The following is a 576,716-nucleotide window of genomic DNA, read 5'->3' on the forward strand; positions in this document are numbered from 1 at the left end:
CTTACTATATCAGGAACTGTATATCTTGCCAGGAAAGAATCTGTCATCACCACCACCAAAGGCAAAGAGTTATTGATTAAATGCCCATATTCACATGACGTTTCTCTGTGCATACAAAATATCCAGCAGCTCTCCCTGAGTTTACCATGTGTATTAAACACCAACCTGGGCCCTTCCATAGAGGGAAAGGCAGGCAGGGAAAGGAAGACTGAGAAATGAATGGCGAGGACCAAGCAGTTGACCAAATTAATACATACACACTGTGGTTTGTGAAGACAAGCGTCCACACTGCATGACATCATGGCCTTGGTTGTGCCCTATTTCTTCACTTAATATAGGCTATTATGATCCTGACCCACTGGTAAGCTGGCTTATTCAGGCACTGGCTTATTCCAGACTAAACCACTGGCTTCCTATTTCCAGATGGTAACACCAAATACAACGGACTGAATATTTATGTCCTCCAAAAATTCCTGTGTTGAAATTCTAACCCTCAATGTCATGGTATTAGGAAGTGGGGCCTTTGGGAGATGGTGTTTTTCTTGCACGGTCATGAAAGGGAGTCCTCATGAAGGAGATTACTGCACGTATAAAAGAGAATCCAGAGAGTTCCCTCACCCCTTCTACTGTGTGAGGACACAGCAAAAAGACTGCCGTCTATGAACTAGGAAGCAGGCCCTGACCAGACACCAAATCTGCCAGTACCTTAATCTTGGACTTCCCAGCCTCCAGAACTGTGAAAAATACATCTCTGTTGTTTAAGCCACGAAGTCTAAGGTATTTTTGTCATAGCAGCTCAATCAGACTAAGACCCAAGGTAAAGGCAGTGCTTATTATACATAGGCTTCAGAGTCCCAGAAACCAGTGCTGTCATCCAGGTACTGACGAGTCACCAGGAAACTGGTGAACTGGAAGTTTACTGGAAAGTTCCTTCCAGTTTACTGTTAACTGGAAGACTCAGCCCTAGCCCACCTTAAAATAGAGCTGTAACCAGGGTGTCCCCTAAGTCAAGAGGGTGAGAGGAAGGAGGGAAGGGAAGACGCTCTCATCCATGTTCCCTGAGAGTCTTTCTGGCCTCTCTTTACCCTCGATAAGAGTATTGCAGAGGATTAGCCCCAGAGATGCCAGAAAGACAGCATCGAAGGCTCTCAGGGGGGAACTTTCAAGGTTAAAAGCCACATCCTAAGCCTCAGCAGGAGCCAGGCCAGGCTGGGATAACACATGCCCCTAGGAAAGAGCATCAATTGCCCCAGGAGCCCAGAACTTCACTCTTCCAGACACTTCCTCAGTGACTCAGATCCCAGGAGGTTTGGTGACCCTTGGGTAGGATAATGGTTTTGAAGCTTGTGAAAAATTAGTTGAAGAGGAAAAATGTCAGACCCATACACCCTTTCCTCCGAAGAATTAAAGGTCTTGGAAAGGGCTCTAGAGAATACAAGTAGCAAAGAGATGACCAGCCACAGAGCTTCAGCTTAGTGTTTTGATTCTTACTCTTTTTCAGATATTCATCATTTCTTTTACAGTCTCAAGGAGAGTCTGAAATTCACCCGAATTCTTAAAGTAAATCCAATTTAATTGTATCAGATTTAGAAAAATTAACATATGTTTTACAATATGTTCAGAGGAAGATTGCGCAGGATCTATCTTGCTCAAAATAACAATAATAAAGTGACTGAATTAATTAAGGACCATGAACCACCTATTTATACCTATTATGTAGAGTATATACCTATAGCTATATCTGTATTTGTATCTATATCTATCTAGCCTGAAGAGAACGGACGCTAACGAGCAGAACTCCCACTTACTCTTGCTTGGCATTTTGCAGCATCAGTTCCCTTAAACCTCCCAGACAATCACGTGAGGAAACCAAGGCTTAGAGAAGTTCTGGGTTTGCCAAGGTCCAGCAGCTGATAAAGTCATGTGGGATAAAATCTAGATCTGGTGAGCCAGCCAGAAGCCAGTGTTCTTCACCAACTGTCCCACCAACTCCCTGGATGCACTCAACAAATGTTTGTTGAGTGAAAAAAAAAGATTCCATGAAAATCTTCAAAAAGAAGAGAAGGATATTGTATCCTACTGGTATCAGCCTTTGTAAATAAGTATCCCTGGTAAATACAATATCCATGGTTATAGTTAATGTATTGTTTCCATCTGTGTCTTAAAGGGAGGAAGGGAAGGGAGAAGAAAAGAGGAGAGGAGAGGACAGGAGTTAAAGCAGCTTTGAGATCTTTGACACATGCCCACTTTCTGTCCCACTGGGCAAATGGAGAACATGCTCTCTGGGAAAAATGTCAAGTCATTCCCCATGGCACATTTCTCGCCAAGAACAACTGGTTACCTCCTTCAGAGGGAGATGTGTGATCCCTGCCAGTGGGGTTAAGCACCTGGCTGCAGGAAGGATTAGACATCCGGAGATGTAATCTACCTCATCCTGAAGACCTGGGCAGGACGACTGTATGAAGCAGTTCATGGCTCCGTAAACCCCAAGGATTTGAATGCTGGCCAGAATAATGCTGAGGAGTCTTCCTCTTTCCTGATGGCGAGGCTGAGAGCCCTCACTCCAGGGACTGGCTTCCTGACCAGATGTTTCTCATCCACACCTGTGGACCTTAGGAAACCTAGGGTGATCTCAGTAGGCGCAGCCTTGATTTCCTTCCCATCACCGCCCTTGAGATGTGGAAATTGAAGGAAAACCCACACTGGGGCCATCCACTCAAACAAGCAGGTCAGGGAGGGGAACTTCCTCACTTTATGGTCAGCAAGTCAGGTGTTGGGTCACCTCCTGGCACATCTGATCAAAGGACAAGATTATCCTGGCAGTGGGGCAGGCTGTTTCTTGCAGGATGGTGTGGCTGGGCTTATATTTCATGGCTCGTCCAGAAGCAGATGGTTTTGATTCTCTAGTGGTACCCCCAGAGGCTGTGCTAGAGTGCGGAAGCCACCCCATTGGGGTCTTGGGACACTGGATTAAGCCAGACCATCAGACATCTGCCTCTGCGCCCTGCATTTTCTTAGCCTCTCCTAAAAGTATCATTTCTGAACCAGCTTTTCATGGACTGCCACTTTTTGCATCAAGGAACATTATGTCAGCTATAGGAACATTTCTGTGATAGCCACTGTACCGGTGCTATTGAGGATGTGGCCCAATCCAGCTGACAGCATTGATCCCCTTTTTCAGGTGTCTTAGGAGAAATGTCTCTCCGTTTGAATAACCAGGAAAATGTGTATTTCTCCTGAGTGTTAGTGTGTTTTCTCTTCCGGGCATTATGAATCTTGCATCTCATAGAATTTGCCTCTTTATTTTGGATGCTGGGAAATTCAAAGCCAAATATGTTGCCCACTTCCAGCAACTTGTACAGTCCCACAAGACATGTATTTTCCGTATGTGCTTTGCACTTGTGTTCATCCTATTTTCCTACCCTTGTTTTCTTTTTGCCCTAATTGCTTCCTCTCTAAGTTGTTGTTTATCACATTGGATGTATTCTAAAGGTTACCTTTATTAGTCAGAGTAGGCCTACTGCAGTCACAAATGACTCCAAAATCTCAATGCAATAAGAGAGGTTGACCTCTCACTTGCCTTAAGTCTAATGCAGATATTACTTGGTGATTCCCCTGCACATGGGGGATGGAGGAAGCCAAGTCCTTTTCAACATGTGGCTCCAATGGGTAGAAAGATAAGAAGCATATCAGATCATCGACTCCTTCAACCTGGAAATGACACACACCATTTCCTCTCACATTCCATTGGCCAGAACTAGTCGCCCAGATGCAAAACTTCTGGGAAATATATTTCCCAGTTGGGTAGCCTCTTCCCCAAAACAACTCTATATGGGAAGGAACATGAATCCTTTGTGGTCAGCTACACTTTCTCTGCCACACTCCCTAAATTCCTTCTTGGAACAGGAAAATTAAACTAGCTCAGTAGACTTTAGATAAAAAGGAAATATCTTTTCTCCTTGCCAAAGAACAGAACTATCAATCAAGAAAGAACCAAGATTGGTGAAGATCTATGGCTGGATCCTATGCTGGGTACTGTAGGTGGCTCAAAAGTATAAGTTATATAGTTCTTACCTTCAAGTTGACTCTAGTGTTTCATGTACACCTCCCACACTTCTGCTTCCATGGTTAGGTAGAGATGTAGCAGCCCTCAAAATCATTCTGTGGTAGAGACGTCATTCTACCAGATCTCTTTCCTGCCCTTATCAAACGCTGTAAAGGGAAGGGTCAGATGCGGCAAGGAGCTAGCTCTTTCTGTGAAATAAAAGAAAGCCCTTCTGTAGCTACCTTTAGGGTGGCCAGTGGAAAGTAAGGAGGCAGGGACTCTTCATTTCTGATCTTGGGTAAAGGGTTTAATTTCCTCTTGCCTGGATTCCTAACCATTAAATCAGAGATAATGATGTTTGCCTACCTTGCCCTCAGAATTAATTAGTGGCTGTGTTGCACTTTTCATCTACAGATGAAAGGCTTTTACGTGAGCACAGTGTATCAACCTCATCCTCATCCTCATTCTCACCACCATCATTACCTTGTATCCTGAAGATAAAGTGATGGAATTCCCACACAAAGCTTCCAAGAGACTTGACCTTTCTAACCTTTCTACCTCTCCCTCTACACTTCTTAAAAGAACTAATCCACTTTCCACTTCTTTGTGACCTTGCTGTCAAGGACTGAGAAAGTGAGAGTTAGTCACAATTTCTTAGAGATCCCTGTTTCATACACCTGAACTTGATGACGACATTCTTCCAGCGATCAAGACTAGACATTTCAACCATACCCTGAATCCAGATGTAAGAGATATATCAGAGGAAGAGGGAAGGGAAAACGTTTAAAGAAACTTTTTAAAACATCTTGGAACTCTTCAAAAAATTATTTCAATTTTTCTCCAAGAACGTCTCACTATATATAAATTGACCTTTTCTGTTTACTTGATGATATTAGAAGGAGAAGTATTATTTCCTTTGAACTTAGTGCTCTGGGCTGGATCCCAAGTCCTTTGGGAGCTTTTCCGTCTCCAAACTCAATAAAAGATCAAATTCTGATGTGAAAACTGAAGTCCTCCTGGGGAGATTGAGAGGGCTTTGGACAACATCCTGCTTTGAAAGTGGGAGCTAAGACCAGAGGTAGTGTGGGTTATGAAGTGATAGGAACAGAGCCAAGCAAACAGGGTCAGGTTATCAGAAAAGAACCTGAAGTTTCCCTGGTACCTAGATTTAGTGTTCCCGATCCAGTACTGAGTTGGTACAATCCAATGGTGACCTTATAAGCAGTCTTAATTCCTGGGACTAGTTTAATTGGAGCCTTGATACTTCTGGGAAGTCATTAAAATGGAGTAGTTTGCTAAAGTTGTGTAAACCTTTTCACTTATCACTGATGCAGGTACTTCTTCATTCTAAATTAGCACTGAAATGTGAAAGCTTGTCAGGATTGGAAGAGCTGGAATGATTCAGCTACCTCTGTGATTCCAGCCCCAGCTTGTCTTGTCTCAAAGTGAACAATGACCAGTTACGCAAGGGGATTGAAGTGATTCTGAGTTTTTTGTGACTCACGTGCTTAGTCAGACAGTAACGATAATAGCAAACATGTTTACACCTCTTCCTGTGTGCTAGGCCTCGTTCTACTCCCTCTGCATGAAATAAGTCATTTAATCTACAAACGACCCTGGGAAGCAATTTCTATTATTACCCCTACTTTAGAGATAAGGAAACTGAGTCAAGAAAGGTTTAAATGTCTCATCCAAGCTTTCATGGCCAGGCAGAGGCAGAGCCAGGATTTGAACCCAGGCTGTCTATACTTGGAACCACTAAACTACAGTGACTCTCTGAGTGCCCTATTCTGTGTGTCTCTGTGTCATTTCAGTATTTCTCTGTGTCAGGAAGTCAGTCCCTATTCTTGAACTGAATGTAAATAATCTATTTTCTCCACAAGTTGGAGTTTTCAAACCTATGGAAGACCTGCAAATATGATCAACTACAAAGTAGGAAATAGGGTGGAGCCCAGTAGGATGGACACCACATAGTGACCATGAGGTACAGATAGAAACACATGCTGATGCTGGGGGTTAAAAGAGGGTGCTGAAGGCATGGGTCCAGTCCTTCCATGGCCAAGACAGGGCTTGGGGTTTTTTTTAAACTACTCTAAGCCAAGATGGAGATATCTGTTGCTGATGAGAAAATCTCTCAGAAGTGGAATAAACAAAGAGATCTTTTCAACAGATCATGCTGGAACAACTGTATATCTACATGCAAAAGAAAAAAACAATTAATCTAGGCATAGATTTTATACTTTTCACAAAAATTAACCCCAAATGAGTCATAGACCTAAATGTAAATGCAGAACTATAAAACTTCTAGAAGATAACATAGGAGAAAATCTAGGTGACCTTGGGTTTGGCATAAATTTTTAAATAGAACACCAAAGGAGAAATCCAAATTGATGTCAGACTTCATTAAAATCAAAATCTTCTGCTACACAAAAGACACTGTTAAGAGAATGAGAAGGCAAGTCACAGATTGGGAGAAAATATTTGCAAAACACATATCTGATAAAAAGGACTTGTATTCAAAGAACTCAAACCCAGCAATAAGAAAACAAACCACCTAATTTTTTTTCTTAAATTAATTTTTTTTGGCCACGCCACACAGCCATGGGGTCTTAGTTCCCTGACCAGGGATCAAACCCGTGCCCCTCTGCAGTGGAAGCACGGAGTCTTAACCACTGGACCGCCAGGGGAGTCCCAAACCACCTAATTTTAAATAGGCAAAAGATCTGAACAGACACCTCACCAAGGAAGATATACAGATGACAAGTAAGCAAATGAAAAGATGCTGCATGTCATATGTCACTAGGGAATTGAAAATTAAAACAACTACGAGATACCACCACACACTTATTAGGAATGGCTAAAAATCCAAAAAAACTAACACCACCAAATTCCAGAAAGGATGCAGAACAGAAACCCTCATTCGTTGCTGGTAGGAATGCAAAGTAGTACAGCCACTTTTGGAGACAGTTTGGCAGTTTCTTAAAAAGCTAAACACAGTCATATGTCAGCTATATCTCATTAAAGCTGGAAACACACACACACACACACACACACACACACACACAGTCTTGCCATACGATTCAGCAATCATGATACTAGGTGTTTACCCAGATGAGTCGGAAACTTGGGTCTACACAAAAACCTATATGTGAATATTTATAGCAGCTTTATTCATAATTGCCAAAACTTCGAAGCAACCAAGATGTCCTTGAACAGATGAATAGATGAATAAACTGTGATACATCCAGATAATGGAATATTATTCAGCATTAAAAAGAAATGAGCTATCAAGTCATAAACAGTTATATAAGGCAGAACCTTGAATGCATATTGTTAAGTGAAAGAAGCCAATCTAAAAAGGCTACATACTGTATGATTGCAACTATATGACATTCTAGAAAAAGGCAAAACTATATATATATAAAAAAAAAAACAGTGGTTGCCAAGGGCTTGGTGGAGGGAGAGAGGGCTATAAATGTAGCACAGGTGATTTTTAGGACAGTGAAACTATTCTGTATGATACTGTAATGGAGGGTACATGACATGTATTTGTCAAAACTCACAGGCCTGTACTACACAGAGTGAAGCCTTATGAAAACTGTGGACTGTAGTTAACAAAAATGTATCAATATTTGTTCATCAATTATAACAAATGTCTCACACTACTGAGAAATATTAATAACAGAGGAAAGTGAAGCAGGAAAGGGACAGGAAAAAGGGGCATATGGGAACGCTTTATACAATCTGCTCAATTTTTCTGTAATTAAAATTACTTTAAAAAGTAAAGTCTTAATCAGAAAAATAAAAGGTAAGAGGGGAAATATGAAAGATAAGAAAGTTAGAGGATTAATTCAGAGAATCCAATATCTGACCCACCATTGTAAGGATACAAGTTTCACATGGGGAGGGATTTTATCTCTTGTTCACTCTTATGTCCCAAGAGCCTAGAACTGTTCTTGGTATAAAGCAGAACTCTACAAAATATAAAACAATACTAGGTGTTCCAGAAAGAAAAAGCAAAGAAAATGGCAAGGACACATTTATTAAGGAGCTAATACATTTCTCAGAACTGAAGTATGCTCAGAAACAGAAAACTGAAAGACCAAAGGCCCAACAAGGCATGTTATTGTGCAGTTTCAGAACACCCACAAGAAGGAAAAGATCCTGAAAGTTTACAGAAAGGACTAAGAAAGAATGACATTGGATTTCTCGACAACACCAAAAGGGAGAAAGGAATGGAGAAAGGTCTTCAAAGTTTTGAGGGAACTCTTCACCAACCTAGAATTCTCTGCCTTGCTACACTATCAATTAAATACGAAAGTAAAATAAAGCCTTTTTCAGGCCAGCAAGTGTTTCAAAATTTCCCTCCACCAACTCCTTCTCAGAAAGTTCCAGAAGGATGTGCTCTACTAAAGTAAGGAATTAAACCGCAAAAGAGGAAGACAGATTCTAGGAAACAGGGGCTCCAACACAGAGTGTGGGCAAAGGGAATTCCCAGCGTGCTGGTGAAGAGAAGTTGGAATCATAGCTGGGTAGCAGACCCCGTGAGCAACCAGTCCCAACTGGAGCAGGACAGAGAAGTCTCTATTTTTTTTTTTAAAAAAGTGAATATATATACATATTCATAATCACATGACACCAAATATTGATTTGACCCCAATTTCTGAAACGTCCATATAGGGAGGTAGAGAGTGGAGGTGGGGAGGTGGAAATGAACTAAAGTCTCTCATTCTACAGGAAAAATCAACAAATAATGCTTAAGATTGAGAAATTAATAAACTGCAATGTAGCATTTTTGGTTAAACTATGGAAGTGATTGCTTTGAAAAAATCAGCAGTTTCCTGTAGGGAGGAGGCCTTAGGAAGGGGGGGGGGCAGAAAGCTGTGTCTCTCATTATAAATAAACTTCATAGTGTTATTTGTCTTCTGAAGCCATGACATGTATTATATTGTAAAAATACAGATTCAATTTAATAAAAAAAGAAGAGGGAGAAAAGTTGCAACCGCAACTCCAAAAGGACTCAAGCAGGGTCCTTCGGGTTGTCTGCTGGTCATATGGAGGACGGAGAGGCAGTGTACAAGTGGCCCGTCCCAAATGCCTCCTTTTTCCCGGAGAGACCCAGAGCCCAGGCTGTGTCCGGGGTGGTAGAGTAAGGCTCATTTTGGTATATCAACAACATCATTTTTGGTCTTTGGTTCTGTGCTCTCTGCATGTCTGACTTTGAATCCTTTGCAGGTTTGAAAATGTTTTCAATCATACATTAGCACCAGGAGCAGATCCACGTTTTATGGGACCAAAAACTTATATGACCTTGGAGATCCTCTCTAAGAAAAATAATATAAAGAAATATTTATTTATCTTTATTGTTTAGAATGAGAAAATATATCACAATAGATTACAAATTTTTTAAAGCTGTTAAATACCCAAAACCTAAAAATCCAGAGAAGTGGCATTACATTTTACTAATTAACTACCTGACATACCTCTAAAATAATTTTTTTCCTGTTTTATTTTGGATGCATAATCTTTGATCCATATAACAAAATTTTGTCATATTTTCTATAGAGAGACTAGAAAGATAATTCAGTCTTCCCTCTAGCAAGGTTGATTGAAATCTATTTTTTTTACAATTCGTTGCTTAGAAAACTTTTTCTCTGGTTTCTAACTCCTTATTGATAAAGCCATGTACATTTTTAAGATCATTGTCCTGAATTTTGAAACTCCTCTATTTTTGTTCTTTTCATTTATGAACTACTTCAGACACCTTGCTCTTGTAATACTGCCTCAGACTTGTTGCCCGCAAACTCAGGAATTCTGATAACTGTTATCGTATGTGATACCCACCAATACAGGAAAGAAACAAATATATATATGTATGTATACACACAGTGTATCATAATTTTCTATGCTGCATTTTCAAGTATATTCCTGACAGGAAAGAACTTGCATTTTGACTAAACTTGTTTGAGAACTGAATCTTGCATTTACTGAAGATTGGAAGAAAGTTCCACAGACTGTTTTTTGGCTCCAAACATTTCAAACCTGTTTCTCCTCCACTGTCCTTATACTTGCAGTGTCAGATGCCACAGGACCTGTCCATGTCGTGAAATGGCCTCTGTCCTTGCATCTTCTTGTCAGGACTCCCAGCGAGTGGGCGATAGGAGTATTCCTAGAAATAGCTTGACTACTTGGAAGAGACCACAGCGTACAAAAATATATCCCACTGTTCAAAATTTCCCTCCACCAACTCCTTCTCAGAAAGTTCCAGAAGGATGTGCTCTACCAAAGTAAGGAATTAGACCACGAAAGAGGAAGACACAGATTCTAGGAAACAGGGGTTCCAACACAGAGTGTGAGCAAAGGGAATTCCCAGGGTGCTGGTGAAGAGAAGTTGGAATCACAGCTGGGTAGCGGACCCCGTGAGCAACCAGTCCCAAACTAGATGTATCTCCAACTCAACCTCCCCCCAAATACCCATGGAAACCCACAATGCCACTGCCAGATGGGAAAGAATGATGGAAGGGAAATCAGAGAAGAAACAGGATCTTCACTGATTGTGGTTCAAATATCTCTTGCAAATTTTATGTTTTAAAAAACCATATGATCATGAGAACCTATTTCTAGGGCCTTAGAAGGGCCAGTGCAAAGGAAGTGCCCTGCAGTTTAAGCTTCACTCCCTCTGACTGGTAATTAGGCAGGAAACTGGCCAGCATGCCAATCCTTCTGCCCTGATGTAAAGTGTTACAACTTCTGCCCTGAGGATGGGGGTGGGGGAGGAATGGGCTTGGGGAGGGTGAAGAGGTAGGGCTGGCACGTGGCTTACTGGAGCTGACCTTGGCTATGTGGCTTAAGGGGTGTGTGCAGAGGGCAAAGGAAGGAGCATTCCCATCAGTATCACCCTGGAAGCACTTTCCCTGCCAGCTGGCAGGGGAGGGGGCAGGGTGGGGGGAACTGAAGGGAGACAGGAAAGAAAGGAAAACCAGTCTAAGTCTCCTGGTCCCCAGCAATTACTAGTAGGCACCAAAGAAGGTCTCTTCTGGCATTGAATCTATGTTTCACATCACCAGGATAAATCAATTAATTGATTTATTACCAATTTTTCTAAAAACAGCCATCTCTCCAGTATTTGCCTGACTTTATTCATTCTGTGGATTGTGACCACAACAGATTGCCACAAATTGTCCTTTGGATCTGTCTCTCCCATCATCATTTGTATGTGCAAAAGAAATAAGAAGGATATTATTGGTAGGCCAAGGAAAATATAATGGGGAAGATGATTCAAGGCAGAAAGTAACATAATACATTCCATGGTCAAACAGAAATTATTCTTGAAAGTCTCTTTATTTCTGGCTCTTGGACGAGCAAATATTTTTAGGGGCTTACTTTGCGCCATTTGTATTATCATCTCCTTTAATCCTCACAATAATCCTGAGAGGAGGTGTGATTATTTGTATTTTGCAGATAAGGACACAAGCCCATAGTGAAGTAAACCAAAAAGGTTGGGGGCCCCGGACAAGATAACACACTAACAAGGGTTGTCTGACTCCCAAACTGTGTTTTCTCACCACCCCACACTGATAACTGAAAACTGCCCATAACATCGAGTTCCCAGGCTGGCCGGAGTCCTCCCCACTAAAGGTCTTGGTGTCCAGACCTGTCATGCTCTGAGGATCTGGACCTGAAGAAGGCAAAGAACCCAGCCGGATACTTCCCTTGTACTTTACAGGGCTGCTCGGTGCTTGCTGACTGATCCCGACAACTAATGGGTATATTTTATTCTTTTCCAGAAGAATTACCACTACCCTCAGAAGCAAACCCTAGAGCTAAGAAAGTCTGTAGAAACCTTATTTTAGAAACACTTTAAAAAAAAATAAATTTCTTTCTTTATTTATTATTTTTGGCTGCATCGGGTCTTTGCTGCTGCACACGGGCTTTCTCTAGTTGCAGCAAGCGGGGGCTACTCTTCATTGCGGTGCGCGGGCTTCTCATTGCGGTGGCTTCTCTTGTTGTGGAGCACGGGCTCTAGGCACGCGGGCCTCAGTAGTTGTGGCTCGCAGGCTCAGTAATTGTGGCACACGGGCTTAGTTGCTCCGTGGCATGTGGGATACTTCCGGACCAGGGCTCGAACCCGTGTCTGCTGCATCGGCAGGCGGATTCTTAACCACTGCACCACCAGGGAAGTCCCTACAAACACTTTAAAGGTCCATTTTCAAATTGTAGATTAGGGAGCTTTGACGGTTAATAGTGCTGAGGTAGATGAGTGGGGAAAAAAAAATCCTTTCATTTTTGAGCCATTGTAAGTACACAGAGGCATATCTTCACTCCATACCCCTAGGAAACAGCAAAACGGTGGCTTCCTTCTCTGATTTCTTGTATCTGAAACAAAAGCTATTATTTCTTGCTTGCGTGTCTGGCTGTTGTTCAGAATGAAAGCAGAACTTTCCCAGCCTTCCGGAAGCTCCGGGAGCCACGAGAGCTGGTGATTCTGCAATCACAGTGCAGAAGGGTAGGGGAAACTCCCAGCAGCTCCCACACACGTATCACATACTTCTTCTAAAATGAAGCACAAAATGAAGACTCAGAGAACCACAACTGCAGTTACAGACTGAACTACCTACCTGTCCTCGTTTGCAGTCCGCTGTGTACGTGGTGTTGTGGCTGAGGAGAGGAAGAGGCCAGGGGCAAGAGCTCCTTGATTTCATCAAAGCTTTAGAGACGTTTCTCGAAGGATAAACAGACTGTCTTATTTTGCTCAAAAGAAATTAGTTTTACATAAAACATATGTCAGGGAATGGAGACCTTTGCTTTTTCCCACACAATCACATGTAGCTATTTTAGTCTCCGTGGCAGGAAAGTGTCCTCGACCTGCATGTGTTGTCCCATAAAAGAGTAGAGGCAATTGTGATGCCAGGCCCATGCCAGCAAATTTTGAATGACTTTTCAAATGACAGCAATAATCATCACGTTTGAGTGACATCTTTCTCAAAGGAACCCAGTGAGTTATAGCCTTGTCTTTAACTCTGACCTTTCCCTCTAAGACCCTAAATCTCCTTGGCCACAGAACTGTGAGACATCTGTTCCTGTGTCTCCCTCCCTAGGGCCCCCTCATCCCACTAGAGGCCCAAAGCAGTCTGATGGCTCTGGGTTGCTCAGAACCCCCAAAGCAGGGCACAGGACTGGTACAGCTTTGCTACTCTATGGCTAGCAGGATTGGCCTCACCTGGGGGCTGGTCAGAAATGCAGCACCCTGGATCCCAGCCCTGACCTGCTGAATTGAGCCTGCATCCTAGCAGGACTCCTGGGGACTTGTGGGCACATGTGTGTTTGTGAAGCACTGGTCTACCCTATCCCCATGGAGGAGCAGTGAGCCTTGTCAGTAACTTGCGTGTGAAGCAGATTACGACACATCTCCGGGCCTCAGTTCTCTCATTTGTGAAATGAAGAAGTAAAACCATCTTCAAGTGGCTCCAGGGTCAGGCCATACACTCACCTCTGTGTCAAATGAGTCAACGCCTCCAAGCCTTAGTCTACTCACTTGCAAAATAGCAATATTAAGTACCCATCTGATGGGGCAGTTGTAAAGGGGGAGTGAGAAAACCTGTATTTGTTTCCTATTGCTGCTGCAACTTTACCCCACAGTTAGTGGCTTTAAAAAAAAAACAATTTTTACCTTACAGTTCGGAGGTCAGAAGTCTGAAACGGATTTCACTGGGCTGAAATCAAGGTGTCAGCAGGGCCAGGAAGCTCTGGAAGAGAAGCTGTTTCCTTGTGTTTCCAGTTTCTAGAGGCTGCCCACATTCCTTGGACTATGGCCCCCTCCACCTTCAAAATCAGCAATGGCCAGTAGAGCTCTCACATCATATCACTTCAACCTTTGCTTCTGCCGTTATCTCTCCTTCTCTGACACTGACCCCTGCTTCCTGCTTTCACTTATAAGGACTCCTGGGATTACACTGACCCACCAAATAATCCAGGATGATTAACCCATCTCACAGTCAGTTGATTAGTAACCTTAATTCCATTTGCAGCCTTAATTCCTCCATTGCTGTCTAATGTAACATAGTCACAGACTCCAGGGATTGGGACATAGATGTTTTGGGGGGCCATTATTTGGCCACTACACAGCATTAAGGGGTTATTACTGTGCCTGGCAAGTAGTCAACACCCAATAAATGTTAGGTGTTTTTATCTGTGATCCTGCCCCACTAGTGTAGGAAGAGAGTAGTGGACTGGTTGTGTTTTCATGATGAAATGACCAAGATATTTTCCATAGAAGTGTCCTCTGATTCTGGCTTGTCTTACCCTCTCCAACTTTGGCTCCTGTGGCTGGACACACACCCCTAACTAGGGGGCTCCCTCACCCCTGACAAACCAGCCACATTCCATGTCTAAAGCTTGAAAAACTTTCATATATACACTATGCATGGATGACAAGTTACAGCCCCATGATGTAGTTACAGAATCCCCTGAACCCACTTATCTGAATTCTCTCCTGTAGACCACCTACCCTCTATCACATTCATTCATTCGGGCAATACTGAGTACCTCTCAGGTGCTGGGTGCCAGAGATGAAACAAGGTTGAGTGGGCTTATCTCCGCCTCTCGGTAGAACCCTATGTCCCTGCACAGATGCCTTGGGAGCTGCCAACGGGGTTCAGAGGGAAGCTGGGAGGCCCTGGGTTCTCCAAGCCTGGCTTCAACAAAGCAGCTTCAACAAAGCAGAGACTTTTGCATGGCCTTCAGTGCAAAGACTTTAGATCAATCCTTTGTATTACACTTGGTTGCCTCTTGGCTATATAACTTCTGAGTGCAAATCGTTGAACTCTTTAACAAAGTATTGTAGAGAATAAATCATAATGGGTTTAAAAAAAAAGCAGCTTCAATTGTTTTCTGTTTCACATAGTGGGGTTCTGTGTAGGATTTTGTTTAAAAACAGGGTCCCCTTTCCAGTACCTGGCACACAGTGGACGCTTGTAAATAAGTAAATCTCTAGGTGTCTGAAAACCACGAGTCTAGGATATGGAGCCCTTTTCCAGCTGATTCTCAAGGGTTGGCCCCTGGGGCTGCTGACGCCCTGGGCCCTCTGGTCCTGAGTCTCGAAATGCCTTCTCACCTCTCCTCAGTTGTGCAGCCGCCCCTGTGTGCCGTGAGCAGCTGCCCCTCCTCTGTCCTTATCAGTCTCGACTGCCTTTGTTTTCTTTCCGCTCCTAGGCAACCCCCCATCTTTTGCTCCACTTCCGGTATTTCTGGAGCACATTCGGCCCCTCTCACCATCTTTCTGTCTCCTGTGAGTTACATCCTGGTTCATCATCATAGCTGCAGCCTCAAAACCCCTGTGATAATTCTTGCCTTCTTCAGAAAGTGATTCAACTCTGCCCTCCTTCCTGGGGGAGAGGAGAAATCACCCTGTTCCCCTTGCTAGCCCTCCCCTCTTACCATAGAGCAATAACCATATCTAACCCTCACACAGCTCTCCTCGACCCTGAGTCATTTGAAATGACTTAAATTAAGCTGTCTCATCATTTCCTTCCAACCACTTCTAATAACACCTTATATTTATAGTTCTTCAGAGTTCACAAAGCCCTTTGACATTATCGCATTTAATTTGAACGTCAAGCGCCCTTATGAGGTAAGCAAGGTGCTGAATTTTATTCTCATTTTGCAGAGAAGGAAACAGGCTCAGAGCGAACGAGCGCTGCGGTCAAAGCCACTGCTGCCTTAAGTGGTAAAACCGGCCCCAAGTAGCGATTTTCCCAAGCACAGCACTCTCTGCCCCGTGTATTCGGCCTCACCTCCAAAGATTAAGAAGGTTCAGGGACTGTTTCATTTTTGTTTCAGGAATGGATTTGGCAAAAGAACAAGACAGTGCAGTTCATCCTGGCTGCAGCGGCTGCGTGCCCTCCTTGCCTTAGCTGCATGTTGAATTTGGAACCTCAAACAAAACGCAGTAGGAGGACAAAGAAATCTTCCGTTTGTATGTTTGCATTCTATATTGTTTCCTCCTTTGACGTCATAGAAAGGAAAGAAGCAGGAAACCTGCACTTCTGTCATTGTTACCATCACTTTAATTATGCCATGCCACTTGAAAATTAAGCCAGCTTTGTTATGAAAAACACGTTTCTTTTGAGGAAATAGGGCAGCCTTTTGGAGCCAATGAAGATACAAAGTTCTGTAACATTCTCCACAGCACACCCTTGATGTGCAACAGAACAGAAGGATAGTTAAGACATTGTATCTTAATTATCTGGTAACAGAAGTAAACTCTCCTAGCCTCAGGACTCCAAATATTAAGAAATACAAATGTAGACTGTAAGAGATCACGAGACAGTCAGCCCCTGTCCTTTCTGTTCTCTCTCCTCTTCTCTCCTTGGAGAAAGCTATACAATTTGGGCTGTCCTCAGAACCTTAGAGACGTGTGAAGTAATTAGGATCTTCAAAAGCTCCTTTTTTTTTTTTTTTTTTTGATTTTGATATTCAGAGAAATAACAGATTGCACTTTCAGAGCCAGGTGAAAGGGATGGAAACTATTGTATTCCGCTTGGGAAAAGTGGTTACCCTGAAAGCTAATCAGTTTCCACATCAGCTTTCCCTTTACTGAGTCAGGCTGGGAGCAGAATAAGAAATAAATGGTTCCAAACTTGAATGCCAAACAAGAAACACTCCTGACTAGGGGGAACTGATTTGAGTTAATGAATGTAGAATACCTTTCCATTAAAGGAAGAACCCTGTGGTTTGGATTAGGAACAGAGGATTCAGTGTAATTCAGCCATGGCTTAAATAAATATATACTCTAACTCTCTGTACTGAAGGGCCCTAGAAACGGGTGATACCTCAGTAGCAATAAACACACTGTGTGCCCAGATACTGGTTTCTAAATGCCATTATACTGGACTCCTTGAGAAAAGGAAGAGTTTCAGGGCTGGGATGGTGGGGGGATGGAATATAAAATGAGCCTGTGCTATGCCCGAAAGCAGAAAAACAAAGACTTACAGTCAGGTGTAAAAAAGATCATGCAAAGACATGAATGAGTCTTAAATGCATATTGCTCAGTGAAAGTCGTTGGTCTGAAAAGGTTACATAGTGTATAATTCCATTTACATGACATTCTGGGAAAGGCAAAACTATGGAATGCTAAACAGAACAATTTGGGGTGGGGCAGAGAATTGAATAGGGAAACTATTCTGGAAAGTAAAGAATTCTGTGATAATACAAAAAAAACCACTTTGAGGGTTATCTGTTTCCCAACTTCAGCTTTTACTGTATAGGATTTTCTAAAAGGAAAGAACACACCCTATACTTATATACGTATGTGTTATAGAATATATACGAAGAACTGAAAACTGCAAGTGTTGGTATATGGCGTTTGTAAATGCACGTAGGTAATCACCTTGATGGAAAGAGTATAATAAAGTTCCACTACATATTGCAATTTGTTTAATAGAATATTTGATTCAGACATCACCTTAGGTTTCATACTGCATTATAAATAGACTGATTGAAGTTGAATAACAAGTGCAACTGAATTAAACACATAAAATTTCTGTCTCCATCATGTCCTACCCCATTGCAGCAAAAGACTTAAAAGCCTCATAACACCTAAGGGACCTATGTGTCACGGACCCTGGGGCACGAAAGGCCAGAATATCATTGATGAGGCGATCACTCTGCTAGCACCTAGTCAGAAGTCTGGAACCCACCTGTAGTGTCTCTGAGAAGGGGGACATTTTGATTTAAGTGACGAACTCAAATGGGCCCCATCAAATCTTAAGAGCCCATCTTTCATGGTCCCAGTTGTAAGAATGTCTACAAAATATGAAGAGATGAAATATCACCTGAAGTCTACAGAAATTAAAGTCTGAGGCCTCACGCTGTCCCTAGGCTGAATCTCACGGTCCTCTGAAGAAGAGCTTCCGCACCCACGAGTGTGCCTCATCTGGGGTACACGCACACACACCCATACTCACACTCACACACGCTCACATACGTTTCCCCCTTTCTTCCCTTAATACTCAATTCTAAGGCAAACTCTGCGTTGCACCATTTATTTTCATTTTCTTTTGCCTACATAAGTGGCATGGGGCCAAGCTTACTGATAACTGCAAACTTATGTAGAGTCAGTATTTGTAAAACCTCTCAAAGTGCCTCTTATCACTATCAAAATAGACTAGGTCAGCAGCCTGAAAAGGAAGTAAAACACGGACAAAGAAAGATGATCTCCTTAAACCAGCGTAAACATCCTTCCTTATTTGCCATGGCCTCTTATTATCATCATTTTTCTTTGCTGGAATAGCATGATTTTGTGTGTGTGTGTGTGTGTGTGTGTGTGTGTGTGTGTGTGAGTTGTTATCACCAATTACCCCAGAGAAAGGATAGCATTTATTTATCGTTCTTTATTTCTACTTAAAAAACTTGAGGATCTTAAGTGTCCTGCTTTTTTTATCACAACCACATTTTCAATCTCTTTCCAAGATGCTGATTGGCACCTCTGTATCATGTCTTCCCTTGGACAATTTTACCAGCAAACAGTCTAAAACACTAACAGAACCTATTACTTTTGTTTTCCTGGTGAGTCACACAGCTTATTAAAAGCATCTCAAGGCCAGTGCAAGCGTAGATGACTGGATAGTTGATGAAACAGGAAGTTTTTTCAATTAAGTGAAGGGTCACATGGCCTTATGTTAAGATTCCTTTGGCCACTGTCCCTTATAGTTCAAACACATATTTAAATGTGATAATTACCCTTAAACAATTCAAGCAATTTGGGTTTAGATACAAAGCAACCAGAAGAATGGAATTGATAATTGGAAACCTTGTATAGCGCAGGGAGCTCAGCTGGGTGCTCTGTGGTGACTTAGATGGATGGGATGGGGTGGGGGGAGGGGAGAGGGAGGGAGGTCCAAGAAGGAGGGGATATATGTGTACACATAGCTGATTCACTTCATTGTACAGCAGAAACTAACAGAACACTGTAAAGCAACTATATCCCAATTAAAAAAAAAAAATGAGGCAAAGTTGACTCTCTCTCAGTGCTCTACAGAATCAGGGAGTGTTAGAGCAGGGAGGAATTTGGGGGAGTTATCAAGGAGAAGCATTTTACTTTACAAATGAGGAAGCTGGGAGCCAGGGAGGTCTGGTGACTCACCTAAGGCCAGCAGTTAGCTGCTGGACAAAACAGATTTGGCCCAGTGTTTCCATTAAATGATGGATTTGTATTATTTTTGGCTATTTTGACAATAAAGAGATATATTTGTTAATTAAACTGCAACCTTATTATAGTCATAATGCTGGATATCATATACATCTCCTAGAAAGATATGGGCAAAGGGCATATGGCTCTAGGCCTTAAACACTGGTTTCTGGGAACATTTAGGTGCATTTAAATTCAGAGAGGGATTCAGAAGAAGAAAACCAAGTTCAACATTTTCTGATTTCATTGAAGAATAGATTGCACTAGAAACCATCTTGTCCAACAGAGGAGGCAGTCAAGTATTTCTGGGAACCAAATATTTTCTGCCATTTACTCTTGGTTTTAGCAATCTTGAGATACCACTGAAAAGGGGGTCGATGGGAAGAATTCAAGGCAAGGAGATCATTATGGTTAAGCGGACAACCATTCTGGAGAGAGATGGAAAATGGCATTTCCTAATATCTAAGCCACTGGAGAGGGCAGGAATCGTGGTCAGGAGCCCTCGTTCTGCATCTTCCGTTTCCCAGTTTCAACCCACACCCACTGTGTATATTAATCTTACCCACCTTCTCCCACATTATACTGCTACCATCAGGTTCCTCCCCTTCTCCAAGTAAGGAACCATTTAAACATCATTTTGGGGAACTCCCTGGCGGTCCAGTGGTTAGGACTCAGCACTTTCACTGCCGGGGGCCTGGGTTCATCCCTGGTCAGAGAACTAGGATCCCGCAGGCCATGTGGTGTGGCCAAAAAAATAAGTTTAGTGTTCTCCCACACTTTGTCCAAGTTTGGGCATATAGAAAGCCCTTAATTTGTGTTTTAAGTTTGGTATCAACTATTTAGTTGATCTGGAGAAACTGTACCAAATTCGGGTCTGCAATTTGGAGCCATGAGGTTGACCACATGGCAGAACAGAAACCCACACCTGGAATCTCCCAGGTTGTCTAAATGTGAAGCCACACTCCTTGTGTGTAACTATTTCTGTGGCTCAGACCCAGTTCTCACTGCCTCTTATTGAATCTCTCGTGTATGTTTTCTCTTTCTCTCAGGTTAGTGGTGCTTCCCGCAGATAAGGCACTAAAATATCTCAAGTCAGTATATCACTTTTTCTTTACAGGTCACATTCAGCAAACAAGACACACTGGTCAACATAAACTCTACTTGCGTTAGATTTGGTTTCTAATCAGCATTTATCAGCATCAGCATCAGGATAATTATGGATTTGTTTTCAACAGCAGAATTTGTATATCCAGTGGGTCTGTAAATCCATTTCAATGAACGTTCACTAAGCACCTTCACTGAACGCACTGTTCTGACAGGCACTGTAGAAAATATGGTCTCTTCAGGCGATAGAATCTAATTTATTTAACCTGTCGTGTTACCGTAATTTAGATGTAGTTCCTGTAATTTGCTCATTTTATCTTGTGTTTCTCAGTTTTTGAAAACATCGGAGCAACAAGTGGTACAGTAGCTGCTTAGTTAATTTTTTATGCACGTTATTCTTCTGCTTAAGAGTTTGTAAATTTACCAGTTCATATGCTAATCTGCTATGGATCTGTGTTATTTAATAAAAAATAAATCTGAAAATAGTTATATTAATACTTATCAATGTTTAATTGGCTAAAGTCAACCTTATTATGATCTTATATATTTTTTACATTAAATATCACTGTAAACAATGAAACCATAAAAAGTTCCTGAGCATTTTGGGTCAGATTTTTCAAATCTGAAAGGAATGAATAAGCCTGGGGAATCAGCACTAATCTTTTAAAAATCAGGGTGCTTGAAGAAGAGCCAAAATTATAATGAGCTTGAAGCAAATTATCAAATTAATCCTGGTTGATGCAATGACTGTCTTAACTCATGAAGCCACCTGTCTCCATTTGAAGATGTCAACATCGAAAGTGAAACACCATTTACTGAGGGCCCGCAGTGCTTCAGGCAGTGAGGAGGAAAGCAAAATGAAAGGGCCTCACTTCAGTGAGCTTATAATTACAGGGGAAGTAATGGGGAGGGTATTTTGGGGGAGAAATAAATAGAAATAACAAGATAATATTGAACAAGAAGAAATTTTAGCATGAGCTCAGGAAAATAATTCCTATATCAAACTTCTCAGTATAATTGCTGGAGCCATTATGCTGTATAATATTGTTGGAGCTATTAGTATTCATCATAGTAATCATCATTTATTATGAGTGCAGCATAGAGAACAATTCTGCAGTAGTAGGGAGATGGAACAGATAGACTTGAAGAACTACGTCTCTTCAATTCCACGATGCTGTGCCTACTATAAATTCTAAGAACAGAAGGTCTTAAGCACTTCATTATCAAAGAAAAGTGCCACCTGACCACATCCAAGCAAGTGTCTTCTTTGAAATTCTACTCCTTTAATTAAAGAGGATAATTCTTAATATAACTAACTCAGTTGAAAAAAGCACTAGATCCAAGAATGTTCTGTTTATTGTTTGTTATTTGGGAGCATGTGTATCAATCTCCCTATTTTTTTCCTCTTTAAGAAGTAATCTGCAAAATAAGTTTATCTTGTTATTGTGTATAATTATTTGTTTATCTTGTAACTGTGTGCAAAATAAATCAGGTAAAGGATAAAGAATGGAACTAAAGTAGAAAAATTAAAGAAATTTAGATTATTTAGTGAATTGATTTAGTAGATTACTTTTAATTGAATTTTTTATGGAGATAATTGTAGATTCACATACAGTTATAACAAATAATACAGAACGTACCTTCTACTCAGTTTCCCTCAACACTTTGCAAAACTCTACTATAATATCACAACCAGGATACTGACATTGATACATTCCACTGACCTTATTCATATATCCCCAGCTTAACATATACACATTTGTGTGTACTCAATCCTATACAATTTTATCACATATGTAGGTTCATGCATCTATCACCACAGTCAACATACAGAACAGTCCATCATCACAAGGATCCCTCCTGTTGCTCTTTTATAACAACATCCAACTCTCCTCTCCCCCCATTCTTAACTCCTGGCAACCACTAATCTGTGCTCCATTTCTAAAATTTTGTCATTTCAAACGTATTGCATAAAAGAATCATACAGTATGTACCTTTTGAAATTGGCTCTTTTCACTCAGCAAAATTCTCTGGAGATTCATCCAAGTTACTATGTGTATCAGTAGTTCATTCCTTTCCATTGCTAAGTAGTATATGGTATGTATATACCATATGTAGTAGTATGTGGTATGTATGAACCACAGTTTGTTTAACCATTCACCTGTTGAAGGACTTCCGAGCTGTTTCCAGTTTTTAACTATTACAGAACACTGCTATGAACATTCATGTACAGGTGTTCATTTCGTTTGCCCAAGAGTACAATTGCTAGATCATATGGTTATTGCCTATTTAGACTTATAAGAAAATGCCAAATTGTTTTGCGAGTGGCTGTACCATTTTACATTCCCATCAACAATGTAGGAATGATCCAGTTTCTCTGCATCGTTGCCAGTACCAGGTGTTGTCACTATTTTTAATTTTAGCCATTCTGATGGGTGTATAGTGATATAACATCATGTGGATTATGTGGATTTCTTGAATGGCAAATGATGATAAACATCTTTTCATATATATTTATTTGGCAACTGTATGACCTCTTGAGTAAAATGTTTCTTCATGGCTTTTATCAATTTTTGTTTGCTTGTTTTTTAATGTTGAGTTTTGAGAATTCTTCCTATTTCTAGAAACAAGTCCCTTGTGGATATGTTGCTTGCAAATATTTTCTCCCAGTCTGTAATTTAATCTTTTCATCCTCTTCACGTAGGCTTTTGCAGAGCAAAAGTTTTAATTTTGAGAAGGCCCAATTTATCAATTTTTCTTTTATTTTCTTTTGGTGTCAAGTCTAAGAACTTTTTGCCCTGGCCCTAGATCCTGAAGATTCTCCCCTGGTTTGTTTGTTTGTTTTGTTTTGTTTAAAAGTTTTATAGTTTTAGGCTTCAAATTTAAGTATATTTTAAGTATTTTGTATTTTAAGTATTTTGAATTTATTTTTTGTATAAAGTGTGAGATTTAGGTTGATCTTAGAAAATTTGAACAGTAATATTAAAGGTCTTAACATAAGTTTTGTATAATCTAGGAAACTGTCCCCAACAGCCCAACACATGGAGAAATTATTAAAACCAAGCACTCAGCTAGGCCACAAAGGAATTCTTAAAGAGGACATATAGACCACACTGACCACCACACAATAAAATTAGAAACCAAGATTTAAAAGTAACCTGGGGCTTCCCTGGTGGCGCAGTGGTTGAGAATCTGCCTGCCAATGCAGGGGACACGGGTTCGAGCCCTGGTCTGGGAAGATCCCACATGCCGCGGAGCAACTAGGCCCGTGAGCCACAATTACTGAGCCTGCGCGTCTGGAGCCTGTGCTCCGCAACAAGAGAGGCCACGATAGTGAGAGGTCTGCGCACCGCGATGAAGAGTGACCCCCACTTGCCACAACTAGAGAAAGCCCTCGCACAGGAACGAAGACCCAGCACAGCCAAAAATAAATATAAATAAAAAAAATAAATAAATTTAAAAGTAACCTGAAAAGAAAAAAATCATAATTAAGTGTATGATATGTTTAGACTTGGGTGGTTTTTACATGAACATTGCATTTTTTTTTTTTTTTTACATCTTTATTTGGAGTATAATGCTTTACAATGGTGTGTTAGTTTCTGCTTTATAACAAAGTGAAACAGCTATACATATACATATATCCCCATATCTCCTCCCTCTTGCATCTCCCTCCCACCCTCCCTATCCCACCCCTCTAGGTGGTCACAAAGCACTGAGCTGATCTTCCTGTGCTATGCAGCTGCTTCCCAGTAGCTATTTTACATTTGCTAGTATATATATAAGTCCATGCCACTCTCTCACTTCGTCCCAGTTTACCCTTCCCCCTCTCCGTGTCCTCAAGTCCATTCTCTACATCTGCATCTTTATTCCTGTCCTGCCCCTAGGTTCATCAGAACCAGTTTTTTTTTTTTTTTTAGATTCCATATATATGTGTTAGCATACGGTATTTGTTTTTCTCTTTCTGACTTACTTCGCTCTGTATGACAGACTCTAGGTCCATCCACCTCACTACAAATAACTCAATTTTGTTTCTTTTTATGGCTGAGTAATGTTCCATTATATATATGTGCCACATCTTCTTTATCCATTCATCTGTCAATGGACACTTAGGTTACTTCCATGTCCTGGCTATTGTAAATACAGCTGCAGTGAACATTGTAGTACATGACTCTTCTTGAATTATGGTTTTCTCAGGGTATATGTCCACTAGTGGGATTGCTGGGTCATATGGTAATTCTATTTTTAGTTTTTTAAGGAACTTCCATACTGTTCTCCATAGTGGCTGTATCAATTTACATTCCCACCAACAGTGCAAGAGGGTTCCCTTTTCTCCACACCCTCTCCAGCATTTATTGTTTGTAGATTTTTTGATGATGGCCATTCTGACCACTGTGAGGTGATACCTCATTGTAGTTTTCATTTGCATTTCTCTAATAATTAGTGATGTTGAGCATCCTTTCATGTGTTTGTTGGCAATCTGCATATCTTCTTTGGAGAAATGTCTATTTAGGTCTTCTGCCCATTTTTGGATTGGGTTGTTCGTGTTTTTGATATTGAGCTGCATGAGCTGCTTGTAAATTTTGGAGATTAATCCTTTGTAGTTGCTTCATTTGCAAATATTTTCTCCCATTCTGAGGGTTGTCTTTTCATCTTGTTGATGGTTTCCTTTGCTGTGCAAAAGCTTTTAAGTTTCATTAGGTCCAATTTACTTATTTTTGTTTTTATTTTCATTTCTCTGGGAGGTGGGTCAAAAAGGATCTTGCTATGATTTATGTCATAGAGTGCTCTGCCTATATTTTCCTCTAAGAGTTTTATAGTGTCTGGCCTTATATTTAGGTCTTTAATCCATATTGAGTTTATTTTTGTGTATGGTGTCAGGGAGCGTTCTAATTTCATTCTTTTACACGTAGCTGTCCAGTTTTCCCAGCACCACTTACTGAAGAGGCTGTCTTTTCTCCATTGTACATTCTTGCCTCCTTCATCAAAAATAAGGTGACCATATGTGCGTGGGTTTATCTCTGGGCTTTCTATCCTGTTCCATTGATCTATATTTCTGTTTTTGTGCCAGTACCATACTTGAACATTGCATTTTAAAACCTGTGTGATATAGCTAGTGATACTTAAGAAAAATTTATAGTCTTAAATGTCTACATTTTAGACAGTTTTTAAAAGATTGAAAATAAATGAGCTAAGTATTCAATCAAAAGTTAGGAAAAAGCAACAGAGTAAACCCCTCCAAATTAGAACTATGTAAACCTCTGGGAAGACTGATCTAGAAAAAATGAATATACAAATAAAGCATATTAGAAATGAAAGAATTTACTGTAAAATATTTTAAATTTAACTAAATACTTTGAACAACTTCATAATAATACATTCGAAAACTTAGATCAAATAGACATTTTTTGGTTAAACCTAAGTCATCTAAATTGACCCGAGAAGTAATAAAATTTTGAATAAATCTACATCCAAGATAATATTTTAAAGTATTCAACAAGTGATATAGGACAAGCAATGATAAAACCAAAGGAAAACTAAGAAGTCCAAACAGACAATTGCTGAAAATAACTGGTATAGACTTATCATGTGTGCTAAATGACTATCGATCCCACCCATATCTGTTGAAGAAATTAAATGAGTCAAAAATCTACACACCAAAAATTACCATGTCCAGAAGATTTACAAACAAATTTTACCAAAACTTTAAGGAGCAAGTAACTCTTCTCTTATAAAAAAATGTTTCCAGATAATAGAAAAGGAAGAATCAATCCCCAAATAAAATTAGACAAGAAAGTATAAGAAATAAAATGTGTATGTAAACTTCGGTATGATCAGGAATGCAAATATCACACATAAAATATTAGCAAGCTGAATTCAGCAATGTGTATAAAAATTATCATGACTAACCAGGGTTTATTCCAGGAATACAAGAATGGTTTAAGACATGAAACCTTATTAATGTAATTTTCCACATTAATAAATTTTAAAATATATGATAATCTCTATATATGCCTCCCAATTCAATAAAATTTATGATTTTCAATAATGAAAATAACCTAATTTTAGCAATTAGGAATAGAAGGAAAATTTCTTCAAATGATAAAGGGTATTTATCAAAAAGTTACCACAAATATCATACGTAGTGAAACATTAGAAACATTCTGTTTAAAGTCAGGAACATGACAAGGATACCACCATTACTGTTTCCATTCAACTCGATTCTACAAGTCTTAGCCAGAGCTAAAAAATAAGAAAAGAAACGGAAAAAAATCATTTCCAAAGAATTGCGTTGTCCTAACAGAACGCCCAAGAGAATCTACAAACTATTCAAGCTAATAAGAGAGTCCAGGCTAATAAGATGGTGTGTTTCCAGAGCAATGGCATTCTAGGACACTAGCAACAACCAATTAGATTATAATTTAAAAAAATTTTTTCCATTTACAAAAATAACCTAGGAATACAACTAACATGAAAGGTATGAGAAACATTTATGAAAAACATTATAATGCATTATTTACTAACAAAAGAAGACCTAAATAAATAGGGAGATAGACTATGCTCATGACTGGGAAGACTCATTATCATAGTGATGTCAGTCCTTCCCCCAAATTAATCTACAAATTTAATGCTTTATCTTGGGCTTTGACAAGCTGAACCTAAACGTCAAGGGAATAGTAAAGGGTCAAGAACAGCTAAAAAATTTTTGAAGGAAAAAGTATAAGAAAGGAGAAAAAATATATTAAAAGATATCACCTTTTCAGATATTAACACTTACTATAAAACTATAGAAAGTACAACAACGAGGCATTGGCAAACGGGCAGAAAAATAGACCAATTAATCGGAAAGAAAGGTCCAGAAAAAAAGCTTGGCAAGTGTGGAAATTTGGTAGGTAACAGAAGTGGTTACAACTCAGTGTAGACAAGAGCTACTATCAAATCCTAATCAGAGAGAAGAGCAGAAGAGATTGGAGTTAGAAGTGGGTTGAGGTGAGAAGGGAGTTTCAGAGATCACGGGGCACAGCCAGAGGCAGGCAGCATTGCATCACAAATTCCTGGTTTCTTTGTTTTTAAAATTTATTTATTTATTTATTTTTGGCTGCATTGGGTCTTCGTTGCTGCGCGCGGGCTTTTTCTAGTTGCGGCGAGCAGGGGCTACTCTTCATTGCGGCGCGCAGGCTTCTCATTGCGGTGGCTTCTCTTGCTGCGGAGCACGGGCTCTGGGCGCGCGGGCTTCAGTAGTTGTGGCTCACGGGCTTAGTTGCTCCACCGCATGTAGGATCTTCCCAGACCAGGGCTCGAACCCATGTCCCCTGCATTGGCAGGCAGATTCTTAACCACTGTGCCACCAGGGAAATCCCACAAGTTCCTGGTTTCTTGATGATGTATTTCCTGCTTCTTTTGAAGCCTTGTTGTAAACCACTGACTAATAATCGACTCGTAATATGTCTAAAGCCTAACTGTTCATTTCTCCTTCTACATGGTGCCTCAAGTCCTCTGGGAATAGGATAGATAGCCATTTGGGTGGTGATGTTGGGACAAGGGCTCAGGACATCGTCCATATACCAGGCTGGGTAGGTCCAGGGAACAGGGCCAGAACTTTTCTACGGATCCCTCTCCTCATTTTAATTTTAGGAACCTTGAAGGTGGCCTTATCACAACCCATTTCATGGGTAATTTTATTTCATGTACAAAACAGTCAGAAAATGGGTGAAAGGGATCAGTTGTACAGTGATGGATGGAAAGTAGACCTTTGGTGGTGATCCCTCTGTAGTGGATACAGATTATACATATAATTACAGTGGTGTACCCCTGAAACTTATATAACAGAATGTACCAATTTTACTTCAAGTTTTTTAAAAAGCTAAAAAAAAGAGTTAGAAATTTCATTTTGTTCTTCATTTCACGATGATCATCAGTTCAGACTATACTATCAAGCTTTGGAAACATTACACGAGACCCTGCAAAATGAGATGAGGAATTTGTTTCCAAGTTTTCTCTAGTGACTTGGGTCTGAGGTGCCAAACCCTAGCTAGGAACTAGCACACTAGATAGAAATCTCAGAAGGGGGAGGATTAAATAGACACTGGTACTAAGCAATAAAGTCTCCACGAAGTTTCTTTGAGGTGGGGCTCTTAAACTCTCTCACTACTGACCCATGCCTTGTATTTTTACCAGTGGGGATAGCATTCTTGACCCAAAGCAGATCTGAGATCCTGAATCTTGAACAGCTTGGTGGGAAGACAGTCTCAGCCTTTTCTCCAGGTTGCAAATTTGCTATGATATTTTCTCCAGAGGCATATTGGCTCGGGCTTGAGTGGCAACGTCAGTTTTGGGTCCTTGATGTTGCAGAGAAGCCTTAGGGAGGCCTTGTCTGACCTCTGACCATATTTCAGGACAGTCTGTCCCCTAAAAGGCAATTTGAGTGAAGAGCCAGTTGTGTAGGAAGACTGTAAATGACCAGGCCCAATCGAGAAGCTACAAGAATGCTCCCAGCTGAGGGTATGAGAGACATCCCTTCACTGAAAACTCAGGGCAGGACAGGGAGAAGATACCAAGGCTATAATATGGCCCTGATTGATGGCCTGCTCTATTTGTACTGGGCTCAGGGCTGCACCTCTGTCTGTATGGGGAGGTGAGTTCTACTGTCAATCATCAGGTGACAGGGTGGATCTTTTGCACCGAAAAACAAACCTGCGGATAACCTGGCTCAGAGTTTCACCACTTCCATGCTGGCTGCTAGGAGCCAGCCGTACCTGCTTCAGAGCTCTGACCCCAGGGTGGATGGAAAAAACCTTGCTCTCCGTTTCCCTTACTGCAGCTGAAGTAAATTAAATCCCGCTGAAGCCTCCATTGATGTTAAGAGAGAACAAGGGAGAAATGACAACAGAGACTATAGAATGTAAGTATTAGCTTAATCCCTCCTTTCTCCTCTCCATCCCCAAACCACCTCTCAAATTGATGCTTGCGTTGTCTCTCATCCGGACTCCTGAAGCACTTCTCAGTTTGTTTCCCTACATCCATCTGCCCCCGTCATGCCATTCTCCAGACCATACCTGACCTCTGTTTAAAATTCACCCATGCCCTCAAGGAACTGCCTTTCTAGACTCATCTCCAGCCTGTCTCCCCACATGTCTTCATGGCATTTCCCCACTAGTTCATGAAGTCCGGGAACGCAAGGTTATCTCCCTCACTGAACTTGCCACGGCATCTGTGGTAACACGGGCACACAGCACGTGGGCCATAGATACTTGCTGATTCCATTTCCTTTGTCCACTGTGCAGTCAGCAGGCCGTGGCTCCCTGCGCTAATGGCCTCACAGAACAAGCCACACAAAGGGGAATTAGCTAAAGGAAGAAAGGCCCTTTTTCAATTTTACTCTGGAGGCCTAGACTATTCTTAAAGCCTAAAAGATTTTAACATCTTTTTGGCTTTAAGAATAGGCAATTTCTTTTGAGAATTAAATGTGCCAAAGAAATTAAAATTTCGTAAATGTAGGCTAAAGGGAGACTACTTATTAGTTTTACCACTAGGTGAAAATTGTGCCAGTTGTATTTTCCTGGTGACTGGAAAATGTCTCTCTAATAAAACTCATGTTTTTCTCAAAGTTTTTTTTTTCTTTTTTTTCCTGCAACAGGTTGATTCTGTCCCACTGGGCTAGAGAGTATTGTTAATTATAACAATAAGATACACAAAGGAAAAAAATCTCAAAAATTTTCAGATCAGGAAATGCTTAAATGTTTCCAACAAATGTTTATCAGGAAATGTTATTGCAGAATCAAAACATTTCCTGTCTGATGATTATGCCATGGAGAAAAATCATGTGATGCCAGTTATGCGGTCTTATAAAAAAGAATTTTTATGATGGGATATATTTGTTTGGAAAAAAAATCCATTATAAGTAACATGAGATAGATGAGAATTGCCCAGAATCATACTTTTTAAAAACGTTGATTATTCACATTAAAATCTAAACCTTAAACCTTACAGAAAAATACAAGGAATAAAGTAGAAATTCACCAACATCTCACTACTCAGAGATGACCACTCTTAATATTTAAATGAACATAATTCCAGGCAGGTCTTGGTGCATATATACACAATTGTGTTCAATTTTATGTAAATAGTTTTAATGTTACATATCATATCAGCAACATATCATAGATATCTTTCCCTGTCAATAAATCTAGAACTGCAGTATAAGTTCATAATTGTGCATATGTATCATGTGTATCCGTTGGGACATTCCAAGCTTCCGCAGCAGCTCTCCAAATATCAAGTCCTCATGAGACAATATGAAAAAAGCCTGAAGAGAAGAAGGGAGCAGCTGAGTGGGTGGTGGGGTCTTTCTTCAACGTGACCTTCCTCATAAGTGTCTTCATCGGGGACTAGTCACCTGCCAACCCCAGACACTGCCAATGAGAACGGATTGATATGATGTGCTCATACAAGCCAGGATTTCTTCTCTGTGACTGACCGTATCACTACCTAAACAAAAACAGGGTTCTTTGAGCAAGAAAAAAGGGATGGAACACATGAAGCAAGTTTAAACCCATGAATTCACAATGATACCAACAGACAAACTCTTTTGGTCACCGTTGGAGACTGTTAGTGAAACAACTCATTATTTTGTAAACTAGCAAATTAAGAGAAAGAATTAAATGCTTATCCTGCTCTCACTGGGAAACCAAATCATTGAGGAAAGTAGTTTCTGTTTATAAAAGTATTCCAGCTAATAAATGGAGGAGAAATGATGGAGTTAGGAGATCACCATTTATAACACTCGATGTTAATCTAATTCTGTTGACTGTACTCAGCATAGTACGGGTATAGGCATTGAGCATCAACAATTACTAACTTCACAGAAAGAAACAATCCAACATCACATGCCTCCTGATGGAAGGACACGCCACCATCTAAGAAGTCATCTTGCCAAGAAAAAAAGAAGAACCCAAATCTAACCAAGACTCTAGATTACCGATTTATGGAAAGTATGAAGAGTGCATTCAGCAAAAACCAGATTTTGGAAAATCCAGAGGACAAATAACCTGGTTTCTTTAACAAATAAATTTCAAGAAAACAAAAGGAACTGAAGAGGGAACCTATGGATTAAAAGAGACTTAAAAGACATATCGACCAATTTCAATGAGTAGACTTTATTTCAATCCTGAGTCACTGAAACTGTTAAAAAATATATATGGTACTTGTGAAGGTAATTAAAAATTTGAACTCTGAAAGGATGTCTCATGATCAAGGAATTCATGTTAGTTTTTGAAAGTATGATAATATTTTGGTTATGCTTTTTATGAAAGAGTTCTTATCTTTTAGAAACATCCATTGAAATATTTACAGATGAAATGATAAGATGCTTCAAAATAATATGGTGGTGGACAGAAGTATTGATAAAACAATTTTGGTTGTGAATTGCTAATTGCTGAAGCTGAATGATGAGTACTTGGGGGTTTATGAATCATTCTATCTATTTTTGTATATGTTTGAAATTTTTCCTAATAAAGAGTAAATGAAAGAAAGAAGAAAAGAAAGGAAGGAAGGAAGGAAGGGAGAGAGGGCGGCTTTTAGGTAGGCAACCAACAGTATTTGCCATACTTTAACTTATCTAATTAGTTTGCCATAGAATATATAGGCTGTTTTCCATTTTTTCCTAATTATAAAAATGCTGTGACATACATTCTTCTGCATACATCTTTTCATATTAACAGATTCCTAAAGGTGGGATTATTGAGTCAAAGGACAAATTTAACACATAAAGTCAAACTGCCTTCAAAAGGGCTCTACCAAATTACACTTTCAAATGGATTTTTAAATTATTTAAAGAATATCATTGAGATTCTTATTAGGATAGCATTAGACTTACAAATTAATTTTAGGAAAATTGATATCCTTACATTATTGAAACTTCCCATCTAAAAACAAATAGCCAAAGCAATCTTGAGAAAGAAAAACGGAGCTGGAGGAATCAGGCTCTCACACTTCAGACTATACTACAAAGCTACAGTAATCAAGAAAGTATGGTACTGGCACAAAAACAGAAATATAGATCAATGGAACAGGATAGAAAGCCCAGAGATAAACCCATGCACATATGGTCACCTTATCTTTGATACAGGAGGAAGGAATATACAATGGAGAAAAGGCAGCCTCTTCAATAAGTGGTGCTGGGAAAACTGAACAGCTACATGTAAAAGAATGAAATTAGAACACTCCCTAACACTATACACAAAAATAAACTCAAAATGGATTAAAGACCTAAATGTAAGGCCAGTCACTATAAAATTCTTAGAGGAAAACATAGGCAGAACACTCTATGACATAAATCACAGCAAGATCCTTTTTGATCCACTTCTTAGAGAAATGGAAATAAAAACAAAAATAAACAAATGGGACCTAATGAAATTTCAAAACTTTTGCACAGCAAAGGAAACCATAAACAAGACGAAAAGACAACCCTCAGAATGGGAGAAAATATTTGCAAATGAAGCAACTGACAAAGGATTAATTTCCAAAATATACAAATAGCTCATGCAGCTCAATATCAAAAAACAAACAACCCAATCCAAAAATGGGCAGAAGACCTAAATAGACATTTCTCCAAAGAAGATATGCAGATTGCCAACAAACACATGAAAGGATGCTCAACATCACTAATTATTAGAGAAATGCAAATGAAAACTACAATGAGGTATCACCTCACACCAGTCAGAATGGCCATCATTAAAAAGTCTACAAACAATAAATGCTGGAGAGGGTGTGGAGAAAAGGGAATCCTCTTGCACTGTTGTTGGGAATGTAAGTTGATACAGCCACTATGGAGAACAGTATGGAGGTTCCTTAAAAAACTAAAAATAGAACTACCATATGACCCAGCAATCCCACTAGTGGGCATATACCCTGAGAAAACCGTAATTCAGAAAGAGTCATGTACCATAGTGTTCACTGCAGCACTATTTACAATGGCCAGGACATGGAAGCAACCTAAGTGTCCATCAACATATGAATGGATAAAGAAGATGTGGCACATTTATACAATGGAATATTATTCAGCCATAAAAAGAAACAAAATTGAGTTATGTGTTGAGAGGTGGATGGACCTAGAGTCTGTCATACAGAGTGAAATAAGTCAGAAAGAGAAAAACAAATACCGAATGCTAACACATATACATGGAATCTAAAAAAAAATGGTTCTGATGAACCTAGGGGCAGGACAAGAATAAAGATGCAGATGTAGAGAATGGACATGAGGACACAGGGAGGGGGAAGGGTAAGCTGGGATGAAGTGAGAGAGTAGCATCGACATATATACACTACCAAATGTAAAATAGATAGCTACTGGGAAGCAGCTGCATAGCACAGGAGATCAGCTCAGTGCTTTGTGACCACCTAGGGGGGTGGGAGGGAGACGCAAGAGGGAGGGGCTATGGGGTTACATGTATATATATAGCTGATTCACTTTGTTATACAGCAGAAACTAACACAACATTGTAAAGTAACTAAACTCCAAAAAAGATGTTAAAAAAATAAATAAATAAAAAATTTAAAAAAACAAAAAACAAAAAACAGTATGCCTCTCAATTTTGCCTTCCTCTGTCTCAGTAGTATTATAGTTTTCTAATTGATTTTTGTATATTGAGTTTGTAACTTGCCACATCACTAAACTATTATTTCTAAAAGTTTTTCAGTTTATATTCCTGGGTTTTCAAGGTGTATTTTGGTCATGCCAAAAGTAAGAGCAATTAAGGTGGTGTTTGACAAAGAGATCCAGAAAAACTCAGATCCAGCTCTTGACCTCCTTTTCGTTAAGGTCCCCAAGAAAAGTACATGCACATGCACACAAAAACAAAGCAAGGCAAGTGATCACCGTTATTATCTGATAACTTGCCCTGGGCGCTAGTGTTGAACTCAAGGAGATCAGGCTACACCATTACCCTGTATATGCCTACATGACAGAACCAAAGCAGGCCCTGAAGCCTGTCCTGGATCTTGGCTCTTGCCCCTGCAATGCGGGCTAAGGACAAACCAGAGCACTTGGCCAGGAGAAGCATGTACTAGAGCAAAAGAGCATTTGCTACAATACTTGGGGCAATTGGATTATCACTGAGCTTGCCTTTCAGGCACAAGGAATATAAAGTCACAAATGGAGTTAGTATGTTGGCTGTCTCACAAGAGGAAGCTCTGACATTTCTTTCTCAAGCCTTAAAAAAATGGGGCCACAAGAGCCACTCCCAGTGCCTCCCTCTAGACAGAATGGCACAATAACAGCTCCTTTCTCTGGGGGCAGGCAACTGTAAAGTGCCTTTGAACTTGATCAATCCAAAAAGTGGAATGGAACAATGGGTTATGGAAAAGAGGCTGTGAGCACTCCTTAGCCAAAAAATCTAATTGCATCATCTATGAATAATGATAAATTTTCTGTATCCTTTTCAGTCTTCAATATTCCTTACTTTACTTTCTTATCTAATTGCATTAGCTGGTACTTCCAGAATAGCATTACAGCATTAATTAGATAAGTAGCACCACTGTTTTATTACTATATTTAATGGACATGCTGTTAGGATTTCACCATTAAACATGAAGCTAGTTTTCAGTGTGTGTATGTAGCTGTTTAGCAAAATTTCCTTTATCAAAAATGAATATTGACAATTGAATTTTATCAAAGATGTCCTCAGCATCAATCAAAACATTCCTATTGCTCTGACCTATTTTTTTTTAATTGTACTACACCTTCCTTGTGCTTCGCAGATATTGTGTTTTTTTTACAAACTTAAGGTTTGTGGCAGCACTGTGTTGAGCAAGTCTATTGGCACCATTTTTTCCAACAGCATTTTCTCACTTCGTGTCTCTGTGTCACATTTTGGTAATTCTCACAGTATTTCAAACCCTCCCTCAACAAAAAGATTACGACTCACTGAAGGCTCAGATGATGTTTGTCATTTTTTTATCATTTTTTATTTCAGGTATGTACATTTTTTAGACATAATGCTATTGCACGCTTAATAGACTACAGTACAGTGCAAACACGACCCTTACATGCACTGGGAAACCAAAAAACTCATGCAACCCACCTAGGCATACCTTGGAGGCTGGGTTCCAGATCACCACAATAAAGCAAATATTGCAATAAGGTGAGTCACATGCATTCCTTGGTTTCCCAGTGCATAAAAAAGCCATGTCTACACTATACTGCAGTCTTTTGACCTATTATTATGGAAAATTATGTGAATATTTTCTCAAAATCTTCTCAAATCCATCTTCTCCTCTGTCTTTAAGCCCACCCCACTGTCACACTGAGTTCAAGGACTGCTTGTGTCCTGCCTGGGCAGATGCAATAGAGCCTTAACATGGTCCCCCTGGCCCCAGGCTCACCATCCTCCCCACTGCACACTCCTGGCATCTTGATCTCGGACTTCCAGCCTCTAGAACTGTGAGAAACTAGTTTCTATTGCTTATAAACCATCCGGTCTATGGTACTTTGTTAAAGCAACCAGAACTGACTAAGACAGTAGATAAACTTGACAGATGTGGTGATGGGAATTTTAACCTCTAAAATAGTGACCTATAATGTCTCAGAGTACAACTTTCTAGTCCAAAGAATTTAGCAATACTAAGTCAATAGATCAAAGTAATCAAAGATTTTGGAAAGGAACTTACATGTGATCTAGTCATCTTTCCCTCCTGCTTTTAATTTTGAACTCCCTGGGGAAAATTATTGGTCCCAAATAAAATGGAAATATTTAATGAAACACATTCTTTTGTACATAGATTTTCTAAAAAGAAACAGTTTTTAAAAAAAATTTTTAGTTGATTTACAATGTTGTGTTAGTTTCAGGTGTACTAAGTGAATCAGTTATACATATACATATATATCCATTCTTTTTAGAAAGAAACAGTTTTAACTTCTGAGAAAATATTCACACAATTTTTAAAAAACGATAATAATACAGACAATGTTTTTATTGTTAGATAATTGTCAGGATTCAGCTGGAACACAGTGTAAGGAATGTATGACCTTCAACTGTCCATAATGTGGAAAAAGTGAAACATGCAAGGCAGGAAGATCTGGCCTTGGGAGTTGATGGGAGTGACTTAATTTCTTGGAATCTGAGTTGCTTTACCTGTAAACTGAGGATAACCTCTGCCTTACAGGACTGTTGTAAGTTCTAAATGAGGTAATATAGGTAAAGCTGCTGGTATAAAATAGGTGCTTAAAAAATTGCAGCTCGGGCTTCCCTGGTGGCGCAGTGGTTGAGAATGTGCCTGCCAATGCAGGGGACATGGGTTTGAGCCCTGGTCTGGGAAGATCCCACATGCCGCGGAGCAACTAGGCCCGTGAGCCACAATTACTGAGCCTGCGCGTCTTGAGCCTGTGCTCCACAACACGAGAGGCCGCGATCATGAGAGGCCTGCGCACCGCAACGAAGAGTGGCCCCCACTTGCCGCAACTAGAGAAAGCCCTCGCACAGAAACGAAGACCCAACACAGCCATAAAGAAAGAAAGAAAGAAAGAAAGAAAGAATCCTGGTCAAAAAAAAAAAAAGGTGATGATTTAAAAAAAAAAAAATTGCAGCTCTCATTATTAAATCTATCAGTTTGAGCTTTTTCTGAGAACAAACATATTAACTGGTAAATTTCCTCCACTTACAAAATATAACTAGGGGGAAAAATGGGGCAGGCACATGGGACCTCTCTGTACTATCTTTGCAACTTCATGTGAATCTATAATTATTTTAAAGTAAAAAGTTAGAAAGAATTTCTTCTACTTAGAGTCCTATGAGAAGTACCTGTACCTTCCCATCTTGTTCAATGGCGTTGCTGTTATCGTTCATGTGCTAGACAACGAAATCCTGCTGTTTGTCCTATGAGTGGCAGGATGGATTGGAAGAAGCACTGCAAGTACGATTCCAGGGACTTGAGACAAACTTACTTCACAATCAGGGCATCTATAAAATGAAGATATATATTTAATCTCTCTCAGCTCTATGATTTTCTAAATCTGATGGTACAAAACTACAGTTACTGCAAAGAAACATTATATAAATTACCAAGATTTGCTGAATAAATGTCTAATGTTAAAAGTGACTAAACAATAAACATTTACTTATTGCATAGTAAAAGTTAACATAATATAAAGGTAAAACAAAATATTATATATATTTCAAGATTGTAATACTTAAAATGTTATATAAATCCAAATTATTGTATTTAAAATATTACTTAAATTCAAAACATGTGGTGACATCAGATGCCTGCCTGCAGAGCTGATGGTACTCTAAGGAAGTTGGTTTCTACACATTTTTGATCATGTACTCTGATCACAAAAAATACGCACTATTGTCAGTCTCCATATTAAATACTAGTAAAGTCTGATTTCTTAATTTAGATAAAAATAGAGATATTCTAACAATTTCTTCCCACATTCCAGCTGCTCTAGGGGTCAGATTTGTTGCAGGAAGTTTCCTATTCTATATTCTAGGACTACACCTGTTGAATCCTCTGTTCTGATCATTCTTGCTGTAATCACATCTTAACATTAAGTTCCCCATTAGCAATTGGTTTCAGTGGTAGGTATCAGAGAAAGTCTATGCTATAAACTGTCTTTTCATTTTTCATCATTTAGGAATAATCTCAGGACTAAAAACTTCAGGACTTTTAAGAATTTACCTTATTTTAAGAATACCCTAATTTAAAAAAATAAATACTGATTTGTAAAGCACATTATTTCTGCAGGGAAAGGATTATTATACAGGTTGATTTGTAAATTATGTGTGGCATTCTGTATGAAAGTGGTTTTCTATAATTTTGCTCTCTAAATGGTGACTCAAATCCCTTAAAATGCCTTACATATGAAGTAGTCTGGATACAGGGACAAAGTGGCAGGAAATATTGTTTGAATTAGAAAGAATTCCTAAACTTGTTTAATGATGAATTTTAGCTTTGATGGTGATCAGAGGAAAAGTCTTTTCCTGAACAGAAAAATAAGTGATTTTTTAACGTGGACTCAGCGTTATGCTGCTTTGCCACAAGGAAAGGAGGAAGGAGAAAACTGGTTGATCAGGGTATAAGAAAAGGTGACTTAAAGCCTTTCTGGATTAGTATCAGCCACACTTAAGAGGTGCGTCTATCCAGGCTGTCAGGTCCAGGAGAACTGGCACAAATCATCCAAAATGAAAGTAGACTATGGATTCATGCTTCTATTTAGGTCTTTTAATGCAGTAGGAAAGCATATTTGAGGAACTAAAGGCACATAATCAATGTTAATTTGGTTCCACAAACAATTCTTAAGCATTTTGTGATACAGATATTAATAGGGCATGATCTGTGCCCTCAAGAGTTTCACAATCTAGTGAGACAGACACATCACAAATAATTGTTGTATAAGGAAGGTATGTTTAAGCGATAACCCCACCTCATCTGACTACTCTCCTTAGTCTGGCCACCCTCCCCCTTAGATAAATACTGCTGAAGGAGTTCCTCCTGATTATCCTTTTCAAATGAAAACTCCAAGCTGTCCTTTCACTTATGGCTATATCACAGTTTATATTAAAAGGCCAAAGGATAACATTGTTTCGGGGGAAAAGTTCTTCGTATGCAATGCCATGCATGTTAGATTTCTGCCCGGCTTTATATCCTATAAAATCGAATAAATGCAAGCCTCCTTCTGGGGCTCAAAGGACTATGCCCTGATGATAGACATAATTATCTGCCAACTATAGCAGCTGCCATAAAAGCAGCTAGACATTCTGGAATGATGCTTTTCCAATGAAATGACAAAAGCCAGACCAAACAAAAGACCGACACGGTCATTCTCGGTTGAAATCTGTTATTCCATCCGGCTGTTCTACTTTTGGCAAATCATTTGAACGTTGAACCTGTGTCATTAAAAAGTCAGTGTGAAAGCAGTCATCTTTACTCCATAGGAACAGCTAATAACACCAGCTGTGGAGCATTTTACCAAAACCCACTCGGGCCGAAGTAAGTGTAGTAAAGTGGAGGAAATTATTGCACGTTATCAAGCTGTGATGCATTTTACTAAAATCTACTAAGGCCAAGAGAAGTGCAGTGTAATACAAGAAATCACTGCAAATTAATAAAGAGAGAGTGTGGTTGGTCCAGAAGACCTTGGTCCCCAGGTAGGCAGGTCACCTCTTTAGCACGCATCACTCATTATTTCGGCCTCTGGATTAGAAAGGTACAGCAGTGAGGGGAAAGCAGGGAAACCGTAGGGAGAAGTGATCTGAGCTCCTTGATGGAGGGACCACCAGAAGAAAAGCTGGCACAGACTGGGGGAGAGGGACTGTATAAGAGCTTGCCGCATCATCCGCGCGCCTCACCCTTCCGGGTTAGGCATCTCCAAATTCCCAAGACTCTGGGGACCAGAACCCTGGAGAAGGTGGGGGTTTCCCACGGTGGAATCCCCGGGGAAAGGGCGGAGATGGACCCAGCGGGAGAGCCAGTGTCCAGTCCTAGGGGTCCGATCGGAGCCGAGAGAGAGTCGGCGAGAAAGGGGCGGGGGCGGCAGGGGGCGGCAGGGGGCGGCAGGGGGCAGCGGAGAGGAGGGGCGAGGCGCCGTCGCCCGGCCCCCTCCCCTCCCCTCGGGCGCGCACCCCTCCTCTTTCCCTCCCGGGTCGGTCACCCGAGCGCGTCCCGCTGAGGCCGAGCTGCTTCGAGGGGAGGCGCCAACTCATCGCGGCGGCGGGCCCCCACCGAGCAGTAACGGCGACCTGGGAGGCGGAGCGGATGTGGCTCGGGCCTGCGTTGTGGTAAGGACAAAGGGGATGGCGTAGGAGGTCGGGGGGGGGGGGCGCCAGGCTAGAAGCTGGCCGCTCTCAGACACCCCCCCCACCCCCCAAGCGGCGAGCCGCCTCTCCCCACACCGCCCCCGCCGCCCGAGCTCCCGGCGAGGTATTGGCGAGGAGTAGCCCCTGGGGCGACAACCCCGCCCGAGCCGCGAGCCCAGGCGTCTCCGCGCGTGCGCAAAGCCTCTGGCGGGGCCTGGTCGCGCGGCTCCGGGATTGTACCCTGACCCAGGCCGCGGGCCGAGGCGGCGCTGCGCATGCGTGAGTCGGCTGGCGGGAGTGGCGCGCCGTGCCGAGGGTTGCGTGTGGCGTCGCACCAGGGCTATTGCCTTCCTAGAGGCTTCTCCTCCTTCGGCCAGCGCTGGGGAGGCACCTGCCTCGGAGTTCCTTTCCCACTCTCCGCCCCCCGTTAGGCTGCAGTTTTTATTTATGTCGCCTAGATCTTCGGCTCCCGTCCTGTGTATCTATCTCTATTCACCCAGCTTCCGGCCCCGAACCGGCTCGCTAAACTCATTATTATGCCTTCGACATTTGGTCCTGATGTCGAGGGATAGCGCAGAAAGTTTGACTAAGCTCGGCGAAGCTGTTTGGGAACTGCTGTGGAGAGATGGGGAGAAATCACCACAAATCTTTATTTTAAACCGGAAGATACTGCCCTGCTCAGTCCCGGAAATAGGGATTTTCAGACGCTGAAAACTTTCCAAGTGCTCTGCCCTGGCCGAGAAAGAGCTTCCTGCCTGAGTTGGAAGGCTAGTTCAGAGTGAACTTTTTGCTTTTGTTCTTTGGGAAATTACATAATAAGTCGGAACAGTTGGAGCCCAGGACTGTAACAAAATGCATGTCGTAGAGCTGCCTGATGCCGCGCTTGGCGACTTAATTGGAACGACGCTCTTTCCCCCAGACTGGGAAGTGACAGTCCCTGTTTAATGTTTATTGAGCCTCCTGGCTTTGCACCCTTCTAGTACTACGTTCCTGCTTGGCTTTACGCCTTCCTGGGCAGTGGTACTTAGTTAAGTAAGTTTCGTGACTCCTGGGGTTGTTCTTGGAATGGTTTTTAACAATGTCATTACTGTGTGCCTTGTAATCTTATATGATGTGATGATACGGACATTTGGAGGCTAGAATAGAGCCCTTAACTATCAGAGAATCTGAGTACTCAGAGGTGAAATGTAATCTCTCTTTCCCAGGGCACTAGGCAATATACACGTTATTAAGTAGTAGGTAAAGGCAGGTGGAATGCTATATTCTTGCACACCCCACTCCTTCCACGCAGGCCTTAACTGCTGTTACTGGGTTTACCAAGCCGGCCTCCACCCTTAGGCCTGTGCATTTGCTATTTTCTCCATGCTCAAAGCTCACTTTCCCCCTCCACCCAAATCTGCATGGCACCCAACTTCATTCAGATCTCAAATTAATTGCCATCACTTCAGAGGTGACTGCCTCATCTAAAATAGCCACTTCTCTCACTCTCCATCTCCTTATCCTGCTCTATTTGGCTTTGTAGCACTTATCACTATCTGATACTATGGATTTGTATGTGTATGTGCTGTCTCCCCCATAATGGCAGCTCAGTAGATATTTGTTAACTGTATAAATGAAATTGGTATTTGGCTCCAGAAATACTTTGAACTGAAGTCGCAATGTGCATTCATTCAGTCATTCAAAAAACATTTACTGAGTGACCACTTTGTATCAGGTTGTGTCTAGGTGTTTAGAGTATGTCATTGAACAAAATAAAGATCTCTTCCCTCTGGAGCTTACATCTAGCAAAGAATGATTAACAGTAAACATATTTAATTATTGGATTAGAAAATTATAAGTGCCATAAAATAATGAAAAAAGGAGAGCAGAGAAAGGGGACTGAGTACAGGTGTGCGTTGCAATTTTAAACAGCATGGTGATGGTGGGTCTAAAGGATAAACTGAAGGTGATGTTCATGATGGAGAACTGGTTTTTAGAATTCAGTATCTTTCTGGGAGAACTTTGTTTGTTTGTTTTACCATTCTCTGCTATGTGTTTCATGGGGCCCCGTAGCATGTCCATTGTGACAAATGTAACTGTCCTTTGCAGTATATAGGTGAAAAAATATTTTTTCCAAAAAGAGTTCACTTTATTCAGGATTTTAGTTTAATGCAGCAAATCAAATGAAGAGACTGGGTTCTTGAATGGAAAAGACTAGCCAAACGAATACTACAGATGGGTTGGAGAAAAAATGTATATTTTCTTCACGTTTTACTGTACTTTGCAGTTGCTTCTTAATGTCCCTCTGACTGTGAATGACTAGGTGAAGTTGTTTTCTAAGAGTGGTTGTTGATTTTCTTTATTTGGAACTGTGTTGAAGATTCACCTGGTGATGTCATGCTTTAAGGTACTAAATTGTTGCTCTTTGAGATTTCTGAATGAACCAGACAAGCCTAGCCAAATTGCACTCTGTAATTAAAGGATGCTTAGTGAAAGAGGCTGATAGAGAGGAACAGTTTTAGAAAGTGAAGTGTTTTTCCCTTTGGGTCCTTAAGTGGATTACAAACACTGTATTTAAATATCAAAAGCTATTAATCTAAAACTATAAATGTAGAGTACCCATGGGATTTGCTTATGACTTTAGGAGTTTGTCATATTTAATTTTGGTTTTATCACGTGGTTAAAGTGAAATTAAAATGCCCCTAAGATGCTGTTACTTTTGAGGTTTACTGGAGTTGACTTACTATAAATCAAAATTGACCAGGAAAGAGATATGAGAATCTCTTTGGAAGAGAATGGAATTATGGAATGGAATGATCAGGGTTGCCGGGTGGCATCAGGGACTCCTGTTCAAGGCTGAAAATGGAGGGCTAAATGAGGATACTTACTTAAAAGGAGCAAATAGCTTGTCTCCCTGAAAGGGATATTCATAGTGTCCTTCAATGGAAGGCTGATATGTTCCTTCTCGCTTTCATTATCCAGAAGGAACATGTGTCTAATTCACACAGTGATCTCATCTTAACGTGAAAGTCTCCAGGGAATTTAAGGTGTAATAGTTTCTTTCAGCATGACTATGACACTGGGGTGTGTCTTCTGTGTGTCTTCAGCCTTGCTAATCTAACCTGAGCTCGTATCTATTGGGTTGGCCAAAAAGTTCGTTTGGGTGTTCCTGTAACATCCTATGGAAAAACCCGAATGAACGTTTTGGCCAACCCAATAGTACCTCTGTCTCCCCTTGCAAGACATTGACAAGTACCAGTATGTGAGTAAATCATGAATTGTGACCCCATTATAATATGTTCTGTATTACGCTGAATGTATTTGACTGAACAGTTTGAATCATAAATGGAAATGAGCCAAGACCAAGAGGGGCTACCATGTTGAACGAATATTTACACTGTGGGGCAGAGATGGTTAACAGTTAGTATTCTATTTAATAGGCATGTTAAGGGCTTTAAAAAAAATTGTATTAGATATATAAGGATCTAAAATTCAAATGGATTTACAAATGTCTCAAGTATCAGTTCATTTTAGCTAGTATAACAATCTAAAAATATTTGTATAGTTTATGTTGATTATTTTTCATATTTGAAAGTGACACTTTTGCTGCGCTTGGCCGGAAAGACCAACTTTAATGAGCCCAGTAATATTTTCAAACTAAATGCAACTTTGGTTTGGATTGAAGGTCTACTTCATCACTCTTGGCGAAGTTTGGAAACCTTTGTACAGTGAAATCATTAAAATAGTAACTATGTTTCTGTGTTCCATAAGTCAGTTTGCTGTTTATCATACACATAGGGCAATACCATTCCCACTGAGGTTGTGCTTTAGTTTTAGTTTGGCTTTTAGTTTTTTAGTTTTGTCCATCCTGTTTATAATTGTCCCACGTTAGTTAGCAGCTGTGTAGGGTATCTTACCGTTATTTGTCATTGACTTATGGCAGCTCATTCAAGTGGAGGTAAATTATGCCTATCATCCTTTTTTGCAAGCGATAATTGGGATCATGTTTAATTATTTTATATTACATTTATACATATTTATATTATTTCCAGCTTTCTGATGACATACCATTTAATGACTCAACTAAGCATATAGGTGGGAACCATCATTATCCCACTGACATGTACTTGGTCTGGAGCTCGTTAACACACTGATACTGTAAACTGTATGCTGGTGTCCTAAAAGACATTGGTTTTCCTTCATGCCTTGTTTCTTTGATTATAAAAGCATCATCAACTGTGTTGCCTAGATGAGAGAATTTGTTGAAAGCATTGAGTTCTGTATTGCAAGAAAACGTTTCTATACATTATGTGTCTCAAGCATAGCTTTAGATTTGACCTCATACTGTTAAGTTGAATTTTAAAACATACATGACACTGGACTTTGTCTGCAAAAATTCTTCTTTTTTTTCCTTCTGGGATCACTTCTAGAAAACAGATACCAGCATTTAGAAGCTTCTAGTTAATTGCAAGATAACAATTTCCATGGAAAATGCCTTCTCTCAGATACAGTGTATCTAGTTTATTAGCTCTTGAGGCCCCTGCATACTACTGGGTTGGGGTAATATTGACACAGGCAGCTACCAGCTGGATATCCTTTTGCTACAAGTTACTTCTATTTTTATTTTTTACATATTTGCTTTCAATTTAGTGCCCATTGCAGGCACTAAATCAATATTTGTTGATTGAATTAGGCAAATGAATGTCCTATAATCAGTTTAACTCATTTAGGTCAGAAGTATTATCAGGTAATACGACACATTGTCATATTAGCAGACACACTGATTAATACTGATTACTTTACCATTAATAACATGTAGAGACTGCTTATTATATGCTTTGTACAAGGAAATGAATTATTTGTTCTTCAAGAGGACTAGGGTGGTATGTTTATCTTGTTCAGTTACTGAAAGACTGTTGTCTTGTCCACTGATCTTCAACTGTGTAGTTATTAAGAGTATAGGGAAAACTCTCAAAATACAATATGTACAAAAAGGAATTATCTGTCTCAAACAGGGATAATATGGAAATAAATTACTGAACTCTACAAGTTTAGAAAAACAGTCAAAATAGGAAATGTCATGCAAAAGATTACCTTAGTTGATATATGTTTGGTTCTGAAAATTACTCTTGTGGGAAGTCCCTGGCGGTCCAGTGGTTAGGGGTCTGTGCTTCCACTTCAGGGGGCATGGGTTCAATCTCTGGTCAGGGAGCTAAGATCCTGCATGCTGCGTGGCATGGCCAAAAAAAAAAAATCCTCTGAAGGCAGAGGTCAGTGTCAGGAGCTTCTGGCTGAAGAAGGTACCTATGCTCCCATTTCTTTTTATATTGTAAGGCAAATATCAGTACAGTAAGATTCTATAATAACATAGTTCTTTTTATTACATTTAAACAAAATGAGGAAATGCATAAGAAACTACTTTTCAAAACACAAGGCACTTTTTTTTTTTAAAATTAATTAATTAATTTATTTTTGGCTGTGTTGGGTCTTTGTTTCTGTGCGAGGGCTTTCTCTAGTTGCGGCAAGTGGGGGCCACTCTTCATCGCGGTGCGCGGGCCTCTCACCATCGCGGCCTCTCTTGTTGCAGAGCACAGGCTCCAGACGCGCAGGCTCAGTAGTAGTTGTGGCTCACGGGCCCAGTTGCTCCGCGGCATGTGGGATCTTCCCAGACCAGGGCTCGAACCCGTGTCCCCTGCATTAGCAGGCAGATTCTCAACCACTGCGCCACCAGGGAAGCCCGACTTAGTGATTTTTGATCAGAATTGTTTTGGAGACTTACCTGTGTTGATTCTAGATAATTTATTTTAATTGCTGTGTGGTATACACATTCCACAGTTTATAAATTCCGTTGATGGAGCCTGTTGATCAATTCTATCCACTATTTCTAGTTTTTTGCTATTGCAAACAATTTTGTATATGCACTAGAGCTCATCTAGGCCAGTGTTTTCTAAACTACAAGACATGACTTATTAATGATATTGAAATTATCTTAGTGGGCTGAAACCAACATTGAAAAAATGAAATAGAAAAGGACAAAATAGGGTAGGGTAGAACAGAATAATGTAAAGTAGAAAAAAATAGGAAAGAGGATATCCCTTAGCATCTCATATAGGAAGGGTAAGAATTATTTTTTGAAACTCTTGTTTCAGGTACATATATGTATCAAAAAAGATTGAAAGACACTGCTCTGGCCTAAATATTGTTGAGTTGCTCTAAAAGTGATTGTATCAGTCTACATTCCTTCTAGCTATATGAGTGTGCCTTTTGATTTTCATCCTCACAAACACTATGTATTATCCCCTTTAATTTTGCTGATCTGATTGGTGAGATCTATCTGATCATGATTACATTTCCATGATAAATTCCGTGGATATGTTTGTTAATTTCTTCTGTGAATTGCCTGTGTATCCTTTGTCCATTTCTAAATTGGATTGTCTTTTTTGTTCTAATTTTTAGGTGTTCTTTATATATTATGGATGCTAATTAGGTATCAGTTATATATGCTGAAAATATCTTCTCCCATTCTGTGGCATGTTTTTCCCTTTGTTCATGTTGTCTTTTATTTTGCCAAAGTTTTCATCTTTAATGTAGTAAAATTTACCAGTCTTTCCTTTGTGGTTTATGCTTGTGTGTCTCATTTAAGAAATCTTTCCCTGCCCTGAGGTCATAAAGATGTTTTCTATACTTTCTTCCAAAAATTTGAAAATTTTGCGTTTTTCCCTTTCCATATGGTTTCCCTTGCATTTTTTTATGTTGAAATACTATAGATTAAACGTTGTGGTTTTTTTGTAAGTTTCAGCGTCCAAGTTGTCGAAGCCCTTTCCCAAAACTTATAAAATATAATATCTGAAAGTTATATTTTATAATATTAATTCTTTTTATAATTGAGCACCGCTGCTGCTGACTTTCTAACAGTAAATAGAGCTGATACAATTTTTTAACTGTATTTTTCTCAGATAAATACTGGCTTGTTAAAGTTTCAAGGTGGTATATTCTTTTCCTTTTCTTTTGTTCTCTAATAGAATTTATTTATGTATTTCCATTTTCAGTCACATTAACCTTACCCTAGATGACAACTTCACAAGGATCTAGAAGGAACAGGGTTAAAGATGACTGAATACTGGGCTCCAGAAATTTAGAAACAATCAGGTACAAACATTTTTGGCGGGAATGTTCCCAAACAGTCAGTTGGGAAAACTTAAAATATCCCTGCATTACAGCAGAGGGTCCACAGCAAGGACTTTGGAATTAGTCCTGGCTCTGACCCTGACTGACTGGTGACTGTTAGTCAAAGTATTGAAATATGTCCATTAAACAGAGGCAATGATTATACCGGTTTCTTTTGGCTATTGTAAAGATTAAATGAGATAATATAAGGCACTTAGTGCTTGGCACAGGGTAACTGTTTATTTTAACTGTTATTATTGTCGCTGTTGTTTAGAATTCATGTTTATCACATCATGGATGTGGTATTCTATATGCGTATTATAGATTTTTAAGAAGTATATGTTGATATATTACTATAACATTGCTATAATAACAGCCTGGTGATATCACATAGATAACAGGATGAGATAACTATAATCCTCACATATATTCTGCAAACTGTATTCTTCAAGTAGTGCAAATTGAGTATATTATTTATTTCTGAGTATATTATTTATTATTCCTTATATGCTGAGAGACCTTTTACAGCTGAAGAAAACAGAATTTTACCCGTATCCTCAAGTGAATATAAATCATCGATAAGGAACACTGTTAAGACTTAGCCTTGTTTTGGTTATTGTTTTTATCTATTGCAAGGCTCTAACTGCTTGTAGGTAGTGTTAGATAAAATGTTCTCATGTTAGGCACTTGAAATGTGGGTTGTATTTGAGTAAATAGAAGCCAACCTAATGAATCAGAATATCAACACTATTAAACATGATTTCATTAAATTGCTTCTGAGGGGAGAGAATATTTATTCATATTTATTTTTAGTGATAACTGTGTAATGATTTAACCACAGTCCAGACATACTGCCTATTATCTGATAGGGCTGCTTCTGTTGTTACTTGTATGTGGTAGAAGGTAGTCATTGTGGAGCTGGTTTATTAAGGCAAGCACATTCAGTGCTATAGCTACATACTTGATGGCTGTTGTTTCAGATTTTTTGTTAAGGCAACAAGTCACATTTGTTCATTCATTCTTTCATCCTTTTATCCTTTTCATTCATTACCCCCCTCCCTCCCCCTTAGCAAATCATACACTCTTCAGTAGAGCTGAGAATTGATAAGTCTACTCTTCACAGTGATTTGGAACTTTCCAATCCCAGGGGAAATTTGACCAAGGTCTAAAATTTATTTTTTCTTATCTATAGGAAGTCAACTCTGAAATGAAAATTTTCTACTCATTCCCTAATAGATTTAAGAATATAGGTTTATCCTGGGATGATTTTTCCACACCTCAGCAGGAGGATTCTCATAGGAGAACAACAGTTAAAACATCTTTTGGGTTTTACAGCTGTTAACTCCCATGCCCCAAACTTAATTCCCTTATTTTCCCTTCACCATATTTGAGCTTAGCTTATTTTCTCTGTTAATTAGAAGTAAAGTAACTTTAACCTGCCCAGTTTCACTTGACATGTGGGATATTGATTTTACCACATACTTTTTCCCCAAGGACTGCACAGGACCATGGAAGACCATATGGAAGAAGAACTTTTCCTTCTCTATGGAAAAAGTGGCAAGGTTAGAAAAATCATGCCCTTAGAGCATGTATTTTCTGTCACATAAAACATACTTCATCAAACCTCTGTTGGTCATCCAGTAGGAAGATCAATGAGATAGTTAGTGTCTGTCTTTGAAGGGCTCTCAGTATAGTGACTAAGATGCTGGCCGATCACTGCTATGGGTGTAGAGAACGCCAGAGGGACCAGCACGGGACTCTGGGGATCGTCTGGGGAGTAGAGAAAGGGTTCCCAGAGGCGGTGACGTCTGAGCTGGATGAGGAGCCACACCACCCCTACTTTCACAGAAAATGCTGTCCTGCAAAAGGGTCTGAGTTGAACAATGTTTGCTCCACTGCCAGAGATTTTTAAAAAATTGCAAAATACTTAATCTTAGATGGCATGTTCTTAATTCATCGCAGATATTCTTTATTTCGTTTCCATCACATCTGAATATTACAGTCAGCCAGCTTAGGTCCGGTCAGCGTCCAATTGATGTTAAAAGTTTCACATCTTTCAGCATGCACATCGATCTCTTATCTTCTGTTGATTTTATTAAATTTACAAAATATCTGCTCTTCACTGTTGACAGCTTCATATTAACTGCCACCATTAACTTTCATTTTTCTGTTTTCCACTTTTTAAAAAATAAAATATGGTCAAAATCCAGTAAAAGATGAAAATCATCATCACAGCCAGCGTCGTGTACAAAAACAGCACAGCTTCTGAACCTGAACCATAGTATTGCCGCGTGCTGACTTGAAGTGCTCATTTGTGAGCTCCTGTAGGAAAGTAGCTTACAAAAGCAATGTATAGAACCTGAAAGGCTTATAGAATGTTCATAGAAATTTTCATTATTTTTTTCTGGGAACAGATTTTGTAAAATAAAAGACTCATGGAATTAGCAAAGAAATTACTGTATTACATGGTATTATGCTGCCAGGAAATTCTCAAAATGTGAGGTGTTGGCTGTTGTTCTTTAAGAATTTTTTTTTTTTTTTGCTAGGCGTGCCCAACATGTGATTTTAATTCTGTTTTTATATGCGGTATTTTAAATTGAATTGTGACAACTTAATAGTTGTCCATAGTTAAATGAAGTATCATAATCCACTTGGTTCTTCATACGGATGGAGAAGCAGAGTTAATACAGGGAGCACACACTCAAAGGAATGATACAATGCATTTTGGTCTCTAACTTTATGGAGATGTATTTCCTTAATTATGTTTTCCTTGAGCTAATATTAAAATTTTACTGCTTTGCATTTCCCAAACAGATGCCAGTGAAAGATGAGAGAGGTGGCTTGGATGTGAGCAAAGTAGCGAAGGTAAGCTGGCCTGGGGTTAATTCTCACCTATGCTGGTGACAGGTGCAGGAAGGAGGCTCCAAGCTAGGATGCAAATTCCGGGGACACGATCTTGATGACGTATGTTGCCAAGCTCTCGCTCCCTGGTAGTGCTTTTTTCCCCTACAGTTTTTTTATTGCCCACCCTTGGCTCCTACTCAGCCAGTCCCTTACTTAATAGTTGGGCCCAGAGGTAGTTGGGTGCCTTCTGCGGAGACGCCTGCTATCATGCAGGCTGGCTGTGGTGTGATTGAGGCTCCTAAAGTGTGTGCATCCTTATGTTATGTACACTCTTACTATATGCAATGTATATATATACAGAGTATACATATATGCTATATATGTACATATGTATACAGTATATACAATGTGTATAACTATACATGCTCAAGATTATGGCAGACAGAAGAATGTATTTCTCTTCTGTGAGAGAAGATACTCAATTCCTGGAGACTGATATTAAATATTTACTTCAAAAAAGTATAAACATGTGCATTTCATAAATGAAGTCATTGGTTCCCTATGAAGAAGTTTCCCCGCAGACTTAGAAACATGAATTTTTGAAGTAAAAATCTCTACCTTCTGGCAGAGATTTAAAAAGCAATGTATCCACACCTGTTGTATTTAGGTTATATTGTAATTATTTGTTTTCTATTAAATTGTGAGCTCCATGAAGGAAGACAACCCACGGTGGGCATTACTGCCCTGTTCATGAAGGACTTCATGAGCACAACAGCCAAAGCCCTACAAATGCAAGCAAACACTAGGCCTGCCAGGAGTTAGCACTTTTTATGTGAACTTTTTACTCAGCAACAGATGATTTGTGGAAAGAAATCTGGCTTACCCACTGAGCAGCTGGTGATCTTGGAGTATTTCTCGGTCTCTCTGGCCCTCAGGTTCCTCATATGTAAAATGAGGATAGCAATGTGTATGTCCTACACTTGGGAAGATTAGAAATAATATGGAAGAACTCTTTTAACTAGCACGTTAGCACGTCTACATGAAATGTTTGATGCCACATCCCAAACATTGTTCTTTCTGAAAATTATAGACTTAAATAGGAAAAAAATATTAAAATGAACACCTCACAGAAAATAAGATTCCTTCATAATATAAGGAGGTGGATAATATAAAGTAGAAGCTTAGACTAAAAGGTAACAGAACAAGATTCTGTCATTAGCCCCACAGTGGCCTTAGGTGCTGCCCAAAAGATAATAGAAGACATCATTCTCCAGGCAGGGTCTTACAGTTTGGTGGTGTCATGGGGGGAAGTGGCCAGATTTGGCATTAGGGGAGCTTCCCCTGGTTCAGGCTATGCCACTCACTGAGGGTGATGCTGTTAGCAGTGACAAACTGCTTCCCCTCTGTGTTAGTTTCTTAGTATTAGTTTCTGCCCTAATGAAGTACCACAAACCAGGTGGTTTAAAACAACAGAAATCAGGAATGGGATTAGTATTAGTTTCTGCCCTGATGAAGTACCACAAACCAGGTGGTTTAAAACCACAGAAATCTATTCTCTGACAGTTCTGGAGGCCAGAAGTCTGAAATCAAGGTGTCAGCAGGGCCATGCTCTCTGAAGGCTTGAGGGAAGAAGCCTGCAGCTTTTTGCGGGCTCCCAGCATCCTTGGTGTTCCGGGACATATAGCTGCATCACTCCAGTCTCTGCCTCCATCTTCACTGTGTGTCTTCACATAGTTAGTTAACTTTACATGTCAGCTTGAGTGGGCCCCTGGTGCCCAGGTTAAACATCGTCTCTGGGTGTGTCTGTGAGGGTGGTTCCAGATGAGAATAGCACTGGAACTGGTGGACTCAGTAAATGGGTGGCTCTTCCTGGTGTGGGTGGGCATCATCCAATCTTTTGAGAACCTGAATGGAACAAAAGGCAGAGGAAGGAAGAATCCATCCCTTTTTTCCTGCTTCGTTGATTTACCTGGGACATCTCGTTTCATCCTCTGCCCTCAGACTGGGATTTACATCATTGTCTCCTTTGGTTCTCAGGCCTTTGGATTCGGATTGAATTATTCCACCAGCTTTCCTGGGTCTCCAGTTTACAAATGCAGACATAGGACTTCTGAGCCTCCTAATCTTGTGAGCCAAGTCCTATAAATGAATGAATGAATGAATGGATAAATAAATAATTTTTTCCCCTGACTCCTAAGGTGGAAAGCACAAATATCCTTTCTAAAATAAGTAGCTAGGGGCTTCCCTGGTGGCGCAGTGGTTGAGAATCTGCCTGCCAATGCAGGGGACACAGGTTCGAGCCCTGGTCCGGGAAGATCCCACATGCCGCGGAGCCACTAGGCCCTTGAGCCACAACTACTGAGCCTGCGCGTCTGGAGCCTGTGCTCCGCAACAAGAGAGGCTGCGACAGTGAGAGGCCCGCGCACCGTGATGAAGAGTGGCCCCCGCTCGCCGCAACTAGAGAAAGCCCTCGCACAGAAATGAAGACCCAACACAGCCATAAATAAATAAATAAATAATTAATTAATTAAAAAAAATAAGTAGCTAGTCTGATCTGCTCTCTACTAGACATATATCTGGTAAGACTGATTTAATATCTGATGGGAAAGGTAGGGCGTAGAAAATCCTTTGCTCCCTTAAATTAAGCTAGAGTTTGGTGATTATTGAGGGAAATGGCTAGACATGCCATTTGATAGGCATGTTGGCTATTTATGCATTTTATTATAATCTTAAAAATTTTTGGAAGTTGAAAAGTATGTAAGTAAAAATGTTTCCAGTGTAGCAAATAAGTAAAAGCTCTCTTTAAAACAACTTTATTGGGACTTCCCTGGTGGTGCAGTGGTTAAGAATCTGCCTGCCAATGCAGGGGACACAGGTTCGATCCCTGGTCCAGGAAGATCCCACATGCTGTGGAGCAACTAAGCCCATGTGCCACAACTACTGAGCCTGCACTCTAGAGCCCGTGAGCCACAACTACGGAGCCTGCGTGCCACAACTACTGAAGCCCACGTGCATAGAGCCCATGCTCTGCAACAAGAAAAGCCAACGCAATAAGAAGCCCACGCACTGCAACGAAGAGTAGCCCCTGCTTGCTGTGCACAGCAACGAAGACCCAATGCAGCCATAAAAAATAAATAAATAAAAACAGCTTTATCATGTCCACGTTGAATGCTCTTATGGGAGTGCAGATGTTCATGATCTTAATGCATCCTGTTGTGGATTTGATTGTATCCCCCCCAAATTCATATGTTGAAATCCTAACCCCCAAAGCTGATGGTATTAGGAGGTGGGGCCTTCAAGAATTGTTTAAGTCCTGAGGGGAGAAACCTCATGAATGGGATTAGTGCTTTATAAAAGGGGCTCCAGAGAGACCCTGAGCCCTTTGCAGCACGAGAGGACACAGTGAGAAGACTCCGGCTCTGAACCAGGAAGGGCACCTTCATCAGAACATGATCATGCTGGCACCTTGATCTCGGACTTCCCAGCCTCCAGAACTATAAAAAATAAATTTTTGTTGTTTATAATCCACCCAGTCTATGGTGTTTTGGTTTAGCAAATTGACTAAGATACCCCTTTATTTTCAAAGGTGACCTTTTTTGGAAATGGGGTCACTGCAGATGTAAATCGTTTAGTTAAGATGAGGTCATGAGGGTGACCTAATCCAGCATGACTGGGATCCTTATAAAAAAGGGGAAATTTAGACACAGAGACAGACGCATGTGAGGGAAGATGATGTGAGAGACACAGGGAGAATTTGGCCGTTTGCAAGCCGAGGGGAGAGGCCTGACAGATCTTCCCCTTACAACCCTTAGGAGGAACCAGACCAGGTGATACCTTGACTCTGAACTTCTAGCTTCCAGAACTGTGAGAAGATAAAGTTCTGTTGTTTAAGCCACTCAATTTGTGGTACTTTGTTACAGCAGTCGTAGCAAATGAATACATGTACTTTGTGGGTGTTTTTGTCCTACCAATCCCCAAATCTGAGTGGGGGGATGAGGGAACCCACCAGTTGCTCAAACTGAATGGTCAGAACTGACCCGTGAAGGTTTCAACCTTCTGGGACTTTTTCCTTGGTGTCACCTTTGGCATTGTTCTTTCCCAAGGACTTGTTTTGCTAAGACTTAGGCAGCAGATGAAACAGCAGTCTTCTCACTTTTTTCCTGCTTTCACAAGCAGCTTAGTTTCCAGAGCTACATTTAAGACATAACAGACACTGAAAGTGCTTGCCAGACATTCACCTCCCCAAAGTTCAGCCTTGGATGATTCCTGTGTCCTTGAGGAAAATTAATAGGTGAGATCTGATTCCATCCAGGACCTCTGGCTCTTGGTTGCAGTGAGAGTGGTCCTGAAGCAGTCAAGCTTGTAAAGGCAGTTCCCAAAATAGATAGGGTTTGTTCCTCCTCAAACCAATGCTAACTCTTCTACAGAAATGAAGGGGGCAAAGAAAATGTATTTTTTATTATTAGTCAATATATATATATATTTATTTTATTTACTTTTTTTTTTAAATTCTTTTTCAGCCAGTACAGGCTACTCTGTCATCTTTGAAGATGTTAGATGTGGGAAAGTGGCCAATTTTCTCCCTTTGTTCTGAGGAAGAACTGCAGTTAGTTCGTCAGGCCTGTGTCTTTGGCAGCGCTGGCAATGAAGTTTTATATACTACAGTAAATGATGAGGTAATGTTGAAGAAAAAATTATATTTTCAGTAACGGATTTGCTGAATTGAAGATCTTGGGGGAACTAAGGAGTTAAGGAAGGAATTAAGGTAAAAAAAAAATGCACGGAGAGTGGATTCTTATTTATTAAATAATGAAGCAGTTTTCCTAGGGGAACTGTGCCTGTTTGAATGTACAGGTTTGTCAGAAATAGAACTGCTTGAACTAACTTTGGTTTTTCCCACAGATTTTTGTGCTTGGCACAAACTGCTGTGGCTGTTTGGGATTAGGTGATGTCCAGAGCACCATTGAACCTCGGAGACTGGAGTCTTTAAGTGGCAAAAAAATTGCCTGCCTCAGCTATGGGAGTGGTCCACATGTTGTCCTTGCAACAGCAGGTAACCTAGGAACACAGGGTGGAATTTTAGCCGTTGCTTTCTTTGTGGAGAAACAAGACTAGGACCACCCCTTACACTGAGAACATACTTTTTGATTGGCTTTCTGACTCTGCCCTGGGAACTTGACTGTGCTTTGGACAATATGAAATATCAATATCAATATCAAAGTAAGATAATGTAGCAGATGGAATCTAGCAGTCATTGGCACTTTGGGTGTAAGAATGACAGTGCGATAAGCCCAGTAAACTCCTTTTGTTTATATGTGTAATTATTTTGCATTAGAATGCTGAACTCACTCAGGACTTTTTGAACTTGAGATTCTTGATCTATGAACAGAGCGATGAAAGCTAGATTCCAAGATCCCCTCTAACTCTTGGCGTTCTGTGATCCTGACTTTAAACAGTGACTGATGGCTCTAGTTGGTATTAGTAGTATAAGGAATTATATATTCTCATGGCTATTTCATGCATTCAGACTGATAAGACAACATAATTAAAACATACCTTAGAGTTTCCCTCAAGCTGGGTATTCATTTTATTAGTGTTCTTTAAATGGAAAATAAATTTTATAAATACTCTCGTATATTTATTTCACATTTTAAAAATAAGTTTTAGGGATTTTTGGTTGCCAGTAGTAGCAGGCTGGATTATTCACACCATTTCTGCACTGAAAACAAATACAAATTCTAGATAAAATATTTTTAAAAATTTTCTAAAAGCATCAGAACACTGATAAGGCAGAAAGGAATTATTAGACCAAATATATTTAAGAGAAAGTATGAACTAAGAAGTTAGAGGGGACCTTGAAGCTAATTTTGCCTTAAAGCCATCTGCCTATGCACTTAAACAGTGTTGTGGTCTGATGTACTTATGAGGTGAAGGGGTCACAAGTCAAAGACCTCACATGTTAGGCTGGGACCACAAAGGGCTACACTCTTAGGGCAAGGATGAGTCATTTCTTTCATCTCTAAGGGACTCAACAGAAGAATTCCTTGGCTCTGAGCAAAGCAAGGAGAAAAAAAAGAAAGAAAACCTCTCCCTGAGGTGTTGTATCCATGGATTTGTATTCCAATTCACCTTAGATTGGATGGTCCAAGAAATCTCAAGCCTTGGATTTATTAAAGAGGTACCTTTAAAGTGCCTTAAGAACATGAGAGAAGTTAATGCAAATTCTTTCTAGATGAAAGTACCTTCATTCTAGGCCTGAAGGAATATAATGCCATCAAAAAATAATTTTTCAATGGCAATTAGTAGCACATAGTCAAAGACAACCAGGTACAAGGAAACAAGGCACCCTGAATAAGAACCTGCAAAAAAGACAGCGAAAAAAACAACTACTAAATATCAGATATTAGAATTACCAGACACCACTTATAAGATGGCTGTAGTTACTATGTTTGAAAAAATAAAAAATGAGCTTGAGGATACCTGAAGAGGTCATAGAAGACTTGAAAGAGAACCAAATAAACAATATAATTATCAAAATGAAAAAATCAGTGGACAAGTTTTGCAGCAGTTTGAACACAGCAAGATAAAATTAATAAACTGGAAGATAGATCAGAAGAAATTATCTGGAATGTAGCACAAAGAGACAATATGGTAGAAAAATACAGATGAAAGGAGTATATACTGTATTATTCCATTTATGTTAAGTTCAAAACCAAGAAAGACTAAATCCTGTTATCCAGGATATCCAGGATGTATATGTGGGGGTCTTTTGGGGTGATCATAAGATTATATTTCTTGACTTGAGTGGTAGTACATGGATGTGTACTTTGTAATTATTTATAAAACTGTGTATATATTTTAAGAACTTTTCTGAATATGTATTATACTGCACAATAAGTAATATAACAAAGATTCAAAAAGTTAACTTGGAGATCATTTTATAGATAAGGAAATTAAGGTTCAGAGAAGTTAAATGACCTTACAGTCTTTTGAATTTCAATCTTTTTTTTTTTTTCCCTCTTACTCTTAGCAGCCTTTTCTCTGTTGTTTATTAAAAACCTATCTTCCAGCTATTATAACTGCATCCATTTGAATTTCGTCTTGTTGCTTTGAGGTAGAATGTAGTTAAACTTTCCAAATGTATTCTTTTATAAAATGAGTTCTGTGGAATAGGGAAGTTGATTAGCTTTTGCATATGAAGTTTTAGTTTCCTTTTGTGGAAGTGTGTAATATATATATTTTCATATAAGAATAGACGTTTTGAAAGTTGGTTATGTTTCTTTTTCTTTTCAGAAGGAGAAGTCTTTACCTGGGGTCACAATGGTTACAGTCAGCTGGGCAATGGGACAACTAATCATGGTCTAGTGCCCTGTCATATCTCTACTAATTTGTCAAACAAACAAGTCATTGAAGTGGCCTGTGGGTCTTACCATTCTTTGGTGCTAACATCTGATGGAGAGGTGAGAATCGTCGGCATAAATCTCACTGATCATAAGATTTCAATAAGATTTTAATTTCAGTACGATTATATAGATTCCTGTAGCAGTCCTGGAAATATGATCATTTGATTAAAATAACCACCTACCTCAAATTCAGTCTTAACTCTTGTTAGCAGTTCATAGTCATGGTGTTTATATTATGAAGTATGCCTGTATGTAGTAAGGATTTCTATAACTGCAAAATTTAAAAGGATGTATTGTTACTTCTATGTTGCTATACTCAAGGGGGTTATTTGCAAAAAGAAAAATCCCAAAATGCTGGAAAATATGGCTGAAGCAAAGTAGATATAAATTTTATAAGGATTATATGCTATTTGATTATAATCATTGCTGTTTGTGTAGGTAAATGCCAGTAACCTAATTTTATAAAGTAATATGCGTTGGGACTTCCTGGGCGGTCCAGTGGTTAAGACTTTGCCTTCCAATGCAGGGGGTGCGGGTTTGATCCCTGGTCGGGGAGCTAAGATCCCACGTGCCTCGTGGCCAAAAAACCAAAACATAAAACAGAAGCAATATTGTAACAAATTCAATAAAGACTTTAAAAATGGTCCACATCAAAAAAATCTTAAAAGAAAAATAAAGTAATACATTTTGTAAGAATGCGTTCTATGAAAACCTCCCTGCCTGTGTTGTGAGCATTTATGGATATCAGGCATTTTGAGGGCAAAGATGAGGCACCGTAAGTGCCAATTGAGACACTTTATATATTAGTGTGTTTCATTTATTGATCTCTTCTTTCAAATAGGTATTTGCCTGGGGTTATAATAACTCCGGGCAGGTAGGGTCTGCATCAACAGCTAATCAGCCGATCCCTCGAAGAGTCACGGGCTGCTTACAGAATAAAGTAGTTGTGAACATAGCCTGTGGGCAGATGTGCTCCATGGCAGTGGTGAACACTGGGGAGGTAAGAAAGTTATTTCCTGTGTTGCTTAAAAAAGCCTGTCTACCTTCTCAGTGTCATACCGACATGGAATGCTTCTTTTCGTCTTTCGTGGGCATTGAGTCTCTCATCTTCTCTCAGGTCTATGTCTGGGGTTACAATGGAAACGGGCAGCTGGGACTCGGCAGCAGCGGTAACCAGCCAACCCCCTGTAGGGTAGCAGCTTTGCAAGGCATTCGTGTCCAGCGGGTACGTCCACTGTTGGTTCACGTGCTGCCTGTTTTTAAGGCTACGGGGGCAAAGATACCAATGTACTAAAAACTCAGTTATCTTAGCAGGATGAAAAGGTAAGCTGCTTGGCTTTCTTGACTGAAGTAAAGGTTAAAAGCTCTTTTCCTGAATTTAGTTGTAGATGTTTATCAGAAAATTTATATTTCCAGTGCACTCTCATACATAGCTGTTGGGATGTAAATTTTTATCATCTTTTCCAAGGAAACTTTGGCAGTATGTATCAAGAGGCTTAAAAATATTCATACCCTTTGATCTGTAATTCTACTTAAATTTAGGGCATTATCCTAAGGAACCAAAGAGAAAGTGACTTGCAGAAGGTATAGTAAAGATATAGCAAAAAAAAAAAGAAAAAAGAATTGATAACAAATAATAGTAGCACAATTTGTCTAATCAAACAGTAAGTTAATGGTTAAATAAATTAATATCAATACTAAATCTATATTAACAGAAATGATGCTTACAAAGGATTTTTAATGGTAGGGAAATAATGCTATATGCAATGTTAAGTAAAAAGATACAGGACTGCTTATACAGATATGATCATTTTTTTAAAAAGCTATCAGTGCATATCTCTATATTTATATATAAATAGAAAAAAATCCAGATCTTGAGATGACTTTCATAATTATATTTTCCTATATTTTTTTCACATTGAACATCTTTTACTTTTATAATAAAAGGAGAAAATAATTCTTAAAAAATAGAAGCGTCTATTTCTTATTCACTTCACACCACTTGATCTCTGTGAGCATAATGAATGCCGTATTAAAGGTGAATAAACTGCACTCTTGTCACTGAAGGACTCATGTTGATCTCACTGCAGTTTACACCACACACAGGGCCTAAGCTAGATCTGGAGGGATGTTGGTTAACTTAATGCCTGCCTCTCTGGCAGACTGCCTCTTCCCTTTTTTCTTTTCTTTTTTTTTTTTTTTTTTCATTTTTTGATTCTTAACGTATCTTGTGAAACATGTTTCTTTCTGTTTGTAGGCCTGAGTGGATTTGGTTTTTCTCTTTCCAGGTTGCCTGTGGCTATGCACACACATTAGTATTAACAGATGAAGGTCAAGTGTATGCTTGGGGTGCAAATTCTTATGGCCAGTTGGGCACTGGCAATAAAAGTAACCAGTCCTACCCTACTCCTGTTGCTGTGGAAAAGGACAGGTAATATATGCATTTTCAAAATAAGTTCCGTGTTCTTTCGTGATTAAACTAAACTTAGGCATTGTATAGAATTATGGGCAATTGACTGCTAGTGTTAGAATATTCTTGAACAAGACCATTCATTCCTGTTTAAAATTAGCTTTAGAATTTTGGGGCAAGTTGATTGATGTTAAATATTTTGTTTTCACATACCCATATTTCATCTATACCTCCAATAGCTACTTTACACCAACTACAATGACTAATCCTCCAACAGCTTTTCCACATTATTCTTCTCGCTCAAAAAAGACCTTTTCCCCCCATTCTCATTGTTTCCTATTTCACATTCTTAAGAAGAAGTTGATAACATTGGAGGTCTATCTTCTATGGTTTAGGAAGATGAAAGTATCTCAGATGGGGGTATAAAGACATTCACGCAGCTACTTATAAAATTTGCCAGTTGAAAGGAATACGGCTGTTTCATTACTTCAACTCCCAGGCTATCACTGTGAAGCAGAGCAAAATGGTTAAAAAATTAAAACTGAGTGTGTGCACTTGTTTGCAAGGTTGTATTAAGTGAGTAGCATATCCAGAGTTTTCCCCCAGATTATCCTACTATTTTTCAAGGTCTCTTGAAATTTCTCAAACATGGATATATCACTGCCTTTTCACTCTTCATTTCTTGACACAGGAGCATGGAACAAGAACATTTTATTATCTGTTCCATTAAGCCAGGGTTGAAATCATTGTGGAAATTAATATTGCTGTTTTCATTTTAATTTTACATATTAATTTTTGCTATATCTGATTTTAAATAAATATATGGATAAATTATTTTGCATTTGTAGCAGTTCTTTTATATGTTTCTACTGGAATATTTAACAATGAAAATGAAGAACCAGATGGTCATTTTCAGCTCCCTTGATTTTCATTTGAGTATTGTGAACCTGGCTGCTTTTATTTAACCTATGTTAAATTGGTTAAAAAACCTTTTTTTCCCCCATATCTTACAGTAAGACCCTAGACTCCTTAAGAATTGGGGAAGAGGAAAGATAGTGAAGGTCACGAGCTGGCAGGCACACAGGAGATGCAAGCAGCTGTGTTACTTTCATTTCTCTTAAAGGTGGTTCAGAGCCGCTCAGTAAAAAGAGAAGAGACAGTCTTGAGGCTCTGAACAATCACAAAAATGCCTCCGGCTAGCAAATCCAGTCAGTGGGGACTTGTAGTACTTAGACAAAATAGCGAAGAAGTGTTAAAGGATCCGAGGTAACATGGGTATAAAAACAGACTATCTGTATGGCACTTTACCATTTTTCTCGTGCTGCCACATTTAACATAAACTTGAACTCCTCTGTCTGGACTCACAGAGCCCGCTGCCATCTGCCCACCAGCGACGCGCCCCACCTTGCGCCGCTGGTCCTGACAGTACGAGAGTGAGTGCCAGGTCTTCTGACTGTGGTCACGCTGGGACAGACAGACTGTAGGGCGGCTCAGTGGGAAAGAGCGAAAGAGGCAGAGAAGCAGGGCACGGAAGTTACGTGAGTGTCAGGGCACGTGGCACTGGAGAGTTATCTATTGCTTTCTGTCTTTTTAAAAAACTTCATAACTCAAAACATTTTTTTGAATTATATATGTAAAAAAAAGTAGAAATAGCTAAATACTTGCACACTTGGTCTTGTCCACGTAAACATGATTTTGGCTACGGATGTCAGGGATGAGTTTTGAATGAGACGGTCCTGCTTTTCTCAGTTTTCCGAGCTTGAGTTTCAGGTGGTGATTGCCGAGCTTGCAGGCTCTCCGTTGCACAAATATTGCGAGGGAGGAACCTTTAGGTTTGCTGGGACTTGTTCGGCACCTTCCCGCCCTTTTCAATGACTGAAACTTTGCAGATACGTTATGACTTATCTCTCAGGAACTCCTGACTCTTGGGGCCCATCACGGGGAGCCTTGGCTAATTAGAACAAACAGGATTGAACTTGGGGCGGGGTGGGTCGTCAGCTCTTGGTTACGTGTTCACAGAAGCGGAAAGGGGAAATCTGTCTATGTGGGATTATTTGCTCAAACAACAACCCAAGAAAAACCTGATTAAGTCTGTTTATGGTGAGGAATGCTAACACTTTATGTCACTGTTTATGTTCACATAGAAGTGATTTTAATAATTAAAATGATTCTCTTCTCTAACCCAGTCATTCCCAATCTTTCTGAATTTTCAGGACTTTGATTTACCAGCATGTCTTTAACGTTCCCTAAAAACACAGTTTAAGTTAGATTGATCTAAAACTAACTTTGCCTTGAATTTTTGTGAATTTTGTGACTTCTTGAGGTCATTAATCATGTGTTGGCCTCTTACAGAACCAGGATTGGGAAACAGTGCTCTGGATCTTTTTATAATCATGATTTCTTCTCCATTATTCTCCTCCCTCACAAATTACCTTTTTTCTTTCCTCGTTGTTTTCTGTTTTGCCTTCTGTCTCACTCTCTGCTGTTTCATTTCTAGTACTTCTCAGACATTAAGCTGTGCCATTGTTGCGGATCATTCCGTTGAGGCGACACCAAACCTATTTATTATGAACATATAGTAATTTTTTTCCATTAAGAATGGCTACAAAATAAAGTGCGAAATATGCCAGACATCCTGACAGTAAAGGTTAGCGCAGTTTATAGTCATTGTCTATTGCATGTATGACTGGAAAATCTGAACTTCCACATTTGCTTCTTGGTATGAATCACATGTAAGGACAGATGACATCAGGCAAAGGCAGGGCGCCTTGGCTGATGGTCGAGTCCCAAGCTGAGACCTGAAGGTTCCCTCTAAACCTTCTCCATTCTCGTTGCTGTAGCAGCTGCTGCAGTCAGCCAAGCCTCAGCCCCACCCCTGACTTCCCGAGTGGCACTGGGTGTTCCAGGTAAATGCCCCAAGGCCATGCTCAGGGAGGGCCAGCTTTCCCAGCTTTTCTGCATCCTTAACCCCTGTGCTGTGGAAGCAGTGTCTCACCTCCTCTAATGAATGGCAAAGGCCCTTCCCCTCTCCTGGAGGCTAATGGTAAACATTTCAGAAGTGAATGTAGGAATGAAGTTGTTTTGATTTCCTGATGTTGGGTAGTTTAGCATAGAAGGACACGATTGTGTTCCAATCAGTTACATTTTTCATAGAACGTTATCAGGGAAAAGAGGCTGTCATTGTAAGTGGTCTCCCAAAGTGCTAAAGGACATTCCTGACCAAGGGCTTTGTGCATAATGACATTAAGGGGCAGTGAGTACATCTGTTGATTGGAACAGAGAGTGTGTGGGCAAAGGTGATTTGAGAGAGTGCTGGACATAGATGGAAGGCAAATTATGGAAGGCCTTAAGGTCATGTGTCTGGATTTTTGTCTTATGGGAAGTCAACGAAGGTTTGAAAGTAGTGATGAGAATGGTGTTTCAAGAGGATCGTTAACCTGCCAGCATTGTGCGATTTAGGTCGGGAGAGAAAGTCTGAGGCAGGGAGCCCTAAGAGTTGCGTTGGTCTGGGTATGGGTGTCCTTGATGAGGGTGTGGCAAATGGGAGGCACTACAAAGAAAGAATTGCTGTTATTTGTCAAGCGGATGTTCTGAACAAAGAGATACATGAGGAGGGAGAAGTCAAAGATGACCCTGAAGTTCTGAGCCTAAGTCACTGGGGAATGCTGGTACCATTGCCCGAGACAGAATCAAGATGGTACTTCACTTGGGGAAATAGTTTTTTTTCTTTAAATCTGTATGGTGGCTTAGTCTGAGAGAAAATAATTATTTTCAACTCAACAAAACAGTGGTTTCCACTAGGAAGTGTTCTGAGAACTACCTGCCTGTCAATCATGAACTTACTGAAATAGGGTCTAACATGTGGTTGATCCCAGAAAACTGCTCTCTTGGGTTCCAGATGATACAGTCCAGTGAGTCAGAACCACTGCACTTACTGTTTGCAGTGCGAGTTGAGGTGACCCACAGCATGCTTCATTTAACCCTAAAATTGGTAAAGTTTTGATGAAAATATTTATTGACCCTGGGTCAAGATGGCCCAAATCTTTCTGATCTGCTTTAGTAAGTAATGTTTTAAGAAAACAATTACATCACTGTTTTCTTTTTTTTTTTTTTTTTTTTTTTGGTCTTTGTTTTTGGTCTCTGCTCTCTTGGATTGTATTAATACTTGAATTTCAAAACAGGATGGTACATATTTTTATGGGCGTACTGGCTGGAAGTGGTAACAAGCAGACCTTCATGATACATAAGTGCCACTGAGGCATAGCTTACATATAAATAACTGTTGGGTGCCTGACAGTTGAGAAGCTTAGGTGTCTTAAGTCTTGTTTTTGTTTTTAATCAGTTAGACCTAAGGGAAGAAAAAATCACCTTGTTTCTTCTCCTGTTTACCGTGTTTACTTGGTGTGTGTTTGTGGACCTAGAATTACAGAGATTGCGGCCTGCCACTCTGCCCACACGTCTGCAGCCAAGACGCAGGGAGGGCACGTGTACATGTGGGGCCAGTGCCGGGGCCAGTCGGTGACCCTGCCTCACCTCACCCACTTCTCCTCCACCGACGACGTGTTCGCCTGCTTCGCCACGCCCGCCGTCACCTGGCGCCTCCTGTCCGTGGGTGAGCTGACCGCTGTCCTTCGGGGTGGTGGCCTGCAAGCCAGGAGGAGAACTTCTGGTGTTTTCATTTTTTGATAGTGAGGACTTTGTTCAGTGCAGTGTCAGGCAATTTATGTCCCTCTAATGAGCTCCTGTGAAAGGGAACTCATTGGATCGATTCATTTTTCTCAAAAGTATTAGAAATCAGTATCTCATACCAAATTAAAAGTCCTTTGGATTGCTTTCTGATGTGACTGGGAAACTATAGCTTTTATTTTTAGCTGGTATATTTACTCAGACTTTCAAAAATTTTGTGGTGGTTTGGGACTTTAGTTGTTTTGCCAGATTTATAAGCAGATGTGTCTGAGGTTCTTATCCTTAATGATTGCAGCAGCGGGAATCTGTATTTGGGAAAACAGCGCATAGCTCAGTGGGGCAGTTATTTGGGGAACTGGTGTTTTCGTGTCAGCAGAGCCGTGCTGGGCCTGCGTCCTCCTTAGAAAGCGCTGGTGTCGCCCCCCGCCCCCCAGAACCTGACGGCCACCTCACCGTGGCTGAGTCCCTGAAGAGAGAATTTGACAATCCCAGCACCGCAGACCTGAGATTTCTGGTGGATGGAAAGTACATTTATGCGCATAAAGTCCTTCTCAAAATTAGGTAAGGAATCATTTATTCCAAGAATTGAAATAAATGTTTGTTGTTTTCTAGTTCCAAGGAACTATGTTAGGCACGTCTGTGATTCTGAAAAAAGGTAAGGCTCTCTTTGCCCTTATGAGCGTGCCCTGCAGCGGGGGAAACACATTATACGTGGCATTTCTTCTGTACTCTCTGTTTTCTTTTTTTTAATATATATCTTTATTGGAGTATAATTGCTTCACAATGGTGTGTTAGTTTCTGCTGTATAACAGAGTGAATCAGCTATACGTATACATACATCCCCATATCTCCTCCCTCTTGCGTCTCCCTCCCTCCCACCCTCCCTATCCCACCCCTCTAGGTGGTCACAAAGCGCGGAGCTGATCTCCCTGTGCTATGCGGCTGCTTCCCACCAGCTATCTATTTTACATTTGCTAACACTGAACATTTAGATGCTTGAAAAAAGAGAAGAGCAGCAAGGTCGGGAGTAAAGCTAACACAGAGATTTTTAAAAATCACTTTTATTGATGTATAATTTTTGAGCAACTGCATCCATTTAAAATGTGCGGTTTGAGGAGTTTTGACATTCGTATACTCGTGGGAAACCACTGCCCCAAATCAGGACACAGAACGTTTCCATCACCCCTCAAAGATCCCTGAGGCCCCAGCCCTGGGGCAAGCACCATCTTCTTTCTGTCACTATAGATTAGTTCGTATATTCTAGAAGTTTAGGTAAATGTAATTATACAATATGCATTCTTTTCTGCCTGGCTCCTTTCTCTTAGCATAGTGATTTTGAAATTCATTTCGTTGCTGTGTAACAGATATTTAAATCCTACTTCAGTGAATCACAAACTCAATACGGCATTTTAGTCTCAAGTTCACTTCTTAGTAAGGTCAGGCTGTGCAGTATTTGTTCACTCTCACTGTAGCCCATAAACCTTCATAGAAGTGGGGAGGTTACGGTTTGCTAGGGCTGCTGTGACAAAGTTCTGTAGACTAATCTGTTGCAACAACAGAAATTTATTCTCTCATGGTTCTGGAGCTAGAAATTCAAGATCAGGGCTGTGCATAGAATGAGTTCTTAGAGCTCTGAGCAGGAATCTGTTGCATGCCTCTGTCCCAGCTCCTGGTGGTTTGCTGGTAGTCTTCGGCAGCCCTTGGCTTGTGGCAGCGTAACTCCAGTCTTCACACGGCATTCTCCCCGTGTCCAAATCCCCCCTTTTGTAAGGACACCGGTCATATTGGATTAGGGTCCACCCTAATGACCTCCTTTTAACTTGATTACCTCTGTAAAGGTCCTTTCTCCAAATACTGTTACAGTGAGGTTAGGACTCCAGCCTATGAATTTGGGGGATACAATTCAACTCATAACAGGAGGAGAAGAAACAAAATTACTCTGAGTTTATGAAAATAAACCTACCTGATTTCTGTAAGTGCTGCCCCGCGGATGTGGTGTGGGAGGGCCCCTGGGAGCTCGTGGCCGCGGAGGCAGCTGCCCCGCAGCAGGTTAGCATTTGCAGCCTCGTCGAATAAACGACCGCAGACTTCCGGCCGGCAGGGGAAGCCAGGGGCCCGGCGAGGACACGGAGTTGCGTGGTGCTGTGTTTTTCCTTTCTCCCTGTTAGTTGTTTCCCCTTTAACCGCCACGAGCACATGCTCCGCAGGAAGGTCATTGGCTCTTGCCCAGAAGCCAGGACCTGACGCGCTTCTTTCTTCCTTCAGGTGTGAGCATTTTCGCTCTTCGTTGGAAGACAGCGAGGATGATATTGTAGAAATGAGTGAATTTTCATATCCTGTTTACCGAGCCTTCCTGGAGTACCTGTACACAGACAGCATCAGCCTGTCCCCCGAGGAGGCTGTAGGTAATCACCAGCAGACTTGACCAAGAGATTGGCAGAAAGGTGCTTCGTGTAGAGCCTAAAAGGAAGTGGCTGTGAGGGTAATCACAGAAGCAGTTCTCTTTTTGTGTGTTGAACCCAAACGCTTTTCCCTTGTTCCCACTTCACACAAAGGTTGACTGGATGGATAAAATGAGACATGGATGAATTATGAAACCATCAGCACTGTGGGACAGGTGCCATTCTTCCTGAATTACTAGATACTGTACCCGACTTTTTAGCTACCACACAGCTGCTGCCTTCAAGATACTTACATTATAAAAATGAGAAAATGCATGTAATAGGCAGCCCTGCTGGTCTCCATAACTGTGACGGTCCCTTTGGGACCACCCACTGTGATCTGGTGCATCACTGCACCTCAGGTTTACTGACGGTAGGAAAGCAACCCAGGGCGTCCAGCGGGCACAAGGTGAAAACAGACTAAATTTCAGTTTACAGCTGTCAGCAATATTGTTGGCCCGTGGGACAGAGAATTAAGGAGTTACTTCTGTAAGGAACTGGAGAAAGAGTTCAGCTCTCAAATTTTTCAATTAAATATTCATTTTACATGTATAAATCCAATAACACTTTTTTTTACCAGATCAGCATTTAATTTTCCTTAGGTAAAAAAAGTCTGATTTCTTAAGTTTTATAGTTTTCCTTCCTTTCTCCCACAATACTTGAGGGCCCAGGGGCCCACTATGTGCCGTGCTCCCCTCGGCACCTATGAATGAGACAGACCGACACCCTGCTCCTGTGGAGCTGCTGCTCGGAGGAGGGAGGCCAGCCCTAAACAAAGAAAGAAAAGCAGTCAGCTGGGAGGTCAGGGAAGGCCTCTGTGAGGACGTGTGCTGAGCAGAGAGCTGGGGGAAGCATGCAGACGCCCAGGTGAAGAGTGTTCTAAACAAGGGAGATAGCAGGTGCAAAGGTCTGAGACAGGAACATATGTAGCACATGGAGGAGGGGGAGGGGGAGGAGGGGGAGGAAGAGGGGGGAGGGGGGAAGGGGAGGAGGAAGACCCGGGTGGTTTGGAGGGAGAGAGAGACCGGCAGTCGGAGGAACTGAGGCCAGGCAGCTGGGTCTGGGCAAGACCAGGTACAACCTTGGAGGCCACTGTGAAGGGCTCGAGTTTTATTCTTGGCGTGATGGACAGCCCTGGAAGGTTTTGAGCATGAGGGTTGCGTTATTTAGGATTTGCTTTAGCAGTAAAATGGAAAAAGGAAGTGGCTTAAACAAGACAGTTTCTCTCTCTGTCACACAGGGGTGCAGTGCAAGGCGTCCTTACCTGTGGCCCCTGCACTCATGGCCAAGACCACGTGTGCATTACAGGCAGCAGGATGGAGGAAGGGACAGTGACAAGGGGCAAAGGGCAAATCCCAGTGTTGGTTAAGGAAGTCCCACTTCTTTTAAACCATGGACCAGAGATAACCAAGGCCTTAACTCAGCTGCACAGGAAGTTGGGGGGAGTGGTCATTTCTAGATGGTCATGGCTCAGCCACGTAGTCTGTGATTTTGGAAGAAAGGGAGAATGGCTTTGTGCATATGTGAAGGGAGAGGCGCCAGCAGCTTCTACTCCAGGGGTGAGAGGATTTGTTTTTAAAAAATCAGTAAACTGTAATGGTTGAGGTATAAGATGGTGGTGCCCTGCGTGAGGGTGGTCTAGCAGTGGAGGTGTTGCAAGAGATCAGATTCTGAGTATATCTTAAATAGGGAGCTGACAGGATTTGTTGGTGGATGGGATGTGGGTTTTGAGGGAAAAAGAGAGAAGGATGATTGCTCTGCGGTATTTGGCTTGAGTGTGGAGAGCACCAGGTTTTGCTCTTGAGTTTGAAAAATCAAAGGAGTTTGAGCTGCTTTTTAGACGTCTGCGTGGCAGGGTTTTTTTTATGGGCCCGCCCCTCAAGTTTGCAGGGCCCTGGGCAAGAGTCTAAATGGAGGCCTATGCACCATTTGTCTAAAAATTTAAAGTTATATGTCAAGCTAACAAGCTTCAGATAAAATATGTTCAATCCTCATACCTTGAAAAATATACCTTCATCAAGAACTGAAGGGCCAGGTAGGCGTTTCAGCTGGAAGTTAGAGTTGTAGGACGCTTGGAGTTCTGTGCGGGGACACAGTGGCACAGGAGGCACAGGCCTCTGGCCTCCAGCTTAGGACCTGCCGTCTTCCTTTACCCACCCCCAGTTACATCCTGCATCCCAGGGGTGTGTGGGCATCCCAGCCTGCATGTCCGTGTCCCAGTCAACCCCATCGGCCACCCCTTGGGGCGGGGGGTCTGCACGTGGTCTGGAGGGGAGGAAATACTGACATATGTGGCTTCAGGGCTGATTATTCAGGGAATCCCAGGGTCCCAGGAGCACAGAGTGTGGTCTAGGAGTGGGCACTTGGCTCCTTGGCCAGCCTGGGGGGGGGGGCCTAGAACGGGTACAGCGCTGCGCCCCCTGGAGCAGAGGCTCAGGGCAGTACACGGAGCTCACGCACGCGTGAGTCTGATGCCCGGAGTGTGTGGGGCTGCTGATGTGAACTTGGGAGTTGTTGAGAACTGACCAGGAGCAATCAGGCCATTCACGGCTCTCAAGATTTCAAAAGATTTCAGAGGGCCATAGGCCTTTCTTCTATAATTTTGATAATATTTGTCATGTTACAATGAAAGCAAGTTTCTACCAAACTTAGTAGAAATTTCTACCAAATGTACAAAACTTATTAGCAGGTATAAAAACAGTTAATGTTGTAAGGTTGATGAAATCCTGGCTCTCTGTCCTTTGGGCCCTCTATGAAGTACCTTCCGTGAAAGGTTATTGTGAAGTAAACGTGACAATATTCTAGAATCAGGATTCAGCTAGCCTTTTGATCAGGTGGCAACCAGGACTGGATCAGACCCGGCGAATGTACCACTCCAAGGGTGTAGTAGGACTGCTGAGCCCACGGTGCTTGAACCCCGATCACGCAGGGGCCAAAGGCACCCTCACAGCATCTCTAGCCAAGCCACATAACCTGAGTGCCACTCATTTCACCAGTGACAAAGTGTTTGTAGCATTCTTTATGCTAATTAACACGTCCTCCAATGAAGATTTAGGTAGCCATAACTGAAGCCCCTGACAAGGGCCTTTCAAATGCAAACTAACCGACCATTCTTGATTAGAGTGCTTCATAGTGTCCCTTGGGGTAGATTAAAATTAACTTAAGCATCTAAATCACTCTATGTTGAGTTATTGGAAAGCAGATGACAGATAATATAACAGGAATCATCAGTTTTTACAGACGGTATTTAAAACTGAGGGGCTGGAGATCATTTAGGGAAATAAGTGAAATAAGAATCTGAACATTGAACTCTGGGGCATTCAAATACTTGGAAGTCAGGAAAAATGGTCCAGCCAGGAGACTGAAGAGTAACTCATGAAGGAGAAGAAAACACGAGCAAGTAACACAGCATTTCGAGAAGGGGAGCCTCCTCAACGCCATCAAATTCTGTGTAAATGTTGAGTAAGATGAAATCAGAGGATAGCCCCTTGGGTTTGGCACCATGGGAGCCATTAGTGACCATCACAGGTGTGGTGTCAGGGAGCAGAGGGGCTGGGCTTCTGCTTAAGGTGAGGACAGGAGGTGAGAGAACAGAGGCAGCAAACAGAGACCGCTCTCCCCAGGAGGCTCGCTCAGGAGAGGAACAGAGAAACGGGGCAGGGTCGCAGGAGGCCTGAAAGGCGTTTCTTTTCTTTTTGAAGATGGGCACTATTACAGCACGTGCGAATGCTGCTGGAGAAGATGTTGATAATTCGGGGGGATGGCTAACTAGAGGAGCATTTCTGAGGAAGAGACTAGGGCCATGTTCACTTGCTCCTGTTTTTCCACAGCTACTTGTTTGTGTACTGCACTCGCTCAGTGCAGCTGCGTTCCTCAGGTAGAGAGAGCCACATGCTCAGAGTGTAAGTAAGCCCAAGTCTCTATTTCCACAGCCCTTCACTGAGGATTATATTCAGAATCATCTCTGACAGGCTGAGTGAGTTTAAATCAGGGTGCTTGAGATCACTCCCCTAAGAAAACATCTCTTTCCACCAGGATTGCTAGATTTGGCTACATTTTACAGAGAAAATCGTTTGAAAAAACTCTGCCAACAAACTATCAAGCAAGGAATCTGTGAGGAGAACGCCATCGCGCTGCTCTCGGCCGCCGTGAAGTATGACGCTCAGGTAAGAAGGGCATCCTTTCGAGGAGCTCACCTTCTGGAAGAAATGGTTAGCTGTCTCCTTCCTGCCTTAAACTAAAAGAAAGTCTAAGTAAATTAAAGATCTAAGGTAAACAAAGTACCAGAAAAAATATAAGGGAATGTTTATATATATATAAAGTTAGGGTGGACCTCAAGGGCAGAAACCATAAAAGAAAGGATTGATAGATCTGATCTCAAAAAAACAAAAATGTTTATACACAAAAAAATAAAGAGAAAAAAACAAAGTAAATGATACTCTGGGGAAAATATTTGTAATGTCACGAAGCAAGTTCACCATAGTTAATGTATAATTCTAAAAAAAAACAAAAAGAAAACATGAGCAGTTTGATGGAAAAACATGGACCAAATGGATTTATGAACAAATGAAAAATATAAATGAAAATAAGGTATAATGTTTCAACTGTCAAACCAGGGAGTCTATTTTTAGAAATAGTATAGGCTCAGGATAATGGGTGTTCTCCTAAACTGCTGAGGAGAATGCAAATTAGTATAATCAGTCTGGGGGGCTGTTTGGTATAATATGTATTAAAAGCTTCAAAAATATAATTCTTTAAGGAATTCAGTTATAGAAACTTATCTTAAGGAAGTAACCATGGATTCAGACAAAGTTTTAGCTTCAAAGATGTTTCCTGCAGTGTTGTTTATAATTTTTAAAAATTGGAAAAAGTCAGTGTGAACAGGAAAGGATTGTTTAAACTAAAAAATGTTAATACTATTCAACATATATCATTGACTGAAGAACTGTGCTCCTATTTTTTAAATAAGTATATTTATTTTTATTTTTTAAATAAAAATAGTAAAATAAATTTTTTTTAAGTATAAATAGCTGAATTTAAAAAGACCAAAATTTATTATCTACATAGGAAAAAAGACTGAAAAATACAGTCAGTGGTTATCTTTGAATGGTGGGATTGTGGATGATTTTTATTTCCTTATCTTTGCTTGTTTTTCCTGAACTTTCTACAGTGACCATGTATTGTTTTGATAATAAAGAAAGGAAAAAAAACTTGTCTTAGAGTTAAATCGTTAGGAAACAGGCCATACTTTTTGGAGTCGATTTCCTTAAGGATATCCTTTCCTTTGGTCAGAAAACAGGGACATTTTAGTCGTGGGCAGAAAAAAGGTTATAACTTCTTTTCTGCTTATATAAGTAATAATGTGCTTATTAAAGAAAATTTGTAAAATACAAAAAGTATGAGGAAGGAAATGACTCCTCAACCAGAGGACACTAACATTTTCATACAGCTCCTTCTGATTTTTTCCTAGGTTATGTATTGCGTTGGCCAAAAAGTTCGTTTGGGTTTTTCCGTAACATCCTGTGGAAAAACCGGAACGAACTTTTTGGCCAACCTAATATATATTTCTAAATACTAGATTTTTTTTCACTTAACATTTAAAAAAAATCTTACCCACCTTGAACCATTGACATTTACAAGCATAGTGAATGTTTGTCTTTCATCAAGATAGTAATACTTTGGGCACTTACAACACGCAGAAGGCTTCATGGCCAAACAATAACTGTGCTTTTTCAAGAGTTTGTTAAAGTCATGCTGATAATACTGGACTCTGGTGGGCTGCCTCAGATGATGAGATTGTGGGCACATAGTGTTTCCATCTGAACTAGAATTAACGTCCAAGACTTCTTCATATTCCCTGTTTACGTGAATTATTTGTATGGTTACCATTCAGCCCTGTTTTCTAGAAAGCAACCTCCCTGAGCAAATGGCAAGGACTTTGTTTTGCTCACAACCGTATCCCTAGTGCCTAGGATAGTGCCTGACACATAGTATGTGCTCATTAAATATTTGTTTAATGAATGTTCAACTTTGCCTGTAGAGGCACTGTATTTTACTACAGGCTGTCTAACTGTGGTACCCTAAATTAGTATAATAGACCACAAGTAAAATAGACTCAATGTATACTTAATATAAAAGTTTTTATAAATCAAGAACAGTATATTTGAGTTGACTAGTATTGTTACTTGCTGACTCTAATAAGCAAGAAACAGACCTTTTCAGCAAATTATCCCTCATGCTTGACTACACTTAATATGTAATTAATACACACCAGGGATTATTTGAAGCACAGTTCATATCTCGTTTAGTTCTCAAAAGAACCTTATTAAGAATATATGTATTATTATTTGTTCCAGTTTACACATGAGGAAGCTGAATCTCAGAGAGATTAAGTAAATTCTTAGTAAGCTAATAATTGTAAAGCTGGAATGCAATCCAATATTGGACAAATTTCAAAACCACACATTTTACTACAATTCTCTATTGCCCCCATATTTTAAAATCAGCAATGTTTATTCATTGATTCAACAGATATTTCCTGAGTGCCCATTAGGTGCCTGGCATGGTTCTAGGCACTAAGGGTACAGGAAGTGAACAAAACAGACCAAAATCTCTGCCTTCCTGGAACTTTCTGGTGAGGGCAATAGATGACGAATACAATATATGGTCTGTTAGGTGGTGATAAATGATATAAAAAAGTAAGTTAGAGAAGGGCAATGGGGCAGTGGGGGGCAGGCTGAGATCAAAGCTGAAGTTTTAAATCGTGGTCCGGGAAGGAAGGAAGGTCTCACTTAGAAGGAGACTTGAGCAAAGACGTTAAGGAGGCATGGCAGGAGCTGCGTCAGGAGGGCAGCACAGCCCAGGGTCGGAGGCATAGCAGAGTCTCCGCAGGCTGGCCTGACATTAGCTCTCGTTTCTCTCAGACCAAAAAAGTGTCCAGCCATCTTATTTCTGATTCTTAAGTTTGCAGATCTAATCAAGAGAATCACTACAGTACTATTTTTTGGCCTGGCGTACATTACAGTAAGCCAGAAATCACCAATCTGTGCAGTTTCTCTTAGCAGAAAGTCATGATTTCTTCAAAGCATTTTCCCACTTCAGATTATTGCAGCTATGTGTGATCTGATGAAATCTAATCATCCCAGCCTTTATCTTCTTGTAAAGGAAAAAGAGCAGTGGCCTGTTAATGACTTCAGAGAAGCATTTCCCAAGATGACTGTTTTATGGCTTAAGCTTTTCTCACAAACTCTTTACAGGTAAAACTATTTAAGCCCCTAAAAGAATATAAAAGAGGAGTGTTGGGCTCAACATAAAGAAAATCTTTTAAACAGTTTACTCAATGCATTCATGCAATAAATAAATATTTATTAAACAGACGAACAAGAGGAGTGTCGTACTCTGCATAAATATTGAAAGTGGAATGAACAATACATCTAGGTGCCTATCTCTGGGAAGAAAAAGTTTCATTTTTTGCATTGGTTAGTGTGGAGGCACTTGAATGCTTTACTCTGTTATTTAAATTTTTACAAGCATAGATTCATATTAGCTATATAGTTTTACAACTATTCTTTAGGCATTGCTGTCCCAACATTTCTTTCTGCTGGCCATCAAATCCTTTTTCCTTGCCTATGTGTTTTAGGAACTTTTGTGCTACGTTGCATTGCACTGGGATATGTGAATTTGTTAAAACAAATTTGTTTATTTGTTAAATTTCTGTTGTCATTCCTAGGATTTAGAAGAATTCTGCTTCAGGTTTTGCATAAACCATTTGACTGTAGTAACACAGACGTCAGGCTTTGCAGAAATGGACCATGATCTCTTGAAGAACTTTATCAGCAAAGCAAGCAGAGTTGGAGCCTTTAAAAATTAATCCTCACCTGCAGGAAAGAATTTTTAGCATTTCCATTTTCCCTGCAAAAGCCAGAGAATAATTTCTCTTTAATATTTATGATGAGCTACATTTGGCTGAATACTTAATGTTCTGTCAAGAGAAGGATGGTGGTCAGTCTTCCCCACCTTTTGAAATCCACAATCTAGAGAGAAGGCATTAAATGCTCTCTGATCAGATGGGACTAAGCTCAAGGGAAAAAAGTTGAAATGTCTTACTATACTTACCATTTCCTCTTTCGAGTCACTTAAGTTGGAGACTTTTGGTAGGTACATGGGTCTAAGTATATGCTATTCTGGCCAAATTTCCATATTCAACAGGCTGATACCACACAGATAGCTTGACAAGGAATGCTGTCACTAGCACACTTGCAGCATCCAGCACAGTGCCTTGCATAGAGTAAGGCACTCAGCTTATTATATGACTCTTAATTATGCCCCGAGAACAGCTTTATTTGTGGGATACTGGATGAAGGAATAATGTTCACAAAACGAATTTAAAACATCTGAGGCTCATATTCTTCTGTACCTCGTTCTGAGAAATAGCGGCTAATTTAGAGCGTTAATTGGAATTCACAAAAGGCCTTAGCAATTAAATTGTCAAAGACCCAAGGGCTAATTTTAATTCCCTCTTTACTCTGAGTCATTAATTTCTCACACGGGGTTATCGAGTAAGAAGTGTACTATCTTTGAATGAATGTTGTTTCTGGGCTCATTTGCCTTACATAATTGCATAATGTCCTTTACTTTTGTGTGAAGAGAGATTTGCCTCTGTAAGTAAAAACGATTTTGTTTTTCTTGTAGTTGACTTTTATGTCACTGTAAGGTCTTTTAACTTGGCACAGTGTAATTACAAAGTACTAGCCGAAAAGGAACTATGCTTACATTTCATGGACAGCCACTAGTAAGAAAGAGATAAATTTATACTGTTTAGATCAAGTTACCCAACTACAAATGAGAAACTGGAACAGGATGTAGGATGTAGAGTCTCCTAACATGTATTTTCACAATATGATACTATGTAGAGAAACCTCTTTTGGAAACCTTGTTCTGATGCTGAACTGTTTGATAATAAAGTGCTTATTTGCAGATAATAGAACAAATGTGTGTGTGTTTTAATTCTTCAGAAGCAGCAAGATTCTGTCAACCTTATGTCTCTTAGATATACACAAATCCATGTGATATAAGCTTATTTTTTAAAGCAGTTACTCAGATAAGGCATCATAGCGAAGCCTACCCTAAAACGTAAATGGCTTCTAAACAACTAATTCTAATCAACTGTTCATATGATTGCCCATGAATGTTCTTTATTGGTGAGGTCACTTTTGAATCCTTAGTTTCTTTTTGTTTATCCGTTTTTGCAGACCTTGTCTGGTAGAGGCAAAGGAGTCTGGATGCCTCCAATTCTAAATCAGAATCCCATTTTTGGAACTGTGTAGTATTTGTTATTTTATTGGGTTGGCCAAAAAGTTCGTTCTGGTTTTTTTTCCGTAAGATGTTACAGCCTTACACCATTTGTCTGTATGTTTTGGTAGGTTAGCTGTTCTCTCCAGCAAAGAAACATTGAGGCCTGGGTATTACCAGTCGCCATCAGTTCTCACAGTCAGACGTCCACAGGCTTCATTTCCAACTTGTTCTCCTCACCCTACTATGCTCGCTGTCACTGACCAAAAAGCCTTTATATTTTAGTGTCTTCCCAAACCTTGTCTTCCTCTTTCTTGCCCTTTTCTGACAGGGTCTTCTGAAGTTCCTCAATGCCTTTTTCTTTTATGAACTCATTTCATGGAAATATTGGACCACCCAAAGGGAACCACCCAAAGGGAACCACCCAAAGGTAAGTTTATTTAGGAATGAAAAATGTATTACCCTCCACGAGACTCCCCAGTGGGTCACTGCTCTGCCAGAGTACACGTTAGTAAGAAGGGATGGGTGGAGTTTTATCTAGAGTTCCTCTAAGCTTGTTATGTGTAGGTTGCACTGCTCTGTATCTCCGTGCTGCTTATCTCTGGGCATAGAATAATCTATGAAACTTTTACAAAATATAGATTCAAGGATTCTAACTCAGTATGTTTACGAAGCTCCACAAGTAATTTTGATGTTTAGCCAAGGATGAGAATCACTGGTTTAGCTCTTAAAACCTGGGATGCCAAACAATAAGGGCTAATTTTAGACCAGTTGGAGATGACAGACGAGTCCCGTGGTTACATCTCTCTGAAAAAACATGCTTTCTCTCTGGTCTTTGAGGATAGGCTGGCCATCAGTGCTCCTATATGAAGGATAATATCACTTTAGTTCCTTCATTTCTTTCTAACAGATGAGTGTTTGTAGAGCTCAGAAACCCTAAGTTTAGTCAGGGATATGTGAGAGGGAAGGTCCATTTTCATGATGACACTACATCAGAAGTCAGTGGCTCCGTTAAGTTCATCTTAACATTTTCCATCCTTAAGTTTTGTTTCCTCTCTGCTCACACAAGAAATTCAGTGTTTTAGTGCTTCCAATATAATTTCACCCCAACTTACACACAGAGAGGTTTAGATTTTACAGGAATTAAGTAGCGTCCTCATCTGCTGAGAGAGGTTTGTGAAGATGCCATTCAGTGCTTTTTAAAAAGGGTTAAATGTTTTCATCTGAGACCTGAAGAAACTGCCAGTCATTCTAGACCATAACCTGGTGAGTGTTAGATGAATTCTTGACCAGTGATAATGAAAAAGAGGCAATTACAAACTACACAGTCTTAATCAATCTTATGAGTCCTCCCTGTGCTATTATCACAACAAACAGGTTGGGAGAACTGTAAAGAGAAAGGAAAAACCATACTGTACTGTCACTTTTAATTCAGTCTTTGCCAAAGCATAAAAACATAAACCATAATGATTTTCTCTCACTAAATTCAGTTAAAATCATAGCATTTTCTGTTTAGAAAGTAACTGTTATTGGTCTGTGGAATAAATTTAACTTTCATAGTAAATTGTCATCATACATCAATACTAAAGTGTAAGTATAGTTCCAAGATAATGGACACAAAAAAGTATTTCTAAGAATAGATGACTATTCCAGCTTCTTATTAAAAGAGTTGTTTTAATTCCTTTCAGACATATAGTGTTACTATATTTCTATTTAAGACCCCATATTTGTGGAAATCTGCTATGTCTAGAGGCAAGGTTTCAGGTTGTCCTGTAAAACATTTATTTAGTCCAAAGGAAAATTCTACTGAATAAATCCTTGCCAATGCCATGTACGCTGTCTGGCCCAAAAATGAGGAACAAAAATATGCTTCTACAGGCAAGTTTCTAGGAAATCATCCGGACGGTAATAGAACTGATACTCCCCGCCGCCCACCATTCGTACCAGAAAACTGTAATGAATAAAGTAAATACTGAATTTGAGCTTGTCCCTTTCATTATAAAGAGCTTTAATTACTGGAATACTAAATTAATCTCCAGAAGTGATCAGTTTTCTATCATCTAAAAATTTTTAATGTTATAAAGGCTGCTTGATTTTTCCCTGACCTAAGAGACTGCATTTCATGGAAGATCCGCATCCAACATAAATACAGTCCACTGAGGTATGCTTGCTGCTTTTCCTGCTGGAACTTCTTTATTTGCCTTTCTTCCTTCAGGGACAAACATGCTGCTGTTTCAGAAGGAGGGACTTTTACTGTCCACCTGTTTTTGAGAAATCACATTACTTAAACTCAAGATTATCCCTTGGTACCAGATGTGTTTCTTAATTTTTTTTGGAGTTTAATATGATCATATGGTACATATATTACATAATAAGTGATACCTAAGCAGGGCCTAGGTTAGATCCCCCAAATCAGTGCACTAATGGTGAAAGAAGAATATTCCCACTAAGTGGGATAAAACCTCTCAGTAGCTCTATGCCAGTTTAGATATGTTTTTGATGCCATATGACTTTTGGTACCAAACACACAGAACCACTTGGTTTTAAAAGCTTTCTGGATTTCAGAACTGCAGATAAAGGACTGCAGACTTATAATATATATATATGAAGGATGCTTGGAAGGAAAGGCCTTTATAAACTCTGTGTTAGATGAAAAGAGATACTTGCCCCCCCGCGCCGACTCCTTTTCTTAAAACTCCCCATCTTACTGTGACGTCTTATGTTTCCTCAGACACCCCTGACGTACACCCACCTCTGAGCACTGGCTTTTCCTCTCTGTGTTCTGTTTTACCCCCTCTTGTGCCTGGCTCACTCCCTCACCCTCTTCAACACTTTGCTCAAATACCACCTCGGCAAGTCTTGCCCTGGCCACTCTCCTTTAAGTGTAAAAACTCCTCTCCCTACCGGTACTCCCCGTCCTCCTCCCTGGCATGTCTTTCTCCACAGAACTTAATACAATCACATATACCATATTCCTCGTTTATTTATTCGTTTGCTCTCTTTTCCCGAAACTAGAATTAGAATGTAAGTTCCACAGAGAGGGGGAATCTTCATTTTATTTATTTGTTGTTGTATCACTTACATTTAGAATGTGCCTGAAATACAGTAGGTACTCAGTACATGGCATTTTCAAAGAGAAAGAGAATATTGTTTCTACATACTTGGAAAACATACAGGAAACATACCTTTTTTCCCCCCTACATACGGGCTTCTTCTAGATGCTAGAACTATAGTAGTAGGTAAGGCCAGCCAGGTTGATGCCGGGGTGGGTAAACAGGCAATAGGCAACCCGAGTAAGGCAGTTTCTGACGGTGATGAATGCTGTTACACTTTTGAAGGAGAGTGGCACAGTACAGAGGAAGGATTTTAGCTTGGGTGTCAAGGAAGGCCTCTGAGCTGAGCCCTGAAAGACAAGAGGAAACCAGCTAAGCAAAATCCTGGGGGAGGAGCACCGTGGACAGAAGGAACAGCAAATATAAAAGCCTGAGGTAGGGATGGGCTTGGCGTCATAAGAGAAAAAGGCCAGTGGGGATAAAGCACAGCGAGCAGGGAGAAAGTAGCCTGAGAACAGGACGGAGAAGAAGGCAGGGGCCGCTTCCCAGGCCGCGATCAGGAGTGTGAATACTTCAAGGAGAGGAGCAAAGTGAATCAATTTATATTCTAAAGGGGTCTTTAAGGAGTAGAAAGGTAAAGAGGAAAGAGAGGGAAGTAGAGACCAGTTAGAAGTCTTTAACAGTGGTCCAGACAATAGCTAATAGAAGACTCAGGTTTTTATCTTGAGCAAGTAAGTGTTTAGTAACATGGGAAAAGACTAGGGTAGAAAAGGGTGTTTTTGTTTGATTTTGGTTTATATTTTGAGAAGTTGGGTGGGGAGGAGGGGTAGGAATCAACAGTTCTGTTGGCTATGAGAGCTCTGACCTCCATGAAGAGGTCAGGGCTGGAGAAATAAATTTGGGATTCATCAGCATATAAAGCCCATTCTTAAAGGCTAAGAACGGATGAGATACTAGGAGAGAATTTAGATACCAAAGAGAACGTTAGTGCACTTAATACAAAGACCACATCAGACCATTAAGACTCTTAACAACTAATTTATTTAAAAATAGACAAACTATTGTTAATTGTAGAAAATAGTAACATAGCGATTTTAAATGTACAGTTTTAACCAATACAAAAAGCAATAAAGCAATATCTGAAGACTTATTTAAGAAATCTCAATACATGATCTCTGAAGTTCCTTAAGTTCTGACACTAATTCTAACATGAACTTATTAGCAAAAGACTCAGAAATGTGGTAAGCCCTTGACCTAAAAACTAACTGATTTGTTTGATATTCATGCAAAAATGAATGAGGAAATGAGATAAAGCTTTCTAGTGCCTTTGTTATCAAGATAACTGTCAAAAAAAATAAGTTTGCAACTTAACTGAGCACAAAATAAAGTTTTGTTTTCTAACAAATAAGACCAGGTTTCTTTTTAAAAAGAACTCTGAGTTTAGACAAAGTAATTTTCCTAAAAGCTAGTAGATGCTACCTTAAATACCACCTATTTTAAATTATACCATCTCTAAATAAGTTAATCACACAAGATATTTAAATACACCTTTAGGTGTTGGAGGGGGGAGTGCCTCTTTTCTAATGCAGCTGTTTTAAATTGAAGCTTTTGCACAAAATCAGAAACATTAATGCCTAACCCAAAGACCTTTCATTACCTGCATTTTGGATGAGAAATGATGCGGCTTTGAATATGCCAGTGTTAGACCATGCTGAATTAAGGAAAAAAAAAAAAAAAAAAAGACAACTGCTAGTTCAAAAGATACATGGAAGACATGTACCATTCCAGAACAAACACACCCTCTTCCCGCATTCAGGAGGGCAGAGTAACTGCTGAGATGTAATTATATAACTCTCTAAGAAAAAAATTAAGGCTCCTATAGTTAACAGTCTGTTTGTGGAGTAAAATTATTTTGTATCTTGATGCTTCAGGACCCAGAAATGTTAGAAAGTGCACTTGGGATATACTGTATTAGGGTCCTCTGCAGCAAAGCTCTAGCTGAACACTTTATTTTCCAAGCACTAGATGGGTACTTCATGAATTCAGTGATCTGAACGGTATAAAAACCAAGAGTACTATTAATAACTCTTTATTTTAAAACATGAGTTGGATGAAGAAAAGCATAAATTTTTACAAGTCCTGAGGTATGAAATCTGTATCAGTAGTATGACAGTATCTCATATGTTTATACTTTGCTTTCTGTTTGCATTTAAAAACTAATATTTATAAAACAAACACACAGTACATCCATTTAGTTTCCATGAGTAAACTAAAATCTAATGTGTAAAAATTAGTAATTTTTCCCTAGTTTCTAATATATGTTTTAGCACAAGAGCTCAGGATCATTTGGGTGAATGGGGGCAGTCAGCCAAATTGCATTTGGAAGACAAGACGCATTTTCTAAGGGTGTTCATGTTAAGTTAAAAAAATAAATATAAATTAATAAAAATAAGAGCAAACATCACATACATGCCACAAGAGAAGACAAAGTACTCAGATAGGCACAGGTTGTGAGGACTCTCACTCCCAGGGGATCCTGCCACCATTTGTAAAGCAGAGCAATTGTAAGTAAAACCCCTACATACGAACGAGTTCCATTCAGAGAGTGCTTCATAAGACCAATTTGTTTGTAAGTCCAGCGAAGTTAGCCTAGGTACCCAACTAACACAATCAGCTATATAGTACTGTACTGTAATAGCTTTATAATACTTTTCACACAAATAATACATAAAAAACAAACACAAAAAATAAAGAAAACATTTTTAATCTTACAGTACAGTACCTTGAAAAGTACAGTAGTACAGTACAACAGCTGGCACACGGGCTGGCATCGCCTGAAGAGGCAAGAAGAGTTACTGACTGGAGGAGGGAGAGGAGGTGGGAGATGGTAGAGCTGAAGGATCGTCAGCAATAGGAGACGGAGGGCAAACTGCAATTTCACTCACGCCTGACATTAATGGCACAGGTTCTGGTTCCTTGCTGGATTCAATTGTTCGCATCTTTGAAAGTTCATATCTTGAAGGTTCGTATGTAGGGGACTTACTGTATTTTGGAAATGGAAACATCTGCTACAGGTTTTTAAATGGCAGGACTGGCACATGATATTCAATCTTGTACAATAACAATGCATGTTCTAGTGACTACAATGTTGCAAGTGGCTTAGGAATCCCCTGCACAAATACCCAACTGTGCTATCCACAAAAAGAGCTGAAGGTATGTATCAAATGTGGCCGTAAACAGAACCTGGGAGAGTTCTACAGTCAGATCTGTGGGAGACAATGAAGCCGGAGGTGTACAGGGTGCCCACCAAGGTCGTGAGGTCCTCACTTTTCTTCCCTGTTTGAGGTATCCGTGCTATCATTCATTTTCTGCTTTTGCATTCGTGTTCGAGTAGATGCTAAAACAAGGATGAAGAAATGTTAATAGCACTGACGGTGCTGGGTAAGCTGGTAAAGGGCTGCCACATATGTTATGCTTACGCCAAATTGATGGAGCCCAGGGCCTCGCAAAAGCAGTGGTTTCGTTTTTTAAATCATACATCCCCATCAGCAAATTTTCTTCCAAGCATGTACCACTAAAGTATGTATGTATGTATGTATGTATGTACATGTGTCTAAATTATAAGACACACATACCCCAAACATTAAAATAGATGAGATAAAGATAAATATTCTAATAGTCTCTTTATGTACCCCCAAAAGGTGGTCTTACACACACCCAAGTGTGCCCAACTTTGTAGACCACTGTTCTAGAGATGATACGGTTAAGTTTGGCACCTGAGCAATACAGAATTCTGGGCTGGTCTGCTGAAGTGAGTGTTATTCTTCATAAAGCCAGGAATTCCCTTGTGTTTGGAGACACGCTGCAAGTACTGCAAACACATCAGCTCACAGCTCATTTAATTTGGACGTGGACATTTAAAAATACATTATTAATTACAACACAAAAACAGAATGCTTCTCTTAAATAATTTTAAAAATCTTAACTTGATTTTAGAGGTGGGCAAAGGCTCTTCATAAAGAAGCACAAAGAACACTCACGCTTGGTAAAGAAAGGAGTGACTCTAAGTCTCCCCTTCTGGCCCTTCCACTCTGAGCAATCTAGCACTGTGTAATGATCTTTTTCTGAATACAGTTTTTTTGAGGAAAGCTGGAGCAACCTGGAGAATTCCTTATCCTTATGGGTTAAAACTTCTGCTACCTCTCCTCAATTTTCAGCTGCACAAAGGCCCTGAACTTCAGCCTGGCAGAGGGAATTCATGGTCATAGCTAAGTGTGTCACTGCGAAATGTACTGACTACAGCAACTGAGCTCTTCTATAAGAAAATATACATGTTTTTACAGCTTTCTGCTCCTTTTAAAATGCATATTTGTGGGTTCCAAAATGCTTCCACATGTTTTTAAGGTCTGATTTTGGTTATAAGCTTCATGTCTATTTTCACGTACTGGGGGGAAAAGCTACAACTATTTAAAAGTTGAAACAGGAGTATATTAGTTAATGTAAAATCCAAAAAGAGATCCATTTATAACCACAAAATTTAATTTAGTTTCAATAGTACTCTTCAAAATAATACACATAGAAATATGGTTTAAAAAATCAAAAGTATTTTTAAAAACACTTTATATTTCAAAGTTAGTATCTACAGAGACATATTGAGAGAAAGTCCCTTTTTAAAAAGTCACATTTTAATTGGTACTGTTCTTATTGATATGTCTTATGACCTAGGAATGACAGTTTTAATTCTTATTATCTCCTAAATATTTGTCTTCTTTCCAAGACCCAGCTCTGTTTCCTGTTAATGGGTCTGGCACCAGATTATCAGGAAATGTCACACTCACCTCATGGCTACCTCTCTAAGACAACGCAGTAACAGTTAGTGCACACTGATCTTTTTCTTAATGTGCTTCCCATCTACTATACTTGGGTTAATCTTTCATAGTGTCAGAGTAGCTTAGGAGAGAAGTCCATTTGCCTTAACATTCCAAACTTACGTCACTCTGTATAACTTGGAAAATGCTCTAGTGTTCTTTATCAAAATTCTGATTTCCAGTAATGGAAAACTTTTGTTTAAAATAAGTTCTAAAACTTGCAAATTAGGAAAGTTCAGTAATTGCAGAATAAAAGATTATTCTTTAAATAAAGGTGATGATGTTTATATATGCTAAGTTTATTACATTCTTGCCTACATCCAACACTTAAATAAAGAGTACCTCATTACAGTTCTGCTACCTAAAATATTTTCTAACCACAGCCATTCATGTTGAAGATTTGGTTTCACTTCTTGGTCTTCCCACACAGATTTTAGGAAGGATGAAGATGACCTTCACTTTGCATCACACATCTAATCCATACAGGCTTGTAAATAACACATGCTTGACCAAATTATATCTTGAACGCATAAGCAAGTCACTAATTAAAGAGATTCTATAAATTTATTCTTTTATAATGTGAAAAGGCTTTCTGCAATGTAAATGACTGTTCATTTACATAAGGTGAAATGATAAGTACTTACTCATTTCTGCCAGTTTCTGTTGAAATTTGGACTCCCCTGGGAGATGTTTACTGCAGATTTAAAAAATGCAAAATATTTCATACGTATATGTATAAATGAAAACCTCAGATTTCCAATAACTATGTTTTCAATGACTTTTTATGCTCTTATTTTAGTGAGTAGCTTTTAATTTCAAAGGTTTATAAATCGAACATCTAAAATATAAATGTCACAAATTTATGATCCTAGATATTTTTTCGGTGGTTCTTATAAAACACAGTAGCATTTTTCAAGAGTAAGCATTTTAAAATCTAATGTTAATCAAAACTAACAAAATTTTATCAATAGCTTTGTAAAAAAATGACCAGATTTTTAACATCTGATATTTTCAATGAATTTCAGTAGATTTACATGGTGCTTTTAACTTTGGGATGCAGTCACACCTATTATTTTGAGCAATCCTCATAATTTCCAAATAAAACTGGCATGAGAAGGACTGGTGTAAGCCAGGAGTAGGGTGGGCACTCTGGGTTCTCCCGATGACCAGCTCAGCTACTGAAAGACATTCGAACACTGCTCCTACCTTCCATCTGCTTCATCCGATCCTTCAATGTCAAAGCGCAGTTTTTTCAGTGGTTTAGGAGGGTTGCTTCCTTCAGCACTTCTTTTGAGCACACGGTCGCTGTTACACACCATTTGATTTATTTTCTGGAACTTCTCAGAAGTCTGCAAATTATGGAATTCTTTATTTTAAATCATTAAATGCCACCACTTTGCAGTTAGCAACCCCTAATTGTAGGTTTGAGGTGGGTCAAAAATCAGGCAGAGGTAATATCTGCATTTTAATTTTCTGCTTTTATGGACCAAATAAGAGATATGAAAAATGTTAAAATCAGACTAACTGCACCTAACTCTGCCCCAATTAAATACCTGCTATTTTCAAACCCCCCTGTGTCTTCCCAACAACTCTGATGCCTACTCCAAAAGTCCTAGTTCCTCATTTTCAGAACCTACTCACACACAAAACCCGGGCTACTTCTCAGAAGCATGCAAAGTTGGAACAGCTTCCTGGAACCTTATTTTTGACAGATTTTTTTTCTTTTTAGAGCACAGCATAACCGGAAAGAATGTCACAGGAATTTAATAAGCGATGTTTAGTGAATAATAATTTTGGACTCACTTTATGGGTATCATGTTGACAAGTCATACTATATATTTGAAGCCATTACTGATGTAGTAGTATTCGTTGATATCCTAACCTCTAAAAGTTTTAAAATAAAATATTAAATAGCCAAAAAACTTAAGCATTTGAGTCCATCCAAGTATTACTAGAGATGATCTGAGATATTTATCTCCTGAGGGAGAATCCTTTCACAGCAAAGAAAGCTTTGGTAAGAGATACCAAAGGGGGCACAATACCTTATTTTATCCAAAGGACAAACATATGGAAAAACTCTATGTCTTGTCTATCTATTTCAGAACCAGAGTGAGGTGATAATCTCAGTGATGTGTATTAACACATTTATTTGAACTCAAGAATGAAGTCAGACTTCCTGATAGAAATTAAATGTGATTTGACTGATTTGACAGTAAGGATTAGCTTTGCTAATTATGCTTTATTTTCCAAAAATTAAATGAACTAAGTTTCAAAAAAATTAAATGCAAAACCAGATTTTGATGGAAAATATATTTAGAGCACATGTACAATATGATAGAAACAAAATTCTGGGCACCTATTAAATTTATAAGATTTTCAGTTATCAGCTTTAAAATATGGAAGTACATATAACATTTTCTCAATTCTTTTAGAGGCTATGGCAAGCAAAACAGTTTGAAGACCACTACTCTATACTTATCCAGATCCAATCCTATTTATGTGGTCCATAGCCCCTTTGTGAAGCCTGACAGCTGCAGCCTATGTTGAGCTAAATGTCACAGCATTTACTATTTGTAACAAACATTTTAACATTTGGTCTTTTAGTATACAAACATTTATGGTTCTCTAGTTATTTCATTTGGGGCAGTGCAGCAGGCAGATGCTAGAATGGCTCTCACTAATCCTCATCTCCTTGAGTGTGGGTTGGACCTGGTGGTGTCTTGCTCCTGACAAAATAATGTGGCAGGGGGCTTCCCTGGTGGCACAGTGGTTGAGAATCTGCCTGCCAGTGCAGGGGACACGGGTTCGAGCCCTGGTCTGGGAAGATCCCACATGCTGCAGAGCAACTAGGCCCGTGAGCCACAACTACTGAGCCTGCGCGTCTGGAGCCTGTGCTCCGCAACAAGAGAGGCCGCGACAGTGAAAAGCCTGCGCACCGCGATGAAGAGTGGCCCCCGCTTGCCACAACTAGAGAAAGCCCTTGCATAGAAACGAAGACCCAACACAGACAAAAAAGTGAAATAAATAAATAAATAATTAAATAAATAAACAAGTCAGGAGCTCTTTAAATGTGGCAAAAGTGATGGAAAGTCACTTCCAAGATTACAAGAAGACTGACTTTCATTTTGCTTGTTTATCTCCCTCCTTCCCTGCCTCCCTCTCTTGGAGTTCTTGCTCTGGGAGAAGCAAGCTGCTATGTTGTGAGTAGCCTGTCACCCTACGGAGAAGCCCACGTGTCAAGGAACTGATGGCTTGGGCCAATAGCCATCGAGGATCAGCCAACGGCCATATGAATGAGTCTGTGAGAGGTCATTCTCCAGGTGAGCCTGGAGATAACTGCAGCTCCAGGTGACACACTGACTGCAGCCTTGTCCGGAGAGACCCTGGATCCTAAGCCATGCCTGCTCACTGACCCACAGAAACTGAGATGAAAAAAGGTTTAAGTTACTAAGTTTGTGGGTGATTTGTTATGCAGCAGTAAATAACAAATACAGGCAGAGGGGTGGGTGGTATGAAACATTAATAGTAATGCACACTGAATACAGGACTGCTGAATTAGTGATGGTAATGAAAGGCCAGCTAGAGTAGCGGGTTCCCAGACTAGAATAACCATTTCAAAGCTAAGCTTTCCCCTGGATTCCTCTGGAACAAAGACCACCACAGACTCTGTCACTTATACTGGGGCATGTAACCAATTCCTAATCAATTTAACAGGGAAAGAATATCCTAGAATTGGGAGAGGAAGAAAAGCAAAAGTGTGTATATGTATAGAAGGAGACCAGTAGGTAAGGACTGGCTGGTGACATCTGGACACAGTGATTACATTTTGGAGTATCTTATTTCAAATTAGTGAATTTCAAAGCTGTTTTTTAAAACATTCCTTTGAGATTATATAATGCATATATTTGTATGTATATACATGAATGTATACACACAAATATTATATAATCTCAAAGAAATGTTTAGAAAACAACTTTGAAATTCACCAATTATGAATATGATTTAAAATTAAATCTGATTTGAAAATAAATCTGATATGTCTTCTAAATGCTACGCAACATGCCTGAATGAGGTGCTTGAATAATAGCATTTGTAAATTCAATTATAGAAATTCTCGATTTCTTTTATAGTTATAGTGCATACTACTGTATTTCACAGGAAAAATACTCACCCCAAATGATTCACCAATTGATACTAAGATTCTGTCAAGTTAATATAAAATGAAAATTAGTAATGCAAATCATATACAACTGTGCAGAGGTGAACATACACACATCATTCTGAACTATCAGGAATACCAAATCAAAGGTTTCCTCTACCCCTAGAACCACTGACAAATTATACTCACTAGAGACTTATTCTGGTAGTGCTAGTCTAGTCAAACACTGAGCTGGTTCCTTAGATTTTTTAAAGCAAGACCTGCATGTCTGCAAGAACATATTCTGCCATTGTTCACATTTAAAAAGGGTAAAAGAAAATTTTAAGTTTATCCATACTTAATTCTTCATAAATCAATGACTAAGTTAATTAAAATTTCTTTCACATTTTCTCATTAAAAATTCAAGTTACATTTGGTAAAAACTTATAAGTGATAATCAGAATTCTAATTAGGATCTATATATAGTATAGTAAATATATTTACTATATATAGTAAAGGCTATTTAACACATATCCTAGAATCAGAAATCTCTTATTAGTTTGTCCTTGTTTGAACCATATAATTTACGCTCCTGATAATAAAGATGAAGAACAGCATTAGCCTGACACAACAAAGATTGGATCATATGTACATGGAATCAATAAATACATGGATTTTATTGTCCTCCAATTCTTTGATAAGTGGCCATCATTCTATATATTGATATATTTGATTTAACTAAATATGCTGAATATGTAGAGTGTTAAGATGCTCTCTTAATACCTGATCAATGATTTATCAGGATTTTCAGAATGTGACTTTTTTGCTGAAGGACTCCAACCTGGAAGTGATTTAACTAAGATCAGCAAAAAGCCATCATTATCAGCATAACATGGGTTAATTATCACCATTAAAAATTTAGCTAAGTACACATTTTCATGTGTACAAATTAGACATGGTGTGGCATCTCAGCAGCTTATAATGTAAGTTGTAGATATCAGTACACAGATACTCAACTATAAGAACACCAAATAAACAGAAGATGATACAGGGGCACACGAGAGCATTTATATCATTTGCCAATTATTTTCTACTTTTTCTTTTACTGTAGAGTTTGAAATTTTTATGAGTGTGCATTATTTACATAATTAAACACACCACATGAATGTTTTCTATAGGGTTAATATATCCCCTTCTTGTTTTTCTTGCCCTTTAAGTACAACTATATGGGCTAAAATTTTCTGAGACTTTACAAGCTAATCTGCCTCCACTTTATTCAAATAAAGTCAGTTTTAAATAGCCCATGATAACACATAGTGAGTCAACTGAAGTACTTCAAAAGCCAGAGAGCACTTGCTGTTGGATGTGGAAGATAATATACTGATTTGTAGTTGCACAGAACCTTTCATCTGAGAATTTAAAACAGTTTCACACTCATCATTTACCTGAGCCACAGCACCCTGAGACCTGCTCAAGTTAATACAAGGAGGCCACAGGCAGAATTAGGGATGGACTTCTAAAGACTTAATTTACAGTCACCTACATTTAATCAGTCATCTACATTTTTATAAGCAAGATGAACACATCCACAGAAAGAGTTCACACGACATTCAATAAACTCCAGAATAAAAATTCTTAACCAAAAGTAATCTACTTTGTTTAGCAGACTGGCTACTTACAAAAACATGAGAGTGACTTGAAACTTATCATCAAACTGGTGCTCAGACCGTTTAAAAAAGAACAGACCCCAGCAGCCAGGAAAGCTGATGACTAAATGTGCAAACCCATCTAAGTAAACAGATTACCTCCCCCCCGACCCCCAATTCTTATCACATCACTTAATATAAATGAGGAAATTAGGGTCTCAAATCTAGCTTATTTTAGATGAAGAAAGCTTTGTGTTCTTATGCTTGGATCAAAATAAGCCCCTCTTATTCTTTACCACTTCCCTAAAAAGAAAACACAAACCTTGATCTTGGAGTCATTTTTGTTGGCATAGGCAGACCTTCTGAAATTTTATACGGATTCTTCAGGGGTGATATGTAGATGTTCCCCCCAGGAACCCGTAAAGGTGAGCTAGAAAACTTGTAAGGGCTTCGAGGAATGTGAGGAATTGGTGACAAGGTAGGGGGCTAGAGGAAAAACAAAAAAAGTAGATTACTTAACATTTTAGTGAGATCCACTGCTTTATAATTAGACTTTCCCAAACAAAGGATGCTTTTTAACATACCCTGGTGGAAGCATACTGCAAAATATTTGTTTTCAGTCTCTGCATGAAGACTGAGTTATAGAATACGATAATAGAATCATACTCCTCTTCTCTGATCAAAACACGTTTGAATGTCTGAGGAAGAAGAGCGAAAACACTTGTTAAATGAATTTGGGTATTTAACTCTTTAGATTTTCTTTCTTTCTTTTTAAATTAATTAATTTATTCTTGGCTGCATTGGGTCTTTGTTGCTGCGTGCGGGCTTTCTCTAGCTGCGGTGAGTGGTGGCTTCTCTTGTTGCAGAGCACAGGGTCTACGCACGCGGGCTTCAGTAGTTGTGGCACACGGGCTCAGTAGTTGTGGCTCACAGGCTCAGTAGTTGTGGCTCACAGGCTCTAGAGCGCAGGCTCAGTAGTTGTGGCGCACGGGCTTAGTTGCTCCGTGGCATGTGGGATCTTCCCAGACCAGGGCTTGAACCCATGTCCCCTGCATTGGCAGGCGGATTCTTAACCACTGCGCCACCAGGGAAGCCCTAGATTTTCTATTTTAATAGTTCATAATACTATTTAACAGTAAAAACGCATATTTTACAGGCAAAAACAATCCGAAAAAGCCATCTTAGGCTTGGATTATAGCTGCTCTACTAGCAGTGAAATGTCATAGATATATACAATATGTTTTTTATATATTTGTGTAAAAGTTTATTACAAATATCCTGCTTATTGTCAGGGATATAGTATTCCTTATTTACTTTATAATATGAATTTGAATACTAAAGTGTGTTAACTTCCCAATTACATTTTAGTTACAAATAATTAACCAATAATACGAAAGTAAAAAGTTGATATGTAAATTTATATAATACAGTCAGAACATATGATATAATTAATGACTGAAGCTATCCATATTATAGATATGTATATATCTGGAAAATTCTTACCATGGAAATTTACCTACCTCCTGAACAGCATGAGGAAGATCTTTGTATGCTGTTACAATGATTTTGAATTTAAGGTCTATATTCTTCACTTTGCATATGCCATACATGGAACACATCATAATCTAGTAAATAAAATGTGATATAAAAATAGTCAGGATTTTGTTGCATGGTTGTACTCTAAAAAACACTGTTATCTTTCTTTTAGTTTCAAAAAATGGAAATTTAATTTCCTACAGAATTATCTTTTCCCATCCTGAGCTCAGTTTGAATGTACATGTAAAGTATTTAAAGAACAGAATGCAAACAGCCAACTCTCAATTATTCAGGACTGATCATCTGGTTTGTAAGTAACCCTAACTTTGGCTCCTGTTCCTTAAATGTTTCTCAGAAGAGAAAAGTTGAAAATGGAATCAATTAACTGTGTAACTAGCACTTTAAAAAAAAAAGCCAGGTGTGAAAAGGGTTCAAACTATTAGATAAAATAATATTGACTATACTCAGTGGTGGTGTTAAGGGGGATGCAGTAACTGGAAGGGGATAGGAGACAGTCTTCTGTTGACAATGTTCTGTTTCTTGATTTGCTTTCATAGATGAGTTCAGTTGATGAATTTACATTAAGATGTATCCTTATGATATATCGATTACTCTACACGCATATTACATTTAAAGAGACGGGTATTTTAAACATAAAAATAAAATTTGAAGTAATTTTCTGTGACTTTGAAACATCGAACTTTCTTAATTTGTCTGAGTTTTACTACCTAATTTAAGAACTGATATCTTCTGCAACATTCTTGCTCCCATCTACCGCCAAGAATACCTACTCAACATCCCTTGTTTAGCATCTTAAACAGCCCCACTCCTACTATTTCTCCCGTTTAGAATGCCATCCAAGTATCCTCTTTGCTAATTCACAGTTCTCCTATTTCAATACTTTACCTAAGGTACCTCTCACAAAATCTTCTTGATTCCAGATACCTAATCTCTTTAGAAATCCTTAGCACTACTGTCTATCTTTCTATATTATCGAAAAGCAGTAGACCCATAAGGCAATAAGTGCCTACTTAGAAAAAAAATCCAACATACTAGAATTTAGAGTTCAAATATACTCTTGAAAAATATACATATTTGTAGGTTATACCTTTATACAATAATTCATCTTTTGCTCAAAATATCATTCTTACTGGGAACAATACTACCGACCTTACCAAAATAAAAAGATTAAAAGGGAACATTATGAACAGCTGCATATCAACAAAATAGATATCTAAGATGAAAACGGAAAAATTTAAAGAAAGACACAAACTACCAAAACTGACTCAAGAAGAAAAAGAAAATCTGAGCTTCTGAAGCACTAAAGCACCAAAAGCTTCAAAGGACACAATCAAGAAAGTGAAATGACAACTCAGAGAATGAGAGAAAATATTTGCAAATCATATAAGAATTTGCATGATAAGGAACTTGCATGTAGAATATATAAAAAACCCTTTCAGCTCAACAATAAAAAGACAACCCAATGAACAAATAGGTAAAGTATCTGAATAGCTATTTCTCCAAAGAAGATATACAAATGGTCAATAAGAACACAAAAAGATCCTCAATATCATTAGCCATCAGGGAAGTGCAAATCAAAACCACAGAGAGATATCACTTCATATCCACTAAGATGGCTATAATCCAAAAGGCAAGTAAGAAGTTGGTGAAGATGTGAAGAAATTGGAACCCCATACACTGCTGACAGGAATATAAAATGGGTAGCCATGCTAGTAAACAATCTGGCCATTCCTCAAAAGGTAAAACATAGAGTTACCATATGACCCAGCAATTCCACTCCTAGGTAAATACCCTAGAGAAATGAAAACATACGTCCACCCAAAAACTTGCACATGAATTTTCATTGACATTATTCATAATAGCCAAAAAGTGGAAACCAAATGTACATCAATTGATGAATAAATAAACATGATGTGGTATAGCCATACAATGGAATATTATTTGGCAATAAAAAGGAATGAAGTACTGATACAAGCTGTAACACAGATGAACAATGAAAACATAGTAAGTGAAGGAATCCAGACACAAAAGATAACATTATATGATTCCATTTATATGTCCAGAATAGGCAAGTCTATAAAGACAGAAAGTAGATTAGCATGTTGCCTGTGGTTAGAGGGGGTAGCAGAATAGAGGCGTGCACGCTACAGGTACAGGGTTTCTTCTTGACATGATGAAAATATTTTAAAACTGATTTTGGTGATTGTTGCACAACTCTGTTAATATACTAAAAACTACTGAACTGTACACTTTAAATGGGTAATTAGCATGGTATATGAATTACATCTCAATAAAACTGTTACAAAAATATTATTATTCCATAAACAGAAGAAAGAGGAAGATATGAGAGATGGTCTTTGTAAATTAACTCATTCATTTATTCATTTGACATTGTTTTAGATCAACTATTCTTTTCTAGATCTTTTTGAGATCAACTAAGATCCCCGGGGGGTCTTAGTTCCCCAACCAGGGATCAAACGCGTGCCCCCTGCAGCCTGCAGTGGAAGCAGAGTCTTAAGCACCGGACCAGGGAAGTCCTAGATCAACTATTCTTAAGTCTCATGCTTTTTCCACACTAAATGAATTCTAGCTTACCACACATAGAAAAAGCCTTTGATAAAGTTTCTTCAGTGAGTTCTGCAATGAGATCTTTCATGCCATTATATAAGTAAAGTTACTGAAATATTCTCAAGCTCTAAAGTTCTCATTTGTAAGAAATATAGCAAAAATATAAAGGGTAGCCAACAAGCAAATATATATTAAGTCTACTAAATCGATGCAGCTTCTCATTTGAATCTAACCTTTTCTTAAGAAATCAGTACACAGCTAACAAGTGAGTCGAGTAGGAAAAGTGCATAATTTTCTTACCTGGTCCAAATGCCTGTCTCTCATGAGTTCATACTCATTTTGCAGTGTGTGTTGGAAAAGGGTCCAGATGATATGTTCTAGTTCTGGGTGGTCAGACAGAAGGCGTGCACACAGGGTATTTAGTCGAAGATATGCTAGTCGATACACTGGAAAAATAAGGGTAATTAATCACATTTACTCTTAATTTTGTATCACAAGTGGATTTTTTTCAAAACATTAAATTGCTATAACCAAATGCTGTTAAATAGCATTTTAACATTAACTTAATCTCTACCACTGTTTTCCTTATGAATAAATGATTTGTAGCCTTAGCACTGTCCTAGATACTAGAAGGCAAAATAATACTTTGCTGAAAGCATTATTCAGCAAAAAATAATTCTTTTGTTAAATTATTACAGCATAAAATTGAGGTAGAGGGACTTCCCTGGTGGTCCAGTGGTAAAGAATCCACTTTCCAATGCAGGGGACGCGGGTTCGATCCCTGGTCAGGGAACTAAGATCCCACATGCCGCAGGGCAACTAAGCCCGTGCGCCACAACTACTGAGCTCCCGTGCGCCACAACTACTGAGCTCCCGCGCCTCAACTGCAGAGCTTGCGTGCCACAAACTACAGAGCTCACGCACTCTGGAACCCACACGCCATAACTACAGAGCCCAGGCACCCTGGAGCCTGCACGCCACAACTAGAGAGAGAAAACCTGCACGCCACAACTAGAGAGAAGCCCGTGCGCCACAATGAAAGATCCCATGTGCCTCAAAGAAGATCCCGCATGCCGCAACCAACACCCGACACAGCCAAAAATAAATTAAATAAATAAAATAAAATAAAGTTGAGGCGGAGGAAGAAAGATCCTAAGATCTTGTGAGATTAGACAATCCAAATAGGGTTTGTTTCAGTTCCACTGGTAATCTCTCATCACAGATGTTGAAAATTCTCACTATCAATATTCAAGAGGGTAATTATTTTTTAAAATAATGGAATTTCCAAAGTCCCTCAATTTTTCCAATCCTAAAAACAAAAAACAAATAGTGTATTTCTCTATAAAAATGCTAGACTTGTAGATTACCTAAGTGGTAATATGACTGTGATATTAAATTTAGAGAGTTTATTTAAAAATGCTAGTGGAACACAGGTTGGAGAAAAGTAATCCACAAAACTGAATTTTCCTCCATCTACTTTAAACATAATGACCCTTGGTTTAAATTTACTTTTCAAAGACTTGCATAAGGTAATCAGAATTTTTTAGTTAATAATTTATCCCAGTGGTCCTCAACTTTGGCTTATATCAGACTTGCATTGAGGGCTTGTAAAAACAATGATTATTTTTTTTTTTTTTTGCCTCATCCTAGAGCTTCTGAGTAGTTCTAGGGGCAGGGCTCAAACAAAAATTCTCATTTCTACAACTTAGCAGGTGAGGTGGATTCTGCTGGTTGGGGACCACACTTTGGAAGCAACGCTCTAACGTAAGGGCTTATAACATGCCTATAAAAGTGCAGTATATTTCTGACTTGAATAAAAATCAGAAAAATGATTTATCACAGAGGAATGTGGCATTTTACTTTCCTTCAAAGAGCTCCAAGTGGGTGTGCACTTGCATATATATACACATGCAATGTGTATATGACCTCCCCATCCCACCGCATACACACACAATCAGAGAATGTGTGAGAATACAACCTGGTTACCAGGAAATGTACCTGCACTAGGCCACAACACACTGCATAATCTCAACTCACACACCTGAACAGCAAAAGTAATGTTAGGAGCAAATATTTCCAGGCATAAATTTGAAAGCATAACAGTAGCAGTGACAATAACAACATCTAACACTTTCTGAGTGCTTACTATGGGCTAGGCACTGTTGGAAGCGTTTTATGTATTAATTCATTTAATTATCTCAAAACCCATACAAGGTAGATTATTATTATTTCCATTTTACAGATGAGAAAACAGGCATAGAGATATTGAAGTTTTTTTTTCCTTTTTTTTTTAATTGGAGTATAATTGCTTTACAATGTTGTGTTAGTTTCTGCTGTACAATGAAGTGAATCAGCTATATTTATACCTATATCCCCTCCCTCTTGGACCTCCCTCCCACCGCACCCCCATCCCACCCATCTAGGACATCACAGAGCACCGAGCTGAGCTTCCTGTGCTTTATAGCATGTTCCCGCTAGCTATCTATTTTACGCGTGGTAGTGTATATATGTCAATCCTAATCTCCCAATTCATCCCACCCTTCCCTTCCCCACCATGTCCACATGTCCGTTCTCTACGCCTACATCCCTATTCCTACCCTGCAAATAGGTTCATCTGTACCATTTTTATAGATTCTACATATATGCGTTAATATACGATATTTGTTTCTCTCTTTCTGGCTTACTTCACTCTGTATGACAGACTCTAGGTCCATCCACATCTCTACAAATGACCCAATTTCATTCCTTTTCATGGCTAAGTAATATTCCATTGTATATATGTGCCACATCTTCTTTATCCATTCATCTGTCGTTGGACATTTAGGTTGCTTCCATGACCTGGCTAATGTAAATAGTGCTGCAATGAACATTGGGGTACACGTGTCCTTTTGAATTATGGTTTTCTCAGGGTGTATGCCCAGTAGTGGGATTGCTGGGTCATATGATATTAAAGCGACTTGCCCAAAGTCACGCCTAGTTAAGCAGAAGAGCCATGATTTGAATTCAGTCAGCCTCATTTCAGAGTCCATGCTCTTGAGAGTAATCATCTACTAACCTTTTTTGTAAAAGAGTGAAAGGGAGGTAGATTTCAATGGCTTCTGAGTCTGGAAGGCTGAGGTTGCTTGTGCCTCTGAATTTGCAGTAGAATTTACACGTGTAGTTGACCCTTTTTTCTTTGGGGATTTTACAGGAGAAAGATACCTAGATATATTCAAAGGAAAAGACTTCATTTGAAGTTTGCTAAGAATCTCTCTCTCTCTCTCTCGCTCACACACACACACACACACACACACACGGCTGTACACATGCATCCAAACACATCTTGTCTATTTAATCTACTGTTCTACACCAAATTCCTCTTTAAATACAAGTTGGAAAAGAGAGACTAATAGGAAAACTAAGCTTGTCCTTATCATTTCTAACTCTTTTTCAATAAATGGCTTTTCTTGGGAATTACTGCCTTATTTAAAAAATAGCTGCATATGTTTATATGTTCAATTCTAATAACTAAAGTGGGACTGAGTTCATAAAATGACTCCAGCTTAAAAGAACAAGCCACTGATATCAAAGTATCAATTTCTCTGATTCTTCTCCTAAAAACATTTCATTGATAACTATGGTTCATATACATAGGACTTAAGTTACACATATATACTCCCTCCTAAACTATATAGTACATGATTATATGAATTAATATTTCAGGTAACATTATCAAGGCAGATTTACACCTGTATACTAAAAATATGTCAGGCATAAATCAAGGCAGAGATATTAGTAAAATTATTTCTCAATTTCTGACCTTCTACTGCTCTGTGTTGCTCTTTATTTTAGAGGATAATCCAGGTCTACTTTCTTTGTTTTTTTTCAAGAACACTTTTTATTAAGGTCACTATTAGTAAAAGGTTTACAGTCTTTTAAAAATATCCCAGAATCTACTATGAAGAGCAAGTACTAGGGAGTAAACACCAAAGCATAACTTTCTAATTTTGTTTTAGAAGCTGAGAAATCATTCTGAGCAGGAAGTAGGATTTGTACCTTACTATGGATGTTTCTAGTACATGCAATATATTTACTAGTACACTAGGAAAAGGGACTCACCATCACAACTTTTTAAGTACCAGGGTCTAGTCTATTATCACCCTTGAATTTCCCTTCAATTCACTAACTAACAATATTGTAGACTGACTTAACTTGGGTAGAAGTTAGTCTCCCTTGAATTCTAGGTGAACACATTACCTCCTGGACTTCGCTACTTGAATCTCAGACTTAAGAAGGCCAAAGTGGAGCTCTTGACTTCTTTCCCATGTCAAGAAATGGCTCCACATTACATCCAGTTTCTTAAGTTAAAAACTTAGGAGGTATTTTTAATTTTTCCCTTTTCCCAATCTTCAAACCCAATGCAAAAGAAAGTTCTATTAACTCTTCCTCTAAAATACACCCCAGATCTTTCCATTTCTTTGTATCTCTACTGACATATCTTAGACCAAGTCGTTTACATCTCTCACTTGAACTACTGAAATTTTCTCCAAACTGGTCTTTCTACTTTCTTCCTTGCCCTGTTCCTTTCCCTCCTCCAAACCCACCTGTACTTCAAATAGCAGCCAGAAACTGACTTTAAAAATACCAATTATAGCAAGCTGCACCCCTGCTTAAAACCTTAATGCTTTCCCACTGCCCTTCTAAAACCGAAACTCCTCCCTACGGCCTATGAGAACCTACAAGGTCTAGCTCCAGTTTGCCTCTCCAGCCCCATCTTGTACCATCCTCCTCTTGTTTGCTTCGGGGTTTCTTTCTGTTCCTCAGACCAGCTAAGTTTGACCACCCAGGGCCACTGCACTTAATACTGCTGTGCCTGGAATGCACATCATGCAGATTTTGCCTGGCCAGCACCCACTTGTTCTTCAAGTCTCAGGTCAAATAGCACTTCATCAGAGAAAGCTTCCCTAAACATTCTATCACTCTCTTAGCTTCTCTTTCACATCATTCTGTTTCTTTCTATTACAGAACTTATTATATTCTAAAATCACCTTATGTATTAGTTTACTTGTTCACTGTTTATTTCCTTCCTCCAGAGAGTAAGCTCTATGAGGGGAAGGACCTAGTCCATCTTATTCGCCTTTGTATTCCCAGTGCCTAGAGCACTTCCTGGCACCGAACAGACAACTGCTTATTGAATTAAAGAAAAGATAAGGCTTGACTTATTTATATTTATGTATTACCTAGCAAACAAATTTATACGTGAAGGAAGACGCTCCATATGCTAGAAATACTTTGGTACAAATTATCATGGAAATGACATCTCTGGAAAACAGTCCCTGCACTAATCACAGAACTCTGTAATGTCAATTCCTATACAGAACTGAACAGGAACATAACATTAGGCACATTTCTATGAAAGGCAATGTAGCTAGACTGCTTAAGAGCATAGGCTTTGGGGTCAGATTGCTTGAGTTTGATTTCTAATTCCTTCTTCTAGATAACAGAGGCTGATAGCCGCGTCTATTATCTTACAGGGCTGTTAGGTCACTGTCCAGCACATAGTGAACGCTTAATAAATGTTAGTTATCGCCTTCTTCTTCCATCACACCTTCATGAACTAATCAACCGTTTTAGTCTCTGATCCCACACTACTCCCTTTGCCCATCCTATGCTTCACTCCAGATGCGCTGAGCTGTACTCCCTGAAAAATGTTTCCTGCTTTCCTGGCTGCTATACTTTGGGGTTCATGCTATTTCTGTCTCTTCCCTCCTCTCCAGTTTCCATGTTGAAATCCTGCTCTGCCTTTGAGGACTATCTAAATTGCCATCTCTGCATGAAAGCTGTCCTCATTACACCAAACCTGAGTGATTTCAGTAGCACTCTGTATCACTGTATACGAACTTTATTTGGGTCATGTATCTTATATTACTGATCCCTGAAAACAGGAAAAATGTCTTATTCAAAATTCTATTCCCTACAGCTTTTGTATAACATCTTGCATTACACTATGCTCAGAATCTATTTGCAAGTTGAATGGATTGACACAACAGATATTCTACTTACATATCTGCTGCAGTGTGATTATTCTGGAGAGGAAGGCTGAGAGAACAAGCAGGTTCAAGGTGATCAGCTGGTCCTTCTCGGTCCTTTGCTTGTTTAATAAGATCAAATAAAGGTGAATCCTATATGAAACAAGATGACATTAAAACAACATTGGTAAGTATGATTCTCCAATGTATATATCAAAATCATACGGTTTGACATGGTGAGCATTATGAATTTAGTCATAATTGACAATAGCAATTTTGAAGTCAGAATAAGATTCTTTTCTCCACCTTGAAAATAATGACTGCCAATTTTTGTATTACACATAAAATAAAGAACTAGGAATATGTATAACTTCAAATGCTTGTATTAGAAAAGAAATTAAAAGTTAGAGAAAGAGACACAGAAGAGACCCAAAGAAAGTAAAAGGAAGAAAATAATAAAGACATGAACAGGATTTAATGAAACCGAAAACAAAGATAAAATACATGGTTTGATCAACTAAACTAATAATTGGTTCTTTGAAATAACTAATAAAATTAAACAAAACTCCAGTCAGATTGAGAAAAAGAGAAGAGACAGATAAACAGTATTAGGAACAAAACTGGGGCCACCATTACGAAGATTAGAAAGATAATAGGGGACTGTTGTGAAAAATTTTATGTCAATTCATAGGAAAACTTAGACCAAATAGAAAATTCCTCAAAATATAAATTAACCAAACTCAATAAGAAATAAATAAACCTCAACAGTCCTATAAACTATTAAAGAATTTGGATCAGTAATTAAAAGTCTCCCCACAAAGAAAACATCAAGCACCGCTGGTTTTACCAGTGAATTCCACCAAATATTCAAGGAATAGATAATTCTACTTTTGCTCCAACTCTTCAGAGAATGGAAGAAGTAAAAACATTCTCTATCTCATTTTATGAGGCTAGTACAACACTGATACTAAAAACTGTCACAAAAAGGTAAATTATAGCCCATCCTTGCTCATGAACAGAGATATAAAAATTCTGAACAAGAAATATTAGCAACCCACAACAGCAGTGTTAAAAAGAATACATCATTTACCAAGTTGAGTTTATCTAGGTTGCAAAATTAGTTCAACGTTAGAAAATCTATAATGCAATTCACCTCACTAATAAATCTAAGGTGAAAAATCTTGTCAAAATCGATGCAGAAAAAGTTCTCATTTAAAAACCCATTTGTCATTAAAAAAAAAAGAAAGAAAACTCTTACTAAACCAGGAACAGAAGGGTACTCCAAATTTTATAAATGACATCTACAAATAAACAGAAAAACCACAGCAAACATTATATGTAGTGGTGAAACGTTAAGAGCATTCCCCTTAAAAAATCGGAGATAAGAGAAGGTTGTCCCATTATCCTGCTTTCTATTCAGCATTATACTTAAAGTTCCAGTCTGCTCAATAAGTCAAAGAAAAAAGACTGGAAAGGAAGAAAGAACAAAAATACCACTATTCACAAATGATTTATCTGCTGATAAAGAAAATTCAAAAGGATCTACAGTGAAATTATTAGAATAAGAGAGATTAGCAAGGTTTCTGTACTGTTATGAACTCAATGTGAAAAATAATTATATTTCTATATACCAAGCAAAAAGTTTAAAAGCATAATTTTTAAAATATCATTTACAAAAACGTAAGACCAGCAGTAAGAACCATTAAAAACCTTGATTCAAAAATTGTAACTTTCTGGAGGTGGAAGCTTGCAAGTCCATAAAAATGGGGGCCATATATATTCTATTCTTTTAGTACTTGAACTAAAGGGCAAGAAAACAGACAGATGGCCAAGATGCTAGGTTTATTTCAAAAGAAAAAGCGGTGTATCCGTAAATAAAAATACAAAACACTGTAGAGTATAAGTAGATTTTGTAAAAATATGAAAATAGTCTATTCAATAAAAAGTGAAAAATTAGCTAGCAATTTGAAAAAAATTATTACACTTTCATAATATATAGAAAATCAATTACTTATGTTAAAAAACAAAATTGAGAAAGTATTAGAAGTATACGAGAATATCTTTATAACTTTTAAAAAAATCTTTTTTCACCTTTATTGAAGTATAATTGACAAAAATCATATATATTTAAGGTGCACAACGTGATGGCTTCATACATTGTGAAATGATCACCACAATCAAGCTACATTAGCATTCATTACCTCACATAGTTACCTTTTTATTTTCTTTTCATCCCTTCACCCCCTTCTTTATAACTTCTTCTTTATTTTTAAATTTTTTCATGTTATTTATTTTTTTATACAGCAGGTTCTTATTAGTCACCAATTTTATACACATCAGTGTATACTTGTCAATCCCAATTGCCCATTTCAGCACACCATCATCCCCCCCCCCCCGCGGCTTTCCCCCCTTGGTGTCCATACGTTTCTTCTCTACATCTGTGTCTCAACTTCTGCCCTGCAAACCAGTTCATTTGTACCATTTTTCTAGGTTCCACATACATGCGTTAATATACGATATTTGTTTTTCTCTTTCTGACTTACCTCACTCTGTATGACAGTCTCTAGATCCATCCACGTCTCAACAAATGACTCAATTTCGTTCCTTTTTATGGCTGAGTAATATTCCATTGTATATATGGGCCACATCTTCTTTATCCATTCGTCAGTCGATGGGCATTTAGGTTGCTTCCATGACCTAGCTATTGTAAATAGTGCTGCAATGAGCATTGGGGTGCATGTGTCTTTTTGAATTATGGTTTTCTCTGGATATATGCCCAGTAGTGGGATTGCTAGATCATATACTAATTCTATTTTTAGTTTTTTAGGGAACCTCCATACTGTTCTCCATAGTGGCTGTATCAATTTACATTCCCACCAACAGTGCAAGAGGGTTCCCTTTTCTCCACACCCTCTCCAGCATTTGTTGTTTGTAGATTTTCTGATGATGCCCATTCTAACTGGTGTGAGGTGATACCTCATTGTAGTTTTGATTTGCATTTCTCTAATAATTAGTGATGTTGAGCAGCTTTTCATGTGCTTCTTGGCCATATGTATGTCTTCTTTGGAGAAATGTCTATTTAGGTCTTCTGCCCATTTTAGGATTGGGTTGTTTGTTTCTTTAATATTGAGCTGAATGAGCTGTTTATATATTTTGGAGATTAATCCTTTGTCTGATGATTCGTTTGCAAATATTTTCTCCCATTCTGAGGGTTGTCTTTTCGTCTTGTTTATCGTTTCCTTTGCTGTGCAAAAGCTTTGAAGTTTCATTAGGTCCCATTTGTTTATTTTTGTTTTTATTTCCATTACTCTAGGAGGTGGATCAAAAAAGATCTTGCTGTGATTTATGCCAAAGAGTGTTCTTCCTATGTTTTCCTCTGAGAGTTTTATAGTGTCCGGTCTTACATTTAGGTCTCGAATCCATTTTGAGTCTATTTTTGTGTATGGTGTTAGGGAGTGTTCTAATTTCATTCTTTTACATGTAGCTGTCCAGTTTTCCCAGCACCACTTATTGAAGAGACTGTCTTTTCTCCATTGTATATCCTTGCCTCCTTTGTCATAGATTAGTTGACCATAGATGCATGGGTTTACCTCTGGGCTTTCTATCTTGTTCCATTGATCAATGTTTCTGTTTTTGTGTCAGTACCATATTGTCCTGATTACTGTAGCTTTGTAGTATAATCTGAAGTCAGGGAGTCTGATTCCTCCAGCTCCGTTTTTTTTCCTCAAGACTGCTTTGGCTATTCGAGGTCTTTTGTGTCTCCATACAAATTTTAAGATGATTTGTTCTAGTTCCGTAAAAAATGCCATTGGTAATTTGATAGGGATTGCATTGAATCGGTAGATTGCTTTGGGTAGTATAGTCATTTTCACAATATTGATTCTTCCAATCCAAGAACATGGTATATCTCTCCATCTGTTGGTATCATCTTTAATTGCTTTCATCAGTGCCTTATAGTTTTCTGCATACAGGTCTTTTGTCTCCCTAGATAGGTTTATTCCTAGGTACTTTATTCTTTTCGTTGCAGTGGTAAATGGGAGTGTTTCCTTAATTTGTCTTTCAGATTTTTCATCATTAGTGTATAGGAATGCAAGAGATTTCTGTGCATTAATTTGGTATCCTGCATCTTTACCAAATTCATTGATTAGCTCTAGTAGTTTTCTGGTGGCATCTTTAGGATTCTCTGTGTATAGTATCATGTCATCTGCAAACAGTGACAGTTTTACTTCTTCTTTTCCAATTTGTATTCCTTTTACTTCTTTCTCTTCTCTGATTGCCGTGGCTAGGACTTCCAAAACTATGTTGAATAATAGTGGTGAGAGTGGACATCCTTGTCTTGTTCCTGATCTTAGAGGAAATGCTTTCAGTTTTTCACCATTGAGAATGATGTTTGCTGTGGGTTTGTCATATATGGCCTTTATTATGTTGAGGTAGGTTCCCTCTACGCCCACTTTCTGGAGAGTTTTTATCATAAATGGGTGTTGAATTTTGTCAAAAGCCTTTTCTGCATCTATTGAGATGATCATATGGTTTTTATTCATCAATTTGTTAATATGGTGTATCACATTGATTGATCTGCATATATTGAAGAATCCTTGCATCCCTGGGATAAATACCACTTGATCATGGTGTATGATCCTTTTAATGTGTTGTTGGATTCTGTTTGCTAGTATTTTGTTGAGGATTTTTGCATCTATATTCATCAGTGATATTGGTCTGTAATTTTCTTTTTTTGTAGTATCTCTGTCTGGTTTTGGTATCAAGGTGATGGTGGCCTCAAAGAATGAGTCTGGGAGTGTTCCTTCCTCTGAAATTTTCTGGAAGAGTTTGAGAAGGATGGGTGTTAGCTCTTCTCTAAATGTTTGATAGAATTCACCTGTGAAGCCATCTGGTCCTGGACTTTTGTTTGTTGGAAGATTTTTAATCACAGTTTCAATTTCATTACTTGTGATTGGTCTGTTCATATTTTCTATTTCTTCCTGGTTCAGTCTTGGAAGGTTATACCTTTGTAAGAATTTGTCCATTTCTTCCAGGTTGTCCATTTTATTGGCATAGAGTTGCTTGTAGTAGTCTCTTAGGATGCTTTGTATTTCTGCAGTGGCTGTTGTAACTTCTCCTTTTTCATTTCTAATTTTATTGATTTGAGTCCTCTCCCTCTTTTTCTTGATGAGTCTGGCTAATAGTTTATCAATTTTGTTTATCTTCTCAAAGAACCAGCTTTTAGTTTTATTGATCTTTGCTACTGTTTTGTTTCTATTTCATTTATTTCCGCTCTGATCTTTATGATTTCTTTCCTTCTGCTAACTTTGGGTTTTGTTTGTTCTTCTTTCTCTAGTTCCTTTAGGTGTAAGGTTAGATTGTTTATTTGAGATTTTTCTTGTTTCTTGAGGTAGGCTTGTATAGCTATAAACTTCCCTCTTAGAACTGCTTTTGCTGCATCCCATAGGTTTTGGGTCGTCGTGTTTTCATTGTCATTTGTCTCTAGGTACTTTTTGATTTCCTCTTTGATTTCTTCAGTGATCTCTTGGTTATTTAGTAACGTATTGTTTAGCCTCCATGTGTTTGTGTTTTTTTACGTTTTATTTCCCTGTAATTCATTTCTAATCTCATAGCGTTGTGGTCAGAAAAGATGCTTGATATGATTTCAATTTTCTTAAATTTACTGAGGCTTGATTTGTGACCCAAGATGTGATCTATCCTGGAGAATGTTCTGTGCGCACTTGAGAAGAAAGTGTAATCTGCTGTTTTTGGATGGAATGTCCTATAAATATCAATTAAATCTATCTGGTCTATTGTGTCATTTAAAGCTTCTGTTTCCTTATTTATTTTCATTTTGGATGATCTGTCCATTGGTGTAAGTGCGGTGTTAAAGTCCCCCACTATTATTGTGTTACTGTCAATTTCCTCTTTTATAGCTGTTAGCAGTTGCCTTATGTATTGAGGTGCTCCTATGTTGGGTGCATATATATTTATAATTGTTATATCTTCTCCGTGGATTGACCCCTTGATCATTATGTAGTGTCCTTCCTTGTCTCTTGCAACATTCTTTATTTTAAAGTCTATTTTATCTGATATGAGTATTGCTACTCCAGCTTTCTTTTGATTTCCGTCTGCATGGAATATCTTTTTCCATCCCCTCACTTTCAGTCTGTATGTGTCCCTAGGTCTGAAGTGGGTCTCTTGTAGACAGCATATATATGGGTCTTGTTTTTGTATCCATTCAGCAAGCCTGTGTCTTTTGGTTGGAGCATTTAATCCATTCACGTTTAAGGTAATTATCAATATGTATGTTCCTAGTCCCATTTTCTTAATTGTTTTGGGTTTGTTTTTGTAGGTCCTTTTCTTCTCTTGTGTTTCCCACTTACAGAAGTTCCTTTAGCATTTGTTGTAGAGCTGGTTTGGTGGTGCTGAATTCTCTTAGCTTTTGCTTGTCTGTAAAGCTTTTGATTTCTCCAACGAATCTGAATGAGATCCTCGCCGGGTAGAGTAATCTTGGTTGCAGGTTCTTCCCTTTCATCACTTTAAGTATATCATGCCACTCCCTTCTGGCTTGTAGAGTTTCTGCTGAGAAATCAGCTGTTAACCTTATGGGAGCTCCCTTGTATGTTATTTGTCATTTTTCCCATGCTGCTTTCAATAAGTTTTCTTTGTCTTTAATTTTTGCCAATTTGATTACTATGTGTCTCAGCATGTTTCTCCTTGGGTTTATCCTGTATGGGACTCGCTGCGCTTCCTGGACTTGGGGGGCTATTTCCTTTCCCATGTTAGGGAAGTTTTTGACTATAATCTCTTCAAATATTTCCTCTGGTCCTTTCTCTCTCTCTTCTCCTTCTGGGACCCCTATAATGCAAATGTTGTTGCATTTAGTGGTGTCCCAGAGGTCTCTTAGGCTGTCTTCATTTCTTTTCATTCTTTTTTCTTTATTCTGTTCCACAGCAGTGAATTCCACCATTCTGTGTTCCAGGTCACTTATCCGTTCTTCTGCCTCAGTTATTCTGCTATTGATTCCTTCTAGTGTAGTTTTCATTTCAGTTATTGTATTTTTCATCTCTGTTTGTTTGTTCTTTAATTCTTCTAGGTCTTTGTTAAACATTTCTTGCATCTTCTCGATCTTTGCCTCCGTTCTTTTTCCGAGGTCCTGGATCATCTTCACTATCATTATTCTGAATTCTTTTTCTGGAACGTTGCCTATCTCCACTTCATTTAGTTGTTTTTCTCGGGTTTTATCTTGTTCCTTCATCTGGTATAATGCCCTCCGCCTTTTCATCTTGTCTGTCTTTCTGTGAATGTGGTTTTTGTTCCACAGGCTGCAGGATTGTAGTTCTTCTTGCTTCTGCTGTCTGCCCTCTGGTGGATGAGGCTATCTAAGAGGCTTGTGTAAGTTTCTATAACTTCTTGAAAGGAAAGGACTTTTTAGGTTTGACCATAACCCAGAAGTCATAAAGGAAAAGATGAAGCAATCTGACTATACAGAACCTGAAAACTTCTGTATAACTAAAACCACAATAAACTAAGTTAAACAAAGTCTTTAAAAAATAAACAATACTGATTTATTCTACAACCACCATAATGTACTAATTCCTATTGTCAAGGCATTCTTTCCTCTATTCATTAGGGGCACTCTGAAGTTCAATCTAAGTAATGGCTTTCATCTGCGTAAAATAATGCTAACAATTAACACCAGCTAATGCATGTATGTCATACTCAGTGTTTTACATTTTCTAGTCATTGACAAACTGAATATCTTTACATATGGGATAAATGGAACAAATTCACATATATTCAGCAGGAGTCGCCTAATCCCACTCGTTTCTCAAACAAAGACATTTCAGGAGACCTTGAGACTCACAAAGATAGGCAAGTAAACCTGAGCCTTTAATAGGATTTAGGTATGCTATTAATCAGGTATGTTACTTTCTCTTCAGATATGGTTTAACCCATAGATGGTTTACCTGGTTATGCTTTAAATTAGCACAATAGGATTATACCAAAGTGAATTCCTCTTCCAAGGATGAAGGTGGCATTTTGTTCACCAACAGTCTTCATGTTTCACTCAAGTATCACTTTTATTACTCCATCTCCCCCAACCCAATTGGTCACAGAGATATACAGACATAGGTTTATGATAATGATTATGCCATGATAATAATAATGAGAAGAAGTATGGTGCAGTGGACAGAAACACAGACTCTGGAGCCACACCACAAGGGTTCAAGTCCTGACCACTTACTGGCCGCATGACCCTGGAGAAAGTTGCTTAACCTTGTTATGATTCATTTTCTCAACTGTAAAGTGGAGATGCTAATGACAATAATGCCTAGTTATCCATGCATCCATCCACCCATTATTCGTCATATGTCTATTCTGTAACAGGAGCTTTACTAGGAAGTAGGAACATAAAGGTAAACAACCCTCCAGTTGCCAGCTACTGATAGGGTCACTTCAGAAGCATCTGTTCTCTTCCACCTTATTCAACATGTTCATTTGAAATGAACTGTAATCGTCCTCTACCACCAAAAAATTTCCACTCCTCCTCAGTTTTTCCCATATCATTAACACTTCTTATATACAGTTGCCCAAAGCAAAAAAGAATCATGTTTATTATTCTTTGTCTCACTCTCCACTGTCCAATCCATGCAAGTCATATTGGCTCCAACTTCAAAATATACCCCAAGTCTAACTTCTTCTCCAGACGGGACTTTTAGAGAGTTCTTAAAATAAAAGCCCAGTGCCGGCGACTTCCTTAGTGACACAGTGGTTAAGAATCCGCCTGCCAATGCAGGGGACACGGGTTCCATCCCTGGTCTGGGAAGATCCCACATGCTGTGGAGCAACTAAGCCTGTGAGCCACAACTACTGAAGCCCACACGCCTAGAGCCCGTGCTCCACAACAAGAGAAGCCACCGCAATGAGAAGCATGCGCACTGCAACGAAGAGTAGCCCCCCTGCTCACCACAACTAGAGAAAGCCCGCATGCAGCAACAAAGACGCAATGCAGCAAAAAAAAACAAAAACAAAAAACAAAAACAAAACCCAGTGCCAAGCATATAGTGGACACTCAATAAATATTTCTAGAATGTTATATGACATAACCATACCATAGGTTTAATTAAACACAGCAAAGCACAAAGAAGAAAGTGGATGATAAGATTTGATTTCTAACTGACACTAAATATCAACTGTGGCACCTGGCCTCCAAAATAACCCCTATAATTCCTGCCACTGGGTATTTACACCCTTATACACTGTCTTAGGGTTAGTCTGTGTGGTCATTGGCATATAGCAGAAGTGACAGCATGTCAGTTCTGAGATTAGCTTATAAAAAACCTGCAGTTTCCGTCTTAGGCGCGTGCTCGCGTGCTCGCTCTCTCTCTCTCTCTCTCTCTCTCTCTCTCTTTCTCTCGGATCTCTTCTTGCTCTAGGCGAAAGCAGCTGCCTTGGAGTAAGCAACCCTATGGAGAGGTCTATGTGGCAAACAAATGAAGCCTCTGGCCAACAACCAGTGAAGGAATGAGGGCTGCCAACAACCGTGGGAGTGAACTTGGTAGCAGATTCTCGAATTCCAGGAAGGATTTAAGCTGACTGCAGCCTTTGTTGACAACTTGAGGAACTTTCCTGAGAGAACTGGAGCCAAAACCACATAGCTAAACCACTCCCAGATTCCCAACCTTCAGAAATTATGTGCGAAGCAAAACAGTAGTTGTTTTACTAAACTGTTAAGGTTTGGGGTAATTTCTTACACAGCAATAGATAACTAATACAGAATCTGATTTTTTTTTTAATCTAAAGAAAGTATTTAATGGACTATTTGACTTCTGAAAATTTATGCATTTATATCTATAGCACTGTTCACATTCAGGACTCAGACAGAAGTTTACTCTTGGTCTCAGGCAAGCTGTCTTATGTCATTACTGATCTACTTAAATTAACTCTCAGCATAATCACTCTCTGGACATTCCACTCTATTTTGCCATTTAATCATGTGAAGGAAACCAGACTCTCTCTGTCAGCAAGTAATATGGATAGAAAAAGTTATAAGTCTACTCTACATGATCTTTCATATTAACATACATCTAAAGCAAATGTGAACTTCTCCAGAGAGTAAAGGACTTAAAGGCTATCAGGTCAAGGTGTTCCTAAAAGAGATTCTGATTATCCAAGTACGTAAGAGTTCTCCAGTGCTAGTAGAAAAATTAACAATAGGGGAAGTGGAAGACAGGAATTGCTATTGTTTTCTGGGTATTTTAAGAAATATTATTGGCCTTACATTACAGGAAATGTTTTTGTACTATCGTAAGCCAAATCATTATAAGACCATTCTACCTTGCAAAAGGAAACTAGAATACAAAACATAAAATTTTGGGCAGGCCTTGACTTTTCTGACAGTTCTTTCCCATTCAACTTCACTACTTCTTTAATATTGATATTTCTCAGGATCCTTTTGCCAATATATATGCTGGCTGAGCCACTATCATGGCTTTAGTTACATCTCTACTTATTCCTAAATCTACCTTTCTGACTAAAACTATTCTTGCAAATTCCAGATCCAGTATTTCCAACTAGATACCTTGGATCTCTACACGTATATGTGGCAAACATCTCAAATATTAACAAGTTCAAACATTAACATGAACTTATTATCCTCATCACCAATCAGCTATGACTCCTTCAATATCCTCTTTGGTTAACTGTTAATCAATCACCTAATCACCCACAGTACAAATCTTAGAATTACCCTCAGTTCCATCCAGGCACCTAACCTTTTGATTCATGCTTTTACTTTTAACATATTTATGCCTTTATATTTAAAACTGGTTTCTTGTAGATAGCATAGAGTTGGGTCTTCCTTTTTTATCCACTCAGACAATCTCTGCCTTTTAATTGGGGTTTAGGCTATTTACCTTTAATGTAGTTATTGACATGGTTACTTTAAATCCTACATCTATTTGTTCCATCTGTTCTTTATTCCCTTTTGATGAAGGTGCAAAAGCAAATCAATGGAAAAAGAATGAACCTTGACCTAAATCTCAAACCTTGTACAAAAATAAATTGGAAATGGATCATGGACTTAAATATTAAATGTGAAGCTATAAAACTTTTAAAACATAGGGGAAAATCTTGGGGATCTAGAGTCCTTAGACTTGACACCAAAAGCATGATCCATAAAATAAAAAACTGATAAACAGGAGTTCATCAAAATTTAAAACTTTTGCCATGAGAAAGACATGTGAAAAGGATGAAAAAAGAAGCTAGAGACTAGGAGAAATTATTTACAAGCCACATATCCAACAAAAGACTAGTATCTAGAATATATAAAGAACTCTCAAAACTCAATGGTAAAAACCCCACAAACAATACAATTAGAAAATGGGCAAAGACATGAAGAGACATTTCACCAGAGAGGAAATACAGATCACAAGTAAACAGAAGAAGATATTCAATACCATTAGCCATCATCCTGATGGGCAATGTAAATTATAACCTCAATGAACTATCCTCACATGATCAGAATGGCTAAAAGAAAAAATAGTGGCAATCCCAAACAATGGCAAGGATGCAGAGAAACTGGATCACCCATACATTGCTGATGGGAATTCAAAATGGTACAACCACTCTGGAAAATATCTGGCAGTCTCACAAAATAAAACACAATAACCACATGACTCTGCAATTGCACTCTTTGGGCACTTATCCCAGAATAATGAAAACTCATGCTTATATAAAACCTGTACACAAATGTTTATGGCAGCTTTACTTGTGATAGTCAAAAATATTCTTCAATATGTGTATGGTTAAAGAAACTGTAGTACATTCGTACTATGAAATATTAGTCAGCAATAAAAAGGTATGAACTATTGATACATGCAGTATCTTAAATCTCCAGAGAATTTGGCTGAGTGAGAAGAAAGATAATCCTATTTGATTTCATTTATATAATATTTTGAAATAACAAAATTTTAGAAATAAAGGGCAGAATAATAGTGGCCAGGGGTTAGGACACGCATAGTGGGGCTGGAGAGATGGGACTGTATTTCCTTCTATGATGCAACTGTTCAGTATCTTGTCTATGATGGTGGTTATGTGAATCTGCACACTGTCCCCAGGTCAGGCTGCAGGTGTCTCTTAGTTGAGGGCATTATGCTAAGTAAAATAAGTCAGACAAAGATAAATAGAGTTGGCCTTCCATATTGTGGGAGGTGGAACCTATGGATATAAACGGCTGATTGGGCTATGCCATTTTATATAAGGGACTTGAGCATCCACGGATTTTAGTATCTGCAGGGATCCTGGAGCCAATCCCCTGCAGACACCAAGGGACAACCTCACTTATATGTGGGTTAAAAAAAAAGAAAACGAGCTTGTAGACACAGAGAATAGATTGAGGGTTGCCAGAGGCAGGGGGCGGAGGGTGGGCAAAAAGGGTGAAGGGGGTCAAAAAGTACAAACTTCTAGTTATAAAATAAATAAGTCATGGATGTAAGATACAGCACGGTGACTACAGTTAATAACACCATAGTGCATATCTGAAAGTTGCTAAAAGATTAAAAATGTTCTCATCACAAGAAAAAAAATTATAATTATGTGTGGTGATGAATGTTAATCAGATTTATTGTGGTGACCATTTCACAATATATACAAATACTGAATCATTATGTTGTACACCCAAAACTAATATAATGTTATATGTCAATTGTATCTCAATTTAAAAAGTTTTTTAGTCTGGAAAATTATAAACAGCTGATTTATTACAGTAGTAGAGTTATATTATCTTTTTACTGCTAATTTTATTCTATTTCTCTTATTATTGCTCTTTAAGAGCCTTAATAATATCTCTCCTACAATATAAATAAACAATTTATTCCTAAAAAAAAATTTAAAAAACAAAGCTCATGGAATGATGTCACATGTGCTTAGAAAGTAATGGAGTTGAGTCAGAGAAAACTGGTCATGGTTCCAGGTACGAGTAGGGCTGGATAATGGTCATATGTCAGAAAATGAGAGTAAGGCCAGGAGTTGGCTCTGTGAAGGACAGACATGGTGACAACAATCTGAAGGTAGACCCAAACTTAGGATACCATGTTATCAAGGAAAAAAGACAAGTGGGATAGAACAACCTTTAAGGTCCTAGATGTCCATTCAACCAGATGTAGGATAGATAATTAACAGAAGTAAAGAAAGCTGACCTAGTTGTGTCTACTTCAAAATAAAACCAAAAAAACCCACAACAAACAAAAAAACAAACGTACAACGTAAAAGCTGTGAGTCAAGTTTATTCAGTGTCTTACTGACGACTATAGCCCAGGAGACAACCCCTCAGTTGCGTGAAACTGTTCTGAAGAGGTAAGGGGAGAGGTCAGTATATATGTGATTTTGGCGAAGGTGGTACTTGCAACCAAGCACACATTTTGGTAGAAGGTTGCTGCTAGTCATGAGGAGCACATATCTTAGTTAATGGTTTCAGTGCTTTTCTAAGTATGGAAAGATGCAAGAATCCAGGTTCATAAAAAATTTCCCCTGAAAATATCTATCTGAAGGACTGTTCTGCCAGTTTTCCCAGAGCACAGAGTGCCTCATTCTGCCCTGAACTCCTTTCAGGGGGTGCTAAAGGTCAACAACTACAGTGGCCAAGGACTTAATTCTTGTAGAACCTGGTGGCGAGTGACATTTTTTAACTGGCAGTTGTATCAACAAGTTAATATAGGCTGTCAGATGTCACTGCTATTGGGAAACTGAACTCAGCAGAAGAAAATTCAGTCCCTTGAGGTAATAGGGTACTAGCCAAAACATCAAGAGAAAAAGACAAACCTAATAACTGCACAGGGACACAGAAGTCAGGGTGGGATCTGACTTGAAATGCAGCTATTGACCTGGGGCTCCTTTTAATTTAAGATAGTAAGTTTCCTAGAAGTATTCAGCTTGAAGAACACTGTCAAGTAGCCGAAACCAAACCAAAACAAAACTCCCAGTTTATGATGTGTCATGCAAAACAAAAATCAGAAACCGACATGCGGAATTTTATCAAATTGAAATACTATTTAGAGATTTCCAATTGCCATGAAAATCTTGGGTACATGAACCTGGTGAGTGAAGTGATGGAAGATGAGGCTGGAAATACAGATTGAGGAGAGCCTTTTATAAGACTGTTTAACAGTTAAAGGTTAATTCTCTGAGATACCCACATGATTTATTCCTTCACTTCTTTCAAGTCTTTCTTCAAGTGTCCCCTTATCAACAGGCCCTTCCTAGAACTCCCTATATAGAATACCTCCTTTTTCCTCCTGAATGTATTTTTCTTCAGAGAACTTATCACCATACGGCCAACTGTATAACTGCTTGTTTATTGATTGCCTCTCTCTCCAAAATAAAATATAAGCTCAGGAATTCTGTTTCATTTGCTGCTATACATCTATCACCTAGAAGAGCACTTGGCACACAGCTGGCACTCAGTAAATATTTGCTCTTGAATAAACAAATAAATATCGGCATACCAAAGATAAAGATAACATAAGCAGGAAAAATAACTTAAATGTGCTTATCCTATTTACCTAACCATTTAACCAGGACAACAAGCCAGCAATTTCTTTTTTTTTTTTTTTTTGGTCAGCCTGAAACAGTCCACTTCTGTTTAGCTAAAAACAAGAACAACAAAAGGCTTGGCTTTAAAGGGGGCCCTTTTGTAGAGTCAGTCCTTCCGGGCTTTGTTTGTAACCTTTCTGAGGCAGCACTGGTAACATCTGGCATTGATAGGAAATCCTCAAAATTTCCAAGAGTGTGAAATCAGTTGATTAAAATGAACACACTGGCAAAACCAATAAAAAGAAGTGATCATGGAAATTTTGTTCTGGAAATGGATTACTAGTGGCTTAGAATCTTACTGATTAATTCTTCCATATGCCTTTGGGTATTAATATCTGTTAAAGAGTCAATCTTCTTCTCTGAATTCTGGCTGGGTTAAAAGCAAAACATCTACAAAAATGCTTAAACTCAGATGTGTTTCTGCTTTTAAATGTATTTGCAATAGTGTTCACGGAACTAGATCTTAAAAATCTGTCACTTGTTAAAAAAAAAAAAAAAAGGAAAAAAAGAAATTGAATCAAATGTATATATTCACTCCTCTTCTAGGAATTTAGAGTGAAACTAGTTATGAGGTATCCTTGAGAGAATTGAGGAGACAGTCACTCAAATCATCTTCTGTGTTTAAGGTTGAGAAAGACAGGACTATACTAGTGGGGCTATACCGACATTATTACCAGGCACAGCTCTAGTCTTTAAGACTTGAAACTGGAAACTTTTATTCAACTTTAAAGGCTAGCCTTCTCTAGACATCATCTGCTCTGAAGACCTTTTAATTGACTTGGTTGACTCTCATCTCCATGCTGTACAAACATATATTGTTAGCTGTACTGCAATTATTTTTGTTTTTTAACCCTAACTGACTGCATGAATATGTCTTAAAAGTGAGACATTTTAGCTAAGTACTGTGGGAGTACAGAAAAGGAACTGATGAGATTGAAAGGTCTCCACAGAAAAATGGGATAAGATTTTAAGAGGGGCAGATGAAGGAATGGGGAGCAGGAAGAGACAGGAAAAAAGGAGGAAGGGACAACTCAAGTGCTGACAGTGATAAACACGCTTACTCAAGTTTTAAGTCTTAAACCACATTCCTTCTTCTCTTAATTTCCTTTATCTCTTTGCTTGAACCTGCTACAACCATCATTCCCGTGCACTTTTACTTTGCTATAAACCATTATCCATTACCTTTTAAATCTTTCTTCTACTCCTACCGAACCCTACAAGCTGATTCAATGCTTTGAACTTGGGCAGATGACTCATGCTCCAGTAAAGAGTAACATAAAGTGTTAAGTGTTTGCAGTAATGACAGAAAGGTAAATCATTTTCAAACGGTATCAGTATAGTAATACTAAGTTTGTCTAGAATTTAATAAATTTTCCTGTTAGGCTAAAAGATCTTTTTATATAAAATAAACATATTCTATCAAGATAAATTATAAATATTTTCTCAAGCTGAGAAAGTTTTGTTTCTAAATCTAAATAGAAAATTTATCATTAACAGGCTTCAGAAAAATCCAAAATGAGAAAACTGTTTTCATAGGTATAAATTTGAGATGGAAAAAGGCCCTGAAGAAACACTTCTCATCAAGGCAAACATTTGCTGCATTCAAAATGAATAAAATAAATTTAGAATATTTTTCTTACATTTAAAAATTTCACTGTTCCACACTTTCTTTTAAACTTGAACATATTTATTTCACATACTTTCTCATCCAATTTTTTTGCGTATCTCATATTCTCAACGTTATTTTAGGTACAACTCCAATTATAGCCATCAAAACTTTTAATGAGAGAATACTTTAAGTTTTGAACTATTCCTCTTTGATCGATTTTATAGTAAAAGAACATAGTATCTTGTTTGTGTTTTGGAAAAGAAAGGTCTTTTAGAGAAGAATGCTATAGAAATATAAAGGAAGGGCTTTTTTTTAATGTTTAATCTTGACACCATGATAAAATATTAACAAAGTTCTTCTTATACAATGAGACTCCTGGCTTAAGCAAAGAATAATTCTTGTACATATACAAACTGGTTTCAAAACTAGAAATCCTTAAACATAAAGAATGAAAAGTGACTTCTTGATTTGTTATACCTAAGAGTGAAAAAACCCAACCTAAAAGCTTAAGCATTCAAAGAACTGGAGTCAGATATACAAACAGGAAAGCACCTTTGAACAGTCCAACTCCCTCACTGTACAGCCAAGAAGCTAGAACCCTAGAAAGGTCAAGTGAATGCATATTAAGCTTCTCTGATTCTCTGCTTCTGCTCTTAACACAACACTTTCTTACTTTCCTATTTAAAATAAAAATAGAAGACTTCCCTGGTGGCGCAGTGGTTAAGAATCCGTCTGCCAATGCAGGGGACACGGGTTCAAGCCCTGGTCCGGGAAGATCCCACATGCTACGGAGCAACTAAGCCCGTGCGCCACAACTACTGAGCCTGCACTCTAGAGCCCGCGAGCCACAACTACTGAGCATGCGTGCCACAACTACTGAAGCCCGTGTGCCTACAGGCCATGCTCCACAACAAGAGAAGCCACTGCAATGAGAAGCCCGAGCACTGCAACGAAGAGTAACCCCCGCTCGCCGCAACTAGAGAAAGACCACGCGTAGCAACGAAGGCCCAACGCAGCCAAATATAAATAAATAAATTAAAAAGAAAAAGTAAAAAGAAAAGGACAGAATAACCAAATAAATAAATTAATAAATACACATTAACATTTAATTGCCTACATACACACATCTTAACTTCATTTATAAAGAATCTGCATTAGCAACTAATAGTTTGAGATTCCTTTTAAGCTATCCATAGAAAAAAACTTTCAAAATGTTTCAGATTTCCAGATACCTCAGTGGAATAGCCTACAGGATTTGCTAATCCTTCATTTCTTTAGACTGTGGTTTCTTACCTGTTCTTAGTCATAATCTTGTTTGAGAATCTAATCAAAGCCATAAGACCTGTCCCCAGGAGAATGTATACAACAGGGGTTTCAGCAATTTTAAGGTCATCAGGTGAGATCCTTTGCACTATATTGTCAAATTTGCTTCAGCATAAACCAAACTACCACATATATTTGGACTATTTTAATCTTCCAACAAATAATACATTTTCCCAGAACCACAATTTGACATTGGGTGCTTTTCCTAAATTGAGGGCCAACAAGAAATGGCACACGTTCTACCATTAGAACACAAACTGCTGTGGTTCATGTGTAAAGATTCACAATATATTTCTGAGATAAAGCAAAGTTTTTCCCTTGACACCCTGGAACATTTTCTTTCATTAAATGAAAACTACATAATCTACTATATTTTCCTTTTCTGCCTTGTGTCAAATGCAGCAGCTCCCCTCAGCCTAGATTTTTCTGCCCTTCTCACACTGCTCCTCCCACCCTTCTCTTTCCCATGTTGTACTGACTTTTATTCTTTTACTAATGTGTTAATGAATTTGTGTTTTAAGATTTTTATTTATTGCTTTTTGCAAACATTTATTACATTCAAAATGAATAAGTTTTAGGATAATGGATATGACTAATATTTAGAATAATTTTCCTCACATTTCTCACATTTAAAAACTTTAACTGTTCCACACTGACTTTCTTTTTAAACTTCTTAAATGTAGGTATAATTTCTATAAAATAAAAATCTTAAATATTTAGTTCCATCAGTTTGGATAGTTTTAAAATTATAATCTGCTTTAAATCCTTTTTGGAAGCAAGAAAGGTATAAATCAATAAATAGTTGACTCATTCATGACTTGATCTGTGTCTGTCTGGCAGGGGAAACTGGTGGGACTAGAAGTAAGACAAGATAAGACACCATAACAACTATATAGATAAGAGCGACAGGGTTAGTCTAAAAAGATAGCAGAGAGAATAAAAAAGGGACAAAATAAAACTGGTATTACTATCAAGGCTAGAAATAACCAATATGAAAAAGAATAGAAAGGAAGAATGGCTGAGGAGACCACTTTACACATTATTTGTTTATAACGGGTGTTCAGCAAAGCCTATTTTATTTTGTTTTGTTTTTTTGGATGCAAAATTGCCCATGTTTTATTTTATTTTTTTTAACATCTTTATTGGAATATAATTGCTTTACAATGGTGTGTTAGTTTCTGCTTTATATCCAAGTGAATCAGCCATACGTATACATATATCCCCATATCCCCTCCCTCTTGCGTCTCCTTCCCACCCCTCTAGGTGGTCACAAAGCACCGAGCTGATCTCCCTGTGCTATGCGGCTGTTTCCCACTAGCTACCTATTTTACATTTGGTAGTGTATATATGTCCATACCACTCTCTCACTTTGTCCCAGCTTACCCTTCCCACTCCCCATGTCCTCAAGTCCATTCTCTACGTCTGCATCTTTATTCCTGTCCTGCCCCTAGGTTCTTCAGAACCACTTTTTTTTTTTTTTAGATTCCATATATATGTGTTAGCATACAGTATATGTGTTTCTCTTTCTGACTTACTTCACTCTGTATGGCAAACCAAAGCCTATTTTCAATCAGGTATGAAAAAGTCAGATTTCTTGCCTTCTCAAAGCCACAGTTGTAGCAGAACTTTAGATAAGAACTCAGAAGTTACTCAAATCCTTAAACTTATAATAGTTAACAGTTTTTTTTACACACAAAATTTTTTACACACAAAAATTAGTTATACAACTAAAACACAACTATACCATTACTATAGTGATGAATAACACATGTACTTTACAGGCTAGCTGGTTATTGACCTGGCTTCTTGATGTAATAAAAATCTGCAAAGTGATGAGTTATATAATGAGACTCATTAAATTTCAAATCAGCTGTAGTTATTTCACCCCCTAAAAAAACTCATTCAAGAAACCAACTGATTCCCAGACTTAACTTTTAGAAGTATACAAATCTCACACTAAACTGGTTTGGCCTCTATCAAATACAAAAGCAACTATTAAATATCCTTGAGTCCTTGGATTCATTTAACTCCCTTTTGTAAGTAGTTACTCTACGATTCTCAAATCTTAACCTAAGGAATTTTAAAGGTATCTAATTTCACTTTGGCTCCGTAATTAGAAGTCAAATTAAATGTCTTGAAAAATCTAGCATTCAGGGCTTCCCTGGTGGCGCAGTGGTTGAGAGTCTGCCTGCCAGTGCAGGGGACACAGGTTCGAGCCCTCGTCTGGGAAGATCCCACATGCCACGGAGCAACTAGGCCCATGAGCCACAATTGCTGAGCCTGTGTGTCTGGAGCCTGTGCTCCGCAACAAGAGAGGCCACAATAGTGAGAGGCCCGCGCACCGCGATGAAGAGTGGCCCCCGCTCGCCGCAACTGGAGAAAGCCCTAGCACAGAAACGAAGACCCAACACAGCAATCAATCAATCAATCAATAAAATCTAGCATTCAATGATCTTCTTCCTGTTAAAACAGATAACCCTTCTGCTATTGCTCTTCCTCAGTAGAAACAACTCTCAATAAAATTCCAGTTTATCAGTATAATTCATGCCTCAGCAAACATGTGAGTATCCACTAAGGGTCAAGCATTTTGTAAAACTGGAAATACAAACATATACTAATATACTGATAATAACAAAAAGTTTAATTCAATGAACAGTGATCTATCTATTTTTAAGCACCAGTAACTCAAACATGAAAAAACTACAAATGAACAGTTAAGTGAGTATTAAGTCAAGTGAATGACATCATCAATATGTGGAAGAATATTCCAATGTAGAATTAGTACGTTTTATGGGACAATGCCATATTCAAAATGAAGGTAAAAGTAAACAAAGTCAGGGCATATAACTGCTTAAATTTCATTATTTAATGATGACTAGAGAAGAGATTATCAATCTGAAAGTCGATTACTGAGAAACTATAACAGAAATTTTTCTCCGTGAGAACACAAGCTCATTAACTACTCTCATCATTACTGTTCACGCTAGGTTTCCACCTGTCTTCTTATATCAACACACACTACCTCTTTTCCATACCAACGTGATACAAAGAAATTCAGCCCTTTAAGGTTTTAAGTTTATTGGTTGTAAGTAATACTCATATTTTTTTGTGTCACTTGATTATAGGTAAATTTCCTAGTCAAAACAACAAAAATAGATTATAATTCAGGGGGGATTCATCAACAAACAACAAAAGTTGCTAAGCATGAGAGTGAAGCCCAAATTAAAAAGGTACAAAATCAGCACAAAACACGTTACTGAAAAATATTAGTTTTAAATTAGCTAAGTAATTTATGAAAGAAAAATAAATTGCTCTTAAATTCTCAAATTTCCTTAATTGATATCCGAAAGTAAGGGCTTCAGCCCAAATGAAACCAAACTAGAAAATAATAACAGTAAACCACAACTGGATATAGCCTTTTCTGAAAAATGGTAATTTAAAACAAAAGAAACATGTATGTGTCCACAGATTGTGACATCCTCAATTCCTGAGGAAATAACATTTACATTCAACTACCCCTTTCCCACACATACTTTCTTCTGATTTCTTTGGGCTTTAAAAAATGAGTATACTTTAAATATATAGAAAGAAACCACTCACATGAGCTTTTAAATGAAAACAAAATCTGACCCATATTCCAATACATAGTTAATGTCATATTAAGAGGGGTAAAGGGAGGGCTGGAGGGAATTAAAATTCCAAACCTAAAACTTAGCCAAGTAGTATAACTTTTATTTTCCAAAATTTATTTCAATGAATTTAGGGAAAAAAATTTTTTGTTTAAAAAGACACAATTTTGTTCTGTAAGATTAATACCACACCAAACACAAACATTTTAAAATTTATTCTTTGATCCGCCTGCCAATGCAGGAGACATGGGTTCAAGCCCTGGTCCGGGAAGATCCCACATGCCGCGGAGCAACTAAGCCCATGCGCCACAACCACTGAGTCTGTGCTCTAGAGCCCGCGAGCCACAACTACTGAGCCCATGCGCCACAACTACTGAAGCCCGCACGCCTAGAGCCCATGCTCCGCAACAAGAGAAGCCACCGAAATGAGAAGCACGCGCACCATGATGAAGAGTAGCCCCCAACTCGCCGCAACTAGAGAAAGCCTGCGCACAGCAATGAAGACCCAACGCAGCCAAAAATAAATAAATAAATAAATTTATAAAAAAATAAAATAAAATTTATTCTTTGGTGGAAGTGATTTAAAAAATTGGAAGTGCTATAAAATATTAATTTAATTTTATAGGAAAGAGGTAAGAATGTGAGAAAATTGTTTATCAAAAAGTAAAGAGATCCAGGATTGGAGCCACTCACAATGATGGGAATTAAATTAAATCTTGAGGAGCAATTATGGAAAACAAGCCAAGAGTGGCAAAACTTGGTCTCTCAACTGAAATCCTTTTTATAACTAAAGATTCAATTTCTCTCTTTTACAGTCAGTAAACAGATTTTTTAAATGTCATATTAAGATATCACTAACAATTTCAGTTTATAAATACACATACATATTTTAGTTCCAAAAAAAAGTCATATCCCAAACACAAAAGCAATCACATACTGATTTTTGTCCTCTCTCAATTACTACTACCAAAAAGAAAGAAAGAATAAAAAGAAAAAAAGAAAAGAAAAGAAAGAAAACTCCCTGAGAGGTGGCCAACATTCCAGAGGCATTTCTGCATAAAAAGAGGTAATGGGCAGACTGCTCAGCTAAACAGTCAGTGGCCCTTTGCAAGCCTCCTAGGTGTATTCCCAGCAGACACGTTATCAGATTAAAGGAACTGCAAACAAACTGGGCTGAAACCTTTCTTTGTCCAAGTCCAGCCTCTTCTTCCTGTGATGTCATATTACAAATCTAGCACGGCTTTCTTTTTCTCTTCAGAGAAAGCCCATCTCACAATACAGCTGGTAACCGAGGAAAAGGCCTCGATTCAGCAAGAGCTAACACGCTTAGGAATTTATTTCGGAACCTTTGAAAGACTCCTCTGCTTACCACCATCTGGGATCCACTGCAGGAATACGGAAGAGGAAAACTTCATTTAGAAGGAGCAAGAAGTAAACGAGACCGAACTGGGAATGTTTAAGTCTCTGAAACTTTGCGTTGAAAAGCAAAATAAGATTGCTAACTTTAGCTTAAACATTCTGGAGCATAAAGAAACTTTCATTTTGGAATATTCATCTTAACAACTGAAACAGAAGTTTACCAGACGAGTAGTTTTCTTCCATCTCAGAACACAGCTTTTATTTAAAATTTATAATCCAATGGGTTGGCTTCACTGACTGCGTTTTTAAAACATAGCCCTGGAATCACGGATTTTCTGGAGATTTGAAAATGAAAATATTTTCTTATTGAAGAACCAAGTGGAAACTTTACAGCAACAAATTTCATGTCTCTTTTGGAGGAAAAAGAAATATCTATAAAATCACGCAAAGATCCAAAGGATTTGCAAATACATTGGAGCTTATAAAGGGGTCACAATCTGAATACCAAAGGAGACTGCAGCTGACCAAAGGACTTCAACACTGTAAACTGGACGTGCCTTTATAATGGTAAGCAATAACAGCTCCCACTGCGTCTATGATGACTCCTTTAAGTACACTTTGTACGGGTGCATGTTTAGTATGGTGTTTGTGCTTGGGTTAATATCCAACTGTGTTGCCATATACATTTTCATCTGCACTCTCAAAGTGCGAAATGAAACAACAACATATATGATTAACTTGGCAATGTCAGACTTGCTTTTCGTTTTTACTTTACCCTTCAGGATATTTTACTTTGCAACACGGAATTGGCCATTTGGAGATTTACTTTGTAAAATTTCAGTGATGCTGTTTTATACCAACATGTACGGAAGCATTCTGTTCTTAACCTGTATTAGTGCCGACCGATTTCTGGCAATCGTCTACCCGTTTAAGTCAAAGACTCTAAGAACCAAACGAAATGCAAAAATCGTTTGCATTGCTGTATGGTTAACTGTGATGGGAGGAAGTGCACCAGCAGTTTTTTTTCAGTCTACCCACTCTCAGGGTAACAATACCTCAGAAGCCTGCTTTGAAAATTTCCCAGAAGCCACATGGAAAACATATCTCTCAAGGATTGTAATTTTCATCGAAATAGTGGGATTTTTTATTCCTCTAATTTTAAACGTAACTTGTTCTAGTATGGTGCTAAGAACTTTAAATAAACCTCTTACATTAAGTAGAAGCAAAATAAACAAAACTAAGGTTTTAAGAATGATTTTTGTACATTTGGTCATATTCTGTTTCTGTTTCGTGCCTTACAACATCAACCTTATTTTATATTCTCTTATGAGAACACAGACGTTTGTTAATTGCTCAGCAGCAACAGCGGTAAGGACCATGTACCCAATCACTCTCTGCATTGCTGTTTTAAACTGTTGCTTTGACCCTATAGTTTACTACTTCACGTCAGACACGATTCAGAATTCAATAAAAATGAAAAACTGGTCTACCAGGAGAAGCGACTCCAGATTCTCTGAAGTTCAAGGCACAGAGAACTTTATTCAACATAACCTACAGACCTTAAAAAATAAGATATTTGACAACGAATCTACAATATAAGCTGCCTTAAATAAAACCACCGGGACTTCACTGGGACAGAACCTCCAAGTTCCTTCAACTGTGAAAAGTGTTTTCTTGGACAACTATTTCTCCACCTCTGAAAGAAAATAAACATGTGGACATTTTAAAGTTTTTAGTTTTAAAAAAATGTATTCGATGTGTTAAGCATTAAAATGTATTCTACTCTTGTATATACTCCATTTTATGTTTCTGAGCCATTTTGACTTATACCTTCCTCTTCATTAAAAAAAAAAAAAAAAATCCCTAAAGTTGTTCAAACTCTAAAAGTAACTATGATGTAAGTCATGTGGTGACCATCTGTATGGTCTTTGAATGTCTTAGTAATTTTATACTGGATAATTAACAAATATTAAAAGTTTCATTTAAGTGTTTAATACTTTTATTCAGTATATATCTAATTTTGATTTCAATCTGAATTGAATCTACTAATCATGTTTCTTAAACTATAACAACATAAATGAGAAAGAGTAATTTGAAATATTCAATAAGCGTTTTTACAGTATTTTTCAAAAAACAGTAAAGAATGTAAGTGTCCTGTAGAATGACATACTGACACTATTTGAGGCTCTCAAGCAGTCACACTTAGAGATAATATTTAGGATTTTGTCTTTGTATGCAATTCGTAAAAAGCAGATGCTATCCACACAGTATAGTATGTTTTAAAATTACTCTTTTGATCCATTTTCTGCATTTAACAGCAGCCAATTTAAAAATGATATATGCCACAAAAACTGAGAAGGAGGAAACTAACAAAATGTTATTTTGCTAAGTAAATTAAAAAAAAAAAACTATTACAGGTACACTTTAAAGGTATATTTATGTCACAATAAATAACTTGTATTTTAAGTATTTTAGATCAGAGAAGCAACCTAGATAGTGAGCTGTAATACTTGGCACTTAGAAAGTGATCAATATATATCTTTTGACCACTGAAGCCACTGAATAGCTGAATATATTATTTCAAGTAGGCAAAATGTTACTGTATGTCAAAATAATCTATGAAGTAAGGACATAGTTCCTTCCATAAAAAGAAGCAAAACTGCAGGGCCAAATAACTAAGTACAATTACATTTTCACTTCACTAAACATAAAAAAGGTATTGCTTTGAGCTATAATTTAGATATAAAGCGCCAATTACACTGAAACTTTTTCATTTTCCAACACATTTTTTCCAAATTCAAGCAGTTTTCCAAAGTTAGCTAAAAAAATATTCTTTTTACTTGAGAAGAAAGACATAATTAAATTTAGCATTCAACATATCTGATTTTTACATTTTCAATCTTTCAAGTCCTGAATACAACTTTGGACAAACACTCTTTGTTTTAAAGATTTAAATTTGATTTTTGCTGTTCTCTGGATTTGAGCTGCAATGACTTCAAATAAATTATAGTAAGTAAGTAAGCTAAATAAGCAAACCTGTTTTCAAAAAAATAACAGTGGGGAATTTTCTTTAGAGAGCTATAACTTCCTTTAGATAAACCTAAAGCAAAATAAATCCTTAAAAAAAAAAAAAAACTAGTGAAGAAATTAAGCATAGTTCTTTATATCCCAAGAGAAGTATATATGTTGTAAACATGTTTTCTTCAATTGATGCTGAAGTGCCTTTATTTGATATTCTTCAGAAAAAACAAATACATTAAGCACTCTAAACATATATTTTTGAGTTGGAAAGCAACTAACAACTTAACGATATGGAAGAAAGGGGCAGTGAGTTTGTAACAGATTTCTCAGAACTTTCCTCGGCTTAAATATCTGTAAGCAAGATCTCAAAGCATGGATGCTATTTTTAAAATACAAGCAAAATAGTCATCAGATAGTTGTTATTACTGTGCTCACTGGAGAAATTTTTGTTGCCCGCTTGTCAACAGGAAGATGAGTCAAAAGTTTTATAAGATTCTTCACAAAGTAATACATAACAGATAAATATTAGTTTTCTCATCCAGAACTTTAAATCCTGGGTAAATCTTAACTACAGGGACAGAAAGGGTACTAATGTTATTTTCCTCTGTTAGCACTGCACTTTAAAGTAAATTATACATTTAGAAGGTTTTCTCTTTCCCCTTTACCCAGAAAACCTGTATTTATGGAACTCTGAGAATTCACTTTTTGTTTCCTTAGAGTGACAATACAACCCCCCTCCCCCCTGCAGACACTGTGCCCACTGTTTTTAACATCTTTATAAAAGAGTAGATGATTTATCTAATCTTCCTTTCCATATTAACTTCCCTCAAAGGAAAAGAAGTAAGACGGAAAAAGTTTCGAGGTGTGGAAAACCACTTTCCAGCATCCTAATGATTGGTTCTGAACTTAGAAATGATCTTTTCTAAGAAAATATCAACCAAGTAGCTAGTTTACCAAAACAATGTATGAAAATATATGTATTATATCCATACATTAAAAGGAACTTAAGACTCTACTTTATCAAGGAGTTTTGTCTTCATATTCTACATTTGAAATACCGAAAGTAAATTTGAGGTATAAATCTTTTTTTTTTTTTTTTTAATTTTTTTTTTTAATTAATTAGTTAATTTATTTATTTTTGGCTGTCTTGGGTCTTCGTTTCTGTGGCGGGCTTTCTCCAGTTGCGGCGAGCGGGGACCACTCTTCATCGCGGTGCGCGGGCCTCTCACCATTGCGGCCTCTCTTGTTGCGGAGCACAGGCTCCAGACGCGCAGGCTCAGTAGTTGTGGCTCACGGGCTTAGTTGCTCCACGGCATGTGGGATCTTCCCAGACCAGGGCTCGAACCCGTGTCCCCTGCATTGGCAGGCAGATTCTTAACCACTGCGCCACCAGGGAAGCCCTATAAATCTTAATTATAGAATTGGTATTTAAAGAATCAGTCACTCATTTGAGGAACATAAAATAGAAAATTGAACATCAGCAAATTTCATATACCCAACTGAGAAACATTTAATTTATGACTGGTATGCAGCTAGCAAGAATCTGAAGCAACTGCAATTTTGGACCTCTGATGAATGAGGTACCTGGTCTTTTGTCAATGTATTAAGTTACTATCGCCTTGCAGAATCTTAACTATCTCCCAACACCCAAACTTTTTAATGCCTGCATGCCAAATCCAACCGCAGATGTCACAAATGAGGGAAGATGTGACCTGGGTGCTCTTAGTTGTGAATGAACTTTTATATATAAGATTTTATAAATAGTGCTTCCTAGTGGATGAATCTTAAGGTAATCCTAAGGGAAATTGTTTTTAAAAAGCTCTTTTGAGCTATCCTGAAAACCAAATCATCCATTTATAACATGACTTCTAAGAAATAAATTCCAAATTAAAAAGAACAAATGGACAAATTTAAGGACACAGAATATATTTAAATCAACCAGATTATTTAATGATCCACAATATTTCTTAAACAGCAGCATTTTCCAGAGATCAACATATACACTGTCCTAAAAATCACTAATTCTCAAATTTCTATTTTATCTCTTTCTTCATCTTTTTTTCTTGATGTCTGCTACCCATTTTTTGACAGTCAATTTTATAAAAGTACAAAGAATATCAATTAAACAGGGCAACAGACAGGGATAATTAAAGAGTATGAAATTAACTCCAGGCAAACTTTTTTAGCAAGTCTTTCCCCTTCCTCCATCTCTCAAAGAGATTTATTCCAGGGACTTCCCTGGTGGTGCAGTGGTTGAGAATCTGCCTGCCAATGCAGGGGACACGGGTTCGAGCCCTGACCCAGGAAGATCCCACGTGCCGCGGAGCAACTAAGCCCGTGCACCACAACTACTGAGCCTGCGCTCTAGAGCCCGCGAGAAACAACTACTGAGACCATGAGCCACAACTACTGAAGCCCATGCGCCTAGAGTCCGTGCTCTGCAATGAGAAGCCACTGCAATGAGAAGCCCACGCACCGCAACGAAGAGTAGCCCCTACTCACCACAACTAGAGAAAGCCTGTGGGCAGCAACAAAGACCCAAGACAGACAAAAATAAATAAATAAATAAACAAATTTATTAAAAAAAAAAAAAAAAGATTTATTCCAGTAACTCCTTAAAAGGGTACAATATTACCAGTGCTAGAAGCAGTGGCTAAAACAGAATTCAAGATACAGGACCGCAGAAGTAGAGATAATTCATGAATTTAATAATCAGTTTTCAAACTCAAAACTTGCTTTACTCATATAGATTCAACCAATCAGATACCTTTTGAAAATAATTAAAGTTAAATAAATATTTATGGCCAACAGGAACATGAAAAGATGTTCAACATCATTAATTATTAGGGAAATGCAAATCAAAACCACAATATCACTTCACACCTGTCAGAATGACTATTCTCAAACTGTGCTAACGAGGATGTGAAGAAAAGGGAACCCTCCTACAGTGCTGGTGGAAATGTAAATTGGTTTAGCAACTATGGAAAACAGTACGGAGATTCCTCAAAAAATTAAGAATAGAACTACTATATGATCTAGCTGTTCCCCTTGTGAGTATTTATCTGAAGAATACAAAAACACTCGTTTGAAAAGATACATACACCCCTATGGTCACTGTACCATTATTTACAATAGCCAAGATATGGAAACCACCTAAAAGCCCATCAGTGGATTAATGGATAAAGAATTTGTTATATATTTGTTTGAATAAATGGTACTCAGCCATAAAAAAAAAAGTCTTGCCATTTGCGACAACATGGATGGATCTAGGAGATATTATGCTAAGTGAAATAAGTCAGATGGAGAAAGATAAATACCAAATGATTTTACTCATGTGGAATCTAAGAAAACAAAACAAATGAACAAACAAAACAAAAACAGACTTATAGATACAGAGAACAGATTGGTGATTACTAGAGAGAAAGGGCTAAGGGGTGGGTGAATTGGGTGAAGGGGATTTACTGTATGGTGATCAATGGTCACTAGATTTTTGGTGATGATCTTTTTGTAGTGTATCCAGCTGTCAAATTACAATGCTGTACATGTGAAATTTATATAATATTATATACCAATTTTACCTAAATAAAAATAGGAATACCTACAAAAAAAAAAAAAGAATGAGAAACAAATATGTGTTTTTACAGCAAAGTTATAGTTATTAGCCATAGGGTGAATGTGCTGAGTTCCATTATCTTCCTATCAAAATGAATTCTGGTAAATTCATAATTTAAAACTGAAAGAGTCTGGAGGTCATCTGATACAACTACTTCACCTTAGGTAGAAGAAACTGAAGAACTAAAAGGCTAAGTAACTTCATAAGGTCACATACAAGTTAAGGTAGAGCCAGGTAAGAATCTGGTTTTTCTGACTTGTCTATTCCTTTAATGGTGGTAAGGGGAGTAGCACATGCAAAGGCCCTGCTGGAGAGAACGTGGTACATTGAAAGGATTAAACCAAATCCAAAGTGACTGAAGATCTAGGGCTGAGATCTTACATAGGCCATGATATAGCCATGTTAAGATCTGAGGAGATGTGGGAAGCCCTGAAGAATTTCAAGTAGAAGGAGAGACATGATTACATTTGCATTTCAAAAAATCCCATCCCTCTGATTATAAGGTAGAGATGCATTTGTCTTCAGCAAAAAGAGAAGAACAATCACAATAAGAGCTATATTTATTCAATTGAAATTTAAAGAGATCCTCTTATCCTTTATTTTGATTATATCCTTTCCCCCTTATTAAAATGGACTTTCTTTTTGAAACGATGGAGATGACGGATGGGAAGAATATTTTAATGTTGTTACTTGGCAAAATTAAGTGAGCAGCCCTGTGGAGAAACTGATACATTCATACACTGCTGGTGGGAAACAAAATGGTACAACTCTAATGGATGGGAATCTGGCAATACCTAACATACACACGCACACACACACACTTACCCTTTGACCCAGCATTTCCACTTCTAGGTATTTACCCTGAAGACACACTTTCAATAATATAAAAATACATATGTACAAGGTGCAGCACTATTTGAAACTGCAAAACATTGGAAACTCCCTAGATGTCCAAGCATAGAAAATTGGTTGAATAAATTACTGCACATGTACACAATGTAGTACTATGCAGCTTTAATAAGGAATTAAAAAGAGCTCTATGAACTGATATGGAGGAGTAATTTCCAGAAAGTGTTGTTAAATGAAAAAAGTAAAGTGTAAAAGAGTACATATAGTATGCTACCTTTTTTGTAAGAAAAAGGCAAAATAAGAAAGCATACATATATCTGCTTGTTTTACAAAAAGAAACACAAGAAACCAAAAAAAAAAAAAAATAAGGAACGGGATGGGAAACAGTGTAGAAGAGATATGGAAGGTTATGACACTTATCTATGTGTAAGATTTGGGGAAGCATGTTAATGTTATACATCAGGAATCAGAAAACCTTTTCTTCAAGGGTTACACGTAAATATTTTAGGCCTGCAGGCTACACAATCCTGCTGCAACTTCTCGTCTCTGCATCACAGTGCAAGAGCAGCCACAGACAACAGAAATGAGCGAGCATGGCTGCGCTCCAATAAGACTGTACGTGCAAAGTCGAGTGGCTGGCCTGTGGGCTGTGTGTGCCACCTCCTGTGCTACAGTCAGAAAACTAAAGATAACACAGATGGGAGAGAAAGAGAAAATACCTAGAACTCCTTCTCTATTAGTGCCTGGCACATAACAGGTCTCTGCAATTCACTGCTGAATGAATAAACCTTAAAGTTCTATTAAAAGATGGACTGGAGTTCTAGTCAGGGCTTTGCTACAAACTAGTATAACTATGTTGACCCCTTCATCTCATCTAAGAGGTTTGGACTAGATAACATGTAAGGTCCATGCCATGCCTCACATACTGTTTCTCATTCTAGTTAGTTAAGACGTCCATCCATTCCTTCCTTTTAATAACCACTATCACCACTGTTCCCATGTAACACTGGGACTACTGCGGTTACTCCCTCACTCAGCCTGCTTTCTAGTTTCTTCCCTCAACCCATCCAGGACAGATCAACCAGATTCACCTATTAAATCACCACTTTATGCTGTTCACTTACTGTCCAATTTTAAAAGGTGTCAGATTCTCCATTGACTGAGAGGAAAAATTCAGCTTTAAAGTACAAGATTGTCCAAAATATGGCCCTGACCTACTCAATTTTCTGGTTTCTGTCTTCCAAACATGATTCTTCCACTGCAGGTTGGTCCCCTACTTGTCCTGTATTTATAACTCTCACTTTCTTGACTCTAGATATTTAGACACATGACACAGTACTCCTTCCTCCCCCACCCCAGTCTGCCCCCTTCTCTGATGAAACCCTTTCCATCCTACAAGGCCCAGTTCAACTCCTAAAGAAAACCTTTGATAATGAAGATTTTTTATTGTCTTTATCACTTATTTGGTATCTTTTTTTCTTACTGCCTTTGTTAGCTATCTTTTTACATGGGCTATGTCTTATTTTCCTAACTAGACACCTCAAGCTCCTTGAGGAAAGGGATTATGTTTTGTACTTTGTATTTTCCATAGCACATAACATAAGATTAAAATAGAGGGATCAGAGATTGAAAGGAAGGGGCTTAGAGTTAAGAACAAATTAGATGTTACTTGCCTGCCAGACTGAAGATTCATTTTTAATAACCAATATTTACCTACACAGTACCTACTCTGTATTTATCAATGTCGTTCTAATAAATGTCGCATACGTACCCACACACAAAAATGCAAAGAAACTTTTATTTCACCAAACCTATAGTTCATTCAATTCTTCAAAAACCCAAAAAAAAAAAGGCAAATTTTCCTTTGTCAATAGTACTCTGATACAAGAATTCAACTCCTGCAGTTATCACCGTAACTCTTATTACTCGATTTATGAATCTTAAACTGTATCTGTTGAATCCCCACCATTTAAATGAGGTTATACAGTTGTTAAAAGAAACTATGTCGGGCTTCCCTGGTGGCGCAGTGGTTGGGAATCTGCCTGCCAATGCAGGGGACGCGAGTTCGAGCCCTGGTCTGGGAAGATCCCACATGCCGCGGAGCAACTAGGCCCGTGAGCCACAACTACTGAGCCTGAGCGTCTGGAGCCTGTGCTCCGCAACAAGAGAGGCCGCGATAGTTAGAGGCCCACGCACCGCGATGAAGAGTGGCCCCCACTCGCCGCAACTGGAGAAAGCCCTCACACAGAAACGAAGACCCAACACAGCCAAAAATAAAAATAATAAATAAATAATAAATAAAAAATTTTAAAACAAAAACCAAAAAAAAAAAAGAAACTATGTCTTGAAGACATTTTTCATGGAATTATCTGACTTCTCTTTTGGAATCACTATTTTGTAGGCCTGCTGCATCCTAGGATTTTTCCAGTTTTTTCCTCTCTGCACTCTTGTGACAGATTCACTCTTTCTTAGGTCTCATGATTTCTCCCTTCTAGGATTTCTTTTTTTTTTTTTTTTAATTTGCTCAAGCATATTCTCTAGTAATTTTATTTTAAAATGGATGGTTAAGAGATGAACTTTCTAAGTCCTTGCATGTCTGAAAACTGTTTCACTTTACCCTCACATTTGACGTGTAGGTCAGCTACAGAATTCTAGGTTATCAAACATCCAGTATTCCTGATAAGAGCTGCAATGCTGATCTGGATCTTATTCTACTGTAAATAATTTACTTCTTCTCTCTAGAAGCTTTTTATAATTTTCTCATTGCCTATGGAATTCTGAATTCTCACCAAGATGTATCCATATTTATTCATCCTGCTTGGTACTATGAGCCCTTTCCATCGGATGCCTCCCATCTCTGACTGGCTTAGAAACTTTTTTTCCATTAATTTTCTTTTTTTTTTTTGGCTGCGTTGGGTCTTCGTTGCCGCACGCAGGTTTTCTCTAGTTCAGGCGAGCATGGGCTACTCTTTGTTGCGGTGCGCGGGCTTCTCACTGCAGTGGCTTCTTTCCCTGTGGAGCACGGGCTCTAGGCAGGCGGGCTTCAGTAGTTGCAGCATGTGGGCTCGGTAGTTGTGGCTCACGGGCTCTAGAGCACAGGCTCAGTTGTGGTGCACGGGCTTAGTTGCTCCGTGGCATGTGGGATCTTCCCGGTCCAGGGCTCGAACCCGTGTCCCCTGCACTGGCAGGCAGGTTCTTAACCACTGCGCCACCAGGGAAGTCCCTCTTCCATTAACTTTTAAAAAATTATTATTTTGTGTCCTCCATTTTCTCTGGTCTTTCTTTTAGAGATGAATAGATAGATACTGAACTGAGGTACCCCAAAATACCAAAATAAGGGGACTATACCCTAGCAGCACGGTAGTTTTACGTATTTTCCTTTTAGGCAGAATCACCTTTCTATTTCTTTTTTTTTCTTCAGGTCTATTGTAGAAGTCTGGATTCACCAAAATTTCTGCTCTGCTTCTCTTGCAGGCACCAGCAGGAGACCACAGCCCTGTATGTGTACACGGAAGCTGGGATAGGACCAGGCATGCATCTATATAATTTGTGCACTACACGAAAGCACGGGGCTTCACTGTAAACTCTGCATAGCAAGCCAGGGGTGGTTGCGTCCAGAGGGGCATCTTTTTCTAATTCACTAGTACAGAGGGAGGCGGTTCATTTTCCTGATCCTTATAAGCCGGCATGGCCTGAGGTGGGGGATTGGTCCAGATGTTTCATGGACCAGTGGTTCTCAAAATGTGGTGGCTAGACCAGCATTAGCATCACCTGGAAACATGTTAGAAATACAAATTCTTGGACCCTATCCTAGAACCTTTGAGGTTAGGCCCAGGAACCTGCAATCTGTCTTTTAACAAGCCCTCCAGCCTTTTGATACATGCAAAAAGTTTGAGAGCCAGTGGCAGACAGCACTTTAGAAAAACTCTCCTGATTACTGCCACACTCTCTGTACCTTCTATCAATACTTTGAACTTAGAGGCTAAGACTCCCACTTCCACTGTGGGAGTCTTCGCCTACTGTATTCAGTAGTTTTCTCTACTTCGTTGTAGCCATCAAACAGACACCTCTTACTTTTTATCCTCAAAACTGAATTAACCCCTAAACTTCCCACTTCATAGTCTTGGTACTGCTGGAATTCACTGCCATGTGGTTTTTTTCCCTTTTCTGTCACTTCTGTAGGGTTTTGGGGGAGAAAGGAGGTAAAAATGTGTGGTCATTTTGCTATTTTAAACCAGAGATAGTCTTGTTTTTAAAAGCAATTACACAGTCATAGTTACACAAGAAAAAGTTATACTACTTAAACCCTTTCATTGTTGCTAATAAATAACATGCAAAGGGCTTTTTCATCAAAACAAAACAAATCCTTGTATTATGAACGATATAATCTTCAATTTAATTTTCTTTAAAAAATGATAATTTTCCAACTGTTTAATCAATTACTAATTGTTAGCTCATATTTTAATAGGGCATAAAAATCTATGAATCATTTTATTATAATTCTTTATTTTAAAATAAAGAAATGTATTTAATTACATGAGTTTAAAATATTTACACTGGACTAAAATTTAGGCTTTTCAGGAAAAAGGATTTTATGTATAGTACTTGATGAAAACAGAAGCAGCTTATTTATTTAAATAAAAATGAATATTACTTAAAACATAGAACTAAAAAAATTACACCTTTTGGGCTTCCCTGGTGGCGCAGTGGTTGAGAATCTGCCTGCCAATGCAAGAGACACGGGTTCGAGCCCTGGTCTGGGAAGATCCCACATGCCACGGAGCAACTAGGCCCATGAGCCACAACTACTGAGCCTGCGCGTCTGGAGCCTGTGCTCCGCAACAAGAGGGGCGGCGATAGTGAGAGTCCCGCGCACCGCGATGAAGAGTGGCCCCCGCTTGCCGCAACTAGAGAAAGCCCTCTCACAGAAACGAAGACCCAACACAGCCAAAAATAAATAATAAATAAATAATAAATAAAAATTTAAAAAAAAATTACATCTTTTGGTTTATATGTCACATATGTAATTTTTGCTGATGGCCAAAATAACTGATTTCAAAATTGTTGTGGAAAAATTGTTATACTTTGTGTTGTGGTCTCATGAGACTTCTTTAGACTGAAACACACATAATATAATCTTAGCTACTTAAGAGAAGGAAAAAATATGGACATGTGCTAAAAAATAAAAAAGGCCATGTATAAATAGTTTGTCTACAAGACATTACAGAGTTGTTCCTAGAGAAATAATTAAAAAGATCAGGGATATCATTTTTGCATTATTATGGTAACTTTTACCCATCTCCATCTACTCAGGCTATTCATTCTTCATTTGAAACTGAACTGTGAAAAGGTTTATGTTCAGACAACCCTGTTTGAATACGTGAGTTAGGTCCTGGTCTAAAAGTACACAGTATTAAAAGTGTCCAGTATGCCTATTACAAAGATAATGCAAAAGCTTATATTTTCAAGAACAAGTTTATATTTTCAGGAGTTCAGTACTGGATTAGGGAATCCTATGTTCATTTTTGTTTATTACTCATGTATTAGTAAAAGATAAGTCATTTTACTTTACCTCTCTCATTTTAATGTTTAAGAGAAAAAAATCAAAATGGTAAAACTTAAGTTATAAAAACTAGCATTACTTAATCTATAAATAAAACTTTTAGACTATTAAATTATCTTAAAACATGGAAAGGGTAAGTATAATGACCAGATAGTAATAAAAATAATACTTTTTATTACTTTATTAATGAGGATAAAAATGACCAGATATTAAATTCCAAAAAGGAAATGAAACAAAAGATAGCAAGATAGACTTACGTTAGTCTCTGAGAATTCTTAGAGTATAATCAAAATCTAAAAGACAAATGTTAGCCTTTGAGAATTCTTAAAGAGTATAATCAAAATCTAAGAGAAATTATCTGTTATAATTTAATGGAGGCAAGAAACAATGAAACTGAGCAAGAACAATAAAAAGTTTTTTTGAAAGAGTGAGACACAAATACAGCTGTTTCCTATTCTAAGTTTTTTTAAATCATGTTCTAAATTTAGCACGTACAGGAAGACACCAAAAATACTTTTGATATTTGGGTATTTCTGACAATAACAGAAAATACTAAGAACCAATATGTAAATTAATAAAACCACAAATGCAAAGGTCACTCACATGCATTTTAAAACAGACTAGGTTGTGACAGTTTAGTTTTAAAAACATGACCTAAATATCTGGAAAAGATAAATGCCAAAAAGTTGGATCTATTTTATAATTAAAGGTAACTGAACTTAGATGGTTTAAGAACAATTGCCCTACAGTGGTTCTAAAATTTTACTAAACTCACCATTAATAACAGCCTCTGATTTGGCTGGAGGAATTCAGAAAAGACATTAAATAGAATCGAGATCTCATAAGATACTTCTACTTTTTGTTTCTTGCACATCTAGATTCCAGAGTCCTTCCTCACTATTACAGTCAGGATATGATATGATACCAGTTTAGAGACTGAAAATTCTCAGACTATATTCAGGTAATTTTCTAACATCATGACCTTGTACAAGATACTCTCTGACCAAGAGTACAAGTGCTTCCATTTCCACAGGTTAAGTACAGAGGATATTTCCAAGCTATTCTTCTACAACTGCTATCTCCCTTCTTGTCTGTACTTGAATAATGAACACCGCCCTCAGGGTAATTACTGACTTGATTCATAACTAAAGCACCATAACAAATTCCAACTGCAGTATAACAGAGAACACTGCCCACATTTAACAATGCTGGAATTCAGTTACACCTCTTTCTCCCTGAACTTACTCCATTTTGAGAAGGCAGTGAGGGAGGGGGAGGTGCCTCGGGAGAAGAGAAGAGTTCTACATACTTGTAGTAAGCCGGGATAAACAGATCCAATACTGTTTAACTGTGTTCTCAGTTCTCTGTTCTTAGGAAATCACTGTATAGTAAAGACAATAAACTGAAGGAAACTAACAATTAATTGCGATGTTTCTAAAATGTACCATTCTCATAAATGTCCATTTATTCCTCACAACAACTCTGATAAGTATTATCATGCCCATTTTACAGATGAGAAAATCTGAGATACAGAGGTATAACTTGCTCAGAATCACACCAAAGCAAGTTACCTGGCATCTTTGAATGAACCTCAGCTTTTACTATCTGTAAAACAGGAACAGCAATGTTTATCTTCTGTGAAGATTAAATGAGATACAGTGACGCCAAAGCCCAGACTCCTTCTGCTACTGCACAGTGACACAAACACAGATAAAACATGAATAAAGAAACTAATCACGATAGTGCATATACCCAGCAGTAAACTAATACACACCGTGAGGCAGCATAGAGGTTACGAGCACAGTCTCTGGAACCAGATAGTCTGAGTTAAAATTCTAGCTCTGCTATCAACTTAGTTTTGTGGGTAAGGGAAACAGTCTCAATTTCTCTGTACCTCAGTTTTTTCATCTATGAAGTGGTGATCTCCTTCACAGAGTTGTGCGAAATAAATGAGTTAACACATTTCAGCACTTTTAATAGTGCCTATATCAGCATACATGCAAAAATGTTATTATGACTTCTACACTGAAATGTAATGTGCATAAGTGAGGGTCATTTTGATGCAGCTCTGTATGATGATCAGGAAAGATTCCAAAGACGTAAGCTAGTGATGAGCTTTTTACAAGCACTGCTTTCTAAAGCAAGTTTCTATGAGCTACCTAAGGGACATTTCTGAATTTGAGATTTTTTTTTTTATATCCCTGAATTTCTTTAGTCCCTTGTGCCAATTCATGAACAAGGAGAATGTATAGTATGGACAACGGGGGAGGGGGAAGGGAGACATGAACAGACAAGTCATGAATACTTCACTGTGTCCTCCACAGTGAACTCTAGCAATTTCTCATGTGTGTCAGAGTGTTCTAAAGAAAAAAGGAGACAAGTACATAGAGAAAAGAATAGACTGAGGGGTCAAACACAGGGTTCAAGACAAGATGGCACTTGAGCAAAGGTTTAGATATGGAAACGATTTTATGCTTAAAACCATAAACAGACCTGGATCAAGAACGCAGGCTCACGTAAACATTCAATACAGGAGAAGACATGCAATAATTTATAACAGTTATCTATCTCAGTTTCTTTGGGTTTTCTGTTTGTTGTTTTTTAACATATGAGGAACAACATAAAAAACCATTTAATGCCTCATTGATTCTTCAATGGCTTAATTATGAAGAAGAAAGAGAGTTATTTTATTAAATTGAGCTTAGAGTCTTAGAGCTTTATAAAGCAACCATCTATTCACATTTTAGTGGATAATTATTCATATGAACTAAGTAAGTTACTATCCTTATTTTTGTACTTTTTCTGCATATCTATATTTTTTTATTTCTCTCTAGACTACTTCACTGGAGAACACAAGGTCACTATTAAAAATTTTATTTCTAAGATATTGTCTTCCTTTATTTTCCCTTCTTGGGCTTTACATTTTTTCATTCTTATAGAAGACTTTAGGCATACCTGGAATCTTTCATTAAAAACTCAGAAAAAACTCAGTTTTAAAATTTCAGTCTATGAAAAGGGACCTGGTTTTGCATTTTACCTCATTCTCACCCTTCCCTTAAATCTCCTTGAAGGTTGATTCAAATATCTAATTTTATCAACCCTAAACTATCATGGATTCTAAAAATACTTATATTATTATATTAAAATCTCATTCTAAGAGTTACCTAAACGAACATATAGACACAGCAGTAACTCCTTTTAAAATATAGTTTGCTCTTTTTGTAAAGTCTTCTAATCTTTTCTTCCTGAGGGATCCAGTAGATCAACAGTGAGAGTGCACTACACAAAGGAGCTGGTCAACAAAGGGTAGTACCTTCCCCCCTTCCTATTACTGACTAGCTCTAGGGCAAAACACTCACCTTGTTACTCAAGATAAAAAATGTATTATACATATTTTCACTTAGAATAAAATTTTATACTGTCTCATATGCTTGACTACATGTTATAGTGGTAATAAAAACAGTGTGAATGAATAAACAGAAAAAATGTGGTACAATGAGAGGGGTACTTTACTCGACCAACGTGGAATTTGGAATCTAACCAATCTGGGTTCAAATGCCAAGTGTGTGACCTTAGACAAATTGCTTAACCTTCCTGAGCCTGTTTCCACTTTTGTAAAATGAAAATAGTATTAGTGATGTCACAGATTATTATGAGAATTAAATTAGACAAATACTTTTGGTGCACAGCACATTGCAACCGGTCAAGGAGTATTAGCTGCCTTCCATCCATTGCTAATTAGCTGCCAGGTGGGACACAAATATTCTGTGTTTCTCTTTCCTCATACGGGAAATTAGATTCATGGCTACACCTACCTTGTGGATTTAGTGTAAAGAACCAACAGAGTATTTCATTTTAAAGCCCAGTAATGTAAGGTCATCTAGAATCTGGCTCTTCTAAAGAGTGGCCCGTGGGTTAGCAACGTCAGAACCATCTGGGGGCCTGTGAGAAATGCTGAACTGCAAGCCCCGCCCTAGAACCACTTGATAAGAAAGTATATTTTAGTAAGATCTCCATGGATATTAAAGTTTGAAAACTACTACTAAGAAAATAACCCTCAGCCTGGAAGTAAGAAAAGGACTTTATCAATATCATTGTGCCAAAAATCCAAAAGGACAAAGGGCATCGACAATAGTGCATATTGATTTAATTAGCTTAGGAGAGCAAGTTAGAGGCAACAGGCATCATGGTCTGGTAGAACTTGAAATAGTGAGAAATACAGAATAATTCACAAGGAAAGGGAGGGGAAAGGAAGAAAAAACTAAAACACTAGGTAAAGAGCACAGTATTTTCCATAGGCAAATGAGGAGTCTAGCCCATGAATAATATATTAATGTTTATAATGATGTCCCTGGCTCAAAAAGAAAACGTAAAATTACTTTAAATATGCTCTTTCCAAGACGAGAGCATGTATTCTATTTCAAGATTATTTCCCTCAAAAAAGTTGTGTGTGTCTACACACACACACATACACATACATTTTACTTTCAACTAGCACATAAAATTATCTGGTACATTCACTTTTGTATAATATCTCATTTATCAAGAGAGCTAGCTCTCCACTTTTCACAAGGCTAAAAACTCTAACTTTTAAGACTAAATTACTAGTCTTAAACCAGTACTCATCTACCATTGCCAATGCTGGGCCAGAATTCTCCCCCAGTGTACCTCATGCTAGGCTTTCCTGCTTGTGCCCACATTTCCACAGCTGTTGTTAAGTCTTTTCCCATCCACATATGATTGATCACTTCCTCCTTTGACCCTCATGGTTTATCTTACTTCACAGTATATTACAGTGAGTTACTTTTCTACTAAGTTCCAAGCCTCTTTAAGGATAGGGGCTATTTTCCATGTCCTTAGATACCTCACAGGAGAAAGTATAATTCCTTTAAAATATCTGATGTACAAATATCAGGTATGGCCCAAAGAGAATTGAAAAAAACTGAGCTAAAGGAGAATACGGAAATGAGACCTCTGTGTTACCTTTTTTTGAAAAATATTTCTTCAAAATGTTATAAATTGTGAAGCAATCTAAAAGAATATGGATCCACCTTCAGTAGTGGCAAATAATTCTCAACACTTAAACAGTTTTGTAGACTTATAAAATATTTGAGCTAGAAATATTCAAATCTTTTGGTCTGTCTCAATTTACAAAGCAACAAACTAAGACAAAGACATTAACTTGTACATGAAAGAGCTAGGCCCTAATGCCAGGTCTTCTGATTCCACATCCCACATTAGGCCATACTCACTCTCACTAGATAAATGTGGTTTGCTCAAGAGATGAAAGAACTCTCTGCACACAGTAAGTGTCTGAGGAATAGTGGAAGGCTAGCAAGGTAAGGCAGGGCCAGATTATCACAACCAGAGTAAAGAGGCTACATTTTTCTACATGGGAATGCAGAGCTACTGTAGGTTCCTGAACAGGAGTATGGCATGAATAAGCATTTAGGAATATTAACTTAGCACCAAAGTATAAAATAGAGGGTAGTGCCTAAGATGGGAGACCAAGCAGGAGTCTATAATAATATGTTAAACGTAAGAACGTGATGATCTGATCTAGGGAAATGTAAACGAAAATAGATCTTTAACATAGTAATGAAATAAATATAAAAGACATGGTAAAGTTTTCTGGGTTTTGGTTTCTGTTTTTTTCATTACAAGACTATATCTAACTATAGAGAAAAAGAAGGAAAAAATGCTCAGTATTCAAGCCTGGATGACTTGAAAAGTAATATAAAAATATAGATATTGGGAAGCAAAGTTGTATTTAGAACAAAATAAAATAATTTCAGTTTTGAAAGGTAAAGTCAAATCTCCTAAATCACTTGAGAAGCTACTAGTTAGTTATGGGAATTAAGGGCAAGAAATTAGGAACATGTTGGGTCAGAGTGAGAAAGGTTAAAGCCTTAGTGATATTTTCAGAAAGAATCAGACTTTTTCAAAATAAATGTTCTCTTGCTGGCAAAGAGATAAATATATGGATTTTTTAAAAAAATAACTCATGAGGCGCTTTTAAAAACCCAACATAAAACATTTTTCATTATAGTAGCATGGCTGCTATATAAATATAGTATATGGTATCATATTACTTCACCATCCTTACCCATATTTTTAAAAACTGTTAAATATGGCTTAATCATTATCTTACATTTCATTCACCTTCCTGAGACATAGTTCTCAGTAAAATATAACTTTTGAAAAAAATAATGTCTAATGGTAAATACTAAAACCATTGTGCAAAGTGCACCAGAGGTTAATGATCTACCATCCAAATATACAACAGATATCCTTTCTGGCTTTTTCAGAGCCACAGGCTTTTCTCCCTTTTGTGTTCATTTCCTGTCAAGTCTGACATTTCAAAGAATACCAAAGAAGCTTAAAAATTTGTTTACAAGTTTGTCATCAAATCAGGACTCTAAAAATACAAGCTATTCATTACAACTGTACTGACATGTAAAACTGGCCTTCATTTAAATTTTGGAAGAATAATAAAATGGAAAGAGTTTTAATCTTTTCTTTGGTAAAAGTACTCTGGCCAAACATTTGTGCAACTGAATGAAGAAACCTGCTAATGTTTAGTGACTACAAAAAAAACAGTATGACAAAATCCAATTTAATGAGTCAGCTATATTTGACAACATTTAAAGGAGGCTCAGTTTTCTTGTGACTTACTAAAATTAAATACAACAGTTAATTACTAGTATTTCTATGCTTTCCATATAGTAAGTACCACTCCGAAACAATATTATTCAGAAGATATGATGCATTCAATACAGGAAAATAGAAATGATACCCTAAATATTCTTTAAGTATACATATTTAAAAATACTTTATCAATCACTAAATACTATACATAACTCTTTCAGCTGTGATGAAGGAACAGAGACCAGATTTGTCTCAACTACAAAATCGAACAACATAAATGAAATAATAGTTTTCAGACAATGAACAACAAACAGTATAGGACAGTAATCTCTGAGAGAAAGAAAGCACATGGTAAGCCCCACCTTTGCCTGGAGACAGTTCCCAGGCTACAACACAGGGAGGAGAAACTGAAAGAGATCCCACTGGTCTGCCTGGTTGGAGAAAACAGAGTTGAGAATTCAAGAATGCTAAGGCAGCTAAAATTAGCAGGACAGAATAGCAGAGCAGAGAGTTACACAGAAAGGAGAGAGCTGCAAAGAGAGAGCTCCAGGAGTCTGCAGAGGGGTACTCTCAAGTTTTCACCCTAGTACTGATCAGTGCATGAAAACTACCCAAAGCCAGAAAAAGAACCATTCCAGGAGTTGACATAGGGCCAAGAAGAGTTTTGATTTCCACCAGCCAGGGTGGAAAAACCTTGTATTATATGGGACATCAGGTAGAGTACTCAGAAGGGGACTGCCTCAACAGTGGGGAAAAATTAGTCATAGATTAAAGACTGCCCTGGCTTTGTCTATAAACAACAAAAAAGCCTTTAAAGGATCAAACTGTTTCCAAGTAACTAAACTGAGTCCCAAAACACAGCTCGAGAATAGTGAAAGGAATATAAAAATATCCAGGACCCAGTAAGGTAAAATTTACAATGTCTGGTGTCCAATAAGAAGTCATCAAGCAGGCAAAAAAAAAAAAAAAAAAACCAGAAAAACATGACCCTTAAAAGGAGAAGTATCAGTTAACAGAAACAGTCCTAAAAAGACACAGATGTTAGAATTAGTAAACGGGAACTTTAAAACAATTATTATAACTATATTCCATATGTTTAAGAAGGTAAAGGAAAGCACAAACATGTTAAAGAGAGATATGGAAGATTTAGAAAAGGATTCAAGTCAAACTTCTAGAGATGAAAAATATAGTACCTAAGATTAAAAATATAGTAGATGGAATTAATAGCAAATTAGACATTTTAGCAGAAAAAAATGAATGAACTTGAAGACATAGCTATAGAAACTATTTCAAACGAAACAGAAACAAAAACATCTGGAACCAAAAAAAAAAAAAAAAAAGAAGGACAGAGCATCATGATGTGAGCTGTGGGACAACTTCAAGTGACCTAATACATGTGTGACTGGAATCCCTGAGGGAAGGGGTGGGAGGAGTCAACAAAAACATTTTAAGAAAATAATGGCCCCAAATGTCCAGATTTGATGAAACCTATAAGCTCACCTTTCAAAGCAGAACTCCAAACAAGAGAAACATGAAGAAAACTAAACCAAGGCACACCATAATCAAATTGCCTAAAACCAGTGATAAAGAGCTGCTGTGTAAGAAGCACAACTACTCTAAAACCAAAATGCTATAAGATGCATAGTTTCTCATATGAGAAGCCCAGAAGGATGAGATGAGGAGGGAAAAAGAAAGAAAGGAAGGGAGAGGTGAGCACATACCAAGAAGCAGCAAGGTTCCAGACTTGCGAGTTAAGAAGCATCTTGGAAGTGGATCCCGCCTCAGACACCAGCTGATACGACATGGTCAGGGATGAACTGCCCAGTCAAGCTCTTCCCAAATCCCTGACCCACAGAATCATGAGCAAAATAAAATGATTGTTTTAGGCCACTAATGTGTCATCCAGCAATAGATAACACTTCTAATGGCTCTTTTCTGTCAACATTTAATCCTTCCTTTCCCATCTTAAAAACTAATCTTCCCTCCACCTCACATACCTCCAGCTATGCGTTTACTTCCCTTCTCAGACAAGACTGATGAAAGCTATCTATAATGACTGTCTCCACTTTATCTCTCACTCACATCTCATCCAAATTCCACTGCAATCTACTCCTGCCCCCACCACCGCTTGTAACAGTCCTCGCTACCTTCACCAGTGGCTTCCTTGTTGCGGAAACTAATGAACACTCTTCAGTTCTTACTGACTGCTCCTGCAGTATCTGAAACAGCAAGCACTCACTCAGACCTTTTAGTACCCTCTCTCTGAGAGAGAGAGTATGACACCACTTCTGATACTCCTCCTGTCTCTGAGGAGGAATATCAGATTCCTCAATCTCTTTTATAGGCTTCTCTTTTCTGTCTATCCCTTAAATGTTGAAGCTCCTCAGGATTCTATCTTTAATATTACCAGATGCATAGGTCCCCTACAAAAGGTTTTTATTTGAGGAATTAGCATAATGAGATTTGTTCTGCATTTATGAAAAAATTTCTCTGGTGGCTGTGAGAGAAATAGTATTAAGGCAGCAAGAGATGTGGGGAGATCAACAGGAAAAGTCCACAGTCGCCCACAAAAAAAGACCATTTAGAGAATAAAGTACCTGGTCTACTTCGGTTTACAAAGATTTTACTGAAAAGATCGGATACAGTTTGAATATACTGAAAGTAAAATATCCAAATCTCACCTCATCATCTGCTGGCATTATAAACTGCTTAGCAGGTTTAAGAGGTCTAAACATCTGGAAGTCATTCAATCTAACGCTTAGGTATGGTTTATTTTAAACCACCTCTAATCCTCCAAATTTCCAGAGAACAAGATTTCACTAGGTTTTTCAATAGATTGTTTAGCATTTTACATTCATATATTGCCTGTTAATCTCTCTGGGGTCAAAAGAAACAGAAGTGTGCTTATTCCTTCTTAAAGTTATTCTGTTCTTGATTTATTATTTCTCAAGATTGTGAAATAAAGATAATGAACCCTTTTCCCATGCAACCATTAAAAATACAATGATGTTCTTTCTTTCATTAAATTATCAACAGGTAAAAGTAAGTAATATATCACTTGATGTTTCCCTAGGTAAACAACACTGAATATGTTCTTATAAATCACTACAGTTTAATGAGAGACTCTTATTATAATACAGAATCAAAAAACCATGAAAGTTTACTCTGATTCTTGATCTGGATTTTGATATCATGGGTGTGTTCAATTGCTCTGATTCTTGATCTATTGTATATGTTGGTAATGTGGGTATATTTAATTTGTAAAAAATCCTTTGAACTAAAACTTGTGATATATACTTTTCTGTATATATGTTATACTTCAATAAAGAAAAAAATCCTAAAGCCTGTGAAAGCTCAAATAGATCTATAGTATGTCTCTTCTCTAAAATGTCAATTATTCTTACAGGAAAAATTCACATATTGTGTTTGTGTAGGATGACTTATCTTCACAGTTACCCACTACCACTCCATTCTTTATAATTAAAACAGTAGTATGTGTTGATTTTTTAAAAATCCAAACATTAAAAATCATCTCCTAGAAATACCACACTTAGAATTTAAATTCAGACGCTTATTATGACTTCCACATCATCCTATTATTAAAAAATTATACCCTTTTCCAGACTTTGTGCATGTCACTTTTTCTCCAAAAATTCTCAAAAATAAAGGAATATTGTTTTGAATCCTAGAACACCAGTAACTGAACTAAACAGGCTTGAGCACAAGCAGTTGTTAAACCATACATTTCTACTATTTCCTCCACAATTTTCAGAGCCCATGTCTTTTCTATATTCTCACAATGTCTATCTCAATGCAAGGCATACAGCAGATGTGTACTGATGGAAATAAAAGTAGTTCTCTAAAAGAAATGAGAATAGTCAGTTTCAGATGATACAGTGATGTCTTGATTTCAATTTCCAGGAAGAGAGGGCACAACAGCCTCTGAAAAGTACTCTATCTGCTTGTTTCATTTATTGATCTACTTATTTATTTTTGCTACTTTCATTTAACCCCCGGATTCTGAGAGTTTTCTCCTAACCACTCCTTTTCTTCTACAGTGGAAGCTCCTGTATAAAGGTGTTACCCAATTCAATCTTAGCAATACAATGTCTTTCTATCAACTTCCCATACTTCTCTCCTTTTCTATCCACTCTGTCTATACAGCAATACAAGAAAAGCACTAAGAAACAAGTTACTCTTAGCCATTACATTTTTAAAATATCAAAAAAGTAAAACTTGGTTTACATGTACAGATTAGGATTCTAATATAACTAAAGTCTTAATTTTTCTATTGCCATTTCTATATACTGATAAAAATGAAAAGATATATGCTTAGCATGCAACAGTTTCAGAAGAAACCAACTCTATATTAATCTACAAACCTGATGATTAACAAAGTATTACCCAACTATGAAGATTTAAAGAGCATAACAGAAGAACTTCATATAAATATTTTACTATTACTACATAGGAAATGTCACCTTTACTAAAATAAAGCCTTATCAATAGCTTATATGCTATAAATAGACTACCTATAGACTACCTATGCTATAAATAGACTACTACCTATTCTGTAGGTAGTCTATTTGTGCTCTTATAATGTTATAAACAATAACTATAGTTGTGTAGATTTTTGGATTACCTTTAACAATGGGACAAAAAAAAACAGGTTAAATTGAACTAAAAATCTGTATTTTTAAATCATCTCAATAACATAATCTCAATTTTTTTCATCATTTTGTTGAAATTTTAACAGCAGACATTTAAATTTTCATATATGACACCTCTATTTTAAATAAAGTTCCCAGATACTTTAAAGAATTCTGCTTTGTTTTGAAGTGCCAAGCTTTAAGAAAAGCTATTCATAAATAAATCCCTATATCAGACAGTCTGGGGAGCTCAAAGAAAACTCCATTCTAATATTCCACTTACTTCTTGGGCTATACACTGAAACATCATTATTCATTAAATTGCATATTTGTTCTTGAGGTAAATGTTAACAAATACCTCTCACTAACAGATAACTGTTATCCATATGCATATGAGTATCTTTAACTATTTTAGCTAGTTACTTACTGAGAGCCATGCAAGGGATTCCATGATTCGATGTTCACATCGTTCTAAATGTTTAATCATTTCTCTGGTCAAGTTGGCTTCTGCTTTGATAAAACTTTCAATCACTTTGTAAAAATCAAAAGCTTTTAAATTAAGTACATTCAGAATCCAAGGGAAGGACAAATCTGTTCCAGTATCCAGATTCTGAGATGTACTTCCTAAAAATGAAAGAAAAACATAACTTAGGTATGAAATGTTAAGCCTTGAATGACGTATTTTTCGGTTTGAAGGTTTTATCAAACAAAAAATTAAAACACAGTAGAAAGTCTAAACAAAAATTTTTATTTAGAACAGAATTTTTTATTCTGGGGTCCACAGACTCCAAGGAAATAGGCTTCCAAAGTCTGAGTGTATGTGCATATATGTCTTTCCTGGATAGAAGGCTCACAGCTTATATCAAATTTTCAAAGGTTTAAACACCCTAAACTTGTATCCGGGACACGTTTAACATCTAACCAGCAATGCATTAGCATATCCATGTTAGCTGTCTCATTAATCCTTGATTAAGAGAGGAAGTGATTCTTTAAGATTTTGATAATTTGATTGGTTAGAAAATATGTTTTAATTATGTATTTCTTGGTTATAAATCAGGATTCACAGTTGTCCATATTTGTTTACTAATTTAAGTTTCTCTTTTATTATATATTTGTATCCTTAGATTAATTTTCTTCTTTTGTTTTTTGCAAACAAAACTTTTTTTTGACATTTGCAACATTATTTGCAAAATAATACATGTTTAAAATTATATTTTAAAGAAAACCACTATTGGTGGCCTCTGTTCTGTTTATCTGGTGGATTCTAGCTCCAACCTTTAGTCTCATAACCACAGAATATATATGTAGCAGTGCTTCCATATCAGTGGAAGCCGCTCAATAGTACTCCTCAGGCATTTTACAGTCTCATAAGTCTTTGAAGGGGTTTCAATAGGTACATTTCCTGGATTCAGGATAGCCCAGAATAGGGGTCTAGTGAAACTATTCCCAAGATGACATGAAATAATTCAGGTTAATAAAACCACTTTATGGTGACCACATTACGGTAACCAATTACATTCTTCAGTATATACTGATCTAAAATATGCATTTCTTCTCCTTAACTCCTTAACTTCTCCATTCCCCCCACCACAAAAACCCATACCACACATTAGGTAAGTTTTTTTTAACTTTAAATTGAACTGAAATGTTTATTTACTAAAATTCAACTTACTGCTATATGTAGCCATTACAACCTCAAGAGCGCATGCCAGCAAAGACATATGAAAGATGTTGTCATTCAGGAGTTTGCTAAAGGAAAAAAAAGAATGATTTTGTAACATTTCCTTTTGAAAAAAGAAGAGATTGTTTTACTAAAACAAAAATTTACCTAAAATTTTGAATGGATAATCGTTCTTCTTCCTAAAACAGATTAAAAAAAAATTAACTGAAGCCTTGTGTCAGCATTAAATTTTTTTTCTATTATGTTCTTTTTAACTTACTGATTTAAGCATGGATTCCATTACTCGGTAATACAATCGGACTCCAAGTTTGTATCGCTACAAAGAAAGAAAAAAAATTAGATCCCACTATTTTAAAAAACCATAACAATTACTAATTTTTTAAAAGTTTTCTCTTGAGACACATTCCTGACCCTTCTTAGGAATATGGCTACCAAGAGATCACAAAAGCTTGCTTGTCTAAAACTCAAGATTTAAGTATAAAATGACGGTTTTAACATTCCTGATAAATTTTCAAGAGGAGGGGTCCAGTATTTGGTTTTCTATCATTCCACTTCAGTCTACATCATTCAACAGATATACGTGTACTAAGAATATATTACGTACCTGGTACTATTTTAACCATTTTACATACTAATGTAATACTTCTTGTGACCTAGAACACATATTTTCAAGATAGCTCTCCAGGATTAAGAGAATAGTCTCTTTCCATAAAACTGGTCAAAGGCAAAAATCAGACCTACCTGATCTTATAAGCAAAAAGTTATCAAATAACTAGTTTTCATTAGTCCAAAGAACAGTCAAATTATAGATAAATAAACACACACACACACACACACACACACACACACACACACACACCCAAATCCTTCATTCCAAATTATGAGTACAAATTTCATATATAACCAAAAAGAACTTTTAAATATAATGGTTTAAAACACAGATGGAATCAAAATATAACCTCACTACACCAAAATAAATGTGTATAGTAGATTACAGTTTTCAAATATATTTTATATATTACCTCATTAATGCCACAGAGCAAAGCAGAGCAAATATAGAAACCTGAATCTCAAGAGAAGTTAGATGACAGCTCATATATGATAGAGCCAGATATAAACCCAGGGCTCTGATCCAGAGCCCACTGGCTTACCAAATATTAGTTTTAGATTTTCTGAAATAATAATAGCAATAGTAAAAACAACATCATTTAATAATATCACTGATAAATGGCATGTATAATATGATTCCATTTGTATAAGTATATGCATACATGAATATTCATATATGTAAAAGTTAAAGAATATACACCAAAAACTTAATGTTAGCAAGATTTTGATTTTTTTCTTACTGTATTTTTTAAATTTTCTACAATTCTTCTAAAATTTTCTGCATGTTTACTTTTGGTTTCTGTAATGAAGTGAGGGGAGCTGTCCCATAAAGCTTTCCATAAGTAGCAGCATACACAAGCAGCTGGGATATGGTATCTGCCAATATTTTATACTATTGGACAGATACTATTACAGCATTTATACAATTGGGACAGATGTTGCATTAGAAATTATTTACTATATAGTGGCACTAATCAAAATGAACTCAAGTTACCTGTGATCCAATTTCCATACATCCCTGTCCCACAGCTTTAGCAAATTTCTCTTTAAAGATGCACCCAATATCCTTCACTCTTTTCAGGATACTTTCCTTTGGATTCACTGTGCAATTCTTTAAGAAGGAAAAACATAAATTAACATTGAGAATACTGTTTAATCAGAGAATTAACATTTTCTGTTCTATAGTACATGACTTATCACTCTCAATTGTTTATACTGTGGAAACACTTCCACAATAAACTAGGTAAATACAACTACTGAAAATATGAGGAACATAAAGGATTCCATTCTGGGATAACAGTGACCAAAAAATACTAGAGTACAACTAAAAAACTCTATTATCTAAATTTTCTGCTGGCAAGTTAGAGAAGAACAGATTTGTTAGCCCTTTCCATTATCCATCAAAAACAGCCTCACAGATATTACAATTGATACCACAGAAATACAAATGATCATAAGAGACTACTATGAACAATTGAATGCCAACAAACTGGACAACCTTGAAGAAATGGATAAATTCCTAGAAACATACAACCTTCCAAGGTTGAATCATAAGGAATAGAAAATCTGAAAAGACTAATTACTAGTAAGAAGAATGAATAGGTAATCAAAAACCTCCCAATAAACAGAAGCCCAGGACCAGATGGTTTCACTGGTGAATTCTACCAAACATTCAAAGAAGAATTACTACCAATCCTTCTCAAACTATTCCAAAAAACAGAAGATGAGGGAACACTCCCAAACTCATTTTATGAGGCCAGCATTATCCTGATACCAAAACAAGGACACCACAAGGAAAGTAAATTATAGGCCAATATCCCTCCTGAATACAAATGCAAAAATCCTTAACAAAATATCAGCAAACCAAATTCAAGAATACATTAAAAGGATCTTATACCATGATCTAGTGGGATTTATCCTAGTGATGGTTCCATATCTGCAAATCAATCAATGATATGCCATATTAACAAAATAAAAGATTAAAATTATGTGATCATCTCAGTAGATGCAGAAAAAGCATTTGACAAAATTCAACATCGATTTATGATAAAGACTCTTAACAAAGTGAGTATGGAGGGAATGTACCTCAACATAATAAAGGCCATACATGACAAGCCCACAGCTAACATCATACTCAACAGTGAAAAGCTGAAAGCTTTTCCTCTAAGGTCAAGAACAACACAAGGATGCCCACTCTTGCCACTTTTATTCCACATAGTACTGGAAGTCTTAGAGCAGTTAGGCAAGAAAAAGAAATAAAAGGTATCCAAATTGGAAAGGAGGTAAAACTATCATTATTTTCAGACGACATGATATTATATATAGAAAACCTTAGAGACTCCACAAAAAAACTGTTAGAACTAATAAAAAAAATCAGTAAAGTTGCAGGATACAAAATCAACATACAGAAATCAGTTGTATTTCTATACACTAATAACAAACTATCCGAAAGAGAAATTAAGAAAACAATCGCATGTACAGTTGTATCCAAAATAAATCTAGGAATAAACCTAACCAAGAAGGTGAAAGTTCTGTACAATGAAAACTTAAGACCCGAATGAAAGAAACGTTAAAAGACACACATAAATGCAAAGCTATTGCATGCTCATGGAGTGGAAGAATTAATATTGTTAAAATGCCCATACTACCCAAAGCAATATACAAATTCAATAAACTTCTTGTCAAAATTCCAAGGTATTTACACAGAAATAGAACAAACAATTCAATACTGTGTGCAGAACCACAAAAGACCCCAGATAGCCAAAGCAATCCTGAGAAAGAAGAACAAAGCTGGAGGCATCAAACTACAAGCTACAGTAATCAAAAAGCTACAGTAATCAAAACAGTGTGTTACTGATATAAAAACAGAGATCAATGGAACAGAATAGACAGCCCAAAAATAAACCCATGTACGTGATCAATTAATTTACCACAAAAGAGCCAAGAATATACAGTAAGAAAAGGACAGTCTCTTCAATAAATGTGTTGGTAAAACCGGAAAGCCAGTTTCAAAAAAATGAAATTATACCACTGTCTTACACCACACACAAAAATTAACTCAAAATGGATTAAAGACTTGAACATAAGACCTGAAACCATGAAACTCTTAGGAGAAAACATGGGTGGTAAGCTCCTTGTCATTAGTCTTGGAGATGGTATTTTGGAATTGACTCCAGAAGAAAAGGCAGCAAAAGCAAAATAAACAAGTGGGACTATTTCAAACCAAAATGCTTCTGCACAGTGAAGGAAACTATCAACAAAAAGAAAAGGCCACCTACTGGATAGGAGAAGATATTTGCAAACGATATATCTGATAAAGGGTTAATATCCAAACATACAAAGAACTCATACAACTCAACACCAAAAAAACAACTAGCTGATTAAAAAAATGGGCAGAAGAACTGAATACACATCTTTCCAAAGAAGACATACAGATGGCCAGCAGTCACATGAGATGCTCAACATCACTAATCATCAGAGAAATGCAAATCAAAACCATAATGAGGTATCACCTCACGTCTGTCTAATGGCTATTATCAAAAAGAGAACAAATAACAAGTGTTGGCGAGGGTGTGGAGAAAAGGGAACCCTCGTGTGCTGTTGGTGGGAATGTAAATTGGTGCAGCCACTGTGGAAAACAGTTTGAAGGCTCATCAAAAAATTAAAACCAGAACTACCATACAATCCAGCAATTCCACTTCTGGGTATTTATCCAAAGAAAATGAAAACACTTAATTTGAAAAGATATGCACCCCTATGTTCATTGTAGCATTATTTACAATAGCCAAGAATAGAAGCAACCTAGGTGCCCACTGATAGATGAATAGATAAAGATGTGGTATATATACACAATGGAATATTATTTGGCCATAAAGAAAAAACAAATTTTGCCATTTGTGACAACAAGAATGGACCCAGAGAGTATTATGCTAAGTGAAGTAGATCAGACAAAGAAAGCAAATACTGTATGATTTCACTTATATGTGAAATCTAAAAAAAAAAAAACAAATGAACAAACACAACAAAATAGAAACAGAGTCATAGAGATAGAGAACAAACAGGTGGTTGCCAGAAGGGAGGGATGTGGGGAAAGAGAGAAACAGATGAGAGAGATTAAGGGGTACCAACTTCTAGTTACAAAATAAATGAGTCACAGCTATGAAATGTACAGTATAGGGAATACAGTCAATAATTATATAATATCTCTGTACAGAGATAAATGGTAACTAGACTTACCGTGGTGATCATTTTGAGATGTACAGAAATATGGAATCACTATACTGTGCACCAGAAACTAACCCAGTGTTGTAGGTCAATTATACTTCAAAAAGAAACAAACAAACTCATAGAACAAAGATCAAATTTGTAGTTCTAGAGGCGGGGATGGGGTAGGGGATGGGGGAACTGAATGAAGGCAGTCAAAAGGTACAAACTTCCATTTATAAGGTAAATAAGTACTAGGGATGTAATGTACAACATGATTAATATAATTAACACTGCTGTATGTTATACATGAAAGTTGTTGAGAGTAAATCCTGAGAGTTCTCTTCACAAGGAAAAAAATTTTTTTTCTATTTCTTTTACTTTGTATCCAAATGAGATAACGGATGTTCACTAAACTTATTGTGATGATAATTTCATGATGTATGTAGGTCAACCCATTATGCTGTATACCTTAAACTTATACAGAGCTGTACATCAAGCATATCTCAATAAAACTGGAAGAAAAAAATGTCTATAGCTTCTAAGATTTTACTTACACACAGAAGAAAAGATGGCATTAATTTTTAAAATGAAGACACCTGAACTAATAAAGAAGCAAATTCAAAGAAAAACTTAATGGTCTTCAAGATATGCCCACTCTGAGATAGGCCATTTGTAGTGTGCATAAAACTTTGCAGTTAAACTGTTGTGCGTCATTTAATGTTAAGCTTTAAACTGAGCTCTGGAAAATGTCTTTGAGGCAGAATTTTCTGCCCAGCTGAAGTAGTTTAAAATTAAAAAGACTTCCTACATACTCCAAATGTTGGAGGAAATATTAAAAACAATATTTAAGAAGAGAGAGATTATCATTCTTTTTACTTCTACCATTATCCCTTCTAAAAGTTCTAAGTAACTGGGTAGCTATGTTTGGGAAATATTCTTGTGCTACAGATAACTCACAAATAAAAGCAACTTTATGCAAATTGGACAAACAAAAGCAGTTTTGAGCCAACACAATTATGAATATGATGACAGAAAATACTCTGTTAATTCTTGGGGGGGTGGAAATATAAACAAGAAGACAACAAAGAATATGACAAAACCACAGGCAGCTTATGATATTAAATGGAATGTTAACCACACAAAGCACTTACCGGATAAGCCAAATTTTAGTTAAGTCTCCTAGCCTCATCCAACTGCCACAGATGAGCATGTCAGTGGCTCCCAAGCCTCACTTGATTTTAAAGGAGTAAAGGAGCAAACAAGGAATATAGACACTAGTTTTCATTCTCTCTCTTCCTCTCTCCCTTTTTTGAGGGGAGGGAGGCTAGCAGGGGTCCTTCAGATATCAAACTCAGGGTCCATCAGGAGTTGCAAACTGCAATGCACACAGGGCCACTCAAGAAATGTAAATGAAAGTGGGCTAAATAAAAAAGACTGTAGAGATATGGCAAATGTCAAATCCTGTCTAATGTCACATTCAAAGAAAATATCTTAAAAGAGCCAGAGAGAAAAGATAGATTAACTATAAAGGAACAACAGATGGACTGACAGAAAACATCTTAGTAGCAACGAGAGCCAGGAAATAGTGAAGTAGTATCTTCAAACTACTAAGATAAAGTAAAAGTCAGCCTAGAATTGAAGATCCAGGTAAACTACCTTACAAAAAATAAGAGTAAAGATATTTTTTAAAAAATATTTATATATGTATGTATGCATGTAATTTATTTATTTATTTATTTGGCTGTGCCGGGTCTTAGTTGTGGCATGTGAGATCTTACTTAGTTCCCTGATCAGGGATCGAACCTGTGCCCCCTGCATTGGGAGAGCGGAGTCTTTACCACTGGACCACCAGGGAAGTCCAAGAGTAAAGATATTTTAAGACAAAAAACAAAACAAAACAAAACAAAAAGCTTGTTAAGTTCATCCCAAACTAACCCCCACTAAAGGAATGATTAAAAGATGTATCTGAAGAAAGAAGAAAATAATTATGAAAGTGAGGTCTAAGTTGTAAAAAAGAATGGTGAGCAACACAAAAAGTAAATATGAGAAAATCTAAAAATAACACTGTCTAAATAAAACAATACTACTGGGGCTTCCCTGGTGGCGCAGCGGTTGAGAATCTGCCTGCCAATGCAGGGGACACGGGTTCGAGCCCTGGTCTGGGAAGATTCCACATGCCGCGGAGCAACTAGGCCTGTGAGCCACAACTACTGAGCCTGCGCGTCTGGAGCTTGTGCTCTGCAACAAGAGAGGCCGCGGCAGTGAGAGGCCCGCGCACCGCGATGAAGAGTGGCCCCCGCTTGCCGCAACTAGAGAAAGCCCTCACACAGAAACGAAGACCCAACACAGCCAAAAATAAATATAAATAAATAAAAATGTAAAACAAACAAACAATACTACTAATAATATCTAATTTGGAGAGTTAAAAAAAGCAAGAAATAAGATAATAGACAACTACATGTTGGTTGGGAAATGGGTGTTTAAAAAAACACTCAGTATTTTAACTTCTAATTTCAAATTTATTTGCCAAGATATCATAATAAATAATGTTTCATATATGGCTTACATTAAAATAGGAAATCAGATTTTCTGATGGTTGATCACTTGCTGAATTTAAGATCATCATTAATTGCTGGATAGTATTCATGACAGTCCTAGAAAAAATAGGAAGAAGTGTTAAGCAATGAAGGAATAAAAAGAAAAAATGATAAGTATCTATTTCATAAGTTACACGTATCTTCAATCTCACTGTCTCCTGTTTAAGAGGTTCTCTGAAATAAGATTTTATAAAAGCCTTAGTGTACTGCTATTTATGAGGAATTACATTTTACTTAAATCTTTAAGAAAGCATATGTCCATCATCAGTAAGTTTATAATTAAAGAACTGATATGCTTATTTACTAATAGAACTAAATATCAACAAAACAATTGATGAAAGTAATGACATTATTTTAAGGATAAAACATAAACTGGCATCAAAATGGTAATATTTTAAGAAAACATTATTACAATTAAATATTAAATATTTTCAAATAAAGATGGTAAGATATTCAGTAACTCAAGTAGAGAACCAAGTGACTGTCCTTTACAGAGACCTTCAAGATGAAAGCATACATAATTTTAGAAGTCATCATCACTAAAACATAAAAGTAGGTCAATCTCTTAAGATCTCTTTAATTATATAATTGTGTGTGTGTGTGCACGTGTCTGTGTATGGTATACAGTAAATATTAATGTTCCAATTTTGGAGTAGCAGTTCATTGCTACTCTGTAGGCACTGTTTAATGATGCAAAAAACTGTAGAATGTTTATAGCCAAAGGGTTTTTAAATATTATTTAATAAAACATGTTCAGTGTTCTCAGTCAAGCCTCTCTAAACTGATATCTACACTCCTTCAACTTTTAAATATATTGCTTCTATGACGTGTACATGTACTTATCTACTTAAGCCACAATGACTAAAGCCATAAGTGACCAACTGCTAAAACCAAAAGATCTTTTTTATTTGTTCTGATACTTGATTTTCTTGAGGTATTTGACACTCTTAAACACTTGCTCTCTTCTGAAACTCCCTTCCTCCCTTGGCTTCTTTGGCTTCATTCTCTGGCCTCCCCAATCACACCTCTCATTCTCTTTAATCTAACTTCTATCTCGTCCTTAAATGCTAGCATTCTTTAGGGTTCAGCCCTTAGCCAACCGTTATTGCTATTATGCACCGTCACTTCAGGCAACCTCATCTGTTTTTCTGGTTCTTTTTTTTTTTTTTTTTTTAGTTTTATTTTATTTATTTTTTTATACTACAGGTTCTTATTAGTCATCCATTTTATACACATCAGTGTATACATGTCAATCCCAATCTCCCAATTCATCACACCACCCCCCCAACCCTGTTTTTCTGATTTTAACTCTCCCTGATGATTCCCAAATCTATAAGATCCTTATATCCTACTACTTACTACATTATCTTCTTCATATCCCATAAATGCCTTAAGAATAATATTCTAAATATGAATTCATCAACTATTTATCAAACCTGTTCTTGCTCTTTCATTCCAACTGCCTATCTCTTGGTTCAGATCTTCAGCATCTCTCAACTGAATTACTGCAATAGAGCATTTTGAGATTTTGACTATGTCTATGGCAGCCGGGTCTAGGCATATGTACTTCGGAAAAAAAAAAAAACACTCCTCAGGTTATCCTAATTTGCCTAACCACTGTGACAGACTGACAGGTCTCTCTATTTCTCACCACGCCCTCCTCAGTCCATCTCTTCACAAACTACTACCATGTAAACTTTCAGAAATCAAGTCTGGTTTCATCCTAGCCCTGCTTAACACCCAGGTATAGCAACAGGCCATATCCTGCACAAGCTAAAGTCCAAACTTCTGAGTATGGAATATAAGGCCTTTCATGATCTAGTACCCACCCTCCTCTCCTGCCATTTCATCTTCCCATTTAGTCCATCAATACAGAGCTGCTTATAGTTCCCCAGATGCATCATGTTGTTTCATACTTCCATGCCTTTGCACATGCTGCCAGTCTCCTGTGACACAAACTTACATGTTTCAAAATTCAGTTCAAATATCACTTCATAAAGTCCCTTCTGTGCCATCTCATTAACTTGTCCTACGTCTCTTACTATATTTAAAGAAAAATGTATTTTTATGTGTCTATGTAGCCATTTGAAAAAATTACTGATTGTTTTACTATGTACCAAGTATTGTCCTAGGTCCTAATGATTAAATGGTGAACAAGAAAGTCATGGTCCATGTGGTATGGACTTAAAGGCTATTGTGGGTATTGACAAAAACAAGCAAACACACAGATGAATTTATAATTACAAACTGTGATACATACTTTGAAGGAATAGAACAGGATGCTGTGAGAAAGAATAATAAAGGAAAATACTTCACAGAGAAATAAGTCTTCAAAAAAGTAGTATTTGTGCTGAACCTAAAAGAAGGGTAGTAGTTGGCAATTCATAGAAAAGAAGGAAGAGTTTCAAGAAGAAACAAAAGCAAATGTGAAGGTCACTGAGTACAAAAGAAGATTTTGGAGAGTTCAGAAAACTGGCTAGTACATAATGAGCTGGAAAACAAGACGAGGTTGGAGAGGTAAAAGAAGCTAGATCATATAAGGTATTGTAGGCACTGTTAAGGAATTTGCACTGTATTGCAATTGCAGTAGGAAGCAATCACAAACTTAACAGCAGGGTGAACATGATCTGATTTACATTTCTAGAATATTATTCTGGGGGCTCTCTGGAGAATATATTTGGTGATAGGGAGAGAGGGATAGTCATGAGAGTAGAAACAGCAAGATCAGTTAGTAGGCTACTGCAAAAAATCCAAGAGAAGGACAGAGATATCTTGGACAAGGGTGGGAAGAGTAGGAATGGGGAACAGCAGATGAACTCACATACTCAGGAGGCAGACTCCACAAGACTTGAAAACAGATTAGGTGTGGGGAGCAAGTGAGGAAAAGGACACTAAAAAACGGCTCCAATCTTTCTAGGTTATATACAGAGCAAATGGTGATACTTTTTTTTCCCTCTTTTTTATATACTGAAATGGAACACATTCTCATTCTAGGTTATATACCTTAAGGACAGACAGAACTACGTCTAATAATCATATCCTCAGCAACTAGTAACAAGTCTGGCATACAAAGAGCACTCTATATATTTGCTGCATGTATATATACAAATATATAATGAAACAAATGAATAAACCCGAAGCACTATAAAGTACTGAATAAATAATTATAATGAAAATCAAAAGTATGAAAATTCATACCGAACTGGAGTCTGTGGAAGAATCACATTTACCTCTTCATCAGGGTTACTTTTTCGTGGTGTTCTCTGCATTTCAAAACTAAATAATGATAAGCAAAGTCATTCAGACTGAAAACTTACAATTTGTGATTTATGAGTCAAAAAAGCAGTAAAGTACCTTCTGTTGACTCATAACATCATACAAAATGGTTAAGTAAATAATAGAAGTGATAGGAAATAGATGATCCAGAAGCTGTTTAAATAAATAAAATTTTATTTTTTTCATCATAATTTTTAAGTTGGGTTTCTTTCCACTAGGTTTACAACAAATGGCGTACCAATCACTAAGAATTTTTTTGAAAGTGCAAGTTAGATGTTTGTTTTCTCTAGAATGTTAGATGTTGATGATATTAATAGCAAGATTGTTCAGTATCAAAAAATATCAAAACTCAAGTTTTTCAAACATTACGCCTTCCAAAAACTTTACTTTGACTTAAATAAAATCTGAAACATTTTGTGTTTAACTTCCAAATTTTATATATATACATATTTTTTTAGTTAATATTAAAAGATTTCATGCTAAAGACTTAAAATTAACCACACTTACAATCATTCAAAAATTTTTTACAGGCGTGTCTCATTTTACTGCACTTTGCTTTACTGTGCTTCACAGATACTGTGTTTTATTACATATTGAAGGTTTGTAAACTCTGCATTGTCATATGATGGTTATCATTTTTTAGAAATAATGTAGTTCTAAATTAAGGTATGTACACTGTTTTTGGGATATAATGCTATTGCACACTTAACAGACTATAGTACAGTGTAAACATAACTTTTACATGCACTGGGAAACCAAAAAGTTTGCGTGATTTGCTTTATTGCAATGGCCTGGAACGGAACACACAATATCTCACAGGCGCCTGTAGTTACCGTCAACCATCCCTACTTTAGGATTCTATATGACAATTCAAGAGAATACAATTTTATATTAACTTTTTAAAAAATGAACCAGCATATCAACAAATAATAATATATCATGTATAATACCTGTCTGTAGGATCAGCCTGAAGAGTTTTATCATGATCCAGAAATAATCTTGCATCTATATCTTTGTTTTTAAGGTAAATTTCTTCATATTGTTTAGAGAGACTTTCCACCTCAAAGGCAAAAAATATTGATGATTATCCTTTTCATGTCATTACTTCTCAGTACACAGAAATACAGATTTAATTAAAGAATCTTGGTAAAAATATACACTTAATTTTACACTATACAGACTTCACATGGAATATAAATAAGGCATATCTAAAAGTGAAGTAAAGAAAATTGCAAATTTTTTTCAACTCAATTTTAAACCTATTTTATGCACATATCTCACATTTTATCTAGACAAGGATCACCAATGCTACAAAACAATACTGAGATGGAACTGTAAGATGAAAAGACATTATTATAACCACTTAATTGCTGAGATCCTCCATCCTATACATCACTCACTTTTAATCTTCTACTACACTTATCAATATAAAATAATTTTTCAAACACTGTAACAGACCTTTATTATGTATTCTGCCTATCTTTTCTAAATCCTTTGGTTCACTCTGACTCCCTTCAGTTACGTATCTTGGGCAAGAGTATAAGCTCAATTAATTAGCCCAATTAACATACTTGCACAATTTATTTCCAATCTTAGACACTTTTCCAAATGCTACAATCTATAATTCTTTTATCAGTTCTGATTCATAATTTTCTAATCATAATATAAAAACCAATGCCCAACAGAAAACCATTTAGCAGCCTTCTCCTGTGACTTTTAAAGCCAGAGTGTTTCCAACCTGAGAGAGTTAAAATTGCATTCTAAAATGAGTGGTAGGAAAAAATCCAGTTAAATGTAAACTTTTTGCTTGTTTGCATAAGTTTTTTAGGCCGAACAGCCATTCATGTTTGATTAGGCTTAATCGTCATTCCAGCCCTATGTCAGTGAGGTACTAATTATCAATCATTTATTGACTGGCAGCTATTAGTGCTATATAACGTAAAGTTTATCTTGAATTTTCTAATAATAACCCTGTAATCCTTTCAGAGGGAAAAAAATTATGAATGTCCAAGATTCTTTAGAGTTGTAAACAGCATATTTTTTGGTATATAAGTTGGTAACAGAACTCAGAAATACAACTTTTGGCCCCTTCTTGTTTCTTTAGTACCATGTCTTACCACTCACTCTACAGAACAGACCATACTATCACATATCACTGTGCCTTTAAACCTATAATTTCCAACCCCTGGAAATGCCACTTCTCATAAACCTTACTCAGCTCAGAAATCACATCACCTCCAAAGAATTTTCCGCAAAACCTATCTGGCCCACTTTGGATTAGGTAGCCCTCCTCTGAGATATCACAACACCCTGAGTACACATCTATTAGACTCTTGTAGACTCCTGTTAACGTTCTACTTCTGTGTCCGTCTCTTCCACCAGCACCTTAATGACAATGACTGTGAGTTAAATCTCTGCATTGATGATATCTAGCACAATGCCTGGCATATATTAAGCACTCACTAAATAACTGTTGAATGAATAAGTTAGTTAATTCAAGGAAGACTAGCTACCAACTCAGGCCATAAAATCAGCAATCTAGCTCTCTGATTTCATGTCTTTTGGTCTTGGTGACTGATACTAGGTGTGTCTGAAACGCTGCTTCCTCAATGAGTACTTGTTCTTCATCATTTATTTAAGCATTCTTTTCTCCACACATTACCACATAAAGTTCTCAGTTGTTCTGTTCTCACTGAAGAGCAAGACATATGAGGAAAAATGTGAAAAGAAACAGATGGATGGATGGCACACCACTAAGGTAAAACGTTTCTACCACATAATCACAGTCATTTCAACCAAAGCTACATCCAATTAAGTAGCTTTTTAAAAATACTCCAAAGAGTGAATTCCCTGGCAGTCCAGTGGTTAGGACTTGGCTTTCACTGCCGGGGCCTGGGCTCCATCCTGGCGGAGGAACTAAGATCCTGAAAGCCACGCGTTGCGGCCAAAAAAAAAAGCCTCAAAAGAATTGCTCCAAGTACAGTAATGCCAATAATGTTGATGGCACTAATCATGCCTCCTACGCTTAAAGAAGCATAGCAAAGCAAATTAGAATCAAATTTGATCATAGATATTTACTTTTATTTAAATATTTAATGGTATTTAGAAGTTCAAAAGCCTACATTCTGATTTTTGAAAAATTTTAGTACAAATCAACTTCTAGTGCAAATTTTTAAATGCTGCTTATTTATACATTTGAGCATAAATGGGTTCAAAAGGGGTTTTTTCTTACTATATAAAGTTGATTCACCACAATTCTACTTAGATTCTTTCCTTGAGTAAAAAATATTTAATATACAGTAAAGTGATCTTAAGAAATTTAGGCAACTATTCCTCCCTCGCTAAAGTCCCGAAACACATTAATTTTTTATTACGTTTTCTTTCAGATTACCTCTGGAAGTCCATTAGAAGCTACAATTCCAAGAGAATTCATAAAAGGTATAAAATTTTTGAAATAAACATTTTTCACCTGAAAAAGATAAAGTTACATGACCATTAAAATTAAAAAAAAGAACAATCTCTGTCACTATTAACAACAGAATGAAAGTGTTAACTGACATTTTGATCAATGAGTTACATTCAACCCAGTGTGATGCTTATTTATAATTAATTCAATTATTCACTTTTTAATATATGTGAGGCAGATTTCAGGTCCTAAAATGGAGGTGCAGGGGGGAATCGTTAATGAAATGGGATTTATAAGAAGAAAATCCATCGAAACCAACTTCAGTATGCCACATTTAACAAATGGTGAAAACATGGGAGGCTCAAAAATATTAAGCGACTTCACCAAAGTTACACAGCTAGGAAGTGGCAGAGCTGGAAGTGAAACCCAATCTGTCTAGCATCAAAGCCAAGACTCTTTTAACTTCTCTACACTGCCTCTGATTTCTCCCCAAAGCATATTTTTGGGCCACTTCACACACATTACCTAGCTTAGGGAATATCGAGTCAATTATTTTAGCGTAAATTTAGGAAAATGACCTGCTTTTATAAGAAGATGATTTCACATACAAATACCCAACAATTCTATTCAAAACCGAGTGAAAATGTTTTGGTCATTATGCAGTTTCACACAAAAAACCCTACATTTAACATGGATAATAAAGACCGTCCTTGGAAAACCTGGAGTTATACCCCTAACTAGTTTACACTGGCAAAGTGTTATGGAATTTTAAATAACTTACTTTTCTTCACTTAACTTCCTTTTCCAATTTGCAGTCCACATTTATTAAGGTAGAATAATTTAATATCTTCCTATTAATAAGTTCCTATCTTCTACTTCACAAAAATGCTTTAAGAATTAAGCTTCTGTAATACATATTAGTATTGTTTTCTAATTAATTCCCACTGAACTGGAATAATTATAAGGTGGGTAGTTCTATTTAACCAATTAGTGTGACTAACCAATAATTATATAACCATAAATGTAACTAACCAATAGTTATATAACTATAAATGCTACATGTAAATAATCAAGTGTCAAATTAATATGAATTACCCCCAAAGCTATTAATCACCTACACTTTACAAATCGTTATTATATTCTAAATTATAGAAGAATTATTTAAAATAAAAAGGAAAAACATGATTTATTCCTGATTTTTGAAATGCAATTTTATAAGTAGTTCTAAAATACAGAGAATTAACAACCAGGAATTAGAAAACTGCATTTATTCCTATTCATTATCTTGAGGGACTAAGCAACAGACTGGAGTAAAAAAAAATATTTCAACTACATTTGTCAGCTTATTAGCAAAGATAATTTGTTATTCTAGAAAAGTAAATATATTACATGTGTAAAGTTGATACAGCTATATGTCTATATCTATATATTTGTTAAAATTAACAAAAGCCACAGTGCTAAAACCCAGATATCTTGATAAATCATTCCAACACTTCTTAAACTAGATTTTGAGATCATACCCCCAATTCCTTCCCAGAGTTGACAGAGCAATTTCAAAGATGCAACATTTCACATAGCTATCTAGTGGTAGTGAATTGTGGACAATATAACAGTCTATGAGAGAAAGAGCACGGCACAGTGAAAGAAGCACTGGTAGCAGATGGTCCAAAGCATAGACTCTGTTAGTAATCAGCTATCAGTCTCTAGAAGCTTGTTTATTCATTAGTAAAAGGAGGCCAAGTACATTACTTGTAAGAGTCCTTCCAATTCTAACATTCCAGATTTTATTAACAAGATAAGCAATTCCTGGGTGTTCATGTATCCTCTACCAGTCATTAACATCCGGTGTGATATTTAGAAAAAGAGTAACTATAGAAGGCTAAACAGAAATTTAATGTTGGTATCACTTAGCACTAAACCAAAACACTAGGGTTTTCTGAGCAGGATACTTGAAAACATTAGGAGTATCAGTAACCACGGAGGAATCAAAGAACAAATACATTTGAAAACTATTGCCTTAATCATGTACATTTCAATGATTCCAGAGTGAGGGAGCTATTCTCTTTAAAATCAAAGTAACTGAATATGAAAATTAAACTTTTTATAAATATTTTGCTACTGCAAAAGAGTTGGCACTAATTACAAAAAGCAAGCTCATCATAAAAGAATTATATACTGTTAGGAAGAACTTACATCTAAATCTACTTTAACTATTTTAAAGAAATCATGAAGTTAAATTACCTCATCTATATTACATTCATGTTCTTTACAGAGAACTTCAATAATTCTTGTATCATTTTCTAGTTGTTTTGCTATCCGTGCACTCCTGTTCTGACCTCGCCTTGGTGTTCGAGGCGAACCATTAATAGGTATTACAGCTGTTTCTGTAAAAATGGTAAATTAGATAAGAACAATTGCACATTCCACTGTATAAAATAATGAAGTATTCTAATTATAACTCGGAAGGTCAGAAATAATCTTGGTAACATTCTGCTACTTTTATTATTAGGCTTTATTAAAAAGCTAACAGTTTAATCTATTTATTAAATATCTACTGTAAATTATATACTGGTAATAGTTGTTGCCATCCCTATTCTCTTCTGCCCCAAACTAGCCCAAAAAAGAAATTTAAAACCCCACAGACAAATATGAAAAATGCAAGGGAAATAGCCAACTTATAAACTAATATTAAGTGTATCCTACTAGTCTGCAAGGGGAAAAAAAGTTTTCTATCTTAAAAGAGTCTTAAAAATAATAAGCATGTATTTATGGATTCAATTTGTAAATACAGGATAAAAAATAAATTTTTTAAAGTTTTAGCAAATAAATTACGATGCTTTTAAAAAATTAAGCGTACAAATATACTCATGTGACACTAAATTGTAATTAAAAAAAAAATTCCCTGGATTATTTTGAGCATTTTCAATTCAAACTGAATGTGAATTCAGCTATTAAAGAGATTACAGATGACTAAGTATAAAAAGTATTAACTGCCTCTAGGCCCAACAAACAACTTACAAGAAACTGACAGGATAGAGGAACATGTTAAGACTATACCATAGGATGCAATCACTAAAAATTAAACCATGGAAAACTCAACAGAACAAGACCACCTGATTATTTAATAAATAAATTACAAGAAAAAGAGAGAAAGATAGATGGAGGAAGAACTTTTTAAGTTTTAAAAGCATACCAACCAATCACAAAGTAGAGATCTTATTTAGATTCTGATTTAGTCAACATGTAAAATTTTTTTTAATTACTTTTATAAAACAATTGAAAATATGGACACTTACTAGATATTTGGTGGAATTAAAGAATCACTATTAATTGATTTTTAGGTGTGAGAATGGTACTGTCATTATGCTTTTTTAAAAGACTTTATCTTTCAGAGATACATACTGAAATTTATAGGGATGAAATGGTATGCAAAAGTGTGCTTCAAAATAATATAGCTGGTAGAATTAAGCAGCAGATAGGACTATGGGTTGACCATAAGTTATGCATTGAGGGCAGGTGATAAGTACATGGAGGCTTATTATATGACTTTCTTCTCTTATGCTCACTGAAATTCTTCATAATAAAAAGCTAATTACAAGTTTACCATAGCCAGTTAATTCAACATCTTATCCTGCTTTCTCTTTAACATGGCACTTACAGAATTAAATGTACATTTGAATTATCCAAAAGAACAAAGGCTGTCAACCTAAAGTTATATATCAACTTATTAAAGTTATAACATTTTTAAAAAGTGAGGAAAAGGCATATAAAGTAAATTTTTAAAGATTCAGAAATTTTTAAAATATATTGTTTTCTATTTTTTCCCCTCTGTTTTGCATGTGGTTTCTGCTAAATGACCTGCCTTTTCTGTCAAGCCATGTTCAACATCTTTTCAAAATTCTGTTTCATTTTTCCAGGAAGTTATTGTTCACGAAGATTAATTAGGCTTCAGCTTTTCAGCCACTTCAACACTTTGAGACTTCCATGTTTTGATCTTTCCCCTATTATTTTTAGTATTACTAATACTGTCAACATTTTAGGAGCAAGGAATCAGCTAAGCCTTAGTTAAGTTTACATTTCTCTATAGTGTATTAAGTGATTTTAAATCCTACTCTACATGCCACCAAAGGGAGCAATTCCATTCTAAGAGGAATATACTTGTCTTTGCTTAATGCTATCTAATTATTTCAGCAATAGCTATTATTTAAATACACCTCCCATCTCATCACCCACTGAAGTGGATCAATTACAGTTCATACGCAAAAAAAAAAAAAAATCAGTCACATAATCACTACAGCTTCCAATAATAAAAATTTAGTTAATCCATTCCTATAGAACGGGCTACTCTTCCCTGTGCAGTCTCATTCATATCTATGCCTCGCCTCTTGATTTTCTCTTTACTGGGAGTGCAGTCTCCCAACTTACCACAACACTCAAACCCTAACTACTCCTTCAACACTCAGTTCAAATGCCACCACTTTTTTATGGTCTTCCTTGGTCTTTCCCAGCTTGGAAAACTCTCTCATCTCCTCAACTCCCATAGTATTTGCTATATTTTGGCCCAGACTATTTTCAACCATATACTCTAATTACTTGCTTACTTATCTCTCCTTCTATATCTTATACTACTCAAGGGCAGAATCCATGTCTGATTTCTTTTTTATTATTCCCTTGGCTCTAGAACCATGTTTTGGATCTAGTGTAAGTCCATAAACAACTGTTGAATGATGAAGTAGGAGGGGCATAAATTACTTAAAATACTTACTATATGGTTCTTTGAGTAATGCAGGAGGTGAGAGTTTGATAAAATAGTCAAGGACACACAGCATTAACTGAAATGAGATCACCAGATCATCTTCCATTTGTAAAACTTGCCCTGAAAACAAAGAAGGTCCACATCTTAAGGTAGAGATTGAGGTCTTTAAGTCAGGGAAAATTGTGGGTATGGCTGTATCCATATACTCATTTATGCAACAATCACTAGAAGCATGTTAAAGATCTTTTTTTTTTTTGCAATAATTCAGTCAGATTTGCAATATATAAAAATATATAAAGTTATAAAATTATAAATGGGGACTTCCTGGTGGCACAGTGGTTAAGAATTCGCCTGCCAATGCAGGGGACACGGGTTCGAGCCCTGGTCTGGGAAGATCCCATATGCCGTGGAGCAACTAAGCCCATGCACCACAACTACAGAGCCTGTGCTCTAGAGCCCGTGAGCCACAACTACTGAGCCTGCCTGCCACAACTACTGAAGCCCATGTGCCTAGAGCCTGTGCTTCACAACAAGAGAAGCCACTGCAATGAGAAGCCAGCGCACCGCAACGAAAAGTAGTCCTCGCTCACTGCAACTAGAGAAAGCCCACACAACAAAGACCCAATGCAGCCAAAAATAAATAAATAAAATAAATAAATTTACTAAAAAAATTATAAATGAAGTATAAGTCTACCATGAGAATTTTACATTTAGGTATTATTATAATAATTCAGTCCCTATGTCTAAATTTATTTTGATTTTTCCTTCTTTAAACTCACTTCCAGGTTTGGTAAGAGTTATAAAATTTATTACCTCTGAAAATCATTTTGAAGAATGATACACGTTAGTCTTCAGTTCTATTTATTTATGAAACCTCATATATTTTCAATTTCAACCCACTCCAAAATATTAAGAAATAACCAAAGCCATTAAGAAATAATAAAAATAGTACATAATTATAAAGTCATCTATAAAGCAATTATTTAGCACAAAATCCTAAAAGTTTATATAATAAATATACAACTAAAGAGCTGTATATTTATTATAAAGAGCTGTATATAAGGAAATTAATGCATATAATAAACACCTAAGAAAAAAACAGTGTAGCTACACAAAATATACAAATCATATAGCTATGACATATTTGCTTATGGCTCTATGTTGTGCAGTATTTTTAAAAGAGAAGTTTAATTTGATTCATTTTCTATCTTATTGGTATCTGACTGCTAAACCACTAATAATCCCAATACTGAAGGTACAGAAACTTTCTGGTTAATGTATTAAATCTCAAATTTTTAAAAAAGGAATTCTTCAAATATTCAAGGAAGAAAATGAGGGGGGGTGGAAATTAAGCTAGTCTCAGATTTCCCAACAGCAATGTTCAATTCCAGAAAATAGTGTCCTGAGGAAAAAAAAACACGATACAAGAACAGAATACTCAACCAAGTTGTCCTTCAAGTCTAAAGACTACGGACATGGTTCATAAACATGTCAAACATAGAAAACATAGCGCCAAAAAGGCTTTTTTGAAAAACTCCGTCACGGTAAAATCTAGTCAGCTAAGGATAGACCAAAATAAAGAACTCAGAAATGGAGAAGCTATGATACAGGAGTGACAATAAGCTTAGAATCCGTTTTAAATACATAAATGAGACAAAACAACTGTGATAATTATAATTACAGAACAGAATGTAAATATTATAATCTTTGGTAATGTAATGATAACAAAAAATAAGCAAATCTGAAAGTAGGGAATAGGGAGATGACAGGAAGAGTGAGAATTCTTTTTCTTCAGAGCAGAGTAATATATATTGCTTTAACTCAAAACACAAAGTTAAATAAAGATTCTAACCTCTTAATGTTTTCATAATCTTAGAGTAATATTTTAAGAAATAATACTGATTAAGTGACAAAACATATAAATTTAAGCAATTCCTTCCATTTCTCTTATTTTCTTCTATAAAATTTGAGTAAAATTAATTTTTATATTTTAAACATAGCACAATAATATGATATTATTTTTAGAAACTTATATATATGTTTGTGAGTGCACTCATCCACCCACCTTTTTTAATCAGAATGTTATTCCAGATACATTTCTGTGCATACAACCACATAATTTTAATGATTATTTCTAGGTGGGTTTTGGGTAATTTTTCTACATTTTTCTTTCTGCTTTGCTGTATTATTTGCATTCTTTATCATGAATATATATCACTTTTATAAAAACAGCAACATTATTCTTAAAAATAGGAAAGAATGAAAAATATTAGAAAAAGAAATGAAATGAGACATTTTCAAGCTTGCCTCCAGTATCAGAATTACAAGAACTTGCAAACAGTTAAAAAGTCACACAAAGAACTAGGGGGAAGGAGGAACAATATTAAATAGAATTAAAATTTTGAGCTTACTCGAACGAATTATCAATTATTACATTTGAAACATTAGTATGTAACAAACATAATGACTTTACCTTTAGCTAGTAAAAATGTGAGCCAAGAAACTTTTAGCGCCAACATAGAATTTATTTCCGTAGATATCCTAGTAAACAAATAGAAAGAAGAAAAAAAAAACTCACACTGTTTTCCAACTACACCTTTTTTTTTCATTTTTTACAATTATAGACCAGAGTTGATCGCATAATAGAATACAGTCCATCTTAAATGCACAATTTACACATGAATTCAATTTGTCTCAATTCAGTTAGTGTTTTCACCATGTTATTTATATTTTCCCAGAGTAGTATACATTTTTTAAAGAAAATATTGAATATCTTCTACTGTAATCTAAAAATATGCACAGAAAGTGGTATAATATGACATACATGGTTTCCAATTAATGCTTTTCTGCTCTCTTTTCTAATTAAAATCAATTTTCTGTAAGCAGAAAAACAGAGGTTTGGGTGACTCTACCAAATTAACACTATGCCTTCATAAACATTAAGTTATTCACTTGTTGGAATTAACAAGTGGAATTAATAGAGTTAATTAATAGAGTCATTAATACACAATTTCCCTTTGTATCAATCATCTACAGCATTATTACTTCAATGGGGCAGAAAATCTCACATACTACTTGTTCTGTTTCCGAAGAAAAACTCTAGAGCTCTTACAATGGTATACTGTTGGAACATGCATCATACATTTAAAAAGACTATTTGGAAATTTTAATATAGACGTTCATGTTTATTCTTACTCAAAAGTTATGCTCTTGAGTCTTAGTTAATAAAATGCCTATAACATACTCTGAAAAAAGATTTTGTCAATGAATTGGCAAATTCATTTTACAGAGCTGGTAAAATGTTGCTCTGAATTAACTTCAACCTTATTAGTTCTCCCTTGTAGTAAAAGGCACGTATTTCATACCACTTTCTTTGTGAAAAGATAAATAAGCCGTATAGGGCTTAAATCTATGACCTTAATTTATGAAGTAGCATAGAACAGTCAATCAAACTAACCCTGAAACTATCAACGTGTTTGGGATTATTCCACAAAAATCTCTAAAAAAAAAAAAAAACCCCAAAAGTGAAAACTAACATGCTCTGAGGTACTTACGAACTGCTGGGTTGTGACAAATATATAAGTTCACAGGTCCTGAAAGGAAGAAATAATTATGTTAACATTATGGCTTTTTTTAAAACTTACTTTTAAATTTTTTTCATAATTTAGAAATCAGTTTTATCATGCTTTATTCATCTTATTTTAAGAAGGATAAATTTTTTCTCAAGTACAGCATTATAAAACAAAGTTAAAGTAGATGTTTCCAATTTATGACATTTCACACATCACTGTAATATCTAATTACAAAAAGACTGGATTCGATATGTGCATTTCTAACTTGGAATACATTCTGTAATTGAATCTTGATCTGGTTAGAATCTCAGATCAGGTCATAAAAGCTTATTTAACTAAAAGTGTCACTGAAATAACACAACTGAAAAGTACTACAGTAAGTCCCCTATACACGAACCTTCAAGTTGCAAACATTCAAAGATGTGAACGTGCGTTCACATGTCCAATCGTGTAAGTTAGTTCACGTGTCTGGCGTACACTGTCACCTGTGTGCATCCTCTACAAGTGGTTGTGCTTTGTGTACTTTACTGTACAGTACTGTATAGAGTACAGTAGTACAGTATCTTTACTTCAAGGCCAGGATGTCTGGAAGCAAGCGTAAAAGTAGCAGTGACGTAGCTGGTACTACTGTACTTTTCAAGGTACTGTACTGTAAGATTAAAAATGTTTTCTTTATTTTTTTGTGTTTATTTTTTATGTATTATTTGTGTGAAGAGTATTATAAACCTTCTACAGTACAGTACTATGTAGCCAGTTGTGTTAGTTGGGTACCTAGGTTAACTTTGCTGGACTTCACGAACAAATTGGACTTACGAATGTGCCCTCGGAATGGAACTCATTCATATGTAAGGGACTTACTGTATAAAACCTACCTATTTAGGACAATGACTTCTGGAATGGTGGAGTAAGGTTCTCTGCAGACCTGTTTCCTAATATAATAACTACAATTGGTAAAACTATTTTTAAAAAACCATTTAAAGTCTCTGGAAATTTTCCTAAGGGCATACAACAAAAAAAGGAAATATTTCTTCAAGAAAATCTACTAAATCTTGGTAAGAACAATGACAGTCTGTAGAATTCAAAGCAAAACTCATTTCCTCCTCCTCTCCAACTCAGCATAACAAAGCTCTACCCCTGGCAGGTGTAGCCAAGACACAGGGCTCTTCTCTCTCCAGCTCCCAGCCTAGAACTATCTCTCTGGGAAGAGTAGGCTACCAGCATTTCTCATCGCCCCCAGATCTGTGTTGCAGAAAGTCTATCCCAAGCAAGAGGAGCTGAGAGGTCTGGGGCTCCTGTCCTCCGCTTAGCCCCCACTCACAGGGTAAAGTTTTACTCCAGGCACAGAGCACATCAAAAATACTGACTTCTCTTGCTGAGCAGCTCATAGGACAGAGGTTCCAGCCAAGAAAGGCAATCTGGGAAGACCAGGGGCTATCGCCTCTTCTCAGTGCCCTACTCTTAAAACAGAGATATCACTCCAAGAAAAGAGACCACTGTCCTCATCCTGACCTCCCAAGCAGTGGCACAGAAGTGGTGCCTAGGGGAGAGGCAGGCCCTAAGAACATACAGCCTTGAGCTCTCCCCAAGGGAATTCATTTGGAATGGAGTGCGGGGATGTTCAAGAATAAGAGAACTGTTGAAAGCAATACAGACTTTGGTGGAAGCAAGTACGAGCCCTGGTCTGGGAAGATCCCACATGCTGCGGAGCAACTAGGCCCATGCGCCACAACTACTGAGCCTGCGCGTCTGGAGCCTGTGCTCCGCAACAAGAGAGGCCGCGATAGTGAGAGGCCCACGCACCACGATGAAGAGTGGCCCCCACTCGCCGCAACTAGAGAAAGCCCTCACACAGAAACTAAGACCCAACACAGCCAAAAATAAATAAATTAATTAATTAATTAAAAAAAAAAAAAAAAAAAAGCTAAATCCTAGATCATCTAGGAGAGAACCAGGGAAAGAAACAGCTAAGAATAGCTCTCCTAGTATCAAAATAAGCCTCAAGGCTAGCCTCAAATACTACTCCTGCAGAGGGAGCCAAATTTAATCGGATTAGACTGTAAAGCAATTTGTGACCCAGAGCATTGTCAAAAACAATAAAGCAGGACTTCCCTGGTGGTACAGTGGTTAAGAATCCACCTGCCAATGCAGGCGACATGGGTTTGAGCCCTGGTCCTGTTAGATCCCACATGCCACAGAGCAACTAAGCCTGTGCGCCACCACTACGGAGCCTGTGCTCTAGAGCCCGCGAGCCACGACTACAGAAGCCCGCGCACCTAGAGCCTGTGCTCCGCAACAAGAGAAGCCACCGCAATGAGAAGCCTAGGCACCGCAGCAAAGAGTAGACCCCACTCGCCGCAACTAGAGAAAAGCCCGCATGCAGCCACGAAGACCCAAGGCAGCCAAAAATAAATAAATACATTTATAAAAAAAAAAACAATAAAGCAATCAGTCGGCAATTAGTGAGAGGTAGCAACTAGGTGTGATATCAACAGAGGCAGTTAGCTTAAGAACAGGGAAAAGATAGTCAAAGAGAACCCAGCTAAAACCACTGTCAGCTCAGAGTGACTATGTACCTGTCCAAGGCTACACTAAGGAGCAAGATCAGAGGCTACACACTGTGGGAGAAAAAGACTTCATTGAGATAGTACAGCTAAGCCACTAAACAAATAACAAAGACAAAACAACAGCAGCAAGCCCCACGAGAGAAAAGAATCAGCTCCCAGAGTTACTACAGTGTTATCAAAAATGTCCGGTTTTCAAAAATAAATATGAAATATGCAAAGAAGCAGGAAAGTGTGACCTCTACATAGGGAAAAAAGCAGAGAACAGAAATTGTATTTAAGAGAACCAAAGTGTCAGACTTAACAAAGACTTTGAAACAGCTATTATAAATATGTTCACAGAACTAACGGAAATCATGCTTAAAGAAGAAAAAAAGGTATGCTGACAATGTCTCAACCAACAGAGGATTATCAATAAAAAGACAGAAATTACTTTAAAAGAACCAAATGGCAATTTGAGTTGAAAAGTATAGTAACCAAAATAAAAAATTGACTAGAGGGACTCAAAAGTAGATCTGAGCTGGCAGAAAAAAAGAAGCACTAAACTTGAAGACAGATCAAAAGAGATTATGTGGTTTGCAGAACAAAGAGATAAAAGAAGAAGAAAAATGAAGAGGCTCACAGAAGAGGCTCACCAAAAAATATATTGGTGTATTTTTTGGACACCAAAAGATACACCAATATATGTGTAATGGGAGTACCAGAAAAGAATGGGGAGAGAGAGAAAAAAAAATTTTTGTAAATAATGGCTGAAAACTCCCAAGTCTACACATCCAAGAAACAGAACAAACTCCAAGTTGAATAAATGCAAAGAGATTCACACCTAGATATATCATAGGATAAATGTTGAAAGACAAAGAGAAAATCCTGAAAGCAGCAAGAGAAAAATGATCCATCATATACAAGGGAACCCAATAACATTAACAGGTGACTTCTCAACAGAAGTAATGAAGATCAGAAGGCAGTGGGGATTACATACTCAAAGAAAGAAAAAAAATGTCAACTAAGACTCATATATACAACAAAACTACCTTTCACAAGTGATGGTGAAATAGATAGTCTCAAACAAAAACAGAGAATGTGCAAACTCATCTTATAAAAAAATAGTAAAAGAAGTTCAGGCTGAAAACAAATGACCCAAGACAGTAATTCACATCCACATGAATAAACAAAGAGCACTGGTAAAGGTAATTATGTTATTATGAAAGATGGTATAATTACATATTTCTTCTCCTAATTGATATAAAATACAACTGCATAACACAATATGTATATATTGTATTCTTGGGCCTCTAACATATGAAATGTAATGTGTTTGACAACAGCAGCACAAAGAGGTGGGTAGGATCAAAGCTGTATTGGAGTAAACACATGACACAAGATGATAAATCAAATCCATGGAAACAAATGAAGAGGAGATGAAATGATATATAATAAAGTTAATATAACAAACTCTATAAATATACACTTGCTCTCCTTTATACTGTCAACTACTTTAAAAGACATACAACCCAAATGACTATAAGTAGATGAATGGATAAATAAAATGTGGTATAGCCATACAATGAAATATTATTCCATAATAAATAGTAATGAAGTATTGAAACATGCTACAACATGGATGAACCATGAAAACATGCTAAGCGAAAGAAGCCAGTCACAAAAAATATGTAGATCAAAAATTTACATAGAGAAAACTACTATCTTATATAAAAAAAAAAAGCAGATGGTAATCAAGAGGGAATTTTTATAATTATAGAAAATATGTTTGTCAGATGCATTGTTTTATATCATTTTGTAATTTAATGTAACTCAGAATAGAATGTTATCATACAGTAAAGATAATGACATGCAATATAAATCTATGCTGTCTAATACATTAACCACAAGCTCCTATGGCTACTGAACACCTGAAATGTTTTTGGCTAGTACAAATGAAGTTATGCTGTAAATGTAAATTACACACCAAAGTATTAAAAAAAATACTTAGTATGAGAAAAAGAATGTAAAACTTCTCTATTGGTTTCATGTTTTCCTGTTGAAATATAATTTACCTAACATAAAATTCATCATTTTAAAGTGTATAAATTCAGTAGTTTTTAGTATATTCACTTTGTTATGTAATCATCACCGTTATCTAAAATTTCCATCACCCCAAAAAGAAACCCCACATCTTTTAACAGATACGCCTCATTCCCTTCACTTCCCATTCCCTAGCAATCACTAACCTATCTTCCATCTCATGGATATGCCTGTTCTGGACATATCATATAATGAAATATGTGGCATTTTGTGTCTGGTATCTTTCACTTAGCTTAATGTTTTCAAGGTTCATCCATATTGTAGCATGTAGCAGAACTCTATTCCCTTTTATGGCTGAACAATATTCTACCATATGGATAGATCACATTTTGTTTATCCATTCATCAGCTGATGGACATTCAGGGTGTTTCCACTTTTTGGCTATTATAAATAATGCTGCCATGAACATCTGTATACAAATTTATGTGTTGAAATTTGATATTTTGGGATATATGAGTTAAATAAAATGTTAAAATTAATTTCACTTGTTTCTTTTTACTTGTCACGCAACTACTAGAATATTTAAAATATATGGCTTGGGCTTCCCTGGTGGCGCAGTGGTTAAGAATCTGCCTGCCAATGCAGGGGACACAGGTTCGAGCCCTGGTCTGGGAAGACCCCACATGCCGCGGAGCAACTAAGCCCGTGCGCCGCAACTACTGAGCCTGTGCTCTAGAGCCCGCGAGCCACAACTACTGAAGCCCACGTGCCTAGAGCCCGTGCTCCGCAACAAGAGAAGCCACCGCAATGAGAAGCGCGCGCACCACAACTAAGAGTAGCCGCCGCTCGCTGCAACTAGAGAAAGTCCATGTGCAGCAACGAAGACCCAACAGAGCCAAAAATAATAAATAAATAAATAAATATATATATATGGCTTGCATTTTTATATTTCTATGTGACAGCATTAATGTAGTCAATAATAGCTTTAAAAGCTACTGTTTATTTAGCAGTTAGTATGTGCTTGGAGGGGAGCTAACCAGTAACATTATCTTACAATTACTCTGCAAGGAGAGCATTATTAGCTATATTTTACAGATTGAAATTGAGGTTTAAAGACGTTAAGTATGTTTCCCTAGCTCACACAGTCAATGAATGACAAAATTATTATTAATATCTAGATCTGTTTAGCTTTTTAAAAGTTATCATAATCACTACAGCACATTGCCATATATACACATATAGTCTACCCTGAAATAAATAGGCTTTAGTATCACAGTTAATCTTCCCAACTGCTCTTCAAAAGAAGGTACATATAAGATAGAAGAAATCCTATTGATCTACTTCAAGGCCAATATACACTAAATTATCTCATATAACTAGTCAATGAAAATTCCAAATCCCTTTTGCAAAGGCCTGAGTGACCTTTTAAAGGCCAAATCTGACTATGTCACTCCCTAGCTTAAAATCAATGACTCTCCATCTCCTGCTGGGTAAAGTCCAAGCTCACTATCAGTCTAATTCCCTCCTACCTTTTAGCCATTAGCAATATCAAAATACTTTACAGTACTGCTCTGGCTTTGCACACATGCTTATCACTCTGCCTAGGATACTCAGTCCCAGTCTCCACATATTTTGCTTGCTGAGTTTCTATCTATCCTTTAAACCCTACTCAGACATTGCCTTCTTCTATAGTTTTTTCACCCCAAAATTATTCTTACCTTTAAACATACACAGTATTTTGCCCACTACATAATTTCTACTTCTTACAAATAATTCTCTACAATAGCACATTAAATGATTATTGCACTTATTTTTATTAAAAGATAGAATTTATTTATTTACTATAAGCTAATTGATGATCATAGTATCATATGATTTTACATCCCTAGCATCTAACACATAGCGGGTACTAACAGTCACTTCATTAATGCTTGTTGTAGTTTCTTAATTTATGTGGAATAAAACAGCTGATAGCCTGAAGTTTCTTAAAGGATATTCCACAAAGAAACTACCTCTTCTAAACCACCATGGAGAATACAAGTCATAGCTCAGTAGTATAGGTCACATACACCTTCCAGTGCCAACATGCTTTCTTTTTCTAAACATAGTATCACCATTAGGAAGAATTTTAAATTTAGGTCACCCTTCCATTCAGAGCTACAAGTCTTCTGGCAGAGAAGGCTAAAGTGGAAACTAGCTTTAAGTTTGTTAAAAAAAAAAATGAGAACCATGAGTAAAACAAGTAATTTTGGAAGAAACATTCAGAATGAATATGATTGGACAAATAAGAAAGTTAAGAATATTAAGGGGACAAATCTAAGGTGTAATACTTAATAACTTTACTAAGAATGTAACAGTTCCCAGATGGAAGCTAATCATGAACACTGATATGAAAAAGCAGGGTGTAACCCTAATAAAATTTGTACTTTACCTTTCTAATTTGCTGTAGAGTGCACACAACACATTATACTTCTTCAACAGTCTTGACATAACATTATCAACTTTGGTACTGGTATCGATTTCTTTTAGTAAGTCAAAAAATTTATAGACACTACAAAGGAAAGAATAGAAAAAAGTGAATCCATAACTTTAAAAATTCATTTTGTTTCATTTTCAAAGCATAGACATTTCAATTCAAAACACTTGTTAGCTCTACACCAAATCACTATTATATATCCTTTGGAAGGAACTTAGTTTTTGCATTTTACTAGAATTTAAAGAGGAAAAAAATCAACTAGTCTTCAACCTATACCACTATATCTATACACCTATGCCTACATCTACTTATCATCAAGAACACAGAAAAAAAATAAGGGTTATAACAGACATATACATATATTTATTTCTGTATCTATCTATATGTTTTAAAATCACAAGTTCACATCCATTTATCCAATTCCAACACAAAAACTACAGGGTTCCTTCCAGTGTTTCCCTTTCCATATTTATAACTTTTCTTTGACAGTGAGAAACCTGGGACCCACTTATCTTTAATTTACTCATTTAATCAATCCCCCTATATAAGTACCAAGCTACCCACTCCTCCACATGGGCACCCTCCTCTCCTGCTCAGACTGACTCCCTCCATCCTAGACTGCCCTCCCCCCTCCACATGGATACCGTCCTCACCCTAGTAGGGCTCTGACTCCTCACCCCAGACTGCCCTTACCTCACATGTGCCATGACTCCCTATACCAGCTGCCCGCACACCCTGCTTGGTCTCTGACATTGCACAGCAAGCAGCCCATGTCAAGAAGCCCCAGGCCCCTCGTGGATGACCTCCTCATCCCACTTTGGCTCTGGCATCCTTCTCTGGGCACCACAGTGCTCCCCACCACAGATGCACACACCTACTTTCTTCAGCCCACCAGCGGTTTTAGGACTGAATTGTTGGGGAAGGGAAAAGGGAAACTGATTAAACATTTTAAGTTGTTTAAATAATAACTTCAAATCATTGTTTATTGTTTTCTATAAAAATTAACCTATTTGAAATATCAATACATACATTTTTGACTTCTGAAAAATAGGGCGCTACAGATAGCAATCATCAACTGCACCTCACATACTCACTTCTAATCAAGTTTGTCTAAGGAGTTATACCAAAGCAGCTAACTGAACTACAGGGTGGTCACTAGACCCATCCATAGGCTGTCTAGCAACCAGTGAGTTACAGGTTTCATTCCAAAAAGAGGGCTGTACCACTCAGACATTTATCTTGGGAACTGGAAAAATAAAAGCCTCAGCTAATCAGCAGAGGGCACAGAACACAAAAGAAGGTTATGAAAAGTTCCACTGATATAGAAGGGATTGGGGCAGCCATGACAAGCTTTGTGGGAAAGCAAATAAAGGAGGAATAGAAATGATACAGAGTAGATAATCATGATGCTGCTTAGAAAAGAAAAAGAATGGGGACTTCCCTGGCGGCGCAGTGGTTTAAGAATCCACCTGCCAACACAGGGGACATGGGTTCAAGCCTCGGTCCAGGAAGATCCCACACGCCACGGAGCAACCAAGCCCACATGCCACAATTACTGAAGCCCGCGCATCTAGAGACCGTGCTCCACAACAAGAGAAGCCACAGCAATGAGAAGCCCGCACACTGCAATGAAGAGTAGCCCCTGCTCGATGCAACTAGAGAAAGCCCACACGCAGCAACGAAGACAACGCAACCAAAAATAAATAGATAAATAAAAATCGATCCTTTAAAAAAAGAAAAAGAATGGAGCTAACCTGCTGAGAAAAAGAAATCAAACTTAGAACGGCATTTATTCAGGAACCACTCTCACTTCCAGTTTTGAGATATATGGCAATACCTATCCATGGAGCACCATGAAAACTGTGAATTGTTACTAAAAAGCCTTCTTTTTCTAGGGGTAACTTAAGTGAGTCTCTATTCCTTCTGTAGTCTTCCTCTGAAGGAAAGAAGTGAAGGCAGGAAGGTGAGAGGAAGGCAGGCAGACAGGCATAAAAAGCCATAATTAAAACACACAGATCTGTCGATAACTACATATTAGGAGCAGTGCTCCATGGATTGATAATGGTCCATAAACTGTTTACCAGTCCACGATTAAGTACAGAAATTGAGGGTAAACACTTAAAAACTTTTATGGCAATTTGACACTAATTTTAATGCCTGCTGAATCCAATAATAAAAAATTTAGTCCTGTGTTTAGTATGATTTTTGTTTCATTTTTCTAGTAATTAATTTATATTACTTATTTTTAAAACATCAGTCTATGACATACTGGGAAGAAAAGAAACTAGCCCTTCACCAGAGTACTTTTAAGAAGCAGTGGTTTAGATAACATTCCTGGATAGTTATCAGAATGCTCAGAGATGCCCCAAGAAAAAGTTGTACCAAATACATTACTATAATTATTGTAGTGATATTATTTATGATATGCCCATTTTATAAATTAGAGTTGCTCTATGAATACTCAGAGAAAAAGTTTAGGAAAATCTTTTCCAGGAAAATTCTTTCACCTTATAGATAAAGGATGTAATAGACTTTCTCTGTCATATTTATTTAGCAGTCTATGGATAGCTATATAACACTGTATTGCAGTCATCTGTTTAATTTAAACTGGATGAGTTTCTTGAGGTCAGACACTATATCTCACCTCTATATCATTAGAACCTAGTAGAGTAACATAGTGCCTAGCAGTTGATAAGTTTTGTTTCCTTCCCCCTTTTTGTTTGGGGGGGGGGGCAGGTAATAGGAGGAATCTACAGAAAAAAAGAGATCAAGACCTCATCAGCACCTATGGTGTTACAGGCATTGACTCAAGAACTATTTACTTCTCTGCTCATTATAAGTTATTTAATTCTCATAATTCTATCAAGTAGTTAATAACTTTTATTTCACAGGAAAGGAAAGGAACCCGAGACTTAATAAGGATAAGCAATCTGCTCCAAGTCATATACCTTGTAAAATAAACCCAGTTTATCTTAACCCAAACATTCATTCTCTTTCTAATCCTCAGAGGTCACGAAAACATATGCTGAATAAATGAATAAATCAACGTAAAATTTTATCTCTATATTTAGATTATTTTTCAGCTATATAAAAACTATTTTGATTTAGTAATTTTAGTTAATAAAGTTAAACTGTGAAATCTCTGAGAGGTAAACCAATTCTAATTCAATAAGTTAAATATGAACATACAAGGCCTTTGTTTCCACATTTTATTTAGAGGTAATAAGAAAAAGTTACTAAAACATGCAACAATTTAATTTATCTCATTTACACAAAACACCAATTATGTCTAACTCTATATGGCTTTATCCAAGAAAAAACATATACTACTATCTTTTTGGTAAAATTATTTACTGTTACATTTCATAAATATACTGCAAAAGAAATGACTGGAATTCCCAGGCTTCTCTTGACTTGTTGGAAACAGTAAACTCCTCTTATTAGGCTTAGAAACTCAACACAGACGTTAATTAAGTAATTACAGGGACAAGTATTATAATAGATACGCAACTGAACATACAGTCTCAAAACATATATAATTATAATATCTATTATATTAAATAATCTTAAACTTTAATAAATCAACTAAATTCCTTTAAGATAGACTCACACTACTTTCACAAAGGTTTTAATATATAGTAAGTCTACTTCATATATCTTTGCTTTTTTTGTCCACTTTATCAACAGCTATAATTAAGAACGTTTACAGATAGTGAGAGACACAATGGAAATTTTCCCAGGACACAAACTGCTACATTTTTAAGAAAGTGTGGCATAAATACACCTTCATTAAGGGCTCCAACAGAGAACAGGAGTTCACTAGTTGACCTAAGTTTTCTACGTTTTATTTAATTTTAGCATTTCCCACTAATTCCCTAAAGTCTATTAAAACGATAGTCCAGAAATAGTTTTCTTTGATGGCAGAGGCCTATATTAATATAAGAAATTTTACCTGGTTTCAATGTTTTTCTGCAGCTCAGTGAAAGTGAACGGCATCTCATCTAGGTCAACTGCTGCAATAAAGATACAGATTCCCCATAGTTCCTTTTTCTTTTGAACATAACCTTCCTGGAAACAAAACAAGACAAAACAAAACAAAACAAAAAGGTTCAAATATTTCATTAAATCATTCACACACTGGATACTGTGTTAAAACTGTATTATATGCAACTTTTTTCTTATTCAGCATAACAAAATTAGTTACTAAATCTTTATGAGGTCATATACTTGAGAGCATTTAATTCTACACTAGTAACAAACAAATTAGTTACAAAATTAGTAACTAAATTTTATACTGTAAGGCAAAAAAATTACTAGAAAGGTCAAAAAGTTAAATTACAACTTTCTATAAAAAATCTAGGGGCCAGTCAGTTCTCTGAAGTAAATATTTTCATTTTTCAGTAATCCAATATCATCAAAGCCAAGTTGAAAGATTTTAGACTCCATAAAATGGACTCCAATATCCAAAAACAGGTGAAAAGATAAACTGTGGTATATCCATTCAATGGAATGTTATTTAACAATAAAAAGGAAAAGTATAAATACATACAACATAGATAAATCTCAGTTATTACGCAGAGGAAAAAAAGCCAAATACAGAAGGGTACATGCTGTGTACCCTTTGATTGCTACAAAATTCTAGAAAAGGCAAAACTAATCTTTAATGTCAGAAAGTAGATCAGTGGCTGCCTGGGGACAGGAGTGGAGGTGTTGGGGAATGATGACAAAAGAGAATGAGAGAACTTTCTGGAGTAATAAAAAATTTTTAGATCTCAATGGTTAAATAACAATTTGTCAAAACCTACTGAACTGTTCACTTAAAACTGGTTGATTTAGTGTATATAAATTATACTTCAATAAATCTGACGTTGAAACTATACTTCATACTTACTATTTCTGAAACTGAACAACAAAGTATATGTTGCTTGACTCTTATAATGACTATTAAGTATGTTTTAATAAAATGAATGAACATAAACTCATATACGTATATACACTTATAAGTATTTACATTACTATGGTCAATTTTTCAGGAACTACTAAGATGTAAAAGGTTGTTTGTCTCTATAATAAACAACTTCCAAACTACCATGATTTTTTAATTTTTATGTTTAATTCTTATGATTTTGGTTTGCTTCTTTGCTCTCAGGCATCTGTTGAACCTAACTTCTCTCAATGTGTCTTCTTTCAGCAACTCCAATCTTTTTTTTTACTCTTTTAAAGTTGGGAAATGAAGTATTAAGCTTGTTAAAAGTGAGTATGTGTTTTATTCATTTTTTTTACATAGCAAATTTTATTAGGACATAGCAAACACGATTCAACACAAGCTCATCTGAAATGATAAAATGCCTAAATAAAATGTTGTATACATAGGTTCTGATTTTTAAGGACCTGAGGAACTTTCCTATAAGCAAAATGTGTGACCTTTATTTCAGATGATTTATAAATCTTGTTGTTTTTGTTGTTGATATTGTTGATGTTCTAGCTGCATCCCAATTAACTATATATATAGATAAAGTGTTCTTTCTTCTTCATACACAGTTATCTATGGAAGAAAAATAAATGTTCCTTCTAAACTTGAGAATATTAAGTATTTTAATCACCTATATTTGATTTAGTTCTTTAGAGGGAACCATATTACAGACGAGATCAATGTTATAAAACCAAATGATTCATGCACAAATATTTTTGTTAATCTATGTTAAGAAAATAATCAGTTTCCAATTAAGAGAGTCCTAGAAGAATTTCTAGATTAAAGTATTTAAGATTCTAGATATAGAATTATAGAGAGAGACAGAGATAGATATGGAAAGGACTTGCATTTTAGTTGTAACCTATAACATCCACTTGGTCTGATCTTATATCTGGATGTCACCAAAATTTGCCAGAGGGAAAAAATTTACAAAGCCATGAAGATTAGAATCAACTACAAAATCCTACTTTATCATCATTTTGTTCACTTTTTAAAATAGTAGATTATACTGGAACACAAATAACATAATTTAACACAAAGTCATCTGATATGATAAATGCCTAAATGGAAAACATCAGTCTAACCACCATATTTGCAATCATTTAAAAATCATATATCTTCATATAGTTTTCTTTGCCTCTTTCAGTTTGTTTTTTTGTATCTTCCAAAATTTGATATCTCTAATAATTTTTAAAGAAATACTCATTAAAAAAAAAAGAAAAAAAAAAGAAGTACTCATTATGCAGCTGCCATGGTTTTATGACTTTGGGGATACAGTGATGAAAACAGAAACAAACAAAAAAAATTCCCTGTCTCCCTGGGACTTATACTTTCATTTATGTTAAGAACATGGATTTTGGTGTCAAACATTCAAGAGTTTGAATACTCTAGTGGTATAACTGTGAGCAACTTGCTTAAATCCAATTAGATCTCAGTTTCTACTAAAATAGGGATGATAATAATATCTAATCAGAGTCACTATGAAAATTAACAGTGAGGATGCTTTTTATTTTTATTTATTTATTTTTTTGGCCTCACATGGCGGCATGCAGGATCTTAGTTCCCCAACCAGGGGTCAAAACTGTGCCTTCTGCAGTGGAAGTGCAAATTCTTAACCACTGGAATGCCAGGGAAGTCTCTGAGGATGCACTTAAGTAATCAGCATGGTGCCCGGCATTATACTCATTGAATCACAGCTACCAATGCACTTAAGTAATCAGCATGGTGCCCGGCATTATACTCATTGAATCACAGCTACCAATGCACTTAAGTAATCAGCATGGTGCCCGGCATTATACTCATTGAATCACAGCTACCAATGCACTTAAGTAATCAGCATGGTGCCCGGCATTATACTCATTGAATCACAGCTATCAGCAGCAGCACTATTATCAGTGAATCTAGCACTCATTCCTCTATATCATATCTGTCTCAATACTATCCATAATCCAACCTTCCCCACACCAAAAACATCCATTCCTGGGAATGCTAAGGAATGCTGGAGTTGTGTGTGTGTGTATGTGTGTGTCTGTGTGTGTGTGTGTGTGCAAGAAATCATGTTTATTGACCTCCAGCCCCTGGAAACCACTGACCTGATTTCAATTCCTTTTCCAGAATATCATACAAATGGAATTATACAGTCTGTAGCCTTTTTTGTCTGGCTTCTTTCACTTAGCATAATGCTTCTGAGAACTCATACATATTGTTGTTATCTATAATATTAGTATTTATTCCTTTTAATTGCTGAGTAGCACTCCATTGTATAAATATGCCACAATTTATTTATCTATTCCAACAGCTGAATACACTGCTATGAATAAGGCTACTAACCCTAGCCTTAAATATCCAACTACAGATCTTTAAGTGGATGTATGTTTTCATTTTTCTTGGGTGAATATCTAGTTGAGGAATGCTAAGTTCTATATTAAATACAAGTTTAAGTTTATAAGAAACTATAAACTGTTTTCCAACGTGGCTGTACCATTTTGCATTCCCACCAGCAACAAATGAGAGTTCCAGTTGCTTTGCATCCTTACTAGCACTTAGTTTTTGTTTGTCTGTTCTTGCCTGTTTTTTAGCCATCCTAGTAGGGATGTAATGGTACCTTTTCCCAAGGACTAATGACACTGAGTATTTTTTCAAATCTTACTTAACATCCATGTCTCTTCTTTGGTAAAGGGTCTTTTCAAATATTTTGCCAATTTTCTATTCAGTTGTTTGTCTTATTAAGTTGTAAGAATTAGCTATACATTCTGGATTCAAATCGCTTAACAGATATGTGTTTTGCAAAAATTTTCACCCAATCTGTGGCTTTTCATTTTCTTAAATAGTGTATGTCAAAGAGCATAAGTTTTTAATTTTGATGGAGCTCAATTTATTACTTTGCTTTATAGACCATGCTTTTGGTGGTACTATCTATGAAATCTTTGCTTAACCCAAGGTCACGAGGATTTTCTCCTATGTCATCTTCTACAAGTTTAGATCTACGATTCATTTGAATTAATTTTTATAAATGGTGCAAGATATGGATTAAAGTTCATTTTTTGCATAAGGACGTCCAATTGCTCCAGCATCGTTTGTTGAGAGGAATATCCTTCTTCCACTGAATTACCTTAGCACCTCTGTGTGCAAAGACTGACTATATATGTGTGAATTCTATTTCTGGATTCTCTGTTCTGTTCCACTGACCTACTTGTCTTTCTTTTTACTAGTACTACAATGTCTTGATTACTGTAGCTATGTTTTATTCTTTTTTAGTTCAGTTTGATTCAAGATTTTTAAATCCGTAAAGGACATCTGATTTACTTCTCATTGTGCAGATTAAGAAATTAAAGGCTAGAGTGTTGAGACTTGCTCAACACAGCCAGTCGATACCACAGACCTAAAACCCAAGTTTCTTAACACTCAATTTAGTATTGTTCCATTTATTTAAGAATATTTCCTTAATTACATTTCTACATCGATGTTCCTAACATTTTCACTACTGAAATCCTTAATCTCATCACCCTACTAAGAGTCCTGTACTCTTAACTATTTTACTATTCTGTACTCTTCATTTCTATTTTACTGAGAAGGGTAGAGAATCACAATACCAAAAGCCTCAACATTTTTCTCCACATCAATAATTTCTAAATACTATAAATTTCAGTCTTCCTCCAAATGTCTCTGCATCTTCAACTTCCTCTTCTGACTTTGACAAATGGACATTCTCCTCCACTCTCAAATTAATATGTCTAATCCCTCCATACCTCCCACTTTGGATCACACTGCCTCTCATCTCCTTCAAGACCTAGTTTATTAATTCTTCCCTCTGTCTTGTAATTTCTCTAACAGTTCTTTCTAAACCCTTATTTCCCTTTAGATAAGCTTGCACCACCTTAAAAAAAAAAAAAAAAACCTATCCCTGGACTTTAACAAGGTACTGGCCTAACCACACATCTAAACCTCTCACTATTCTCACTATTCACACACATACTCATCATGTACACTCTCACAGTCACACCTACTGCATCCACTGAACATATCTACTACATAAGCACTATTCTACTGACGCTAGTCTCTAACTCTCCAAAGACCGCTCTCTTTCTAAACTGAATGGCTTTTTCTTTGGTTTCATCCACAAAACCTCTATACAACATCTAACACCACTGTAATGAAACTTTTTCCCTTAGCTTTTTAAACACTCTAACATCCTCATTCTCTTTATTTCTCCCAACTTTTTCAGTGTTTCCTAACTCCAAGGACTTTTTCCCAGAACCTTCTCTTTTCCTTCACAATCTCATCCACTTCTATAGCACCCTCATCACCTCCATACAGATGTTTCTCATATCTCACCCTGCTTTCCAGCCCTCACTGCTCTCTCAAGATCCAGGCCCTATTTTCCAATGGCAATTTACAACCTAAAATCTGTAACTGATTTGTTTTCTTGAAAATTTAGTTGAGAATTACAAAATGAGCTCAGAACAGCACCTTAAAAATTGTTAAAACAGAGGAAAAGTAATTTTTACTCAGCCAAAAGAATGACCAATAAATAAATAAATAAAAGAAGAAAAAATGGGGAAAGGGTAAGAAAAAGCATTTTGCAAAAGAAAAAACGGTAATTTCCAATAAACATATTTTGAAAATACTGAACCTCAGAATAGTGTCAATTGAAGGACAATTTGCAAATATGCATCAAGATCCTTAAGAGTTCAGTTTTATCTCTAAGAATTTATCCTATGAAAATAATTGGAGTGTTGAGTCAAGATTTAGTGTAATATATGTTGAAAGAATTATTTATAAGAGTAAAACTAGTGGGAAAAGCTTAAATATCTTTAAATAAAACAGTTAAAAAAATTATGATAGAGCTATATCATGGAATAACATAAAACTCTTAAAACATTTCAAAGATTATAAGGACATGGGAAAATACCAAAGACATGTTAAGAGAAAAAAACACCAGAATACAAAATTCTGTGTATATTTTGACTCCAATTTTGTGAAAAAATTTTAAAAGGAAGGAAAGGCAAATATATATCAAAATGTTAACTATTATCTCTAGGTGGTAGGATTACAAATGATTTTCATTTTCTTCATTAACACTAGATACATTTTCTAAATTACCTAACAACTATAAAATGGCGAGAAAGTAAGTCAATTTAAAAGTATTAAATTTATATAAAGCAGGAGAGAGAAAAATTAGGAATATCCTTGAGAAAAATCTTTAAAATATTAAAACTGTAATTACATATACTATAGTTTAAATCGAAATCTACAATCAACACTTAAGAGGCTACCTATTTAAGCTGTCATTTAATTTAGTTCACCTGAAGCACCCAATCGACAACCCCAAATTAGTGATGACTTGTACTTGCTTTATCACAAGCACTAACTTATAAAAGAGCTCCACCAAGTGGTAACATAAATCATCTTGGAAACATCTGAAAAGTAGGTTATCTTACTAGTCATGCTATCATAACCAACATGAATTCAAACTGAAATTTTAAAAGTTAAAAACACTACTCTCTCTTATCTTCCCTTTTAAAAATATCAGCCATGACCAAGATGGAAATAAGCCATAAGAAATATGCTCTTTATCTCAGGGTCAAAAAGGATACATCCTTACACTAGATTCATGAGACTGTAGTGCGTGATTAGCCATAAAGTTACAAGTTAAATGTATTAGAGAAGTAGAGGGGATAAGAGCTGCCTTTATCTTCCACTCCTGGATTTCCTCCTTACCAAGGTTATATGTAGGAACAAAAGGGATAATATGCTAATATGCCAGAAAATCCTCCCTCTCACTTGCATAATATTAGCCCTCAGCAGTTAGTGTTAAGGAAATTCTTTGATGTGGTCAGAAGAAGCAAAAGGCAAGAGTACCACTGTCAAGAAGAAGAATGCAAAAGCTAACTTTCCTTGTACTCAATCATATTTTTGATACCATATTCAAGGGTGAACACCAACTGAATTAGCCATCCAGTTACACAATGCCTTTGTGGGGAGAGAGCTGACTCTACTCCCAGAAAAACATGTACCTGGCAAGTTGAGATTCATCTAGCCTTCTGCCCAAGAACTGAGTATCGGGGGCTCCCTCCTTTAAGAGCTCCTACAGAACTGAATGGATAGGCCTATTTAAGCACTTAAGTAAAACTTAAGTTCAGTTTACTTATTTGCTCAATTGTCCGTATCTCAACTAGTCTGTAAGCATTTTGAAGACATAATTATATCTAATACACCGCTACACCCCCAAAAACCTAGTACAATGTCCAGCACTAACCTGATGTTAAATGCACATTTTTTTAAAAAGCAGTAGCAATAGTCATCTCCCCATATAGGATAGAATGACTTTTTTGACTTTTTTTTCCTCCTAGTATGCTCAGAGAAACAAGCAGCAACTGAATCATGAGTAAAAAATATAAGGTAAGAATATTGGTTCTACTAGTTTCTTTAGCTCCTGATCACACATTGATAACCTAGTGAGTATCAACAGGACTAACTCACACAAACAAATGATATTACAGACCTCATTTCCTAAACATGTGATATATAACTGACCTGGAATTTAGTTTCTAGTCAAGCTCTCTGCTTGCTTTATTGAGTCGAAGGCCCAAAAGATGATCCACCCAAGAAGATATAGCCACAGAGGAGAGAAAACTGCTGCCATATTAAAACAACGACTAATTAATTGGTTTTTCTGTAAAAGATCAATGAAACCGATGTCTACCACTCTTAGAAACAAAGATGAAAAAAACTGAGGAAGTCAACTCCTACAACTCAGATTTAATTATATGTATAAAAGGTATCTTCCAAAGTTTGCATGTCAACTCCTTCTACCAGTATCACATATAATACTTGAAAAAATAAAAACATAACTAATGAATAAATGAGTTGGCGTTAAAATGAAAGAATCTCAATTGGAAGGGAAATGAAAGGGATCATTGATCATCAAGTCCTGTGCTCTGGGAGTTTCTAGGGTTCCAAATCATAAAATGATAATCTTTGGCAAATGTGCTGAAATTTTTAAAAACGTAAGAGAACCCATATGTTTACTTTCAATAATGCCTCAGTAACTAAAGTAGCAAATACTTCACTTTTGCTAGAATTCAATTCAGCAAGGTAACACAATTTACCTTTACATTGATAAAAAAGCACTGGCTGGCAGCTTTGTATGCCTTGAAGAAAACTAGGAAAAATTATTAATTAATAATCTAAGTTTGGTAAACTTCTTAAAACAGATCCAAGGTGGGGAAAGTTTGGTGGTTTCTGACTGCAATATATTGATAATTCTGATTCAACTTACCTTAAAAAAAGTTTGTAGAATGAGAAAATCAGAGCACATATTGAAAAGAGGTAAATTAAAACAGGAAGAGAAATAGGAAATTTTGATAAAATAATTCATTTCAAAGCTCTCCTAAATATCTAGGTCTCATATAAACTTGACTATCTGTTTATAGCTGAACATGTAATAGACAGAAATACAGAAATAACTACCAATCGGAACATCAATAATTATGAATATCAGGCCTCTAAAACTATAATGCACATAATAAGGAAAACATTAATTAATTCACTGATTGATCATTTACAATCATTTATTTCAAAACATCTGTTTTATCTAAATTATATTTATATAGGGCATAAAGATGTTTAAAGTACAGAAAAACAAATAGTCCTATTAAATTGAGATTGAAGATATCCTAGCAAACCTGGAAGCCTATAACAATCTCCACAGTCATTCCAATCCTTTGGAAAAGAAGATGCTATACAGTATGTGACGTATCCTTCTGGTATCTACTTCTAATATGGAGAATAAAACTTAGAGTTTGTCCCTATGTTTGCGGGGAATTGATGAGGGGGTAGTTTTTTAAAAGAAATACATTATAGCTGTTTTCAGTCATTTATATCCTAACATGTACTAGAAAGAATTTTTTTTAATCTTAGAAAACTATATAAAATAAGACCCCAAAATCCAAAATATGTGGGTAAAGAAACTGGGCATTTTAGGAAGGATAATTTTGTACCTTATTCTCTAATTCATTTAATTTATTCAGCAAATATTTACTAAATGCCTACCAAGCACTGAGCACTATTATAACTGCTAGGAATACATCAGTAAACAAAATAAACATTCCTGTTTCCTGGAGCTGACATTTTAGGGGGAAGAGAACAATAATAAACAAAAATCAGTATCTGTAAGTAAACTATATACTATGTTTGAAAAAGAAGCCTTCCCTGGTGGTGCAGTGGTTAAGAATCCACTTGCCAATGCAGGAGATACGGGTTCGAGCCCTGGTCCAGGAAGATCCCACATGCCGCGCAGCAACTAAGCCCATGCGCCACAACTACTGAGCCTGCACTCTAGAGCCTGTGCTCTGCAACAAGAGAAGCCACCGCAATGAGAAGCCCGCGCACCACAACGAAGAGTAGCCCCCACTCGCTGCAACTAGAGAAAGCCCGTGCACAGCAACAAAGACCCAATGCAGCCAAAAATAAATAAAATTAATAAAATTAAAAAAGAAAGAGAGAAAAAAGAGCAGGGTATCGTACACTGTTGGTGGGAATGTATATTGGTGCAGACACTATGGAGAACAGTATGGAGGTTCCTTAAAAAACTAAAAATAGAGCTACCGTATGATCCTGAAATTGCACTCCTGGGCATAAATCTGGAGAAAACTCTAATTCGAAAAGATACATGCACCCCAATGTTCATAGCAGCACTATTTACAATAGCCAACACATGGAAGCAGCCAAGTGTCCATCGATAGATGAATGGATAAAGAAGATGTGGTACATATACACAACTGAATATTACTTAGCCATCAAAAAGAATGAAATAATGCCATTTGCAGCAACATGGATGGACCCAGAGACTATCATACTAAGTGAAGTAAGTCAGACAGACAAAGGCAAGTATCATATGATATCACTTACATGTGGAATCTAAAAAATGATACAAATGAACTTATGGACAAAACAGAAACAGACTCACAGACACAGAAAACAAACTTATGGTTACCAAAGGGGAAAGAGCTTGGGATTAACAGATACACACTACTATATATAAAATTATAAAATAGGTAGACTTCCCTGGCGGCACAGTGGTTATGAATCCACCTGCCAACGCAGGGGACACAGGTTCGATCCCTGGTCTCGGAAGATCCCACATGCCGCGGAGCAACTAAGCCCGTACACCACAATTACTGAGCCTGTGCTCTAGAACCCACGAGCCACAATTACTGAGCCCATGTGCCACAACTACTGAAGCCCACGCACCTAGAACTCTGCAACAAGAGAAGCCACCTCAATGAGAAGCACCGCAATGAAGAGTAGCCCCTGCTGGCCACAGCTAGAGAAAGCCCACACGCAGCAACGAAGACCCAATGAAGCCAAAAAAAAAAAAATTATAAAATAGGTAAACAACAATGTCCTACTGTATAGCACAGGGAACTATATTCAGTATCTTGTAACAATACACACACGCACACACACATGCGTAACTGAATCACTTTGCTGTACACTAGAAACCAACACAACATTGTAAACAACTATACTTCAATTTAAAAAAAAGCAGGGTAAAGTGAATAGAGAATTTGAGGGAGAAGAAGGGGCAGATTACAGTATTAAACAGTCTTAGGCCTCACCGGAAAAGTGAGATATCAGCAAAGATTTTATTCTATGAGCAAAGACATAATCTATTAAATTTTTAAAATGTGAATGTCTTCTGACCCAGTGGTTTCACCTCTAGGAATCTACACTACAGCAGTACTCTCATTTGTGCATTAAATGTATATAAAAAGCTATTCACTGCAGCAGTTTGTAGTATCAAATGTTCAAAAATAAACTAAATGTTTGTTAACAGGGGAATATATAAATAAACTACACATCCATACAATGGGAAATACATCCACTAAAAAGATTAAGCTAAACATAGAGGGAGAGGTGCTCTTCAAGATACATCACTACATAAAAAAAGCAAGGTGCAGAAAAATGCAAAAACTAGAAACTTTTATTAGCTGCCTACGGAGGAGAAGCAGGCAGCTTAGGGGAAAGAATGAGAGAGACTTCTCAGTGTTTACATTTTTATTTCTTTTGAATCTTGAACCATCTAAATCTACTGCCTATTTCAAACACACTGATAATAAATTGGCTAAAAAGTGTAAGTAAATAATAAGACCTCAGTGAGGTAAAATAAAAATCCTTTGTGTGTGTGGGTGTGAAAGGGGAAGTGAGGAAGGGTTGGAGGGATAGAATGAGCATAAAATTTATCAGTGGTTATTTCTACAGAGGTGGGAATACAAAGAGAGCAATGGATATTCACTTTTCACTCTATTACTATAAAATTTTTTAAAACAAGTATATTTGAGTTTTGAATATATATGGGGGTGTGTTTATATATGAATATATATATTTTTGAAATGCTGAAAGGGAAATATAGAAATGGTGGGAAAAAATGACAAGATGTTAGTATCTGAAAAACTACATACTATGCCTTGAAAAGTGGAATTCAAAACAGTAATCAGTTATAAGAGTCATAATGACCACAAAACAAAATAAAATAAAATAGCTTCTCAGAAGAAGCCTAGCTAGTCTTCATTCAGAGATGAGAGTAAAATTCCTTCCATGGATCCTCAGAAAGAAGAAAATATACTGCAGTAAACAATACTGGCCAACAGTAAAAACTTTCATGAAGGAAAAGCAATTTTAAAAGTAGGAAGTCAAATTATATATTATAATAACAATTATATATAATTATATGTTAGATATATCTGAGTAGTTCATGATGAAAGTTCATGATGAACTTTAATAATGTTATCCAACATATATATTAAGTTTAAAACATTAAATGGTAAAACGGATAGTAAGGAAATGGTTTGATTAAATTTTTTAGAGAATAGAAGAGAAAAAACAATAAAACCAAAGACTGGTTTTTTGAAAAAACCAACAAAATAGAGAAGCTTTTAGTTAGATTGATCAAGAAAAAAGAAAGACTCAAATTAGCTAAAATTAGGAATGAAATAAGGACATTAAGACCAACCTTACAGAAATAAAAAAAGAATTAACAGGAATGCTATGAACAACTGCATGCTGACAAATTAGATAACACAGATGAAATGGACAAATTTCTAAAAAGAAACCAACTCCAAAAGAGGTGGACCAAAACCAACTCAAAAAGAAATTGACATCTGAAAAGACCTCTAACAAGGTAAGAGGTTGGATTAGTAATTTCAAAACTTCTACACAGAGAAAAGTCCAGGCTCAGATGGTTTCACTGGTGAATTCTACCAAACATTTAAAGTAAAATTAATATCAATTCACCAAATTGCTCCATAAAAACTGAAGAGGAGGAAACATTTCCCAACTCCTTCTGTGAGAGGTCAGTACTACCCTGACACTAAAATCATACAAAGACATTACAAGGAAAGAAAATAGAGACCAAAATCTCTTATGAACATATGCATAAAAATTTTCAAAAAAGGGCTTCCCTGGTGGTGCAGTGATTAAGAATCTGCCTGCCAATGCCAGGGACACAGGTTCATGCCCTGGCCCGGGAAGATCCCACATGCCGTGGAACAACTAAGCCCATGCACCACAACTACTGAGCCTGAGCTCTAGAACTCGCAAGCCACAACTACTGAGCCCACGTGCCACAACTATCGAAGCCTGTGCGCCTAGAGCCTGTGCTCCGCAACAAGAGAAGCCACAACAATGAGAAGCCCGTGTACTGCAACGAAGAGTAGCCCCCGCTCACCACAACTAGAGAAAGCCCGCATATAGCAACAAAGACCCAACACAGCCAAAAAAAAAAAAAAAAAAAAAAAAAAAAAACCTCAACAAAATATGAGGAAACCAAATTTACAAATATATAAAAAGAATTACAGACTATGACCAAGTGGGATTTTTAGGATAAGTCCCACTTTATCCTAAAAATGCAATGTTGGTTTAAAATCTTAAAATAATATAATACATTATATCAATAAGGAGAAAAAAAATATGATTATCTCAACAGATGCAGAAAAATCATTTGACAAAACACTCAACACAACAGGAATAAAAGGGAACATCCTCAACCTGACAAAGGCATCCACAAAAAGCCCACGTCATAAGTAATGGTAAAAGACTGAATGTTCTTCCTCCTAAGATAAGGAAAAAGACAACAATGTATTGAAGCTTCTAGCCAGGGCAATTAGGGAAGAAAAAGAAATAAAAGGCAGCCAGATTATAAAGGAAGAAGTAAAACTATCTCTATTTGCAGACAATATGATCTTGTATTCAGAAAATCCTAAGGAATACACTAAAAAACTATTTGAATTAAAATATGAATTCAGCAAGTTTGCAGCATACAAAATCAACATGCAAAAGTCAACTGTATTTCTATACACCAGAAATGAATAAACCAAAAACCAAAAATGAATTCCATTTATAATAGAATCAGTAAGAATAAAATACTTAGGAATAATATTTTAATCACAAGACTTGTACTCTAAAAACTAAAAATACTGTTGAAAAATTAAAGAATATCTCAATAAATGGAAAGACATTTCACGCTCATGCATCTGAAGATAATATTGTTAAGATGGTAATACTCCCCAAATTAATCTAGAGATTCAGTATAATCCCTACTGAAATCTCAACTGTCTTTCTAAAAGAAACTGACAAATTGATCCTAAAATTCATATGAAGAGAGAATTCTGGGAAGATGGCAGAGTAGGAAGCACTAGAAATCTGTCTCCCCACCTAGACAACAGTTGCACTGGCAGAATCTGTCTGATGTAACTACTCTGGAACTCTGGAGTCTATTAAAGGCTTACAACTTCCAGGGGAAGGCAAAGAAGGTAAATGATAGTTAATTTCTGTCAATTTCAGCTCTGAACACAGTAACAGGTACCCATGGCCAACTGTCACCCACCTGGCAGGCAACTATGCACATGTTCCTGGAACAGCCTGCACAGAATCTGCAGGAGCCAGGGTGGGCAGAAAGGACCCAGTCCTCCAAATTTCACAGATCTGTGCTCTGATCACTTATCGCTGCTCATCACGGAGGAGCAGGCAAAGAGGTGGGGGCTACTGTTGTTGCACCTCCCCCATTGTTGCAAGCACCTCTCCCTCTAGTTGAAGTGACTGCCAGGAGATTTAAAAAGTTGGCACCTTCCCCCTACTCTTCATTTTTTTCTCCTTTTCCTCTTTTGGGAGCCAGACATTGGATTAAGACATTCAAAAGCAACCGAATACATGGAGGAAATTAGAAAGTCACAGTGCACACCCAAGAAAGGCACATAGTCAGAAAAGACCTGAGAAGACCTTAAATTTATACTTCAGGCTGATCCCTGGCACAGACATAGCCTACAACAATCAAAACCAAACCAAATAAAAATGAAAAAAACCCAAAAAAACAGCAAACTCTAGGGAAGTGGGGAGAAATGAATGAAATGAAATAAATGAAAGAATATACACAAAAGGAAATAAGAAAGGAATTTAAACATTTCAATAAAAAAGCCAGCTAAACACAAAAGAATTAGTGAAAACAGAAAATCAACAGAAAAACCAAGGAAACCAAAATCTGGTACTTTGAAAAGATCAATAAAATCAATAAGCCTATACTCAGATTAACTACAAAAAGAGAGTGAAAGAGAAGACACAAATTACTCATAACAGAAATGTATGTGACTGTTTTTCTCTTGCTGCCTTTTCTCTCTTTAACTTTTGCCATTTTAATTATGATACGTCTTGGGTTCATATTGTTTGGGACTCTCTGTGTTTCCTGCACCTGGATATCTGTTTCATTGTCTAGGTTTGGGAAGTTTTCAGCCATAATTCCAACAAATACATTTTCTACATTTCCCCTTTCTCTCTCTCTTCTCCTTCTGGGACCCCTATATTGTGAATTTTAGTGCACCTGATATTGTCCCAAAGGTTCCTTAAACTATTCTTCTCATTTTTTAAAATTTGTTTTTCTTTCTGTTGTTCTGACTGGGTGATTTCCGTTATTCTATCTTTCAGATCCCTTATGCGTTCTCCTGTATCACCTAACCTTCTGTTTATTCTCTCTAGTGTGTTTTTCATTTCAGTTATTGTGTTCTTCAGCTCTGACTGGGTTTTTTTTTTATTTCCTTGTTAAAATTCTCACTGTGTTCATCTATTCTTTTCCCCAGTTCCGTTAGCATACTTACTACTATCACTTTGAATTCTTTATCAGGTATTTACCTCTGTTTCATTAGAGTCTGTATTTTTCCCCCCAGGGTTTTCTTCTTGCTCTTTCATTTGAAACATATTCCTGTCTTCTCATTTTGTTTAACTTTCTCTGTCGCCATGAAATTAGGTGAAGCAGTTACCTCTCCCAGTCTCGAAGGCATGTCCTCGTGTGGGAATGTCTCTATGCAGTCTGCGTGTGCCCAGCTGCTTCGGTAGGAGCGCTGCTGGATCTGAAGTGAGCACAGTCTGGATCTTCCCTCAGGGTGTGCTGGCAGCCAACGCTTTGGTAGGAGATAGGGCTGAAGTTGGAGTGGCTACAGTCAGAGCTGGGGCTTCTCTGCTCAAGGGCTGTCACCGCCCTGTGAGAGGTGGGGCGGGGCTCAAGGGGCTGGAACAGGAGTCCTGAGGGAACCGGGTTTCGGCTAGGTGGGTGGCAGTCCCTGTCTTGGTTTGGGGCTCGTCCAGGGCTCGAGGGCATAGGGCTGCACTTCTGTGCTGGTTTCACTCTCCCCACCCTCTGGTACGCATGCCTTGGTTAGAGGCTGGGTCAGGGCTTGAGGGGCTGGTACCATGCTACTGACCTGGTTTGGCTCCCTTCTAGGTGTGAGCAGGGACACACAATCCTGCGATGGCAGTCTCCACCCTAGAGCTAGTTTCGCTCCCTCTCGAGTGTGTGCAAGGAAGCCTCACTCGAGTGACAACATTCTCCGCCCAGGATCTGGTTTCGCTCCCTCCTGAGTGTACACACTGACACACATGCTGGCAATGGCTGCCTCCACACTGGTCAGAGACAGGGGCTGGGTCCAAGCAGGCTTGGATCCCTCCAAGTGTGCGCACTCTCATCAACAGCCTGCGCCTTAGTGGGGTGCAGCACCAGAGCAAGAGGCGCTGGAGCACGAGCCCTGTGCAGGCTGGGGAGTACACTGGGGCGGTCCTGAGAAGCCAGCCAGAGCCCCAGAAAGTTTTCAATCTGCTGCCTCTGTGCTGTGACTGGGATGAAGCAAGTCTGTGCATGTTCTTCAAGAGCAGTGTCTTGGTTTCTTATATCTCTCCAGTAAGCCCCACTGATTTTCAAACCAGTTAAGGGGGTCATCTTCCAAGCGTTGGACCCTTGGGCTAGGGTGCCTAATATGTGGCTCAAATCCCTCACTCCCCCATGGATAATTCCCAAGCCTGTGACATCCCCTTCCTCTTCTGTGTCCCCCACTAGCGGGTACAGGTCCCGACCAGATTGCTTCTCCTCCCTTCCTACCAGCCTTCGTGTGGTTCTTCCTTTACAGCCTTGGTTGTAGAAGAGTCATCTTGCTAGTCCTGGGTCGATTTCACCAAACATCGCTCTATATGTAGTTCTGGTTTTGATGTGTTCAAGTGAGTGAAGGTGAGCCCGTGTCCTTTAACTCCATCTTGATCTCTCTCTCCTCCCTCCGTACTGTTTTTCACAGTGGCTGCACCAATATACATTCTTACCAACAGTGTACTAGGGTTCCCGTTTCTCTACATTCTCACCAACACTTGTTATTTCTTGTCTTTTTGATAATAGCCATTCTAACAGATGTGAGTGATATTTTATCGTGGCTTGATTTGCATTTTCCCGATGATTAGAGATGTTAAGCACCTTTTCATGTACCTGTAAGCCATCCATATGTCTTCTACGGAAATATGTCTATTCTGTTCCTCTGCCCAGTTTTTAACTGGATTGTTTGTTCTTTATGTATTTTTGGATATTAACCCCTTATCAGATATATGATTTGCAAATATTTTCTCCCAATTGGTAGGTTGCCTTTTCATTTTGTTGATGGTTTCCTTTCCTGTACAGAAGCTTTTTATTTTGATGTAGTCCTACTTGTTTATTTTTGCTTTTGTTGCCTTTGCTTTTGGTGTCAAATTCAAAAAATCATCGCCGAGACTGATGTCAAGGAGCTTACCACCTATGTTTTCTTCTAGGAGTTTACGGTTTCTTATGTTCAAGTCTTTAATCCACTTCAAGTTCATTTTTGTCTATGGTGTGAGACAGTGGTCCAGTTTCATTTTGTGCATGTTGCTGTCCAATTTTCCCAGCACCCTTTATTGAAGACACTGTCTTACCCCTATTGTATATTCTTGGCTCCTTCTGTCACAAATTAATTGACCATATATGTGTGTGGGTTTATTTCTGGGCTCTCTATTCTTTTCTATTGATCTATGTGTCTGTTTGAATGCTAATCCCATTCCATTCTGATTAATGTAGCTTTGTAATATAGTTTGAAGTCAGGAAGTATGATAGCAATGATACTTAGATACAATACCAACCAAAGGCATGATTCAGAAAAGAATTTATAAATTGGACTTTATTAAAATTAAATATTTCTGCTCTGTGAAAGATACTGTCAAGAGAATGAGAAGTCAAGCCACAGAATGGGAGAAAATATTGGCAAAAGATATATCTGAAAAGGACTGTTACCCAAAATACATAAACTCCTCCTAAAACTCCTCCTAAAACAATGAGAAAATAAACAAAATATTTAAAAAATGGCACAAGGTATAGACACCGCTCCAAAGAAGATGTACAGATGGCAAGTAGGCATATGTAAAGATGTTCAGCATCACATACCATTAGAGAATTGCAAATTAAAACAATGAGAGAGCACACCTATTAGAATGGCCAAAATTCAAAACGCTGACACCACCAAATGCTGGGAAGAATGTGAAACAATAAGAACTTTCATTAATGATACAGCCACTCTGGATATAATCTGGATGTTTCTTACAAAAATAAACATACTCTTACCATAGGCTCTTACCACAGGATCCAGCAATCACACTCCTTGGTGTTTACTTAAAGAGTGGAAAACTGATGTCCACACAAAAACCTATACACAAATGTTCATAGCAGCTTTATTCATAATAGCTAAAACCTATAAACAGCACATCCATCTTTCAAAAGTGAATGACTAAACAAACTGTGGTCCAGCCATACCATGGAATACTACCAAAAAAAAAAAAACAACGAACAAACTATTTGCAATGGGCTGAATTGTGTTCCCCCCACAAAATTCCTATGTTGAAGCCCTAACCCCAAGTACCTGAGAATGTAACTGTATTCGGAGACAGGGTCTCAATGAGGTACAGTAAGTTAAAATGAGGACAGAAGTGTGGGCTTAACCAAATCTGACTAGCATCCTTACATGAACAGGAAACCTGACACACAAAAAGGCGCCAGGGATATGCGCACAGGAAAACCATTCCATAACATAAGGAGAAGGCAGCCATCTGCAAGCCAAGGAGGGAGGCCTCAGAAGAAACCAAACCTGCCCATATCTTACCTTGGATTTCCAGCCTCCAAAACTGTGAGAAAATACATTTCTGTTGTCTAAGCCACTGTAGTATTTTGTTACAGCAGCCTTAGCAAACTAATATATTGACATATAACATCACTGTATCTCCAGGGAATTATGCTGAATGAAAAAAAGACAGTCCCAAAGATTAAATACTATATGATCTCACATCCATTTCATTCTTGATGTTACAAAATACATCTGACCCTTGAAGAACATGGCTATGAACTGTGTGCATCCACTTACAGGCAGACTTTTTTTCAGTAGTAAATACTATACTACTACGTGACCTAAGGTTGGCTGAACCTTCAGACGTGAAACTGCGGAAACAGAGGAACCTTGTATACGAAGGAACTGCATATGCAGATTGTTGACTGTGTGGAGGGTTGGCGCCCCTAACCCGCACACTGTTCAAGGGTCAACTCTATGTCATACTATCACTGAGTAAAGATCTTATTAAATGTCTATGTACAGTCAAACTGGGCTATTGGTACTGTCAAGATAATACTTGAAAAGATGATTATAATCATCGGTCACCGTTACAGAATATTACAAAACAAACTCATCAGCTTTAAAACTAGTCAATAAAAGCAAAGAATAAAGCACTTATCCTACCTTTCCTGAATGATATGTACTTAATAAGAATAATTGATGGAGGAAAGTTTCCATTTACAGAAGAATTACAACTAATAACTGAATACGGAATGATAAAATTATCAGTTCACCATTTAGCAGCCCCTAATGGATCTAGTCAATGGTCATCAATAATAGCTTACATCAAAAAAAAAAAAAAGAGAGAGAGATAACAAGACATTATGTGTCTACTAATAGTCATACACAACAACATCTCTGAAGTATTTCTTCTGGAAAATATCAAACCAGGATCTGATCAGGCCTCTAGATCCATTTCTAGGAAACACAGAGAATTAGCAAATATGTTAAACAATGAAGGAGGTACAACCTGTAAAATACACACAGTAAGAAACTCCACAGGATAAACAATCCAGTTTCTTCAACAAATAAATTGAAAAAAAAAAAAGAAGTAAAGAAAGGAAAAGGGGGAGGGAAGGAAGACATGAAACCAACAGATTAAAAGAGATTTAAGACACAAGTCAACCAATCATACTGTATGGACCTTATTTAAATCCTCATTAGAACATACTGAAAAAAAAAAAAAAAGAATTTATGAAACAATCAAGAAAATTTGAACACTGGATACTTGATATTAAGGAATTTTCATTAATTTTGTCAGGTGTGATGAACTGTGGTCATTTTTTTAAGAGTTCTTATTTTTTTCCCCATACATACTGAAATATGTACAGATGAAACATCATATCTGGGATACTTCAAAATAATCTGGGGTCAGGGAGAAATAGAGTTTGGCTATGACTGATAACTGTTGAAGCTGGTTAAGAGGTATATAAGAATTCATACCATTTTCTCTATCTACTTTTATAAATATCTGCAATTCTCCATAATAAAATGTTTAAAAAAATTAATCTGAGGATTGGAAACAGAAATAAAAGAAGCTGCAAATATCCTACAACTGTAATACAAATATAACGTTCACGTACATGTTCTGAAGTGCACTTGGCTCAGCACCATCCACATACAACCAGGATACCAGCACCAACGCCAGACAGAAAGGGTACATATATTACTAACGACTAGAAAACTACAGGCAGAGACCTTTCACTACACATAATTTTAAAATAGATATTCTGCTTTCTAACGATAGTAAGAAACCCCTTCATATTTCTGCAGTATAGCTTAAATGGAATGCCTAGTATTACTCCAATTCCAAACTATTTTTTTCAGTTATCTTTCTAAATATAATGACCTATAAAAATGCCTCTATCAAGGGCAATATATTTCAAAGCCCTTGAATATATACACACAAAAAACATACACACACACACACATACACACGCAAAGCCCTAAGAAACTGACATTCAGACATCATTTCTGCTTTACAGATGAGCAAACCAAGACTGGAGAATTAACCAATTTGCCTAAGATCATATAGCTACATTACAACTACAGAGTTTTTTGCTCTGAGGTCCAAGGTCTTTTCTATTCTACCACACTGTCATTCAAGATACAGAAAGAAAACCAAAATTCCAACAACTGATTCACCATAAGTCACAGTATGAAAAGCAATCCTGGCCAATTTCTTGATGGAAAGTTCCTTATTTTATTCATATGCTACAAGCAGCACGAACACAATCTAATCTTACGACAGCAATCACCTATTACATACTTACTAAACATTTATACAAGGAGAAATTTCTAGACAAAATACCACAAACCTTTCCTTTAAAAGAATTAATATATGCTTTCATGTATGTATAAACAACTTTTTTTACTCTGAAGAACTTAAAAATGTGGATTTTAGCAAAAATACTGCATCAGAATCACTATACATCCGTTTAAAACTTCAACCATTTTAACTGATTCTTAAATTCTCCTAAAAAAATATTAATGTAAGATTTTCTGCAGTAGTTCTTAAGTCAAATAATTCCGCTTGCATGACCTAATATAGGCACTCATTTACACTAATAAGTGCTTTATATGCATGAATTTATTTAATCCACAAAATAACTCCAAGTTCCAAAAATCATTGTTAGTTCCCTTTACAAATAAAAAAACTGAGGCTTGGAGATTTTAGGTAACTTTTCGAGATCACAGAGCCAGTAAATGGTAGATCTGAGACTTGAGTCAGTCCAGTCTGATGACAAATCCTTGCTCTTAACCCATCCTCTATTCCAATAAACATTATCTATTTTCAGTTGCCAAAAAGTGCCCTAAGTTACCACATTCCTCTTCTTGTTTCAAAGAAGATAGCCAATCGCAACTAGAACGGCTGCATAGGAAACAGGTTCATTTTGTCATTCATTCGCTTCTCAGCACACACTGGCTCATATTCTCCCTTAGAAATTACTGTATAAATGAAGGTTAAATTATCAGGTCAACCCTCAAAAACTTAACTATCACTTAAAATAATATTTCTATGTGAAAGTCTGGTGAATTATAACAGGACAATACAACATCATCCAGTCGTACCCAACAAAAAGGTACCCCAAATCCCAAAGGTAACATGAAATTCCTTTCTTGTCTTCCTCAGCACACAACCAAGAATGATTTCACATGTCCTAGTCCCCATCATGAGCTCCATCAGGAGATGAGTTTTAAACTGTGCCAGTTCCCATAGAAAGTAGGGACAAAGCCAGGAGGAGAAAAGGGTAGGATACAAAAGCAGGAACATTTATTCATATATATATATATATATATATATATATATATATATATATATATATATATATATATTCAAGTCCAAAGCCCAAAACTATTAACTGCTACAGTTCAGTTAAAAAAAAAAAAAAAAAAAAGTTTTCTGTGAACCAGCCTGGAAATCTAACTACCATATTGTACTTGCAAAGAGATTTGGAACACAACCAGCTTAAAAGTTGGAAACTATCTATACTCACCAAACTCTTTATACAACTACCTCTTCTCAACTTTCTGAAAACTAAAAGCCTAGTATTTATGGAAGAGAGAGAAGTGAAGGACTCTTTAACTGCATGCACAGAAACAGCTTTGTACCTGAAGTATCCAAATCAGTGGAAATATATATTAGGTGCTTTGGGATGATACCAATAATATCATTCATCCAAGATACTTCAAGTATTCCTTTTTAGTATGGAGTTCTAGAATATGTTCAGATCTTTGGAACTGTGAGATTTGTTTTCTCCTTTTTTTTTTATTACCAGATGCTATGGACTGAATGCTTGTGTCCCCCCAAAATTCATATGCTGAAAACCTAATACCCAATGTGATGTTATTAGGGGATGAGGCCTTCAGGAGTGATTAGGTCAGGAGGGCAGAGCCCTCATGAATGGAATTGGTGCCCTTATAAAAGAAGCCAGTAAAAGCTCCCACCCACCCTGCCAAGTGAGGCCAGTGACAACGCACTGTCTATGAACAAGTGGGCCCTCACCAGACACAGAATCTGCCAGCACCATTATCGTGGACTTCCCAGCCTCCAGAACTATGAGAAATAAATTTCTATTGTTTATAAGCTATCCAGTTTATGGTACTTGTTATAATAGTCCAAATAGACTAAGACATCAGAGATTTTTTTTAATGGTTTTAAATAGTTATTTTTACGGGCTGTACATAAGCATATTTTGTTGCATTGATCTGATCAGTAAAAAAAGACATACATGTACTCTACTACAATGCTGATGAGAAAGTAAACGCATTAAAAGTGTCTGGAGTGCAATTTAGCAGTAATTACCAAGAGTTTTATACATGTTCATAGCTTTTGACTCAGTAATTCAACTTGTAAGAATGTATTCTAATAATCAGAGATTGATTCATGAATTTAAACAAGTTATCAAAGACTTACTTTCTGCCAGGCATCACTCTTACGAATAAGGATGTTTAATCACATTATTTTACAGCTCCAAAGTTGGGGAAAAAATGTCATATAACAGTTAAGAGTTAACAAATTAAAATACATATAATGAATAAAATATTACACTACCACTGGAAACTACGTTATCAAATAATATTTAATAACAGAAAACGCTCATGTTAAGAAAAAAATTTTTTAAACAAGATACAAAACTATATGTAACTACATGTAACTACATATAACTACATGTACGGGATCATACATGTAGTTATATACAGTATGCTTTAGATCTTATTAGTCAGGGTCCTTGGTAAGTTACTTAACCTAGCTCTACTTCAGTGTCTTCATCTATAAAATGAAGGTTTTACATTTTACATGTAAAATAAAGATTTTATATTTCACATCTTAATGGATTGTCAAATGGGTTCTTTGAAAAGTGGTTAAAATATTCCCCAGCACATATAAAGCATCAATAATTATTTGCTGGTGGTATACACATACAGATGCAAAGAAAAAATGGAAGAAATATTTCAAAATATTATCAAAGATCCTGAATTCTAACATACCTAATTCTAAGGCAATCAGGAAATTTGAACACTATGTATTATGAGATATTAAAAATTATTTTATAAGATATAAAAAATTATTTAAAATTATTTTATGAGGTATAAAATCATTTTATGAGGCATTTTTTGTTTTTTAAAAAGTCTTTATAGCACAGTGAAGTATTTATGAATAAAATATGATACCTAAAATTTGCTTTAAAATACTTTGGTGGGGGGCTTACATGGAGAGTTTTGGGGTTTTTTAAAATTTTTAATGTTATCAGAAGTAAATTGCCTCTGGATAATAGAATTGTTACTAGCTTTGCTTTATAGTTTCCATTTTCTAAATTTTCTACAGTGATTAAAAATTATTTTTAAAATTAGAAAAATGTTTTCAAAAAAATTTAAGACAATCCTTACCAAGACTCCATCCACAGATGAAACCTTCTCCCAAGTTAACCAAGCTCTTTCTCTGACATGATCTGGTATCTTTAATTTCTGACATAATGCAGTAAAATCAGGTTCTTCAGTTTCTTCAAACTCAAGCCTACCAAATGAAAATATAATAGGCACAAACTTACAATCAAATTAATTAAGCAAATATTTGTTTCAATAGTTTGCATATAATAGCACTATCCTGAAAGACAGCATCACTAAATACTTTAGGATCTTATTTATCTTTGAAAAAAATTACACTTAGAATTTAAACATATGTTTATCTTCTTCGGTCTTTTCCAAAACAAGAATACCACACAGTGAAAAATGCTTGCTGGTCTGGTGAATCACATACTTTAGAGCAGCAAAATAGCCTTGTGAAGGAAAGTAAGTACAATAGCTAAAACTGTTTGGGAAAGCTGGGATGATACTAGCCAAGAGGAAAGCCTTAGATAATATTACAAAATCAATTCAGTATCAGTAACTTTGCTAAAATACAATCAATGTTTCATTTAATCTGCCTACTAGTATTTCTTACATGATGATCAAATTCAGCCTTTCTTCTTGATCTTTCTTAACCAAGACAGGCAGTCAAAAAATTCTTCTTGCCTAATTCTTTTTCATTCACTTAATGTCTAGTTGACATCTAATAATAATAATAGTAGTACAAGGCATAGCTTACAGTTTTTTAGTATTTGCTATGGCCCCATACAAAGTACCCTGGATGAAGGCAGACTGAACCCCGCATCAGCCCTATTAGGTAAGTACTCTTACTATCCTTGTTTTACGGATAAGTACCAAATCAGAGAAGTTAAAGTACTCACCTGAGATCACAGCCAGTAAATGGGAAACCCTGATATAAACCCAATAACCTAACTCTATAATCCATGCCTCTGACCACTATTCCAGACTGCCAAACCTACTTCAAAACATAATTACCTTTTGGTTATCTCAAGAATGAAGATGGTGTGTTGTTCCTAGTGATGGTTTCCCTTACAATTGTATCACTTAAGCCAGAGATAATACAATAGAAGGAAGACCTCAACTCTCAAAGTAGACATGGGCTCTGTCACTGGAAATGCAGTTGGACTGGGCCCTGAATTCATCCCAAGTAAGTTTCTCAGCTTCAGATTGCCAGGCAGTGGTTCTATCCTTGTTCAGTAGTTAACCTCTAGAGTTTGATAGCCCATGCTAAGGAAACATTTTATGGGTAAGAATAATCAAGAACAGACTGCATGGTTTTGACTTACAGGAGAAGTTTTGATAGTTCCATCATTTAAAGGTATATAAAATACAGTTTTGCAAAATAAAAGAAACAAAGTCTCTTTCCCCAGGGGATGGCCAGAACTTCAATATTTCTGGTTACCCTACAATAATCAAGAATGCTTCCAAGCTCTGTGGATAACATGGGGTTCTTTACAGTAGACTTCACTGCGCTTTACAAAGGGAAACTGGAAAGTACTGGATATATCAAAGTTTAATCAGAAACGAATGTCTTCTCCCAGAACATCCCTGGGCTTTTTTTTTTTTTTTAAACTAGCGAGAATGATTTTTAATTAATACATAATAAGACAGTCTAAATATATGAATTTCAAAGAGCTTTTCACAAGCCATTTCCAAAGCCCATTCCAATCTTTAACAACTTGCCCCGAATTCTGTTCGTGTCTGGGGAGATAAGAGAAACTGGACTTGCTGATGGACTAGATCGGCAGGAGGGAGTACTGAGGGACAGAAAGGAGTCCCCTTCCCTTGAAACTGATGTGTAGTCTCAAAGTAGGGCTAGTGCTTACAATAATAATGGCAACTATATTCGTTCAATCTTAGGTTCTAACCATAAAGCATCACAATCAAGAAAAATAAGCTGCTGCAATATATATCTCCTTGTCATATTCTACTGCATTATCATGTACTTGCTTAAATTTAGAATCCACTTAGGAGAAAAAAAAATAATTCCATGTGAGCACAAAAACACTAATTTTGTACTCAAACAAACAAAACAAAAAAGGACACCAGGATCCTCGCTGGCTCAAAGCCAAAACGCAAAATGGAAGAAATAATGAGGCACGCTGAAGCAGACTAACATGAAAGAAGAGTTTTATGCAATGAGAAAAAAGAAAAAGTTTAGAAACTCTCAAGCTCTTGGGCTAAATGTCTCACAATATTTTTGCCCATGCACCAGTTCCTCTAAAGAGTTACGTTCCACCAGTCACTACCGATGGCTGTGAATCCTCACGTACTGAAAGCACTCTTCTAAGGGAACGCCATAAAGCACCTCAGCCGAGTTTCCTGGGGGCAACTGACACCCAGGACCCTGCGCTTCACGTCCGATGGCATCTCTGTAGCAGCGTCCAAGGCTTTTCTGCTTGGCCTCTCCCAGGACTGGGCTTCAGATGCAGCTGCACGCCCAGAGGAAAATACTTTCCAACTGCTGCATCGCAGGAGACCAAAACAGAAAGTCAAACGACCACCGGAGGACTACAAACCTCAACAGGAGAAAAACCTCTCCACCAGGCACCAGTTAGTTTTTTTTTTTTTTCGTTTTGCATTTGATGGGGTCTCGAAATCACCCGCCGCCTGCGAGACTCCAGTCTCGCGGAGGAAAGGCGGCACCTGTCACTTCGCTCAGCGACCCGAGCCCCACCCGCCCGACACCTGTCAAGCTGGAGCCGAGACCCCTCCCGGCCGCCCTCCCCTCGCTCCCGAACCCAGACTCCTGTCAGCCTCCTCCGGGCGCTCCGCGGCGGTGGGGCACCGGGAGGGTCCCTACTCCCGCCGGGACCCGGCCCCCGGCGGAGACGCGCCCCCGCCTAGACGCCGCGGCGCCCGCCGACGCACCCTCGGGGCGCCCTTCCTGCGCGCCGCCCGCGCGCGGCGGCTCGGCTCGCTCACCTGGCCAGAGGCAGGTCCTCGGGGCCGCTGTCCTGCTCGGGGTCCTCCTCAGGAGGGGGCGGCGGGGGCGGCGGCGGCGGCGGCGGCTCCGCGGCGGCGGCGGCGGCTGCTGCTCTACGGGGGGTTTTGGGCGGCATGACGCCCTCGCAGGGCAGGCGCCGGCGGACGCTGGAGGAGGGCCGGGGAGGGAGGACGCGCGCACGTCGGGCACGCCCCGTCCTCTGCCGACTCCCGTTACAAAAATAATTTGAACGTCCCCTGAGAAAAACCGGACGAGCCCTCCCCCGCCCGGCAACCGAGCGCCGCGTCCAACCGCGGGAAAACGTCACTTCCGCCAGCGGCGTCACGTCCGCGAGGCTCCCGGGCCCGCCGGCGTCGGGAGGGCACCGGGGTGCCGGGCGATGCGCGGGGCGGGGGCGCGGTCGAGAGGGGAGCCCCGGCCTGGGCCCAGGCGCCCGCCCAGAGGCAGCCGCAGCCGCCTGAACCTGTCTCCTCCCGAAACTCGCTCCTCCAGGCGTGGGTTCCGGTAACGGGGCGCTACCCAGCCTGGTGGGCGAGCGCAGGCCCCATCACTACCTGCGGGTGGATCCGGAGCTACTGCGGAGGCCCCGCCGGGAGTATCTAGCGAGCGCACCCGGGGCGGGCACGCCTCTCTGCTCCGTGGGCGGCGCCCTCCCTCTCGCCCGCAGTCCTACCGCCCAATCCGTTAAGCGAAGTCGTCCGAAACAAAAACAAAAACTTCTGGAACACCTCTTAGGAGCTGAATTTTGCCAACCTTTAGGAGAGACCAAGTATGGGATAGTGACTGGTCTTTTGGAGTTCTTTTGGGGAAGGGGGTGAGCAAAGAACTGATGATAGGGTGCTAAATGATTTAACAGGAAGCACCCTCGAAATGTCTAAGGGACAGCTTCAGAGGAGCAGTGGCATTTGAATAGAAGTTTGCCCGACGGACCTAACATTTAAGGAGGACTTTGTGTACAAGGGATTGTTCTGGCCACTTTACATAATTGTCCTACTTAATACTCAGAAACAACCCTTTAAAATGAGTCGTAGTCCTATTACACTTTCCAGCTGGGAAAACAGGCTTGGAGGAGTTAATTTGCCCAATATTACAGAGCTGGTGGGTGATGCTAGGTGAGCCGACGCGAGTTGTGAAAGAATTGACCGAAATATTAACAGGGGAAGAAAAGTTAGTTTTTATTCTCTTTCCTAGGGAGGAAAGGGGCCAAACACATAAAGTGGCGTTGGCCCTGAAGGTTGGGCGTTTTGAGTCTTTTACTGAGTCTTAAAGGGCAAGATGCAAGAAAGAGGGGATGGGTTGATATCTATTCTGGTCCACAGTTGTCACCAGGCTGGCTGTGCTTCTATAGGATGTGTTTTTTCTGAGAACAGACTTGTTGTCTTCAGTAATTTTCCAGTCCTTGGGTGTCTGAAAGAGATTTGATAGTGGCCCTTGACAGGCGTTACTTTATTTTGAACAGTGTTAGATGGGTTTACCAGGGGGTAGAGGATTTGAACCCAGATATATTTGACGCTACTTATCCATTACATCGTGTTAAAGAAAACACCAAGAGAGGGAAATAGCATGTGCAAAGGCACAAAGACATCAGAGAAGAGTTTGCTGGAACTACCACCATCAAACATTGGCTTAGAAACTGTCTCTTGTCTCTTGGTATTTACTTATAATAATAGATTGCCTAGTTTGAGTACATGTTTTTCTCTCATTGGCAGATGCTGTGGGTTGCCGATTCGGAGCCTCCCAACTGAGGTGCTGTGAATAAAATACAGCTGTGCTCTGGTGTGAACCGCCCCCCCCCCCCCCCCGCATCCTTGGAACAGCTGAGCAAGGCTGAGGCAGCAGCCTCAGGCAAGTCATAGCTCTTGGGTTTATCCCTGTGTGTCGTACAATGGATTATCACTTTCTGTGTATGCCATGGTGTATGCCAGAATGTGAAAAACGGGTGGCAGTCATTGGCCTGCTCAACAGCTGGTTCTGCCTAAGTTCAGAAACCCTCTCTCGGGGACTAAAAGTTTATCTGGTGGTAGGGTCCATGCCCAGGCCCGGCTACAGAGAGCACATAACATCACAGTGGTAATTCCACTCACCTTGCCCAGGATTAGGGTAATCAGGAGCACAGCGATCCAGTTTTGGTCTTTGCAAGATCAAAGAGAGTCTGCTGGGAGCCTGCTGAAAAGAGATACAAGGATGACATAGTTCTTCTACCCCTTAACTATTTGGAGGATGTGACACTTGCAGTTGCTGCAGCCATTGTGACTTAAGACAAGCTGACCTGAGGATGAGGCAGATATACTAAGGATGGCACAGCAGGAAAATCAGAAAATCTGGGTCCTTGGTAACATAACTGAGCCTCTGATTTGACCAACCCTGGAGGTGACCTTAACAGAGATGGGGTTTTCAGTTGTTTCCACCAAAAAGCATCATAACTGATAATATTGCTCCAGTGAACCCCTTCAGGATAGACACCAATCATTGAGGTTGCCCTTAGTACCTAGCACGGTGTTGGGCACACAGTAAATGCTTGTTTGCTAAAACTGGGGAGGGAAGGAAAGCAGAGGAAAGTTCTAGGAACTGAAATAAACTCTCTTCATATGACTTGCTTTATTAAACCCAACTTATCAACACCTGGGTTTACTATAATTATGATAGCTCAAGAGAGATTTCTCAATTTACAAAAGGATGTGTATCTTTACCATGGATTACTTTAACTATGTTCCCTACTATAAAGTCCTCATACCAAACTCAGAAGGAACTGAGTCAATCAACATCCTTATATTCCCCCACAGCTTTCTGTTGCACCACCAAAGAAGTGTTAGAAATTCTGCAGATTCTTCAAAGAAGTTTCCCCTGATCTTCCTCTACCCGCATAGTACTTGTAAGATTACTGTAAGACAAAAAAAAAATCTTTCTTAGATTTTCTACCTGGAGATAGAACTCTCTTCAGTTTGAGGCCCCTTCAATGATATCAGAATTTTTTTTTAGTCTCCCCTAGTCTAAGAAGTCTTCCTTCGACTTTTTTTGTAGGCTACCACACTGTTTCCATTTCTTTCCCATCTAGCTTCTTGAAAGGGTAGTCCCCACTTGTGCCCTCACTCTCCCAACTCCTAAGACTACTAGTGCTGCCTCTCTTTGGCTGCCACCACCAGCACTCCACTGAAGCCACTCTTTCAAAGGTCACCAGTGTCCTAATTGTCAACTCATGGCTTCTTTTTGGTCCTCGACCTACTTGACCTTTCTTGCAGTTAACACAGTTAAACACTTCCTCTTTCTTAAAACTTCCCTAGTCTTCCACAAATCCATGATCTCCTTGTTCACCTCCTCTCTCCTGTTACTTCATAAGCTCCTCCACTAGCTCTCCCAGCAGTGCTATTCAAAGTGTGGTCCTTGGACCAGTGCCGGTCTGTAAACTGCTCATGTTTAGTCCACAAGGAGATAAGTACAGAGGTTAAGAGTAAATGCTTAGCAGCATTTATAGGAGTTTCACATTTCAGCAATATCCAAGCACGTGATCATTGGACACCCCTCATTAAACAGAGTGTAGAGTGGTTCAGATGTTCTCCAACCTGCGTGGTGAGTTGCAGGTCAGTGGCATGATTGTGTCCTTGTCATGTGCCGTAGGACCACATTAGTGAAGGAGTGAAATTTTTAAGGTTAGTTTGTCAACTGTAACCCAAAAGTGAATACAAATCTGTGAAAATGTAAATATTTGTTTACTTTTATAACTTTGTTATTTTTACAGTCATTTTAATTTTTAATCAAGCCCGTTTTTTGAAATTCATAACTAAACTTGGGAAGTAAAATTTGTGTCATTTGTTTTTAACCCTAAATTGTAGGTGGTGAAATAAGCCTCACTGTCCTGTTTCATCAAGAAAAGGCACATCAGTAGTGGGTTAGTAATAATAGTAGTAAACCAAATAATAACCAGAGAAGTGATTCCAAGAGTTAAAGATCTGAGTGTTTGTACGAATTTTACTCAGAAATAATCCCCCATCTACTGAGCTCACAGCCATAAGTCATAGTAAAGTACTAAAATCATGAACTGACTAATGAAGCAATAAAGCCATCAAATTTCAATGGCATTTACATATAAAATATAAAGAAACTAACTATGAATGTGATAAAACATTTTGAATTTTTATTTTCCATGAAAATAAACACACGTAGGGAATTCATGGATCCAGAATCCATTTCTTTCATTGAAAGATAATTTAAATGTAACTATAACTTAATAGGATAAATCTTTGGAATGGGCTACTGATGAAGAATTGAAGATGAATTTTGAAAATAAAGCATCATTTGCTTCATTTGAGATAAAAATTAAAAGTGAATATCTGAGCTTGCAGAAATTGTTTTAAAATCTCTTCTTCCAGGGAATTCTCTGGCAGTCCAGTGGTTAGGACTCGGCGCTTTCACTGCTGGGGCCCGGGTCCATCCCTGGTTGGGGAGCTAAGATCCCGCAAGCTGCGTGGCCAAAATAAATAAATAAATGAAATAAAATCTCTTTTTCCATTCCCTTAAACATACCTTAAACATACCTTTGAGAGACTGATTTCTCTGCTATTAGTGTTCTCAAATACAACATAGAAACAGTTTAGATATACATTATCTCCTGCTAGTGGCATTGTCAGCAATCCAACCTAGATTAGAGGATTTAACAAGCAAGAAGCACATTCATTTGTCATGTTAAAAACTTTAAATATTGACAAACTTAAAATATTAAATACTGTCATAGTATTTAATATGAGAAATTGCCAGTTCATTACCAACCTTTTGTTTAGTTGTTATGACCATGGAATGATAGAAAATTAAGAGTGTATTAGCAATTCTCTATATTAATCACCTATATGTACACTTGCAGTGAACAAAATGCAGTTTCTGTACTTTTTTCTTTTATCCTATGTTATTTTTTGTTTTAATTCTGTTTTTTGAAATGTAATTTTATGTCTGTTTAAAATACTTAAAGCGTGAGCTTGTGTTTGGTGTGCCTTTTTTGTTTTCATTTCATTTTTCTAGTACTTTTTAAAATTTTATTTTCCAAAAGTTTATTTTTCATGAAAAATTGGAAAAGAAAGGAAAGTTCGTTCCTTCACAGATAGTGTGAGATAGCACTGGCCTAGAAGATCTTCAACTCTCTTCTCTTCTTGCTCTATTTCATTCCCATGATTTAAATCACCTCCCATATGTGTGTTCTTAGATTCTTTCTGGTTTCAGGAAACAGAGACCTACTCAGTTTACCTGAATTATTCAGGGTTTATGATTAGTTTAGGGGGAAAAAGTGAAAAAGAAAAAAAAAAAAAGAAAAAGAATCCCTGCTGCTGCATTCATGTATCTTGTCATCCATCCAACAGCAGGCAATGTGAATGTTGTTATTCTTCATCTCTTTGTACTGTTCTCCTGCCACAATGACCTACTCTCCATGCCATCAGTTCACACTCATGAGGAGAGAGAATATGATTGATTTCCCTACTAAACTGTAATTTATATTAGCAGGATCAGACAACATAATTTGCGGGGCCCAGTGGAAATGAAAATGCAGAGCCTCTTGTTCAAAAGTTATTGAGACTTTCAAGATGGTGACAGCAGAACACTAAACCAAGCGCGAGGCCCGTCTAACATGGAGTGTTATAGAACTGCACGGCTCACGTGCCTATAAAGCCAGGTCTGTCCGTGAGGGTAGATCTATGTCTGTTCTGCTGACTAGGGTGCCCCCATGCCTGGCATGTACCCACAACACTGAGCAGTCAGTTGGGCTTGATACCAAAGGGTAGCTAGTTTAGTACTATAGTATTATATTAGTTTCCCCTCCTTCCCTGCCCACTCCCCTTTGTCTTCTCTCCTGTTTCTCTCAAATTGACCTCAGGCTCTATTTTCTAGAGAACCCAAGCTAAAAGATGTGGCATCAGGAGTGTCCTGCAGACGATCGGGATGGGATATTGGAGTTGAGTTCCTCACTGATTTTGTGGTGATAAAGACCCAGGGTATGGTAAGTAGGACCATACAGTGATATCATAACTACTAAGCTTCTCCCCTGTGGCCCATTGGGGTGCAGTGCACACAGACAGTGGGGCACTGGAACATGTGATAGCTGTGGTGCTTGAACAGTATGGGGATAATAGGATAGAATGGATTCTGTTGGTGGAATTGTAAACCTTGCAAAAGAAAATGATACCTCAGGGCAGCCAACTGTCACCTTAAGGCACCCTGAGAAAGTGAGAGGGCCTCTATTGGCAGTTTTTTAAAAGACTGATTTCCTATAGCCTAAAGCAAACTATACTAAGAATCAGGCCTGGGACCTGATTATAAGGGCAGCAGAGCTGAAAAAGCAACTAAATGCATAGACTTGAAGGGTCTCCTATGTCCACATTTAGTCCCTGAAAGGAAAAAGACAGCTAAGACCTAGGAATGGGACATTTGAGTGGGTGACCCTGAGAATACTGAATCCCCCAATTCTCCCCTGTGGGACACTGGAAAAGATTTAGCAACTGGCTCTCAGGAGGGGCATGCAGGGAAGGGCCATATTTGTAGCATTTGCCAATTTCTGTTGAATAAACACTCTCAACTTAATCAATTTCAAGCTACCAACATAATGTCACTAAACAGAGTTGAGAAGAGATGTACACAGTTGGCTCCTGAGAGTTGATATGAGCCAGCTTGAACCCACCAGTGCCCTGAACCCCTCTGGCTGGTAGAAACATCATCTCTTCTCTTGCCTGTAAATCATGCAGTGACTCCTGAAGCAAGTGGCTCTCCAAAGGGACTTGCAGCCATTTGCCAGTGTAACTATGCACTGGAAAAAAAGAAATGCCCAGAGTCTTCAAGAACTGTTAGATACAGCATCTGAGCTAACACGATACCATCCTGATTCTCCAGTTAGAATCGGGACCAATGGAATTTTGGCTCAACTCCAACTTATAGTAGGTCCAGTAGGTCTATGAACACATTCTGTGGTTAAGTCACTGAATGTATAATTAGGACAGATAACTCTTAACAAGTGGCAAAATCCTCACATCAGTTCCCTGACCTGTGGAGTACTAGCCATTATTTAGGATGGGCCATGTAGAGGTCCCTGAAACTGGCACTTATACCCCCAAGCCAGGAGAGTAATTTAGAAGGAGGACAGCATCTTAGAAAGAACTGTGAAGACTTACATCACTATCAAAGATTTAAAGGATGGAGAGATTATGATTTCCATTATATCCTCATTCAACCAATTCTTCTGTCTGACCCCTGCAAAAATGGGATCATGGCAGATGACAGTAGACTACCATAAACTTGACCAGTTGATAGCCCCATTAGAAGTTGCCATGCTTCATGTGGTATCTTCACTAGAGCAGATCAACATGGACTTTGGCATTTGGTATAGAGGTATTGATTGGTAAATGTGATTTTCCTGAGTTCCATCAGTAGGAAGGATCAAAACCACTTTACCTTTGTATAGAAAGGAAAGGAGTACACATTTACTTTCTAGCCTCAGAGCTATTTTAACTCTGTCCTCTGTCCTGGTGAGCATGAAGGGGCAAATAATCTAGATCAATGCCTCTTAAGCTATCTGTGGTGAAGGACCCGTTTGTTTGTTTGTTTGTTTTCAATATGCTTAAAGTAGTATTTTTGGAAATTACTGAACTTGCCCGGTACATAACTTACTGCACATGCTAATCACCACATGAGTTTGACTGTAACCAAGATGATCTGTACCCTGTTCAATAAGATGAGTCTTCTGATCATGTTCTTGGAGGTCACAGCCATGTCAAATTGCTATAAAAGGCTCTAAACCTAGAATTTCAAATTTCTCAATTTATCTCACCATGAGCCAGTAACCAAGAGTTTACCATCCAGCACCAGTCTGTAGACTGCACTTTGAATAGCACAGTCTAAATGGCCTAGTAAAACACATGCATGTTGCAGAACACAAGATAGACTCTAAGGTAATCCAAGAGCTTGCCACATCAATGAAGTTTTTAGGATTCCAATGGTCTGGGAATGCTAGGAATATCGCCTTTAATGTAAAGAACAAGTTGTTGCACCTCTCACCTCTTACCATTAAGAGAAAGACTCATCACTTTGCGGACCTCTTTGGAGTTCGAGGGCGGCATATACTGTCTCTGGGAATATAACTGCAACCCATTCATCAGATGACTTATAATTGCTAGTGGGTGCCCAGAGACATCTCTAGATCAGGTCCAGCCTGCAGTGCAAGAAGCCCTGCTACTTGAGCTGTATAATCTAGCAGATCCAATGGGATGAGAGGTAATTGTGGTGAATAAGTGATGTATAGAGTCTCTGGCAAGCCCTAGTATCAGTTATAGCCCTAAGTTGCTGGAGCAAGGCAATGTCTTCTACAACAGAGAATTACTCTCTATTTGAAAAATCAGCTCTGTTTTTGCTCCTGGGCCCAAATGCAGACTGAATGGGAGACCAAGTGCCTAAGCAGTAGGAATAGCTCATCATGAGCTTATTATGATCCACTGAATTATAAGGTCTGGCAGGCGCAGCATCAATCTGTGGTACAATGGATACGGTACATTCAGGATCAGGCCCAAGCAGAGACCAAGAAGGCATGAGTAAGTTATGTGAACAAATAATCCTAACTCTTATATCACAGACCTCTCCCTCAGTTCAGTCCTTTGGCCTAAGGGGGCTCTCTAAGACCAACTGATGGAGGAGGAAAGATCTTGGACCTAGTTTACATGCACTGCTTAATGCCCCAAAGTACAGTGATGATGAGAAATCCTCCCTTGGGCAGACTTGTGAACAGTACCCTTGATTACTTCTTAAGAGGAAGAAGTGGCCTGAAATGTGGATATACATGAACTTCTGGGCAGAGATGAATGGCTTGGCTAGTTGGTCAGAACCTGGAAAAAAATGATTAGAATATTAGGGACAGTTTGGTCTGGAAAGCAGAATATGGATGGATCCAAGGGAGTGAGGATAAAGTGTTTATATCTTTGTGTCTCGTGTTAATTTTCACCAGAGAGCATCTATCACAGAAGAGGTTCTCAGGCACCAGGTGAACAAGATGACTTGTCTTGTGGCATCAACTAGCAAAAAGATCCCATGATAGAGAGGTCATGGTGGCAAGGATGAAAGTCTTGCATGGGTCCAAAAATATGGACTCCTCACCAATTCTGATCTAGCTAGAATTCCCAACTTGCTATTTGCAGAGACCAAAACTGAGCCTTTGATATGGCATTACTCTTTGAGAAGACCAGTCAGCCACTTGATGGCAGATTGGTTACATTGGACCCCTTCTACCTTAGAGGAGGCAGTGATTAATCCTTATCAGAACTAGTACCTAATCTGGTTATGAATTTGCCTTCCTTGCCCTCAGTGCCTCTGCCAGCACCACGACTCAAGAATTTATGGAAGCCTGATATATTGACATGATTTCTCTCACAACAATGGCTCAGATCAAAGGATCCATTTTATGACAAAAGAAGAGAAACAATGAACACACGACCATGGGACCCTATGGTCTTGCTGTGTGACTCATCTGTATTTGTTAGATCTTGTTGCATAACAAAACACTCCAGACTTAGTGCGTGGTTGGGCACTGCCCTACAAAATACAATATAAGCAACAAACCAACAGCTAATATATGGTGCTGTGGCCCCCAACAACTAAAATATAAAGGTGCAAGAAATAAAGAGTGGAGATAGAATTAGCCCCTTGTAGTGGATGGATGCTGTTGGTGCTTTGCTTAAATCTACTGGCACACTCATCCCCCAGCTAATGTGAGTGTTGACTGAGAATTGTCCTCAACCAAACAGGAGTTGCCTCATCTATGAAATCTATACTCCCCGACCCCCAACAAACCTTAGCCAGTGATTGACTGACATGAGGGTACAAAAGGGTAGAGGAGAGACAGATGAAGATTATCATCCTTGGTGTTATCTTTATCAGCAGGGGGTTTAGCTTGACTCAACCTTCTTGCCTTAAGTCTTTTCAGAGATTGTGGCTGGACACCATCTTGAATAGGACTCTGTGACAAAATGGACTTGTTCCTTCCCCCTTAGGAAAGAAGTGAGGGCATGAGCTTCTCACAAAAACTGATGCCCTTCTTATAGTATGGGGGTGAATATAATGGGAAGGCATGAATGAAAATGAGTGGTGCAAGAGATATATTTTATCAAACACTGCTTATGTACTCAGATGCTCTTGTGCTTGCCTCAGCAACACTTATACTAAAATCAGATGCTCTTGGCCTCACTGGCTGCAGGGCCATTAGCCACTTGGTTTGTCCCAGGCAACACTGGCAACCAACTCCTGTGGGGTATACTGCTATGGCAACAGACTTCACATGAGCACAGCCTGATGGTGGCTCACCTTATACCCAGACGATATATCTCCCATCCTATCCTGGAGTTTTTCTTTTGGCAGTGAGGCATGAGATGCTGCAGGACCAGGCAGTACCTACACATGCACAACCCAGAAATGTGGGAGATTTAATGTCTGAGAAGAAAAGGTTTGACAAGGGGATATAGCAGATAAATTCTTTGTCTTCTTCTTCCCAGAAGTTTGTTCTGAGATTAGAGTCATTTATATTGTCTTTCAAAAGATGCTCTCATAAGACTGAGAAATTAGTTGTATATAATACCTACTGATGTCAAGTTCATAGAAGGAGCAATGAAGTGCATATACATGTAGGAAAAGGTCTCAGAGGATGAACAACAATGTGCAGACAGAGGTTATTTCTCTTCATTCACTTTAGTATTATTATTATTTTTATTGGGGTATACCTGTTTTACAATGTTGTGTTAGTTTCTACTGTACAGGAGTTCCCTGTGCTATACAGCAGGTTCTCATTTGTTATGTATTTTATTTTATTTTATTTTTTAATTTAATTTTATTTATTTTTTTATACAGCAGGTTTTTATTAGTTATCCATTTTATACATATTAGTGTATATATGTCAATCTCAATCTCCCAATTCATCCCACCCACCCCCTTTTCCCCCCTTGCTATCCATATGTTTGTTCTCTACATCTGTGTCTCTATTTCTGCCTTGTAAGCCAGTTCATCTGTACCATTTTTCTAGATTCCACATATATGTGTTGACATACGATACTTGTTTTTCTCTTTCTGACTTACTTCACTCTGTATGACAGTCTCTAAGTCCATCCGTGTCTCTACAAATGACCCAGTTTTGTTCCTTTTTATGGCTGAGCAACATTCCATTGTATATATGTACCACAACTTCTTTATCCATTAATCTGTAGATGGACATTTAGGTTGCTTCCATGACCTGGCTATTGTAAATAGTGCTGCAATGAACATTGGGGTGCATGTGTCTTTTTGAATTATGGTTTTCTCTAGGTATATGCCCAGCAGTGGGATTGCTGGGTCATATGGTAATTCTATTTTTAGTTTCTTAAGGAACCTCCATACTGTTCTCCATAGTAACTGTATCAATTTACATTCCCACCAACAGTGCAAGAGGGTTCCCTTTTCTCCACACCCTCTCCAGCATTTATTGTTTTCAGATTTTCTGATGATGCCCATTCTAACGTGTGAGGTGATACCTCATTGTAGTTTTGATTTGCATTTCTCTAATAGTTAGTGATGTTGAGCAGCTTTTCACGTGCCTCTTGGCCATCTGTATGTCTTCTTTGGAGATATGTCTACTTAGGTCTTCTGCCCATTTTTTGATTGGGTTGTTTGTTTTTTGATATTGAGCTGCATGAGCTATTTGTATATTTTGGAGATTAATCCTTTGTCCGTTGATCTGTTTGCAAATATCTTCTCCCATTCTTATGGTTGTCTTTTTGTCTTGTTTATGGTTTCCTTTGCTGTGCAAAAGCTTTTAAGTTTCATTAGGTGCCATTTGTTTATTTTTGTTTTTATTTCCATTACTCTAGCAGGTGGGTCAAAAAGGATCTTGCTGTGATTTATGTCAAAGAGTGTTCTTCTTATGTTTTCCTCTAAGGGTTTTATAGTGTCCGGTCTTACATTTAGGTCTCAAATCCATTTTGAGTTTATTTTTGTGTATGATGTTAGGGAGTGTTCTAATTTCATTCTTTGACATGTTGTTGTCCAGTTTTCCCAGCACCACTTATTGAAGAGACTGTCTTTTCTCCACTGTATATCCTTGCCTCCATTGTCATAGATTAGTTGGCCATAGGTGCAGGGGTTTATCTCTGGGCTTTGTATCCTCATTCACTTTATTTTTATACGGTAAGTTTAGATTTGTACAGTTCCATGTATTGTGTTTTATAATAAGAAAAAACTATAGTTTTTAATTTAAAAATATATACAATCACCGTTGTGAGATTCTTACATTATATGTAAAGTTTTATAATATTAGTTCATCAGAGTTGCATATTATAATCACTAGAGCAACCAATCTCCAAAAAATGAAAAAAAGGCATAACTAAAATACAAATACACTCTAATTAAAAAGCAGCAAATGTCAGGCTGGATAAAAAAGGAAGACATGACGATATGCTTTTTACAAGAGATTTACTTTAAATATGAAGACACAACTAGGTTAAAGTGATGGACATAAACATGCCATGAAAACTTTAATCATAAGAAAGTTAGAGTGCCTATTTTAATATAAAAGAAAGTAGGCTTCAGAACAAGGAGTTTTACCAGAGATGAAAAGGACATTTCATGTTGATAAAAGGGTCACTCAAGAAGATACAACAGTTTTAAATATGCATATGTCAAATATAGCTTCAAATTCATGATGCAAGAATTGACAGAACTAAAGAGAGTAGTAGACAAATCCTTAATTATAGTTAGCAATAATAGTACTTCTTTCACAGGAATTGATAAAACAAATACACAAAAATAATTGATAATTTTCCAGAGTTTTTGTATTGATCTCTAATTTCAATCTGCTAAGCTCAGAAAACATACTCTGTCTGATTTCAGTCATTTGAGATTTATTCACTCTTGTTTTATGGCCCAATCTGTGGTCTATCTTGGTGAATGTTCTATGTGCCTTTGAAAAGATGTATATCCTGCAGTTGTTGACTGTAATAGTCTATAAATATCAATTAGGTTAATTTTTATATACAGTGTGATGTGGGAGTTATGGCCCATTTTTTTCCATATAAATACTCAGTCATTTCAGTACTATTTGTGAAAATCTTTATGAACAGAATATATAAAGAACTCCTCTAACTCAATAATAAAAAGACAAACAACACAATTTTTTAAATGGGCAAAATACATGAAAAGACATTTCCCAAAGAAAGATATGTGAGTGGCCAATAGCACATGGAGAAATGTTTAGTATCATTAGACATTAGGGAAATGCAAATTAAAACCACAGTGACATACTCTACAACAACTAAAGTGCCTAAAATTAAAAAGATGGCAACACCAGATGATGGTATGGATGTTTAGCAACCAAAACTCTCATTCATTTATGGTGGGAGAATGTAGTACACACATTCTTAAGATGGCCCTCTTTGATCGCTGCCCCTTAGTATTCATGCCCTATGTGCTCCCCTCCCCTTGAATATGGTGGAACTTGTAATAGAATATGGCAGTAGAATGTAGCAAAGGAGATGGGATGTACGTGATTAAATGTATTTGATTACATGATTACATTTTATAAGATTGTACCACTCATCTTTCTGGGGTCCCTTGCTCCTTTGCTGGCTTTGAGGAAGCAGCTGGCCATTTAAGGAACCCCACATGGTAAGGAACTACAAGCAGCCTCTAGAAACTGAGGGCAACCTCCAGCCGACAGCCAGCAAGAAATTAGAGCCCTCCAAAAGGACATCCAAAGGACATGAATTCTGCCAACAACCACATGAGTCTGGAAGCAGATCCTTTCCCAGGTGAGCCTCCATGTGAGAAAGCAGTCTTGTTCAACACCTTGATTGCAGCCTCACAAAGGATAAGCTAAGTTGTTCCTGACCCATGGAAACAGGGAGATAATAAATGTGTGTTGCTTTAGGCTGTTAAGTTTGTGGCAATATTATTAAGCAACAATAGAAAACTAATACAGACTATAAAATGGTACAACCACTTTGGGAGATGGTTTGACAATTTCTTAAAACATTAAACATACACCAACCATGTGACCCAGATATTCCATACTCAAGAGAAACATTAGTTGGGAGTTCCCTGGTGGTCCAGTGGTTAGGACTTGGTGCTTTCACTGCCAGGGCCTGGGTTCAATCCCTGGTCAGGGAACTAAGACCCTGAAAGCCGCACGGTGTGGCCAAAAAAAAAAATCCTAAGAAACGTAAGTCCACAAAAAAGACCCATACATAAATATTCATAACAACTTCATTCATAACAGCCAAAAATCAGAAAAAACAAATTTCCATCCATACAAGAGTAGATAAAGAAATTGTGGGGCTTCCCTGGTGGTGCAGTGGTTGAGAATCTGCCTGCCAATGCAGGGGACGTGGGTTTGAGCCCTGGTCTGGGAAGATCCCACATGCCGCGGAGCAACTAGGCCCGTGAGCCACAATTACTGAGCCTGTGCGTCTGGAGCCTGTGCTCCACAACAAGAGAGGCCGCGATAGTCAGAGGCCCGCGCACCGCGATGAAGAGTGGCCCCCGCTTGCCACAACTAGAGAAAGCCCTTGCACAGAAACGAAGACCCAACACAGCCATAAAAATAAATTAATTAATTAATTAATTAAAAAAAAAGAAATTGTGGTATATTGATACAATATAATGAATTCTACTCAGCAATAAAATGGAATAAACTTTTGATAGACACAAAACATGAATGAATCTCAAAAACATTATGCTAAGCTAAAGAAACCAGACACAAAAGAGTGTAAACTGTATGATTCCATTTATGTGAAGTCCTAGAACAGGCAAACCTAATCTATGGTGAAAGAAATTGAACCAGTAGCTGCCTCTGGGGATTCAAGGGCAGGCATTGACTTGAAAAGGACACGAGATAACCTTCTGCAGTGATGAACACGCTCCCTAGCTTGATGGATTACGCAGGTGTATGCATTTGTCAAAACATTTTGAACTGTACACATAAGAGCTGTGCTTATCATTATATGTAAATTATACTTTAATTTGAAAAAAATAAAAAACAAAGGACAACGGAAGTACTTGTTTGGTAAATGATAGTTCATATGTCTCAAGCCAAATTACCCCAAGATGCTTGTAAAGATAAAGGGAAAAGCATAGACCATTTGCCATGTGGAGTCTGTAAGAACATAGGGTTCCAGAGGAAAAGGCATCTTCTGATTGGTTCTGCTCTCTCAGTTGACCTTTGTGCCTGGAGCTTCATGGACTCAATCCACCCAAAGAAGATTGTTCCACCCAATGAATGCTGTGAACTCTATAGCCCATATTTAATCAATAAGTAGTCACAATATGACCTATACACAAACAAGGCTACTGAAATAACTATCATCCTTATCATGCGGTTACTTCAAACAAGATCTGACTTTCACCCATTAGCAGAGATAATACTTAATTCAAAATAATATTTGTTGTGGCACTCTGCCCAGCAATGTATGGAGATTAAATTATCAAAAGACCTAGGAGTGAAAAACTGTCAAGGACATCAAAAACAAGAAAAGTCTGAAAATCTGGCATCGTCTAAGGAGCCTAAGGAGAAATAACAACTAAATGTAATTTCATATCCTGGATGGGATCTTGGAACAGAAGGACATTCAGTTAAAAACCAAGGAAGTCTAGAGACTTCCCTAGCGGTCCAGTGGTTAAGACCTTGTCCTTCCAATGAAGGGGGTGCAGGTTCGATCCCGGGTCAGGGAGTAAGATCCCACATGCTGTGCAGCGTGGTGAAAAGATTAAAAAACAACAACAACAACCAAGGAAGTCTAAATAAAGTATGGACTTTATTAATAATAATCAGAAAATATTGGTTCATTAATTGTAGGAAATGTCCTATACTAATGTAATATGTTAATAATAAGAGAAATCATGTGTAGGGGTGAGAGGATATATGGGGTATCTCTGTACTATTTTCTCAATTTTTCTGTAAGTATAAAACTGCACTAAAAAATAAAATCTATTTTTTTTAAAAAAGACCATGAGAACAAGCTTTTATATCACGGTAGGTAGGATCTGGGAAACAAGCAGTGTAAGAGACTTATCACATACAAAAGACTAGAGGACAGGTTTAAATCATAGGGTCAGAAGGAAAGGGGCAGCACGCCAGGAACAGAACAGTGGTTTTAAATCTGTTACTGTCTCTACGAAGTCCCTTTCCTCCAAATTGTTACTTCAGTTGTAGCCAGCTTCAACCAACCTCTCCTCTGGCAGCTGCTATTGTTTCTGTTTTCACCCTCTACCAATCTGGACATGAGACATCTACAAGTTCCCCCAAATAAATTACTGGCATAAAAATATTAACAAGAAATGTAGTCATTTTTGATGATCTTGTAGGGAAAATGGAGAAGACATTTATGTTGAACATGACAAACAATTTTTAAATCCCCTTTAAATTGGAGATTTATAAAGATGTTATTGGGACAGTTGGGGAAATTTTAATATATACAGAATATTAGATATTGTATTGCATCAAGTTTAAGTTCCTGAGTAGGATAATTGTATTGTGGTCACATAGGAGAATGGCCTTGTTCTTAGGAGACACATACTGAAGTATTTAGTGGTGAAGTTTCATGATGTCTACCTACAATTTTCAAATGGTCAGGAAAGTATATATATATATATATATATATATATATATATATATATATATATATATATATATATATATATATACATATGCTTAAATTTCTCTCTGTATGTACTTTTTATCTGCTTATCTATATACAAAATGTGAATACACACACATCTATAAAAATGTACTCTTTCTCTGTCTCTGTACATGTATATGCAATGGGTATACCAGTGTTCATTGTACTATTTTTGCAACTTCTCTAAAAGTTTGGTATTTTTCAAAATAAAACATTTGTGGGAATCTCCTTCAATATATCTGTTCTCCAAAATCCACAATTGACTCCCCACTACCAGGGATCTCTCTTGAATACTCTTTCCCCAGTCCTGCCCCATCTTTGATGGCTCTGGAGCTTTATACAAGATTTCTTTTTCCCTCCCACTTCAAATATGTCTCCTTGCTATTTGTACAAAGAATTTACCTCTGCTTGGCTTCTATCCTCAAATTCACAATCCTAAACTCATCAAAATTTCCAATGAAACCTAGGGGGCTCTAGTCGATAAGACCTACCCTCCCGAGAAGACAGTCTAGCAACCATCATTGCAACTGAGCATGTGTTTTTGAGATATCTTCCCTACTCCAGGTAACATAATGAAATATTCCCACCAAGCGCTACCTCAAAAGAATTCTGCGGAATGGAATTTTCATTTCATGTCACAACTGGAGGATTCCAACACTGTTCCAAATTAGGAGGACTGCTTCTATTTCTGAAGTTACTGCATGTCATCCAACCTCACTTTCAGCTTTCAGCATACTGACAAAACTTTTCACACAGAAGTGCTAAACTTCCAGAGATGTCACAAAGGAAGAACAACTAGTTGAGCTAATAGCCAGGGGCTTTCATAGTAAGGACTCTAAGAAGGATTTCTAGTGATTGAAAGATTAACTATTGATTTCTACAGCCCCAATTACTGTTAATTTCTTACATTGAAGGCTTCAGAAGTGATTGACCTATTCCAAAACTATAAGCATAGGGCAATGTACCATATACTAACTGTCAGTAGATCTCTAAGGTAAATGAGCAAGAGACTCTGATAGGTACACATAAGTAAACAGAGTTTGACGTAATTACTAAACTTCAAGTCAGGATACCTGGGTTTGCCTCTGCTGCCCATTTAAGTCCTTCTCTCCTTTTTCTCCTCTTCTGGACCACTTTTCTCCAGTAAGCCTGATTTCTTCATGTTGAACTATCTGTTCAGAGACTCCAAAATAGCACCCTTCACCCCCCATGTGCCTTCTACACCTGTACACTTCGTTCCCCTTGTTATCTCCACCACAAAATGGTACCCCACATGGTGCAGTTTTTACCATTTACAAAGCTCTTTCATGTATATTGACTCAATTCTCTCAATAATTCAATGGTATGTATTTTATTAAACCCTTTTTACAGTTGATTTGAACCTGAAGTTTGAAGAGGTTAAGAGGTTGTCCAAGATCACACATCTATTAAATGGCAAAGCCAGAAATTCAACCCGGATTGTGATTTCAAATCTAACATTCTTTTTTTCTCACCTCAGATAAAATTCCAATTTCAGTGGTCTAGGTTAAAGTATCCTTCCTGAATATGCTAGAAAAACAGGAAATCCCATGAAGTCAGTATGAATATCATAATGAAAACAAAAGAGATGTTGGATATTCATCTATTTTCTCTTCTTTCTTCTTCCTCTTGATTCTCTCTTCCTTCTCTTCCAATTAGAAAGAGGATCCTTTCACAATGCCTCTCCTACTTCCTTTTTTCTTCCCCCAAACACCTTTTATTCTTTTGCTAGTTCAATGGAGACCCACATCCCACTCAGATCTGCTTCTCAATGGCAAAACTAGGTTAGGGGATGCTATTAATAAAAGTAATGGTTTCATTTTTAGCTCACAAAACCAGCTGTGTTAGAAATAGTAACCTTATTTTCCCCCAAATTATTTTCTATTTAGAGCCCCTACCCTCTAAGTGGCAAATATTTAAATTTAGTCAATATACACCCAAGAGATATATCTAATTTCTGGGGTGCATGTGGAGTGTCAAAGCATTGGGAGTTGTGACATCTGGTCCTTGACTGTTATCACCTTGGCTTCCATTTAGCCATCCATCATCTCTTTTCATATTTGTTTACTGGACATACAGGCAACATTGCCATAATCCCATTTAAAAGGCCCGTGTAGGTTTAACAACTATCCTTTCAACTTCTCTACAGACTCTGGGGTGCAAAAAACTCATTCCATTGCCAAGCTGAGTCACAGAAACTGTGGGGTGCTACCTAAAACCCCATCCACTCCTGTGGCACTCTCAGGCCACAGAACCATCCATCTGCTTCCAGGCTACACTGTGACACATGGGACTCTGTAAACTGTCCCAGACTCATACCCACCACACAGTCCTTCAGTCTCTGAGATCTTGGGTTTCCTTGGGCCTCTTTTTAAGAACACGTCTAGATTACCTCTCCTCTTGGTTCCCACAAACTTACCTGGTGTTTCTATCATTTCACTCCTCCCCACTGGAGCAAGATCAGTCCCCTCTTCAGTGACCCACAAGGCAAGTTCTCCCTTGTTCCATTGCCATCTGGATTTTCCCTTTCCTCTCAACCCAGAAGATCTTTGATCTGAAGTCAGGAAGCTTTTCTCTGGTTCATTATATTCTTTTACATAATTGCTTATGCTGAGTCCTCCTCACAGGGTTTATGAAGATTCAATGAGATATCTAAAAAAGTGTTAATCAAAAATGAGTTAAGGGACATACCTGGTGGTCCAGTGGTTAAAAAAAAAATGAGTTAAATTTGGCCATAATAGAATGTTTAAGTCACAAGGACTTTTTAATCCAGAGAAGTTTGTGAAAATAATTTTCCATTAAAAAGATAATTTCTGAATCTGTCGTCTTTCACTTATGAATGGAAACTTTTATTTTTACAGTTAACATGGCTTTTATTTCAACTAGCTAGAGTACAGCTTTACCTTCTTGTTACAGCCTTCCTTTTCCTTTGTCATAGGACATGAAATATAATTATAGAATGTACAATTTTGTAATAACTTGTTCTAGGGGTTAGTTCATTTTCTTTCCCTTTTCAATTTAATTTCTCTTTCTGAAAACAACTGAGAAAATTTGTTAGGCCCTTTTTATGCACAGATATGGGGAGAATATAATGTAGAAGACCCATAAACTCTCTCCTCAAACAGCTTATGATCTTTTTAGAAAACAAAATCTAGACATAAATGAAATGTTAAATGGCAAGATAAGGGTGTGAGTGTAAAATGTGCTGTTAGAAAATTATTCCAAGTTGTCTGAGTTTTTATTAGGATCTCTAGGAAACTAGAATTTTGAGAAATTTGTGGCTCTTAAAGAAGGGTTATATTATTTTTTGATTGACATTATTTTCTAACAGAATGAGGCCAATTAACAGATCTCACTAAATAAAGAAATGAGGAAAAAATATTTTTGTAGAATTCAAGAAGCCAGAGTTCTAAACCTACCTTTGCCCTTTGTATACAGTGTAAAAGCTGTGTGTGTGTGTGTGTGTGTGTGTGTGTGTGTGTCCACACTTGCCTTGGTATTTTGGGTGGACCAGAGGGGAAAAGAGAGAGGCTCAGGAGAATGAACTAGAGGAGAAGCCATTCACCCACTCCTGCAGCTGTCTAATATCTGAATGTCACATGGAAGGAAAAAATTCATAGCTGTCACAAATGTGGCGGAACTATTGAAAGTGCATGAAGTTACAGAACTACACCTGTACTCACCAGCTGGTGAAGCCTATGACAGTAACTTCCATATTTATTTTTGTTAATTTATTCATCCAGTAAATATTTACCAAGCCCCTACCACGTGGGTACTCAGGATCCAGCGGGGAGCCTTTATAGACCGAAATTCTGCCCTCATGAATCTTACAAGCTGATTGGGAGGAAGACATTAAAAATTACTCAGCTTTATAATTACAGAGTATGAAGGAATGGGATGTAGAGCTATAAAGGGTATAATGAGGAGTTCGTCTGCTCTGGGGACTCAAGGACAGCTTCCCTAAGGAAGTGACATTTGAACTGAGCTCTGAAAGATAAGTGGGAATCAATAAATTGAAGAATCAAAGAGAATGGCATGTGGAGAGGCCTCAAAGCAGGAGGGAGCATGGCATTTGAGGGACTAAAAGAAAATTAGAGCACATCACAGGAAGAAGGTGGCATGGGATAGGATCAGAGAGGTTGGAAAGGGCGTACAGGGCCTTGCAGGCCACACTGTGGGAGACAGGAAAGGATTTTAAATAAAGGAAGGACACAGTCGATTTCCTGACTGCTGTGTGGAGAGTTGAAAAGAGGAAAAGAATGGACACGAGGAGACCATTTAGGAAGCCATTTCATTACTGCCTATTGTGATAAGAGCATCCCCCTGTTCTTTCATCTGGATCTCCAAGCCCAAGGTCTACATAATAGAGGAGAAGCCCTTCAGGAGATCCCTCTGTCACCACGTCAGTCCTTGTGCTCATTGGCAGCCAGTCTTTCAGGACAATGAAGTCCCCTGGTGCACCCAAACCTCTGATGAACTGTGTGGGGCAAGAGTTCTGCATACCGATTGCAGGAAACACAGTGCCTAAGACGGAATGGCTAGAAGTAAGAGAGACAGGGATCTCTGCCTGTGGAGAGACCATTTGATAGAGACAGAGCTGAGCCTCCTCTGGGCTAATGGCGCCAGGCTGCATTCACTCACTCCTGGATGTTAGGTTTGGGGGATAGAATCCTTAGAGATGGAGGGGTAGGGATGTCAGTCTTGAATACTTGAGAGCTGGATAAAGGAAACTTGAACTGATGTCAAACTTTCGCTCCAGCTGGTTTTATTGCCTGGTTCAGTTGGGGGAGTTGCTGCCACTGTTGTGGCTGGGATCCATGAATTACTCTTTTTATTTTTTCATTAATAATTTTTATATTTATTACATGATGAAATGATAATATTTTGGATACAGTGACATTATTCAAACTAGATCTACCCATCCCTTTCACTCTTTTGAATGTAGCATGAATTACTCTTGAAATTAGTCACATAGTAAAGTTTGTGCCAATCTCTTTTGGTGTCCAGGAAATGAAAGTTACAGAATTGCAGTGAATGGAACCATGGACCGTTTACCAGCTCTGGTGGATCACTGAACTCCTAAAAACCCTATGTAAAGGGCTCTATCGGGGACTCTAGTTATGTTCATAGGAAGCCAACCGTCTTCATTTCACTCCAACAAAAGGCTGATTGTCTGTGAGACTTTGGTCACAGCTGTAGGATCCAGGGCCACCTGTTAGCTAAATAAAGGAATCTGGGAGTGTCAAACTGCTCAAGACTCTACATAAGGTTTGGCTGTTGGCAGATCCGCCAGGAAGCCTTGCATCAGAACTGTGGGGCCTGTGGACAAGTCCTTTCTTTGGGCCAACATGGAGTTTTTCCAGCATGTACACTGGTTAGGTATATGATTAGCTTCTCCATAATTTTACCCAGGAGAAACCTAGGAGTTGGCAGATAGCATAAGTCTTAGGAAGAAACAGGAGCTGGCAGCATGGAAGGCAGGTATCATAGACAGAGGCAAGTAGCAAGTTCAGTCTGTTGTCCAAGAAGCAGAAAAGATAGGTACTGCAGAATGCTCCACGCAAAGGTCAAGGTCAATACTTGATGCAAAGCTACTCCACTTCTCCACAGCCCACCTTCTAGGTTCAACTGAATTAAGCACTTTAACACCAGGCATTTTGAAAAATAAAATAGATCTATTTAGTGGGTATTTGGACAAAACCCAAAATCTAGACAAGAGATCAACACCTTTCTAACATCCCACTTGTTACTTTGTTACTAGGGGCTCAATCAGATTTAAAACTAAGAAGGAGGGGTGGAATAGACAAGGCAATGACCCCTTATTTCCAATATCCTTCTCTGGGCTCCTTCAGGGGTTCTTTAGTATCCCTCAATATGCACCATATTTGACTCAGCTTCTATATCTATGTATTTATATGGCCCTTCATTCAGCTATTAAGGCAGTGCTAAATTTTAAGATTCTCTCTAATTGCTTTTTTTGACAAATGCAAAATGCCTACAAATTTAAAAATTTTTATTTATTTATTTATTTATTTATTTATTTATTTATTTATTTATTTTTGGCTCCGTTGGGTCTTCGCTGCTGTGCATAGGCTTTCTCTAGTTGCAGCGAGCAGGGACTACTCTTCGTTGCGGTGCAGTGGCTTCTCTTGTTGTGCAGCTGGGCTCTAGGCGCGTAGGCTTCAGTAGTTGTGGCTCGCGGGCTCAGTAGTTGTGGCTCACGGGCTCTAGACCGTGAGTTCAGTAGTTGTGGTGCACGAGCTCAGTTGCTCCGCGGCAGGTGGGATCCTTCCGGACCAGGGTCGAACCCATGTCCCCTGCATTGGCTGGTGGATTCCTAACCACTGTGCCACCAGGGAAGTCCTAGCCTGCAAATTTTTAATTAGAGGCTAGAGGAAGATAAAGGACCTTTAAATTTTCCCTTGCACAAAGACCATAGATTGACTTGCAGCTATACGCCTTCTGATTTCAATGACTGTCTGGACAAATAGCATAAATAAGTACATTTACTATAGTAGGAGACACTTACCAAGTCTATATTTATGAGTTTAATTTTTAGATTACACATCTGTTATTTAAAATAAATCTTAGTAGAATTAAAATAATAGCATACATTCTTTTGTTTTTGAATTTGATAAAAATTAGCCAAATTTTCCTAAATCTTCAAAGCTGTATGACAAACTGTTTATAAAATTTATATGGAAATGAAAAGGGCCAAGATTTGTTCAGACACTTTTGAAGAAGGCAAAGGTGGAAAGACTTGATCTACTAGGTGTTAAAGTTTACAAAGCAAAAATAATTTAAGCAGTGTGGTATTGGCACAGGAATGAATAAAAACACTAATGGAACAGAATAAAGAGCCCAGAAACAGATCCAAACATGTACGGATACTTGATATGTGACAGAGGTGGGACTACTGAGCAATGAGGGAGGGAGGGGTGTGTGTGTGTGTGTGAGAGAGAGAGAGAGAGAGAGAGAGGAAGAGAGAGAGAGACTAACTGACTTTTAAAAGCAATGTTTATAGAATAAATTATATGATATTAAAGATTTGCTTCAAAAATAATCTAAAGGAGGAAGGAAAAGAAGGTAAGACATGACCACATGTTTCATGATTGCTTAAAATGAATATTTAGCTTATGAAGATTTATTATATTGGTTTCTCTCTTTTTCATATGTTTGAAATTTTTTACAATCAAAACTTAAATAAGGAGATGATCTGAATGGCAGGGTGAGGAGTTCTACAGACCTGCTCTCCAGTGAAACAACCATAAATGGTGAAAATTATTTTTAAAAAACATTTAACAGCTCTGTAAATTGTCCTAAAGTCATACAGCAAATGAAATGTTTACTCAAAAAAATCTACTGCATCTCAGTAAGAACTGTCAGTCTATGGCACTTGAGCCACAACCCATTCCCCTCTTCCCCCATCTCTAGTTCAGTAAAAAGAAAACTCCACTCTGAGCAGCTGTGGCCAACAAGATGGAGCTCCCATTCTCCCAATTCCCAACTGAAGCAAGATTCAACTATATACTATCTACAAGACATTTTTGATTCAAGATACAAATAGGTTGAAAGGAAAAAGATGGAAAAAGATATATCATATAAACAACCATAAGAAAGCTGGCGTGGCTATATTAGTATCAGGCAAAAGAGGCTTTAAAATTATTTACTATTGATAAAAAGAAGAATTTTATAATGACTAAAGTATCAATATATTAGGAAGATATAATAATTATAAACACGTATGCTTCTAACAACAGAGCCCCAAAATGCCTGAAGCAAAACCCAACAGAATTGAAGGGAGAAATAGTCAATTCAACAATAATAGTTGAAGACTTCAATACCCCCCTTTGAATAAGGATAGAATAACTAGATAGAAGACTAGCATGAAAATAGAAGACTTAAAGAACTCTATAAACCAACTAGTCTTAACAGACATCTGTAGAACAACTCTACCCAACAAAAACAGAATGCACATCATTCTTCTCAAGTACACATGGAACATTCTCCAGAACAGACCATATGCTAGGCCATAGATCAAACTCAATAGATTTAAAATGATTGAAATCACACAAAGTATGTTCTCCAACCACAATTGAATGAAAGTAGAAATCAATATAGAAAGAAATTTGGGATACTAAAAATTATGTGAAAATTAAACAGCATACATCTATATCACCAGTAAAAGAAGAAATCACAAGAAAAATTAGAAAATACTTTGAAATTAATGCAAATGAAGACACAACATACCAAAATTTATGGGATGCAGCAAAAGCTGTGATTAAAGGGACATTTGTAGCTGTAAATGCCTATATTAAAAAAGAAAGATCTGAAATTAAAACTTAAACTTCCACTTTAACACATTGGAAAAAGAGAGCAAATTAAGCATAAAGCAAGCATTAGATAGGAGGGAAATACAAGTCAAAACCATAATGAGCTATCACTAGGATGGCTGTAATCAAAAAGTCAAATAATAACAAGTGTTGAGTAGGATGTGGAGAAATTTGGAACACTCACACAATGCAGGTGGGAATGTAAAATGGTCCAGCCACTTTGGAAAACAGTCTAGCGGTTCCTTAAAAGTTAAACATAGAGTTACTCTATGGCTCATCAATTTCACTTCTAGGTATATACCCAAGGGAAATAAAAACATATGTTCATGCAAAAACTGTACACAAATGTTCATAGAAGCATTATTCCTAATAGGCAAAAGTGGAAACCATCCAAATGTCCATCAACTGATGAATGGCAAATGAAATCCAGTATAACCATTCAATGAAATATTATTTTGTAATAAAAAGGAATGAAGTACTAATATATACTACAACATGGATGAACTTTGAAAACATTATGCTAAGTGAAAGAAGCCAGACACAAAACATCACATATAATATGATTCCATTTATGTAAAATATCCAGATTAGACAAATTCACAAAGATGGAAGGTAGGTTAGTGTTTGCCTAGGGCTGGGAGGGCAGTTGGGGGAAAATGAGGACTGACTGCTAATGTGTACAGGGTTTCTTTCTGGCATAATGAAAATGTTCTAAAATGGATTGTGGCAATGGTTGCACAACTCTGTGAATATGCCAAAAACCACTGAATTTTACACTTGAAATGTGTGAATTGTATGACGTATGAATTATCCATATATCTCAACAAAGGTGTTATTTAAAAGTTAGATAAGTATAGCAATCCTAGTGAGATATACTTTAAGGACAAGGGAACGAAGAAAATATTTTATAAACTGTTTTAAATAATCTTTTTGTTCTTCTAGTAATTTAAAAAATATTTTTATTTATTTTATTTTTATTTACTTGGCTGCACCAGGTCTTAGTTGCGGCATGTGGGATCTTTAGTTGCAGTATGTGGGATCTAGTTCCCTGACCAGGGATCAAACCCAGTCCCCCTGCACTGGGAGTGCAAAATCTTAACCACTGGGCCACCAGGGAAGTCCTAAATAATCTTATTACTGATGGTAGTGTTTCTATTGTGATGTTGAGGCTTGTGTGTGTGTCTTATGAGAATAAAGTAAAGTATGAGAGAAAGGACTACAGATGTAACATCAGTTAAAGTTTTTCCTGTATTGGCAGTATCAGGATGAATTAATAATGTTTTGTTATCTTTTATACTATATATATGTAATATATTGTATTTTATGTTATGTATACATAAACATACATATATATACACACACACTATAAGTCCATTGAAAAGGTCTAGAAGTAATGGCCAATTCAGTAGCAATGAGCACATTTTATACCCCAAGTTTTCATCTCTAAATTTCTCAGTAAAAGGAATCAGGGATCCTCAGAAATTGGCTGATTCTTGATCTGGAGAAGAAAATATCTTAAAAAAAGCCTGGAACAGCTTATCATTACAGAAAGGAAGAAAGCTATCAAAGATTAATATAACTATTTCAAAAAAGAGGCAAGAGTCAAATTGAGGAGGCTTCCACTGAAAAAGATGGGGCAACTTGAGCACAAATAAGATTAATAAATTCATTCACAAATTAAGATTAACAAATAAGATTAATAAATTCATTAATAAAATGAATTGAGATACGTCAAACATTTTTCATGAGTTCATGATGTGCTTATAATAAAACAAAAAAGAAAATACATTTCTCACTTTTGGAGGCTACTAGGGAAGCAACTCATTATTTTGAAAATTGTTAAATTAAAGGAAAGAATCAAATATTTATCTTATTTCTTATATGACCTCTAAACTAAGGTAATTAATTAGTTGATGAGACGTTTCTCTGTACAGAAGTTTCGCAATAAATAAGTGAAAAGGGAATGAGAGAATTAAAATATCACTTTTTTTGTAAACTTTATGAATGAATAGATTCTAGTAATTATTTTTCAGTGGTGGTTAACATCACAACAGAAAAGACAACCAGATACTATGTGCTTCCTGATGTGCTTATATCACCTATGAAGTATTCTTGCCAAAAAAAAAACAGAAACAAAAAAACTAGAATCAAATCACACCTTTAGAGCCAGCTACCAGCTTATAGGGAAATGCAGTGAAGCGAAACAGGGGAACCTGTTAAAGGAAACCACAAGGATGCGGTCAACAAAACCCAGTCTGCAGGTCAAACAACCGAGTTTTTTCAACAAATAAATTGCAGGGAGGAAAATGAGAGCAGTAGGCAGAAGAGAGAAAAAGGAGAAAGTGAGAGATCTATAGATTAAAAGAGATTTAAGACTCTTACTTTACACCAAATAAAAAAATTAACTAAAAATGGATCAAAGACCTAAATGTAAGATCTAAAACTATAAAAACTCTTTGAAGAAAACATAGGGGAAAAGCTTCATGACACTGGATTTGTCAATGGTTTGTTGGATATGACACCAAAAACAAAGGCAACAAAAGTGAAAATAGATAAATTGGAATACATCAAAATTTAAAATTTCTACACATCAAAAGACACAATTAGATTGAAAATTTAACCTATGGAATGGGAAAAAATATTTGCAAATCATGTATCTGATAAGGGGTTAATATTCAGAATATATAAAGAACTCCTACAACTTAACAACAAAAAACAAACTGTTTGAAAAATGGACAAAGGCCTTGAATAGACATTTCTCCAAAGAAGATGTACAAAAGGCCAACAAGCAAACGAAAAGATGCTCATCATTAATCATTATGGAAATACAAATCAAAACCACAATGGTATACCACTTCACAACCATTAGGATGGATACTGTTTAAAACAAACAAACAAAGAAAAAAACCGCATAAAAATCAGAAAAATAACAAGAGTTGGCAAGGATGTAGAGAACTTGGAACACTTGTGCACTATTTCTGGAATGTAAAAGGGTGCACCCCCTAAGGAAAATGATGGTCCCTGAAAAGAAAAAAAAATAGAATTCCAATAAGATCCAGTAATTCTGCCTCTGGGTATATATCCAAAAGAATTTAAAGCAGGGTCTCGAAGATATTTGTACACCCATGTTCATAGAAGCATTACTCAATAGCCAAGAGGTGGAAGCAACCCAAGTGTTCATCAACAGATGAATAAACAAAACGTGGTATATACATACAATAGAATGGTATTCAGCCTTAAAAAGGAATGAAATTCTGAATACTACAACATGGATGAACTGTGAGACCATTATGCTAAGTGCAGTAAGCCAGTCACAAAAAACCAAATACTGTATGATTGCACTTATCTGAGGCATCTAGAGTAGTCAAATTCATAGAGACAGAAAGTAGAATGGTGGTTGCCAAGGGGCTAGGGGATGGGGGAGTGGGGAGTGGTTGTTTAATGGACATAGAGTTTCAGTTTTGCAAGGTGAAAAGAGTTCTGGAGACGGATGATGGTGATGGTGGCATGACAATATGAATGTACCACACTACAGAACTGAACACTTAAAATTGGTTAAGATGGTAAATTTTATGTTATGTGTATTTTACCACAATTAAAATTTTTATTTAAAAAATATTTAAGAAGCAGCCAATTGCAATTTATGGATCTTACTTTGATACTGATTCATACATACAAAGTTAAAAGAAAACAAAGGAAGGGGAATTCCCTGGTGGTCCAGTGGTTAGGACTCTGTGCTTTTACTGCTGGGGCCCTGGGTTTGATCCCTGGTCGGAGAACTAAGATTCCACAAGCTGCACAGCCAAAAAAAAAAAAAAGAAATTTCAATAGTAACTGTATGTTTAATGAATTAAATTTTTATTGTCTAATTTTTAGGTGAGATATAGCATTGTGGTTGCTTTTTAAAAAAAGAGTCCCTGTCTTGTAGAGATAAGTGCTAAAATAGTTATGGATAAAATAATTTGATGTCTAGAATTTGCTTTAATATAGTCAGGGCAGGGGAATAGATGGGGGCAAAATAGATTAGCTATGAGCTGATAATTGTTGAAGTTAGTTGTTAGGTACATCAGTGTTCCTTCTCCCCCATTATGTATTTTTAAAAATATTTATTTGGGTTGAAAGTTGGTGGTATTTGATATTATTGTTTACTGCTAGGTACGCATATAGGAAGGATACTACATTTATGCCAGTTTATTCTCAGCCTACTATGACATGCTTGTTTTCAACCTCATCTAGCAAATCTGTTCCCTTCTGTCAAATGCTGTGGAACTAAATAGTTCCTCGCATTCCAGTTGCTTAGAAGCCAGAATAAATAGCCATATACCACATGGCACCATCAGTCCCTGTTCACAGTCCAGAAATATCATTAGAAAATGGGTAAGTAATGCACGTCTGCTGAAGGATATCCTGTGAGCCACAAAGTGTCAAAAACCTGTGGACTGATTATTGCCCTACAAACAGGACAGCACTGGAGACACTGAGACTGATTTTTAGGTTAAATTTATCCATGAAGGAAACAGAGAGGCAATGTTTATACAAAATTGTAGGAAACTGGATATGAAACACATCATCTAGCTGCTTCAAACCATTGTCCCAAGAGCTTGTTACTGAGTGAACAATTAGCTGTTTCCTGTCACTTATTTTTAACTTTCATGTTTGCATTTTAAAGTCTAGCATAGTAAAAGATTTTGCTTTAATTTTCCCTAGTGAGTTTTACATTTTTGTACTTTTCTATATTCAAGTATTTCTATTTTTTAAATTATGGTATATAATATTACAAACAAGCTTATATGCTTCTACTTTTATTTTGGAATTAAAGTGGTTCTAAAAGGCACATTTATTTAAACTTTTCCTGCAGAGGATTAAAGAAATTAGAAAAAATATAATTGTAGCCTTATTTAAATATGTTTTCTCTCCCTGTCTGAAGTCCCTCTTTGTATCCTTTGGCCCTCAGCTTTCACAATAGTAGGAAAACATTCTTGGCACATGTTTTACAACTGTAGGACATGCTTCTGAATCCGGTAAACCCAGTGTCCTTCCTAAGTGTAATGAAAAGATTGTTTAAGCATTTCCTTCTGTTCATAGAGGGAAAAATTCTCAAAATGGGTTAAACTTACACAGTGGCGACATACAACTGAAGGTCAAAGATGTTGAGTTCAAGTCATGCCTTGACATCAAAGCAGTTGAGTGACCTGAGGAAAGTCACTGAACCCATTGGGGTTTTAGTCTCTTTGTTATATATTAAGAATGTTCCAGAACATGAGCTTTAAAATACCCTCCAGTTCTAAAATTCTGTGCTTCTTTGAATTAACTCATGTAAGAATTGGTATGACTCAGGATTTGTAGATAGCGCCAAACCCAGTCTCCTCCATCATAGATTTTTATACACTTTTCCATTCTTTTACCTACTTTAAGTTAAAGACTCTTAACTATCACTACCACAAGAAAAGATATAAACAGTAAAGATGAAGTAGAACATAGAAAACATGCAAAACTTTTTTTTTTAATCTCTGAAAAATAGAGAACTTTCTGCACTTTGTTTTCATGCCTAAATGAGTTTGCCTTGCTAAATTAAAGATCAAATAAAATCTCTCAAGCATTTTAAGCAACGATTACATTTTTTCATGCCCATCAAGTACATTTTTAACTGACTAGATAGAATGGTCCTGTTTGATATCAGTATCACAAAATTCAGGAAGGAAATGAATGTTAGGACTTTAGATTTGAATCAGAAGTCTTCAGCACTCTGGACTCAGAGTTAAAGACTCCAGGAGGCCTGAGTGTCAATTTCCTCTTTTATAAAATGGGACTATAATTCCTCTCTGAGAAGGTCATTGTGAAGATAAGTAAAAAATAATGTAAAAGCACTGCTACATACGGGTGCTCAAACTGCACTCTTCCTCCCTTCCTTTCTTCTTTCTAGTATCATTAATAATAATGATAATAATAATAATAATAGGCACCCCCAAATATTTGTTAACTGAAGGATTTATTGGATGATATTTAAAAGGGCAGCATAAGTCTAATAAGGGAGAGAAAGGAGAAAGTTTCAAGATTAATCAATCAAGACAGAAAAAACCTGGAAAGACATATACCAAATGTAAATGGTAGTCTTTTTTGAATTGTGGGAACATGCTTGCTTTTTATTTCCTTATTTATTGCTATCTGCATTTTCTAGTTTTTCCACAGTGAATGTAGTATATTATAATTAAGAGTTTTAAATAAAATTATAGAAACATACCTGAACCCATTGATCAAGCTATCACTTCCTACCAACATGATGCAATAGGAAGATTACAGCACAGCTAATGAAGTGTTCTTGCCAAAATAAGTAAGTAAGTAACCCTGAATTTAATTCTTTCTCCAAATCTAACTCAGTTTACAAAAAATATAGGGGATATGGGAAAATTTTAAATGACACCATGGAAATGCAATCAGAAAAATCCAGAATTTAGGAGATACTACAGGACACTTGACCCAAATTTTCAATCAATGAACGTCAGGAGGGTAGAAAAGGGGAGATGAACTCATCAATTGAAATAGATTTATAACACACCATTGTAAAGCAATTATACTCCAATAAAGATGTTAAAATAAATAAATAAATAAAATAGATTTAAAGGATATAGCAATCAAATGCAAAGTGTGGACCTTCCTTGAATCCCAATTCAAACAAACCAACTATCAAAAGCCATTTTTAAGCCAACTGAGGAAATCTGAACATAGATTTAGATATATATTAGATGATAAAAAAATATAATGTTAATTTTGTTGAGGATGGGGATAACAGTATTGTGATTTTTGCTAAAAAAAGAAAGATATAGTATTTATGGGTGAAATGATAATAATGTTTGAGAGTTGCTAAAATACTCCTACAGAAATAAAAATAAAATAAAATAAGGGAGAGATGGATGAAATGAAAAAGAAAATATTGCTAACAGGTAAAGCTGAGTGATGAGCTCATGAGAATTTATTATACTATTGTTTCTACTTTTGTGTCTGTATTAGAAATTTTCCATAATTAAAAGTCAAAGACGTATGTGATCTTTAAAGACAAAAAGTAGTGGTCAATAGCAAAAGTGTCTCTTCTGTTCCTGCTCTCTCCTCCTGGTCCTCTGTTCCAGTCACACAGCATGTGACTGTACAATCTGTACATCTAGGAATGGCTGGGTGGGTCAATAATATTGAAAATTGTGTTTCAAAGTCATTTCCAGGAGATCTTGGATTTTTAATAGGCATTCCAGGAAGCCTGTGACTTCTGGGTAAGGCATGACTTACAGAAGAAAGGACCTTCCATTTTCTAAGGATTGATTCTTTGTGAAATAACTAGTCAAGGGGTCGTACCTGGTCTCAAGTTCATCGTTCTAAGTGAACTGCATTGACAGTCATCAGAGTTGAAACAAGGAATTTTCTGCCAATTAACTTGTGTTTTTCTTGTGTTTTTTTTGTTTGTATGTTTTGTTTTGTTGTTTAGGGTTTTTCTGGTTTGAACTCTTTCTATCTGTGACTTTTCTGTGCTGGTTTAAATTCTCCTTACTGAGACTTCCCTGGTGGCCCAGTGGGTAAGACTCCGTGCTCCCAGTGCAGGGGACCTGGATTTGATCCCTGGTCAGGGAACTAGATCCCACATGCATGCTGCAACTAAGAAGTCTGCATGCCGCAGCGAAGATCCTGTGTGCCTCAACTACGACCCGGCACAGCCAAAATAAATAAATAAAATAATAAATAAATAAATATTAAAAAAAAAAATTCTCCTTATCTGTCTTGTTTGTGTGGCTCTGTGATCAACCAGAGCTGGGCCTCCTCATCCTTGGCCAAACCCCTCTGCCTAGAGTTAATCTATTCCAGACTTGTTTAATTTAGCAAAGCCCTTCACAGGAGCCACATGAATATTTGACTTTGCACATTCAGTTTTTATGTGTACATGGCTTCTTTTTTTTTTTTAATATTTATTTATTTATTTATTTGGCTGCATGGGGTCTTAGCTGCGGCATGCAGGATCTTTCGTTGCGGCCCACAGGCTTCTCTCTAGTTGTGGCGCAGGGCTCTAAAGCACACAGGCTCAGTAGTTGCGGCCCACGGGCTTAGTTGCTCCACGGCATGTGGGATCTTAGTTCCCCAACCAGAGATCAAACCCATGTCCTGCACATTGGAAGGCGGATTCTTGACCACTGGACCACCAGGGAAGTCCCTATACATGGCTTCTTAAAAAGCTGATTATTCCGTTTTCCATATTTATTATTTCTGACCAGAATTTGGTGTGGAATGCCCTTTTCTTACAAGAGCCGTAGTAACCATCTTCCTGACCATGGTCTTTGAGTATTTGGGGAAGATGAGTCAGATATACAAGATTCACTACCCTCCCAGGCATGAGATCCACCTTGGCTCCAAAATGAGCTGATGTAATATCAAACTGGTATTAGGTCAATATCAAATATTCTATCAAAATCTGCAAAAGAAATTTTAGTTGTTTCTGTATTACAAAAAGAGATGATGTATAAAACAGTTTTATTAGTCAACATCTTTTCTTCCACTGGAAGCAATGAGACTTACAGGGAAAGAGAGGCAAGCTTATCATTCTCCTTTCAACCAATACCCACAGGCAGATAGAAATTGCAGACTCCTTTAGGTCAGAGCTTAGTGCTGTAATCTACACACATGGGTGCTCACTGAATGCTACTTATTGACCACCAGGGAGTTGGATTTTCTCGGTCATCTAGTAGAAAATATTTTACTATAGAGACGATGTTGACTTAAAAAAAAATAGATCACAGTCAGGATTACATATTTGAAGGGAGTATCTGATATACTAGACCTTTGATAAAATTATTTGTTGGACTGAATCAATGAGAAGCTAGAGTTTCTATTTTGAGTCTCCGTACCATTCACACTCATTCAGACCCCAAAACATTCAGATTTTTGAGCAAGCGGGACCTTTCTCAGAATGTTGCTTCCAAGAGGCCTTTTACTTGTGAATCAGTCTGAATTTCAATACATTCTTTGCCATCTTTTATTCTCCAGTGTGAATCAGCATTATCATATTCAAGAGGTCCCTAGATTAGAGGTAATTTGAACTTTAGATATTAAATAAGAAAATAAATTTTCTTATACTCCGGCTACTGAAAACCCAATGCCCAGCTCACTTTCCTAACATGGCAGCAAAACCAGTGCCAAGTGTGAGGTGTATGCAACTTACATTCCCATGGCCATTCCAACCCCTAAATAACATTCTGAAACTCAAAGGAAAGAAAAAAGCAAAAAGAGAGGTTTCGTTTGATATCAACAGCCACTGAAGTGTATACAGTGATGCCAATTATTTAGGAGACTACATAGAACCACGTTAAATACATTGAACAAAATTCATTCAGTGAATATTTATTATTATGTGTCAGGTGCTATTCTAGGTACTGGGGAGGGCATACAGCGTGAACAAAAAGAGTCAAATCTCTGTTCTCATGAACTTACATTTCACTTGGGGAGACAAGCAACAAATAGGCACAGAATAAATATATAATAGGTTGGGTGATAATAAGAATCATGGAGAAAGTAAGGCATTGTGGTAATTCATGGCCCCTAACAGGGCAGGCTAGAAAACTCTTAGACACTACTGGAGTGCAGGCATAGATAAGGCAAGAGTGCCAAAGCCACAAGGACACCCAGGCACAAAGCCTTGATGATCTGTCTCACTTCGCAGCAGAATGATAAGGTAGTATAGGTTGTTTCTGGTTGTTGAATGGCTGGGGGGTGAGAGGAGGTGCGTGAGGCAAAGCCCACAGTTCTGTGCTCCTCTACCTAGTGGACCTCTCACTCCAAGTGGGCTGTGGAGACCACCAAATCCCAGAGAAGCCTCCATGAGAAAACAAGAGGGGCTGTGGGCAAGTGTCCCCAGTCACTTTCTTATTTATTCTTTGCATTGCTTATTAGCTGTTTCAGGAATCTTCAGTCAAGTTCTTGTCATCATTTTTGCCCATCCTCAAACTTGAAGCAGTCTTTGTGGTCTGGCCTGGGTCGGGCTAAGAATACAATACAAATAGACATTGCTGGCACTGAGGGTGGAGGTGGGATTCACTTTAGAAAAGGTGATCAGGCAAGACCTATCTAATGAAGTGACGCTGAGTAGAGACATGGATAAAGTAAGGCAGTGAGCCTTGGGCTATAGGTAGGGGCTGGAGGTCGGAGGAGTGGAATTCCTGGCCCAGAAACAGCCAGCGTAAAAGCTCTGAGGCAGGACTGCTCTTGGGAGTTCAAAGGAAAGTGAGGCAGCCATGAGACTGGAGAGGAACGAGAAAGGGGAGAGGTAGATGATGTAAGGAAAGGTCCTGGGAGGCCAGATTACTTATGGCCTTGTAGACCATCATAAGAACTTTGGCTTTTATTCTGAATGAAAATGTTTGGATTGAAGCAGAGGAGTGACTGACGTAACTGAGATGGAGAAAGGACCACTCTAGCTGCTCTGTTTAGAATAGACTCTAGGGACAAATAATAGAAGCAGGAAGACCGGTTAGGAGGCTATTTCACTAATCCAAGCAAGAGATGACAGTGGCTTTGACTAGTATGTTAGCAGTAGAGAGAGTGACAAGTGGATGAATTCCTGATCATCTGTATTTTGAAGGTAGAGCACACCAGGTTTGCTAATCGACTTAGGTGCGAGGTTTATGAAAAAGAGAGGAATCAAAGATGACGCCACACTTTTAGCCTGAGCAACTGGGAAGAGAATTGAGGTGAGAATGTGGAAGGGCTAGATTTTTTTTTTTTTTTTGACAGGGGGTGGGGGATTAAGTTTGGCTTTGAATATGTTAAATCTGGTGTGCCTATTGGACAAATAAAATGAAGATGTGAAAGGATAGCAACCTATAGCTTAAGGTGAATTTAAAAGAGAAGTTATTCAAATTGCAGAAGTTTATCTGAAGGGATAAGTTACATACTTGGCTGGGCCTTCAATTTTAAAACAATGGGAAACTAAAACTTGTAAGTTGTTTTTAGTGTTTATGACTGTAAATCTAATCATACGGGCACTGCTATATTTTCACGCCCCCCCCCCATCCAGATGTGAGGTTTCCGATAAAGATACTTTCATAATGAAATCATTAAACAAAGATTTTAAAACATGAGCTATTCACAAAGAATTGTATATGAATATTCATACCAACTTTATCCATAATAGCCAAGTATTGGAAACAACAAAAATATCCATATACAGGAGAAATAAACAAATTACAGTATATTTTTAAAAGTAAAATACTACTCAGCAATTAAAAAGAAGTACTGATTCATGCAACAATGTGGATATCATAAACGTTATGTTGAGTGAAAAAAGCCAGACTAAAAGATTACAAATTCTGATTCCATTCAAGTAAAGTTCAAGAACAGCCAAAAACTAATCTATGGTCATAGAAATCAGAAAGTAGTTGCAGCATATGGAGGAAAAATTGACTGGAAGGGGGTACAAGGGAACTCTCTGGGGTAACGAAGTTGTTCTGATGATTGTTAAAGCCAGACATACAAAATTGTCAAAATTCACTGTATTAAACACATGTACATTTTATTGCATGGAAATTTTATCTAAAATACACAACAGGTGAAGCAACTATACTCCAATAAAGATGTTAAAAAAATAAAAAATAAAATACACAACAGAATATAAGCCAACTACTGAAAGCGCTATATACTACAGGAAAACCTAGGCTAAAAGCAATTAATCTAATTGAGCACAATGGGAGCTCTGAGTTTCCCAGCAATCAAGGCAAAAGGGAAATAAATAATTTAGTCCTATTATCTAATATCAGCAAGTATGAGAAAAAAATTTTCCTAACATTAAAGAATATTTAGATAAGAATATTTAGATTAAAAATATTACAATTTTTTTCAATAAAACCTTTATAAAAGTTGAAGAGACATTTTTGGCTCATTCTTATTTCTATCGATCCTCAACAAAAGTCAAGAGAATATCGTTGTGGTTCTATGAAGGCATTTCTATGGGGAGTTAAGAAGGCATTCAAGGTAGCTTTCTAGAGTGACAACTAGCTCCAAGGATAGAATCTAGAGACTCATTCCTGAGAAATAACTGCTTCTCAGATTTCATAAGCTCACCTTCCTGGATGCCTCAGCTGGGTTTGTGACAGGAGTTGGGTATCAGATAATTAACGGTTAACCAAAGTGTAATGTTCTCTGGAGTTGGTTAAAACTAGATATGTGGGGTTCAGCTACTAAACTTGTATTTGGTTAATTATGTTTTTTGTAAGAAACGTTCTAAGAAGCTGCCGTATTCATGCCCAAATGGGAAACCACGCGTGGGTCTATTTAGTCAGGTGTTAATGGATAACTTTATCTCTGGCATTCAGGAACCTCTTCTGCGACTCCTTCCATGCTTCCCAGCGGCGGTATAATTGACAAATTAGGCAGGGCAATACTTTGTTGTGCAGGACTCCCAGCTTTTAAACATTTAGCATCCTTGGCTCCACCTAGGAAATACAAATAGCATCCCCAGTCCTTGTGACAACCAAACAGTCCTCCTACGTTTTTAAACTTAGTATCACCCCCTTTTGGTAATCACTGGGACTTTAAAGAATGTTGGCATCCTTTTGAATGTGGAAGAGCATCTGATCCCAAATTCAGTGGAATGACGTAGCATGGACAAAGACGTAAGTCTGGTTTGAAACATTAGGGGATATATATCAGTCATCCACTTCTGTCATACAAAAACTTTAATATGACTCTCACAGAACATTTTACTTAGAATAAGGCTATGTCTTTGCACAATGAGCCTGCCAGGATGAAAGCCTCCAAGTAAAACCCTCACCAGCTGAATTAGTTGATCCACAAAATGTAGCTCATTCATTCAATAAATGTTAATTGAATTGTCCATTCAAATGATGAAGACTGTCTGCCAAAAATACTCTGGTTTTAATAAAGTTGATGTTAAACTTTGTTTTCTAGCTAGTTGACCAAGAAGTTAGTTTATTCCTTCATTCAATGTTAAGACCTATTACACACCAACTAGAGAGGACACAGTGGTAAGCTTTGCTAATAGTCTAATGGAAGGTTTTGGGGAGACAGATAATAAAATAACATGGAAGTTATTAGAATTAAAGAGGTATAGTGGCTTTTTCTGAGAAAAATTTTAATCCGAGATATAAAGGATGAGTAGGAATTAACTAAATGTTTTGTTTGTGGGGAGGAAGGGGTGCAGGGAGAGAGAAAATTATTTTAGGCAGGGCCACCAGCTTATATGAAGGCCAGAACAGGAAGAAGAGATTAGGATGAAAACATAAAAGTGGTGAAGAGAAATTTCGTGAGGGCAGAATTTTAGGGCTTGGAAAGAGTTTGGATTTTTTCCTAAATGCAGCTTTATGAAAGAAAGACATGATCAGATTTATATTTAGCCCAACTCACAAAGATCCAGAGTGGACAGATTTGAGAAGGCCAACGTAGATTTTGGAAGAGACATCTAGACAACTGGGAAATGGTATATTATCTATAATAAAGGCGATGGTGGTCAAGACTAGGGAATGAAGGTGGAATGGGGAGGAATGATTAATTCACCAAACAAATAATTAAGTGCTCCAACTATGTGCCAGGCACCCTATTAAGATATTGAGGAGTCTAGTGGGGGAATTAATCAAATAAGCAACAATGACAAAATATAAAATTTTAATCATTTTCAGTGCCATGAAGGAGAAATACGTGATGCTGTGAAATCATGAAACAGAATTTTCCTAACACGTCAGGAAAGGTTTCCTTTGAGAAAGGGAACTAAATTCTGAAGGTTGACTAGAAGCTAATGAAAGGGCATGGTGAAGAATGAATGGGAATAATTTTCAAGAGAGGGAAAATAGCATTTACCAAGAAACGGTAAGGTAGCCAGTGTGACAGATTGCGAAGAGCAAAGGGAAGTATGATTAGGATGAGGCTGCAGAGGTGGGTTAGGGCTGTATTCTGCAGCATTAAGTAATTGGCTCTTTATCCTAAGAGCCAGGGAAAGCTGTGAAAGTGCTTTAAAGCCGTGGGTGTTATAAGAAAACATCAAATTTGTGTTTTGAAGAGACTGTGGTGGCTGCAGTATGAAGAGTGGATTGCAGGGGTAAAGTGGATGTTAAGCCATGTGTGCAGCAGAGCAGGAGGACGCTGCGAGGTGGAGGACTTGGTGACTGGGGAGAGGATGGGGTTTCTGGCTTGGGCTTCTTGAACACACTCCCCGTTGAACACACGTAAGACCTCATCATCATCTGACCAGAAGAAGGTGTTTTCATCTTCTTACTGACTAGGGCAAGAATAAGGTCATCTAAAAATTACCCTACACAGCAAACTGTTAACAATGGTGGGAATGGGACTGGAGAAGAGGACAGTAGAAAAAAGGGGGCACTTTTTACCATCAACATTTCTATATTATATGACTTCTACAGTAAAAATGTGAGTACAAATATAAGTTTAAAACTGAATATAGAAATCCCATCAAATTATTTACAAATATATGCGAGAGTTAGGACTCTCATTTCATGCCACTTAGAAATGGATTTTGAGCTCCCAAGAGCCCATTCCCACTGATCTCCTTCTCAGGGCTAATCTGCAATAGAAGGCTGGAAGGATTAAGAGTCCACACTGAATAAAGGCTACAGTATATATATATTTTTAAATCTTAAATTGTGATTAATATTTTCTCAATAAAAGCCTAACAATGATAAATAGTGAGAGAGTTGAGACTAAACCATGCTTCTTCCTCATGTAATACATGAATGAGAAAGACCCAGAGAGAAGAAAGCTAACATTGACTTTGGATGAGACATTCAACATGTCCTTATAAAAAGGACATGTCCTGTGTCCTTTTTATAAAGATACATATGAAGCCCTTACTGAGTCTCAAAGAGTTAAACGTGCAAAGATTGTCCATCAGAGTAGGATTTACATAATTCTGGGCAACAAACTCTTTGCTAGGTGGAGAGGGGGTGTCTAGTAAACTATTAAATGTGCCCTTAGAGGAATGTTATAGATTCAGCCAGTATGACATAACCACATTCAAACGTGGAATCTGGACCTGTTCCTCCCCATAATCCATTTGCTTTCGTTATCAGCATTATTAAACTGCCTTTAAGTTTCTTTATATTCTACACCCCACTTGTGCTATTTGAGATAAATACCATTTAGAACACTGTGTTTTGTTTTGTTTTTGCATCCCACTTATTAACATGTGTGTTGAGAATCTAAAATGGATACAGGAAAAGCAGAAATTTAAAAAATATGCACTAAAAAATAAGATCAGGGTTCACAAAAAGCATAACTGCCAACAACTGTACAGACCTGTACAAAGCACTCTCACACTTATTATTTCATTTTCTTCCACCTTTTGAGCCAGAGTCTTACTGCTGTGTCACCGATGAATGATCATGATCAGTCCTAACAACTTGCAAAGATTTTAATCTTCTGACTTGTGTGCTCTTCTTTCAACCGTGCAATAGGGATACAATGTTCCTGGAAAGGAGCTGGATTAGAGCAATCTTAGGTAAATACGCACATACACAAGACGGAGTGCCGCAGAGAACTCAAGGGCAGGGACGCGTGTACAGCTGAGTCTCGCCTAACCCACCAGGAAACCAGGCAGTCCTCTGTGCCTGCCTGATGATGTCACCTTCTCACTCACTTCCTTTGCCTTCTGATTTTCCCAAGCCCACCCACGCCCACACCAAGACTGCAGTCTCAGGCATGGCACATGAGTTCAAAGGGTATAACCCAGAATCTCAGTTGGAGTTCCAAAACTCCTGGGCAACATCTGCCTGACCAAGCTTGGGTGAGAGGGGCACCCCTATTCAACTGACTCTAAATAAGGGATACATCTCAGCATTTTTAATGGTAAAAATGTCATACGTTACTGAAACGTCCAACAAGAGAGAACTTATTAGAAAATTACAGCACATCCACAATAAATATAATGCAGCCTTTAAAATGTAGAATTTTCAATGATCTGTAAAGTGCTTATATTAAGTGGAGGAAAAGACTGTAAAACAGTAAAGACACAGAAGTCAACTGCATAGACCAAAATAACAACAAAAACTCCAGTGAGCTCTTGGTAGGGGGAATAATTTCTATTTTCCCTGTGTTTCTATATATTTTCCAAATCTGTCAAGAGTATGCTGCTATTGTAGTAAGATAATACAGTTTTAAAAACACAATTTCTTATTATGATTATTTCTGGGTGATGGAATTATGGATGATCTTTATTTTCTCGTGAGTTTTTTCATTCATTCATTCATTCATTCATTCATTCATTCGAATTGTCCATCTGTGGTAAAGACAATGCTTTGTGTTCAGCAGATCATTTTGGTCCTCCTCCTGGACACACCCGATGACTACATTTCCCCATCTCCCATCTGGCCTGGGGTCATACGGCTGAGAAGCTTCTGGCCAATGGAAATAGGGAAAAGTGATGTGTGCCTTTCAGGCCTGCCTATAAACCCCTGCAGGATTTACCACTCTAGCTCCTCCCCTTCCAGGGCAAGTTTGAGGATTCAAAGCTGGCACTGTTACAAGATGAGCAAGTGTGAGTCCCTGAGAGCCTTCTTGCCACATTGGAGTAATGATGAAAACAGACAAAATCCTACTGTTTGAAGTCACTGAGATGTTAGGATTGTTACAGCAGTTCATCTGTCCTAACGAATAGAGCATTACTATTATCCATAGGAAAACAGAAACTAAAACACAGCCTTCCAAAATATAAACCTTCAATAGCAGTCCATGATCTATTGAAGGAAGTCCTCAAGATGGCATAAAAGGTCCTCTATTACCTGGTCCCATGCACTGCACATTCCAAAAATCTCACTGTCCCTCATAAAGGCTCCCAAAGCTCTTGGACCCGTTCTTCCCCATTACAGTACCAATCACAACTGTATTGTAATTAGCTGGTTATTCATCAGTCCCTTTCACTAGACTGCGAGTTTCCACTAAGGCAGCAGTTGTCTTTCTTCTTCACAGGTATACCTTCAGTGCTTCATGCCATGTCCCGGGCATATAAAGGATGCTCGGTAAGTATCTGCTGAATGAATTAATAATGTGCTCCTAAATGTTCATAGCCCATAAAACCTATGAAATTTCAGAGCCCTGAAGGTAAGGAAAAGCAATTCTCATTTTATTAGAATATATTCCCTTCTAAAACAAATCCTCAATCTCTGAATACCTGACTAGCCAGCCTAAACCTTTTACAGTATTACTGAAAAGAAACCAAGAGCCAGGAATCAAATAATATTCTTGTTAGACCAGAACTGGTTCCTAGACTAAATCCTTTATGGGTTTGTGATGCTTTAAAAATTCTGACTTCTTAAATTCAGAATTGGAATTTGTCTCAGGAATTTACAGTGAAATTACTCTTAGATATTTTAAATAGGGGTGGATTCTAAATTATTTCAGATAGGAAACTACCTTAGAAATATAAGAATCACCACTATAACTCAAAATGCTCCATTTGTGAGAAGACATTCTCAAGAAAGCACTTTATGTTCCTTGGAAAGTTCAGGTTTAATGACAGCCCTTCCACTAAATACAAAGCATTATTCTAAAATGTTTAAACAGCGTCTTTCAAGGTTGAGTCTTAGATGCTACTTTAATAGCATCCATGAAGAATGTAGTTACTTTAAAAGTTTTTTATTTTTTAAAAAAACTTTGACTTTACCCACTGTATATAGAGAACTGGATTTGTAAGAAATATCTCAAGATATTAAGAACCAAATTACTCTTTGGTTTTATTATGTGGGAAAAACAACACACAGTCCTTTAGTCAAACAACTTTGTGATATTTATATTCCATTGCACAGGTATAGATTATACAAATTAGTAATACAAGTTATTTCTTAAATTCCAAACATTTTCTAAAATATTATTACACCAGATGCCTAGGATATTAAAACATCGAGGTGGAAATCATACTCTAAATAGTTAAATATGACACTGAAAATACTACACATTTTAATTAGAGGAAAATTAAAATGTGTGCTCAAATGCTCTAACAAACTAAGTAGCAGGGCAACAACTACAAGTAAGTCACTGTGGTTCATTTTTACGTATGCAGATATATGATTATTAGATAACCCCTCCTCTTGAAAATGCGTAATTAAAACATAAAAATCTGGATAAATGAATTAATGAAATTTAAACTCTTCCTAAGATCTATGGTGAAGTGTACTATTACCTATGACTTCATACAACTACTAATTCAAGATAAAGGACACCACACTTGGAAAGAAAAAAAGATTTTTTAAAGATAATGGTTTTAATTGAGTTAATGAGATGAAAAACAGTGAAGCCCTGTGTTCTACTTACATGAAAGAAGATTTTAAAAAATCACTGCACAAAATACAAAGGGTGGGGTTATGCTGTGGTGTTAAATTTTTCTCCATAATGTTTTTCTTGACTGTTCAAGAACAAATTAAAGTTTCCACAGCAAATTTGTTTTCAAAATGCCGAATCATAGCACAATTGCTGACTTCGCGTTTCTGAATACCTGTTTGGAAGGGAAAATTTTTTAAATTTCGGATTCTTCAGTAATAAGTATTCATGTTAATTTTCACAGTTATTATTTAGACATATAAAAATATTTTACTCTATATTCCATTAACTTCTATAGTTTGATTTTTTTTTTTAACACTGCAGAAAATAATTTCCCTCTCTTTTCTAAACTAAGTATCTTAACAGATGCTAGTAACAATAATAATGCCATACATATAAATTTATGACCTTGAAGGTAGTGGAAAGGTTCTACATCTTGACTGTGGCGGTGATTTGCTGAAACTCAAAACTACACACTAAAAAGGGTGAATTTTATTATACGTAAAATTATGACTTAAAAAAAAACTATGAACCATAAGATCATTTTAAAATGAAAGAAATCAAGCAGCAGGCTTCAGGTGACTCACCAGCCCAGTGTGGGAGAACAGTATTATCAAAAGTGCTAATAGGGCTTCCCTGGTGGCGCAGTGGTTGAGAATCTGCCTGCCAATGCAGGAGACACGGGTTCGAGCCCTGGTCTGGGAGGATCCCACATGCCGTGGAGCGGCTGGGCCCGTGAGCCACAATTGCTGAGCCTGCGCGTCTGGAGCCTGTGCTCCGCAACGGGAGAGGCCGCAATAGTGAGAGGCCTGTGCACCGCGATGAAGAGTGGCCCCCGCTTGCCACAACTGGAGAGAGCCCTCGCACAGAAACGAAGACCCAACACAGCCAAAAATAAATAACTAAATAAATAAATTAAAAAAAAAAAAAAAAAAAAAAGTGCTAACAAAAAGCCAGGAATGCACTTTAACTAGGTGCCACAATTTCAAAGAAATCACACCATAGTGTATCTGCATGGCACTTCTTACTTTCTAAAGCTCTGTCACATGTACTTTCATTTTATTTTTACAACGATCTTGAAAAAAAATGGGGAGATAATGTCATCACGTGAGAAAACAAAGGTTAAGTGATTTGGCAAAGCTACATTAGTTGTGTCAATGCTCTTAATTCTTCAGCCAAATTCCTTTCGAACTAACCTGACTGTGGTTATCTTCAGTGTGATCCCAAAGGCAAACTCTGCTTAGAACCTAGATCCCTGAGCATACAACTGAAGAGCTACTTTAGAGACCCTCTGGATAAGCAGAACCCTTGCACAGTACAGCTCAACCAAAGGGGTAGGATGGAAACGTGGACTGAGTGGCCATATGCAAAGTGAGGTAAGAGCACCTCAAGGAAATGACATTTCACATCCGCCTATTCTATCTGAAAAGAGTGGATTTAGAATTAAGATGATTCTTCAGAAATCTAGAAATACTATACAATGTACAATATAGTTTTATTTTCTCACTCACGGCAAGCGTGTTGGTAACAATGACTAGCTTACATCTAAATCTAATTTAACACAATGAAGTGAAACAAACTTTTTTGGCCAACATTTTAACATTAGAAAGTATTACCTTTAATGGTTTCTCTGCGTTGCAGTTTGTAAGTTTCCTTGTCATGGCACAGTCGATAAATATAGAAACCCAGGTGATCAATGTTTTCAATGCGATCAGTGATGACCATGTGTTCGTGAATCAGATATGACTGAGGCAAATATGTCCCAGCCTACATGTGGAAAAGAATATATTACACAGATATCTCAAAACACACATTGAACAGACAAGGAAAACAGACAAAATTCTTAAGAGATTATAGTATAGAACAGAGATTGGCAAACTACTACCCACCATCTGTTTCTATAAATAAAGTTTTATTGGAATACAGTTGTGCCCATTTGTTTACATATTGTCTATGGCATCAAAACTGATTAGTTGCAACACAGATCTTATTTTTTAAAAGCCTACGATTTATTCTCTGGTCCTTTAGGAAAACTTAAATATAATTTTAGAAATTACATTTTAATTTCAAAATATAAACTACTAAAAGAAAAGAGACAAGGAAAAAAACTGAAACCACAAGTCTTAGTTCCTCGTTGTAAAATGCTTACTAGCCATACTGTCAGTAAGATGGGCTCCTATAGGGCTAATTTCTCAACAAGGAATTCCAAGATGCTGTAATAGCATAAATAATAAGAAGTATTTGAAAGTTTTATACCTTTATGTTAATAAGTAACTCCAATAGGTTCCTGGGTGGCATAACAATGGAAGTGTTCAGAGGAATCACATAGCATTTATCCAGGTTAAGATCTAAATAGGCTGTGAGTTTCTGGGAAGAAAAAGATATATTTTCATTAGATTAATGTACAAATATTACCAATATACAGACAGGCAGCAACTGGATTTTTAAGAATAACTTGTACTATTAGAATGTGTAAATCACTTGCATTTCAACAAATCAAGAATTTGGTGGGGTAGGAATGGAAATAGTAATGGGAGAGGAAATTTTGCTACTAGTAGATACAGTTCTTATCAGATAACAACAAACTATTAAAATTAACTCAAATAAACTATCATCTGATTAAGAGACTTAGTCCCCAGTCCCCTCACTTATAAACCCTAATGCCCTCTAAGGCATCCATCTATTGTATATAAAAATTAACTTCTCTCCTATGCATCTAGAATAGTACTAACTAGTTACTACCATCCATAGAGAACTAAGTCAATTAAATGATTTTGTGTTCTTGTGGTTCAGATGAGAAACCTGATTGAGAAAGACTATCTCATAGGATGGTTTTGAGGATTAAAATGAGTTAAACTAAACCATGTAAACATTTAGATTTCTAAAAGCAATTTAGCAACAAAGGAAGAACAGCATATGGTGTGTATTAAGACAGACAAGGCAAGGGGAAGAAAGGTAGGTTCACTGAGGGTCTGCTTCAGAGAGCCCATCAAATGTTGGAGTTTATCTTGCAGGGCAGAAGAAACCCAAGGCCATTTTTTTTAAAAAGTAAAAAGTAAACCATAAATAGAATAAATTAACAAATACTGAAAATGAAACTACAAAAGTATCAATTAAGGAACTGGCATTCTTTTTACAGTTCAGGGCACCTGGCTCACCTTGTTAAAATCATGAACAATGTTGGCAGGATCACTATCTGCAAACTCTGGCACAGGCACGCTGATGAATTCAACCTCATCTTCCTCAAAGATCTTAATATTTTCCTCAATGGTCTGGTAGCGAGCAGCTGGGGCATCTGCAGAAGGCTCATTTAAGATGACATCATCTTTGATGTACTTTATTCCACAGTAGTAGACGTCATCTGGCTACAGAGAGTTTAAACACTATTTCAGCAATTCAGTGGAAGACAGGTTTTTAAATGTTAAGTATTACTTAAGCTGCCACCTTTACCTAAATAGCATTTTGCTTGCAAACTCTTACTTTTAGATGACAAGTCAGACAGTTTAATTACAGCGTTAACACATTCTTTAAGATCAGGTTTTAAAGTACTGTAAAAAACCGGTTTCAGAAGGAGAAAAGCAGCTGATTTCTCCTTTACTTTCTGTGTTCGACAAAAACAGAATAGAAAAGCAATTATCCATCTGGTGACAAGTAAATTTGAAGAAACACACAGGCCTATTTCTACCTGTAAGCCTTATTTTTATAAAAGAATATATTCAGAAACCAGTAATGTTTTTCTGAAAGAACATACTTTTAAAACTTTTTGATGTGATTCACTGATTACATGATTTTTCTCTTATTAGCCAAAAGAGGGATAGTTTTTCTGAAATTTCCACAGGCATACAAGTAGTTCTGATTTTTCCTTAAAATATATCACAATTAAGTGGAAAATATCAGATTATAGCAAATCATTATAAAGATTTTTTTAAAAAGTACGCATATATAATAAAGATTAGGAGCATATAAAACAATGTTAGGTCAACAAATATCTCTGGACAGTGGAATCGCAAATGATTTCTTTTATATAAAAATACATTTCTTGTAAAAAACTGCATTAGAAGGATGACTAGTATTTCACTAACATCTATCAACATGCCATTATCTCAAAAAATATAGAAAATGAGCACAAAATTTACACATCCTCTGTAGAATATTTCATTTTCTAAATAAAATCTATTTGTCAATAGTTTCTCCAAACTCTGGTATGTTAAAAGAAGTAAACGTACTGAATTATTGTCAGAGAAATACATCACAAAACAGAGATCATAAATCATAATCATTGTAATCAGAAGAAAAAAATGTCTTAATCCACTGAGATTACTATTCTGTAATAAATTATAAACAACTTTTATCCTAAATTACTTCAACATTATTGCTGAAATCACATTCTTAAGAGAAACCAATGACTGGGGAAGAGGCAGAGAGAAGTGGAACCACTATACTCTGGGCCCAGGAGCAAAAGGCTATTGTGGGGAAGACCAAAATGTCTATCAAATTATAGTTTATCAATATGACATTTGAGGCTGGTGTATTTATTCAACTGGCAACTGAGAATACTGTAACTCAGCTATTAATTATGGTAGGAAAATTGAGGGTTAGTCAATTTTGAAAAATCATCCAGCTATCTATACCCTTTAGTCAGCAAAACAATGTTATTCCGCTTTTAGTGACCGTCTAATAGGTTCAGCAAACTTATGCTCAGGAGATTTTTTAACATAACTGTAAAATAAGACCACCACTCTGGCTAAAGGCCACAGACAAAAAGCACAGGCTTAGAACAGGTTTGAGCCAATTTTCTAATACATGTGAAGGAAAGGCAAAAATGTCCCTAGCATTTTCCCACTTACTTGAAGTGCAAAATATTTGTACAGGTATGCTCCTCCTAGAATGACACCTGCAAGCATAAATGCTAGTCCAAAGCACATGCACCAACACCAGGCTCTTCTTTGGCCAACTGGTACCACTTCATCTGGGTCCTAAAATATGAAAAAGACTGATGATCAATATCTTATCTCCAGTCAGAATCACAGAAATGTCAAGCCTGAAAGAAACCTTAATAATTATCATTTTATAAACAAAGATATAAAGACCAAAGGAGTCAGGTCTCTAATCAAAATCCACCCAGGAATGATTAAGTGGTGGTACCAGGACCCAGCCCAATGCCTCCTGAGCTGAGACACCAGTCTTTTGGGAGAGTTCTTTCTTCTAACTTTCAATACCCCACCTGCCACCCATATCTCTAGAGCAATAAATTACATACTCCACAATTTCTATTTTCTGTGCCTAACTTTTAGTGATTAAAATATCTTCTAATATTTAAAAATTCAGAAGAGGCTACAATACAACTTTGTCGTGCAAAATTATGGTGCTGAGTCTTGTGTATTACAATGTCAGGGTATATGAGATTATTTATAAAATTATGTGTTAGCCTGCTGCAGGTAATTAATATTTCATACTAGGTACAAAGCCATTCCTAACCAAACACAAGAAAAATTAGCAGGAAAACTGGGGACAGACCAAATAATATTAAACAGATTCTTTAAACAATTAGAATCTCAAAAAAGTAGGACAAATGTATTTAAAATAATCCTATAATTCCACTGCTCTACCCTAAAGAATCCCAGTTTAACAAAGTTCTTCATTTTTAAGATATCAGTAGAAGCAGTAGAAAATTGAGGAAAGATTTAGTAAGAAAAACTTATTAAGTCAAGAGACGTATAACTAGCACACAATTGTTAGCATTCTGATTTTGACCCCCCTCAAGGAAATAATTTAGCACTGGAACATCATCTAGGGTCAAGACATTCAGTCAGATACACGCCTTGCCCTTCTAACTCAGGCCCTCTACTGTCGCTTCAGAGTTATAGCTAATTTCTTATTTGTGCCCATGTTCATGTGCAAAGAGCTGACAAACAAATGAGATTAGCTGCTGGTGTTATATAACCAGTGGCTCAAGAAATAGTACAGACAGCAAAAGAAAGGCTCCAACTGACTTGAAACCAACATAATAAAAGATGATCTAGTAAGTAGTATGTGTGTACAGCCTTTCAAGTATATAACTCTACCCTTTACTTGGAAAACTCAATATGGGATGGATTAAGGGAGAAAGTAGACTTGACCTACACCTCCATAAATAGGATATAACTTAAAAGTTAGGAAGAAAACCTGTATGAACAATGCTGGATACGGTTGAAGCAAGAATTCAGTGAGGAAAGAATGAAAGCTAAGGTTATGTTTTCAATTCTAAGATAAGGAATTTAAACTTGGTACTACCGGGGAAAAGCCCAAGCCCAGATGTCAGTGTATGGTATGCATACTCAAGACAACAACTACACTGCAAGGAAGTAGTGTGTACTGAGAATAAACCTAGAGGAATTTATCAAGCCATACAAGATACCCATCTGTGAACAGAAAGTTACAAGAATTCCACGGAGTCATAAGGTATTATGAAACCTGAATGATAAAGTACATGTAGTGTTTTGCTTGAGCCCTTGTCTGAGGTAAGAAACAGTTCCTAGCACAATTAATTTTAGGGTGGAGGCAGGGTGGGGAGACGAGAATGACAGATGGAAATAGTCATTTCTAAACATTTGGTATCAGCTGCTGAGACAGTCAAATGTGTGTACAACACGCCCCTGTTTGGCAGGCTCTCTTCACTAGCAGCACTTAAAGGAATAGCCAAAGAGCACGGGCAGACACTCGTAAAAGAATATGCAGCCCCGAACGTTAAATTGATAAGTGTCCAGGCCTTTTGCTCTACCATTTTTAGTAGGTCAACAAACAATATTTTCAAGAATAAATTATAAACGTCTACTATGTGCCAAGAGCTGTGCCAGGACTGGGCATGTAGCCTCTGCCAAGAAAGAGATCGCTCAGATCAGCCTGGAAAACAAATATACAAAAAACATAAATATGCCATAGGCTCTAACAGGAGAATGTAGAAAGCACAGAAGAAGGGATGATTGGGAGAAGACTTCCCAGGGGAGAAAATACTGGGGAAGAATGAAGGATGAATACTTATTACCCATGCAGAAGACAGAGTGAAAGGGCATTATGTGTAGGGCAAAGAATGAATAAAATCATGGGGCCAGAATGCATGACATCTCCACGGGTCACATGTGGTACGGCTGGAGTGCCCAGTATGGTGGTGAGGGGTACAGGGGCGAGAATGGAGAGGTTACTGGGGCAGGTCACAGAGGGACTTTGTGTAACATGCTATGGAGTCTGAATTCTCATGTTCATTCAAAAATCACAACTCAGGACTATGGCAATAAAACAAAAATTTTAAATTTCTCAAGAGAATCTAACTTATAAAATACCTCACTTACTCACAGGTCATTTGTTCAGCACCTCAACCACGTGAACCATGGCTTAAGAATCAGGAAATAAGAGTCTGAATCGCCAAATTACAGACCCAAAGTCCATGCACCACGATCATCTATTTCATAAAAGAGGTATCAGGTCTTCAAAGTCTGCCTAATCTCTTTTTTTCTCTAAATTTCTATAAGGTTAGTATGGTAGCACCAAGCCAACCGTGGCACTTAGTTGGCCCTCAACTAATATTTGATGAGGGAGTAGAATGTAGAAAAAATTTTTTAAAGCTTGGTTATTTATTTTTTTAATGACCCCAAAGTTACGCATCAGCAGCCAGCGTGACAATGAAAGGTGGGGGCAAAATAAGAATTTATGAGGCACAGGAGACTGTGGCTCTTTAGCAAAGAATAGGAGCCCTAAGCACGCAGCCCAGTTCAACATTCAGGGCCTGTTATTTGCAATGCACTGTGCTAGATCCTGTGGGAAATTCAAATGTGATTAAGACATGGTTGAAATCTTAAGCATTTTACAGTCAAAATTAACAGCATGCATGACAAATAAATGACGTTCCTTGCTACAGTCTAAGTCACAGAGAAGGGATTAAAGTATATTCAAGATAGAAATGTTGTTAACCTAAGTGATTTAAAAATGCATTTTAAATGATTAAATTTTAAAACTTGAAAGAGTATACTTAGAGAAAAAAGCCACATGTTAAGATTTAAGAAAAACCCCACATGACCGTCTCAAAATATGTAGAAAATGCATTTGATAAAATGTAACTCCCATTCATAATAAAATCTCTTTGCAAACCAGAAGAGGTGAAATTCTTTAACATGAAAAAGGCTAATGATCAAAAATCTACAGCAAACCTCGTATTTAATGGTGAAACTTCAGAATTAAACCATACCCTTTCAAGTCAGGAATACGAGAATGCCCACTAAAACTGATTCTTGGTTTTCATTCAACATTGTACTAGAGATCCTAGGTAGTACACAAATGATAGAACGTGAACTGATTAAAAGATTAGAAAAAAGAATACAAAGCTGTGATTATATTAAATGATATAACTGTCTATGTAGAAAATCTGAGAAAGTCACATTATTCAAACTAATTAAGAGTTCAGCAAAATTGCTGAAGATCAGTAATTAAAAATCAACTGAGTCAAAGATTTACACATAAATCGCCCTAGCATCATTATTCATAATAGCCCCAAACGAGAAACAACACAACTATCCACTAACTGATGAATGGATAAAAAGTGTGGTATATTCATACTGAATCTCAAAAACACTATAGTGAAAAAAACTCCAACACAGAAGACTACCTATGAAAAGGAAAAACTATAATGACAAAAAACAGCTTAGTGGCTGTCACGGTGAAAGGAAGATGGAAGAGGTATGAGGAAATTTGTTAGGGTGATGGAAATGTTTCATATCTTGATTATGGTGGTGGATACATGACTATACAATGACCATAAATTCAATCAAACTGTACACATAAAATAGGTGCATTTTACTGCATGTAAATTTTATTTTAATATGGGGAATGAGAGAAAAAAATACCAACTGAGTTCCTATATACCAGGCAACAAAAGAAAGTCTAACAACACCAAGTGCTGGAGAAAGTGTGGAACAATGGGAATTGAGGACTTTCGCACAGTAGACAGGAGCTGGTACAAATGTTTTGAATAACAATTTGGCAGTACCTAATACAATTAAAGATACATATATCTTATGACCCAGTAATTCCATTCCTAATAACATAACCCTAGATAAACACTTCTGTACACAAAAAGAGGCTCAATAATGATTACTGCAGAATGGTCATTAAGAAAAAAAACTGGAAATAACCTAATGTCCACAAGTAAAGAATAAAGTATTATGGGCTCATATAATTAAAGTCTAAATGAAACCAACTAGCACTGTTGATTTTGAGATTAATCTCAGAAACATAATGCTAAAGCAAAAAAAAAGTCAAGTTGGATAAAAAAACCACCATATATTGAAGACTTAAAAAACATAAAAGGAAAAAAACATATAAATGGTACTACAAATTCTTTGTTTTTGTATGCTTGGATTATTTCATAATTAACAACAAAAATCATAAAAATCATAAGAAAAAGGAAAACCACTCATGAACAAGAGCAACTTCACTGGGATATATAACTTTACTTGGCCTAATTTAAAACAAGTCATAGACATTTCCTCCCCTTGTACTGCAATAAAACTGGTGCACCTTAAATGATGCTGTTAAGGTAAAAGAACTCCCACAGGTGCTGTACAATTATCACCTCATTAATCTTTCTAAAACCTCAAGTTTTTACCCCAGTTTATAAATGAAGACGCTGAAGCACACACTGGCCTATAATCACCCCTCAACAGTAGGTATAGAAAGAAGCGGCTTCAAAAGCATTCTCACTCTTGCACTGTAGTAATTTCTGGTTCAAATAAATCTTATCATATGATAATAAAATTACTTAACCAATTATATCTTAAGCAAAATGAAGAGTAAATTCTGTTCTGGTACTTCAATTAGTTAAGAATTAGGTCACCTCAATCAGTTCCCTAAGAGGCTTCCGTAAATGTGCTTCAATTATAACTTAACCCAGACAAAATGCAAGGGTTTTCATATAATTTTTATTCTGTGCCCATACTAACAACTCACACTTCACGTCCTCTGGCATCTCTATGTAAGCCTTCTTTGTAGAATGAATGAAGAGACACTTTTTCAGAGCTCCCAGACATACTATTTTGCATTATTAGAGCAAATGCAACAACACCACTTTAGGAACCAGAATACTAAAGAGGAAAATATCTCTTAGGGTTAAAAATCGTATTACAAAAAAGAAAAAGAAAAAAAGAGATGGCATAAAACACTTTATATTTAAAAACAGAAATACAGAAAAGAACCAATACAATTTATTCAACTCAGAGTAGCATAAGCTACTGAACCTTCAGAAATAGACTTATTTAGAAATATGTACTTTTTAAAACACATTCAGTAATATCAGTAAATAGGGGATGCACAGGCCAGCTGCCCATAGATGTGTTGTTTGGCCTGTACACTGTTTTACAAAATACAGAATTAGCTGCCAACATTAAAAATATATATAATAATTCAAATTTTCACAGATTTCTCATCCATGTTCTAGTTTGCTCAACTCCTCCCTCATCATTTTTCTTCCTAGTGAAGACCAAACATACCAAGTACTTTCCTACAGTGTTGCTTGGTTTTGAACCTTGATCTTCATTTCCAGCTATGACTGGGTATGCTTCCTTCTGAGAACCTAATTTTAAACTACTTCTCCATATAAAAGGATTTTGAGTTCTGGGTTTTAGAGACTGGATTAATATGGTGAATAAAGCAGCTGAATCCTTTAAATGACAGAACAGGTATTCTTTTGCAAAGAACAAATCCAAGCATGAATGGCATAAGCAAACCGAAAATGGTGACAGAAGCTGGGATTGGAGCTCAGAAAAACCACAGCCCAAGAGCTATGGGAATCAAAGATGTTCCAGACAACACCCAGTTCTCCGGACAGAGAGAAACAATGAGAATGAAGGAAAACTACTCAGGGTATAATACCATCTGTATGAGGTTCTGGCTAAAGGTAAACTATAGGAACAGAAAACTGGGACAGGTGTGAGACCCAGGACTGACTACAGAGTGATATTAAAGAACATTTTGGGGTGAGGAAAATATTCTGCATCTTGACTGCAGTGATTACACAAGTGCATGTATTTGTCAAAATTAACAGAACAGTATAAAGCTAGAAAGTCTGAAAATTTCAGTATGTAACTAATACTCCAGTATATTCGAATTCCTCTCCTTTCCCAACTTCTGAAGAGCAAGGAGAGTGTTTTTTCCTAAGAGCCCATTAAATGATACTGAAGAAGAAAAAGATATAAACCTTTAAGAAAGATAAGGATGAAAAGATTGATAGCAGACAAGAAATGTCAAAATTTTGGAGGATGGGAAACAGACAAGTGGTATTTTAACTTCTCTGTCTCAGTCACCTCATCATTAATGGATTAATAATAGCACCAATCTCATAGGGTTAGTGTGGGGATTAAATGAGGAAATACAAGTGAAGTATTTAGATCACTGCTTGGCACACAATAAATAGTAAGTGCTAAATAAGTGATAGCTACTAGTATCCCCACCACCATCTTACTTAGCTGGGAAAGGTAAGCTGAAACAGGTATCTTCTGGGGGTAAAGCCAATAAAAAGCAATCTACACCTTTTGTTTTTTAATATTCCTTCTTTTTTCCTTTCATAATACTTTATTGATGCACAGAAATAAATTTAACTTGTTAAAATATACTCATTAAATTAATTAAAATTGCTTACAAATAAACTCTTAAAATATGTTCACCCTTAAAAAAACAAACAAACAAAAAAGCTATCTACAGCAAAATACTGAAAAGGCCAATTAAAAAAGGCATTACTGGAGAGGAAAAGAAAATGACTTCCTATTCCAATAAGAATTCAAAAATAAAAACCTTGGTCATCATTTAAGATCTACTTAAAAAAATTTCCAAAATGTTCTCCTAACTATACTCTTTGAACCACAGAACTTACACAGGCAATCGCTCCAACTGATTACCATCATGTAGGATTCCAGTGCCATCCATTTACCACTGGTACATGTTCTATTCAGCTGGCTTCTACATTAGTTTTCTTTTCCCAGCATGGAAAAAAGCAACAAAAAGACATGATCCAGCAACCTGTTCACCATTAATAGCATTAATTCATTACCAAATATATTCTGCTATATGTAAAACACAAAAATCTATGGCTAAGAAGCTAAAAATCTATAAAGACACCAAACATTTGTTTGCATTTTCTCTTGCTCATTTAAATCAGTAATCTGAATTTTATTTTCTCATTTGACTTTTCAGGTAAGACTGATACTATCTCAACTGTGGTGAGAAAGTCCACATGAGAAATCTTATGTCTGAAATGCAAAAAGGGAGCAGCTTTCCAAGTGATTGGCATTATATGGATATTAACGTTACTGCATTATTTTACGCTTGGAACAGGGACAGATTTTTAAAAAGAGAAACTAATCTAAAATTACAACGTCAGGACTTCCCTGGTGGTCTAGTGGTTAAGAATCCGTTTTGCAATGCAGGGGACGCCAGTTCGATCCCTGGTCAGGGAACTAAGATCCCACATGCCGCAGGGCAACTAAGCCCGTGCGCCACAACTACTGAGCTCCCGCGCCTCAACTACAGAGCCTGCACGCTCTGCAGCCCGCACACCACAACGAAAGATCCCGCGTGCCGCAACCAAGACCCAACGCAGCCAAAAAATAAATAAATAAAATAAATAAATATTTTTAAAAATTAAAATAAATAAATAAAATTACAATGTCTACAAAACCAATTTCTCATTAATGTCCTTTTCTGTTAACAAATCCTACGATACACAAGCAGCAAAACAGGAATAAAAAAATTAAAATTTTAAAGTCATTGCCTAACAGTTTAACTACTGTGAGAAATATGAAATCTGAACCAAATTACTGGCATTATATAAAATTAGCACATGCCTAGGTTTAAAAAAAAAATAGGCCAGAACTATAAAAAAAAAATCAGGCTGTAAATGCTTTTAGTGCTGGATTGTAATTTAATCACTTTTTACATCATTAGGGGCAAGCAGAGTATCTGGTACATAGCAGAATATTAATATAGGAAAACCTTAAAAGTCTTCTGTTCTTTTTCCTACTTACTAACGTTTTAAAGGATGACCATCATTTAAATATAGCGTTTATTCAATCTACACTGAAGAGAAGTGTACTAATGATAATACTTTATGAAATTTCATCAGGTTTTCCAATTCATATTGGTGAGATTAAACAACAGCGTTATATACAAATGATATTTACCGTTAATAACAGCCTTTACTAGGGATAGATAAATTGGTCAAGATAGATTTCTTCTGCCACTGACTGAATCATGAGTTCATATTATTCCTAATAAGAATATCAACCGTCTTCCTAAAAATTTTAAGTATGATAGGAATGCTCTACTCTATAATTCATCATAAAATTATGTCTCAAGATTAGAGGGGAAAAAAAGCAAACCTGTTCTGGACTCATTTTTGTATAAATCTTGGATTTTAATGTCATTCAACGAGATAACTATACATTTGTATTCAAATGAGTCATTCCATGTAAAATGCAGAACTTCTGCAGAGAAAATTCCAAGTATATCTTCTAAAAACATTAATTCAAATGTAGAAAGTTACATCTCCCATCCAAGTTTAGAAATTTGAAAGTTATACAAAATGACTATTAGAAAAAATAATTCCAGTTCTTGAGATCAGAGATATTTGTCTCTCTACAGTGAACGTGTAAAAAGTGCTTTGAACCTATGCCTAGCACCAAATGCATGTACAATAAACACTCAATAGTCATTTATCTTGCTCCCTTATTCTACCACTCTCCTCACCCTTGGATCCAGGGGGTTGTTTTCTTGTGAAAACAGACACAGATGTTTAAGTAGGCTGTGATTAATTTGGTTTACATGGTTGGTCTCTCTGAGTTACACCAGGGGCCTCCTGAAGGTTGAGGTGTTTAGTGAATTTTAAATCCCTAGTATATGGTCTGGCCATGCAGGAGGTGCCTCTGAATATGTGATCAGTATACTTCTCAGAAAGAAAAGCTCCTGCATGCAAGAGCCATGAAAGCTCATTTAGTCCAATACATCATTTTACAGATAAATATAATGAGGCCCAGAGAAGTTAAATAAAATTATTTGTACTGTATCACCAAATAAGGCCTGAATATCATCTGACTCCTTGTGCACCTTAGGGAAGGAAAATTATGGAGCTATTAGGTCAGTGACCTACCTAAATAATAGGTTAGGCAAATTAACTCTGGTAATAAGTGAAGTGATACCATGTTACAACTGGATAACACTCATATCCAACCAGAAACGACATAGCCTAGCCTGAGTGTCTACAGATTTTTCCTATCGTAATAGGTTTACTTAAATTGAGCCACACTCATAGTAAGCACTATGTGTTAACCATTACAACAGTAGTGTTAGTATTATTAATATGTTGACAAAATTAATAGAATTTTTCTCTATTATTCATCAAATTACAAAGGATAGTAACAAAAAGTATTAAAATCATATGCACATGAAGGACAAACAATAAAGAAAAATAACTCAGACACACTAGTATATAAGCATTTCAAAATCAATGAAAAAGGCAAGATATTGTTACAAAAATGAACCTAAGTTAGAGGAATAAAGCCACAAAGCAAAAACAATGAAGTTGGTAGTGAGTAAGTTGTCTCTAAAATTACTCATGAAGAAGACAATTTCGGAACATTAAAAAGGGAGACAAGAAGATGCCTCTTTTTAGGTCATCCTGTCTGACCTTAAATTGGTGTTAATAAAAATGCACAGAGTTTCCATTATTATCTATTGTTATCATTAAGCCCATTTTTAATGTTAAAGAAAATATTCTAATAAATCTTAAAGCTATGAAGACAGCTGAGTTGAAAGTTCTATTATTGATTTCCAGTTAAATGGTTATCTTTACCTCCTCCTGAAAGCTCAACAGAGTGATAGTAAAGGGATAAATAAACCTTAAGCCAGAAAATGGAAATGACAGAAAACGAAGTATGTCAGTAACAATTTTGAAAGCTGAAAGCATAAGGAAAAAAATCTCAAGCTTCTAGAGGAAAAACAAAACAAAACTGGTCATAGTCAAAGAACCAGGAATCAGAATGGCATCAGACTAGAAGATAACGGAGCAATGCCATCAAAATGCTGAAAGAAAATTACTGCGAACCTAGAATTTTATGCCCAGATAAATTATCAATTAAATGTGAAGACAGAGTAAAGACTCTCAGACGAGTAAAGTTTAAAAAAAAATTGAGCTCAGATGCTTTTTCTTGGATTTATAAAACATAAGTAAGATCCCACTTAGGATGGGGGCAAAGGCAGAACAATTCCAGGATAATAATTACTCTCAGGACATCTGTGTAGCAACATACCTAGAATACAACTAGTCTGGGTGGAAAGACTGAAGAATGACAAATGAAATATCGCCAAGAAAAATATGGAACTCGGTAAGTTATCTGATAAGTTTGTAGATACAAAAGGCAATTATACTGCTGTCAGAGAGTATGTGGATGAATTAGCAATACATAGAAAATTAAGCAATCCTCCCCCTTGACCCAAGAAGTCAATTATCAAATTCAGGGGAAATAAAAATGGTTTTGTACAAGAAAGGAAGTAGAATAAGTTATACTACTTACTTCAATGTAATGCAGTATAACTACATTAACTAGTAGTTATACTGCATTACTACTTACTCTGTGTAAGTTTCATGTCAATTATAATAAAACCATGGACTATCAATTTAACCAGACATTACTATAACTATACTAGGAGAACAGATTATGTATATACCATGTAAATATATAGAAAAGGCTAAATATTCACTTTCCATATTAGGAAGCCAGTAGGTAATATCTAAAATTGCAAAAAACACAAATGAAAACAAAAACCATGAAACAGCAAGTACTTAGAGTAGAAGTTCTCCAAATGTGCTCCAGGGACACCCTTTCAGGGGATCCACAATGTCAAAACTATTTTCATCATAAAAATAAGACACTTGTTTCCTCCATTCTCATTCTCTGGGCAATGTACAGTGGAGTTTTCCAGAAGCTAAACGTGTGATAGAGCACAACAGGCTGACGGCAGAAGCTGTCTTCTATTAAGCTATTCAGTAAAGAACACTGCAAAAATGTAAAACAATGTTGTTCTTACTCTTCTTAAAATGTATTGGTTATTTGTAAATTTTTATTATTTACAAATGTTATTCAGGTTAACATGTTATAGGTTCATTATTATTTTAAATCAGTAAATATTGTTTTAATTTTGAATACAGTAAATATCAATAGATACAACCTACAAAAATCAAAAGCTCTTTGGGGTCCTCAACAATTTTTAAGAGTACAAAGGGGTCCAGAGACCAAAAAGTTTGAGAACCACTAATTTAAGAAGTGGGTTCCAAAAAAAAAAACAAGTGGGTTCCTCAGAGATAGGGCAGGACTAGTATCTGCATTTTAAAACTAAGTTAATACTTTGATTAAACCCAAAATTAGATTTATAAAATTCTGTCAACATCTATTACATCATGAGAAATATACTTGTATACAAAAATGGACATAGCTACTGAATGCTAAGGATTTTTAAGTTGCAGGAACAGACCCTCACCAGAACACCTTGGGGAAACGGGGTGTTATTTATCAACAATCTTATTATGTAACTGACATGTGAGGCAGGGATAAGCAGTAATAAGAACACAAGAAGTAATATTCCAAAACAAGCATGATGAGGGGGGGAAAAGTGGGACTTTTAAAAGATAGGGATGGGGAAAAGCACTAACATTTAATTGAGTTTCTATGAACTAGGGACAGTTAATTCCATCACAAGAACACTATAAGGTTGGTACCACTATACTATTCTACAAATGAGGAAACTGAGGCTTGGGAGGTTTCCAGACTTGCCCAAGTTATCAGATCCAGGTAACAATATTAACTTTTGCCAGTAGGATCTAACACTATGTGAAAATAGTGTTAAGTCTGAGGTATTAGTTTATAAAAAACAATACAAAATGAATAAATGCTATGCTTCATTAATTTTCTACTTCTATCTTGAAGTCTACTTCTAGAAATCTTTAAGATGTAGTAGTGCCAAATAAAAGTTTGAATTGTTAAAAAAAAATAAAAAGATGTAGTAGTAATAATAGCAGCTAATATCTATTCAGTCTTACTCTGTTCCAGGCATTGTGATCAATTTTTTAAAGATTATCATATTTCCCAGTTAGCTGATGGAGAAACAGAGAGTTGGAATAATTTACCCAAACTAACACAGTAAGTCGTAGAGATAGTATCTAAATCCTAAAGCACAAACTGCATAGTCTGACTTCTCAATAAGTAGACAGTGTGGTTTCCTGAACTATACCCCTTTTTGGAGTGAGGGAACTAGGCCAAATGAGAGAAATTGATTATTTTCCCCCAACCATTTAAAAATATAAAAAAATCGTTCTTAGATCATGGGTTATACAAAAACAGGCAGCAGGCCACAATTTGGACACCTGGGCCATAATTTGCCAGCCCTGCTCTCCACTGTAAAGGAGACTGTATAATGGTGGCCTATGTCAGTCTTCAGTGTTTCTGCCTGAAATTCTGGTATGAATTAGTTGTTAATATTGAAAACTCAAGTTTTAAATAAAAACCCTGATTGCAGCTTGCCTTTAAAAACTGGAGGATGAAGCAACACTGGATCCTTTTTTTTTTTTTTGATGAAAATGAAGAATATTCTAAGTTGTTTAATATGGGGGGGGGGGGGGGGAAAGCCTAGCTTCACTGTATCATTTGCTTGGGCCCAGGAGCACTGAGTTTGCCGTCTCTGCTTAACATGCCTAACACTGCCCCAGATGGGATTGGGAAATTTTTTCCTAGCACTAATATGAAAGCAAGGTAAAATAAATTGAAGAGAAAGCTATAAAATGAAAAATTTTTTAAACTGACATGGTATATATAGCAGAAAAGAAATACTAGAGAGACCGGCTGACAAAATGAATCTTAAGAAATGCAGACCTAGGGAGTTCGCTGGTGGCCTAGTGGTTAGGATTCTGGGCTTTCACTGCCGTGGTGGCCCAGGTTCAGTCCCTGCTAGGGGAACTGAGATACTGCAAGCCATGCGGCTTGGCCAAAAATAAATAAATAAATAAAATTTGTAAAAAATAAATAAAAATTGCAGACCTCGGTGGACCAAGTCTTAAAGTCATTTTTCCCAGCATAAAGAGGATTCTTCTTCTGGGCGTTGCAGTAAGTGATCTACTTAACAATGCAACTTACCTTTTTGGTTTTTATATTAAATAATTTTAAACATCATAATCATATTTAAAGCAGAGAAAACAATCCAAGATTTAAGCTTTATTCTTAACTCGTTATGCAAAACATTTAAGTCTTGAAAAGTAATTTTGGCATTAAAAGTTAAACATTCAAATATACAAAACTCCATTAAAACTTCTCATTTTTTAAAGTATGAAATTCAACTATGCCAAAAAAGGCTTATGCAAATATTTCAAAATCTTAAAGTATTAAATACCTAACGTCATACTTAGTGTCAATTTCCCAAATAAACTCCCTACATATTTAACTTGAAAATGTTTAGGATTTATAAACTGCAAATTTAATTTCAACATTAATTTCTCTTCTGACAAATATATTTTAGCTTTAAGTCATATAATTACTGCTAGAAACTTATCAACATGAAAAGATAAACATTAAATGAAAAATTAGAACATCCCTCTATCATAAAAATAGTAATTTCTTCATTTCTGAAACTCAAGATTGAAAGTCTTCTGCATAAGAATAAAAAGTCTATGTTCATTCTTACTTACTTTTCCCCAAATGGCAGAATTATAGAAATACTTCATTAAGTTCTTTCTTTTCCTCTAATCAATTAAAGAGCTCAAAAGAAACTTCAATTGTTTAAAAACAATTTTATTCAATTGTTGGTAACATATAAAATAGAGGATTATACTGTAGATTTCTTTAAAGCTATTAAGTACACGTATCATAAATACTGATTAAAAGGGATAATCACAATTAAATGATTTTCTTAATGATGTTCTTAGTGTCATATCTATAATAAAATTTCTAATTTTCAACTTTCAGTTGCCTACCCTATAAAACTTTCACTGTTAAGCTCTGTGCAAGAAAATAAGAGACCCAAGGAAATAACTCTACACATAAGCTTCTTGAAAACATGGCTCCAGTGTTGCTACTTTCTACAGCATTTTGACAAAAACCACCACATTCAGAAATTCAGCATTGTCAAATCCTTTATTTTAACAGGCAGCAGTTATGGCCTGAAAAGCCTTTGATGGCAAAGTCCTTAACTCCTTTAGTCTAAGCTCTAATAAAAAGTGACAAGTTTACCGAAAAGTTTAAGAGGATGCATTCACCGATGTCATTTTGAAAAGACACAAATTTTTCTGGCTCTTCCTCTACTGACACTATGACATACAAAGGAGTCCAAGAAGTTTTAGTTATACCATGAATTCAGAAAGTATTTTCCTTTTGGAAAAAAGAAAATGACTTTTAAGTAGACACTCCAGATATTTAAGTTATGGTATGGGAGAACAAATAAATAAAATGTCCCACCTTACATCAAGCTTTAGCAATACATAATGAAAACTTCTAAAGTTAAATTCTAAATCAATTTAAATAGGCCTGTACCATGTGTTTCAAGAGATATTTCTGATTAAAATAATACTTCTATTCACTTAAACCTCATATATGGCAGAGCTGATATTCCATAACGTCATACAGGTTTATGATTTTGCCAAGGATAATACACTTGCTTCTATCTAGTCCGGAGAAAATAAGTTTAAGATGACACTGGGAAGACCCCAAGCAGGTAACCTCCAACTGCACAACATGCAATTTTGTCCACCCTCTGCAGCTGCAGCAGCCCGTGAGGCGTGTGTACACACAAGGTCCTGCCAAGTCACTTGGTAGGCACAGGGGCAATTAATTTGTCTCCCAGCACTAATCCCTCACTTCAGATATCAATATCCTCATGAAGAACTAAAATGCAGTGACTGTAAAGTTTTTGCTGGCCAATGTTTACAGACACTAAATTACACAACTAGGAAATCATACGCACTTTTGTTAAAGGGAACCAAGCTCCCCATCCCTTCTGTAAACATCAAAACATTTCAGTAAATGTCATCATATTTTATGTTCCTTCTCCCCTCTACCTCCCCAAAACCAGAAAATACAATGAAAACCAACACCACCAGAAGGCAAAATTACCAGTCCTGTTTATGCAAACAGAAATGCCAGAAAGTGTAAAGAATTAGGATCCAAGTAGCCATTTTGTGACGGGTAACTCAGAACTTACTGGGTTAGTAGTCTTTCACTTATGCTTCCATCCTGCCCCATCTTTTCCGCTCCACGAGCATTTTACTTTTCCTTTTAAGGAGGTCTGCAACTACAACTACGATGCACACCAGAGAAGAGGCAACACTATTTATCAGCAAAACAACTTGCAGGGATACCTATGAAGCAAACTTGAGCTTCTTCGACGCCTGAGATCGGGAAAGGCATTTCATAATTAGGCATGACAACAGAAGGAGTTACTGACAACTACTGTTCTACAGTGAGGTAACACAAAGTGAAAATTTAGTGTATTACATAATACCTCTATCTACCTCCTTTCTCTGTGACCCATGGCTACTTAATATGAGGAAGGAATGTAACATGCTGAACATGGGGAGGAACAAAGGGAACAGTCTGGTTAGGGTGAGGAGGTAGTTGTTATTTTTTCCACAGTTAAAACAATTTGATTCCTGCCAAATATAATTATGTAATTCTAGCATTTTCATAGAATTTTAAAACTGGAAGAGTCCTTTACAGACCATCTGCTGCTACCCTGTCATCTTACACATAAAGAAATCTAAAAACTTAAGCCCAAGATCAAGCAGTTGTGTAATGACAGAACTGGGACTTCCGACTCAGGACATAAAGTATTTTCTTTGATATTTACATATATATAACAATTTTCCAAAGTTCAAAGTAGAAACACAAACATTCATAAATGAATTGCTGCCTCTAACATAAAACATGCATATAATTTCAAATTCACCTCTATTAAACAAAACATAGGGGAAAATGTAGGGCAAGAATAATAAATAGCAAGCTAGTTGAGGTAATATAATCAACAGACATGGCTGTTGGGAATAATAGCTACTGAAAAGACAAGATTGAAAAATGGGACAATGGAGCTGTTTCCAGAGAGTCCTCAACCGGCAGTGAGAAAAGAGCTAAAGAAATAGCAAAAGACAGGAACAGTGTAAAAGTGCTGGAATGCCTGTTACATAAGCCAGCTGACTGGAGTGATAAGAATTCTTATGGCATAAGGTCTGAAGAATCTGCATTTTTAAACCAGAATCCCAGATGATATCAGGTGATCCTTAAGAGTACATTTTGAGAAACAATGGTTTTCGGGATATTGTGGTCTAGGAGAGTTAAAGATACTCAAAATTCTTGTTCAGGAGTTCTGGCCCGTAACTAGCTCAACTGGATCCTCTCCACCAACCAGGCAAGGAAATGCCCCAGGCAAACACAGGAAGGCTGATTCTGTGCAGAAACCAGGGAGTCAAACTCAGTAGTTCCCCAGCACAGTCACCCCAAGGAACCAGGGAACATTAAGGAATCACTGACCCAGCTCTAAGAGATCGTCCACAAATGTCTGTTATTAAGTAAGGTTTTCATTTACTGTTAAGTGACTGATTATAAGGATTCTACTTTTAATGTAGAGCAGTATTTTGTCACTCACTTAAGAAAAGAAGTCTTTGAGCTTATAGCTAGAAAAAGAATTAGTCATTTTGTATCTGCCAGTTCATCCATGACTGCTATGTGGTTTACAAAGGAAGACTCTGGCCCTCACAGCTTTGTTCCAGTATTTTTCTTTGGCTATGGGGATCTGAGAAAATAGAAACAGAAAACATAGCACAGAGCTATGAATGGTTACTTTTTTTACTGCTGTTAGGACCATAGTATTTGAATATGGTGAAATTGTGAGAAATTCTGAGAATCTGAAAACAGGGTCACCATTTCAGAAATGACAGTAAATGCCAAAAGTCAGATTTAAACCTGCCCAAATTATTTCTGATTTTTGTCCAGAGTTTCAAATCTCCTTCACTACAGGAACAGGGAAAAGCCATCTGAAGTGACATCATCCAATCCTTTCTCCCTCTCTCTTTTTTAATGGGAGGAGTTATATTTGTTCATAGGATTTTTTAAAAGACAAATAATAGGATTAAAATCTATCTAATCTCTATATACGTATTTCAGTCTGTTATGACTGAGTACTTGACTATCAACTTATTCTAGGTACAATGAATGTTAGATAAACATAGAGCTAAGATAATAATTTGCTGCTGGAATTATCCTCTGTGGATTCCAAACATTTTCTCTTAAGACCAAGACAGTTTACAATGGATTCAGGAAAACAATACCAATACCAAAACTCTAATTCCTTTTAGGGAATCAGTCCACTTCCTATTTCAAGGCAAGACCGTCATTTAAAAGTCAACCCCTGACGTTTGTGTTTTTAACTAGAACATTTCCAAAAAATAAGTACAGGCACGTCCAGATTAACGTTGTATTTTCAAACATTTTTTACAGTGTGTTTTCCAGTAGTAATTTTCATTAGATCATATAAAAAACAACGCTTATTACTCAGACTTGCACAAATTATTAGTTTTTTTAAAGTTAGAACTAAGTTTACCCTACTCATAACAGGTCTTGAAAAATGCTAACGAAAAAATTAAAAATTACGCAACATAAATAACTTCTACAGGATTAAATTTTTGCAGCCTAAAGAAGATCTGGTAGAAAGAGGCTGTGAGGATTTCCTTTTTATTCAACTTCTGAGACAATTACAATCATATCTTAAATGAGTATTATTGTAAACCACTAAAACTTAGCACAGTAATGGTCCCTCTCCTGATTTTTTGCTTAGCGCTAAAAGGGGGATTTTGTAAAATAAAGGACAATTTTAAAAGGGACGTAAGGCAAGTTTGTTACATTTAGTTTCACTTAGCGTAAGGGACTCTCGTTAAGATACTGATATCATTTAAAAGTCAATTGTCGGTTTTACACAGACATCCACATAGTAATTAGTGATCTTTACCGGGAATAGTCGTTTTAATTATAAAATCAACAGCCAGAACCTACTCTGAGCAGACCGTCACCTGGCTTTTTCCTCTCGCCCGCTCCCTCGCCCCCTCTCTCCCTCCACAGACCCCACGGTGAAGTTCACCCGCCAATACCGAAGGGCCGTGGAAAAAGAGGAGGTAAAGAAGAAAATGCTTTTAAAATTAACAGGCTTTTACAGTAGCCGGAGTTAGTGCAAGGGCTGTTCAGCCTAGAAACGAAAGTAGGAAGCGACAGAGGTGTAGGCTTGTAATGATGTCAGCCATTTTAGGCACATTATACTGGGAGGAAGTGCCAAACTCCGCTGTTGTTTTTGTTGTTTTGCATGCCGCCGCCGGTCTCCAGATCGACCGAACCCAGTCCTGGCCCCGCGCACATTCGCGGACTGCACCAATGACCGTGCACTCGGCACCGTTCTCCAATCCTCCTCCCCGCAGGCCTCCCAAGCTCCCTATCCCGCGGCAGCCGCCGCTTTCTGCACACGCACTTTCTTACAAAGAAGCTGCGCCGGACAAGCAAGGGGAGCGGCCCGAGAAAAAGGAGAGCTCGGCCCTCTCGGGGACTCTGTCCCGCGCCCCGCGCCGCTTCGGGCGCAGAGCCGCACCGGCCCCGCGCAGCTCTCCCGCGGGCCCAGAGCCCACTCCTCCGACCCCCTGGCCCTCGGACCTTGCAGTCCACGGCGACCGCGTTGTGGGGGATGATGAGCGCCTCCTCGCCGCTCTTGGGCTCGCCCTTCTTGGCCTCCTTCTGGGCCAGAGCCGAGTTGAACGTCACCTTCACCATGGCGCGGCCTGGGGCGCCCTCGGAGGGCGGCGGTGGGCTAGGGGCGCGGGCTGCGGGCTCCTGGCTGCGGCTGCAGCCTCCTCGGCCGGGCTCCGAGCACGGCTAAGCTGCGGCGGCGTGGGATACTGCGGCACCAGCCCTGCAGCCTCGCAGCTCCCGGACGAAGGCAGAGACCGTTCGCTTTCCTCCGGGGGCGGGGCCCGAGGAGGGCGGACGGGGGTGGTGGGCAGGGGGCGGGGCCGGAGGGGGCGGGGCGGGGTCCTACGGGCGGACCCGACGTGCAGATCGGAGCGGAGTCAGACCCTGCCCTCTCCCCTGGTCGGAGGAGAGATCTAGCAGGGAAGGGACGGGCGCTCCTGCGTGCGGGCCTGGATTTTGCAGTTTTGAATTCGCTTCCAACCAGTTTACCTCCGTGCACAATGTTGCAGCTTTGTAGCAAAATAGGGTGAACTTTACCGGTCTGTCGCGGATAATGGGTTAAGCTCCGGCAGCGCCGGGCGGACCCGTCCCTGCCAGCTGCCCACACCTAGAACCTAAAGGCCGTGGAATTTGGGGACCTCCACACTTCCATTTTCTAACTTTATTATGGAACCGACTCAGTGGAGCACAGAAATGTTTAATGCTCTCTATCCTTGTGATCTGACTTCTTGTGATCGGACCTCACCCAAGGGCGTTACCTGACTCAGACGGGCCTTGTCTTTCTTCCCCCGGCCCTCGCCATCGCAAGGTCAACGGCTGCCCTGCCTAGTCCCAGAGCAGTTGGGAGGAAGTTTCTAGGCAGATTTGTATTTCACACAGCTCACATTTCTAAAACAGAATGTTCCCCTCCCGTGTAGACTTGGACAAAACCCACATGCACACGGGGCTGATTTGCGATTCATATTCGATGATGAATCTTTAGTAGCTTTGTGCAAAATTTAAAAAAAAATTATGGGTAAAGCAAAATTATGTTTTGAAGAGATTTCACTTTCACCTAATTCAAGAGAGGGTAATGGCCTGCAATGTTACTGGGTTGATGACTGTGTCAACAGATGGCCCTTTGGACAAATGGTTGATCTTGAACCCTTCTTCCACTCGGCTCTGTCCTGATTCAACCAGAGATGTGGGTGTACTCTAGAATGTTTCAGCTGCGGCAGCTCTGCCCTGAGTCAAGCATGAAGAAAGTACGTTGAGTCTGAGTTTCTGGGGAATTTGGCTCTGCTCAAGGAGGGGGTTAGGTCTCTTAGACCCTCCACAGAATCAGACCACAATTCCCTGCAAAACATCCCAAGATCTCAGAATCTTTCAGATTATATATTTCCAAGAGTCATCCTGGACTGAGGTAGAAACCCAGCCTAAACCAGGAGTCGGCTTAGGCATTCTGAAATTTGAGTGAAAATGAATTAAATGTTCAATTGAAAATAGTAAGAGTTAGGCTCCAGTCCTGGTGAGTCCTGATTCTAGCTAGCCATGTGACTTGCAGCAGCTTATTTAAACTCCCTGGGCCTCCCTGGTCCAGGGATCAACTCTGTGGGGTTGACTCTGTGAACTGGCGTAGTGTCACAGATTTCTTGAGACACTACAATTGAAGACTAAGAAATTCTGGAAGCAAGATCTAGACGATTATGAATGATTATACTATATCCTTCCTGCTTCTCTTTTTGTTATGATGGAATGGTGGGAAAATACCCAAGGCATTTTGCATTAGAATTAGTAAAGAAAACAAAATTATGAACAACACTATTAAACAAATTAGGAAACTGAGGCAAAGAAAGAACAAAGGAGTTTGACAAAACCAGAAATTAACCACCCCCCTCCCATTTCTAGTCTAAGAGACTCAGCAATAAAAGTCTACTCCTTGTTTTGTGTACCAGCAGTGAGCAACAGTTTATAATCAGTTGGCAAACAGTCTGGGAATAATCTCCTGGTTTTGTTTCTCCACTTTATGTGGTGTGTCTACGAAACTGTGTAGTACACAACAGAGGAGATAATGAAGAAGCTGGATCAAGACCAAGCAAAGCAAATCCAGTCTCGTGATTTATAAAGGGTCGCCCAGTGACCCTGGAAACTGAATGGGGGAGGAGGAGAGTCAATGACCCAACCAAAGAAAGTTAAAAACATAGTCATAAGTTACCACTAACCACTAAATGTAAAGCTAGTCTTAGAAGACCTCTGTGTGCCTTTTTCACATTGATTTTGAGAGAGTAAGAAGATGGGAGGACAAACTAGAGTCAGAGAAATAAATTCAAGGATCTTAGATCATTTAGATTTGTGTGATGTGCTTGGAAAGGGATTTCTTTTTCCGGGGTTCTTTTTTTTTTTTTTAATATTTATTTATTTACTTATTTGGCTGAGTCGGGTCTTCGTTGCCGCGTGTGGGATCTTTGTTGTGGCCATGTGGGATCTAGTTCCCTGACCAGGGATGGAACCTGGGCCCTTGGCATTGGGAGCACAGAGTCTTCACCACTGGACCACCAGGGAAGTCCCTCTCCTGGGTTCTTTTACATCTCCATACTTTCTGTGCATTCTCCTTCAGATTTAGCAGGTTAATTGGGAAAACATTTTTGCAAATATGGGACCCTTAGTGAAACAACATCCCTGAATACACCCTTTAAAATGTGCTCTTGATACCTTCCCTCCTAACCCAGTGTGTGGCTATAGGTGGGCACCTTGTGGCTTTGTCTCAACTTTTATAAAAAAAAGTGTTTCTTCTAGGCAAAAGGTGAATGCTTCTACTGAACTTGCCTCTCTTCAGACTTAAGCAAGCACTGTTTTTCTCTCTCCTTCCTAACTTCAGATAGCCTTTATTGTTTCTAAATTTCTCACCTCCCAAGTTTATATTTCTTATCACCTTCCTACCTCAATACTATATATTTTTTCCAATTATTTTATTTTATACCATGTCATTATTTTCCTTGATGAACCGACTAAAATAGTTTTTTGGGGGGTTGTAACATGTCAACCCTTTGGGAATTGTCCTGTTCATAAATGCAGTTCTCTTGTGATTGTGACATTGGGGTTTTTATTTTGTTTTGATTGTGAAAAGAGTGGATATGTTCCACTCTGGGTGCTTTAGTTTTCTAGTTGCCATCTATCGGTTGCCCTCCTCCAAAGCCCAGCTTTCTCGTGCATCCATGCTTAGGATATGAGTCTTCACGTTTTAAAGAGAGGGAGAAAGAAAGAAAAGATAAGCAAGTAAAAAAAAAAAAAAAAAGAGAGAGAGAGAGACTGAGAGATATGACAGAAAGGCACAAAGATAGTGCCTTTCAGACAGAATCGCTCAGATCTGAACCCTAGTCTTGCTTAAATGTCACCATGCCTCAGATTTTATCGGTAATTCTCAACAAATAAACCAACTGTTCAGAGTATGACATTGGAGGCTAGAATGACCTGGAGTGGCCTGGTAAGTTTTCAAAGAGCAGACGGGGTTTTAGTTGGAGGAATGGAAAGGATTTGGATGAAGAGAAAGGAAGGGGAAGAACACGTGAGTGGAGGAAACAGCGTGAAGTACACCAAGACCATGAGACAGGACTGAGCCAGGGAAAGAGCAGCCTCTGGGAGAGGATATATGCTGAGTAACATGGGGAATAACAGCTGCATAGGGCGGATGGAGCCATAAATCTGCGTGTCCTGTTAGAACGAGTAGTGTGGAATTTTTCACTGAGGGGATTGCTGAACATTTCTGCAAATAACCTGTTTAAAAAACAAAATTTCTCTGTTAAGATTGATCTGGCATTCTGAGCAAATGAGAAAGAAGGAAACACCAAAGACAGAGAAGTTTCCAGACCATTGAAACAGCTTCCCCTCTTTTTTTTTAAAATGAGGACACGTAAGTTTCTAATGCCCTTTTATTTATGTTAGAAGAAAGGATACCATATAAACCAGCAACACTAATAATAAAGTACGATAGAGAGAATGTGTGTTTATAGGTCAAATAAGTTAAAAGACATGTGCACAAAGGCTGGCCAAATACCGCAGAAAGCCTGCCCTACTCCAGTTAAATCTTACCAAGCGTCGTAGGGCTTTCAGCCAGGAAGGCTAAGGACTTCCAGGCAAACGGTAAAGAGGCGCCGCTGTTGTCATAACCATTATTTTGGCAACATGGATTGTGGGAGAAGGCACTAATATTTCTCAATCGTGACTGCGTATGTGCGTACCTCCACAAACACACACGCAGAGTGTGTATGTGCGAGTGTATGTGCACGTGTATAATCTAAGCTTTTCAAGGCCTTCTATCGCCCAGCCAGCCTAATGTCCCCAGTGAGCTTTCTCTTCGGTCTATGCTGGGCAGCCTTCAGGGTAGGAATCTGTCCAACTTATATCTTTATCAAAATCATTATTCTAATTAATACACAGAAGGCAGGTCGTCTGCCGTTTTGGATCCAATTTTGGTACAGCAAAAGAGGAATATAAAATCAGTACTAAGGAATTTCTTTCCATGAGTTTCTTAGATGCTTGACTAAATTTCCAGAGAGTTAGTTCCATCTTTTCTGTGTACTTTTAAAAAATGAGACACTTATGTAGTGTCACTGACCCTTTTGAGCCCCAACAAAAGTTCTCAGGCCCAGGGTCGCTAGAGCCAACAGAACAAAACCGAGTTTGGTTCAGGAGCAAAGGAAAGATTTTTTTCCTTTCATGAAAGCACGGAGAGCAAGGTGCGAGCTCGGGCTCTAGAGCACTTGGCGCCACGGGCTGTGGGCGGGGCTGCTTTCCAGGGATCCCTTCAGCGGGGAGGGAGCAGGGTTCTGGCGGGTGGGCGCGGCTGCGCAGTTCGCGCTCCAGGTCGCAGAGCCCGCGCAGCCTCTCTGCGCACAGCCCGCCGCTGCCATCTTGAACTGAGGTGTGGAGCGTTGTCTCTGCACACTGCCCGCCCAGCTGAGGTGCCGGCACAGCCGTTTTGCACCAGGAACTCTGGTCTGAAGTGTGGAGTGCAAGTCCTCTGCACGCGGCCCTCTATGAGCAGGTGAAACTAGACTAAGCACAGACGAAACAAAGGTTAGACTTTATTTTCTATTTTTATTTCCTAGGGCTTGGCCGGTGACAATAGGACATGTATGAGCACCCGAAGGCAGACTCCATCTAACACTGATTGATTGATTGATTTTTAATTGCTTTATTTATTTGTTTTTGGCTGCGTTGGGTCTTCGTTGCTGCGTATGGGCTTTCTCTAGTTGTGGCAAGCGGGGGCTACTCTTTGTTGTGGTGTGTGGGCTTCTCATCGCGGTGGCTTCTCTTGTTGCGGAGCACGGGCTCTAGGCGTGCCGGCTCAGTAGTTGTGGCACGGGGGCCCAGTAGTTGTGGCTGGTGGGCTCTAGAGCACAGGCTCAGCAGTTGTGGCGCACGGGCTTAGTTGCTCCGCGGCATGTGGGATCTTCCCGGACCAGGGCTCGAACCTGTGTCCCCTGCATTGGCAGGTGGATTTTTAACCACTGCGCCACCAGGGAAGTCCCTAACACCGATTTTTAAAAATATATTAGTTACCCTAGGATCTAATTAAAAGTCCCCACGTGATCCCTAAATATTTTTTTCTTCTTTAATTTGTAACCTTTTCCCCACAACTGAGACACAAACGATGCTAACTTCCTGTGAATTCTAATGAGTTATTTAACATTCTGACACTTCAATGAAATAAAGAAAGAGATATCACTTAACTCTAACTCTGAAAATATTATTTTAAGTGTAGGTGCATTCATTAGCAGAACATATGGCAACATATGTTATCTCCTGGGAATATTTTCATAAACTTAACTGCTAAATAACTTTTAAAATTAATTTGTCTAGAAGCTTTATGAGAATGGCTAAGATAGTCTAACCATGGTTTGAGATACCACATCTCTAAATATTTTTCTGTATTATATCTTATATTTCATATATACTCAATTACATTTAAGGCTTATGTGCAGTTTAAATCTAGGTCAAAATAGGAAAAAAAAGAGCTGGGCAGGAAATTTAAAAACTAACTTGGCTGGCTTGGGACAGACAAATTTCTGAAAACCAAAATGTGAAATCTCATGTTCTCAAACTAAGTAGCCGGTGGACTTTGCCTTGTGTTCAGTGTTTTACCTAACAGAATCAAAGTCCTGGTAAAAGATTTCAAGAAGTCTTCTGATAGTTCTTTTCCTGCCTAGTCCAAGAACAGACTGCAATCCAATCTAATGGGGAGGTCATTCTTCTTTAGACACAACAAAATTACTTTCCTTATGATCATTAAAAAAAAAGTATTCAAAAATCAAAGAAAAACTTGAATTCTTTTTGTCTCCTACACAACTGCAGTCAACTGAGCTGTGGTCAAAGATCACTAAAGTGAACTTTCCAACTTGGGACCCCAAGATACATTGCATCTGACAATAGTTATTAAGCAAGAAAAACATTCATAAAGCAGCATAATTAATGGGCTAGAAGCAGTAAGGGCTTTATCCACACTTAGTCTTCATGGCTTCTAGGTGGTAGCACAACCCCTAGCCATAGATACTAATGAGGAGGCTATTTCCTATTAACGCAGATATCATTTCCTAGATCACCGTGACAGTCTATGACTAGCTAAAACTGTCCCTGTATTCCTAGCCCTTAGTAGACACAAAGACCTGGGAAAGAACTTACAATGAGTTATTGACAAATAAACCCTTAGAACCTACTGGCACAGTTAACCTGTGTTGCCCAGCTCAGACTCCTTGCTACTATACTCCTAGAGCAAGCAGAGGTAGGGCACATACTCTAGAGCTGTGGTTCTTAAACTTGGTGATAATTGCAAGATCTTTAGGCTGGTGAATGAGCTGTTTTCTTCTCTTCGGTTCTGCCCCAGTACTCTCTATTTAAAAATATTTTAAGATTGTTGGATGCCAAAAAGGAGACTGTTAAAAATATATATCTTTAGCGAGGTAATAGCTGTAAAACAAATTAGGAGGTTACAACCAAAGGAGCTCCAGATGAGATAAAGTATAAGAAATGAACCGTGCTGTGTGACCCATGGCAGGGACAAAAAAAGGTCTTAAATAAGTATGTTTAAGAGCCTCCCTGTTACAGATTGCGCCCCACAAAGCACTCAGATATACAAAAGGAATTATTTTATTCCCCAGTTAGGGAATATGGGTCCCAAACCACGTTAACTGCAAAAGAATATGGGAAATGCAAATAAGCCCACCAAAGCAGGAGAAATCTACTTGGATTTTTACTTTGAATCTGGTATAATCAACTTCCTTCTGCTTTGAATCATTGCATAACAGGGAGGCCTTCTACCCAAGAGAAAAATTGTTTGTACTTTGAGTCAGAGAAAGTCTAAAGAGCCTGTTTCTGAGTAATCTTTCATCTAGTTTTCCTCTGGCTAAATTGAAGAAAGCGGGGAAAGTTTTGATTTATGAAAACTCTAGAGAATCAAGATCCAAATATTTATTTAAAACCTCTTTTTTTTTTTATATTTATAATTTCCCTTAAAGGATGTTTCAGGCAGATAAAATAGGAGAAGAGCCAGAATATGCCTTTCGAAGGCCAAGAGAAATTCAGGCATGTTAATATACCAAACACGCAAGTTTCTCCTTAGGATGTTCTTGTGGCTGGTTGATCACACTACACAGAAGGCCTATAATCCATCTTGAGGAAGTACCTGACCTAAAGCCAGAAATTGCTTATTTAACTGCTATTTGCCTTAAGAGACCACACAGAGGGAAAAAACATTATAAAAGAAAGTCAGATAAGATGCTAAAAGCTACACTGAGGAAGTAGTCTGCCTTTGGTTTCATCAGCGACAACAGCAAAGGAATAAAAAATAGTATCTTTTTCCTCTTCCTAAGTGCTCACTCAGGGCCATTTTTTTGGGGCATAGAAAAACTGGAGGAACAAACACAATAAGACATTCCCTGAAAGAACAAAATCTTGGAGAACTGCAAATAAACCTCTAGTCAATAGAAAAGCAACAAAAATTACTAGTAGTTCAAGAAATACCCGTACACTTAGGAACGTTCCTGAAGTAGTCTGGTCTCAGTGATCACCCTTTAAGTTACTAAAAGGAGAAGGGGGGGTGGGGAGGTGATACCTCAGTGTGACTCTGCACTATTCGGAAGAGGACCATTTGTCCTTAACTCTTTCAACGCCTCTCAGTGCTGTGGGTCAGACCACCACCTGTGGACCACGCTGCTCCATATACACCATACCGCGTTTTTCCTTTCCTTGGGTTATTCCGTTTCCAACCTTTGAAATTCATTTCTCTCTGAGAGTGAACTAGTTACATTTTTGCAAAGAGAAAGGTGATACTTTGGAGGCATAAAAAATTATTGTGTTATAAGACATTCCCAAGAAACAGTATGGCCATCATTCTAAGACACCAGCTTTAAGTTAATGAAAATTAGAGTGCATGTAACAGACACAAATATATGTATACTGCAGACAAGGAGTCTTAATGGCATTTAACAGAAGCAATTCAATTCAATTTTTTAAAAAGCCGTTTGCCACAGTACATACACACTTTATAAAAGTCACATCTAAAATAATGGTGAGAAAAGTCCCTTGTTAATAGCAAGTAGGTCCCTTGTTAATAGCTAGTTGATAGCAAGTTGGTTGCAGAGGACTGTGCAAAGATACAGAAATAAAGGAAGAGAGAATTGAGCAAAGAGGGTGAGGCGTATGAGAAGAAAGCACACGTGTCATTAAGAACAAGTGGTTCTAAGAAGCAAGAATTTGAACTAATAAATCCTGTTGTCCAATGGAATGCATCCAAAAGGAAAATAAACAGCTGAGTTGAAGGAAGACAGATTTCCAAGGAGTCTTTCTAATGGAGTTCCCAAGGAAAGCCAATCTTTCAGAAGCTCTGGTATCCACGGTCCAAATGGTATTTTTGAAAAACTGAGGAGAGAGGCAAGACTAACACGCTTGAAGTCATGACTTAACGAAGAAGACAAGAGAGTGGAGAATTATTGCTAAACTGAAGTTAACCCTGAGCCCAAATGCACGGAACAGACAAGGTAATGTTCCCAAGGTGATGCTGCTCTCATTTGGGGAACTTCTCCTGCTCAGCCGAACTGAAAAATGGTACTTAAAGCAGGCTCCCTTTGGGAGAAACCTGAGGAAAATCACACACACGCACACACACACACACACACACACACACACACACAGAAGAGGAAGCCAAAAGAGTGTTTTTAGTCTCACACATCCTGTGCTTTTTTCAGCTGCTATTTTGAAGGATAAACATTACATTTGTGGTTGAGTTTTTCCCTAGGTTAAAGAAAAACAAAACAAAGCAGTATGGTTGTGAAAAGAAGAGACTTAAGAAGGAGCTGGTGACCTTGGAAGTGCAAGCTGCTTTCCTGGTTTTAAAAACAAAATAAAACAAAGAAACCTTAAAAAAAGAGTGAAAACCTTGCATCTCTCTCCAGTGCCCACGGGGCCTCCCGCTGGTAACCTAAACACAAAGTCTCCATCAAGTGGGAATCTCTGTGAGCAGAGAAATGACATGATTTACCTGTATAGCTGCATTCCATTTTTAGGCTTCATTCAATTGGCATTTTATAAGGCAGGCCGTTTTGCTCAACTCCGGTTTTACTGAAGCTAGAATGTTTCCATATTCTTCCTAACTAGATAATTAAAGCCAATTTTATTTAGGAAGCTAGCAGAATTTTTTTGTGGGTGTGAAGGCATCCTGCTTTACCAGTGGGTCACTTCCATATAATCCTTTGTTTTCAGATTAGATACCAAAGGTGGCTCTTACTACTATATCCAGGAACCCTGCTGTCATCACACAGGACACCACTAAAGGCCATAGTTTCCTGATAGATCAGAGAATTAGACAGGTGGACAGATCCTTAGAGATCAACCTATATAGAACTGGTGGGGGCAGTGGGTGGGGACAATGCTGGTCTACATATTACTGAGCCGCCTTGAAAAATGACTCAATGTGGCTGATAACATATGCATTGAAGGGTGCTGCAGAGTGGCTTCCGTAACACAGTCTGCAATGTGATTGACTTGCAATGGTGCCATTAGCTCAGTATTGGAAGATAAAAAGGGTTTCAGGGGACTTCCCTGGTGGTCCAGTGGTTATGACTCCGTTCAGGGGGCCTGGGTTCAACCCCTGCTCAGGGAACAAGATCGCTCATGCCGCAACTAAAGATCCCACATACCACAACGAAGATCCCGCATAGGGCAACAAAGATCCTGCATTCCACAACTAAGTCCCGGCGCAGCCAGGTAAATAAATAAATAACTAAATAAAATATTAAAAAACAAAAAAAAGGGTTCAGGAACTCCCAGATGTATGATTCTTAAATCTCCCAATAACTGAAAAAGCATTATTGGATTGGAATCATATTCATTTCTTATGGCTGCTCTAACAAATTATCACAAATGTGATGGCTTAAAACAACAGAAATGTATTCTCTCACAGATCTGGAGGACAGAAGTCCTGAACTAGTATCACCAGACTGAGATCAAGATGTTGGCAGAGCCACACTCTGGGAGAATCCATTCATTGACTCTTCCTGCTTCTGGTGGTCCTTGACATTACTTGGCTTGTGGCCCCATCACTCAAATCTTCAAGTACAGCATCTTTAATCTTTCTCTGGTTCTTCCTCTCCTTCTCCCCCTCCTTCCCTTCTTCCTCCTTCTTCCCCTTCTTCTTAAACTTCTTTTCTCTCTTTCTCCCCACAACCCTCTCTCTCCCTCCCTCCCTTCTCCTCCCCCCACAAAAAAAATATCCCTCTGCCTCTCTCTTATAAGGGCACATGTGATGACATTTAGGGCCAACCAGATGATCCAGGATAATCTTTGTACCAAGATCCTTAACTTAATCACATTTGCAAAGACTGTTTTTCCAAATAAGGTAATATTTATAGGTTCTAGGGATTAGGACCTGTTATCTTCGGGATCATTATTCAGCCTACTATAGGCATACACTTCACGCTCTCACACACATGGTAATACACAATACCCATACTATTCTAGGAATCACCTCTGGGCTACTTGGAGAACTCTAATTAATTAATAAATACTTACTGGACTTCCCTGGTGGCACAGTGGTTAAGAATCCGCCTGCCAGTGCAGGGAACATGGGTTCGAGCCCTGGTCCGGGAAGATCCCACATGCCGTGGAACAACTAAGCCCATGTGCCACAACTACTGAGCTTGCACTCTAGAACCCGCGAGCCACAACTACTGAAGCCTGCACGCCTAGAGCCCGTGCTCCACAACAAGAGAAGCCACTGCGATGAGAAGCCCGCACACAGCAATGAAGAGTAGCCCCCGCTTGCCACAACTAGAGAAAAGCCCATGCACAGCAACAAAGACCCAACACAGCCAAAAATAAATAAATAAATAAATAAATAAATTAAAAAAATGAGTACTTACTGAGCACCTACTCTATGCAAAGTTGCAGCAGCAAAACAAAAAGAATGGGAGGGACTTCCCTGGTGGTCCAGTGGTTAAGACTCTGTGGTCCCAATGCAGGGGTTGTGGGTTTGATCCCTTGTCGGAGAACTAAGATCCCACATGCTGTGTGGTGCAGCTAAAAAAGAAAAAAAAAAAAAAAGGAGTGTGAAACAAGATCCCTGCCTTGGAATAATAGACAAATATGGTTGGGGAGACGAGAGTAGTACACAAGTGAAAAAAACAGAAACTCTATGAGACAGAGGATATTCAAATGATACAGATTATATATGCTATAAATGTTCACAGAAAGATGTTTATTTTATTTTTTAAATTTTAAGCAATTTAGAAGCCTGCAGTTGTTCAGAGGTAATCCATATGTTTTTCATTATTTGGGGAACTCCATATAAAATCACTTGTAATACATACAAAATACTATTGAATAGAAAACTGGATAATAAAATAACCTTAGTGGCATTACTGACTTTTGCAAAAGCTTGAAGTGGTATTCTTATATAGAATTGGTCACCTTCATTTTTAGAAAATCTGGTATTGACCACAATGATGTTGATGATACCCCACAGTGAGTACAAATTGGCTTGTAAAAGATGAATTTCTTTAAAAATGCAAATTTCAGGGGTTCATAGGCCCTCAAAGTTCCAGGAAATTAGAGTAAGAATAAAAAAATAAAATCAATAGCTATTTTTTGCTTTTCTGGCTAAAAATTGTTATTGCCATCATTATCCTCAAAACAAGAATTAGAAGGCTATCAAGAGATGGTCTGAGTTTCAGCATGTTTGTCCAAAAACAAAACTGAAATAAATGAGAGAGAGTGGAGAGAGAGGGAGAAGCAGAAGCAGAGTTACTATATGATATTAGGTAAAATAGATTTGGAACTAAAACAGTACGAGAAACAAGATTGCTATGTGATGGTAAAGCTATATTAACGCATAAAATATTAACAACATTAAATCTAAATGCCCCAAGAAATAAGGCAAACATCTAAAACAAAAGCTAATACAGAAATACAGGAGGAAATAAATAGAACTATATTTGTAAGTGAAGACATTAAAAACCCACTGTCAAAATAGCAGGTTAATTAACCAATTAATTAATTATATAGCTGAACAAAGAAACAAGGAATAATTAACAGACATGGAGAGAAATGAATAGATTTTCTCCTTGAGAAGTAAAATGAGATTTTACTTCTTATTTTACTTCTCATTAAGATGCATAATAAACACAAAAGACCATAATTCTACATGTCATTTTGTCTACAATACAAAAATAAAGGTAGAATTTAAAAGTAATCAACCACCTGGAAAGCATAGAACAGTGGGGTCAGAGAATAAATCAGAACTATTGATGAAACAGGGTATATTGTATTACCAGAAACAAGTTGTATGCCCTTGAAAGTGTTCAATGAACATTGTAGTTGACAGTCCAACACCTATCCCACCCCAATCATATTGAAGAGATTTGGTTATAAATTGGATACATACCCAGTTTTTGCCAATGGACGTAAGTCTGTGAAGAAAAGCTCTTCCTTTTATGAGAGAACCAAAAGAGGAGATGACCTGTCTTCTTCCTCTAGACTTTGCCATATCTGGATATGACTTGGGATTATTTACCTACTTTGTTACTAATAGCAAATCTAAAAGGTAAAAGGAACCTGGGTCTTTGATGGCATTATTGAAATAACATACTGACCCACTGCAGATCTTGCCTTACCTCTGATTAAGTTAGTTAAGCTATTTCCTTCTTAAGTCAGTTTTTATTGAGTTTTCTGTTACTGTACTGAAAAGAATCCTGGCTGATACCAGGTATAAAAATAAAGAAAATGTGTATCAATGCAATTAAAAAAAAAAAAAAAGGAAGAAAGAAAGAAAGCAACACAATAGAGTGGCTAGCAGTTAAACAGGGTTCTCTTTTGGCTGGGCACTGAGCTAAATACTTTATATACATTAACTCATTTTATCCTCAAAATACTGCTAATGAGGCGATTGCCATCATCCTCCCATTTAACAGATGACAAGCTATCTGTTGACAATTTGTAAGTGATTGGCAGAGCCAGAATTTGATGCCAGGCAGTCTAATTCCAGAATGCTCTTATATGCTATACTGCCTCTCACTTCTCTGTGTTTCTCTATGATTTTCTTTTAAGTGGCTCTTCCAAATAAAGAGTTAAACAACTACATATCAACATTCCTAACTGCACTTGATAAGTGGTTAAAGGAGATAATGCATACTGTATCAGTTATCAATTGTTGGGTAACAAACCAGCCCCAAATTTTGTGGTTTAAAACAAAAACAATTATGGGGACTTCCCTAGTGGTCCAGTGGTTAACAATCTGCCTTCCAGTGCAGGGGATGTGGGTTTGATCCCTGGTTGGGGAGCTAAGATCCCACATGCCGTGGGGCAACTAAGCCTGTGTGCTGCAACTACTGAGCCCGTGCGCTCTGGAGCTGAGCACCACAACTAGAGGGAAGCCCACCCACTGCAACAAAAGATCCCGCATGCCGCAACTAAGACCTGACGCAGCCAAATAAATAATTTAAAAAAAAACGAAAAAACACTCCCTATCCACCAGAATAGCTATGAAAAAGACCAAAAGAGGATGTGTGAGGGTGTGGAGCAAAGAGACCTTTAAAACAAAAACATTTAATTTGCTCATAAATCTTTAATTTGGGCAGCACTCAGCAGGATTGCCCTATCTCTGCTCCCCCTCACAGCGTTAGCAGGGGTGGCTAGTTTGAGAACTAGTGAGTCAAGATGACTCACTCACATGGCTAGCAAGTTGGTGCTGGCTTTGTACTGAGCTCAGCCAGCACTGTGGGTTGAGGCCCTCAGTACTGCTCTACCTGGGCCTCTTCACAGTGGCTTGAGCTTTCTCACAGCAAGATGACTCACTCCTAAGAGCAAGTATATAATTTGATATACTTACTTTGAACCCAAGCAGACACTGTATTGCATTTTTTTAACTTTTAGCCTTGGAGGTCACATCATGTCACTTCTGCCAGTCATAAGGCCACCCAAAATCAAGGGGAAGAGCATAGAGCTAATCTCTCAATGGGAGAAGTGTGAAAGAAGAATGTGTGGGATGGTTTGGTTTTTAAAGACAGATTAGGAAAACACAGTCTGCCACAAACACTTTTATGCCTGCGACAATACAGACAGGAAGTCATTGAGTGGGGAAAATGCAGTCACAAATGTTAAAAAAAAAAAAAAAAAAAAAACAATTTAAAGACTTCCAAAAGAATAAAAAATTTTGAACCCAGTGTTTGGCAAGGCTGAAGGTGCACTGTAAATTGGCACGCGTTTTTGGAAAGCTGCTTGACAGTATTCATACTCTTTGACACGATATAAAAATATTCTTAATTCTTTTTTTTCCACAATTTTATATATATATTGGAATCTATGTTTGCCAGGATTTTAAAACAGTAATCAGAGAGCATTTTTCTTCACTGCAAATGATTAAACAAAGAAAGATTAAATGAAGGTGAAATCAAAACTTCAGAGTGCATAATTCTGGAGACCACATAATCACACATACGGAAAAAAATATTCTTAATTCTTAATACTAACAAGATGTCAGTAAATATGATGGTTTCCATCCTGTATGATAATTATATGGGTGGTAAAAATGGCAACTTTGTAGACTTGGAAATATAAGTAAACACACACCCAAGACACACACACACTAATAAAACAGAACAAAAATAGTATGCATAAAATATTAGAACTATGCAATATGTATAGATATATACACTGGCAGATTAAAAGTGAATATGGAGCAATAGAAATAGAATTTAATGGCCCTTGTGGTCTTTTTTTAATAAATTTGCTTAACTGTATAGTATTGATATATAATTTTAATATAGTATGTAAATTAAATATATCACAAGCTCCAACAATCATAAATATAGTACATTAAAGAAAGAACTCACAAAAATAGAGCCATGCTACTTTATCATACATAGGCTAGTACATACTACTTATTGCAAATGTTGAGTGTTTAGTTAAGAATAATTTGCTTGCCCTTTAGAATTTAGAAGAATTCTTGGGTTATAAATTGGAAGATTGCTGGCACAACATAAAATAACGGTCTATGGACATTAATTACCACCCCAAACTTTTCTTTTAAAATCCTGGTAGAAGTCTCTCTCTAGAAGATTGACTTGAGATGAAGGACTATAAGGAAGACCTCCCTACCCACCTGCCTCAGTCCTTCAAAATTACAAAAATTATAAAGACAAAGAAAAAATGCATACTGTTGCTTAAAAATAACAAAATATGCTACCAGTTGGTCTAAATTTTTGAAGAATTCCAGAACTACTGAAAGCTTATATCGTCTGATCAATAGAGCGAATATCGGTTTAAAACCTAGTGCAGATTGTAACCAATGTTGCAATGTGGATGTGGTGTTGATGGTGGGGAGGCTGCATGTGGGCTGGGGAGGGAGTGTGTGGGAACAGTCTACTTCCTGCTTAATTTTGCTGTGAACTTAAAACTGCTCTGAAGAATGAAGTCTATTCATAAAAAAGACAACAACTAGACACCCTAGTGCATCAGAGATTCTAGAGGTAGGAATGACTCAAGTTATGTTGGAATGTTCTAAGCTCAGAGGCACTGGATGGAGGAGCAGGAGAGTTCTTTGGGCAACTGTTTTCTAAACAGAAGGCAGTAAGAGCATTTACCTCCAGGATACGTGGTGCAGAAGGACAGGGACATTCTTCAGAGTGCACATCTTCAGCTGGAGGTGTGTACAGTATTGCTGTCAGTGCAGCAAAAATTGGTTTGGGGGTGAGGGATGGGGAGAGAAGAATTATAAAAAACCCTACATATTGCAATAATTTGTGGCCCTCCAAAGGACGGAGGTGAGGTCAAGGTCATCCTACCCCCATCCCTCCCAAAAAACCCCCAAACAAAGGACAACAGTAAATAAACAGATATAGAGGACAGCTGTGGTACTAAAATTCATTGGGCTTAGGCAGTGATTAGGGGAAAAAGTGTCTAAAAAAGGCTTCTTAGGAGGACAATAATGAAAAAAGGGTTGAGAAATATTGTTCCAGAGGGTAGTGAATGGCGGGGGTAGTAGGAGAGGGCTGGAGAGATCCACAGTGACCAGAGACAGTTTCCAGGAACAGAACCAGCTCCCACAGACAGGGCTGCTCGAACACAAAGAAAAGCAGCAAACCAAGAATCACCAGGCTTTTAAGGAAAACCAACATCAGGAAAGACAGGCACCAAGCCCAGTAGGTATAAGCATGAATGCCTGAGGAAACAGTTAATAGAGCAAATAAAATTTAAAATTAACTATAATCAGTAACCTCAGAGGGGACTTCCCTGGTGGCTCAGTGGTTAAGAATCCGCCTGCCAATGCAGGGGACACGGGTTCGAGCCCTGGTCCAGGAAGATCCCACATGCCGCAGAGCAACTAGGCCCGTGCGCCACAACCAGTGAGCCTGTGCTCTGGAGACCATGAGCCACAACTACTGAGCCCGCGTGCCACGACTACTGAAGCCCACGCGCCTAGAGCCCGTGCTCCGCAATAAGAGAAGCCACTGCAATGAGAAGCCAGCGCACAGTAATGAAGAGTAACCCCCGCTCGCCGCGACTAGAGAAAGCCCGCACGCAGCAACGAAGACCCAACGCAGCTAAAAATAAATAAGTAAATAAATAAAAAATAACCTCAGAGATACAAGAGGATGCTACACCCGTAAGGGCAGGCAGTTATTAATTAAAGAATCAATTGTTGCTATTGAAAACAAAAAATATGATCATTGAAATAGAAGTCCTAGTATATAAAGCAAATAGCAAAATAAACACACCCAAGTATAAACTAGTGAATTCTAAGACATAAGCCAAAAACTTCAGCCATAATAGAGTGCACCAAAGATGAAGGGTAATACACACAAAAAGGATTTAAAAAATAAATTAATGCATTTTAATCGCATTACTGTATTTCTTTGAAAAAAAATTGTATCTACATATAAATGTGGTAAACAGTTTTCTAAAATGAGCCTTAATGATCCCTGCCAGTAATGTGATCTTGAAAAGTTTTAGTTTGCTTTTCTATAAGAGGGGAACTTGATACAACAACTTTATAAAGTGCTAAATTCGTAAGATTATTGGGAGAATTATTATCACAAAATATACCTCAGTTGCACAATCATAAGATTATTGGGAGAATTATTATCACAAAATATACCTCAGTTGCACAGTTTATCAAGTAAGACCCCTTTCCTTTCCTTTCCATTGTGGTGCTATTGCCTTACCATGGCTAAGATTTTTTTTTCCATTGCACAGTGGGATCTTAACATCAATAAGCAGGTTTGAAATGATGCAACAGCTTTCTCTAATTTCATTGCACAATGGTAGTGAGTAGAGCACTGAGTCAGTTGGAGAAAAAACAGCATATCTTAAGTCAGGTGAATAAGAACCACTTTAATAATAGTAGCCCTCAAACTGCGTCTTTACTGTACTTTACAATGAGTAGTTAATTGTAATAAGCTAATTGTCCACATATTATAGCGTAGCAAAGTAGAAAGGCAGAAGTTGCATGACCTCCCCAAACCTGTCAAACAATAGAACAATTGGAATATCTCATAATTCCTAACTTTCTGATATTCCCTTGGACTTCTACGAGGGACTTGAGGCTCAGATAGACTTAATTAGACTCTGATAATGAAAATAGCTTAACACATATTGAGCACTATTATATTCCAGGTGCTGTGCCAAGTGCTTGATGTGTATTACCTCAGAAAATCCATCCACAGGACATCTCTATGAGGTAAGTATTACTATTATTATTCCCATTTTACAAGTGAGAAAACTGAGGTCCAGAGATGTTTAAGCAATGTGCTAAAGTCTTACAGCTGGTTAAGTGGCAGAGTCCAGTGTGAATTGGGCAGTTTGGCTCCAGAGCCCATGCTCTTGGCTTTATGTGTAGGGGAGACACTTTGGGGCTATGGACTGGAGGGGTGGAGAGCTTTGAAGAGTTTTTATGGGGTGGGAGTCGAGAAATGGAGGAGTTGCTGCCTGGCAGTAAATGCTGATTGTGCTTCCAACAGGTTATTATCTTACTCGATTACTCTTTGTCTTAACATCTTTTCTTCCTTTTTTTCCTGTGGATTGATATGAAGCTTAAGGAGGGGTGGCCACCAGTAACAAGCCAGCAGTCCTCATGTGCAGAACAGTGTGTACACATGGAAAAGCAGTTTAGGCATAGCAGAGGGAGGCTTACATACGGTGATCTTTCAAATTTCAAAGCAAAATATGGGGAGCATAGTTTCATTCGTTTGCCATATTGTTGTTTTTAAAATTATGTCTGTTATTGGTTTTGTTTTTGTCAAGATTTTCATAGAAAGATATATATCTGTACTATACTAACTGGTGACCATATTCTTAAAACTGTAATACTTATATAGGCTCATTGTAACAAAAAAATCAAAGAGTACAGATTGTATAGAACAAAAACTTTTCACTTGGATCAGAGACTTAAATGTAAAGATGAGCCTATAAAATAACTGGAGGAAAACATTGGTGAATTTAAATAATAATCTTGGAGGGAAGGAAGAACTCTAAGTATAAAACAATATCCTGACATGATGAGGGAAAACATCAACACATTAGATTGCATAAAACTTTTTCATGAAAAATGTACCATAAACAAACTACAATGATTAGCAAAAGCAGGAGCACAAAATTTAACACCTATAATAAACAGGTATTTGAAAAATATATACAAAGAGCTACTTCAATAAGAAAAATAAAATTAAGTAGAAAAGTAGGCAAAGAATATAGTTTACAAAAAAAAAAACCAACCATAAAAATGCTTTGACCTAACTCATGAATAAAATATTAATGCACTAATGAGATGTAATTTTCATCTGATTACCAAAGGTTTAAGCTTTTTATAATACCCAGTACTGGCAGGGGTGTGAAGAAAAAAGTATGCTCACATATACATAATAAGAGTGTAAATTGTTGAAACCTTTTAGAAGACAATATAGCAGTATTTATGACCATTTTAAATTCTCAGACTTATTGACCAAGCAATTCTATTAGGAATTTATCGTATGTACATATTAATTCAGACACTCCAAAATATGTGTCATTGTGCCATTGTTTGTTTTTAATAGGGAAAAGCTATAACAACCTAAATGTTCTTCCGTACAGGAAAGGATAAACTCTGACGTTTCCCTTTGACAAAATACCATCCAGTATTTAAAATAATGAAGCAGGACTAAATGTTCTTACTTGGAAAGATGTTTAGAATACATGATTTAGTGAAAAAAGCTATTTGCAATACAATATCTATGAAATGATCCCATTTGGGAATGTGTGTTTTGCAGTGTATACATGTATTGGTTAGGATGCTTTTGTTGTAAGTAAACAGATAATCATGAAATTGATCAGATCCCATAATTTGAAGTGTAGAGGCTGGTTGGGTTTACAGTTTAGCTTTAGTGGCTTAATCCGCTGTCTCAGCTCTGTTTCCCTGATTCTCCTGGCTCAGCCTCCTCTGCTGACTTCTCAGACTGGTTCTAGCGGTTCTGACCCTCATCTCCAATCATGGTTCTCTTGAGAGGAACCCCCCCCTCCCAGCAAATTTCCCCTTGCATCTCATTGGTCTGAACTGAATCATAGCAGTGACTCGTGAGCCCATTCTCAGACGGATCCCCGGGACAGGGAAATACCCTGCATGGATAGCTTAGGTCTGGCTTTCTGAATCAGGTACCAGCAAGGGAGGATTTAACATGATTGTCTGAGACCCATTAGAGTTCACCCAAGAGGTGAAGTCAAGGTCATCCTACCCCCATCCCTCCCAAAAAACCCCAAACAAATAAATGGCAACTGGACGTGAAATGGAATAGAAGGGAATTAGGGCTATGGGGTAGAAAGCGATTTCTTTTTTCACTTCTTAGCCTTCTACGCCATTAATTTTTTTAACATAGCTGCACGTGTCTGACTCAGGGTCACAGCGGGAATCCTATGAACAGATGGCATACTCAAAAGAGTTTAACGAAGAGACTTTAATAAAGAGATGATTTACCAACGCATGGGTGAGGTTAAAGGAACAAAAAAGGGATGGGCAAGCGTGCAGGGACTAGCCACAGCAGGAAGTTGTTCCTAGCCCTAGGCCTGCAGGGGCCAGGGGCGTGCAGTCAGAGCGGGAATGGTGTTAGGGAGCCTGGAGTGAGCTGGTGCTGAGGGAGAGGAATGAAGAGCAGCCGCTGCCTGAGCAGTTGTGCGGCAGGAAGGGAGTGCTTGTGTGGGTGATAAATGAATACCTCATGCCCTTCAGTCTCCTGATGGTGCTTCCCGTTTGCCAACCCAGCTGCAACCAGAAACCAGAGGGCAAGGGGGAGGCAATCTGTAGAAGTCCGCCTCCTGGGACTCAGAGCAGGGAGTGGTTAGGGAATGGCTGACTAGGGGCAAGTGGAACAAACAGCCAGCACAGCATATATTACCTAATTGAAAACATCGATACTTTTTTAAAAATTAAAAAAATGTGGGAAATCCTACACATGCTACGACATGGATGAACCTTGAGGACACTATGCTAAGTGAAATAAATCAGTCCCAAAAGGACAAATACGATTATGATTCTCCTATATGAGGTAACTAAAATAGTCAAATGCAGAGAAACAGAAAGTAGGATGGTGGTTGCCAGAGGCTGGGGGGAAGGGGAAATGCAGAGTCATTGTTCAGTGGGTTTATGGTTTCAGTTTTGCAAGATCAAAAGAGTTCTGGAGACTGGTCGCACAACAGCGTGAATATACTCAACACTACTGAACTGTACACTTAAAAATGATTATGATGGATTACGGCCATTTTAATAAGCATGAAGGGTATCTCATTGTTTTAATTTGCAACTCCTTCATAACATATTAAGTTGAGCATCTTTTCATATGCGTATCTGCCATCTCTACATCTTCTTTGGTAAAGTGTCTATTCAGGTTTCTTCCCTATTTTTTGATTGGGTTGTTTGTTTTATTATTGTTGAGTTTTAAGGGTTGTTTGTATATTTTGGATAACAGTCCTTTATCAGATATATCTTTTACAAATATGTTCTCAGTCTGTGGCTTGTCTTCTCATTCTCTTGCAAATGCCTTTTGCAGAACAGAAGTTTTAGATTTTAATAAGGTCCAGTTTATCCATTCTTTCTTTCACTAACAATACCAAAAACTAGTGAGGATGTGGAGCAACAGGAATTCTCATTCATTGCTAGTGGGATACAAAATGGTACAGCCACTTTGGAAGACAGTTTGACAGTGTCTTACAAAACTAAACATTCTTTTACCATATGATTTAGCAGTCATGCTCCTTGATTTTACCCAAATGAGTTGAAAACTCATGTTCACACAAAAACCTGCACACAGATGAGCAGCTTTATTCATAATTGCCAAAACGTGGAAGCAACCAAGATGTCCTTCAGTAGGTGAATGGCTAAATAAACTGTGGTACATCCAGACAATGTAATATTAGTGCTAAAAAGAAATGAGCTATCAAGACATGAAAAGATATGGAGGAACCTTAAAAGCATATGACTAAGTGAAAGAAGGCAGTCTGGAAAGGTTACCTACTATATGATTCCAACAATACGATATTCTGGAAAAAGCAAAAGTCTGAAGACAGTGAAAAGATCAGTGGTTGTCAGGGGTTAGGCGGAAGAGAGGGATGAATAGGTGGAATACAGAGGATTTTTAGGGCAGTGAAACTAGTTGGTATGATACTATAATGGTGGCTACATGTCATTATACATTTGTCTAAACTCAAGGGATATACAACACCAAGAGTGAATCCTGATGTGAACTATGGACTCTGGGTGATGATGATGAGTCAGTGTAGGTTCATCAGTTGTAACAGATGCAACAGTCTGGTGGGAGATTTTGATATGGGAGAGGCTGTATGCACGTGGAGGGGGGAAGTATATGGGAAATCTCTGTGCCTTTGACTCAGTTTTGCTGTGAACCTAATACTGCTCTAAAAAATAAAGCCTCTTTTTTTAAAATGGTTATGATAGTACATTTATGTTATGTGTTTTTAACCACAATTTTTTTAGAATGTGAGAGTCTTTTCTTTCTTCCTCACTCCCTAATCTCACCAGCAAAAAAGACCATCAAAGTGTTCATATTTTTAATCAAGTTTTAAACTTCACACTCTTTTATTTTCTGAAGATGATGATTTTAAAGCAATACTGTGCTCAGAGAGAGGTCCTGACTACAGAAATACAGATCTGTGAGTTACCAGCATGGGTGTGATACTTCTATCATGGACATGGATGAAATCTCCAGGTACTATGTGCAAAGAAGGCAGGAGAGGCTGAGGAGGAGCCCAGGGAAACCCAAATTAAGGAGGCAGAGAGAGAAGGAAGAGTCGGCCAAGAAGAATGAAAAATTAACAAAGAACCAATATGAAGGCAGGAACCAAGGACAGAGAGCATTTTAAGTATAAATGCATACACCAAAATCACAGTGAGATACCACTTCACACTGTTTAGGATGGCTATTATTTTTGAAAAAAGAAAAACAAGTGCTGACAAGGATGTGGAAAAAATGCACTGCTGGTGGGAATGTAAAACGTTTTAGCCATATGGTAAACAGTTTGGCAAGGCTTCAACAAGTTAAACATAGAATTATCATATTGTAATAGGGAAGAACTTTTGTATTCTATTGTAAGTTAATCACTAAAGGGATGTTGCCTCTAAGCCTAAAGTATACATAATGGCCCATCTCTGGGAACCCTGTCTCTCAGGTAATAAGCATCAAGCTAAAACACCTTTGTTTAGCTGACAGAAAACATCCTGACCAGGCCCACCTATTGAATGACTACAGGAAAGAAGAAATTAATACATCTCCTCCTGAGTCTGGCCAGGACCAGCACTTTACCCCCTTCCCTTTTAGTATAAAAGAAGCCTGAATTCTAACTCAGGGAAGACGGTTCTTTGGGACACGAGTCCACCACCTTCTTTGTCTGCTGGCTTTCCAAATAAAGTTGCTATTCCTTGTCCCAACAACTCATCTCTTGATTTATTGGCCTGTTGTGCAGTGAGCAGTATGAGCTTGGACTAGGTAACAATATGATCCAGAAATTCCGCTACTCAAAAGATTGAAGACAGGGACTCAAACAGATATTTGTATATGAGTGTTCATACAGCATTATTCACAATAGCCAAAAAGTGGAAACATCCTAAATGTCCACTTTCGGATAAACAAAATCAATAAACAAAATGTGGTATATACATACAGTGGAATATTATCATCTTAAAAGGGAATGAAGTTCTGCTACAACATGGATGAATCTTGAAAACATTATGCTAAGTGAAATAAGTCAGACACAAAAGGGCAAATAGTGTATGATTCCACTTATATAAGGTACCTGCAATAGGCAAATTCATAGAGACAGAAAGTAGAATAGAGGTTACCAGGGGCTGGAGGGTAGGGAAGACTGGGGAGTTATTACTTAGTGGGTATAGAGGTTCATTTTGGAAAGATGAAAAAGTTCTGTGGATGGATGGTGGTGATGATTGCATGACAGTGTGAATGTATTTATGCCACTGAACTGTATACTCAAAATGGTTAGAATGGTACATTTTATGTTATGTATATCTTACCACACAAAAAATAATAAAAGGCATGAAAGAAGCCAGACACTAAAGAGTACACACTGTATGAGTCCATTTATATGAAGTTCAAGAACAGGCAAACCTAATTGGAGGTGGGTAGAGTCTGAGCAGCAGCTACCTTAATATATGTGTGTGGGGGGGGAGGAAATTGGAGCAAAACAAAAACACAGTGTACATTTCAAGGAGTTTTGAAAAGGGGGCAAATCGGGTAATGCTAGCTAGGAAAGCCTGGAATGCAGTTTTTTTTTTTTTAGGAAAAAGAAAGCCGAATATATTTTTAGCTTAAGGAACAGATGGACAGGGAAGGATGACAAACAGAGGGGAAAGACGGATGACATTCTGAGGGATGAGGGGAGAGGATGAGGAGGGGAACGGCAGGGGCCATCCTCGGAAAAGCATAGGGCACCTCTCCCACTGTGACTATGGGACAATGGGCAAGGCTGGGCAAGGATTAGCCAAGTGAGGATGTAGAAGAGAAGCATAATAAAGTTGCATGGTCTTTATTTCACTATACTCAACGGGCTTCACCCAGCCTGTTTAATATCACCAACATCCCTCCAAATTCTAACCATTCTGGTCGGTTGCTCTCTCTAAAACTGAGCTTGATCACTGTCCACCACCTTAAAATCATTTCTGTTGAAGTTTTCCTTGTCTGAACGTGTAGGTATTTGATGAGAAGACCTCTACGGTTTATTCAAGGCTCATGATTTTGATTTAACATGGATGTGAATTTTAGAATAAAACGGTTGGAAAATATATGTATTTTTTTAACATCTTTATTGGACTATAATTGCTTTACAATGTTGTGTTAGTTTCTGCTGTATAACAGAGTGAATCAGCTATACATATACATATATCCCCATATCCCCTCCCTCTTGCGTCTCCCTCCCACCCTCCTTATCCCACCCCTCCAGGTGGTCGAAGAGCACCGAGCTGATCTCCCTGTGCTATGCAGCTGCTTCCCACTGGCTATCTATTTTACATTTGGTAGTATATACATGTCAGTGTTACTCTCTCACTTCGTCCCAGCTTACCCTTCCCCCTCCCTGTGTCCTCAAGTCCATTCTCTATGTCTGCGTCTTTATTACTGTCCTGCCCCTAGGTTCATCAGAACCATTCTTTTTAGATTCCAAACATATGTGTTAGCATATGGTATTTGTTTTTCTCTTTCTGACTTACTTCACTCTGTATGACAGACTCTGGGTCCATCCACCTCACTACACATAAATCAATTTTGTTTCTTTTTATGGCTGAGTAATATTCCATTGTATATATGGGCCACATCTTCTTTATCCATTCATCAGTTGATGGACACATAGGTTGCTTCCATTTCCTGGCTATTGTAAATAGTACTGCAGTGAACATTGTGGTACCTGACTCTTTTTGAATTATGGTTTTCTCAGGGTATATGCCCAGTAGTAGGATTGCTGGGTCGTATGGTAGTTCTATTTTTAGTTTTTTAAGGAACCTCCATATTGTTGTCCATAGTGGCTGTATCAATTTACATTCCCACCAACAGTGCAAGAGGGTTCCCTTTTCTCCACACTCTCCAGAATTTATTGTTTGTAGATTTTTTGATGATGGCCATTCTGACTGGTGTGAGGTGATACCTCATTGTAGCTTTGATTTGCATTTCTCTAATGATTAGTGATGATGAGCATCTTTTCATGTGTTTGTTGGCAATCTGTATATCTTTGGAGAAATGTGTATTTAGGTCTTCTGCCCATTTTTGGATGGGGTTGTTTGTTTTATTCATATTGAGCTGCATGAGCTGCTTGTATATTTTGGAGATTAATCCTTTGTCAGTTGCTTCAGTTGCAAATATTTTCTCCCATTCTGAGGGTTGTCTTTTCATGTTTTTTTATGGTTTCCTTTGCTGTGCAAAAGCTTTTAAGTTTCATTAGGTCCCATTTGTTTATTTTTGTTTTTATTTCCATTATCCTAGGAGGTGGGTCAAAAAGGATCTTGCTGTGATTTATGTCATAGAGTGTTCTGCCTATGTTTTCCTCTAAGAGTTTTATAGGGTCTGGCCTTATATTTAGATCTTTAATCCATTTTGAGTTTATTTTTGTGTATGGTGTTAGGGAGTGTTCTAATTTCATTCTTTTACACGTAGCTGTCCAGTTTTCCCAGCACCACTTACTGGAGAGGCTGTCTTTTCTCCATTGTATACTCTTGCCTCCTTTATCAAAGATAAGTTGACCATATGTGTGTGGGTTTATCTCTGGGCTTTCTATCTTGTTCCATTGATCTATATTTCTGTTTTTGTGCCAGTACGATACTGTCTTGATTACTGTAGCTTTGTAGTATAGTCTGAAGTCCGGGAGCCTGATTCCTCCAGCTCCGTTTTTCTTTCTCAAGATTGCTTTGGCTATTCGGAGTCTTTTGTGTTTCCATACAAATTGTGAAATTTTTTGTTCTAGTTCTGTGAAAAATGCCATTGGTGGTTTGACAGGGATTGCATTGAATAGGTAGATTGCTTTGGGTAGTGTAGTCATTTTCACAATGTTGATTCTTCCAATCCAAGAACATGGTGTATCTCTCCATCTGTATCATCTTTAATTGCTTTCATCAGTGTCTTATAGTTTTCTGCATACAGGTCTTTTGTCTCCTTAGGTAGGTTTATTCCTAGGTATTTTATTCTCTTTGTTGCGATGGTAAGTGAGAGTGTTTCCTTAATTTCTCTTTCAGATTTTTCATCATTAGTGTATAGGAATGCAAGAGATTTCTGTGCATTAACTTTGTATCCTGCTACTATACCAAATTCATTGATTAGCTCTAGTAGTTTTCTGGTAGCATCTTTAGGGTTCTCTATGTATAGTATTATATCATCTGCAAACAGTGACAGCTTTACTACTTCTTTTCTGATTTGGATTCCTTTTATTTCTTTTTCTTCTCTGATTGCTGTGGCTAAAACTTCCAAAACTATGTTAAATAAAAGTGGAGAGAGTAGGCAACCTTGTCTTGTTTCTGATCTTAGAGGAAATGGTTTCAGTTTTTCACCATTGAGAACGATGTTGGCTGTGGGTTTGTCATATATGGCCTTTATTATGTTGAGGTAGCTTCCCTCTATGCCTACTTTCTGGAGAATTTTTTATCATAAATGGGTGTTGAATTTTGTCAAAAGCTTTTTCTGCATCTATTGAGATTATCATATGGTTTTTATCCTTCAGTTTGTTAATATGGTGTATCACATCGATTGATTTGCATATATTGAAGAAACCCTGCATTCCTGGGATAAACCCCACTTGATCATTGTGTATGATCCTTTTAATGTGCTGTTGGATTCTGCTTGCTGGTATTTTGTTGAGGATTTTTGCATCTATGTTCATCAGAAGTATTGGCCTGTAGTTTTCTTTCTTTGTAATATCTTTGTCTGGTTTTGGTATCAAGGTGATGGTGGCCTCATAGAATGAGTTTGGGAGTGTTCCTCCCTTTGCTATATTTTGGAAGAGTTTGAGAAGGATAGGTGTTAGCTCTTCTCTAAATGTTTGATAGAATTCACCTGTGAAGCCATCTGGTCCTGGACTTTTGTTTGTTGGAAGATTTTTAATCACAGTTTCAATTTCAGTGCTTGTGATTGATCTGTTTATATTTTCTATTTCTTCCTGGTTCAGTCTCAGAAGGTTGTGTTTTTCTAAGAATGTGTCCATTTCTTCCAGGGTGTCCATTTCTTCCAGTTTGTCCATTTTATTGGCATATAGTTGCTTGTAGTAATCTCTCATGATCCTTTGTATTCCTGCAGTGTCAGTTGTTACTTCTCCTTTTTCATTTCTAATTCTATTGATTTGAGTCTTCTTCCTTTTTTTCTTGATGAGTCTGGCTAATGGTTCATCAATTTTGTTTATCTTCTCAAAGAAGAAGCTTTTAGTTTTATTGATCTTTGCTCTTGTTTCCTTCATTTCTTTTTCATTTATTTCTGTTCTGATCTTTATGATTTCTTTCCTTGTGCTAACTTTGGGGTTTTTTTGTTCTTCTTTCTCTAATTGCTTTAGGTGTAAGATTAGGTTGTTTATTTGAGATGTTTCTTGTTTCTTGAGGTAAGATTGTATTGCTATAAACTTCCCTCTTAGAACTGCTTTTGCTGCATCCCATAGGTTATGGTTTGTCACATTTTCATTGTCATTTGTTTCTAGGTGTTTTTTGATTTCCTCTTTGCTTTCTTCAGTGATCTCTTGGTTATTTAGTAGCATATTGTTTAGCCTCCACGTGTTTGTATTTTTTTACAGTTCTTTTCCTGTAATTGGTATCTAGTCTCATAGCATTGTGGTCAGAAAAGATACTTGATATGATTTCAGTTTTCTTTAATTTACCAGTGCTTGATTTGTGACCCAAGGTATGGTCTATCCTGGAGCATGTTCCATGAGCACTTGAGAAGAAAGTGTATTCTGTTGTTTTTGGATGGAATGTCCTAAAAATATCAGTTAAGTCCATCTTGTTTAATGCGTCATTTAAAGCTTGTGTTTTCTTATTTATTTTCATTTTGGGTGATCTGTCCGTTGGTGAAAGTGGGGTGTTAAAGTCCCCTACTATGATTGTGTTACTGTCGATTTCCCCTTTTATGGCTGTTAGCATTTGCCTTATGTATTGAGGTGCACCTATGTTGGGTGCATAAATATTTACAATTGTTATATCTTCTTCTTGGATTGATCCCTTGATCATTATGTAATGTCCTTCTTTGTCTCGTAATAGTCTCTATTTTAAAGTCTATTTTGTCTGATATGAGAATTGCTACGCCAGCTTTCTTTTGATTTCCATTTGCGTGGAGTACCTTCTTCCATCCCCTCACTTTCAGTCTGTATGTGTCCCTAGGTCTGAAGTTGGTCTCTTGTAGACAGCATATATACAGGTCTTGTTTTTGTATCCATTCAGCCCATCTATGTCTTTTGTTTGGAACATTTAATCCACTTACATTTAAGGTAGTTATTGATATGTATGTTCCTATTACCATTTTCTTAATTGTTTTAGGTTTGTTTTTGTAGGTCTTTTCCTTCTCTTGTGTTTCCTGCCTAGAGACGTTCCTTTAGCATTTGTTGTAAAGCTGGTTTGGTGGTGCTGAATTCTCTTAACTTTTGCTTGTTTATAAAGCTTTTAATTTCTCCATCGAATCTGAATGAGATCCTTGCTGGGTAGAGTAATCTTGGTTGTAGGTTTTTCCTTTTTGTCACTTTAATTATGTCCTGCCAGTCCCTTCTGGCTTGCAGAGTTTTTGCTGAAGGATCAGCTGTTAACCTTATGGGGATTCCCTTGTATGTTATTTGTTGCTTTTCCCTTGCTGCTTTTAATATTTTTTTCTTTGTATTTAATTTTTGATAGTTTGATTAACATGTGTCTTGGCGTGTTTCTCTTTGGGTTTATCCTGTATGGGACTCTCTTGTGCTTCCTGGACTTGATTGACTATTTCCTTTCCCATGTTAGGGAAGTTTTTGACTATAATGTCTTCAAATATTTTCTCAGACCCTTTCTTTTTCTCTTCTTCTTCAGGGACCCCTATAATTTGAATATTAGTGTGTTTAATGGTGTCCCAGATGTCTCTGAGACTGTCCTCAATTCTTTTCATTCTTTTTTCTTTGCTCTGCTCCCTGGCCGTTATTTCCACAATTTTATCTCCCAGCTCACTTATCCGTCTTCTGCCTCAGTTAATCTGCTATTGATTCCTTCTAGAATATTTTTAATTTCAGTAACTGTGTTGTTCATTCCTCTTTGTTTGCTCTCTAGTTCTTCTAGATCCTTATTAAATGTTTCTTGTATTTTCTCCATTCTGTTTCCGAGATTTTGAATCATCTTTACTATTGTTACTATGAATTCTTTTTCAGGTATGTTGCCTATTTCATCTTCATTTATTTGGTCTTGTAGGTTTTTACCTTGCTCCTTCGTCTGTAACATTTTTTTTGTCGTTTCTCTCTTTTTTTCTTTTTTTTTGATGGGTGGTGCTGTATTCCTGTCTTACTGGTTGTTTGGCCTGAGACATCCAGCACTGGAGTTTGCAGGCAGTTGGATAGAGCTGGGTCTTGGTGCTGAGATGAGGACCTCCGGGAGGCCTCACTCCAATTAATATTCCCTGGGGTCTGAGCTTCTCTGTTAGTCCAGCAGTTTGGACTCAGAGCTCCCACCACAGGAGCTTGGGCCTGACCTCTGGCCTGGGAACCAAGAGCTTTGTGGTGTGGTTAAAAAAAAAAAAAGAAAGGAAAAAAAGGAGCAGTACAATATAAAAGAATAAAAAACTAAATAAAATTAAAAAGATAAAAATATATCAGGAAAAATAAAACTATAATTGAAACAACTGCAACAAGGTAAAATAAAACCACAACAGAAAAAAGAAAAAAATGAAAAGGGTTGGGGGAGTAAGCCAAAAGGAGAGAACAATAACAAAGTATAAAGAATAAAATAAAATTAGAAAAATAAAAGATTTATTAGGAAAAATAAAAATATAAAAGAACCAACAACAATGAATCAGGGCTTCCCTGGTGGCTCAGTGGTTAAGAATCCGCCTGCCAGTGCAGGAGACATGGGTTCGAGCCCTGGTCTGGGAAGATCCCACATGCCGTGGAGCAACTAAGCCCATGCGCCACAACTACTGAAGCCTGCACTCTAGAGCCCGTGAGCCACAACTACTGAGCCCGTGTGCCAAAATTACAGAAGCCCATGTGCCTAAAGCCCGTGCTCTGCAACAAGAGAAGCCACCGCAATGAGAAGCCCACGCACCACAACAAAGAGTAGCCCCCACTCACCGCAACTAGAGAAAGCCTGCACGCAGCAATGAAGGCCCAACGCAGCCATAAATAAATAAATTTATAAAAAACAAACAAACAAAAAACCAACAATGAATCAACAAGGTAAAACAGAAACCTAATCTAAAAGAGGAAAAAAGAAAAAAAGCAAGCCTTGGTTCTGGGGGTGGAGTTTGGGCGGGGGTGGAACTTAGGCAGGGGTGGGGTTTAAGGTGGGGCAGGACCTAGGCAGGTGGGGGGGTGATGTTTGAGCGAGGGGGGCACCTGGGCAGGGCCTCTGGAGTGTGGAGTTCCGGAGTTTGGAGGTAGGGCCCTGGGTGAGGGTGTGTGGGTGGGGCTTAGGCCCAGCTCGTTGGAGGGAGTCTCAGAGAGGGTCTCCGAGTGTAGAGGTGGGGCCCTGGGGGGATTGTAGGGGCGGGGCTTGGGCTCTGCGCAGCAGGAGGGAGGCTCCGAGGGCAGAGGATTAGGCCCGGGAGCCCAAGAGGCTCCCCGGTGCCCAAGTGGACAGGGAAAGCGCTGACCCCCTTCCCCTCCGTTCCTTCATGCCCCTCCCCCACTGTCTCCCCCAGGGTCTCCTCTGTCACAGCTGGACCCCTAACGGTGGGTGGGTCCCACTGGGTGTAGGAACTCCTTCCCTTCCCCAGCCGCCCCTCAGGGGTGCTGGTCCCAGAGGTCCGGCCTTTACCTTTGCTCCCCCTTCCCTCCCTCCCACTCCCTCAGGACCCCATGGCTGGAGGGGGCCTCGGCGGGCAGAGGATCAGGCCTGGGATCTCAGCAGGTTCCTGGGGGCCCAAGTGGGAAGGGGAAACCTGGCCATGCTCCCTTTTGATCCTCTGCCCTCCCAGTGGTTCCCCAATTTCCCCCTTCGGGTGTGGGATCCCTTCCCCTCCCCCAGCCACCCCTCAGGGGCGCCAGTCCCGTCCCGCCTCCACTTCTCCTCCCCCTTCGCTCCTCCCACACCCCACATCCTACCCAGTCACTGGGGGTTCCTCCCGTCCCCTTAGGTGCCTGGTAGGTGCCCTAGTTGTGAGGACACGCGAATTCCGTGTCCTCCTAGTACACCATTTTGACTCTCCTCTCCCCAGTATATGTATTTTTAATTTCCTCTGTGTCCTGAATTTAATAAATGCAGCTAAGAAGTAGGCACGTTTATGCCAAAATTATGTTGGAGGTAGAGAGCTATCTTCCTTCCTCACAAAAGTTTGGTTGTTTTATTATTTTTTTGAAGTGAGAACTTTCTTTTCATTCCACAAAGAAAACTGATTTCAGACTTAGATAACTAAATTAAATATATCCACATGTATTTGATGTATCAAAATTTGTTAGTAGGTGATGAATAATTGGACAAGTTTGTCTATTCAGAACTGTAAAGACTTCATTACAGTGTAGCAGCCTGTGATAAGATTCTGGGACTGCTCTAAGATGTGTGGTCTCATTAACTCAGAATAGAGGCCTCTATTGAAAGGCAGGCAATATTGCAGTAGGAGCCTGGCTAGAAGACTGCCTCCTAAAAATCATTCAGAAAAGCCCCTTTCAAAAGGCACACAGACAGTTCAAAAAGCAAAATTATAAATAGCTAATGCATAGAGGAAAATGGAAAGCTCCATAAATTTTCAAAGGATGAAAACTTAAATGCCACTCAAGATGCCATTTTATCTTATATTAATAAGATTTGTAAAATCATACTTAAGGGTAAAGTGATGGCAAATCTCATGGATTTCTTGTGAGAGTATAAATTGGCTTATCTTTTCAAAAAACAATAGAAGAATATGGATCAGAAGCCTTAACAATTGATACAAATGGCCATGCCTTTTGAATCAATAATTGCAGTGCTAGGATGTCATCCTTTAAAGACTTCAGAAAAGTGGATAAAAGCTTTTTCGCACAAAGAAATTCACTGCAGTGCTAATTATGATAGAAAAAATTAGAAACACCTGAATGTCTAACAATGGGGATTTCAATTATGAAAGATATACCTGATATTACCCATTTTATAGTCATTTAAAATGTTTATGAAGAAGTTTTAACTCTGTGGGGAAAATGTGACATATGGTAAGTGTTACAATATTATTTTACTGTATTGAAATATCTATGTGTATGTGTCAAAACTTAAAGTGGTTATCTCTAAGTGGCAGGGTTTTAAGTGATTGTTTTCTCCTTTTTTTATACTGCTCCCTATTTTTCACAATGGATGGGCAGCATTTTTTAAATCAGAATATAAAGTTATTTTTTAATAAAGGGAGAAAGTTACTTCTGATCATTTTTGGTAATAGTTACATACCTGTACTCCAGTAAAATGGGCCAAGATATCCAGCTGCAGTCAGCTATTCATTCAACAATATTTATTAAGCACCTATTGTGCAGCAAGCTCATGATATGTGCTGGGGATACAAGGGTAGAGAAGACACCCAGACATAGGCTGGCCCTCGCCGAGCTTACAATCTGGTGGAAGTATAGTGCAGTAGTTTGCCAGGGTTGCCATAACAAAGGACCACAGACTGGGTGGCTTAAAAGAACATAAATTTATTTTCTCACAATTCTGGAGGCTAGCAAGTCCAAGATCAAGATGTCGGAGGGTTGGCTTCTTCCAAGGTCTCTCCCCTTGGCTGGTAGATAACCATATTCTCCCTCTGTCTTCACATCTTCAAACTGAGTGTGTCTGTGTCCAAATTTCCTCTTCTTACAAGTCATATTGGATTAAGGTCCACTCTCATAACCTCATTTCAATTTAATTACCTCTTTCAAGACGTTATCTCCATTGCCTCGCGGCCTTTTGGCTAAGAAAAAAAAAAGACCCTATCTCCAAATATAGTCGTCTTCTGACGGGTCACCTGTACTGGGTTTAGGACTTCAGCATATGAATTTGGGGGAGACACAACTCAGCCCATAACATAGGCAATGGCAATAAAACAAGCAATTGCATCAGGAAGAAGAACTGGAAAAGCTGAGACCAAAGACTAGACACTATCATCGCGCTCCAAGCACTACTGGTCATTTCTAGGGAAAGCGTTGTGCTTACTGTATTACAACACTTGCTGCTTTCAGTCTTCTTTTTCAGTGTGTCTGTATGTTTTGGAGCTTCTTTATTTAACAGTTTGACGGGAATGAAACAAATTTTCATCTAGTTAGGATGAAATTCAGCTGACATTTTAAATTTATCTTCTCTTCAGAGTGTCAGAAAATGAATATTTATTCTTTGATGCCTGATATTACAAAGTCATTCATTATCTTTCAGGGACCAGATTGGGTTGTGAATTGATACCTGCTGAGTTCCCAGATGAGCATATGTCATGATTCCCAAGATGGGCTTGGCTGGTTCTAAGTCTCCAGAGCTGTAAACAAACAGAGGTCTGGGGAATAAACTCTTTACTTCTCTGTGACTCATTTTCAAAATTCAGAAGAACATTTTTTTATCGTATCATATATAGAGTCTGCCTAATTCACAGTCCACTTCCTATAAACCTGTATTTCTTTTGGTCTCAAATCCTTCATGGCATGTGGCAGGCTAAAAGTAAATTTATTAAATTCATTTTAAGTTCTTTAAAAATAGAACAGATTCTCGAGGCTGGATAGATCACGGCTGCAAAATGTTTGTTAGATTGCATTCATATATACAGCTCATGGCCCTTCCATTCCAGGAACAGACAGAATTTCACATAATCATTTGAAAAGCAGTAGAAGGTTGGTGTAGCCTAGTGGTTAAGGGCCTGGGCTCTAGGGGCAGCAGCACCACTTTCCACCCCCAAGAGGATTGTGAAGATGAAATGAACGAGCCCTTGGAGAGCCCTTGGAATCGTGTCCAGTGCACAGTGACCTGTGCAATCTGCAGGAACTGCTATTATTAGACTTTGCAGAGCAGACTTTCTGTTTGATGGGATCTCTTTCCTACACTGAGTCCAGACTTAGCTCTAGTCTGATACTCAAGATCCAACTCAGACTCAAGAGCGAATGCTCTATGACAACTTTGAGCCCCTTCTGATGGTTACTTTTTTTATTTTATTTTATTTATTTATTCTTGGCTGCGTTGGGTCTTTGTTGCTGCACGTGGGCTTTCTCTAGTTGCGGTGAGCGGGGGCTACTCTTTGTTGCGGTGTGCGGGCTTCTCATTGCAGTGGCTTCTCTTGTTGCGGAGCATGGGCTCTAGGCGCACGGACTTCAGTAGTTGTGGCTCGCGGGCTCTAGAGTGCAGGCTCAGTAGTTGTGGCGCACGGGCTTAGTTGCTCCGCGGCATGTGGGATCTTCCCGGACCAGGGCTCGAACCCGTGTTCCCTGCATTTGGCAGGCGGATTCTTAACCACTGCGCCACCAGGGAAGCCCTGATGCTTACATTTTAATAAGGTAAAATTTTGACCTTTTTGAAGGTCAGCCTTTGGCTAGCTGGATCCACACAATTACAGTGATTCCCCCTTCTATGACTAGCAACATTAAAATTCGTACAAATTTGGAAATGTACTGTTAGGTGCCTTTCCATGAACTTGTAAGTACTTCTTAGTCCCCTGAATTCCTCTAAGTCATCTGTGAATAGTCACCTTATAGGACAGACACTTTCATGCCTGCTTCCCCTTAAAGTTCTTGTGCAGGCTTGTGGGACTTTGTTCCAAACTCTGGGGCTCTTTTGTTGTTCTTCCCAGTTTGCAATGCCCTTGTTCTTCTTCACCAACATTATCCCTCCTTTATTTCCAAATTGGACCCCAAACCTGTGGGATCTTATTTTTTTTATTCCTCTGCTTGATCCCTAATTAATACTTATATATTTTTACACTATATTATTTTGCCCTTATGAATTATTGCTTGAAAAATGTGTTTGTTTCTTATTTGTGCCTTTTGTCCCTCTGTTAGATTGTACAGTAGAATTCTTAACAATAAAGCACATGTGCTTGAATTCTTTTGTAGTTTATCCTACTGTATACACTAAATAACACTTACTGCTTACTGTGGTCTTTTTATTACGTTTTCCTCCTAATCCCAATTACTCTTCTCTACTTTGTAACCCAGCCTTTCTAGCTGGTCTTCTTATAGTTAATGTATACCATCTAGAGGGTTTTCTATCCTCTTGGATTTTATATTGTCAAGTATCTTCTGATAACTTGTTTTACTTTTCTCTGTTGCCCAATCTATTTACACATCATACCAGTGAAATTAAAGAGTTGATATGTTTCTCAGAATATACAAAGGAAAAAAATAAGCAAAGTGCCTTGCTCCGGGTAGAAGTGAGCCCTTCCTCTTTGTGGTCCCTACAGTATTGTTTATCACACATTCTTGTGTAATAAAGAATTTTTATCTTTTCCACTTACCTCGACTAAACTCTCCGAAAGCCATGGATAATTCACCTGTCAGCTTTGGACCTAGTTTTGGGGATTGGGACAGTGAGTTTTTATCCAGATAGATTTAATTTATTCATAATTAATTTTTTTATTTTAAAAATTTTGGGGAAAAATGTACGTAACGTAAAATTTACCATTGTAACCGTTTTTAAGTGTACAGATCAGTGGCATTAAATACATTCACATTGTTGTGCAACAATCATTGCTATCCATCTCCAGAATTCTTCTCATCTTTCAAAACTGAAACTCTGCACCTATTGAACAATTACTAACTCCTCATTCTCTTCTCACCTCAGCCCCTGGCAACCATCATCCTGCTTCCTATCTCTATGAAGTTGAGTACACTAGGTCCCTCATTATATTAAGAGGATTCATATAGTATTTGGCCTTTTGTGTCTGGCTTATTTCACTTGGCATGATGTCTTCAAGGTTAATCCATGCTGTAGCATGTGTCAGAATTTCATTTGTTCTTAAGGCTGAACACAATTTTTATTTTAATAGTTGCATAATGTTCCCTTTCTATTGTGTGTGTTTAGGGATTTCCTCTTTCTTAGCAACTCTAGCTAATGAAAGTCGAGCTCTGTCTTTAAATGTACCTATGTTTTTTGAGGCCTGGAATAACAGTGGAAAATTGAAAAGAAAAATAGACAAGTCTAGTATCCAGGAAATCTCATTAAAAACATGTCTTCTTGCTTTTATCAGAAATACATATATTTTAAGATGCATTTAAGATTTTTTTTTATAAGTAGAGGAAGCCAGTCATTCAAATGTGTGACTTTCTTGTTGTGCTTCAGTAATGATTACCGCATCATCTTGGTCAATGTATTTACTGACCATAAAAGGAGAAAAATGTGCATTTCCTTGATAATACTGAGAATGAGTTGGCAAGTGATCTCTGAGCTCTGGGATGGGCTGAAGGATGAAAGGGAAGATGTTTTAACCTTCCAAGATTTGAGTTAAAGCCTTTAAAACTGGTTTTTTTTCCCCAATAATTGCTAAGATTATTAAGTTGCAAAACTGGGTAAGGAAGCTTCTGGAATGTATTTATTTCAGACAGCACGCTATTAAAACAGTGAGAAAAACAGTGAGACATCAGGGACATAAAAGGCAAAATTACATATAACAATCTTGGTAGTTTAAAATATATTTTTCAATGTGAATGAAGGCTCTGATAAGAAGCCTGGAACTTCACAGGGTACGGATGTTCTCTTTTTCTTATAGGAAAGGAAAGTTTAAATTGGATTTTATTTTATTACCCCAGGTGGAAGAAACATTTTTGCAGTCATTATTTATACCCTGCCTACTACAAAAATTATTTGAGAAAATATTAAAGGATGTATTTAAGAAATCTGAATATAAATTCTCCAAATATCTTTTTTTGTTCAGGCACTGACCTTTTCTCTGAAAAGATTAATGGAAATGTTAACGAAGAACATTAACTCTGATGACTGGGGAAATAGTCCAGCAGCCTCTCAGATGGTGTGGCTGTGTCTTGTCTATCTGGGGTCGGTTACTTCAGCCCTCTCTTGTATTAGGATTTTCTTGGCCCGTAAATAGAGTCACCATATGTTCTAGATTTTCTGGTACGGCCCCAAGTAAAAATATTCTTTCCTGTTGCTAGACCATGTGTCCAACCATGCGTCCGGATATTTTTATGGAAAATGTGGTCAGCTTACTCATAATTTTCAGTATTTCTCTAACGGGCCTTTCCTTTCATGGTACCCAGAGGCCTTTGTGCCTGGGTTGGGCTGTGCATCCGTCCTACTCAGTCTGTGAGAGTCAGCTAATGTCTCTGCATCTCTGTAGAGCCCAGCCTGCCTTTTCCAACCATCTCCAGAAACCTTCTTTCTCTCACCTCTTAAACTGTTGTTACACTCTACCTAGCATTTGATTGTATGTAGTCTTACATTTTTCTTATTGTTATATTTGTGTTAGTCTCATCTCCTCAGCTAAATTGTACAGTCTGGAGGAAAGGCACATCACCTGAATTTCTTCCATAACCTCTACAGTGCCTCAGTCAGTGCTGGGCATGCAACAGCTCCTGTGAAAGAAAGAAAGGGAGGGAGGGAGGAAGGAAAGGAAAGGAGGAAGGAAAGAAAAGATTCATTGAATTTTTTTGTCATTCAAGGCAGAGACCCCTTTGAAAAAATCTCTACCTGAACCTTGCTGTGAAGCTCTCTATATATTAGGCTGTTGGTTAAACCCTTACTACATTCTTATTAAAATTCACATGTAGATTTTTAGCATCAGATTTCTATTCTAAGGCATTTGATAATAAATATAGATACATATGTAGGGGCGGAGGGGACTAGAGACCCAGATCTTGGTTTCTCATATGTGCTAAGTACAAAAAGTAAATTTCATGACTCTATTAGGATTCTCTTCTTTCTGTCCCCTTGATATGGGTGTCCTCCCAAGCCCTGGTGCTCTAGTCTCTAAACATTTGCTCCATGGGAGCTGCTTACAAAGGAGACACTATCCAGGTGATTGTATCAAATCAACATTTCTTGAAGGAGCTTTTCCCTGGACTCCCACCAGTGACTCACAAGCAGGCTGAGGGTGTAAAATGTGGGATTATGGGACTGGAGTGGGGGAGTGGGAAGTCTGGGGATACTTGGGCAGCATCAGGATTCAGGGAGCCTTTTCGAAATATTCGTGGTATATGAGATTGAGTAGGTCTGTGCTGGGGTTTGGGCATGTGTATGTTGAAGGACTCCTGTGATTCTAATTTCAGAGAACCTCAGTCCCAAATCTCTTAGTCACAGTTTCTTTCTTCCTTTCTTTTTGGCCGTGCTGCGCTGCTGGCAGGATCTTAGTTCCCTGACCAGGGGTTGAACCCTGGACCTTGGCAGTGAAAGAGCAGACTCCGAACCACTGGATGGCCAGGGAAGTCCCACGTAGTACCAATTTCTTATGGCACATCTTTAAGGCCTTGTATCAGCATGCCTTTATCATACCACCTTCTCTTTCCAATTTCCCCATTTCTTTCAGTATTAACACTCTCCTTTTCTCCAAGTAAGTAAAATGCCTAAGAGAATTTAATTTGCCATATTTACGCATTTAATGCATTCGATTAATAAGGATTATTTAAGTACTCCGGGAAGCACTCATAAGGTTATAAATTTGCAGGCTTTTGAAACGTTTAAAATAAAAATTGACTCTATTAAATTTATAAATGCAGTTTAAAATGTTTAAGGAGATTTAATTATCCAACTTTGTACTGATTGTTTAATTTAGTTTCTTGACATGAGCAAACCAAATATTAATCAAAGAAAAGTGAGAGAATAATTTGCATAACAATATTACTAATTTAAACTCAAGGAAAAGTAGATTTTTAATTTTGTAACTTTAAAAAATGGAATATCAATTTGATATCCCAGTAAGTGTAAATAGTTTTTTTCTACTCCTAAAGATTCCCTTCCTGTCCAAGACATAAAAACAAGCAAGTAAACCTCTGTCAATATTAAAAGACAGACCCTAAATATGTTTAAATGTAAATGACACCTTATTCTGCACAGTCTCTTAGCTCCTTATGGTCCTGAAATTTCTGGAATATAAATGATCCACAACAGCCTTCTTTAATCTAAGGAAGGGAATTATTAGCACTTTAAAATATTTCTCTGCTAACTACAGTGTTCCTTCAACCATCAGGCATGGAATATGGAATATGTTTGTATTACAAAATGAAATTTGCTCATCACTTGGTTTGTAAATGATCTGCGTTAATCCAAGCCTATTACGAAATAAATTACAAAAACTCTTCTATAGCTGGAAAAAAATCTCAGACCTGGCACCTTCTCCTCTTCTCCCCCTGCCTGCCTTAGTTTCTCTTCTTGGGGGTAATTCAAGTAAAATAAAGAATTATGACGCCAGCACATTCAAACATAAACGCCATGACTGTCTTTGATATTGGAAGAGCTGAAACTGTTCACTGCTCTTTTTTCATTCTGGACTGCGCACGTCTTGCTCCGGTGAAACTGCAACCTTAGCTACTACTATGGCGCAGGCGCGCCGCGCTTGATTAAATGCCTGGCCAGGCTCCAGAGCGTCTTTTCTGCGCTTGCTCTTCTCACACAGCAGTTTACTACGCTTTAGCAATCAGCCTACACCACGGCCCATCATGAGACTCTCACACTGCAGGTGGCTATGTACTTATTTGCTTTGGAGGCTTCTGGCTATTCATATTTTTGTTAAGAAAAAAAAAAATCCTGCTACACTACCTTCTGGATTAGTGTTAATTGAAGAGTGCCCTGTGATTGCAGGCCAATTGTAAAATACAAAAAACCAAAACCAAAAATTACCATATTATCAAGTACTCATCAAGTACTTGTCTCCGTAAATCATTATGTATCAGGATTTTCTTGCTATTGTAAAACCAAAATAAAATTCAGATATAAATTGGCTGGTTGAATGCTAAAGCTAATACAAGAAGCAACTCTCTTCCATCATCCCAGAATTAAAACGTTTGTGTTTATTTAATCAACTTCCTTTATCTTTGTTTTGACATTATTATAAGCATGTTATATATTTAAAACCATAAAATAAATTGTCCTAATAAAAAGAGCACTTTTTTTTTTTTGCTTAATATGTTAGGATTTCACATAAGATCTCATTTTTAGAAAGGATTCCCTGCTAAGGAAAGTTTGAAAAGCCACTGATTTACATCAAGCTGATAGCTTCCTAGTTTTCCTCTAGGAGTCCAGTCCTTTCAGTCTTATGTCACACACCATCAACAGTATGCATTTCCTGAAGATTTCCTGGTATTTCTTCCCTCTTCAATAATCTATAAATGCTCCTTGTGAACTACTAAACTAAGTTCAACATTTTCAGCCTGGTTTTGCAGGCAGAAATAATCTGACCTTACTTTAGCTACCCAACTATGTTTTTTCCATGTCGCACGCAGATCCTCGAGTCTGGGAAAGGTAACGGTGGAGACCTGCCCCCCCTTCCTAACCTCCTGCTCTTGACAGACCTTGCTAATCCCCCTGCACTGAGCCACCACCAGTCTATTAGAGTTGACGTGTGAAACGAAGCCCATTTGCCATCAGTCCTTTTCTACGCCCTGGTGTGCTCCGCATCTGGGTTCATTATATCCTTAAATCTGAGAGTTTTTCCCCTTCCCTTTCCCGTATCCTAATTCCTCCTTAACCTTCACAGTCCACACACCCATAGACTCTTTATTAACTCTCTGAGTTCATGATGATCTCTTCTTCCCACAGGTTTAGAATTTAATTTTGCCTAATAGCTTTCTTTGTTCTGTGGTCTTCCCACCAGGGTCACGGAACCTCTGTATTTCTTCACAAGCTCGTGATGACGGCAGGGATCTATTCTTGAAGGGTGGGAAGAGTTTTCAACTGCAATGACATGACCTGAATTTAGACTCAATCCTGTCTGTCACTCACTGACTGCAATTTTAATCAAATCCCTTAAACTCTCATAGTCTCACTTTTCCCTTTGTAAAATGGGGATAATAATATCTGTTGTGTTTTACAAGAGGATGGAGTGGTCTGCTGCTTGTTTTGGCCAGCTACTTTACCAGAGTCACCATGGATGTAGAAATGATTATCAACTCGTTTGGCTTCAGAAACCTGATCTTATTAACCTACCCGGAGTTGATAGGTTCTAAGAATCTGACTCATGAGATTCTCTTTGCTTCTTGTCTGCATTTTCTCCCTAGGTGACCTCTCTAATCCCAAGGCTTCAGATGCTTTTTATACACCGGAGTGCCCAGGAAAGTCCAGATCTCTCTACTAAGCCTCATTACCATATATCGAAATGGTCACTTGACACTTCCCCTGGGAGATTTCATGTCCTTCTCAAACTTCACATATTCAAACCAAACTCTTCTTCACTCCTTGACATCTACATTCCCACCCAGAGCCACATCTAATCTATCCTCCTTTGTCTCTGCTCATTTTAGTGAATGGATGGCAACTCTTCAACCCAATTACTCAAGCCAGAATCCTGGAACTGCTCCTTCAATCTCCTCGCCTATGTCCAATCTATCACCAAGCCCTCGTAATCCTATCTCATAAACATATCATAAATCTGTTCCCTTCTGTCTACTGCCAACACTGTCGTCCAGGTGACTATTATCCCATGACTAAACTATTGCAGAATTCTCCTACCTAGTCTCTCCATTTCCACTTTAATGCCCCCTCCAATCCATTCTTTACATAGCAACCAAAAGGATCTTTTGAAAGGACAAATGTCATCATGTCTAATGATGGCACCTTTCCAGGCTTATTTCACATGGCCCTTCTCTCCCTTCATCCTTCCAATCTGTATTGGCCTTTCAGATCCTCAGACACACCAAGCTCTTTATTACCGTCTGCCTAACAGCTTACTCTCATACCATTGTCTGGTTAACTCCTAGGTCCACTTAAAGTGTCAGTCAAGCCTGTGTTAATTATCTAGTCTAATATAGCACTTAGCACAAGATGCAGTTATGTTTTTGTTTGTGTGATTACTTACTTGTCTGTCTCCCCTCTGTACTGTAACAGGAAGGCAGGAACTACTTGCCTTTAACTTACCACTGCATGGTGCCTGCCATATACTAGGGGCTCAGTAAATATGTAACGACTGGAACAATGAATACATTTATTCTTTATAGTAATTAGTATCCAATTTATTTCTTTTCCTGATACCTGCAAAACTGATCAAAGGAAAAATACTTGCTTGATGAACATGGACAACTAGAACCAAGATATTTGCAAAGTGTCAGGAGAAACTTTGTTCTGTGAAATTTTTTTAAATTAATTAATTAATTAATTAATTTTTGGCTGCATTGGGTCTTTGTTGTCACACGTGGGCTTTCTCTAGTTGTGGCACGCGGGGGCTTCTCTTCGTTGCGGTGTGCGGGCTTCTCACTGTGGTGGCTTCTGTTGTGGAGCACGGGTTCCAGGCATGCGGGCTTCAGTAGTTGTGGCTCACGGGCTCTAGAGCGCAGGCTCAGTAGTTGTGGCGCACGGGCTTAGTTACTTCGTGGCATGTGGGATCTTCCCGGACCAGGAAGCCATGTCCCCTGCATTGGCAGGCAGATTCTTAACCACTGCGCCACCAGGGAAGTCCCTGTTCCGTGAATTTTACCTCTCCTGTCTCACATGAGCATACCTCTTGATTGGATTGTGCTGGATAAACATTACCTATTTCTTCCTTCCCACTACAGTTCCTCTGCCCTGCTAACAGGTCCTTGTGATTATGTACTACTGATTGGGTAATAGAATTACTCTACTACTAATAACAGTAATTACAGCCACAAACATTTATATCATACTTTATGATTTTCTAAGGGCTCCTAATATGCATTATTTCATTTAATCTTGGAGTCTGGGCCTGAAGATGCATCCTGCTCCCTTGATTCATTTGGGTGGTTCCCAGAGCTTTATCTGCAGTAGCCTATATCCAGTCCATCACTGAAGGAAGGACTACTCCAGCTGAGGGCTAAACTTATGCTTTTTTATATTGACTTTTGTTAGTTCCACCTCGAGATGATGACGTTTTCCTCAGCACATCCTCAAATTCTGGAGACTCTTACTGTGTATATGCCTTAATTTACTGACTATAATTCCTTCTAGGATTGTTGGGACAGATAAATAAGATAATAATAATAACTAATATTTGCTGAGTGCTTACTCTGTGCCAGACCATGTCCTAAGTGCTTTATACATACTAACTTACTCAGTCCTCATAATTGCCCCATTATAAGAAGCAGATAGCATTCCTGTATCCACTTATAAAGATGCAAAAAGTTTATATAATTTGTCTGCTTGCTAGTAAGTGGGGAAGTTGAAGTATGAACGCAGCAGACTGATCCCAGAGTCTATATTCTTAAACAACATATATGTGAATATTTATTCTTTAAGACATTTCTCCTTTTTTGGAGTGTAATTGCTTTACAATGGTGTGTTAGTTTCTGCTGTATAACAAAGTGAATCAGCTATACATATACATACATCCCTATATCTCCTCCCTCTTGCGTCTCCCTCCCACCCTCCCTATCCCACCCCTCAAGATGGACACAAAGCACCGAGCTGATCTCCCTGTGCTAAAGACATTTCTTCTTTAATGACATTATTCTTTAATGCATTTATCAGAATTTTAAGGTGAGCTTACTGTGTGCCAGGCATTAAACTTAGTGCAGGAACATAGCTTGCCCTCTAGTAGGGAAGATGGATTTGAACAAATGATTATGAGTGTGATGTGTGTAATGAAAATGAAAGAACATTGTACTGTGAGAGCACAGGACAAGAGGATCTGGTCTAATTGGGGTCAGGGAAGGCCTCCTTGAGGAAGGGACATTTCAGCTGAGGCCTGAAGGATATGTATACATAGGCTAAACAAAGGGGAAGTGAGGGAGATCAACAGCGGGGCACACCCTTCCCTGAATGCTTGAGGAACTAAAGGAAGTCAATACAGCTGGAGTTTCTAGAGCAAAGAGGCAAATGAAGTGAGGTGATGGTGGAGAAGAAACCAGTTCCTATAGTAAAGGGCCTCGGGTGCCATAATAAGGATTTGGTATTTTATTCTAAGGGCCTTGGGCAACTATTGAAAAGATTTGAAGTGCAGAGTTTTTTTTAAAAGACTGCTTCAGCTGCAGTGAGGAGAAGGGGAGATCAGTGGGAGGTTGTTGTAGTCTTCCAGGAGAGAGAGGCTGGCTGTGTGAGCAAGGAGGGGGGTGATAGGGATATAAAGAAGTGGATGGGGTCAAAACATGTCTAGGAGGTGCAATGAACAGAACTTGGTGATTGACTGGATGTGGAGGATGAGAGGGAAGGAGGAGTCAAGGTTTCTGACTTGAGTAAGGTTTTGCTAGTGGAAATAGAAATGGATAATAGAAATGGGAGCAGATTTGGGTGAGGGGATTGATGGGATAAAGGATGGAATTTCAGGGGTGTTTGAACAGAGGCAGTTGTGTCCAGCAGGCAGTTGGACTCTAAGGGTCTAAAGATGAGAAAGAAGTAATGGGTTTAGAATTTAATTCTAAGACAGACATTTTTCACGTTTACCACTTTGAAAATTAGAATGGGTTTTAAAAAGTTTGTATATTAAAAATAGTGTTTTAATGGTGAACTATAATGGATGGTGTCTTAAAGCAGAGGATATTCTGTAGAGTAAGAATAGTCTGTAAAACCGTAACTAACTGCTATATAATGGTGTTTTGAGAAGGAAGGCCTTTAAAACACTCTTTTACCTTGAAGAAAGATTGTATTTAGTGAAAGTAAAACTCAGCTCTAGCACTGAATTTTGGCACAAATGCCAAACTGGTAAAGTTCAACTTAATGATGCTTTACCATAATTGTTAGTAAGCTTGAAGGGTTTGTTCTTTTTAAGTAAGTCCGATTCATTCCTTCCTCCATTTCTGCCTCCAACACAACTTTTCCTACACCGTTAACTTGATTAGCAATCTCTGTCTCCACATTACAAAGGTATGCTTTGTCAACCTTGGATGGAATAATGTGTCTTTGAATTATAGGAACTGAAATTAATAGAGTTTTAATGTGGTGTGTTTACCTTTTCCCTGAATGTAAAATGCTGAGTCTTTTCATGTAATTGTGGCAGTGTTTCACATACCCATTGCCCCCATCCTTGGCCATCTAGGTAGGAGAAGAATTAAAGAAAGAGTACACTTTGTTCAGAAGAAGAAAAGGACTCACAGACATCTCTTTCTCAAATTCTACATCATTTACTGTCTGTAAGATGTTTTTCTGGCCAATATAATATCTTCCATTGTGAATTTAATTTTCACTACTGTGTATATAACCTTTAGCAACCGTAGTTACTCCCTACAATCCTTGGTTCCAGGGTCTTTCCCTGGCTTTCTGCTCCTTTTCTACTAGATCTTTCTGGATCCTTCAACTAAGGCCCTCCAGATCTCACATAGACCACTACTTAGTATAACGAAAGCTCAAGAGAACTTTAAAAAACAGACTTGTTTCTTTTATTGTGGTAAAATATACATAACATAAAATTTGCCATCTTAACTATTCTTAAGTGTAAAGTTCAGTGGTGTTAAATATATTTATAGTGTTGTGCAAACATCACCACCATCCATCTCTCAAGGGAAGTTTTAAAAATAAACCTTTACTTTCTAACTTGTTCTATGAGGCCAGCGTTACCTTAATACTGAAACCAGATAAAGACATTAAAAAAAGAAAACTACAGAATAAAAGAAAGAAAAAAGAATAAAAAACCAAAAAAGAAAAGAGAAAACTACAGACCAATATCTCTCCTGGACATAAAAGCAGAAATTCTCAACAAAATATAAGCAAATAGAATCCAACAATGTATAAAAAGAATTATATACCACAACCAAGTTGGATTTATTCCAGATATGCAAGACTGGTTCAATATTTGAAAAATCAATCAATGTAATCCACCACATCAACAGACTAAAGAAGAAAAATCAGATGATCACATCAATGATGCAGAAAAACATTTAACAAAATCCAACACCTATATATGATGAAAACTCTCAGCAAATTGGGAATAAAGAGAAACTTCCTCAATTTGATAAAAGCATCTACAAAAAAACATACATCTAACAATCTACTTGGGAATTCCCTGGCAGTCCAGTGGTTAGGACCAGGTGCTTTCACTGCCAGGGCCTGGGTTCAATCCCTGGTTGAAGAACTAAGATCTTGCAAGCTGCATGGTGCAGCCATAAACAAAAAGAAAAACAAAAACAAATCCCACTTAATTGTGAGGAACTATATACTTCCTTTAAGATTGGAAAAAAGGCAAGGAAGTCCTCTGTCATCACTGCTATTCAACAACATACTGAAAGTCCTCGCTAGTGCAGTTAGACAAGAAAAGGAAATAAAAGGTAAACAGATTGAAAAAGAACTTGGACTTCCCTGGTAGCAGAGTGGTTAAGAATCTGCCTGCCAATACAGGGGATATGGGTTCAAGCCCTGGTCTGGGAAGATCCCACATGCCACAGAGAAACTAAGCCTGTGAGCCACAACTACTGAGCCTGCACTCTAGAGTCCACGAGCCACAACTACTGAGTCCTCGTGCCACAACTACTGAAGCCCGTGCACCTAGAGTCAGTGCTCTGCAACAAGAGAAGCCATCGCAATGAGAAGCCTGCGCACAACAAAGAGTAGTCCCTGCTCGCCACAACCAGAGAAAGCCTGCGCACAGCAGTGAAGACTCAATGTGGCCAAAAATAAATAAATTAATTAATTTAAAAAAAAAAAGAAAAAGAAGAAGTAAAACAAACCTTAACTGAGAAACAAAGATAGGCACCTCAAGTCCCTTTTAGAATTGGTAGACTTTCTTTATTCCATGTTTATTTTCTATTTCAAAGATTTCTACTCTTATCTTTATTATAGCCTTCCTTCTATTTCCTTTGGTTTTAATTTGCTGTTCTTTTTCTAGTTTCTTAGGATGGAAGCTTAGATCATGTGGATTTTCGATCTTGCTTCTTCTCAAATATATATTTAAAGCTATGAATTTCCCTGTAAGCCCTGCATCACAAAAGTTTTGATATGTCATATTTTCATTATTATTTAGTTTTAAATATTTTCTAATTTCACTGCAATTTTTTCTTAGACCTACAATCTATTTAAAAATGTATTGCTTAATTTCCAAACATTTGGAGATTTTCTAGTTTTCTTCCTGTTATTGATTTCTAGTTTGATTCCTTTGTATTGGAGAACATACTTTGTATGATTTCAGTCCTTTGAAAATTTTTGAGACTTGCTTTATGGCCTAGCATATGGTCCATTTTGATGTGTTCATATGCTTTTGAAAACATCTATAAGGCAGTTAGTTGGTAACTGTAATGTTCCGTATATGTCAGTTAGGTTAATTTGATTACTTGTGTTGTTCAAATCCTTTCCCTTTTTATGTACTTTTTTTTTTTACATCTTTATTGGAGTATAATTGCTTTACAATGGTGTGTTAGTTTCTGCTTTATAACAAAGTGAATCAGCTATACATATACATATATCCCCATATCTCCTCCCTCTTGCATCTCCCTCCCACCCTCCCTATCCCATCGCTCTAGGTGGTCACAAAGCACCGAGCTGATCTCCCTGTGCTATGTGGCTGCTTCCCACTAGCTATCTGTTTTACATTTGGTAGTCTACATATGTTCATGCCACTCCCTCACTTCGTTCCAGCTTACCCTTCCCCCTCCCTGTGTCCTCAAGTCCATTCTCTATGTCTGTGTCTTTATTCCTGTCCTGCCCCTAGGTTCTTCAGAACCATTTTTATTTTTTTTAGATTCCATATATATGTGTTAGCATACGGTATTTGTTTTTCTCTTTCTGACATACTTCACTCTGTATGACAGACTCTAGGTCCATCCAACTCACTACAAATAACTCAATTTCATTTCTTTTTATGGCTGAGTAATATTCCATTGTATATATGTGCCACATCTTCTTTACCCATTCATCTGTCAATGGACACTTAGGTGGCTTCCATGTCCTGGCTATTGTAAATAGTACTGCAATGAACATTTTGGTACATGACTCTTTTTGAATTATGGTTTTCTCAGGGTATATGCCCAGTAGTGGGATTGCTGGGTCATATGGTAGTTCTATTTTTAGTTTCTTAAGGAACCTCCATACTGTTCCCCATAGTAGCTGTATCAATTTACATTCCCACCAACAGTGCAAGAGGGTTCCCTTTTCTCCACACCCTCGCCAGCATTTATTGTTTGTAGATTTTTTGATGATGGCCATTCTGATTGGTGTGAGGTGATACCTCATTGTAGTTTTGATTTGCAATTCTCTAATGATGAGTGAGGTTGAGCATCCTTTCATGTGTCTGTTGGCAGTCTGTATATCTTCTTTGGAGAAATGTCTATTTAGGTCTTCTGCCCATTTTTGGGTTGGGTTGTTTGTTTTTTTGGTATTGAGCTGCATGAGCTGCTTGTAAATTTTGGAGATTAATCCTTTGTCACTTGCTTCATTTGCAAATATTTTCTCCATTCTGAGTGTTGTCTTTTTGTCTTGTTTATGTTTTCCTTTGCTGTGCAAAAGCTTTTAAGTTTCATTAGGTCCCATTGTTTATTTTTGGTTTTATTTCCATTTCTCTAGGAGGTGGGTTAAAAAGGATCTTGCTGTGATTTATGTCATAGAGTGTTCTGCCTATGTTTTCCTCTAAGAGTTTGATAGTGTCTGGCCTTACATTTAGGTCTTTAATCCATTTTGATTTTATTTTTGTGTATGGTGTTAGGGAGTGTTCTAATTTCATTCTTTTACATATAGCTGTCCAGTTTTCCCAGCACCACTTACTGAAGAGACTGTTTTTTCTCCATTGTATATTCTTGCCTCCTTTATCAAAGATAAGTTGACCATATGTGTGTGGGTTTATCTCTGGGCTTTCTATCCTGTTCCATTGATCTATATTTCTGTTTTTGTACCAGTACCATACTGTCTTGATTACTGTAGCTTTGTAGCATTGTCTGAAGTGTGAGAGCCTGATTCCTCCAGCTCCATTTTTCTTTCTCAAGATTGCTTTGGCTATTCGGGGTCTTCTGTGTTTCCATACAAATTGTGAAATTTCTTGTTCTAGTTCTGTGAAAAATGTCAGGGGTAGTTTGATAGGGATTGCATTGAATCTGTAGATTGCTTTGGGTAGTATAGTCATTTTCACAATGTTGATTCTTCCAGTCCAAGAACATGGTATATCTCTCCATCTGTTTGTATCATCTTTAATTGCTTTCATCAGTATCTTATAGTTTTCTGCATACAGGTCTTTTGTCTCCTTAGGTAGGTTTATTCCTAGGTATTTTATTCTTTTTGTTGAAATGGTAAATGGGAGTGTTTCCTTAATTTCTCTTTCAGATTTTTCATCATTAATGTATAGGAATGCAAGAGAGTTCTGGGCATTAATTTTGTATCCTGCTACTTTACCAAATTCATTGATTAGCTCTAGTAGTTTTCTGGTAGCATCTTTAGGATTCTGTATGTATAGTATCATGTCATCTGCAAACAGTGACAGCTTTACTTCTTCTTTTCCGATTTGGATTCCTTTTATTTCTTTTTCTTCTCTGATCGCTGTGGCTAAAACTTCCAAAACTATGTTGAATAATAGTGGTGAGAGTGGACAACCTTGTCTTGTTCCTGATCTTAGAGGAAATGGTTTCAGTTTTTCACCATTGAGAACAATGTTGGCTGTGGGTTTGTCATATATGGCTTTTATTATGTTAAGATAAGTTCCCTCTATGCCTACTTTCTGGAGGGTTTTTAACATAAATGGGTTTTGTTCCTTTTTTGACTGCTTGTTCTATCAGTTAATGACAGAGGTGTTAAAATCTCCAATAATGATTATCATTTATCTATTTCTTCTTTTAGTTCTGTCAACTTTGCTTAATATATATTGAAACTTTGCTACATTTTTTACAAATTACTTACACATTATAAATTCTTAAGTGTATTACAAATTTAGGACTGTTTTATCTTACTGTTAATTGATGCTTTTTTCATTATGAAATGTCTCTTTTAATCTCTAGAAATATTTCTTCCTCTAATGTCTCTGTTGCCTGATATTAACATAGCTACACTAATTTTCTTTTGGTTAGTGTTTGCATGACATATTTTTTTTTATTCTTTCTTTCTTTAAAACTTTATGTCCTACATTTAAGTTGAGTCTCTTGTAAATGGCATAGGGATTTTGCTTTTTTATCCAAAAGGAATTTTTGTCTTTTAATTGGAGTTATATGGAGTAAAAATCTACTAACATTTAATGCAATTATTGAAATGTTTATATCTACTATCTTGTTGTTTCTATATCTTTTCTTTATTCATTTGTTTCTCCTTTCTTCTCTGTTTTTGGGGGAGGAGTCAAGTATTTTCTATTATTCTGTTTTTTCCTCCTATTTTAGCTTACTGGTTATTTGCTTTTAGATACTCTGTATTATTTTATGTTCCTTCTAAAAGGGAGGCAGTTAGTGCAGGCAAATCACCTTAATCCTGTCAAGGGTTAGTTTATTAGCTTTGGTCTCTTTTGGTTTTGCCTTCATTACCAGGCTGAGGTCTTTCTGAGGTCTCAATCAGAAGTTTGAGTGTTGCTATTTCACTTTGGTGTGCCTTGTACTCCCACATGTATCTCATTAATACCACACTGCTGCAAAAACTTTGCACAGTGCATCAGCCTCCCAGCTGCTGCTTTCTGTTGGTTTTCTTACAGTCTCTGCTGTGCTTGCTCAGCTTAAGAGCTGGCAAACATCTCAAGGAGAAATTGCATATAGCCTTCTGGGTTCACTTCTCTGACATTTCCTTCTCTCTGGGATTATATCACTTGAGTCCCAGCCACTTTGGCAGCTTCGAACTCCAATCTGGCTCCTTAGCCCAATAGAGTAATAGAGTAGATGCCCTGTACTCTGTTCCCTGCCCTGTGAATTCGGCCAGGGTGAATATGGAGCTCACCTTGATGTGCTTACCTTCTCTTAGGGATAAACTGTGTTGGTCACTCTCCAAATTCCTTCAAATGATGTTATGTACTTTGTCCAGCTATTAGCAATTTTCACTTGGTTCAATATAAGCTACTATGTTATGGCTCAAAAGTTTTTCTTTTTATTTTTTTGCCGCACCCCCATGGCATGAGGGATCTTAGTTCCCTGACCAGGGATCAAACCCCTGCCCCCTGCAGTGGAAGTGCAGAGTCCTAACCACTGGACTGCAAGGGAAGTCCCAGAAGTTTTCCTTTTTTAAATACAAATATCAAATTATAATGCTGTACACCTAAAACTAACAAATGTTATCTGTCAATTATATATCAATTAAAAATAAATAAATAAAATAAAGATATCATCTAAAATTTTTTCCTCTTTTACATTTTGCACACTCTATATTATAAATAAAAAACCTAAAAGAGCTGAAGAGACTGAAATAAGGAAATTACAAAAGCATAAAAATTGAGTTATTGGACTTCTCTAGTGGCGCAGTGGTTAAGAATCCGCTAGCTGATGCAGGGGACACGGGTTTGAGCCCTGGTCCAGGAAGATCCCACATGATGCGGAGCAACTAAGCCCGTGTGCCACAACTACTGAACCTGCGCTCTAGAGCCCATGAGCCACAACTACTGAGGCCGCATGCCACGACTACTGAGCTCACGTGCCACAACTACTGAAGCCACGCACCTAGAGCCCATGCTCCACAACAAGAGAAGCCACCGCAATAAGTCCATGCAATGCAATGAAGAGTAGCCTCCGCTCGCCGCAAGTAGAGAAAGCCGGCGCACAGCAACGAAGACCCAACGCAGCCAAAAATAAATAAATAAATAAATAAATTTATTTTTAAAAAATTGAGTTATAGGTCACAGAACTCTAGTCCTAAACGAAGACCATCCTCAGTCTTCTGCACTCAGCATTCTGTCTGGATCACATGTTCTTCCTGTCTCATCTTCAGTTTGGTTCTTTGGCGAAAACTGTACTCAAACTGAGAAAGCCAGTGCTTGGTCTCTGAACTTCTATATAAAAATTATCTGATCCTGGACAAACCTCTTCCTTTTACCACTTCGGGTTTGTCATTAGTCAAGGAGGATCACCATTAATGTCTGCCTGCTTTAAGTCTTTTCAGGAACAAGCAGGACAAGTGCTTGCCCTGTCTTCCTAACAGAGCTGGTGTGAGATCAGCTTAGCTGAGAAGGCAGGGGTCACAAAGGTGCCATCCCCGTAGAGATGTGGGTGCTTTAACAATTTCCTAGCTCTTGGACAGTTTCTTCTCATGCTCTATTTTTCTTTTCTCCCCTTAATTGGAGTTGTAAAGTAGACACAAATATGATTGCTGTTTCCTCCCCAATCTGGGAAAAGCCAGATGTCAGTCGTGTAGTGGAGCTGAATTGTGCTGGCTCACAAGAGTGAACTGTTTGTGTCTTGTCCCAACTCTTTATTCAGTGTTGGGAATATTTATACCACAGAAATTGGCAAACACTACAAATAAGTGTTTGTTTGTTTGTTTTTTTCCTGGGGAGTCATTTGTTAAAACCTTTACCAGCACATGGGGTAGTACCATGCCCCAAGACAAAGGCATGCCAGAAGAAGAACAAGCTTGGTCTTTATTTCTCTGTTGGGCTTCTGCTCATATTTTTAAAAAATTGAGATGAAATTCACAAAGCATAAAATTCACCATCCTGCTCATCCTTTTTGAAGTTCATTCAAGCTCATGGGTTATCGCCTCTTTATTTATTCTTCATTATAATATTTTATTTTTGCGACAGTAATACATTTACATGGTTCAAAATTCACAAGGTACAAAAGAATATCCAGTGAAAAGTCTCCCTCCCACTTCTGTCCCCCAGCCATCCCATTTCCTTCCCTAGAGAACACCAACGTTAACGAATTTTTTGGTATACTTTTTGAAAATTATTAAATAAATAAAAAGTTCTTAGACTGTTTAAACTCTCTCTCTCTCTCTGTCTCTCTGCTCTGACCTCATTTTTCTTCATTTAAGCAAATATCTTGAAGATGGTTCCATCCCAGTACATACAGAACTTCCTTATTCTCTTTTATAGTTGCATGTAATCCATTTACACATAAACAGTTGTTGTGCATTACTTTGAACATATCTGCTTCTGCATTTGTGTGGATATATCTGTAGGACTAATTCCTACAAGTAGAATTGCTTGTCAAAAGTTATATATATTTGGAATTTGGACGACATTGTTAAATTGACTTTTGTTAAGACAATACTAACTTACACTCTCATAAGCAATGGGTAAGATGCTTGTGTCCTCACAGCCCTGCCCACAAACTGTGTCAACAAACTTTTTGTTCTTTGTAAGTCTGATAGGGAAAAAAAATGATCTATCAGGGTAATTTAAATTTCCTTTCTTTTTATTATGATTGAGGTTGAGCATCTTTTTATATGTTTATGTGTTATTTCTGTATCCTATTTTTTTCTGTTGGGTTTTGTTACTCTTCTTATTAAATTTTAGATGTTCTTTTTGAAACAGACTCACAGTTATAGAGAACAAACTAGTGGTTATTACCGGTGGGGAGAGGGGAGGGTGAGGGTCAAGATAGGGGTGGAGGTTAAGAGGTACAAACTACTATGTATGAAATAAATTACAGGGATACATTGTACAGCACAGGGAATATAGCCAATATTTTATAATAACTATAAATGGAGTACAACCTTTAAAAATTGTGAATCACTATGTTGGACACCTGAAACTTACATAATATTGTAAATCAACTCTACCTTAATAAAAAAAAATTAGGAGTTCTTTTTATCTGAAGGAAATTACCCTTTTGTGATAAAAGTTGCAAACACTTTTTCCCAGTTTGTCGTATGTCTTTTGTCTTTGTTTCTGGTGGTTTTTCTCATGTATTTTTAAAAGTTTATTTTATATACTGGAATCTACCAGTTTTATATAGTCGAATCTTATATGGCTTCTTGGTTTTATGTAATACTTCCTCACTCCCAAAACTATTAAAAAAACCATTAAAAAAGTTAACCCATTTTTTTCTAGTACTTTTATATTTTCATATATATATTTAAATCTTTGCTTCATAAGGGTTTTATTCTATTTTTTCCATGTGGCTATACGGTTGCCTCAATATTATGTATTGGATAATACATCTTTCCCTCCACTGTTTTGAAATTCCATCTTTAGACATTAACTTATAGAAGAGAAAGCTAGAAGGATTGGTACCTGCCATTTAGACAAAAGAGAGCTCTTCCTGTCTTTGGGAAGTGACAGTAGAGGCATACACCTACCTGCTTGTAACAGTAGGTTTCTATGTTTGCTCTAATTTCCTATTACTAATTCTGTGTGTGGCAAGGATGGGACAGGGGACACCAGAGTTCTTAGGACAGGTGGGAAACTGAGTTCACAATTTGCTGATTTTGCTGTTCCTATTGTTCTTCTTTTAGGGAGGGGGGAAGTCATAGAAATGAGAGGAGTAATTGAACGCAGAACTAAGCTTCTTTCTGGGGCTCTGCTTTCAACCACTTGGTTACTTCCTCCCTTTATCAAGAAGTTCCTTGTCTATTTCTTGGGTAGCATCGATTTTGCTATGAACTATAACCACACAGAACAAAAACAGGAATGGTGACTCATAGATTTTGTAATGCATATCAGAGAAAGTAAAGTTCCTGCTCATAAAATAAAACATTTTGACCACTGTTTTGGAGAACGTAGAATTCTTCTCTTAACCAAAGCTAACCTTGGCTTAGAATCTGTAGATAGTGGAACGCTTCAACGGTCATTGTTTATCAGGTCAGAAGAAGAAAAAAAAAAGAGGAACTGGGCTTCCCTGGTGGCACAGTGGTTAAGAATCCGCCTACCAATGCAGGGGACACGGGTTTGAGCCCTGGTCCGGTAAGACCCCACATGCTGCGGAGCAACTGAGCCCGTGCGCCACAAGTACTGAGCCTGCGCTCTAGAGCCCGCGAGCCACAATTACTGAGCCCGCGGGCCACAACTACTGAAGCCTGTGCGCCTAGAGCCTGTGCTCCGCAACAAGAGAAGCCACTGCAGTGAGAAGCCCGCGCACCGCAACAAGGAGTAGCCCCTGCTCGCCTCAACTAGAAGAAAGCCTGTGCACAGCAACGGAGACCCAACTCAGCCAAAAATAAATAAATAAAATAAATAAATTTAAAAAAAAATCTTAAAAAAAAAAAGAGGAACTGCAGATAGCTGACAGAGTGACTGGAGGCTGTGGCTGTGTCACATGCTGGTCTCTGGAAATGGTGTAGGACCAGCAGAACCAGCAAAGAGCCTTGTTGTCTGGGAAGGTGAGCAGCCTAGGCAGTTTGCTCATTCTGCATTGCACTTTATCCTCAGAATGGCGTGCTGAGCTGCTGACCGGAGCTGGGAGGTGTGACAGGCAGTCTATTGGATTTGGCATCCCTACATAGGGGAGAAGAGGGTTAGGAAAATAATAGTAAGGTAATACTCCAAAGTACTCCTAAACACTTAAAGAACCTGGAATGACCTGCCCCTTCTTCTACCACATACTCTGTCTACATGGCCCTGTAGTAGCTTCTTTACCCTTTGTGGGGTCCTTGGTGTATTTTACCTGCATGCATTGAGGTGGAGAAAAGGAGGCCAACAGGGAGGAGAGGCACATTGTGTTGTCCTAACCCTATAGAATGACTCTGGGCTCCAAGTACATCTCCACCCAAGGGAAATCTTAGGTAGGGTATAAGTAGTGAGCAAACTGTGGGACCTCTGGCTGCTGCTTCCTCCTGGTAGATTGCTGAGCAGAACTGACTTTAGCATAATAGAAGCTTGTTCTTTGAGAAACTGGGAAGTAGGGGAATCTTGTACTTAGTCTTATTTTTTTCAACCCCCAACTTACCCCTTACTGCCCTTTCACATTCTCTAGGTTGTCCTGCAATCGTCAGCTACTGATACATGATTCCTTTACTCTGAAGGTCATGAGACAGAGGTAAGAACCTTTTTTCTTGTCATAGCCACTGGCCCATCAAGTAAGAAAGGCCAAGACAGTGAAATAACTACATCCCCAAGTGAAATATTAAACCTATGTGATGTAAAGAAAGTACAAAACAAGTAAGTATGTATAACACAAACACAAATTGCATTCCTAATACATTTGCCCGTTGAGGAGGAGAAGACAAGAATTGTACCAGTAGAGAAGGTAGGGAGAAAAGAAAGAGACAGGATATGAGAGGGGCCATGGATTCAGTGCAGGAAAGTGACAGTGTTGACTCTTGTATATACTCCCCTTTGAAGTGTCAACATTTTAAAAACAACTATTTCCAGTTTTCATTGCTTTCATCCTTAATTATAAAGGGTCAGTTCCTTTTTTTCTTTTCTTTTTTTTTTTTTAATATTTCTTTCTTTATTTAGGCCGTGCCAGGTCTTAATTGTGGCATGCATGCGGGATCTAGTTCCCCGACCAGGGATCGAACCTGGGCCCCCTGCTTTGGGAGCCTGTAGATTAGACACAAATATGATTGCTGTTTCCTCCCCCATCTGGGAAAAGCCAGATGTCAGTTGTGGGAGTCTTACCCACTGGGCCACCGGGGAAGTCCTGAGGGACAGTTCTGATTGAGGCAACCAAATCATCATCCACAGTGGAAATCATTTTCTAACCTGCAAAAGTAGGTCAGCTACTTACTTTGAACTAAAGTTAATTACCCCAAGGTTCTATCAGAAGCCAGCTGTTAGGGGCTAAATATTTGTGTCCTCCCATCCCCACCCTGACAAATCCGTATGTTGTAGGTCAAGCTATAACAGTGTGATGTTATCTGGAGGTGGGGACTTTGGGAGATCATTAGGTTTAGATGAGGTAATGAGGGAGGACCCTCATGATGGGATAAGTGTCTTTACAAGAAGAGGAAGACAGAGAGATCTTGCTCTCTCCATGTGCACAAACAAATAAAGCCATATGAGGACACAGCAAGAAGGTGACATCTACAAGCCAAGAAACATTCTCACCAGAAAATGTTGGCACCTGGATCTTGGACTTCGACCTTCCAGAACTATGAGCAATAAATGTCTGTTGTTTAAGTCACTCGGTCTCTGGTGTTTTGTTATAGCCTGAGATGACTAAGACACCAGAGGACTGAAGACAGGCTTAAAGGTCATGGTCATAGTAGGGTGGGGGGGATGGAGTATGCGTGTGTGCGTGCGTGTGCGTGTGTGTGTGTGTGTGTGTGTGTGCGCCAGGAGTCTGCATTTAAAAGTCATCTCAAAAAAAAAATTACAGAGGAAGGAACACTCCCAAACTCATTCTATGAGGCCACTGTCACCCTGATACCAAAACCAGACAAAGATACTACAAAGAAAGAAAATTACAGACCAATATCACTGATGAATATAGATGCAAAAATCCTCAACAAAATACTAGCAAACAGAAGCCAACAACACAGTAAAAGGATCATACACCATGATCAAGTGGGATTTATCCCAGGGATGCAAGGATTCTTCAATATACGCAAATCAATCAGTGTGATACACCATATTAACAAACTGAAGAATAAAAACCATATGATCATCTCAATAGATGCAGGAAAAAAATAAATAAATAAATAAATTAAAGTCATCTCAAAGATTCTGATTCCCACAAGAATCACTGGCTGGCCTCATATAAAGTATCTGCATTTTGATATAGGTTTCTTAAATGCCAGGTTGCCTACAACACACAAAGGAATGAGTCACTAATGGTGGAATTTCAGGTGCCGCTACAAGTAAAGATTTGTTTCCCTGGGGAGAGGAAAGAATTTTCCAGTCTTTGTCAAAGAAAAAAAAAATTTTTTTTTTAAGTTTTCAACTCTGCCATAGGTCAGAGATATTCTTCCTATAAGAGACCTTTTCTGGACCTTTTTATGTCAAAATATTTTTCCCTTATTTCTCATCTCCTTTCTGACCTTGTACACATGCTAAGTGGTGCTTATTAAGTAGCTCATGCTGGGAAAGGGAGAGGTTGTGTGTGTGTGGGGGGGCACCCTCTCTTTAGCTATCATCAGCTACTCTGGCTCTGCTTCTGCAGGATGACAGGGAGAGTCCCACCCACTGTGACTGACACCCTGTTAAAGCACTTAATTGCTGTCCCCCTGAAGCATCTCCTAGCATAAGCACAAATGTGGTACATCCCCCCTTCCTCCCATTCCAACTGATAACTAATGAAGCTGGCGGTGATGGTGTTGGGTTTGGGGGGGGCAGGTTGATATTGAGAGTGAAGGTGGAGAGTGAGTCACTTTCTACTCATTTTCTAGAACCTTCCACAGCAGAGTACCATTATAGAGCTGGCTAATGTAGGCTCTTAATAGTCAGTGAAGCCAGTGCCAGTTTCATCCCTAAGAACATTATTGGTTTGGGGGCAATGGTTTGCATTTAATGAAAACAATAATTTTCCACAGCCTCTAGAAAACACAGTTTGGCTCTATTGTGGTGGAAGGGGCTTACTTTCTTCCATACCAGCCCAGGGAAGTTTTCAAAGCTCAGAAACTTTGCTAACTATCTGTGGATTAGTAACTACAGATAGAAATTTCTTCGGCAGCTGGTTGAGGAGCGATGCGAGGGTAGCCAGCACTCGGAAGATTCTTGCCTCGTAAAGCAGGAGGAACTGATATTGTGTAACCGCTTTTGTAATACCAGTGGGGAAACCGATTACCCTGCAGGTAGAAGCACGGCAGCTGGTTTGTTCTGGATTGTCATGCCTGCTTCCTTCTCAGCCCTTGCCTTGTGTCAGCTGCAGTCCCATCTCTCTCTCCGTTTCAATTCCAGAAACGCGATTTCCCTGAAATGACTCTTCTCTGACAACCTGGGCACTGCTGGCTGCCTCTGGCCACACCTTGCTTAGAAGGCAAATAAGCAACTTTCATTTGGGCTCCCAAGTGGAAATAACAGATAGTCATCAAGAACAGAAGGCTCTTGCCTGGGCTTGCTCAGAAAATCCCCTTTGCCGAGCAGGGTGCAGCTGTCTCTCCAGCTCCCTGGTTATGCATCCCTTGTCAAAATATCAGGAAGTTTAATTCTGTCAGATATTAACCCTTGTCCTGAAGGCCTCAGTTAGGAATAGAGATGAGGATGGAAGGTAAAAGAAAAGAAGAGAGAAAGAGAAAGCACGTGTAGAAAGCAAACAAAGCGAGAGACACCAAGTAAAGGAGGATCTGATGCGGGGAGGGGAGAGAATGTTAGACGACCAGGCCGTTCAGCAGGACTCAGGGGGCTTCAATGGCACTACCTGCTCTGAGCATGCGCACCAGCTGTCTCATCACTGTGGCTCTTATTTCTTGTCATAGAAAAAATACAATTACCAAGTGAAAAAAAGTCAGGTTAAAAACAACGTGTACAGTATCATCCCCCCTTTAAATATATGTTGGCATAAATATCTGGAAGGCTATAAATAAAAAGTTCAAGTGTTATCTTGGAATGGTAGGGTTTTAGATGAGTTTTAATTTTCTTCTTTTTGCTTATCTGTATTTTCTAAAATGAATGCCTATTGTCTATAATAGAAAAGTTAAACGTATACTAAAAAGTGAAGGGAGAGGACAGATACAGAGGAAGAAAAATACGGAGGTGAGCAAAGGAGACAAAGATTTTTGTCTGTGAGGTCTGTGATAATCCAGATATTTAATCAAGCTCTTCATTTCCCAGTATTGTCTGCTCTTTGCAACTCAGGGTAGCCATTTGACCACTAGTTACAGTTTCTTAAGGCCTCTAATTTTTAAATCTGTGGAGCTGTATTTCTTAACCAGAAGTGCACATGGGAATCATCAGGGAAACTTTTTCAAAATGTCTTTGCCAGGGTCCCATCCTTAGAAGTTCTGATTCAGAATGTCCAGGTAGGGGCCTGGATAAGAGTCTTTTGAAAAACCTTCCCAGGTGTTCTGATCCTCAACTCATCCTGGTTGAGAATTCCACTGTGTGCAAGATGATTCACTGGGATACTGAAGAAAAATATTAGAACTTCTAATTTTATTTATTTTCTATTGCACCATTTAAAAATCTCTAGTTGTTTATGTATTAATACTGTATATGATATTGTTACAGTAAGATGTGTATAATTTGCAAATAAATAAATTTGCATATTTGAGGGCATGTTAAAAATGTTTTTCTTTTCTTTTTTTTTTTTTAAATGTTTTTCTTATAAGAGTGTCAATCAAAGAATTTGGAGACAGCTGCTTCAGAGAATTCATTATGAGTGGGTAACTCAAGTATCCAATCAAATTGGAAATTCTCCTCCTGGCTGAGATAGAGAAATGTCACATGACTACCTATGACTCATTTTGACCTAACTTGTTTCCTTCTTAGAGGTGTATTGCTATTTACTGGTCTTGTGTCATTGTTTGTGGGTATATGATCTTCCCCAGGTAGGCTGCAGCTATCTCGTTGGTAAATACACATGCACATACATGCACCTACTACAGAGGTCAGCATTTGGGGAGCTCTCAAAGCCCTAAAAAGGCTGATCATTATTTCATGGTTGCTACGTACTATACTCTTAATAGCTGCTTTGAAAAAGACTAGATTGTCTTAACTTAAGCAAAACACCGAATAATAATTAGTAAGCAAATACTGATTAAAAAATAAAACTATAGGAAAGTGTAAAGAGTGAGAAGTAAATCTTCCAGGTGAAGATGGAAAACTGAACAAGCACACATCTTCATTTTCTCTTTTCTGAAATCTCATGAAAATGATGGTGAATGAATTTTTTTTTAACATCTTTATTGGAGTATAATTGCTTTACAATGGTGTGTTAGCTTCTGCTTTATAACAAAGTGAATCAGCTATACGTATACATATATCCCCATATCTCCTCCCTCTTGCATCTCCCTCCCACCCTCCCTATCCCACACCTCTAAGTGGTCACAAAGCACCGAGCTGATCTCCCTGCGCTATGTGGCTCCTTCCCACTAGCTATTTTACATTTGGTAGTCTACATATGTCCATGCCACTCCCTTACTTCGTCCCAGCTTACCCTTACCCCTCCTCATGTCCTCAAGTCCATTCTCTACGTCTGTGTCTTTATTCCTGTCCTGCCCCTAGGTTCTTCAGAACCATTTTTATTTTTTTTAGATTCCATATATATGTGTTAGCATACGGTTTTGTTTTTCTCTTTCTGACATACTTCACTCTGTATGACAGACTCTAGGTCCATCCAACTCACTACAAATAACTCAATTTTGTTTCTTTTTATGGCTGAGTAATATTCCATTGTATATATGTGCCACATCTTCTTTATCCATTCATCTGTCAGTGGACACTTAGGTAGCTTCCATGCCCTAGCTGTTGTAAATAGAGCTGCAATGAACATTGTGGTACATGACTCTTTTTGAATTATGGTTTTCTCAGAGTTTATGCCCACTAGTGGGATTGCTGGGTCGTATGGTAGTTCTATTTTTAGTTTTTTAAGGAACCTCCATACTGTTCTCCATAGTGGCTGTATCAGTTTACATTCCCACCAACAGTGCAAGAGTGTTCCCTTTTCTACACACCCTCTCCAGCATTTATTGTTTGTAGATTTTTTGATGATGGCCACTCTGACTGGTATGAGGTGATACCTCATTGTAGTTTTGATTTGCATTTCTCTAATGATTAGTGAGGTTGAGCATCCTTTCATGTGTTTATTGGCAATCTGTATATCTTCTTTGGAGAAATGTCTGTTTAGGTCTTCTGCCCATTTTTGAATTGGGTTGTTTGTTTTTTTGATACTGAGCTGCATGAGCTGCTTGTAAATTTTGGAGATTAATCCTTTGTCACTTGCTTCATTTGCAAATATTTTCTCCCATTCTGAGTGTTGTCTTTTTGTCTTGTTTATGTTTTCCTTTGCTGGGCAAAAGCTTTTAAGTTTCATTAGGTCCCATTGTTTATTTTTGGTTTTATTTCCATTTCTCTAGGAGGTGGGTCAAAAAGGATTTTGCTGTGACTTGCGTCATAGAGTGTTCTGCCTGTGTTTTCCTCTCAGAGTTTTATAGTGTCTGGCCTTACATTTAGGTCTTTAATCCATTCTGAGTTTATTTTTGTGTATGGTGTTAGGGAGTGTTCTAATTTCATTCTTTTACATGTAGCTGTCCAGTTTTCCCAGCACCACGTATTGAAGAGGCTGTCTTCTCTCCATTGTATATTCTTACCTCCTTTATCAAAAATAAGGTGACTGTATGTGTGTGGGTTTTTCTCTGGGCTTTCTATTCTGTTCCATTGATCTATACTTCTGTTTTTGTGCCAGTACCATACTGTCTTGTTTACTGTAGCTTTGTAGTATAGTCTGAAGTCCAGGAGCCTGATTCCTCCAGCTCCATTTTTCTTTCTCAAGATTGCTTTGGCTATTCAGGGTCTTTTGTGGTTCCATATAAATTGTGAAATTTTTTGTTCTAGTTCTGTGAAAAATGTCAGGGGTAGTTTGATAGGGATTGCATTGAATCTGTAGATTGCTTTGGGTAGTATAGTCATTTTCACAATGTTGATTCTTCCAGTCCAAGAAGAATCAACATATATCTCTCCATCTGTTTGTATCATCTTTAACTGCTTTCATCAGTGTCTTTTAGTTTTCTGCATACAGGTCTTTTGTCTCCTTAGGTAGGTTTATTCCTAGGTATTTTATTCTTTTTGTTGCAGTGGTAAATGGGAGTGTTTCCATAATTTCTCTTTCAAATTTTTCATCATTAGTGTATAGGAATGCAAGAGATTTCTGTGCATTAATTTTGTATCCTGCAACTTTACCAAATTCATTGATTAGCTCTAGTAGTTTTCTGGTAGCATCTTTAGGATTCTGTATGTATAGTATCCTGTCATCTACAAACAGTGACAGCTTTACTTCTTCTTTTCTGATTTGGCTTCCTCTTATTTCTTTTCCTTCTTTGATTGCTGTGGCTAAAACTTCCAAAACTATGTTGAATAATAGTGGTGAGAGTGGACAACCTTGTCTTGTTCCTGATCTTAGAGGAAATGGTTTCAGTTTTCCACCATTGAGAATGATGTTGGCTGTGGGTTTGTCATGTATGGCCTTTATTATGTTGAGGTAGGTTCCCTCTATGCCTACTTTCTGGAGAGTTTTTGTCATAAATCGGTGTTGAATTTTGTCAAAAGCTTTTTCTACATCTATTGAGATTATCATATGGTTTTTATTCTTCAGTTTGTTAATATGGTGTATCACATCTATTGATTTGCATATACTGAAGAATCCTTGCATTCCTGGGACAAACCCCGCTTGATCATGGTGTATGATCCTTTTTATGTGCTGTTGGATTCTGTTTGCTAGTATTCTGTTGAGGATTTTTGCATCTATGTTCATCAGTGATATTGGGCTGTAGTTTTCTTTCTTTGTGAATCTTTGTCTGGTTTTGGTATCAGGGTGATGATGGCCTCGTAGAATGAGTTTGGGAGTGTTCCTCCCTCTGCTATATTTTGGAAGAATTTGAGAAGGATAGGTATTAGCTCTTCTCTAAATGTTTGATAGAATTCGCCTGTGAAGCCATCTGGTCCTGGGCTTCTGTTTGTTGGAAGATTTTAATCACAGTCTCAGTTTCAGTGCTTGTGATTGGTCTGGTTATAATTTATATTTCTTCCTGGTTCTGTCTCAGGAGGTTGTGCTTTTCTAAGAGTGTGTCCATTTCTTCCAGGTTGTCCATTTTATTGGCATATAGTTGCTTATAGTAATCTCTCATGATCCTTTGTATTCCTGCAGTGTCAGTTGTTACTTCTCCTTTTTCATTTCTAATTCTGTTGAGTCTTCTCCCTTTTTTTCTTGATGAGTCTGGCTAATGGTTCATCAATTTTGTTTATCTTCTCAAAGAAGAAGCTTTTAGTTTTATTGATCTTTGCTATTGTTCCCTTCATTTCTTTCTCATTTATTTCTGATCTGATCTTTATGAGTTCTTTCCTTGTGCTAACTTTGGGGTTTTTTTGTTCTTCTTTCTCTAATTGCTTTAGGTGTAAGATTACGTTGTTTATTTGAGATGTTTCTTGTTTCTTGAGGTAGGACTGAATTGCTATAAATTTCCCTCTTAGAACTCCTTTTGCTGCATCCCATAGGTTTTGGGTCGTCGTGTTTTCATTGTCATTTGTTTCTAGGTATTTTTTGATTTCCTCTTTGATTTCTTCAGTGATCTCTTGGTTATTTAGTAGTGTAGTGTTTACCCTCCAGGTATTTGTATTTTTTACAGATTTTTCCCTGTAATTGATATCTAGGCTCATAACGTTGTGGTCGGAAAAGATACTTGATACGATTTCAATTTTCTTAAATTTGACAGGGCTTGATTTATGACCCAACATATGATCTATCCTGGAGAATGTTCCATGAGCACTTAAGAAGAAAGTGTATTCTGTTGTTTTTGGATGGAATGTCCTATAAATAACAATTAAGTCCATCTAGTTCAATGTATCATTTAAAGCCTGTGTTTCCTTATTTATTTTCATTTTGGATGATCTCTCCTTTGGTGAAAGTGGGGTGTTAAAATCCCCCACTATGATTGTGTTACTGTCAATTTCCCCTTTTATGGCTGTTAGCATTTGCCTTATGTATTGAGGTGCTCCTATGTTGGGTGTATAAATATTTACAATTGTTATATCTTCTTCTTGGATTGATCCCTTGATCATTATGTAGTGTCCTTTTTTGTCTCTTGTAATTTTCTTTATCTTAAAGTCTATTTTGTCTGATACGAAAATTGCTACTCCAGCTTTCTTTTGATTTCCATTTGCATGGAATATCTTTTTCCATCCCTTCACTTTCAGTCTGTATGTGTCCCTATGTCTGAAGTGGGTCTCTTGTAGACAGCATATGTACGGGTCTTGTTTCTGTATCCATTCAGCCATTCTATGTCTTTTGGTTGGAGTATTTAATCCATTTACCTTTAAGGTAGTTATCGATATGTGTGTCTCTATTACCATTTTCTTAATTGTTTTGGGTTTGTTATTGTAGGTCTTTTCCTTCTCTTGTGTTTCCTGCCTAGAGAAGTTCCTTTAACATTTGTTGTAAAGCTGGTTTGGTGTTGCTGACTTCTCTTAGCTTTTGCTTGTCTGTAAAGATTTTAATTTCTCCGTCGAATCTGAATGAGATCCTTGCTGGGTAGAGTAATCTTGATTGTAGGTTTTTCCTTTTGATCACTTTAAATGTGTCCTGCCACTCCCTGTGGCTTGCAGAGTTTCTGCTGAAAGGTCGGCTGTTAACCTTATGGGGATTCCCTTGTATGTTATTTGTTGTTTTTCCCTTGCTGCTTTTAATATTTTTTCTACTTAATTTTTGATAGTTTGATTAATATGTGTCTTGGCATGTTTCTTCTTGGGTTTATCCTGTATGGGACTTTCTGTGCTTCCTGGAGTTGATTGACTACTTCCTTTCCCATTTTAGGGAAGTTTTCAACTATAATCCCTTCAAATATTTTCTCAGTCCCTTTCTTTTTCTCTTCTTCTTCTGGGACTGCTATAATTTGAATGTTGGTGCGTTTAATGTTGTCCCAGAGGTCTCTGAGACTGTCCTCAATTCTTTTCATTCTTTTTTCTTTATTCTTCTCTGCAGTAGTTATGTCCACTATTTTATCTTCCAGGTCACTTATCCATTCTTCTGCCTCAGTTATTCTGCTATTGATTCCTTCTAGAGAATTTTTAATTTCATTCATTGTGTTGTTCATCATTGTTTGTTTGCTCTTTAGTTCTTCTAGGCCCTTGTTAAACGTTTCTTGTATTTTCTCCATTCTATTTCCAAGATTTGGATCATCTTTGTTATCATTACTCTGAATTCTTTTTCAGGTAGACTGCCTATTTCCTCTTCATTTGTTTGGTCTCATGGGTTTTTACCTTGCTCCTTCATCTGCTGTGTGTTTCTCTGTCTTCTTATTTTGCTTAACTTACTGTGTTTGGCGTCTCCTTTTTGCAGGCTGCAGGTTCGTAGTTCCCGTTGTTTTAGGTGTCTGCCCCCAGTGGCTAAGGTTGGTTCAGTGGGTTGTGTAGACTTCCTGGTGGAGCGGACTGGTGCCTGTGTTCTGGTGGATGAGGCTGGATCTTGTCTTTCTGGTGGGCAGGACTGCGTCCGGTGGTGTGTTTTGGGGTGTCTGTGAGCTTAGTATGATTTTAGGCAGCCTCTCTGCTAATGGGTGGGGTTGTGTTCCTGTCTTGCTAGTTGTTTGGCATAGGGTGTCCAGCACTGTAGCTTGCTGGTCGTTGAGTGGAGCTGGGTCTTTGCGTTGAGATGGAGATCTCTGGGAGAGCTTCCTCCATTTGATATTACATGGAGCTGGGAGGTCTCTGGTGGACCAATGTCCTGAACTCAGCTCTCCCACATCAGAGGCACAGTCCTGACACCCTGCCAGAGCACGAAGAGCCTGTCAGCCACACAGCTGTAGCGCAGGAGGGCTCCCCAGCTCCTACTCTCTGAATCCTCCTCCTCCTCCTCCCCTCCTCTTTGTCTCTCCTTCATTCTCTGCCGGGTGCTCATGGTGCTGGCCACGTGACAATGCCCACGCTGTAACGGCGGCCGCCTCCTGCCTTGTGCCCTCCCCGCTCTCCACCTCTAATAACCCCACGGCCCCTGCACCTAGAATGCTGGTGTGCAGGCGCCCTCTGGGGCTGAATTTTTTTAAAGGGAAGAAATAATAGCATCAAAAATTTTTTTAACTCCCCATAGCAACAAAATTTCAAAAGCTGGAAAGTAAGAACTGTGGCCAATGACAGAGCAGACAGAGGAAAACTGAATCCAAAGCCAGCAGTGGAAAAATTTGAGAAACCAACCAGAATTCCCCAAAGGCTCAGGAATAGGCTGCACCAGATACCTCTGGAAAAGAGGCTGGGGCATGCTCAAACCAGAAGCAGTGGTTCAAAGTTCATTTAGGAAGCAGTTAGACTCCTAGATCTCCTCCCCTCTCTGCACAGCCCGGCCAGTGCCCCTTTCCCCACTGCAGAGAGACTAGAACAGAGGTCTGTAGACTGGAGGACACCAGGCAGACTTGAGGACTGCGTGCTGTAGCAAAAACAGAGGGGTTAAATTTAAAGATGGAGACCCACGGCTCTTTCCCCACTGTGCTCCCACGACGCCTGCAGCCAGAATTGTATCCTTTGGGCATGAGCCTGGAAGAGTCCTCTCTGGGGAATTTGGTCTCCCCAAGAGGAAAAACTTACAGGTACTGACGTGGGCATTCTCCAACCAAACAGTCCAGCCAGAACATGCAGCGGAGCCTCTGGTCAAAAAGCCCCTACAGGTTCAGGCTTTCCACTCAGCTTTTCAGCTCCCCATTCTTAAATAGGAGCAGACAATCCACATTTATCAGAGATTGAGGAAACCTCTTACATGAAACACAAAGACCAAAATGAATAGAAAAAGGCAACTTGGAGAAAAGAGAGACCGTGCAGGTTGAAGAAAACGTCAAATATCCTCTAATTAATATCCTCAGAGCTAAGATATATAACTATCAAATAAGAATATGACCTTAGAAAAAGGAGCATTCAGGGAACAAATAAGACTTCTTGGAAATTAGAAATAGGGTAATATAAATAAAAATGCAATAAATAAAATAAAGAAGAGTAAATTTCCCTACAATTAGAGCAAAAGAAAAAGAAATGGACAAATGAAAGATAAGAAAAATGAGAATTCAGAACAGGAGATCTAATATACGAAAACAGATATCCAAAAAGTGAGAACAGAGAAACCAGAAGAGAGGAAGTCACTAAAGACATAATTCAAAAATATTTCCTGAAACAGAGGAGCATGCATTTCTAGAATGAAAGGGCCACCAAATGCCCACACAAGGATTGAAAATAGACTCACACCAAAGTACACCAGTGTGAAATCTCAAAACAATGAGGACAAAGAAAAGATGCCACAAGCTTCCAAAGAAGAGGAAAAAATATGTCCTATATAAAGGATGATGCATCAGAACCGGTTCATACTCCTCAGCAGCAACCCTGAAGGACAGATGGCAACAGTCTTCAAAGTTTTCAAAGAAAATGATTTCCAATTTAGAATTCTATATGTACCCAACCCAAACTATCTATCAAGTGTCAAGATAGATTAAAAACATTTCAGACATACAAATTCTCAAAAATTCATATCCTGTGCCCCTGCCTCAGGAATTCTTCAGAACAAATGTCAAAACATGAAGCGAATAAAGGAAGAGGGCAGAGAATTTACCCAAGAGGGAAGAATCCCTGGGATGCCGGAGAAGGGAGGGCCCAAGGTGACAGCTGTCTCTCAGGTCCAGGCTGCAGCATTTTAGGAGGCTTTGGGAAAGACTTTTTGGGAAACTGGTGAAATTATTAGAATACCTGAAGATTCGGAATGCCTTGAGACCATACATAGACAAATGGCAAATATAAATACATTGAAAGGGAATTCCCTGGCAGTGCAGTGGTTAGGACTCAGCGCTTTCACTGCCGTGGGCCCGGGTTCCATCCCTGGTCAGGAAACTAAGATCCTGCCAGCCTTGTGGCACAGCCAAAAAAATTAAAAATAAAAGTAAATAAATACATACATACATACACAATGAAGCAAAGGAAAAGCAAAACAATTACTAGTTCCAGGAACAGAAAAAGGTGTGCAGGAAAGGAAGAGATACCATAATTTACTATACTTCAGCCATGAATAGTGTCTATAGCCACAGTAACGCACACACTGAATATTCACCTAACCGGGATCACAGCATAAATGTGTTGGCAGGGGGGCGGATGGGGAAGCAGGAACATGTATGGTGGGGGGAACCGGGGGGAAGACACCAAATCCTTATCTTCTATGGTGGGGACAACTCAGATAATGGCCAACATTGAAAGAGCAAGGAAGAGTATTTCAAACATGTTAATTTAGAGACCTGGTGGTGGACTTCCCTGGTGGCACAGTGGTTAAGAATCCGCCTGCCAGTGCAGGGGACACGTGTTCGAGCCCTGGTCCGGGAAGATCCCACATGCCACGGAGCAGCTAAGCTCGTGCGCCACAACTGCTGAGCCTGCGCTCTAGAGTCTGTGAGCCACAACTACTGAACCCACGTGCCACAACTACTGAAGCCCGCAAGCCTAGTGCCCGTGCTCTGCAACAAGAGAAGCCCCAATTCCCTGCAACTAGAGAAAGCCCACACGCAACCAAATAAATAAATAGATAAATAAATTTATAGAGACATGGGGGTGGATGCCAGAAGAATCATCTAGAATAAGTGAAAGGGTGGAAAATGGTGAGGAGGAGCTAGGGGACTTCTGTTTTTCACAGCAAGCCTTGTAGAACTATATGACATTTTAGATTATACACATGTATAACTCTGGGGGGAAAAAATAGAAAATCAAAAAAGTACCTATTAATACTTTCTTCAGGAAAAATTAAAGTAAATCTCCTTTCCTCACAGAGACCCTCACTGCTCCTTGTGAATCCTTCTAAAAATACTCTATGGCTGCACACCTATGATTGCAGTAGTGAATATGTGATCCACCATGATCTCTAGTCAGGACTCTTGAAGCTGAGACATCTAGGCCACTTTCATTTTTTGAGGCTCCCAATACATTAAGAAAGGAAAAGATGCAAAAAGTTGGGATTAGAAAACTGTGGTGAGCTTTACATTAAGAAATGAACGCCTTTATCACATACCAAAATGATGTAGGAATTCTAAATTTCAGGATCCGTGTGAATGTGAGGCCCAAGCCAGGTGGCCTTCCTGCACACCCTCCCAGCACCCCCATCTCTGTGATCAGCCTTACTGCAGGATCCTTCTCTGATTTTACAGTCTGCTCCCACCCTGCCTGTTATTGTGCTATTTCCTTCCCTTCTACAGAATGTGTATTATTCTGTTTGCCTTCATTGAACTTCATTCCTAGCAACTCCTCCAGCATTTCCTCACCCTGCTGTCACCTGTCCTTTGAATCAATATGCTCTCCATCTTAACAACCCTCATTAATTAATTAATGCCCTCCTCTGCCTGCTTTCCATTTTGGTACCACATTCACATTTAATGAGCTCACCATTTCATTATTCAGGTCATTGATGAAACGTTACATCACCAGGCTTAGTCTCTGTGGACACCACATTGTTATGCTCTCCAAGGTTAATAATAATCCACTATACGCATTCTCTAGGCATGTGGCAACTCCTAATTATGGGGTTTAGAATTTAAATTTTAGACCAGTGGTTTGCAGACCTGGCTGCCTACTTAGAGACACGGAGGGAGATTTTTAAAATATGGATCCTGGATCTTCCAACAATCCTATCATACTATGTTAGAAACTTGGCCCAATAAATGAGCCCGGTTGTCTTAGATATAGAATCTTCTTTGTCTCTTCAAAGAAAAGAAAAGGAAAATACCAGAGATGGTTGCAGGGCCTTGCAATCCAAAGAAGTGACAGGCTGTCAGATTTTAAGTTCTAGTTTTCCTTTTCTTGCATTCTAAAGAAAAAAAAAAATTAAGAACTTGGTCATGGGTATTGTATTAGTTTCATATTCTTGCTGTAAAAAAAAATTCTGTGTTGTTTAAAGCCCAGATTTAGTGGCTCAAAACAACAGAAATTTATTATCTTACAACTGTGGAGGTCAAAGTCTGACCCAGGTCTCCCTGGGTTAACATCAAGGAGTCAGCCATGCTGTGATCCTTCCTGGCTCTGTTTTTTACCTTTTCCAGCTTCTAGAGGCCACCCACATTCTGTAGCTTGTGGCCCCATTTCTCCAGCAATGCGGAGTCCTTCTCACACAGTTAGTTATCTCTCTGGCTCTCTCCTACCTCCCTCTTCCATTTTTAAGAACTCTTGTGATTACATCGGCCCCCCCCACCCCCACCCCGCCCCAGATAATCAGGATAATCTCCCCATCTCAAGGTCAGCTGATTAACAACCATCTATCTGTGCCATGTAACCTGACACATCCGCAGTTTCAGGGAGTAGGACTTGGACATCATTGGAGGTGGAGGCATTGTTCTGCTTACCACAGGGCACATTCAGTTTTCTCCTAATAATTTTTAGGTAACATAGGCGTCTTGTATTAGAGGCCTTCTCCAGGGGCTGAGGGACCTACTGTGACCAGGGCCTGCCTCCACGTTGGGCTGCACAGCAGCTGCCCGCCCTCGGTTCTGGAGACATCTTATTAGGCCAGTAGCCAACCTCTCCCCGACCGCATTGATCACTGCATTCAGTGTAAGCTGGAAATCTGTCCCCTGGGCACTGGCTGAGGGGCGGCCTGGGACAGGAACAACAAGATCGTCTCTGTGTTAACCTCCATGTGCTCAGTCTCCATGGCTGCACAAAAGGTTCTAAGCTACAAGCTCCCATCTGGAGACCCCGAGCCTTCCTGTGTTTCCCGTTGACTCAGAAGCTCAAGAGGTGGGACGCAGGGATCTGTGTTTTTAACACTCCCAGTTTAATTCTGTGTATAGTCAGGTTTGGGAAATTCTGGTTTAGACTATATTTTTTAGTTTAATGAATATATGGTAATGATTAAACTTTAAACCTTGGGACTGCCCTCGTGGCGCAGTGGTTGAGAATCCACCTGCCAATGCGAGGGACACGGGTTCGATCCCTGGTCCAGGGGGATCCCACATGCCGTGGAGTGACTGAGCCCGTGTGCTGCAACTACTGAGCCTGCGCTCTAGAGCCCGCAAGCCACAACTACTGAGCCCGCGTGCCGCAGTTGCTGGAGCCTGCACGCCTGGAGCCCGTGCTCCTCAGCGGGAGAGGCCACCGCAGTGAGAGGCCTGCGCACCGCGGTGAGGAGTAGCCCCAGCTCGCCGCAACTAGAGAAAGCTGTGCACAGCAACGAAGACCCAGAGCAGCCAAAAACAAATAAATAAATAAACATTAAAAAAAAAATTTAAACCTTGCTAAATTAAGATGTATTAGTAGCATCTATTTCTTTTTTGGAAATGTCAGATCTATATCTATATATCTATATCTGTATGTCTATATCTATATCTATATCTATCTGATAGAAGGAGACCAGATTAAAAGGATGTTCTATTTAAGAAAATCAATGGATTAAAACCAGACTTTCAAAAATAGCAACAACAATAATAATTAGGAGGTAATAATTCACATTACAAAAAGCATTCACTATATCATTTCCTTTGAACAACAAATCCCCCTAGGTCTCTTTAAGTATCAGTCAACTGACAGACTTTCTGTTTATATATTGCTTTTCAGGACTTGAGTCCTGAAGGAGTTGGGCTTGCAGTTTGTAGGATGTGATTGGCCTGTAGGGTCTGTCGCCCAAGTCTTCCTCCTGCAGTGTCCCCGCCGCCAGTCTCCCACAGGTGTGCTCTGTCGGCTTGTTTCGATAGTTGGGCTCACCTGGCTCCACCTATAGGCTCAGCACTGAAAACAAGCATCAATTTGCCCTGAGGTCCTCCCTTCTGATAATTGGGCTCTCCATTTTCTTCCCCAAGTCTACGGTTTGAGCTTCACTTGGGGTCTGCCTTCCTTGGAGCTTTCTTACCTCTCCCTTCAATGGCAGGCTCTGAGGACATTTAACTTGAAACCTTAACCATGTGCAGACCCTGAGCTTGTCCCTGACTGGACAGGCCCAGACTCACCCACCGGCATTGTGGGAGCGGCGGCCATGATGGCCAGGCCATTCTAGTACCCTCACTACTCACTGTAGACTCTCGGTGACGCCCTCATGTTGCTCTGAGTGCATAGCCTGTGCTGGACTTTCTTCATTTGGGCTCTGTTTGCAGCCGTGTCCTCACCCTGGTCTGCTGGTCTGGAGCCTTAATTCTCTGTTCATTTTTGCGTTTCTTCTCTTTTGAGGATTAGACCCTATTCTCCATATCCTCTGCTGCTCATTGAGATCCTGCTTCAAAGCAAACAGACACTCTGGATCCATCTTACTGTGAGCAGTTCCCCTCTTCCCTCTGAGATGGGATGAGCCTCAGACCTCAGCACCCTCGGGTGCAGTTGTTTGCTCTGCTGTCCATGCCTCGTGAGACCTGCCCTGAGACAGGTTAGCTTCCATCCGGCCTTGTGGTGTCCTGTTGTTGAATCCCGCTTTTGCCTTGTAATAAATGTGAGACCCTGGACAGTTTGTTTAACTTGTTTGATCCTTGATAGACTTGATAGGTTACTTCCCATCTAAATGATCTGATCTACTTCATAAAGTAGTTGTGGAATAAGGTATGTGAAATGCCTTGTGGGTGGCATATGGCAGGACAATATGACGATTTCTTTTTTCTTACTTGTTCACTGGTGACTACTGGTCTGAGTGGCTCAGAGCCCCTCACATGTCATGGCCAAACAGGTCCAGAAATTCTTATCTGGATAACTTACCTCATCTGCACTTCCTCAGAAGTCAAGAAAGGCCTGAGCCACTTGCAATTTTTGAGGCTCTTAGTATATCAAATAAATGTTAAAAGAATGAAAAAACAAGACACACTGAGAAAAAATATTTGCAAAACACATATCTGATAAAGGACTTGTGTCAAAATTACACACAAAAAAAGCCCTCTTAAAATGCAAAATAAGGAAACAAACAACCCAATTAGAAAGTGCACAAAAGATCTGAACAGAAACCTCCCCAGAGAAGATATACAGAAGTCAAACACTGATATGAAAAGATGTTTAACATCATATGTCATTAGAAAATTGCAAACTAAGACAAGATATACCACCACTTACCTATTAGAATGGCTAAAATCCAAAACACTGACAATACCATATGCTGGTGAGGACGTGGAGCAAAGAAACTCTCATTCATTGCTGGTGGGAATACAAAATGGTCCAGCCACTTTGGAAGACAGCTTGGTGGTTTATTACAAAACTAAACATACTCTTACCACATGATCCAGCATTCGCACTCCTTGATTTTACCCAACTGAATTGAAAACTTATGTTCATGCATAAACCTGTACATGTAACATCTTTCTTCATAATTGCCCAAACTTAGAAGCCACCAAGGTATCCTTGATTAGATGAATGGATAACTAAACTGTGGTATATCTAACAATGGCATATTATGCAGTGATAAAAAGAAATGAGCCATCAAGTCATGAAAAGACATGGAGGAACCTTAAATGCTTATTGCTAAGTGAAAGAATCCAATCTGAAAAGGCTAAAAACTGTATGATTCCAACTCTATGACATTCTGGAAAAGGCAAAACTATGGAGACAGTAAAACAATCACTAGTTGCCAAGAGTCCAGGGGATGGGCAAGTCCAGAGGGATGGGTGAGGGGTGAATAGGATGAATAGAGGATTTTTAGAGCAACAAAACTAGTCTGTATGATACTGTCATGGTGGATATATGACTTTATGCACTTGTCAAAACCCGTAGACCAGTACAACACAAAGAGTGAACCTCAATGTAAATTATGGACTTTAGTTATTCATGTATCAGCATTGGTTCATCACTTGTAACCCATACACCACACTAACACAAAATGTTAATAAAAGGAGGAACTGTGTGTGAGAGTCAGGGAGGGGAGGATATGGGAACTCTGAACCATCTACTTAATTTTTCTGTAAATCTAAAACTGTTCTAAAAAGTAAAGGCTATTAATTAGATAAAAATAAATACTAGAACAGGGTTCATTTTAAATGTGGTATATTTTAAATATCTCCATTTAAAAACTCAGTGATTTTGAAACAAACAAAAATATATTATGCAATATCATTGTGCTGCTCATAAGGTAATTGTGGGATTATAAATATCTTAATTCATGATGCATGACAGATGAATGGTCTGGTAATGGGAGGCATGTTCCAAACTGTATGATGAGAGTTGTCTTCCTTCAGTCCTCTTAGTGCCTCTCCGTAATGTATATGAAACTTGCCAATAACCAGCTCAGAGACCTTCATACATGTGAGGCCTGTTAAATGGACCACTGTGATGGGCCCTATTTGGCCTTAGCTTTGTTCTTCCAAGCCCACCTCTGACTCTACCAGTTCTGCTCTTGAGCTCCAGTTGGGTCGCTGCCTGCAGGTAGACACTTCCAGCGCTGACTTCCAAGCCTCCCCTGCTTGTGATGCCCCATTCCTATCCTCTGCCCACCTGTCAAGCCCCCAGGAGTCTGCCTGGGCGCTCACAATTCTGATCAACCACCATGGCTCTAGCCACTGTGTTTTGCCTGCTAGACTGGACTTCCTCCTTTATCTGGAGCACATTGGGTTAGTAGCTCCCAGCAGAGAGGGGACGAGAGATTAAAAAAGAAGAAATGGTTTTGTCCTAAACAAGTCCTTCGTGCAGGGTCACTTCTGTGTCTAGCTTGTACTTCCTCTCTTCCCAGGGGTGGGCCTAGTTCCAAGATAGAAACGAACACACTTGCTGACTTCCCCTTTCTCTCACTTTTTTCAAGTTTTTTCTAATTATGATAGTGGTAGGTACTCCTTCTAGAAAATTTACAAGTCACAGAAATGCAGAAAGAAGCACAGGGAAAAAAATCATCCCAAATTCTGTATTACCCAGGGGCAACCACTACTGTCATTTTACTTGTGTCATTTTCAGCTCACTCCGTATTCACTCCTGAATCCCTCACACAATTGGATTTTGCTTCCTCCGCTTTCCTAGAACTCCTCTCCCAAAGGTCCATGTGTGTCACAGGCAACCTTCCTGGTGTGCTCTGTGTTCTAGCTCATCTTCCTTCTCAAGGACTCTACTTCTGCCATTGATTACCTTTTCCTGCATTATCAGTTTCTCTCCTTTATTGGATCACCCCCATCAATCTGCAAACCTGCCTTAATATTGCTCATCTTAAATTCTTTCTTAACCCCATTACCTCTTCTCTGCACCTCTTTATAGTAAAACATCTCAAAAGAGATATCTGTATTTGCCTTCTCCACTTTCTCACCTCCAGTTCTCTTCAATTTGCTCCAGTAGGGCATGTCTTCATCACTCTACCGAAGTGACTCTTATTAAGGTGACTAATGACTTCCATTTTGCTAAATCTAATGGTCAGTTCTCTGTCTTCATCTTCACTTCCCAGTAGTATTTGATATAGTTCACTCCTGATTCCTTCCAGAAATAGTTTCTACTCTTAGCCTCTGTTGACAGCACACTCTCCTGGTTTACCACTTATTTCACTTTTCCTTTTCAGTCTTCTTTGCTGGTCCCACCTTCTATGTCTGACTTCTAAGCCCTGATTCCAGGGCTTGATCTCAAGACTGCTCCTCTCTCCAATCTCTACTTGGTAATCTCACCAATCCCATTGTTTTAAATACCACCTATATGATACTGACTTTCAAATCTATATTTCCAGTTATAACCCTTAGGATTAGTTTAGTTTGCATGTATCAGAAAAAATCCCAAATAATAGTGACTTAAAATATGTTTGTTTTTATTCAATATATGAAAAATTTTAAAGAAAGCAAACTAGGACTTGTATGGGGTATGGTAGCTTGATAGTCATCAGAAACTCTGGAACTTCTTTTTATGTGTTTTATTATCCTAGCCCTTGGCTTCCATCCTCAAGGGTACTCCATTATTTCAGGATGGCTGCTAGAGCTCCAGCTAAATCATCCACATTCCAGACTGCAGAGAGGAGAAAAGAGGGAGGACACATTGACCCAGCTGAGTCAATTTCCTTGAAGTAGCCTTTGAGTTTCTTCACAAAGCTTCTGCTTACATCTCATTGTCCAGAGCTGCAAGGAAGCCTGGGAAATGTAGTCTTTATTTCAGATCGCACTTTACCTAGCTAAATATCAGGGTTCTGTTACTAAGGAAGAAGAGGAGAGTGGATATCAGGTAGGAAACTAGTAGTCTCTGCCACACTAGCCCTGACATTTCCCCTAAGCTGTAGACTTACATATCTTGATGCCCATAATATATCCATTTGGATGTATAATGGGCATTTCAAACTAAACTTGGGCAAACCTCTTGATCCTTCCCACCCTCAAATCTACTCCTCTCCAACCTTTTCCATTCCAGTAAAAATGACCTCATCTCATTGCTTGGATTAAAAACCTAAAGACAGGGCTTCCCTGGTGGCGCAGTGGTTGAGAATCTGCCTGCCAATGCAGGGGACACGGGTTCGAGCCCTGGTCTGGGAAGATCCCACATGCCGCGGAGCAACTAGGCCCGTGAGCCACAACCACTGAGCCTGCGCGTCTGGAGCCTGTGCTCCGCAACAAGAGAGGCCGTGACAGTGAGAGGCCCGCACACCGCGATGAAGAGTGGCCCCCGCTCGCCAGAACTAGAGAAAGCCCTCGCACAGAAACGAAGACCCAGCACAGCCATAAATAAATAAGTAAATAAATAAATTAAAATGTATCTCAATAATGCCATGGCATTTAAAAAAATTAATTAAAAAAAAAAAAAAACAAAAAATCTAAAGACATTAGAAAAAAACAAAACTTTTGTTTTGAAAACTCAAACATACTGAAACGTAGAGCAAATAGTCTAATGAACACCCATAGATCCATAATCAGCCGTGCTTATTTCACTTATTACTTTTGTTGTGATGTAGGATTTTAAAGTGAAGTGCAGTCATCATGACATTTAACTCAAATTTTTCAGTTTGCATCTCTAAAACAAAGGCATTTTTGTGTGTATTCGTAATACTATTATCACTCTTATTAAAATAAACAATTCTTGACTCCTCTCTTTTTCTCATCCTCCATAGCTAATCAATCAGCAAGTGATGCCAGCTCTCCAGCCACTCCTCACTCTCTCCAAGCCTACCTCATCCCAGCCGCTATCATCCCTTACCTAGACTTCTCCGCTTGATTCTTCCCTCTGTTTCTCACATGGTACCAAACTGGTCTTCTAAAAACTTAAACCATTCTATCGCTTCCTTGATTAAAACTCTCCAGTTATTTCCCTGTATGATTAGACTAGAAGCCAGGCTTCTTTAAGACCTACTGGATCTACCTCCTGCCTGTCTTTCTAAGTTCTCCCTCTCTCCCCTCACTCAGGCCTTTTTTTGTTTTCTGAACACAAGGGTCATTCCTGCCTGGAGTGTTTCCCCCAGATCTTTGTATGGCCGGTTCCTTCTCATCATCACTCAGATCTTCTCTCAGACGTCACCTCCTCAAGGGGAGCTTCCTCTGCCCATCCTATCTAGAACAGTGCCCTGCTCCCATCTTCAATCAATTCATAGTCTATTATCTTGTTTTATTTCATGTGGCCTTTATTGTTATTTTAAATTATATTATTTGTTTACCTATTTAGGGACTGGCTTCCTCTCGTGAATGGAAGCTCCAAGAGAGTGCCTAGGACAATGGTATGGTGCAAAATATACACTCAATATATTATGTTGGTGAATAAATCAATAAATTGATCTCTGGATATTGACAGACTTTGCTTTAAATTTCAGCTTCGCTACTTACCAGACGTGGTGGGCAAGTTACTTAATTTATCTGGATCTCACTTTCTTCAAAACAGCACTAGAATACCTATGTCACAGGGCTATTGTAAAAATTAAGGGGGATAATTATATAGAGCACTTAGTATATAGCATTTGATACATAGTAAGCATTCAGAGTGATAGATGCTATTATTATTATTACTATTAATTATTACATTTCTCTGCTACATTTGATACTTGTAAACACTGTCTGCTTAAGACTCTCTCCTCTTCTGGCCTTCTTGATGCCATATACTTCTAGTTTTGCTACTCCTGGGAAGCCTCAGAGTACCTGCCATGGTACAGCCCCCATCTGGTGACTCACTAATTATTCTTTCCATGCCTGGTACCATGTATTTCTTGGCCACAGCTGACTGGACAAGGGACGGGCACCCGATCCAGAGGCAGCATTTATGAGTTGACCTGGGCGCTACCCAGGCTCAAGAGCGTTAACCAAATGTTCTCTGTAATGGGTGATAACCAGCCAATTGAATTAGATCATTTCTCCTGAGGAATGTGGACAGAGTGCAAGGGCAGGAGAGGGAGCAGGACAGAGAGATACTGTATCAGGAACAGTAGAAGCAGCGACAGAGAGTAGCTCAGTGACAATAAGGATGCCTGGGCTGGGCACATGAACAAGTAGCCTGATCAAGAAATACAGTGTATCCTCATGAACTTTCAGGCTCCCTGAGTCCTGCTGTTATTTAATAATGTTTTCTAGCTTCCTGTGCAGCTTTGCTCTAACCTCAGTATCCGCAGTCACTCATCTGTTCCTTGCATGGCGAAAGAACCTAACCAACACACTTCCTGAGCAGTTTCACTAGGTCTTTTCAACAACCATTTATTAGCCTTTGCTATTGGTCATCCACTCCTTCACTCCATAATTCTAGCACTGCTTTATCTGCTGGTAATTCACCAATTGCATTTCCATCCTGACCTGTTTCCTGAGGTACCATCTCTAACTTCTGGGGCCCCATTTGCACCCCAAAATAACTACCATCCAAACAAACTAATGATCTCTCCCCTTTGTCTCCTCTCATTTCCTCCCTGGCACAAATATATTCCTCGTCTTGTGTTTTCTGTCTCACTAATGACACCACCTAGCCCCAGTCACTCTTAAGGGTGATCTTTGCCACGTCTCCCTTTATCAGCTTCCACAGCTAGTCAGCATCTGCTGGTGCATTTGTCCCCTTTGTTCTCTTTACGACGAGCTTTAAGACTCTATGTGTTAGCATACAGTATTTGTTTTTCTCTTTCTGACTTACTTCACTCTGTATGACAGACTCTAGGGCCATCCACCTCACTACAAATAAAAAAAATGGTTCTGATGAACCTAGGGGCAGGACAGGAATAAAGACACAGACATAGAGAATGGACTTGAGGACACGGGGTGGGGAGAAGGGTAAGCTGGGACGAAGTGAGAGAGTAGCATTGACATATATGCACTACCAAATGTAAAATAGATAGCTAGTGGGAAGCAGCTGCCTAGCACAGGGAGATCAGCTCGGTGCTTTGTGACCACCTAGAGGGGTGGGATAGGGAAGGTGGGAGGGAGGCGCAAGAGGGAGGGGCTATGGGGATATACGTATACATACAGCTGATTCACTTTGTTATACAGCAGAAACTAACACACCATTGTAAAGCAATTATACTCCAATAAAGATGTTAAAAAAAAAAAGACTCTATGTGACCTGACCCACCCTCACTACTCTCCCTTTGGTCACTCTGCTCCAAGCCACCCTGAGCTCCTTGCTGTTCCTTGACCAGGCCACATACAATCCTGCCCAGGGCTTTTGTGTCTGCTGTTCCCTTTGCCCAGAATGCTTTCCTTGAGGTGTATTCTCATCTTCTTCACATCTTTGCTTATATGTCCCTGTGCTACCTTTCCTGATTCACCTTATTTAAACTCTAAGAATCTGACAACTGACTCTCCTTAACTCCTCCCACTGTTTTATTTTCTCCACAGCTGTCCAACATCCTGTATTATTTACTTGTTCTTTTTATTTATGGTGTCCCCCTTCTCCCCACCTTGTAATCCCCCGCCATAGAATACGTGCACCACAGGGGCAGGACATTTTTTCCCTAAGGCTCACAATAGTGCCTAGCACAGAGTAAACACTCAATGAGTATGTGTTTAATGAATTAATTAACCACCAGATCTCTCCCTGACATTTTTTTTTTCTTTTTAAACTATTTCAAGACACTTTATTTTAAAAACAGGTCACAACCCTCAGCTTTTGGCCTGTTCTGCCATTGTGCAAACTACAAGTGCTTACTCAGCAGCTGAGGGGCTGCTGAGCCCCTCTTTACTAGCATGTTTGAAGAGTCAGTAAAATTCATATGAAACAAATGTTCAAATAGTTTCCATAGCCTGCCATTCTTGTAGTCTCACTACTCTGCTGCATCATGGGCATATGTTTCTGACCCACATGGAAAAATGACAAGTCTGGCCATTTGGAACCGCCATCTGGCCCAAGCTTTCTCAAATAAGCTCTGTGTCTTGGCCCTTCTCAGCCCTGAAGGGCTTAGTCTTGTCAGAGAGTCTTGTAGTGTCTTAGCTACCCCAACCTTTCTTTGTCCTTGCCACAAAAGGCAGTATCCTGAACCTTCTAGGAAAGCCAAGTCCCATCTGGTTTCTCGAGGAATATGTTGGAGACCAAATCCTTTCAATCTTCAAGATCTTTTTCTCTGAGTTTTCTACTCACACTGAAAGCTTTGTGCCTCCCTCTTTCCTACTAAGTAAATATCACTTTAGGATGATTAATTTTTTTCTAAAGCCCTGTTGTATTCTGCTTTTTTTTTTTTTTTGAAGCATTTTTTCCATTATAAAAACAACACATGCACATTTCATTAGAAAGTTTTAGATGCAGGGGAAAAAAAATCACCCAAAGATAATCACTATTCCTTTTTTTAAAAAAAATTTTTTATCGGAGTATAGTTGATTTACAATGTTGTGTTAGTTTCAGGTGTACAGCAAAGTGAATCAGTTATACATATACATATATCCACTCTTTTTTTTTAGATTCTTTTCCCATATAGACCATTACAGAGTACTGAGTAGAGTTCCCTGTGCTACACAGCAGGTTCTTATTAGTTATCTGTTTTATATATAGTAGTATATATGTGTATATGTCAATCCAAATCTCCCAATTTATCCCTCCCCCCCTTATCCCCTGGTAACTTTGTTTTCTACATCTGTGACTCTACTTCTGTTTTGTAAATCAGTTCATTTGTACCCTTTTTTTTAGATTCCACATATAAGCGGTATCATATGATATTTGTCTTTTGGTGTCTTTCACTCAGTATGACTAGGAATCACTATTCCTATTTTACCATTTCTTTCTATGAATATTTTTCACATGAATGTATATTTCTTGCTTTTTTCCAATTAAGATTATAATATAACGATATGTCAATGTTAATATAATTATATATAATTCTGAATAAAGTATTAATTAGATTAATTAAAGTATTTAATCTAATTTAAAATTAAAAATAAATAATTAAATAAAATTAGGATACTTCTCTCTCTTTTTTTTTTTCCTTTTTCTTTTCCACATTCTCTTAAATTGGACACACATTTCCAATTTCTTGCATTAAACTAAAATTGAGGTTAACTTTTTTGTGCACATGGCTTTTCCTGACTTTGGGATTATTGCCTTAGTTTGCGGTTCCAGACAGAAACTGCTGAATCAAAGAGTAGGACTGATTATAAAGCTCTAGATATCTACAATCTAACTTCTTTTCAGAGTTGTTTTCCTGAGGCACATTTGGATGCAAGGAATCACTCAAGTTACCTCAGTCATTGGGAAGTTTGTAGGAATGACAACTGTAGGAATATTCAGGGCAGGAATCCAAGCCATAAAGCCAGACCTCATGTAACATCACAGAATGAACAAGTAGTAGCTGAACCATATAGGCTGCAGCTGAGGTCATTCAGGATGTAGGGGAGCTCCGGGGACCAGCTTGTCACCTTGTCACCCATCAGCAGTTGCAGTCCAGGACGCTCTGCCCTAGAGATCTGCCACTAACAACTCATCTATTTCCTCATCTGCTCACATTGCCAGTTTATCGACTTCCCTTAATATTTTCAATTCACTTTCCCCATAGAAGCAATATAATTGGCTCAACTAATAGTCATCACGCCTATTTAGGTTGAATTTTTACTGCAGGCTTTGTAGGTTTACGAGAAGCAAGAACATGCCCCCTGTGTTCAATTTATGGTAATCTGCTCGTAATTATTCAAAATATTTAACCACTAAAGGCAGAGGCACTGATTGGTCAGTCCCAGCCGATGTGCCATGGTGGAGTGTCCCTGCCAGATTCCATCTCTGGATGTGGGCCCAGCAGGCTCGGTGGTCAGTCTGCTCAATACCAGTTTACATGCCCATCAAAAAGGTGGGAGATCATAGCAGCACTATTCACAATAGCCAAAAGATGAAAACAACCCAAAGTGGCCATGAACATTTGAATGGTTTTATCAAGGTATGGCATATGCATATAGTTGAGTAGTATTCATCCATTAAAACAAATGATGTAGGGCTTCCCTGGTGGCGCAGTGGTTGAGAGTCTGCCTGCCAATGCAGGGGACATGGGTTCGGGCCCTGGGCTGGGAAGATCCCACATGCCGCGGAGCGGCTAGGCCCGTGAGCCACAATTACTGAGCCTGCGCGTCTGGAGCCTGTGCTCGGCAACAGGAGAGGCCGCGATAGTGAGAGGCCCGCGCACCGCGAAGAAGAGTGGCCCCCACTTGCCACAACTAGAGGAAGCCCTCACACAGAAACGAAGACCCAACACAGCCAAAAATAAATAAATTAAAACAAAACAAAACAAAAAAAACAAAAAAATGATGTATTGATAAAAGCTACAATGTGGATCGACCTTGAAAACATTATGCTGAGTAAAATAAACCAGACACCAAAGATCATATACTGTGTTGTTCCATTTATAGGAAATATCTAGAATAGGTAAATCCATAGAGACAGAAAGCAGATTGTTGGTTGCTAGGGGCTGAGGGAGGAGAGAATGGGGAGCAACTGCTAACGAACATGACCTTTCTTTTCGAAGTGATAAAAATGTGGAACTAGATAGAGGTGGTGGTGGCACAGTGTCATGGACATTCTAAATGCCACTGAATTGTTTACTTTGAAATGGTTAAATGAAATGGTTCACTTTGATGGTATGTGAACTTCACCTTAAAAAAAAGAAAAAAGATACTCAACAATGCTACTTCTGGGAATATATCCAAAAGAATTGAAATCAGGGTCTCAATGAAATATTTGCACACCCATGTTTATAGCAGCGTTATTCACAATAACCAAGAGGTAGAAGTAACACAGATGTTCATTGATGAAGGAATGGATAAACAAAATGTGGTACATACATACAATGAAATATTATTCAGCCTTCACAGGAAGGAAATCCTGTCACATGCTACTACATGGATGAATCTTGACAACATTATACTAAAGGTGGAATAAGTCAGTCACAAAAAGACAAATATTGTACGATTCCACCTACATGAGCTATCTAAAGTAAATTCATAGAAATGGAAAGTAGAATGGTGGCTGTGAGGGGCAGAGGAAGGGAGAAATGAAGGTTTGTTGCTTAATGGGTATAGAATTTGTGTTGCAAGATGAAAATTTTCAAGATATGTTGCACAATGTGAATATACTTAACAGTACTGAACTATATACTGAAAAATGGTTAATTAAGGTGATAAGTTTTATGTTATATGTTTTTTATTCTAATTTTTAGAAACTGGAGAAGGGTTCTGCACACCTGCTAATGACAAATGGACATTGGCTTTCCTTTTTACTTTTACCAATTTTATAGGCTAAATTTGTATCTAATTGTTGTAAGGTCCATATTTTTTATTGTCAGCGATGCTCATTCATTTATTCAACAAATGTCAGATGCTGTGCTAGGTCCTGGGGATATGGTGGTTCACAGGACAGCCCTGCCCTGGTGGAGTCACTGGGAGAGACAGTCCCTACCCCCTCCAACTTTTCATACAGTGAATTAGAATTACACCTGTGCCAAGTGCCATGGAGGAGCTACATGGGTATTTTACGAATTTGTACAGGGGTCCTGGCCTAGTCTGGGAGATCTCCCTGAGAAAGTAGCTTTCAGGTGAGAGCTGAAGAGTGAGAATGGGGTTTGGGTGGCGGGGGAAACATCATTGTTTAAAGGCCTGGGATTGGGAAGGAGCCTTCAAGGATTTTTTATCTTTAAAATGGGAGGTTAGTGAAGAGTGTGTGTATTTGAGATATTTTTAGTTTTTAAAAAATCATCTCTCTATGTAGAGAATGAAATGACAGGGAGCTAAAGAATGTGCGGGGAAGCCACTTAGTGGGTATTGCACTGGCCTTAATGAGAGAAGATTGTGACTTGGCCTAGGGTAATGACAGTGACAACGGCGATGATACTAAGGAGGTAAACTTGACATTACCTTGCAATATATTGGGTTTGGGGGTGTAGCAGAGGAGAAGCTAACGATGACTTCCAAGTTTAATATTTTTATGTGTTTTCTTCATTTTTGGCTATCCTATTCATATTCATTGCTCAATTATTTATTGAGTAGTTTTAAGAGTTTCCTTTTGTGTGAATTGGATATTAAAGATAATAAATCCCAAGTTTGTTTGCCTTTATTTCTTTCAAAGTGCAGAAATTTAAAAATTTTCATATAATTAAATTTTTTCATTGGTGTTATGTTTTCTTGTATCCTTACATAAAATTCACTCAGGTTGTTTTCAAAATTCTTTTGATTGAAGACTACTATAAACAGTGCTGAAATGAATAGATATGATGAATTTAAGGCTGATAGCTAATGAGCGACTAAATTGGCATTATTTAAAATATTTATTAATATTTATTTATTTTGGCTGCGCCGGGTCTTAGTTGCGGCATGCGTGCAGGATCTAGTTCCCCTACCAGGGATTGAACCTGGGCCCCTGCACTGGAAGCATGTAGTCTTACCCACTGGACCACCAGGGAAGTCCCTAAATTGACATTTTAAAAAGTTGTCAGGGAATTCCCTGGCGGTTCAGTGGTTAGGACTTGACCCTTTCACTGCTGTGGGCCCGGGTTCAATCCCTGGCCAGGGAATTAAGATCCCACAAGCCATGCGGTGTGACCAAAATAAACAAAAAACAAAAAAAAATCTAATTCCCACCTCTGTGTCTGTTCCACTCGGTGCTCCCTCCCTGTGATCACTTTTATTCATCTTCAGAACCTATTTATGCAAAAATAAACAAATGTTAATGTATTTTCCCATTCTTCCTGCTTATTTTTAAAATAAAAAGTGGTATACTGTACACATTGTTTTGCACCAAGATTTACTCACTGAAAAATATATCTTGTCGCCTTTTCCATATCAGAATATGGAGTATGCCCCCATTTTTAGAGCTGCATAATATTCCATTATATGGTTGTACCCATAATCTGTTCAGCCTACCAAGTTCAACCTTTTTCTATTACAATTTGGGACTGAATAACCTTGCACAGACATGTGCAAGAACAGCTCTGAGATAAATTCCCACATTTGAGGTTTTCTGGGGCATTGGATAATTACAAAGACTGCTTCAAGTTGTGTGGAGCCTGAAGATTATAATTTTCTGGGTCTTCATTTAGAAAAAGAATACAAAATTATCCAATTCAAAGTAGGTATGAAAATGAATATTTATATAGAAAGGAAATCACAATAGACTACTAATTTTGAAAAGCTAAAAAATAACCATGACTATTTTGAAAAATAACATAATAGTTTTACTAATTAACTACCTGAGATATCTCTATAATGCTTTCTTTCTCCCTCTCTCTTTTTTTTTTTTTTTTTGGTTGCTTACACTTTGATTACCTCTTCATGTGGTCACAATTTTGTAATATCATTTTAAAGAGAGAAAGCAGAAAGATAATTCAGGCTTTCCTTTAGCATCGTTGATTAAAATTTTTTAAATTATTTTTTGACAGTTGGAATGCAAAAGCATTCACATCTCACAAACATGCTTGCCACTTGCAGTGCTGCTATAGGTTTGTGCCCTACAGTCCAGACATTCTGATAAATTCTATTTCACATGATTCTCATTTTAAAAAAGATTGTAAATACATGGTGCATTTATAATTGCTACATTGTCAAGTATACCCTAACAGGCAAGAGTATCCATTTTGACCAGATATCTGTTAAAAACTAAATATTCTGCTTATAATTTTACATATTTAATGATTAAAAGAATTTTCCACAGATTGGCTTCTGGCTCCATATATTTCAAGCCTTGTTTCTTTTCCACTGCCTACATAATTCTGGTATCAGGCACCATAAGACATGTTCGTATTTCAATATGACTCCTGGCCCTGTAACTTCTAGTCGGAATGGCAGGTAGTTGGCAAAGTGGGTGGTAGGAATATTTGTGGAAACCATTCTTACAGCAGGATACCAGGCGATAACCTGGCTATAATGGAAATGACTGCATACCACATAAATATATCTTACTAAATCTGAACTAAATGTATCTCCAAGTCAACTTCCCTTAAGCCTGACCCCAAAAGTTCCTGATGCCATTTCAATGCCACACTTCACAAGAGAAAGTGTGATAGAGAGGGCGTCTGAGTGGAAAGGGAACAGTGGTCTTAACCAATCGTGATTAAAAATCTTATTTTTGCAAAGTTTTCAAAAACAACATAATATGTTGAAAAATTATTGAGACTCTTCCCAGGGCCTGGAAAGGGGCCTGTGCAAGTGAGGGGTCCTAAAACTTGCCTTGGTTTATGTGCATTTGTAATTTTGACAGATATTTCCAAATTGCCCTCCAATTTACTTTTCTACTCATAATGCTTTCCTTCTCAAGATCTTGACTATAGAGTGTGTTATCACATTTGTAGATTTTTGCCAATCTGATGGGTAGGGCAAAACAACTTAAAATAGTTGTATCTTGCACTTCTTGAATTATGAGTTAAACTGAGCATCTTTTCTTAGGTTTAAGAGCCATATGTGTTTCTTTATCTGTGAACTCTCAGTTCATTTTCTTTGCCTTTTTTTCCTCTACTGGGTTGTTGATCCTTTCCTTATTGATTGCTAGGAACTCATACACTGCTACATTGACTTTTTATCTTGATATGAATTGAAAACTTGTTTTTATCTGTTTGTTGTTAATCTTTCATTTTTTAAAAAATGTGTGTATGTTTTTGTTGTGGTTTGTTTTTGCCAGACTGAAGTTTTCAATTGTTACATTGTTAACTTTATCATAACATTATCACTTTTCATTTATGATTTCTGGACTTTTAGTTGTAGTAGAAAGGTCTTCCCCACTTCACACTTATAAAGAAATTCTTCCATGTCTTCTTCAAGTATAAAAGTGATTTCATTTTTTATTCCTGAATCTTTGATCCATGGAAGGTTTTTTAAAATTGATGGTTTAAATAAAGATTCTAGGTTCTGTAGAAAATGGAATTCCAGGAATTATTTATGGAAAGGGTACTGTTCCTAAGCCTTACCTTAAAAAAAAACCTTTACTTCTAATTAAAGCTTAAATATTAATATGCTTCCTTCATTGAGCTAATATTATGTGCTGAATCATTACATTTCCCTGTGTTGAAAAATACAATACTGGGCATGAAAGAGTTCCAAATAAAGACTACGCTATGCTCAGAAGTAGAAAAAATAAATAAATAAATAAATGTAATGCTCAGTGGCCAGAAATAAAAATTCTTCATGCTTCCCAGACATCTTAATATTTATAGCATTACAGATGGTTCTGTCCTTTCTTCATGGTTGGTGCCACATGTTTCCTGTTTGAGGAACTTGTCCTTCTGTGGGGAAGAGCAACCTTCCTTCGTGTCGCAGGTACTTATTTTCCAAGAAAAGATCAAATGCTCCTTGCAGCTGCACACACCCACACTCTTCATGTTCTTTCAAAGGGTTTCTTACTCCTGTATTCTAGACATGTCCAAACTAAACCCTGGCCAGAAAAAGACCTGGTCCTGCTTTCCAGTGCAACTTGTCTTTTACTCTAGAATTAGATCAGAAAAAATATGTTATTCTTCATTCACAATTATAATTTTATAATTACTTAATAATTTTACATTAATTAATACTTATTCAATATTTATCATTAACATAAATAGTCTTTATTCTTCTCTGGTGTCCAAAGATGACTCACAAACTGAATTCACGTAACACTCAGTTCCATGGTTCTTCCTCTGGTACTTAACAGAGCTCTTAGAGCAGATTTAAGGAACTGGAATCTACTTATTGTTGAAGAAAAGTGCCATCTTTGAAGCATAAGCAGAAACGAAAGGACTAAAGTAATGTTAGAACTGAAAGGTGCTCTGAGCTCTCTTGGTTCAACCCGTCATTTTAAAGATAAGGAAGCAGAGATCCGGAGAACTCTGAGCTTAATGACACATTACCTGTATTTATCCTAAGTCATCACGCCCATAAATAAAGGGCGACTTAGCCCTCTTCATTTTTATTTGATTAACTCATGTCGTTAATATGTTAGTTTTGTTTCTTTTAAAAAAATGTGTAAGTGTAAAAAGTTAGGGAAAAAAAATCATCCCAGATTTCTCTATCTAGGCACAATCACTGTTAAAAGGCAGCATGACCTTCATTAAAGGTAGGAGCCAGCCAGTGCCGGACAGAAGCCCATCACTTAAACTTCCTGAGTCTCAGCGTCTTTATCTCTAAAAGGGGGATGATAGTTTTCACCTCATAGTGAAGATGAAAGTATATGACATAGGTAAAGCATTCAGCTTAGTGACTGGCATGGTTGAATTCAATTCATGTTAGCAATTATTCATATTATAGTTGAGATAATACTCTCTACTTTTTTTGTTGGTTTTTAAAAATTAATTTTTTTTTTTACAGTAGGTCCTTGTTGTCTATTTTAAATATAGCAGTGTGTACATGTCATTCACTCTCTACATTTTTGTATCATGCTTCTTTCACTTACTGTATCATATGCATTTTTCCAGGTCATCAAAGAATCTTTATTAATATACATCTTTGATGTCGTGGCCCTGTTTGTAGAGAAAAAAAAAAAAAAAGGAGTTATTTTCCGTTCCAAAGCCAGGGTTGCATATACCTTCTCCCCAACGGAAGAAAAGCTGAATCAGCAGCTGCCAACAAAAGAGAAAGGAAACAGGGTTAATTAAGAGGAACTATTTTGGAATAAACAGCTGGAATTACAGGGGTGTGCATGAGAATGCTTTGATGCATGCATTTAGAGAGAAAAGGATATAGAATAATTGATGGCTATATTGGCAGATCAAGGTGTCTCAAGGGCATTGCAGGCTATGGAGGTAAATCGTTTGCACTTTTCCTGCATTTAGTGTATGCATTTTGTGAGCATAATGATAATTTGTACTCACACGGGACCTTTCATCTGGGGAGGAGCTCAAAGCACTTTGAAGATGTTAATAAGAAAAAGACCTGCTAATTGAGATTGCTTAAAAAGAAAACCACTCCTTTTAGCATGTTTACATGATTGCTGGGAAGGTTCTGACTTAAAGAGATTTGTTATCACAGGCGAATTATTTCATGTCTCCTTTTTATAACATACTGTTGGATTTAGTGTACTGATAAAATGTCTTTCTCTGGACAGTCACACCAGATGTAACAGATAATTCAACTGTGATGTGCTTGATTTGGAGATCACACATTTGCCCAGAAAATTTGAGGATAGAGCAAAAAGCAGTACCAAGTTGAATATTTGTAATGAATTTTCAGGTTATCGGACAAAGTTGTAGACTAAACCCAGCAAAACAAACTTAGAAGAAGGACAGAGTGTTCCCAGTCCTATCTGAGATTATATTTGTTAAAGGAAATTCAAAAGCAAAAATCATGGAGTCCTTTGTCCCAGTCAACAGCATGATTTTAAGAGTTCTACAAGCTTCCAACTCAACTTGCCTACATCAAACACCTTAAAGCAAATCCCTGCATAGATGAAGTCAACTCATGAAACCTTCTCTAATCCCAGTTATCGGAACTGGATAGCTCCTTTCTCTCTGCTCCCTAGGCAGGGAATATGTTATATGTTTGAATATCTTACTTGTTCAACTTGTTAATATTTAAGTCGCTTTTTTCTTATGTCAGTTAGATGTTTATAGTTCTTCCCCACTAGAGAGCAAACTCCAAGAAGGCAAAAGAAAAAAAAAATTTTTTTTTTTTATTCACCTTAACATCCTGTAGAGGGCTTAGCACAGGCAAGGTCTGAGCCTTAACACAACATACCCATTACAAATTATTTCTTGGGCTTCCCTGGTGGTGCAGTGGTTAAGAATCCACCTGCCAATGAGGGGGACATGGGTTTGAGCCCTGGTCCGGGAAGATCCCACATGCCGCGGAGCACCTAAGCTCGTGCGCCGCAAATACTGAGCCTGTGCTCTAGAGCCCACGAGCCACAATTACTGAGCCCACATGCCACAACTACTGAAGCTCATGCACCTAGAGCCCGTGCTCTGCAACAAGAGAAGCCACTGCAATGAGAAGCCTGTGCACCGCAACAAAGAGTAGCCCCCGCTCGCCACAACTAGAGAAAGCCCATGCGCAGCAACGAAGACCCAACGCAGCCAATAGGGAAAGAAATTGGAAGCAACATAAATGTCCCTCAATAAGGTACTGGCTAAATAACGCTATGGCACATCTGCACAATGGGACAACCCAGTGTCACTGCTACATAGACTGGGGTAGACCTGGAAAAACGCAATGATCTATGGAATGAACATCTCAAGTAGAATAATATCTATTTTAGGATCTCTGTTTTTTACAAAACAAAAAACAGTAACAAAAAAAACTCCCAAATGGATGATTGAGAGTGCATGGGATGAATAGATGGAAAGCTAGCGTAGATGGATCAATTTTTTGTAATTCATAGAAATAGGAAGCCCTGAAAAATATGAGCCAGTTATCCACAGTGAGCATTTCTGGTGAGTGCGGCTGAAGGGAGTAGGCTGGCTGTGAGAGAAAAGTGCTTCACTTTTTACTTTTACCTCTGTGTTGTTTGAATTTTTAGCAATGAGCAAGTGTTATTTAAGATCATTTTTTAAAAAAGGAAACTATTTATTGACTTGAAGTTTGGGTTTGTTGAACCTGCCTTCAGTTGGGCAGATGACCTAATATCCCATATTTCTCAATTTCACAGCCTTTTTCCCTGACGGAGCTTCTGGCAGTGAACAAGCCAGAAGGGACAAAGTCTTCCTTTTTCCAGAGTAAGCATTTGGCCGGATTCAAACTGACTCCCTTGGGCATCTCCCTGGGGCATCTTTCCAGGGCCTTGCTTTCTAAACTTGGTATACTAATGGTCTGGGACAGATTCCCTGGCTGACTTTGGACCTTGTCAGATCTCTCTGGTAACTTTCCTAGGCTTTCTGGTCGCCAGTGAGACATCGACTTTTTCAATTGTAAATTAGTCTAGATCAAAATTCAAGCAGGAGGCACCACTGCCCCTGAAATCCCTCCGTTCTTTCTTTCTAGCCAGTGCATTCTCCCTTTCTTGAAAACCCTTCTCCACCCACGGGGGATGATCAGAAATAGCCACCTGGGCTAATTTCCTAAATGACTATTCTCTTGTTTTGACCAGCAGGAGGGGTGTAATCTGTCTTCTACAGTTTGTGTAGGTTGGCTTGCTGCCATCATGATTCTCTCAGCTGAAGAAAGTAAACACTCTCTAAAACAGGAGGGCAGGAGGGAATTTGCGTGAATATTATAAATTACTGCACTTTCCTGTGATCTGGCCTGGTCCATTTTTACGGGGCTGGTTTAGGGTTAGTTTGTGGTTACATAAACTTGCCCACAATCCTGAGGAGGAAAGAATACCCTCTGGTGGTAAGATTCCATCCCTGCACTGTATACCCTAAATTTCAGCTCCTGGCCTAGTTGCCTAGCCTGCGCTGGTCCTGGGACACATGTGAACGTTTTCAGTCAAAGGAATCTACACTTAAAGAAATCAACTCCACCTTAATCTTGAGTGATACACAGAGATACAGGCAGTAAAATTTCCATTTCCCAATTATGCTTTTTTTTTGATTCTGAGTTACTGGGTTATACATTTCACGCAGATTAAAAAGTTTAATTTTGTTATTTTATTATGGAAAAATATCCTTATCATTATACAAACTATAGAGCTTGAATTGATTTTTGTGTGTACCATTATTAATGATGTCTATATTGTGACACTTATTTCAGGCCCCTTTGGGTTTTCAAAATGTGTCTATTCTGTAGTATAGGAGATTTTGGTTGCTCAGAATGTATCAATACGTACTGCTGATTGTTGCAACATCCAGAGGTATTCATAGTCATAGATTCCAGTCTTGTTCATCTAGCCACTCGAATTGTCACAGTTGGCTTGATTACCCGGCAACATTATCAAAACAGATGCTCTGGGGATGCAGTGAGCAGGCCTGGTATGGAATGTTCAGTGTAAGCTGGAGTTCCCGTGGACCCTGGACTTTTGCCTTCCTGAGTCTCTGCCTTTGACTTTCCCTCTGGGAATTATGCCATAAAGGTCACTGTTTCCTGTTCCAAATATTCCTTTTAGTTTCTGTTTTGTGAGAACTCTGTACAAAGCTTTTTCCCTTGACCATTTGTCCTCCCAGGCCTGAGATTGCTTCTAAAGTGAAGAGAGTTGAATAAACCCAAGGTTCCTTTCTGGGAACTGGGCATTATCACCTGCTCCTCCACTTGTCACTGAGAGTGGAGTGCCCTTGGAGAGGCTATGGCACCAGGATTTGTGATGAGAGAAGAGAAAGAGGGCTCAGTCCATTATTTAAAACTTGCATTTGCTTTTTGTCAAAATTTGCATTGGCCACCTGGTAAGTGACCAACTGTCCAGGTCTGCCTGGGATTGAGGGGTTGCCCAGGACACAGGACTTTCAGTGTTAAAACTGGCAAAGTCCCAGGGAAACGGGATGAGTTGGTCACACCAGCGTGAGTTTAGGGCTATGTGAACCAGCTCTTTGCTCTTCCCTCTCTCCCTAGTAAGTGTCCTTCCTTTTACCCCAGAATTGATGAGTGCTGTTCCTTATGCCTCCTTAATAAATCCATAATGTTTGAAAACAATTACACGTTAAGGATTTACTGCATTTCAAAAGTGCTAACCATGGGAAATTTTCCATTTGAGTTTAAAAATTACACAAACATGAACTCGCGTCAGGCATGCCTAAACCACTCTACTGTAATGATTTATCATCGTTTATAAGCACGTTGTGAAGGCTGACTGTTTTGGACAAAGTCCAGTGATGGGGATGGGGAGCTGAATGGATAAACAGATAAACCACAGAAATTACCAAGTGCTAGGCGAGTGGTGTAGGAGGCCAAAGAACAAAGTGATGGCTGTGTGCTGAGACAGCTGGGAGAGGCTTAATACAGGAAGTGGGATGTGGAGAGGGCTGGAGAGGAATCTAGGAAGAAAAGGTAGCTTTAAGTGAGAAGAGCCTCTTCCAAGCAGAGGAAACAGCTGTCCCCAGAGGCAGGAGTGCCTGCGTGAGAGCTGCATAGGCTAGTGGCCCTGAAGCTGAGTTGTCAAATGGGTGACCAGTTTGAAGAGTGTGTGTAGGACCATTCCTGTGTTTCTGTATCGCTGCTCTGGCAATTATTACAGGCACAAGGAACACACCTTCTCCAAACAGAGGGAGCACTTCTTTCTGCTCCTGTCCCTCTGCCAGCTTCTGCAGGTTAGGCCCATCCTCTCTAAAGAATTACCTGACTGTCTCAGTCAATGTTTGGGGTGCAAAGAGCTGGAGCATTGTCAAAACTCTGTGTGCCTGCTCCGCCCTTCCTCCTATTGAGTCCAGCGCAGGGCGGAGCAGCTCACGGAGTGTGGGCAAGGAAGCTATCCTTCACCTCCCTGTAAACAAGCTTTGACACAGAGACTCAGAGCATCAGCCCCCGCGACCCCGTTCTCAGTAAATGCGATGAACGTTTCTACGTGGAATGGGACGGTTAACGAGTACTGGTCTCCTTTACACGTAAAGCAGTAAATGCTCAGTAATGGGCCTTCAGTGACCTTGTCATTGATTGAACATAACAAAGTATCATAGAGTTGCAGGAAAATGGGGGCATGAGAGGATGCTTACGTCCCAGGTCTCGGGCGAGTCCCTGGGACAGGCCACCAAAGGAGGGTCCTTGGCTTTGCGCAGGAAGGGATTCAAGAGCGAGAAGAAGTGAGTGAAAGCAGATTTATTCAGGGAGATAACACGCTCCATAGACAGAGTGTGGGCCGTCTCAGAAGGTGAGAGGACCCTGAATATGGGATGGTTAGTTTTTATGGGCTGGGTAATTTCATAGGCTAATAAGTGGGAGATTTATTCCAGCTATTTTAGGGAAGGGACGGAGATTCCCAGGAATTGGGCCACCGCTTACTTTCTGGCCTTTCATGGTCAGCCTCAGACCGGTCATGGAGCCTGTGGTTGTGTCATTTAGACACTAATGTATTACAAGGAGCGTAAAATGAGGCTCAAGTTCTACTGGAAGTTGACTCTTCCACCATCTTGGGCCTGTTAGGTTCTAACCAGTTTTTGTGGTATCCTCAATGGCTATGCCATTCTTTTAAGGTTGTGCCCTGCTCCCTTCCCTCCTGTCTCAATAGCTTGAATTTACCTAAATGGCCTCTTCCTTACACAAATCCCATTGTTCCCATCCTGTTGTTTAATGAAAGGAACCTCTTTCAATCCAACAAAGACAATGTGAAAATGTGTTTGTAAACCAGATAAATGGGATCATAAATGGGATCAAGGGAGACAGAGGCAAAAGCAGAAACTGCTTTCAGTGAGATTTGGGAGAAGGGACACCAGGAAGGTTCTTGTACCTCTTCCACCAGTTTTTGACCTGAAAATTCCTTCTCATGTAAAGATGATGCTTTAGTCTGCAGATACTCCTGGGAAGATTACACCTTGACTCATTTTCACACCAAAAAGTCTACATCACTATTTTGCTTTGGTGAGGAATAGATAGGGCCTTGAATGTTTAAAGAGAAGAATCTGCAGATACACTGCCAAAAAGGAAGAGAAAATACTGCTAAAAAGGAAGTCTTAGCATCTTAAAACCAAATCTGTATCTAAATTTTTCTGAAATTTGTCATAGCTTTTATTTGAAATGGTTCGAATTACAACAGCACTGAAAAACTGTCTCTTATTTTTCTTGTTTTGGATTTGTTGCTCCTTAATACTGTATGGTCTTGACCATCTATGCTTTCCTTCTGTCATTCGATTTCCTTTCCTTGCTCTCAAACTCTTTCTGTAAACTATTTTAATCTGCCCTATTTCTCCTCCTGAATTTCCACCTTGGTTCCCACTGGTCGTGTTTATTTATTAGCTCACAATGCTTACTTCCTTTCTCAGGCCAGGAGAGGCATGACCGCCCCAAGATATGACTCTATCCTTAGAAGACAAGAATTCAAGGTTAAATCATTGAGTTGATAACTGCATCTGTTAAAAATATTATGATCACCCTCCTGCTTTCATTTGTTTTATTTGAAGACATAGGTTGGTAACTAATATTTCTATGCTTTAAAAAATGGAAGGGAAATTCCACTAGATAGTGTGGATTAATCAGACATGTTTTTCTTTAAAAAACTGTGGCTTTATACTTCTTTTGTGTTTGCTATTTCTTAATCATAGCTACAACTGAGACTCCTCTCCCCATTCTCTCTGTCTTGGGCATCTTCTTACCCACATCTCTTTGTAAAACATCATTAAAAAAAAAAAAACTTTGCAGTGGTTCTGCCCTTGGTGGTGTCAATTAGATCACTATCATTTGAATTGAATGCTAAGGTATGGTGTTTGCTATTAGGTTAAAGGTTTCCTTGGAGTAGATCCAGTTCTTTTTAACCTTTTTTGATAAGTAATGGCTTTCAAAGTCCTGGCTTGAAGATTGTTATTTTGAATTAGGAATTCTTATCTCTACATAATTTGCACAATCCCAGACTATATGGACATCTCCCAAGTCTACCAGACAGTCGTCCTTCATTACAGCGGTGCCATTTAAAAGTCTAGAGAAGAATTCAGGTGGCCATAGTGGACCAGGCAGCTGAACCAAGAACATCTAAAGAAGCTACTAGGAGACTATTCTACCACTTCTGTCAATCTAAATACCACTGCCAAGTTTTCTAAAAGTTCAGTTAGTCCTGGTTTATGGCTCAAAGCACTTTGCATGTATCAGCCCATTAGCCCTCTGCATTCCTCTGAGTCAGGAAGCTGACAAGTGGAAAAAACCCAGTTTCCAAATGTGCACTCAGAGGCACAGAAAGCTTAAATAACTGCAACAGGATCACTAATTCAGGCAGCAAAGCAGTACACACATGGGAACCAAGGAGGTATCAAAATGTTCCATAGGACCGAATGTAATAATCTCCCTAGCACTGGTGTTCCTTTAAGTAGCAGATACACAACTCTGTGGCAAGATAAAACACCTCTGCATGGGACTCCCTCTCATTCCAACACTCAGAAGTAGACAGGCTGACTTCAGGCAACATCATCCACGTAGGGGAGTTTTGTCTCCTGGGCCATCTTCTCTCTGAGCCAATTTCCTTTCAGCTGTGGCCAAGAGTATGGGCTCTAGGGCTAGAAATGCCAGAATTCACACCTTGGTCCCACCACTATGACCCTGCACAAGTCACCTAATCTCTTTGTGACTCAGTTTCCTCATCTGTAAAATACAGATTAGTAATAATACCTTCCTAACACAAAGTGCTGTGGGGAGGGAATGAGTTAATCCATGAAAGCACTTAGAACAGAACCTGGCACATAAGTACTCAATAAATGTTAGTTATTCCTCTTGTTACCATTTAATATGCTTTCCTTCCTTTCATTCTCTTACTTCCTCTTCCTATCAAAATAGCAAAGGATCCAGTAACAGCCATTAACATTTTAGTGAGAAAGAGTTTCATCTTACTTCTGCCAGCTGGTTTGCTTATCAAGCTTTGTCTCTAATTGTGGAGACAATTACTGTTTATGGAATTTTGGATACCATAAATGTTTTGAGGGAGTGGTGAAAGGTGGGTGATGAGAACAGGAAAAATCTCAATTACCCTTGACCAAAACCCCCTCCTTTTAAAAAAATCCCTTCTCCATCTCTATCTTGTTCCTTCCTGCCTTATCATGAACAACTTTCCCTTCACTCACCCTAGTATTTTATCCAATTCCTCCAGTTGCCGGGGATGCAGGGTCTCTTTCCATGGGTCCTCTGCTTTGTCAGCTACTTCTGGCCTAGTTCTCTTCACCCTAACGCTGCTTTGCTGTGATGATACTGTTGGGTGGACCCAAAGTGAGAAGATCTAAGCTGTAAAAGTACAATTTGCGTATATCAAAGTAACACAGGCTACCTCTATGATTACTTACCAATTATGCCTAATTGTCTACCAGCATAATAATACAGCTCTATAGTATTAAGTATTAATAATATTAACTTTATTAGCCTTTATTTGGAAATAGCAAAACTCTGTTCACGTATACTGGGCTTTCCTAATTAGTTGCTGTCATAGCATTATCATTTGATCATAGCCTTGTCCATTGTGGTTTTGCTTCCAGGCAAAACACAAAATTCATGCAATTATTTCATGTAATTAGACACATGAAACTCAACTCCCAACCCTTTGCTACATGGAAGAGACACAGGGTAAGGAATGGAGAGGAGAAGGGACCAGAGCGGAGGATAGATATGAGACAAAGAATTTCCAAGGCCTGAGATTACTTTTTCCCCAGTCCTTTCCCTTAACTTCACCACCTAGAGGTAATATTTTTAAAACACAAGGCTTAAAAGTCAGTGAGTCTCAGACTTACGCTCCAGTCATCTTTAAGTGACAATCTATTTTCAAACCTTTTTTTTTTTTTTTACAGAAATAGCGATTACAGTTCATGTCATAGTTTTAAATGACATGAATAACTTGACTCAGCAGAAACAGTGGCCAGTTTTTCTTAGAGTTCTGGGCAAATTGGAGGTAGTTGTTTATCTCTTAGTCTGTTTTCATTCCTGCTCATCCCTCTGTCTTTTTATGCCCTTTGTTAAAACCCCATTATTTGTATTTTTATATGAAGTTCACAGGCACCTACATTTTTTACTCAGTAGCTCACCAACGTTCCATTATATATGTTTTAAAAGTTTCTGCATCTATTCATATTAACCCCAAATAACAGATTTTTATTTCCGCTAACCTAATGTCTCCTGCTAACTGTTTTCCTGGCGGTGCCAATCATATACACTTCAAATAGGATCAGGATCCTACCTGCTTGCATAGGCACCAAATCTTAGAAGGAGTGTCCTCAATGGAGCCAACTTTAGAAGTTGTCTATGGTTATCCTAGCATGAGTGGGCCAGATGTAAAGTACTTGAACTCACTATAATTGGTTTAGGACATATTGCTTTTATTTTTGGTCCAATAAAGCAATTGTTTCCAAACTGTTCTGTAAAAACTTCAGAGGTTCAACAAGGGATTTTTGAATATCTTAGAATAAAAACAAGAGTGTATCGTAATATATGTTTTTGATTTGTGTCCCCAGTTCACCCTCTTCAATCACCATCCCATAACAAATGTATACTCTACGGGTAATTATGTAGGAATCACGGGTATGTCTGGCCAAATGCGACATGATTCTAATTTTATCGTTCGAGTCATATGTTACATGAATGTTAATTTACTGAGTACTTATTATGTGCCTGCATTTACTTGGATTATTTACATTAGTCTTCTTAACAACTCTGACGTAGGTGCTCTTATTATCCCCTTCCGCAGAAGAAGCAGAGACTTAGGAGGTGAAGAAACTTGCTCAAGGTCTCAGAGTGAAAAGCAACTAAGCCAGGACTGAAACCCTAGCATTTGGCTCACATGCTTTTAAAAACGATGATCTGCTACCTCCTCAATGGTTAGAAGGAGAATAATCTGTAAAATCAAGCTTTCCTTCTGTACAGTAGGTTTGGCCCCGGCCTCCAATATCCCGCACCCTGTTGAATGAATAGATTATAAACTTGGAATTTCAGACATTCATGTGAATCATGTAAGGGACGGGGGAGTGGAAGGGGTACCTTCTACTAGTGTATTTGTAAGGGCTGCTTTCCATGCAGTTAGTTGAGAGCCGCTCTATTTTTCCAAGTTCCACTGGCCAACAAAAGGCAAAGACTACCTTCTCTAATGACCATTCTCGTGTCACAACATCCTCTCAAAGGCCCTTGGTCAGCACGGCCCAGGGAGGGGACCTGCAGCCCCTCCCTCCCTGCAGCTCTGTTAAGTTCCTGGCTGCTCTGCAGACCAGTGAGTTGTCCCGGTAGGCTGCCCTCTCCTGGCTGTTTTTGGGTCTGCAAGGGTTTTCACTAGGGGGCCATTTCTCCTTTCCTTGAGGTTTGACGGATTACAGTTCTCTTATTACTCCATTTCAGTCAGTCCCAGTCTGAGATGCCCTGGAGGTGAAAGATTTATGCTTTGGGTGCCCTACGGCTGCTGACCTGACCAAATCCCTTCATATGAAATATGGTCTCCTGGCACTCACACGGTCTCTCTGAAGTCTGCGAGCAAGTCCTCACGGACTCCCCTCCCAAAGCTCCTCCACCCCTCACTTCCCCGTAGGCCATCCATTATGAGAAGCGACGATTTTGAGGCTGTCATCGTGATGACTGTTCAGTGGCCCAAGAAACCTGTAACCTTTCTGTCTCAGGCAGATGGAGCCCTTGCCTCCCAGGATTACAGCTCCATGGACAGGGATGAGATAGACAGGCCTCTGTCCTTCTCAGAAAGACCTGGAGCTCGTACTAGTTCTTGGTCCCCACAAGGTAGCCTTGTTATCCCACAGCAGCTTTCCCTACTGAAGCGCAGACCAGAGTCCCAGCAGGATGGATTAGGAGAAACTGTGGTAAAACTGATCCAAGTGTTCTTCTTCTTACTGACTCTAAAATTGGATCCCTCCACAGTGACTCTTGGGCCCAAATCAATCGGTCTATCTTGTCTTCCCTTCACTTGAGCACCATTTCGTGTCTTGTTATGGCAATTTTTCTTTAAGGTCAGGAATCCAAGGTTCACCTATCCACCTATCCATCCGTTCCTCTATCCATCCGTCCATCCCTCTATCCATTGATCCCCTTGCCCACCATAAAGCATTTACTGAGCCTCTCTTACAAGGGGGGTTTCAAGCAGTGGGGATTACAATGATTAATAATATACAGTCCTTGTCCTTGAGGAGCTAATAGTCTATTGGAAAGATTGAAAAATAAATAAGCAGTTACAGCTATCACCCAGTGTAATAAGTAATGTTATCGTCTTTCAGAGCAATAAAGGGGCACATGCAAGCGGCCTTGATCTTCCTCCCTTCTCTCTTTGGGCATCAGGTATATCCCATTCGATTCTGACTTCTGACCAGCCTCATTAAGCTCTTCAGGGTCCGGGCTAAAGTTCAGTTTATAAAAGGAAAGTGGAAAACGCCTCACCCTTTGATAATGAATCCACTCACTTCTGAAGTGAAAGTAATACTGAGAGAAAACATGTTTTCTAGCTTGAGTCAGATTTTCTTCCTTTACTTTTTAAAATGGATTACTTGGAGCACTGGAAAATGCTAATAATATATGAATTATCAGGGTCCTTACCAGTTAATTTGAAATACGTGTTCTGAATTGCAGATTCACTTCCCAGGCTTCAGTGAGTGCATTGCAGTGTTTACAGTTAAAGATGTCTCAGAAGAATAATTATTTTGTCATGCACCTTAACTCTGAACATGTTGATGAAACAAACTACTTTGTAGTTCTTTCTTAATGTTCTAGACCTACTAGGACATTCATATTTCCAATGGGTCTTAACTTGGAACATCTGTGCTGCCTCATTGCACCCTCTGAAGACTTCCCAGAATAACTTTGACATAGGGTTCACTTTCCCAAGGACAACATTTTGCCCTTCATCCTACTGCTTCAAAAATGTATCATTAAATTAAAAGTCTTTTCATTCTTGGAACCCTGATGCAGTCAATCCTTTCTCTCTGCAAGATACCCTGATATTAATAGCAAGCACTCTGAGTGTCTTGGCCCATTGTTGGCCTGACCCAATACTGGCTCAAATGCCCACTCTTGTTCTAGTAAAAAAATTCTCTTGGATAAAAAAAAATACATTTGGCACCTGATAGATTCTGGACACGATGCTATGCACTTTCACTTACACTGTTTCATTTAATTCTCAAGATAACTCTATAAGGTGGGTAGAATCATGCTTGGCATACATACATAGATGCTCATAAAATACTTGTTGAATGAATGAAGAAATTACAATCAATTCCCGTTTTACAGACTAGAAAACTGAAGATAAAAAAGGTGACGCCCTTTGCTTGAGATCACTCAGTGGCCAAAGCAGGCCTGTGTCTTTGTTCTCCAGGCCCTCTGTACCACGTGCTTCAGAGCCGAATGTGTTCTAGAAGTCTTATGCTGCATCACCATTTGATGCCCTAAGGATTTTCTAAGTCATTGTAATCAACACTTACTAAGCCCCCTCAAGTAATCAAAAGTCCTTTAATCCTCAACTGTGAACACATAAAGCAAGGCTTTATCTTTGTGTCTATGTTGGATAAAGGTCTCTGCTGAATCTCCTTGGTCTTGGATGTCAATTATCCAAACAAGTGTAGAGAAACTCAGGAAAATTCACAGGGCAAAATTAATTTTAATGACTTTAATTTACGTAAGAGCCCGTGAAGTAACTAGCTTACTGACCCCATCTGCCACATCGCCCTTTGTCTGCCCTGCTGAGTCCTGACCCCTGTCCAGGCTGCAGGCCCCTCCCCTCTCCTCCCCAGTGCCCCTCTCTGGGTCCTGATCCTTCCACCCAAAGCTTATTCCATCTGTGGGCCACTGTCTGTGATCCGTCCCAGCACCTAAAAGACTTCTGTGTCTCTCCATGACATATGAAGAGCAAGGCCACTCTCGGTTTCACCCAGAGTCCTGCCTCCTTTTCTGGATTTACTATTGCCTTAGTGGACATTGTATAGTTGTATACAATTTACAGTTGCCTTAGTGGACATTGTATAGTTGTATAGTTGTTGTATAGTAGTTGTTGTATAGTCCTTAGTCTTGTCTTCCAACTGGTATGGACATTTATCACCCCATCTTAAGCATTCTCCTAAACATGTCAGGCAAACTGTGGGCATAAGAGGCAGGTGGTGTGAAGTCCTGTTAAGTACTTCTGATAAGCAGTCCATCCCCTACCAGGCAACAAAGAAAAGAGGAACCCTGACACTCTCTCCCCTTTTATGACCTGAGTTCTGAATTTCCTCTACAAAAAAGGAGAATCTTGCTGTTAATGGCGATGTACACAGTTTTCTTTCTCTTCATAAACTGCAGTACAGGCCGTGTTCCTCAAACCCAACCAGCCCAAAGAGAACTCCCCATTTCCCCAAGACCTCTCCCTTCTCCTGTATAGTCCTCACCTGAGTTAACGACACTGCCTCTACCAGGTCATCACCCAACCTCATCATTTAACTTTTTTCCATCCCCCTGCACGTCTCTCTCTCTCTCTCTCTCTGTCTCCCCCCTAAATTCAATCAGTCAGGCAGTCCTTATTTTATCTAGTAAATATTTCTTCAGTTGTCTACTCCTTTTCATTCCCCACAACTCCTGTCTTGGTTCAGACTCACATTACCGCTTTCTTAGGCTGTTGCAATGTCTCTTTAACTGGTTTCCCTCCTCCCATGTCTCCCAACTCCCGCTCCAGCCCATTCCTCACGTGGTTGTGTCACTGTCTTACTAAAAATCTTTCAGTGACTTCTTATACAACCATATCCAATTTTATTGCTGATTTCTTTTTTTTTTTATTGCTGATTTCTTTTTTTTTTTTTGGGCCATGCTGCACAGCTTGTGGGATCTTAGTTCCCCGACCAGGGATGGAACCCAGGCCCACAGCAGTGAAAGCACAGAGTCCTACTAACCACTGGACTGCCAGGGAATTCCCCTTATTGCTGATTTCTAGCTTAGAGGCTAATCAGAGAATACGGTCTATAACATCTCTATTTAGGATATTCTATCAATATTTTCTTTGTACCTAAATGCATGATCAATATTAGAAGATACTCCAACAAAATAGGAAAGAATGTATATTTTCTGTTTCTGATTTACAAAAAGAAACTATTTACAGTGTCCATATCCTGTTTCTACTAAATTGATTTCAGTGATTATATTCTGCAATATCTAGTTTGTTATTTTTTGTTTATTTCATATTTCGAATTTAAAAAGCCACATATTGACAGCTATAGTTTAATGGTGTTTTGTCAAAATTTCCTTATATTTCTAGTTTTTTTTTTAAGTTGGACGATACGGTGTTTGTTGCATAAATTTTCCATCCTCTGTGAATAAAACTTTTACCAATATTTATTTATAAAAAAGAACAAGTCTAAGATTTTTTCTCAGAAATAAAAATGCCCTTCATGGAATGGCTTCTCCTTACACTCTCCAGCCTTCTCTTCTGGTATTACCTCTCTCTCCCTTTCATTTTAATAATACAGCCTGCTTTGGGTGCTTCAGATCTTTCCAGATACACCTAAAATTTTGCTCTCCCTAAAGTTCCCATCATAACTATGACTCAGCTTTATATCTGAGCTCAGCTGTGGTATCTTGAACCCCCCAGATTAATCTAAATGCACTTTGTAAACTCATAGCACCTGTGTTAACCTGCTTCTCACCACATCTTGTAATCTGTGTATATGTCTGGGTTTCTCACCAGACTGTAAGTGCTTAAGAACGTGGACCAGACTTTCATCTCTTTTTGAACCTCACAAAGCCTGAAACCTGGTAGGCTGCTCAGTTCTCTTGCACTGTACCTGACCAAACAACTTCCAGCCAACACCCCAATCTGAGCCTTGTCTCATCTTACCCATCCTCCCCGTGTCCAATATGACTGATCATCTTAGGTTTCCATAAACCCTTCACTCCCCCTTGCTGTTTGATCTGACTTCTCCAGAATATTCTGGAGTGCTTCTTAGCAAGAGTTGGCTTCTCTCCCTGTTCTTTTTCCTCATGCTTCCTTGGGTAACTGCCTCCGGGTTTGTGTTCTCTTGCCTCAGAAGTGGTTTCTTGTGATTCAGCCCCATCCCCTGGAGAAGGAGTTGGAGAGAGATCAGACATTATGACCATTCAGTACTTTTTGTTCTGAAACTATGCTCTCCAGGCCACTTTTTCTGATTGCCGTTGGGCTTACCAAATGGAAAAATAATGGATCCATCGACAGGGGCATCTATGAACACTCAGAAGTTATAGTTCTCATTATAACTGCATCAATTTGCATTGTTTTAATTAATTAGCTTCTTGAAGAATTAGTTTGTATAACATAATTACTGATTCAGATTCTTTAAGTTGCAAGAAACAAAACTCAGTCAAGCTAGTCTGCGTGTGGAGGGGGAGAAGCTCCCTTATGTGGAGCAATAAGAGAGACAGGGGTCATGAGAATTCGTGAATAAGACACATGATAAAGCTGAAGCTTATGGGAACTGAACTTAGAAAGTTGCCAGGAAGTGGGCCGGCCCCAGGGACTACCACTCGCCCCACTCCATCTCTCATGGGCCATATCATCTCTTTCTCCCCATTACCCTTTTCTTTCCCTATACTCTGCATATCTTTCAACTTCCTCATAGCATCTACATATTCTTGGGTTTTGCTCCTTTATAAATTTGGCGTACACAACCCATCATGGTCTCTTCAGCTTCTCTCTGCATCAATTTCATTCTCTCCATATTTTTTTTGGCTTCATTTCCGTAGAGAGAGTTGGCTCCAAGTCATCTCTTTAAGCTGTGGACGGATGTATCTGTAATCAGTCAACTTTGCTCCATCTCCGTGGCTACTATTTTGGTCAAATCACTATCATCTCCCCCCTGAATTAGTACAATGACTTTTCCTACCACCATCTTCCCCCATTCCCAATCCATTTTCCATACCCTTCAGAGAATTCCCATTGTCTTCATGATAAAGTACAGATACTTTAACACCCTGACATGACCCTTCATGATTTAGCCTCATAGCCTGGTCCTTAAATACATTTCCAGCCTCAGTTCTTCCCACTTCTCAATCTTGTACTCTGCTTCCCACCTTACTGAAAATATTTAAGTTTCTTAAAATATACCATGTTCTCTCTTACCTCTGGTTATATGCTGTTCCTTCCAACTGGAAAACTTTTCCTCTGCAACTGGCCTTCTTCTACTTAATCTTCAGCTCTCAGCTTAAACATCGCTTCCTCCAGGAAGTCTTCCTTGACCAGGTTACTTGACTACACTGCTATATGCTCTCCTAGCACTGCACTTTCCGACTTGACCCTTTCTCCTGGCAGCCCAGGGGAGTATCAGACCTCAGCACACTTTCTTTTTCCCTATTGTCTGGGGCCACCCTGAGCCTACCCGGGCCCCTGGGGTGCATGCCAGACAGAAACTGCATGTATATCAAGTGTGACTTGGAATAAGAAAGAGGACTAATCAGAGCTTTATATCCCTGGACTTCTCCCACCTCACTGTCCTTGGTGCATAGATGTGGGCCAGGCCCTTCACTCATGCTGGGGATGTAAAGTTTATTGACCAATACTCTAGGATGTAAACGAACCCCAAAGGCATAGTTTGCAGAGATTTAATATGCATCTATCAGAATGGTCACCTGCCAAGTGATGTCTGTGATCCATAATTCCACCATTTCACATCTAAATCCACCGTTAAACACACTGTGGGCTGGGTGTCTGAAGACTCAGAGAAGAACCACTGACACTGCTAAAATCAAGGGATCTAAACTCCCTTTGAAATTGTAAAGGCTTTGTTGAGGAACGTCGCAGTTGTTCTGCCAGAACCTGAGAAATACCTTTGGGGCACTTTGTACAGCCCACTGGCCCGGCAGGAGCATTGTATACATACAGGGTTGAAAATGGATTGCCTGGTCATCCAGCAAATGAAGCTTTATTATGTGTTTGTCTGGTTGAGAAGAGATAAAAAGCATGAATCAGACAGAGTAAAATGTGGCCAACGTTTGGCCAGGGCTTGCCAGTGAAAATAAAAAGTCTTAACAAAGAGTGGCTTGCAGTTTCAGATCTCCTAGGAGAGAGAATTTGGTGTCTGTAATTAGAAATTTTATATCAGGTGTTAGGTTCACAAAATGGGCAGGCGGCTTTCTGGAAGCCCAGCCTTGGAGGGCAGGGAGTCAGTGTGTTCACCACCGGCGGGGCTGCCCCAGGGGAATGACTTGCGGGGAGGTTTGAGGACCAGACCTGGCCGAAGCCCAGCATGTCCAAGAGCAACGAGTTATCCAAGAAAAGGCAAGGGCCAAGCCCCAGAGAGTCTGGAAACACAAAGGGGCCACTGTTCTCCCTGATGAGGGCCAAGAAACCTCCTTCAACCTCATGCTTTCAGCAGTAGACTCATCCGTCTGTCTTTAACGATAAAAATCTGGCCAGCATCAGAATCAGATAACAAGAGTTCAGAAGTATTTGAAAGTCAGTAGAAAAATGGGAAATGACAATGATGTCATTATATCCAGAAGGCTAAATTGTCTGGGAATTTGGTGGTTTTGAGGGGGGGTTCAAGTCCTCATTTCCTGACACTTCAATGTTTATCTCTTTGCCTTTGGGGAGAGGTGTTACAGTGAGTCATTTGCACACAGGGTCATGCAGTACGTTCTGGATTGTGATAAACATTCAGAGAGAAGGTGAAGGCAATCTGAAGCCAATTTTGCCAATTGAACTATAGTGTTTAGCTCATGAGGTGTTTTTCTAAATTAAATCAGTAAACATTTATCAAACATCTGCCTATCCTGTGAGAGGCTGATACACAAAAATGAACAGGATTTGAAACGCAAGGAAGTGAAAAACAAACCAGCAGCCTGGAGATTATAGTTAATCTTTTCTGAGTTGTCCCCACAGAGTTAGAGACAGGAAGTGAACTAACTTACTAACAGCCAAAAAGGAGAGTTTTTCTGGGAAAGCTCCCTCAGTATAGCCAAAACAAATATTTTGATCTAGGGGAAAACAAAAGTTAAAATGAATGTAAAACTGACCTTCACATTAAGATGCTAGATAAGTCAACTAACTTCAATAAAAATACTGAACATTTGCTATGTGGTAGGTACTTGTTTTACGAAATTAAAAAAACGTGGCTGGCATTCATGAGGACAAATTTAAACACATATTATTCTGTGAAAAATGGGTATTATATGAAAATATGTTCCTTTTTCTCAAACCTCTTTTTTGTTGCTGTTTTTGTTGTTTAGGGATGTTAGATGGAGAAAAATTAAAAATTATTGTAACTAAAGTTCATGAATTTGGTAGAGTCTATCACGAATTCCTTGTGCATCAGACAAAGAAATGTGGACAGGATGATGGTATAGTAGGTGGATTTGTATAGTTAACTATTTATAGCCCAGCAGCATTGATTTATTAATTGATGGCTGCTGCATCCCAGAAGGTTCTTGAAGGCATCAGGCTATTGGACTAACTGAAATATCATACATCTTTGCTTTGGATTGGAATTATATCAACTTTACCCAGCAAATACTAGCTAAGAAATGCAGGAGAGGACATTTAGAGTGTGTGTAATTCATTCACTCCTCCAGCTTCATTAAATTCTGTCCTTGAATCAGGTTAGACCACCAGCAGTCCAGACATATGGTCTTCTGATGGCTCCAGGGCCACATTAAATTAACCTCTCACAAGATAGCCTTCACTGGCCCCAGAGGACTCTGGGAGGCAAGGCTTCCAGAAAACAGGGGGTTTGAAAAACTACTGGATATGATGGAGCTTTTGGAAAAATAAACGGAGAATTATTGCAAAAGATTACCAGAAGAAAAAGAAATAGAAACACCAGAAAAACTAAACACTGTGTAGGAAGAGAATTAAAATAATAATATCCTACTTGGTTCTGCCTTGAGCAACAATTACCTAGGTTACAATATTGTAAACACTGGTGAACACTTACACATGGTTTAAGGGGAGTTCATCTGAAAAACATCAAGAATTTTTAAAATAAACTTTTATTCAGAATAGTTTTAGATTTATAAAAAAAAATTGTGTAGTAGAGAGAATTCCCATATATTCCACATTAGTTTCCTCTGTTATTACTATCTTCTATTAGTATAGTACATTTGTCACAATTAATGAACCAATTTTGATACATCATTATTGACTAAAGTCCATACTTTATTCAGACTTCCTTGGTTTTTGCTTAATGTTCTCTTTCTGTTCCAGGATCCGTCCAGGATACCACCTTACATCTAGTTGTCCTCTCTCCTTAGGCTCCTCTTGATTGTGATAATTTCTCAGACTTTCCTTGGTTTTGATGATCTTGATATTTTTGAGGAGTCAGTTGTTTTGTAGACTGTCCTTCAAGTGGGATTTGTCTCATGAGGTTGTGGGTTTGGAGGAAGATCAGAGGTAAAAAGCCATTTTTATCACATTATATCAAGGGTACTTACTATCAACTTGACTTATGACTGTTGATGTTGACCTTGATCACCTGCTGAAGCAGTGTTTGTCAGGTTTCTCCACTGTGAGTTTACCCGTACCCCCTTTCCATACTGTACTCTCTGGAAGCAAGTTATAGCTAGCAGTATACACCTAAGGAGTGGGGAGTCACACACCGTCTCCTTGAGGGTGCAGGACCTACACAAATAACTTGGAATTCTGCACGAGGGATTTGTCTATTCTCCCCAATTTATTTATTTATCCAATCATTTATTTACATTAGTGTGGACTCATGGATATTCATTTTATATTTTAGGTTCTAATCCAATACTATGTTACTTATTTTGTTACTCAAATTGTTCCAGCTTTCACCATGGGGAACTCTTTCAGTTGGCCTATGACACTTTGACATACTCCCATCATTGTAGGTTTTTTTCTTTTCTTTTTAGCATCTCCTTACTTTCTGGCAGTGCAAGATGCTCCAGGTTCATCTTGTATATTTCCTGTCCCAGTGCTAGAATCAGCCACTTCTCCAAGGAGCCCTGGTTCCTTTTAACAAAGAATGGTTATTAGAAATCCAGGGCCAAGAGCTAGACCCTAGGTGGCCTTGTTGCTACCAGGCAGCAGGGGTCACTGCTTCTAGGCCCTCTCAGCTGACAGATCAAGGAAATATATATGTGTCTACTAATCAGTGTATACACACACACATATAAGTATTTCTATTTGTAGCCATCTGTATCTCTGTTTAGTAAACATGAGTTCATACTGATGTGCCCAACTCTAATCTATTACCACATGGTCATTCTAGCCTTCTAGCCTTGCTTGTCTGTAACCTCCTTCTCCAACAGTGAGAAACCTGGTTCCCACATCTGCCATCTGTTTACTGAATTGTTCAATCCCAATATACATGTATAGTGACTTCAGAATTGTTAACCTGTATAACCTTGAGAAACAACTTTATCAACTAGACTATGGTGTTTATATACCATTTATTTTGCCTTTAGTCTTAAAGATGAAAGTTACTTAGGTCAGCACCTTTTACACTCACTGCCTTCAGTGAGGTTGTTTCATGCATATATAATATAGTTAGAATATTTTGTCACATTCTTCATCCCATCCTGGGATCTCACAACCTCCCAAATGATTTTTTAAATTTGCACATGTTAAGGTTCACTCTTTGCGCTGCACAGTTCTATGAGTTTTTACAAATGCATAGTGTCGTGTATCCATCATTGCAGTATCATACAGAATGTTTAACCACCCTAAAAAATCCTCTGTGCTTCACTTTTTCAACCCTCCCACCTCCTGAGCCTCTGGCAACCACTGATCTGTTTACCATCTATATAGTTTCGCCTTTTTCAGAATGTAATATAAATGGAATCATACGTAGCCTTCTCAGACTGGCTTCTTTCACTTAGCAAAATGCATTTAAGACTCCTCCTTGTCATTGCAAGGTTTGATAGCTCATTCCTTTTTATTGAAGAATAGTATTCCATTATATGGAAATACTAATGTTTATCTATTCTATGGCTTATCCAACCTATTGAAACACGGATTGGTTGCTTTCCATTAAGAATTTTAATAAATTGCAAACTTAAAATGAATCAGCAAAACTACATGACTTCCAGAAAAGTTACTCTACCACTATGATGCATTGGGAGAAGTAGAGCAGCTGTAATGTTAGTTGCTGTAAAACACAGTGTAGTGGTGAAGAACACAGCCTCTGAATCCAGACTGCCACCTCCCAAGATATGTGAGCTGAGCTAGATTACCTACCATTCCTGGGCCTCATGTCCTTGTTTGTGAACAGGAATAGTAACTGTACCCATAGTGGCTTAAACAGTGGCTCAATAGACGTTAGTTATTGTTATAACTTATAATAATATTTTCACGTATCATGTAGCAAGCACTTTACATACATTCTTTTATGCCTTCCAACAAAATTTCAGAGGAGCATAATTATCCCCATTTTATAGATGGAGAACCTGAAATACAGAGACTACACCTCAACTTGAACTGAAATCTATCATTACAAAGGCTCTACTCTTCTATCTTTACTGCAGTGATTTTCAAGAGCATAAGGAATGTCTCCTTTTACTCAGCTCTGGACATATCATCTTCACTATGAGTTGCCACACATTATGAAGGACCAACTAGAATGTGAGAAAGAGATGATGATCAGGGTGATGAAAGACCTGGAAATCCTTTCAGTTGAGGCACAGCTGAAGGAACTAGAGATGGTTGGTGTGGAAAATGAAAAGTTGGGAAGGAAGTACAGCAAAATGTTAACAATGTGTGTCTCTTAATGGCAGGATAACAGATGATTTTATTTTCTTTATATTTTCTAAATTTTTTAAGATGGAATGTTTATTTTGTTTTTTTAATTTATTTTTTATAATTACTTTTATAATAAGAAAAAACACTTTAACAAATCACAGTTAAAAGAAAAATTTGAGTGATAGATGTTAATGAAACATTATGGTAATCATTTTGTAATTTATACACATACCAAATCACTATGTTCTACACTTTAAACTTATACAATAATATGTCAATTATATTTCAACAAAGCTGGAAAAAATAACACCTATATATACACATCCAGCACAATATTTAACCCCTTTTTGAAAAGGGAATTATTCACATTTTATTTTGAAATCTGACAGATTTTGAAATGTATATTTGAAAATATAACCTTTTTTTCCCTTGTGAATTCTATGAATATAGGTTACATTGAGCAGAAAGAAAGAAAGAAAAACTTGATAGTTTTTTCTGTGAAAGACAGGTTAAATGTTTTGCTTATGACCTCAGAAGACAGAGTTTGGTACCAATGTGTGACAATTATCTTGAAGCACACTTGGGCTCAATATGAATGGAATTGGTTGACATGTGAGGTGGCCAGCTTCCCTCTACCAGAAAGGGATTAATCACAGGCTGGGGTTGGGCTAGACCAGATGACCTCTGAGATCTCTTTTGAGTCTTACTCTATAACTTGGGCTACTACTTATGACCACAACATGTTTCTAATGGTTTTAGCTCATGATGTACAAATTGATGCTGTTAATAGAAATGCATTTAGTTTATTAATATTCAGGCACCCAAGAAACACTTAGCAATTTGTTTTACATATAAGAAGAAATGTGCTTGTACTTCCTTAGAATCTAATTTAGAATGTCTATTCATTCAAACTAGACTTCTTCCTCCTTGTATTAGTTTCCTAGGGCTGCCATAATACATTGACACAAACCAGGAAGCTAAAAACAACAGAAATGTATTCTCTCACAGTTTTGGAGGCCAGAAGTCCAAAATCATAAGCAGAGCTGTGCCCTCTTGAAGGCCCTAGGGAAGTATCTTTCCTTGACCACAGGCATTCCTTGGCTTGTGGTTGCATAACTTTCATCTCTGCCTCTGTCCTCACATGGCCTTCTTCTCTTCCCTGTGTCTCTCCTCTATGTGTCTCATATAAAGACTGTTATCATTAGGTTTAGGGCCCACTTGGATAAGCCAGGGTCATCTTTTTTTTTTTTAAAAATTAATTAATTTATTTTATTTTTGGCTATGTTGGGTCTTAGTTGCTGCATGCGTGATCTTTGTTGTGGCATGCGGGATCCTTCGCTGCGGCGGGTGGGCGGGCTCTTTGCTGTGGCACACTGGCTTCTCTATAGTTGTGGCGTATGGGTTTTCTGTCTAGTGTGGCGTGCTGGCTCCAGAGTACGCAGGCTCTGTAGTTGTGGTGTGCAGGTTCCAGAGCGCGTGGGCTCTGTAGTTTGTGGCGTGCGGGCTCTCTAGTTGAGGCACATGGGCTCCATAGTTGAGGCAGGTGGGCTTAGTTGCCCCGCGGCATGTGGGATCTTAGTTCCCTGACCAGGGATCAAACTCGCATCCCCTGCATTGGAAGGCAGATTCTTTACCACTGGACCACCGGGGAAGTCCCAGCCAGGGTCATCTTATCTTGAGATCCTTAACTTACTGAATTTTCCAAGTACCCTTTCTCCAAGTAAGGTCATATTCACAGGTTCTGGGATGTGGACATATCTTTTTTATTTATTTATTTATTTATTTATTTATTTTTAACATCTTTATTGGAGTATAATTGCCTTACAATGGTGTGTTAGTTTCTGCTTTATACCAAAGTGAATCAGCTATACATATACATATATCCCCATATCTCCTCCCTCTTGCGTCTCCCTCCCACCCTCCCTATCCCACCCCTCTAGGTGGTCACAAAGCACCGAGCTGATCTCCCTGTGCTATGCAGCTGTTTCCTACTAGCTATCTATTTTACATTTGGTAGTGTATATATGTCCATGCCACTCTCTCACTTCATTGGGTTGTGGACATATCTTTATGGAGGTCCACCGTTTAATTCACTATGCATTTGAATCAAGAAGTTGATGAGATATTTTAACCATTCTCTTTCTGACATTGATTCCTTACTCTAGTTCTTCTTTTCTCTATCCCTGCCTATCTTCCTGCCCATCTCCAACACTTAGCCCAGCCAACTTTTACCATCTTAGGAGTTTCTGATTTCACCTCTTCCAGGAAGCCTTCCCTGACCACTGTTGTTTTGTTTGCCTTCTACAGGCCCAGCATGTAGTGTGATCCCTGGCACATAAACAGAGCTTAATAAATATTTGTTGAAAGAATAAATGAATCTATCAAAGGAGGCCAATGATGATTCCTACCTTTCTTTGGCATTACTGAGAAGTGGTAAGTTTTCAGTGATGCCTGGAGAATTTCAGGCAGGAGATAAGGCTTAATTTTTTAAAAATTTTTTATAAATTTATTTATTTACTATTTTTGACTGTGTTGGGTCTTTGTTGTTGCTCGCGGGCTTTCTCTAGTTGTGGCGAGCGGGGGCTACTATTCGTTGCGTGCTGGGCTTCTCACTGCGGTGGCTTCTCTTGTTGCAGAGCACGGGCTCTAGGCGCAGGGGCTTCAGTAGTTGCAGCACACGGGCTCAGTAGTTGTGGTGCACGGGCTCTAGAGCACAGGCTCAGTAGTTGTGGCGCAGGGGCATAGTTGCTCCGCAGCATGTGGGATCTTCCCGGACCAGGGATCGACCCCGTGTCCCCTGCATTGGCAGGCGGATTCTTAACCACTGCATCACCAGGGAAGTCCGAAGACTTTATTTTTAGAAGGTTTGTTAATTCCAGAAAACCTTTGCATTGAAACCTCACCATGAATATTTTAAAAGAATGAGGTGTTTAACCTAAACTGTTTTTTATTCTCAAGGCACAAGAATGTAGGGAGTTAAAGACAAATTGCCACACTTTCCACAGGTCTAATGACTTTAATTAACGTTGAACGATGTTGGACAGTGGGAGTTTTTTGTTGTGTTGTGTTTTGGAACGAGGAGGATAAGGTTCTTCTGATGAAAGCTTCCCAGTGTAACTAGGACAGGAGGATGAAGACGATAAGGGGCTTTGTTCAGCTTGTAAAACTTCTCCTGATGTAGAGCAGCCCCCGCTGGATTGACCAGAGATAACTCGGCTTATTAAAAGGAGTTAAAATGGCACATTTTGAGGCTTTGTAATTGATTTAAAATTTGAAGTTGCTAACACAACATTGTAAATCAACCATACTCTGATATAAAATAAAAATTAAATACAAAATTTTTAAAAGAAACATATATATATAAGTTGAAGTTGCTGCCCTAAAACCCAGCAACTTAATGGGAACCCACCCCTTACCCTGAGTAGCTTTTTGAGAGGTGATTTATGGTACAGAAACCATACATGTGATTCTTGACATCAGAGCTTACTCCTGAGTTGAGTGTTATTTTTACCTGGGATTAGGGACTCTGAGGCCTGTGCTTTGAGATACAGTCTCAAGCCTTTCTGCTTTTTGAGGAAGGAGTTAATCAATGCCGTGGGCCTGTTTTCCTTTTCTCACTGCCTGACCACTGGGAGAGAAATGCCTGAGTCTGACTCTCCACCTCCATCCCTGTGGGTTTGACCAGGAATGTGAGTCTTCAAGCTTTGGGGACTGGCTGGGGGAAGGAGCTTCAGAACAGAGGAAGCTGGAATGAACCATTATTTCTTGAGTTACAAGGTACCAGGGACAGTACCCACCACTGCGCTGACGAATATTCCATTTTTGGTTGAGGATGTTATAAATATTTGGAGTTGCTTTTGAGACTCTTCAAGGAGAATATGGACAGAAATCATTGACAGTAAGGCTTTACCAGTTAGAAGCAAAATTGTAGACAACTACAGTTTGTTTTCAATGTCTGATGATTTCAGCATCTCCGTCGACGACAACAAATCCAATAATTGTTATTGGTGCCCACTCCATTTCAGACAGCATTCTAACACTGGGGCTATGTCTGTGAGCAAAAGGGCCAAGAGACCCTGTCCTCATGGAGCTTACATTCTAGTGGAAGAGACAACTGGCAAAACACACATCAAGTGAATTATATAGAGTGTTAGAAGATGACAAGTGCTGTGGGAACAAAGTAGAGCAGGGTAAAGGCGATGGAAGGTGGAGTGAGATTGCAGTAGTAAACAGGTTGGCCAGGCTGGGGGTTCTGGAGAAAGTGACGTTTGTGCAGGAAGTGAGAGGTTAGCCATGTGACTAGCTGGGGGACAACAGATGAAGACAGGGAGAATGGCCAGTGTGAGGGCCCTAAGACAGGAGTGTCCTGGTGTGCTTGTGGACCAAAATGGCTAGAGCAGAATGAACAAAGGGAAGTGAAGACAGAAAAGCCAGAGAAGTAATGCCAAGTCAGATGATGTTGGGCCTCAGAGCTAACAGTGTTTGGTTTTCACTCTTGAGTGGGATGGCGAGCTGCTGCAGAGGTTTTTGGGTTTTTTTTGGCACGGTATGTGGGATCTTAGTTCCCGGACCAGGGATCGAACCCGCGCCCCCTGCAGTGGAAGCGTGGAGTCTTAACCACTGGACCGCCAGGGAAGTCCCAGCTGCAGAGCTTTGAGCAGAGGAAAAACATGACCTAACTTGAGTTTTAAAGAGGATCACTCTGACCGCCATGCTGAGAATGGTCTGCAAACATCGGGGGAGAAGCAGGGAGAACGGTGACAAGGCAATTTCAGGAAACACAGGTGAGAGATGATGGAGATGTGGACCTGCAATTAGAAGTGGAAAGGTGAGAAGTGGACAAGTTCTGGGCACGTTCTGGAGGCAGAACCACCTTGATTTCCTGATGGATTGGCTGCGGCGTATGAGAAACAAGGAGCGGAGTCGAGGATAACCCCCAGTTTTTGGCCTGAACAACGGAAATGAAGAAATTGCCATCAGCTGAGTCGAGGGAGGCTGCAGGTGGTTTGGGTGGGATGGTGAGGGGTGTAGAACAGGAGCTCTGCTTTGCTTATGTCTTTTAGACACCCAGGTAGAGGTATCTAGTGGGAGCTGCAATACAAGTCTGAGTTCAGAGGACAGGTCTGGGCAGGAAATAAAAATTTGGGGGTCGGTTTACAGGTAGCATTTAAAGCCACTGGACTGACTGAGGTGATCAGAAGTGAGTGCAGATAGAGATGAGGGCCTAGCAGTGGCCCGAAAGCACTCTTGTGTGTAGAGGTCAGGAGGAACCAGGAGGAAGCAGCCGGAGTGATGGAGAAGAGAGACCAGTGAGGAAACAGAAGAATGAAGAGAGTCTGGCATCTTAGAAATCAAGTGAAGAAAGCGTTATCGAGAAGGGGTGATGGACTGTGTCCAGGGCTGCTGAGAGATCAAACACAGGGAGCACTGACCGTTACCTTAGGCAGCGCGGAGGTCTGCGGTGACCTTTACAAGCTGAGTTTCCGTGGGGAAGTAAGGGTGAAAAGCTAACTGAAATTGACACAAGGAAGGAATGGACTTGGTAACAAAACAGTCTGAACTCTGCTGCACAGGGGAGCAAAGAAGGAAAGCAGTTGCTGGTGAGGGAAGAGGGGTCAAGAGAAGATTTTTTAAATAGGAAAAATAGCAGCAGGTATGATAAGAAGGATGAGGAGAGGGTGGAAAATACCACAAACTGGGTTGCTTAAACAATAGAATATTTTCTCACAGTTATGGAAGCTGGAAGTGCAAGATTAAGGTGTCAACAGGGTTGGTTTCTCCTGCAGCCTTTCCTTGGCTTGCAGACGGCCGCCTTCCCGCTGGGTCCTCACACAATCTTTCCTCTGTGCCTGCACATCACTGGTCTCTCAGTATGTCCAAATTTCCTCTTCCTATAAGGACACCGGTCAGATTGGATTAAAGCTAACCCTAACAGCTTCATTTTAACTTAATTACCTCTTTAAAGGCCCTACCTCCAAATACAGTGGCATTCTGAGGTACCGGGGGATAAGGCTTTGACATATGAATCTTGAGAGCAAATAATTTGGAGCCCATAACGACACCCTCCATCTATGCAATGCATCACAGATGATCATCTCAACACACCACTTTATTTGTACATGTTTGCTTTGACTTTCTGCCCCTGGAACACAAAAGTTATACAAACTTTCCCTTTGGGGACCTTCAGGTAGAAGGTGTTGTTTTTCTAAGACCTAGGGTTGGTATCATCCTTACTCTCCAATGCTTGCAAACTTTTTCAATCCACAGTAAAAAATATATTTTATGTTTGACCTAGTACCCACACACATAAATATACAACCGAAAAAATGTCCACAAAGTAGTGATACGCACTTTGATGAAATGTTCTGTTCTATTCTGTTTTTTAAAAAACCTCTACAGAGATATCTGTTAGGCATCTCAAACAAATAATAATTCCTAGTTACATGTAAATAATAGTGTAGTAATCTAAGCACTGACTATCGGTTTAACAAAAACTTGGATTTTATCTATTGAGAGGGTAGAGGAAGGGGAACAGGGCATGTAGAGATAAAATCCTCATTCATCATAATCGGAAAGCAATGAATTTCCGAAAGAGTTGAATAGAGATATAGAATGTAGGCATGTTATTTTAAAATATGCAAGCAAAGCGTAGAAGGACCAATTAAAAACGTTGAGAGTGGTTGCCACTAGGGTGAGGGATGTGACAGGATGTGGGAGTTGGGGAGGTGGTGACTGAAAACTCTGTTTTTGTGAGCTTTTCAGGGCTCTTTGACTTTTTAATCATGCATTATATAAAAAAGTATATATATTGATAAAAATAAAAAATAATTTTAAAAAGACATGTGGTGTATGCAGCCACCTCTGTTGACTCAGGAGCAGCCTGATTAGTTTCTTGTTCTCACTCAAACGTCCACCAAAGGTTGTAGCTGCTTTTTGCTCAAATCTCTGAACTGTGCGTTTGACGGTGCTTGTGTTTTGGACAAGAGGTGCCCAACCCATTTTCTGTACATGAAGGCAACTCTTTCTGTAAAAAGAGAGGCAGGACAACCAGAGGCTAAGAGCACAGATGTTGGAGCCAGACCCTGGGTTCAGCTCCCAGCTGTGCCACTGACCAGCTGTGTGGCCTGGGGCGAGCCTCTCCACTTCTCCGCCTCCAGCTTCATTATCTGTAGCATGGAGATAATTACAGTACTCACCTCTAGGAGGTTGCTTTGTTTTTTTATTTATTTATTTTTTATTTTATTTTATTTTTGTCGGCGTTGGGTCTTTGTTGCTGTGCTCGGGCTTTCTCTGATTGTGGCGAGCGGGGACTACTCTTCGTTGCGGTGCGCAGGCTTCTCATTGCGGTGGCTTCTCTTGTTGAGGAGCACAGGCTCTAGGCGCGGGGGCTTCAGTAGTTGTGGCAGACGAGCTCAGCAGTTGTGGCTCGTGGGTTCTAGAGTGCAGGCTCAGTAGTTGTGGTGCACGGGCTTAGTTGCTCTGCAGCATGTGGGATCTTCCCGGACCAGGGCTCGAACACGTGTCCCCTGCATTGGCAGGCAGATTCTTAACCACTGCACCACCAGGGAAGCCCCATCTCTGGGAGTTTTATGAAAATTAAAAGAGTTCATTTTTTAAACATACTTAGAACAGCGCCTTGCAGGTTGCATACATAAATATTCATAAGAAGGTGGTACTTACCCTTTTTGATTCTATAGATTGAGAAAATCTTTTGCACTCAAATTTACCATGAATTCAGTTATCATAACAATACAAATATATAAAGTATTCATATTTAATTACACTTGACCCTTGAACAACACAGATTTGAACTGCGGGGGTCCACTTATATGTGGAATTTTTTCAACAAATATAGAAACTGCATTTTCATTTTACAGATCTTTAAGTTAACTAAGGGTGGGGAAAAGCTTGTGTTTGATTACAGATCACAATATATAGAATCAAAAGAACTAGGGTTTGAGTCCTGATTCTGTCCAATCCTGTTTCAGCTTTCTGCCTTGGGTGAGTCATTTAACAATTTCTTTGTTTTTGAGGCAAAGATAGCAGTACTCCGATTGGCACCCTTAACTCTCACGTTGCTCAAGGCTCAGCTGTATAATATATTATAAAATAACTCATATTTTGTTTATCATGTTTAGGTCTGCACAGTTTGCAAAAGAGTGTATCAGTAGGAAGTGCCATTACTTATCAGTCTATAGAGACTGTTCAGTGTGCATGTGAATTTGCACAAATCCGAGGAGGTATAGAGTTCACAACACACATATACTGTCCACATATTGACCCTCATTATCTGTAAAGTAGGCCTTATAATTGGTCATTTTTAACTAATTAGAACCCTCCCAGAACTTTTATGTGGAAGCTACACTAATATGACCTTCTCCCTCCCCCCACCGGAATCGTGACCCAAGACAAACCTGTAAGAGTTGAGTAAACAAAACCCACACAGGCTGCAGGAGTTTATCCCCTTGGAAACTTAACGTAAGAAATTATTGACTAGAGCTACTGGGAGGCATGCTTAGAATGCAATTGTAATTAAGAAAACTTAAATCTAATTTAGTCCATTGCCTGAGAATTGACTGTATTAAAAGAAGGGGTTAGCCCAGAGCAGAAGTGGAGGGTGGTTGGAACATAAAAGGTGTCCATGAGTCTCTTGCACTGTCTAGGGAAGGAGGCACGCTGACCTATGAACACAAATATGCCAATCTCTTTAACGCACATATCCCTACACTATGGAGGTGCAAATCCATATGATTGCATCAGTTAAGTTTTTATTTATGTTCATTTGTTCTGATCCAAGTTTATCAAGCAACATTCTGGTGATAATTTATGGCTTCCTGTGTGGGTTTGTCTATGAGTATAATTGTGCTCATCGTAAGAGAATAAAGTGGCATTTGGATTATTATTATTATTTAGCAGTTACCATGAATGAATTTATTTAGCATGAGTGCCACAGAAATCCTCAGCTCTGGTTGTCCAGCAGGAATCAGGTTTGGCACCTTCAGAAGGACAGAGGACAGGACTATGGAACGAGGGGACCACAGGTACTCCTGCCTCGCTACCAGCTGTTGTCTGTAGGTGACAACTTTCCAGCTCACCTTCTGTGACAGCAACTTGGGCCAGATACAGAGCTCCCACTCCCAGTGCTGTTTAACTTTGGGTTTTCCTAGTAAGGAAGGTCTCCTACTACATTGCTCTCCCCCAGAAAAGTGGGCTAAGGTACATTTTTGGTTGATTTGGAATGTGTGCTACATCAATTATTTAAACTATTTTCAACAACCATTTCCATACTATATTGATGGATTCAGTTCGCTAGTCATCTTGAGCAGTGAACAAAACAGTTTGTTGGGAGATGTATGATTATAAAGATGGAGTACGAAATTGTGGAAGCAAGCCAAGTGTCCCTGACAGATGAATGGCTAAGCAAGGAGGGAGGGAAGAATGGGAAATTGTTGATGAACGGATACAGAGTTTCAGTTTTGTAAGATGAAAAGAGCTATGGGGAAGGAGGTGGTGGTGGTAGTGCACAGTATGAAAGTACTTCATGCCTCTGAACTGTACACTTAAACACCGTTAACGTGGTACATTTTATGCTAAGTGTATTTTACCACAATAAGAAAAAATTAAAGAAAATAAGATGGATTTCGGTTCCTGTCCCAAAGCGCTTACTGCCTCCCTGAGAGCCCAAGCAGGAGGGTAGGAACAGTGTTATGGGAATGCAGACTAAAGAGAGGTTAATATGAGGAGACCCCGGCCCATTTTACGAAGAAACGACACAAGAGGCAGGCCATTATGTAATTCCCTCAAATGCTTAAAATCTGTTGAGCAGAAGCTTCCCATTCCAGCTTGAATAACCTAAGGCTTAGGAGACCCTGACCGCGATGGACCCCTGTTCTCGGTTTGGCTCTCGCTCCAAGGGTTAGACCCGAGAAGCCCTCGCTGCCCAGCAGATGGCGCTGGGGCCCGCAGGGCACCTCCAGGCGCGCAGGGGCGCTCCCGCCCGCCTCTCGTCCCCCGTCTTGGTGACCCTTCCTTCCGCTTGCCGAGCCCGCCCCTCCACGCCTGCGCGTAGTTGCGCGGACGCTGGCCCGTGGCGGGGAATGGCGGCGTCTTCCAGTGGCGAGAAGGAGAAGGAGCGGCCGGGCGGCGGCTCGGGAGCTGCAGGCGGTAACAGCACACGTGAGAGGCTGCTGTCTGCGCTGGAAGATCTGGAGGTCTTGTCGAGGTGAGGCCGTCGGCCTGAGGGCCTGGCTGGGGCTGGGCCAGGAGGACTGACTCGGGACCCCCGGCCTGTCTTGGGCTGGTTCCCAGGGCTTGGCGGGGAGGGCCGCGCTCGGGGCTGCGGCGCACGCTCCCAAGGACAGTGCACGAGGGTCGGGACGTGGGCCCGCAACCCTCAGGGGCTCGGACGGCATATTCCCCCCTTAGAGGACATTTTAATACTGACAGTGACTCTGGAACCCCAGACTGTCAGAATCGTAGCGAACCTTAGAGGTCGCCGGGTGTGAGTCCCTTCGTCCACCGACACTCGACAGACATATCAGGAACTCCCCTGGGTGCCGCGCGCTGGGAGACGGTCCTGCGGGGGAGACTAGATGTCGACGAGGAGGAGCCCAGTGTCAAGGGGGAGAGACTTACGTGTCAACAGTGACTGTGGCGCGGAGCTTGTTTTGATAGGTAGTTAGGGCAGGCTTCCTGGAGAAAGGACTGCATGGGACGAATGAGTCCCGCAGACCCACTAGGCGGCATGTGGCTGGAAGAGCATGTGCAAAGGCCTGGAACAGGAGCACGCACGACTTGGTGCTGGAATGACCAGTTTGGGGTGGCTGGAGTGCAGCGTGTGTGGCAGAGGTAGGAGATGAAATTGGATGTCCTGCTCCTTATTCTGCCATCTTTCATGGTACTCTGTCAGATTGAAGCGTTCCTTAGCTCCAATGCATTCACTTGGATGTTAAAATTGTTCTGGTTCTTCGTCCCAAAATGTTCCCATCCCCACTGTCATAATTAATTCTTAATGCAGCTTCCCTACAGTTTCACTTGCCTTAATGCTTCTGCGTTTTATCCTTCTATATTACCCGAGAGCAGAGCTATTTTTAAAAAAAAGCCTCTGGTATTACTTTTTTGCTGTAGAATATTTGGTAGCTTCCCACTGCCCAGTGAAGTAAAGTTCATACTCTTTAGCTTAGCGTGCAGTAAAGCCATTCTCCACCCCTGTTAATCCATCTTGTTGTCCTTATTTACTGCCGCATCCCTCTGCCCTCCCATGCCCTTTATTCCAGCCTCGGTGAATGCTCCCTATTCTCAAGCTAGAGAACTTGAAAACTTCCTCATCTTCAGTACCGTTTTTACTCCACCTCCAACTTGATGAATCATTCGTTTATCCTCCAGAATCCAGTTCAAGTGTCACCTTTTCTGTAGTCAACATTCTTTGACGTTTTAGAATAAGTCTTACATACAGGCATACCTTGTTTTAATCCACTTTATTGCACTTTGCAGATGCTGCATTTTTTACAGGTTGAAGCTTTATGGCAACCCTGTGTCAAGCAAGTCTATTGGTGCCATTTTTCCAATAGCATTCTTTTAAAATTAATACTGTTTTTATTTTATTTTCTAAACTTTCTTTTTTAAAATTTATTTTATTACGATTCTTTTTTTAAATTTTTATTTTATATTGGAGTAAAGTTGATTTATAATGTTGTGTTAGTTTCAGGTGTACAGCAGAGTGATTCCATTATAAATATATATCTGTAACCAAGTCCAAGCTCCTACTGCTCACCGCATGACAGGCTAATAAATCAAGAGATGAGTTGTTGGGGGTTAGGGAATAGAGACTTTATTCAGAAAGCCAGCAAACCGGGAGGATGCTGGACTCATGCCCCAAAGAACCATCTTGCCTGAGTTAGAATTCAGGCTGCTTTTATACTTAAAGGAGAGGGGCTAAAGTCAAAAATTTAGGTCAGCCTCCTGAGGGAATGTGTTCATTTCTTCCTCCCTGCAGTCATTCGCAGGTAGGCCTGGTCAAGATGTTTCCCGTGAGCTCAACAAAGGTGTTTTAGCTTAATGCTCATTACCTGGGAGGCAGGGCTCCCAGAGATGGGCCGTTATGTATAATTTAAGCTTATAGGCAATGTCTCTTTAGTAATTAACTTGTAATAGAATACAAAGTTTCTTTCTTATTACATATTTTTCTTTCTCAGATTCTTTTCCCATATAGGTTATTACATACAGAGTTCCCTGTGCTATACAGTAGGTCTTTGTTGATGATCTATTTTATATATAGTGGTGTGTATATGTTGATCCTAACGTCCTAATTTATCACCCCCCCCACCTGTCCCATTTGGTAACCCTAAGTTTGTTTCCTAAGTCTGTGAGTCTGTTTCTGTTTTGTAAATAAGTTCATTTATATCATTCTTTTAGATTCCACGTATAAGTGATATCATATGATATTTGTCTTTCTCTGTCTGACTGACTTCACTTAGTATGATAATCTCTAGGTCCATCCATGTTGCTGCAAATGGCATTATTTCATTCTTTTTTATGGCTGAGTAATATTCCATTGTATATATGTACCACATCTTCCTTATCCATTTGTCTTTTAATGGACATTTAGGTTGCTTCCATGTCTTGGCTATTGTAAATACTGCTGTGATGAACATTGGGGTGCATGTATCTTTTCGAATTACAGTTTCCTCTGGATATGTGCCCAGGAGTGGGATTGCTGGATCTATTTTTATTTTTAGTTTTAGTTTTTTAAGAAACCTACATACTGTTCTCCATAGTGGCTGTACCAATTTACATTCCCACCAGCAGTGTAGGAGGGTTCCCTTTTCTCCACACCCTCTCTAGCATTTATTGTTTGTAGACTTTTTGATGATGGCCATTCTAACTGGTGTGAGGTGATACCTCATTGTAGTTTTGATTTGCATTTCTTTAATAATCAGCGATGTTGAGCATTGTTTGCAAATATTTTCTCCCGTTCTGTGGGTTCTTTTCGTTTTGTTTATGGTTTCCCTTGCTGTGCAAAAGCTTTTAAGTTTGATTAGGTCCCATTTGTTTGTTTTTATTTTCATTACTCTAGGAGGTGGATCAAAAAAGGTCTTGCTGCTAGTTATGTTAGAGAGTCTTCTGCCTATGTTTTCCTCTAAGAGTTTTATAGTATCTGGTCTTACATTTAGGTCTTTAATCCATTTTGAGGTTATTTTTGTGTGTGGTGTTAGAGAGTGTTCCAATTTCATTCATTTACATGTGGCTGTCCAATTTTTCCAGCACCACTTATTGAAGAGACTCTCTTTTCTCCATTGTATATTCTTGCCTCCTTTGTTGTAATTAACTGACCATAGGTGCATGGGGTTATTTCTGGGCTTTCTGTCCTGTTCCATTGATCTGTAAATGTGTCTTTGTGCCAGTACCATACTGTTTTGATTACTGAAGCTTTATAGTATAGTCTGAAGTCAGGGAGTCTGATTCCTCTGGCTCTGTTTTTCTTTCACAACATTGCTTTGGCTATTTGGGGTCTTTTGTGTTTCCATACAAATTTTAAGACCTTTTCTTCTAAAGATCTGCAAAAAATGCCATTGGCAATTTGATAGGGATTGCATTGAATCTGTAGATTACCTTGAGTAGTGTAGTAATTTTGACAGTATTGATTCTTCCAATCCAAGAACATGGTGTATCTTTCCACCTGTGTCATCTTCCCATTTCTTTCATCAGCGTCTTATAGTTTTCGGAGTACAGGTCTTTTGTCTCCTTAGGTAGGTTTATTCCTAGGTATTTTATTCTTTTTGATGCAATGCTAAATGAGATTGTTTCCTTAATTTCTGTTTCTGATCTTTTGTTGTTAGTGTATAGAAATGCAAGAGATTTCTGTGTATTAATTTGTGTACCCTGCAGCTTTACCAAATTCATTGATGAGCCCTCATAGTTTTCTGATAGCATCTTTAGGATTTTCTATGAATAGTATGTCATCTGCGGTGGCAGTTTTACTTCTTTTATTTCTTTTTTTCTCTGCTTGTCATGGTTAGGGCTTCCAAAACTATGTTGAATTAAAGTGGTGAGAGTGGACATACTTGTCTTGTTCTGGATCTTAGAGGAAATGCTTTTCAGCTTTTCACCATTGAGTATGATGTTAGCTGTGGGTTTGTCATATGTCTTTATTATGTTGAGGTAGGTTCCCTCTATGCCCACTTTCTGGAGAGTTTTTATCATAAATTGGTGTTGAATTTTGTCAAAGGCTTTTTCTGAATCTGTTGAGATGATCATATGGTTTTAATTCTTCAGTTAATGTGTATCACTCTGATTGATTTGTGGATATTGAAAAATCCTTGCATCCCTGGGATAAATCCCACTTGATCATGGTGTATGATCCTTTTAATGTATTGCTGGATTTGGTTTGCTAGTATTTTGTTGAGGATTTTTGCATCTATGTTCATTAGTGATACTGGCCTGTAATTTTCTTTTTTTGTGATATTTTTGTCTGGTTTTGGTATCAGGGTGACGGTGGCTTCATTAAATGAGTTTGGGAGTTTTACTTCCTCTGCAATTTTTTGAAATAGTTTCAGAAGGATAGGTGTTAACTCTTCTCTAAATATTTGATAGAATTCGCCGTGTAGCCATCTGGTCCTGGACTTCTGTTTGTTGGGAGTTTTTAAATCACAGTTTCAATTTCATTACTTGTGATTGGTCTGTTCATATTTTCTGCTTCTTCCTGGTTCAGTCTTGGGAGATTGTACCCTTCTAAGAATTTGTCCATTTCTTGTAGGTTGTTCATTTTATTGGCATATAGTTTAAGAACAACTAATGGTTAATTGGAAAATACCTCACTTACTACTTTTTGAGCCAGTTTTTTCCACTTGCTTGAATTCTGGGTCTTGTTCTGTTTGAAATATTCCCTTGAGCTCTTTCTTCTTTTGGGAGAATTCTCACCAGAAGCCCAAGTCTAATACTTGATTGGCTTCTAGCATTTTTGCTAAGGAATCTTGATGACACTGATGAGTGTGAAATTAGTTGAGTTAAAAACCACATGGTATGGATGGTGGTAATTAATTTTTCTGTAAATATGTTGACTTTGTGAAGAAGTAACACCCCCTTTGGGAAGCATTGGATGCTGCCTTTTGTTCTGAGTAGGTCTTAGTCTGAGAATTTCAAATCTTTGCCTTAGTATAACCAAAGAACTATTACATCTCACCCTTCTACTCTGGAGCCCAGTAAATTCGTTTCTTTTCTTAGCTTTACTTGCTGTAACATAATTTGTCTGTTTTGCTGAGTAACCCTAGTATATATTTCATGTCCACAAAGTTCAGGAACTGTGTTTCTGAGCCTACCCATTCAGTATAATGGTCTTTGAGAACATCTCCTACATTGGACAACCCAGTAGTCAATCTTGAGATCTTGCCTCTAGGTTGATTGGCTCCTGGGCTGTCTATCTGTGGTGTGTTTACTTGATGCTGTCGGTACCTATAGGAGTGCCTATACTTGGTATTCATGTACTCTTTGCTTGAGATAGCATAGCTAAGTAATTTATCAGTTATGTTAAATTTGAGACTAAATTGAAATTCTCTTGTATCTAGATTTGACCAGCTTATCCCTCTCTATATTTGATTCTTGATTGTCAAGTATAGCATTTTCCGTTTGATGAAGTGTATTTATCCATTGAAATTTTGAATCATTTAAATTTTCCTCAAGAACCTCAGTGTTTCTGAAACTTTCTCCTTCAGCTTTCCAGTTGTACATGATCACCTGAGGTGCTGAGTTCTCTTTTGCTTCCTCTAAAAGAAGCTGTAGTTCTTCTGCTTCCCATTCTCCAGGAATGCCAAAAAGACTTGGATTTCTCGTTAATTTGTAGTCCTCCTCACTGAATCTGTTGACAGGTTGGTTAAAGCCTTCTTCTTTTTTGAGGCGCTCTGCTGCCTGTGGTAATAGCCATTGTCTTAGAAGTTCATTTTTCTTTTTCTCCGATTTTCTCATGCCGTACCTGCCACATTATTTGTTCATCTCTAAAGAAAGACTGGGTGACAGTAGGTAAGTGAGAATTTCTCTCTTTTATAATCCTGAAAATGGTTGTTGGTGGTGATGGAAGAGATGTCACTTTGGTTTGCCACCTAAGACTCATTGGAACCCCACCACAGAATGAGGCTGCTCCAGTATGATTGGCTTTCCAAAAAGTCCCATTATGTGGCCAGTCACACATAGATACTTATACTGATTTTGTGATATGTGAAGTTTGTCATTATCCTATGAATGAAGTTTTTCTCTTTGCATTTTTAAATGAAAAATGAAAAATCTCATTATTGTAACCTCTTGACTTTAGAAAGTAGTGGGTGTGAAATTTGGCATATATTTTTTTACTGTTACCTGATTATATAGCCTTTTAGTATATTATTGGGGTGGCCAAAAAGTTCCTTAGGTTTTTAAATAAAAATGAAAGACACATTTTTCATTTTCACCAAGAACTTCATTGAACACCGTATTCACCCTTTTGTTCCACTACCTTCTGCCATTTTTCAGGCAATTTCATAATTCCATCTTCCCAAAACTTTTTATCTTTTTAAGCAAAGAACTGTTCCAGGTGCCTTTTACAGTCTTCCAGGGAATTGAACTTTTTTTCATTAAGAGAATTTTGTGAAGACCGAAATAAATGGAAATCTGAAGGTGCAATGTCTGGTGAATACCGCAGAGGAATCAGAACTTCCCAGCCAAGCTGTAACAGTTTCTGCCTGGTCATCGAAGAAACATGCGGTCTTGTGGTATCCTGATGGAAGATTATGCGTTTTCTGATGACTAATTCTGGAGGCTTTTCGTGCTTTCAGTTGGTCTAATTGGGAGCAGTACTTGTTGGAATTAATCGTTTGGTTTTCCGGAAGGAGCTCATAATAGAGGACTCCCTTCCAATCCCACCATATACACAACATCACCTTCTCTGGATGAAGACTGGCCTTTGGTGTGCTTGGTGGTGGTTCATTTCACTTGCCCCACGATCTCTTCCATTCCACATGATTGTACAGTATCCACTTTTCATCACCCGTCACAATTTGTTTTAAAAACGGAACATATTCATTACGTTTCAGTAGAGAATCACATGCGGAAATACGGTCAGGAAGGTTTTTTTCGCTTAACTTATGTGGAACCCAAACATCAAAGTGATTTACATAACCAAGCTGGTGCAAATGATTTTCAGCGCTTGGTTTCGATATTGTGTGTCAGCTATCTCTCGTGTGGTCTAACGTTGTTTGTTCTCAATTAATGTCTCGATTTGATCGCGATCAACTTCAAATGGTCTACCTGACTGTGGAGCATCATCCAGCGAGAAATCTCCAGCACAAAACTTCACAGACCACTTTTGACATATTCGATCAGTCACAGCGCCTTCTCCGTACACTACACAAATCTTTTTTTGCATTTCAGTTGCGTTTTTACCTTTCTTGAAATAATCTAGCATAATGTGCTGAAAATGTTGCTTTTTTCCGTCCATCTTCAGTATTAAAATGGCAACACAAAAATTCGCCAGTTTTGATAAGTGTTTTTTTAAATGCACGCTGACATGACAGCTGTCACAGTACAGTCTAACAAAGTTGTTTCGAATGAAGTTAAAGACCACTAAGCGCTGCTAGAGCCATCTATGGAAAAAACCAAACGAACCTTTTGGTCAGTCCAATACTTTGTAAGATGTAATAGAATCAGGTAGTCTTTGGAGGAATTTAAAAAATAGAAACCTGTAGGTAGATTGTAGTCTAAAAAGTTTCTTTTAACCTGTTTGTAACTCAGAACTCATTGTGGAACAGAAACCACGTTGATAGGAGTCTTGAGGTTTCCCCACCAGCCTATTAATTGTTTACCTGGGGCTTCCCTGGTGGCGCAGTGGTTAAGAATCCGCCTGCCAATGCAGGGCATGGGTTCAAGCCCTGGTCCGGGAAGATTCCACATGCCACGGAGCAACTAAGCCCTTGTGCCACAACTACTGAACCAGCACGCCTAGAGCCTGTGCTCCGCAACAAGAGAAGCCACTGCAATGAGAAGCCCGCTCACCACAATGAAGGGCAGCCCCCGCTCACCGCAACTAGAGAAAGCCCGTGTGCAGCAATGAAGACCCAGTGCAGCCAAAAATAAATTTAAAAAATGAATTAATTTAAAAGAAAATTGTTTACCTGAAGTGTAGTATCACAAATAATATAGGACCTAACCCTGTGTAAGTTATATTTGTGTGGAAATGTGGGAGGATTCTAATTTGGCATGCCAGGAGTACAGCTGCTTCCTTTGTAGCGGCACGGGCCTCCCGCTCCTATAATGAGAGAGAGGACAGGGGGTCCTTCAGCCTCTTTTCACCCTTGGAGTGGACAAAGGTTTCCACTTTGTCCTAGATAGTTTGTGAAGAGCACTGAATCTTACAGACCTCTCCCTCCCTGTACGCCTCTGCCTAAAGTAAACCCTTGTAAGGTTTTCTGTTGATTTATGCTCCCAGATTGGCAAGAACGGGTCATTCTGCGTCTCCCACCATACCCCCAACCCCTCACCACCATCCCTTCCCCCACAGAAACCAGCTTTTATATAGGCCAGGGGTTATCAACTCTCTCCATCTCATTAATGGGGTGCAGAAAAGGGCTAATGTAACATGCTGTTTTCATAAAATGTCTGTTTAATCCATTAGCAAGTCCTGTCAGCTCTGCTTCCAAAATATATCCTAAATCTGTCCATGTTTCCCCATTTCCATTACTAAATCCTAGTGGCTAGGACCTAGTCATAGCCAGTGTCATCTTTTGCCTGGGACACTACAAAAACCACCTAACTTGATTCCCTTTCTAGCTCTCTTACAGTCTGTTCTCCAGATAGTTCAGCAGTTGTTTAAAAACGTAAATCAGGTCATGTCCTTTGCTTGTTTAAAATAATCCAGTAGCTTCTCTTTGCACTTAAGAGTGAAATACTAATCCTGTACCCTGACCTACAGAGCCCTACACAATCCAGCCCTCCCCCTCCCTCTCTCTTTCACTCCCTCCCTCCCTCCATTGGCCTTATTTTGTATCCTGCTCCCTGGTGCCTGCTGTGCTCTGGCCACATTTCCTCAAACCCATCTTTGAGCCAGTGAGCTAGCTGGGTCTTTTACCAAGCACTCTTTCCTCCCACATCTCCTGGCTGGCTTCTCTTGTTTAATTCATGTTTTACTTCACAGATATTCCCATAGAGAAACCTTCCTTGACCACCCAGTGTAAGTAGCCAAACTACCTCACCGACACTCTCTGGTTTAACACTCTGCTTTATTTTCTTCCTAACCCCTGTCACTCTGGTTTTACTTATATATTTTTTTGTCTTCTCTATTAGAATTTAATTGCCATTGTTCACTTTCCTAACCCAAGCATCTAGAAAATGCCTGGCACATAATAGGCACTCAAGAAATATTTGAATGAGTGAATGAAGACTTTTCATTCCCTTGTCTACTTTTTTCATTAATTAGGTAATTAATTCATACATAATGGTGTATGGGAGGGAGGTTGAGTCCAATTGGCACCATCCACTAAAATAGCCTGAGGCTGGTGAGTGGAAGGTGGAACTATGAAGGTAAAAATAGCATGGTAGCCAGTGAGAAGGTACAAACCCTGGGCTGACTAGTAGTGTCAGGTAGTTAATTGTGAAGCTGTCCTCTCCTGGATAATTTCTGAATTAAGTCCCATGTATCAACAGTTTTGAAACTAATATATAGAATATTACCTACTACACATTTTTTCCCAATCATTCTTCTGTTTTTCATGTAGAAAATTAGCATATTTAACAAATGAGCATTCTAGAAATATATGGTTTATTATGTGTAGGTATCCCTCTTAACTGATACCTGTTTGGTTAATTTAAAAATTTGCAGGTGAGGAGTTCTGTGTCACAACTACTCAGTTCTGCCATTGTAGTGGGAAAGCAGCCTTAGGCAATATGTAAATGAAGGGGCGTGGCTATCATCCAAGAAAAGTTATTTACAAAAACCACAGATGGGCTGCATTTGGCCTGTAGACCCCTTATGAAGGAGTTTTTCTTGCATAAACCACGCATAATGCATTGTCTGCATTTTCTAGTTAGGTTTTTTTAAAGTGAAATGAGCACTTGGACACTCATCAAGAAGTCTTAGGGCAGGGTCTTGCTGAGTTTTTATGACTTTACTTCTCCTGGTTCGATAGTTATTCTTTGCAAACCTCTGTTGAGTGTTTCCAAGCTTAGGTTTTTATAGAAACAGTTTTTCCTATTCACAATCATACTTCATTTGTATTTATATACTCAATATTAATTTATACAGTTATAGTAATAGTAAAGTTTGAATAAATGGGTCTGGTAATGAACACAGCTGAGTCTTGGTGAGAATGCACTGTGCCGGTGAGAGCTGAAGTCCACAGTCAAAGTGGCCTGTGGGGCAATAGCTCTGAGTACTCAGCTTGCTGTGGGTACCGTGAATCCAGCAAGTCAGTCAGGTGGAGATCAGGTAGAGGCTCTGTTGTATTTACTTTGCAAACTTTGTTTTTGTTTTATAGAGAACTTATAGAAATGCTGGCGATTTCAAGAAACCAAAAGTTGTTACAGTCTGGAGAGGAAAACCAGGTAAGTGGTTTCTTTTTGAATTAAACACAAAAAACCTCCATCATTTTTACAATTTCCTATTTATATTTACTTTGTGTGAGAACAGGAAGATCAGATTCTATTAAATTATTAATTGCAGTTTTTAAATTGATATTTTTTTGCATCATTTAGGTAAGATATAATTGACATGTAATATTGTATTAGTTTAAGATGTATATCATAATAATTTGATATAGGTACATAATGCAAAGTGATCACCACAGTAAGTTTAGTTAATGTCCATCACCTCACATGGTTAAGTTTGTTTTGTTTTGTTTTGTTTTTTGGTCACACCACGCAGCATGTGGGATCTTAGTTCCCCAAGCAGGGATGGAACCCACGCCCCCTGTAGTGGAAGTGTGGAGTTTTAACCACTGGACCACCAGGGAAGTCCCCAGTTTTCTTTTCTTTTTTTTTTCTTAAACAAATTTTATTTATTTACTTATTTATTCATTCATTCACTCATTTATTTATGGCTGTGTTGGGTTTTTGTTGCTGCGCACAGTCTTTCTCTAGTTGTAGCGAGCAGGGGTTACTCTTCGTTATGGTGCGCAGCCTTTTCATTGCGATGGCTTCTCTTGTTGTGGAGCACAGGCTCTAGGGCGCATAGGCTTCAGTAGTTGTGGCACACAGGCTTCAGTAGTTGTGGCACGTGGGCTCAGTAGTTGTGGTGCACGGGCTTAGTTGCTCTGCAGCATATGGGATCTTCCAGGAGCAGGGCTCGAACCTGTGTCCCCTGCATTGGCAGGTGGATTCTTAACCACTGTACCACCAGGGAAGTCCTTTCTCTTCTTATGATAAAAACTTCTAAGAAAATTGCGGGAAAGTGGCAACTTTTCATGTACCTGTTGACCATTTGTATGTCTTTGGAAAAATGTCTATTCAGTTCCTCTGCACATTTTTTAAGAACTGTTTTAAGTTGTTGAGATTTACTCTTAGCTATTTTCAAATTTACAGTACTGTATTCTTAATTATAGTCACGATGGTGTACGTTATATTTCCAGAACTTATTTATCTTATAGCCTGGAGCTTGTACCTTTTGACCACCTTTACCCATTTTGCCGCCTTCCCCCTGGCAACCACCAATCTGAGCTCTTTTTCTATGTATTTGGCTCTTTTTACATTCCACATATAACTGAGATCATACGGTGTTTGTCTTTCTCTGTCTGACCTATTTCCCTTAATGTAATGTTCTTAAGGTCCGTCCATGTTATCCCAAATGCCAAGATTTCCTTCTTTTTTTGTGGCTGAATGATATTCCTTTGTGTGTGTGTGCGTGTGTATAGATTTACATCACGTTTTCTTTATCCATTCATCCATTGATGGACACTTAGATTACTTCCATGTCTTGGCTATTGTGAATAATGCTACAGTGAACATATGAGTGCAGGTATCTTTTCGAAAATAGTGATTTCATTTCCTTTGGATAAATACTCAGAAGTAGAATTGCTGGATCATATGGTAGTTCTAATTTTAATTTTTTAAGTAACCTCCACACTTAATGGAATGTTTTCTGCAGTAGTTGCACCAATTCAGATTCTAAGGGTTCCCTTTGTCTCCACATTCTCACCAACACTTGTTATCTTTTGTCTTTCTGATTATAGCCGTTCTAGCTGGTGCAGGGTCATATCCAGTTGTGGTGTTGATTTGCACTTCCCTGATGATTAGTGATGTTGAATACCTTCTCATGTATTTTTGGCCATTTGTATATGTTTGGAGAAATGTCTATTCAGTTCCTGGTGTCAGCTAATAAAATCATCTCAAATAAATTTTACCTTCCCTGAGAAATGAATAAACCTGCTCATTTTGGCATATTGCTAGTTCTGAAAGATTTGTTTTATTTTGTGTGAAAGAATAGCATATAATTAGAAAAAGCAGAAAACCTTGATATTAATCTCTTCTAAAATAATTATAGGTAGGCTGTTTTTAACAATGATTAGTAAATAGTACTTTGAAGGTGTTAAAACTTTATGGACTAGCCAATTCACGTGTGGATTCTTCGTTTCATGGGAATGTAGTTCTTCAGTATTCTGTTGTCTGCTTTAATCACCTATTATCTGACAGGTCCTGGAGTTGTTAATTCATAGAGATGGGGAATTTCAAGAACTAATGAAATTGGCACTTAATCAGGGAAAAATCCATCATGAAATGCAAGTTTTAGAAAAAGAAGTAGAAAAAAGAGACAGTGATATTCAGCAACTACAAAAACAGCTAAAGGAAGCAGAACAGATACTGGTAAGTTGATAGAGGCTGGTTCTTAATGTAAAAAAGGATATTATTTACTCTATTTCTGAAAAATAAATCTATTATCACAATTTTGAAGTGGTAGAAAACTTGAATTTCCAAGTCTAAAAGTGACCCCTTATCACTTTGGTTAGATGAAAGACCATGTCATTCCCTTTTTTTTTTTTAATATTTATTTATTTTATTCGTTTATTTTATTTATCTATTAGGCTGTGTCTGGTCTTAGTTGCGGCACACAGGATCTTTCCATTGCGGCGCGCGGGCTTCTCTCTAGTTGTGGCACGTGGTCTCGAGAACAAGTGGGCTCTGTAGTTGCAGCACGAGGGCTCTCTCATTGAGGCGGGCGAGCTCAGTAGTTGTGGCACGTGGGCTTAGTTGCCCCGCGGCATGTGGGATCTCAGTTCCCTGACCAAGAAGAAGATGGATTCTTTACCACTGGACCACTGGGGAAGTCCCTCCCTTTTTAATTACTGTTTTCTGATAGTCTGCATTGCTTTTGAACCATATTTTCATTATTTGAAGATTGCACAAGATTGAATTAATAGAAATGGGAAGTTCTACTTTTATCCTGTCCTAAGTTTTCATTTGTTAATAGTCTAAATCTCTACTTCAGTTTTAGAAATAATTTTTGAAATCAGTAAAAGCATATACCGATTTTATAAATTGATTAAAATTTACATTTATTTAGTCTTCCATCCTAAACTAGATGGGATTTGGATATATGTTAAGGACTCTAGTTTTTCCTTTCTTGTTCTTGGCTACTATTTCAAAGAGACAATTTATTTGTTATTATTTGCTCAGTTATTTCACTAAATACTAACTAATGAAATTGTTATGTGGTGGTATTGTAGGAAGAGCTGAGTTTGCTTCTCATATGGACCAGACATTGCTGGCTCTTCTCTAGATTAGATTTCCAAAAGACAGTGAACACAAGGACTATAAAGAGACTAAATTTTATGATTTAGATAGTGGCAACTAACAGTTATTAAGTACTGGTGCACCAGGCCCTGTACTTTGCACTTTATGTGTATTATCTCAATCTTCATAACAATTATATGAGGTCAGTACCGTTATTCTATTTTTACAGACAAAACCATGATTTTAAATGAATACCTACCTTGCCCAAGAGGTGAAAGTTGAGAGATGGAACATAAACCTAGATCTCTCTGACTCCATACTCTTAACCACTGTGTTATGGTGGAGGATGCATATACTAGGTTAGCTTCATTTTACACTTTAGTTTGCCTTTGCCCAGGGGAGGGTGGGTGGAAGAGTTCATTATAATAGTCATTAAGCATGGAGGTAATGGTAACGTATAAATGAATGAGACTATCCAAGAATTTATCTTGTAAACTAGAAAAAAAAAATTTTTAGTATTTTATCCTTGAACTAGATATAAGAATAGGATGCTTTGGGAGTAGCACGTGGTCTGTTTTCTGCCTGTTTATGATGGATGACATAAAGAAAAAATGGTAGTGAACAATCCAATTTACATTTTGTTTCTAACAACTAACTTGTGTATGTAGACTGACTCATAAATGTTTCTTTTTTTCATTGACTGTAACTGATACAAATGATACCCAAGTGGTGGTTCAGAATATTACAAATAAATTGTGGGGATTTCCAAATTTTGCATATTGTTTCTATGGGATAAATGATTTTGTGAATTTAGCCAAAAACTGGGCTTGGTATAGTTTTGAATAATCCATATTTCTTTTTTTAATGTTGTTTAAATTAGGCAACAGCTGTTTACCAAGCAAAAGAAAAACTCAAGTCAATAGAAAAAGCAAGAAAAGGTTAGTACTGTGGGAACACTGAATGACTTTCTGAAAAATCCAAATTTTGGTTTCAAGAAACTAATGAGAGGATTATTGGTAATCATTTGCTGCTGTTGAAAAGTTTCCAATAAATTTTCATTGTAAAGTGCCTGCTATGTTATAGCACTATGCTGGGCATTGCTAGGGAGGTGTCACATTCTTTTTCAGGTTATAAGAAGCAATAATAGAAGTTACGGCTCTTACCCAAATGTGCAATAAAGACAGTGTGTTTTTTAAATTGTTGGGAGAAGAGAATATGGGCTGGAAGCAAATGAGATTTGAGGTGGATCTTGAAAGACACCGTGAAGTCAGAACTAGATAAAGCTTTGGGGTGTGTGCACATGTAGTGGTGCTTCTAGAGGCTCAGCATGACTTCTTGTCCTGTCCTGCTTCTCTCTTTAAAAGGCTTTTCCATTTTGGATCTTTTAGATTGCATACTAAAAGTCAGAATTATAATGAAGACTTTGGTTACTTGCTTTTAATGATTTGTGGGTATGATTTACATCTAACTCGCTTCTTGTCCTATTTTAGATTAACTACTGTTAATGTTTGGTGTGTGTTCTTCCAGATTTTTCTTAGATCTGTAATACATACGTAACAAGAACAATACAAATACACGTATGACATATATTCTAAAACAAAAACCAGGTTGTGCTATACATATTATTTACTAGTGTACTTTTTTACCTAATGAATATATTTTAAGTATGAAGTGCATCTGTGATGTGTGCAGTATGACTTGCATCTGTGATGTGCGCACTGACAAACTTGTATGTTGACTAGGCTGAAATGTTAACACTCTCCTCCTGACTCTCAGGTGCCGTTTCCTCTGAAGAAATAATTAAGTACGCACATAGGATTAGTGCAAGTAATGCTGTGTGTGCCCCACTGACCTGGGTCCCAGGTAAAAGTAATTCCTTTTTACTAGATATATGTGGTTTTGAAAATTCTTAGGTGACTGTACACAAAAATAGGAAGAAAAGATTTAAATATGGAATGTATTTATCCTTAGAAACATGTTTCATATTTTCACATCTTTAGTGTCTTATAAGTGATAATATAGGCCAGGGGTTTTATCATTGGTTTTCTACAAAGTTGTTGCCACTGGGAACTGTGTTTCTTTCCTTTTTAAAAAAAAAAATCAGTAATAAATTAATAAATTTTAAAAGTATAATATGTGATGATTCTAAAGCTATAGATTTATATACCTGTAAAACCCAGGCTGGCCAGAAGCTAACTTGTTTGAGCCATTAAGATTTCCACAAGGGTTCCAGCCTGAGAAAGAGACAGTCCCAACTCTTAGGGGATAAAGATGAAGCACTGGACACCCAGCAGCAGACACACAGGACTGCTGAGAGCTGGAGTAATTAGAAGTAGCAGAGAGAGAAACAAACTGCCACATATATATATATATATATATATATATATATATATATATTATAATGTATTTATTTATTTGGTTGCATCAGGTCTTAGTTGCGGCACGTGGGCTGTGGCATGCCAACTCTTAGTTTCCCTGTGACATGTGGGATCTAGTTCCCTGACCAGGGATTGAACCCTGGCCCCCTGCATTGGGAGCGCAGAATCTTATCCACTGCGCCACCCGGGAAGTCCCTTGCTACATATGTTGACAGCAGAGACCTCAGGTAGAGCAGCAGCCTTTTGGGAGGAATGGGAGGTAGTTATCTCAGCTCTAGTCACTCCTGACGGTGGTGTTTTGCCATACCTGAAACACTAAGGGTAGCTGCAGTTTTGGAGGATAAATCATCTGGAGTTGGTGAGAAAATATTACCAAAAAATTGGTCCAAATCTGGCCAAGTTTTCATCAACCCAAAACTAAAAAGTGTGCTTTCATGATTGGAAATGAACGTTATCGGCTCCTGATGCTCCACTGGAATGTTACAGGAATTAGCCTGCCTTCCTCCCTCCGTTCCCGCAGCGTGCGGCACGTGGGATCTTAGTTCCTGGACCAGGGATTGAACCCGTGCCCCCTGCAGTGGAAGTGCAGAGTCCTAACCACTGGACCGCCAGGGAGGTCCCCAGGAATTAGTCTTTAAATTACGTGATCAAAGAGGTTGGTTAGGAAAAGGTTTTAATTTAGAAGACTTAGGATTATACTTTTCTTACTTTGTCATTTGGAATGTTTGCTTAAATGAGAGACTTTTCTTTTTTGCATATAGAGAATAGTGTATTATTGTGAAGATCTAGAGAAGAAATAAAAATACATGTATTTAAAATTTTAATATATTATGTCTTAATAACAATTGATAAGATGACCTTCATATTCCAAAATTGAAAACGTGGCTTGAGTTTTTCAAAGTGAACCAAGGAAAATCAATATTTCAGAGAAGGTATCAAAGCTTATTTTCATATGTGACTTAATTAAAAGCAGTCTTATTTTTTAGGGGACCCACGGAGACCATACCCAACTGATTTGGAGATGAGAAGTGGATTATTGGGCCAGATGAACAACCCTTCCACTAATGGAGTGAACGGTCATCTACCAGGGGACGCACTTGCAGCAGGCAGATTGCCAGGTAATGTTAACCAGAATAATGCTTTCAAACAAAGGTTTTTTTCAGAAATGATGAGGAAGACAGAGATCTGAACAAGTTTGAGGGTCTGGACCCAACTCATTTTAGTTGCTAGGTTCTCTACCAGTTTATCCTCCTCTCTGCTTCCTCTAGTTTAAAGACTGTTCTAGATGGAGGCTATGAAATTAGAATAAACTGATTTTATGTGCCATTTTCCCCAGGAATTAGGCCTCTCATTAACTAAGCTCCAAACATAGCTTTTTAAAATGAAATATACTTTATAAACAGAATAAGATGTATGTATGTTCAGTTTAAAGAATACCAAGTGAGCACACTTGTGAAAAAACCCCAGATTAACAAAGTGACTAACAAAGCTTTTTATGGGTGTTTTAATAACTAAATAGAATATCATTTTTTGTGAGACTCAGCTCATTCTGAACTTCAGCCTTCCTCAGGTTTTGCATATAGGTTTGTACTGTTCTTATATTTATTTTATGTTCCCCATCTTTTACCTTTTGTAGGTGACTTGTTTTGTTTTGATCTGGTAGAACATTTTAAAAGTTTTTTAAAAGGCATAAAAAAGGGAAAAATTAGTCTTTTTTGAGCAGTCACTTTTAATATTTTACATATTTCATGTTTTTTCCTGTATTTTTTACATCGCTAAAAAATACTGTAGATAATGCTTTTTTATGCTTAACATTTCATTGTAAGGCTGTCCCTGTGTTATTAAAAATGTTTTTATAAACATCGCTGTTGTTAACTAAACTACAAACTGGGAAGTCGCTGTGCATTAGTTTCCCTTGGTAACTCCTCATTTTTCTCATTGTGATTGTACTGTATCATAATATGCCAGTCAGGTCCAGGCAGGAGGCAGAAACCACACCAGCAATATGAAGGAAAATTTAAAGAACTACTGAGTAGTAACCAGATACTAACTACTGGATGGTAAAGAGAACTATATTTTTTAAATGCAGTAATAACAGATGCAGGGAGCAGCTACTACGTGTAGGATGAGGCAGATACCCAAGGAAGGGACCGACTGAGAAGAGGCTCCCCCCCATCCCAAGGCTGATATTCAGTCCTGAGTGGAAAAGGTGTAGCTCTGGCCTGTTGGATGGCAGAGAAGTTCGATGAGGTGTCACAGGCCAGAGCTGGCAAGTAGGAAGTTATCCACTAGGGTCCCTGGGAGACTAGCTGGGAATTCATCCAACTGGGATGCCACCGATGTCCTGAACACCCACGAGGCACCACGGGGGGGAAAGGCAGGATCCCGGAAGGGAAGCCTGGCCCTCCTGTGGAGTCCTTGCAGTGCCCTCTACTGACAGAGCTTAACATTGTGGCCACTGGCAAAGGGGAAGTGTTTTCAGGGTCCAGGGAGAAGAGTGGAATTGAAGCTTAAGAGGCAGTTTAAACTGGAATACATAATATAGTGTACATTAGCTATTTATAATACATATGGAGAGAATATATAGAAAGTACTGTATATGATGTATTATATATGTGCATAAAATATGTATAGATATGAGACATTCGATTTGAAATTGTGAACGTCTTGAATAGTGACTCTAGGAAAGTATGATTTAAAAAAAATAAACCATAAGAGTCTAGTTACTAAAACATCACATTTCTCCATGATAAATTTGATTATTAATTTGGCCAAATGTGTATTTTGATTTCTAGCCTTTAAGAAATTTTACTTCAGATTATTTGCATGAAGGAAAGTATAACTAAGAAGTAAATTCTTAGTAGAAATGTTCTCGTGCGTGCTTCTTTCTTTTCTCCAGATGTCCTTGCTCCACAGTATCCATGGCAGTCAAATGACACGGCAGTGAGTGTGTTACCACCAAACCACGGTAGCGACTTTGTGTTGGAGCCTCCAGGACACAACAAAGAAAACGAAGATGACGTAGAGGTTATGTCAACAGACTCCTCAAGCAGTAGCAGTGACTCTGATTAAAAAAGCGTAAGACAAAACATACGGAATTGAATGCTATCAAATTCTGTTCCTTAAATAATTGCAAACCTGTAAAAATAGCCAGGTGATAATTGGCTGTAGTGGAATTGCGCTGCCTATTAAAAATCACAGTGGACTTGCTTTTTAAAGCCAAAAATCATGGCTTCAGTTCTAAACCACTACGTGAATATTTAGAGAAGATCAAAATTTACTGTTGGAAAAAAAGATTATTCAGTTCAGTGCCGTCTTGTTCTATTCCAGTTGTGTTGGACTTGGGCATAGTAGTTCTGGAAATAAGATTTTAGGGAAATGACCCATGTACATATCACTAATAGGCCTCCTGGAACTATTAAGAAAAGCATAAAGGCAGCGGATCACTGAATGTGCATCATAACTCAGAATAACAGAAACCCTCATTTGAAAGTAAAGGCTGTTAGCTTCTGTCACAGGAACAGGAGAAATCGTCTCAGTTTGTACTATTTGTAATTATTGTATATTTTGTAAACTCACTTTTGTTTGTATTTTCTATGCTTTTTTTTTTTAAATTACACTTTCAGCATAGGTAGGATATTTCTGTAAATCCAGTTGCATTTTGTACATACTTTAGAATTTGGTGGATCTGAACTAGTTAATACCAACTTTGGTAGGTTTCTTAAAGGCACACACTGCCATTCTTAGAAGAAATAAAATGAAGTAGTTTTTTAAACGAATTGAAAACTTACCATAATGTCATAACAAGCATAACAAATTGTATGAAAGGTTTTAGAATGGAAAACACTCTCTGGCCTTCACCTTCCCTCTTATGGCAGTTCCCAGAAGGAATCACTTTTAACTTCTGGTGGTTAACCTCCATGTTTAAATAATATGCTTATACAGCTATATTTTGACTTATCAGTTTTAGACAGTATTGCACCCTTTACTCTTTTTTCCTGATCTTTTGTGGAAAATTTAGCAAATATGGTTCAGCATAAAGGAGACACAATGAAATTAGCATTCTACCCAGAGATCATATCAATTAACATTTTGGTGTAGACTTTTATCTTAAAAAAAAATACACATTATATACATTTTGTTTGAAAAAAATGAGAATATTGAAAAAAGAAAAAGCATACCCCATATGAAGGATGTCAGACTTGTGCAAAGCACAATGGCCATGTTGGTTACATTTTAACTGTCTTGAAAGTGGTATTTCTCAAAATCTGGCCACAAACCAAGTGTATCCAAATTACTGTGATGGCCGTTAGAAGGCAGATTCAAGAACCTGCTTCTTACCTGCTGAATGGGAATCTGTGAGGCCTTCACATCCAAATCTAAGTACTGGGACCCTAAAGCCTTTAAGATCCCTGTCAGTCACTGCCATTCACAGTTCAAAAATCTTAGGACCTCTTCCCTCGAGGGGTTTTTACTTATAAACCAACACAGACTAAGAACATAAAAAAAATAAACCCAAACGGAAAAATAGGACTCAAGAATATATATATTCCTGGGCTTCCCTGGTGGCGCAGTGGTTAGGAATCCGCCTGCTAATGCAGGGGACACGGGTTTGAGCCCTGGTTCGGGAAGATCCCACATGCTGCAGAGCAGCTAGGCTCGTGCGCCACAACTACTGAGTCTGCGCTGTAGAGCCCGCACACCTAGAGCTGGTGCTCCAAGACAAGAGAGGCCACCACAATGAGAGGCCCGCGCACGGCAATGAAGAGTAGCCCCTGCTCACCGCAACTAAAAAGAAAGCCTGCGCACAGCAACGAAGACCCAACACAGCCAAAAATAATTAAAAAAAAAAAAAATTTCCAATAAAAAAAAAATAGAATATATAGAGTCCTTATGAGTGTTGATGGATCAGTGGATTAGAAAACAAGTGGAAATTTCACATGTACCTCAAAGAAATCAAGCTGCTGTATACATGCTCACTTGGCGTTTATCCGTACAGCTCTACAACCCCTCATCCAAAACCCTCGGGTCTAAATGTATCTCAGAACTTGGATTTTTAAAAATATTCTAGAAAGTTAACAGGACTTATATGTTATATAATACCTCCAGCAAGATCTGAAGAGGCATCTTATAAATTAAGCACATTAAACTTTCATTTTAAGGCACATTTCACATACACGTCATTTAGCGATTTCCCCCAAAACACAGGAACTTGTCCTCATTATTCCTCACTGTTTGTTTGTTAGTAAACGGACATTTGGATTTCAGCTTCCCCCACCTGGTTTTGGACTTTGTGCAGGTCTTTAACCTCCAAGGCAACTCTGTTTCTATTTCAGACTCTAGCTCCTCTCTCCCTACACCTATAGAAACAGCTCTCCTTTATGTATGTCCCTACAAAACCTGGAACACAGAATTTGCATTCCCTTCTCTGAGTATGCTCAGCACTACTTGTCTTGTTGCAGCCCAGGACAAGGACTAGTTAAGAACTACTAGAAGGTCAATTTTTCATTCAACCAGCACACACTGGGCATTTAGTACTCCCAATCACCACTGGCTGCTGTGTGTATAATACACACAGTCTCCAGCCTGAAGTTTACTTTTCCTGGGGAGGCAAGCAATCAACAGAACACAGCATGGCTTGTGCTGCAGTTCACAGGCACTGAACCAAGCCCAAGACTGCAAATAATCAGCGGTGGTGCTCAGCCACGGTAAATACCCCGAGAGTCACACCTGATCCCTGAAATGTGGACACGTTTCCTCTTCATTCATACAAACAGTGCTTATGCAAACTATGCACTATAAATGAGCACCTATTTTCAGCCATTTTTAAGGAGAAGGCTGATTTGGGAGCATTTTATCTGCAGAATCTATTACTTCACAAATGTTTTGGGAGTGAATTCAACCCATTAGAAATTAAACCAAGTTATACAAGAAGGCAAAAGTAGATGACTTCAGAAGAACACAAGTGTCACATATCACTTAAGCCTACAGCCTCACTAATTCAAAAGCCACCACTGAAGTTAAACTGCAGTAGAAATAGTGTAAGGCGTGGTATGTGAAAGTCAGCCTGGTTGAGTCCAGAAAGCTTCACAGAGGAAGGGACCCTTGAAGTGCAGTATGAAAAATTGGTAAGGTTTTGTTGAGGCAGACTGAGGGTGGGAGTGACATTCAGTTCACAAGGAGCTGCAGACACACTGGTGAAGTACACTTGAGGAAGCACAAAGAAATACACTTGGAATGTAGTAGAGTGAAAAAGGGATGTGGATATGGTGGGAAAGTTACTTTAGAGAAATTATGAAAGACCTTGCATGTCAAGTTAAGGATTTTTCATACAAGCGATGGGGAACTTCTCAAGGAGTTTGGGAAGACAAGAGACATGACCAAATTTATGATTCTGAGAAGTCATTCTAGGAGTACTGTCAAAGATAAGTCAGAGGGTTAAGATGGTAAATTTTATGTTGTGTATTTTACCTCAATCCATCAGTCAGTCTGAGGATACAGCTGCAGGAACAGGAGAGAAGATGATGAAGGACCTGGACCAGGGGAGAGGCAACCGGGACAATGTGATGAGGATGGATCCAAGAGACATGAAAGAAACAGAATGGACAAGACAGAGACTGCTTTATGTGGGGAAAAGGAAACTAATCTGAGCAACTAAGCAGATGGTAGAGGCATTCCCTTCGAGGAATACAAGAGGAAATTCAGTTTGTAATGTATCAAGTGAGAAGGACAGAGAAAATCTCACCTAGAGATGACTGATGTGTGATTGGTGTGTGATCTGGAGTTTAGGAAAAAGGTTTGAGCTGAAGATAATGTTGTTTGGGGAGCCATCAAACAATAGGTGGAAAGTGAATCTGTAAAGAAAAACAGAAGAATAGAGGACAGAATACCAAGTCAAACAATCTGGTGATAACCTTGGCTTGCTTGCTACTTCGTTCTGGTTGCCCATAAATTGTTCTGGTAAATAAAATGAGGAGTGATATAACTTAGTGCATATAAAGCTATTAAGCGACATTATGCAGAAAGCCAAATACTTAAACATTTTGAACATAAAAATGGGAAATCTAGAATGGGAATTTGGCATTAAGGAAGTGTGACAGATTCAATTTACAGTGTAAATATTATTAAGCATCTACCACAATATTTGGCACATAGTAGATGCAAATTAAATGTTTATGGAGGGCCTTAACGTGTTCAATTTCTTGAGGTACATAAAATGGAAAGCTTGGTACACACCTCTCAGTCAATGCATACTGTTATTTTTAATTTGCATTTTTCACAAGCACTACTCAAGTGCAACACTGATTTCTAAGTACAACATAAATAATTTAAAAATAAAAGAGAGGCAGCATCAATATATGATTGAGTTTATGTTGGAAGACTTTGTTTCCTTCCTTACAGATGACTCCCTGAGCTCTCCTTCTCCACGATCCCTAAATGATCCTTGATGCCCCAAAGAAGAGAATATTTCATCTGAAGGAACATTTGCCTTATTTGGAAAGCTGGCAGTCCAGATAACAAAGAACTGCCTCTTCCAAGTTCGGATCTCAGGGAGGCCAAATTCACATCATGCTCTGCTGGGCAGACCTCTGCTCGGATGTTGTGAAGGTCAGTGTAGGAGCACTTGCCTATCTTGGGATAAAGGACACCTCGGGGCTTGATTTAGCAAATACACGAAGAGCTATTTCAGGCTTGCCAGTATCCTGGCAGAGTGAGGTATAGACATTTCATGAGAATACTGCTAGTAGTCAGTATTAGTTTTTTCTATTAAAGGCAATTCTCAAAACATTTAAGAATTAACTGCTTACTTGAAGAGCTTTAAATCCTGCTCTGGTCATTCACTCTTTTAGAGAAATATTTACAGAGTGATTATTGGATGCCACTGAGCACGTTGGGTGCCGAGTAAGTGCAATCCCCCTCTAACGTGAAACTTAGCTTTTTACTTTTTACTATAAATAAGGGCCCAGGTTGGTTTTTTTCTTTTCATTGAAATAGACCTTCATGTCTAATTTGGTGAATTTAAAACAAACAAATGGAAAACCTCACAAGCTCCTAATGAGTTTGTCTACTACAAATTGAAAAGTAGCAGATACAGAAAAAACTCCTCAGGTTTGTGATAAGTTTCTGAAACTATAAAACACCTGCTTGGATAAGTACTGGCATAAAGACATATCTCAGTGAATTCCCAATCAACTATACTTGGGATAAAGCCATGGAGGAGTTTCATCTACAAGGCTGCCTGGGTTCTTATCAAGCCTCCCATGTCTATCATTTAGGGAGGAGCCAGGGACAAACAGATTAAGTCAGTTGAGGAAGGGAGTAAAACTAATGAGCAAGCAACAGAAGGATATGGAGTAATCAAATAGGAGTAGGAAAAACTGTGAAATTCATTAGTTCAAGGAATATACACTAATTCCACTTGAGCTCCTCTCACACTCTTAAAAAAAAGTCTGTTAAAATAAAATAGAAAATGAGATTTGTAAATGGTAAACTATACAATGTGCACATATAACTTTGAAAAAGTAAGCAATTAAGAAAACAACTTGGGCTTCCCCGGTGGCACAGTGGTTGAGAATCTGCCTGCCAATGCAGGGGACACGGGTTCGAGCCCTGGTCTGGGAGGATCCCACATGCCGTGGAGCAACTAGGCCCGTGAGCCACAACTACTGAGCCTGCGCGACTGGAGCCTGTGCTCCGCAATAAGAGAGGCCGCGATAGTGAGAGGCCCGCGCACCGCGATGAAGAGTGGCCCCCGCTTGCCGCAACTAGAGAAAGTCCTTGCACAGAAACGAAGACCCAACACAGCCAAAAATAAATAGATAAATAAATAATTAATTAAAAAAAAAAAAAAGAAAACAACTTTAGGGACTTCCCTGGTGGTCCAGTGGTTAAGAATCCGCCTTCCAATGCAGGGGACGCGGGTTCGATCCCTGGTTGGGGAACTAAGATCCCACATGCTGCAGGGCAACTAAGCCCGCGCACCGCAACAAAAGATCCCGCGTGCCACAGTGAAGATCCCGTGTGCTGCTACTAAGACCTGACGCAGCCAAATAAATACTAAAAAAAAAAGTTAACAACTTTAAAAATGATCTTCATTCACTGAAGAAAGATTCTTTTGTAACATGATTACAACAGTATTTGAGTCTGTTGAAAGGGCAAAATTCAAATGTAACCAGCTTTAGGAGAAGCAAGGGATTTTACAGAAATGGGCTCATAAAGAAAAGGATGTGAGTTCATGGTCTAATCCAGCAGTTCTCAAACTTTTTGGTTTTGGATCCCATTACACTCTTAAAAATTACTAAGGACCTAAAGACTCAACACAAAAACTATTAGAACTGATAAATGAATTCAGCAAGGTAGCAGGATACAAGATTAATATACATAAATCTGTTGCATTTCTTTACACTAACAATGAAATATCAGAAAGAGAAAGTGAAAAAACAATCCCTTTTAAAATCGTGTAAAAAATACCACCTAGGAATAACCCTGACTAAGGAGGTGAGAGACTTATACGCTGAGAACTATAAAACATTGATAAATGAAACTGAAGATGATTCCAAAAAAAAAAATGGAAAGATACCCCATGCTCTTGGATTGGAAGAATATTATTAAAGTGGCCATACTACCCAAAGCAATCTACAGATTTAATGCAATCTGTATCAAATTACTCAAGCATTTTTCATAGAACCAGAACAAATAATCCTAAAATTTATATGGAACCACAAAAGACCTAGAATTGCCAAAGCAATCCTGAGGGAAAAGAACAAGCTGGAGGCATAACCTTCCCAGACTTCAGACAATACTAGAGTATCAAAACAGTGTGGTACTGGCACAGAAACAGACATATGGATCAATGGAGCAGAACAGAGAGTGCAGAAATGAACCCACACACCTATGGTCAGTTAATCTTCCACAAAGGAGGCAAGAATATACAACGGAGAAAAGAGTCTCCCGTCAGCAAGTGGTGTTGGAAAAGTTGGAAAGCAGCAGGTAAATCAATGAAGTTAGAACACTCCCTCTCACCATACACAAAAATAAACTCAAAATGGCTTAAAGACTTAAATAAGACACGACACCATAAAACTCCTAGAAGAGAACATAGGCAAAACTCTCTGACATAAACTGTACCAATGTTTTCTTAGATCGGCTTCCCAAGGCAAAAGAAATAAAAGCAAAAATAAGCAAATGGGACCTAATCAAACTTAAAAGCTTTTGCACAGCAAAGGAAACCATAAACAAAAGGACAACCTACAGAATGGGAGAAAATATTTGCAAATGATGCGACCAACAAGGGCTTGATTTCCAAAAATACAAACAGCTCATATAGCTCAATATCAAAAAAACAACCCAATCAAAAAATGGGCAGAAGACCTAAACAGACATTTCTCCAAAGAAAACATACAGATGGCCAAGAGGCACATGAAAAGATGCTCAACATCACTAATTATTAGAGAAATGCAAATCAAAACTACAATGAGGTATCACCTCACACCAGTCAGAATGGCCATCATCAAAAAATCTACAAATAATAAATGCTGAGGAGGGTGTGGAGAAAAGGGAACCCTCCTACACTGTTGGTGGGAATGTACATTGGTGCAGCCACTATGGAGAACAATATGGAGGTTCCTTAAAAAACTAAAAATAGAGCTACCATATGATCCAGCTATCCCACTTCTGGGCAGATACCCAGAAAAGATGAAAATGAATTTAAAAAGGTACACACACCCCAGTGTTCACTGTCGCACAATTTACAATAGCCAAGACATGAAAGCAACCTAAGTGTCCTTCGAAAGATGAATGGATAAAGAAGATGTGGCACATATATACAATGGAATATTACTCAACCATAAAAAGGAATGAAATAATGCCATTTGCAGCAACATGGATGGACCTAGAGATTATCATAGCAAGTGAAGTAAGTCAGACAAAGACAAATATCATGATATCACTAATATGTAGAATCTAAAAAAATGATACAAATGAACTTATTTACAAAACAGAAACAGAGACTCACAGACATAGAAAATAAACTTATGATTACCAAAGGGGAAAGGGAAGGGAGAGATAAATTAGGAGTTTGGGATTAACAAATACACACTATTAGACATAAAATAAACAACAAGGACCTACTGTATAGCACAGGGAACTATATTCAGTATTTTGTAATAACCTATAACAGAAAATAATCTGAAAAGGAATATGTATGTGTGTGTGTGTATTAATACATATCTGAATCACTTTGCTGTATACCTGAAACACAACATTGTAAACAACTATACTTCATTTAAAAAAAAAATTACTAAGGACCTCAAAGAGTTCTTGTTTTTGTAGGATTTTATCTAGTGATAGGACCATATTAGGAATTAAAACCAAGAAATTTTAAGACTTCTTTTATTAATTTATTTACAAATAACAAAAACCCATAACTCAAAACCGTTATATGTTAACATAATTTTTATAAAAAATATAGCTATTTTTCTTTTAAAAAAAAAAAGCAAAAGAACCAGTGAGAAGAGTGGCACTGTTTTACATTTCTGTCGATTTCTTTCACATCTAGCTTAATAGAAGAGAGCTAGACTCTCATATCTGCTTTGCATTCAGTCAGCTACAGTATCACACAACATGCAAACTCCTCTGTACACTCAGGAAAGAATGAGAATGAAAAAAGCAAATGAAGTCTTCATATGACAAAAACAGCTTTAACCCTGAGGACCCTTGAAAGGGTCTTGAGGACTTCCCTGGGCCACACTTTGAGATCCACTGCCCTAGTCTAATCGCATTTTACACATAAGGAAGCTGAATCTCAGAGAGATCAACTGAGATCCAAAATGACAGGGCCTGTTAATGATGGGATACAGATCCTGGATGGTGTTTGCTCACTTCCCTTGCTTTAGGTTCTCAATCGGAAACCTGGGAAATACACCCTAAAGACCTGTCCTGTTTGCTCTAGTTGCAGGGACTGTCGCAATATATTACCAAAAATTTTTTTGATTTAAATAAAACAAAAGAGGAAAATCAACAAATGTGATAAATTCTGCAACAGGCATACCGTGTTAGCACCTGAATTAGGTTCTCTATTAGAACTGAAACACTAAGACAAATTCTGCACTCTCCTCCACGCACACTGGTAATGACAAACAGCACAGTCAAACCACAGAGTAATACGGAAAGCAGAATTACCACAACATCACCATTTATCACATTTTCTGAGTCTGAAATACAATTCATGACACAATCCCTGAAAAATTTTCACAAGTACGGGCTGAAAGGGTATTGGGTATATTAAGAGACTCCAAATAAATTACTGGCAATCATGTGGGACTTTTCAGCTAAAATGTAGATATTTTTCATTCTTTAACAGGACCTTATTTTGCCTTTTATGTATGGGTTGGCCAAAAAGTTCCTTTGGTTTTTTGGGTAAAAATAAAAGACACATTTTTCATTTTCACCAAGAACTTCATTCAACAACATATTCACCCTTTTGTTCCACTACCTTCTGCCATTTTTCAGGCAACTTCATAATTCCATCTTCCCAAAACTTTTTATCTTTTTGAGCAAAGAACTGTTCCAGGTGCCTTTTACAGTCTTCCAGGGAATTGAAATTTCTTCCATTAAGAGAATTTTGTAAAGACCGAAATAAATGGAAATCCGAAGGTGCAATGTCTGGTGAATACGGTGGAGGAATCAGAACTTCCCAGCCAAGCTGTGACAGTTTTTGCCTGGTCATCAAAGAAACATGCGGTCTTGTGGTATCCTGATGGAAGATTATATGTTTTCTGTTGACTAATTCTGGACGCTTTTCGTCGAGTGCTGCTTTCAGTTGATCTAACTGGGAGCAGTACTTGTTGGAATTAATCATTTGGTTTTCCGGAAGGAGCTCATAATAGAGGACTCCCTTCCAATCCCACCATATACACAACATCACTTTCTTTGGATGAAGACTGGCCTTTGGTGTGCTTGGTGGTGGTTCATTTCGCTTGCCCCACGATCTCTTCCGTTCTACATTATTGTACAGTATCCATTTTTCATTGCCCATCACAATTTGTTTTAAAAATGGAATGTTTTCATTACGTTTCAGTAGAGAATCGCATGCGGAAATACGGTCAAGAAGGTTTTTTTCGCTTAACTTATGTGGAACCCAAACGTCAAAGCGATTCATATAACCAAGCTGGTGCAAATGATTTTCAACGCTTGATTTGGATATTTTGAGTATATCAGCTATCTCCCGAGTGGTATAACGTCGATTGCTCTCAATTAATGTCTCGATTTGATCGCTATCAACTTCAACTGGTCTACCTGACCGTGGAGCATCATCCAGCGAGAAATCTCCAGCACGAAACTTCGCAAACCACTTTTGACACGTTCGCTCAGTCACAGCACCTTCTCCATACACTGCGCAAATCTTTTTTTGCGTTTCAGTTGCATTTTTACCTTTCTTGAAATAATCAAGCATAATATGCCGAAAATGTTGCTTTTTTTCTTCCATCTTCAGTATTAAAGTGGCAACACAAAAATTCACCAATTTTGATAAGTTTTTTAAATACACGTTGATATGACAGCTGTCACAATACAATCCAACAAAATTGTTTCTAATGAAGTTAAACACAACTAAGCACTACTACAGCCATCTTACAGGAAAACTGGACGAACTTCTTTTTTTTGGCTAACCCATTAAAAAAAAAAAAAAAATCAGGGAGTCTCCTTGTTCACCTCTAGGTGATTTCCTTTGTATCCTACCAGATGATCCAAATCTTCTTTAAATGGATCGTAGCCTTGTTCCTTTAAACAACGTAGTGCCCAGAAAAGCTGGTCCAGGGGAGGAAATTCTTCCCAAGGAACCCACTCCCAACCTAGAAAAGAAAGGTATCAAAGCAATTTCTTTAGATGAAAGGAAACAAAGGATATTTATTTTGGCAAGTTAACCTATACTAAAAAAAATTAATTAAATTTAAAAATGATTTGCTACTAATAAAATGAAGTGCAATAGTGATGCTATGCATTAGCTTGGCTATACAAACATAATTTGCATTTAGAATGAAGATCTTAAGAAGAGAATGATGATCATTTAAAACATGCTGTTATTTGAATATGAAGCCAAGTTTACAAAGGCCATATTGTAGTAAAACCCAGATTTAATACCATTCAATTTTCATTTAAATATCTGGTTAAACAAGACTCACAGAATTTTATATATTGCATTGATACTACAGGTTAAACTACATTAAAATAAGCCAGTTTCCTCACCTACAAAATAAGGTAGATTACAAAATTTCTAAGCATCCTCCATTTCTTAAAAAAGTAATGGAAGCTGTACAGAGAATAAAAAGTATTCTCTGTGCTGTGGTATATTTTAGATAGAAAGACAAGAATGGAAGGAGTTGTCTTCTTAAAAATCCACTCAAATGTGAAAGATTTAACAGTGTCTATTCATTGTAAAGTACATGAAATCCTAGAAAAATATTCTAGGGGATGGTGTTTTCTCTGATGATTTAAATGTAAATAACATGAAAGCACAGATGCCTGTGACAGGTGAATTTTTAAATATTATGATATTAATAATACCGAAATATAATGATTATTAGAACTCCATGTTCTAAATTAGTTTATGATTACATGCATATATCTATGTGTAAGTACTGTTTCTTCCCTTCAGTATTTCTCTGCCTATAAAATACAGGTATGTAATTTCACTCCGGCAAGGCAGGGGACAAAGAATCCATGAAATTGGAACAAGCTGCTGAAGGGCTGATCAGCACCTGTGACCACACAGTGAGAGAGAGAGAGAGAGAGGGAGAGGGAGAGGGAGAGGGGGAGGGGGAGGGGGAGGGGGAGGGGGAGGGGGAGGGGGAGGGGGAGGGGGAGGGAGACATTCACAATGTGTTGCAAGATGCTCAATTAACTGAGTCTCAAGAGAGCTGAAGTAAAGTTTATCCTAGGGGCCCCCTAGAAAATGAAGCATCTAGATTATCCTTCTAAGTATAAACAGATGGCTGGAGGAAACTGAAGCAGGTAGTCCAGATCCAGGACCTGATGAACATGGGGCAGAGACTGCATGCTTATATTATAAATAAAACGAAGACCCCCGAGTGCCTGCACGTTGGCCAGGTTATCAGCTCCTCCAGTGAACCTGGTACAATCCTGCCTCCCACTTCTTAAGGCATGAATAATTTTTGTTGTACCCTAGACCAGCTGAAGGCCTTTGGATACTTTCTGTGTGTTTCTTTGTGTGACATCGTGATATAAGAAATAGGTATTTGGTCTTCATCCCTGTTTCCTGGCAGGGTTCCTAAAATCTTTGTAATTTCCTGAGTGATAGGGATCAGAGGAGCATCTTTTGTTTTCCGTAATAAGCTCCTTTCAACCAAGGCTGAGTTTATGCTAATGAGATGGCTGGTGGCTGGGGACCCCTAGAGAGTTTCAGGATGGGGGCTGGTGACCAGAAAGACCCAGGCATGATCACAGGGTTGCAACTTTCAGCCCACCTCTCACCCCACACTCCACCTTAGGGGTGGAGAGAGGGGCTGGAGACTGAGTTAACAGCCAATGGACATTGATTTAACCAATCACAGTAATAATAATCCCATTACATAGGAACCTCCATAAAAACTCTACGCAACTGGGTTCAGAGAGCTTCCGAGTTGAACACATCGAGGTGCTGGGAGGGTGGCACGTCCAGAGAGGGCATGAAAGTCCTGTGCCCCCTCCCCAGACCTGGCCCTGCCTCTTTCATTTGGCTGTTCCTGAGCTGTATCCTTTAAAACAAACTGGTAATGTAAGGAGAGTGTTTTCCTTAATTCTGTGGGACATTCCAGCAAATTATCGAAGAGGGGGTTGTGGGAGCCTCGATTTATAGCCAGGCAGTCAAAAGTACAGGAGGCCTGGACATGAGATTGGCATTGGAAATGGGGGCAGTCTCATGGGACTGAGCTCTTTAACTTTTCGGATCCAAGTAGACAGTGTAAGAATTGAACTGAATTATAGGACACCCAACTGATGTCTGGAGAGTTGGAGAATTATTTAGTGTGAGGAAAAAGTCCACACATTTGGTATCAGAAGTGTTGTGAGTAAAAACAGTTCAGACTTTGCTAGCTCATTTTAAAGGATTCCAAGTAGTTACCTATTTTATAAAAAATCTTATATGACTCAACGGGCCTTCGGGTAGAACATGCCTTTCTGTTCATTCAATCAAGTCAGTCTGTAAAACACTTCAGACATGATTTATTCATTCTAGTAATGTCACTTCCTTCAGGCTCCGCACACATGCCCCCTTCTCAGAAACCCTCCCTGACCACCCCACCTGACACAACACCCACATGTCACCATCTTTACACAGCTTTACTTTTATTCTTACTCCTATCGTTACTATCATAGAATATCTGCTAATTTGTTGCCTTTCCCCCCAGATAAAATGTAAAGTCCAGGAGAGCAGGGACTTTGTTTTAAACACCACTTTTTCTTTAGTGCTTAGAACAATGTCTGGCACACAGTACTCAGCACGTATTTGTGAATGAAAAGATTTTCCCTATTAGAGGAGAAATTAAACGTTTAAAGGAGTGATCCTACACAAGACCACTTGGATAAGGTTTCCTACGGCAAATAATATATTGAATAAGTTTGATATTTTACTCTTTAGTTCCTTTTATCGTGCAGTTTTATGAAATTTGAAGAGAGATGATACATGCAAAGCTCCAAGAACAATGCTTAGTACACAGTAAATAACAGAATATCAGTTATTGTCATTGAAGCTTTCAGAGCACTCAATTCAACATAGAAGGTAACAGCTAAGTGTTTTGTCAGGTTAAGCGTTCTCTATAAAAGAAAGTTTTACCTCTCTTGCACATGTGAGAAAACTGAGGAAGGCACGTTAAATGTTTTGCTTAAAAATCACAGTGTGAAACAAAACTAAACACTAACAATAAAACTAACATTTACTGAGTACTTACTGTGTTCACTAGGCCAGGCCCGCTGTATGTATTAACTCATTTTATCCTTACAACAACGCATCTGAAGTAGGTACTATTGTCACAAGTGAGAAAAGAGGCCCAGAGACCTAAATAACTTGCCCAAGGTTACAAACCTCTAAGTAGAAGAACCAGGATGAGAACCAAGTAGTCTGGCTCTAGGCCCAGTTCTCGTTCCTGTTCTGTCCTTACGTATCCAGGATTTAAGTATACTTGCAGTCTAACTGAAGTATAATTATATTCTAATCTAATTCTCTTCCTATGGCAACATAATGTAATCTTCCTTCAGACCATATGCTCTCACAGAAAATGCATTATTTATAATTCTCTTACTTTCATTTTTCTCAGGCTCTACATTCTTTGGTTCTGAATCATGAGTCACGTCCACCTCTCCTTTCATTAAAATAGTGACATAATGGTAATTCTCTTCCTCAACGAAAGAATTCACAACCGAGGCAAACCGAACATTTTTCAGGTTTAGAGCTGCTTCTTCCCAGGTTTCCCTTTGAGCACATTCTTCCCAGCTTTCACTGAAAAACAGAAACACACCACTGTATTCAAGTCTATTTATGCATTTTTTTTTTGCCATGAAATTCCTGGCTAGAAATTCCTAGCGTAAAGCAAAAAGAGCTGTAATTGGTTCACGCTTTACAACAATAAATCAACAACCCTCCTCTGACACTCTGTTTATCCTGTATCAAGTATCTGAAGACCAAAAGGACTTCATATTGAACAAAAAAATGAACATTTAGCCAATTCAGCACTAGTTCATGTGCCTGGAAGCAGCATGCAACCAGGAGGTGGTTTAATATATCAGTTAAGAGCACAGCTTTGGAGTCAACTAGACCTGGGTTTGAGTTCAAAGTCCATTATTTTCCACTTTAGACAAGTAAGAAGATAATGCTACTTTCTCATGGGGTTGTTTTAAGTGTATCAAGAAGTGGACACTGTCTTTTCTGAAGGCTCAGAAGGCTCAAAATTGAGGGCAATAGGCAACAGGCATTCATGAAATATTAAAATACACTGATGTGATTAGTTCACCTTCAACGTATGATCCATAATAACTAGATATTGACAAAAATGCTGATATTCCAAAAGTTAAAAAACCTGTATATAAATTAAAACATTTCATTGCAGTTTTTATACAGGAGACAAGATTAAAAATATATGATATACCCCTTTAGAAATTGTTCCAAATGAAATTTTATACAATCAGATAAAATATGAGTATTGAATGAAAACAAATATTATTAAAATAAATCATTAGTGTGATTCAGTTTTTCTAAAAGTCATTTCATACGCACTTTAGATTAAATTTCCAAATATTTATGAAGCACTTTAGTGTGATATTCAGCAAAAAAGAATACTGTTTCATAGGTCTACCTCAGTGCATCAGAGCAGAGGTGTAGGAGGGAAAGAGCTCTTGGGTTCAGTCTGAAATGTGTCCCGTGGTGTTTAGGGATGCACGTGAATACACAAGGTGATGCTCATTCCCACTTTAGGAATTTGGAAGGCAGGAGAGTGGCTAAAGCAGCCCACGATGGCTGAGCAGAGAAAATGGGCAGCAGTGAAAGCATCCTTTCCGACGTGTGTTTCCTTTGGGCCAAGCAGATGCTACAAGAGACTGCTGGGGGCCCCATCAGAAAGAAAATGTAGCATGGTGTGCTAACAGCAGGAGCTGGTGGCCAGCGTCACAAAAAGCCAGTCACCTATGTCAGGGAACTGTGCAGTGTAGAAATCCTTGTAGGACTTCCAACCAACCAATAAACACACCCTAAGAAAGAGAGCACGCAGACTTCCCTGGTGGCGCAGTGGTTAGGAATCCGCCTGCCAATGCAGGGGACATGGGTTGGATCCCTGGTCCGGGAAGATCCCACATGCTGCGGAGCAACTAAGCCCGTGCGCCACAACTACTGAACCTGTGCTCTAGAGCCCGCGAGCCACAACTACTGAGCCCGTGTGCCACAACTACTGAAGCCCGCGCACCACAACGAAGAGTAGCCCCCGCTCGCCGCAACTAGAGAAAACCCTCGCGCAACAACAAAGACCCAACGCGGCCAAAAATAAATAAATAAACTTAAAAAAAAAAAGAAAGAGAGCACGCCTTGGAATACTGCGCCCAGAGGGCACATAACATAGATCACAGCGGCAGCACTCAGGCAAAAGATTTGCCCCCTCCCCTCCTTCCTCAACACATCAGAAAAAGAAACCAGAAACAGTGAGAAGAGGAGAAGGTAGAGAAAGCAAAACAATGGCCCACACCTCCTTTCCCCACTACAAAGGAAAGCTAAATGCCTGGAAGAGGATCATAATAACCAAAATATGATTTACTTTTATAATCAAGTGAAAGTGAGACAGGCTGGGACTGGGACCCTTTATTGCAGTGCTTGCACCTGGACTAACATCTCCTCTCCTTGAACAACAGAATATAAAGAAACTATAAGGGACGACGAAAAATAACTGCACCCATGTACAGTTGGGGCAAATTATGAACAAAGATACAAAAAGGCCAAACCCAACTGCCACTTTTGAGGCGCCAGGAGCAAAACCAGGGTACCACACACGACACAGGCACCTGGCACCACCAAGGGGGTGGAGAGATCACCTAAGCCACCCCTCCAGCCCACACCACCTATCCACTCCCACCCTCACCCCGTTTAAGGGACCAGCTCGCCCACCTCAGAGAGCGAGCAAGGGCACCTGTTACTTGTTCTCTCTCATGCTGTAGCATGAGTCCCAAGTCTTGCCTGAATTCCTTTGTCTGACGTCTTATCAATTTCTATTGATTAAAGAGTTCAAGAACCCAGGCTGGTAATAAGAGGAAAACCACTGAATTTGCAGAAAACGTCATGGAGAAGCAGAGAAGGGAAAGACAAATCATGTTTGAAGACAATGAAAAGAGAAAATAAAGCCACTTCCTTCCTGTTTGTTTCCCATCGATTTAGCCCACTCAGTTTACCAGTTATACAAAGATAAGTGAAAGCACACATGTGAAGAGCTTAGCATAACACCTAGCACTTGGTAAAAAGGTCATTAAAGTTCAATTTTGGCCATTATCATTCAATATGAGTCAAGACTCCAGTACTATCTTGTGTTACTGTTAGGACAGATATCTCGAACCACTACTCTAGTAAACATTCTAAATAGTGCTTAATTTGTGATCTAACTTTGGCTAATGCTCCCCCGCCCCCCAAACTGACAAAGTACAATATGGTGTGCTTGTCTGGGCAAGTTGATTCTTAATCTAGGCATTTTATTATTTATTAAGTGATAGCTTATCTTAATTATCTAAAAACGAGAAACTTATTGATGCTTTAAAAAATTCTGAAGACCATTTAAACAATTCCCTGTGCTAGAAGATAAGAATTCCATATTCTATAAAGATCTAAGTCTGATTAAAAGGCACTAGGATCAAGTCTCTACTTCTAACAACCACTTTATAAGAAATAGGTGAATTAGTAGAATATAGTCATAATGTGAGAAATTCAAATGACCCATATTCAACATGGCATAGGAAAAAGGGGAGGGCAGGTACTGCTAGATTAAGAGACTTAAACAAAAATGTATCAATCACATGCAACATGTGACCTTCCTTTAATCTAAATTGGTACAAAAGAGTAAAAAGACATTTTCAAGACAACTGCAGAAAATGGTAAAGACTGGGTAACAGATGCTATAAAATATTTTAAGGTTTGAAAATGGTATTGTGGTTACTTTTTTTAAAAAGCCTATTACAGATACATACTGAATTATTTAGGGGTGGTATAATAAGATGCCTGCTTTCCTTTAAAATAGTTTAGAAAACAAGGGGTGTGTGTGTGTCTGTTTGCGGGGAGGGAGGCGCAGTAAAGATGAAACAAGAACAAACTGAGTAACGGGTACATGAGGATTCACTGACTATTCTATTTCTATGTATGTTTGAAACTTTCTATACAAAAGGAAAAACAAGCTCTGTGTCTTGAACGCTTTATTCTCACTTTGAGATAGATCATTTACCAGAGCGCTTGGCACCTGGACAAAGGTAGCGACTAAAAATAACTGCACGCATGCGCAGTTGGGGCAATTATAAACAAGCTATAAAAAGGCCACAAACCAACTGCCATTTCGGAGCTGCTGAGAGCAAAGCAGGGTACCACGCACGATTCCCACACACAGCACCACCAAGGGGTTAGGCGGGCCACCTAAGCTGCGCCTCCTGCACAACCCGCAGATCCATCCCTATTCTCACCCCATTTAAGGAACCAGCCCACCACCACGTCCCCTCCAGGGGAGCCGAGCAAGGGCACCTGTGTCTTGTTCTCGCTCCCTCTTGCCATAGTACGAGCCCCAATAAAGCTTCGCCTAAATTCCTCATCTGGCATCTTATCAATTTCTATTGATTAAAGAGTCCAAGAGCCTGGGTGAATCCACCTTCTAGCACAATCTCGGCCTTTTTTCACTCTTGTGTAGAACTAACTTTCTTTGTCGGTCTGACACATCATCAAATCACAATATGCCAAAGCAGAGAGGGACCTTAAGGAGTACATCATCTAACTTCCCCATTTTAAAGAGAGAGAAACTGAGGCCCACAGTTTCAGTCGCCCATTCGCTTGGTTAGAGCGCAACTAAACTTACTGGAGCAGGAAACACGGAATATATCCATGTGCGTTTAAATCACCAGCAAACCGTGCAAAAGCCTTAACTGGCAGAACTACATTGACCGCGGCCTATAAACACCAACTTCCGGTCTCTCAACTGCGAGCAGTAAGAAAAACACAACTCACCAGCCAACTCCCAGACGCGTCAGGTATCGCGAGGAGCTGATGGCGCAGGCGCAGCTCACACGGGAACGAGGAAATATCTCCTTCAGCCATACCCAGCGCAGTGCCCCCTCCCGGCCCGAGAGGAGAAAAGAGGAACGCGCGAGAAACGACGCAGCGTCGACGCGCACGCACGGACGCACGCAGGGAGCGAGGTCGTCCTTCCCGTGCACGTCCCGCTTTCCCCGTCCGCCAGGCGGCTGCTTACCCGAACTCCAAGTGGCCCCCGGGAAGTTGGAAATTGCCGGCTCCAAATGACCCTTTCCTCCTCCCCAGGAGGACGCAGCGAGGATGCCTGCAGCTGGTCACCACTACTCCTACCCCGACTCCTGGGCGTCGCCCCCGCGTCTCCGCACTGGCCGTCATAGCGCGAGAGGACCTGGCGGGCCGCGGCCGGAAGTGACGTTCGCTTTGCCCGCCCCCGGGGTCGCCGCCAATCTCCCTGAGCAGGTGAGGGACCGCAAATCACTGTGGGATCTCCCGGGCCTTCGCCGCTTTTCCTTTGTGCGTGGTGTCTCTCCATCACCTACGGGTCCAAACTTGTGAAGGTTGTTTCCTCCCGAGAGACTGTGTGGCCAGAGTTTGGCTTTAACTAATGCTGTTTACTGTTGCGCTTTCAACATTCATTATTTCTCTACTCTCAGATTCCTCCATGCACTTAACCAGCCACCTACTTTTATAAACCTCTGTGTCTCTGCACTTCTTTTTTTTTTTTTTTTTTTTTTTTTAATAAATGAGCTTCACCGTAGTAAATTCATTCCACTATAGCTCAAATCAGTGTGGTACCGGAGCAAGGACAAATAGTATAGAAACATCCTGGTATGAATAATGGGAGTATTAACAAATCATGGGAAGAAAAGCACTAATCAGTTATGCTGGGACGAATTAGTTACCTATTTAGGAGGAAAAATAGACGCTGTTCCAGTTGTTTGCATGCCATGCACCAACAAAAAAATCCCGACTGAATCAGAGTTGTAATGAAAACAAACTAAGAACAAATGACTGGTTTCTGGTTGGAGACTTTTTTAAAAAATTAATGTAAATTAAGTTTTACTTCTAAAATAATGTGCATATAATTTTTAAAAGTCAAATGGTACAAAAACTGTAAGAAGAACAACCTTACTTTCTAGTCATGCTTCCATTCACTTTTAACTTTTTGTTTGGGGGTGTTTTTGGTCCCTGCATGCCCAGTCTTAGTTCCTGGACCAGGGATCAAACCTGTGCCCCTGCATTGGGAGTGCAGAGTCTTAACCACTGGACCGCCAGGGAAGTCCCTACTTTTAACTCTTTGAACTGTTATTTCTGATATTTGCTTATATTTTTTTAAGTAATATGCTTATTCTGCATGTTATGGTAAATGAAGACTGATTAAACATTTTTATAGCATTTCTCCTTCCACCCAGAAACTCAACAGCCTTCAGTGTGGTGTGCACCACAAAAATACTCCATGATATTTTCCCAAATAAAAATTGGCAACATATGAAAAGGATAAATCATCACGACTGAATGGGGTTATTCCCAGAAATACAAGTCTGGCTTGAAATTTGAAAACTCAATCTATGTAATTCACCATACTAAAAGAGGGAGAAAGGAAACACATATTATCATTTTAATAGATGCAGAAAAGAATGTGATAAAATTCAGTACTCATTCAAGATTAAAAAAAAAAAAGCAAACTAGAAATAAAAGGGAATTTTAACAACCTTAGGTAAGGTATCTACAAAGATCTACAGCTAACATCATATTTAATGATTGTTAGGGCTGAATCATGTCCCCCCAAAATTCACATTTTGAAATCCTAACCCTCAATACCTCAGAATATAACTGTATTTGTAGACAGGATCCTTAAAGAGGTAATTAAGTTAAAATGAGGTCATTAGTATTAATCCTAATCCAATATGAGTGGTGTCCTTAAAGAAGGGGAGATTAAGACACAGACACAGATACAGACAGAAGACCATGTGAAAACAGGAAGAAGACAGCCATCTGCAAGACAATGAGTGAGGCCTCAGAAAAAGCCAACCCCACTGACACCTTGATCTTAGAATTCTAGACTCTAGAGTTTGAGAAAATCCATTTCTGTTGTTTAGGCCACCTAGTCTGTGGTACTCTGTTATGGCGGCCCCAGCAAACTAATACAACAGTGAATGACTAAGATTTGAGAGAAGCAAGGATAGCCACTCGCAGCACTTTTAGTCATCATATTGCTGGAGGTTCTAGTTAAAACTAGAAAATCAAGAAAAATCACTAAAGGATAGTTAAACTGGAAAAGAAGTAGCTGACCTTATTCACAGACAATCCTAAGGAATCCACAAAAAAAGCTACCAGAATAAGTGAGTTTAGCAAGTTCATAGGATTCAAGGTCAATATATAAAATCAATTATATTTCTATACACTAGCAATGAATAATCAGAAAATTCTAAAATTACCATGAAAAATGGAAAATATAAAATACTCGGGGCTTCATGGTGGCCCAGTGGTTAAGACTCTGCGCTTCCAGTGCAGGGGGTGCGGGTTCGATCCCTGGTCAGGGAACTAAATCCCACATGCTGTATGGTGTGGCCAAGAAGTAAATAAAATAAATGGACATGCTACTAAACAGCATGTACTAGACAACAATGTGGTGTGCTCCAAGGACAAGGAACAAGATAAACTCAAAGGGTCAGTATTGCCAGAACAAAGAGTTACAGGACTCCTATCACTGTCAGAATGTGACCATTGCAATGTCCCAGAGCCCTCCCAGGCAGCATGCCCTGTCCCTTTCCCATCCCATATGAGGAAAGACATTTGCCCCGTTCTTCTCCCGCTCCCCACACTGAAAGTATACATACTCTGCACACTCAGCAGATGACTTACAGGTTCCCTGGCTATGAAAACAGACCAGAAACCCATGCTCATGGTCGACTTTCCCTGGCTACCAGGAGGTTGGCCTGCTGTTCTTGCAGAAACTCTTCTCTTGAATAAACTATATCTTCCTTACATTCTGCCTTGTGTCTGGAAATTCTTTTCCAACCTGTGCTAGGACCACGATGAAAAATAAATGTTTAAAAAAATTTTTTAAATAAAATACTACAAGGTAAATTTAGCAAAAGAGGTTCAAGACCTGTACACTGAAAACTATTAAACCTTACTGAGGGAAATTAAAGAAGATTTAAAGAAATGGGGAGAAACACTGTGATCATGAATCAGAAGACTCCATATTGTTAAGCTATCAATTTTCTTCAAATTGATTTGCATAAACTCAATAAAATCCTAACCAAAATGCCAGAAGGCTTTTTTTTTCCCAGTAGAAACTGACAGGCTGATTCTAAAATTTGTATGGAAATACAAAGGGCTAGAAAAATCAAAACAATTAAAAATTTTTGGAGGATTCATACCACCTGATTTCAGACTTAGGATAAAGCCACACTAATCAGGAGAGCATAGTACGGGTAAAAGCATAGACACATAAATCAATGGAAAAGAAGAGAGAAACCAGAAGTAGACGTATGGATTTTTGGTTAACTGATTTTTGAAAAATTTTCAAAGGAAATTCAAGAGAAAAGATAGTCTTTTTTTTAACAAATGGCGCTAGAACAATGTGACATATGAATGTTAAAAAAAAAGAAAAAGAGCCTTGATCTATACCTGGCCCCATGTATAACATTAAAATGGATTGTAAACCTACATAAAAACAGCTGAAAGTATAAATTTTCTAGAAGAAAATATAAGAGAAAAGCGTTGTGATTTTGGGTTAGGCATAAACTTCTTAGATATGACACCAAAGGCATGATCCATAAAAGAAAAATTGTTAAGTTGGACTTCCTCAAAATTTAAAATTTACTCTCTCTGAGAGACACTGCTATGGACTGAACTGTATCTCCCCACAGACTTATACGTTGAAGACCTACCCCCCAATATATCTGATTATGGAGTCTTTAGGAGGTAATTAGATTTAAATGAGATCATGAAGGTGGGATCCTCATGATGGGATTAATGACTTTATAAGAAGAGACCAGAGAGCTTGATCTCTGTCTCCCCACCATGTGCAGAAACAGCCAGAAGGTGGCAGTCTGCAAGCCAGAAACAGAGCTCTCACCAGGTACTGAATCTGCTGGCATCTTGATCTTGGACATCTCAGCCTCCAGAGCTGTGAGAAATAACTATCTGTTGTTTAAACCACCCAGTCTACAACATTTTATTATAGCTGCTGAGCTGCTAAGACAAAATATTTAAGAAAATGAAAAGACAAACCACAGGCATGGGAGAAAATATTTGCAAAGCATATTTCTGCTAAAGGACTTGGACCTAGAATATGTAAGGAATCCTCAAAACCCAACAATAAAGCAAACAAGTTAATAGTAAATAGGGAAAAGAATTGAAAATATATTTCACCAAAAAGAAATATGGGTGGCAAATAAGCATGTGAAAAGATACTCGAGTCATTAAAAACTTAAACTACACTGAGGTACCGGTACACATCTATTACAATGAATAAGATTAAAAAAAAGAAACCAGAAAAACTGGTATTACTAAGTACTGCTGTGGATACGGACTAGTTAGAACTCTCATACATCGTCGGTAAGAATGCAAAATGGTACAAACACTGGCAAACGATTTACTATTTCATATAATGTTAAGCATATGCTTATCACACAACTCAGCGGTTCCATTCTTAGATATTTACCCAAGAGAAATGAAAACTTACCTTCATTCAAACACCTGTATGCAAATGTTACAGAGGCTTTATTTATAATCATCAAAAACTGGAAATAACTCAAATGTTCTTCAACTGGTGAATGGATAAATCTACTATAGTACGTTCACACAATGGAAAATGACTCAGCAATGCAAGGAGTGAACTTCTGATACACTTAACAACATGGATGAATCTCAATTGCATTATGCTAAGTGAAAGAAATCAGATATAAAAAGCTACCAGCTGTTTGGATCCATTTGTATGACATTCTGAAAGAGGTAAAACTATGGACACAGAAAACAGGTCACTATCTGCCTGGAGCTGAGGGTATAAGGAGGTTGACCACAAAAGGACACGAGGGATTCTTTTGCGTGAAGCAACTGTTCTATGTCCCGATTGTGGTGGTGGTAACATGGCTATGTGTTTGTCAAAACTCAGAACTGTACTTTAAATGGGTGAATTTTATAATATGTAATTAAATCTCAACAAATCTGAGTTCAAAAAAAAAAAGAAAAATGCACTGTGGACTTGAGAAAGGAAAAGTCAAGATGCCATTCAGCAGTGGTGAGATTCAAGACATCGCAGAGCTAAACTGCTCTTTTAACAGTATCAGAAGTTGTCATCCTTGTGGGTGGAGTTGTGTAGATGATGATGTCTCCCAGAAGGCTAGCCTTAGGCTGGAGCTGAGGGGAGACAGGTTCCTCCTCTCACTGGGCCTTAGAGGATTCAAGGGGCCTGAGCTCTGGGGGGATGGGGCGTGATGTTCATGGTCACAGGCATCTCCTGTGTTAAGGAGAGTAGGGTACTCCTAAAACATGGTAGGGAGTCCGGGGCTAAAAGGAGTGGGTAGGTAAGGACATTGACATTCAGAAGTCATATTTAGTAGACAGTTTAAAGTTTTCCTTTACTATATTGTAATTCCATTTTGCTATCCTGAAACCTTCAATAAAGTCTAGTTATATGTTACAACCTGGTCTTAACTTGCTTTGCAGGGTTGGGATGGGCCAGGGTTTACCTTCAAAAAAGAAAGGCATAGGGCCAGAGAGCTTTGAGGTCAAGGAGAATATCTTTGATCTCACTGCCCCGTGTACTCAGGACAGTGATTAACACATGAGTGCCCTATAAATGAATACTTGAACGAAAGCTTCTCTCCTCATTATCATTTAAGCAAACTAGAAAACAACTTCTCTCAAAATCTTTATGCTGACTTATGTGAAATACAAATGGTTATGAAAGGAAAAAGGCACTGAACTGATGATGTTTAGGACTCCTACAAGAGAAACGTACATCAGCCCACATAGATGCTACTTATTCTAATTAGAGAATCCACATACCAGAATTCCTTTCTGCAGGACCCCCAACCAGTTGAACAGGGTATACCAGTAGTTATTGCAACATGAGAATCTGACAGAGCTTTTTATCACCACATCTCCTCCTAGTTTATCCAGATTGCCAGCTGAAGGGTAGAGTACTCAGGCCCAGGGGCCCCTCCCCTGCCCAATTCCAGGACTTTACCGGGAGAGCGCCCTTCTCCTCCTGCCCATCCACGTGGAAATATTGCACACTCAGCCTGGAGGGTTCCCAAACTGACTATTTTGTCCAGCTTCAGTACATCTTTTTTTTTTTGGCCCACACTGCGCAGCTTGTGGGATCTTAATTCCCTGATGAGGGATCAAACCCACGCCCCCTGCGTTGGAAGCACAGAGTCTTAACCACTGGACCACCCGGGAAGTCCCAGTACATCCTTATTTTAATGAAAGCCTGTTTAATTTATTTTCCATACCTCTTCTATTTATTTATTATAATTGAATCAGCTTTTTACCAGAAGGTCATCTGATCTTACTTTGCAATTTATACTTAGACTGAGAATATTCCTAGCAATGAATTATGAAGTAGGCCCTCCTTTATTTTCTGAAAAAAAAAATCTAACTAATACAGTTAGGGCATAAGATGGAATGATACAGTTAAAGTAATGCTTTTTCCTCTTTCCTTCACCCGTAACTCCTACTCAGGAGCTTGATTTGGAAGAGAGCCCACTGTAGCTGGATCAATTCCTTCACCCCACCCTGCCCTGGACAGTCCTGTGCTGATTGGATGTCCTTAGTCCTTATCCCACACCCTTAGGTAGTATGGTATGGTATGTATTGCAGAAGAATCACAAATATAACACACTGCAACTCAGACATGCAAAAATAATGACTTTCTTTCCCTCCCTCCCTCCCTCTTTCTTTCTTCCTTCTTCCTTCCCTCCCTTTCCCTCCCTCTCTCTTCCATTTTTCTCCCCACCCCTTGCTACTAGTTAGGGTATGAGTCTGTGCAGAGTTCATTAAATGTTCAATTTAATTCAAAACAGTTCAATCTAATAAATTTAATCAGTCTCTTTAAATCACGTTCAGGCTGTCTTAGTTTTTTTTTTTTTTTTTGGCTGTGCCCCACAGCATGTGTGAGATCTTAGTTCCCTGACCAGGGATCGAACTTGGGCCCCCTGAAGTGGAAACACAGAGCCCTAACCACTGGACTGCCAGGGAAGGCCCCAGGCTGTCTTAGCTTAAACAACTGACCTCTCAGTCAGCTTTCTCTTCTTTATTTCCATGGAAGATGTCCAGATGTATGAGGTTGATGTGTGTGGTTTATGCCATATTGTAACATTTTTGGAAGACAGTTTTCTTGAATCCATGTGGACTCAATGTGGTGCCCAGGGATCAGGCAGGCAAGAAATCTCAAGTGTCCACACAGAGGAACCAAGGGTGACTAAGCCCCCTTCTCCCTACCATACAATTACCAAGTATGCTTTGGTTCAGGGGACTCTTCAAGTCAATCTTCTCTCAAAGCCTTAAAGGGGAAGTGTGACAAGACTGAGGCAGGACAAAAGAATCCTCCTCCACCTTCACTCACTTCTTTCCTCTCTATTTACAACTATCCTCAAGGGACAGAAAGAGAAGATTGCTACCTTCCATTCTCTACAATTTATGGACTAGCCCTAGTCTTTCAGATTCTTAAGGAAGAGGTAAAGGTCTGATTTACAATATGATGTAAAGCATAGTGACATACTTCATGATTCTATTTTGAATGTTAGAAACTGAATATTCCATTGGTCTATCTCTTTGCATTCCTTCTATAACACACATTAATTTTGTCCCCACAAAATGAATGTATCAGGTGGATATTAGCCAGTGATAGATTAAAGATAGTATTAGCTAAATTCTTTGCTCTTCCTTCCATTGGGATGTGGAGTTTAATTTCCCTTCCTTTTTAGCTGGGCTAGCCTTAGCGACTTTCTTGACCAATAGAATGTAATAGAAATGATGTTCTGTGATTTCCCATGTGAGGTCATAAGGATCCTTGAATTTTTTTCCCCAAGCTCTTAGACTGCTCACTGTAGAGAATGCTGGGCACCACGTGAAAAGTCTGATTACCCTGCAACAAAAAGAGGCCACTTAGAGAGAGGGAGAGAGATGCTTGGCCATCCCTAGCTTTCCCAGTCATCCCAACACTGGCAACCAAATATGTGAGTGAGAAGAAGCCATCTCTGACATTTTAGCCCAAGCAGACATGACGTAGAGAACTGAAGAACCCAGCTGACAACCAGAACTGTGGGACTGACTACATATTTTGAGGGACCCAGTGCTAAATGAAAATGTGGAGTCCTTTTTCAAAAATTGTTCAGAAGTTCAAGATGATGACAACCCAAGAATTAAATCAGGCATGATTTAATGAGTATGGGACCCTTTTATTTTTGAGTCAGCATAGGTCACACACCTGTGAAGCCAGACCTTCTCCACATATGTAAGCCACATAATGGCTTCTTCTGTTTGAAGCCATTCTAGCAAACCTCTAGCCTTTTGAGCCATCCTAGTCATTATAAATCAAGAAAAATTCCCTGCTGTGCCCTGTGCAAATTCCTTACCCACAAAACCATGTACATAGTAAAATGGCTGTGGTTTTATGCCATTAAGATTTAAGGTGGTTTTTTACATAGCATTACAGTAGATACAGTTCCATTACAGAATGATATCTGTCTGTCCCCAATATTAACCTTTATATGTATTTAACTAACAAAATACAAAATATTATGAAACCAGTTCGTAGCAATCATTAAAATGTTAGGCTGTGTTACAACACTGGATGACCCTTGAAAGCGTTATGCTAAGTGCAAGAAGCTAGACACAAAAAGCCACTTGTTGTATGACCCCATTTATATGGAATATCCATAAAAGAGAGATTCATAGAGACAGAAGATAGGCTACTGGTTACCTAGGGTTGGGGAAGGTTGAAGGGAAATGGGTAGTGACTGCTTTTGTCAGCCATGAAAGTGTTCTGAAATTGATTGTTGCGCAGCACAACTCTGTGAATATACTAAAAACTATTGAATTGTACTGTTTAAACGGATAAAGTGTATAATATGTGAATTATATATCAATAAAACTGTTATAAAAATGTTTGGCTGATGGGAATTCCCTGGTGGTCCAGTGGTTAGGACTCTGCACTTTCACTGCCGAGGGCCCGGGTTCAGTCCCTGGTTGGGGAACTAAGATCCCACAAGCCACACGGCATGGCCAAAAAAAAAAAGAAAAGAAAAAGAAAATGTTTGGCTGAGATGTGTGAAGCCTGGGATAATAGATGAGAAATGAACATTAATATGTTTGCCCAAGACCTCTACTACTTTGTATTCAGATCACATGCTCTTCCAGCTTCTTTAAGTGTCACTCAATAATCAGCTCTGATGCATATACACTGCTTCTGCCACTTCTACTCAACATAGTACTGGAAGACCTAGCCAGAGCATTTAGGCAAGAAAGAAGAAACATGGCATTCCAATTAGAAGGAAGAACTAAAATTATCTCTGTTCACAGATGACAGGATCTTATATGTAGAAAACCCTAAATATTCTATAAAAAAATGATTAGAACCAATAAATGAATTCAGAAAAGTTGTGGATACAAAATTAACGTGCAAAAATCACTTGTATATGAATACATTAAAAATGAACAATTTGAAAAGGAAATTAAGAAAATTACATTTACAATAGCATCAAAAATACTTAGCAATAAAATTTACAAAATATTGCTGAAGGAAATTAAAGAAGACACAAATAAATGGAAAGAAATCCCATGTTCATAGGTTGGAAGACTTAATGTGGTTAAAATGTCAGTATTATCCAAAGCAATCTATAGATCCAACACAATCCTTATCAAAATGCCAATGTTGTTTTTTTGCAGAAATAGCAAAATCTATCCTAAAATTCGTAAGGAATCTTAAAGTATCACAAATAGCCAAAACAACTTGAAAAAGAAGAACAAAAGTTGGAGATCTTACATTTTCTGATTGCAAAACTTACTATAAAACTATAGTTATCAAAACAGTATTGTACTGGCATAAAGACAGACATATAGACCAATGGAATAGAATACATAACCAAGAAATAAACCCTTGTGTGGTTAGCCAGCATTGTCCAGCGGTTAGCTTCTTCAGGGTCTCCCCCCTTCAGTGTTTGGCTGAGGTCACATTCTTCTCATGGTGTTCCTCAGCCAGTGACTGAGGTCACAGTTAGAGTCACAGGTACAAGGCATTTTTACCTCATGTAGAATTTATCTAACAGGCCATTTTTGCTCCAGAGTTCCCTATTGGGTTAGCAGTCTTGTGGTCAGGTTATTGCTTGATGGTCCTCCTGCCCAATATTTCTCCCTCACTTTTTCTTAAGAAACGTCACTCTCCAATAAAGCTTTTGCACTCCTATCTCAATCTCTATATTTGCTTCCAGGGGAACCTAACCAGCACAACCTCCTTAGAGGGGCCTTCCCTGCTCGCTGGCAGCTCTACATAAACTACAGCCCTTGCCCTAACCCCGTCTTTTTCTCCCATCCTACAAATTTCTACTGTTGATACCTAATTATGTTGGTGTTCTTTATATCTCTTATCACAATTAAAAATAATAAATTCTTTGTGTATTATTTGTTGTTGCTTTCCCTCTAGCCATGATACTGTAAGCTCTTAATGACAGAGGCTATTTACTTCTTGTTCAATACAGTGAAGGTAAACATAGTCAAGTGCCTGACATAAGCTAGGCTGGTCACTCAGCAATATTTGTTACAAGCATGTTGCATGAATGAATGGCCTGCATGACTTTTCAAGGTCCCTCTTCCACCCTAGAGAAGAAGTATAGCTTAGTAGAAAGAACAGGGGCTTTGGAGACAGACAGACTTGTACCCAAACTCCTTTCCTATCCTTTCTTCCTGCGTTTTAGTTAGCTTTTGCTTCATAACAAACCACCCCAAAACTTGGTGACTTGAAACAACTATTTATTTAGCTAATGATTCTTAGGCTCGCTGGATGGCCATCTCAGCTGGTCTCTACTGGGCTGTCTCATGCATCTGTTGTCAGGTGGTGGCTTGTCTAGTGGCTAGATGATTTAGGATGGCCTCACTCACTTGTCTGGTCATTAGATTAGCAGGCTGTTAGTTGGGACAAGAGGAGCAATGAACCACTTGTTGCTCATCTGGAAAGGTAGCCTGGATTTGTTCTCATGGCGCATGATTCAAGAGCAGCAAAAGGACAAGCCCCAGTGTGCAAGCACTTTTCAAGCTTGTCACATGTATTAATGTCTCATTGGCCAAAGCAAGCCACATGGCCAGCCAATCTGATTTAAGAGTGGAGAAATAGTCTCCATTCCTTAATGGGAAGATCTGCCAAGTGACATTGCAAGGTGTTGATGCAGGGAGAAGATTGTGGCCATTTTTACAATCTACCAGAGAGACCTTGGAAGAGTTAGCCAACTCCAGTTTTCTCTTAAATAAAATGAGAAAAATGAGTACCTGTAATTCCTGAAAGTGTTACTGAAAGGCTTAAATGGGGCACAGTAAGTAGAGGACCTAGTGTAGTATATGCCACACAGCAGGCACTCTATGTAGCTATGCACTGAGCTCCTAAGAATACAAATGATGTTTTTCATCTTCTCTGCATTTTTCCGGTTCTCACCATCATAGTAATTGCTCAGTAAGTGAATACATTTTGTGAGAGATTGTATTATTATTCCCAAATATCCACTGATCCCTTCCTTGTAAAATGATTGTACACTTCTGCCTACTGCCATGTAGTACATACCTTGGAAGGAGTATAAGTCCCTGCCTTATCACTAGGCTTAGCCATGTCTCTTTAACAACAACAAAAACAACAACAAAACAAAACCCCACAAAAACCAAAAACAAACAAAAGGGAGATTAAAATATGCCAGTTCTTAGCAGAAACGTTAAGAGCCATTGTTGTTTCCCACTAACTCACGCAATATTTTCCTCTGCCATGAGAATGTCAGCTCCATACAGAGACCATTCCTTCAGCCCGAGTCTTAAAATGAGAAGAAAAATGGAGCAGAGCCACAGCTGACCTGCAGCCCCTCGCATGTAACATGAATGAGAAATAAACTTGTTGTAAGCCATTGAGATTTTGGGGGCTGTTTGTTACTGCAGCATGATCTAGCTAAATCAAATACATATTTCTAGTTCTTAGTTGTGTTGGAATAATGGATGTATCCTTATAGGTACTTCAAGTAAGGAAAAATTCTGTTTAATTTAAAAATTTCTCATCTAGTTTCAAACTAGTATCACTCTGAGACTATTTATAATAATAGTTATTTAGTTATTTTCCCTTGGGTAGCTTGTCATGCAGATTTCCTAAAACGTGTGTCTTTCTCCCATTAAAAGTAGCAAGGTTTCTTGTAGCCTTGAATCTTCCTTCTTGTATGCTGTAGATCAATATCAATATTAAGTCACACAGCTGGTGTTTTGCATGTTGTTTGCTTTCCTAACAACTTTCATTTTATTAAATTTACTGTGTATTGATTCTTCACAATTACTGCACCACTGCTGAAATTACTAGAAATAATTTCTTTTGAAGCCTTATAATCCCTTTAGTTTGCAACCAATTTTGCCCTAAAAAAAGATATTCTGGGCTTGTGAGAAATTTAGAAGAGGCATAATATATTTCTACAGTTTTTTCTAAGAAAATCGAAGTCAAAATATATATAATATAGAATATGCAGACATGACGAAATGTACAAAGAGGAAAAACAAGTCTACCAGCCAGAGATACCTACTGTTAACATTTATGCTATGTCTCTCTCCAGTGCCTCTCCTAAGATACTACTGGAAAATTAATAAGCATCTTATGTATCTACTGCTCCTTCTAACTTCATATAAAACATAGGCTAAAATCAATACGGGCTTGAATATCCATCTTTGAATTTAGATGAGTACTAGTTACACCCTCTTCTAATAGAGACAACGCTCTCTCTTTTTCTCTCTCCCTCTCTCTCCCCCATTTTAGTTACTGCTCAGCCTCTACTGTAGTACTTGAGAACTCATCTTGGGAGGAGGCATCCTCGGGTACAGCCCATTTCTGGAACAATGACTTTAGAAGTCAGGGGACAAAGGCACTTTGCAAAGCTTCTCTTGAGGGTATTGACTTTCAATCTCCTTTGTGCTCTATATCCACACCTTATTTCTACTTATGGAGGTTTAAAGTATCAGTGTTTTGCTCACCCATTTCCCTTCCAGACTACAACTCTAGTAATAGGAAGTTCATTCCTACTTTTAACTAATGTATTTCAGGAACTTGCTCTCTGTTAGAGATAGTGCTGGGCCCTGGGGCGACAATGGTTAACAAGCTGCAGCTTGTCCATCCAGCTTTCAATCTAGAGATAAAACCTTAGAACGCAGTTTTCTCTTAAATGACTGAATGACTATTTATTCTACTGCACCCTTGGCTAATCCAAAATCAGCCTTTCTCTGCCATCCCTTCCATCTCCTTGCCTTAACTGAAATCTGACTCTTCCTTAGGTCAGCACTTTCTCAGCCAAGGTCATAGCCAGTCTGGAGGGTGCATTTGGCAAATCTGAAAGACATGCCTTTGGGCTGATACAGTCCGCTGGGGCACAGCTTAGGGAATGATTCTTCTAATGTATCCCTTTCACTAGATTAAATGTTGACTGTTTATGCCCTTATACCCACTGTCCTCAGGAACCAGCATTAGATTTTGTGTCTGCCTTCTTTCCACTGCTTCTTCCAGACCATTACTCCCTCACTCTCCTGCAAAAAAATCTCCTTTCCTATGGGTCATATGTTGTCCCATCTGTCTTCAGGTCCCTGTCATATGCCCACCTTGGGGTTACACTCTATCATTCAATGAAGACTTTTATGCTTAACTCAGCCTTCTCTACCAAGTGTATCATCACCTTGCATGAATGACCCGCCAAGACGCTGACTTCCTCATTTCCAATGGCCTTTCTCCACTTCTGCCACCCACTCCCACAGCCATTCCCCGAATTTTGTAACCATTTGAAACTGTCCAGAATAACGAATTTAAGCATTGATAAATGTGTAATGACCTGTAATTGTGTCCTTCCCTCCTCACCAGCCCAGTCAGGCTCCAACACTGGGGAGATGAAACCTGGGAGTGGGTAGGGTGTGGGCTGAGGTCTGGGGCTTGTGCTAGTGGTTGACAGCGGAGCAAAAGTGATGCTAAAAAAGCACCACTCTTTTATCACTTTATTGATGGGTCTTGGCTCTCACTGCCTTGCTTTCATGCTGCTTTCTCTAATATTTTTTCATCATGTCTTAATATCTGATATTGTTGAAGAGGTTCTATGTTTGGAGGCTGTGTTCAGGGATAGCCCCCCCATCCTGCCGTCTTCCAGCTATGCTCTTGTCCTTCCTTCCAGCCTACTGTTCAACCACCCTCACTATAGTTGTTCTTCCATCTCCTTGCCAACTCCACTCCACTGACACCCCCTCCCCTTTTTCCAATTAATCAGGCTTCTCCTCTTGGATTCTATGGTCCTTTATTTCCATCACATTCTTACCAATTATCCTAAACTCCCCTGACCCACTGGCACTTCCTCATCTCAATTTGGCAAATCCCCAACCCTGAATGAAACCAACTGTATGCTTTCTCTGTGGTTTCTGGGGAAAATTACACAATAGGCAGATTGTTGTTGGTATATAGTCACATCACCTACCTCAGATGGGTTCTTCTTAACACACCCTAATCATCCTGCTGCATTTCTCAGTTGACTTGCTTTCCTGCAGTCCATGATGAAAGCTTCAAACCCTCTCCAGACTCTTTCAGATCTCTGACTTTCCCCCCTTCTGCCTTATTTCCAGTAGACAACTTTGACTCCTCTCCCTCAGAGAAAAATCCAAGCTTTTGGACAGGACCTCATTCAATTTTCTGGTACAAAACCTGCCACCCCCCTACTTCTGTATCCACTCTCTCAATGTTCCCTCTTGTGGCTTCAGAAGAGGCCAGTCCCTCCACGAGGGGCGTAAGATCCTCCTTATCCTCTCCAGAAGCGTGCTCTGTTATTTAATCCTTTCTCTCCTGTATATTATTTAACCTCTTTCACTCACCTGAATCGTTCCCATCCAATCTAAATATACTCAGATCTATTCCATCTAAAACCAAACAAATACGAACAGAAAATAAAAGAGATAAATAGTCTAGATCATGGTCATTTTTTAAAAAAATTAATTAATTAATTTAGTTTTGGCTGCGTTGGGCCGTCGTTGCTGTGCGTGGGCTTTTTCTAGTTGTGGCGGGGGGGTGGCTACTCTTTGTTGTGGTGTGTGGGCTTCTCATTGCAGTGGCTTCTCTTGTTGTGAAGCACGGACTCCAGGCGCACAGGCTTCAGTAGTTGTGGCTCACGGGCTCTAGAGCTCAGGCTCAGTAGTTGTGGTGCATGGGCTTAGTTGCTCCGCGGCATGTGGGATCTTCCCGGACCAGGGCTCGAACCCGTGTCCCCAGCATTGGCAGGCAGTTTCTTGACCACTGCGCCACCAGGGAAGTCCCGAGCGTGGTCCTTTTTAACTGCTCTCATTAAAACTGTGCTCCTCATTTCAAAGCACACGTTTTAAATTTCTTTATTTTTTATTTTTTGGCCGCGTGGTGCAGCGTGCAGGATCTTACTTCCCTGACCAGGGATCAAACCCGCGACCCCTGCATTGGAAGCATGGAGTCTTAACCATTGGACCGCCAGGGAAGTCCTAAAACATACATTTTAGTTTCAGTTATTTATTCATTACTATGGGTATTTAGCTCATGCCTGCTCCTCCACATGAGAGGTTACGCTGTGTTGATTTTTTTGCTTGCCATTGTTTCCCCAGGTGCCCAGATCCACAGCTTCTAGAACAGACATTCAATCAATAGGTATTTTGTGTTGAACTCCTTCATTCATTCAACACTTAATTTTTGACCAGCTGCCAGGCACTGAATTAAGCACCAAAGATAAGAGTATAGCCCTTGCCTCAGAGAGCTCAAGTCCAGTGAGAAAAAAAGATCAAACACCTCAGTGATTTCAATATAATGCTATATGTGCTATGAAAAGACATACACAGCACAGGAGCTTCAGCCTCAGCCTGGGTGGGAGTGGGGAGTGGGAAAGGGCAGGTAGAGGCAGTTGGGAAAGTGTTCCAAGAAGAGTTGCCCATTGTATTGAGTCCTAAAAGCCAACTAGGAGGCAGTTGCCCAGTGAGAGTTGAGTAAGACAAGGAGCAGTATGTACACTGGCCCAGTGCCATGACCTTTCATTGCAATACACTTTTAGCTGCAAGCAGTTCAGCAAGTCTTCAGAGTATGTAAGAATGTGGAGGGAGCCGGGAGATGAAGAGGTTTTGAATGCCAAGGAACCACTGATGGTCTTTATACTTGGAAACACAACTGCACCTCTGAAGCTTTTGTAATGCTGCATTTGCGTTAATAACTCTAGTCACACTATGGAGGATAGATCGCAGGGTGGCTAGGAGAATCTGGGGACACCCTTTGGGTTCCTGTTTCGCTTGTTCCTTTGCATCTTCGGGGCAATACCAGAGAGGTGAAGGAGGAGGGGTCAGGGCAGGGGCCCATCTAGGATGATGTACTTCCTGTTACTGCCCTGCACACTCTTTTTTTTTTTTTTTTTTTTTAATTTATTTATTTATTTATATTTATTTTTGGCTGTGTTGGGTCTTCGTTTCTGTGCGAGGGCTTTCTCTAGTTGCGACGAGCGGGGGCCACTCTTCATTGCGGTGCGCGGGCCTCTCACTATCGCGGCCTCTCTTGTTGCGGAGCACAGGCTCCAGACGCGCAGGCTCAGTAGTCGTGGCTCACGGGCTCAGTTGCTCCGCGGCATGTGGGATCTTCCCAAACCAGGGCTCGAACCCGTGTCTCCTGCATTGGCAGGCAGATTCTCAACCACTGCGCCACCAGGGAAGCCCCCTGCACACTCTTATAAAGACTAACAGTCTTTGTGGAATATTTGTCCCTGCTTAATTTGTCTGTCTAAGACATGATGTTCCTGTTCCTCTGTTCTACAGAGCAGACTGAAACAGTGTTCTAAGGAAGAGCTAGGTATCTTCAAAACCGGAGTGAGATGGCCTATTTAGACACAGGGTCTACTTAAGGTCTACAAGTCTAGTTGATCTTTTTTTTCTTTATTTTTAATTGATCTTGCCCTTTAAGGGCTTGGTTTTTTGTTGTTATTGTTGTTGTTGTTTTTGTTTTGTTTGTTTGCTTTTTGGTTTTTTGGCCACGGGGCTTGAGGGATCTTAGTTCCCCGACCAGGGACTGAACCCGCACCCTCGGCAGTGAAAGTGGCGTTGAGTCCTAACCACTGGACCGCCAGGGAATTCCCAAGTCTAGTTGATCTTTAACTGGTAACATTAGAATAGCTTCTCTCCAGGCCAGACAGTTAAATCTTCAGCTTGCCATCTTTCAACATTCATTAAAACCTCAGATGAGAGATAAATGATGTTCTAGGTCAAGAGATTAAAAGACCTACATTCAGTTCACCTCCTAATCCAGACTCCAAAATACATCCCTGCACTGGCCTGGGTATTTGGATTATCGATGTATTATTCTCCCCACCTCCCCAACCTCTGTTTATTTTTGTTCAGTCTGTTTGTTTGTTTTAATATTTATTATTTGGTTGCACTGGATCTTAATTGCGGCAGGAGGACTCCTTAGTTGCGGCATGCATGTGGGATCTAGTTCCCTGACCAGGGATCGAACTTGGGCCCCCTGCACTGGGAGTGTGGAGTCCTATCCGCTGTGCCACCAGGGAAATCCCTACTTTTGTTCTGTTTCGTTTTTGTTTTTTAAGTTGAATTGACCTTTGAATTGAGGACTATAAGAAACAGCTCTGTGGGAGTATTAATGCTATACTTACTCTAAGGATATTGTCAAAAATGATTTTCAAAAATAAGCAGCAACCAAAAACCCTCCACCAAATTCATAGAAAAAGAGATCAGATTTGTGATTATCAGAGGTGAGGAGTGGAGTGGAATAGGGGTAGGGGGAATTGGAGGAAGGTAGTTGAACAAAGTTCCAGTTAAAGATAAATAAATACTAAGGATGTAATATACAATATGATGACTATAGTTAACACTGCTGTATGATATATAGGAAAGACATTAAGAAAGTAGATCTTAAGAGTTCTCAGCACAAGGAGAATTTTTTTTTCTTTTTATTGTATCTATATAATGATAGATGATGGATGTTAGCTAGACCTACTGTGGTATCATTTCACAATATATATAAATCAAACCATCATGCTGTACACTTAAGCTTATACAGTTCCTTCTAGGCAGAAGGAACGACAATTGTCAAAAGCTCAAGGCAGAAACATGCCTGATGTGTTCCAAGAAGAGCATAGAGGCCAGTGTGCTTGGGGTGGAAAAAGCAAGAAAGAGTAACAGGAGATACAGTCTTATTGGTTATCAGGTCTAGACCCATGGCTTTGCAGGACATTTTGAAGAACTTTGGCTTTTACCCTAAGATTCAGAGAAGTGGCACAATCTAACTTATGTTTTAAAGGACCATTTTGGCTGCTGGGAGCAAGGGTGTAGCTGGGATGCCAGTTAGGAAGCTGTTGCAATAATACAAGTGAGAGTTAATAGTGGCTTGGACAGCAGTGGTATTAATGGAAGGATTGAGAAGTGGTTGGATTCTAGATATATTTTGAAGCTGGAGTCAACAGAATTTGCTGATGGTTTGGATATGCAAGAAAGTGTGGGATGTGAGCAACTGGAAAAGTATACTTGATATTAAGTTTCAAGAGGAGCAGGCTTGGGAAGGAAACTCAGGAGTTAAGTTTTGGACGTGGTAAGTGTGAAATGTCTATTGTACACAGAAGTCGAGATGCTGAATGGGTGCTGAATGGGTGCTGAATATATGAGTTTAGATTCTGGGGCAAGAAAGAGCTGGCTTGGAGAGGGAGATGTGGGCATCATGATCATATTGATTGTATTTAAAACTAAGAGGCTGAATGAGATCACCAAGGGCATGAGTGCATTTGGAAAAAGAGAATGGTACAAAACCTGAGTTTTGGTTGGGGAGATGTGGAGAAATCAACAAAGGAAACCAAGGAGGTGCCAGATAAATGGGAGGGAACCAGTGGAACGTAGTATTCCAGAGACCTAGGGTACAGAGTGTTTCAAAGAGATTGATCAAATACTGCTGATAACCCGGTAAAGAGTACTGAGAGGGGACCCTTTGATTTAGCGATGTGGAGGTCAGAGGTGATCGTGATAAACGCAGTTTCAATGAAATGTAGAGGTGTGGGGAGGATCACCTTTGTGGGTACTAAAATCATGAAGAATTATCATTGGATGAGAGTGGGGAGGGGAACAGTGAACCAGGAACTAAAATCTTGAAGAAATAAGAGTGTATTAATCAGGGTAAAACACGGCTGTTATAACAGTGAAGTGGCTTAAACAATAAAAAAGTTTGTTTTTCTCATTTAATAGTCCCGATGTGAAACGTCTAGGCTGGTGGGGTATCTCTGATGTCCGGAGTCATCTAGGGATACAGGTTGCTTACAAGCAGTTGCTCTGTCAGGTTCTACAGCATCGTCATGGTCAAAAGAGAAGAGCATTGAGTGGTCTGCTGAGATGTCTTCTGTTTACCATTTACCATCTTCATGGTGGCAATTTCTGTGATGTATCAATATTTTATTCCCTTTGGAGGAAATCTCCCAAACTTCAAGCCCACTCATGGGCCAGTTTCTGCAGTTCCCTATCCTGTCTAATATGTGAAGATTCCTGTTAAATTCAGCACGAGGTGTGGATTGGCGATGTGGATCAACAGAGGACAGGCTACAGACATATTAAGGAGGAAAAAGAGAAGCAGATCTTTGTTCCAGGGTAGAGCAGAGAGGAAATGTGGTATTGTGGGAAAAATTCTGCACTTGGAGTCAGAAAGTCTAGATCTGAATGCTAACTCCATCACTTACTAGCTAAGATGACAAGTTGTCATTTCTGTTAACTCAAAGGATGTTTCCCTATATGTGTGAAAAACAATACCACCTTCACTTAACACCTCAAGAGGGCCTTGTGATGGCCAAATGAGGTAAGGCATGAGAAATTATGTTGCAAGTTGCTACATTAACACAAATTCTTATTTTGTCATTATCATTTATGGCTTGACTAGTTTATTTTCTTCTGCAGCCATTAAGTCTAGCAGATCCATGAGACCAAAACTATTTTCATAATAATACAAAGATTTTTTTGGTTTGTTTTTACCTTGTGCTGATATCTGCACTGTTGATCAAAAGCTACGGTGGTTAAAACTTTTAGAACTTAGTAAGAATCAAGGTTGTGGCACAAAACCATAACGATAGTCATTAGCCATTTAATTCTTCACCATGACACACATGTTATTATTAAAAAAAGAAAGCACAAGCCTTGAGAACATCCTTGATGAAGCAGTAAAAACTATTAATTTCATTAAAACTCAACCCACGAGTACATGTCTTTTTAATATTCTGTGTGATGAAATGGGATGTGTTCATGAAGTGCTTTTTGCGGCAATGGGAGAATGATGGTTGTCTTGAGGAAAAGCAGTTGTGGGAATGGGGCTGTGAGCTGAACTAGCTGCTTTTTTTTGTGGCTCATCAGTTTTACTTCAAGGAAGGAGTGATAGACAAACAGCGATTTTCAGATTTGGGTATTTAGTACATATTGTCTAAAAAATGAATGAAGTGAACCTGTCACTTCAGGGTAAACAACTGATACTCTTTGTTGTTAAAATTCTACAATTCAAGCTTTCAAATCAGAATTTTGGAAAACTTCTTATCTGCCACCCTGAGCTGGACAGCTTCCCAATATTTAAAGGCTTTTCTGATGAAATAAGTGGTGATATTAACAAATGTCATTGTAAAAATATTTCACAATGAATATGTCAATATTTGCAAACGCTGTATAACTCAGTGAACAAATACTTTTTCAAATGATCAATACATACCGGTACAAAGTCACTCATGGGTAAAGATTCATTCAACATTTACAATAGATCAGTGGATTTCAAAATGACAGGCTGAAAAGTTTGTTGATGTAGTTTCAGATTCTACGTTGCAGCACATCTTTAAGAAACTACCACTTGTTGAGTACAGTGTCAAAGACAAATATCCATAATTATCTGAAAAGGCTAGTAAAATACTCCCCTCTTACCCAACTACATATCTGTACATATTTTCTTCATACACTTCAACCAAAACACATATTGCAGCAGACTGAATGCAGAAACAGATAGGAGAATCTTGCTGTTTCATGTCTTCTATTACGCCAGCCATTAAAGAGATTTGCAAAAAATGTAAATGCCACTCTTCTCACTAATATTTTTTGTTTTGGAAATAATTATTTTTCACAAAAAAGTACGCTATTTATGTTAACATGCAATAGGTCATTATAGTTATTTTTAAAGTAAATCTAAATTTTCTCAGTTAAATTAAAATTAAGATGGTAAACATTGATAGATATAACCACATCAACAAAAACTCTTTGGGATCCTCAACAACTTTAAGGGTGTAAAAGCATTCTGAGACCAAAAAGTTTGAGAATTGCTGGTTTAGTCTGCTTTGCGTAGCTAGCCTAGATTCTTATAATGATTGTAAACTTACCTCCCTTTGAATTCTTAATCCTTATCAGGACCGGAGCCAAGGAGTTATGGCTCACACCAGCTGGCACTGTTGCTGTTCATAATAGAGTGGACATTGGAGGCTTTCCCTTCACTTCTGTATCCTTCACTTAGGGTGCAATGGGCCGAAGAGTACAACAGCCCTTGACCATGGCCAGTAGCCAAAGGGAAGCCATTCTTCCTGTTAATGAGATGGATTTCAAATTTTAAAACCGGCTGGAACTGTCTTATGGAGCGATTTTAGATAAGCTTTCCTAAACAAAGAAATAATTTAAAGGCTCATTTAGAATAGGATTTAGGTACAATTTTGATATCCCACACTCCAGTGAGAATTAAGTAAGCCTCTTTTGTCCGTTTTTCAATTGAGTTGTTTGTCTTCTTTTTCCTTTTAGTGCACTAATTATACAAATGTGTTAAGAGTTCTACCGGTCAATCTACAATAATTAAAATTAAATTTAAGGTCTGAATGAATTTATTTTCAAATGCCTGCTCACATCAACTAATGAGTATTATTTCATTTATCAAGTTAGATACAACCTCAGAAAGGTAACACAGAAGATGCAACAATTAATTCAGGTATATACTAGCTTCTATAGATTTGTCATAGAAATGATACTTCTGTTTCATTTGATGCATAAATTCTATGAACAATTCCTGACCAATATATAGGATGGCTGCAAACCATTTCTTAACAATTTTTCCCAATGCTTGGATCACACTTTGAAACACTTTGGTTATAATGCACTTACCCAAGGCCTTGCAATGCCATGATGAAATGTTCTACTATTTATCAGAATAAGCTTTATAAAATTCTTGCTCAGATAATAAAAAGACAAGAAATTAAAATGACAAGTTTCCTTTACCAGTTAATTTCAAGATAAAATTCTTAAACTCAAAATTGATATTTACATTCATATCAACAATCTGAAAGTTATCCATGTGCCTGGCTAACCTGCTGTCTAATTTTAGATTAATTTCATTAATTAGGTCATTGACTTATTCAGTGAACATTTATTGAGTGTCCAAAATATGTAATTGACTCATAAAGGTCCTATGGTAATGAAAAAGATAAAACCCTCATGCTTATGTTCTATATTCTAAGCATAATCATGTAATTCCTAAGTGGTTTATTTATTTGGAAACTTAGGACCTACAAATAAGAGTAATGATAACAGGGACTTCCCTGGTGGTCCAGTGGTTAAGACTCCGAGCTCCCACTGCCGGGGGCACGGGTTCGATCCCTGGTAAGGGAATTAAGATCCCGCATACTGCACGGTGTGGCCAAAAAAAATAATAATAGTAATGACAACAATAATAAGTAATATATTTTGAGAGCTATGTGCCAAGCACTGTTATAAATGCTAAATATTTATGAACTTATTTGGCCCTCATGACAATCCTCTGAAGTAGGTACTCAGCAGTCATCCTCAGCTTGTCAATGAAGACACTGAGGCACAGAGAAGTTAATCTGTCCAGCATCACATGGATTTTTTTTTTTAACATCTTTATTGGCATCACATGGATTTTAATGGTAGAGCTGACACTGTAGCCCAGGTTGTCTGGCTTTGTAGTCCATGCTCTTCACTACTACATTGCTCTGCTTGGATGGGCAGTAACTGAATGAATAAATGAATGAATGAGTATCTAGTTTAGCCCTGGTACATAGCCAAGAATTGCATACCTAAACCTGGCCAGCAATCTTGCAAATGTATACCTCAACTAATAAGGGCCTCAGGCCTGTCGTAGCGACTAGCACCATGGCCAGAGGATGGACAGTATGCTCTACTTTCAGTTGGCACTGTCACGTTTGCACAGGAAAGAGAACTCATTTCCTGTATTCAATACCTATCTCCACCTAGGTGTGCCATTCTCCTTGGACAATGTCTCTCAGGAGTGGGGCATTTTTTTCTCTGCCAGATTACAGGGCAGGCTGGTCAGGAAAAAGAATGATCATTTGTAACATGTAATACTTTGGTGTAGCTTTTCCGAATTTGTTAAAGAAACAAAGGAGAGCTAGCAGGGGTTTGGAAAGCCTTGGATTTGAGGAAACAACTTTAGTTTGTCCTGTGTTGGTTGTTGGGGGAATAAGGGATAATTTATGGTGGTTTACAGAATGGGAGCACTTTAGTACCAGAAGGGACCCCAGAGGATACCTAGTCCATTCTCTCATGTTACACATAAGAATCTGAAGCATAAGGTGGTTACTTGACTGCCCCAAGGTTACACTGCTAGGTAATGGGAAAAATCTGTTACCATTGCCAGATCTCCCCTCCCCTGCATCTTAAAAAATTACTTTTTGCTCTTTGGAGTCCTAGGACAACTTAACAGAAGACAAAGATCACTATGGCAGACACTCCCTCGGAAGATTTTATTTTCCTACACTCAAAGAACCACATGAGAAACAGCCATTCTAGGGAGCTAAGCTGGTTTCAAAAGTGTACATTTTTGACAAAGACATTCAGCTCGCAAGGAAATTCTTCTCCCAACACATCACTGCACACTGTTCTAGTTTCAGCCTCTTCCTAACATCACACCCTCATTGTATCAGGGCGGGGGATGGAGGAAAGACAAATACTCTTCTTGCTGTGACTTCTGCCGTTTACCCTGTGTGTGTGTGTGTGTGTGTGTGTGTGTGTGTGTGTGTGTGTGTTGGGCAGGGGCTGGAGAGGAGGGAGACTGGATTCCCTTTTTATCTTCTTGGGCATTTTTGGTATTGTATGCTCTTTCCCACTAACTCACATTTCTAGTGAGTTTTACTAGTTTTTACTAGTCATCTTGCTCCTTGGGTTTCTCTATTAGGTGAAACCTCAAGTTAAATTGCTCTTAATACTGCGTAGGGGAAGGGCAAAGAACACTCAAGACAATGGGAGTAGAGTTATTTATAAGAGGCAGCTCTACTTAATAACTAAACACAGAGAAACATAGCATTGTTTAATCCTGTAGTATCCTGGTACCAGTCTTCTCCTATTTGGGGGGAGAAAATAAAATATAGTCCATTTTTCAATAGAGACCATCCTACCAGAAATAGATCTGGATTCCAGAACTATTAACTTTGTATTTTTTCATGTTCCTTCACAATTTGGGCTAACATTTGTTGAGCACTTATTCCAGCCACTATTTCAAGTACTTTTATCCAATTTAACTCATTTCATTTACATGATGACTTTAGGGCTGGTATTGATGTACATCTATTTTTTTTCACTATTATGTGTGTATGTGTGTGTGTGTGTGTGTATTTTTTTGGCCACGAGGCATGTGGGATCTCAGTTCCCAGACCAGGGATTGAAACTGCACCCCCTGCATTGGAAGTGTGGAGTCTTAACCACTGGACCGCCAGAGTAGTCCCTGTACATCTATTTTAAAGGTAGAGAAACTGAGGCATGAAAAGTTGAAGAAACTTTCCCAAAGTCATAGAGCAAGTGGTAAAGCCAGGATTTGTGTCCAGGCAGTCTAGCTCTATATTCCACACTATTATCCACATGCTAGATGCATGCATAATTGTGTCCTCTTCATTGTATCACATGTGTGTGATTAGTGCACTCACAAAAGGTACATGTTCTGATGACAAATTGAAATTATCATGGAGTAATCACAGTTCAGGTAGACAAAAATGGAGTTGGGCGGCCATTGAGGATCTGGTCTCAGATACATCTCTGCATCAAGGAAAACCTGAACTTTCTTTGAACTGTACCAGACCTAAGGACACCACCAGCTGTATTCAGAATAACGCCTGCCAGCTGCAAACTTACGGTCTCGAGGTCTTCCCTTGTAACTATGCCACTATTTTGGACCCCAACCAATTGTTACGTAACAAGCACCCTTACTTCTTGCCATCTCCAATTATAACTGTTGATACACAATTCATGTATCTAATTGTAACCTTGCGTTTTTTGCCTCCCCCATTTTGTAGTCCTGTGGGACACAGTTCAAGAGCTTCTTGAATCTGTGTCTCCTGGGCTGCAGTCTTAACAAACCCCAAATAAACACCTTTTTATTTCAATCAGATCTCTGTTTCTAAAATTTTGGTTAACAGTACTAGAAAACAAAGATATGACTGATACCTATTATTATTACTGTTATTATTATTATTATTTTGGTCCTACTAGTCCATGAAACTTTTACATTTGATCACTTAATTTTTGTCTTTTGAGATAATTTCAAATTTACAGAAAAGTTGCCAGGATAGTACAAAGAGTGTTTCCATTCTCAACCACCTGAGCAAAAGAAAGCTACAGGCATGATTCCCCACCACCCCCAAATACTTCAGTGCAGATTTCCACAAATAAGGACATTCCCTTACCCAGCTGCAGCTACTATGGGCTGAATTGTGTCGCCTCTCCAACCCATTCTCACCCAATTCAAATTTTGAAGTCCCAACCCCCAGCACTCCAGAATGGAATTTGGAGATAAGATTTCTTTTTTTTTTTTATTTTTGGGGTATAGTTGTTTTACAATGTTGTGTTAGTTTCTACTGCACAGCGGAGTTCCCTGTGCTATACAGCAGGTTCTCATTAGTTATCTATTTTATACATATTAGTGTATATATGTCAATCCCAATCTCCCAATTCATCCCACACTCCCCCTTCCCCCTTGGTGTCCATACGTTTGTTCTCTACATCTGTGTCTCTATTTCTGCCTTGCAAACCGGTTCATGGAGATAAGATCTTTAAAGAGATGATTAAGTTAAAACGAGACCTTTAGGATGGGATCCTAATCGAATATGACTGGTGTCCTTATAAGAAGAGGAAGAGACACCAAGGCCATATATGCACTGAGGGACAACCATGTGAGGACAGAACAGCAAGAAGGTGGCCAATTACAAGACAAGGAGAGAGGCCTGGAACAGACTCCTATTATGGTCCTTGGGGAAAACCAACTCTGCTGGCACCTTGATCTTGGACTTCTAGCCTCCAGAACTATGAGAAAATAAATTTCTGTTCTTAAAGACACACAGAGTTTTCCAGTCTGTTTTCAGTCTGTGATATTTTGTTACAGCAGCCCTATCAAACTAATACACCAGCAAGGTGAACAAAATCAGGAAATTAACACTGATATATTTTTATTATCCAATTCCCACACTCCATTTAAGTTTCCTCAATTGTCCCAATCCTGTCCTTCATAGCAAAAGTATCTGATGCAGTTATCATTTCTCCAGTCTCCTTCAGTCAGAACTGTTTCTCAGTCTTTCCTTGACTTTCATCTCTTTTGCAGATAATAGCTGGTCATTTTGCAGACCATCCCCTGATATGGATCTGTCTGATGTTTCCTCGTGACTAGATTCAGGCTAAGAACTTTTGACAGGAATATCACAGGAATGATGCCATGCTCTTCCCATTGAATCCTATCAAGTGGCACATGCTTGCCTCTTATCCTAATATTGGTAATGCTAACCTTGATCAATTCATTAAAGTGCTGTCCCCTAGGTCTCCCCGCTGCAGTTACTTTCCCTACTTTGCATTCAATGAGTAGTTTGTGGGGAGATACACTGAGACCAGAAAAACATCTCACTCCCCATTAAACCACCCACTAGTTTCAGTATCTAATGATGCTTCCTGTCCTGATTAATTATTTCTCCCATGGTTGCCAAATTCCACCATTTCTTCTACATCTATTTGTTGGTATCCTGCTATAAGGAAAAATTTACTTCCCCCCCCATTTGTTTATTCAAGTATTAAATTATATAATTATGGGCTCATGGATTTCTATTTTATTCATGGGTTATAATCCAATACTAACCTTTTCAATTTACTTTTTTTAAAAAAATTAATTAATTTATTTATATTTATTTTTGGCTGTGTTGTGTCCTCGTTTCTGTGCGAGGGCCTTCTCCAGTTGCGGCGAGCGGGGGCCACTCTTCATCGCGGTGTGTGGGCCTCTCACTGTCGCAGCCTCTCCCGTTGCGGAGCACAGGCTCCAGACGCGCAGGCTCAGTAGTTGTGGCTCACGGGCTTAGTTGCTCCACGGCATGTGGGATCCTCCCAGACCAGGGCTCGAACCTGTGTCCCCTGCATTGGCAGGCAGATTCTCAACCACTGCGCCACCAGGGAAGCCCAATAGTTCCTTTTTATTGCTGAGTTGTATTTCGTAGTATAAATGTTACACAGTTTGTTTAGCCATTCATTCATTGAATGACATCTGGATTGTTTCCAGTTTTTGGCTATTATAAATAATGCTGCTGTAAACATTCATGTACAGACTTTTGTGTGAACTGTGTTGAATAAGAGTGGTGAGAGTGAACATCCTTACCTCATTCCCAATCTTAGGGGGAAAGCAGTCAGTCTTTCACCATTAATTACAATGTTAACTGTAGGTGTTTTGCAGATGCTCTTTAACAAAGTCGAGGAAGCTTCCTATACTTCCGTTTATCTGAGTTTTTATCATAAAGCAGTCTTGAAGTTGTAAAATGCTTTTTTTTCTGCTTTGATTGATATGATCAGTGAGTTTTCTTCTTTATTCTACTAATATGGTGGATTACTTATTTTCAAATATTGAAACAGTCTTGCATCCCTGGAATAAATCCCACTTGGTCATGGTGTATAATTTTTTTTTTATGTTGCTGAATTGTACTTGTTAATATTTTGTTATGAATTTTTGCATCTATTCATAAAAGATATTGGTCTGTATTCTTTTTTGTGTGTGTTCTATATTTTTCTGGTTCTGGTATCAGGGTAACACTAGATTCATAACATGAATTGAGAAGTGTTTTCTCCTCTTCAGTCTCTGGAAGAGATTGTATAGAATTGGTGTTAATTCTTGTTTAAACATCTGATAGAATTCTTCAGTGAAACCACTTGGACTTGGATTTTTTTTGAATTTTAAAATTACAATTTCCCTTATAGTTATAGGATTTATTCAAATTTTTTTTTTCATACTGGATGAGTTGTGATAATTTGTGCCCTTTGAGAAATTGGTCCATTTCATCAAAATTGTCAAATTTATGTGTGTGTGGTATTATTTGTGATATTCCCTTATTATCCTTTTGACATCTGTAGGGTCTGTAAATGATACTCCCTGCTACATTGCTCACACTGTTAATTTATGTCTTCTCTTGTTTTTTTCTTAGTCTTGTTAGAGTTTTATTAATTTTATTGATCTTTTCAAAGAATCAGCTCCCTGTTTCACTGATTTTCTCTACTGTTTTACTTTTTTCGATTTCATTTATTCGTGCTCTCATCTTTAGTATTTTCTTCCATCTGCTTGCTTTGGGTTTACTTTTCTTTTCTAGGTTCTTGTGGTGGGAGCTTAGATTATTCAACTGAGAATTTTATTCTTTTCTAAGGCAAGCATTTGTGTTATACATTTCCCCGTCAGCTCTGCTTTGGCTGTGTCCCACAAATTTTGATATGTTGTATTTTCACTGTCATTACTTCTATGTATTTTTTTTAAAAAATTCTCTTGGGACTTTCTCTTTGATCTGTGGATCATTTAAAAGTGTGTTGCTTAGTTTCCAAGTGTTTGGAGATTCTTTTGTTATCCTTCTGTTAGTGATTTCTAGTTTGAGTCCACTGTGACCAGAAAACATACTCTGTATGATTTCAATTCCTTTAAACTTGCTGAGATTTGTTTTATGGCCTAGGATATGATCTATCTTGGTACACACTTGAAATGAATGTGTATTTTGTTGTTGTTGGGTGGAGTGCTGTATAAATGTCTACTGAGATCTGTTGATTGAGAATGTTGTTGAGTTCTTCCATATCCTTGCTGGTTTTCTGTATAGTTGTTCTAGCAATTATTAAGAGAGGGGCATTGAAGTCTCCAACTATAATTGTTGATTTGTCTATTTCTCCTTTCACTTCTGTGTTTTTGCTTCACATATTTTGCACTCTGTTGTTTGGTGCCTATACATTTAGGATTCCTATGACTTGGTGGACTAATTCTTTTATAATATATAATGTCCCTCTTTTTCTCTGGAATTTTCTTTCATCTAAAGTACTTTACCTGATATTAATATAGTCACTCCTGCTTTCCTTTGATTAATATTTGCATGACATATTTTTTATCCTTTTACTTTCAATTTGCCTACATTGTCATATATGAAGTGTTTCTCAAAGACAGCATATAGTTGAGTTGTATTTTAAGCAACCCTGTCAATATCTGTATTTTAATTGGTGCATTTAGACCATTTACATTTAATGTAATTATTGATATGTTAGGACTTAAGGCTGCCATTTTATTTTTTGTTTTCTGTTTGTTCTCTGTTATTTGTTTCTGTTTTCCTTTTCCCATCTTCCTGAAGGTTACTTGAATACCTTTTTAGAATTCTATTTTTATTTACTTATACAGTTTTTGTGTCTCTTTTTATAGCTTTTTTAGTGGTTGCTCTAGGTATTACATTATACATACTTCACTTACCATAGAATACTGGTGTTTTTTCAGGTGTGTGAAGTATAGAAAACTTACCTCCATTTATGTCCCTTTACTGTCATTTGTTTATAGTATATAATTGTCTTAAACATTTTCTCTGCATACATTTTGAACCATATCTGACAGTGTTATCATTTTTGCTTCAACTATCAAACATAATTTAGAAAACTCAAGAGGAAAAAGAACACCTATTGTATTAATCATATTTTTGCTTGCCATGTTCTTTTTCCTTACTGATGTTCCAAGGTTTCTTCTTTGATCCTTTCCCTTCTGTTTAGAGAACTCCCTTTATACCTTCTTTTAGGTCTTAAGTTCTCTGGTGACAAATTCTCTTAGTTTTCATTCATTCGAAAATGTCTTGATTTCCTCTTTGTTCCTGAAGGATATTTTTACTAGGTATAGGATTCTGGGTTGACAATCCTTTTCTTTCAGCACTTGAGGAATATTGTGCTATTTCCTTCTGGCCTCAAAGATCACTGATGAGAAATCTGCTATGATTTGAATTGTTTTCCCCCCCTCAGGTAAGAATCATTTTTCTCTGGCTGCTGTCAAGATTTTTCTTTGTTTTAGTTTTCATAAGTTTAATTATGATGTGTCTTGTGTGGAACTCTTTGGGTTTGTCCTGTTTAGAGTCTGCTCAACTTCTTCAATCTATAGGTTTATGTTTCTTGCCAAATTTGGGAAGTTTTCAGCCATTATTTCTTGGAGTACTTTTTCAGCCCTGTCCTCTTTCTTCTCTCCTTCTGAATTCTGATGTCATAAATATTCAGTCTTTTGAGTCCCTGGACATTTTGTATTATGTTATGAGATTCTGCATTTTATTTAAACTTTTTTTTTTTTTTTGACACTGCTTTGTCAGGGAAAAGGGGGAGTGCTGCCTAGATACTGCCAGGTAGAGGTAGAAGACCAGGTTCTCCTCTTGGCCTTCATTGACCCCCAAGGTGGGGAGATCCTTATTACTGCTGAATGGGAATGGGAGTTCTGGTTTCCACTGACACCACAGTGGAGGTCGTTTTGTTACCACTCCTCAGTGATGAAAGTACTGACTCTCCATTAGGCTTCTTCTTTCACCACCCCAGTGGGGAAGGGGAGAAGTATTTCATTACTTCTGGGTTGGGGCTGAAGTCCAGGTTCCCTGTATGGTCTCTACTAACACTGAGGGATGGGGGGGACTCAATGTCAGTCAGTGGAAATAAGGTTCTCAGTGTCTTTCTCTGACACACCACCCTTAGTGGGGTGCTGGAGTAACTAGCTACACTCTTGCAAGGATGAAATTCTTGATGCCCCACTTAGACTTTGTTGGCATTGGTGGAAGCGGGGCCACAGTTTTACTTGTGGTGTTTGGCCAGAGTAGAATGTTGTTGTCTGAAAACTTTCTATCTTGTTAGGCTGTACATTTCCTAGTCTTTTAGCTACAGCGAGCTGGCTTGGATGGGAGTGCTTTTTTCTGGTCTGCACCCAATGGCATTTCTGGCTTGCTAGCTTCTTTAGCACCAATTTGGGATATATAGGGCAGAAAGGAAAACCCAGGGAACTCACCACCATGCTGTTCCTTGGTTCCAGAGGTCCCTAGCTGGTTTGTCTTCTTCTCGCCTCCTATCAGAGTCTTGTTATGATTGTTTTATATATAATGTCTACAGTTTTTAGTTGTACTAAGTGGGAAGAATAGGAAAAGTACATCTGCTCCATGTTCCCCACTATTACTTATTTTGTTATTGAAACTGTCTCATAACTGGCCACTGGGAGACCCTTCAAATTGGCTTCTGCATATTTCTGATGCATTTCCATCATTCTTTGAACACATCCTAACTTTTTGGGCTAACAAAATATTCCAGGCTCATCTTGTACTTTCCCTGCCCAATCCTGTAAGCAGCCATTTCTCTAAGAAGCTCTAGTACCTTTTAGTGGAGGAGGGTAGTTATATATGGGCACTAGATGTGCTTATTTTTATTGGGGGTTGCTGCTCCCAGGCCTTCTCAGTGGACAGAGCACACACACATATTAATATCTGTGATGGTTCATTTTATGTGTCCACTTGACTGGGCCATGGTGCCCAGATATTTGGTCAAACATTATTCTACATGTGTCTATGAGAGTGTTTTTGTAAGAGATTTACATTTAAATCAGTGGACTTTGAGTAAAGCAGATTGTCCTCCATTGTGTGGGTGGGCCTTACCCAATCATCCGAAGGCCTGACTAGAACAAGAGACTCACCTCTCCCAAGAAAGAGTAAATTCTCCAGCCTGATGGACTTTGGACTTGAATGAAACATTAGCTCTTCCCTGTGTCTCCTGCCTGATGGCCTTTGGACTTGAACCACAACATCAGCTCTTCCTTGGGTTTCCTGCCTGATGACTCACCTTGTAGATTTTGGATTTGCCAGCTTTCATTACTGAATGAGCTAATTTACCAAAATGAATCTCTCTCTATATATATTCATATCCTATTGCTTCTGTTTCTCTGGAGAATCCTAATATAATATGTATATTTATTTATATATCTATATCTATATATTGAAAACCATGAGTTTACACTAATACTTAATTCCAATTGAGAGGAAATTCTTTCTTGCTATGCTTTAAGTTCCTTCTTTGATCGAGAGAAAGCTGGCTCCCACTATTCTTAATATAGCCACTTATTTGCTCAATTTCCTCTTACAACAAGTTTTTGAGAGATGGTAGAATATATTTTGTTAACTTTCCAACAGGCAGAAGTGAAGTGTCTTGAGGATAGAGTCACTTCCCTTTCTAATTCTCATAAGGGACTGTATAGACTTGGGGTGGTGCTGGTCCTGCCTCAAGGGAGATGTTCTAGGAGAGCAGCTGGGAAGCTGCCAGGGCTGCTAGGGGCACAGCACACGTCATTGGGGGGTTTAAAAGCTGAGTCATGAAAACTGGCAATATTGATTACAGCTTATATTTGTCTAAAATTTAAGGAGCTTTCACATACTTATATTAGTTGTTCCTATCTGCATTTACCTTACATACTTTGTAACTTATATGGCAAAAAGTACTTTGCAGATGTGATTAAACTAGGATTTTGAGATGAGGAGATCATTCTGGATTATGGTTGGCCCTAAATGTACATGTATCCTTATAAGAAAAAAGCAGAAGGAGATTTGACACAGATAGAAGAGAAGGAGGCAGAGGTTGAAGTAATGTGGCTACAGGCTAAGGAGTGCCAGTATCCACCAGAAGCTGGAAAAGTCAAGGAACAGATTTTCCCCTAAATCTTCCAGCTGGAGCATGTCCCTGCTGACACCTTCAATATGGCCCAATGATAAGGATTTTGGACTTCTGGTTTCAGAACTGAGGATAGATTTCTGTTGTTTTAAAGCCACCAAGTTTGTGGCAATTTGTTACAGCAGCTATTGGAAATGAATACACCCACGTTTACAAATGTAGAACCTGAAACTCAGAGAGAGTAAACAACTTGTTTAAGACCATACTGCTGGCAGGTGGCCGAACTGGAATTCAAGTCCAGGTCTATTGACTTTAAATCCAATGCTCATCCATCGTGGCTGCCTCCTCCCTTACTGAGCCCCTTCCCTCAGTGAGACGGAGAGGATCACAGAAAGAGCAAGACAGAAGTGGTTGTCATCTCTGGGTGCTTATTAGAAACATTCGGGGAACTTTTACAAAATACCACTCTAGGACCCACCCTGGACGACTGAATTAGACTCTTTGGTGGTGGGGCCCAAGGAAAGGTATTTTTAAAAGCTCTCCATGTGATGCTAGGGGGCAGCCAAGGTTGAGAACCAGCGGTGCAGTGATTCCAAGTTCATTCCATATATTCATGTTTATGAAAATATTTGTATATTTTTCTACATTTGAATTTGAATTCTGTTATTAACTGTTATTACATCAAGTGCCAGAAACTTAACCTTTGTTAAATTAGGATCTCTCTCTCTCCTTCCTCTTTAGATCCAGGAGATACATGCTGGACAGATCAGCAGGGAACATCTAGTCCTTGGCATATACTTAACTAAGCTGGCATATATTGATTCACCCTCTTCTTGAATGCTCTGGATCATTTCTCCTTACAGGTCTATCCTTTCTTGTTCTGGCCTGCTGGCTCTCCATGCTTGTCGACATAACTCTCAAGGGTTCAGAAAGCCCTTGTAGACTTTCGCAAATCCTGAGAATATTATTCAGCTCCCTCTGCAGGGGTGCACCAGCCTGCCAGAGGTTTCCACCCCGTGCCATCCCTGTACTCAAGGGATTTTGGGTCTCCCTCCAGTGCTCCTTGTTTTAGATTCCTGAATCTCTTTGGGGGTGGAATTGCCTTTTGTCCTGGAGACAATGGCTTTGGCAAGTACACAGCAAGGGGACCTTCCTCAAGGAACCGCCAGAGAGTGTCTTGCTTCCCTTCTACTCTCCTGCCCATTGTCTCAAGAGGCAAGGTAATTCCAATTCTATTTCTGAGGCATAAACTTTCCTTGAGTCCTACTAGACTTTGACTTAAAGTTCAGTCTCCTGCAATTCAAAGCTCTTGAACTTGCAATTCAAAACCTGTCCTCTGCTGGTCTGCACTATCATTTTTTTCTTTAGGTGATGAATACTTTTATCTAAATGGTGTGAAAGGTGAAGGATTAAAGAAAAGAAGAAGATTTGAGTCTCAATTGTTATCTCAAATTCTCATCTTGCCACCCAGAATTGGGTTCAAATATTGTGCTGCAACAGTCAAGTAAAAGCTGTGACACTGGGCAAGTTACTTACTGTTTCTGAGCCTCAGTTTTCCTTTATATAAAATGCAGGATTTGTTGTGAGGATTAATATGCAAATGTATGTTTCTCTCTCTGTTGCCACAGCCATTCAAGGGTGGGCTAGATGAGGTTTCTCCTTCTCCCATTTCTGAGGCTTCAAGAGAACTAAGAGAAATCTTGTATAAACATCCAGCTGTCCCATGTTGTGTTACTGATCTTCCTTCACCCCCAAACTTTAGTTCAAGAGACTGTATACATCTGGTTTCTTTCTCTTGCAGAGGTTGGATGTGTAAAATGGAGTAAGATGAAAACCAAGAATCTGGCACTAAAAACTAAGTGTTCAGTAGATGGCTATTATTCATCTTAGCCCTCAGAAGTTTGGGGTAAGCAGATATGTTGCAAGTTGTTTCTACAGCACTTTGTAATTCTGTTAATGCTATAGTTAACAATAGGACAGTTTAGCTAAGGCTTTGCTCTGGGCGTTGAAATGTAGAGGGTGTAAACCTTTAATGTTTTTAAAAAACTGTGAAAAATTTAATTTAAAAATTAAATTTCCCTCAGGAAATTTCTTTTGCCTTTTTTCCTGCATACCATCCTACCATTAATCACCTAGTAAAAGGAAGAGATAGACAAAGGGGGAGACTAAAGGTTAAGGATAGGAATGCCATTGTACCTGAAGAACAATTCTTCCTTTCCCCTCTTCCTCAAGGATTCTCCCTCCTACCCCTCCCAACTTAAAAAAAAAAGCACACCAAGACCTCAGCATCTATTTTCCTTAATCACATTCTGCTATCCTTTACTGCTCATTACTAGTTTCTAAGATCCTTGTAGATAAGGACTGCACAAGTTTTTGCTGTGCAAAAAGTAGTTTCTTGATAAAATGATTTCATTTTTTAAGGCTGGTTGTGTAGTGGTGAAGCACTTAGCAGGTACGACTCCCAGCATCATTTTACCTACCTATCTAGAGGTACAGAGCTCTGAGCACAGCCAAGAAATGCTGTGGGACGAGTTTGCTCCCACCTCCTTGCCTACGCTTCCAAAGGAGCTGGGGCCCATGGGACCTGCATGTGCTCTTTCTCAGTCCTGCTGCTATTCCCTACTTCTGCTGCCGCTGTTCTTGTTTTTGAGCCAGTATTGCAGAGGGCATGGCAGTGGAGATGTTTCCTTTAATGAATCACCTATGACCGACTTGAAGCTTGTGAAGCAAAGTTAACCCAGTCAGGATCCTAGCCGGGCGATCGCATTACATCTTATTTTAGTATGCTGACTTATTCTGGGTTTACCCAGGTGCCCTTTAAATAACTGGCCTTGGACTCAGACGGTTGGTGGTACTTGTAGCTCAACTACTGACAATTAAAAAGAGCTGGCTTGAAAATAAGTATAAGCTCTATTCGTATGTGATGGGATAGCTGTTCCTAACAGAAACTGGTAGGTCTCAATGCTGCGTTTTGGGACACTATCCAGATTTTATTTGATTGGTTAGATTGGGCAGTAGAAAGGTGGAGCAAGAGACATCTGAACTGCTAATGTCTGTTCCCCCTCTTCCTGTTTCTAACTGCACAAAATATCAATTAGTGATGAAAGGAGCCTTGAGGTCAGTCCCCGCATGAGTGTCAATGAAACAATAAAGTCTTTAAGACAGTCCTACCTTTAAGAACTTAAGAGATTTGGGTGGGGGGGAAGGGGGGATGCAAAAAGCTCCTTTCCATTCCCTAATTCAATAGGCTGCTTGTTTTAAATTCACTTTTTCTTTGCACAGTGCTGTTCTGTGGATCGGGTCACTGTGCATCAGAGGTAGGTGCCAGAGCCTGGCTAATGTCTGTCAGCAACGCCCACTTACTCTTAGGTTAAGATCTTGCCCACAGAAATCGCTCTGACACGTTTTAAAGCTCGCTGTTCAGAGCAGAATAGGCACCCAGTCCTTTGTCCAGTGGTCAACTCTTTGGTGGGGCACATGTCATCTCAGGGTTTTCCATGCACAATGTGTGCATGTGATTCACCTGCAGAACTCTAAGAAATACAGATGCCCTGACTCCACTCCTTAGATGGGTTCTGGTGAAAGTATTTTTTTTTAAATTTATTTATTTTTGGCTGTGTTGGGTCTTCGTTTCTGTGCGAGGGCTTTCTCTAGTTGCGGCAAGCGGGGGCCACTCTTCATTGCGGTGCGCGGTCCTCTCACTGTTGCGGCCTCTCTTGTTGCGGGGCACAGGCTCCAGATGCGCAGGCTCAGTAGTCGTGGCTCACGGGCCCAGTTGCTCCGCGGCATGTGGGATCCTCCCAGACCAGGGCTCGAACCCGTGTCCCCTGCATTAGCAGGCAGATTCTCAACCACTGCACCACCAGGGAAGCCCGAAAGTATTTTTTAAAAAAAGCTTCCCAGGTGATTCTGATACATCCTCTGGGTTGGTAATGTGGACAGCGAATGTTGCCCCCCATTCCACTTACCCAAGGATCAAGCCATCATCAGCCACCGGAGCCCCAGACACACACACCTCCTCTCCTGGGTGTGCCCCGAGGGGAATTCAGGATGGAGAAAAACAGGAAGCATTCTGTGCTCTGGATACTGGTCCTAGTTAGTTAAGATGCATTTCTGAGGAATAATTTCAATGAACCCAGATCCTTGCATCTTCCCATACCTAGAAGGGCACTAAAATCATTAACTTGAGATGTCTGCTCTTTGTGATTAGCAGTGATCCTTTTATGTTCGACTGCATGTTTTTTTTTCCCCAGCAAAAAACTCCTGTACAACCTGGCTCCTCCCTTACCTTTTTGGAGCAGTTCCTCAGAGCTATCTGAGAGGCTGTCTCCCGGCAACAGTTCTCAGTAACCAGCGGCTGAGCATCTTCTTAGAGGGCAGAACCGCGCTGTTTTACTCACTGCTGTATCCCAAAGCTCACCTGCAGTGTTTGGCACAAAACAGACAAACAGTTCTTATTTTCTGAATGAACCCCATCTTAAAGAGATGAGGCACCTGAGGCTCAGAAAACTTAAGATCACACAGGTGGTGGCGCTGGTCGTCTCTCTATTACATTTCGCTAGGAAAACTTCAGGTTGCTGAGCGATGGCCGAAGGTCGTATATTGAGGCTGCGGTGAACAGACACAAAGGTCAAAGTTTGCTCCACGCCCGCCAAGCCCAGCTTCTCAGGAGCAATTCCTGCTTTGCCAGCCCGGGGCGAGCCGCCACAGCAGAGTTAACCCGAGACTCCGCCCCATGGGCGGGGCCAGGGGCGGTCCGCGTGTCAGGAGCCGCTGCGTCGCCAGCCCCTAGAGCTTTCTGCGCCTGCGCGCGGCGCCCAGAGTCGGACTCAGAAATGGCGGCCCCCATGTTTTACAGCCGGCTGTTGGCTGCCGCCACCCTTAGGAGCCACCGGCCCCGGACGGCGCTGCGGGCCGCCGCCCAGGTATTGCGGCCCAGCCTGCTCTCGCTTTGAGGGTCGGCAGGAGAAAGGGCGAGGTGGGGGACTGGCTCCTGTGGGCGAGGTGTGAGGGGATCCGGGGACCGGCTCGGGGTCACCCCGCAGTCGGTGACATTGGGTAACAGGGGGTGCCCCGCCGGGTCGGCGGGCTGCTTGCCCGGGAGTGCTGCCCGCCAGGACTGCGAGCGGGCTCGTGTTTACGCCTTTCTGTTCCAGGCTTAAGTCTGCGAGGAGCTCCAGCATTTTGGCGAGGGCTGCTCACCCAGTTACTGAGGGGGCGGCGGGGAGCCAGAGTGGGCTCCGTGTGGAGAGGCGGCGGCCGGACGCTTGCTCCTGCTGCTCCGGCGTCCGGCGCGGTGGGCCGAGGCTTCCGCGGCCCCTCTTTGGGGAGGGGGAAAATGCCCTTCAGATGTACTTTTGCGTCCCTTGGAAGCTGTCACACGTAGGAGTGGCTTCACAGAACCAGCCGTGCTTGCTGACTGGCCTTTTCTGGGACGAGGCCGGGAAGTTTCCCATTTCCCCCAGGTAGTGGTGTACTGTTCTGTTTAACAGCGGTAATGCGATGATGTTTACCAGCTTACCAACTGGGGAAATAAGATAGTCTTTTGGATCACTTCATTTTTGCATAGAATATAGTATAATAGACGGCAGGGTGTGTGCGTGTAATAGACGCAGGGTGTGTGTGTGTGTATAATAGACGCAGGGTGTGTGTGTGTGTATAATAGACGCAGGGTGTGTGTATGTGTGTGTGTGTGTGTAAGTAACGGAGCAAGGGCTTGTGTGCCCGTGGCACAGAAAGCCAAACTGTCAGGGGTTGTTTGCAGCAAAGTAAGCGTTTATTTGCAGGGCGCCAAGCAAGGGAGTGTGAGACAAGTCACAAATCCACTACAACTTGGTCTTTAAGTTAGGAGTTGTTTTTAAAGGGGAAGAACAAAGAAGCTGGGATTAATCATTGGCTTGTGTAATTTCTGTGACACTTCTTAATTCCAGTTTCAGAGGGTCAGGTTGTCTCCTGTTCATGGTTCTCTGGCCAAATGGTCCATGGCTTGGGGGCCTATTAGCTCATCTTGCCCTGGAGAAACAACCTGAGTTTGTACTTTAATGATGGTATCTGCAATAGCAATTTTAGTGCGTTAATGATGTTATCAACACAGCAATTTTAGTCATCTGACTCTGGTTGATTAGTGTTCAGTTAGCACAGGATTGAAGTTGGAGGGGACAAGAAAAGGAATAAGCTTTTGGGTAGAGAGATTAATTATAAGTTCAGTAAGGGGACTTGGTTGTAGGAGGGCTCAGTTGGAGCATTTATTGTAGGCCAGGAACTGTGCCAAGCATTTTACATGTAATCTCTCAGTAGGCTTTTCAGCAACACTGTAAGTCAGTCATTAATTTCAGCATCATTGATGGAGAAACTTTGGCTAAGACAACGAGTAATTTGGTCTAGGTCACCAAGCAGGTGAGGTCAGAGCTGAGGCTTAATTCCAGAAGTGTCTGGCTCCAAAACCTGTGTACTTGAATCTGCTCTACGGTTTTTCCTAGAGCATAAGAATTAAACAATTCTTTCCAACATTGACACTGATAAACTTGTGGAAGGGCATGATTAGCTTCCTAAGTCAATTCCAGAACTTTAGGTTGTGTTCTGAAGTAACCTCAGACATGCCATAAATGAATTGATTTAGACTTTTTTTTTTTTCTTTTTAAAGCTATTCATACTTTCAACCTAGTGAATTCTGTGAGTTTGCTTCCTAATAGGAGAAGTGATTCTTTTTTGGCCTTGAACTTCCGTCTTATGGGTCTTAAAGGGGGCTGTCTAGTTTTTAGAAAATGAGACTTTGGTGAACAAATATGTTTCCATTCTAAACATTGTCTTTATACTTTTGGAAATTCCTTTAAAAGTCTTTATCTCTCCATATAGAGATGCCTAATATATTGTCTTAAGCACCTTCTCTTCCACCCTCACATTAAGTAATATAGCTTTAGAGTTTGGAATCACCTTAGTCTAACCCCTTGCTTTTTTTTTTTTTAATTTAATTTTTATTTTATATTGGAGTATAGTTAATTTACAGTGTTGTGTTAGTTTAAGGTGTACAGCTAAGTGATTCAGTTATACATATATCCATTCTTTTACAAACTCTCTTCCCATACAAGTTATTACAGAATATTGAGTAGAGTTCCCTGTGCTATACAGTAGGTCCTTCTTGATTATCTATTTTATATATAGTAGTGTGTATATGTCAATCCCAATCTCCTAATTTATCCCTCCACCTCCCCCCCCACAACGTTTCCCCTTTGGTAACCATAAGTTTGTTTTCTGTGTCTGTGAGTCTGTTTCTGTTTTGTAAATAAGTTCATTTGTATCAAATTTTTTTTTTTAGATTCCACATGTAAGTGATATGATATGGTATTTGTCTCTCTCTGTCTGACTTCACTTAGTATGATAATCTTTAGGTCCATCCATGTTGCTGCAAATGGCATTATTTCATTCTTTTTTATGGCTGAGTAGTATTTCATTGTATATGTGTACCACATCTTCTTTATCCATTCGTCTTTAGATGGACATTTAGGTTGCTTCCACGTCTTGGCTATTGTAAATGGTGCTGCAGTGAAAATTGGGTCTAACCTCTTGCTTTTGTACATGGGGACATAGAGGTGCAGGGCCTAAGGAATCTTGTTCACGGTCACCCACTGAGTTTAGCAAATTCTCTTAAACATTTTGTTTAGTTCTCTGACCCTTTTCTAGTTTCTCTGTATCTTTTGTCCAGTGTATATTTGGTAAAAATAGATCAGGTTAAATAATTTAAGGTATCTTCTTGTTTGTTGTGAATCATACTCCCCAGTAACTACATTTTTCCACTTTTGACTAAGTATTATTTAAACTAGGTATGTGATTGGATAGGTGGTGGGGTAGGAATTTGGCCAGGAATTTGTGGCCTTTTGGCAGTAGGAATCTTCTAAGTGATAATATCAGGAAAGAAAAATACTTAAATATGGGAATCTTTGTGATTATGCAGTGATTTGTATTACCAACATAATTCACAGCTGATGATATTTCAAGTTACAACTTCTAGTGGTGCAAGGAAAGGATTATCAAAATATTTCAGATATTTAAAAAAAAGTTTAAAGTGGTATAAAAAGCTATCAGCAATACCTTATGAGTACTACTAATTCTTTGTAAATAAAGATATTTGAAAATAGATGTAGATATTTGAAAGAAACCATAAAAATATACTTAGAGTTTTGCATCATGGATTTATCCTCAGCCTTTTTTGAAAAATTTCAAACTGATAGGTATGTTCCAACCAGTACATTGAACACCCATATTGCCTTCACCTACATTTAACTTTATACCACATTTGCTTTATCTTTAAAAAAATTATATGATATGCAGTCATATAATTTATATACATATGTATGTATGTACAAATTATATTCATTTATTTTTGCTGAACCATTTGAGAGTAAGTTGCAGGTATCATGGCACTTCTTCACCCTTAGATGTTTCAGTGTATGTCTCTTAAGAATAAGGACATTCTCCTAAATAACCACAATATAGTTATCATACTTAGGAAATTTAAAATTGCTGAAATACTTATATCTAGTGTATAAGTCAGATTCATATTTCCCCAGTTGTCCCCAAAGTGTCCTCTATAAATGGTAGATTTTTTTGTTTTTTTTAAACTAGGATCAGGCCTCTATGGTATTTTTTTCTGGTCTGTCCAGCTAATTAGGTGCCACCTAGTGACTGTGATTGCTCTTATATGTGTTGCAGCTGTTTATTTATACATCTGTGAACTCTGTGGTTGGCCTCATTCTTTATGTGTTCCTGGTACAGTGTCTGGTATATAGGCATTCAAAAATGTTTCAGTGTATTAATATTTTCGCCAAGCTTATGCTAGGTACTCCCCCTTTCCCCCTTATTTTTATTATTTTGAGGTACAGTTTATGTACAGCAAAGTGCGTAATTTATGTACAACTTCAGCTAGATTAATTTTTATGTATGTGTCCATCTGTGTAGCCACCATTCAGATCAAGATATACATACAATGTTTTTAGCCCTCAGAAGGCACTCTCTTTACCAATACTCACCAACAGAAGGTAACCACTTACTCTGACTTCCATCACTGTATGTTAATTCTGACTGGGTCCGAACTATATAAAAAGAAATCACATAAGTATGTATTCTTGTGTCTGTCTTCTTTCCCTTAAAATTATATTTGTGAGATTAATCCATTGTTTTGTGAGCAGTAGGTTTCTTCTTTTTTGCTCTGTAGTATTCTATTATATTAATATACTACAATTTACCCATTCTTCTATTGATGGGCAATTGGGTCATTTCCATTTTTTTGTCTATTATGAATAAGCCTGCTATGAGCATTCTTATATATGCCTTTTGGTAGACTAAGCACTCATTTCTGTTGAGTATATACCCAGGAATGGGATTTCGCAAGGTAGATGTATACTGAAGTTTGGGAAGTTGTTGGTTTTTAATATTAAAGTGAAACTAAATCAGGGAATTGAGCTATCCAAGAGAAATGTGAGCCAGGATTTTAGCTTACCAGATGAATCAGAAATAGCTTGCTATTCTATGTGATTGATTTGTTAGACTAGTGGTTCTCAAACTGTAGCGTGCTTAAGAATCAGCTGAATAACTTTTTACAAGTGCAGATTTCTTGTGGCCCAGTCCAGAGGCTCTGATTTTGTAGATGAAAGGGGGACCCTGGAATCTGCACTTTTAGAGGCATTCCCAGGTAATTTTGATGCAGACTTTTCTCTTTAAGAATCAGACTGTTTTCTGTAAGATTTCTTTCAATTCAGTTCTTATGATACTGTTTCGTATGTATGATGTTTCAGTATTCTGTATTCTGTGTGGGGATAATGGGAATGTATGGGTGGATAACACTTAAATGTGTGATTCCAGTGCAGTTTTCCAAGGCTTTCATAGCACTTAATTTGTTCTACATATTGCCAAATGAAGTTGATAGGATTGAGGAGTTTGAAAAAAAGGGAGGGAGGTGTTTCTGTGTGTTGTTAATGATGGGCTAAGACTAGGCTCTAACTTAGTGGAGCTTTGGGACCATAGATGCTGGAGATCTTTCTGTTTGCATCCTTCCTTCAATAGTTCTCATTGTTGTGGCCTTGCCACCGGTGGCTGACAGCTCTCATACTCCTTTGTCTTTCAGCAGTGACTTATTCAGCTGGTAGAGGGACATCTTATTTCTGTTTCCTACTTATTTCTTTTTGAAAAAATAATTCTTACTCAGCTCTACTGAGGGATATTTTAGTGGCGAAAACTCCTCCAGCTGTATAAAATAGCACTTCTTATTTTTTATTTTCTATCTCCTTACTCTTATTGCTACTGTTTGATGTATTTTGTTTATTGTCTGTGCCTCCCCCTACCCCCGACACACAAATACACGCTAGATTGTAAGCTTTAGGTGCAAGGGTTTTGTTGGGTTCGCCTCACTATTTCCAGTGTCTAGGTGCTCAGTAAGTTTTTGAATGAATGAATGTTCTACGTAGATTGAAAAAGGGAAGTTTGTAGGGCATTTCTTTCTTGGAAGCTTTCGCAGTCCAGTTGTGAAGGACATACGCCTGAACTGGGTTTGTAAAGGAGACACCAGTTAAAGGAATCATTTAGAAGGAATGCATTAAAGATGATGATGTTGCAGATTGGTTCTCTGAGCTGTAATTTGCAGACTATTAGATGGAGAGTTTCATGGAGGAAGTTTACTAGAAAGTGATCTCTGGATCAACACCTGCGGCACCTGCGGGAGAGTGAAGGAAGGAGGACTGAATAGAGGGAGTCATAGAACTGTGGTGCCGTGCATTGGGGACCTCTGCTCTTCCTATGGGAGGTCTGCAGCTAGGATGGTCCTGAATTGTCCCAAATTGGGGTGAGGTGCCAGGTTTTTTTTTTTTTAAAGAAATTCACGTTCTTTTATTTATTTATTTATTTATTTATGACTGTGTTGAGTCTTAGTTTCTGTGCGAGGGCTTTCTCTAGTTGCGGCAAGTGCGGACCACTCTTCATCGCGGTGCGCGGGCCTCTCACCATCGCGGCCTCTCTTGTTGTGGAGCACAGTCTCCAGATGCGCAGGCTCAGTAATTGTGGCTCACGGGCCCAGTTGCTCCGTGGCATGTGGGATCTTCCCAGACCAGGGCTCGAACCCGTGTCCCCTGCATTGGCAGGCAGATTCTCAACCACTGTGCCACCAGGGAAGCCCGGGTGCCAGGTTTTTACATCCTTCCCTTAACCCTCATTGGCCAGTCATTGGCTGCAGGCTGACAGTGGGAAAGGAGGTATGACTTAAGGCAGGGAGGCTCCAGTGAGGGGACTCAGCTGAGACCTGTCAGCTGCCAACACTCCCAGCAGCTGAGCTATGAATGCCTTGGTCCCAAGGGAGGATCTGGGCAGCACACCACAATGTGCACTACAGATGAAGTAGGGGTTTGAGCTTTGAATGCACGAAAGCTTAATGGTACCAGATCATTCAGTTATCTCTAGTGTCAGGCAATTTGTTAGGTGCCGGAGGAATGGTGGAGAGAAGAAAGATGGGAAGGTTTTTTGATTTGGTGGAAATAGGAGATTGGTTTTAGATCTGCAAAATTTGACATTGAGGTAGAAATGCTCTGTAGATCATTAGAGATATGGTAGTAAAGCTCAAAAGATAAGGACTAGAGGTGATGAGGAAATAGTTAAAACTACAACGGTAACATTTGATATTAGCTAGTAGATTAGCTCTTAGTTTTGTGTTGTAATTTACTCTGAGTATTATATTTTGATGTCTTAATAATTTTGTTATAGTTTTGAAGAACGGAGTACTCTAAATAAAGTATTTTGAGAAGGTGTTTTTACCAAGAATTACTGCTAAATCACTCTCTGTATAAATATGTCCCCAATTTCTCTAGGTTCTGGGAAGTTCTGGATTATTTAACAACCATGGACTCCAAATACAGCAGCAACAGCAAAGGAATCTCTCACTACATGAATACCTGAGTATGGAATTGTTGCAAGAAGCTGGCGTCTCCATTCCCAAAGGACACGTGGCTAAGTCACCAGATGAGGCTTATGCAATTGCCAAAAAATTAGGTACTAAATTAAGAAAAACTTATGCCATCTCGACATGGGATCTTTGATAAGATATGAACTTTACTTTTGGTTTAATAACAACTTTTGGCTTTTATTTTGTATTTAAAAAATAAGTTTTATTAATATAAAAGAGAAGGTGGAACTTACGATTGTTGGCATCCTAAAATTATTATGAGATTATTCTGTGCTCCCATAGTGCTGATAACTTAAGAATCAAAGCTTCAGGAAGCTGAAGTCCTGTTTTTAGTTATAACTATGGGGAAGAAAATTCTGGCTGTGATGATTCTTCAGGGAAATGGTGACGGAAAATCTTACCTGTTTATGCGATTGTAAAGAGAGGTCCAGTATTTCTCCTGTCCTTTTTTTTGGACATGAAAAATAGAGAGCCAGAAGGGGGAAAAAAGAAGTTGAGCATTAGAATGTAAGCTCTATAAGAGCAGGGTTTCTTTGTCTTATTTTGTTCACTGATATATCCCAATCTCTTAGAAGAGGGCCTGACACTTAGGTAATCAATAAATATTAATATCGTTAAATGAATTAAATAGTTGCCTATGTTTATTAGTAGATTATTTTATTGATAACAGAAACCTTAATAGGTTTTGTTAATTTGAATTTATATTAATCTCTTAATTAAAAAATAAATGTTGAGTTTGGAAAGTATGCTTCACATTATATTTTTAAGGATTTAATAAGAGAACATGATAATGAGTAATGTAATAGCTATACACTGCATTTTCTTAGTAGTAGTATTTAAAATCCCACCAATTTTATGTAGATTACCATAATTAATCTCCTTTGTATGTACATTTGATTAATATGGCTTTAAATGTGCTTTGGTGGAGACTTTGCTTTTATTAGTTTTTCGAGAAAGATGTGGAACATTTTAAACTGTTTGAAATTGTAAAAGTCTTCATCTCTATTTGTACTTATTTGTTTCTAGAATGGGTTTTTCTTTCAAAAGTGAGGCATGTAGAAGATCAGAAAGTTGTCATATATTATATGATATGTTTTTGAATGAGGTAGCCTTGATTTCCTTGACTTGGAAGCATGATTTTTTTTTTTTAAACATCTTTATTGGAGTATAATTGCTTTACAATGTTGTGTTAGTTTCTGCTGTATAACAAAGTGAATCAGCTATACGTATACATATATCGCCATATCCCCTCCCTCTTGCGTCTCCCTCCCACCCTCCCTATCCCACCCCTCTAGGTGGTCACAAAGCACCGAGCTGATCTCCCTGTGTGATGCAGCTGCTTCCCACTAGCTATCTGTTTTACATTTGGTAGTGTATATATGTCAAGGAAGCATGATTTTTAATTTACAGTTTTGTTTATTGTTAATCAGAGAAACAATTTTTTTTTTTAAGGACTGATGGTTTTATTTATTTAGTACAAAATCCCAGGAGTGAAACTGCTGGCTTGAAGGGCATATGCATACTTACTTACTTACTTTATTTATTTATTTAACATCTTTATTGGAGTATAATTGCTTTACAATGGTGTGTTAGTTTCTGCCTTATAACAAAGTGAATCAGCTATACATATACATATATCCCCATATCTCCTCCCTCTTGTGTCTCCCTCCCATTCTCCCTATCCCACCCCTGTAGGTGGTCACAAAGCACCGAGCTGATCCCCCTGTGCTATGCAGCTGCTTCCCACTAGCTATCTATTTTACATTTGGTAGTGTATATATGTCCATGCCACTCTCTCACTTCATCCCAGCTTACCCTTCCCCCTCCCCGTGTCCTCAAGTCCATTCTCTACATCTGCATCTGTATTCCTGTCCTGCCGCTAGGTTCTTCAGAATCATTTTTTTGTTTTAGATTCCATAAATATGTGTTAGCATACAGTATTTGTTTTTCTCTTTCTGACTTACTTCACTCTGTATGACAGTCTCTAGGTCCATCCACCTCACTACAAATAACTCAATTTTGTTTCTTTTTATGGCTGAGTAATATTCCATTGTATATATGTGCCACATCTTCTTTATCCATTCATCTAAGTGTCAATGGACACTTAGGTTGCTTCCATGTCCTGGCTATTTAAGTAGTGCTGCAGTGAACATTGTGGTACATCACTCTTTCTGAATTATGGTTTTCTCAGGGTATATGCCCAGTAGTGGGATTGCTGGGTCATATGGTAGTTCTGTTTTTACTTTTCTAAGGAACCTGCATACTCTTCTCCATAGTGGCTGTATCAATTTACATTCCCACCAACAGTGCAAGAGGGTTCCCTTTTCTCCACACCCTCGCCAGCATTTACTGTTTCTAGATTTTTTGATGATGGCCATTCTGACCGGTGTGAGGTGATACCTCATTGTAGTTTTGATTTGCATTTCTCTAATGATTAGTGATGTTGAGCATCCTTTCATGTGTTTGTTGGCAATCTGTATATCTTATTTGGAGAAATGTCTATTTAGGTCTTCTGCCCATTTTTGGATTGGGTTGTTTGTTTTTTGATATTGAGCTGCTTGTAAATTTTGGAGATTAATCCTTTGTCAGTTGATTCATTTGCAAATATTTTCTCCCATTTTGAGGGTTGTCTTTTTGTCTTGTTTATGTTTTCCTTTGCTGTTTAAAAGATTTTAAGTTTCATTAGGTCTCATTTGTTTATTTTTGTTTTTATTTCCATTTCTCTAGGAGGTGGGTCAAAAAGGATCTTGCTCTGATTTATGTCATAGAGTGTTCTGCCTATGTTTTCCTCTAAGAGTTTGATAGTGTCTGGCCTTATATTTAGGTCTTTAATCCATATTGAGTTTATTTTTGTGTATGGTGTCAGGGAGCGTTCTAATTTCATTCTTTTACACGTAGCTGTCCAGTTTTCCCAGCACCACTTACTGAAGAGGCTGTTTTTTCTCCATTGTATATTCTTGCCTCCTTTATCAAAGATAAGGTGACCGTGTGTGTGTGGGTTTATCTCCGGGCTTTCTATCCTGTTCCATTGATCTATATTTCTGTTTTTGTGCCAGTACCATACTATCTTGATTACTGTAGCTTTGTAGTATAGTCTGAAGTCCGGGAGCCTGATTCCTCCAGCTCTGTTTTTCTTTCTCAAGATTGCTTTGGCTATTCGGGGTCTTTTGTGTTTCCATACAAATTGTGAAATTTTTTGTTCTAGTTCTGTGAAAAATGTCAGTGGTAGTTTGATAGGGATTGCATTGAATCTGTAGATTGCTTTGGGTAGTATACTCATTTTCACAATGTTGATTCTTCCAATCCAAGAACATGGTATATCTTTCCATCTGTTGGTATCATCTTTAATTTCTTTCATCAGTGTCTTATAGTTCTCTGCATACAGGTCTTTTGTCTCCTTAGGTAGGTTTATTCCTAGGTATTTTTTTCTTTTTGTTGCAGTGGTAAATGGGAGTGTTTCCTTAATTTCTCTTTCAGATTTTTCGTCATTAGTATATAGGAATGCAAGAGATTTCTGGGCATTAATTTTGTATCCTGCTACTTTACCAAATTCATTGATTAGCTCTAGTAGTTTTCTGGTAGCATCTTTAGGATTCTCTATGTATAGTATCATGTCATATGCAAACAGTGACAGCTTTACTTCTCCTTTTCTGATTTGGATTCCTTTTATTTCTTTTTCTTCTCTGACTGCTGTGGTTAAAACTTCCAAAACTATGTTGAACAATAGTGGTGGGAGTGGACAGCCTTTTCTTGTTCCTGATCTTAGAGGAAATGGTTTCAGTTTTTCACCATTGAGAATGATGTTGGCTGTGGGTTTGTCATATATGGCCTTTACTATGTTGAGGTAAGTTCCCTCTATGCCTACTTTCTGGAGGGTTTTTTTCATAAATGGGTGTTGAATTTTGTCGAAAGCTTAGAACAATTCTTTTTATTCAGATTACAAGCAAGCTTCTTTTTATTCAGCAAAAGCCTTATGTAAATTCGTACTACTTTTGCTGAAATTTTTGTTAATTATTGGTGACTTGTAGTTTGAACTTGTCCATGGTAAAAGATGAACCTCATTTTAACCTTTAAAATGCCATGTATGTTAGAGGCTCTTAAGGGTCAAGGCTTAAAGAAAACTTGTGATTGTATTTCTGTAGTATTTCTTGCAAAGGCACTTTATTAACTACCTTCTTGAGATTCAATCTTATATATATGACCTACATGTTAATTTCTAAAGAAGACCCAGCTAAGTGAGAAGGAAAATTTGGAAATGTAATTGAGAAAGTGTAAGGTTTTCTTATCCTACCCTTCTATCCTTAAGGATGACCCTTGACTTTGTTCTTTTAATTTTGTTAGTTTAATCTCTTGAGTGATGCATGTTTTGTTTACCAGTTCTTTCCTTCTTAATAATGCTGAAGGCATTAAGTGTTTTCCATACCACTGATTAAAGGGCCTGATTTAATGAAGTCAGTGAAAGCTAGTATTTCTTTTTCTATTTCCAAATTATTATAATTGGTTTTCTTAATTAGTGTTCCATATGTTTTCTCATTTAGTCAAATTTTACTATTTTGTCAGAAAAAAATAATTTGTGTACAGACTTTTTCATAAAACGAGTAGAATTTATTCAGATGCCAGTCTCTTGATTTCTTTACTCATTGTAAAAATATTTAATGATTTTTAGCTGTAGAAGAAGGAATAGTTAATATGTATAGGATATACTGTAACTGTGAGTATTTCTGGCAAGTTCTCTGGAACCAGGACTTACAAGTAGTAAGGAGCAGGTAGGCAGCTCTGATTTTCAGCTCCTTGGAACAGAAGGAAAGTGTGTCTTTGTCAAAGAAGGCTGCAAATGATGATTGCAGTATGGGAGTGGGATTAGTGACTAATAAGGACCTTTAAATCTAGAGGAGCAGAAATACTACTTTTTAAAAGATGTATTTCCTAACTACTTTGAGGATGTTGAGACAGTTTTTTTTTTGTGGTGAGTCATTAATATCAGAAGATATTGATTATGGGATATAATTGCACAGGGTGTGATATGAGGTGCCCTAGAAATACACCTGGTTCTTTCCATCTAGCTAGCAATTCCCAGTGCTGACTTTGGCTAATTTTTGCTTCTCAGTTACTGCAAAATTCATAAAATGTTAATTCCCAGTTATTTAAAAAGTCTTACCTCATCAAGCAATATACTAGGGCATAAATGCATTACAGGTGTGACAAACTATTGCTTGTCTTTGTGGGTGGCAAGAGAAGCTGAGTTAACATGGGGACTGGGGCCACTTAGCCCTATAGCTGGTAACTCCTCCCAAAATAGCTCTGACCTCTTTCCCCAGTATTCCCTACAAATTCTGTCATTTTCTGTGTGTGTCATGGTGTGATAAAAGTTGGAAAACACTGTCCTGGAGGCAAGTTTTACCTGTTGTGAATAACTGAAGTTAGGGATGGAAGAATGGTTAGAAAGAAATTTAATTCCAATATTTTAAAATACTGTATGAGTCCACAAATGAAGGTTGATGAGCTGGAAGATCATGGAGAAGTTTCTGGAATGGATTATCAAAGGGATGGTTGTTAAGCACAGAGAAATGAAGTAGTTATAATTTAGGGTCAGTTCTAAGAGCAGATTCCCACCTCCTTCTTGTAGTTAACAAGAAAATATGATTTCAGTAAGGCATTTGGCAGAGTTCTCATGATTTCCCTATTGACTGTGGAAATATAGTTTGGATTCTAGTATAGTTAACGTAGAATTTCTCTCTGGGTGAATAAACATGCAGAGGGTGTCAATTAATGAATGTCAGCCCAGAGGGAGATTTCTAATGGCATACAGTAGGACTTTGCCTTCTTTTTCCTTTTTCCATTGTTTTATTAGATGACTGTAAATGAGGAATGCTTACAACGTTTGTGAATGACTAAAGCTAGGAGGGATGGTGAATATATTTTAAAGACAATCTTGGGATCCATAAACGATCTTGTCTGGCTAGAGCAAAGGGCCAAATCTAGCAAGACTGATTTGCTCATTGTTATATCTACAACTCCAGCACAGTGTCCGGTATGTAGATGCAACTGTTGACTGAATTAATGGAATTGAATAAAATCTTTGTTTCAGTCAGTTGTCCTCAGATTTATCTTCTAATTCTTCTTCCTGTCTTGATAGTTGATGAGATTGTATGTCATTACTTTTTTGTTTTTGTTTTTGTTTTTCTTTTGTTGTGAAGGTCTTTTTTATTTTATTTAAAAAAAAAATTTATTTATTTATTTATTTATTTATTTAGGCTGTGTCAGGTCTTAGTTGCAGCACATGGACTTCTTAGTTATGGCATGTGAACTCTTAGTTGCGGCATGCATGCGGGATCTGGTTCCCTGGCCAGGGTGGACCACCAGGGAAGTCCCCGTGAAGGGCTTTTTTGAAGAATCATCTGTGCCCTTAAGGAGTTTATTTTCTTAAAAAAAGAAAATTGACGCTTTGGGGAAGAGCCTCTGTCTTATAAAATGTTTTTGAAAAAATAGAGCTTCATTACTCTTACTTAATAGCTCAGTATGTTAAGTTCCCAGCTTAATTAATAAGAATGTTTGAATTTAGCCCAGCAAAGCACCAGTTTAGCTGTTGTCCATTTTTACATTACATTTACACTGTTTGGATTATAGGTATCCTCTTTGGAGATAAATGAATATTGCTGAAGTACTAGAAAACTGACTTGACAGGTAACCAGAAACAGGTAGAATGACTAGTGGCTGCTCCTTTTAGTTCGGGCATGAACTCTCTAATTTGCCATAGTTCCTGAGGCTACCTGTTGTCTTCTCAGTAAGAAAATTATTGTTACTTTTAAGGAAATTTCTAAACTTTCTCTAATCTTCATCTGGTATTAGTTGTGGCACTTGGGAATGGTGGGGACTATGGCAAATTGAAATGATGTCTTGTGTAAACAAGGCACTTGCGGTCAGTTCTAGTTGCAGGGCCCAGGATTTCCAGTTCTGTGTTTCTCAAGAGCAGTGGAAGATCTAGATTCATAAGAATTCTCTTGATTTCTAAATGTTCTTTTATTTATCATTCAGAAAATATTATGCACTAGAAACCCTCCCAGGACCTTGCAAACATCAATGAACATAACAAAGATTCTGCCCTCCTGGAGTCTATATTTTAGTGGGGGAGCAAAACAAAAATGATAAACGTAGGAAGATTATATGTTATGTTCGAAGGTGATGACTTCTATGAAAAAAAATGGGCTAAGGGGGATTGGTCATGGGTGGGCAGATGCAGTGTTAAGTAGGGTGATCAGGGTAAGTCTCATGGACAATTTAGACTTAAAGAAAAACTGGAAGGGAATGAGGACCTTTCCCAAACGGATACCTGGATGAAGAGTATTCAGAGAGAGAGGGCGCATCAGTGCCAAGTCCTAGGGAGGAACACGCCCAGGAACAGGAAGATTAGAGTTGCTGGTGTGGAGTGAACAAAGAAGAGGGCATGATACAAAGGACAACGGTGCTGGGGGATTACACAGGGCCTTGAGGCCATTGTAGGGACTCTGGCTTTAACCCTGAGTGAAGTGGGCATTCAGTGCAAGGTTTTAAGTAGAGGAGTTATATGCGCACTTTGGCTGCTGCTTTGAGAATATTCTTTTGGGGACAAGGGTAATCTAGGTGAGATGTAATGGTGGCTGGGACCAGGGCCTAAAATGGAGGTGATGAAGAGTGGTCAAGATTCTAGATACATTTTGAAGGTGGAACCACTATGATTTCCTGACTGAATGGATGTGGAGTATGAGAGGGTTTTTTTTTTAAAAAACACTGCCTGGACTGATTCATAGGGCCGTCTTCTGACTTAAGTGTACATTTCCAGTGTGGACACATTTATATCATTAATTTTCTAAACATTTTGTAGTAATTGTTTAAGTGTTAACTTTTGGTCATTTTTTATTTGTTTGATCACAAACTATTTGTTACCTCCTTGATCAGGTGGGAGTGCCCTCTCGTTCAGCTTGGTATATGCGCATTAGAGTGGCCTTTCCCCAGTAGTAGAATTCCCATCTTTAGCCTATTCAGATACACATTTATGGAGTGGTGGTTATATCCCAGGAACTGCTTTGTGCTAGGGATACAAGGAATAAGACAATGTCCTTAACCCTGACATCAAAGGTTAATTGTTTTTCATAATGTAATGTTGGTGTTACACTGCTAGTATGGGCAAAATACTATGAGAAGCAACATGAGGAGGCTTTGAACTTCTGCCCATCTCGGGAGACAGAATGCCCCTCTAAGATGCATTGCTTTGGATCATGAAGAGTAGTACCTAGGCTTAAACAGCTAGTTTGGTAATTTTCTTCAGCATGCTAGAAAGGGGAAGAAAAGAGAGAGACCAGTTTACCTGTTAAAGAAGAAAAATTCAGAGTATTTCTTAAAAAATGTTTTAAAGACTTAGAAGTGTAACATTCTAGAATCTTTTGATAAACATACCTTAACTCCTGATAGTCCTCCTCACAACAGTACAGCTCAAGAATGTATATTAACAGGACTTTCTGTTAGTGGGACAATGTGAATTGGTATCAATAGTGGCACTTTCCCTGAAAGTCATGGTACATTTCTACTCAAAGCAGCATTTATAACTCAAATTGTCATAGTGTAGTAAGTTTACATATCAATAGAGGGAGGAAATTGTTAGGAAGACATTTGACCCTCAATTTTGTACTTTTAGTACCTTGCAAAGTACTAGATATTTAAAGTATCAAGGAAAGGTAAAATTATTTTCAGTATGCTTTAAGAAATGGCTTAATATGAGTGGCTCATTTTTTTAAGTTTGTGGGTCTTTAGGTGGTGAATGTTTTAGTGTTCTAATCTAGAAAATCTATGTACATGGAATGCCTCCTTTTTTGACATTGTGGGTAAATGAGACTTTACTACATTTAATAACACTGCTTAATATGTATGTTTAATAACAAAATATTGTGTGTTGCATGCTGCTCCGTGCTTTGTATCTAATAGAAGTGTTTTTCTTCTAGGTTCAAAAGATGTTGTGATAAAGGCACAGGTTCTAGCTGGTGGTAGAGGAAAAGGAACATTTGAAAGTGGCCTCAAAGGGGGAGTGAAGATAGTTTTCTCGTAAGTTATGTTTTAAACATACGAACATCATTATTAAAGAAAACAATGTATATTTGTAAAAGATGCCCCTTATTATTATTATTATTATTTTTTGCCCCTTATTATTGAATTGATAAAAATACTGAGATTTAAATATTAGATGAGATAAGATTTTGGCTGTCATGTGCTTTTGTTTTTCTCAGTTGGAGGAGGAAAGAGTTTGAGTTCTTTTTCTTATTTTAGTCCAGAAGAAGCAAAAGCTGTTTCCTCACAGATGATTGGGAGAAAGTTGTTTACCAAGCAAACAGGAGAAAAGGGCAGAATATGCAATCAAGTATTGGTTTGTGAGCGAAGATATCCCAGGAGAGAATACTACTTTGCTATTACAATGGAAAGGTCATTTCAAGTGAGTAATTGTAGACATGATACATTTAGGATGATCTTATTACATTCAATTTCAAAAGTTGATGATTATTTCTATTTGTATGGGAAGGGTTAAAAAGGTATGGTCCATAATCTATTTGTATATGTCATGGGAACAATATTTTTATGTCATTTTTAAAAACCAACATGATTAATGCCATCAAACTTAATACTATAATATTGTGGTAATAAAAACTGTAGGCAAAACCATGCTGAAATAAAATCCACAGAATTTCCAAATTGTTAATTTGCTAAGAGCAGTTTAAATCATTTCTGATTCACCTTTAGATTCCATAGACTGAGAAAATAATTTCTAGCACAGTAAGATATTCTAACCAAAGAGAAAGTTCCTGGAACCGCTAAGAGAATGTGTATCCCTGGCTTCATCTTTTTCTTTTTCAACCTCTTCGTATTTTTTATAGTTCGCGGTTTGTTTCACAAGAGGATTTGATACTTGGTAGGTTCAAGGATGGCATTCAATAGCAAACAGTATGCTTCTAAGGAGCATAACCTTATTCTGCTCTGCTCTCTTTATGGAACTTAGAATGCTAGCAATGAACTTAAGGCATCACATGAAGAGAAAATTCCTTCATAGACCTAGGGCTTGGAAAGGGCATTGACAGTGATTTTATGGTGTAATTATCTGGCTTTTTGAGTGCATTGGTTAACTTTTATTAGCTGAATCTGTGTAGTAACTAACTTGTCTTTTGAAGCAGGCTGGGTACGTATTTGGTAGCCCTAGTCAGGATTTGATGTAGAACATCACTAATTACATAATTAGTAATGTAACAAAAATTTTAAGGGGTCATGAAAATGTTTTCTTATATAAAACAGCTTTTTAAAAAATAGCTATTTTCCATATTGTGATTTTTTTTACAGTTAATTAAGTTTTCTTGTAATGTTTGAGTGATATTATAAAATATCTTTTGTAACTTTGAATTTTTATAAGAAAGTATTTTTTAAGGTATAACACTAGATGGTAGTAAAAACCCACTCAGAATATAAGATTAAAGAACATTGTTTTATTCATAAGTGATGTCTTTACCTCTGTAGGTTTCTTGATGTGATAGAATTTAGTTTTGTAAGTTACTTTAGAAATCCCATGACAATAACCTTATATATTACAAATATTTGCAGAAACTATGTTTTTACAAATTCATTTATTTTCACTACATTTTCTTTTCCTTTTCATTGATGTTATATATCAACATCTATCATTTTGTTAGTTATTAATGTTTTTACTTTCTGTTATAGCCAGGAACAAGGTATATGTGCCTGGACAGTTTGAGATATGAGTCCTGTAATATTGCACAGAGTAGCTCATCTTGATTAGAATAAATGTAGCAAACTTAATATGTGTTATTAAAGATATGAATATAACACAGTGAATATATTGTATTAAAGATATGTTAAAGCATTAGGAAAAATGATCAAATTTGAATTCATTTTAAGAACTTGAATTTTTGGAGAACTCTGAGTCTTATTAAGGAAAAATGTTTTTATTTCATTTGCACAAGTAATACATAGTTGTAATAATTCATGCTAAAAATTCAATAGTACTAGTTGAACCATCTGGCCAAAGACATTATAATGTGCTTTGATGCTATCATATTAGGCCAATGTGGAGTTGGTTGGTATTACTTTTTGGGGTAAAAAGAACTATTTTGGGAATCCCTCTGGACAGGTTCCTATTAAACAACAAAAAATAAGTCGGCTATTTAAAAAGAAAAGCCCATTTTGACTGAATTAAAGTCATATGCTTAGGACTTAACTGATCTTTTTTTTTTTTTTTTTTAACATGTGGGCTTTTTTTAAAAAAAACTATTTATTTATTTATTTTTGGCTGCGTTGGGTCTTGGTTGCTGTATGCGGGCTTTCTCTAGTTGCAGTGAGCGGGGGCTACTCTTTGTTGCCGTGTGTGGGCTTCTCATTGTGGTGGCTTCTCTTGTTGCAGAGCACGGGCTCTAGGTGCGCAGGCTTCAGTAGTTACGGTACGTGGGCTCAGTAGTTGAGGCACACGGGCTTAGTTGCTCTGTGGCATGTGGGATCTTCCCGGATCAGGGCTCGAACCCGTGTCCCCTGAATTGGCAGGCGGATTCTTAACAACTGCGCCACCAGGGAAGTCCAGGACTTAACTGATCTTTAAAAATTGCTTTTGTTGCTTATCTGTTTTCAGGAGATGAATCATAAACTCTACTGGTATTCTTTGTATGTATTGCATCAGGAAGCCTGGGCAGATATGTACCATGGGGTTGATGTGCCAAAAAAAAATCAATTTAAATTCCTATTCTGTGTTTTGGTACTTTTTAAAAGTCAGATTTCTTAACATTTGCCCAGTACCTGTTGGGAACTTCTGGGCTGAGACAAATCTGATTTAACAAATCACATTTGCTGCTTTATTTTCCTAGTAAAACATTGCAATCTGCTGTAAATGAATGGTATGTTTAACTGTGTCAGGTTTTTACTTTGCTTGGATTAAATATAAAATGTGCTGCGAGAATTCCAAATTTTATTTTCCACACTTTTATTTCCTTAAAAAGAGATACTTATTTTAAGTGGCCTCTTTGTCATATGATTTTAAATTCAAATCCATTTTAAGGCAAAACCTTTTGCAAGACCAACAGGAAAAGAGGAATTTAGGTTAAGAAGGTGAAAATAGCATTATTAATTTATTTGAAATTACAGTTCTTTGCTAGAACTTAAATTGTTCTGAAAGCTTATTACTAAAATTTAAAAGTTAAAACCAAATCATTTAAACAGAAGCACCAATTTATTCAGCAGTCATGACCATATGCAAAACTACAGTCATTGTTTTAACTGATCTCTATTTTATTTACCTATGTAAGCTTTCTTCTGACTAATTGGCTATAAATTTTGGGGTTTCTTTCTAGTTGGTCAGGGAATTAGTACAAAGAGAATTTGTTCACTTTCTTTTATATATTTATTATTTCATATGTATTTTCTTTAGACTTTTCTCTAACTTATAGCAAACTCTTGGAGATCTAATCATTACTTTAGTGAGAATTTAATATTAACTTTTTTCCCCCAGTAGTGCTGCCTTTTATGTGGCTCTTCACTTCTCTTATCAGTAGATATGAAAAGAAAAGGACAGTAGAACTAGAATAAAATGTTCAAATACTTTAAAAGTTTGTTGATTCCACCTTTTCAGTTGAATAAAATTGTATTTGGGGGTTATCTGTAGATTACTTATATTATACTTCAATAGCATGGCAGTAGATTCATTTATCTATATTTTACTTTAATAGCATGACAGTAGTTGATAGATTCTTCTTAAATCTGAGTTTTTTCTTCTCTCTTTAGATCTCTGTAAAAGCTTATAATTATGAATTGCCTTTCTAGGGAGGAAGTGAAGAATACCTTTTCATTTGAAGTTTATAGAGAAAGTAAAAATTAGACTTTAATTTCAAACATTTCCCTTGACTTAAGCGTGCCATTATTCTCTTCTTTAGTCTCAGAAACGCACAATGAATTCTTCTATTAAATTTTTTTTGTGTTTGTTGCAGTGAGTTCTGACACCAAGTAACCAGAACTGAGCCAGACTTCACAGGTTAAGGACACAGTCCTCCACATGACTGCCCTCACTTCAGACATCAGCCTCAAGTTTGGGGGTCCCCAGGTCACCCTCACTTCTGACGAGCTGGCAACAAGTTTGGGAATTCCTAGTACCCCTCAGGTTTCATAATTTGCTAGAATGACTCACAGAACTTAGGAAAATACTATACTTGTGATTACAGGTTTACTATTGCCAAAGGATACAAATCAGAACCAGCAAAATGGACAGATGATGCATAGGGCAATGTCTGGGAGAGTCCCAAGCATAAAGTTTCTATTTGCTTCAGGGATGTGTCACCCTCCTGACATATTGATATGTGACAATACACAGAATATTGGCAACCACAAAAGCTCACTGAGTTTCTAGTCGAGTTGTTTTTATTTTTTAAATTGTGGTCAAAACATAGAATATGAAATTTACTATCTTTTTTTTAAAAAATAAATTTGTTTATTTATTTATTTTTGGCTGTGTTGGGTCTTCGTTTCTGCGCAAGGGCCCTCCAGTTGCGGCGAGCGGGGGCCACTCTTCATCGCGGTGCGCGGGCCTCTCACTGTCGCGACCTCTCCCGTTGCGGAGCACAGGTTCCAGACGCGCAGGCTCAGCAGTTGTGGCTCACGGGCCCAGTTGCTCCGCGGCATGTGGGATCCTCCCAGACCAGGGCTCGAACCCGTGTCCCCTGCATTGGCAGGCGGACTCCCAACCACTGTGCCACCAGGGAAGCCCCTGAAATTTACTATGTTTAACAGCTTTTATGTGTACAGTACAATAATGTTAACTTTGTGCATATTGTTGTACAACAGATCAAGGACATTTTCCATCTTGTGAAACTGAAACTCTATATCCATTGAAAAACACCTTCCCCTTTATCCCTTCCTCCAACTCCTGGCAACCACCATTCTTTCTGTTTTTAAGATTTTGACTATTTTAGATACCTCATATCAGTGGAATCATGCAGTATTTGTCTTTTTGCGATTGGTTTATTTTGCTTAACATAATGTCCTCAAAGTTCATCTATGTTGTAGCATATGTCAAGATTTCCTTACTTTTAAAGGCTGAATAATATTTCACTGTATGTATGTACATTATTTTCTTTATCTTTCATCTGTTGGTGGACATCCAGGTTTCTTCTGCATCTTGGCTATTATGAATAATGTTGCAGTTAACATGAGCATGGAAGTACCTATTTGAGGTTCTGTTTTCAGTTTTTTAGGATATATACCCAGAAGTGGGATTGCTGGATCATATATGGTAATTCTATATTGAAGTTTTTGAGGAACCTCCATACTGTACTCTACAGTGAGTCCACTATTTTACGTTTCTACCAACAGGGTACAGGAGTTCCATTTTCTCCGCTTTCTCACAAACACTATTATTATTATTATTGACAGAAATTATCCTAATGGGTATGAGGTAATATTGTGGTTTTGATTTGCATTTCCCCAATGATTAATAATATTGAATACCCTTTCACATGCTTGTTGGCCATTTGTATGTTTTTATGGACTGAATGTTTATGTCTTCCCCAAAATTCATATATTGAAGCCCTAACTGCCAATGTCATGGAACTGTGTAACTGGAAGAGTTTTGAGGTGCATGCTAGAAAAAGCTGAGATTGCCATGAAAGGACTTTTAAAGTTGATTCTGGTGAGGACTCAGAAAGAAAAGAGTAGAGATACAGAGAAAGCTTCCATCTTCTTAGAGATTATATAAATAATCATGAACAGAATGTTGGTAGAAGTACGGATGGTAAAGACCATTCTGGTGAGGTCTCAGAAATGAAGAACATGGTTTTGGATGATGCAAAAAAGATGATCCGTGTTGTAAAGTGGCAAAGAATTTGACTGAATTGTATTCATGTTCCAGTGTTTTGTGGAAGGTAGAACTTGGGAGCGATGATATTAAATATTTAGCTGAGGAGATTTTTTTAACAAATTTACTTATTAATTTTAAAATTTTTGGCTGCTTTTGGTCTTCGTTGCTGCGCATGGGCTTTCTCTAGTTGCGGCGAGCGGGGGCTACTCTTCATTGCAGTGCACAGGCTTCTCATTGTGGTGGCTCCTCTTGTTGCAGAGCACTGGCTCTAGGTGCGCAGGCTTCAGTAGTTGTGGTGTGCAGGCTCAGTAGTTGTGGCTTGCGAGGTCTAGAGTGTGGGTGGGCTTAGTTGCTCTGCAGCACGTGGGATCTTCCTGGACCAGGGCTCGAACCCATATCCCTTGCATTGGCAGGTGGATTCTTAACCACTGCGCCACAAGGGAAGTCCCAGCTGAGGAGATTTCTAAGCAAAGTATTGAAGGGGTGGCTTCATTTCTCCTTACTGCTTATAGTAAAATTTGAGAAGAGAGAAATGAATTGTAGAAGGAATTGTTAAGCAAAAAGGAATCAGAACTTAAACGTTTGGGAAAATTCTCAGCCTGCCTATATTGCAAAAAACTAGAAAGCTATCTGGAAGATAATTATGAAGGGTGTGGCTGAAGAACCATTTGATAAGGAGATTAGTATGGGTGTGAACCATGAATTGTGAGAAATAAATGTCTGTTGTTTAAGCCACCCAGTCTGGTATTTTGTTATAGCATCCTAAGCTAAGACATGTATTTCCTTTGGAGAAATGTCTATTCAAGTCTTTTGCCGATTTTTAAATTGGGTTGTTTGGTTTTCTGGTTGAGTTGTAGTTCTTTATATATTCTGAATATTAATCTCTCACATACAGTTTGCATATATTTTCTCCCACTCTCTAGGTTGCCTTTTTGTTGATTGTTTCTTCTGCTTTGTAGAAGTTTTTAAGTTTGATATCGTCCCATTTGTATATTTTGCTTTTGTTGCCTGTGATTTTCTGTCTTATTCAAGAAATTATTGCCAAATCCAGTGTCATGAAGCTTTTCCCCTGTGTTTTCTAGGAATTTTACAGTTTCAGGTCTTACATTTAGGTCTTTCATCCATTTTGAGATAATTTTTGTGTATGTATAAGGTAAGGGTCTAACTTCATTATTATGCATGTGGTATCTAGTTTCCCTAATACCATTTGTTGAAGAGCCTGTCCTTTCCCCATTGTGTAGCCTTGGTACCTTTGTTGAAGACCATTTGACCATATATATGAGGATTTATTTCTGGGTTCTCTATTCTATTCCATTGAGGTCTGTCTTTGTGGCAGAACCATACTGTTTTGATTACTATAGCTTTGTAATATGTTTTGAAATCAGGAAGTAAGAGGCCTCCAGCTTTGTTTTTCTTTCTCAAGATATTTTGGTTATTCAGGGTCCTATGAGATTCCATGTGAATTTTAGGATTTTTTTCCCCTTATTTTTGCAGAAAATGGACAGTGGAGAAAAGATTGTATTGGGGGAAAAAATACCATTAGGATTTTAATAGGGATTGCATTGAATCTGTAGATTGCTTTGGGTAGTATTGGACATTCTAATAATATTAAGTTTTCCAATCCATGAACACAGGATGTTTACTTATTTGTGTCTTCCTCAATTTCATTCAGCATTGTTTTGTAGTTTTTAGTGTACAAGTCTTTTGTCTCCTTGGTTAAGTTTATTCCTAAGTATTTTATTCTTTTTGACTCTATTATATCAATAAATGGGATCATTGTCTTAATTTCCTTTTTGGATTGTTCATTGTCAGTGTATAGAGATGCAAGACATATTTGTGTGTTGATTTTGTTCTGTAACTTTGCTGAACTCATTTATTCTTAGCCAGTTTTTTGGGGGATTCTTGAGAGTTTTGTATATACATGATCATATCATCTGTGAACAGAGGTAATTTTACTTCTTCCTTTCCTATTTGGGTGCTTTCTGTTTCTTTCTCTTGTCTGGTTGCTCTAGCTAGGACTTCCAATACTATATTGGATAAAATGGTGAGAATGGGCATCCTTGCCTTTTTCCTAATCTTAGAAGGCAAGCTTTTAGTTGTTCACCATTGAATATGATGTTGGTTGTAGGCTTTTCATCTGTGGCCATTATTATGTTGATGTAGTCCTTCTCTTCCTAGTTTGTTGAGTGTTTTTATGAAAGGGTGTTGAATTTTTTCAAATGCTTTTCCTGCAGCAGTTGAGATGGTCATGTGGTTTTTGACCTTGATTCTATTAATGTGGTGTGGTACACTGATTGATTTTACTATATTGAACCATCCTTGCATTCCAGGAATAAACCCCCTTTGATCATGATATATAATCCTTTTAATGTGTTATTGAAGTTGGTAGGCTAGTATTTTGTTAAGAGTTTTTGCATCAATATTCATCAGGGATATTGCTCAGTAGTTTTCCTGTAGTATCTTTGTCTGATGTTGTAACAGGGTAATGCTAGCCTCATAGAATGAGTTTGGCAGTGTTCCCTCCTCTTCAGTTTTCTTTTTCTTGGGAATAGTTTGAGAAAGATTGGTGGAATTCTTCAGTGAAGCCATCTCGTCCTGGGCTTTTCTTTGTTGGGAGGTTTTTGATTACTCATTCAGTCTCCTTGTTATAGGTCTGTTCATATTTTTTATTTCTTCATGGCTCAGTCTTGGTAGATTGTATGTTTCTAGGAATTTATTTCTTCTAGGTTACCCAATTTGTTGGTGTTTGATTGTTCATAGTAGTCTCTTATGGTCCTTTTCACTTCTGTGGCATCAGTTGTAATGTCTCCTCTTTCACTACTGATATTTGTTATTTGAATCTTTTCTTTTTTTCTTAGTCTAGCTAATGGTTAGTCAATGTTGTTGATCTTTTTAACAAACCAACTCTTAGTTTTGCTAATTTTTTTCTTTTTTTAAAAATTTTCTATTTCATATGTTTCTGCTTTAATCTTTATTATTTCCTTCCTTTTGCTAACACTACTGGGTTCAGTTTGTTCTTCTTTTTCTACTTCCTTGAGTTGTTAAAAAGAAAGCCATGAGTTGGGTGCTTTCCTCCAACTTTGGTGAGCTGTGTTGGCTTCTGTCTGTAGTATTACAAGTTCTCTGGTGCTGTCACAAGCTGCTGAGCTTTCTTATGTTCTCAATGCCTCTCCCTCATGAGACATTCAGAGTTTGCAGGTTCCCTGTTAGCCCTCCAAGTCAGGTGAGACAGGAACCAGTTCCTTGGACAGACCCCTGAAAAGCAGAAATGTTGGATGAACATTTCATTCTTCTCTTTCCCTCCCAACAGGGAAGCCCCGCATTGGGCTATTTCTCGGATATTGAGCTGTGTTGGCTTGGGGGAGGGGCTCACTTAGATGAAATAAAATGACTGTTCTTACCCATTTCCTTGCAGTTGAACTTGCATGGGGTACTGCAACTTCTTAACTGGTTTCTGGTTTTCTCTAATAGGCATTTGGGGTCATATATTGTTGTTAAGTTAGTGTTTCTGTGGGAGAGCAAAATCTGGGGCTTTATTTTCCACCATCTTGCTGATCCTGATGTCCAGAGTATTTTTGGGTAGTGGCAGTGGGGGTGTGCAGGGGTTATGAAGTAGGAATGATTGACTGAATCATTGCCCACTGAGTTAAACTTAATCTCCAGGCTTCCTTCCCTCTTGGAAGTGTAGGCTGATATCATGTGGCTCAAAGCTCCAACCTTCTAATCACATCATTAGTCTTTCTGACCTGGTCAGTGCCCACCTGAGTCATCTCCTTTGTATTATCTAGGGGTCCATTGTGAGTCACCTCATTAACATAAACTCTCAGATGTAGGGGAGGGTTTAGAAGTTGCCTCCCACGCACTGGGGACAAAGGCCAGCCAAATTCTTTATTACACATGTATATTGAAATCTAGTCAGGCAGTATAAAATTTAAAAGGTACAAAGATGTACAGGGAAATACAAATCTTCCACCCATCCTTGTTCCTCAACCACCCAGTTTTTCTCCTGGAAGGCTGATGCTTAAATCTTTTTTTGCCTAAATAACAGTTAACTCTCTTTAAAAAATAATAAATTCCATCCCCCCAGCCTCCCCCACCCTGGTCCCTTTGGCTATTGCCATATTTTGAGGATTTGAAGGACTGTATTGTTCTCCAAACGGTAATGAATATAATATTATTTCTTTACATTATACCTTGAAATGAATTTGTTACTGAAACACTTAGGTGCTGGGATAGAAAAGTGAAATTAGTCTTTTGAGGTGTTTTTTTTCTGGATTAAGAATAATATATTCACTGTAGAAATTTTTTTTGGAAAGTAGTGACACATAAAATAACAAAAGTCTTATCATTTAATGTTTTATTTCTTATCTTTTTTCTGCTTGTGTGAATAGTGGGAGGTTGCATATTTAAACACACTTTATGTTAAAAAAAACACAGTTGAGAATAGAATCTAAGGTTTTGTATCATTTTTTCCCAGATTACACTGCTGAGATCATTTTCCTTTCCAGATGCATTAAATAATCTTTAGTAGCATGGTTTTACCATTTCCTTGTTTTTGCATGTTAAGATTATTTCTGGTTTTGTGCATAAATTAGCAAATCTATTAGATAATTTTACTTTGTTTTTTCTTGATTGATTTTAGAAGACTTAAAAGTTAACTTAATTGTTTGGTATTTATCATCTTACCTTCTTAATTGCTCATGATAATAGCCAGAGCTATTCTTTCAAGGTAGGTAGCTTTCTTTTTTACTGACTTCCAGTAGGGCTAGAGCTTACAAAATCAGGACCTTTTGTTCATTAGGCTTTCCCTATTAAATATCAGTAAACTGTTTTATGATTTTTTTAATGTTCTTTAAACAATACTTCAATGTCCCTTCAGTTCTTGTGAAAAATGCATTGGTTATATTTCACATATGTATATGTTTATATTAAGTTGTTTGGTATACATTTGTATCTATTTTTAATCTTTTTCCCTCACAGGTGAGCCATTGTCTTCCTCTTCCTTTTCACTTCTTTTCCATTATTTCAGTTGAACACTTAGGGGGGATTGTGCAGGAGGTGCAAGGATAAATTCTCAAGGGAATTTAAAAATAGTGGGGAGTGATAGATGTATAAGTCTGATAGTGTACACAAATAGATTTTAAGATTTTATTGACGGTTCCAAAATAAAATCTAGATATTTTGGCTGTTTCCCCTCCTGCTAGGGTCCTGTATTGATAGGAAGTTCTCAAGGTGGTGTCAACATTGAAGATGTTGCTGCTGAGACTCCTGAGGCCATAGTTAAAGAACCTATTGATATTGAAGAAGGCATCAAAAAGGAACAAGCTGTTCGGGTATGTTGTACTCCGAAACATTTCTAGCTTTTGATTGGATAATTACAACCCTTAAAGAGAATTAACTCTGTATATGTGAAGTGATTGACAAAACTTCTTAAAAAATTTTTTTGAGTGTCAAGGCATGTTAATATGTAGTTTGAAATTGAAACTTTTTAGAAGTATCTAAAGCGTTTTTCTTCATATCCTCCATAAATATTTTACTATGTATCTTTAGTAAAGATAAGGATTCTTTTAAAATAGCCACGATACCATTGCCATCCCTAGTAAAACTAACAATAACTTCTTAATATCATCACTCACCCAGTCATTCAAATTCCCTAATTGTCTCAATTTTTTTTTTTCTTTTACAGTTTGAGTTGGGATCCACATAAGTTCTTTCATTGTGGTTGGTTAATAGGTCTCATAGGTCTTCTTCTAGTTTATAGGTTTCCTTTCCCTCACTTTCTTCATCCATTTTCTTTCATTTTGTTGAAGAACCTGGGTTAATTATACTTTATCATTTTTCATAGTCTGGATTTTACATCCCCATGGTGGCATTTAACATGTCCTATCCCCCCTTTATTTCCTGTAAGTTGTATGGAATGGTAGGGACACTGTCTCATATATCCCTATGATAGATCAGTGATTTTATTTTGGGGAAGTTTTATGGACGCTTTTAAGAATCTGTTTAAAGCTGTGGACTTTCTCTCAGTGTATGCACATACTCAGTAAATTTTGCCTACAGTTTCACTAGTTTTCTGTACCATCCTTCTTGTGTGCCTCTTGCTCCCATTCGATTCCCACCCCCCCAAAAAAAAGCCCCCCCAAACAAAAACTTAACCATGAAGTTTAGTATTATGGCCTGTGAGAGTTGCTTGTTAATGTTTGTAATACTGCTATTAAATTGTTTAGTTTATATATAAAAAATGAGTGACCCATCTTAAAAAGAAGTTTGAATATTAAATTGAATGAAATTAACATCTCTTATTAGGAAACTGTCAAAAGAAGCTTATGGTATTGAAGTACAGTAGAGCAGGAATTTTGACTGATACAAAGATTTCCCTGCTAAAGCGTGAAGCACGTCATTTAGGCAAGTGAATGGTATAAATGTTTAAAGGGGACAGAGATTTGATTCATTAGGTAGTTATGTGAGAGTGATGACTGGAGACTTAAATTTAAATGAGAAAGAAAACACTTGATTTACAAGAATACTTGAAGGAATAATCTACTAAGATTGTACCTTTTTGAGTGATGGATGAACAGAAATAGTTCCCAGCACAGTGCTAGACAAACTAATGTCATACTGGGCTGATCAGAATTCTTTTGCAATTCTCAGATGTTTACATTTAAAACAGTAGATTATAACCTAGTGAAAATCTTTCTAAATGAAATGGCACTTTATTTCTCATTATTCTTTTTTTGAAATGTTTTAACCCAAAATTACATTTCTTAGTTTGATCATCCACTTTATTTTCATTTGATTATTTGCATTTGTCTTCTTGCAAGAATCACATTCACTTTCAAAGAATTTAATATTTTCTGTTATTGAAAGTCAGATGTATCGTAGCCTTAGATAGCAATTGGAAGAGAGGAGAAAACTACTCCATAGTTTTCCTGAGCAGCTGCAACAGTTAGGATAAAAAAAGAGACATGTGGCTTCTATACCAGTGGTTCAGAATTGCTTATAGAACTTTAAAATATTATGGATTTTTGGTCCACTATAGAACTTGTGAACCACAACTTCTGGGTTGAGACCTTGGTGTATGTATTTTTAAAAAGCTCTTCAGGGCTTCCCTGAAGAGCACAGTGGATAAGAATCTGCCTGCCAATGCAGGGGATACAGTTTCGATCCCTGGCCCGGAAAGATCCCACATGCCGCAGAGCAACTAAGCCCATGCGCCACAGCTACTGAAGCCCGCGCGCCTAGAGCCCATGCTCCGCAACAAGAGAAGCCACCGCAATGAGAAGCCCGTGCACCGCAACGAAGAGTAGCCCCCGCTCGCCACAACTAGAGAAAGCCCATGTGCAGCAACGGAGACCCAACGCAGCCAAAAATAAATAAATAGATAAATAAAAATTGAAAGGAAAAAAAAAGCTTTTCAGGTATATTTAGGGAGGAATCTCTGCGCAAGACTGTAAACTCTTCTACTAGGTTAGAAGCTTAAGTACCTGTATATCTTTTGAATCTAGCATATATTAGGTGTTCAGTAGATTTTTGAATGAATAGGATAATACTTGTTTGACGATGTGTCTTCATTGCTTGGTAGACACTCTTCATAAATTACCTAAAAGGTAAAATAGGGTGAGTTAATATTTTGGCCATTGTTTTTAGACCATTTGGATTATCAGTCTACCTTTTATATGTAGTTTTAATAAAATATAAGCCTCTTTTTTCAGTTTAGGTTGGCCATAAGGCTTAGTGGTAGTATGGAGGCTATGGAATAACACAGGAACAGGAATTGAGGCGAATGACACGTCATTTGACCTCTCTGGATCTCTTTCTTTGTAAAATGGGCATACTACCTGCTTTGTGAGGATTTTGAATAAAAACTTTTGTTTAACCATTTAGTGATAGTAGATGCTATTTCAGTGATTAATGTTTGACCATACATGAGTCATGCTTATTATTTAAATGATAAACTACAAGGTTTTTTATTTGTAATAATTTAATGTTGATTGGATGTATACAGCATTCCTATAATAAAGAGACAAATTGCTTTCAGCTTGCACAGAAGATGGGATTTCCAGCCAATATTGTGGATTCTGCAGCAGAAAACATGATCAAGCTTTACAACCTTTTTCTGAAATATGATGCAACCATGGTAGAAATAAATCCAATGGTAGAGGATTCAGACGGAGCTGGTAAAATATCTTCTTTTATCAAACATTGATTGTCTGTTTATCCACTTATCATATTCTTCACTGAGGAAGTTGAACTCATAAGGAAGTGAACTCATTTCTATGTAGAAGCTTATTTTATAATGAAAAGAGTGAATATGAACAAATATTAAAGAGACCCTTTAAAACAAACACCTTAAATATATATTTATGTACACACAGAGGGGTTAAAGCTGCACTGTATGGCAGCTACCAGGCACATGTGGCAGTTAAAATTAATTGAAATGATATAAGATTAAAATATTTCTCAGTTGCACTAGTTACATTTCAAGTGCTCTGTAGCCCCATGTATTGGACAGCTCTGTATTGGACAGCAGACATAAAGAACAATTTCATCATTGCAGAAAGTTCTGTTGGGCAGTGATGGATTAGAGTATCCACTATGGTAGTGAATAAATAGTTGTAGTTTTGGGGAATTAGCCATTTTAGTCTCCCCACGTTTCAAACTTTAGAGATACCATGATTGTTATTGTACAAAGTGAGTATTCTGATACTAGAGTCCTTTAATGTTAGGGAAGTAAGATTAGCTTGTCACTTTGACAGCTTTTCTTTTACGTATGTTTAAAAGGTAAATCAGGTTTTGAATTATCATGCCTTCCATGTATAGTTTTTCTAAAAATATAAGTTGCTTTATTGTAGCCTAAATTTTTCTTGATATTTTACATTAATTGCTTCTGTTGCTGTGATTTGTTTGATTTTGTTTCAGGTCTCTTTGGACATTTCTAATCTTCTTAAGCATTTGTAGATCTCTTTCACTTTTATACTTCTAATTAGTTATATTCATTATTATAGAAGTCAATTTTTAGCTGGTCATTTATATGGTTGTATAAAGAAAAATGAGTAAATTTTCTTGTGATTGTTGAGGTAGTTTATAAAACTAAAAATAATTAAATTTTTTTTAAAGAGTGAGGGCTGATGCACATTTTAAAAATGAAATGTCCAGTGAAGGAGAATTACCTGTATGAAACCGATATTTTTTTTTAAGGGAGGCAGTTCTTACCTATTTATTCTTTTAGATTGGCATTACTTAACCCTTCGTGGGTCAAGGACAAATTTTAAGAAACGCAGTGAAAATTGCATGAAAGCGAGTAACCCTCACCAAGGAGTCTGCACCAGTGTTCCCATGTGTGCATGTGCATATGCACTGTTTTTCATGAAGTTTAGGTGTTCTCAAACTCCTTGAAGCCTTTGGTCCTGCATTTGGTACTTGGATGTCAAATTACTAACTCCTATTGCTAGGCAACCTTTAGAATCCTTTTGTCAGGTTTCAAAACCGATCGTACTGGAATTTTATTGGAATTGTATTCATCCTATAAATTGTTGGGGAAAAATGAACATCTTCCTAGTAATCAGTTTTTCCAACTAGAAATACCTTATTTTTTCCATTTATGTAAGTCTTGATTTATATTTTTTTAAATAAGACTTATTTTCTTTTGGTAGGTATTATATTTCTTTTTAGATTTATTTGTAGAAATACATTTTTGTTGCTATTTTGAATGGGATCTTTTCTGCCATTGTATTTTTTTTTTTTTTAAGTTAACTGCCATTATCATTTTTTTTTTTAATTTTATAAATTTATTTATTTATTTATTTATGGCTGTGTTGGGTCTTCATTTCTGTGCGAGGGCTTTCTCTAGTTGCGGTGAGCGGGGGCCACTCTTCATCGCGGTACGCGGGCCTCTCACTATTGCGGCATCTCCCACAGGCTCCAGACGCACAGGCTCAGTAGTTGTGGCTCACGGGCCTAGTTGCTCCGCGGCATGTGGGATCCTCCCAGACCAGGACTCGAACCTGTGTCCCGTGCATTGGCAGGCAGACTTCCAACCACTGCGCCACCAGGGAAGCCCCTGCCATTGTATTTTCTTACTGTTTATTGCTGGTATACAGAGACTGTTGATTTTGTTCTTCATTTGAAGATTCTAATTCTATTGTTGTATTTGTTTTCCTTAGTCTTTGAAAAATATCTCTACTCAGTTTCAGCTTGTCTCCCATGTTTTGGTTTATTTTCAGTTTCTTCTTTCATAGTACATAGTTTTGAATTTTGACCATACAGAAGAGACATTCTAAGTATACTTTGGTTTCCTATAGTAAAGTTTATTTTTTTAAAAAATATTTTCCCTCTATTTAACGAAAACATAGCAAATACTATATGCTAGGCACTATTGTAAGAACTTTTCAGATATGGACCCCTATAGTTCTTTAAATGTTTATAGCAGTTCTGTGAGGTAGATACTATTACTATCCTTATTTTATAGGTTAGGAAACTGAGTTACCAAGAGGTTAAGTGACTTGCCCAGGGACACATGGCTAGTGGTAGAAATGGGCGGTGAATCTAAACAGTCAACTGCAGAATTTGTACTCTTACATATGACACAGTTGTATGACAGGGATATTTTGGGTAGAGAGTAGTAGTATATCAGCATTATTGGAGTAGGAAGAGATTAGCGATAAGGTATATCTTTTAGGTTAGGAAGCTGTAGCAGTAGTCCAAGCAGGAGGTAACAAAGGCAGCGGGAATGGAAAGGAGAAGCCTTTATTTTACAGATGAGTTCAAGCTCAGGCTCTGTTAGCAGACCTACATTTCTCACAGTACTTTCTTTATATATTTTGAATGGAGGCTTTAGACCAATGCAGACTATGTAGTTATAAACATATGCAGATTGATATGTTTTATTTATAAGGTTCATATTGAGTTTCAAAAGTAATATTTAAAAAAATAGAAAATATAGATATTTGTCTCCTTTTGGTACTAAGTTACCATATGACAAGATAGAATATACATTTGGGGAAATTATCATAGTATTCCTTAAAATAGTAGTTTAAGGATATTTTGAATGACTAAATTTGGAATTATTTCCTTTGTGCACAGTTTTTTTGGAATATATATGCTGCATAGAATGAAGTATACCTCTTAATTTGTACCGGTTTAATTGTTTGAATAATTGTAAGAAGAAAGCTTATAGACTCTAGACTTATTTTCCTAGTAATGCTCTGAAAACATAGGGTAATATAAAAAAAAAATATATATATATATATATTTGAATACAGTTGCTTAAATAGCTTATCATACCATTGCCATCATTGGAGTTTCCGAGAGATCTTCCAGTGATTACTGATCTTCCCTGACAGAGTTCTAATTAAAATGGATCTGACAACTAAATTACACAATTAGACAGACTTAATAAATCTATTCAAATATGAGGCTTTAACAGGGCAGTCCTTTCAGGGATAGACTGTGCCTTGGGAATAGCAGTTGGAAATGGTTGCTCGCTGTGGGAAGCTTACTCCAAGAGGAAGAAGGATTGAGCAGAATTATGCATGCCTAGTTTTATAATATCTAGATTAACTAGACAGATAATTTGCTTCCTTTCCTCTGGGAAGAATTAAGTAAAGAGACAGTGAGAGACAGATCTTATACTAAGTGAATCCTTTGAATGTGAAAGGAAGCATCAGGAGTGGGGAAGATTTGATCCCGCCCCCTCCTCCCCAAACATTCCTTAGTATTTTCTTTACCCACTGAGCTCAGCCATCAAGCCTGTGATCTATCAGGGTGGATGTGGAGCTCTTGAGGGAGGAGAGGTTACCTGTCTGTTTGGGTAATCTTGTTCTGACTTTGAGGCTGCCTTTCCAATCCCAGCCATTGTTCCTTTGGCTATTATGGGAGCATCTATAGGTAGTTTGGATTTTTACCCCCAGAAATTTCTAAAATGGGTCAAAATAGTACACCGGTATCAGCTTTAAGAAAGTGTTATACTCAATTCTGAAAATTTATTCTTTTCTGTTTCTGACACCACATTATGTTCAGTCAGGTTGTCTATTGGAATTTCAAAAGTTCATCAGTGAGATTAGATTATGGCATTAAAATACTCTAATAGTAAATTACATAAAGACACAGCTGGATTTAAAGTCCAAATGTGATAAAAGTCCAGAGGACCTAGAGAACTGAAGTCCCAAGTCACATTCTCTTAATCTGAGTTAGAAGTTCAAAGAAATTAATGTTCTTTCTAATTTCATAAATATTTTGATTGAATGAGAGGTTATGAATTCTAGATGGTTTTTAAATTCTTTTAGCCATGGCAGTTTGGACTGTCTGTCATAGGAATGGGTAGAGTTTCTTTGTGATCTCAGAAGTTATATTATTTGAATTTCAGATCTCTTATGTGCCTGAATTCTAAAAGTGTACAAAAGGTTAATAATACATATAAGTTTATCACAGCTTTGGCCCTCAATTACCAAATTTGGAGAAAAAACCCCCGCAGAACTCAAGCCATTCCCACTGCCAGGGACAGTGATCTCAGGCACAATAATGTTCTCAGAACCATGTACTTCGTTTTATCAAGGGTCATGGCAGAAACTCAGTGAAAGCTGAATGAAAGAGAATGGACTGATATTAGTCTCCCCAGGATGCCAGTTGTCTTGATTATCTTACCTATGGACCTGAAATCAGTTGAGAGAAATCTCCAAGTAAGGAATTAATTTTGGCCTGGTGCATTTGTGACTTCTAGGGGGGAAAAAACCCAAAATGTACATTTCTTAAAAGTTTTTCCTCTTTTGAACACTATGAATTAAGTATGGGCTCTGTTTACTGATATTACACATACCCTTGCTGTTAGCAGAGTTGTCAGTGGCTGGTTCTACTGACTGTTGCAGAGCTCGGGTCTAGGAAATATGCTTCCTAGGTATTTCACCCCAAGTATGTTTTTATTGGAGAATCACCATCACCTGAGTGAACCTGTCTTTATCTTCTTGAGTCTATATACTTTAGAGGCCTACTAAGGATTAATGCCTTTACTATGTGTTCCTCATTGTTTTTTGAATGGCATGTTAATTTTATTAATTTAATAGATATACAGTTGACTCTTGAACAACATGAATTTGAACTGTGAGGGTCCACTTATAAGCAGATTATTTTTTCAATAAGTATGTACTACAGTACTACATAATCCGTGGTTGGTTGAATCTGTGGATGCAAAACTGCAGGTATGGAGAGCCAACTGTAAAGTTATATGCAGATTTTTTTGCTAACATATCTTGAGCACTTTTTGCATTTACTAAAGCATTCTTCTAAAACACTTATTTTAATATTTGTAAAATCTGTCATATATAGATATGCCACAATTTATAACTATAAATTTATAAATGATTATCAAAATACAAGGGATCTGAAGGATCAAAATCCAAGAAACATACATATTATCATTCACCAGTGATTTCAGATATTGTACTTTTTAGTTCCAAATTTTCAATATGGTTCCTTTCATAGTTTTATTTTCTGCTGAGATTACTTACCTCGTGCTTTATTATGACCATATTTTCCCTTAAATCATTAAACATGTTTAAAATAGCTATTTCACAGTCCTCTGATACTTTAAAATTTGAGTCATCTTGAGTTTGGTTTCTCTTGCCTGCTTTGTTTCTTTGCTGTTGGTTACATTTTCCTGTTTCTTCACATATCTAGTAATTTCTAGTTGTATACTAGACATTTTGGGAGACTGAATTCTATCATCTTCCTCTGAAAGAATGTTGGTTTTTGTTGTTAATAGTTAACTTGGCTGACTCTAAACTTTGTCTCTTGTTTTGTGCAGCAGCTGAAACTGCTCAGTTCTTTTAGCCTCTATCTGTTCAGGAATAAGGAGAAAGTTGTAGTTACATTGGAGCAAGGAAGGGATAGAGTACATATTGAAAGATGAAGTCAGAGAATTAACCTTCATAAGGGCCATTTTGGTAGAGTGCTGGAGGTAAAAGCCTGATTAGAGTGGATTTAAGAGAGAATGGCAGGAGAAAAACTTGGTACAGGGAGTTTTTTAAGCAGGGCTTGGCAGATGTAGTCTCAGTTACTGCTGTTTCTCTACTTGTTCTTCTCTTTCTTCCTTTACCCTTTCTTTCTTCTTTCTTCTTCATAACCTGTTAAAAATATAAAACCCTTCGTAGGCTCACAGGCCATAAAAAAACCAGCACAGGCTGAATCTGGCCCATAGGCCATAGTTTGCTGACCCCAGGTTTAAAGAGACAACTCTTTCCATGAGTTATGCTGTATAGAAAGACGAGAGTAAGGGGGTGGGGGGAGGTAGGGAGTAAAGAGTTTTTTCTTTCTTTTTATTAAGGTGGGGGAAAGAACAGCATTTTTACAAGTCAGTTTGATTTAGCCAATAGCAAAGTGGGGTGGGGTGGAATTTACAGTGCAGGAAAGACAGAATTAGTGGAACAATCCCCTTGAGTTGAGACCCTGGGCCCAAGCAAAGGAGTTAGCTAGGAGCATGGACAGTTAATTCTTGGTAATTAAAAAGAAAATTAAATGCTTTTGAGGGGTTTTTTTTTCCCTTCCTTATCTGTTGCTTAGGATAGGTGTAGAACCAGTAACTTTGATGGGGCAGTTTTAATTCTCACATATTCTTTTTCAAGAAACAGTTTGAATTAATTGTGAACATAAATTGAAATACTTTCAGTAAGTAACAAAATGTGTTTTTCTTCTGAAGTCAAAAACATTTGATTACTGTATAGTTTATTGTGTCTATCTTGAAATTAACATCACTTTCTTTTTTTCCTTCAAAGTGCTATGTATGGATGCAAAGATCAATTTTGATTCTAATTCAGCTTATCGCCAGAAGAAAATCTTTGACCTACAGGACTGGACCCAGGAAGATGAAAGGGACAAAGATGCAGCTAAGGCAGATCTCAACTACATTGGCCTAGATGGAAATATAGGCTGTCTAGGTACCACCTGTTTTTGTGTTAAGAGTTGGATTGGCTAAGCTTAATTTATTTTCTTTGTTTGTTGCTTATACAAATCATTTTCCCTTCTTGATAGTAAATGGTGCTGGTTTGGCAATGGCCACAATGGATATAATAAAGCTTCATGGAGGGACTCCAGCCAACTTTCTTGATGTTGGTGGTGGTGCCACAGTCCATCAAGTAACAGAAGCATTTAAACTTATCACTTCAGATAAAAAGGTAGGGGCAGAACTTATGTTTTAGAATTTGAATGGCGAGAAGTAACTTGATTAATTAGTAAATGTGGTCGTTATAGTAGTTGAGCGTTAAAATTCAAAAGTCCTCAATAGTTTGGAAAAATTTGCTGAAATCAATAAAATAAAAGTTAGCAAGAAAGAAAGATAAACTTTCCCATTGTGATTTAGAAAACAAGGTGAAGAAATACTGGATGGTATTAGATAATACTATAAATGGTAGTGATTTGGCATGAGAACCCATTACTATAGAAAAAATTTTAGAGATGTTATTTGACCAAAAAAGCCAGAAATCTGGAAAGTCTGTAAAGCTAAAAAGGAAATAAAAATCATCTTTAATTCTATCCAGACATAACTTTTGTTACTATTGATTTGATTTATTTTCTTTAAGACTTGTTAATGCTTATATATTTCACACATACACTCATACACATGGCATATGTATCGTTCTAGAAACAGCTTTATTAAGGTATAATTCACGGGGCTTCCCTGGTGGCGCAGTGGTTAAGAATCTGCCTGCCAGTGCAGGGGACACGGGTTCGAGCCCTTATCCGGGAAGATCCCACATGCTGTGGAGCAACTAAGCCTGTGTGCCACAACTACTGAGCCTGCGCTCTAGAGCCCGCACGCCACAACTACTGAGCCTGCGTGCCACAACTACTGAAGCCTGCGTGCCTAGAGCCCATGCTCCGCAACAAGAGAAGCCACCGCAAGGAGAAGCCTGTGCACCACAAGGAAGAGTAGCCCCTGCTCACCGCAACTAGAGAAAGCCCACACGCAGCAACAAAGACCCAGTGCAGCCAAAAATAAATGAATAAAATAAATAGAAATAAAAATAAACCAAAAAAAACCAAAACAAAACCAAACCCAGCTTCCAAAAATAAAAAAAGATATAATTCACATGCCATATATTTCACCCATTCATATATATATCTTTTAATACACACATTTTGAGTCTTTTTTTGCTAACATCTCTTGAGCACTTTTTGTGTAAAGTATTATTCTAAAACACTCATTGTAATGTTTGCATAATCTGTCATATATAGATATGCCATAATTTATAATTATGAATTTATAAATGATTATCAGAATACAAGAGATGTGAAGCATTGTGATCCAAGAAACAGACATATTATCATTCATCAGATTTTTTTTTAAGGAATATATCTACTGTGTGACCAATGTGGGTTTTTTAAGGCTTATGGAAATAAGATAATGGCCTTCATGTAAACTAGTCTTACTGAATTTAGACTGAGAATTTGTCATTGGTAGGGATCAAGATACCTTGAACTGTGTTGAGAATTGAATGAGTTGGGCAAGGGGAAGGAAATGTGCAGAGGCATGGGGTCCAGAGAGGGCCACTGTGTTCATGGATTGGTAAGATGCTTATGCATAAAGATATAGCATTATTGGGATGAATGATAAGAAGTAATGTTGGCAAATTGAGACCCAAGTTGTGAAGACCCCTGTATCTATAGCTAAGGAGTTTTGAATTTAACACTTCTACCCCAGCACATTTACAAATACATATATCAACTCCTTACCTTTTTGGTTTTTTTATTTTTAAAAAAGAAGGTAATTCTGCTAGTAAAGGGTGAAAAGGAGAATAAGGAGACACTGGCAGGAGAGATCAATTTGGTTATTATACCTGCTTGTTTGGAAGGATGAAGAGGTCCATAACAAAGGCAGTGTCAGTAAGAATAAAGCAATGAAACCTATACTGCTGCGATAGAATCCTTAAGTTCATTTTTTTCCTTTTTGGGCGTGGCATGGTGAGGGATTGGTTAGGACTTCTGGCTGCAGAGAATCATTGGTTGGTGATATCTTTTGTGCTGTCAGAGGCAAAGTAAAGAAATTTGGTATTTTTGAATGAATGTGTTAAGTTTGCCCTGTGGTGATTATACCTGGTAGATAGTTGTAAAGATATTCTTCCTATAATGGTCAGATGTGTATTTGAGAGTCCTCAGTATATTGAGAAAAGTTGAAGTGTTAGGCATTGGTGATATGACTCATGCAAGTGATTTGAGGAAACCAAGAATGGAACCTGGCTCCTCCCACCCAGTGCTGAAGGATTGAATAAGGAAGGAAGACCCAATAAAAGAGGGAGAGAACAAGCTGACAGAGATAGTTGCAGATCAGGAGAGAGTGGTGACATCAAAGGCCAGGGTGAAGAGTTCTGAGAAGTAAGGGAATGGGCAGCAGTGTTAGATGCTGAGGGAGGAGAGGGGGGCGGAGGCCAGGCTGCAGTGGGTTGAGTTGCGATTGGGACCTGAGGGTGTGGAGTCACACAGGAGAGTTACTCCTTCGGCGGTGGGGTCTGAGGAGGCACAGAAGGACGTAGTGCTCGCAGTTGAGTGGAGGTCGGCTTGAGAAGAGCTGTGCGGTGTACGCGTGTTTGTGCAGAAGACCAAGAAGATGGGCTGTTTCTAGCTGGAGAAGAGATTTGAAGATGAAGAAGAGAGTGAATATAGCTAAAGGAGTGAAGACCTGGAGGAGACACAGTACAGTAATTAGTGATGAGAGGTTAGTTTTGGAGAGGAGTTTACTCCTTAAGGTATTACTGGAAAAGGAAGATCATATGCTAGAAGTTAGAGAGTTTGAAGTGGGATAGGAGGCTCATGAAGAGAGTTGAAAGGTATGAGTCAGATTCCTAAGGTATGAGTCAGACTATTGCTGATGAATCATTATTATACTGCTCTTCAGGTTATGCTCGTGTTTCACAGGTTTGGTGTTTGGTTTTGTTTTTTCCCACTCTTTTGCTTTTCTTGAAGTTGGAATGGATAAACTAATAGGCTGGAATCGTGCATTATTTGAATGGGGATGGCAGGTAGACTGGGTATGAGAGAGGAGTGGCTATGAGGAAGCTGAGTGTGCCCACGACAGTGTCATTGATTTGCTCAGCTGTGGCTTCTAGGCTCTATAGTGAAGCACGCCAGATTGGGGGAGAGCTGATAGACTGGTTGATTAGGAAGGGGTTGAGGCACTAGAGGCTTTAAAAGATTGGATTTGATAGAATTAGAGATGAAAGGCGTTAAGTGAAAGGAGAGGAGGTTGAGCAAGAGTGGGATTTACACATTTGATATTCTAGAGACGTTCATTCTGGTCAGGTCAAGGATTTGTCCTTGGTAGTAATCAGTTGATACGGACTGGAGGTAAAAGTGACACGGTAGAGCTCCAGTCACTTTAAGGCTCAAGTGCTGGGTGATGCCTGTGGTGCATACTGTAGCTGTCCCAAATGCGGTGGGAGGGGGTGAGATGGGAGGGCGCCAGAGTCCACTGTGAGTTCTGTTCCATTATGAATTCTAGACCTTTATTTCTTGAAGTATAGAGATAATAGTGGTAAAGGTAAGGAATGCGTAGTATAACTCAGTGTGTCTCAACTTTTTTCCTGTCATGGCATTCACAGAAAGTAACATTTCAGTGGGGCACGGGAGGTACATGGGGAAGGTTGCTTGTTGTCAGAGGCCACTGGCTCAAGGTGCCAGCTGTCCCAGAACCTTCCTAATTGCTCTAAGGCAGCGGTCCCCAGCTTTTTTGGCACCAGGGACTGGTTTCGTGGAAGACAGTTGTTCCACGGATGGGGTTGGGGTGGGGGATGGTTCAGGCAGTAACGCCAGGGATGGGGAGCGGGGGTGGTGGTGGTGGGGGGCGGTGGGGAGCGGGGGGGGCGGTGGGGGGCGATGGGGAGCAGGGGGAGTGGTGGGGAGCGGGGGGGAGGTGGGGGGCAGGGGGGAGCGTGGGGGGCGGTGGAGGGTGGTGGGGGGCGGTGGGGAGCGGGGGGCGGTGGGGGGCGGTGGGGAGCGGCAGATGAAGCTTCGCTCCCTCGCCCGCTGCTCACCTCCTGCTGCGCGGCCCAACTCCTAACAGGCCGCGGACTGCTACCGGTCCGTGACCTGGGGGTTGGGGACCCCTGCTCTAAGGGGTGAGGGGAACAATATCTTGGTGTGTCTATAACCCATTTGTATCTCACTGGTTGAGAAGTTCTAGTGTAGCTGAATAAACTAAGCCTCTTTTTAAAAAACAAATAAGGTTTTTTTCTAAAGGATAGAAGAACAGCGATTCAGACTATCAGTGTGATGATGAAAGAATGCCAACCCAAATAGGCCCTGAGGTTTGGATGTGATGTGTAGCCAGGAGTGGCCATACAGATGTTGAGTAATTTTGAGGGCCTGGTTTGTGTGAAAACTTGGTAGAGTTGATGGGGAAAAATGAAGAGATGATAGTTAATGAGGACTAAATTGGAGATCTTGCATATGATGTTGTCTTACAACATGGTCTGGGTTAGTAATGTTGGTAATGGCTATGCTTAATAGGAAAGTAAATGGAATCAGGAGGTCTTGTTAACATGTGACAGGAGAGAAGAGACTGTGAGCCAGGTGTTGAAATTACCCAAGGAGGGGAAATAAGTTTTGCTGGGTGGTGGACTGCACAGACTTCAATGATGAGAGCTGTATGCAGAGAGTATGGCTGTTTGGTCTGAAAATGTTTCCACGGAGTTAATTTTTATTATAAGGCACAGATACTAGTGTTTTCTTGGGAAGGAAGGAAAAATAGTCATTCCCTTAAAATTTTAATCTACTAAAACATTTTATTGGCAGGTACTGTCTATTCTGGTCAACATCTTCGGAGGAATCATGCGGTGTGATGTTATTGCACAGGGTATAGTCATGGCAGTAAAGGATTTGGAAATTAAAATACCTATTGTGGTACGGTTACAAGGTAAGTGTAAAAGGATCTTGCAGTTGTTCTGTGAACTCTAATTGCTTAAAAGTTCATAATTCCAAGGGGTTTGGTTCATTTAGTTTTAAATTTAGTTTTAAATAGCTATATATTTTTTTTAACATCTTTATTGGAGTATAACTGCTTTACGATGGTGTGTTAGTTTCTGCTCTATCACGAAGTGAATCATCTGTACGAATACATATATCCCCATATCCCCTCCTTCTTGCATCTCCCTCCCACCCTCCCTATCCCACCCCTCTAGGTGGTCACAAAGCACCAAGCTGATCTCCCTGTGATATGCGGCTGCTTCCCACTAGCTATCTATTATACATTTGGTAGTGTATATATGTCCATGCCACTCTCTTACTTTGTCCCAATAGCTGTATTTTTAAAATGAGAGTATAGTAGGGAATTTTTAAAACGTGGCTTAAAAAAAAATTCTAACATTGGAGCAAAATTGTTCATAGTTTTGCTTGGTGTAAGTTGATACATTATTTATTTGTTGTGTGTATCTTGAATTCTTACTTGTCTGAATTACCATTAATGTGATAAGGCAAAGTATTTCACGAGGTAACTCCAGGTTTTTATAGTATTTTCTTTGGTTTAGAAGCATTTGTATTAAATGACGGAAGTTAGTTGAAATTTCGTATTTGTAAATGTATATTGTGACAAACATTTTAAATGATTCTGTGTAGATATTTAAAATGTCTGTATTTGCATAAATCATTTCCAGGTACACGAGTGGATGATGCTAAGGCACTGATAGCGGACAGTGGACTTAAAATTCTTGCTTGTGATGACTTGGATGAAGCTGCTAAAATGGTAAACAGGTTATGTTGATCTGAGGATAAATTTGCAGTGTATGAAAGATTTATAAACATTTAGATTCTAAACGGAACCAGCTAATATTGCTAATAATTAGTGTTTCAGCTAAACACTAGGAGTATTGAACCCCATATACCTATCACCCATCTTAGACAATTACCAGCTCATGCTCAATCTTGTCTCATCTTATTCTTACCTACTTCCTTCCTTGCCCATGATTATGTTGAAGCAAATCCCAGACATTCTATTATTTCACACTTATCATCATGTATCTGTAAAAGATACAGGTATTGATGGTATAAAGGAATTATTATTACTTGTTTCAGATGGGATAGTGGTGTTATGTTTATGTTTAATAAAAAAAGAATCAAGTCAGTGTTGAAATTTCCCTGATTCTCTTAAATATTTTTTGCCTAGGTTCTTTGTTAGAATTAGGATCAAAATAAGTCTGTGCTTGCAGTTGGTTAATATATCACTAAATTTCTTTTTATAGATTCTCCCTTGCCTCTTTTTTTATTCTTAACTTTATTTGTTGAAAAAACCAGGCTGATGGTCTTGTAGTGATTCCTATAGTCTGGATTTTAATGTTTGTATTCATGGGGTGTCATTTAACATGTTCCTCTGCTCCTGTATTTCCTGTAAACTGGTAGTTCAATCTATAGGTTTGATCATATATATGTATTTGATTTTGAGGAGCGGGGAGCAAGAATATTTTATGGTTGATTTTGTGTAATTCCATAAGGAGGTATATAAATGTCAGATAATTTCTATTTTTGTAATACTAGCAGTCATTGACATTCATAACTTAGATCCAATATTTTGTTTATGCAAAGTGGTGATTTTCTAACTGTGATTATTTATTATATGGAATACTTATAAAAAGCGAAACTTTCTTGTATCAACTATTTGTTGGCGTGAAGTACATTTTTCATAGAAAAAGCAGGATACTTACTTAATTCTTTGGTTTTATTGATCAGTTTTCAAAATAATGGGTTTGTTCCATTATGGCCTACTAAAGTGACCCAGGCTTTTTTGTTTCTTAGTTTTTGTTTTTAGGTGTGTGTGTTGTGTGTTGCATGCACGCGTGTATGCACATGCTGTTTTGAACTCATGGATTTATATTTGATATGGTTCAGTCCATTTTAGTTATTTTTATTGATGCTTAGATTATCTCACCTTTGGTCAGTGGGAACCTCTTCAAGTTGACTCCTGAGTCCTTCCTATGTGCCCTGTGATATGCTTTCTTATATGATGAGATTTTTCAGGCTCATCTTTACATTTCTTGCTGCAGACCTAGAATCAGCCAGATGGTGTTTATAGACAGCACAATTTAAGCTTTAAGGGTACTTACAACTATTGGGTTGCTCATTGTTTCTAGATACTTTTAAGTGACAAATCTAGGAAAATATGTATTTTTTAAAGAGATAAACATATGAGTACATACTTCCAATATTTCCAATGCAAATCCAAGGTACAGTTTTTTTTTCTTATCTGATATCTGTTTCTCTTTTTTCCCATTCTGTACTAACATAAATATTCCTTTGCTTTGTCCCTCGATACAGACATGACAGTTTTAGAATAATAATACCAACAATATGACTACTGAAAGTAGTTCAAGACTTGTATGCACAGTTCTTTTTGTCCTTTGAAGTATTTCCCATAATTTGCTGAATTTTAAAATTCACATGAAACAGTTCTCTGTTTTATCCCACCTTTGATGCATGGTTAGCTTCATTTATTTATTTTAAAGAAATGGCTTAAGAATTTTTTTGTTATAATATTTCCAAAGTCAAACTGTAAAACAAGGTATACTTAGAGAATCTAGCCTTTATACCTATTCCTGTTTGTTCCTTCCCCATAGGTAACCAGTTTTTTCGTTTTCTTAGCATTTTTTTGTTCGTCTTTTCACTTTTTTAAAAACAAGCAAATAATGTATGTGTATACATATAGATGTCATATACATATATCTCTCCACTTTCCCACATTATATGATGGTAACATGTATTTTACCTCATTTCTTTTACTTAACACTATATCTTGGTGCACACTCCCTAGTAGATACTGAGATGTTTTTAAATGAGAACTTCTGATTCTTTCCCACCTATGTTTATAGACGTTTCACAGAATACTCTTTGGTGCTATATGGTTTAATCAGTAACTAGGCTTTTGAGATTTGCTTTGTTAATGTGATATCTTTTCATAAGAATAATAAAGGTCTTATTTCCTTCTTTAGGACATACTTTGGGAAAAAACTTAGTAAATAAAATTCAACTGCAGTTTAGAGACAGAGGAATTTACACTCAGTTCTGAGTTTAAATTAAGATTTTGAGCAAGGGAATGGTAGGGAGAAAGTGTTTCAGAAAGCCTGTTTTGACTTTGAGATGTGGAGTCAATTGTTGAAGGGAAGAGTGAGAGACAGTAGGAGTCTGGCTAGTGTAATAATTAGCTAGCTGTGAGGTGAAGGGAATGGATAGGTTAGAACTTTTCTCTGAAAATATGCTTGTTTGCAATGAGAGCCTGAATTAAGAAAAGCTTTGTGGACATGGAGAGAAAGGAGAAGAATCAATAGGAGCTTGATCAAATAGACCATGAAAGATAAAAGTGAACAGTTGATTTTCGTTGTGTCCGTAGTGTTTTTCTACTGAGTAGGAGGTTATGGAAGTCATGACAATATTAATAATATGATAATATTAGCAACTGCTACCATTTATAATTTATTGTGCATGCAATGCTAAGCCTTTTTTTTTCTTCAAGTATTATCTTATTTAATACAAGTTTGGTGAAATAATCTCCATTTTTATAGATAAAGAAACGGAGGCTGGATAAATTAACTTATTCAGGATCATGTGTCATAAGCATCAGAGTGGGATCTGAACTCAAGGTGTCTAACTTTAAAACCTTCTCTTAACTACTCTGCTGGGGAGGAGAGAAGCTAAATCTGTTGTTTGGTTTTAGATATGTTTAATTTGTATATGTTGTATGGTACCAGCTGGATATTCTCAGACAGATTATAGAGAGAACATTGGAATTCAGCTTGGTAATTGTTAACTTACTGACAGAAAGTAAAATACTAACTCCTAAACCCAAGCTCCTATCCCAACATTGTAAGTTAAGATTATTTACATTTTAAAAAAGATTTATTTATTTATTTATTTATTTATGGCCGCACTGAGAGGCTTGCGGGATCTTGGTTCCCCGACTAGGGATTAAACTGGGGCCCGGCAGTGAAAGCGCCGAGTCCTAACCACTGGACCACTAGGGAATTGCTTTTATTTAGATGTGCTTTGCGTTTTATAGTATCCAGCTAAGACAGTCACTGTTTCTGTCTTTAAAGATAAAGGCAGAAGACCTAAATAGACATTTCTCCAAAGAAGACATACAGATGGCCAACAGGCACATGAAAAAATGCTCAACATCACTAATTATTAGAGAAATGCAAATAAAAACTACAGTGAGGTATCACCTCACACTGGTCAGAATGGCCAGTCTGTATTTTAGTCTACAAATAACAAATGCTGGAGAGGGTGTGGAGAGAAGGGAACCCTCCTACACTGTTGGTGGGAATGTAAATTGGTGCAGCCACTATGGAGAACAGTATGGAGGTTCCTCAAAAAACTAAAAACAGAACTACCATCTGATCCAGCAATCCCACTCCTGGGCATATATCCGGAGAAAACCATAATTGGAAAAGATACATGCACCCCTATGGTCATAGCAGCACTATTTACAATAGCTAAGACATGGAAGCAGCCTAAATGTCCATCAACAGATGAGTGGATAAAGAAGATGTAGTATAAATATGCAATTGAATACTACTCAGCCATAAAAAAGAATGAAATAATGCCATTTGCAGCAACATGGATGGACCTAGAGATCATCTTTCTAAGTGAAGTAAGTCAGAAAGAGAAAGACAAATACCATATGATATCACTTATATGTGGAATCTAAAATATGACACAAATGAACTTATTTACAAAACAGAAACAGACTCACAGACATAGAAAACAAGCTTAGGGTTACCAAAGGGGAAAGGGAGATGGGGAGGGATAAATTAGGAGTTTGGGATTAACAGATACAAACTACTATATATAAAAAAATAACCAACAAGGACCTACTGTATAGCACAGGGAGCAGTATTCAGTATCTATGAGGGAAAAGAATCTATATATAAAACTGAATATATATATATATATATATATATATAAAATACAGAATCACTTTTCTGTACACCTGAAACTAACACAACATTGTAAATCAACTATAATTTTAAAAAAAGGAAAAAAATATAGATAAAATTTAGGCAATGACAGAGATATATACATATATCAGATATGTATCTATTTAATACCTTCTGATATTATATATATGAATAAAATCCAGTGTGGGTTATGGTGTGGGTTGTGAACAGTGTTAGATTTGACTATCCTTCAAGAGTGGCAAATGCTTATAAGACTGTGAAGTGATTTATAACAATGTCAGAATAGCCCAGATATTTTAAATGAAAAAGACTGAACATGCAATTAATTTTACATTGACCAATCGTTCTGAGTCTATGTTTTTATGAAAATAGAGACAAAGCTTGTTTTTTTCCTTTCAGGTTGTAAAGCTGTCTGAGATAGTGACCTTAGCCAAGCAAGCCCAGGTGGATGTGAAATTTCAGTTGCCAATCTGATTTGAGAACCCAGTGGTTGACTGAAGATGTTAAATGTGTTATAATTGTTAAAAATACTGAGTTCTGTATTATTATTGTTCCTTTTCTCTTTAGTGTGTGAAGATTGTAATTACCGTCTAGGCACAAAAACTTTTAAAAGCATTTGGTCTGCATTTAATTCTGTTCAGAATGGGCTGTTTGTATAAAGAATGTGTAATGCAGTTATCTAGTTTGTTTTGTTGCAGCTTTCTTTTTCAGTTTTACAGAATGTCACTTGCAATATGCGTTTATTATTGTTGGGTACAGCATTCTTCATTGATAAGAGTCTTATGAATGAAATAAATATGAAGACAAAGCTTTATTCTTTAGTGTTAGAAATGTATTATATCTAATAACTAATTTCATTAGTAGAGCAGTGTATTAAAACAATGTTTATATAAGAAGTGTCTATGTTCAACACCTAACTAAATATATCAAGTCACTATTTATAAACAGACCTTTCAAACACTCCCCAGAATATTCTTTTAAGTATTTCAGTAAAGTAACTTGTGAATTATTTGAACATTGTTTTAATCATTACAGAACACTGATATCTGCAAGTCCTCATGATCTTGTGGTATTGAGAAGAACCTGTAGGTTTGTATCATGTAAGGATATATTTACTAAGGACTTGGCAGACAAAATTAACAATGTCAATTTAAATTAATAAAAAATCTCCCAATGTGATTTGCATTAATGTTTTTTTTTTCTTTTTTAAGTAAACACAGTGAAGGTGATGTGTTTATCATTGCACTAAACACCTCTCAATAACTGATTTGTAGATCATGTACTGGGGCATGATATTACATATTATAAAGTGATCTACAGATATTTCAGTTGAATTCTACTGTTTACATGTGTGCCATCTCGTACCTTCTCCAAAAAGCCCACATTGTCCTTTGTGTCCCAATTTGTGTATGTGTGTGTGTGTGTATGTATATATGTACATGTCCATCTTTTCTTCATTGCATAGAACAGTTGATATTTAACTATTAACAATGTTCAAATCATGTGATAATAACAGTGTAAGTACCATGGAAGGAAATACCAGCCAAGCATTAGACTATGTATGTAAACATGCTGGTGAATTTGAGAACTTCTACCTATTTCTTAAAACGTGATCTCTCTCTCTCTCACACACACACACACACACACACACACACATGCACACATGCACACACACACACAATGAGAGGCAGCATAGCATAATTGATTATGAGCGCAGAATTTGAAATTGAATCTGGTTTGAATCTTGGCTCCACTACTTACTAGCTATATAAGTTGGGCAAGTTTCTAAATTTCAGTGTACCTCAGTTTCCTCAAGCTCCTTTCTCATCTTCACTAGAATTATTTAGAGGGGAGAGGGAGACAGAGGCAAAGAGAGAGAGGGAGGGAAATTATATAGAGAACACATGAAATATATATATATTGAAACCAACTATATGTATATCATATGATTATATATTGGTCTGTCTTCCCTGCCTATACATTAAAACACTAAATCAGAGCCATTAAACCATTTAAAATTGTGATAAAGTTATAATTAAAAGTCTAAGTCTTTAGCTTTTAATTTAAAAAAAATCATTCCAAAGAATGCCAGCCAGTGATTAGCTCAGAAGATATTGGCATTTGTATTGGTTGGGTCTAGTCAGGAATTAAAGACAATGCTTGGTATTTCAGAGAGGATGTAATGCTAGTGTTCTAGTTATCTGTTCTTGCATAATACATTATCCCCAAATTTAGTGATTTTCAAACAACAAAATTTTAATCTCATCATTTCTATGTGTCAGAAGATTGGAAGCAGTTCAGCTGGGTGGTAGTTCTGGTGATGCAGTTATTTGCAAGTTTGAGTACTACTCCCAAGATGGCCCCCACACATGGCTGTTGACCTCAGTCTCTCCCTGTGTCCGCCTATCCTCGGGGCTGATTGAGTGTCCTTGTGATAGGGCAGTTGGCTCCCTCCAGAGCAAGTGATCCAAGGGAACAAGAAGGAAGCTACAATTCCTTCTGTGTTCTGATCTCAGATACTTGCGTTCTCCTCTCGTTGTCATTTCTGCCACACTCTATTAGAAATGAATCACTAAGTCCAGGCCCCAAGAAGAGGGGAATTCAGCTCCATTCTTTTATTTTTAAAATATCGTTATTGGAATATAATTGCTTTACAATGGTGTGTTAGTTGCTGCTTTATAACAGGGTGAATCAGCTATACATATACATATATCCCCATATGTTTTCTCTCTTGGGTCTCCCTCCCTCCCACACTCCCTATCCCACCCCTCTAGGTGGTTACAAAGCACCGAGCTGATCTCCCTGTGCTATGCGGCTGCTTTCCGCTAGCTATCGGTTTTACATTTGGTAGTGTATATATGTCCATGCCACTCTCCCACTTTGTCCCAGCTTACCCTTCCCCCTCCCCGTGTCCTCAAGTCCATTCTCTAGTAGGTCTGTATCTTTCTTCCCATCCTGTCCCTAGGTTCTTCATGGCCATTTTTTTTTCTTTTAGATTCCATATATATGTGTTAGCATACGGTATTTGTTTTTCTCTTTCTGACTTACTTCACTCTGTATGACAGACTCTAGGTCCATCCAACTCACTATAAATAACTCAATTTCGTTTCTTTTTATGGCTGAGTAATATTCCATTGTATGTATGGGCCACGTCTTCTTTATCCATTCATCTTTCGATGGACACTTAGGTTGCTTCCATGTCCTGGCTGTTGTAAAGAGAGCTGCAGTGAACATTGTGGTACATGACTCTTTCTGAATTATGGTTTTCTCAGGATATGTGCCCAGTAGTGGGATTGCTGGGTTGTATGGTAGTTTTATTTTTACTTTTTTCAGGAACCTCCATACTGTTCTCCATAGTGGCTGTATCAATTTACATTCCCACCAACAGCGCAAGAGGGTTCCCTTTTCTTTACACCCTCTCCAGCATTTATTATTTGTAGATTTTTTGATGATGGCCATTCTGACTAGTGTGAGGTGATATTGTAGATTTGATTTGCATTTCTCTAATGATAGTGATGTTGAGCATCCTTTCTTGTGTGTGTTGGCAATCTGTATATCTTCTTTGGAGAAATGTCTATTTAGGTCTTCTGCCCATTTTTGGATTGGGTTGTTTGTTTTTTTGATATTGAGCTGCATGAGCTGCTTGTAAATTTTGGAGATTAATCCTTTGTCAGTTGCTTCATTTGCAAATATTTTCTCCCATTCTGAGGGTTGTCTTTTGGTCTTGTTTACGGTTTCCTTTGCTGTGCAAAAGCTTTTAAGTTTCATTAGGTCCCATTTGTTTATTTTTGTTTTTATTTCCATTTCTCTAGGAGGTGGGTCAAAAAGGATCTTGCTGTGATTTATGCCATAGAGTGTTCTGCCTATGTTTTCCTCTAAGAGTTTGATAGTGTCTGGCCTTACACTTAGGTCTTTAATCCATTTTGAGTTTATTTTTGTGTATGGTGTTAGGGAATGTTCTGATTTCATTCTTTTACATGTAGCTGTCCAGTCTTCCCAGCAACATTTATTGAAGAGGCTGTCTTTTCTCCATTGTATATTCTTGCCTCCTTTATCAAAGATAAGGTGACCATATGTGCGTGGGTTTATCTCTGGGCTTTCTATCCTGTTCCATTGATCTATATTTCTGTTTTTGTGCCAGTACCATACTGTCTTGATTACTGCAGCTTTGTAGTATAGTCTGAAGTCAGGGAGCCTGATTCCTCCAGCTCCGTTGTTCTTTCTCAAGATTGCTTTGGCTATTCGGGGTCTTCTGTGTTTCCATACAAATTGTGAAATTTCTTGTTCTAGTTCTGTGAAAAATGCCATTGGTAATTTGATAGAGATTGCATTGAATCTGTAGATTGCTTTGGGTACTATAGTCATTTTCACAATGTTGATTCTTCTAATCCAAGAACATGGTATATCTCTCCATCTATTTGTATCACCTTTAATTTCTTTCATCAGTGTCTTACAGTTCTCTGCATACAGGTCTTTTGTCTCCTTAGGTAGGTTTATTCCTAGGTATTTTATTCTTTTTGTTGCAATGGTAAATGGGAGTGTTTCCTTAATTTCACTTTCAGATTTTTCATCATTAGTGTATAGGAATGCAAGAGATTTCTGGGCATTAATTTTGTATTCTGCTACTTTACCAAATTCATTGATTAGCTCTAGTAGTTTTCTGGTAGCATCTTTAGGATTCTCTATGTATAGTATCATGTCATCTGCATACAGTGACAGTTTTACTTCTTCTTTTCCGATTTGGATTCCTTTTATTTCTTTTTCTTCTCTGATTACTGTGGCTAAAACTTCCAAAACAATGTTGAATAATAGTGGTGAGAGTGGGCAACCTTGTCTTGTTCCTGATCTTAGTGGAAATGATTTCAGATTTTTCACCATTGAGAATGATGTTGGCTGTGGGTTTGTCGTATATGGCCTTTATTATGTTGAGATAAGTTCGCTCTATGCCTACTTTCTGGAGGGTTTTTATCATAAATGGGTGTTGAATTTTGTCGAAAGCTTTTTCTGCATCTATTGAGATGATCATATGGTTTTTATTCTTCAGTTTGTTATTATGGTGTATCACATTGATTGATTTGTGTATATTGAAGAATCCTTGCATTCCTGGGATAAACCCCACTTGATCATGGTGTATGATCCTTTTTATGTGCTGTTCGATTCTGTTTGCTAGTATTTTGTTGAGGATTTTTGCATCTATGTTCATCAATGCTATTGGCCTGTAGTTTTCTTTCTTTGTGACATCTTTGTCTGGTTTTGGTATCAGGGTGATGGTGGCCTCATCGAATGAGTTTGGGAGTGTTCCTCCCTCTGCTATATTTTGGAAGAGTTTGAGAAGAATAGGTGTTAGCTCTTCTCTAAATGTTTGATAGAATTCTCCTGTGAAGCCATCTGGTCCTGGGCTTTTGTTTGTTGGAAGATTTTTAATCACAGTTTTTCAATTTCATTGCTTGTGATTGGTCTGTTTATATTTTCTGTTTCTTCCTGGTTCAGTTTTGGAAGGTTGTACTTTTCTAAGAATGTGTCCATTTCTTCCAGATTGTCCATTTTATTGGCATATAGTTGCTTGTAGTCATCTCTCATGATCCTTTGTATTCCTGCAGTGTCAATTGTTACTTCTCCTTTTTCATTTCTAATTCTATTGATTTGAGTCCTCTCCCTCTTTTTCTAGATTAGTCTGACCAATGGTTTATCAATTTCGTTTATCTTCTCAAAAAACCAGCTTTTAGTTTTATTGATCTTTGCTCTTGTTTTCTTTGTTTCTATTTCATTTATTTCTGCTCTGATCTTTATGATTTCTTTCCTTCTGCTAACTTTGGGGTTTTTTTGTTCTTCTTTCTCTGATTGCTTTAGGTGTAAGGTTAGATTGTTTATTTGAGATGTTTCTTGTTTCTTAAGGTAGGATTGTATTGCTGTAAACTTCCCTCTTAGAACTGCTTTTGCTGCATCCCATAGGTTTTGGGTCATCGTGTTTTCACTGTTGTTTCTAGGTATTTTTTGATTTCCTCTTTGATTTCTTCAGTGATCTCTTGGTTATTAAGTAGTGTATTTAGCTTCCATGTGTTTGTATTTTTTACAGAGTTCTTCCTGTAATTGATGTCTAGTCTCATAGCGCTGTGGTCGGAAAAGATACTTGATACGATTTCAGTTTTCTTAAATTTACCAAGGCTTGATTTGTGACCCAAGGTATGATCTATCCTGGAGAATGTTCCATGAGCACTTGAGAAGAAAGTGTATTCTGCTGTTTTTGGATGGAATGTCCTATAAATATCAATTAAGTCCATCTTGTTTAATGTATCATTTAAAGCTTGTGTTTCCTTATTTATTTTCATTTTGGATGATCTGTCCATTGGTGAAAGTGGGGTGTTAAAGTCCCCTACTGTGATTTTGTACTGTCGATTTCCCGTTTTCTGGCTGTTAGCATTTGCCTTATGTATTGAGGTGCTCCTATGTTGGGTGCATAAATATTTACAATTGTTATATCTTCTTCTTGGATTGATCCCTTGATCATTATGTAGTGTCCTTCTTTGTCTCTTGTAATAGTCTTTGTTTTAAAGTCTGTTTTGTCTGATATGAGAATTGCTACTCCAGCTTTCTGTTGATTTCCATTTGCATGGAATATCTTTTTCCATCCCCTCACTTTCAGTCTGTATGTGTCCATAGGTCTGAAGTGGGTCTCTTGTAGACACCATATATACAGGTCATGTTTTTGTATCCATTCAGCCAGTCTGTGTCTTTTGGTTGGAGTATTTAATACATTTACATTTAAGGTAATTATTGATATGTATGTTCCTGTTACCATTTTCTTAATTGTTTTGGGTTTGTTATTTTAGGTGTTTCCCTTCTCTTGTGTTTCCTGCCTAGAGAAGTTCCTTTAACATTTGTTGTAAAGCTGGTTTGGTGTTGCTGAATTCCCTTAGCTTTTGCTTGTCTGTAAAGGTTTTAATTTCTCCATCGAATCTGAATGAGATCTTGCTGGGTAGAGTAATCTTGGTTGTAGGTTCTTCCGTTTCATCACTTTAAATATGTCATGCCACTCCCTTCTGGCTTGCAGAGTTTCTGCTGAAAGATCAGCTGGTAACCTTATGGGGATTCCCTTGTATGTTATTTGTTTTTTCCTTGCTGCTTTTAATATTTTTTCTTTGTATTTAATTTTTGATAGTTTGGTTAATATGTGTCTTGGCGTGTTTCTCCTTGGATTTATCCTGTATGGGACTCTACGCTTCCTGGAGTTGATTGACTATTTCTTTTCCCATATTAGGGAAGTTTTCAACTATAATCTCTTCAAATATTTTCTCAGTCCCTTTCTTTGTCTCTTCTTCTTCTGGGACCCCTATAATTCAAATGTTGGTGTGTTTTATGCTGTCCCAGAGGTCTCTGAGACTGTCCTCAATTCTTTTCATTCTTTTTTCTTTATTCTGCTCTGTGGTAGTTATTTCCACTATTTTATCTTCCAGGTCACTTCTCCATTCTTCTGCCTCAGTTATTCTGCTATTGATTCCTTCTAGAGAATTTTTAATTTCATTTATTGTGTTGTTCATCATTGTTTGTTTGCTCTTTAGTTCTTCTAAGTCCTTGTTAAACGTTTCTTGTATTTTCTCCGTTCTATTTCCAAGATTTTGAATCATCTTTACTATCATTCTAAATTCTTTTTCACGTAGACTGCCTATTTCCTCTTCATTTGTTTGGTCTGGTGGGTGTTTACCTTGCTCCTTCATCTGCTTTGTGTTTCTCTGTCTTCTCATTTTGCTCAACTTACTGTGTTGGGCGTCTGCTTTGCGCAGGCTGCAGGTTCGTAGTTCCTGTTGTTTTTGATGTCTGCCCCCAATGGCTAAGATTGGTTCAGTGGCTTGTGTAGGCTTCCTGGTGGAGGGGACTAGTGCCTTTGTTCTGGTGGATGAAGCTGGATCTTGTCTTTCTGGTGGGCAGGACCACATCTGGTGGTGTGTTTTGGGGTGTCTGTGACCTTACTATGACATTAGGCAGCCTCTCTGCCAATGGGTGGGGTTGTGTTCCTGTCTTGCTAGTTGTTTGGCATAGGGTGTCCAGCACTGTAGCTTGCTGATCGTTGAGTGGAGCTGGGTCTTGGCGTTGAGATGGAGATCTCTGGGAGATTTTTGCCATTTGATATCACGTGGAGCTGCGAGCTCTCTGGTGGACCAATGTCCTGAGCTCGGCTCTCCCACCTCAGAGGCACAGTCCTGATGCCTGGCTGGAGCACCAAGACCCTGTCTTCCACACGGCTCAAAATAAAAGGGAGAAAAAATAAAATAAAATAAAAAATAATTATTAAGAATTAAAAAAATTTAAAAAGTAATAAAAAAAGAAAGAAGAGAGCAACCACACCTAAAAACAAATCAACCAATGATAACAAGTGCTAAAAAGTATACTAAAAGAAAGAAAATAATAGAACCCTAGGAAAAATGGTATAAGCAAAGCTATACAGACAAATCACACACAGAAGCATACACATACACACTCACAAAAAGAGAAAAAGGGAAAAATATATATATATCGTTGCTCCCAAAGTCCACCTCCTCAATTTGGGATGATTTGTTGTCTGTTCAGGTATTCCACAGATGCAGGTACATCAAGTTGATCGTGGAGATTTAATCTGCTGCTTCTGAGGCTGCTGGGAGAGGTTTCCCTTTCTCTTCTTTGTTCGCACAGCTCCTGGGGTTCAGCTTTGGATTTGGACCCGCCTCTGCATGTAGGTCGCCTGAGGGCGTCTGTTCTTCCCTCAGACAGGACGGGGTTAAAGGAGCAGCTGCTTCGGGGGCTCTGGCTCACTCAGGATGGGGGGAGGGAGGGGTACGGATGCGGGGCGAGCCTGCGGTGGCAGAGGCCGGCATAACATTTTACCAGCCTGAGGCGCACCGTGCGTTCTCCCGGGGAAGTTGTCCCCGGATCACGGGACCCTGGCAGTGGTGGGCTGCACATGCTCCCGGGAGGGGAGGTGTGGATAGTGACCTGTGCTTGCACACAGGCTTCTTGGTGGCAGCAGCAGCAGCCTTAGCGTCTCATGCCCGTCTCTGGGGTCCGCGTTGATAGCCGCGGCTCGCGCCCGTCTCTGGAGCCCCCTTAGAGGGTGCTCTGAATCCCTTCTCCTCGTGCACCAGGAAACAGAGGGAAGAAAAAGTCTCTTGCCTCTTAGGCAGCTCCAGACTTTTTCCTGGACTTCCTCCCATCTAGCCGTGGCGCACTAGCCCCCTTCAGGCTGTGTTCACGCCGCCAACCCCAGTCCTCTCCCTGCGATCCTACCCGAAGCCCGAGCCTCAGCTTCCAGCCCCCGCCCGCCCCGGTGGGGGAGCAGACAAGCCTCTCGGGCTGGTGAGTGCTGGTCGGCACTGATCCTCTGTGCAGGAATCTCTCCACTTTGCCCTCCGCACCCCTGTTGCTGCGCTCTCCTCCGTGGCTCCGAAGCTCCCCCACTCTGCCACCCGCAGTCTCCGCCCACGAAGGGGCTTCCTAGTGTGTGGAAACCTTTCCTCCTTCACGGCTCCGTCCCACTGGTGCAGGTCCCGTCCGTATTCTTTGTCTCTGTTTTTTTCTTTTTTCTTTTGCCCCACCCAGGTACGTGGGGAGTTTCTTGCCTTTTGGGATGTCTGTGGGCTTCTGCCAGCATTCAGTAGGTGCTCTGTAGGGGTTGTTCCACATGTAGACGTAGATGTATTTCTGATGTATTTATGGGGAGGAAGGTGATCTCTGCGTCTTGATCTTCCGCCATCTTGAAGCTCCTCCCAGCTCCATTCTTGAAGGGGGAAGCATCAGGGAGTTTATTGACATATTTTAAAACCATCACAACTCCTGCTGGGTGCTGAAAGCAAACAGTGCATGCTGAGTTCACTCAGAGATTAGTAACTGCTAGGACTGAGGTAGTAATGAGAGTCTAGGAGCTTGGAAGAGTTCTGATGCTCGGACCACTGAGAGGGAGAGGGCCGTGGGTGCCGATGTTCAAACCCTGCTTTAACTGGTGGACCCGGAGCGATTGATAGTATCAGTTACAGCTGAGAAGTCAGGTAACGGGACAGAAACCATCTAGTGCAGTTGAAACAGGCTACAGCTAGTCGTGGTAAGAATGACTGTAATGTAATGGTGGGGGAGGAAGTCCGTTCTGTGGAGAAGGGAGAGTGGAAACAACTGGCTGCTGGCTACTTATACACCCTTCTACCTCATCCCCCAAGCACGCATACAGACACACCTCAGCCATATCGTGGGTTTGGTTCTAGAAGACTGCAGTAAAGCAAATATCCAATAAAGGGAGTCACACAAATTTTTTGGTTTCCCTGTGTGTATAAAAGTTACGTTTATACTATACTGTCGTCTATTAAGTGTGCAATGTCATTGTATCTAAAAAAAACAGCATGCAGGGCTTCCCTGGTGGCGCAGTGGTTGAGAGTCTGCCTGCCAGTGCAGGGGACGCGGGTTCGAGCCCTGGTCTGGGAAGATCCCACATGCCACGGAGCAACTAGGCCCCTGAGCCACAACTGCTGAGCCTGCGCGTCTGGAGCCTGTGCTCCGCAACAAGAGAGGCCGCGATGGTGGGAGGCCCGCGCACCGCTATGAAGAGTGGCCCCCGCTTGCCGCAACTAGAGAAAGCCCTCGCACAGAAACGAAGACCCAACACAGCCAAAAATAAATAAATAAAATAAAATAAAATAAAGGAATTCCTTAAAAAAAAAAAAAACCAGCATGCATACCTTCATTAAGATGTCTTTATTGCTAAAAAATGCAAACCATCTTCTGAGCCTTCAGTGAGTCATATCAGCGACATCAAAGATCACCGATCCCAACAGATCACCATAACAAATAAAATAAAAATGAAAAAGTTTGAAATATTGCAAGAATTCCAAAATGTGACACAGAAACACTAAGTTAGCAAATGCTGTTGGAAAAATGGCACCGATAGACAGGGATGCCACAGACCTTCAACTTGTAAAAAACAGCATCTGTGAAGCACAATAAAGTCAAGTGTAGTAAAACGCAGTGTGCCTGTATACCCATGAATATTCTTTATACAGTCTTGATGCTTCCTTCCCTACAGCTCTACCTGCTTCATGTGGAAAAACCTACTTTAACGTTTAAATTCTCTAAGTTACAGTTGAGTAGATACATATAAACGTCTCCAGTTTCTACATAGAATATAACCAATTTTGACTATTATATCAACTTTATAGCTACAGAACCTAGGACAGTAAGCCCGATAGATACTGGTGCTTTGTAACAGATGGGATTAAAAAGCCGACACATGTTAAGGGAGAAAACAAGAAAACCAAAAGAGAGAAACGACACTCACAACCCCAGCAGGACATTGAAGCTATTTACATTTTAGTGAGTTGTTTCTGCCTGGCAAAGAATTCTGTTTAGAGAAATTCAAAGATCATGTGCGTAAATGTTAGCAGGCCGTGGGTCAGGTGTGCAGGGCTGTAATTCGAATCATGCTCTTTGGTCATGTTGAAACGTAAAGGGTGAGAAAAACCTGTGGAAAATCAATTTTCAGATTTATGTAATTTATCGTGTGGTGATAACCTGAAATGAGATTTAGAGGTTTGCAATCTAAAATGAAAGATAAGAGGTTGGTAAATCAATTTTTGTTTAAAGTTTGATTTAAAATGAAGCGGTGAACGTGAAGGGGTAAAATAATAATGATGTGAAAGTTGGTGTCTAAGTGACAGCCTGGTGAGGAGAAAACGGCAATGAAGGCCTGTCCGTGATGATGCAGAAGAGACTGGAGATAGAGCTGACTGTCCTTGAGCGCCAGGATTTGACCTACTGTCCGAATGTTCTTGGATCGAGGCTTTGGCAGTCTTTGTTCTCCTTTTCAAAAAGCCGGCTTTGTCAGCATCTTTTTCTGCTCTGAAGAAATTGAAGGCCTTTGTTATTCATAACTTTGCCTCATAAGGAGGTAAGATCGTGGACAACTTTTTGTCTCTTCACACATAACCAGCTTCTTTCCATTTTTCGTTTCTTTCAATTGTGTGTGTACTTTGCTGTTTTCCTGTGTATTGCCTCCCCTTCAGCTTTAGTCAGGGGGATCCACCGCCACTCGTCTTCCTTCACTTGACAATCCCACTGATGGTGCAGTCAGCAGCGGACTCTACTCAGTAAGCAGCCATCCTGGAAAAATGAGACTGGAAGGGCTTACCTTGCCAGGGTCAGGTCGGTCAGCTTCCTGTGGGAGTTTGATGTGTCCTCCACGGTCACTTCCACTGTTTGTCATTCCATCATTATTGTTCATTCCTTTCATTTAGCCTTTAGGTTCCCCACCTGAAGAACAAGTATGTGAGGGCTCCTGGACTTGACCTTGCCCTGTCTGTGGTCGGCAGAATAACGCCCCCTTCACGGATGTCCACATCCTGTGGTTCCAATCCCTGGAACCTGTGCCTATGTTACATTACATGGCAAAGGCCTTTGCAGGTGTGATTCATGCTGTGGCCCTTAAAATAGGAAGATTATCCTGGATTATCCCTGTAGGCCAATTTTTAGTCTGTTTGGGCTTCTATAACAAAATACCATAGACTGGGTGCTTGATAAACAACAGAAATGTGTTTCTCACAGCTCTGGAGGCTGGGAAGTCTAAGATCAAGGTACTGGTAGATTCAGTGTCTGGCGAGAGCCCGCTTCCTGGTTCATAGATGACGCCTTGTCACTGTGTCCTCACGTGGTAGAAAGGGTGAGGGAGCTCTCTGGGGTCCCTTTTATAAGAGCACTAATCCCGTTCATGGGGGCTCCCCACTCATAATCTGAGCACCTCCCAAAGGCCCCACTTCCTAATACTGTCACACTGGGCATTAAGTTTCAACATGAATTTTGGGGGACACAGATAGTCTGTAGCAAGGCCCAATCTAAATCACATGAGCCCTTAAAAGCAGAATACAGTCTCCAGCTGGAAGCAAGAGTGATGCGGCTGAAGGGGAAGTTGAGAGATTCCAAGCATGAGAATTCAGTGCACCATTGCTGATTCTGAGAAGGAGGAGCCACGTGCAAGGACCAGAGAGGGGCCTCTAGCTGAAGATGGCCCTCAGCTGACAGCCAGCAAGGGAAGGGTGACCTCAGTCCCACAGCTGAAAGGAATTGGATTTTGCTAACAGTTGGAATGCGTTCAGTAGTGAATTCTTCCCAGAGCCTCCTGATGAAAGTGTAGCTGGCTGACACCTTGATTTTGGTTTTGTGAGACTGAGCAGAGAAACCAGACAAGCCCACCGGGACTTCTGACCCACGGAAGTGGGAGATAATAAATTTGTGTTGTTTTAAGATGCTAAAATTGGTGGTAATTTGTTACGACAGCAATGGGAAGCTTAATATGCTAACATATCCATACTGCTGGAAATTAGTTTCACCCCCGAAACTGAGGTGAAGGGGCTTTTTTTAAAAGTTAACAATTTAAACATTTCTAATCTGTCTTGGACTGATTCGTTTATAACACACAATAAAAACTATTCCTAAAGAAATAAAATTTTTAAAAGCATACAAATTATAAGCCCCAATTCTTTTATTTATTTTTGATTCAACAGCATAAAATTGCTCTTTCAAATTGCTATAAGAGTTTCTAATTACTCTTAAATATCTTCTTATGTCTTCGAGATTTGTGAACTGTCCGTGGATAAGCATGAGTTCACACATATCACATTTTGAGTAGGACCAAGGAAGACTCTATCACACCAATCTGTGAGGATGTAAACACACGAATTGGAAGTAGGATGTAAACAAACATCTAGGGTTGAGAGGCTCAACATTGAATAGTTTCTAGTGAACATTATGGTACTCGCAGCTTTGTAAATCTCTGAAGCAATTACCATTCATCAAAAAAGCCACGTGACTTCTGTGTGCTCTAGAGTCTAGTTGACTCTAATATAGAAATCGATCAGTTTAGTAAATTAGAGGGGGATGCAGTAAAAGGGCCAGGGGTGGCCTGAGTTTCATGTCTGGTTTGTATGATGCTAACTGAATACTAACATTATCAATGTCTTTGGTAGGAGTGATCTGACCACCAGTTGAGATCTTGCATGTTCAGGCAACATGTTCCAGGGTAATGGGATGGACATTTCATAAGAAGGAAACTGGAGACACCTTGAATAGTGCATGATTTTTCCTCTGATGAGCTCCAAATACAGAAAGCATCTTTTTATTTTGTTTTTGATATATGTGTTTGATGAAACTAGCATCGTCTTACAAAAAGAGACCTTTGTTTTAGTGAAAATGATACACACTCATTGTAAAAACAAAACCCCCCAACAATACAGAAAGTGCAAGACAAGTAAAAATCAGTTGCAATGCCAGATCCCAGAGATAACTTGTTAATAGTTTGGTAAACATACTTCTGGTCTTCTCTACATATGAACATATGTGCACAGACATACGAATATACTTTTACACAAATGGGATCAAATTATATATAATGTTCTACAATTTGCTTTTCTTCAGTAAACACTTAGGTAACTTTCCATGGTGTCCGATATAGGTCTGCATCATTTTCAATGGCTACACACGCAAGAGAATGCATGTACTATCATCTTACACAACCCAGTCTTGCATTATTGACATTTAGTTTCTACATTTTTAGCATTATAAATAACAGAGGTGAATGCCCTGGTGCCTGTGTTTATCACGTGGTTAATTTCTCCTTCAGATAAAAACCTGTAGGTGGAATAGCTGTGTAGAATCATAACTGTATGTAATATTTCCATGGCAGTTGCTGAGCTGCTTTGCAGAAAATCTGTACTGGTTACTCTCCCATTCACAGTGCATGATGGTTTTTCCAAACCTTTGACAACAGCGCGTCACTAATTCCAAATGGGCAAAAAGCATGTTCTTCCTGTTGAATGTTGACTAGGCTTTCATCTGTTTACTAGTCCTTTGTGGAGGAGTGTATGTGTATGACTTCCATTTCATGCCCTTTGACTGTTTTTCCAATGACTGTTTATTCTTTGATATTTAAGAACTTTTTGCATATTTGAGATTAACCATTTGTTGTACTACATATGTTTTATCATTTGTAGTTTTTTATCGTGGTGAGAACACTTAACAGGAAATCTACCCTCTCAACAAATTTTTAAGTGCACATAACAGTGTTGTTAGCTGTAGGCACAGTGCTGTTTAGCAGATCTCTAGAACTTGTTCATCTTGTATAACTGAAGCTTTATACCCATTGGATAGCAGGTCCTCATTTCCCCCTTCCCCAGCCCCTGGAAAACCACCATTCTACTCTGTTTCTGTGAGTTTGACTATTTTAGATACCTCATATAAGTGGAATCATATAGTATTTTTCTCATATTGAATTTTTTAATATAATCAAAGGTACAGTCTTTGTGGTTTCTGGTTTTCGTGACATATTTTGAAAGGCTTAATTTATTTTGGCATAAGGTCTGAACTTGAGTTATGAATGCGTATATTTATTCCCCCTAAATGGCTGGCCAACATCACAAACACAATTTGTTTACTCTTTCATCCATTTCCCACCAATTTTAGAATACCATCTTTATTATATACCAACTTCCTGTGTGTTCTTCGGTGTACATGAAATTAGCATTTACAGACACACTCTTTATTTAACTTTTACTTGGGGTAGGAGAATGTTGAAACCATGGCACAAGTTATCACAGGTGAAGGAGTTTCCCCTTCAGTCATTTAGCTATCAAAGTTATCACTGTTTATTTGTGAAAAATTTAACTTTCCTCTTTCTGATGATTCAGATTCTACTAGAGGAAAAATAAGCTATAATATTTGACACCAGATGTATAAGGCTGTGCGGGCAGATAAGGAAGAAATGGAAATACTGGTTTGAGGGATGATTTACTCTGTGTCTGGTGCACCAAGACTCTTGTGAAGGGGGAAGGCATAGATCTGAATCTTTCTATCTAATCCTTTTCTTACTGTTGGAGGTCCTCAAGAGGACCAGATAAGGAACCGTATCTGACACCTTAGGCAAACCCAGCATTCCTGACATTTGGTGTCTGGTATGATTCCTTTCTGTGGTGCTTCCTGCTGTGGTTTAGATTCTGCCCTTTGATACCTGTTCTGTACTTGACTGTAGACTTGAGACCAGCTGATTGGCTGAGCATTAATGCCACAACAGGCAAAGAGGCAAAGGTTACTTTTTGTGGTACAGCACTTGGCCTAGTGCCCATCTTACAGAAGTATCATTGTTGATAAGACCGTGTAGTGAGTGGGATTATAAAAATCGACATCCCGGTTTACATTGTCACTGCAATGCCAAATAACTTCTAGTAGTGCACTCAGCTTGCTTACTTGAGCAGGGCTTGGCAAGACAGTTATTTAGGGGACTTGTGAGTAAAATGCTATTTGAAATAAGTCCATCGTTTTGAAATTTTCTCAGTGAGAAAAAGGCCAGTTGAATTTCAGGCTGGTTCTAAGGTAAGTTTCATTAAAAAAAAAAAAAAAAAAAAAAATCAGGGACTCCCCTGGTGGTCCAGTGGGTAAGACTCCGAGCTCCCAATGCAGGGGGCCCGGGTTCAATCCCTGGTTGGGGAACTAGGTCCTGCCTGCCGCAACTAAGACCCGGCGCAGCCAAAGTAAATAAATAAATATTAAAAAAAAATCAAAACCAAAGAAACCATTGTTTCTCACTTCAGTGTAATCAGATATCCAGTATCTTACTGAGAAATGGGCTATCCAGTGTCAAGAATCCTATGAGGTTAATGGCAGTTAAACATGGGCCAGGAAATCATCATACATTTGGTTTGCTTAAACAATAAATGGTAGACAGACTGTAGGGCAAGGCCTCTTTATAGATTAAGCAGTATTTGCATCAGTTGATCAGCTACACTGTACTCACATAGTTTCTGAAATAAGTGTGGCAGGGACACAAACTTCTTTGATGCCCACTTTTGGCTTTTATTTTTGTTTCCTTTGCAGCTGTAAAACTGTGTAATAAGATCTCTTCTGCAGTCTCGGCTGATCTAGTCCAGTGGTTCTGTATTTTAGTGTACATAAAAAAATCTTTCAGATGCCTGTTAAGCATGCAGCTTCCTAGTTCTCATACCTAGAGATTCTAATTCAGTTGACCTGGCAACGTGTATGTTTATTAAACCCCTTAGGTAATTCTAATGCAGGTGGTCTTTTGCAAAACACTGGATTGGGGCAGAGGGTAGGAGAAAATGAGTTGATACTGATTTACGCCCCTACTAAGTACCAGACTTGGTCATGCCAGGATACCCATTTCAGTGGTTCCCTCCCAAACCTCAAGTACTGTGTCTACCGTCTAGAAATGATATTTTTTTTGTGTTAGAACCTGTACCTAGGGAATTGTTTCTTTGGTTTTAAGCTTCTTATTGTCCTTTAGCCCCAGGAGGAGATACCACTTTATGCCTTAGCACAATGCCATTCTCTGAAGCTATTTGTTACTGATTTGCAACCAGGCAAGGATCTTCTGCCAAGATGTACATCAATTACATCGCTAAGCACACTATTTAGTTCAGCTGATATGTATTTTTGTCTTTGTAGCAAGATTTTTCCAATGAAGGAAGCTTCAGTGCTTTCATTTATGTTCTGGTGTAAGTTCTTACCTTGTTGCATAGACTGGTAACAGATTCAGGGACCAGCTTACAGACATTCAAGCCTTCTGAGGGCAAAAATAGAACAGCTTTGAGTGGAGGGATGGAGAAGAGTCTGAGTGGGAGAGTTCCAGAGAGACAGCACTAAAGCCAGGCTCACCAGTCCTGGCTTTTATTACAGTTGCCAAATTCATGCCCATAATTTGACTTGATTTCTTTTCTCTGCCCAGCCTGTCCTCCAGCAGAAGTGGCAATGAGAAGAGAAACCCAATTAATTTCCCAGAGAAGAGGACTAATTTAGTTAATCTGTAGCCCCCGGATTGACTGTGAAATCAGCTTGCAGATAGAAGTTGTAGACTAGTAAAACATTTCCCTCAAAGAACTTGAAACAGTCTTGGCTGGGACTCTTATGAGAACTTCTGAACATCAATTAAGAAGAAATATCCTTGATAGTACTATCGCATCTTTGCATGGTCAGGTCACTGTGACCTGAGCCCGGCCTTTTGACTTAAACGCCGTGTTTTTTCAAACGATATTTCCACACATTTCCTCTATACCTTGTTGGTTTTAAAGTGAAAGCGATGTTAGAATATTCTGTCATTTGATGGTAGGATATTCTGTCATTTGACGGTAGTTGCTGGAAGATCTCAATTGAGAAAGATTCCCTTTCTGAATAGGAGAACTCACACAGGGGCTGTTCCTGCTGGGGCTCCCCTATTCCTCACGAGCTTTGTGCTGTTTCAGTTCTTCCTCTTCCCTCTTCCCTTTTGGTTGCCCACCTTTCCTCTCCATTCTTTAGTTTTCTTTTTGCTCTTTCCTTCTGCTAATGCACAGGCTTTCATCTCCCAGACTGGAAAGGTTGATGACCTCAGAGCTAGAGCGTTTTCTGTTATCGGCAGGAGCAGGGGTCAGACTCAAGGCTGAATCTGCAATCTCTGGGGTGCAAAGATAAACATACTCCTTAAGCCACCAAATCGAAATGTATTTGGAGTAGATTTTATGCCCTAAGTTAGGAGACAGTGAGAAAAACTCGCCCAAAGGAAAATAGGCTGCTTGGTAAACTATAGCAAAGCTGGAGTGAGCATTAGTTAAGAACACAGATAGCAAATGTTTAAGGGGGTGGTGCTTTTATAATCACATTCCCAAAAAGCTGTTAACGCTGCGTAGGAGTAGGAAGAACACCAGACCTTGTGTGAAGAAATGAGGCATGAACTCCTCAGAGGTGGCAAAATCAAATGAACATCTCAGTCCTTAATTTGTAAGGGTAAGAATGTCTTCTTGTGTCTGGCTAAAAGTAACTCAAGTAGCTCACTGCTGCTGTATCTTTAATCAGCGAAGAACACAAGTTTGGGCAGTAAATAACTTACGGGGAATATGATTTGTGCTTAAAATTGACTTTAATGTTCCTATAAGCTGTCACCTTAGGTCAACAGAGCTCAGTATATTACTTTTACCATTTCTAGACAAGACAGTGCTATAATTAAGCACCCAATAATTAGCTGCTTTTTCTCACATGAAAATCCCAGTCACCCTGAGAGATGGCACTAGAGGTTGATTTTCCACAAGTCAAACCAGCCAGCTCATTATCAGATAAAATCCCTCCCTTATTTTCTACTGTGACACCTACGATTCACCAAAGGGAATTTCTGAGAAGGATTGTTCCTTTTCCTGAGAGGCAGAGCTACTTCCTTCCACCCACCAAATTTCATATTTCCTATTTATTTATACTCTTCTTTCCGCAAAAACGCTTCGGTGGCTTACAACAAAAGACGTGCAGTTCAGCTGAGTTGAACAAACATTTGTCAATTGCTAGACTCTTTAGTAAGTGCTGGGGATACAAATGTGACTAACGTCTCTGTCATTTTAGGGGCTTTAAGGGGAAAATTTACTACCTTTGCTAGAAAGTAGTTTCCACTGTGATAAGGGTGTGCTCAGGGCGATGAGGGGGAAGAGACGGTGCAGAGAGAGAGGGGGTGGTACTTCACCACCCTGGGGAGATCAGGGAAGGTTTGGGCAGCCAGGTCCTGAAGGAGGAGTGGGAGTCAGCCAGGTGGGGACGGGTAGGGCAAGGGCATTCCCGGTGAAGGAGTGGCCTGAGCACCTGCGCAGAGGAGAGGCAAGCAGCTCTAGTGCCGGCGCCACACGCACGGCGACGTTAGTTAGCTGGGGAATAGAAATTCACAGTCCAAGCAAGGAGGGTGCAGCACCGATGTGAACATGAAGGTAACTGTGTTTCTCAACTGGTCTCTGAGCTTCCTGGCAGCCTGCAAGGCCCAGGGTTCAAAGGATCTTATTAATGGCTCTTTTTTTTTTTTTTAATTGAAGTATAGTTGATTTAAAATATATTAGTTTCAGATGTACAACATAGTGATTCAATACTTTTATAGATTTTACTCCACTTAAAGTTACTACAAAATAATGGCTATATTCCCTGTGTTGTACAATATATCCTTGTTGCTTATCTATTTTATACACAGTTTGTTCCTCAAAATATTCTACCCCTGTCTTGCCCCTCCTCCCTTCCCTCTCCCCGCTGGTAACCACTAGGACTCACAGATATAGAAAACAAACTAGTGGATATGAATGGTTCTTTTTTTGTTTTTAATTAATTAATTAATTTATTTTTGGCTGCGTTGGGTCTTTGTTGCTGTGCGCCGGCTTTCTCTAGTTGCCGTGAGCGGGGGCTACTCTTCATTGCGGTGCACGGGCTTCTCATTGTGGTGGCTTCTCTTGTTGCGGAGCACGGGCTCTAGGCGTGCAGGCTTCAGTAGTTGTGGCATGCGGGCTCAGTAGTTGTGGCTCATGGGCTCTAGAGTGCAGGCTCAGCAGTTGTGGCACACGGACTTAGTTGCTCCGTGACATGTGGGATCTTCCTGGACCAGGGCTCAAACCCGTGTCCCCTGCATTGGCAGGCGGATTCTTAACCACTGCGCCACCAGGGAAGTCCCATGAATGGTTCCTGAATGCCAGCACAATTGAAAGTCCCTTCTACTTCACACTTATGAAGGCCAATTTAAATTTGTTTTGTAGCCACTTGATGTGGGATCTGGGATCATTGTTATTGCCCTTGAGTCTCACCTTGCCTTTTAAAGGGGCTTCAGATTTACTTGGTCTCATGTGGCATAGATGTAAAATGACCTATGAAAAGCACTAGAGGCCCAACAAACTGTTCAAGCTGAGAATAGAAAGGAATCATGTCACAGACGGAAGCCGTTTTTGAATCCGAATCAATATTCGAATGTCCTTCCTTCCACAATGAGAATCGTGTATTTCAGCAATATCAACATAGTCACTATTTTGCTCAGTCTAATACTGCATCCAAGATAGTTTCAGAATTGTTTTGCCCATCCCACGACCATAAGCCAAGCTACTAAAAAGAGTTAGGCTTTGTTTGCACTCCTTTCCCTTACTCCCTAGCCTACCTGCACCAGGTGGGGGGAATATAGTCAAACACTTTGCTGTACTGTGTTCATAAGTTACCTGGATTGGTCCTTTCTTTTCATTTTTTTCTTTCAGTGTGATTATACTATTCATTCATACGATTAAGTTCATTTGTTTCAGTTTGCTTTCAATTTTAGGGTTTTTTCCTTCCTGTTCTTACTGATTCCACTTTATCTTTTGGGACAAGTAAGCGATCAGTTGACGCTTTCAAAAGTGAAAGCTACACAAAAAGACAAATACAGAAGCACCATTCTTTCCCATTTCTCTCTCTCCCGTCCCCTCTGTAGGTAACCAGTTTCATTGTTTACTGGTTTATTAGTTCTGGGTTTTTAAAAAAAAAAAATAATAAGAAAATCTGTGCATTTTTTTCTTATTTAAAAAAATTTACACAAATGGTGGTATGCTATATATGCTCTTTTTGCAACTTGCTTAAAATTTTCTTTTTAACTTAATACCTCCTGGAAACTGCTTTACTTCAGTTCATAGGCATCTTCCTCTTTCTTCTTTATGTGGTACTCACTTGGGTGTACATACCATGACGTATGCAACCAATTCCCTTGGTCTGGACATTTAGGAAGTTTCCAATATTTTGCAGGTACAAGTAATGCTGTAATGAATAACCGTGTGCATGTATATGTTGGTGTTATTGGATGTGTATCTTTAGGATACATTCCCACAAATGGGATTACTGGTTTGATGTAGTTTTTAAATTTTTATTTATATTTATTTATTTATTTTTTTAAAAGATTTTTTTTGATATGGGCCATTTTTAAAGTCTTTATCAAGTTTGTTACAATATTGCTTCTGTTTTATGTTTTTTGGTGTTTTGGCCACGAGGCATATGGGATCTTAGCTCCCCGACCAGGGAATGAACCCACACCCCCTGCATTGGAAGGCGAGGTCTTAACCACTGGACCACCAGGGAAGTCCCAATGTAGTTTTTTAGATTTTGCCAAATTCCCCTCCATGGGGACTCTTCCACTTTGCTTTCCCCTCAACAATGTATGGAAGTGCCTGTTTTCCCCGCAATGTTGTCCAGAGAGGGCATTGCAACTTTTTGATTTTTTTTTTTTGCCAATCTTATAAGTGATAAATGCTATCTCAGTAAAGTTTTAAAGTTTTGCATTTCACTTATTATGAGTGAAGTTAAACATCTTTTCATTTATTGAAAGTCCATTTTAAAATCCTTTTATGAATTGTCTGTTCATGTCTTTTGCCCATTTTACTTATAATTTTCCCTCAATTTAAAAAGTTAAAAAAATAGATTGGGGATATTAGCTTTGGTATATGTCACAGGTATTTACTACCAGTCTGTCCTTTGTCTTTTGACTTTGCTTACAGTATTTTTTTTTTTAAACATCTTTATTGGAGTATAATTGCTTTACAATGTTGTGTTAGTTTCTGCTGTATAACAAAGTGAGTCAGCTATACATATACATATATCCCCATATCCCCTCCCTCTTGCGTCTCCCTCCCACCCTCCCTATTCCACCCCTCTAGGTGGACACAAAGCACCGAGCGGATCTTCCTGTGCTATGCAGCTTCTTCCCACTAGCTATTTTACATTTGGTAGTGTATATATGTCCATGCCACTCTCTCACTTTGTCCCACCTTACCCTTCCCCCTCCCTATGTCCTCAAGTGCATTCTCTACGTCTGTATCTTTATTCCTGTCTTGCCCCTAGCTTCTTCAGAACCATTTTTTTTTTTTTTTTTTAGATTCCATATATGTGTGTTAGCATACGGTATTTGTTTTTCTCTTTCTGACTTACTTCACTGTATGACAGACTCTAGGTCCATCCACCTCACTGCAAGTAGCTCAATTCCGTTTCTTTTTACGGTTGAGTTATACTCCATTGTATATATGTGCCACATTTTCTTTATCCATTCATCTGTCAGTGGACACTTAGGTTGCTTCCACGTCCTGGCTATTGTAAGTAGTTCTGCAATGAATATTGTGATACATGACTCTTTTTGAATTATGGTTTTCTCAGGGTGTATGCCAGTAGTGGGATTGCTGGGTCGTATGGTAGTTCTGTTTTTACTTTTCTAAGGAACCTCCATACTGTTCTCCATAGTGGCTGTATCAGTTTACATTCTCACCAACAGTGCAAAAGGTTTCCCTTTTCTCCACACCCTCTCCAGCATTTATTGTTTGTAGGTTTTTGATGATGGCCATTCTGACCGCTGTGAGGTGATACCTCATTGTAGTTTTGATTTGCATTTCTCTAATGATTAGTGACGTTGAGCATCCTTTCATGTGTTTGTTGGCAATCTGTATATCTTCTTTGGAGAATTGTCTATTTAGGTCTTCTGCCCATTTTTGGATTGGGTTTTTTTTTTTTTTGATATTGAGCTGCATGAACTGCTTGTATATTTTGGAGATTAATCCTTTGTCAGTTGCTTCATTTGCAAATATTTTCTCCCATTCTGAGGGCTGTCTTTTCGTCTTGTTTATGGTTTCCTTTGCTGTGCAAAAGCTTTTAAGTTTCATTAGGTCCCATTTGTTTATTTTTATTTCCATTTCTCTAGGAGGTGGGCCTTACATTTAGGTCTTTAATCCATTTTGAGTTTTTTTTGTGTGTATGGTGTTAGGAAGTGTTCTAATTTCATTCTTTTACATGTAGCTGTCCAGTTTTCCCAGCACCACTTAGTGAAGAGGCTGTCTTTTCTCCATTGTATATTCTTGCCTCCTTTATCAAAGATAAGGTGACCATATGTGCGTGGGTTTATCTCTGGGCTTTCTATCCTGTTCCATTGATCTATATTTCTGTTTTTGTGCCAGTACCATAGTGTCTTGATTACTGTAGCTTTGTAGTATAGTTTGCTTACAGTATTTTTGACCGTGCGAAAGTTTTTATTTTTTTCTTTATGTAGTCAAATTTATCAATCTTTTCTTTTATTGCCTCTGAATTTTGAGCCATAATTAGAAAACCTTTCTCTACTCCAACATTAAACAGGATTCACTCATGTTTTCTTCTCATACTTGTACAGTTTTACTTTTTGCACTTAGGTCTCTGATCCATTTGAAGTCTATTCTTTTCTCTGGTATGAGGAGTGGATCTAATTTTTTTTTTCCAAATGGCTATCCAGTTGTCCCAACACCATTTATTACAAGTGACTATCTTTGCTTTAGTGATTGAAGATACTACCTTTATCATATACTTGATTTTTATATGTAGTTGAATCTGTTTGTAGGCTTTTCATTCCATTTCTTTCATTTTTTTTTCTATTCATGTACCAGTACTACACTGATTTAATTATAGAGGCTTTGTAGTATGTTTTAATACCTGTTTGGGGTAGTCTTCCCCAGAACTCTTCCTTTTCAGTGTTTTCTTAACCTTTATTTTCCCATGTGAATTTAAGTGTCATCTTCTATGAGACATTTAATTCTTGATTCTGTTTATTCCTGAAGGTGTTCTGCGACTCTTTGTTGGAAGCTGTCTATCTCTAGGAATCTCCCTCCCTCTGCCCTATGAAAGTAACTGTAGTCATGAGAACCTGTTACTGATGGCATACATCACAGCTTGCAGGTATGTCAAAGTATCAGAACAATAATTCTTAACCTTGGCTACACATTAGAATCACCTGAAAATCTTTTAAGAATTACTGATATCAGGGCCTTCCATTAAATTAGAATCTCTGAGGTTGAAGCCTTGGCATTTGCATTTCAAAAAAGCTTCCCAAGTGATTCTAAGGCTTGAAATCCACGGATTCAGAGATGTAACTGGGAATATCCTTGTTTAACCCTTAAGGTCCACAAGGGAACAGAAATACTATGTAATAGGCTATGATACAGGCATACAGCCACAATATTAGTCCCAAAGCAGAGTGGAGGTGACTTTGAGCTAGTGGAAAGTGATACAATAGTGATATCTGTGAGGGAAAATTATGGGAAAGAGAAGATGGTGACTGCCCAGGTGGCCCAAGAACTCTCAGAGTGGATATAGAACATAAACTTCATGCTTAATTTCTACGTCATATAGTGTGCTTTATAATTACACTTATTGAAATCAGTCAGGTACAAATGTTTTCCTTAAACTTTACATATTCCCAGGAATGCTAAAATGTGGTTTGGGTTTGTGTGGGGAGAGGGCAAAGGTATTTACCCAAATAATAGCTAGAGGGAATTCACACAAAGTTATACTAACCAGAAGTGACTCTCATGATACAAGGACCTTACCTTTATTTCTGAAGGGTATGGTACATGCCTCATGGTTCTCTTCTAGAACATTTCCAAAGCATACTAGGTTATCATATGTCTTAGCTCAGGCTGCTTTAACAAAAATACCATAGACTGGGTGGCTTAAACAACGAACATTTATTTCTCACTGTTCTGGAGGCTGGGAAGCCCAAGATCAAGATGCTGGAAGATTCACTGTCTGGTGAGGGCCCGCTTGCTGGTTCTTGGTTCTTTCTGTGGGCCCTCCCATGGCAGAAGGAGCAAACTCTCTGGGGTCTCTTTTATAAGAGCACTAGTCCCATTCATGTGAGCTCCACCCTCATGACCTAATCACCTCCCAAAGGCCTCACCTCCAAATACCATCACGTTGGGGGTTAGGATTTCAACGTATGAATTTTGAGAGGATGTAAACATCGAAATCACAACATCATCATCGTAAAGTACATAAGTTCTGACCCTTGCATAAGAATAATCATTCTAATTTTCATGCCACACGCTCCTGTTTTGTCAGTTATCCCTCTTCAAAGAGTAATCCTTGTCCTTCTACCTACAGTTTTAACAACTGCAGTTGAGATATATTCAAAGAGAGATAGAAAAGAAGAATGAGACTGTTTTGAATTTAAAAAAAATTGGAGACTGCTTCCCAGGAACATGCTTCTCACTATAAATCTTTTGTAAGATTATGTCAGCCACATTGTCCACAAGTTGATTTAAAAAACCTATCTCTCTAACTGTATCTTTCCCTGAAGCAAATCCTCTGGGGGAGCTGGTGATTGAGCTGTCCCTCTCTTTTAAATCAGAGGGTTAGCATCAGAAATGGTATGTTTCTTTTCCTTCCCTTTTATTTTATCCAGTCTTTGGCACAGTATGTCAATTAAAACAACAAGTATAATTTGATATGACTTTCCCTCTTTTCATGGCTTATTATTTTCCCTCCAGTCTAGGAAATTGCTGTACACATCATTTCTTATTCTTCCTCTTTCTCATAGAAAATGACCAATTTGAAAGACATTTTTAGTTTACTTCTATAAAAGCCATCTAGTGACCTTCCTGCTTGCCAACAAAAGAACCGTTTCCTGTCCAGCCTCAGCAATCAGCTCCTTTACAATTGATTCTGTTTGAGGTCATTGCTGGCCTATGATATAACTACTTCAATAAATGTAGCTTTAAAGAAAATGGAGGTAATGTGTGAGAATGCAAGTGAAATCTCACATCATGGAGTAAAGCAGTTCATTTTCTGATGTTTTTAAAGCAGTAGCCAACGGTGTGGTGTGGTCTCTATAAAGAAAGCTCACACCACCTTGGAAGCCACTGGCCACATCCTATGACCAGAAAGCTCCTCTGTATCTTGTGCTGGGTTATTCAGTTCAGTTCCTCCCAATGTGAAGTTTCAAGAGAGATGCTGAATGTTAAGGGAGCCAGAAAAAAAATATCTTGTTGAGAGTATTGCAAAAGTTTAGCTGGGTATAGAAAAGATAGGGCGGACATGATGACCACTGTCATATCTTTGAAAGGGTATTTTGTTATGAGAGGTAGTCTTTTTTAAAAAACTGGAGACCAGTTCTCAGGAATATGCTTTTCACTATAAATCTTTTGCGGGATTATGTCAGCCACATTGTCCATAAGTTGATTACAAAAACCAGTCTCTCTCACTGAGTCTTTCCTTGGAGCCAGTCATCTGGGTGAGCCAGTGATTGAGCTGTCTCTCTCTTTTAAATCAGAAGGTTAGCATCAGAAATGGTTCTTTTTGCTTTGGAAGCACAATAAGTACCAAAGGATATAAATATAAATATGGCAAACAGTAGTAAGGATACCTGTAAATTAGTGAGTAGGTCCCCATCATTTCAAAGTATTAAGTAAGAAGCTAGATGATCATTTGCAGGACTGTTGTAAAGGGGTTTCCTGTGCTGGGTGGGTTTCTATGATTCTCATATGAACACACTGGGTTTTTCATGATGCTAAAGAGGAAATCCCCACGTTTTCAGTTTGAAATGGTTTAACTTAAAGAAGACTTGAGTCCTTTCCCATCATAAAATGTGGGCTAGAATTTTAGGTTGCAGATACATTCTTCATTTACCTAAGGAAAAATTATTCAGTATAAACTGCTAATTATATGTGGGTTGTTTATAAATTTTTATAAACAAAATGCTACTCTAAATTTGAATATGATAGACACACATGTACCAATTTCTGGCAGACTCTGTAGATGGAGCAATTTCTCTGGCCTTCATTCAGCCTCAGAGAATGGGAATTATTACAGATCCTAATGTGAGCAAGAAATTGGTTGTTGGCTGTGCTGGGAATTCTAAGCCACAATTTGTCAGTTATGTTAAACTTTAAGATATTAAGACTGGCCTTTTCTCTTAACAAGACACTTTCTCAAAGCCCTGACATGCTGTGTTCAAAGTCAGTATCTGTTGTCTTTGTTTTCTGAAAATGCCATCTTGATATTGATAATGTGAAGCCAATGCATTCAAGGTGTTAAATCAGGATGTATGTTTGAGATACTCCAGGATTTCCTAAAGTAAGAAATGGTTCTCTTCGCTCTATGAAAAGCGAGAAAAAGAAAGAGTTACTTCCCACCTGCCTCCCCTGCCAACCAGAAGGTCCCCCATAGTCTGATAAGCTTTTTGGTCTCTTCAGAATTTTCTTATTTATAGCTTATTACTGACAACTTACTGCTTATCATTCAACAAATCCAAACAGCCTAAGGATGAAATTTACTGCTATCTGCTTTGTAGGGAGGGGTTAGCTTGGGTACCTGAAGCACGTTACACTTTCAGCCTCTCACATTTTTTGCAGCAGGAACTAAGGTAACTCACATGTATCAATATTTTTTTTAATGTGTTTTTTTTTTATAAATTTATTTTATTTATTTTTGGCTGCGTTGGGTCTTTGTTGCTGCGTGCGGGCTTTCTCTAGTTGCGGTGAGCGGGGTCTTCTCTTGTTGGGGAGCACGGGCTCTAGGTGCGTGGGCTTCAGTAGTTGTGGCACGTGGGCTCTGTAGCTGTGGCTCGTGGGCTCTAGAGCGCAGGCTCAGCAGTTGTAGCACACGGGCTTAGTTGCTCCGCGGCATGTGGGATCTTCCCGGACCAGGGCTTGAACCTGTGTCCCCTGTGTTGGCAGGCGGATTCTTAACCAGTGCACCACCAGGGAAGCCCAATATTTTTTTGAAAACAAATTTTTGAGAGCATGAGATGTCCCAGTGAAATGCCATAAATTAGCAGGCTGCATAGCTAATGATTTCCCACGATCAAAGGATTGGTTAAGTTCGGCCACATGGTAGATGCCCATCAGATTGTTGTCCACCATCTCTTTTCTACTAGTTTCTTCTTCCCCCATCCATTCACCTGATTGTGGTAGGAGATGCCCTGATTAAATGTGATCCTGACCCCTGCCACATTTTTTGGGTCTAGGGGCATTTGATCCAAGCTGGCCAATCAATCCTTTCCTGGAGATTTTGGCCTTGTGAATAAGAGCTAGAGATGGGCTTCTTATTGGGCATATGAGTTTGAAACGTATAAATGCTGGGAGCAGTATGGCTGTGTCCCACCAAGTGTATGAAAGAGCCGAGGAGGCTGGTCTGTAGTAACAGGGAGGAGTAGGGCAGATGTATAGGGAAAATAGAGGGAGTGATGCAGAGAGAGGCCCCCAGGCTCCCTACAGGGCTCTAGGCCACGATTCCATCCTGGGGCTGTGTCTCTAACAAATTGGGTTCTTTTTACTGTAGCCAAGAGCTCTAACTGTTAACAACACAGGATTGATTGAAAAGATCCTGGGGCAGTTCACAAAAGGGGAAGAAAAGTGGTGCAAGCAGTGTGGGAAAGGCAGGGAGCCGGCAGCCCTGTGGCCTTGGCCACAGGAGTTCTGGGCCTTGAATGACAGTGTGGCTCTGGTCCCTGTTGCATCCTTGTGTCAGCACTAGTGCTTCATGTGCCCAAGGAAGAGACTCTGACGGGCCCTGCTGGGTCACTGTGAAGCCTGTTCCAGAAGAAAGGAAGGAAAAGTGCTGGCTGACAAGAGCAGAAGCCACTCATATCTGGATCTGATTTGTCCCCTTAGAACATTCTTCATTTTCATGTACTGATTGCTTGGTTGCCTAGGGCAGGCGTGGAGTTTCTGTTTCTGAAGTTTTGCTTAATCTCTTACCAAGAAATGTAAAGACCCAGAGCAGGACTTCCCTGGTGGTGCAGTGGTTAAGAACCCGGCTGCCAATGCAGGAGACACGGGTTCGAGTCCTGGTTTGGGAAGATCCCACATGCCTTGGAGCAACTAAGACCGTGCACCACAACTACTGAGCCCGTGTGCCACAACTACTGAAGCCCACGCGCCTAGAGTCCATGCTCCGCAACAAGAGAAGCCACCACAGTGAGAAGCCCTCGCACCGCAACAAAGAGTAGCCCCCGCTCACTGCAACTAGAGAAAGCCCGCGCACAGCAACACAGCTAAAAAAAAAAAAAAAAAGACCCAAAGCACAGGAACCTGGAAAACCCATTTTTTCCCCCTCTTGGTTAGCGTCCTGGCTTTGCCACTTACTGCAGCATGACCTTGAGTGAGGCATGTCATTATTCTATAAAATGGAGATAATACCAGCACCTACCTTATAAAGTTGTTGTAACTATTAAATGAGGTTGTGTTTGTAAAATGCTTTGTCTAGAGCCTGGTGCCTGGAACAGGCTTCACACGGTTACCATTATTCACCTGCAGATATTTCCTTCAGTTACAGCCTCTGAATCCTGAGCCATCTGGATGCGGGGCCTGAGGGCTCCAACCTGAGCACCTCTTTTGGAAATCTCCCCTTATTCCTCATCATTTTAAGACTGAAGTCCTGGGTCTCATAAGCCTCTGCCTTATTTTTTTAAATAATATAATATTCATACAGAAATATACAAATTATTTGAATTTTCACCTACATATATACCTATGTAATCACTATTAGGACAAATATCCAGGACATTTACAGCATCCTGGAAGGTTCCTTTATGTTCCCTCCCAGTCGATACCCACCCTCTCTCCCTCAGACTTGACCCATATTCTGACCTCTTTCACTACAGATTTGTGTTTCGCGTTCTTGAACTTCCTATAAATGGAGTCGTACAGTATGCACTCTTGGTGTCTAGCCTCTTTTCACTCCATGTTATACCCATCCATATTGTTGAAGATAAAAGTGGTTTACTCTTTCTTACTGCTGTGTAATAATGTATGAATATGCCGTAGTTTGTTCATTGTACTGGTGGACTGCGTCCAGTTTTTGCCCATTACGAGCACATGTCTCCTGGATGAGACATGCACACATTTTTCTTGGGTCGATACTTAGCAGTAGAATCACTGGGTTAGTGTCTGTTTCACTTTAATAAGTTCAAACAGTTTCCCTGAGGCTCTTTTGAACCTTGGACTCTGAGCCTTTGCCTCTGTAAGCCTCAGAACTCTCAACTTCCTCATGATATGTACGAGTCCAGAGGTTGGAGAGAGACTAGGAATGGAAGTAACTAGGAGTTAAATGGTGGCTTAACCGGAAGGTCTGTGGGAGCTTGCAGGGGTGTCAGGAGCAATCCCAGCCTCAAAGGTCAGGCAGGCTAAAGCAGGTGACCTCACCCTCTGTGAGAAAACCAAGGCCTGGAGAAGGCATGTATCCCATCCAACCCAGGCAGGGAAAGAGCTCAGATGGACTTAATTCCATTCTTAGTGTGGGAGGGGATGACGGAGCTTAATATGATTCTGGGTGAACATACAGGGAAGTACCTAGTTTCAGCAGTAAATCCTGCAGGAGAGGATTCCTACCTGAGACTGGGAGGGCAGGGTCCAGTTGACGCAGCTGGTCCCCGCTTTAGAAGCTGCAACAGGCAATTTGTTACTGTCACCTACTCTGTGGGCTTCTTCTCAATATTTTTTCAAAAATGATGCTGTGATTCTGATGGTGACATGGTTGCCAAGCTTGAGAACGGACATTTGTTGGGATACTTTGGTTTTCACAGTTATCAGAATTTCTTGCTGAACAAGATATTTTGTCTCTTTTCACTGTACATATTTGTTTTTCCAACTGTTCTCATTTGCCAAACAGGAGCTTTACAAAGTGTCTCAGAATTTGTAATGGCTAACACTTTTAAAGAGGAATTTGGTTTTGTAAGTCAAGCTGACACAACACAATTTCTCAGATAAATTAATTCCCCAACTTTACTGCCTGAATAATTTGTGACCTAAATTATTTAGCTATTTACATCAATTTCCTTTGGACCATTCCCAGAAAAGTAGGGAGTTCCTAGTTCCTTTCTCTTCCTTCAGGGAAAAGCACATGTAACTTTTTCCAGACAAATAGACATGAAGGCAAACTTAAAATATTGTTCTGTAACTAGTTCAGAATCAGAACCTATGAATTTTTTCTTAATACTGTCATTTAAAAAGTTCATTTTCAAAAAGGTAAATACCTGAAAGTTTAAAAAAATTTATTATCAGTATTGCTTGAGAGAGCTCCAGTACATATATTATAGTCAGAATGCCTGCGCTCAAATCCTGTATTTGCCCTCTGCTAGCTCCATTGCTTGGCAAGTCTCCAAACACGAGTTTCCTCATGTACGAAATTCAGAAAGCCTAGAGGTGCTGCCGTGTTCAGGTAACAAATAAGGAGCTTAGTAAGGGCCCGCTACATGGGCTGTGTTCATTAAATGCCTAATTGTTATTTTGATATTCACAAAATATATGTAGTATATTAAATTGAATTGTTTTAGAAAGTTGTGTGATTTATATAATACCACTCAGTTCGGGGTTTATTCAACACTGACAAAGACTAGAGACCTACTTACTGTGTGTCAGGAAGTGTTTTAGGCTGGCAGCAGAAACCTACTCTGGTTAATGGAAGTAGAAAGGAAATTTATGAGAAAGCACTGGGTGACTTAGGAATCTCCAGAAGGGCCAGACTCAGAGTACTCCCCGGAATCAGGATGCAGAGCTCGTCCTGCAGAGACGCCGTTGCCCTTGCTGCCCGGTCCAGCCCTCGCTGTTGGCCCTGCAGTTTGCAGCTCGATGCGCTGCTGCAGCTTCTGCTGTAACTGCCTCTGGGACCTGTGTGTGGTGGCTGCCACGCCACCGCATGTCATCTGATGGGATTTATAAGTCCCTGCTTCTCTGCATCGCTAGCTGTGCAGGTGTTTCTGATCAGCAGAGCCCAGCCACAGACAATGCTGGGAAGATGGGGAGCTGGCACCTTCACCTCTACAGCAGGAAATGGGTTTTACCTCCTCTATTAGTTTGCTAGGGCTGCCGTAACAAAGTGCCACAAACTGGGGGGCTTAAACAACAAAAATTTATTGCCTCACAGTTCTAGAGGCCGGAAGTCCGAGATCAAGGTGTCAGCAGGGCCGTGCTCCCTCTGAAGGTGCTATAGGGGAAGGTTGTGTTCCAGGCCCCTCTCCCAGCTTCTGGTACTTCCATGGTTTATGGCAGTGTAACTCCCATCCTCACATGGTGTCTCCCTGTGCGTGTCTGTCCCTTTTTATAAGGACACCGATCACACTGGATCAGGGCCTGATTACTCCGGGATGACCTTATCTTAACTGATTACATCTGCAACGAACTTATTTCCAAATAAGGTCACATACCAAGGCACTAGGGATTAGGACTTCAACATAGGAGTTTTCGAGGGACACAATTCAACACCTCCTAAGGTGGGAGATTGCTCCAGTACAGGAAGGGCAGCCCCAAAAGAATGAGAAATACCAAGTGTAAATTAGGAAAATAGTATTGCCAATCCTTGACAGTTTAATAACTTATTGTTGATGAGAGTCATAATCTTATGTGGGCTAAAGATTGTTTTCTATGAATATCAACCAGAGCAAATTGAAGAAACTGAAGCCCTAACACATTCAGAGCTGGAAAGAGCCTTAGGGATTGATCTGACACTTGCTTTCTTCCAGTAAAAAACACAGACGTCCAGACAAGTTAGGTGACTTGTTCGAGGTCACACAGCAAAGATGGAGCTAGACCCTAGAGACTCCTAGTCCAGTGCTGTTCCCTCTAGAACACACCGTCTCTGTTATATGTTCGCTAGCAATTGGGTTTCTTTCAGACAAAACCACCAGCTTTGCATGTACACAAATTCCAGACTCTGATTCTCTAAGAGGATTGTCCACAGGGCCTCCCCATACCCCCATGCTGCTGCCCAGGTTCAGGCAGATGAAGCCTTCCTGCCCAGGGCTGCTGGCCTGTGATGGTCGGCAGCCTTGGTTTGGCCTGGGGTTGCTGAGTGCCCTGAGGATTTGGCTGAAGGTCCTGGCGTGGGCTGTGGGGAGAGGGTGGATTCTGGGAAGTACAGACCAGGTCCTGGAAATGACTGCCAGCTTCTCTTGAGAAAGGAGAGAGGACCCCAGAAGGACAGCAGCTTTCTGCCTTTCTCTGCTGGAGAAGGATACAAGGACAGAGAATTTCAAAAGGAACTTTAAGAAAAAAAATCTTTATGCTGTGCTCTCCTGCTAGGAGCAGGGTCCTAGAATTGAGCTTAGATCTTTGTCACTTGAAAAGCAAGAGATGAGGGGTCACCTTCCTGAGATCTTGGTGGAGCCTAGGTTCCCAGTGGGTATTCCAGAAGCCTTTCAGGGGTATGTGTGGGACTTTGATATTTAAGATGTTGAGATAGACTATTTAGCCTCTGTATTTTCATTTTAATGTTGTTGAGGGCTGAAAGATTTGTGATAATAGAGTGGCTTCTAAAGATGTTCATCTCTGACAGGACATTAATTATAAGAATAAAGCAAGACCCAAATCTGTCTTTCCTCCTTGCCATTTTCCAGTCCTCTTTGTCTCCGTTTCATCATATTTTTATCCAAAGAAAGAGCTCCGATGTGAAATTTCTTTCTTCTCCACACTTTTCTGGGCATATCTGAGAAAACGATCTAAGGGCTTTCTAAACAATTCTTTCCTATTCAGCGGATTTCCACCTTAGTGAAAGAAGCTGCTCTGATGACAAACACTGGGAAGTTTTCATAGGTCTTTACCCTTCCTGAATTTTCTTTTCCCTTTGAGATGGGGACTCCCTCACAGGGAGCAGCCCCAGCTTCTCCTTTGTTGGGACAGCCATTCTGAGTTTGTGCATGTCTATACTTTCTTCCTTCTCATACTTACTCGCGGCTTATCAGCACCCTGGGAGAGACTGGGCTAGTTCTGAGGCCCGGGAATCCATCAGTTGTTTCAGACTCAGGTTACATATGAAGGAGGGAGGGATTTGGGTTTTTTGGCTAGTGTTAGATTTTTAAAAATGTATTATTTTTAAAAATTTTTATTAAAAATTATAGTTGTTTACAATGTTGTGTTTTCAGGTATACAGCAAAGTGATTCAGTTGTATATATATATATATATATATATATATATATATATATATATATATATATATATATATATATATATATATATATATATATATATATGTATCTCTTCTTTTTTTTAGATTCTCTTCCATTATAGGCTATTACAAGATACTGAGTATAGTTCCTTGTGCTATACAATAGGTCCTTGTTGGTTATTTATTTATATATAATTGTGTGCTTATTTTAATCCCAAACTGCTAATTACTCCCTCGCCTCCCATTTCCCCTTTGGTAACCATCAGTTTGTTTTCTGTGTCTGCAATCTATTTCTGTTTTGTAAATAAGTTCATTCACATCATTTTTTTAAGATTCCACATATAAGTGGTATCATGATATTGTCTTTGTCTGACTTATTTCATTTAGAATGATAATCTCTAGGTCCATCTATGTTGCTGCGTAGTGTTAGGTTTTTGATTGACCTGTCCTTTCTTCCTCCCTGCTTAATCCCCATGACCTTGCAGGATTAGATGTGTACCGCAGTGCCTCTCATTGTGACTGTCGCTTAGTCAATGTTTGTTGTATTGAGCTGAGTCTTATTAGTCATGGCACAGAGCCCCAGGTGAACTGGCTAAATGTCAGAAGAACCAGAAGCTGTTTTGCTTGAGGAAGTTCTCTTCCTGGACAATTTAAGTTTTTAACAATTGTTATGTTACCATATGTATTCGCTTGCTATGGCTTCCACAGCAAAATACACGGACTGGTGGCTTGCAAAAGAGGAATTTACTGACTCACAGTTCTGGAGGCTGGAAGTCCAAGATCGAGGTGTTGGCAGGTTTGGTTTCTCCCAAGGCCTCTCCCTGGCTTGCAGATGGCCGCCTTCTTGCTGTGTCCTCACGTGGCCTTTTCTCTGTGCATCCCTGGTGTCTCTTTGTGTGTCCAAATTTCCTTTTGTAAGAACATCCATCAGACTGGATTAGGGCCCAGCAATATGACTCATTTAACCTTTTTTTTTTGGTCTCATTTAACCTTAATTACCTCTTTAAAGCTCTATCTCCCAATACAGTCACAATCTGATGTACTAGGACTTATGAGTTTAACATATGTGTTTGGAGGGGATACAAGTCAGCCTATAGCACCATATATCTCTACACCTGTAATGGATCCTAAATCAGAGAGTCAGAGGCTAGTAGGATTGGAATGGACTTCAAACACCTGGTCCTTCCACCCACTTTACAGATGAGGATCCTGAAGTCAAAAAGGGGAACTGGAAACATCTGGATTAAAAAAAATCGGGTATCCCAACCTCCTTCCTCCACAACCCCAAACCTCGTTTGGCTCCAGTCTGGGCTGGAGTTACAGGCCCTACCTGCCTCCCTGGGGACAAATGACAGTCAGGCAGAAACCTCCTCAGAGTGATGCCATGTCCCAAGGACAGGAGGGCGGCGGCGTCCAGCTCCTTTCTTCATACACGGGGCTCCTCTCGGCTCCAGGCGAAGCCTCCCCAACTCTCAGCCTGTGCTCACTCCCGATGTGCCCCCCCCCAACACCAAGCCACCCAACCAGCCTCCTTTTAGGGTTCTCCCAGGGGGAAATGCAGAGGGCAAGTTAAATTTGTCTTTAGCTTCCCATCCCCAACCTTGACGTTTACTTTTTTCCTTCTTCAGCACCTGTAGCTCTCATGCTGGCTCCTTGCTGTCCAGCTCCTCTCTCCCGGGATGCCACCTCCAGATCCGCTCGATGGCCCTTTCCTGAGAGTCTCTCCTCCTGCTATTCCTTACCCCACCACAGGTTGGCTGTCCCTGTTTGAAATACCAGAATCTTCTGTGGTGCCCATATCCGTTGCTCCCAGAGCCCTCAGCTCACACCTGCTCTATGGCACTTCTCATCCTGCAGTGTAATTGTGGGCTCACACGCCGGTCTCCCCTCCTAGACTGTAAGCATCCAAAGCACGGAGCATTCCATTTCCTTTGTACCCTTAGGATTTAGTACAGTGTCTGGAACAGACTAGGCATTCAATAGGTGCTTCTGGGATAAGTCAAATCCCTAGTTCCCCGGCCACCACTCAGCAAGGTCACAGCTTGACTTGACCTAATGATCCGCTTGCCGTGGGTCTGAATGTTGAAGGTGAGACCCCCAGTGATTGGCACGCAGACCTATGAGGCAGGTGCTCTGGACCTTCATTTCTTCAGTCATTCATCACTTCAAACATCTTTTAAGCACCTACTGTTGTCAGGGATTGGACAATGAACAAAACATATTCTGTTCTCAATAAGTTCAACATAGGACATGGCAGAGCTGGAAAATTTCCCTTTTCCACTTGACGCCATAGGTGCGGTAGGATAAAGACTTGAAGTTACATTTCTGGGTGTGTACCAGGCTCTTAAAGGTTTGTTGATAACTTATTTTGGTGTGTGTATTTCCAATATCTTGGATGAACACTCTGGTATCATGGTGCAAAGTGTCAGCCAAGGAATAGAGGCTGACTAACCTGTTCCTCTGTGGTTCACTTAATGCTGTTGGAAACCCATTTTGGTTGTCTGCACTCCTGGCCAGTCACAGCTTCAACGTCCTCCATTGTTCTCTACCTTAGAAAAAAAAAAGACTGAAAATCTTTTTGTGACAGTCCTGCAATTTTTGCTTGCCTCCTCAAAGTAATATTCTAGGCATTAAAAATGTAATTTGCATTGTGATTTGGGGGAGTGATAAATCTTGTGCCAGGGACCATTTTTGGATAAGAGATCACTAGAATTATGAACTTCTCAAGGTGTGTGACAGGAAACTGGGGTTGGGCTGTGAGGAGAGGAAAGAGGGCAGTGAGTCTGTACTCTGCTCTGGTGGGGAACAGCAGCAATGGGTGAATTTATTTGCATTGATGAATATATTTACACACAGATGTAGTTTTGGGCTTTTGTGGTTTTTTCTCAATGATCTGCCATTTATAAGATACAGGAGAATCACTTTTTCAGAGTTGAAGGCACATCCTGTAAATGTATAAAAGTTAATCCCTTGATTTAAAAAAAAAAATCTACTTTAAATAGGTAATGCATGCCTATGATATGAACAGAAGAATATGCAGTGAAAAGTGTGTTGTGCGTATTTGCAGTTCTTTTTTGTTATTCCGGTAAAAATACATATTTATCATTTTAACCGTTCGTAAGTGTACAATTCAATGACATTAAGTACATTCGTAATCATCACCACTATCAATATCCACAACTTTTCCATCATCCCCCCCAACAAAAACTCTGTACCCATTAAACAATAATTTCCCCTTCCTCCCTCCAGTCTTTGGTAACTACTATTCTACTTTCTGTCTCCAGGAATTTGACTACTCATAAAAGTGGAATCATATACTATTTGTCTTTTTGTGACTGGCTTGTTTCACTTTGCCTGCCTTAGAGGTTCATCCACATTCTAACATGTGTCAGAATTTCATTTCTTTTTAAGGCTAAGCAATATTCCGTGGTATGTATATACCACATTTTGTTTACCCATTTTTTCATTGATGGACATTTGGGTTGTTTCCACCTTTTGGCTAGTGTGAATAATGCTGCTATGAACATTGGTATAAATGTCTGTTTGAGTTCCTGCTTTCAATTCTTTTGGCTATATACCTATAAGTGTAATTGCTGGGTTGTGATTCTTTTTGTTTACTTAGATTCTAAGCCACTGTGCTGTGTTGGAGGATTCTTCCTTCCTTTTGAGGCAAAGCCTGCTTCTCACGGCAGAAGGTAGAATTGATTTGGGGAATTGTTTCTGACATTTTAGTCCCCTAAGCCTGATTCGGAACTATCTAAGCCTTCCAATATCCTTCTAACAAACTCCCTTCCTACTTAAATCAGCCAGGGTTGTTTTCGTTGCTTGCAATGCAAATGCTGACTGACACAGTTTCACTCAAATTCCTGTTCCCAGCACAGCAGTTCCACTCCTTCAGGCAGCTGTTGTATTCAGTTTCCTGTGCCTCCCTCCAGATAATCCTTTAGTATTTGTAAACGTAAAAGAGAGTATATTATTGCCTTGTTCACGAGCCCACACCTAAGACTAAGGCCTTGAGGATGTAAACTATGGGCTGTTAAGTGTTAACTCAATAATTTTCCATTATCTGTGCTTGGGGGCGGGCAGATGTTGATACTACCATGGGCTTTGTCAGCTCTCTGATGAATTAACATGTATGGCAAGGCTGTCCTCAAAGAGCTTGGCAGGAAGGGCAAGAAGGGAAAAACAAGATGGGGAACTATGAACGACATCAGAGCCTACAGAGATAGGCAGAGAAGACGGATGTCAAAGAGACTTTGCTTTGTTGCCGGGTTCTGTGGCTCATCTCTCACTAGAGCTTTGTCAGCAGGTTCCATAACTATGGAAATTCTTGATTTTTAATCCCCAGTCCCAGTGGGATAGAGAGCTGAATGGAGCTGGTTTGGGTCCTATGTACCTATGTTACCTTGGGTTGCATCCTGTGAGTCTCTTTGCAGGCAACTTCTTAGATCTCAAGCTGGGACACCTACCTTGATGTGTCCCACCTAGTGGCTTTGCACCTGAACTGTTCAGGAAGGAAAGGGAAAGAAAAAGGAAGAGAAGAAGAATGAAGGGATTTGTCTTTTGCAAAGGGCACTCTTGCTATAATGTGGAAGGCAGATTGAAGGGAGCCCAGAGTCCATGGGGAGATCCCGTTAGGAGGCGGCTGCAGTCATCAGGTGAGAGATGGTGGCAGTTTGGACAAGGGTCGAGGTGGTGGAGGTAAAGAGCTGTGGCTGGATTCAGAATTCTAGGAGGGGAAGCTATTAGGATTTGGTGAAGGATTCTCAGGTGGGTGTCAGAGGAGGCGGTGGTTAAGGAGATTCCTCAGTTTCTTGCTTGTGCCAGCGTTGCTTCGTAGGCTATTCACAGAGACAGGGAACCCAGAAGAAGATCAGGCTCGGTGGGGGAATGATGACCTGTCAAGGGAGCTCCTGGAGGAAGACTATGACAGTGACATAACAACAGAGTAAATGCATTAGAATTCTTCATTCATTCATTCATTCATTCATCCATTCATCAGTTAGTCATTGACAACCTAGTGACTGAACCTTTTTGAAAATGGGCCTAAGTACAGTCTACTCCACGTGGCTGTGGTGAGGGGTTATGAACTATTTGGGGATAGTTTTAGTTTCCTCATCTGTGAAAATGAGGCCATCCAAGTAGATACTCTTAAAGGTGCCTTCTAATTATTGCACCATGAGAAATGAAAGCCATTTCTTCTCTCTGCCTCTGTCCTAGCAGCCCACGGACTGTAAGCTGGAGGAGGTCAGGGCACTGTCTGTTTTTGTTCACCAGAGTCTTCGATATGGTAACTTCTCCCGGAGCGGGGACTGGAGTGTTTACCTGTCTCCTTTACCCACCAGCCTCCATGGGGAATGGACACTATTCAGCTGAACATTCATTACAAAAAACCCAACATCTTTCTTGTTTTGCTTTCTGACATTAAATAGGAGACCCATTTCTGTGGGCCATTCCAAGTCCCAGTCACTTGAATATATTTTTATCTGCAGTCATTTCTGGCAGTAAACTTGTTTCAGATTCAAGAGAAAAATAAACAGCAAGCTTATATTATCCTATCTCTGTCACTGAATAATCAGGAGAACTAGATCCAATTTAACTATTCTGAGCTCCTTACCAAAATATTCCCTGGGGAAAGCATCTTAGGATACAGTCAAAACGACTCAGAGTAAAACAAAAGACATTCAGGTGCAGAACCCACTGCATGGAACAAACAGCAAAACCCAAACCCAAACCCCCAAATCTGCCCCAAAGCACAACCTCCAAACAAACAAAACCACATCCCCACAACCTCCAACACACACACACACACACACACACACACACACACACACACAGCGTGCTTCCCTCAGTTCTGCTGTTTGGGGGACGCTGATGCAGCCCAGTCCCAGGGAGGGGCTGGGACACTTTCCAGGTCAGGTTCTCCTCTGTTTGTCAGAATCGTCTCCTCTCTGCTCTGCTGTCAGTGACTTCTGAGGACCTTCTAGTGGTGGACATAATCGTAAGCAGTTCAGATGCTTTTGTTGGCCCCTCCAGTCTTCTACACGTCATCTCTTGCCATCATTGGCCCTGAGTCACCACAGTTGTCACCTTGGTGACATGAATATCTAGGTCTTTGTTTAACAGTCTCTGGAGGCAAGACTTTCTTCTTTAAGACAATTGGACTTTTCCTCCATGTTTCTGAGCTGGGGGATGGAGAAGAGAGAAGAGGAACTAAGGGGTCTTGCTATAGGTGGAGCTTCGAGGGAACTGATCGTCTTTCCAGGGGCCCCTCAGCAGTGAAGCGAAGTCTTGGCCAGCTCTCTGTTTGAGGTTCTTAGGGCATCTTTAAAAGTGAAGACAAGCCCAACTTGTGTTAGAATTCACATGTTTACATTTAATAAGAAAATACTTTAGCACATGTAAGTAGAGTTGTTTTAGTCCTAAGGTAATATTTATTATAAAATTAATAAAACATTAATTATTAGTTTCTATAATATGGTTCTAATCAGTGGAGAAAAGATGGATGATACAATGAATAGTGTGTTGAGATACACTGTTACACCAAAAATAATTTAACAGTGGAGCAAATATTTAAACTTGACTCATGAAATCATTAAAAGTACTTGGAAAAACTATGGAAGAATTAAAACGATTATCCTAGTGGGAAAGACTTCAAAATGTGACACAAGGGCTTCCCTGGTGGCGCAGTGGTTGAGAGTCTGCCTGCCAGTGCAGGGGACACGGGTTCGAGCCCTGGTCTGGGAAGATCCCACATGCCGCGGAGCAACTAGGCCGTGAGCCACAACTACTGAGCCTGCACATCTGGAGCCTGTGCTCCACAACAAGAGAGGCCGCGATAGTGAGAGGCCCGCGCACCGCGATGAAGAGTGGCCCCCGCTTGCCGCAACTAGAGAAAGCCCTCGCACAGAAATGAAGACCCAACACAGCCGTACATACATACATAAATAAAAAAAAGAATGTAAGCAGACAAGAATAGCATTAAAAAAAAAAAAGTGACACAAAACGCAGAAGCAGAAAAGATATTGTTGATATTTTTAAATATATGAAAGCATAAAATTTCTGCAAGGCAAAATCCTGTATATTCAAAATCTAAAGACAAACAAATGAGAAAAACCATTTGTAACTCATATCATAGATTAAGCACTGATTTCCCTAATATATTAAGGGCCCCTGTAATTTAATAAAAGAGCAACAAGCCCATAGAAAAATGGCCAAAGGATATAAACTGATAGTTTAAGGTAATGAAATGGAAATGGCTCAAACATATAAATAAATGCCCAACTTTACTCCTAATAAGAAAATGCAACCTGAATTCTAGGACATCATTTTTCACCTATTAAACTAGAAAATATAAAACTGTTTGATAACATACTCTGTTAGAGAAGCTGTGGGAAATACACTCTTACAGATTGATGGTGGGAGTACAAACTCCTTGGAGACCAATTTGCTCATGTGGATATATATTACAAATGCATGTGCCTTCTGGCCTGCATATGCCACTTCTAGAACTTTATCCTACAGTTACACTCATGCAAGTATAAAATGACAGATGTAGGCAATCCTTCATCGCAGCACGGTAGAGAATACTTAAACCATTTAAATGTCTACCAAGAGGGGATGGATTAACACAAATATTATAAACGTGTACGATGGTACATTATACAGTCATTAAAAAATGAAGTATATCTTTATATACTGATATGGAATTAGCTCCAAAGCATATTGTTAAGGAACAATAAAAAAAATCATTTCATGATGTATGTAAATCAAATCATTATGCTGCACACCTTAAACTTATACAGTGCTGTATGTCAGTTATATCTCAATAAAACTGGAAGAAAAAATCAGACAACGTGCAGAACAATTTGTATAGTATGTTTCTACTTTAAGAATATATATTATGCATATAATACCCCCCCAAACACACATGTTTGCCTGCAGATGTATAGAATATCCCATTTACAAACAAACTCTCTTGGGAAAGTCATAGGATTACTGGGAGACAGAAATGGGAAGGAGATCTGTTTTTTACTGCTGCACTAGAACTTTCTAAATTTTTATATCATGAGCATGAATTACAAATTTAATAAATAAGTTAAAATTTAAAAATTGTTCACTCCTAGAAGCACAGTTCTATAATGGGACACAGCTTACACTTTATTTATTTATTTATTTATTTATTTATTTGAGAGTCTCCAGCTGACTTTATTTTTTAATTTTTTTAAACATCTTTATTGGAGTATAATTGCTTTACAATGGTGTGTTAGTTTCTGCTTTATAACAAAGTGAATCAGCTATACATATACATATAATCCCATATCTCCTCCCTCTTGCGATAGGGAGGGTGGGAGGGAGATGCAAGAGGTTAGACTTTTAAATTGACACCTCCCCCTTCCCCGCCACACACACACACACACACACACACACACACACACACACACACACACATATCTAGCTAGATCCTGGGATGGGTCCTGGAAGTCTTCACAGCCCTTTCTGCTTATTCTGCTGCTCGCTCCTGGGTGATACCTGAGGGTCACTTTATGATTACACTCCATGGTACCATGACATTTAGTAGCTTCCAAGAAGATGCTGCCTTTTTTGACCGAGAGATGCCAGGACCCAGAGAGAGTTCTTTTGGCTTAAAGGGAAGCTTTTCTTTCTCTTAAGAACCTCTTTGTGCAGGTAGATGAAATTGCTTTAGTGGTGGCAGGAATAAAAAACGCTGTACCTTATGACTCTTTCTGATATATTTTTTGGAAGAAGGCTGCTGTTATTCACGCATTATAAATGACTTTTTTGACTTTGATCCTCCCTCTCTTCCTCCCTTCCTCTTTCCCTCCCTCCCTTCCTACTTTCCTTCCTTTCCTTATTCATTCTCTCTTTGTTCCTTCCTGTGTAAATCCATTTTAGAAGTAGGAAGTTTTGAAGTTCTATTTGCCTGTGATTGCAAAATCACAGCCCTCATTTGGTAACACAGGGATTCCCTAAAAAAGGATTCTGCAGGTTCAAACTTTAACTGTGTCAGTACTTTTGTTTGCTAATTCCTTTTTTAAACAATAAAGTTCTGTTCATGATCACAAGAAAGTCATCACATCAACTGAGAGAACAACTGGATGTCAATAAAATCTAGACTTATGAAGTTCAAATATTGAAGGCTTTCAATATTATATGTATCCATTGGTTTTGGAGCTTCATCATGGCCCAGAAGGCTAAATGTAGCCCCATCAGAGTTGGGGCACCACCAACCTAAGGGATGTATGGAAAGAAAGAATGAAGAAATTAAGAAGTATAGTTCCACTCAGGTTTCAACCAGCCAAAACTACCTCAGGGTACCCTTGGCTCCATCACATTTGACCATCCCTGAGCCCTTAAGATTGGAGGTCTCAGGTGGGAACATCTGATTGGCTGAGCCCTTGGGGCCACTTTCTGGAAGAGCGAGCATCCCCCCATCTTTGACTTCTGTAGAGGAAGGTGCAGATCTATCTGCCGTTGTGTGTCGTCTCCCACCCCCACGTTAGAAAGGGTTTTCAGAAGCCCAGAATGACAAAGGTCCTACCAGTAGTTTGGATTTTCTCCTTCAAATATCATATCTTGTACACTAAGCTGGTGAGTTAAAAAAAACTGTAATGAAGGGTTTTGAACAACTGGAGGACTGGAGTCACTAAAGATTATTCATAGATAACATAAGATAGATCTGCGTTTTGGAGGGTTATTCTCACCAAGATTTAAAAGCTTAAAACTTAATCACTCATATTCGAGTTTAATTTTTCTAGCTTCAGACTGCTTGGCTGCTTAAGTAGTGCTTTGAGGGGGCCACACTTCATTAGGCCTTTTGGGTGATGTTATTTCTTCATGCCAGTCTGAAATTTCACACTCTGCTTCGAGATGAAAAGAACCAATTGCAAGGGTTCTTGACCAAAAGCAACATAATTTCAAGTTGTAAAAATCACTTGATCTCTTCACTCTTCATCACTTTGCACCAAATGACAAGGACCTATCAATATTCATTTACTTCCTTGCTTGTTTAGTGCCCATGTTTGTGGAGAAAGTTGGTTAAAATATGATAACCTGTAGCCACTTTGCTTGAGAGGGGTTTTTCAATAACCTTCTGAATAATTCTTCTTTTATGTGACTTCAATGAAGAAATATCTGTGGACTGGGCAATTAAAATAAAATTAACATTAGTCAAATTAGTGTGGTCCAAGAATGACAGTAGGTAATGTGTAGAGCAATTTCCTACCAGGAGAAGCTTACCTCAGGTCCCAAATGTTGAGCATGGGCCCATTTTTGTTGTTATTGTTGTTGATCTACAGTGGTTCTCAATCTTGTCTTCAAATCACCTGGGGAGCTTTAAGAATCCCCAATGCCCAGGCTACACCTCAGACTGCTTAAAACAGAATCTTTGGGGGCAAGACCCAAGAGTCAATATTTTTCAAAGCTTTCCAGGTGGTCCTAATGTACAGGTAAAATTGAGAACCACTGGTTCATCAAATTGACTGGCAGATGATTGAAAAGCAGATCACAAACTCGTACCCTGTTTCATTCTAGAAACTTCAGCTCCCAAATCTACAGCTTCAACTCTGGGATCCCTCCTGAGTTAGGACTCCATATTTGTTCACAGCAAAGGTCGTGATCTAGCTTTCACCTGCAAATCCTCTCTCCCTCCTTTGTTTCTACGTTGGTCAGTGGTGTGTAAGTCCTAGTGCTGGTCAAGGGAGGTCTGTAATAGCTTTTTGTTGAAATGTAGATTCTGATTCAACAGGTCTGGGGTGGTTCTATCTTCCAGGAACCACACCTGATTAGAAAGGATCAAATGTCACACCTGTCCCAGTTATTTTTATTTTATATCATAACCTATCATAATATCTTGTTTATTTTCTTCACATACCAGAGTTATTTTGCTTCTTTATTTATTTATTGTCAGTCCTCCCACTCCACGAAAGCAATCTTATTTCTCTTGTATCTACTGCATGCCTATTATACTGCCTGGCATTTAATCATTGCTACTTAAATGTTGAATGAATACGTGAATGAGTGAACATGCTGAAGAGACTGTCATGGGAGCTGGGTCAAGCTGGAAGAGCTCTTTTCTGGTAGATTCTTGATGGAGATGCTGAGTTTTTAAGGGCAGCTGAGGTGAAAGGTGAAGAGAAATTAAGAGCATGAATGGAGGATAGGCAACAATTGGGTAACTGAGCCTATCAAGAGGAAGAAATAAGGGTTTAAGTGAAGAATGGATAATATCAGGATCTGGGTGGCACAGTTCCGTGTCTTCCGAAAGGATTCATCCCCATTGCATTTACTCACTTTCTTTCTTTTGGACTCATGTTGTCATAAGGCCTTGCTTGAAGATTTGGGAAAGGTTGCCCATCAGTCTAAGTTCCATCCAAATATCCCTTGTGATGCCTTGTGGGGCTGAGAGTACAGGGCCCATGGTTCTTTTGTGCTGAGATGTGGGGCAACAGTGACTATCACAGATCCTGGCACATAGTAGGTGTCAAAGATGAACCCCAATCTCACAGGGGATGGCAAGGAGCAAACCTACTGCCATTCTCTGGGTGCCAAAAGTAGACAACAAGACTTAAGGGATCAGTGCAATATGGTTATTACTCATAGTGGGGAAACAGCAGGAGCATTACCTAGATGGGACCAGTTCCCCGGGGTTCCTTGTGCAAAGTGATGAGGCTGAAGGGTGCTACACACAATCTATACTGCATCTGAGGAGCCTGGGGTCAAAGGCACAGCACTTTTTGAGCAAGCGTAAGCACTGCAGCGAGAAACAAGCTAATTCCCCTCCCTGGGGGGGAAACAAGTAGTTACATGGTAGTTACTCTTGGCTACCCCTTCATCATCTTCAGTGTCAGGAGATGGAGGAGCCTTGAGGTCTGGCACAGTCAGCAAGAACACACAGGATACTCAGGACCGGGGGTGCGTAGCGTTTCCCAACAGGAGGTGTTCATAAGTGTTTATTGAATGAATAAATAAGCATAATTATAGTGTGCTCTGCTTAAAGTGAGAGGTCTTTGTCCCATTTCACTGGGTGGCTTAGAATGGAGAACTTGTTTCTGTTATAGTGTATAAGTTTAACTATGCAGTGTTAACTATAACTTGTTCTCACTCTTACTTGGGACCTTGAGGAGCACTAGAAAGAAATATGGGTGTGTAGGAGGGTAGGACATTGGCAGATGAAATGCAAATTTTGCTGGGAAAAGAGAGGCGTTTTTGGGAAGTAGGTTGACGAGCCTTAGAACTATTTGCATAACTGCTAGAAATTCCCACACAGTGCTGGGCTGTGATTGGTTATTAAGCTGCAGCTGCAACTGTAGAACACGCTTCTATCCAAGTTTTAAATAATCATCTGAAGTGTGCAATTCTCCCCGGGATGGTAGATTGAAATTCATGCTCTCTGTGTTCTATACTTCAGGATATTTTCCTTTAAAAAATCACTTCTATTTGTACGGGGTAGAGTATAATAGACTGAAGAGAGTTTGGAAGATAACCAAGATGGTAACAGCCTGAAAGGGGCCGGCTGGGGAGAGCATTTCATCTGCAGGGTTAGGAATTAATAATGTCATCTTGTTAAGATGCTAAGCACCGCTCGAACTGCTTTCACTGAGAGGTGAAATTGGATCAAGTATCAGGGGCCAGGACTAGACTGAGTTAGCCACTGAATAAAACCATAGTTTAAGTATCTCAAATCCACCCTTACAACTAAAAAGCAGTGATTTGCCCCATCATCAAATAAAAGCAAGCTTTCAAGACCCAGGGGAAAACAGTGGCAGGGGTTCAATAGGGTGTGTACATTCTGACTCCACCCTACTTTGGGGCTCCTCTCTCTTATCCATTTCCCAAGTCTAACTTAGATCCTAAGACGCCGTCTCAACCACTTCCACCCTCACCTTCTTGGAGGCTCAGAGCCCTTGTTATTTTTATCAGTGTTTTTTAAACTTTAGTGTGAATCAGAATTACCCATAGAGTTTGCAAAAACACAGACTTCTCCTAACCTCAAGCATTCAGGAGATCTGGGGTGGTGCTGGCGATTTTGCATTCTAAGTTCCCAGGCGTTGCTACTACTACTGTGCCCAGGACCACAATTTGAGAAACTTCAGTCTAAGTACCTTGTGTTTTGCACTTGCTTGTAAATGCCTCAGGACTGGAGACCTCTCTTCCTGTACTGCTATTGAAATCTTCATATGCATATGTCTTGTCTGGCTCCTGTATCTTACCTACATGATAAAAGTTAGTTCCATTCACAATTCCCCACATCCTTATTCATCCTTATTTGAGTTATAAATTCTTTGAAGAAAGGAGTCTTTGATCTAGGCAAAGACTATGTACTTAGGAAGTACTCAATAAATATTTGCTACATAACTGGATGGATGGAAGTTTCTTGATTTCAATCAAGATTTTCTCTTACGTCTTCTAGATTCTTATTTTGTTCTGTTATGAATACCTTCAGTTTTCCTCAAATAAGTCCCCAGTAGTATAAAAATATCTTTTATTGGTTGAGTGGTATGGAAAGGACTGAAAAATTAAAATGTCTCACTTCAGGAACTTCCCTGGTGGTCCAGTGGTTAAGAATCCACCTTCCAATGTAGGGGACTCGGGTTTGATCCCTGGTCAGAGAACTAAGATCCCACATGCCGCGGGGCAACTAAGCCTGTACCGCAACTAGAGAGAAGCCCGCGCACCGCATGCCACAACTAAGACCCAATGCAGCCAGAAATAAATAAGTAAATAAATAAATATATTTTAAAAAAAGTCTCACTTCAATGTAGTTCCAGTTGACCAATAAAAGATACTTTTCCCATCCTAGGTTCTTTAACACTGGTGAGTTAAGTGACAAGGTCATGAGCTTTTCCTTTTTTAAAAAATTTATTTTATTTTTGGCTGAGTTGGGTCTTCATTGCTGCGCACAGGCTTTCTCTATTTGCGGTGAGCGTGGGCTACTCTTTGTTGTGGTGTGCGGGCTTCTCATTGCAGTGGCTTGTCTTGTTGTGGAGCATGGGCTCTAGGTGCACGGGCTTCAGTAGTTGTGGAACATGGTCTCAGTAGTTGCAGCACACGGGCTCTAGAGCGCAGGCTCAGTAGTTGTGGCGCACGGGCTTAGTTGCTCTGCGGCATGTGGGATCTTCCTGGACCAGGGCGCAAACCCGTGTCCCCTGCATTGGCAGGCGGACTCTCAACCACTGCACCACCAGGGAAGCCCCATGAGCTTTTCTGGCTGGTGTCTCTGAAGTCTCTTGGGGCCCAGTTCTCACTGGGGTTCCGCTGAACTTTTGGAAATACAATACAGTGGTCTTCTTTGTATAAAAGACACTTTTTAACCTCCGCCTGGGCAGTGGCAGCAGTGAGCCTGCCTGATACAAGCCATTTTTTTTTTCTTTGTCCTCAGTGGGACTTGATTCTTGCAGCAGTTTCCAGTTTGGGAGGAGAGCTTTGGAGGGAGATCATCAGAATTCTTTTTTTCCTCCTGCTGTTACCAGGTACAGGAGCAGAGTTTTGACTGGGCAGGAAGCCAGGAGAGTAGTAGTAAGTCACTGTGTATTTCAAACATACCAGCAGAACTCAAGGCTTTAAAACAATCTCCCAAAGAGTCAAAGATCTGAGAAATAGAAAAATTACCTCTTCATCCATCCATTTAAAAAATGAATTTCATATCTAGCTTTCTTATTGTTATAGATCAGTTTGTCCTCTCTCGACACCTAAGAGAGCGTGGGGTCTCATAATCTGTAATTATTAGGGTAATCACTTTTTTCTGCCTACAACAGCTCCTGTGAGAGTGCCAAAAAAGCATAGATTTGAGACCACATAGACTAGAGTTCAACTTTTAGCTTTCCCCCTACTTTAGTTCTGCTGTGTTGAGAAGCAGATGCTGGGACAGGATTAGTGGTACAGAGATTTAATGGGGGAGGAAGCAGGGGTGGGCGGAGCAGAGCAGAACTTCAGATCACTCGCACGTCATCGTCGGACACCTGAGAAAGAGGCTGGGAAGGAGGGTTGTGTGGGAAGTTCTGAACTGCAGTGTTAAAACGGGGAATCTCAAGCCACAGGTGTCTGTTAGGAGGCCCGTGTCTCGCAGGAATGAGTCCTCACCTAGTAGCCCCACTGTGTTCAGTTGTTGGCTGGGAGAAGTGGTGAGGTGTATGGTCTTGGAGGGAAAGTGGTGGTGGGTCCAGAGGGCAGCAGCTGGGCTGCCAGATGTCCTTGCACCGGGAGATCTGAGAGGCCCGTTTCCATGGCCACCACAGACTCTAAAAACATATTCTGTTTTTGAAACTGAGTCCCCCTGAAACCGAGTTCCTCTCCTGAGTTTATGATTAACCTCTCTATCAGAATGTTCTTCTCTTTTTTGTTCAACATCTGTTCCCCTCAAGACTGAGGAGTATCAAAAAAAGGGGGGACCGTAACCAAGGAGGACCCCATGGGACTTTCCTGGGACAGACCTCCCAGTGTCCTGCGCCTGTCTCTTGTTTGTAGAAGAGCTTTAGTTTCCCAGGCCTCCTCTGAGTCTCAAAAGTCTGTCTCAAGAGTTAAGGATTAGGAAATGTGAAGATGTAGAAACAAAGAACACTTGTTGGGCTGGGAAACCGGTAACAATTTAGACTATAAACCAGCCACGTAGCAGAGTCACCAAACTCTCAGTTCCCTGAAAGATGTACATAGAGGTCTGACACACATTCCTAAGTTGTTTTTTATGGGAAGTGGACACTCACCAGATGAGCACTGCTGACCTCAAGCATGTAGACCCCAGACTGGTTGAAACCAGAAGATTGGTGATGCTCAAATCTTCACCTTGTTGCCAACCAATCCGATAATTGTGCACAAGCCGCTCACACGCCCTGCAGCCTCCTCCCTGACGCCGCCTTTAAAACCTTTGTCTCCTAACTAGCAACTTGGAGATGGTCTTAGGACATTAGTCCATCATCTTCCCAGGTCGCTGGCCTCCTGAATAAAGCAAGATTTCCTTTTCCACCAACACTTGTCTCTCCAGTATTGGCCTTTTGAGTGGCGAGCTGCTGAACTTGGGTTCGGTACCAGCCTCATCCAGTTACATTTTACAGCCTCATGGATACAGAATGTTGGGAATACAGTTGGGTGTCCTACCTTCCCCTAACTAAGGATGGCTGTGAATGAGATCTGCCTAGAATTTGGATCTTGGGTAGAATGACCAAGAGGTTAAAAACCACAGAGGTGAATTCATCTCAGCAGCTACCACCTTTGTTCTTTTTCTTTTTTTTCCCCCGCCTTGGTTCTTGATTGTAATTTCTAAATCTGGTTTCCAAACTTTCCCTTCAATTCTTAAATTACTCCCCATTTTCTGCTTGAGTTAAATATGTCATTTTTATTGCTTGAAACCAAAGTACACTAACTTGTCCATTAACTATGATTTTGGGTGTTTAATCTTTTTGCTCTACTTATTAAATGTGGGAGTTGGGGAAGTTGAATAAGAGACTATGTGAAACATTCGGTATATGGGAGGCACCCAACAATTCTTTCCCCTTCAAAATTTATTCAACATTTTAACAATCTATCTCTGAGATTTGAGTTTGAATAAAATTGCATTAGGTTGTCAGTGTTTATTTTTACAAATATCACATCATTGCTATTTATTGAATGTCAACTATGTGTGAACTAAAATTCTACAGAGGATACTTCAAGAGATGGTCCCCAGTCTCAGAAGGAAACAACCACTTTCTCAAAAATCTTAATACCCTATTGTCTAAAATGAAATTCAAAATACTGTCTTTTTGTCATTTAAGGCCACTCAGCATCTCACCCTGTCTTTTCTTTCAGCCTTATTTCAAACCCCTGCCCATCGCATTCCCAAACTTACCCACCCAGATTGAACCCACCTTGCTCTTCCTGCATCAGGGGTCTTATTAGGACTTTCCAAGTACCCCTTTGCTTTCTGCCACCCATCCTGCACCCCTGCGTTCTGCTGTCAAAATCCTACCTGTCCTTGGGTTGACCTCAAATGTCCTCTACACAAAGCCTTCTGTACTCCGAACTGGCCCCGGTGTTTCTGATTTCCTCCTCTGTCCTCCCTCTTTGCACATGGTAGCTACTTTCTCCAGGGTGGTTATATGTGCCCACGCTTGAACTTCCCCACTGGACCAAAGGTAGGGCTTGCATCTCACTACTCTTTATTCCCCCAGACTACCCAGCACAGTCTCTGAGACATAAGTGCTCCCCAAGTGATAACCAGAAGCACGTGGGAGAAGGCCAGACGGGAGGAGTACAATATGATGGTAGGAAGCAGGCAATACATTTCTCAGCGCTGTACCGGAAGTACAGATAAAACTCTTTTTAAATTTTATCTTGAAATAACTTCCAAACTGAGAGAAATGTAACTCCAGTACAAAGAACTCCTGCATACCTTTCACCCTGATTTACCAACTGCTAATATTTTGCCACATTTGCTTTATCCTTTCTCACTCTTTCTGTCTACAGATAATTACTTTTTGAACCATTTGAGAATAAGTTGCAGAAATCCTGCCACTTTCCCCTAGATACATCAGTGTGTATTTACTAAGAATAAGGAAATTCTCTTACCCAACCACAGTACAATTATCAAAATCAGGAAATTTAACCTCGATTCAGGATTAGTCTATACCTTAGTTAAATTTCTCCAATTGTCCCTAAATCTATTATATCAGTTTTTTTTTTTTTTTCTGGTTTAGGATCCAACTTAGGATCCTATGTTAAATTTAGTTCGCATGACAGATAAGATTTTAAGAAAAAAATAGCATGGGGGGAGGTTCAGTTTCTACTCAAATTCAAGATGCCTTTTGTTGCTCGTACCGGCAAATTCTGATAGCAAAGAAGAGAGTCTTGTGCCCTGAACAGAGATGCTGTGTTTCCTGTTGCTTTTTATTTGCGGGGCCATCAGAGGCTCTGCCAGTATTGAGACCTAAGGGTTCTCTCCCCGCTTGGTGGTGAGAAGGGCTTCCTGGGGGATGAGATGATGGTTGTCTACTTGCAATTGCTTGTTTTTCCCAGAGATTGGCAAGGAGGTAGACTCCTGTGAGACCCAACATAGCCGGGAACACTCGCTCGGAAGTGGTTTTGTGAAGCAATATTACTGATGTCAATTATTAATCATATTTATTTTAAGATTCTAAATTAACACAACACAATTATCCATATCTTATGATTACAGAAACATAAAATATTAGCCTTTCACTTACAAATGTGTAAATACTAATTTTAGCCTTGAATGAGTTGAAAGGCAAATTACCCCAACATTACTGACTGGAGATGCTGAGGGAGAAGAGAGACCATCTCTTTCATCCCTTCGGTGTGCTCCTGAAACGTTTAGCATTTGATGGCTCAAGTTTCATTCTTATTTTAAAGCAGTTCAGGAAGGGAACTCATCTTTCTTGGCCCCCACCTCCCCACCCTTTGCAAAGAAAATGGAGAGATCTTCTTTGTCAGAGACCTTTCACCATGATGCACCTTTTATATGCTAGCTCTCCTTCCTGGACGGTCCACTTTCCCTTTCCTGGATGGTTACATTTTCTCTTCACAGTTAAGATATAATTCAGTGGCCACCTCCTCCATGAGGTCCACTGACTTTTCAGTAGTTATTTGTCCTTTCCTCCATACACCTCAGCATTTGCTCAGTGTTATACAAAGTAACACACCATGTTGTAAAGTCTCTATCCTGAAAATCATAAATGAATTTCATCTTCATCTTCTTCATACCCAGAACAGTATCTGGCACATGGATGGTGCCCAAGGAATGAAGGAACCTCTGACATGATCTCACACTGACGTTTTAAGAATCCCTGAATACTCATCACTTAATTTTGGAGGCTGCTTGTTCTAGTTCTCTGTGCTTTCCTTCTCTCTGATACCCTTTGTACTTTACTTTTCACTTGGGTGAAATGGACCCTGTAGCTTTATTGCAGTTGAGAAGGCATTCAGATTACAAAGCCAATGTGGTGGTTTGGGGGATAATTCCGTTTGAAACCTATTGGAAAGCAGACACCTGGAGGAGTCTGGAAATTCGTCTTGTCACTTCTAATTCTTTTTGACCGATGGCTATTTTTATCATTCTCAAAGACCTTTGGGACAGCAATTATGTATGGCCCTGGATAGAAACCTTTATTGTGGCAGAGTATTGAAGCATGTGTGACGGTTTAGAGACATAAAAATGGGTGTTCTCAGCCGCCCCAGCACAGAATACAGCTTCTCAGTTCTGTCAGGGCTGGAGCTGAAAAGAAGTCTAGCTGCTCCAGAATGATATCAGTGCAAATTTATCTGGTCTCACAGATAAGCTCCCTGGTCCCACTGTCCTTTTCTTCCACCTCATCAATTCAGTGGGTCTGGCCCCATCCAGGCCATTGGCCCTCCTTGTACTTGGCAACTTTTACTCTTAAGTCAGCGTCTCATCCTGTACCACCTCCTGCTCTGCTTTTGCTCTATCTCCTAGGCCTTGGAATTCTATCTGTATCTGATGTCAGTCTCCAGCACGAGCACCCGTATATTCTATTAATGCGGTAACGGCTAGCGTGTAAGGCGTGGCTCAGAAGAGTCGCGGTTACCCATTTGCCTTTAGAACAAAGTCTTGGCACCTTATATAATGATGTGTCCTATATTCTAGCAAGTAAATTCAGTCATGTGTCACCTACCCATTTTAAATGCTGATAAAAGAAATGAGCACGTATCTCCTATCACAGGTGTGCGAGTTGTAAGTGAAAAAAGCCAGATGCGTCTGGCTTTGTTTCTTAGGAACCACTAACATCTCCACTCTGTATTTGTGTCTCAGTGATGCTCTCTTTTGCTGCTAGGCCAAGTCTATTGTTAGCACAGCACAGGTGGGCCGCACCTGGTAATTTGTGTCCTAGGAGGTTTCAGTCTCCAAAAACAGGCAAAACTTGACTTTTCACAGCCACTGCCTCTGTAATTAAAATGGCATATTTCTTAAGTTAGAAAGGGATGAGTTTATGGTAAGCGGAATAAGAGTTTCTTCAAAAGGGCTGAATTTATATTCTTGAACCATTGCCATAAATAATCAGAAGCTTACTATTGCTTGACAGGCAGTTTGAACATTGGATATAACTAGATAGTGAAAATGGGATAAATTACGCTTCAGATTCTTTTCTTTTGGAGAACATGTTGACTTTTTTTTTTTTGGTTGATCTTGGGGAAGTGGAGTAAATGGAAGCATTTTGGCAGAAGTTTCTTTTTAGAGAAAGTGTAGTTAGGAATAGGTGGGGAGAATCTCTTTTCTTTTTCAACTCTGTTTTAAATCTCAGATACTATAGTTTTAAACATGTGGATTTGGCTTCTTGGGCTTGATGCTTGCTTTGTTGTAGATTCTAAGTGGGTTCCTGATTTTATTGCTGAGACAGTGTGGTTCTCGTCCCTTGGCAATCACAGGGATGGCTGTCTGTATGAAAGTAATGGAGGTGTTAATTCTCGTTAACTTACAGCTCATCTGGGACCAGTTTAGACTGGAGCAGTGCCTTACACCTTCAACAGAAGGATCAGTGACACATTGCTTCTATGGGTTGCTCAGAGTCATCTGGGAGAAATTTGACATTGACAGAGAGAGGAAAACTCTTTAGGAGAAAGTCTGCTGCCTCTAGTGGGGAAAGAAAAAAATCTCACGATCGGCAAAAATTCCTGCATCATCTTTTGAAGTCATTGAAGTGAAAGGGCTTTTTGCTTGAGTTATTCAGCTAACTGCCTCAATTTTCCACCTGATCTTTCATGTGAGTAAATACTTGGTTTTAATGATGATTGAAGTAACTAAAGTGCAGGGAACCGTGAAGATAATGTCCTTTTCTTTTGAGTTTATTTACTTAGCAAACATTTGTGGTCTACTGCGCTTACAGCTTTTCACTAAGAAGTGGTCACAATTCTGTCCTCAAGAAGGAGCAGTTAGGGATTCTGGTATGCGAATATGCTTATAAGCCTTTCCAGGGCAAAACCAGGTGGTGGTTTTCTTTACGTCTGTAGATTGTCTGATATACTTCCATGCAAAAGCTGAAGTCTCATCTCCCCCCACGTGAATGTGAATGAGAGCTGTACTGGAGACTTACTTATCATTAGGAGAATGTGGTGGATGTGATGGCCTAGGATAGGTCATAAAAAGGATACAGCTGAGAAATGGATTTCAGCTTTGTTGGGATAAAGTTCTGAATCTCTAACCCAAATTCATTCTCACTGAACAGATAAATTTTTTAATCTAATTGAATTTTGTGTGACCCAGTTGAGTCATGCCAGACTATAAAAACTGGTCAGTCCAGATTTTGGAATTAGTGAGAATGACAATTTAGATGAGGCTTGGCTAAACTTCTTTAGCTAGCAAGAAATGCAAAGGATACACACAAGACCAAGGATACATGCTGGTGTAAGTGGGTGTGGCTTCTCAGGACCTCCTTTGTCCCTCATAGATATATCCTGCCCAAGGTCACAGGCCTCGGCAATCTTCAATGAGGGAGGAATGTGTCAGGTCAGAGGAGCTCACAGATTCATAATTCTTTACTGCACTACGATGGAATAACTTAGTTCTATAATGTATCTTAGCCTCAGTTCTCCAGAAAGCAGACCCAGAACCAAAGGCTTATGTGCTCTTATGTTATCAAGGAGTATATTTTATACCACAGAGTGCAAGTGAGGGACCAGGGGAGAAGGCAGGAACAAGAGAGAGCTGTTTGAGGTATTGAGTGTGATAATTGTTTGATCTCAATGGAACTGTCTTCCAGGAGGTCATATAAATGACTGCCTCTTGGGATTGTCCACTGGGGGAGGATGGTGAGGAATTTATCTGCCATCTCCAGTTTTTCTGGATCAAAGTTTTGCTTTATGGGACATTAATTCCCCGGGTACTTATGAGTTACATTTATGTGGGTGCCAGTGGGTCCCACAATGTCTCATGTCTCTGGGTCAACCTTGAAGCCCTGGGGGAGGGGAGAATGGGAGACACAGGTGTGAGATAAAGTCCTGATGGATGGTGACTCCATGAAGTTGGCCAAAGTCCATGCAGAGCGGGCCGCTGATTGCTAGGTTAAGGGTATTGGTGACAGGTGAGGCCTGAGAGGACCTGAAGGGTTGTAAGAGGTGTTGGAAGACGTGCCTGATACCAATGCTTACAACTTACCAAATTCCCCATTGTATTCCTTGCTGA

General features: G+C 38.7%; 7 protein-coding genes and 3 long non-coding RNA genes across 34 annotated transcripts; 6 read left to right on the forward strand and 4 right to left on the reverse strand.

Annotated features, from left to right (window-relative positions):
• The first annotated feature begins 39,260 nt into the window (after positions 1–39,260).
• Positions 39,261–76,046, forward strand: RCBTB2 (RCC1 and BTB domain containing protein 2). 7 transcript variants are annotated; one of them, XM_082365476.1, is made up of 15 exons: positions 39,261–40,108; positions 47,155–47,254; positions 48,767–48,834; positions 50,087–50,137; positions 54,637–54,792; positions 55,019–55,169; positions 57,410–57,576; positions 58,361–58,519; positions 58,637–58,744; positions 59,808–59,950; positions 64,351–64,541; positions 65,050–65,176; positions 66,881–67,020; positions 71,092–71,222; positions 74,786–76,046. In XM_082365476.1, exons 3-15 carry the CDS (start codon positions 48,781–48,783, stop codon positions 74,924–74,926), a joined length of 1,719 nt encoding a protein of 572 aa, XP_082221602.1. In that variant the 5' UTR covers positions 39,261–40,108; positions 47,155–47,254; positions 48,767–48,780; the 3' UTR covers positions 74,927–76,046. The 7 variants fall into 7 exon arrangements, with proteins under 7 accessions (XP_082221602.1, XP_082221608.1, XP_082221604.1 ...); XM_082365477.1 differs by lacking the exon at positions 39,261–40,108 and adding an exon at positions 40,440–41,158; XM_082365482.1 differs by lacking the exon at positions 48,767–48,834.
• RB1 (RB transcriptional corepressor 1) lies at positions 67,157–209,232 on the reverse strand. 6 transcript variants are annotated; one of them, XM_082365318.1, is made up of 28 exons: positions 208,932–209,232; positions 206,028–206,154; positions 182,140–182,255; positions 178,143–178,262; positions 171,111–171,149; positions 170,030–170,097; positions 167,566–167,676; positions 165,042–165,184; positions 162,786–162,863; positions 160,345–160,454; positions 159,317–159,394; positions 156,088–156,175; positions 150,310–150,426; positions 148,966–149,022; positions 148,854–148,885; positions 148,698–148,774; positions 147,453–147,649; positions 100,220–100,338; positions 97,233–97,378; positions 94,478–94,623; positions 91,573–91,677; positions 90,637–90,750; positions 90,375–90,538; positions 88,440–88,470; positions 85,475–85,617; positions 84,913–84,962; positions 79,533–79,750; positions 67,157–67,175 (listed from the first exon to the last, which is right to left on the reverse strand). In XM_082365318.1, exons 1-27 carry the CDS (start codon positions 209,066–209,068, stop codon positions 79,575–79,577), a joined length of 2,889 nt encoding a protein of 962 aa, XP_082221444.1. In that variant the 5' UTR covers positions 209,069–209,232; the 3' UTR covers positions 67,157–67,175; positions 79,533–79,574. The 6 variants fall into 6 exon arrangements, with proteins under 6 accessions (XP_082221444.1, XP_082221443.1, XP_082221446.1 ...); XM_082365320.1 differs by lacking the exon at positions 67,157–67,175 and adding an exon at positions 82,183–82,234 and having other exon boundaries at positions 79,577–79,750; positions 208,932–209,231; XM_082365317.1 differs by lacking the exon at positions 67,157–67,175 and having other exon boundaries at positions 79,392–79,750; positions 208,932–209,231.
• Positions 122,589–124,568, forward strand: LPAR6 (lysophosphatidic acid receptor 6). Its single transcript, XM_082365626.1, has one exon. The coding sequence runs from the start codon at positions 123,247–123,249 to the stop codon at positions 124,279–124,281; it is 1,035 nt and encodes a 344-aa protein (XP_082221752.1). The 5' UTR covers positions 122,589–123,246; the 3' UTR covers positions 124,282–124,568.
• Positions 127,111–143,530, forward strand: LOC309615726. The gene is made up of 2 exons (XR_014237024.1): positions 127,111–133,695; positions 134,873–143,530. It is a non-coding gene; the product is annotated as an uncharacterized lncRNA (long non-coding RNA).
• A 191-nt stretch (positions 209,233–209,423) lies between the features above and the next one.
• LOC309615691 lies at positions 209,424–342,420 on the forward strand. Of its 10 annotated transcripts, XR_014236974.1 has the most exons (8): positions 209,590–209,722; positions 210,663–214,933; positions 222,516–222,740; positions 241,431–250,968; positions 253,482–253,641; positions 285,317–294,250; positions 332,440–332,502; positions 332,925–342,420. It is a non-coding gene; the product is annotated as an uncharacterized lncRNA (long non-coding RNA). The 10 variants fall into 10 exon arrangements; XR_014236970.1 differs by lacking the exons at positions 222,516–222,740; positions 285,317–294,250; positions 332,440–332,502; positions 332,925–342,420 and adding exons at positions 259,600–259,719; positions 264,482–270,367 and having other exon boundaries at positions 209,424–209,722; XR_014236969.1 differs by lacking the exons at positions 222,516–222,740; positions 253,482–253,641 and having other exon boundaries at positions 209,424–209,722; positions 294,187–294,250; positions 332,440–337,451.
• On the reverse strand, positions 252,189–276,286 carry ITM2B (integral membrane protein 2B). The gene is made up of 6 exons (XM_082365703.1): positions 276,010–276,286; positions 257,113–257,241; positions 255,424–255,630; positions 254,522–254,632; positions 253,882–254,032; positions 252,189–252,440 (listed from the first exon to the last, which is right to left on the reverse strand). Exons 1-6 carry the CDS (start codon positions 276,124–276,126, stop codon positions 252,355–252,357), a joined length of 801 nt encoding a protein of 266 aa, XP_082221829.1. The 5' UTR covers positions 276,127–276,286; the 3' UTR covers positions 252,189–252,354.
• An 11,269-nt stretch (positions 342,421–353,689) lies between the features above and the next one.
• LOC309615721 lies at positions 353,690–398,134 on the reverse strand. 2 transcript variants are annotated; one of them, XR_014237018.1, is made up of 4 exons: positions 398,028–398,131; positions 393,121–393,283; positions 365,694–365,760; positions 353,690–364,751 (listed from the first exon to the last, which is right to left on the reverse strand). It is a non-coding gene; the product is annotated as an uncharacterized lncRNA (long non-coding RNA). The 2 variants fall into 2 exon arrangements; XR_014237017.1 differs by lacking the exon at positions 393,121–393,283 and having other exon boundaries at positions 398,028–398,134.
• MED4 (mediator complex subunit 4) lies at positions 397,442–424,928 on the forward strand. Of its 4 annotated transcripts, XM_082365652.1 has the most exons (9): positions 397,442–397,614; positions 403,388–403,406; positions 406,549–406,584; positions 407,888–407,954; positions 410,037–410,207; positions 411,955–412,012; positions 412,851–412,937; positions 414,439–414,570; positions 416,352–424,928. In XM_082365652.1, exons 4-9 carry the CDS (start codon positions 407,901–407,903, stop codon positions 416,522–416,524), a joined length of 675 nt encoding a protein of 224 aa, XP_082221778.1. In that variant the 5' UTR covers positions 397,442–397,614; positions 403,388–403,406; positions 406,549–406,584; positions 407,888–407,900; the 3' UTR covers positions 416,525–424,928. The 4 variants fall into 4 exon arrangements, with proteins under 4 accessions (XP_082221778.1, XP_082221776.1, XP_082221775.1 ...); XM_082365649.1 differs by lacking the exon at positions 403,388–403,406 and having other exon boundaries at positions 397,463–397,614; XM_082365650.1 differs by lacking the exons at positions 403,388–403,406; positions 406,549–406,584 and having other exon boundaries at positions 397,452–397,614.
• A 959-nt stretch (positions 424,929–425,887) lies between these two features.
• On the reverse strand, positions 425,888–435,660 carry NUDT15 (nudix hydrolase 15). The gene is made up of 3 exons (XM_082365731.1): positions 435,421–435,660; positions 430,747–430,943; positions 425,888–427,302 (listed from the first exon to the last, which is right to left on the reverse strand). The coding sequence occupies exons 1-3, from the start codon at positions 435,576–435,578 to the stop codon at positions 427,142–427,144; spliced, it is 516 nt and encodes a 171-aa protein (XP_082221857.1). The 5' UTR covers positions 435,579–435,660; the 3' UTR covers positions 425,888–427,141.
• Positions 435,661–473,160: 37,500 nt separating this feature from the next.
• Positions 473,161–521,283, forward strand: SUCLA2 (succinate-CoA ligase ADP-forming subunit beta). Its single transcript, XM_082365562.1, has 11 exons — positions 473,161–473,299; positions 480,224–480,404; positions 489,294–489,393; positions 489,616–489,778; positions 500,386–500,514; positions 503,220–503,358; positions 509,947–510,108; positions 510,203–510,345; positions 514,958–515,078; positions 515,815–515,903; positions 520,504–521,283. The coding sequence occupies exons 1-11, from the start codon at positions 473,210–473,212 to the stop codon at positions 520,576–520,578; spliced, it is 1,392 nt and encodes a 463-aa protein (XP_082221688.1). The 5' UTR covers positions 473,161–473,209; the 3' UTR covers positions 520,579–521,283.
• The last annotated feature ends 55,433 nt before the right edge of the window (positions 521,284–576,716 follow it).

This window comes from Balaenoptera borealis, assembly GCF_965194805.1.
Source record: "Balaenoptera borealis genome assembly, chromosome: 18".
Taxonomy (NCBI): domain Eukaryota; kingdom Metazoa; phylum Chordata; class Mammalia; order Artiodactyla; family Balaenopteridae; genus Balaenoptera; species Balaenoptera borealis.

Excerpts from the sequence above, each read along its gene's own strand:
- RCBTB2 (XM_082365476.1), top strand. The coding sequence starts at position 48,781 with ATGGAAGACCATATGGAAGAAGAACTTTTCCTTCTCTATGGAAAAAGT. Across the intron at positions 59,951-64,350 it reads GTTGCTGTGGAAAAGGACAG|AATTACAGAGATTGCGGCCT; the intron begins GTAATATATGCA and ends TTGTGGACCTAG. Across the intron at positions 64,542-65,049 it reads CTGGCGCCTCCTGTCCGTGG|AACCTGACGGCCACCTCACC; the intron begins GTGAGCTGACCG and ends CCCGCCCCCCAG.
- LPAR6 (XM_082365626.1), top strand. The coding sequence starts at position 123,247 with ATGGTAAGCAATAACAGCTCCCACTGCGTCTATGATGACTCCTTTAAG.
- RB1 (XM_082365318.1), bottom strand. The coding sequence starts at position 209,068 with ATGCCGCCCAAAACCCCCCGTAGAGCAGCAGCCGCCGCCGCCGCCGCG. Across the intron at positions 90,751-91,572 it reads TTCCTCATGCTGTTCAGGAG|ACATTCAAACGTGTTTTGAT; the intron begins GTAGGTAAATTT and ends CTTCTTCCTCAG. Across the intron at positions 90,539-90,636 it reads TGCAGTATGCTTCCACCAGG|CCCCCTACCTTGTCACCAAT; the intron begins GTATGTTAAAAA and ends TTTTTCCTCTAG.
- ITM2B (XM_082365703.1), bottom strand. The coding sequence starts at position 276,126 with ATGGTGAAGGTGACGTTCAACTCGGCTCTGGCCCAGAAGGAGGCCAAG. Across the intron at positions 254,633-255,423 it reads TTGTTCATGATTTTAACAAG|AAACTCACAGCCTATTTAGA; the intron begins GTGAGCCAGGTG and ends TTTTCTTCCCAG. Across the intron at positions 254,033-254,521 it reads AGTTACTTATTAACATAAAG|GCTGGGACATATTTGCCTCA; the intron begins GTATAAAACTTT and ends TTCCACATGTAG.
- MED4 (XM_082365649.1), top strand. The coding sequence starts at position 397,490 with ATGGCGGCGTCTTCCAGTGGCGAGAAGGAGAAGGAGCGGCCGGGCGGC. Across the intron at positions 397,615-406,548 it reads GATCTGGAGGTCTTGTCGAG|ATATTCCCATAGAGAAACCT; the intron begins GTGAGGCCGTCG and ends TTTACTTCACAG. Across the intron at positions 407,955-410,036 it reads AGTCTGGAGAGGAAAACCAG|GTCCTGGAGTTGTTAATTCA; the intron begins GTAAGTGGTTTC and ends ATTATCTGACAG.
- NUDT15 (XM_082365731.1), bottom strand. The coding sequence starts at position 435,578 with ATGACGGCCAGTGCGGAGACGCGGGGGCGACGCCCAGGAGTCGGGGTA. Across the intron at positions 430,944-435,420 it reads GGGGGCCACTTGGAGTTCGG|TGAAAGCTGGGAAGAATGTG; the intron begins GTAAGCAGCCGC and ends TCTGTTTTTCAG. Across the intron at positions 427,303-430,746 it reads AGAGCCTGAGAAAAATGAAA|GTTGGGAGTGGGTTCCTTGG; the intron begins GTAAGAGAATTA and ends TTTCTTTTCTAG.
- SUCLA2 (XM_082365562.1), top strand. The coding sequence starts at position 473,210 with ATGGCGGCCCCCATGTTTTACAGCCGGCTGTTGGCTGCCGCCACCCTT. Across the intron at positions 489,394-489,615 it reads GGAGTGAAGATAGTTTTCTC|TCCAGAAGAAGCAAAAGCTG; the intron begins GTAAGTTATGTT and ends TTCTTATTTTAG. Across the intron at positions 503,359-509,946 it reads AGAGGATTCAGACGGAGCTG|TGCTATGTATGGATGCAAAG; the intron begins GTAAAATATCTT and ends TTTCCTTCAAAG.